We start from the raw sequence: 576,716 nt of genomic DNA, 5'->3' as shown, positions 1-576,716 counted from the left end.
TGGAAACCGCTTAGTGGCTCCACTGTGTTGCTAATGTCCAACATAGGGCCTTTACTCTCAGGACTAAGAGGCCTCTGAGACCATGAAGACAGTCACTCTAAACTAAGACAGAGACAACACTGTAGTAAAAAGTGGCTTTTGTGCACCTTTATGTGGGGTTTTCCTGCTCGCTAAGGCCATCTTTACCACAGCCATAAAATTTTTTTATTTTTGGAATTAATGGTCACATGCTATTATTACCATTAGTGTGCAGCAATTAAAAAAAAATAAATACCACGTGAGCACTTATGGATAGAGATGGCCAAGCTATTCAGGCTGGCAAAAACTTTTACAGGTAGCTTGCATGCTCCATGTGAGCTACCTATTAAAGTTTTTGCCAGCCTGAATACCTTGGTCATCTCTGCTCATTTTTGGCTAATTGACTTTGTGCGGAGTTTGTCCTTCTTGCTTTTCTTCTTTGAGTATTTATGGATATCCATTTTGTAGATGCTAAGGGCTCACGTGGTTAGAGTTGCCATATGGCTCCAGAGAAAGGAGGATGGATTGAGACATCCAGGTTTTACTTCCAGTGAAAGCAATGAAAGTAAAATCCAGATGGCTCAATCCATCCTCCTTTTTCTGGTGACATACGGTAACCCTACACATGATAATCCTGTACTAAATAAGCTAGTATATTCTAATCTAGATGCCCATTCTCTGGCCCCTTTCACATCCCCTCAAAAAAAAAAATAAAATTTGCATTCGGTTAACATGAGCACATGTGACAGTTACCACAGGATACCTGAATGCATCCCACAGTACACCATTTTAAGCTGGCACAAATAGAGAAATGAACCATTAATTTTAAACTCAAAACCTAATTCCGAAAAAGTTCTTTTCAGCTTATCCAAATAATAATATTAATGAAAATGTACTTCAACTTAATGGACATAATTTCCCGATATCTAATACTATTAAAATATTGGGTGTTGTCATCTTACCTTGGAAGCTCAGATGGATTTAATGATAAAGAAATGTTTTTCTGTCCTTTGGAAATTGCGTACGATTAAGAAATATTTTGATTTAGAGTCATTTAGGCTATTGGCTCATTCCTGTCTGTCTTGGACTATTGTAACATAATTTATTAGGGATCTCACTAAAAAAATTCTTAACAGATTAAGAATAATACAAAACTCTGCAGTTCGTTTGATCTTTGGTCTGAAAAAACATGATCACGTTAGCTCTTATTATATAGACAGCTTCACTGGTTACCATTTGATGCAAGAGTTTTATTCAAATTTGGTTGTATATGTTTTAAAGTATTATTCAGTTTAGTTCCAGCTTATCTAGTCTCTCATTTTGAATTTCATAGAACAAACGTGAATACACGCAAATCTTACTGGTTTGCATTTCCATCACCTAAAGCTTATTGTTATACAAGATTTTTTTGATCAAACTTTAGCATTCCAGGCTAGCAAAACGAACACCTGTTGGAGTATCTTAATCCCTCAAGCTCAATCTTATCATGCTTTTAGAAAAATACTGAAAACCTACTTGTTTGATAAATTCATATCTTAATTCTTTTAGTATTGTATTTATGATTTGTTATGTGGTGCACTTATAAGATTCGCTGATGGACCAACTTTTCTTGATGTAAACCTCCTAGAACTCATTGGTATGGCAGTATACAAAAATAAAGTTTCTTTATTATTATTATTATTATTACTGTAATAGTGAACGGACTCCTTAGAGACCTTTATGTGCTCTTTGGAAGATGTGATTTCTCCATTTTGTTCTTCTGTTTTGTTTTACCTTTTTTGACTTCACCAAAGTTGGAAGCCATGACTGCATCAGAAGCAGCAGCAGTTTAAAAGAATATGGCGCCTCGAAGGGGGTAATTCTATAATTGGGTGCCCATAAAAGGATACCTAGAGTGTGCCTGAAAGGAGTCTATTTTATAACGGGATATAGACACCAACTTTGCTTTATAGAATGCTAGCGTTATCACAGAATTATGCACCTGAAATTTAGAAACAGGCATTTTCACCCGACATAGAGTTGGCGTGCGCATTTACGTACCAGAACTACATGTGCAAATTATAGCATTCTTTCTATGTGTAAATTTGCATCCTGTTCACATGCTGCCCGGACTCCACCTACGTGTATGCCTATCTGTAATATGTGCGATGTAAGATATGCATATATTTACATAGCCTTAGGTAGAATTTGTGCATATAAATGCATGTAAATTGTTGAGAGATACATTATATATTATTTTGGATTACTTTACAGAGCTGTGTGACAAATGTTGGAAGTCCATAAGCCCTGAAGAAGCGGCTTTATAGCCTTGAAACGTTGCCTGAATTATGGACTCTCATTAAGACAGCAATTTTTCTGGCACAGTTTCAGTTGAAGTTGTCAAGAATCTGGGTCCCATGAATACAATTAATGTGGCAATAAATCACTACTGACAAAAGTTTTTTATGTCGATGATGTGGGCGGAGATGGTAGAGCATACCTGAACAGCTCAACTAAGAGACCTGAAGCTTTATCTTTCATCGGATAGAGACTCATAGCCTTATAATGTGTGTGTGGAGGGGGGGGAGGAGGGGGGTTGTATTTGAATTATTTCATTTCTTCACTTCACCACAATCAAGTTTGTATATGTGCATGTATGCCATTATTCTAATGAAACCTACATTATTAGCAAGTAATTGTAAGTGCATAGCTTGTTCAATTGTCCTGCACCTGTGGCTGAAGTCAGAGTCATGGGGAGGTTGGCTGTCCTGTAGAGTGCCAAAGGAGTTCTTATAGAAAGAAAAGCAGCTATAATTAAAACTGACCCCTTAGCAACCCAGGCACATTAAGCTTGTCCTTGAGCAAACAAATACCAAATTTCAAACAAGTTACTGTATAGGAATATAACCTGCAGTGCAAACTTCTCAGAGTGCTGATGTTAGCAGTAGGACTTTTCACTGCAGGGTCTTCACCTCCACAAGGCTTCTTCATATACCCCCGTCTCACTCAAAACATCAAACATGTGTTTTCCAAAATCCTGTTTCTACTCAAAGCTAAGCTAAGATTATACCAGTAAGGTAACGGTATGCTTCTATCATTTTCCGTTCTCACTTTCCTTCCAGGGGGCTTCCCCTGATGCTCTTCCACTAAGTGCCTTTTCTTTCTCTTTTGAGTAAACCTGGCAGCTGCATTTTTTAAAAAGATCTGCAAACATCTGCTAGTAGCAGCCCTTGGCTTGTCTTTCTGACAGGTACAGGTAATTTTCCCCATGGTTCTAATGCACATGGAGGCAATCAGATGTGTATATTTCAGTGCATTAACATATAAGTGGAAGGTTATAAGTTTACTAATGCATGCTTAAAAATATAAATTCAAATGAATTAACCATTTATGTGCCAGTCACGTTTTGTATGTGTTTTGAGGCAAGGGTAAGATCTAATAAACACAAGTCAAATCTGTTCACATTTTTATAAGAAACAAGAATGAAGGATAAGTTCTGTGGTAAAAACAGTGCACTTTTTCTAATCTTATCAGTCTGAGATTACATTACATTAGTATTTATGGATTGCTAATATGCCCCAGAAGGCAAATCCATTTTTGTACAGACTATACCCGATTGTTAAATTTTAAAGAACAAATCTGGGTTTTTAAATTAAACTCTGTTCAACTGAATGGTTTAAATCTTAAGATTGAATGGGCTACACTCTTTTGAAGTCCATGGATTCTGCATGCTAATAGGTTGCTCTAGATCAGGGTTAGGCAATTCTGGTCCTCGAGAGCCACAGGCAGGTCAGATTTTCAGGATATCCACAATAAATATGTATGAGATAGATTTGCATCTCAGGGAGGCAGTGAATGCAAATCCATTTCATATGTATTCATTGTGGATATCCTGAAAACCTGATCTGCCTGTGGCTCTCGAGGACCAGAATTGCCTACTCCTGCTCTAGATCATATGATTAGCCCTTTAAATCATAGTAAAAAAAAAATGCTACTGCCATGTTTGACTAGAGAGAATACAAAGTCGCGATAAGCGACAAGAAAGCATCGTTCAGAAAATGGAAAAAGGACCAAACAGAGGAGAACCAAAAAGGGCACAAAGAACGCCAGAAAGAGTGTCACCGAGTGGTTAGAAAAGCAAAAAGAGAATACGAAGAGAGACTAGCAAAGGAAGCAACAAACTTCAAGTCGTTCTTCAGATACGTCAAGGGGAAGCAACCGGCAAGAGAAGAAGTGGGACCATTGGACGATGGAGACCGAAAGGGAGTTGTAAAAGAAGAGAAAGAGATAGCTGACAGGTTAAATGAGTTCTTCACGTCAGTCTTCACGATGGAGAATATAACCAACATTCCGGAACCCGAGGAGATCGTAATAGGAGACCAAGACGATAAGCTGGTCAACTTAGAGGTAAGCCAAGAGGATGTACTCAAGCAGATTGACAGACTAAAGAGCGACAAATCGCCGGGTCCGGATGGCATTCACCCAAGGGTACTCAAGGAACTAAAAGACGTAATAGCGGAGCCACTTCGACAAATATGCAACCTATCCTTAAAAACCGGAGAGATCCCGGAGGATTGGAAAATAGCAAATGTCACGCCCATCTTCAAGAAGGGCGCAAGGGGGGACCCGGGAAACTACAGGCCGGTGAGCCTGACTTCAGTTCCGGGAAAGATGATGGAGGCACTGATTAAAGACGGCATCTGTGAGCACATCGAAAAAAATGGGCAGCTAAAACCAAGTCAACATGGCTTCTGTAAGGGTAGGTCATGCCTCACAAACTTATTGTACTTCTTTGAGGGAGTGAACAGCCAGGTGGATAAAGGGGAATCTATAGACATCATTTACCTTGACTTCCAAAAAGCCTTCGACAAGGTGCCACACGAGAGACTGCTTAAAAAGATATGGAACCACGGGGTACAAGGGGAGGTCCACCGATGGATCAAAAACTGGCTGGCAAACAGGAAGCAGAGGGTTGGCGTAAAGGGCCACTACTCAGACTGGAAAGGGGTCACGAGCGGAGTTCCGCAGGGGTCAGTGCTGGGACCGCTCTTGTTCAATATCTACATAAATGACCTAGAGGCGGGAACAAAGTGTGAAGTCATTAAATTTGCAGATGACACCAAACTATACAGCAGGGCTCAAACCAAGGAAGACTGCGAGGAGCTCCAAAAAGATCTAACGCAGCTGGAAAAGTGGGCCGAAAAATGGCAGATGAGCTTCAACGTGGGAAAATGCAAGGTCATGCACGTGGGGAAAAAGAACCAGATGTTCACATACAAAATGGGGGGAACACCACTAGGGGTTAGTAACCTGGAGAGAGACCTGGGAGTGATGGTAGACGCAACACTGAAGGCATCGGCGCAATGCGCCACAGCCTCTAGGAAAGCAAACAGAATGCTGGGTATCATTAAGAGGGGTATTACGACCAGGACGAAGGAAGTTATCATGCCGCTGTATCGTGCAATGGTACGGCCGCATCTGGAGTACTGTGTCCAGTACTGGTCGCCATACCTCAAGAAGGACATGGCGGTACTTGAGGGAGTACAAAGAAGAGCAACCAAACTGATAAAGGGAATGGAAAATCTCCCATATACCGACAGATTGAAGCAGTTGGGACTTTTCTCCCTGGAGAAGCGAAGACTTAGAGGAGACATGATAGAAACCTTCAAGATCCTGAAGGGCATAGAAAAAGTAGACAGAGACAGATTTTTCAAATTAAGGGGCACCACAAGTACAAGGGGGCATTGGGGGAAATTGAAAGGGGACAGGTTTAGAACAAACGCTAGGAAGTACTTTTTCACTCAGAGGGTGGTAGATACATGGAACGCGCTTCCAGAGGCTGTTGTGGACAAGAAAACACTAAATGGATTCAAAGAAGGTTTGGATAGATTCCTAGAAGAAAAAGGGATTGGGGGGTACAGATAGGTATAGACCATTGCTCAGGCAATGGGCCTGATGGGCCGCCGCGGGAGCGGACCGCTGAGCAGGATGGACCTATGGTCTGCCTCAGCGGAGGCAACTTCTTATGTTCTTATGTTCTTAAAGTCAAAAAGATGAGCAGGTGAAAATTCTTTTTTTGGAAATAACTGGATAACAGCTTAGGAACAATAATGTAATGGTCACTCTGATGAAATTCTTTTGATTTCTTTTGATTTCCCTAACAGGGAACAATTCCTTGAGAAAGCCTGACAGCGAAACATGTCAGAAAGTGTTCCCCACCGGCATAAAGCTAAGTGCATGTAAATTAAATCTTTGAGAGAAGAAATCCCTGTTCTTCTGATTCTGCTCCCACTGCCTGTGCTGTCTTGCCCAGTCTTCTCTAGGCCTGCACCTGCCTAACCTTCTGTCTTGGTTCCAGGGGATTAAAAATATATTTTCTAAAACATAAGATACCCCTTCCTCCTTTCTCTTGTATGCTTCTATTGCTGTTGTCTAGGTTACTATCTGCCCATACTCTTAGTTCAGTGCCACTGTCTTCCTGTGCTGTGGCTTGTTCTACTCTGATCCCCAGAAAAAAGGAAAAACATAACCCCAGTAAATTGGAGAGTTGGTAGTCTAGTTTTGCTGCTTGAGTGGCCAGGAGGCCATTGTACATTTTTTTTCGCCTGACGTTTCTGATTGGAGCGTGCGTGAATGGAGTGTCGGTTCTCCTTTGTCTGGTTGTGGTTGTTTGGATTAGTTGGTTGTTCAAGTAGGCTGGGCAGTCTCCGTTTATGGTCTTAAATAGTAGACATACTAGGGGTCTAATATTAATATACGTATGTACAGTTTTACTGCCATAGTTATCCTTACAGTGCAAGGTTTTCTGTACAAGTTTTATCCTAATACATAATATAAAGTTATTATCCTAACTCAACACATACTAGGGATCTAATATCAATGTCCATAATATACGGTTTACAGGTTGAATTAGTCAGTTACAGTGCCAGATTTTTCAATAACAGTTTTTATCCTAATGTAACACCTCTCGAGGATTATGTACGTATTCATACACATTTCTTTGTCATCTATCAGTCGTGGGCAGGGGAGTTAGGTGAACAAGAATGTTTTTATTGCTTTCCTAAAGTTGAAAAGTCCTTCAAGGGTTGCCCATTTGCGTATGGTAATCTGCATGTTATTTATTTTTTTAAAAAAAATATTTTAGGAGGAGGTGCATTATGATTCGTGTGTGCTAACTGGATAAGGCAGAGTTAACAAAAGAGCATCTAATGCCTCCTAAATAAATGCTCCCACGTTAACTGTATGTAGGTGCGACATGCTAATAACAGCATTAACATACAACCTGTATTAAAACATTAAAAAAAATATCTCCACCATAAGTGCCTCATGAAATCTGGGCTTAGCGTGTAGGAAAGTCCCACATTAAAATGCATTAAGCCCAGATGTAACCACACTTTACTAAAAAGACATTTAGAAATTATGGGCCTGATATTCAACTGGCAGCAATCAGTGTTTTGCTAACTGCTGCCGGCGTTAAACCCAGAAATCAATGCTGGGCCAGGTCTGGGCATCAGCATTGAATTTCTAGGTTTCTAGAGCTGGTTATAGGTTACCAAATAAAGATACGACTGATTTTTATGCACTCCTATTGATGTGGTTAACCTGACTGGTAGGGGGCTGTCTGCCCCCCCACTTATTCCCCACCCCCTACTACCGCATGTGCACAGCTTCCTTTCCCCCGTATCTCATTAACATTCATGGCGCAAGCAGCAACCCCAACCTGCCACTCGTGCCAGCATCGGCTCTTCCTCTGATGTCACTTCCTGGGCACGCACCTAGGAAGTGACATCAGAGAAAGAACTGATGCTGGTGTGAGCAGCAGGTTGGGGTTGCTGCTCGTGCTGCGAACGTTAATGAGGTACGGGGGAAGGGAAGGGCGCACGCACATGTGGTAGGAGGGGGCAGGGGAGGAGCAGATGGGGTGGCCGGGCAGAGAAGAGGGTGGGGGAGGGGCACCAAAATGTTATTTCTGCAAAATAGTTTTGGATCTGGCTTGGGTTAAAATAATAATATCAAAACAACATTTTCTCTTTTTATAATTGATACATCTCTGAGATTACAATTCTGTGATTATTTCTCAACATACACAAAAGGGAGCTGTGAACCATCACTACAATTTTCATCTGCTGTGCATCAACACAAGCTCTGCCAACACTAATCAAAAAACCCCTACTGTAATTATAATTGCAACTCTATTTTTTTTTCCACCGTAAAAAGTAAATGACTAGAGTTCTTTCTTATCTCCTGCTTGCCTCTGCATTTTTGTGTGAAATATCTGTATATTTCCTTTATCAGCTCACCAGTACACTCTTATGAAGAAATATTCACTGCTCTACATTGTTTTGGAGTAAGACAGAGGTTTTCAGCTCAATCCTTGGTATATACCAAGCCAGTTAGTTTTTCAGGATACCCACAGTGAGTATGTGCCAAATAAATTTATTTATTTATTCAATTTTCTATACTGTTCTCCCAGGGGAGCTCAGAACGGTTTACATGCACTTATTCTGGTACTTTGTTCCGGGGAGCTCACAATCTATCTAACATACCTGGGGTAACGGGAGATTAAGTGACTTGCCCAAGGAGCAGCGTGGGTTTGAACCTACAACCTCAGGGTGCTGAGGCTGTAGCTTTAACCACTGCCCACACTCTCCACTTGTGCATTGAGGCACACAATAGAAGCAGTACAAACCTGACTGGCTTGGAGTGGGTTGAGAACCACTAGAAAAAGCTGGTAATTTTCAAAGCATATAACCTATCAAAACTGTCCACAAAATGTACCTGAATGGTTTACACTTTCTTTATCTGCAGGTGGTAGAATTAGACCAAAATACTGTGGGGCTCATAATTGAAACAGAAAAACGTCTAAAAATTGTCATAAATCGACACTTGCACAATCAGTAACACAAGTCGTCCAAGTGCCGATAATCGAACCGGGTTTTAGACGTAACTAAAAATGACTTATGCCTTCAAAGTGCTGCTGAACGACCAGAGCTAAAAGGGGCATTTCAGGATGAGTGTCGAGGGCTGGATTTGGGTGGGCCTTGGGCTGTCCTTAACTTAGTCATATTGCATGCATAACCAAAAGTTTAACAACACTGCCTAGACGGAACTTGGACATTGTGACTTAGGCCATCTAAAACCAGGTCTAAGACCACAGAAGGTATCCAAAGTGACCAGATAAGCACTACAGACACAAAGTACAGACCCCCACACACTGCCCAAATGATCACTGCCCCCCCTAAAAATTGTAATAACAACTTTACATATCTGCCTCCAGAACATCAGCACCTGACAGCCTGGTATAGAAAAGCCTAGTAGAGCTTCACAGAGGTGGCTTAATTGGTCTTGGGGGTGGACCCAGGCCCATAAGTCACTCTAATCACTGCATTCATTGTGAAACATATGCACCCCCCAAAACTCCCCTTTACCTTTTTGTACTGCTATATAAGTGGCTCCTGCAGCCATAAGGGCTATTGGGATGGTAGATAGGTAGGTCTAGTAGATTCTGGGGATATTTGGGGGGCTCACCATGACCTATAAGGGAGCTGTAGTGAGATGTTTATGTGGGACCCTTTTTGTGAAGTTCACAGCAGTGCCCTGTAAGGAACCCCCACTACTCTGGTGCCATGTCTGGGTGTCATAAGAACATAAGCAGTGCCTCCGCCGGGTCAGACCATAGGTCCATCCTGCCCGGCAGTCCGCTCCCACGGCGGCCCAAACAGGTCACGACCTGTCTGAATCACCAGAAGGGGCTCCCCTGCCACCTTGGCTTCCCATTGAAGTCCCATCTTCCCATCGAAGTCCTAACCCTCTGGTCTTGCGCATGCACGACCTGGTTGGGTTTCTATACTTATTAGCTTTCTATACTTGTGTTACATCCCAGCTCCTCCCTCAGTATCCCACGATCCCTTTATCCCTCAGGAATTCGTCCAATCCCTGTTTGAATCCCTGTACCGTACTCTGCCTGATCACTTCCTCCGGTAGCGCATTCCAAGTGTCCACGACCCTTTGCGTGAAAAAAAACTTCCTTGCATTTGTTTTGAACCTATCTCCCTTCAGTTTCTCCGAATGCCCCCTCGTACCTGTTGTCCTCTTCAGCCTGAAGAATCTGTCCCTATCCACCCTCTCTATGCCCCTCATGATCTTGAAGGTCTCTATCATATCTCCCCTGAGCCTCCTTTTTTCCAGAGAGAAGAGTCCCAGCCTATCCAACCTCTCAGCGTATGGGCAGTGTTCCAGCCCTCTTACCAGTTTCGTTGCTCTCCTTTGGACTCTCTCAAGTACCGCCATGTCCTTCTTGAGGTACGGCGACCAATATTGAACGCAGTATTCCAGATGCGGACGCACCATCGCTCGATACAATGGCATGATGACTTCCCGTGTCCTGGTTGTTATGCCCCTCTTTATGATGCCCAGCATCCTGTTGGCTTTTTTCGAGGCTGTTGCGCACTGTGCAGATGGCTTCAGTGATTCATCCACCATCACACCCAAGTCTCTCTCAAGACTGCTGTCTCCCAACAATGCCCCCCCCAATTTGTAGTTGAACAATGGGTTCTTTTTCCCTATATGCATGACCTTGCATTTTTCCACGTTAAAGCGCATTTGCCATTTGTTTGCCCAGTCTTCCAGTTTGTCCAGGTCCCTTTGTAGGTCCTCACACTCCTCCCTGGACCTAACTCTGCCGCACAGTGTCCAGTCCATCACTTTTCTGGCCCCTCCCACACACACTCTGTTATAGAATACGCCCGATCCGCGCACAAATTAGACACAAACATGCCAGATTTTTATTGTCATAAATGGCTTCACCTAAATTTTAGTCATGTGGTTGAGCACTATACGTATTTTATAAACATAGTTTCATCGTTTATTATAATTCAAAGCGTACATTAAAATAATACATGAAAATTAAAAGAAAGGGGGAACATACAAGACCTAGGGACCAAGCAAACACAACATAGGGTAGGATAGTAAACAGGAAGAGAGAGGAGCAAACTACAATTTTGAAGATAAAGAAAACAGAAAAGGAGAAAACATGAGGAAAGGAAGGGGGTGAGATAAAAAGGGAAGATATTTTAAAAAGTTAAATTACTCATAGGCATCTTTAAATTACTCATAGGCATCTTTAAAAAGGAAGCATTTTAAACTTATCCCTTAAATTTATCTATATTTTGTTCCGCTCTGATATGTGATGGGACGGAGTTCCAGATCGTAGGAGCCGTGACAGAGAAAATAGTGGCACGGCAGGTACCCATAATTTTTAATGAGGGGACGTAGAGTGTGTGTTGTAAACCACACCTAACTCCTGATGCGGTTTATAGAATAGCACTAAATGCGGATTTCTTTGGTGCTGATTTTTAGGTGGCCCGAATTAGGCACTGTTGTGATGCATTCTAAGTGCAAACTCTAGAACAGCAATTGTGTACTCAGCTGCCATTAAAGAATACTAGCGTAAGTTTGCATTTAAGTGCCTAGTGGTTGGCGTAAATGCTCATGCCTCACAGTAGACAGACCAACACATCCTCGACCTGTCCATGCCCCTCCAAAGTCTGTGCCTCGCTTGAAGTTCTATGCTCTGGTATTTGAGTGCACAATTTATAGGATAACAACTAAGGTCAGTTATATGCATAACTATTAAGCTGTGGGTCTCGTTCAGTATGATAGAGATGTGGCAGTGCTTTTTGCTGCTATTGCTGCTGGGAACTTTAACCTCAGGACATGATTTTTTTTTCTTCACACGTAGATAAAATTTTTCCAGGCCCCTGAGGAAGGCTTGTCCTAGCCGAAACATGGATTGGGTTGGGTTCCGTGGTTATCCACATAAAGTTATAGTGAATTGTACCATAGATTTTTCTGTCTTCATTTTGTGATGAATTTGGGCTTTGTTTGGACTTTTAAAGCAAGTTCATCCAGACAATCAGTACCACTTGCCTTTTGTTTGGAGGTAACTACTGATTGGTTGACACCAATTAAAATATAGCCTATTGTTTGGTAACACAAATTAGTTGGTAGCATAGATTATTGCTACACCTTGGGTTTTGGCCAGTTACTAGTGACCTGGATTGGCCACCATGAGAACGGGCTACTGAACTTGATGGACCATTGGTCTGACCCAGTATGGCTATTCTTATGTTCTTATGTGAGCCAAGTATAGAACAATTAAGCCATTGTAACATCACTTTTGAGGTTTGTTCTGAGGCACTGTGGAATGAGGCATTATGACATCACAGTCTCAGCTCTGGAATGTTGCTCTCATTGGGGTTTCGGAATCTTGCTATTCTTTGAGATGCTGGAATATTGCTACAACTTGGGTTTCGGCCAGGTACTAGTGACCTGGATTGGCCACCGTGAGAACGGGCTACTGGGCTTGACCCAGTAAGGCTCTTATATCCCATCCTCCCCAGGGAGCCCAGAATGGTTAAGGGTGAAATTGACCTTATTCTTTACCATGAGCGCACAAATTTGGGCATGCAACGTTCTAGAATTAGAAGGGATTGTTTACTCACCTGACCTAAAGGCACCCTCAGAAATGTCTCCTTCAAAGGCATCTAAAAGTTGTACACATGTGTGATTTTAGCTGCTGTGAAGGATATTGTTTTCCACCTGGGGTAATATAACTGGGTAACTACTTTGAAAGTTTTCCGCCAACTGCATTGTGTAGAGGTCTAGTGCTGTGGCAGTGCAGTCCCCAAGTTTCCTAGATCTCTGGTCTCTAAAAGGCACAAAAATTATACTTTAACACTGTTCTTTCACTTCAACAGATTCCAATCAAGTACCGAAGACAGGACAGTTCTGAAGGTGTTTCCCATGGTAACAAGCAGTTACCTAAGTCATTCAAAGGGCTGACAATTCATGTGCTATGAAGAACAAGGGTACTCCTAGCCACAGCATATTTATTTATTGGGATTTATTAACCTCCTTTATGAGGAGATTTACCCAATTTACTTTGCATCTGTCACTTCTGTGCCTGCAGGCCTCAAATTTTCAAAGAGAAGCTTTGCTAAAAACCTTGCCTGCAGATCTACAACATGCAATGATTTTTAAGAAAAAAAAATTTTCCTGGAATGTGTTAGGAAGGCAGGTAGTTGTTTCACATTATTTATTTATTTATGTATTTATGGATGTCATATTTCTTATACCACCTTCTAGAGGAATATCAATGTGGTTTACTATGGCCTTTGTTCTGTATATAAAAATAATGCATGTGAAAACAGAAATGTGCAACTGGGGCTGTGCATTCTAGATGTTCTCTGGCTTATTTTGAGAGGGCTTGAGTGGTTTTCCATGTAATTAGAACTGTGTTCTTTAAGGCATGTTATTTAGAAATAGTCCTTGTTAAAAACAAAGCAAATGTGTGTTCTGTATATTTAGAAACATAGAAACATGACGGCAGATAAAGGCCAAATGGCCCATCTAGTCTGCATATACTTAATAAATAAAAATATGATTTAAAAAAATTCATTTTGAAACAGATTAAGCCTGTCTTATTATATTTTTCATTCAATTGAAAAGAATACACATCTTCATGAATATTGTTCACCTGCCTGAATAAATAAACATACTATGGGCTGAATATTTTCATTTGGGCTATATATCTCCAGCTGTTCAGCCAGTTTTGCTACCTGGGAAATTTGCAGATTTGAGACTGTCATATGATGGGGTGTTGATTCTCAGTAGACATCGGTTGAAGACACAAAGGTCTGCTATAATTCTCATACTTCTAAGGTAAAAACCTTAACATTAGCATTCCCATAACTCAATTTTATTGGAATAAATATGTTGCATCAGCATTATTATGTATCTTAATATTATCTCCACTTACAATACAATATGGGGCTCATAATCGAAATAGAAAAACATCCAAAAACCGGCCTAAATCGGCACTTGGACGAACATTGTCAAAATACGTCCAAGTGCCGATAATAAAAACGGGTTTTGGATGTATTTCTAAACGACCTAGACCTTCATAGTGCCGCTGAACAACCAAAGCTAAACGGGGCGTTTCAGGAGGAATGTCGAGGGCAGGAGTTGGGCGGGACGTGGGCCGGCTTAGACTTAATCATACAGCACGTATAACCAAAAATTATACAGCCCAGGATCTACGGAACTTGGATGTTTTGATTATACCATGTAAAACATGGTCTAAGTCACAAAAACCCACCTAAAGTGACCAGATAAGCACTGCAAACACATAAAACAGACTCCCACACACTACTCCAGTGATCACCGACCTCCCCATCCTTATAAAAATCATAATCACACCTTTAAAAATTCAGCCTCCAGACCATCATCCCTTGGCAGGCTGGCATAGGAAAGCCTAGTCGTCCATTACTGAGGCAGCTTAAGCCATCTTGGGCGGTGGGTTAGGGACTCATGGAGAGGAGGACCCATGCCCATAAGCCCCTGTAATCACTGCATTGATACTTAAACATGTGCACTCACCTTTACATCCCCAAAACCCTTTTTTACTGGCATATAAGTGGCTCCTGCAGCCATAAGGACTATTAGGGTGGTAGATAGGTGGGTCTAGGGGATTCTGGATGTGGTTTGGGGGGGCTCACCATGACCTATAAGGGAGCTATAGTGAGAAAAAGACATGGCACCCTTTTTGTGAAGTTCACAGCAGTGCCTTGTAAGGTACTATTTAGATGCCATGTCTGGGTGTTCAGTTCATCACTTTGCAGACCCCTCCCACAGCCAATAGGGCTTGCTCTATGCATTTGAGACTTGGACGAAAAGTTAGATGAAAATGTGGTATAAAGATGGACGATTTAGCAACTTAGACGATCAGATTGGCAGGATGTATAGTTAGATGATTTTCGAAACAAAAAAATTTTTGGATGTATTTTTCGAAAATGTGTCCTAGGCTGTTTTTTTTACTTTGGACGACTTGCAACTTACGCGAAAACGGACTTAGACATTCCTTTCGATTATGTCCCTCTATGTGTCCAAAACCCAACAAATCCCCAATGCATATTTCACACACACCCCCTCCCCAGGGAGCTATTCTGTGTCAAAACTAGCTCCTGTTAAGCCTTTAAACTTATAATTCCCCCAAACATGACCCACAGTGACGCCAGGCCAAGCGTCCCCTTGCAGCGGTGTCATGTACAAGTGTCACATTTATTTATTAACTGCTCATCTCCCAGATCCAACTAGGCTAAACCCCATTTTCTGCCCCGCCCAAAGCTGCAACCGCCTGCATAAATGTTAGGTGCGCTGATGCTAGATTACATTGGTTTTCTCTAGTAGAATTCTGGTCCCCAGATGCCATTATAAAATAAGTTCTTATCACACAGGATTGAAATACGAGGCGTCCAGTTTTAAAATTGCCCCCCCTAGCATGCACAATACCAGCTTCAGGACAGGAGACGGTGGGTATTTACATGGAAACGAGGGAACATAATAGCATGTTCTCCTCCTTTTCTTCATTTGATATTTTCTACGAAAGACCACCAGCTAGTTTGCCAGTTCCCTGTTTACCACCTGTGTTGTTCTTCATCTGCATGATACTTGGAAGCAGGTGCGCATCTTTGCCCTGCAAAGATATTTATGAGCATAAGCTTGTATTCATTTGCAAATGAAAAATGACAAGGACAGACATGATCAGGGACATAAGGCATTCCAAGGCCTTCCTGTTTTTACAATAAGGCACAATCATCTCTGCTTCAAACAATTTAAACAGAATTTAAATTTGACTGTTGAATTTTCATGTCTTGTCATCATTAATCTGTCTTTTGGGGGTTTTATATTCTATTTATTCTAGAAGTACAGTCAGGGGCATAGTAAGGGTGAGCGGTGCCTGGGACAGTGGTCTTCCCCCCCCCTACCACCACCACGCACACACCACCTTCCCTTTTTAACTTCTCTGGCGTGAGCAGCGTGCCCACGTCAGTTCGCCCTTTGACATCACTTCCTAGGCGTGGGGCACAGAAGTGACATCGGAGAGAGTACCGATGCTAACGTGGGCAGCAATCTCACGCTGAAGAAGTTAAAAAAGGGGTGCCCGGGGTGAACCGCACCCCCTTTTACTATGTCACTGAGTACAGGTATGTATAGCATACAAGAACACTCTGCGGCAGGACCATCCTGAGCCAGAAGCGTGCCCCGTGTGACACGCTCCCTAGAGCTCTTGTCCCACCCACTGTGTCATAGCCAAGCAGAGAAGGCAATGACAGGACACTGTTTGGGAGCCCCGGTCTCCCTTGCACCCTGCATGGCTGTACTGCCCGCTCAAAGCTTGCTACAGCCTTGCTCTGCACAATTTGCTTATGCTCTGCTTCATCCATTTTGCAGACTTCTGAATTGACAACATCGACGGACTGTCTCTTACATGTTAATGTACAGCGCTGCATACGTCTAACAGCGCTATAGAAATCATAAGTAGTAATAGTAGTAGTAAATATGTAAGTGTCAAACAATAGAGCCATATGAGTAAACGTCCCAGTCTCCTTTTTTACATTAGTCACCTCTCTATACTCAACACTTAAAAGACTAATGTCTCCACCGTCTCAATAATTATTCAATTTTTTAATTTTTTAATTTTTAACTTTTAACGGGCTTCAGACATGCCATATTTGTACGCTCATTATTATTATTATTTTCTTTAATTTTTCATTTTTAAAGTGCATAGTGCCCTCATAAATATTTGCAATAAAAATATTTTGATATGAAATTTAAAACTTTGATATCGGGATGGTCGGTTAAAACAAATAAAGGGGGATATTATCTTGAAAAAGCCTCATGGCGAAACATGTCGATGTGACAAGCCCCTACCCGATACTTGATCCTATTAAGGAACCAACAGATATTTAAGCTAAGTTAAATTTCATATCAAAATATTTTTATTGCAAATATTTATGAGGGCACTATGCACTTTAAAAATGAAAAATTAAAGAAAATAATAATAATAAAAATATAAATAATATGGGCAAATGAAGAAGCCAGCAGCCATAGCCACTAAGAACATTTTGTATCGCCAAAAAATGTGGGCGTACAAAAATGGCATGTCTGAAGCCCGTTAAAAATTAAAAAATTAAAAAATTGAATAATTATTGAGACGGTGGAGACATTAGTCTTTTAAGTGTTGAAAACAATAGAGCCAGACATTCTGCAAAGACTATTTTTTTTTTTCTGTCCAGGGTATGATTTTTGTCTACTGATGTTCCAAAAAGGTCTAATTTTTTTTAGTCAATTTATTTATTTGGATATAGCTCATACCTTTTCAGTAGTAATATTGTATATCTAGGATCTATTAAGAAAAACATTAAAGGGCAAATTCTATAAGAAGCGCCCAAAAGTTAGGCGCCGTATTAGGCACCATTCAGCGCAATTCAAGTAAAATTGGCTGCTGTTTAGTGAATCACGCTGAGCGGCACCTATTTTGGAGGCGCCCAATAAATAGGCCAGCTCTAGGCACCACTAAAAGTTAGGTGCCCCATGCCAGCGCTTAAGCTCGCTTAAGAGCAGCGATTCTATAACAAGGCGCCTAACCTGAAGCCACGCCCACGCCCAACATGCATAGCACCTAATTTTTTGAAGGCCGCCTAAATTTTTTATAGGCGCCTTGTTACAGAATCACTCTTTCTTGTTAGGCGCCTACGTTTCAATTAGTGCTGATTAAAAAGCTTAATTGAGCTTGTTATTCAATTTAGATAGGTGTCTATCTAGTTGGGCACCTCCAAAATAGGTGCCTAGCATTAGGCGCTGGTTACAGAATTTGGGCCTAAGTGACTAAGCATTATTCAGAATGTGGCAGTCCGTCTTATTTTTGGCCTGAACAAAATCAGATCATGTAAGCCCCTATTACAAAAAAATTACATTAGCTACCTGTGGAAGCCAGGGTTGTATATAAGTTTGCTGGTCTTTGTTTCAAAATTTTAACAGGTTCAACTCCAATTTATCTTTCATACCATTTTGGTACTACCAGTCTTGCACGTAATGCTCATCTGTTCTCCTTTCCAACTCTGAAGGGTTGCGTCTATAAGAGGTTCCTAGATAGGACACTATCGTTTCAAGCTGACAAATGGAACAAATGCTTAAGTGAGTTCATCTTAAATGCATTTTCTTACCAGACCTTTAGAAAATCAGTTAAAATATCTTTTCAATAAATTTGTCTGATTTCATACTCTTGTTGATGTAGTTCTGAATTGCTTTTTGTAATATCACTTCGAATGCAGTCTCTTTTTATTGTAAACCACTTTGAACTGTTTTGTGGTATTGCAGTATATAAAAATAAATATATTATTATTATTATTTTTATTATAGTAGTTCAAGATGAGTTGCATTTAGGAACCTAGGTAATGTTCTGTCCTCAGAGGGCTCACAACCTATTTTGTACCAGAGGGAATAAGAACATAAGCATTGCCTCTGCCGGGTCAGACCAGGGGTCCATCATGCCCAGCAGTCCGCTCCCGCGGCGGCCCTCCAGGTCCATGATCTGTAAGTGATCCTTTACCTAAATCGTGTATTCCCTATTCATTTAGTGTCCTGTATAGTTACCCTCTATCTGTATCCTTCAATCCCCTGCACCTTCAGAAAGTCATCCAATCCCTTTTTGAAACCCAATATTGTACTCTGTCCTATCACCTCCTCTGGGAGCGCATTCCAGGTGTCCACCTGGAGTGAAGAAGAACTTCCTAGGATTTGTTTTGAAACTGTCTCCTTTCAACTTTTCTGAATGCCCTCTTGTTTTTGTTGTCCCCGCTAGTCTGAAGAATCTGTCCCTCTCCACCTTCTGTATGCCTTTCATGATTTTATAAGTCTCTATCATATCCCCTCTAAGTCTCCGCTTTTCCAGGGAAAAGAGCCCCAGCTTCTCTAGCCTTTCAGCATATGAAAGGTTTTCCATGCCTATTATCATCCTTGTTGCTCTTCTCTGGACCCTCTCAAGTATCGCCATATCCTTCTTAAGGTACGGCGACCAGTATTGAACGCAGTATTCCAGATGCGGGCGCACCATCGCTCGATACAGTGGCAGGATAACCTCCTTCGTTCTGGTAGTGATACCTTTTTTGATAATGCCCAACATTCTGTTCACCTTCTTTGAGGCCGCTGTGCATTGTGCCGCCGGCTTCATTGTTTTGTCCACCAATACCCCCAAGTCTTTTTCTAGGTTGCCTTCCCCCAGTACCCTCCCTCCCATCGTATAACTGTACATCGGGTTCCCTTTCCCTAAATGCAAGACTTTACATTTCTCTACATTGAAGCTCAATTGCCATCTTTCTGCCCACTCGCTCAGTTTGTTCAGGTCTCTTTGTAGATCTTTGCATTCCTCAATAGTTCTGACCCTGCTGGAGAGTTTTATGTCTTCCACAAATTTTATAACTTCGCACTTCGTCCCTGTTTCCAGGTCATTTATGAATATATTGAACAGCAGCTGTCCCAACACTGACCCCTGTGGGACACCACTTGTGACCCCTTTCTAGCTAGAGTAGTGTCCCTTTACTCCTACCCTCTGTTTCCTGTCCGCCAGCCAAATCCTGATCCTGATCTATCTGTGCACGTCCACTACCACCCCGTGGCTTCACAATTTTCTTAGTAGGCATGAGGTACCTTGTCGAAGGCATTTTAGAAATCCAGATATACGATGTCTATGGGGTCACCCTTGTCCAATTGTTCGCTTATCCCCTCAAAGAAATGAAGTAGGTTCGTTTGGCATGATCTTCCTTTACAGAAACTATGCTGGCTTGTTCTTTCTAAATGCTCATTGATACTTACCTTGATCAATGATTCGGCCATCTTCCCCGGAACTGAGGTCAGGCTCACCGGTCTGTAGTTCCCTGGGTCACCTCTCGAGCCTTTTTTGAAGATAGGTGTAACATTTGCTATCCTCCAGTCCTCTGGGATTACCCCTGTTCTCAAGGATAGGTTACAAATCTTCCACAGTAACTCCGCTGTTTCATCTCTGAGCTCTTTCAGTATTCTTGTGTGGATTCCGTCTGGGCCCAGAGATTTGTCAGATTTTAATCTATCTATCTGCTTGAGAACGTCTTCAAGGCTTACCTCCATGCATGATAATTTTCCCTCTTGATCCCCCTTGAAGATTTTTTCCGGTTCCGGCATGTTGGATGTGTCTTCTCTTGTAAAGACCGACGAGAAGAACATATTTAGTCTGTCAGCCACCTCTTTTTCCTCCTTCACCACTCCCTTCCTGTCTCCCTCATCCAGAGGTCCCACCTCCTCCCTCGCCGGCTACTTTCCTTTCACATATCAGAAGAATGGTTTAAAATTTTGTGCTTCCTTAGCTAGTCTCTCTTTGTATTCTTTGCTTTTCTGACCACTCGGTGACATTCTTTTTGTTGCTTCCTGTGCTCTTTCCAATTTTCTTCGGTTTTGTCCTTTTGCCACTTCCAAAATGATCTCTTCTTGTCTCCTATCACTTGCTTAATTTCATTGGTCATCCATGCCGGGTCTTTCTTTTGATTCTTTTTGCATCCTTTTCTAAATCTGGGTATATACAGGTTTTGTGCCTCGTTTACCGTGTCTTTGAATAAGGACCAAGCTTGCTTACCCAAGATCACAAGGACCAGTGCAATTTGAATTGGGCTTTGATGGCAGATTAATGTGTACAACATGGAAAACAATTCTGTAATTAAAATAACACAACATGAAAATTGTCTTGCAAATTGACTAATTGGACACCTGATAGTTTCTCAAAGATGGAGTTGAATATCTACTGTTAGATTTAACTAATCTCTTTTCTTTTATCTCTTTACTTTCATGTATCTTCTGGTCTTTGACCACTTGTAAACCGAGTCGAGCTCCGATGGGTCCACTTGTAAACCGAGTCAACCCGGTATATAAACTGAAGACTAGACTAGATTAGATTAGATAACAGTAGGCAGTTGAGAAGAGTGGTCTTACAACGAATATACTCTGGTCATATTCAGCAGCACTTAACTGGTCATCTTTGCTGAAAATGACCGGTTAGTGCTGAAGTGCAAGCTGGCTATGTTGGAGGGGGTGGGGAGGGGGGGTTCAGAGGTGGAGTCTGATTAGCTCCCAATATTCAGAGTTAACTGGCCAACCTTAGTTCATTGATAGGACCTAATAAATCACAGTCCTATCTTTATATGCTAACAAATGGCCATTTAGCTCTGAATATTGAGTTAACTGGGCATGCACTAGCCAGCTTTAAAAAAAATGGTTATCAATGCCGGCCACCGGCTATGGCTCTGCATTGAATATGTGGGTTCAACGCTGGTGGTGGACTTTAACAGCACTACCCACAGCCAGCTGAATACCTGGGGGGAGGACTGAGTTCATTTTGCTGCTCTAGGGAACAATTCTATAAAGTGATAAATAAATGTAGGTGACTCAAAGGGGAATACTTGGCACTAATCCTATAATGGCATTAGAACATGCCTAATCAACTATAGAATAGAAACACAAAGAGGGGCATTTTCAAAACACACTTTTAAGTCCGATTTGGACGTATGGCAGTAGACATCCAAAGTCGGCAGTAAGAAAATACCTATTTTCAAAAGGCAAACTGCCATATGCCAAGAATTTTTTTTTTTTTTTTTTTAATCCACTATCTGGACATCTAGGACACTGGAATGCCCAGACTGCCAGGACATCTATCTTTATACCACATTTTTGACATAAATTTTGTCCAAGTCCCAAGCGCCCAGAACAAGGCCATTTGTATGTGGGATGGGTCAGCCCTGTAATGGAATGGCTACCCAGACATGGCAACAGAGCAGTGGGGCACCTTAGAGGGCACTGCTGTGAACTTCACATAAAGGGTGCCAGATAAACATCTCACCAGAACTCCCATATAGATTATGGTGAGCCCCCCCAAAAAAATAACGCCCCCAAAACCCACTATATCCACCTGTCTACAACCTGAATAGCCCTTATGGCTGCAGGTGGCACCTATATGGTAGCAGAGTAGGTTGTTTAGAGGGGCTCACATTTTCCACCATGAATGTAGTGGTTAGAATGGCTTATGGGACTTGCTACTCCTCTGTATGGTTCACTAGCCCACGTTGTGCTAATATGGGAGTACATAAAATCTGAGGTCGCTTTTGCTGCACTTTTTTCTGTTGGTGCAGATGTCTTTTCATAGAGATCTGGTTAAGAATTTTGTTTAGTTTTTTTTTTAAATTTATTTATGTACAGTATAGTTCTTATGAGTTTCTGATTTTCAATCTTAGCCATCTAAACATTCCGTGTATTTAACAATCTAATTGAGCCTCTTTACTGGTTCAAAGCTGTTTGTCTCTTTCTGTGTGCCTGAACTTAGGTGAGTAAAATCCTGTTGAACTGCATAACTTTGAAAATTGAGTCCTCTTTCTAATATCTCAACTACCACCTTTGCCAAGTAAAAGCCTATTTTATCAACAGAATTTCTCATCAACCTCACCAACATTTCTGCTCCATTATTCAGCTGCAGTTCAAGTTCAAGTTTCAAGTTTATTAGGTTTTTATATACCGCCTATCAAGGTTATCTAAGCGGTTTTTACAATCAGGTACCCAAGCATTTTCCCTATCTGTCCCGGTGGGCTCACAATCTATCTAACGTACCTGGGGCTATGGAGGATTAAGTGACTTGCCCAGGGTCACAGGGAGCAGCGCGGGGTTTGAACCTACAACCCCAGGGTGCTGAGGATGTAGCTCCAACCACTGCGCCACACACTCCTTACAACAGTCAACACCATTTTAGCTATTCTATATCTGACCGAGTAATACAATTTGATATTCCGCAAAGCCCAAGTATGAATTTATGAAGCTTCTAAACCATATGATGAAATTGGAAAAAAATAAAATCTAAGACATGCCTCTATATTGCTCTGTGTTAATAACATCCCAGGCTAGTCATACTGGAATGCTGCTTGCTGAATAAATCTGGTATACAATTGAACCAGTGGGAATAAATCATTATGCAAATATGATGGTTTCATTACATGAAGAAACTGTTTTAATTTAGTGTTGAACAAAGCAAGCTTTACTCCTCCATAATGCTAGTCTATAAGAAGCAAGACGGGAGGAAGGGAGAAGCAGAGGACTGTCTGTGACTACCACTAGAGTGTTAACAATACACTAGGTTGCAAATTAACATAATAGAAGGGCAGGCAGAATAAAAGGGAAGGAAGGGACATGCATCTGGATTTGTGTGTAAAAGAACATCCTGTAACTAGTCCAAATCCAGTACCAGTGCAGGACTGCCATCTACTGCTTCTTCTAGTAACTGACGGCAGATAAAGACCCGTGGGGTCCATCCACTCTGCAATATTATAAAGTATAAGCAACAGTTGCATGAATCTGAAATTATTTGCTGCTCACAAGTGCATCAGACTATCAAAGTTTTAAATGCTAGTTTTATTTTTATTTTTATTTTTTAAAGACAACTAAAATTAACTTGAATTCAGGTTCCATGGCTTGCAAATGAGATATATCCTTATCAGTATGAAACAAAAGTAATTGGGCACACTGGATGGATGAAGATCAAACTGGATGTTTTTAATCTGGCTGTGCATCTACTCTGTTATAGTGCATAGAGAGAGCTGATATATAAATAATATAACTAAACAATAACATATAGACAGGCACATTTTACATAAATTTAACATTACAGATCATACTGAACCATTGCAAATTACCTCATTTTTTATTTACCTTTTGTATTACAAATACTAAAGAAATCATATTATGTTAAAAGGAACAGAGAGACAATGAACACAATATAAAAGTTTGTCAGAGGAGGCAGGGACACTAGAGAGGGATGGGTCGGGTGACAGAGAAGCAGCATGTGCTTAGCGTTGCCATCTGTACAGGCATGTTTTGGAGGGCAACTAAGGGGAGAGGGTCTGAGATGCCATCGAATGCAGTGGTGGCAGAAGAGAAGAAGCTGCAGGGATGGCGGTAGGAGAGGAAAAGATGCTGGTGCGGGAGGGTAGGTGAGAACGTACACAGATCCAATGTTATGCTGAAGTTAATAGTGTTCAGTCTGTTAAAATAAATCAACACTTCAGAAGGGCAGGTGTTTTGGGTCACCTATGGGAAGCTGCTTGCATTGATCTCATTCTTCCTCCAGAGACCCATCTTGCTTTGATATTGGGCCAGTACCAACTGTCCGGTAGGGAACTGGCTTACTTGAAGATTACAAAGATATGTTCTTGGAATAGTTTGGGTTGGGGGAGGGAACATCCAGAGAATGGTGGCTGTCTGTGGAGTCAAAAATAGAATTCTCATTGTTAATACCATTTCTGGAGACAATTAACATGGTCCAACAGCATCAATTGTAAAGGATTTCAATCTCCTGGGCTCTTTTGTTAACGAAGAAGCAACTAGCAGGGAGGAAATATTCTGCAGAATAGCACTTGGTTACACTTCAACGAAGGCTCTTGACAAAGTATTCAAAGGCAAGGAGGTAACACTCCAAACAAAGATCAGACTTGTTCAAGGACTCATTTTCTCAGTGGTCAGTTATCGATGCGAAAGCTGGACACTACGGAAACAAGACAGAAAGAAGATTGTCTCATTTGAGCTTTGGTACAGGAGAAGGATTTTAGGCATGCTGTGGACCGCCAGAAGAAGATCTGGAAAATATCAAACCGGCTATGTCACTCGAAGCCCAAATGATGAAGTTATGACTGTTTTATTTTGGTCACACCTCAGAAGAGAGAGAGATCACTGGAGAAGGACATCATGTTTAGGAAGATCAAAGGAACCAGGCGAAGAGGATGACCATGGGGATGACGCTGGAGGACCCTTCCAGACTAGCACAAAACCGATTTCTTTTTAGATCTGCAATTCATCAAGTCGCTAGGCCTCAAGCACGACTCGATGGCACCTAACAACTTCCTTCCCTTTTTATCACTGCAAAGGTGTAAATGCTGATAATTAAATAGACAGATAATCACATTCCAAAGGACATCCAAGCATGCAACTATTGATAACTGGATCTTCAGATTACTAGCTGACTAACGAAACACAAGCTGGCTGGAATCATCATTGATCCTGTTATTTTGAAATATTTTTCTTCTATTAAAGTGCTCATTTTCCTATTAAAGTGCTTATTTTTAAGAGTATATAAATAACTTTATGCAGTAAATAGATGATTCAAAGTTTTTCTACCTAGCCCAGCAACAACACCCCATCCGATGAGACATTCGCCTCACCAACCCTCATCAGGGTCGAGGTGAGCCAAAAGCATAATGTGCAACTAGCGCCACTCTATTCATTCTACAGTTGCAAAGTTTGCCATGAGCATGCTATTTAGCAGATCGCATTCAGGATGTCCAAACTGTGCCTAAGTTCCGTCCATAGAACTCACGTCTATCTGAAGCCCAAACTATGCTCAAAAGTAGGCTTCCTTTACAATGCCTATCGGACCTAGTTTTACAATTGCTATGTAACTTGCTAGCTCGTTGTGTAACACAGTGGTTAAACCTACAGCCTTCTACTCTAATGTTGCTGGTTTGAATCCCAGTCACTCTCTCTGATGGAAGAGAAATAAATAAAAAGCATTAAACAGATCCAACTCCCAGTATCACAATTATAATGAAAATCACCATTCTAATAACATCATAATAATAAAATATTATAACATTAAGGACATTGTTTGGACATCTAACTCTCGCCTAAAACCTAATTCTCTAAAGGACGCCTAAAAATTTAGACGTCTAAACAGTGCTGAGCACCACTGAGCGCGATGCTACAAAGGATGCCTATCTTAGACTTCAAAACGATGCCTAACTTTAGACGCACTTTACAGAATCAGGGCCGAGATGTCCAGGTAGGAATGTGCTCAATTCTGGTGGCATTTTAGAAAAGGATCTGCTGATATGGAGTCTTTAGAAAATACTTGCAGGTGTAAAACTGTGTTTGTCCACAAGAACAGTGGAAACAGCCATTTTAATTTAATCTACAATTATTAATTGCACTACACCAAAAAGGTTCAAGGTGATTTACATCCAAAGAAGCCATAAAATCTATGGGAGAATACAAAAGCAATAAATAATTAAAATATGATCATGCCATGAATATTACAAGAAGTCATATAAAAAAGTTTTATGAAACCTTAAGTAATTGCTATCAGTCCTAATGTGAACAGGTAGATGTGGGTCATAGACAAAGCTTTCCACCTAGAGGCCACAAAGGATGGTGCATTGTTGCATGAGAGACAGAGGATGGAGGGCCTAGACCTCCTCCCTATCTGAGATTATCACCATTGCCTGATCCTTGTCATCCTCATCCTGGGGTGGCACAGCAGGATGGCAAGGACTGGGTGGGTGGGATGGAGGGATGGATGGATAGATGGAGCTCTGAGATATGTTTGGGAAGGAGGGGCTAGAGAAGTGGAGTGAGGTATGAAGGATGATTCGGATGGAGGGTAAGGACGGATAAAGAGAACTGGGAAAGACTGTTGGGAGGGAAAGGATGGAAGGAATGGAGGGGCCTCAGCCGCTGCCGCCTCATATTCTTTCTCCTTATGCTCTTTGCCTTCCTCCAAAGCTATTAGTTCTGGAATTGGATTGGTTTGGATGTATTCATTATGATACACCGCTATTGACATAGGTATTAAGCAGTATACAATACAAGAAAAATTATAGCAATTACAGTTACAGAATACATGAATTACCATAGTGACATAAGTACAATATATAAACAAAAAAACTGCTAAGTTATATTAAAATTACTCACACTACCCACAGTCAATAATTAATCAACCCACAAAATTGTTGAAACATAATTGTCGTAATTAACTTGCAAAAATCTGGAAAAGAAATGTCACTGTGAGTGCTACCAAAGAAGGCATTCCAAAAGCAGGTCCATCATAAGAAAAGACTGTGCTCCTAGTTGACAAAAGTTTGACCTCTTTACAACCCAGCAATTGTAACTGTTCTTTTAAAGAACGTAATGACCTGGACAGACTGTACGTATTTGGACAGTTTCTTTAACAGATATTCTGATTGTCCTAAAAGCCAAGCTTTGAACATCAAGCATAGCAATTTAAATTCTATGCATTTGACAACAGGTAGCCAATGCAAATCATACAAAACCCAGGGTAACATGCTCAGTTTTCTTCGCTCTTGTAAGAAGTTGAGCCGAAGTGTTCTGAATAAGCTGTAAATGCTGCAACTTAGCTTTGCTTGCTCCAGAAAATAAAAAGAGCATTGCATTAATCTAATCAATCTGTAATAAAAGGCATGGATTAATTTGTCAGGTTATTTGTTGTCAGTATGGGTTTTAACTAGAGCAACATATGAAAATGATTTTTAAAAAAACCCAAGACTTGACCACATGGCCTATTTGAGGTTTAAAACATAAAGCAGCATCCCAACAAACTCCTAGGGTGGTTACATGTGAAAGAGGAGGCAACTGCTGACCATTAAACACTGGTAAGACTCTCAGTTCCCTATGCGAGAAATCCACATTGCAGAGGATTTTTTAATATTCAAAACAAGATTATGATCAAACATCCAGTTAGTTAATTGACCCAATTTATCTTTAAATCTGAGAATATCGATTCCTGATTGTCATCCAAAAACAAAAGTAACTGGATGTCATCTGCATAAAAATGAAAGTTGATTCCCCAAGCGTCTGTGAGCCTTGCCAGGGGTTCAAGATATACATTGAAAAGAGTTGGGGACAATATTGATCTCTGCAGTACTCCAGATTTTAAAGAACCTTTTGGAGACAATACATAAGAATATAAGAATTGCCAGACTGGGACAGACCGAAGGTCCATCAAGCCCAGTGTCCTGTTTCCAACAGTGGCCAACCCAGGTCCCAAGCACCTAGCTAGATCCCAAGTAGTAAAACAGATTTTATGCTGCTTATCCTAGGAATAAGCAGTGGATTTCCCAAGACATCTCAAAAATGGCCTATAGACTTCTCTTTTAGGAAATTATCTAAACCTTTTTTAAACCCTGCTAAGTTAACTGATTTCTCCATATTATCCAGCAATGAATTCCAGAGTTTAATTACACGTTGTGTGAAGAAATATTTTCTCTGGTTTGTTTTAAATCTAAGGAAATACTTTTTTACAGAAAAGATGGTAGATGCATGGAACAGTCTCCCAGAAGAGGTGGTGGAGACAGAGACTGTGTCTGAATTCAAAAAGGCCTGGGATAGCAAGTGGGATCTCTCAGAGAGATAATGGTTACTGCGGATGGGCAGACTAGATGGGCCATTTGGCCTTTATCTGCCATCATGTTTCTATGTTTCTAAAAATCTACTACTTAGTAGCTTCATCGCATGTCCCCTAATCCTTGTATTTTTGGAAAGAGTGAACAAGCGATTCACATCTACCCTTTCCACTCCACTCATTATTTTATAGACCTCTATCATATCACCCCTGAGTCATCTCTTCTCCAAGCTGAAGAGCCCTAGCCACTTTAGCCTTTCCTTATAGGGAAGTTGTCTCATCCCTTTTATCATTTTTGTCACCCTTCTCTGTATCTTTTCTAATTCTGCTATATCTTTTTTGAGATATAGCGACCAGAACTGCACACAGTATTTGATGTGCAGCCGTACCATAGAGTGATACAAGAGCATCATAACATTTTCATCCTTGTTTTCCATTCCTTTCCTGTTAATTCCTAACATTCTATTTGCTTTCTTAGCTGAGCTGAGGGTTTCAACGTATCCTCAACAGTGACGCCTAGATCCTTTTCCTTTTCCCAGTGATTCCTAACACAGAACCTGGCATCACATAGCTATAGTTTGGGTTCCTCTTTCCCACATGCATCGCTTTGCACTTGCTCACATTGCACATCATCTGCCATTTTGATGAACTGAACAAGACTGATTAGTAAAATAAGACACAAACCATTTAAAAACTGTAAATCTTATAAATATGAGAAAATAAATGCTGACATGCTGGGGCATAATAAGATATTCAAATTAGTTTGGGGTCCATTGACGTCTTTTATAGATTTGCTATAGATGTCCTTTATCTTTATCTTCCATTGTTTTTTCGCCCACACATCGGGGGGGGGGGGAGTGGAAAGGGGGGTATATCTTTTGTTTTGGTATTATTTCTGATGGTAATGATGGATGGGTTATAAATCTTATACCCATATCTCTCGGCTTTGCAAAAGCTTAAGATGAGAGATAGTGTCAAAAGCTGCTGTCAAGGCAAGTCAAGTTGGATCTAGAGATCATCAAAGCCGTAATCAAAATTTCATCAGTTATTTCATAGAAACATAGAAAATTGAAGGCAACTACAGACCATATACTAGTGTGGTGCAGTGGTTAAAGCTACAGTCTAAGCACTCTGAGGTTGTGGGTTCAAACCCACACAGCTCCTGCGTGTCAAAGCAGCTCCTGATTGGTGAGGCCCGCCTTTAGTACAGGAAGAGGCGGTCGGAGCATATAGCGAGTGATTTCCTTCACTCGCAGGTGCTCCGACTGCCCTCTCCTGATCGGCGGTTCATGGTTGGAAAATACCGCGAATGACCGGGGGCTCAGCATTAGTTATATGGGAGTTCTGGTGAGATGTTTATGTGGCACCTTTTTTGTGAAGTTCACAGCAGTGCTCTGTAAGGTGCCCCACTGCTCTGTGCCATGTCTGGGTGGCCAGTCCATCACATTGCTGGCCTCTCCCATGTCCAAAAGGTCTTGTTCTGGGAATTTGAGACTTAGACAAATATTTGGACGAGAATGTGATATAAAGATAGATGTAGTGGCAGTCTGGACAATCAAATGCCTGGACGTACAGATGGACGATCTTAAAAAAAAAGTATACTTTAGATGTATTTTTTGAGAATGGACATTTGTGCCCTGCCAACTTTGAATGACTAGCGCCCTGCGTCCAAATCGCACTTAGACGTATGTTTTGATTATGCCCCTCTACCTGTTTTGTTTTTGATGACCAGTAGAAGTGTATTTTAAGAAAATCTTGAACATATAACACCACCACCCTTCCTTCCTCTCTTGTCTTTCCTGAACAGATTATAGCCCATTATAACTATATCCCGGTCATGGTTCTCTGTGAACCACGTCTCTTTGATTGCCACTAAATTCAAATTAGCCTCTTTCATCATAGCCTCTAAATCCAGAACATAGTTTCTCATACTTTAAGCATTAGTATTTACTTCCTTCTAGACATTGTCCCTCTTTCCCTTGTGTGTAGAAGTATTTAGTGATTTACTTACCTGATGGCTTATACTTACCTGGGAGCTTTGATCACCCATCCCCAACAATTCTAGTTTAAAATCCTCTTCAGTAGGTTAGCCAGTCTGCTGATGAAGACATTTCTTCCGTTCTTTGATAGATGCATACCATCTCTACTCAGCAGTCCTTGGAAAATCATCCCTTGGTCTAGGAAGCCAAAATGCTCTTGTTGACACCATCCATGCAGCCATACACTCATCTCCAGGATGTAAGCTTCTCTGCCTTGGCCTTTAACCTCAACAGGGAGAATTATATACTCTGAGATGCCACTGAATGTGAGGTCTATATGCTTTGAAAAATTAAAATCAAATGCAATATATTTCTCTTATTTTTTTTCTAATATATAAACTTCATTTCCCTATTAACACTATAAGCTCACCAGTGCACAAACACATACTTTAAAAGCAAAGAGTAGTAAGTGGTTCCCTCCACCTCCACCCCCACAGACTACCTTACAATCTTGCAGCAGCCTCTGACTACCTCTAGACTGCCAGGGATTTTACGAAAGGCCTGAGGGGAGCATCTATAGGTGGGCAGTGGGGAAGGCAACTCCTGTTCAGAGGGGAGGGAAACAAACAGGACAAAGCACAGATTTTCAGCTTCCATTGAAAACACATGGCCAGTCTCAGCCGAAACTGAAACCGTTGCTGAAACTGAAACCAAGCAGAAAAAAAAGGATTTTGGGCCAGTTTCAGCATTATAACCAAACCCGAAATTCAGTTGCCCTCTAAGTGACCATCCACTGAACTTAGACTTTGGGGAAAAGTCTACCTCTCTCTCCCCCAGCCCCTCCGGATCTCTATCCAAAGATGAGAAAAGGTCTGCTCCGTTGCCCCCTTTCTGTGGTCCCTGAAGCCAAAGCCAAAGATCATTCAGTGTCTAGATGCAACAGTTTCCAGCCCTATTGCTTAGTTCCTAAAATGTTTTGCTTTACAGCCGTGGGATAGTATTAATAATCTTACCATGCATTCAGTGTACTCACAAGCATTAATGTTCTCTATACAGCATCACTTGGGTAGACCCCTGACATATACATGCCATGTGTTTTTGAATAAATTGACTTCTAGCTTTTTTGAACATTTGCAAAACTGAATTTCTACGTGGGAAGAACAGTAAGTGACACATCAGATGTATTCTTTGCATTTACATTCCTCTAAGGAGGCTTAAAAATGTAACAGAAGAAAGAAGAGTCCGTCTCTCCTGCATGGAAAAATAGAAGAGGGAGAACACGGCATGCTATATTCAAAACCCTTGCTACATTTGAATGCATTTGCTTACAATTAGGAAGATGACACAATTCATCGGAAAGAAGGAAAGGAATCTGAGTAGCAGCCTATGACATCCTCAGCTCAACCTTGTGCTCAAAAAGTATGTTTATTAAGCATTAAATTATCCAAAAGAGATCACGCCTATGGTCTAATCACAAATGTAGCAAAAACATGCTTTAAATTGTATACCCAGATTATAACAATGCTTACAATTTTAAAGATCCCCCTTGAATGTGCCCCTCATTTCAGACTATAAGGGCAAATCTATAAACTGGAGCTCATATTTATATGTGTGTTATGCATGTAAATGTTTAGAATAAGGGCATATATGCACATATCTCAATTTAGGCATGGGAGGGGCTTTTTATATATAGGACCCTAATTGCCTGGGCTCCATTATAGAATACTAGTGTAACCTACTATCGACACAACATTTTTTGGCGCCTGCACTTAGATCAGCCATAGAACTAACAGTATCATGTAAATTATGTGTTTAATTGGGAGCCTCATTGCCCCTCCCCCACCCCCAAATATGCGCTATGTAATTTAAACAGGGATTTGCAGAATAGTGCTTAGGAAGAATTTTTGCACTTTCATGTGTATGAATGCACATAAGGAGAACATCATGCAAAGAAAACTCAGTCAACCGAGACCCCTAAATACCTACAGAAAGAGCTGTTATAAAAATTGGATTGCTGCCCTTCTTTTAACCTGCTTAGGTATTTTTTGTATTACTAATATATTAGCCATGATCCTTAGAAAATTCAGCTTAATCTTCCTTGCCCAGTACCAGAACTGATTCCTCATATTGCCAGCATTTTTTTGTTTTCAGCATCCTTCCTCATCTCAGCAGACCATAACAGTGTATTCCTTTTTCTCTCCTCTATCTCTGCGGGGATGTTTTTTCCATGCTGGCCACCTGCCTTGATGCTTCTCTAGAGCTCATGACACAGATGTACTGTAGTTTCTGTTACCTCACTCTCTTTGTGAAATACATTCATCAGAACACCCTTCTCATGCCCTTGTCTCTGCCTCTCCGCTCCTTTCCTGATCCCGCCTGCCCTGTGTGCTCCCCCCTATTCCCTCCCCCATACCTGTAGTTAAAGTAGCTGCTCGTGGCGGTCAACAACGGGCACCTCATGACCCCATCAGATTTCCCTCTGACATCACTTCCTATGCATGGCACCTGGAAGTGACATCAGCAGGAGAGCCGACAGGGTCACAAAGAACATGTTGTTGACTGTCGTGAACAACTACTTCGACTAGAGGTATGGGGGAAGGGGGCTGCACACATGGAGAGGAGGAATGGGAAGAGGCGAAGGTGGAGAGGAAGAGAAGGGGTGTCAGCACCCTTAACAACATGGTACCCGGGGCAAACCACCCCTCTCTCACCCCCCTTACTACGCCACTGCATCAGAGATAATTTTATACACTTTTTCTGCTTGTAAAACTTTTTTTACATGCAGGAAAATGCTTTCATAAAAGTTATCTGTATACACAAATAAAAAGTAGATGCAGAGACATGCTCCCTAATTCTACAAAATTGGGCATGCATAGCTCAGAACATAAAGTTAGGTGCCCTTATGTAGAGAATAATGTAAGTTTCACATGCAAATTAATTTAATAATCAAATGTTAGTACATGTGCAATTTTAATCTCATGCAACTTTTGGGGATGTGGCCTTGGGAGGGACATGGATGGGTCAGGAACATGCCTATAAGTTACATGTGTAGATTATAGAATACTAGGGGTTATGACCCAAATTCTGTAATAATGCTATAAGCTTTGCACACAAATCAGTGTGCACAGCTAATTTGCACACACAATTTAATTGTCTAACAAGCCAATTGGCACTAATAATTGGCAATTAATACCTCATAATTGACACTAATTGATACTAATTAGAAGTTATGCATGCAGCTTGGTAGGTGCATTCTATAAAGTTGCGTGTATTAATTTGAGTGTGCAAATCTCAAAAGGTGGCATGACCAGGGGAGGAGCATGGGCAGATCACAGGCATTTCTATAAGTTAAGCATACTGTTACAGAATATACCCCGTCTGCACACAACTTAGGTGCAGGTGTTTAGGCCTGTTTTTTTTCGTGGCCTAAATGGGTACACTTAAATGTTAGTGATGCATATGACAGCTAAGCATGATTCTATATATGCATGTACCATTTATAGAATTACACTAAGTACCATTCTGATAGGCACGAATTTATTAAGCTCCATATACAATAACTGCCAATATTTAAGCAAGAGCCTTTGACATGCTCCTGCAAATGTATGTTAGCATTCAGTAACAATAGTTCCACATGGAATTGATAATACAGAATCCTTGCTCACCCTGCATAATTCCAGTGCCTAAAGTTTGACAGCATTTGGTGAATTTACTTCTAAGTGCCCAGGCTTCCCCAGGAATATAATTTGGGCAAGGGTGGACTTAAGAAATGCATGCGCATTTTATAAAATATATCAGTATACATGTAAATTGCATGCATGCATGTATAACCTTTTCAAAAAAGGGGTAAGTTTGGGCATGAGTATTTGCAAGCTATTTGAATGGTCCTGGAATCCTATTTTGTAAAGTCCTCAGTTTCCAATACTTTGGGACTAATATAGCCAACAATTTATATTCTTGAGAAGCCCCAAAATGTCTTTTCATTATAACAGGTCTCAATTATTTTATGCAATATCAATGCATAGGAGGAATGTCATATATGGAGAGCATTATTCACCACCAGTCCTGGAAGTTCTAATAAATACATTTATTTTCTTTGGACAAACTCTTATAATTCAGACAGACTACTAAAGTGAAAATCCTCAAAACATATCACAATAATGAATATAAAAATGTATATCTCTTCATTTAGTTAACAGAACAGAACCAGACATTCCCCCAAATGACTTCATGTTTCAAGCTTCCATTGTTCTATATCAGGGTTGAATTCTTTCATATCGGTCTTCAGTTCCTACTATCCAGCTAGTGTCTAGACCAAAAAGAAAATTGTGTTAGTCTTCATGAAAAACACAGCTGATCATTCAGACAATCAAATGAGCAAGTTTAAACATACCAATCCATAATCCAGAATTATAAGTGTCAATAATCAAGGAAGAGCCATTCATTTTTTACATTCAGTTCTTTGAAATGTGTGGATTGCAACAACAACAACAACAACAAAAATCAAAACTATTCCCTACAGTTCAATTGACAATCTTGATCTTCATATCTTCAGCAGGGGTGCCAAATCCAGCTGGGTTTTCATTATTTCCCCAGTGAATTTGCATGAGATCTATTTGCCTGCACTGCTTCCATTGTATGCAAATTCATTTGGGAAATCCTGAAAACCTGGCCTGGCAAGGGCCAAAGTTGGGCACCCCTGCGCTACAGTATCCATTAAGACAAAGGTTCACTGTACATAGTTTGAGATATTCTCAGTTACTACCTGTAATCAAAGATGAGCCAGGCCAGCAACCACAAGATCAATGATCACATACTTGCAAATTCTTTTTTAAGTTCAATATTTTTTATTGAGTTTTTTGAAAAAATATAAGAAACAGTTCAAGTACAGGGTATCAAAAAATAAAACAAAACATTTAGTATAACAAATATTCAGTTATATTGTGCAATGTAGAATTGAATCGTTTTAAAAGATCTAAAGTACTAGGACTGTTCATGAAAAGATAATAAAAGAAAAGATAAGAGGAAAGAGAAATTGAAGGAAGAAAGAAAAAGAATAAAATGAGGAAAAAGATGAAGGTAAAGAAAAAGAAGAAGAAGAAGAGAGGAGTGTCTATGAAATAGATTGAACATATGAGTCTAGGAATTTCCAGGGTGATTTACATTGTGTCAAACTTTTGGAAAGTCGAATTATATTTTTCTTTTCATAAGCATATGATTCAAATTTATGATACATGCTCAAAGAATTCCACCAAAAGGTATAGTTTAGTAATGAAGAGGACTTCCAATTTTTCAAGATGTGCATAAGGGCAGTCACAAACATTGCATCAATGAGTTTAGGAGGACAGTTAGACTGTGTAAAACAAGGGTGTTGAGATCGGAGAATTATAATGTCAAAGGAAATTTCTTCTGAACAATTGGTAATAGACTTTATGGTGTCCCAAATGCATGTCCAAAAGGAACGAACTTTAGCACAGTGGAAAAGCATGTGATCAAGAGTCCCAGCTTCTTTCATACAATTCCAACATATAGAGTCTTGTTTTAGGTTAGCTTTCCACATCCGAAAGGGTGTCCATACCGCATTCCACATAATGAAGAACATTGATTGTGAGACTCTGGATGATAAAAGAGGTCGGTTTGTCGATGACCAGAAGAGTTCCCAGTCAACATCAGTAAGTGAGGTTGTCAGCATAGATTCCCAATGTTTCATGGAATGAGAGGAAAATGTGAAAGAGTGATCTCTTAGAATACTATAAAAGAGAGATATCGCTTTACCTTTTGATATAGCCAATGTGGACCAGTGATACAAAGTGTGAATGGATGTCATATAATCAAAGCGTATAGACATAGAAGATAACGTCTTAGTAAGAGAAAGCCACTGTGAGTAAGCAGAAGGAGACAATGAGTAAGTAGAGCAAATTGTGACAAAGGGAACAAACGAAGTGAGAGTGGTTATCTGATGGAGAGACCACAAACCAGCCCGCTGCCACCTTTTCCATGAAAGAGATTTACTATTGATTTGGATTTTGGGGTTATTCCAAATGGACAAGAGTGGACTGTCTTTAATTGAAATCTCTGCGATTACGTCTAGTATATGAAGGGCATGCTGCGTTGCACTCAATAAGGAGTATTTTCTCAAAAGTTTGGGCAATGGCACCGTCAACAAGCATGAAACATGTAATGGTGCACATAAAAACCGTTCCAGGTCAAACCAGGTTGGTGAGTCTTGGGTACTAGGGTTAATAATCCAATAGGCTCCATATTTGGCCAATGATGCGATATAATAAAAATGAAAATCTGGTACATTCAAACCCCCATTAATTTTAGAGGCTTTCAGCTTGTCGAGAGCAATACGAGGTTTTTTGTTATTCCACACAAAGTCAGATATTTTCTTATTCAACCAATGAAAAAATTTCTTCTTGCATAAGGAGGGAAGCATTGAGAGGGTATAGTTTATCTGAGGAGTAAGGGTCATTTTGATAGAAGCTATTCTGCCCCACCATGAAAGGAAGAGTGGAGACCAACGAGACAGGGTGTTAAGAACTAAACTTTTAATTTAAACATACTTGCAAATTCTTAATCCCTTAGCAACCCTGCTGAGAGATGGAGGCGGGACTCAGGCAAGGAGGAGTTCATATGCCCTAGAGTGGAGTCAGTCAGAGAGGTCCCTCAGCCAGAGATTTCCCAGAGAGAAATCCTAAGACCACAGTAAAGGTCTCCAGGAGGAGAGCTCTTCCCTATGGGTTGAGAAGAAACCCAGAGAAGCAGAGTGGTCCTTAAGTGATTGTGAGAAAAAGTGGCAAGGTGAGATTTTTGTATCTGCTTGGCTGAAGTATTGTGAGCTATGTTCAAGTGAATGGCTGGGTCCAGACTGTGACAAACGGACATCTTCCCCAAGGTTTGCCACAGGGAAATTAAGGAAAGTATATAAACCCCAGTGCAGAAGGGCTGACCAGGTCAGTGCCCAGGACAATAAATTAGCTGACTACCTGGTGAGTGACAATGAAATGGAAATAGAACAGGAAGGCTTAGACTTACCTGAAGCAGTCCCAAAGCCAGGCAGGAAGAAGCTGCCTTGCTATTGGCCATTGCCTGTAAGGCAGAAAGCTCACAAGCAGTTTCCCCTCAGAGAAACGGCATGGGCTGAGGAAGGAATTCCCTTCCCCCATCCAAAGCCAAGGGGGAGTGGTTCTTCCCCTCAGCTTAAAGCCAGGCTCGTTAGAGAGCAGAGGGAGGAAGGAGGAAGAGCAGAACGAGGCTTGGCAGTAGAGCAGAGGCAGGACGGGGCTGAGCAGTTCCTCAGCACTGACTGGGAAATGACGGAGGAACAGGCTGGTAATTTGGCCACTGAATTCCTTTCCCCAGAGCCCATGGTATGGGAAGAAAGTGGGGCTATACAGGAAAGCTGTTCAGAGGAAATGGAGAGCTGAATATCCTGGGAAAGGTCTGTGAACAGAGGTTTTGTCTTGGCTGTATTTCTCTGCTTGCTCTGTGAACTAATGACTGTGGGAGTTACTAGGGAAATAATCCTGTATTGCAATTTTACATGCTGTTTTGCTGGAGTTTGGAAAGGCTACAGTAATCTCCTCTTCAGGTTATGTTCACAGCTGAAACAAAAGCCAGGGTGAAATGATGGCTAGTTTAAAGCCCAGAATTTCCTGACTTCCACACTCCGTGAAAGGGCCCAGCTGTAAAGATAGTGCCTTAGCAACTAACTAATTCAATTAGTCTGCCTGCCTCATAGGGATAAGGAAATTAACCCTCTCAGGGAAAAGCCTGCTCGGGACTAGGGAGAAAGTCCAGCCCAGCTGGAGAGTGTAAGAGCACTGGAAGACAGCACAGAATATTTCTCAGTCCTGAACAAGAATGTCTCTCCTGTAAAGCTACAATGGAGAGTTATTTGTGCTAACTGTTTCACCTCCTAACCTCCTGGAATATTAATGACTGTATGTGGTTTATTAACCCAGTTCAGAGCTGATTACTGAGTGACTACGAGTGAGATGAACTTTTTCTGTTGTTTTTGTATGATGTTCATGCTACCAGGAAAACCTGGAGCGGCACAGTAATTCCACGGCCGGTGGCCAAATAAAAGCTTATGTTTTCACCAAGGCCATTCTGACAAAGTGTGATTTTTCAAAACCCTTGAAGAATAAGCTTAGTTGGGCATTTGCCAGGGACTACCAACTTGAAAGGTGACCCTAATTCTAAAGGGACCACACCAGTAACAAGCTTCATGTCACTACCCGACGGCTCAGGGTGTTCGCAGAGAGCGTGGGTGTGACAAGACCTGGTTAATTGGCTAAAGACTGTTGAAACCTATAAGTTTGGAGCATGGCAGCTGCTGGCATGGATAGTATTTTGGCCCTGTAAACTACAGGCCCATTACAAGGCTTTGCCTTTGAACTAAAGCTAGATGCACTAAAGATACCAGCTTGATCACTGTTGGCCGATTCTCCAGCAATGATCGATGTGCTATCAAGTTTGCATGCAAATGATTTGCATAGAGGTGCAAATCATTTGCATACAAACACAACCAATCAGTCGCTTGATAAGGCCCGATTATGGCCGTACACACTCTGTCATTTGACAAGCAGATGCATCCGGGGACAATATCCAAGAGAAAACAGACACCTATTATCTCTCAAACATGTCCGCTTTATTGAATATTCTGTACCTCCTTTTAAATCATTTTACATGGGTAAGGGTCGTCAGCATATGACGTAAATGCAAACCATATGTGGACACAGATCACATGTAACTTTAAAAGAAATAACAAAATCCTTTACTTATCTAAGATCAAAGACTAGAGGTGCTTTGGCCAGCAGAATCTTATCTACATTTTCTTACAAATACAAGGGAAGCATGAGAAATAGGCTTACCATCAGCAGCCACAAAGCCGCGACGCTGCCAGATAACACCATGGTCGTGTACAACACCAAAGGCATATTTAGAGTCGGTATAAATATTAACGCATTTACCAGAGAATAGGTGACAGGCGCGAGTAAGAGCAATGAGTTCAGCAGCCTGTGCCGAAGGATAGGGGAGGGAAAAGGCCTCATGGATGATATCAGTGAGTTCAACCACAGCATATCCTGTGTGGAAGGTGTTGTCACTAGGACGTGAGCAAGAACCATCAACAAAAATGGAGGAAGCATCGGGGAGAGGGGTAGAGGACAAATTAGGGCGAGGGGAAGTGTCTTGATATATCATAGAGACACAGGAATGATCAGGAGGAAGCGCATCCTGTTCACCCTTAAGACCCAAAAGACCATTTAAAAGTAGAGCGGGGCCGTATGTCGGGGCAGAATATCTAATGGTGAGATTGGGATTAGAAAGGAGGATGACCTCATAACCACTAAGGCGCTGAGCTGACATATGCTGGGTATGAATATTGCGAAGGAGGGCTTGGACATCGTGAGAAGTATGAAGGGTAGTGGGGTGACCAAGGGTTAGAGGAGTAGCCATCTCTACCACTATAGCACATGCAGCTAGGGCCCTTAAACAGGCAGGCATGCCTTGAACTTGAACAGGGGTAACTTTAGAAAAAAAGGCAACAGGGCGTAACTTACCGCCATGATCCTGAGTCAGGACGCCCGCCATAGCCTTACAATTGTCACGAGCAAAGAGATGAAACATTTGGTCATAATCAGGAAGACCCAAGCCGGGGCTAGAAACCAAAGCACATTTCAAATGTCCAAAAGCGTCCAACATTTCTTTAGTCCATCTGATAAGATCAGTCATTTCAGTACCTAGAGTCTGTCTCAAAATCTGGTCATAGAAGAAACAATCAGGGATCCATTGGCGGCAGTAACCAATCATACCAAGAAAAGTAAGCATGTCTTTTTGAGTAGCTGGGCGAGGCAAACCCAGAACAGCAGCAATGCGAGAAGTGCTAATTTTCCTCTGACCATGAGACAGGACAAAACCCAGGTATTCCACTTCGGATTTACACCATTCTAGTTTCTTTCGTGACACCTTGTGACCACACACAGACAACCATTGTAAAAGGTGCAAACTATCAGCCTGACAGTTTTCCTGAGTTATGGAATACAAAAGAAGGTCATCCACATATTGAATGAGAATAGAACCATGGGGGGCAGTCCATGGCTGTAAAGTAGCCTGCAGGGCAATGGAGAAAACCACAGGGGAATCAACATAGCCCTGGGGCATTCTACACCAGGTATACTGCTGTTGCTTAAAAGTGAATGCAAAAAGGGGCTGGGTGTCCTCGTCAACAGGGACAGAAAAAAAAGCATTCTTCAAATCAATGACTGAAAAAATATGAGCTGCAGGTGGAATGGAGGAGAGTAGAGAAGGGACATCCGGGACAATGGGTGCAATGGGAATCACCAAAGCATTAACAGCCCTAAGGTCTTGAACAAAACGGGGAACAAAACAGCTTTGACAACAGGATTGATGGGCGTATTGTAGGAAGAGATGGTGGTTTTAATAATACCAGAGGAAAGAAATGAAGCAATTAGTGAAATCATGACTTTCTCCTTTTCTTGGGAGATCGGGTACTGCTTAATGAAAACAGGAATGAGTGATTTCAGAGAAGCACGATAAGGGGTACATGAAATAGAGCCTACATCAGTGTCAGTAGAAGCCCAGACCGGAGAGTCTGGGGGAAGGGGCAAAAGTGTGTCAGGGCAAGTAGAAAGGTAAAGGGTGGACGGAGGGCGAATGGGAATAACGGAGGAAAAGACATGCAAACCTCCTGTATCATCTGTAGTGAGCTGAATGAGGAGAGGAAAAAAAAGATCTCGACCAAGAAGGCTGACAGGGCAATGGGGAATAATAAGAAAGGAGTGCTGAAAAAGAGTAAAGCCTGTATCAGGATGAGCTACAGACAGGGGTGTGGTACGATAGGATTTAGTCAAAACCCCATTAATTCCCATAGAAGGTTCAGCATTCATGCGTGGGCCCCGATAGTAATCCTCACTGATGGTGCTACAAGTGGCACCCGAATCTACAAGAAAAGGCACTGGACTCCCTTGTACAATAAGAGATATCATAGGAGAATCCTTAGCAAAGGCAGAGACCAAAGTGAATGCTGGGGTGTAAACCTCCGGGCCCCTTCATTGGGGAGTAGGGGGGCTGTGCCAAGAGATAGGAAAACGAGGAGAAGTGGCAGATGGTCTCACAGTAGAGGGAGGGGTAAGCACCACCGGTGGGGCGGGCTGAACTGGTAATGCGGGGGGTCTGGGATGAGGGCATTGATTAAGCCAGTGACTAAGGTCCCCACAATTAAAACATCCAGTACTTCTGGATGGATTATTACCACCTCGACCGGAGACTGGAACCCTCCCCCTGCGAAACCCACGACCCCTTCTTCCACGAGAAGTAGACAGGCGCGGTCCCCAGGTGGGTAGCTGGCCCTGATGCAGGATTTCCCGAGGTTTAGAGATCTCAAAACAACCTGCTGCCTCTTTTTCCATTAATTTATTTTGAAATTCAGTACGAGAACTAGTGGGCCATTCTGAAATCATTTGTTTGACCAGAATTTGCAAGGGAGAACGGAGGTTAGAAAGGAAAGTCTGAATAAGTAGGGAATCCATATTTGCATGGGAACTGAGACCCGCCTCTTGGGTCCAGGTTTCATTAAACCTCTTCCAGAAATCCACAACAGTTTCACCTGATTTCTGTTTGCAGGCTACTGCAATAGGAAGGGAAGATCGAGACTTAAAACACCGATCAAGCTCTGCCTGTAATTCATTCCACATAACAGCATTTCCTGCTTCAGTATTCAGTCTATAAGCAGTAGCTGTGACAGTAACAGGATCTAAAACACTAATACTAGGGACGTTAGACCAGTCCCAAGGGGAACTGTGTCCAACAATGCCATCTATAATAAGGCGCATATCTTCCTGCGTATAATTTCGACCCTTGCATGCTCGTTTTAAATAGTGAAAAGTCGCACTAGCAGAGACAAGAGGCTTGGGGCAGTGCTTAATAATCTTGTTAATGTCTTCTAACTCAATGGGTTTCTTCAAAAGAGTATCCCCCACTGTGAGAAAGGGCATCTGTTCTTGCATCAGCTCCTGTACTTCCGCAACCCTTTGAGTACCGCTACGAGTGTGGAGGGGTGAAAAAGAGATTATCGGCCCCCGAACAGTGGGGCTGGTCGTGGATACAGTGGGAAATGTAATGTCTTGGGGCAAAGTGTCAGCAACCTGTCCTGATGCAACTGCACCGGACAGGACGGGAGGTGGAGGAGGAGGAATAAGAGTACTACCGATAAGGAGGTCAATATCATCCTTAGATAAAGAGGGATAAAGTTTAACAGGAGCACCGGGTGAAGGAATTTGTAAATGATAAGGAGGAGGGCTAGCAGCACAGATAGATTGTTCTGCAGCATGTAATTGAGCAGGGGAAAGAATGGACAGCTTGGATGTTTTATCTTTAACAGTAGCTGACCAATCAGGAGCATATGTAAGCCAATTAATGCCTCCCCTTCTCATATATTCTTTGTCCCAGTGCGGATCCCCTAAATAATATGGCCATGCCTCATGACCCCCCAAACACAATCCATTTATCCATATGAAACGTATCATTTGCCCCATCTCGGGGAAACGGACTCGAACTATGAAGTCCTTCAGTCCAACCAGCCATATTATCTATCCAAGGATCAATAAGATAATATCCAGTGTCACATACACGGGCAACATAAGCCTTACAAGTCTCAGCTTTCTTAGGGGGGGGGGGGGAACCTTACTACCGTTCTGACCCATTACAAAAACAATATAGCAATGCAGGAATCCCGCTTATCTTACCTTATAAGCGAGATACAGAACAGTAATATACAATATAGTCTTATACTCTATAAAATCTTATCTCTAAGCAATAGAAAAGAATAGCGATAGAAGAGAGAAAGCACATACAAAAAGTGTTAACCCCACAAATGACAGAGTGCGCAGGCGGCTCTATAAGTAATATTGTTCTTCCCAAAAGAACAATAGGAGTTTTTTTTTTTTTAGTGTTATAAACTCCGCTATAGACTTCCCAAAAATCTATATTTAACAAATAAAGGGTGGGAACAGGGCACCTAATACCCGTGAGTATTAAAGAACAGAATTCAAAATTCAGAAATACTCACAAAATACCGGTGATATCAACGTCCATCCCGGACGAGCCCCCACTGATAAGGCCCGATTATGGCCGTACACACTCTGTCATTTGACAAGCAGATGCATCCGGGGACAATATCCAAGAGAAAACAGACACCTATTATCTCTCAAACATGTCCGCTTTATTGAATATTCTGTACCTCCTTTTAAATCATTTTACATGGGTAAGGGCCGTCAGCATATGACGTAAATGCAAACCATATGTGGACACAGATCACATGCAACTTTAAAAGAAATAACAAAATTCTTTACTTATCTAAGACCAAAGACTAGAGGTGCTTTGGCCAGCAGAATCTTATCTACATTTTCTTACAAATACAGCTAAGAAAACAATTAGATTCACTTTACAACAGAATAAGAAAACACATCTCAAGCATATAATGGCCTTGTAATATATCAGCAGGAGAAGGCAAACAATCTGGATTTACAACTTCAAACACAACTTAAGGAAAACTACATAATAAAATAGCTTTATAATATTTCGGCAAGAGAAGGCAAACAATATCTGGATTAAACATAGCATAAGAACACACATCTTTTCAAACATAGATGTCCTTGCATTATTACAGAGAAGGAAAAACAAACAGGGCCTAGTTTTCTTACAGCTTCAAAACACATTCTATGGAAAACTACAAGATGTGTCCCTTCATCGCTCAGTGAGCAATTGACACATGCTCAGAGCCCTAACAGCAGTGACAGGGGAAGCAGCCTCCTGTCACTGCTGTTATGGCTTTTTTTTTTTTTTTTTTAAATGGCACAGATGTGTGTGTGTTGCACACGCACAATCTGTCCCATTAAAAAACACACATATACACACACACACACACACACATCCCCTCCGCGCCAGACAACAGGGACAAACACTGGCCAACACATAGCACTGATAGCAGTGATGAGTGCTGGCTCTTTGCACCGAGAAGCGAAGAGTGCTGACCTCAGCTCAGCACAGATAACAGTGATGAGAACTGGATGCTACACATTATGAACAGCAGTAATAGGTGCTGTCTACACCTGGAGCAGATAGAAGCGATGAGCACTGACGTTAGCCTAGCACAAATGGAATTGTTGAGTGCTGGCACTGACCTAGTGCAATACAGCATAAAAAGCACAAAGGACCTCAATATGTACATAAGAATTGCCACACTGGGACAGACTGAAGGTCCATCAAGCCCAGTATCCTTTTTCCAACGGTGACCTGTCAAATGCACGCAGGACATTGGCACGCCAACATTTGCACTCAGGACAAGTGTGTGCTGTCCTATTCCTTCCTTTTTGCGGCCTGAGGTGGTGTGTGGGGGGGAACCCCCACACACACTACACTCGTGCTCTGGTTGGGGGGGTGTGGGGGAACTACACCCCCTAATCTTACAACTCGCACACGACCTAAACTTATAAGGCATTTTCCGCTCTGAGGGTGTGGGGGGAAGGGAACCCCCCCCCACACACACACACACACTATACTTACATTTCCACCTTGACAATTCTCCTCTGCTCATGCGCGCCCTTGTCAGAGCACGCATTTGACGGAGAGGAATTGTCGGCGTGCCAATGTCCTGCGCGCTATTGACGGTGTATCGTTTCCAACAGTGGCCATCCCGGCTCCCAAGTACCAGAACAGGGGCAATAAAGACAAGTCCTTGTTCATTGAGGTCCTGTGTGCTTTTTTTGCTGTATTGTGTTTGGTGTGCTCTGTCCCTCTCTGTGCTGGTTATTAATCTAGTGCATACAGCAGTGATGAGCACTGATCTATTCCTTTTCTGCCTGGAGCAATGAGCTTTTACATTACCTTAGTGTGAATGTGATTCTGGGTGATGAGTGCTGGCCTACCTGTCACCCAGCCAGCAGTGAAAAGTGTTGCTATACCTATAGCAGAACCAGAAGTGAGGAGCATTGGTCTTAACTTCATGCAGGAACCAATAGCAGTATTATGTTCTGGTATTCTTTACCCAAGCAACCTTTAAATCCATTCTGTTATAATCAATGGACTTCATGTTACTGGGGTGGGGTGGGAGTTCTCAAAGGGTAATAATGCTGCTTTAGTAATTTAGAGAATGATATGGGGGGACAAATGTTTCCCCGTCCCCACGGGAACTCATTTTCCCATCCCGGCGAGTTCTTTTCCTATCCCTGCCCCATTCCTGTAAGCTCCGTCCTCGTCTGCAACAAGCCTCAAACACTTTAAAAATCATAAGTGTTCGAGGCTTGTGCGGTTAAGATAGAGTTTACAGGCGTGGGGCAGAGACAAAACTTGTGGGGATGGGAAGGGGAAATTGAGTTCCTGCGGGGGACAGGGACAAATTTGTCCCCGTGTCATTCTCTACTTTACTTGAGAGAAAAACTCCGATCACCTGATTATGTAGAAGGCACTTATTTAAGCTGCTGCATCGCAAACCAAAGCTTTGATTTTTGTTCTTTATTTCAGCTGTCAACTTTAAATAATTCAGATAGGCAACACCAGGCCAAAGCTCCCTGCCTACAGAGACCTCATTCCAAGGCTTGAGGTGGGAGAGGGGCACGAAGGGAGGAGAGAGAAAGCAGACCACTGCTGACTGAACGAGTGCTGAACTACCTAAGGTCCCTGCAGGAACATCTTCAACCTTGTTTCAGCAGAAAACCTTTCTCACCCAATGCAGACAGAGAGCAATATTGATCAACTTCCCTACTAGAATATAGGGAAGACAAGCAGATTTATTCTGCCTCTACTTGCTGACCTTTCCCTTGAGTAGTCATGTTGGCTTTATGAGCGGTGGCAAAGCTAGTCACCGGTGTTCTTTTTCCGATTATGGTTAATCTCAAAACTTTCCTTTTTCAAGATGCATACGATAAATCCTAATCTTAAAATTATTATTATTATTTTTTTTTTTTTTTTTAGAGCAGTCTACCTTCTTCTTTATTATGCCCCCACCCCTTTTGTGTCATCCCCTTTTTCCTCTATATCCTTTTTTCTTCTATAATTATGTAACTTTTCCCACCTCCCCATCTTTCCTCACTTTCTAGTTTGTCTGTAAATGCCATATTTGTTCACTCTATCTACTTTTTTACACTCTTTTTTATTTCTCTCTACTCTATATTAAATTTTTTTTATAATTGTAAACCGGTCAGATATTCATTTTATGATCGGGATATTAAAAACTAATAAACTTGGAAACTTGGACCACATGATCACCTGTAACCATTTTACATCTTTTAAGCCATTCTACCTGTGCTGCGTTCACACTCATAGAATTAATGTACATTTGCTGTGTGTAGTGTTACAGAACTTAGGGCTCCTTTTACTAAGGTGCGCTAGCGTTTTTAGCGTACGCAGGAAATTACCACGCACTACACCGCGTACTACGCGGCTAGAACTAACGCCAGCTCAATGCTGGCGTTAAGGTCTAGCGCGTGCGGCAATTTAGCGCCCATTAATGCCCTAACGTGGCTTAGTAAAAGGACCCTTAGTGTTGACACTAATAAAGACACATCCTTCCACTGAACAGTGAGCAGAGTTGTACTGTAAGCTCCAAAGCGTACAAAGCTAAAGCTCTATCAAAGGGGCAGCCTTGACAAATTTGGTCTATTTTTATTTCATGTAGGCTTTAAGTCATGGTATGAAATGATGGGATTGTATAACAGAGTTTATTAATAGGAAGCTTCCATGGTGAATTCTTTGGTCTATATCTTTTGCTGAATACGTCTTTATCAGTTTTTGAAGCATTCGTCTTTCTTCCACTAGCTAGGTAAGGTACTATCTGATCTCTAAAAGCTTCTTTTGTTTTTAGACCATAAAATATTGAGTTATATATACCTGGCAGTTTTCTCCTTCTTCTCTGTACTTCGACTCCAATCAAAACTATAGCTGAGGTCTGGCACCATGAAATAGATATAATTTTCTTGACTGTCTTTCACGTCAAAAGTGCATCAAACAGTTCACAATAAAACATATACTTATAAAATAAATGAAGGAAAATAAACTCCAGTGATCCTGCCAGTACTCAGACTTTACACTTCAATTATAACTGCCCAGGGGTTATTCCCATATTATATAGACCCCCCTCCCCTCCAAACATAATTAGTCCAATCATTACAGTAATGGTCCTCTCAACAAAACTCTTTCTAGAACCCAGTAATCATGGACGATGAATCTGGCCACTAAGTGGCACCCGATTTTCAAAAGGACTTATGCAATCAACATAGGGGAGGAAGGGAGGAGAATTGGAAGGGGGCTTCATCTGAGGGGATTGGGAGTAAGGGAAGAAAATTGGATGCAGGCTGCTTCTATGCTTCCAGGGGAGTAGGAGGTAGGAGGATCAGGAGGGTTGTAATTTCCCATTTTGGGGATGGGAGGGCGGGAGAGAGGACTGGGTTCCAGATAAGCTCCAGTGGTTAGCACCAGAGGAATTAGTCCCAGATACTCAATACAGGTGCCTGAACATAGCTCAACATTAAATATTTTTTCTACTAATTGTTTCTATAGGGCTACCAGACGTATGCAACACTGTATAGAGTCACGAAGAAGACAGTCCCTGCTCGAAGGAGCTTACAATCAAAACAGACAAGACAAACAAATAGGATGCCATGGATACAGTTAAGGGGAATGGTTAAACGCTGGCTAGGTTGGTGGAATGGGGTTATGGATTGAAGACTATATCAAAAAGATAGGTGTTCAGTCTGCTTTTAAACAAATTAAGGGAAGCAGCGTGGCGGACAAACTCAGGTAGTTTATTCCAGGAATAGGGGTCAGCTAGATAAAAGGAACAAAATCTGGCATTGGCAGTGGAGGAGAAGGGTACAGTTAAGAGCAGCTGCTCTGAGTATCGAAGTTTTCTGGGATGCGTATAAGGAGAGAGAAGAGAGGAGAGGTATTGAGGGGCAGCAGAATTAACACACTTGAAGGTCAGCAATAGGAACTTGATCTGTATGCAAAGGCAGATAGGGAACCAGTGAAGTGATTTAAGGAGAGGGGTAACTTGAGTATAGCGAGGTTGGTAAATGAGTCGTGCAGCAGAGTTTTGCACAGATTGCTGACCACCACTGGCTGAATATCTACCAGCAAATGATCTATATTTTCATGGGAAAGACAAGTTTGTCCTTTCAGAAAAAGTGGCCTCAACTGTACTGAACCGCTTTTCACTTGTGGAAGGAATGGCCAGAAAGGCTTTAGCAGATACACTTAGGCTTGGGTAAGGTTGTTAGTTCAGTTTCCACTATAGAACTGGGACTCCAGTTCTTGGTAAACATGGTTCTGTGAGGAATTTGATCATTTTAGTTTTCTAATCTGAAGTTGTTGAATTTTTTTCCCCTATACTTTATACTTGAGGATGAGAAGAATCCCATGCAGTCCAAAAATCAAATGCATCAGAAGACTTTCCTGATGTGTTTTCTTTTTTGAAAAAGATTAAAAACTTTCTTGTTTTCTAATATTTTGGATTAGGGTTTTTTTAATTAATATACTGTGCAAAGTTTTAATGTAAACCACATTGAGCCATCTTTTGCACGGATGATGTGGTATATAAAATGAAGGATTAAATTAGACGGTTCTGTAGTTTTGTCTTAAATTATAGCTAATTCCATATTATCTGAAGGCTGAGGTGAATCATGTAGATATTGAGCAAGTTCATATGCAGTTGAGAAGAATTTTATTTTCTCCTCAATCCATTATAATTCACCTGTTATCATTTATAACATAGACCTTAAGTGGCAACTATAAGACATGCATTTGGAAATCGCTCTATAACAGATTGTACTATCTTTGAATGTGCTTTCTTTAATCCATGTTATTGAGGTAGAAACTTTACTGCAGGCAAAATAAAAAGATTTGAGAAAAATTTACTTGTTTCATGAGTCTCATAACCCCTTCCTAGTACATCCTGGTGCCTGAGTCAATCAGGCCCCTCCCAGTGTATCCCAGGATACACCAGGAAAGGGAAGACCTGCCAAGCAGGAGGGACTGGGCATCCTTTCTGCTGTCTTCTTCTATATAAGGTATGGGGAGGGAGCAAGGCAGGAGGGAGTGGGCATCCCTCCTGCTGACAATCATTGCAGGAGGGGGTCAGGAGTGTGGAGGGTCCGAGTGGCATGATCTCTGTGGGGGGAGAGTCAAGTGTAGGGAGGTCTGGGTGGCCCGATCTATAAAGGTGGGGGAGGGTCGAGAGCGTGGGGGTTCCAGGTTTCAGAAGCAAGATGGAGTGGGCATCCTTCCTGCCTCTCTTTTTTTTGGGGGGGAGGGGGATGCATTATCAGGGTGGACTGGCATCTGTGCCTATTAAAAAAGAAAAAAAGGTATTCCTGCCCTGAACAGCTGAGCATCAGAAGGCTTCTTCAGGGCTTTCCCTTCCACCTCAAAAATTCTGCTAAGAAGTTCCATTAGGATTTTAGGGGTATCCTAAGATAATGAACTAAACTTACAACTAAGCATTTCCCATCTGGTTACAAAAATATACTTTTATGCACTGAAAACAATTTGCTTAGTCCATAGCATATTACAGTAGTTCTTAATCCTGGTCCTTGAGGCACCCCAGACAGGTTCAGAGCAACAAAAAAGGAAGGAGTGGTCCAACCTTGTCTGCAGAAAAAACACCAACCAGGAACAAACAAAAACAAACCGCAGATGTGTACAAGATGCAGGCAAATTTTATTGTGACAAATATATATAAAAACCTTTTTACCAAACAAGGGACCCGACACGATCCGTGTTTCGGACAAACCTTCGTCGGGGGTCCAAGGTGAAAAAAGGTTTGAAAAATATGCCACAAAAATTGTTGAATAGACTATCACAAACCAAAATTGTCCGATACGCCGAGAATCGCCAACTACAGTGTCGGGTCCCATGTTTGGTAAAAAGGTTTTTATATATATTTGTCACAATAAAATTTGCCTGCATCTTGTACACATCTGCAGTTTGTTTTTGTTTGACCCCAGACAGGTTGTCAGGATATCCACAATGAATATTCATGAGATCGATTTGCATGCACTGCCTCCATTGATTGCAAATCTCTCTCATGAATGTTCTGAAAACCTGACTGGCTGGGGTGCACCTAGAACCAGGTTTGGGAACCACTGGCTCATTAAATACAAAAGCACTCTGAGGGCAATTGTATAACTGGGTATTATCACTTAGGTGCCTAAATCATTGGCGTAGCGAGGGTGAGAGGCGGCCGGGATGGTGATACCCCTCCCCTCCCCTCTTCTCCCACCACTACTCCCATCTGTTTCTTCCCCATCCCTTCTTGCTGGGTGTGCCTCTTCCCTTCTAACGCTCACGGCACGAGCAGCAACCCCAACCTGTGCCAGCATCGGCTCTTCCTCTGATGTCACTTCCTAGGCGTGGGTCCAGGAAGTGACATCAGAGGAAGAACCGATGCTGGTGCAAGCAGGAGGTTGGGATTGCTGCTTGCATTGTGAATGTTAAAGAGGTACAAGGAAAGGGAGTACGCATGCAGTAATTGGGGGGCGGGAAGGAGCGGGGGTGGGGCAGAGAGGAGGACAGGTGCCGGCGCTCCCACCAAGACGGTGCCCGGGGCAGACCTCCCCCTGCCCCCCCTTACTATGCCACTGGCCTAAATTATAATTATGTGAGCTGTTAGTCTATTCTATAAGAAACTTATGCATGTGAGTGCTCTTATAGATTACTAGCATAGTACTTAAATTTAAGTGCACTTAAATTTAAGTGCACAAATAGCAGGGGTAAATGCACATGCCTAAATGCAACAGTTATATATATAACTTACAGAAACTTTAGACACTTCCATGGTCTGCTTATGTTCCTCCACACCACATTGCAATCTTTTAGTTTAGTGTCTCACCAAGTGCAACAGAACTGGTAAGTAAGGAATAGTAAGGAATTGGCAACATATTATGCAATGTGTGGTAAACATATCAGTTGTTGCTGATAATGCACCTTTTAGATTTGGATCGTGATCAATATGGCTGCTGTAAATTCACTATACTCGAAATTAACACAGTAACAAAAATATGTGATGAAAGCAAATGACTTTGAACGGGGTCTGGTGATATACTCTTTAATTTTGTTGGTTTATGTCTCTCAGGTAGTTGAAGAGAGCCTCCAGGCCTCCCTCAACTATCTCCGGCAACGGTTTTGACAAAGGGTTATGCAATATATGAAGCCCTTTGTCCACTGGATTCCAAGTAAGTTTTGGCAATTTAGTCAGCATGAAAAGATAATCAGGTAGAGTCTGGATAGAATTGTAATCCACATTTAGCAACTCAAGTGCAGTCAAAAAGCAAATGGATTTGGGCAGGACGCGAATATTATTACACTCTACAATGAAAATCTGCAAGCATTGCAAGTACTGGATGTTTTCTGAGATGCTTTCAAGCTGGTTGCATCCCAAGTGCAGGAATTCTAAACTCTTCATTGAAAAAACACACAGAGGAATGTGAACGAGCTGATTGCTGCCAAGATTTAGCTTTCTTAGATTCATCAGGTCCATCAAACATAAAGGAAGTTCAGTAATGCCATTGTGTGACAGACTCAGAACTTCAAGCTTGCCACAGAGGCTCAGCTCCCCTGGCACCTCAGTCAAGCAGTTCATATCGGCAAAGAAGACCTTAAGGTTCCTGAGAAGTCCAAGCTCCTTGGGCAGGCAAGCGATGCGATTTCCGCACAGGTTCAGCACAACAATCTGGTCAAGTTTCCCTATGGCAGGGGGAAGAGTGGAGAGACAATTGTGTGAGAGGTTCAGTTTTTGTATTTCTGGAAGATTCCACACAAAACTGGGGACGTCTGCCATACCTTTCAGGACTAGGCTGAACTTAACGTATCCGAATGAGCGTGTGAGCTGGGACTCTGGATCGGATGCTCTGGGGAGGGCATTTTCCCTTGAATGATATTTACGTCCTTTCTTCTGTTTGCTCTTTGAGGCATGACTGGAGTGCTTGACTCCCATATCCCTTGGATTACAGAGACTGCAGAGTAAATTTATGTCTGCTTTCAGCTTGAAAAATAGTGGTTTGAAAGTAAAATGAAGAAGTTTTGAAAGAAAGAAAAAAAAAAGTGCTGGGACGTGACTTGATAGGCAGCTGTTTCTTCTACAGAGGAATAGGAACTTTTGAAGGTACAGGCTTAAAGTTGTTTTCAGGCAGACAGTAATGAAACACTTATTTCCAAATGCTGACTAGTCTTGTTTAGTTCACACTGGATGCCACAACACAGTTGTGCCTGTCACTCCTCTTGCTTTATTGGACTGATAATGTGTCATCATAGCAAACAGGCCATTGGAGACTGTAGATAACTTTGACAGATCAGCCTACTTAAATATCTAATGTGTGCAGTTCCAACAGAGACATACTGAGGCACATGTTACATGGCATGCAACGTGAAGGGAAGTAGAAATCAAATCATTACCAGTGATGTATCCTTTATTGCTTGGGTAATTGATCTATTTGCACAAACTTCATCTTCTTAACATGGTCACTGAACCCCAGAATTTAAGGGTCCATTTCATTTTATTTCGAGAATTGTAACCCCTCCCAATTCCCTTGTGTCCCATGTCTTGTCAATTGAATTTTTGTATCTATATGTCCTTGCCCCTGTTTTTAACTATTTCTTTTTTTGGTTTTAAAATTTTGTAAGACGTAAACCGCTTTGGTATTTAAAGTGGTGTATCAAGCTATATTAAACTTGAACTTGAAACATGAATGAGTTCCCAAGGTAGTTTTAGGTTACTCCATGTCTGAGACCATTTGTCTGAGGTTCTACTTGAGACTGAAGTAAATAATCATAATAGCACAGTGGTTCTTAAACATGTCCTGGGGGACCCCCAGCCAGTTGTGTTTTCAAGATATCTCTAATGAATATGCATGAGAGAAATTTGCATGCCTACTACCTACTTTATAAGCAGATCTCACTCATGCATATTCATTAGGGATGTCTTGAAAACCCAACTGAATGGGGGTCCTCCAAGACAGGTTTAAGAATCACTGAAATAGCATAAATATAGACAAAATCCAAGTTTCCAAGTTTGTTATTAATTTAATATACCACCTTATCATATATTTCAAGGCAGTTGTACAATAAAAATTAGGGTAATACAAATAATACACCATAAAAACCCATTAACATAAAAGGACAGAAAACAAGATACACGACTGGACAAACAGATACAAATGGAAAAAGGGAGAACTACAATATATTTAAAGAAAAGAAAGGATACCAGGAAAAGGACAAGAGTGCATCAGTCATGCGGCAGAGAGAAGGACCTGGCATGGAAAGCCACGAAGCAGCCCTTTCAGAATGCTGCCACCGGTTTTAAGGCTTTGGAAGTATGTAAGGTGGCTGGTGGTATTCCAGTGCACAAACGGATGAGAGAGAGGGATAGGTATAACACAGTGGGAGGTCTGGTGGTCTTCCAGTGCACAAAGGGAAGGGATCTTAACTAGGGCTTATTTTTTGGGGTAGGGCTTATATTAGGACATAAGAATAACCTTACTGGGTCAGACTAATCCAGATCACTAGTACCTGGCCAAAACCCAAGCTGTAGCAATATTCCATGCTACTGATACAGGGCATGCAGTGGCTTTCCCTGTGGTTTTCTCAATAACAGACTATAGACTTTTCCTCCAGGAACTTGTTCAAACCTTTCTTAAACCAGCTACACTATCCGCTCTTATCACATCCTCTGGCAACATGTTCCAGAGCTTAACTATAGTCTGAGTGGAAAAAAAATTTCTTCCTATTGGTTTTAAAAGTATTTCCCTGTAACTTCATCGAGTGTCCCTTAGTCTTTGACGGAGTGAAAAATCGATCCACCTATACCCGTTCTACTCCACTCAGGATTTTGTAGACTTCAATCATATCTCCTCTCAGCCGTCTCTTTTCCAAGCTGAAGAGCCTTAATCTTTTTAATTTTTCCTCATACAAGAGGAGTTCCATCCCCTTTACCATCTTGGTCGCTCTTCTTTGAACCTCTTCTAGTGCTACTATATCTTTCTTGAGATAAGGAGACCAGAATTGAACGCAATACTCCAGATAAGGTCGCACCATGGAGTGATACAGGAGCCTATTTGCTTTTTTGGCTGCCGCCACACATTGGGCGAAAGATTTCATCTATGATGACACCTAGATCCTTTTCTTGGGCGCTAATCTCCAAGGTGGACCCTAGCATCCGGTAATGGTGATTCAGGTTATTCTTCTCAATGTGCATCACTTTGCATTTGTCCTTATTAAATTTCATCTGCCATTTGAATGCCCAGTTGTTCCAATTTCCAGATCATTTATAAATAAGTTAAATAGCACTAGTCCTAGTACAGACCCCTGCGGCACTCCACTCTTTATTCTCCTTCATTGAGAAAAATTATCATTTAACCCTACCCTCTGTTTTCTATCCGATAACCAATTCCTAATCCATAACTGAACTTTGCCACCTATCCCATGACACTTTAATTTTCTCAGGAGCCTCTCGTGAGGAACTTTATCAAAAGCTTTCTGAAAATCTAGATACATTATATCAACCGGCTCACCTTTATCCAACATGCTTATTCACACCTTCAAGGAAGTCAAGCAAATTTGTGAGGCAAGATCTCCCTCGGCTGAACCCATGCTGACTCAATTTTATTAAATCATGTTTGTCTATGTGTTCCACAATTTTATTTTTTATAATCGTTTCTACCAGTTTGCGCGGCACCGAAGTGAGACTTACCGGTCTGTAATTTCCTGCATCTCCCGTGGAGCCCTTTTTAAATCATACTAGGGCTTATTTTGGGGGTAGGTCTTATTTAGGGGGAAACACAGTATGTCTGAGTGTGTGGCGCAGGGGTTAGAGCTACAGCCCCAGCACCCTGAGGTTGTGTGTTCAAACTCACATTGCTCCTTGTGACCCTGGGCAGGTCACTTGTGTCAGCCTAGCTATCGCTACCATTCAGCATTTTTAGTTGGCATTACTTATGTCAGCGAAGGCCTATGGGAAATTATATCAATCTGACTTTGGCATGGGAATGCAGATAGACCCTGAGGGCAGGGAGACGGTTTTAAGTAGCCCTGATTGATATGTTTTAAGTATCCCTGATATGTTTCAAGTAGCCTTGATTCAATCATGACTAGCTAAAAGGTGTTAATGTCTGTTTAAAAGGGTGCTTAGGACAATGGGTCCAGGTGCACAGATCAAGAAGACAGGCTGCTTGAATGGGACAAAGAAGCCAGAGACTAATCCCATTTACCATGCTTGCAAGTATCACACCCTCCTTTATCAATTAAATTAACCATTGTTTCAAACCCTTTACCAATTCTAAACAGAAAGATACTGGAACATACAATAGTTTCTATATTCAGAATAAGTTTCCAAGGTATAAAAGCCTCCTCTCTGCTCTATCAATCTATCTATCAATCTATCTATCTATCTCTGGAGGAGAGGGGTCTTGGCTCTCTCTCTCTCTTTCTTTCTCTCTCTCTCTGGCTCTCCCTAGAACTTCAGACTCTCTGTCTCTTTGTCTCTGAACTATGTAAGGCAGGGAAAATGCGTTGCTCTCTGCTTAATTGTAATGCTTAATTGTAATGCTTATAAATATTGCTTTTCTGTAAGACTATTTCTATAATATATTCTTTATGCAATCACCTCTGGCTTTGCCTCTTTGATTTTACTTCCTGGTGAGTCTTCAGTGAGGGAACTGAACCTGGGACCGGCGTTTGTCAGGGCGCATCTCACTTAACCCCTACCACCTAATATCGGGGGGGGGGGCACTAACAAAACTGACAACTTGGTCCCCCATTACCCCAGATATATTAGATAGAGTATGAGCCCATTGGGACAGTCAGTGAAAAATGTTTGAGTAACTGTTATGAGCTCCCTTGGGAGAAAGATATAGAAAATTGAATAAATAAATTATATATAGATATTGAAAAAAACATGAATTCATCTTATCTGACTCACCAGGTTTACGTCAACCTTGTTGAAATGCCCTCAAGGGTCATTCATTCAGATTCATGTCAAGTTCAGTGTCAAACAACAGGATACAGATAAAATACAAAACTTCAGTGAGAGCTCTCCCATTTTTCTCTTCTGAATAAAATCTGATGGGACTTGCATTACTACTGCCAGTCTGGACCTTCAGCTGGTGAATCTTGGCAGATATCCCGGGAATGGCTGAATATTAACCTATACAGTAAATGGTATTTAAAGTTACGCATGAAACTGTGCGTCCATTTGTAGAATAAGTTACATGCATGACATAATTAACTAATTGGCATTCATTGTTACTTAATTGGAGATAAGTAGCAGTCATTGGGGGTTAACAAACACTAATTGTCACTAATTAGCCATTGGGCAAGTAACATACTTACACCCTTATTTTGTAAATTGCGCTCCTAACTTCTCTTCTGCATAACTCCAAAGGGGGCATGGCCAGGGATGTGTCAGGACCATTCAAACGCCTCCTGTGCGCACTTTATAGAATAGTTTCATTTACGTGCCAAACTGCTGTTTTTAGGCGCCAGCATCTACGCCAGCCATAGACATAGCATAAGTGGGTTTCACTTAAGTTTCATATATAACTGCAGGCTTAACAGATTTGGTGCTCAACTTTGCTATTACAGAATATTAGCTTAGCACCCAATTTTATGACACCTAACTTTTAGGGCAATCTATAGAATTTTCAATTAAGGGAAGGAAAAGGCGCTCAAAATTTGGTGCCAATATAATTTAAAAAAACCAAACACCTGGAGCTGAATAGTATTCTAGAAACAGGCGTTCCAGAATTGAAGCCCTTTATAGAGCAGTGCTTAGCGCCGAGATCAGCGCTCAACTTTGGGTGCCAGGAGTTACATCAACTGAAACCGGGTATAAATACCAGTGTGCAAGTTGGGCACAGATCCACACTATTCTATAATGCATGCAGTTTATTTATTAACATTTATTTACTGCCTTGTTGAAGAAATTCACTCAAGGCGGTGTACAGCATGAATAAGTCAAACATAAGCAAAAGTCAATTACAGCAGTAAAAAAAAAAAAAAATCAGATTACAATACAAAGTATGTGTGAAGGAGCATTTTTGATACAACGTCTAAGTCTGAATCTGGACGTTCCCTGCTAAACATCCAAATTTGTGAGTACAACCTATCTAGCCACAGGAGAATTGTATCAAGTTCATAAAGTTTACATGGCTGAATGTATGCAGAGGGGGTTGGGTAATTTTTAATGCAAATCATGCACTGATGGATGAAAACACAGGCACCGATCCCCCCTGAAGAGTACTAGCCTCCCTCCCCCCCCTGAAGAGTAATCTAGGTACAACTCTCCCTGTCCCGATCAACTGAACTACAGGTCTCCTTGAGTCCTGCTGGCTCAGATGATTGACCAGTTGGGAAAGCAGCAGAGGAAAATGCTTTGATTGGACCAGGCGCCTAAGGCCAATCAGAGCTTTAGTACAGGGAAGGGGAAGGCCCACCATTTTGAAGAGGCAGGCCTGCTGACCAGAAGGAGTAGGCATCCCTTCTGCCATCCTTCAATTTAAAGGTGCGGGGAGTCTCAGAGGGTTGTCAGCGTTGTTGAGTGGATAGCGGGTAGCAGGGGATACCTGCATCATTAGGGGCATTGGGGGATCTATGGGAAGGAAGGAGGGAGGAATCAGGGGTATTTTTATTAATTTGCAGGGGTTGGGGACTGATCTGTCAAGTAGGGGATGGGGATGACAGGAATCCTGCAGGACCCACAGGGATCCCATGGGTTCCCCCTTCGGGTCACGGGGATCCCATGGGTTACCTCCTCAGGTCATGGGGATCCTGCCTCCGTGTGTCTTGGGGATCCCGCGGGGTTGGAAGCAGCTCAAGCTGAGGGGCTCATCTTCTTTTCCTGCCCTCCATCTGGCTCTGCTATGCAGTGTGCAACGCTCCCAGCACACCACCCATAAACAACCTGGAACTCTTCCCCCGATGTCAGAGCTGACGTCAGAAGGAAGGCTTCATGTCAGCCACGTGCAACGTGCAGAGCAAAGAAATGTGGCTGGAAGGCAGGAATGTACAGTCTTGCAGAAGGGGCGCAGAAAAGGAGGGAAGGAGTGAATGGGAATGTGTGTGTTGGGACATGGGAGGGGCCCAAACATGGGACACAAAAGGGAGGGAGGGAGTGTGTTTATGGACACAGAAGGAGGGAAGGGCATGAACTTGGGAGAGAGCATGGAGGAAGGGAGGGAAAGAGATGCTGAAGTGGGGGAGGGAATAGAAAAGGACAATTGTTTGGTCGTGAGTGTGTCAGTGAGAGGGAAAGTGAGATGGTGTAAATGGGGAATGGAAGAAAGAGGAGAATTTTTGGTCATAGGGAGGGAATAAGGTACAGATAATAGGGAAGAGAAAGATGAGAGTGAGAAATGGTGTGGTGGAAAGGGAACAGTAGGACAGATTGAAAGGGATGCAAGAGGGAGGAATGTTGGACATAGTGGTGAAGGGAATGGAGGGAGAGATGTGGCATGATGTTAGAGAGAGGTGGTAGAAGGAGAAATGTTGGGCATGGGGCTGGTGAACATGGGCGAAAGATGAGAAAGGGATAAATGCTGGAATATTGTAGGAGGAACCAATGGACAGCAACAGAAAAATTTGCAGAAGATGGGAAAGCAGAAAAAAGAAACTGGGGCCAACTTGGTGAAAAAATAAGTCTCCAGATAACAAAGGTAAAAAATGGAATTTATTGACTAAAATATGTAGCTTTGGGAAATGTATATAGCAGATGTCCTTGTATTGTATTCAAAAGAAAAGGAAATGCATTTCTGGTTTTATTTCTACATTGCTGATCCTTTCTGTGGCTGGTGGGGATCCCCAAGCACCACCAGCAGAGGACCTCCTCTAGAGATGGCCAAAACTCCCCCTCACCAAGCGCAGCAGTCGCTGGCAGCATCCATGAACCACTGAGATGCCAGCATCTGTGACTCAGTGACGCTACTGCTGCTTACCAAGCTTAGAAAAAGGGACCCCTTTTACTAAGGTGAGCTAGCATTTTTCGCGCATGCACAAAATTACCGCACGCTACGCATCTAGAATAGCATCAGCTCAATGCTGGCATTAAGGTCTAGCGCGTGCTGCAATTTAGCACACGCTATTCCACGCATTAAGGCCCTAACGCGGCTTAGTAAAAGGAGCCCTTTATATTTACATTAGAGGCTCTGGTAGAAACCCGTTTACAAAGTATGCATTCTTCCCAATTAATACTTCCAAATTAATAAAGTGTCTTTGCTTATTTGTAAATGGGTTTCTACCAGAGCCTTTAATTCACTAGCATAATTAAATGAAATAACTACTTCTGAAGTTTATAAGGATGGATGGGGATGGATTTGATTCCAGCAGGGATGGGCAGGGATTTATTTGATTCCAGTGGGGATGGGTGGGGAAGGATAGGGACGGGTTTGACTCCTAGCAGGGATGGACGGGGATTGAATGGGTTTGATTTCTGTCCCCATGTAACTCTCTACTGTCAAGCCTTGCTTTCAGTCTGCATCTGAGCCAATCAGCGCTCAGGCACTGACTGGAAAGTAAGGCTTTGACAGCTCAGACCCTGCCAGAAAATTTTGCCCTGCCAGAAAATGTAGCACAACAAAGTTACAGAATCACCTGACAATGATAGAGAATTGCCCAGAGTGCTCGTTTAAATATTAATGAGCCCATTTTACTACCATTTTTTGAGTTCAATCATCTTTATTGAAAGTTTTTGAACATATATAAAGCAATAGGGCAACAATGACCAATATATGAAGCAGATAATAACAGAAGACAAACAGTTCAGTCATCATTGCCATAAAAGGAACCAGGGTAGGAAACGTCCTACCAGAACCATAAGCAACAAAACCAGGAAAGCTGGACAGATGTGTGAAATACAGTATTTACCAAAGGATAAACGACATTAGTAATGTTAACAACAGGATGAGCAATAAAGTCAGTAAAGATGAACAAAATCAGGTTCGCAAGGGGCTGCAGGGTAATAGGGTAACATGTCATCTTAAATAGCCTCCAGTAGGGTAATCAGGGGTGTCCACATTTTCTTATACCGGCACAGAAAACCGCACCGTTCAGCTGCTATTCTTTTACTACCATTTTAATATTAATGACCTTGTTGTACTACATTTGCTTGGCAGAGTCAAAGTTTGCTAGAAGGCTCGGAAAAGACCAGGTGAGCCATTCTGATAATCGGCCGGTAAAATACTGGCATGCTAAACTGGCTGGAATTGGTTTAGCTACCATCGTTAAAGGCATGGTAAGTTTTGAGAATCCGGCCCTCAGTCCTTTATCATTATGGGTTCTTTATCCTTCACCTGCTCCTCCATCCTTATAAAATATTCTCCCTTCCTTAGTCCTTTGTCCTTATTTCTCCTCTTTTCTGGCCCCCCTCTCCTTGTCCTCTCTCTATCACATCTTGTCTGGCATCCCTAAGTGGATTTCTCCACATTTGCCCCATGATTCTGGGTGCTCTTCATCCCCAGCGTATCCTCTTAGCTCTGACCCCCCCCACTTTCCACGCTTCTCCAGCTGTCCACTATGAATCTGCTAAAACAAGCCATCTCCTCCTGGTCATACAGCATGCATGCCAGCTGGAAAAACAGCAGTCAAGCAAATTCATAAAACAAATAAATATGAGATGTGGTTGCAAATATACTTCTCACAAGATTGGCCCCCATATGGCACTGGAAATTGGAACGCTGTTAAATGTCGTGTGTTCTTTAGAATCAGCTGCTTGCTGCCAAAGCAACAGTGGGAGAGCTGGAAGAAGAGAGAGGAGAGAGGAATCCTGCAACAGCCAGTCCCATTGGAACTGGAGAAAGGATATTGAAATTGTTTCAAAAAGCAACTGCCTGGACAGAAAGGATCCACAAGAAAACATGTCTATATACTCAATCTACACAGCACTGTTCCCGCAGACAATGTAATGGAAAATTAAGGAAACCAGTTAAAAGATGTCAGTTTTACCAGGGATTTATTTCATAGAAACATAGAAACATAGAAATAGACGGCAGATAAGGGCCACGGCCCATCAAGTCTGCCCACTCTAATGACCCACCCTATTTATCTTTGGGGATAGATCCCACATGTCTATCCCATCTGGCCTTAAAATCTGGCACGCTGCTGGCCTCAATAACCTGGAGTGGAAGACTATTCCAGCGTTCAACCACCCTTTCAGTGAAGAAGAACTTCCTAGTGTCACCGTGCAGTTTCCCGCCCCTGATTTTCCACGGATGCCCCCTTGTTGCCGCGGGACCCTTGAAAAAGAAGATATCTTCCTCCAAGTATTTCATCCAAGTATGATACTTTGAAAATTTACTGGCAAAAGTTGTTCATTGGCTTTGTACTGTAAATATATTTATACACCTAAGGTTAACAAAGCAATTAAATCACAGTGTCACAGTCCTGTGTGCTTTAGTAAAGTTGAATAAACTCTATGAAATAAAGTGCACTATTGCATTAGCACATCTAAAACATGCATTAGCCTCAAGCATGTCAACTGCTTCCCTAACGGTATATATACTGGATCTGCACTATTTCCTATTTGTACAGCATCTTGTAGCTCTTGAAATATAATAATTTTTAATTTATTTCTTATATACCGCTATACCGTGAAGTTCGAAGCGGTTTACAATAAAGATACATTTAGTCAGTACATGGGTTGCAAGTGATTTACATTAAAGATTCATTTTGTCAGTACATGGGATACAAGTGGGTTACAGTAAACATATACAGCTCCATTATTCTTGTAACTTCTCCTGGAAATGACCAGAATTCTCTCTGTAATTATCCTGGAAATGTCCAGTTGTCTCTTTTGTAATCCGCCCAGAACTGCAAGGTTGAGGCGGAATAGAAATCAGTAATGTAATGTAATGTAATGTTTTTACTGCAGGTTCCATTTTAGGTAATGGAACGTTTATTGAAAACATGGCTTATCAGTGGTAATGCACTATATACGTTTATGGACCAGTCTGTTTCATGCAATAGATTATCAGATTTTTGACAATATACATGATTCTTATTCCTTTCCAAATATGCACTTACCAATATCTGGAATTAGGTTAAAAAAAAATATAGAAGCTATTTTAGATTTACCCCCTGTTTTACTAAGGTGCGCTAAGCAGTTTTAGCGTGCGCTAAATCACTGTTCTTCAACCGCCAGCCCGCAAACCAGTGCCGGTCCGCAGAAAATTCCTGCCTGTCTGCGGAGGGCCGGCGAGATCGACGCATTTAAATTTCCTGTCGGGCATCTCTTCCCCTTTCCCTTCCAGGGCTGGCGTTAGGATCGGCTGCGGTACTGCTACAACGGACAGCAAAAAGAAACACAGAAGCCACGGGACTTTTCCTCTTGCCTGCATCGCTATAGGCTCTGCCGATCCTGATTCTGCCCCCTCTGAAGTGACTTCCTGTGTTTGAGGGGCAGGATTGAGACTGGCAGAGCTTATAGCGAATAGCAATGCAGGCAAGAGGAAAGGTCCTCTGTCTTCGTTCTAGCCGTCTGATTTAGCGGGACCACAATTGAAGGCAGGGCTGATAGCAGTCGAGTTCGGGAGAGACATCCCTAAGCCCCATGGAATGGGTGGCTCCCCCGCCACTGAAGTTCAGTGCTTGTCTGAGGCAAGTCCCAGCGAATAGGGGAGGCAGACAGCAGCATTATTGGGCTTAACTCTGAATGAAGAACAAGACTTTCAAGTTGTTTCCAGAGTTCTGGGCAAGGGAACTGATGCGAGTTAAGAACCAGGCTGCTTCCGATTTAGTGTCAGTTATGGTGAGACCAGCCATTGTGACACTGGAGTCTCTCTGGGGCCAGCAGCCAAGGGAGGGAATAAGAGATGCTAGATTCCTATGTGTTGTGGGAAGGGGATGGTAGATCCGGGGGGGGGGGGAAAGTGTGACAGAAGGAAGATGGTGGATCCCCTTGGGGGAGGATAGCTATTGGAACTAGGTGGGAGCTGGAAGAATAGGGACACAAAGACAGATGCTGGATCTTGCAGGGGGCAGAGAGACATGGAAAATGCTGAACAGGAGGGTGGAGTATGAAGACAGAAGTAAGATGTTGGACATGGGTAGAAGGAGTAGGGAGACAGAGGGGCTATGCTGGGCATAGTGAATGAGGAATAGGGAGACAAGGAGAAGATGCTGAATAAGGAATGGAGGGAGTAGGGTGATGGAAGGTATCTGCTGGATTAAGATAGGGAAAAGAGGGGAGGTACTGGAATTGGATGGGGGAAGATGGTGGGTTGGCTGGCTGGCTCAGCAACGGGAAGGAATAAAAGAACACGGGAAGATGTTGGACATGGAGGTTGTAGGGTGAATGAAAAAAGCAGTCTTGACTGAGTAGGAAGACAGGTGGGAGATGCTGGACACAGAGTAGATACAGTAAGAAGAAAAAGAAGGTTCTGGATATTGGAGTAATAGAAGACAGGAAGGAACAGAAGTGGCAGATAGACTGAAGACCTTGGAAAGAAAATTAAGAAAAGACAGAAGAAAGCAGAAACTGGGATAAACATTAACAAAATGGGCAGACAATAAAGGTAGAAAAAATAATTTTATTTCTATTTTGTCATTAGAATATATCAGATTTGAACTATATATCCTGCTAGAGACATAACTGGGGACTGCAAAGCCCAGGCAGTGCTTCTTTAGCTTCCAGCAGGCTTAGGGCTCTCTCTGACCATGGGGCACTCCCCTAACACTATTCCTGTCATGTGTGACTGCAGTATTCTGTTAGCATGATATTTCTGTGTAGCATTCTGTAATAATTTGGCTTGTTCAATTTTCTTGATAGTAGAGGGGATATATGTGAAGGGGAGGGGAGACATGGGTTTTGTTGATCCTTGCTCTGAATTATTTGTATTTATAAAATGACAATTGTACAGAATATTGTTTCTTTTTATACTTTAATAAAATACGTTCAATATAAAATCATAACTGAGGCTTGTGCGGATGGGATCAGATGGTTTGCGGGGACCGAGCTTGCGAAGACGGGGCGGAAATGGGTTTTATTTTTATTTCAGTCTTAGTAGTTTGCCGGTCCACAAAATATTTATTTTATTTCTGCCGCTCCACGGGTGTAAAAAGGTTGAAAAACAGTGCACTAAACGCTAATATGTCCATAGACTAACATGCACGCATTAGTGTTTAGCGTGTGGTTAGCGCACGCTAATATTTAGCATGTGCTAAAACGCTTAGCACATCTTTGTAAAAGGAGCCCCAAGTCCTTAGTGGAATGAAAGACATAGTACGGAGATAACTGTGTTGGTTCCACTGAGAAACATTGATCTTAACATGATCATATTGGGCTGATATCTGGAGTGACATCACTAAAGAAATCTTCCGTAGCACCATTTAAGTTTCAAAAGGGTGACTACGATAAAATAAGGAAAATGGTTAAAAAGAAGCTAAAAGGATTGGTGGCAAAGGTTAGGACTTTAAAACCCAGAACAGATGGAATAAGAACATAAGAATTGCCATACTGGGACAGACTGAAGGTCCAGCAAGCCTAGTATCCTGTTTCCAACAGTGGCCAACCCAGGTCCCAAGCACCTAGTTAGATCCCAAGTAGTAAAACAGATTTTATGCTGCTTATCCTAGGAATAAGCAGTGGATTTCCCCCAAACATCTCAAAGGTAGAAAGAAGAGAAATCGAGAGTTGGCATGGTTAAAAGGTGAAGTTAAAAAGTCTATTAGAGCCAAATGAACATCCTTTAAAGCAGGGGTGCCCACACTTTTTTGGCTTCTGAGCTACTTTTAAATGACCAAGTCAAAATGATCTACCAACAATAAAAACTCTAAACATATACCCCCTCTTTTGCTAGCCGATTTAGCGAGTGCTAATGCGCCCATTATATTCTTTGGACGCATTAGCATTTAACACGAACTAAATCGGCTAGCGCACCTTAGTAAAAGACCCCCCATATTTATTTATTATATATACTGTGTGCACCTCTTCTGTCCTCCAGACCTCGTTCCATTCCCTAACCAACATCTCTCTGTCCCTCCGGGAGTCCAACTTTTCTTCCTCTCTCCTCCACCTGTATTGTCAACATGTCTCCCTCTCTCTCTCTCCTCTGTTATGATCATGCATCTCTCTGTTCTTCCTCAGGGTCTCTCCTCTGTCTGCACCTTCCATATCCCAACATCTGCCCCCCTCTCTTCTGCCTCCCCTTTGTTTCAGGTTTCTCCTTCTCTCTATCTTCCTTCTGCTAACATTGTGATTCCTCCCACCTTTGGTCAATGTCTTTGTCTCTCTCACTCTGTCTTCTCCCACCCCTCCTCTCTTTCCTCAGTTTGGGGTGTTTCCCATCTCTAACCACTCTACTAGTCCAGGATCTGTCTTCCCCCTCCCTTTTGGTTCATGGCTTTTGGTTCAAAGCTGATTTTCCCCTCCCCTCCTTAAGGTCCTTTTGGCTCCCCCCCCAAATCCAGCATCTCTAAGGCAACCCCCATCCCACCGGGGCCCTCACTATGGGCACAGCCTTACCTCTTGATTGCAACTTCAGCTAATTCCCCTTTATGCCCCTGAAACTAGACAAAACTAGCAAACTTAAAATGAATACATTTTAAAGTGCTCAGCAAACGGATGCTACAGGCAGCTGGGAAGGCACTCTGGGGGCCTTACTGGGAGGAGTACTTCTCTAAATGCTATGTTTCAACAAGAGGATAGATGAGGGTACAGACTTATTCTCTCAGTTTATCTTCAAACTGTCCTCGTCTCCATTCTTCCCTCTGGGCCTAACTACCACAGCTGAAAGTTAATTATGGCAGCCTGTGGAGCATGTTCTCTCTGCCGCGGTCCTGCACTTCCTGTAATGTCAGGGGCGGGACCGTGGCAGAGGGAACGTGCTACAGAGACCAACTGCAGCCTGCTACGTTTGCTCTGCAGGCTGACGTAATTAACTTTCATCTGTGATAGGTCCAGTGTGAAGAACGGAGGACGCTGAGGGGGAAGCATGTCATCTGAGTAAGACAGCCGGGCGCTCACCTAAATTAGCTGGGCAGAATGCCTGGCTAAAAGATGCTAAAAGACACTAGGGAGAAAACTGGCTCAGTGATCTACCGGCATTGCCTTTGCGATCGACCGGTAGATCGCGATCGACGTTTTGGGCACCCCTGCTTTAAAGAATAGAAAAAGGATCCAAATGAAGAAAATAAGAAGTAATATAAGCACTGGCAAGTTAGATGAAAAGCATTGATAAAGAAGGCTAAAAAAAGAAAATGAAGAGAAATTTGCCAAAGAGGCAAAAACTAATAGTAACAACTTTTTCAGGACTATCAGAAACAGAAAATCTGTGAGGGAATCCATGGAACCATTGGATTATCCAGAAGCATAAGTGAAGAAGTTGTAAGGATCTACCTGAACTGGAAATGATTTTCAAGGGTGATGATGCGGAGGAACTAAAAGAAATCTCCTTGAACTTGAAAGGAGTACTGATCCAAATCGACAAGTTAACGAGTGATAAATCACTTAGACCAGATGGTATACATGGGTACTGAAAGAACATGAAATTGCTGATCTGTTGTTAGTGACCTGTAGTACCTGAAGATTGGAGAGTGGCCATGTTATGCTGGCCCGCCTACATCCAAATGAGGCAGGCCCACCCCTACCCTGCCCAACCCACAGGATCCTAGAGCCTGATTGACCCAAGCATCTAAGGCCCCTCCTATAGCGGGAGGGGTCTTAGGTGCCTGGACCAATCAGGTCCTAGGATCCTTTGGGTTGGGCAGGGTAGGGGCGGGCCCGCCTCATTTGGATGGAGGCGGGCCTGCTGGCCAGACGTGCGAGGAGCCGTCCGGTCCAACTTGCTGGTAAGGTCAAGGGGGGGTTCCGGGGTGGTGGTGTTCGCTGGGGGGGGAATCCGGCAGGAGGGGTTGGATACCCTCCTGCCAGTGATCTTAGGGGGAGCTGTTGGGGGGGTCAGCAGGAGGAGTCTTATGGGGGGTGGTGATCTTATGGGGGGCCATTGGGGGCGTCAGAAGGAGGGGTTGGGCACCCTTCTGTCAGTGATCTTAGGGGGGAGCCATTGAGGGGGTCGGCAGGAGGGGTTGGGTACCTTCCTGCCACAATCGTTGGGAGGGTCGTTGGGGGTCGGCAGGAGGGGTTGGGTACCCTCCTGCGGCGATCGTCCGGAGGGCCGTTGGGGGGGGTCAGCAGGAGGGGTCTTATGGGGGGCGGCAATCTTATGGGGGGTCAGCAGGAGGGGTTGGGCACCCTTCTGCTGGTGATCTTAGGGGGGAGCCGTTGGGGTCGGCAGAAGGGGTTGGCTACCCTCCTGCCACGATCGTCGGGAGGGTCGTTGGAGGGTCGGCAGGAGGGGTTGGGCAACCTCCTGCTGCTATCGCTGGGGGAAGGGCAGGGAGATCCTTGCCACGATTAGGTACAGCGGCCACGTCTACTTACCATTTACGCCAGCATTTTGCTAGCCATATTGTATGCATCTCCCGTTCTGCTAGGGAGACACGTAGGGCCGCCTAGGTTCGCTTAAGGCTACCGCTTAGCCTTAGGTGAGCTTAGGCGGTTTGCGGGCCTCTCTATAATAATAATAATAATAATAACTTTATTTTTCTATACCGCCATAGTCAGGCGACTTCTAGGCGGTTTACATTGTAAGAAGGCTGGACATTCAGCGAATAACAAAAGGTCTTAATACAAAACAATAAGTCTACATACAATACAATACAATACAGTACAGTACAATACAGTGAGTCTAAATACAATACAATACAATAAGACTAGATACAATACCATACAATGTGTCTAATACAATATAATAGTCTAATGGGAAACTAACGTGCTAATTGGAGTTCTATGGGTAATGAATACCTGAATACTTTAGAGCTTACATATGAGTAGGAGTTCTATGAGTAGAGGATATCTGAATAGATGAGGAGCTTCTTGAGGAAGAAAAGGCGTTTGCGGGGAGGGGAGTCCTAGTGAGGAAGGGGACAGTTTTAGTCAACGAATTTTGCGAATAGGGCGGTTTTGATCGATTTACGGAATGCACTGTAAGACAGTGCTCCCTGGAGGCGCCTTCAATATAGGAGGCCTGACTGGGGAGCATTTTTTTTTTTTTTTTAGAAAAAGTGCCTCCCGATTGGCTGATTAGACAGCTGTAGGATGCCTACAGCTGCCTACAATCAGGAGCACTTTGCAGAATCAGGGTCTTAGTGCAGCGAGTTTCCACTTTTTTGTTTCGTATTTTTTCGACGGAACAAAAAAAGTGGAAAATCACTGGACTAAAGGCCTGATTCTGAAAATGGAGCCTGCAAAACGGGCGTCTACCGCGTGCCAATCACAGGTAGGCGCTGCACTCAGGATCACATCTATTTTCTTCTACCAACACCTTAAATGTAGGCCACTATTTTACAGGCCTACATTTAAAGCATGTGACTCAAAATTACGAGAAGCTCCTAGGCATGCCTACGGACACCTAAGGCCACTTCCAGAGTAAAGTATGACTAATCCGGCCTTTGGCATCTATAAGTGTGCCTAGATATCTCCTAGATGCCTACATTGTAAGCATCCTTTGCCCCATTGATTTTTTTTTTTTTTTAAATGTGCATCCTGATTGGTTCCATTGCATGGGAATAGGATGTCTACCACTGCCTACAATTGGGACAATGTTTTTAGAATCAGGCCCTCAGTGTGTAGCCCTCAATAGAGACTTCCAGGGCAGGATTAATTCTTTGAGGGCCCCTAGGCACACAAATACACTGGGCCCCCTGCCCCGCCCATGTCCCACCCCCATTTATCTGTTTTCTTCTTCTTTATTTCCACTTGTATTTCTTTTTTTTAATTCAAAACAAAGATTAGTATACCAGTGCACAGTTTTTCTTCTATTCAACTCCCAAAGATCTCTGAACAAATCTCCCTTCCTTCCCTTCCCACCTACTTACCCAGGAATTTAACTCTGAACCCTTTCCATGCATATATAAAAGTGTTCAAATATTTGTAAAGCAGTAATACTATCCAAAATATAAGTCTATATTAATAACCAAGTTTACAACGCCTCTCAACAGCCTCACTCTACATCAACCCATATGTATGTATAAACAACCAAATCTGTAACTCCACTAGTACATTCCACTCATGTATGTTAACTTGCAACGAAACAACAAGGCAAGCAGTCCACCAAAGAATCCAACATGAAACAAAAGAAGATTGGCAGAAAATAAGGAGATCCAAATCAGGTTAATTCAAGGTGCTCCCAAAAACCATGCCTGATGCATTTCGCCAAACAAGGCTAGTCAACGCTAACATAGTAACATAGTAACATAGTAGATGACGGCAGATAAAGACCCGAATGGTCCATCCAGTCTGCCCAACCTGATTCAATTTAAATTTTTTTTTTTTTTTTTTTTCTTCTTAGCTATTTCTGGGCGAGAATCCAAACAAAAAACATGTCTTCATACAAACAGAACACAGAAAACACCTTCGCCTAGTATGGAATAAATAATCACAAACTAACCTCTCCCCCCTTTTACAAAACTGTTGTATGGTTTTTAGCCACAGTCAGCACTACAAAAAATGCTCTACAGTTTTGTAAAAGTGGGGATAAAATATAAATATGTCGACAAAGGTTAAATAAAACCACCAAGACACTGGACTCTGCATACAATTCCATCCAGTATCCTTCCCCCTTATGTTTTCTCCCTTTCCCTGCACACCAATTCCATCCTTTCTTTCCCTCCAACCCAATTCCATCCAGTATCCTTCCCCTTATATTTCTCCCCTTCCCCTGCACACCAATTCCATCAGCATCTGCCCCTTTCTCTCCTTCCACCACCCTTCCATACCACCCTGCCCCCTTTCTCTCCCTCCACCACCCTTCTAGGTCAGAGGGAGCCCGCTGAAGAAACAGAGAACCCAATGTTTTGGGGGGTTTTTCCTTGGCAACGTGGGCTCCCCGGGAAAGATTGGCAGTACTGTCCCCCCCCGGGAAAGATCGGCAGTGCTGCCCCCCCCCAGGAGATCAACAACACCGCTCTCCCCCGGCATCGCAATCAACCAACCTGAATAAGTGAATAAGTGACGTCGAAGGGGGTGGACTGGCAGATGCAAAGAGTTGCTGTAAGGTTACGCAATGAGTGCGTCTGCCGGTCCAACCTCTTCCATGAGCAGAGCTGGCAGATGCAGTCATCATGGGACTTTGCAGCAACTCTTTGCATCTGCCGGTCTACCCCCTCTGATGTCACTTATTCAGGTTGGTTGATGGCGATGCCGGGGGAGGGCAGTGTTGTTGATCTCCTGGGGGAGGGCCCAGTGCTGCCGATCTTTCCCGGGGGCCCGCGTTGCCAAAGGAAAAACATAACAAAACAAGTCCTCTGTTTCATTGGGCCCCCCTGACAACTTCGGGCCCTAGGCATGTGCCTAGTTAGCCTATTAGCTAATCCTGCCCTGGAGACTGCCCCAACTTTGTTGATTGGGCTGAGAACTTTTCAGTGGCCCCTCATGCATTGGGTGCTGAACAAAATGCACACTGAGTGATGCTATATAAGCAGTACTCCAAATTGGGCACCTTTTATAGAACAGTGTATAGCACTGAGATCTGCACACAACTTTGGGTGTGAAGACATACATCAACTGAAACCTGGAGTAAATTCTCATGTGTAAATTAGGCAGGGATCCCTGAATTCTATAACCCTGCACATATGTTTACTGAATGCACATCCTTTTTCAGTTGCACACTAAAAGATTAAATGATCAGATGGATCTGATGTTTCTATAATGTATTTTACACAGTACTTCTTTACTTATAAAATTCAATGCATATAAAACAATTAAACACTTTAGAAGCACAGTATTTACTTGTTTTATACCGATTAATAGGGCAGTTGACAAATTTGTACTAAACTATGGTTCATTATTTTGCCATAGCATCAGGTGGCAGGATGTTGTGTGCTGAGATGCTTGTCTTTATAATAGACATGTCGGCTCAGGTTTAAATTAAGTAATGAGATATGGCCTTTTGAGACATTTTTAAATATAACCAAACTGTTTCCATAAGTATGTATGTGACTTAACATTAGTAACCGCTTGAAATAATTGAGTTTAAAATAATTAGGGAGTCACTCATGATGCACAACAGCTGTTGCAGATTACTTAGAAATCCATTGTCAGGTGCAATCGAAGGTATTATTTGTCATTCAACATATAATTAGTATGACTTAGATATGTATGCCTAGTGTGTACCCTTGTGAATCTTAACTCCCTTCCCCCCAAAAAAATCTGTTCTTTTTGTGCCGCTGCAGCAAAATAAGAAATCAAACAGAAGTGTCACTGGCACAGTTTACATATATACACATTTACTACAATTCTCTTAATAGACCAAAGCAATTAGATCATAAACTTTCCTTCTCAGTTGGATAGTCATTTATTTAAAGCATTTATGTGTCAGCTATGTAAACCAGACAACAGCTCTTTAAATTACTCTGCTTGCCAGCCTTGTGTCATATAAAGGCTTCTCACAATGGGCGCTCTGTGTAGTTCAGTACAAATTGTTCTGCGAGAGCTAAAGATGCAGGCAGGCTAGAGCCACTGTCTGAACCCTAAGGAGGTACTCTAGCAAGTTCTTTTTTTTTTTTTTTTCCCCAAATGCTATAAGTACTTACTTAAGTTAGGTTTCATCTAATTATATATGAGTGGATAAAAAGGGCATTGTGAGGTTAGGTGCACTGACTGAATGAGGAGGAAGAGAAAGAAAAAAGAATGCCTAGGTGAATAGCGAAGATTCAGAGGAGATCCTCTGTAACTGTTCCAGAGGCTTAAAGGGGTTGTGGGGAGGATTTTTCCTTTAATATCCAAATAGATAACAGTCAATTGAGCATTCCTTTCCCACCAGTTGGATGGAAGGAGAAATTACCACCAAATGAGGCATCTGAGGGACAGCAGCAGAACAAGAGCTAGCAGTAGGGTGTGATAGCACAACACTCAGGAAGGTACCAAAATAATAATAAAAATAATAATATTTTTATTTTTATATACCGCCAAAGCCATAGTAGTTTGAGGCGATTTACAATAAGAAGAGCTGAACAGTCAGCGAAAAATTACAATGAAGTATTTGTAGGGTAAAAGTCACAATGTAGGGCCTATTTTAGATACAATGGAGAAGGGAAATGAGATGTCCAGGTCAGGACCTGCACAGTTCACCTTGTATTTTACATTGCCTCTGCCAAACATGGAGCCTTTTTAAATAAAAATAAAAAAAAATATCTATTTGGACGTCGGTAAATGCAAAACTTTTTGCTGGCATGTCCAGAGGGAGCAGAAATTTTAAAAAGCTGCATGTGGCTCAAAAGAATCATTGCTCCTCTTAACTGTGCTCCCAAGCTCCATGTACCCTCAGTCCACTGATCACCTCCCACACCAGTCCAGACCTCTCTAGACCAGTCCATCAGAACTAATGAAGAATTCCTTCCAAATACTGTCATGTAAGATCCTTGCTCTACTCCTGAACTCCTCTACCAGGCAATACCACCAAATTCCACACCTACTGGGGGCTCATCTTGCTGGTCTAGAGAGAAAGGTTGAGTGATATACCCTATTGCTCCTCCTCTATCAGGCTCCAGTGGTCTTGCTGGGGCTAAGCACCCAAATAAGGGTATAAAGCCTAAGGAGTAAGAGACCTGGGACAGAAAGAGAGATGGTGTAAGAGAAGCCTGGGTTGAGAGAAATATGAAATTGGAAAAACTGAACAAGCCAGATTACTACAGATTGCCATGTAGAAAATTCACGCTTACAGAAAACCTGACTACAATGTAAAACATATATCACAAATATCTAATATTAAATTGAAATACAACTATTTTGCTGCCTTTGCTTTCTGTATGATTTCAGACAATTATGGGTTCAAACCAAAAAACAAATCCCTACTACCTCAAGGATTATAGCTCACCGACACTAGTCCCACCTCATTTAGCCTCCCCCAAACAGCTGAGCCAAGAACTGCCTGTACAGGTGGATATTAAGTTATTATTGCAAAAAGAACAGCAGATATTTAAATTAGATACAGTGCATCCTTTAGGTTTAATTCAGATGATAAATTGGACTAGTTTTTTAAAATATATTTAATGGCTAGCTTTACCAGCTTGTTTATGCCTGACTGAGTTGAAGCCCATTTTTGAATCTGGAACCATATATAAAAAGTGTGCTGCATTATTGATATACAATACACCTTCCATCAGTCTAAGGTGACAGCAAACTATAATGAGATCATATTCATTGTTAAGTCCTTCTTCTCTTTCTTGTTTACAAGTTGTACATAAAAAGGTAATATTATAAGGGACCGAGTACTTTAAGCAGTAAAGCAGAAAACTATTTTGGTGGCATTTACGCATTTATGTGTGGATATGGTGACATACATACATAAATGACTTCTTATGAAATATTGATCAGCACAAATGTTTGCGCTATGAAATGATGGTGTGTACTTTGCTAGTGGGCATGCAGGGTTGGAGTTTGGGCAGAGGTCTTAAGTATGAATATATACTATACACTATAGGACCTGATATTCAATGCCATCTAACTAGGTAGAAGAGGCTCCTAGTATTTTGATAACAAAGCACAAAAAGGACAATGTATACCTTCAAAAATTTCTGGAAACTAGAAAGAACTTTAAGTCCCATAAGAAAAACTTTATTAGAAAACAAGGCTATATTCTCAACTGCAAAATATGAAGAGAAAAAGGAATAGAATTCCTTAGATTGCAACAAGTAAAGACACTTAGGGCAGGTTCTGTACTAGTTTAGGATGACACAAGGAAATAAAATTAGTTGTTATGATCTATATTCTCCTTCCTTAGCATCCCACTAGACCAGTCCAAAATCTTGGGAAGTACCAAAGCAGTAATCCTCAAGGGTGAGAACCAGACAGGATAGACTTCAAAATCTTTGCCCCAAAATCTACATCCTGTAAAGACTGGACTTTCAACTTATAATGGCTAACAAAGGAATGCAACAGATACCACATAGCTGCCTTGTATAGTATATTTCCTGTGGTTGAATTGGGATATGCTTCACCCAAGATGAGGCTTATGCTCTTGTAAAATGGGCCTTCAATACTGGCAAAACCAGATGATTTCTAAATATGTATGTAGACACCAATTTTCCTTTAATCAAATGGATCACAGTAGCCTTAGAAATTACTTCACCTTTCTTGTTTCCTCCAAACAGCACAAAGTATCTCACTAACTCTATCCTCTTCCCCCCATCTAACATGTGCCTTTTTTTTTTTATCTTCCTCTTCTCTTTAAACAGAATTATAATGATAGAATTCTGGACTATCTGTAAAGAACTCAACACAGTCCAAGAAAAGCCCAACAGCACTATGTTGCAGTAATCCACTGTCATCAATACTATCATTTGAAGAATCATTTATAATCATTCCAAGGCAAATAGAGTTTAGGCTATTCAAAAGATGTAACTTAAAATAGACTTTCCTGATAAGATTTAACACATGTTACCTAAAAGACAACTGGGGTCAAGAATTATCCCTAAGTACCAGAATCCTGGGGACCACGAGATCGCTGAATCAAGGATATTGACTGATGGCAAAGAACCTGGCTGTGAAACTCAAGCTAGGTGCATTATTTTTGTTTTCCAATCAAGATTCAGGAAATTTCACAGTACTGAAACCGTCCTTCTTGACATCATCAATGACCACTGGAAACTTATGGACAAAGATAATTATGTCTTTCTGGTGCTGCTGGATCTCAGCACAGCCTTTTGATACTATTGACCATTGACCTCATTGAACGGCTCTCTGAAATTGGAATTCAACATATCACACTACGATGGCTCTCTTCTTTCCTGAATAACAGATCCTAAAGTGCTCTGAACATTGATATGCTATCGAAACCGAGACCAATCAAATATGGTGTTCAGCGGGGGTTCTCTGCTATCCTGCCTATTATTCAGTCTCTACATTAGACCTGTCCTAGACATAGCCTGCAAATATCAACTACAGATTCACTCCTTCATGGATAACATCCAACTGTACCTACCACTAGGAGAAGCCCGTGACTCCCAGATTGTGAAACTCCTAACCTGCCTCTCGGAAATCAAAAAACGGATACCCGTCAACAAATTACAACTAAACACCTCCAAGACGGAACTCTTTTGGAGCCACAAAGAACACTGCAGCCTTACCCATCCCTCACTGCGCTGGGACTCAACAACTATATCTACAAAAGACCAAGTGTGCAACCTAGGAATACTCCTTGATTGCAACCGACCATGTCTCTCAGGTGGTATCTTCCTCATTTTACTACCTGCGACAACTCTGAAAAATAAGGAACTACTTTTCAGAATCTGATTTTGCCCAACTACTCTATGCCTTAGTACTCTCCCGCATGGATTACTGCAATGCAGTGGTTTCATGGCAAAGAATGTACAATGTCTCTAGTGTGTTCAAAATGTGGCAATCAGGCTTCTAAAAAACCTCCATGCCCATGACCCTGTGTCCCCAGGCTCTAACGTCAGCTCACTGGCTGCCTGAAGCCAAACACTGTAGGGTTCATAATCAAAACAAAAAAAAGTCTAAAAAGTGGCCTAAATGGGTACTTGGACAGTCAAAAAGCCTGATCGTCCAAGTACCCATAACCAAAGCTGGTTTTAGATGTATCTAAAACTAGCTTAGGCCTTTCCCTTGCCTCTACATGCATAGAAACGAAAAGAGGTGTTTTTAGAGGTGGGGAAAGGGCGGGAGGTGGGCCGACCTACACATAGCTGTACAACAGGTATAACCAAAGGTTTAGGCAGGTTGCCTAGTCAGTACCTATACGTTTTGACATAGACCAAGTCATAACAGGTATAAGTGCCAAAAAAGGAACCTGCCTACCCCCTACCGCAATGATGCCGGCAGGAGAGATGACTCATCTCTCCTGCCGTGATTTCGATTGCCCACCTCCCAGAACCGCAGCACTTTGGGGTAAGGATCGCGGCAGGGCACATTAATATCCACCCCCCCCCCCCAGCAACGATTGTGGCAGGAGGGAGCCCAAGCCCTCCTGCCCCGGCGAAACCATGACCCTCCCGACATGATCGGGGCAGGAGGGAGCCCAATCCAATTGAGGGGGGGATAGCGGCAGGAGAGATTGGCTATCTCTCCTGCTGCGATCATTGCTGGGGGTGTGTGGATTGTGTAACCGGTGTTCTTTTTGACAAACACCGGTTACAGAATCCAGCTTTTAGGCAAAGGACTGGCCCCTCCTTTGCCTAAAACGTCTGGTTCTGGGCATTTGGGACTTAGGCTTTTTTTTTGTTTGATAATGTGTTGCAATTGTAGACATAGTGGTGGTATGGCCGTATAAACTGCTGAATGTAGAGGTAGGCCACTATAAAAAAAAATTCCTTTTGGACGTTTTTTTGAGAATGGACATTTTCCCTGCTTCTACTTTCAGCGTTTAGGGCCTAGGCCAAAAGGGGACTTAGATGTATTTTCATATTATGCCCCTTCACGTCTTCAAGGGCCTGATGTTAGCATTCAAATCCTTGCATGACATGGCGCTGGGCTACATGACGACTAAACTTCCTCCGTACATGCTAAACCGGTCCCTCCACTCCTGGGATGAAATATGTCTCAAAGCGCCTCCTGGTCGTGCCCTTCAATTGCAAACCACCAAGCAACGGTCCTACTCCCACTTCATACTGAGCCACTAGAATCAACTTCCCCTGCAGATTCAGATCCCTTGAAGGACTCCTCAGCTTTCGAAAAGTAATAAAATATACCTCTTCGCCTAAACCCCTGCCCTTGACCGATGGATTACAAAAAAATATATATTGGTACTAGAACCAGTATGTGTCACATAAAGAAAACTTGTATTGTAAAACTATGGCAAACTACTTGCCACATTGGATTCTAGCCCCACAAAACATTGCTTGTTTATTTTTAAAATATAGTTTCATTATCAATACCTTATCACTCTCATTTGTACATGAAACTAAAAGGGTGGACCTGGTTTGTATTGTATCTTGTGAGTCTTCAAGAAATTCCGTCAAATTCATATCAATAGAAGCCAATTGGTCTAGTCCTTGTTCCGCAGTCATTTTTTTGGTTCTTAGGTATATAATAGAGTGTTGAAATAGGTATTGATTCAGAATTAGTTAAAACCAATATCTCCCTGAGATACTTATGAAAAAGAATCTCAGGAGAGATCAAACATGTTTCTGGAAAATTAATCAATCGCAAGTTAAATTAGTATAAAACTTGTATTGAAAACCTTGCACTGTAAGGATAACTATGGCAAATTGTAACCAGTAAACTGTATATTATGTATATTAATATTAGATCCCTAGTATGTATGAAGTTAGGATACAAACTTGTATTATAAGCCTGTACGGAAATGATGTATGTTTAACCTGTAACCCATTCTAAGCTCTTTAGGGACAACGGGATTGAAAACAAATTAAATAAATATATAAATAATGCACCTTAAAAACTACTTCCCTAAATAAGCCATTCAGGCATTTCTGGGAAGTTTAAAATAATTCAAATGACCGATTCTGTAGCAGATTTAAAAAGTCTGCTTCCAACCAAAACAGCATATCGTGCTTGGCATAAGATTTTGTAATCAGTATCAGCATTTTAGTCAGTAAAGTATACTAACCAATTGATTGGTAATGTCAACTCATTAAACAGAAGTGCTGACCATATATTCTCAACTTTAATCATGATTTTACAGTAGAACATTATGTATTAATTTTCTGTCCGTGCTGGTGACATTTAGATCTATCTATTATAAATTATAGTGAGGTATAAAAGTGTAAAAAAGTTAATATATTCAGAGCTGTGATAGAACCTTAATCCAGGATGCAGAGGCATGATTTATGTGTGGGCCTTGAAAATTGCATAGTGCAAAACTGTGCCAAATAATTGTGTGCCAATGCAGAAATGTCCTTTTCCATGAGGATTTATTTTCTTGCAGGTATAAATCTTTGCTAGTCTCCTACCCATGCTCTGCATGGGATTATAAATATTTTACTGAGCCCATGTTCTATACGTGGGGAGGCAGCCCTGAAAAGGAAGTTTTATGTGCCACATTTGGATCTGTCGCACATCATTTTACTCTCTTCCTTTTAAAAAAATAAAGGCACAAGAACATCTAATATATGAAAACAACTTTCTAAATAAAAAGAAGCTTATAGCTTACAAAAGTTGAGGCCCTCAAAAGATAAAGCTTTCATATGGTTGTCGGTTGAAATATGAATCCTAAAGATACAAGGTGAAGTAATAACATGCTTTTGTCAAAATGGAATATCTACTGTAGACTATTCACACAGGCACATTCTTTGCCTGTTGTGATATCTTTTACTAAATAAAATTTAAAAAAATAATAATTCAAAGACCACTGGGTCAATATTTAAAACCCAGCAGTCATGATTATTTTTTTAACCTCAGGCCAGCATTTAAAAAACAAACAAACCCAAAAAAACATCTATTGAGCACCACTACAATCCATGGAACTGAATATATATGGAATACGATGAGGGCTGGTAGTGTTCGTCATCATTGATATACGATAATTTAATCTCACATACTCTGTAATTAGTTAATAAAATGTTCTGCTTTCAATAAAACTCATATATCTAGAGTTTTATCTTTTTCTTTTTTTTTTTACTACGACCCGCTGAAAAGTGCTGAAGTAACCAATGTGGCCCTCATGGCGAAAAGCTTGGAGACCCCTGCACTAAACTATAGGGAATGTCAACTTCTGCACACACACATGAGTCAATCTGAAAAAGAGCAGTGCAATCCAGGTCTTCAAACCAAAGGGAATTTAATAACAACCATACATGTGAAACAATGTCTTGACTTGACTTGACACAGGCCATGTTTTGGGCTAAGAAGCTTGTTTCAGGAGTCCTAGAGTCAAGAACTTCTTCCTGGCAGCAGCAGCAGAATTCACAATTTGCTGCTCTTATCGGCATTGGGCTTTCCTCTCTGCTGGGTCCTGCCTACTTCCTGTTTCTGCAAAAGTAGGACCATGCAGAGAAGAGGGTCTGATGCTGGCAAGAGCAGCATATTGTGAGCGTTGCATTGCCGTCCGCAGGGTGACAAATGGAGGGGGGGGGAGATGAGAAATGCTATACCCGATTGGGGAGTGAGGGTGAAGGAAGATCAGGGAAGGGAGAGGAGACAAAAGAGAAATTCCAGACCAAGGAGAAAGAAAGATATCAGATGTCAGGCCTTGGAGGTGAAGAAAAAGATGCTAGGTCATGGGGGGGAAGGGAAAGGAGAAAGGAGGGAGGGAGAGAAAGAAAAGAGAGATGGAAGGGAAGGAAAGAAAAATGATGCCAGGGTATGGGGGGAAGGGGAGGAGACTGAGATGCCAGACTATCGGGAAGGCATGGGCAGCAGTGTAGCAGTACTGATAAACATTTATAAATAGAAAATGGAAATAAGGTAATCTTTTTATTGGACTGGTTTTAATACATTTTTTACAAACTTTTCGAAACCAAAATCCCCTTCCTCAGGCAGTGGCATACCAAGGGAGGGAGGGGGGAGCAGAGGGTCGGTATACCCCAGGTGTAGCTCCTAGGGGGTGCTTCTCTGATCCCTTTTTATATGGGAGGGGTTACAAAACGATTGGCCCCGGGTGTCACATACACTAGGTATGCCACTGATTGTTTCATATGTATGGTTATTAAATTCCCTTTGGTTTGAAGACCTGGACTGCTCTGCTCTTTTTTATTTCTTCCTTGCAAAGCATTTATTTGCTTACCTTATTCCTGCAGGGTGGCTATTCTACTATCTGCATAAATAGAGACATCATGTGGTTGACAGAAACAAGCCCTTGAACATCTGCAACTGCTCAAGGCCCATCAACATCTGTCCTCTTTGGAACAGGAGCCTGCAGACCTTCAGCATGCACACATGGTCAAGGCCAGTGGTGTAGCTAAGGTGGGAGGCACCTGAGAAGGGGGGGGTGCCTCCTCTTCTCCACCCCCACTTCTTCCCTTTTTACCGTACCTTTTATATTCTTCGGCACGAGCAGCATCTCCAACCTGCTGGCCACGCCAGCCTTGGCTCTACCTCTGACATCACTTCCTGGTCTAATTTTTCCTGCCTTTTTTAAAGAGGAAATCTGGCAACCCTACCCCACACCAGCCAGCTGCACAATGCATTTTTTATGCACATGGTGAAGTTGCCACCTGGGTAATCAAATAAATGGCTCACAGTGACAGAGAAAGACAGAAATGCTGAAGAGGGAGGGGAAGAAGAGAAATGGTGGACACTATGAATGTGGAGAAGGTGAAAGGAAGGTAAGAGATGCTGAAGTGGGGAGGAGGAGAGAAGGCAAGACATGCTGGAGACTATTTGGGGGGAGAGAGATACTGAAAAGAGAGAGAGAAGGAGAAAAATGCGAGAGACAATGAGGAAAGGGAGGAAGAGAAGGAGAAAAATGTAGGACACCATAGGTGGTTGAGAGGGAGGAAAGGAAAATGTGCTGAATGAAGAGTTGAGAGGTAGAGGAGAGAGGAGAGAAATGCTGAAGGGAGAGTTGAAAGGGAGGGAAGGAAAGAAATGCTGAAGGGGTGAGAGAGGTAAGGAAGGAGAGAAATGCTGGAGATCATGGGGGAGAAAGGGAGGGAAGGAGAAAAGGAAAGAGATGTTGAGGGGTGAGGGAAGGAGAGAGATGGGGAGGGAGAGTGGAAAAGAGAAAGGGAGAGAGATGCTGAAGAGAGGGGGAAAGAGTTATGGAAGAAAAAAGATGCTGAAGTGGGGGTAAGGGAGAGAACGAGATGCTAAAGGAGATGAGGTAGCTAGGGAAGAAAAGAAATGCTGGAGATAATGGTGAATGAAGAGTGATGTTGAAGAGAGGGTGAAGGAAAGAAGGTGTGAAATGTTGAAGTGAGGGAAGGAAGGAAGGGCAGAGTTGCTGAGACAGTGGGGTATGTAGTATAGAATGAGAGATAGTTTGAAGACTATGGTAGGAGGGAGTAGGAAATGAGAAAAAGGCTGGACATCATGGGGGAAGGTTTGAGAAGGAGAGAAGGAAATAGAGAGATGCTTGTCACCATGGGCTGGAGGACTACGGGATATAGGAAAAGTTTGGGGGAGGGGAACTTGGGCACCCCCAAACAAGGAGGCATTCCACTGCCCCTGGCTAAGTGCACTTCGGTGCTATTCTATAATCTGATGCCTAAGTGTTGTAGTGCATAATTGCAGAAGGCATGGGCAGCTCAAGGCCATTCCAAATAGTTCAATATGTGTATTATTGGATGCTGACAATTAGGTGCCTAACTTAGGCACTGACATTTACACCTGCCATAAAGCAAGTGCAAGTGGTGGTGTCTAAATTTAGGTATTTAATTACTGACTGACACTAATAACACAAGGCTCAACAAACCCCAGGCACCAGGTAGCCATGGTGCCTAGAAATTGCACCCTAGCACTCAGGATTTCTTGCACCCCAATTTGTGTGGCTACAGAAAACATGTTCCCTCGGCTGAGAGACTGATCAAGATGGTGTCGGGAGCGGAGGCCTGAATGAGCTGTGCTGCTCGTCTCACCTGGAGCCGCGTTGTGAGTCTCTTTCCCGGCAGCGATATGGGGAAGAGAAAGGGAGTTCCCCGCTTTGCTCCTCCAGCGGTGGAGTCCCCTCAATGACTGGTCCAGACGATGCTTACAAGCGTCTTTGCTCATTCGGGTGAAGTGACCCGAACTACTTCGGGGGGAAACCCAGAATCCTCGGGGGACCTCAGCGCAGTGAACCGGGCTTCGCTAAGCCCTGAGCAGAGGCTGGTTCCTACCCAACCCGGAAGTACTCCAATGCAGGGAATGTCTGGAGTCTGGCAGCCCCAAGAGGGAGAGCTTGACCCCAGCACAGGAGGAACATCCCTACTGAACCTTTCGGAAGAAGGTGGAGATGGGAATCATCAGAAGTTTCCCTGCATCATAGAGGAGGAGGTGAGAGGTGCTTCAGGAGGGAATGTTATCAGCTTTGAGGAGATGAAGAAACCAGAGAAAATAGATATGGAGGCGCTGTGGCAGGCCATATCAGTCATGGACTCCAACCTTAAATTGAGTTTATCTACTATTAAAACAGACTATGGAACTGTCTTTTCCAAGGTGGAACATCAGGGGGTACTTCTCACTAATTTGAGTGAAAAGTTGGAGGAACAAGAAAATAATTTGAATGAAGTAAAGAAGGTGCAAATGGAACTGGTCAAAGAGAGATCTTATGTTTCTCGTAAGATGGAAAATTTTAAAAATCAACTGAGGAAAAATAACTTAAGATTTTTGAATTTTCCAAAGTGCCCTATTATATCACCAGTTGAGATGGCTAGAAAATATTTCCGTGAAACTTTAGCCATTCCATTTGAAAATTTACCTCCAATTGTTAGAGCTTATTATTTGAATATAAAGACGCCACAAGGGGAATCCACTCCTACAGAAATTCCAGTAGATAAAGCAGTGGACATGAATTTGTCTTCATTTCTGGAAAACTCCCTTGAGGTTGTCACCCATAGAACTACCACGCTGTTAACTCTAGCCTTGGAGAGTGATAGGGAATTTATCCTTCGCTTGTATTTTCGTCATATAAATGATAAGTTTTTAGGCTCTAATGTTTGAGTTTTTCCAAATTTGGCTCAGAAAACCCAGAGTCCTTGAGGCCAAGAACTCTTGCTTTGGGGGCTACATTTCTTGTTAAATTTCCTGCAAAGTGTTTTGTATCTTATCAAGATAAAAATTTTCTTTTCTTTGAGCCTAAACAACTTTTAGAATTTATTGGATCATAAGAAAAGTTGGTAACCATGTCTAGTGATGTATGACCTACCATCTGGCTGTAATTTGGGAATCTAATGCCGTGACCTTATGTTAATTTTTGTTATTTCTGATTGAAAGTTTATTTCTATTCTTGATCCTCATTTTTGTGGACTAAATAAGAGATAATTTATGTTTCCTTTATATGTTTTATTGAACATAATTTCTGGATCTGTAGCAACTTGCAAAAGCAATGTTTGTATCTAAAATTGAAAATCTTATAAATAAAAAAAAACATGTTCCCTTCTTTTCCTCTGGATTTTGTCCCACTGAAAGTTTGAGCCATGGTGCCAGAAGTTCAGCTAATCTAGTGAAGTGGTTTCCAACCCTGTCCTGGAGGACCAACAGGCCAATCGGATTTTCAGGATAGCCCTAAGGAATATGCATGAAACAGATTTGCATGCCTGTCACTTCCATTATATGCAAATCTCTCTCATGCATATTCATTAGGGCTATCCTGAAAACCCGATTGGCCTGGTGGCCCTCCAGGGCAGGGTTGGGAACCACTGGTCTAGTGGATCCAAGTCTCATAGGACTTGAAACCATGATATCAGCTCAAACTGCCTGCACTGCGTGGCTCAAGATAACAGTGAACTGGATTGCTGTAGAGAAGTGGGAAATATGTTTCTTCTGTAGTTGCAGGAATTCTATGAGTATCGGAGCATTTAACACTCTGGGTGGCAGTAGAAACCTCTACTGCGGCCTAGTAAAAGGGGGGAGGGGGTTAATCATTCCTTTTTTAATCATTTTAACAATTACTCTAAATAAAAAGCCAACATCTTTGCAAAGAAAAATAGAAACAATAATCAAGAAACATATCCTCTACTACAGATATAACATAAGAAGCCATTTTATATTGCCAAACCCCTAATAGATTTAGGAGAGACCTAGAAAATAGGGAGCAAAATCTTATTTGAAAATAATAGAAGAAAAGTAGCTGGCAAGGTATTAACAAATTAAGCATTGTAGACAAAGGAAAAAGAAATGAATCAGTTATGAACTTTGGATAGTAATTCTTCCACTTCTCTTAGAATTTACAGTAGAAACATTCTCAACCGTATAAGGTCTCAAAAGGTAAATTCTTGCCCATCAAATGCTTAAAAGATATCTACTAGAAATATTGGAAGTTTCGGAGGAAATGTTACCTCCATTTTCTCGTGTATATTATCTCCCTGAGAAAAATCAAATCTCATTAGATCGAGAACCTTTAAATGTTTCTGAAATGTTGGAAATATCAGATAAAGAGGCAGTAGTGCCACCTACCTTGATTATATCAGTCGCTCTGCCAATTGATAAAACATGGTTGTTAAAACTTTTCTTTAAAAATAGGCAAAAAGAATTTATAGGCCTTAAAGTACAAATGTTTCCTGATTTGACACGACAAACCCAGAAGCGTCGCCGTGAATTCTTGTTGATGAAACCTGGGGTTATATCTATTGGTGACACTTTTTATTTACGGCACCTTTGTAAATGTATTGTTTTATATAATGGTGTTAAATATGTTTTCTTTGAGCCAAGCCAGTTGACTACCTCAATATGTGTCCTATGCTAAACAGACCTTAGCAAAATGATCCAAAGTTTCTAGATTACGTATATTGCACTTTGAAAGAAACTGAAACCATTTTTTCACATTAAGATAGTGGCCTTCCTTTCCTTAAAGTCTTCTATATTTAATTTTGAGATGTATTTGAATTTATTGATATTATTTATTTGTTTTATTAATTTTATATTGTTATTATTAATGAATTATCCCCTCCCCCTTTTACTAAGTTGCGATGGAGGTTTCTACCACGCTCCAACGCTGCTTCAACGCTCATAGAATTCCTATGAGCATTGGAGCAGCGTCAAAGCATTTAGCCCTCCAGACCATGATAAAAACCTTCATCACAGCTTAGTAAAAGAGGGCCTATATTTGCTTTGATGCAGGTATACTGTACATATTTATTGAAATTACTGTACTGTTTTTATGACTGCTATGCTCCCTGTAGACCAGGTGACACTAGAAATAGCAGAATATAAATGCCATTTTGGATTACATTGAAAAAAGCTTTAATGGTATTTAATGAAAACCAGGAAACAAAACAGTTCATGTGATTCCTAAGTCCTTCACTTATAACCTACACAGCCCAGCCCAATTACATTGTTGGCAAGATTTTACTTCAGTCTTGGAAGCACATAGTCCAAAACAAGCCTTTCCTTTCAGTCTGCACTAAGAGAAAATCAATGAAAATTTATCCCTCTGTCTCATTAGCAATACAGTTTGAAAAGCTGACATTGTATGAGAGTAATTAAACACATTTTCAAGAACACTGTCCCTGAGAGAGTGACAACCTACCAGTTCAGTACACTAACATTTTCAAAAGTAGTTCCAAAACAACAGAGAATCATAAATACCTCTTTTTAAAACATCTTTGTCAACATTCTGAACACCATCCAGCTTCCAAGATACCAGTCCTCATCCTCTTGAGCAAGAAGTACAGCTCTGTTCTTTAAATTAGGAGGAGGAGTGGGAGGGGATAGTGTAGTGGGAGGGGTAGTGTAGTGGGAGGGGGTAGTGTAGTGGGAGGAGGAGTTGATGTTGGCACAGGAGGGGATTTTAATGTATTTCTGGGCTTTATCGATGACTGGCTTGATGTAAAGGTTAAAAAGGAGGGGGACAGCAGGACATCTTGGGGAACACTATATTTGATAGATTTGGGTTCTGACTTGTGTGGGCCTAGTAGGACTGTTTGTGTTCTCTGATGCAGGAAAGAGTGAACCATTGGAAGGCAGTATCCCTGATTCCAAGGTCAGAGAGTCTGCGTAGTAGGAGCTGGTGGTCCACGATGTCAAAGGCAGTGCTTAGGTCTAGTAGCATTAGTACGGCATTGCTGCCTTTGTCAAGTATTGAACAGCTGTCATCAATGATGTCTAGGAGTACTGACTTTGTACTATGGCCTGCACGGAAGCCGGATTGAGAAGGGGATAGGGCAGCTCATTTTTCTACGAAAGGTTGCAGACGGTGGAGCACAATTCATTCAAGGCGTTTGGAGACAAATAGGAGGTTGGAGACCAGCTGGTAATTGCTTGGGTTGTTAGGGTCAAGGGTAGGCTTCTTGAGGGTTGGTTTAATGATTGCCTATTTCTAGCTGAGTGGTACCTCTCCAGTGGAGAGGGAGGAGTTTATGATGGGGAGGATGAAGTCAGCCATGGCGTCTTCAGTGGATAGTAGAGGCTAAATGGGCAAAGGTCAAGGATGGTGCTGGAGGGTCTAAGTTCTCTCAGCGTTTCAAGGACTTCTGCATGTGTGGCCATGTGGAGTTGGAATAGTGTGTCCAAAGCTGGGGAATCAGGGGTGTGCTAGAGGGAAGATGGTGGTGGTGTTGAGATTGTTGTGGATATTTTGCACCTTGGACTGGAAGAAGTCAGAGAGAGCCTCAATGTCAAGGTTAGTTGGGTTATTGTGGTTGTTCCCTAGGGCATTGGAGAAAAGCTGGTTTGTCAGGGCAAACAGGTGTCTGGATCTGTTAGGGACTCTTTGTAGGTGCCTAACTTACCCCCCTTTTACAAAATCATAGCACGGTTTTTAGCACTGGACGTGGTAATAACAGCTCCGATACTCATAGGAATTCTATGAAGGGTGTGGGGGGAGGGGATAAATATTACTATCCTAATAAATAGATTAGTTTAAAAAAATTGAATTCTGCTGAACTCTTACACATTCCTTTTCCCCTTTTATTTTTTTCAGAGATATATTGCTAACCCCCCCCCCCCCTTTTTACAAAATTGTGATAACGCAAGCTGGCAGGCTGAATTCTCTGCACTGCTCCTGACACTCATAGAGTGTCATATTTCTGAGCTCATATTCAGATCATGGAAGGGTGGTCAATGTTACGCCAATTTTTAAAAAGGGTTCCCGGGGAGATACGGGAAATTATAGACTGGTAAGCCTGGCTTCAGTGTCAGGCAAAAAAGTGGAAACAATTATAAATAAAAAAAATTGTGGAGCGTGTAATCAAACCTGATTTAATGGGACAGAGTCAGTTCAAGTTCAAGTTTATTATTTGATAAATCGCCTATATAAAACATTCTAAGCGATGAACAATTTTAAAAACAACTTATGGGGAAACAGACAATTTTAAAACAGCATTTTAGAAAACAAATATTATTAAGACACAAGTAAAAAGTCAAGATATTTATAAGGTTTCTTTATACATGTGGCTTAGTGACAAACATGATATAAAAGGGAAAAAAAGTTACAATTATCTCAATCAGAAAAACATAAAGGGGGTAAAAACACAAGGAAGGGGGAAGAAAGTAGGGAAAAAAAATATTTTGTAAAAGTGTACATCGGCTTGATCGTTTAATTAATAAAAGCATCATTAAATAAAAATGTTTTTAAGAGTTTTTTAAGTGGAAACATAAATAAAAAAAATTGTGGAGCGTGTAATCAAACCTGATTTAATGGGACAGAGTCAGCATGGGTTCAACTGAGGGAGATCTTGCCTCATCAATTTGCTGGACTTCATTGAAGGTGTGAATAAACATGAGGATAAGGGTGAGCTAGTTGATGTATATAGATTTTCAGAAAGCTTTTGACAAAGATCCTCATGTGTGGTTCCTGAGAGAATTAAAAAGTCATGGGATAGGTTGAAAAGTTCATTTGGAGATTAGGAATTGGTTACACTGTGCAACAGAGGTTTTGGGGCATGAATTGTAGTGGGTGTTCTATAGTGATTTGAGGTCGCTGAATTCAAAAATTTTTTGGTAAAACCCTCTGATTTTTGGCAAAAGAGCATTATAATGCAAAAAAATTACCATTTTTACTATATTTTTTAATGCTTGGAGTAAATGTTATAACAATCTCTGAAATATTAAAACAGTTTGCCTCACGTTACATTTTTAAGCTAAAGTGAGAAAAGTGCATGGATAGCACTTAAGAATGTAATCGAGAATTTATTTATTTATTTCGATATCTAGCCCATCCTCCCCAAAGCTCAGAATGGGTTACATAAGAACATTCGCAATGCAAACATTTTACAAAAGTGCAGATATTTTACAGAAATGAGGGTCATTACTAGTCAAAGAGCAGTGGGTACATAAGGGGAAAGGTGTTGAAAATTCACAGAGACTAATTTTCTGGGGAATAGGAAGGCACCAGACTAAGTCCAAATGGTGAAACGATGCTTAAAGCATTCTGTGATCTCAAATGCAACATGTCACTAAAAATTCATTTTCTCCACTTGCATATGGATTTGTTTCCCCTATAATCTTGGTAGTGTTAGTAATGAGCACGGAGAAAGGTTTCACCAAGACATTGCTACAATGGAGAAACCAGTGGCGTACCTAGCATACGTGACACCCGGGGCCCATCATTTTTTGACACCCTCCATCTGTATGAAAAACATGATTTTTAGTAACAATCCATACGTCACACATGAGTACTTAGGAAAACGCAGCATCTTACATACTGCAGTGAGCAGTACAACATCAATACATCCATTGTAAAACTAAACAAGCCAGAGTAGTACAGATCAATCCTACACAGTCAATCCTAACAGAAAATCATGTCTTTCGAATACACAGAACACAAAAAACACCTTCGCCTAGTATGGAATATGTAATCACAAACTAACCCCTCCCCCTTTTACATAACTGTAGTGCAGTTTTTAGCTACGGTCGTAACAGCTCAGATGCTCATAGAATTCTGAGCATCAGAGCTGTTACCACCACGGTCGGCGCTAAAAATTTCTCTACAGTTTTGTAAAAGGGGAGATAAAATAGAAGTACGTAGACAAAGGTTAAATTGAAGCACCAAGAAGATGGACTCTGCATATGTTGCAACACCACAGAAACAGCGATGCATGTCCCTTGAAACAAAAAAATTAATAAATAGATTTTTTTTCTACCTTGTCTTCTCTGGTTTCTGCTTTCCTCATCTTCTCGACACTCTCTTTCTTTCATCCACCTTCTACCCTCTCTCTGCCCTTTCTATAGGGCATCTTCTCTCCTTCTATTCCCCTTCCAGAAACTTTATGCCTCCCCCTTCCATCTCTCCCTTCACCCTCATTGATCTGGCATCCATCTCCTTCCCTCTCCCCACAAGCCCTGGCAACTCTCCCTCCCCCTCCATGGTCTGGTATCTCCTTTCCTTTTCCTCCTTCCTATGGACTTGGCATCACTGGTTCCTCTCACTTGTCTTCCTTCTCCCTCATTCCCTCTGTCTCCCCAATTGGGTACTACAGCAGCAGCATTTTTCTCCCCCTCCCTGTGCAGCAGCAGCAGCATTTTTCTCCCACCACTTCCCTGTGCAGCAGCATTTCTCTCCCCCTTCCCGATGTAGCAGCAGCATTATTCTCCCCCTCTTCCCAGTGTAGCAGCAGCATTTCTTTCCCCTTCTTCCCTGTGTAGCAGCAGCATTTTTCTCCCCTTCCCTGTGTAGCAAAAGCATTTCTCTCCCCCTTCCCTGTGTAGCAGCAGTATTTCTTTCCCCCTTCCTTGTGTAGCAGCAGCATTTCTTTTCCCCCTCCTGCTTCCCTGTGTAGCAGCAGCATTTCTCTCCCCCTTCCCTGTGCAGCAGCAGCATTTCTCTGCCCCCTCCTTTCCCTGTGCAGCAGCAACATTTCTCTTCCCTGTCCTGTGCAGAAACAGCGTTTCTGGCTGGTTCCTTGGTGCAGCCGGTTTTCCATTCAAAGCCGCGGGCGTCGACACCTCGCACAATCCACAGCTGTGTCGGAAGCCTTCTCTCTGATGTTGTGATGTCAAAGGGAATGCTTCCGACGCAGATCACGTGAGAAGACAACAGCTGCGTCTTTGAGCGGAAAAACTGCTGCAGGGGAGCCGGCCAGAAACTAAATACCTGCCGGAGGGAGCACAAGCTGGGCCACGGACACCCCTGATTTGAAGTTTACTGCCGTTGCTGCTGGCTAAGGAAAGCAGCAGCGGCAGAATAGGGAGAGTGGCCAGCTGTGCACCCCCTTGGAGTGTGCACCCGGGGCGGACCGTCCCCCCCCCCTTGGTACGCCACTGGGAGAAACGATATCAGGGCAAATGGAATTCATCAATGCTGGTTGACTGCTGTTGGACATTAATTAGAGATGCTCCTTATCTCGTTTATAAACACACTTCAACAGCAAAATGGTTCTAGAAAATAATATTTATAGGAACTCTTAAATCGGCACAATGCGTTACATTATGACTTCTCATGCTACAAATATTTGCGATTTGCTCAAAAGCTATATGTGATAGGAGAAAACTGAGGCTATTTTCATACAAAGGAGGTCAAATTCTATAAAGTAAATCTCATTTTCTTCTTACCCCAGAAAAAAGTTATAATTTGTTGCGCAGTGTTATTGGATAGAAAAAATAGGGTAGGTTATATAACCATTTTTCTCCATGGAGGAGAGTAAATACTGGAGTGCTGCAGGGATCTGTACTAGGACCAGTGTTATTTAACTTATTTATAAATGATCTGGAAATTGGAATGACGAATGAGGTGATTAAATTTGCAATAACACCATCAACCCATGTTGGACCTAGCAGAGAACTGGCAAAATAGGGTACGCAAGCTCTACGAGAACTTAGCATCCATAAAACGACAGAAAAAGATCTGGATGTCATTGTAGAAAATATGATGAAACCTTCTGCCAATGTGTGGCGGCAGCCAAAAAAAACCCCAAGATGCTAGGAATTATTTTTTAAAAAGATTATGAATGTTATAATGCCTCTGTATAACTCCAAGTCTGACCTTACCTGGAATATTGCATTCAATTCTGGTCTCCTTATCTCAAGACAGATATAATGGAACAAGAAAAGGTTCAAAGAAGAGAGACCAAGATGATAAAGGGGATGGAACTCCTCTTGTATGAGGAAAGACTAAAAGGGTTAGGGCTCTTCAGCTTGGAAAAGAGACAGCTGAGGGGGAGATATGATTGAAGTCTACAAAATCCTGAGTGGTACAAGTGGATTGATTTTTTACTCCATCAAAATTACAAAGACTTGGGGACACCAATAGGAGGAAATATTTTTTCACTCAGAGAATAGTTAAGCTCTGTAACGTTTTGCCAGAGGTTGTGTTAAGAGCGAATAGCGAAGCTGGTTTTAAGAAAGGGTTGGACAATTTCTTGGAGGAAAAGTCCATAGTCTGTTATTGAGATAGACATGGGGGAAGCCACTGCTTGCCCTGGATCGGTAGCATGGAATGTTTCTACTCCTTGGGTTTTTGCCAGGTAGTAGTGACCTGGATTGACCACCGTGAGTATGGGCTACTGGGCTAGATGGACCATTGGTCTGACCCAGTAAGGTTATTCTTATGTTCTTAAGAGACAGTTTCTGTTCAGTAGAGCTTACAATCTAATCAAACAAGATAATTCCTAGATTCCTATACTATATTATTCTGGAACTGGTTGCCTACCTCTTTGCCTACCCGAAGATCATAGGTTGCAAATACAGAACCTTTCTGGATAGAACTTTTAAGTTTCAAGCTGCCAGACAACAAACCTGGCTAGGCAATTTCACCGACAAAGCCAGGCAGACCTATGGCGCCTTTCGGAAAGAAATCAAGACCGCTCTATTTAATAGATTTATTTCCCAGCCAGACAACGCCCCCCCCCCCATCCTAAAACCTTTCTCTTTATGTTGATACTACACTTCTTCACAAATGTATTCTGTTCCTCTCTTGACTATTCAGTGTCTTCCTCACCACCTGTATTCTGTAATTCGCTGACCATCCAGCCCCTTTGATGTAAAATGCTTAAGATTATACTGTAACCTATTTGTAACCTGTAAACACTGATTACTCAGTGACTTCCTACCTGTTCTCACCTTGTAATTCGCTGATTGTACAGCTCTCTTTCACTGTAAACTGCCTAGAAGTCGCAAGATTATGGCGGTATAGAAAAAATAAAGTTATTATTATTATTAATAAACTATAAGATTAACAAGACCAAATACATTAAAAATCATATATTAGCACATACAACAGTTAAATTGCTCCTACCAGAACTTACCATACTAATGTATGATAAGCAAAACCATTCAAAACTTTCACACATGATAGCCTTCACTATGGCTTATATAATGGCACAGAAGGCCCCTTTTATCAAGCTGCGCTAGAGATTTTTTAGAGTGAGCCAGCGCAGTAAATGCTCTAACATTCATAGAATTCCTATGAACATATCATCATAACGTAACTCATTCTGTTTTCACTCATTGAATGTGTTTTAAAATGAATAAAGAATTACAAAAAAAAAAAAGAATTCCTATGAACATCAGATCAGTAGGGTAAATAGTGGTGACAAGTTCCGGCAGGAAAAGTTCATAGTCTGCTGTTGAGACAGACATAGGGGAAACCACTTCTTGCCCTGGATCATTGGCATGGAATGCTGCTACTATTTGGGTTTTTGTCAGGTACTTGTGACTTGTATTGGCTTCCACAAAGATGGGATACTAGGCTAGATGGACCATTTGTCTGACCCAGGAAGGCTATTCTTATGTTCTTACCTTGCCAGCCCATGCTAAAAATATCTAGCACAGTTTGATAAAGGGGAGGGGAGGGGTTAGTTAGCCCCTTGAAGATCAACAGCAGGAATGATGCCCAGTCCCTCATGCCAGACCACTCCCCCCAAAAAAAAATTGCCCCCACCCTGATACCTCCGAAGCCCACCCAGTTCACACCGTACCTTTTCTTGTAGGCTGGCCAGAGGGACGCTTATTTCCTCTGGCCGGCAGGCCTATCTTCTCAGAATGGTGGGCTATGCAAGTGGCCTAAGGGATCTGGTCAATTGGAGTCTTAGGCCACTCCCAGTGCATCCCAGAATGCAATTGGAGTCTTAGACCACTCCTAGCGCATCCCAGAATCTTTTTTATTTATTTATTTATATACCACTTACATCCTAAGTGGTTTACATTCAGGTACTTTATCATATTTCCCTATCTGTCCCGGCGGGCTCAAACTCTATCTAGTGTACCTGGAGCAATAAGGGGATTAAGTGACTTGCCCAGGGTCACAAGGAGCAGCGAGGGATTTGAACCCACAGCCTCAGGGGGCTGAGGCTGTAGCTCTAACCCCTGTACCACACACTGGAATTGAAAGCAGCTTCAAAGAAGTGGGCTTTGAGTCTGGATTTGAATACTGCCAGAGACGGAGCTTGACGTACCGAATTAGGCAGTTTGTTCCAGACATATAGTGCAGCAAACTAGAAAGGACAAAGTCTAGAGTTGGCCATAGAGGAGAGGGTACAGATAAGAAAGACTTACCCAATGAGTGGAGTGTCCAGAAGGGAGTGTGGGGAGAGATGTGAGAGAAGAGATACTGAGAAGCTGCCGAGTGAATATATTTGTAGGTCAGTAAGAGGACTTTGAAGTGTATGTGGAAATGGATAGGGAACCAATACAGTAACGAGGAGAGAGTAATGGGGTATAGTGACATTGATGGAATATGAGGTGTGCAACAGAGTTCTGAACAGATTGAAGGGGAGAGAGATGGTTTTGTGGAAGGCCAGTGAGATACAGGTTGCAGTAGTCTAGATGAGAGGTGATGAGGGTCTTGGCAATGCGCTCAAAAAGGAAGGGTTTGACATTCTGTTGGATATGTGAAGAGAAGGAAAGAGATGAGTTAAAGATTACCCCGAGGTTGTGAGCCAACAAGACAGAGAGGATAAGGGCGTTGATCACAGAAACAGAGAATAGGGGAAGAGGGAAGACAGGTTTAGGTGGAAAGATAAGGAGCTAAGTCTTGGCCATGTTTAATTTTCAATGGCGGTGAAACATCCATGTAGTGGTATCAGACAAGCAGGTTGAAAACCCAGGACTGAATTTCAGGTGTAGAGAGATAGATCTGTGAGTTCCCTGGCTGGTATTAAAAAAAATAAATATAAAATATACCAGCCACAGAGTTTAGTATCAGAATGATGGTCAAAGGAAACAATTCAATATCTTTATCAAAAATGTTGGGAAAAAGAAATTAATAATGTATGTATACAGCTTGTGGACCTAATGTTTTCTATAAGCTTCACAAAATAGGAGTGCAATACCATCCTTTAACGCTAGATAGAGTAATTGCTCTGTCTTTTAGAGTGAAGAAGCAGAAAAGATGACCTGGAATATTTTTTATAGTGCCTTGATCTTGGGAGGAGATGAGGCAGAAAATCCATGGACCATGGGAATAAATTTTCATGATTAAATACATTGCATTGCATGTAGAGCAACAACCATTAGCTTTAAAAAAAACCAGACAAAGAATTCTAGTTGCCATGCTTGTCTACTCGGATATGTGGAATTAAGGGTAAAGCAAGTTGTGAGGTAGGGGTTTTTAATTTACTAACTTAATAGCTCAGCAGCAAGCATTTGAGAGTTCTGTCTTCATCAGGTCAATGAAGAAACTGCAGTTACATCAGGTTTAAATACTATGAACTCTTGAGATCTAAGGATGTCTGGAATTGCCATTACGAGGGGCTGCTGAAAAGTTCTCAGACCAACCATGAAGAGAATGGTGTGGAGCCGTGAAACTTACAAGGTATTCCATACTTTTCATAACACTTTTCAGACATTTTTTCATTTCATTTCATATCACTGAAACAAAAAGTGTCAAGAAAAGTGTAGAATACCTTGTAAGTTCCATGGCTCCACATCATTGTCTGCTTGGTTGGGCTTAGGTTTAATAGACATCCGGATTTTCCTGGACATGTCCTCCTTTTGAGGACATGGCTGTGGATCCGGATGGCTTTTCAAAACCTGGCACGTTGTCCGGGTTTTGAAAAGCTTTGAAGAAATCAGTCTCGGGCAGGAGGGCATCCGGGCGAGCGCGGATGCCATGTGCTGTCATTGCATGACATCGTCCTGCCCGACTAGAGCAGGCAGTGGGGGGCGGGGATGGGGTGGGAGGTGCCTTGAGCATCTGGGCTAATCAGAGCCTTAGGCCCCTCTCTAGCGCATCCCAGGATGCACCAGGAAGGAGAAGGCCCACCATTTTTTAAGAGGCAGGCCTGCCAGCCAGAGCAGGTAGGCGGCCCATCGGCCGGACTTTCTGAATAAGGTAGGGTGAAGTGGGGGGGTCATTGGAGGCACGGAGGAGTTGTTGAGGGGGGGGGTTGACTGCAGGAGAGAATGGGCATCTCTTCCACTGCAGGTGTGTGTGTGTATCTGTAGAGTCCAGGGCATGGGGGGAGTTGTCGGGGGGGGGGGGGAGAGGGGAGGGGTTGGGCAATGGTGGGAGAGAGTGAGCATCTCTCCTGCTGCCAGGAGGGTATAAAGTCGGGGGCATGAGGGAGGAGTTGTCGGAGAGGTTAGGTGACGGCAAGAGAGAGTGGGCATCTCTCTCACTGTGGTGTGTGTGTGTGTGTATGTGTATGTGCATGTGTGTGTAGAGTCAGAGGTACAGGGAAGGAGTTGTCGGGGGAGGGGAGGTTGAACGACGACAGGAGAGAGTGGGCATCTCTCCAGCTGCTAGGGGTGGGTGTCGGAAGGTTGTGCGATATGGCAGGAGAGTGGGCATCTCTCTTTCCGATCTTTGATTTGGGCTTATTTTTATTGTATTTGGGTATATTCTGCACATGTGCTGATCACTACCACTAGTGACTCATCTCAAGGAAATTTAGCGAGCCTACACTCCACTCCATGAACCTCATTTGCATGCGCTGTTTTTGAAGAATGACTCGCCTTTTTAAAATCATTACAAGAATGGTTTTGACAGTAGCCCGTCGGTTTTTACAATGAAGCTTTAAGAACCTTCCCCTAAGTCAGCAGTAAAAGGACAGTGGAGGCACTTTTGAACACAGCCCCTCCCCCGCCCACTCCCAACACCCATCTAGTAGCTCTATTACCAAAGGTATTATACACACTGAACAAACCAAAATAACAGAACATATTAAACAAAACAATATTTGTAGCATTCTGGAAATATATGAAAATACTTGGATTAGCTCCCAGAAAATCCTAGCTCTCCAGTCCAGCATCTTCCAGTTGGCCAAGTAACAGAAAGCCTGTGGTTACTGGTAACCACAAAATGATTTCTCTCTCCCCAGTCATTTGGTATCTCTTCTTTCTGTCCCATCACACAGCATTTCCTCTCTTGCCTACCCACACCCCCAGTCATACATCTCCTGTTTCTCTATTTGCCTGATAAATGGCATCTCTCTCTCTCTCTCTCTGCCCCCCTCCCCCCACTCTGCTATGCAGGATCTCCTCTGTCTTTTTCCCTTTCCTGCCCCAGTTATTCAAGGTCTTCTCTTACTCTCCACCTGCAATGCAGCATCTCCTCTCTCTGTGACTCCCCTACCCTCCAGCCATCCAGGATCTTCTCTGTCTCTCTCTTTCTCTTTTGCCCCACCCTACCTTGTCCCTCTGACTCTTTCATCCCCTACCATGCAACATTGCCACTTTCTTCCATTCATTCAAAATTATTCCTCTGTCTCTGAAGCCCCATTGCTTCTCTTTCTTCCCCGTAAAAGACTGCCCTCTGTCTCTCATCCTCCAGCATTCAGCATTGACCCATATCTCTCACTCCCCTCCATCCAGCATCAACCTCTCGCTCTCTATTCATTTATCATTGATGTATTTTCTATGAACAACCAATTTGCTAAATTGCAAAGAACATAGACGTTTGTACACTTTAAAGATGATTGTTCACTGCATCCAAGATGGCTACTCTGTAAGACAGTGCTGCACTGCTGTTGTCACCATAATGATTTTGCCTATTTTTCCATTCTTTATTGAACATCATTCCATCGGTAATTCCATCTAAACATACATAGATTCACCATTTGTCCTGTATGTCAGTCATAATTGTAAGCTCTTCTGAGCAGGGATCATCTCTTACATATACAATGTACAGCGCTGCGTGCGCCTGGTAGCACTATAGAAATAATTACATTACATTACATTAGAGATTTCTATTCTGCCATTGCCTTGCGGTTCAAGGTGGATTACAAAAAACGAATTACAAAAAGAAGATATCTGGTAATTTCTAGAGGGGATAAAGAGTAGATAAGGTTGCTTTGGAGAATCGAGAAGGTATTGGGAATGGGAAGGAGCTAGCGGTATTAAGTCATTTGCAGGAATTTCTTGAAAAGTAGAGTATTTCTTTTCTAAACGTTTTGTAGTCTGGGGTCATAATTATTAGATTGGAGATTTGGTTGTCGAGTTTTGCTGCTTGTGTGGCTAGGAGGCCATCATATAGTTTTTTTTTTCCGTTTTACTTCTTTGGAGGGTGCGTGAATGGAGTGTGGGTTTTCCTATGTCTAGTAGATGTGGTTTGGATGAGGCGATTGTTCAGGTAGGTTGGGCTGTCGCCGTTTATGGTTTTAAATAGTAGACAGTAGAATTGTTGTTGTTGTAGATCATTGTTTTCATCTAAACTGATTTTGTTCGGAAAGTCATTGAAAACCATCTTGGGCTGTTAACAAACCAGCTGATGGATGGAAAAATCCGAGAAATGCCTAGCCAGGCCTTACAGTGTAAATTTCTCTTATCCCTTAAACACTGATATCTAGCTGCTAGGACTTCAACAGAGACCTTTGTTACACATGGGCTTCCAGCAGATTTGGGGAAAACATCTGGCACTTCATCTCTGGTGGTCGCATCATTTCAGCCACAGGCAGGGCTTCCCTACAGCTCTCTTAGTTCCTTTTGATGTCTCAATGTGCTCTATTGTCTTTGGAGCCCCCTCTCAGATGTCTCTTTCATCAGAATTGTTGCCCTGAGGAGGAGAAACATGTCTGACAGTATTTGATCCCTCAGAGATAATTTTATAGACTTTTTATTAGCTGCTATACAAAAACTTAGAAAGAAATGCTAAGGATTTGATATAATTGACAGCAATCTTAAAGAATGTTCACTGGTAACCAAATGCCTGGGGGGTGGGGGGGAGGGGGAAGGTATCAAAGCTTTTCAACAGAAAAATGATAAAAAATCTTTGAATTCTCATTCTGAATTCTTTAGGGATGCAACTAGATCTTTTTAAAAAATATATCTTTATTCATTTTGAAGCCAAAAATAAGTGTAACATATTATACAATTATATTACACTATAATAGCACCTAAATTCAATCACCCCCCATCTTCAAATTCAAAAATTGTACTCAAATTTAAGATTAAAAATATATTCCAACCTCCTCCTCCCATCCCCCACCCTGGACGTGCATGATCAAGGGGCAAAATCAACAACAATCACTCTTTGCAATAATTTGCCAATGGCTCCCAAATATCCAGAAACTTCTTATACTGTTCCTGTTGTATAGCTACAATACATTCCATTTTAAAGATGTGACACAGAGACTCCCACCAAAAGGTATAGTTTAATCGATCCCAGTTTTTCCAATTCCTTACAATAAGCTGTATGGCAACTAGATCTTTAATATAGCAAAGTGCTCATTTATATCATTAGAATGAATCCTTAATGAAATAAAATCCAACCCAAGAATATTAAGGCTATTGGTTTCTCTGAATCAGCTTGGGAATTTTCAAGCTATTGCAAGAAGAACAAGTTCTGCGTCATCAGTGAAGGTTATGCTGTTGCTCTTAATCACATATCTCATACTGATAAACCTTATCACATCCCTAAACTGTTTTCTCAACCTACTTGGACCAGTTAATGGATAAATGTGGGAGAGAACAGCCAAAATATTGATTCTACATAATCTAGCATCATCTCGGTCCATTCCCCAATACATTTTAAGGAAGACACCTTTGATAGAAAATACCAGACTCTTGACAGAAGGTTCAAATAATTTTTTACTTGCAAAATGACAGGGTGCTGAAAAGTTCTCAGCTCAGCCAAGAGAATGATGTGACTATGGTTCAATCCATAGGCGTCGGAACGGGGAGAGGGGAGCACAGGGGCCGTGACCTCCCCAGAAATTGGCGGTGACTCTGATCCCCCACCTACCTCCTCTTTTAGCCACTCTAATTCTAAATTTTCAGCATGTGGTGTGTTATTTTTTTCCTTCCTCTCCCCCCCCCCCCAGCGGGACCCTGTGGCACAACATCTCTCTTCATCTCCCGACTCCCTCACACCTCCTCCATGGTCGCTGTTGTTTTAAATCTTCAGGCAGCCACAGTGTCAATAAGTTCAGCCTTCTGCCTTTGGCCTGCCCTGGAACCCTTCATTCATTAGCAGCAGCCCACCTAAGCAGAAACAGGAAGCTGCTGCTGAATGAAGACTTACCGGGCAGACCTACGGCAGAAGGCCGATCTCTTGAATGCTATGGCTGCCCAAAGATGTCCACACCATCTCCCCGGTCGCTGTTATTTTAAATCTTCAGGCAGCTGCACCACAGCATCAATGAGGTCAGCTTTCTGCCTTCGGCCTACCCCGGATGTCTTCATTCAGCAGCAACTTCCTGTTCACACCTGCTACTGAATGAAGGGTTCCGGGCAGGCCGAAGACAGAAGCCTGAACTTGTTGACACTGCGGCTGCCCAAAGATTTAAAATAACAGTGACTGGGGAGGGGGTATGGGGGAGTCAGGAGCTGAAGAGAGACATCGTGCCACAGGGTCCCACTGGGGGGAGAAGAAGAACATACGATTGGGAAGACAGGAAGGACAGGTGCTGCACGGGCTGGGGGAGGGGGGAAGGCAGGGAAGGACAGATGCTGCACAGACTGGGAGGGGGTTGGGAATTACAGATGCTGCACCGTCTGGGGGGTTGGAAAGGACAGATGCTGCATGGATGGGGTGCTGGGAAGGGAGTAAAAAAGAGATGCTGCCAGTGGTGGAGGGAAAAGAAAAAGTGAATTGTTGGACATAGGTGCATGAAGTGGGAGGGAAAGAGAGATGGTATACATGGGGAAAGGAAGAGAGGGAGAATTGTTGGACATGATAGTGGTGGATAAGATGGAAGGAAAAATGTTACACTAGGAGGGAGGAGAGATGACTCAAAGAAGGGAGAGATGTCAGATTTTGGAGAAGGGTGATGGAAGGAAAGAGAAAGAGAGTTGTCGGCCCATTGGAAGGGAAAGGAGAGAGATGCCAGACCAGGGAAGGAAAAGAGGGGAGAGAGAGAGATGCTAGCCTGCAGGAAGGAGAGGAGAGAAATATGCCAGACTGCAGGAAAGAGGGAAGAGGAGAGAGTTGTTAACCATGGGAAGAGGGAGGGAAGAACAAAGATGCTGGACCATGGGAGAGGAGAGAGATGCCAGACCATAGGAGGGGGAAAAAGGAAGACAGAGATATCAGACCATGAGAGAGTGAGGAGATGGTGCACAGCAATGGGTGTGGCAGGGAAGAGAGATAGAAGAAATGCTTTTTATGGATAGATGAGAATAGGAGTGAAGAAAGAGAGAGAAAATGGTACACATGGATAGATGGGAAGGGAAGACATGGAAAAGTAGATTTTGAGAAGAAAGCAGAAACATGGAAGAAAGTTGAATGTTAAAAGTGAATGCTACATTGGAGGGAGGAGCTCAAGTTTAAATCCTTAATATCTAGATTAATCTGGAACTCGAAGGCTCCTAGAAACTGCTACTGGATATGTCCTCGGGAGGGCTTAATGTACTGGACATTCAAATGTATAATGTAGTGGCCCTAATGCGATGGATCTATGAGGGATGCCTGGGACATGAACACTATTTCCCTCCAGGGTGGTGGAGAGGTGGAGTTCTCCATTTAAATTCGTTAATATGATGCACTTCCAGGAAGATTTTGCTACTCGCTACCGGGACAAATTTAGGTTTTTATTTGCCATGTGCCAGGCCTGGTGGTGGTGAAAATGTAGACAAGGGCTATGCTCAGAAGTGTCCCCATTTGTAGTTTGAGAGTAAGTCTAACTTTCAACCAGGGTGGGGAACCACCGTGTTTAAGGAGTGGGCAGTCCATGGGTGTACCTCCATGGCACAATTGGTAATGCTAGGCTCCTCTTCCTCTTCAGAAAGTGAAGAAGAAGAGAAAACCAGCAAATGGATAAGAAGGCCCTGTTAACACAGAGCATAGACAGAAGGAAGTGTAACCAGAAACTGGGAAAAGATGATAGAAAAATAAAATCACCAGACAAAAAAGGTAGAGAATATGATTTTATTTTCAATTTAGTTATTGAAATGTGTCGGTTTTGAGAATTTATATCTGCTGTCTATATCTTGCACTGTTCAGGAAAAAATTAATTGCTTTCTATTTCTCTGGTATTATAATGCATGTAGAGTTTGGCATCTTAGGGTTTCGTTTGTGTATATTAGTTCTTTTAACTCCCCTTTTACAAAACCGTAGCATGATTTTTAATGCTTGTCATGGCGGTAACAGCTCCCACGCTTATAGAATTCCTATGGGTGTTGGAGCTGTTACTGCCACAGCCGGCACTAAAAACCGCACTACAGTTTTGTAAAACGTGGGAGGGGGTGTTAGTTTGTAGTCGTGTGTTTGCATTGGGATTATCTGTGTTCTGAATGTGTGACCAAGGCCAGGTGTTCTGATAGGAATGAATGTTAAGAAGCATACAGTGTAGTTTAATTTTGTGGTTAACCTTTATGTATTGTTATTAAGATTATATTATATGTATATATGAAAAATGAATGGAAACAATGGCATTACGATTAGTACTATTATTTTGGGGACGGGTTCTGGGACGGAGGAGCTTGGGTGGGTTCTGGGGTAGAGAGTGTTCCACTGCCTATGATTCAATCAATGATCGGAAACAATACCAGAACACAGAATTTTGGGCTCCTTTTACAAAGGCGCGCTAGCGGTTTAACGCGCGGAATGGCACGTGCTAAACCACCGGCCGCGCTAGCCACTACTGCCTCCTCTTGAGCAGGCGGAAGTTTTCTGGCTAGTACGGGGGTTAGCGCGTGATGAAAAGTCACGTGCGCTGAAGCCGCTAATGTGGCTTCGTGAAAGGAGCCCTTTGTTTCTGCAAATTGGCACTTAATGAAATAAGATAACACTCTTTTCAGCTACAGTGCCAAAATAACACTCAGAATTTAGGAAGTTGGTTGGTTGGACTGAGAACTTTCCAGCATCCCGTCGTATAAACAATGGCAAGTTAACATGCAAAACCTTGATAAAGAAGGCTAAAAGAGAATCTGAAAAGAAGCCTGCTGTAAAGACAAACATATAGCAAAAACCTTTCTAAGTACATTAGAAGCAGAAAGCCTATGAGGGAGTCAGTTGGGCCTGTAGATCATCAAGGAGTAATAGGAGCATAAAGGAAGGACAAGGCCATGAATTCTCTACTTTGCTCTTTGCTGAGGAAGATGTAAAGTAGCTAAGGGCGATGATATGATGGAACACAAATCAGACTACAGAACTCTCTGATGATCTTCCGGAAAGCAGTAAAGACCCTCCTCTTCAACTGAAATTCTAACTGCAAACTACCCCTTGACCCGTTATATTCCCCCTTCTTTCTGCACTCTCCTGTTCTTAAGTTGCTGTATAGTCTTGTACTGTCCAAAATGTTTTCCATTATGAATGTTGGCTTGTAACCCATTTTGAGCTACTGGGAGGATGGGATAGAAATCAAAATAAATAAATAAGATGTAATAAGCCAAACGAAAGAGTGGCAAATCACCTGAACTGGATGGTATACAACACAGGGTACTGAAAGAACTAAAAAATTACATTATTAAAGATCTACAATTTGCAATCTGTAACTTGTCATTAAAATGCTTCACAGTACCTGAGGTTTGGAAAGTAGTGAATGTAACACTAATTTTTAACAAGGGTCCTGGGGTGATCCAGGAAACTACAGACCAGTAAGGCTGACATCAGGGTGGGCAAAACAGTAGAAACTATTATTAAAAAGAAAATTACTGAACAGGTGGAGGGGCATAATCAAAACATATGTCTAAGTTTGATTTGGGTGTAATACGCTAGGCGCTCAAAGTCAGCAGTGGGAAAATGCCCATTTTTGAAAAATACATCTAGAAATTTTTTTTAAAAAATTGTCTATTTGGACATCCAGGCTATTGTTTATCCAGACTGCCAGGGCATCTATGTTTATACCACATTTTCAACCACAATTTTGTCCAAGTCCCAAACGTCCAGAACAAGACCATTTGGATGTGGGAGGGGCCAATCTTGTAATGGACTGGCCACCCAGACATGGCAACAGAACAGTGGGGCACCTTAGAGAGCACTGCTGTGAATTTCACAAAAAGGGTGCCAGATAAACATCTCACCAGAATTCTCTTATAGGCTATGGTGAGCCCTCCCAAACCCACTCTACCCACCTGTCTACAACCCTAATTTCCCTTATGGCTGCAGGTGGCACCTATATGGCAGTAGAGTAGGGCTGGGGGTGGGGTTGTGGGCACACATGTTCAACCATGTGATTAGAGTGGCTTATGGGCCTGGGTCTTCCTCTCTATGGTTCACTAGCCCACCCCCAGGTTATTTAAAACACCTATGTATAGCTCTACTAGGCTTTCCTATAGCAGGTGCTGATGTTCCAGAGACAGGTATGTACGTTTTTATTCTGATCTTTTTTTGCGTGCGTGTGTGTGTGGAGGGAGGGGGGAGGGGGGATGTCAGTGAACACTGGGGAGCATGTGTGGGTCTTTACTTTGTCTCTGGTTATCTGGTCACTTTGGATACCTTTTTGGCACTTATAGTTTACCTGTTTTTACATCGTCTAACTCACAATATATGTTTCAACCAGGATGTCTAATAAAACATTTGATTATCCCTGCAGGACGACTAAGGGCTCCTTTTACTAAGCTGCGTTAGCAGTTTTAGCGCACGCAGCATTTTAGCGCACATTAAACCCGCGCTACACGGCTAGAACTAACGCCAGCTCAATGCTGGCGTTAAGGTCTAACACCGGCGGCAATTTAGCGGGTGCTATTCTGCGCATTAAAACTCTAACGGGGCTTAGTAAAAGGAGCCCTAAGTCTAGGTTGGCCCCCATCTCGCCCTAACCACTCCTCCAGATATGCCCCTTTCAGCTCTGGGCGCACAGCGGCATTCAGACAGTCGGTTTGATTACACTTCTCCCTCGTTATTCGTGGGGGATACGGACAGAGCCGGACCGCGAATGGCAAAAAACCGCGATTATCCAGCTCTGACCCACCCCCCTGCCGCCTTCCCGGCCTTACCTGGTGGTTTAGAGGGCTTTCGGGGCAGGAGCGATCTTCCTACGCTCTTGCCCCGTGCAGATAACCATGAGGAAATAGCTGCTGTGAGTTCCTGTAGTCTCTCGAGACTACGACGGGAACCCCCTACAGCCATTTCCTCATGGCGATCTGCACAGGGCAGGAGCGTAGGAAGATCGCTCCTGCCCCGAAAGCCCGCTAGACCACCAGGTAAGGCCGGGAAGGCGGCAGGGAGGTAAAAAATATGTTTTTTAAAAAAATTTTCCCCCTCCCCCCCAAAAATCACAATTATGTGAAATCGCGAGTGCAGAAACCGCGAATGGGGAGGGGGAAGTGTATTGGCACTTGGACAACCTGTCTTTTAGACGACTTGGGCGGGTTTTTAGACGTGTTTAAGTTTTGATTATGAACCCCATAGACAAACATAAGGTTCTTTTACTGAGGTGTGCTGATTTAGCACACATTAATGATTAGCATGTGCTAAATGTCAAGACAACTATAGGAATATAAAGGGTGTTTTAGCATTTTGTGTGCACCTTAGTAAAATGACCCCATAGTTTAATAAAACAGAGCTGCAGCTAGGTTTCTACTGGGTAAATCGAGACAGACGAGTGCCACCCCGCTACTGAAAGAGTTACACTGGCTCCCGATTGAAAGCAGGGCGAAATTCAAAATCCTATCGCTGACGCACAAAACTGTTCACCGCTTGGAACCACAATACCTAGCGGCTAAATAACCATACGCCCCGGCGTGCTCTACGCTCGAGCCAAGAGTCCTTACTGCAAATTGATGACACCCCCAGGGCACGAGTGTTCTCAGTAATGGCCCCGACGTGGTGGAATGCCCTACCAATTAAATTAAAGCTGGAAAAGAACACCGGAAAATTCAAGAAAGGGATAAAGACTATCCTTTTCTCAAACTACGTCAACTGAAATTATGAAGTGGACAGAGAGAGGAAACTAGAACTTTCAGGGATGCATGTAAATAGATTATATTTAGTTGAAATGGCCAACCTCCTTAAGGGTGATGGGTCAAAAGCGCGCGAGGACAAAGGCGCGCCGACAACCGAGCGCAGACAACTGAGCGCAGGGCTTAATCGTGCCAAAGAAAAGCCGTATTTTAAAGGGCTCTGACAGGGATTGTGCTGCCTCACACTGCCATATTGGGGGTGTGTGGAGGGTGTAACCCCCCCACATTATACTGAAAACTTAACTTTTTCCCTAAAAAACAGGGAAAAAGTTGTTTCCAGTATAATGAGGGGGGTTACAACCCCCCAAACCCCCCCCCACAATGCCAGCGCGATCTCTATTAAGTGGGGGGGTGGGTTCCCCACCAACACCCCCCGTCGGAGCCCTTTAAAATATGGTTTTTCTTTGGCACGATGAAGTCCTGCGCTCAGTTGTCCGTGCTCGGTTGTCAGCGTGCCTTTGTCCTCATGCGCTTTAGACTATGAACCCTCCTTAAGAGGTATGTAAAATAAAATAGTGTCTAGTGTATTTAGCTGCAATAGTAAACCTAGGGCTCCTTTTACTAAGCTGCATTAGAGCTTTAACGTGCGGAATAGCGCACGCTACAATGCCGTGCGCGCTAGACGCTAATGCCAGCATTGAGCTGGCGTTAGTTCTAGCCGTGTAGCGCAGGGTTAGCACGCGCTAATCTGCTGCGTGCGCTAAAAACGCTAGTGCACCTTAGTACTTGGAATTTTTAACTTTTTATTGTATGATTTTATTTTTATGGTATGAATGTATTTTGCTGACTGTCCAGTTTCTCTTAGTGTAAACCGCCTAGAACTTTTGGTAATGGCGGTATAAAAGAATAAAATTACAGTGGTGCCTCACACAACGAACTTAATTGGTTCCAGGAGCAAGTTTGTTATGTGAAACGTTCGTTATGTGAAACGCGTTTTCCCATAGGAATACATGTAAAAAAAAATAATTCGTTCTGCAGCATAAAATATGCTAAGATGACATAAAAAAGATAAATTTTTGGTTATTATTTTTATTTAGATACATCTAAAAACATAATTGTTTTTTAAAACAACACACATTTTTTAAATTTAAAGACAGACTAAGTAGAGTCTAATTTTACAGTGAGAGGGCAGAGTCTCAGCGGCAAAAACTGGGACTTAACTGTTCATTTTTTTTTTTTTTTCTACCGTGTTTCCCCGATGATAAGGCAGGGCCATCAAATAAGACAGCCCCCCCTTTTTAGAAAAAAATGTAAAATAAGGCACCCCCCCGCAAATAAGCCACCCACCGATACCTGCGCTTACCCGAATCGGGTGGTACGGTGGGTGACTCCGTGTAGTCCCTGGCACCCCCGACACGATCGGGGCAAGAGGGAGCTCAAGCCCTCTTGCCCCCCCGACTCCCCGACACGATCGGGGCAAGAGGGAGCGCAAGCCCTCTTGCCCCCCCGACTCCCCGACACGATCGGGGCAAAAGGGAGCCCAAGCCCTCTTGCCCCGCCGATTCCCCAACTCCCCGACAATATCGGGCCAGGAGGGAGCCCAAGTCCTCCTGGCCACGGCGACCCCCTAACCCCACCCTGCACTACATTACGGGCAGGAGGGATCCCAGGCCCTCCTGCCCTCGACGCAAACCCCCCCTCCCCCCAACGACCGCCCCTCCCCCCAAGAACCTCCGACCGACCCCCAGCCGACCCGCGACCCCCCTGGCCGACCCCCACGACACCCCCAACCCCCTTCCCCGTACCTTTCTGTAGTTGGCCGGACAGACGGGAGCCAAACCCGCCTGTCCGGCAGGCAGCCATCGACGGAATGAGGCCGGATTGGCCCATCCGTCCCAAAGCTCCGCCTACTGGTGGGGCCTAAGGCGCCTGGGCCAATCAGAATAGGCCCGGGAGCCTTAGGTCCCTCCTGGGGGCAGGGCCTGAGGCACATGGTCGGGTTGGGCCCATGTGCCTCAGGCCCCGCCCCCAGGAGGGACCTAAGGCTCCCGGGCCTATTCTGATTGGCCCAGGCGCCTTAGGCCCCACCAGTAGGCGGAGCTTTGGGACGGATGGGCCAATCCGGCCTCATTCCGTCGATGGCTGCCTGCCGGACAGGCGGGTTTGGCTCCCGTCTGTCCGGCCAACTACAGAAAGGTACGGGGAAGGGGGTTGGGGGTGTCGTGGGGGTCGGCCAGGGGGGTCGCGGGTCGGTCGGAGGTTCTTGGGGGGGGGCGGTCGTTGGGGGGAGGGGGGGTTTGCGTCGAGGGCAGGAGGGCCTGGGATCCCTCCTGCCCGTAATGTAGTGCAGGGTGGGGTTAGGGGGTCGCCGTGGCCAGGAGGACTTGGGCTCCCTCCTGGCCCGATATTGTCGGGGAGTTGGGGAATAGGCGGGGCAAGAGGGCTTGGGCTCCCTTTTGCCCCGATCGTGTCGGGGAATCGGCGGGGCAAGAGGGCTTGGGCTCCTTTTTGCCCCGATCGTGTCGGGGAGTCGGGGGGGCAAGAGGGCTTGAGCTCCCTCTTGCCCCGATCGTGTCGGGGAGTCGGGGGGGCAAGAGGGAACCAGGCGGAGAGAGGGCAGTTAAGCGCAGTGCCTGCGCGGAAGGATGCAGCTCGGGCGACTTCGTTGTGTGAAACGAAGTTCGTTGTACGGATCAAGACATAAAGTTCGTTGTGCGCAGCGTTCGCTGTGCGAGGCGTCCGTTATGCGAGGCACCACTGTATTCTTATTCTTAAAAGGAGCCCTTAGTACAGGGGTGTCAAAGTCCCTCCTCGAGGGCCGCAATCCAGTCGGGTTTTCAGGATTTCCCCCAATGAATATGCATGAGATCTATTAGCATACAATGAAAGCAGTGCATGCAAATAGATCTCATGCATATTCATTGGGGAAATCCTGAAAACCCGACTGGATTGTGGCTCTCGAGGAGGAACTTTGACACCCCTGCCCTAGTATTACATGTGTTCGTACATAGGACAATTGATTTGGTATAAACATGTGCATATACCTTTGCCTTGAGGTCCGTGCCCCTTTTAGTCTCAGCATAGGGAGGGAGAAGCATTAGGGTCCATCAGAGTAAAGTGTCAAGGAAGTCTGTCAGAGCCATAACCTATGCTGAGACTAAAAGTGGCAAAACTTTATAATTTCCCAAGCCATGAAAGTAGCCTAGAGGTTAGAGCAGCTGTCTTGGGTCCTTCTGATCTGGGTTCAAGACCAGGTTGAACCAAAGCAAAAATACATGTTCCTGCCGCAACTCTGGGGTAAAACGCAGACTACCCTTAGCTGAAGTGTTTCCTCAAATTAATTATTATTAATAAGACTGTCAGCACAGATCCATGGGGTCAGAAACGGCAAGTTACAGAGGTGGAATGAGGGGCTAAAACAGACATGAAATCTGAAACCTCAGCTGTCAATAAATGAAGATTTTTAAGGATGTGAGGTTAAGACCCACGAAGTCATCGTTTAACCCCTTCCCTTGCAGAGATTACTGGGCTCCTCACACTGTCAGTTTTTATATTCAACAGTTTTGTTTTTTTTGTAAAGTTGATAGTAATTTCTGTTGAATCCCTCTTTGTTTGTGTAACAATAAAATGTTGCCAAAAAATCCCCTCCTTTTACAAAACCATAGCGTGGTTTTTAGTACCGGCCACAGCAGTAACAGCTCCAACGCTCACAGAAATTCTATAAGTGTTGGAGCTGTTATTGGCGTCGGAGTTGTTACTGCTGCGGCCAACGCTAAAAAAAACATGCTACGGCTTTGTAAAAGGGGGTGGGGGGAATATGAACTGTTGATAGATCGATCGATCTGAGTCAAGCAAGTACTGTGTCACTACCTGTCTCCGTTAGTCATGCTAGCATGATACTGTGGCCCAAGATGTCAAAAGCTGCTGAGAAATACACTAATAATGAGATGAATCCCATTTCAGTTTCTGTGAAGATCATCTTTTTGAGATATAAGGGCTGTCCAGTAGAGAATGGCACATGGTTGACTCAGGTGTTTTTGGGCGGTGTTGCGTTTACGACGCTCACAGAATTCCTAAGTTGGAGCTTTTACCTCAGCGGCTCATGATAAAAAAAACCCATCTAATGCAGCTTGATAAAAGGGGGCCTAATTTATCCCCCCCCCCCTTTTACCAAACCCAATGCTCATAGAACTCCTGTGAATGTTAGAGCAGCTACAGGTGCTATAAACCGCGCTATAGTTTTGTAAAAGGGGGGTTAGACACCTATATCGGATAGGAGCTCTGATTAGGCGCCTAACTGTAGATGTCTATTATAGAATCAGGACTTTGGGAGGGGGAGGGGAAGTGCTGAAAGCAACGTAAATAATCTAAAATGTATTCTCGGTAGAAAGAACATCAGTGACACTAACTGGCGCACGAAGAAGACTCCAGGCACTAGAAAGTTTCTTCTTCATGGACTCACGCTGCATTATTCTCTCCTCTACCAGGTTTTGAGCGTCTCTCTGAATAGAAAGATTACACCAAAAAAATAGGGGCAGTACCTCGCTGTCTCTCCCCGTCCGTGCTTACGCGCGCACGAGTTTGCCAATTAAGAAACTAAACCAAGTGAATGTGTACCATGGGAATGCGCTTATTCAGCAGTTACCACCAAATGCCGGTTTTAGACGAAACAAAACAAAAAGTTGACGCTGCGCAGGGAGCTCCTCCCCTCCCCTCGGGCGTAATAGTTCCAACCTGTTCCATCCCCCCAACCCCCTTGCAAATCTGGCAGCCTGATTCTTTTTCTGCGTTTTGCGAAGAGTCGAGCGGAGCGGGGATTACAAAAGAGGAGCCGAGCGGCTGCGGGGCGCGGGAACGGCGCGCGAAGAAGAGGGCCGGCCGAGCTACCGGCGATCAGCCCCGAGATGCTGCTCCCTCGCGCGCTGCTGCTGCTTCTCCTCTTCCTCGGCGCCCCGGTGACCGGCCAGCTGAGAGGTGAGGCTAGGGGTGGGGGCGCGCGGCGGCGACGCTGCGCTGCGTCCACTTCCGTATGCGGGGCGTGCGTGAGGTAGCCCTGATCGGAATTCTAAGGAGCGCATAGTGTGAACCTCGCCTAGGCTACTCTAGTTCTTACAAATGCAACACAAGCATGGGAAGGGAGACGGGTGTTGTTTCCTCACCTGCTCCACGTGTTTCTTGCGCTTTTCGCAGTGTGTGAATTGGGTTGTTTTTTTTTCCCCGGTCATTCCTACGTTCATCGTGTGTTTGCGTGTACAGGGTATTGCAAGTGGTGGTGACGGAGTGCTATTAATTATGGGGCTTTTTTTTTGCAATTACTAGTCCATTATAACATTTCAACGTGTAGGTTTTACATTAACTATCCGATATAATTTGTAGAAAAGATGTAACTGCAATCTCAGTCTAAACGAAAGGCGCTTTTTACGAAGCCGCGTTAGCGGTTTAACGCGCGTAATAGCGTGCGCTGAACTGCCGGCCGCGCTAGCCGCTACCGCCTCATCTTGAGCAGGCGGTAGTTTTTCGGCTAGCGCGTGATGAAAAGTCCCGCGCGATAAAGCCGCTAACGCGGCTTCGTAAAAGGAGCCCTAAAAGTACTCCAAAAACAAGATCGCAGCTCATATCAGAGTTGTGTTTCTGTCTTGCACTCAACTAGCAATTTGAAAACTAATTACTTTCTGTACTTTGATGGCTGGACAGTAACGGAAGGTGCTGAATTCTCCTAGGGAAAACTCTGGTACTTCGTTTCATGAAAAGTTACATTTAATTTGGGGTTCATAAACCTCTGCGTTCGTGCTAAGTAGAAGTCAAGTAGAAAGAACAGCACAAAGCTCCTGGGCTCTCTCTCCCTATGGGATTTCGAGTGCACAGTGTGGTGTACGGCCTTGTGGCATTCAGCTGAGGCATCCCACACGAGCCAATGCTGGCTCAGTCCTTTATTCTATTCATTCTTTTAGCCATCTGCTAAGGCGTTTTCTTCATGGATAGGAGTGATTGGTTACTTAAAAAAAAAAAAAATAAATTAAAGATGCTGAAAAGAATTCTAATTTGTAGACAATCTGTTTAAGTAGAGTAAACTGCAATTTTTGTGACTAAAAACAATTGATATTTATATACATTTGCAAGCTGCCCATAATTAAGAATTTCTACTGTCATAGTGGATAGGGAAGAATACAGAAAAATGTGTGCTTTTTCTCAATTTTGGTTTTTTTTTTTTAATTTCACACATTCCATTTAACAATTTTTTTTTAATTTGAATATGCACTTCAACTTTGTTATATACACAAATTGATGGTATGGGTTATGGGTTTATGGGTTATTTGTATCATGCATTGAATTTTTTTGAAGGCATGTATGGAGAGCCATCACAAGGAACTGAGGAGATATTGTTGCTGTAGTTAACCCTTTCTATAGCATCTATAAAAGGGTTGCATGAAAACGTTAACACTTATGGTATCTTTGTTATGTTCCAGTCATTTCTACCACCAACTACACTGGCTGCCATTTGAATCTAGAGTTCTTTTTAAATTTGCATGCTTCTGTTACAAATCGGTTAATGGTTCTTCTCCTAGTTACATAAATACCCACTTTAACCTTTATTGCAACAACAGGACATCACGCAGAATTCAACTGTTCGCCTTCCCTTCGCCAAAACACTGTCTTCTCAAAAGATTCCTCGATAGAACTTTCGCCTTCCAAGCAGCCAAGTCGAACCCATGGCTAGCCCAGATGATACTCGAGGCCCCCACTTACCTTGCCTTCAGAAAACTACTAAAAACTTACCTATTCAGCAAACATGACCCTTAATTAATCCCTTCACCCCACATAACACCGGCCCCACCCCTCCCCCTTTCGCCCTCACCAGATCCTCCCTTGTCCCACTCTCTACTTCCCTTGTCTAGTTCGATCAAAGCTGCAATTTCTGTTAAATTGCTGTACATTTTCCTTTCATTGCAGACTACTGTAAACTGCTGTAACTTCCTCGCTGACTGCTGTAAATTGTTGTAATCTATCGTAAATCTGATTGTAATTTGTTGTAAATCTGCTTGTAACTTGTTGTAAATAAGCTTGTCAATGCAGATCATTTGTTAATTGATGTAAACTACCTAGAACTCGCTGGGTATGGCGGTATATAAGAATAAAGTTATTATTATTATTATTATTATTGTTCTTGGTGAACCTTATAGTGGTGAGATGCTTGCTGCCAGTCCACAGTGTAGAGAGCCACTCATTCCCTTTCCCATGTCAGTTCAAAAAATAATGAAAATGTTGATAGAATCGGATTTGTAGGGTTTAACCTTCCAGAAGCTTTGCTTGGGGTAACTACTTCAGTTTACTTGCCAGGCTGTTGACTGAAACAGCAACGAGACGTGAAAGTATTACTAACAGGTGACAGATTAACACAGGTTTTCTTTCCTTTGGCTCCTCTGGCTATCTGTGCTTCTAGCTGCTGAGTCTATGGCCTTCATTTTTGATAGGTTGTAGAGATTGGACGTGCAATATCTAGGTGGGGACATGCACAGTCAACACAAAAGGCTATGCTGAACACGCCTTTTGTAAAATATTTATAAGGACATGCAGGAGTGCATATTCATTTGTCACCACATATAATAGGGGCAGCCATTTTATAAATTTATACATGTACAGTGTGGCATCAATTTGGCATTTTCCATGCAAGTGCCAGTACTCTGCGTGCCGCCAGCTCACTTTAAAAACCTATACACATAAATATCACCAATTAAGTAATGAGGCCACAGATTTATTTTGAGGCAGGAATAAACTGTGGGGCATTAAGGAGATAGTTTGTTATTTATATTCCGCCTTTAAACAAGGCAGAATACAACAAAACGTGCACAAAAATAAAAACAAACGTCAAAAAGCATCAAAATTAGAATCTCTGAGAGAGCAGGAGCAAGAAGGCCTTGAGCATGCGCAGATGCTCGGCCCAGCAGAATCAGCGGCAAGCTCTTTGGGCACAGGCACGTACTGTGGTCCGAAAGGCTTTTGTGATATATAAATAAAAATTTATGTTACGCTATGTTATGTTATATCAAAATGATTAGAGCTGAAGGGAATAGTGGAGATTGTAGCAATCGGATTAAGCGTATTTTAAAGAATAAGTATTGTATTGTCAAGCTCTGGCCAAAATGAACATAAGAAGTTGCCTCCACCGGGATCAGACCAGAGGTCCATCGCGCCAAGCGGTCCACACCCGCGGCGGCCCATCAGGTCCATGACCTGTCAAGTGTTCACTGCCTCATCCTAAAAAACCTATCATTACTTCTATCCGTATTCCTCAATCCCCTTATCCTTCAGGAATTTATCCAAACCTTTGAATCCCTGTAGTGTCTTCTAAAAAAAGAAAAAAGGTCAGTGTATACCTCTGAGTTGATGCAAAACACAATGTGAAAATTGTTTTACATAGATGTGTATACCCTATGTAAGTTAGGAACTACCCATACTGACCCAAGCCATGCCCAAGTCACTCCCTTTTGAAATATGTGTCTTGTGGCTTTCCACAAGCCACAAAGCCTCAGCCTGATGCTCCTGAATTCTTTTAAAGTGGTCAGAACATAATATCCTGAGTTGCCACATCCCCCTTCTCCCCTCCCGAAGGCCTCCTCAGTCCAACTCCTGAAGCCTCCCTCAATCCACATAAGCCCCTCCACACACAAACTACCTAGCAAAATTCCTGGTTTCTAGTGGAGTCAGGATAAGAGCTGTCTCCAGTTCTTGCTGCTTGACAATGCTGGGTTCAAAATGGTGCTAGTGGCCCCCCTAGTGGTAGTTTCACAATACTACTGCTAAGGGTCAAGCTGCCATACCAGAGTAAAATTTAGTCTAAATAAGTGGTATAGTCACTATAAACATTTGTAAGGAAGATATGAATGAGTGAATTTTCTGAATGCCGAGGCGTATGACCTCTTGCTTTTCAGTCAGACAGCAATTTGAATGATTCTGCAATGTGCTTAGCTAATTACTGGCTCTTTCCCCTTAAAAAAAATATTGTATTTGAGATTGTTACTTGAATAGATGGGTCATCTGGATTCAATTAAACATTAAAAATGGACAGTCATACTCATCCTTATAGTCTTAATGCTTTTAGCTTAAGAACAAAGGTGAGTTTTCAAGTGGTCCTTCAGCACAGCACACTCAAGTTGACTGCTTTTTTAAAAAAAAAAAAACCTGGAGTTGCCATGGAATGAGACAGGCTTTTATAGTGCACTTTACAGATATGAGATCGATTTAGTGTGAAAATGTTTGTAGAGGAAATTTGCACCAAGGCTCTTGACCTCTGTTTCAGAAATACACCCCCATCCCTGCACTGGGAACAAACTTCAAAACTGCACACCCTGGTGATTTTTCCCCAAATAGGGGATCTTACTCATTTTGTTAAACAACATGTTATATATTAATTTTTAAATAGTCTTAGTTCTTCTGTTTTAAATCATGTATTGAAAAAAAATTAAAATGGTTATAAGAGAAAAAAGATTTAAAATAATTAGACCAGTTTGATCAATCAGAAATGATTAGGGGATGGGACTTGATATGCCACCTTTGAATGGTTAACATCAAAGCAGTTTACATATTATATACATATTATTTTGTGCCTGGGGCAATGGAGGGTAAGTGACTTGCCCGGTGTCAGGTCAAAAGCGTGCCGGGACAAAGGCGCGCCCAGACAATTGAGTGCAGTACGGAGGTGCGCGCCGCTCAAAATTACTGTTTTTAGGGCTCCGACGGGGTGTGTGGGGGGGAACCCCCCCATTTTACTTAATAGACATCGTGCTGTGTTGTCGGGGCGTTGTGGGAGGTTTGGGGGGTTGTAACCCCCCACATTTTACTGAAAACTTCACTTTTTCCCTGTTTTTAGGGAAAAAGTTAAGTTTACAGTCAAATGTGGAGGGTTAAAACCCCCCATAACGTCAGTGCGATGTCTATTAAGTAAAGTGGGGGGGTTCCCCAACAAAACCCCCCGTCGGAGCCCCTAAAAACAGTAATTTTGAGTGGTGCGCGCCTCCGCGCTGCGGTCAATTGTCCGGGCACGCCTTTGTCTTTCGCGCCGTTGTCTATGAACCGACTTGCCCAGAGTCACAATGAGCTGCAATGGGAATTGAACCCAGTTCCCCAGGTTTTCCAGGCTGCTGCACCAATCATCAGGCTGCTCCTCCAAGTTACTATAATTTTAAATGTTGGCATTCCTCTTTAATTCAATTTCTGTAAACGTTTTGGGGCCCTTTTTAGCGTGCAATAAATCCCGCACATCCTATTTTTATTCCTGTGGACCACATGGCACTTAGCACACACAAACAGAGATTAGCTATGCTAAGCTTTCATAAAAGGGCCCCTTTGTTATGAATGGTGGACTCTGCCTTTCTGTTTGAAGCTTCTGAAGGATAAAACACTCGTTTGTGGTTCTGAAGTACTTCCTTATGTTCAGCACTAAACAGGAGACAAATCCACCCCAGGTTAGAAGACAAACAAAACAACAGTGGAAGAGGTGAAGAACATACAGTCTATGGCAGTGGTTCCCAACCCTGTCCTGGAGGACCCCCAGGCCAATCGGGTTTTCAGACTAGCCCTGATGAATATGCATGAGAGAGATTTGCATAAAATGGAAGTGACAGGCATGCAAATCTGTTCCAAGCATATTCATTAGGGCTAGCCTGAAAACCTCATTGGCCTGGGGGTCCTACAGGACAGGGTTGGGAACCACTGGTCTATGGCATTCAAACAGGGTCAACCATTATGCATTAATAAATGCATCTGCTTGAATGCCTTATAGCAGGGATGTCAAAGTCCCTCCTCGTGGGCCACAATCAGTTGGATTTTCAAGATTTCCACGATGAATATGCATGAGATCTATTTGCATGCACTGCTGTCATTCTATGCTAATAGATCTCATGCATATTCATTGGGGAGATCTTGAAAACCCGACTGGATTGCGGCCCTCGAGGAGGGACTTTGACACCCCTGCCTTATAGACTGTATGTTTTTCGTCTTCTCCGCTGTTGTTTTGTTTATACTTCCTTATGTTGCCATTTAAGTCATGGGTCTCCTGGTTGGGTAGTCCTGTGCACAGTAACTTATGTTATTGGGTGAACCAAAGATAAACTGTTTTTTAGCACTATGTATGTGGACATCTTCATTACTTGTTCCCAGATCAGCTTTTGTTCTTAGGTGATGGAATTCTGCGTTGATTGGCAAAATAGCCACAGCTGTTCCTTTTTTAATTGAATTTGACCAGCTAACAAAACAATTTGAGTGGAGCTTTTTCCTTGTTGAAGGCTGATCATTATCTAGTGATTACAGTTTTATTTATGCCTCTCTGAAGAATAGATATAATTTTTACTTCAGAGCTTTTGTTTTTAACAATTTTATTTTATTGTTGGTTTTTTTTTTTAACTCCCTAGTTTTCTGTTGTGGGTCTGCACTGTTCTTTCTGACTGAAGACTTCCCAAATCCCATGTTCTGTCTTCTTCCTGCTTTTTTCCTAGGAGGCCATAGTTTTGTTACAGAGAAAAAGATGGTTCTGTTAAGGTTCTGAAAGTTTTTCTGGTGTTCGTAGTTGATCTCTTGCTGTCGGTTTTGTTTGTATACTGGGATACATCTATGGACTATCAGGAGGGTGGTATGCTTAAGATGACCATACGTCCCGTTATGAACGGGACAGTCCCGTTCTTGGATCCCCTGTCCCGTTGTCCCAACACACAGCTTCAGGACGCCAAAATGTCCCGTTTTCAGGGACAGCGTCCGGAAGCTGTGCGCGGGGACAACAGGACAGGCGATCGCTTCCTGTCCCTCTCCTGCCGCACCAAAAAAAAAAAAGCCTCCCTCCAGGCCCGATTTAGGTCCACCGCTACTGCTCCTCTGCTGCCACTATTTACACCCAGACGCCTTCTTCCCGACGTCAATTCTGACGTCGGAGAGGACGTTCCGGGCCAGCCAATCGCTGCCTGGCTGGCCCAGAACGTCCTCTCCGACGTCAGAATTGACGTCGGGAAGAAGGCTTCCGGGTGCCAGTAGTGGCAGCAGAGGAGCAGCGGTGGTGGACCTAAATCAGGCCTGGAGGGAGGCTTTTGTTTTCCGGGGGGGAGGGGGAAAGGAGGTAGGCAGGCTGGCTGGCTGGCTGGCTCTGGGGGAGGGAGGGAGGTAGGCAGGTTTTGGGGGAGGCAGGCAGGTAGGCAAGCAGGCTCTGGGGGAGGCAAGCAGGCTCTGGGGGAGGTAGGCAGGCAAGCTGGCTGACTTTGGGGGAGGCAGGCAGGCAGGCTCTGGTGGAGATAGGCAGGCTGGCTGGCTCTGGGGGAGGTAGGCAGGCAGACTGGCTGACTTTGGGGGAGACAGGCAGACTGGCTTTGGGGGAGGCTGGCTTTGGGAGAGGTAGGCCGGCAGGCTTTTTGGGAGGGGCTGGGACAAAGGCTGGAAGGCAGTGAGGGGACATAGGAAGGAGGGATGAAGGAAGGAGAGAAAATGACAGAGAAGAGGGGGGGGGGGGGGTTGTAAGTAGAAGAAAGACTAGAGAGATAAAGGCCTGGACCAAAGGGGAAAGACAGGAGGCAGAAGCAGGACTTTGGGAGGTGCAGACAGAGGGAGAGAGCCCCTGAGGAAGAGCAGAGAGAGGCAAGATCATAACAGAGGAGGGAGAGAGGGAGACCTGGAACAAAGGTACAAAGGAGAACTGACACTGGATCTGGGGGCACTAAGGACATAGGAAGGAGGCACTGGGGGCACTAAGGACATAGGAAGGAGGCGCTGGAGACACTAAGGACATAGGAAGGCACTGGGGGCACTAAGGATATAGGAAGGAAGGAGGGAGGGAATAGAAAGGGACAATTGTTGGGCCTGAGTGCAGAAAGAAATGAAAGATACGATGCACAGTCAGAAGGAAACACAACCAGAGACTCAAGAAATCACCAGACAGCAAAGGTAGGAAAAATGATTTTATTTTTAATTTAGTGATAAAAATGTGTCAATTTTGAGAATTTATATCTGCTGTCTATATTTTGCACTATATTTGTCTATTTTTCTATAGTTACTGAGGTGACATGGTTGAAACCCCCCCAAATATAAATGATAATTAACATTTTCTCTGCGTATAGGGTGCTTTGTGTTTTTTAAATTTTATGGTTACCATTCTGAAATAATAAGATATTGTGTGTATATGAAAAATGAATGGAAGAAATTGGGGACGGGGCTAGGGCAGGATTGGGGTGGGGCTAGGGCGGGACTGAATATTAATAGATGCCCCGTTTTGATGAAAAAAATAAATGATCACATTAAGTATGCTACTAATACTGTATAGAGAAATTTAGAGGGTTTGCTTCATCTATGAGATGGCAGAGACCTCTAGTGTCTGTACTAGGGTATTGTGCTGTGACCTGTATATACCCCAGCAGTTTCCAGAAGAAGGGGAGAGCTGTCCTGACCAGTGAGGTACTGTAATTAATGACAGGAGGAGACCCCTTTTGGAGGGAAACTTCCAGCCCTTCTTGAAATCCTTTACTTTGGTTTCTGGTTCTGCTGCCAGTGCACCAAATTGCAAAGGGCACAAGGTCTTTGGGTGGTCCCGTAGATAAGTATGACTTGGTTGCTTATGACTTGGCAAACTGTAGCAGCACACTCATTTTTAGGAGCAGAAGAATTTAAGCAGTTCTGTAATAGCCAAGATAGCAGCAATGAGCCACTGGTCTTGGAACGGAGAGGATACAGTGGATAATGCTTGGATTTGAGCAAGGAGAATTGGGCATCCAGAGAAAACTGCTTCTGTGATCACATTTGAATATTTTTCAGAGCTGGATTGAACTTGGAAGAGTGAAAGGGGAGTACCTTGGAGATTGGAGAGTCATGGAAGAATTTATTGACCATTAAATGTCTGATTTTATTTTATTTTATTTTTTGCTTTTACTGTTTTTGAGATTTTTTAAAATCTTTTTTGCTTGAAAGTTATTTTTTTGTTTAGGACTCCAAATTCTGGCCTGGACTGACTTATTGAGTACTGTTCAAAAGTGGAGTGTGTGGATTAATTTACCAGTGTCCCCTCCCAATTATGATACCGGTCCTGACTTAGATCCATTTACTGCATCTAGTGAGAATAACCCTATAGATGTGACCCCAGTATGCCAAGCAGCACATGAAAACCCTGTGGGAGTTATGCAAAATACAGCAAAATTAGCTAGAATCATCATCCAATACAAAATTTATCAAAACAATCATAGAAAGCATTAAAAATAAACATAAATCACAACCTTGATTTCCATCCGGCTCTAATGACCTAGAAGAGTATAGCAAAAGTCCCTATGTGTATTTCAGTTGTTGCTTTAAGGAAAAAGAGAAATGAGATAAACATACCAGATACTGAAGCCATTGCATTCCAGACATGATGCTGATCAAATTATAAAGAAGTAAAAATAAACAAAAATAATCACCAGGGGACGTTTGCTTATTGTATGTCATTAGAACCAGATGGAAGCAAGGCTGTGATTTTCTGCTATTTCACTAGGTGACATTTCAATAAGGTTAACGACTAACTTCCTCTTGGCACATTGGATGCATCTGGGTAAACTTAGCAGCACATAATCTCTCACTCTTGGGTTTTCATGTTGGATTGTAGGCAAGTGATCTTTGTAAATATTCAGGACTAGCACATGTATATAATAAAACTTCTTGCAAGAAACTGGGTTGACAATACAAGATATTTGATTATATGATAGGAAAGGGTGGGAAGGGGGGGGTGATAAGAACATATGATTTGTAGCATTGATGATTATTAAGTGATATATTTATTGTCAATTTGTTTGGACATTTGTCACACTTATTGTAAGTCTGAAAATGAATAAAGAATTACAAAAAAAAAAGTAACTGGGTTGACACAGATAGGGAAGGGATTACGGCTTTAGTTCTTACCTTTGTTCTCTTGTAGCTCATGGTAAGTTACAGTACATTCAGATATGTTAGGTAGTATCCTGTCTCTGAAGGACTTACAATTTAAGATTGTGCCCAAAGCAACGGAGGGTTAAGTGGCTTGCTCAAGATCACAAGGGTCAGCAGCAGGATCCGAAGCTGGCTTTTCTAGTTTTCAGCCTGCTGCTCCAACCATTTGGTTATTAAGGAAGGCTAAGGCTGCACTTTAATCATGATTTAATTAGTAGTCACAATATGTGGTGCAGTGGTTAGAGCCACAGCCTCAACACCCTGAGGTTGTAGGTTCAAATCCCATGCTGCTCCTTGTGACCCTGGGCAAGTCACTTTATCCCCTATTGCCCCAGGTACATTAGATAGAGTGCGAACCCGCCAGGACAGATAGGGAAAAATGCTTGAGTACCTGAATGTAAACCACTTAGATTATAAGTGGTATATAAATGCTTAAATAAATGCTTGAGTACCTGATTGTAAAACCGCTTAGATAATCTTGTTAGGCGGTATATAAAAACCTAGTAAACTTGAAACTTGAAATAAATAAAAATTATTCACAACTACTAATCATTTTTGCACAGCATTTCCCTCCCATCTCCCTCTCATCCCTCATGCACATTCGGGCATCTCTCCCTTCCCTCCCCACCCTGCCCACAATCCCCTAAAGCTCTCTCATTTTCCTCCCTCCCTCCCCCCCCCGGTGTACCTCTAAATCCAGTTCCTATCAGTGTTGGAGCAGCGCAGAGCATTCAGTGCGCCGACTGGTGCTAAAAAAACCTCTTGCGTGGTTTTGTAAAGGGGGGGGAGAGGTAAGCGTGCTTTAGCACTTAATGCAGCTTAGTGAAAGGGCTCTTAAATTTTTTCTAATGTTAGCAAAGGATGTACGGTGCGCATCAAGGTGTGTGTGAGCGAGTAATTTGTGTTTCCTTTACCTAATTGCTTACTTTCTCATTTGGTTTCTGCAGGCATTGATTCCTTTTAGTTAAAGCACCTACAGCGCTCTCTGCAGGCATTTCACACTGCCCATGGAGATACCCTCAGTAACCAAACAAAGATGCTTAGTTTTATGTTAAAGAAAATAGTGTGATTGTTTGTTCTTGGGGTATAGAATGTGTCTGGTGATTTTCAGATGTTATGGAACACAAGTTTCAGAGCCATTGACCCTTGTACTATGGACTAAAAAGTGATTTGAGTGTTACCTGTTCAGTCCATGACCTCACTCAGGCAAGTAAAGTAGCAGATGCTTTTTTTTCCTGCTAACTTATATTAATAGCTTATTATGTTAGACATTCTAGGACCTTTTTATAAATTCATTGTGAAGAAAATTGACACATGCGAAACAGTGCGAGAGATTAACATAACAAATACCTGTGATAATTGGATTTATATAGTGTCTCTTATCTAAATGGGATTCCATTATGCTTTACAATTGAATATGTCAAATGCTCTCCAGACATTTCTGATGTCAGCACATTAGTGCTGCCTGGATTATATGAAAGCTTTCCTGTGGGGAGAGAGCGGAAGAAACTGTGCTATTGTACGACAGGAGTCCTCAGGCATCTGTTTTCAGGATTTTCACATTGATTATGGAGGAGCAAGGGATTTGCCTAAAATCACAAGGCATGACAGTGGGATTTAAGCCTGGCTTCCTGGCTCGCTGCTCTAGTCATCAGGCTCTGCCTTTCCACTTAGGGCTGTTATGATATGAGTTTGTTATATTAGATATGCTGAGGCCCAGATTCTGTAAACAATGCCTGAAGTTAGGCATCTAGATTGGCTAAGTGCAACGATCTAGATACCTAAATTTTCTTAATTGGCATCATTAATTGAAAGCGCCATTAAAAATAAAAGACAGTTAAAAAAATTAATTAGCTGATAGGCACTTAACTTGGTAGATGCTTACCAGTTCAAGGTAGGCGTCTACACTGAATTGTCTACCAGTAAGTAGGCGTGGTTAGGAGTGGATTTTGGGCGTAGTTTGACTTAGGCATTGTGCCTAAGGATTCAGCACCTACTGATGTCAGGGAAGGCTTCCAGGTCAGTCATGGGCCACGTGAAGAGCTGCTGCCCATGACTTTATGAGGAGAAACGAGTATGGTTGGAAAGAGGAGGATGAGGGAGCCGATCAGAAGAAGGTAAACACCTGTGGGAGGGAAGTATGAATTTGGGACACAGAATGGAGGGAGCGAGAGGGGCACATTGGGATATGGGAGGAAGGGAGAGGGACACGTTGGAACACCAAAGGGAGAAGCAGTACCCCTGTTTGTAAGTATGAGTCCGACATAAGTCAAACATTTGTAATCCGGGGACTGCCTGTAACCAGTAATTTTAGTGCACAATTGGTGTTTACATATAGGCGCTAAGGTTATGGAATGAGGGGGAAAGCAGAAGGAGAGTTTGTTGCAGGTCTCTTTGCAGGCACTGCCTTCATTCTTTACAGATATGCTTCATATACTGTATATTCATTATGGAAATCTTGAAAACCAAGACTAATTTTGAACAGTGACATCGCCAGACAAAAATATTTGCAATGGCCACAGTGGCAAAATGGTTAAAGAAGGGGGCAAGCTAACGTGATTTTTTTTTTTCCTCATTATACCCACCACTATACCATAGCCCTTTCCCTACCTTTAAATTAGGTATAAAAAAAACACTATAAGAAAATAGTCCCATAATCTCAGTCGCAGTATAAACCGTGTACTTCCAGCTTTGTAACATACACTCTATACCAGGGATCTCAAAGTCCCTCCTTGAGGGCCGCAATCCAGTTGGGTTTTCAGGATTTCCCCAATGAATATGCATTGAAAGCAGTGCATACACATAGATCTCATGCATATTCATTGGGGAAATCCTGAAAACCCGACTGGATTGCGGCCCTCAAGGAGGGACTTTGAGACTGTATACCCCAAAAATAGAGTTAGGATTTTTCCCTCTACAGCTTCAAATTCCCCAAACTAGCAGCATGATTTTTCATATATTTCCAGAATAATATATTCATCAGTTAAGGCAAAAATAAGAAAACAAACAAACGTTTAAATACTTGAAAGATATTAATATAGAACCAAATCTTTTCCAGAGAAGAGACAATGATAAAACTAGAGGGCATAATTTGAGGTTGCAGGGAGGGAAGACTCAGGAGCAATGTTAGGAAATTCTTTTTCACGGAGAGGGTGGTAGATGCCTGGAATGCCCTCCCAAGGGAAGTGGTGAAGAGGAAAATGGTGATGGGATAAACATAGAGGATCTCTAATTAGAAAACAAAGAATGTAAATTAAAGAGCTAAGGCTGGTACTGGATAGACTTTCACGGTCTGTGTCCCATATGTGATTTGCTGTAGGATTGGGCTGGGGAGGGCATTGATGGGAACTGCACTAACTTGGAACATGAGGATGTTATTGGCTAGACTTAATGGTAGATATCCTGCAAACAGGATGGTTGGAGAGGCTGGAGTGAGCTTGGATGGCAACTTCATCATTTGGAACCTAGGACAATACCAGGTGGACTTTACAGTCTATGACCCAGAAATATCAAAGAAGAGACAAATGAATTTAATCATGTATTTTTAATTAATGTTACAAACAAGAGAGAGGTTATTTATTGTAGCTACTAGTTCTTTGTAAATGAAGTTACCTAAAAACCCAAAATGTGTTCAACATGTGATGCTAGCTCAGGAACTGCACCACATTGTCCAGATACTTTTTGGCTGATATTCAAAAGCCATTTAAGCGGGCAGGAGAAGTTTCTCCCCACCTAAATTGCCTGGCGCTGCAGAACCACCGATATTCAGCAGCACTTAACTGGGCAGTGCCACTGGATATCGGCTCTGACTACCCCCACCCACCCCAAAAAAGTAGGCAGGTCAAGGGTGGTACAAGGAATGGCATCAGGGAAGAGCCAGTAGTTTTGTGGGGACAACAATATTCACTGCCAGGTCTGGCAAAGCTAAGTGGTTGATCATGGCTAAGTGGCTCAATCATGCTTAGGTGCCGTTTACAGAATCGTGGCTATCGGTGCCTATGTTAAAGCTTAGGCACTTGAAATGTAGGTGAGGGTTTTAAAAGGGCTACATTTCAGGCGCCTAAGTTTTGATTTCTGCCAGAAATTCATGTGATTTTCGAACCTCACATTTGAGACGGTTTTCCCTGCATTCATCTCAATCACAAGGGTACATATTTGGGGCAGGATTTGGGTGGGCCCAGAATACGGACATTTTCCCAGGCTAATGGAATAAGATAAAAACTTCTAGGGCAAAAACTGGTATGTTTTTATTTGGATCTGTTTCAGTTACAACTAAGTCACAAAAAGGTGTCCTAACTGACCAGCTAACCACTGGAGGGATTAAAGCATGACCCCCCCCCATTAATCCTCCAGTAGTCACTAGCCCTCTCCCACCCCCCACCCCCCAGAGATGTGACAGCTTCAGAAATTATGGCCATTCTTATTAGAGCAGCAAGCTGCTTCTAGGAATAGACTAGTGGTAGGTGGAGTGGACTGTAGATAAAGGGATACAGGTCCATATCCTACTCTAGTACACTTGAAAATTGTGAGCCTTCCAAAACCCACAAAATATCAACTGTACCTATAGATAGAAGACACAGTGCTGACTAGAGAGCTTTTGTAGTGGTGTTACAGTTAGATACAGTAGATTTTTAGTTGTTCCTGGAGGCAGGACTCGCAATACAAAATAAGGGTCAGCCCAGTGGTCAATGCAGTGGACCTCACATAAAGGCCACATAAAGGCGCTATAAACCACTCTACAGTTTTGTAAAAGGAGGATGAAAAAAGGACCTCCTTGAGCATTGTTTGTTCCTACAGACTAAATTTAATTTAAATGTATTTATTTTTGCTAGTGCTCTTGGTTGGAGAAAGGAAGTGTTTATTGCCAATGTGCCTTGGGGAATTGTAGAAGTGGAATAGTCACCTTTACTTCAAAAGCCTTTGAATTTTCAGAAGGAATGATTTCACCCACCATTGTTTAACTGCTGCTTTTAAGCGTAGAACTCGCACGGTTCAAAAGAATGTGACTGTTACAGGGTTTACAGCAGCTTTAAAAATTGATCATTATCTGGATAAGAAGGGTTTTGTCTTGTACTGAGAACATTTAAATATGCATAAAATAAAAAGATATTTTTCTAGACAAGTCATAGTCATGTTAAAAAAAAAAAATTGCAGACACGAGGAGATTTGAAACTGCTTCTGTCTAATAGTTTTCCTTTGTATAGAGCTGTCTAGACAAGTTCTGAATGTTTGCTATTATTCTTTACATCTAAAATAGATGTTTAAAGTCAACTAGCAAAGAACAAAAATGTCTTCCTTCCATCCTTGCTCATGAGTGGTCATCTTCTGTCCAGCAGGTGGTGACAGAATAAAAACTGCTGACAGGAGACCTTTAAATAAGTCTGTTCCAGGCCTCTGTGTCTGGCTTTTTGTTTTGTCCCTAGTAGAACTGAATTCAGGTGGGAAAACTTAAAAAGATGCAACAGCTTTCTCTGTGTCTAACCTCCTTAGTTATATGAGCATAAGGGGTCCAGGTAATGGCATAGCTAGGATTGAATGGGCTCCTGACAGAAAAATAAAGACCAGTTCCCCTATAAAAGCATTCTCAAACTCAAACCCTTTGCAGGACCACATTTTGGATTTATAGGTACTTGGATGGCCGCAGAAAAAATAATGTCTTATTAAAGAAATGACATTTTGCATGAGGTAAAACTCTTTATAGTTAATAAATCTCCCCCCTCCCCCAAAGGCCTGCATGTTCCCCCCCTTGTTTGCAGCATCCTCCAGCTTTCCCCCCCCTGGCCTCACGGTCTTAGTTTCAGCTAATTACCACAGCCTGCAGAGAGGATCACCGGTGCTTTAGCATTCCTTGCAGGCTGCCATCGGCCTCTGCAGCACGTTCCCTCGGCTGTGGTCCCAGCCCTCTAGTCAGGGGCAGGATAGCAGCAGAATGAACGTGCTGCTGAGAACAATGGTAGCCTGCAAGAATCGCTACAGTACTGGCAATTCTCTCTGCAGGCTGCAGTAATTATTTAAAAGTAAGAGCGGGAGGCCAGGGGGGAAGCATGAGGACGCTGCAAAGAGTGGGCAGCACTAGTACAGACCGCAAATTAGTACTTGGCGGGCCGCGAGTTTGAGACCACTGCCCTATAACCATCTCTCCCAAGGTGGAAAAGACTGGAGAGGAGAAATCCTTTCAGAGCTCCATTAAACAAACCTTGCAAATGTATCTGTATAGAATACCTGTCATAATAAATCCAAATGAATAATAGAAATAGAAACCAAAATGCAAGATATCAGAGATGCACACTTCCCAAAGGTAAAGATCACAGTCTCCTCTTCTACATTAGTCACCTCTCAATACTCAATACAGTACTTAAACGACTAATGTCTCCACTGTCTCATCACCTCTATAGTAGAAATTTTTTGATTGTTAACGGGCTTCAGACATGCCATTTTTTGTACGCCCACATTTTTTGGCGATACAAAATGCTCTTAGTGGCTATGACTGCGGCTTCTTCATTCGCCCAAATTTTTTATATTTTTATTTTTATTTTCTTTTTTACTTTTAAAGTGCATAGTGCCCTCATAAATATTTGCAATAAAAATATTTTGCAATAAAATTTAACTTATCTTAAATATCTGTTGGTTCCTTAATAGGATCAAATATCGGGTAGGGGCTTGTCACATCGACATGTTTCGCCGTGAGGCTTTTTCAAGATAATATCCCCTATAAGAATAAAAGAAGACATAATATTTCCCATCATATTTCCTACAAAGATATCTTTGCTTAACTTTAAAGGGACCACATAGTGGAATAACTTCAAAACCATATGCTCACCCTTTTTTTATTTTAACAGACCGTCCCGATGTCAAAGTTTTCTGATCTAACAAAGATGGCCGTGGCGTCTTTTTTACAATTTTTATACCTCCCCCACTCGATGACATCACTCCTTCAATTAACGAATCAGGAGCATACATTATAACAAAGTGTTCCATTCCACTTCCTGGTTTAAACCTCCCGGTACCACTGTATTTAACCTGTAGATCCATTTTTGTTCTAACCAGTTTAATCTTTTTTTGTAGTTCCCACCCTCCCACTCTTCCTTAATATGTGCTATAACCCGCCATCTTATATCCGTGCTCTGATGCCCATAAGTTTCCCAATGTTCTACTAAAGGGGCTTCCATCACTTTATTGACTATTCTTGACTTGTGCTCGTTCAGTCTGATGTTCATCTGTCGGCTAGTTCTGCCCACATATATTAAGTCACAAGGGCATAATATAATGTATACTACATTATGGGTTTTACATGTGGTGGTCGTGTCCGCTGTGATCTTAATTTCCCTATGTGGGGGGCACCACTCAAGACCTTCTATTGTGCATTTGCACCACTGGCAGTGTTGACAACTTTGATGACCTAAAATTGTTTGCACTCCACGTTCTTCCGTGAAGTATCTATGGCGTGATAGGCACTCGCCTATATTTTTTCCCCGACGATAGGTGATTGTGGGAAAATCCTCAAAAACATTAGAAACAGTTTTCAAAATGTGCCAATATTTCTTCATACTATTGACTATATAGTTCGATCCCATATGAAAAGGCAGTACACACACCATTCTTGAATTTTTCTCCTCCTGACTTTCTTTTTGATCTTCTCCTTCTTCCGTTTGGGCTCTCGATGACGATTGTAGTAGTAACTCCCGGTTGGCGTATTTTGCTCTAAGGAACGCTTTTCGTATAGCTCAATTTGGATACCCTCTAGCTCTAATGCGATTTTCAAGTAATCTAGATTGGTAAACAAAGTCCTGATCTTCTGAGCAAAGGCGTCGCAACCTGAGAAACTGACCTACCGGTAAATTGTATTTCAGTTTTAATGGGTGGTGACTATGGAACTTTAAAAGTGTGTTCCTAGATACAGGTTTACGATATAATGACGTGATGAATCTTCCTTGTTCATAAGTTACTATAAGATCCAGAAAATTTATCTGTCCAGGATTGTAATCTGCTGTGAATTTTATATGTTGATTCAAACTATTAAGGGCTTGTACAAATGTTAACAGGGCTTCTTCTGTGTCTCTCCAGATGATAAAAACATCATCTAAAAACCGCCTCCACATCCCTACTTTATCAAAATTCTGCATGGTATAAATCAAGTTGTCCTCCATGCTGGCCAAATATAGTGTTGCCACCGAGGGCGCCAGCGTCGCCCCCATTGCCACACCCTGAATTTGTAGATAGTATCCTCCATTAAACCAGAAGTAGTTAGCTGATATAACAAGTTCTGCTAAATCCAATAAGAAGCTGGTATGTATTCTGGGATTCCCTGTCCGTTTTTCCAAGACATCTTTAATAATGTCCAGCGCTGCTTGTTGTGGTATCATGGTGTACAAAGATGTTATGTCCAAAGAGGCAAGCATGGGGATATCATCAAGCTGTTCAACATCATTTAACATGGTAATAAAATGTGAGGAGTCTTTAATAAAGGATGGGACCCTGGTAACAAATGGTTGTAAAAAACAATCCACAAATTGCGACAATGGCTCCAAAACTGAGCCTTTTGTGGACACAATCGGTCTGCCCGGGGGAAATTGCAAATCTTTATGTACTTTCGGAACCAGATACAGCTTAGGAGTGGTGGGCCATTGTTCCCTTAGGAAGCTAGCCTCCTTGTTTGTCAACATACCATTTTTTAAGGCCGGCTCCACTATATCATTAATCTTTTCTAGAAGGGAAAACACCGGATCGGCCTCTAGTTTTTGATATGCCACATTATTGCTCAATTGTTTATGAGCTTCCTGATTATATTTTTCCCTACTTTGTAATACGGTGCCCCCCCCCCCTTATCAGCCTTCAAAATTATTAGTTGTTTATTCTCCACCAATTCTCTTAAAGCCTGTCTCTGGTTTTTATCCATGTTCCCCTGGACAAAACGTCCACCATTTTCTTTTTCTTGTTTTTCTAAGTCCATTAATACCAATTCTTGAAAAGTAAGGATCACATGAGGAATGTTTCCCGGAGGTAACCATTTACTGGGAGGTTTCTTTATAGATATGTCAACACTGGGAGGGTTGTCCTGAAAATAAATACGGAGTTGTAATTTCCGTAAAAATTTAAAGAAAGCCACTCTCATAGCAAAAGGGTCGTAAAAGGTGGTAGGGATAAAATTTAAACCTAATTGAAGAACTTCCTCTTGATCTTTAGTTAAAATGCATTCAGTTAGATTTATCACTGTTGGCTGTTCCGTGTCACCGGACCCGTTGGGCCCCTCATACCTACACTCCGCCCTCTTTTGCCCCCTCTCGATCTGCCCCTTGTCACCCCTAAAAAAGGTTTGGCTGTTTCAGTAGTAGTATTGGACTGTCCAGTTTCATTCCCTCCTTCACTTGAATATTCAGAATCATCCGACGACTTGTCAAATGCTATCTTCTTCTGTTTCATTTGGCGAGTGTCCTTTCTATTCCAAGTATAAACTTTTTCATTGATGTAATCAAATTCGTCCCTTCTGAATTTTTTAATTTTTGATTGTTTCAAAGAATCTCTAAATGCACTCAAAGATTGTTGAAAATCATTAAGATTTTTTTCAAATTCTTCAGTAGGGAATTTTACTTTAAGTTCTTGTTCCATCTTGTCCAACTTAATCTTCAACTCTTCCTCTACTTTGGTTGTGGTTTCAACAATTAATACCATCAAATCGCGACTACAGCGATTTAAAATGGCAATCCATTTCTCCAGGAAGTTCTTGTCGTTGTTAAATAATCGCGGTTCTTTTAGCATCCTCAAACCCCGGGGGATCATTGCTTTCTTTAAATACTGTATGAGAGTACTCCCATGTAATTCAGCCCTTATTTTTCTTTTCTGGACACTCTCCCAGTCTTCCCAAAATGTATGTGATCCAACATCGCTATTATCCTCAAGCAGAGCAGGCCTTGAAAGTAAATTTTGAACGTACTCCTCTGTATATCCCATAAATTCAGCCATATTGGCTTCCAAACTTATAATGGACAATTTTCTACTGGTTGTTTGATACTTCTTTTTGACTGAAAATCACACCGTATAAGTAAAGATCACAGTCTCCTCTTCTACATTAGTCACCTCTCAATACTCAATACTTAAACGACTAATGTCTCCACTGTCTCATCACCTCTATAGTAGAAATTTTTTGATTGTTAACGGGCTTCAGACATGCCATTTTTTGTACGCCCACATTTTTTGGCGATACAAAATGCTCTTAGTGGCTATGACTGCGGCTTCTTCAAAACTACAAAAAAAGATTAAACTGGTTAGAACAAAAATGGATCTACAGGTTAAATACAGTGGTACCGGGAGGTTTAAACCAGGAAGTGGAATGGAACACTTTGTTATAATGTATGCTCCTGATTCGTTAATTGAAGGAGTGATGTCATCGAGTGGGGGAGGTATAAAAATTGTAAAAAAGACGCCGCGGCCATCTTTGTTAGATCAGAAAACTTTGACATCGGGACGGTCTGTTAAAATAAAAAAAGGGTGAGCATATGGTTTTGAAGTTATTCCACTATGTGGTCCCTTTAAAGTTAAGCAAAGATATCTTTGTAGGAAATATGATGGGAAATATTATGTCTTCTTTTATTCTTATAGGGGATATTATCTTGAAAAAGCCTCACGGCGAAACATGTCGATGTGACAAGCCCCTACCCGATATTTGATCCTATTAAGGAACCAACAGATATTTAAGATAAGTTAAATTTTATTGCAAAATATTTTTATTGCAAATATTTATGAGGGCACTATGCACTTTAAAAGTAAAAAAGAAAATAAAAATAAAAATATAAAAAATTTGGGCGAATGAAGAAGCCACAGTCATAGCCACTAAGAGCATTTTGTATCGCCAAAAAATGTGGGCGTACAAAAAATGGCATGTCTGAAGCCCGTTAACAATCAAAAAATTTCTACTATAGAGGTGATGAGACAGTGGAGACATTAGTCACTTCCCAAAGGTGACATAATACAATTTATACATTAAAAAATTTCTGTCTTTTGTTGTCTGAACATGGCTTTTTGTCTGTTTTACTTTTCTGTTTTTTTTTTCTCTTTTATAAGATCTCTTGTTCTTTTCACACTTCTCTATTTCCACTATCCATCTTTCCTCTCTGTCCTATACAGTGTCTCTCTCCCTTTTCTCCTCCATGTTTAGTATCCTCTCTGTCCCTATCCCTCCCCTTGTGTTCAGCAATACCACTGTGAAGTGTGTCCCTATCCTTATGCTCCCACTATACCAGCATCTCTTCTTTGTGCCTGTCCCTTCCCATGTCCAGTTTTTTTTCCCTGCCTCTTTACTTGCTCCTGCACTCCACACTCCTGACCCTATCCTCTACCCCGTGGCCCAGCATCTCTCTCCATTGGGCCACATCTCTCCCCTTCTCTCCCTCTCTCTTCCCTCTGCTTCACTCTATACCCCAAGCCCAGCCATCTCTCCTTCCCCCCCTTTGCTCCAGATCTGTCTCTCTTCCTTCTGTTCACTTCCCCAGGTCCAGTATTTTTTCCCCTTCTTAGTTCCAGGTCTCTCTCACTCTATTTCCCTCCCACTCATTGTTGTCTTCATCCTTAAAATTGTTAGGGATATTGGCTGTTGATGTTTCTTGTATTTTATCACTATTATAAAAGAGTTAAATATAAAATAAGGACAGTTAATGTTAAATTTACTTATCACAGTAATGTTGTTTTTTTTCTTTATACAGTACAAGAACATAATAGCCATTTTTTTGTCACCTATGGTCCAACTAGCCCAGTATCCTGGGAGAAACCCAAATAGTAGCAACATTCCATGATTGCTTCCCCATATCTATCTCAATAGCAGACTAAGGACTTTTCCTCCAAGAACTTATCCAAACCTTATTTAAAATCCAGATATGCTAACCGCTGTTACCACATCCTCTGGCAACGAATTCCAGAGTTTTCATTGAGTGAAAAAATATTTTCTCCTATTTGTTTAAAAAAAATAAAAAATTCCTTGTAATTTCATTGAGTGCCCCCTAGGCTGCGTACGCCTTTCTGCGCTATAGAAATGATAAACAGTAGAAGTGTGTACTTTTTAAAATAGTAAAAAAATCAATTCACTTTTACCTATTATTCACAACTCAAGTTTTTGTAGACCTCAATCATATCTCCCCTCTGATGGCTTTGGTATTTCTTATCAAGTGGTATGTTTGTGTATGATATTTATTTATTTGGTTTTATATCCCATCCTTCCAGAAAAGCTTAGAACAGGTTACAAGTTTACATTCGTGGAGGGGCATATTCAAGAGAAACGTCTAAGTCCATTTTGGGCCTAAGTCGCCCAAAGTTGGCCACGGGAAAAGGTCCATTTTCGAAAAATACGTACAACATATTTTTTTCCAAAAAATCGTCCAACCGTCCGATCGCCCAGACCGCTAAGTCGTCTTTCTTTATACCCCAATTTCGTCCAAAAATTCGACCAAACGCCTAGAAAAAGACCTTTTGGGTGTGGGAGGGGCCAGAAAAATGATGGACTGGATACCCAGACATGGCTCCAGAGTAGTGGGGTACCTTACAGGGCACTGCTGTGAACTTCACAAAAAGTGTCCCTCATAAACATCTCTCTACAGCTCCCTTATAGGTCATGGTGAGCCCCCTAAAACACCCCCAGAATCTACTAGACCCACCTATCTACCACCCCAGGAGCCACTTATATGGCAGTGCAAAAGGGTTAGGGGGGTTTTGGGGGGTTCACATGTTTCACCATGAATGCAGTGATTAGAGTGGCTTATGGGCCTGGGTCCTCCTCGCCATGGTTCACTAACCCACCCCCAAGACCACTTAAGCCACCTCTGTGCAGCTCTACTAGGCTTTCCTATGCCAGGCTGCCAGGTGTTGATGTTCTGGAGGCAGATATGTAAAGTTGTTATTATAATTTTTATGGGGGGGGGTCAGTGATCACTGGGGCAATGTGTGTGGGGGGGTCTATATTTTGTGTTTTCATTGCTTTTAGCTCTGGTCATTCAGCAGCACTGTGAAGGCCTAGGTCATTTTTAAATACGTCTAAAACCCGGTTCGATAATTGGCACTTGGATGACCTGTCTCACTGATACTCTAAGTGCCGATTTAGGCCGGTTTTAGATGTATTTCCGTTTTGATTATGAGCCCCATACTGTATATACTTGAATATAAAATGGGGGTCCCAGTTTATATTCGGGCCAGTGCCCCTCCACCCCCTCCCAGACTTATTGCAGGCCTCTGCCGGGCCGCCAAGCTCTGCACCCTGTCCCCCCTCCCTTTCCTGTCCATTGTACCTCCTCTGACGCTGAAATCCCTGGTGGTCCAGAAGTGTAGTGGGCAGGAGCAAGCTTTCTGCGCTCCTGCCCCGCTGCTAATCTGGTCAGTCACTGATGCGAGTTCTGGCTTCAGCTGCTGAGTGGTACTGAGCAGGAGCATGCTTTGGTGCTGCTGCTCAGTGCTGAGCGGCTTCCTGAATGGTATGATAGACAGAGTAGGAAGGGAGGATAGGGTGGAGAGCCTGGGAGAGAGGGAAGGGGGCTATATGCAGAGCCTGGCAGGGAGGATCTGGGTGCAGAGCCTGACAGAGGAGGGACGGAAGGGGATGGGTGCAGTGCCTGGCAGGGAGGGGTCTGGGTGTAGAGCCTGACAGGAGATGGTGGAAACGGGGCTGGGTGCAGAGCCTGACAGGGGAGGGGGCATTGGGTGCAGATCCTGGCAGGAAAGGGCACTTCAATATCAAGAAGCCCGACTTATTCGAGTCAACCATTTTTTTTTCTCCTTTTTGTGGAGAAAAATGGGGGTCTCGGCTTATATTTGGATCGACTTATATTCAAATATATACAGTAATAAAGCATATTAATACAGAGTTATGGCAGAATATTGACAAATTAGCAAAACAGATAACAAAGCATGCTAAAAACATAACATGACAAAACATGGTGTGGTGAAACATAGCATGGCAAACATAGCATAAAAAATAAGAGGTTCATAATTGAAACAGAAATACGTCTAAAAATCCACCTAAATCGGCACTTGAATGATCAAAAAGACAGGTCGTTCAAGTGCCGATAATCAAAACAGGTTTTAGATGTATCTAAAAGCAGTTTAGGCCTTTTCACTGCGCTGTGCGCCCAGAGTGAAAAGGGGTGTTTTGAAGGAGTGGTTAGGGCAGGAGGTGAGCAAGATGTAGGTCAACCAAACTTAGTTGTGCTGAAGCGATAATCAAAAGTTTAACGAGACTGCCTAGATAGAACTTATATGTTGTGACTTAGGTGATCTAAAAATAGGTATCAGTGCCCAGAGAGTATCCCAAATGCCCAGATAACCACTGCAGAGACAAAGTACAGATCCCCACACACTCCCCCTGTGATCATTGACCCTCCCTCCCAACATAAAAATCGTAATAAATAAGTACATACCTGCCTCCAGAAATCAGCACCTGGCATAGGAAAGCCTAGTAGAGCTGCACAGAGGTGGCTTAAGTAGTCTGGGGTGGTCTGGGGTGGGCTAGTGATCCATAGAGAGGAGGACCATGACCCATAAGCCATTCTAACTACTGCATTCATGGTGAAAAATGTGCACCCACCAAAACCCCCCCAAACCCTACTTACTGCCATATAGGTGTCATCTGCAGCCATAAGGGCTATTGGGTTAGTAGACAGGTGGGTACAGTAGGTTTTGGGGGGCTCATCATGACCTATAAAGTTTGAGATGTTTGGGGCACCCTTTTTGTAAAGTTCACAGCAGTGCCTTGTAAGGTGTCCCACTACTCTGTTGCCATGTCTGGGTGGCCAACCCATCACTTTGCTGGTCCCTCCCACGTCCAAAAGGTCTTTTTCTAGGCGTTTTGGATAATTTTTTGGATGAGAATGGGGTATAAAGATAGATGACTTAGTGGCCTGGATGATCAAACGGCTGGATGTAGAAGTAGACGATTCTTGAAAAAATATATATTTAGAAACATAGAAACATAGAAAATGATGGCAGAAAAGGGCTATAGCCCACCAAGTCTGCCCATTCCAAATACCTCCCCCCCCCCGAATTCACTCCCTTAGGGATCCTACGTGAGTATCCCATTTTCTCTTAAAATCTGACACGCTGCTGGCCTCAATCACCTGCAGTGGGAGTTTGTTCCAATGATCCACCACTCTTTCGGTGAAGAAGTACTTTCTGGAGTCGATATGAAACTTCCCTCCCCTGATTTTCAGCGGATGCCCTCTGGTGGTCGTGGGTCCCATGAGACAGAAGATCTCATCTTCCGACTCGATACGTTTAGTACATAAGTTCTGCGTGGGTTTTTCTTACCCAGATGCATTACCTTACATTTTTTAGCATTGAAGCCCAGCTGCCAAGTTGCTGACCATCGTTCCAGTAGCAGTAGGTCCTGCGTCATATTATCAGGTAAAATGCTTTTACCTACTATGTTGCAATATGTTGGACATATTTTTTGAGAATGGACTTTAGACACTGCCGACTTTGGATGACTAGTGCCTTAGGCCCAAAACAGACTTAGACTTTTCTTTTTATTATGCCACTCTATGTACATAAGCATTGCCTTACTGAGTCAGACCACCTTCTTCGAGGGAGTAAACAGGCAGATAGACAAGGGTGACCCAGTCGACATTGTATATCTGGATTTTCAGAAGGTGTTCGAAAGTTTCTGCATGAATGACTACTTCAAAAAATTGCGAGCCATGGAATCGAGGGTGATATACTCATATGGATTAAAAACTGGTTGGCAGATAGGAAACAGAGAGTGGGGATAAATGGACAATACTCAGATTGGAAAAGCGTCACGAGTGGAGTGCCGCAGGGGTCGGTGCTTGGACCCATGCTCTTCAACATATTTATAAACGACCTGGATATTGGTACGACAAGCGAGGTGATTAAATTTGCAAACGATAACAAAGTTATTCAGATTAGTGAGGATGCAGAAGGATTGCGAAGACTTGCAAAGTGTCATAAACACACTCGAGAAATGTGCCGCGACATGGCAAATGAGGTTTAACGTGGATAAGTGTAAGGTGATGCATGTCGGTAACAAAAATCTTATACACGAATACTTGGAGAGACCCCCCCAGGAAAGAGACTTGAGAGTACTGGTCGACAAGTCAATGAAGCCGTCTGTGCAATGCTCAGTGGCAGCAAAAAGGGTGAACAGAATGCTAGGAATGATTAAGAAGGGGATCACAAACAGATCAGAGAAGGTTATCATGCCACTGTACTGGACCATGGTACGCCTCCACCTGGAATACTGCATCCAGCACTGGTTGCCATACATGAAGAAGGGCCAGAGAAGAGCAACTAAAATGGTTAAGGGACTGAAGGAGTTGCTTTTATAGTGAGAGATTAGAGAAACTGGGCCTCTTCTTCCTTGAAAAGAGGAGACTGAGAGGGGACATGATTAAAACATTCAAGATAATGAAGGGAATAGACTTAGTAGATAAAGACAGGTTGTTCACCCTCTCCAAGGTAGAGAGAACGAGAGGGCACTCTCTAAAGTTAAAAGGGGATAGATTCCATACAAACGTAAGGAAGTGGTTGAAAACTGGAACGCTCTTCCAGAGGCTGTTATAGGGGAAAACACCCTCCAGGGATTCAAGACAAAGTTTGACAAGTTCCTGCTGAACCGGAAGGTACGCAGGTAGGGCTAGACTCCGGGCACTGGTCTTTGACCTAAGGGCCGCCGCCTGAGCGGACTGCTGGGCACGATGGACCACCGGTCTGACCCAGCAGTGGCAATTCTTATGTTCTTATGTACAGTGGCCAGTCCAGGTTCAGCGCTAATCTTAATTCTTGGAATTATGCAGATGCCATGCTGCTTAATCACCAGGATGACTTTCCTCAGGTTTACCCTAATACAGACAGGGAGAAATGCTTGAGTACCTGAATAAAAATTCATATAAACCTTTCTGAGCTCCCCTGGGAAAACGGCATAGAAAATTGAATAAATAAATAAATAAATAAATATTGGTTTATAAATCCTTTCGTCCAAGAGGTTATTCTAACCTTTTTTTTTTTTTTTTTTTTTAAACCCAGCTATATTAACTACTTTTACCACTGGCTCTGGCAAAGAGTTCCAGAGTTAGCTGTGTACTACTTGAAAATTTTTTTTCTCCTATTTTGTTTTAAATGTGCCACTGTGTAACTTCCTGTAGTGTTTCCTAGTCTTTATACATCTTGAAAGAATAAACAATCGATTCCTTGCCATTCAGGACTTTATAGTTCTCAATCATATCTTCCCTTAGCCGTCTCTTCTCCAAGCTGAAGAGCCCGGCCTCTCCTCATGAGGGTCACTCCATCCTCTTAATCATTTTGGTCATTTTCCAGTTCCCTTATTCTATACTTTCAAAATGTTTTAAGGTTGAAAATGCTGGACACGTAGTGGCTCTCTTTTCTAACTGCCCCCTTTCTCTTGTTCAGTGTTCACTGTATTGCCACCCCCTCACCCCCTAGACTCCATTGTGCACTTGCAGACTCCTGGCTCTGCATGGCTCGCAGTGGCTTTGAATTGCATTGTGCCTTCATGCTTCACTTATTGCAAGAACAATGTGGAAGTCTGAGTAACATGTGGCTCAAAGTAACAGGGCTGTGTAGAGCCAGGAGTTTAGAGGAAAATGCCATGGCATAAGGAGTGGTTCCTTTCAATGTCACGGAACAGCTGTGCCCTGGAAACAGATGTGGAGATAGAGATGGGGCTACTACCCAGTCACAAGCATGCCTTAACCCAGTTTAAATGCCACGACCCCAAATTAAAAAATCACAGCTGATTTACGTTCAGTTAGCAGCGTTCTCTGTACAGAAATGTCCAGGTAAGAGGAGAATAGTCTTTTCAGTCTGGTAAAAAATAAAAAAAAGCATGTAGCAAAGAAATGTAGCTGCACCTTATCACTAGCGGAACTTAACAATAAAAATAAGTAATCTTATACTGCAACACAGAGCAATCAAAATACGAATGAAACAAAATGGAAGTTTCTAGATAAATTCTGCATTAGTGCATTTTTGAAACACCTGTTAGGGATCATAAGGAAAAGAGAGTTGGATGGTTGCTCAAGATCAAGAGGAGACCATTCAATGAACTGCGCCAAAACTTGGATGCTCAAAAAATTATGTTCTGCTATTCTATAAAGGGCACATGCCTTGCATGGAATAGCATTTAGTGTGGATCCTGTGCCTAAATTTTGGCTGTAAAAGCCTGGTATAAATGCCAATGGCCAAGTTAGGCATAGTTAGGTAGTACACTTCCCCCTCCCTTTTAAATGTCATGCCCTATGGAGTAGTGCTGCCCGATTCACTTCGGGTGAATCGATTCAAAACAAAAAAAATCAGCTTCCTGATTCAGACCCACCCCCCTCACCCCCTAAAGCAGGAGCGGCAGCGCTGCTCTTGATGGCTGGCTACTGCCGCACCTGCTTTAGAGGGCGAGGAGGGAGGGTCAGTCGGGAAGTGCTGCTGTCGGTTCCCCCCCCCCTTGGAAAGGCCTCTGTGTTCCCCCTGGCCTCCCCGCACCGTTTATAGTTTCAGCCTGCACCGAAGATCGCGATTACAGCGTCTTTGCAAAGTGCTTTGAGCTGTTTCCTCCGCTGCGATCCTCCCTCTGAAGTCAGAGGAGGGGCGGGACTGCAGCAGAGGAAACAGCTCAAAGCACTTTGCAAAGACGCTGTAACCGCGATCTTTGCTGCAGACTGAAGCTATAAGGTAAACAATGTGGGGAGGCCAGGGGGAACACAGAAGCCTTCCCAGGGGGGGGGAAGGGGGTGCATGCAGTCCTTCAGGGGGGGAGTGTGCAGTTCTTTGGGGGGGGGTGCACAGTCCTTCGGGGGGACAGGCCTTCAAGGGGGGTGCAGACCTTTAAGGGGAGACAGGCCTTCAAAAGGGGGACAGGCCAGGGATGGTGGCATAGGCCTTCAGGGCGGACAGGCAGGCCTTCAGGGCGGACAAGCCTTTAAGGGGGGGGACAAGTCTTCAAGGGGGGGACAGACCTTCAAAGGGGGGGCCAGGCCAGGGATAGTGGCATAGGCCTTCAGGGGGGGCAGGCCTTCAGGGATGAGGGGACAGGCCTTCAGGGGGCGGGGTGCAGGCCTTCAAGGGGAGGTGCAGGCCTTCAGGGAGGAACAGACCTTCAGGGGAGGGGGCCCTGGTGTAGAAGTACACGGAGGGAGGGAAGGGGGGTTTAAAGAGACGTGCATATGCTGGACTTTGGGGGGGAAGAAATAATGGGTCTAAAAATAGAGGAGACAATGGGATTTAGGGAGGGAAGGAACAGAAAGGGAGAAAAGTTAGACACAAGGGATGGTGTGGAGGGGGATAGAGATACTGGATAGGAGGGTAGTTGGGAAAAGAAAGGGAGAGATGGTGGACCCTGGGGTGGTGGGGAAGTAGGGAGAGATGCTGGATGAAAGGGTAGTTTAAGAAAAGATGGGTCTGTGGATGGAGACGAAAAAAAAAAGAAAGATGCCAGACCTCCGGGGGAGGGAATGGAAACAGAAGGGGAGGACAGAGATGGCAGATGGATGGTTGGAACGGAGAAAGAAGAAAGAAGGAGACCCTGGCAAGCAAGTTATCAGAAGACAACCAGAGCCTGGGACCAACAAGATTTGAATAATGACCAGACAACAAAAGGTAGAAAAACTAATTTTATTTTCCATTTTGTGATTACAATATGTCAGATTTGAAACGTGTATCCTGCCAGAGCTGGTGTTAGACCGCAAACGTGGGCTAGGGTTTAACAGAGAGAGGAAAAGTCTTTTTTGTTTGTTTATTTTGTTTACACCACAGCGCCAGTGTGGTTAGGAGAAGGCAAAGGGGGTGAAGAGGCTATAAAATAAACCCACCAGGATGTTTGAAAAAAACACTCAATTGGGAAGAAAAATCGAATCGAAAAACCAATTCAATAGGCTAAATTGAATCGAATCAAAATTTTTTTTTCTGAATTGGGCAGCACTACTATGGAGTTTGAGGGGGTGCTGAAAAGTTCTTAGCCGAACCAACCAACTTCCTAAATTCTGAGCATTGTTTTGCCACAGGAACTGAAAAGAGTGTTATCTTATTTCATGAAGTGCCAATTTGCAGAAATGAGATTTTATGTTTTGACATTGTTTCAGATTATTGATTGAACCATATCCACATCATTCTCTTCTTATTTATTTATTTAAAAATGTATTACTCGCAAACATCCAACAATTCTGTGTGTGTTACAATATAAAACATACATAATAAAAAAGAATAATAGACTAAATCAAACACAATACATATTAAAAAAAATAACTGCAATAAATATCAACTCTCATCATATATACCTAGATAAAATACCCTAGTCACTCAGGAAAAACATTTCTTAAGTAACTTAGTTTTAACCATCTTCCTAAATCTGGCCGGAGAACTTTTCAGCACCCTCTCATAGTGTGCATTCAGATTCATGTGCAAATTTTATCCCTACTTTTACAAAACCGTTGCATGGTTTTCAGTGCTGGCTATGGCGGTAACAACTCAGACGCTCATAGAATTCCTATGAGTGTTGGAGCTGTTACCGCCGTGGTTGGAGCTAAAAACTACGCTATGGTTTTGTAAAAAAAAAAAAAAAAAAAGGGGGAGGAGTAATAAGTACCAATTAACACAAATAATTGCTTGTTAGCACCCAAATATTGATGGTTCAAAACTGGCTTCTGTGCATCAGATATCATAGTTCAGATTTATCAAGGAGTGGTGCAACACATAAACAGTTTGCCCTTTAATATTGTTGTTCATGGTCATATTTTCTCATAGATCCAAAGTGAAACATTTAGTTAGACTCCAATGTCTTGAAACAAAAGTAGGAAAAAAGTAGTAATGAAAAGGGCTGGAAATGGGGGGTTAGACTGACTACTTCAACCACTACAAAATGGAATCCATAAACATTGCAATGTAAAGCTCAGCGAAGGGAAAAGGGAATAGGTGACATCAGTTGATCTACGGTAGCAAAAATGTTTGAGTTTAATGTCTAATACACGTTTTACTGCAGCTTAATATGAGGGTCATTTCATAAATAATGCACAGGTTTGCAACATGGCGAGTGGCTGATGCAATTGCAGTAAACCATGTTTCACTTTCACTTCAGTGCTTGAAGCAACAGGACACGTGCTTAGGAGCTCTGTAGTGTATAAAATGTGGCTGTGATAACTGTGGGAAACGGAGGCTGCAGGTGTCTCGGGTACTGTGTCTGTTGACAACCAGAGGTCGTACATTAAGATTGAAACTCTACGTGGCAAAAACCCGACGGAAATCCACAGTGCGTTACTTGAAGTTTGTGGTGAGTTAACAGTGGACCGTAGTATAGTTTCTCGGCGAGCAACTCGTTTGCGGAGTGATCGTGTGAGCATAGATGATGATGCAAGACCAGGAAGGCCGAAATCAACAACTGATGAACGATGGCCAACGCTCTTGAACAAGATGCATGGAACTTTCTATAACCACAGGGATTCCACTAACATCAGTATACCTAATTCTGACAAATGTTTTAAAAAAGAGAAAAATTTCTGCGCGATGGGTCCCCCACTTCTTGACTGCTGAACAGCAGTAGAGACGCCTGGACAATGCAACCGCGCTGAAACAAAGATTCAGTGTTTAAGGTCAGGCATTCTTGAATCGCATTGTTGCTATTGTTGAAATGTGGGTCAGAGACTTTGAACCGGAGCTGAAATCGCAGTCCAACGAGTGGAGAGCTTCATCTTCCCCACAACCAAAAAAATTTCGACGAGCTCAATCAAAAGTCAAAGAAATGATGATTTTTGCTTATGATCATGAAGGCATCATCATCACAGACAAAGTTCCTTGTGGAAGAAGTGTCACAGCAGTGTATTATCATGATTTTTTGCAAAAAAAAAAATGCGCAGAAAAATACACAAAATCTGACCTATGTTGCTCTTGGCTGGGTCACTCATTCTTAATGACAATGTTCGCCCGCACATAGGGAATGTCATCATTGAAAAACTATGCAAATACAGCTGGGAGGTGTTTCCTCATGCTCCCTACAGTCCAGACATGAATACACCAGACTTCGACCTTTTTCCAAAGTTGAAACAACCTGTGCGTGGGTATCGTTTTGCATCTCTGGAAGAGCTATCTTCCGCCGTTACCTGAGCCATTCAGCAACTGACAAAAACAGTGTCTTGGATGGAATAATGAAGCTTCCCGGATGTTGGAACTCGGTTATTGCAAAGCAGGGAGACTATATTGAAGGACTGTAAAGAAATACTTAAAAAAAAACAAAAACAAAAACATGTAAATTAAAAAAAAAAATAAATAGTGTGCATTATTTATGAAATGACCCTCGTATATACAGAAGTCAACCTGTGGTAACACAATATAGCAGATTAGTAACTCCTACAGTTTATGAATGATACAACTAGAAGCTTAAGATGCAAGTGGAGGAGTGGCCTAATGGTTAGGGCTGCAGCCTTAGCACCCTGAGGTTGCAGGTTCATGCCCAGCCCTGCTCCTTATGACCCTGGGCAAGTCAGTTAATGCTCCATTGCCCAAGGTTCATTAGTCAGATTGTGAGCCCACTAGGATAGAAAGAGAGAAATAGTTCAGTACCTGAATGTAAACCACTTAGGCTATAAGTGGTGTATAAATACTAAAAATTAATAAATAGGTTGCTTTATTTTGCCTCTGGGAAGCATCTTCAATAGGCTAGTATTAAAAAAATAAAATCATCCCCCTTTCTCTCCCAGGACCTACTGAGAGTTTCCCTGGTGTCTAGCATCTGATAAAAGAATGATCCTCAGCTATTCCTGCCCTTTTGAGCTCAGGGTGCCATATAAAGCCAATTGACCTCTAGTAGGTTCTTGGGGGGGGGGGGATCTTCTGGGGCCTGAGCAGCTGAACTTGGGTTTTGGAGGGGTCTTTAGTGGGTGGGGAGGAGGTTTAGTTAGGTTTATTAGGATTTGTTAACCCACCCTTCGTGAAAACACCTAGGCTAAATAATAAGTGAAGAACAGGAAGGGTAGGAGGACAAGATATGGTAAAAAGTATGGAGGGAAGGAACCATAATTCAAAATAGGGTAGAAGGATAAGATATAAGAAAGGGAAGGAGCCATTCAGGCTCTCCCTGGCAAAGGTAAGTCATCAGGTATAAGCATCCTGGAATAAGAAAGTTTTTAGTCTAGATTTGAAAGCTTGAGGGGTTCGACTGGGGATAGAAGGTGAGTCTATGCAGGACCTTTTAAACTGAATTGAAGACAAAAGGACTAGATAGATTCCGTACAAATGCAGGAAAGCTCTTCTTCACCCAGAGAGTGGTGGAGAGCTGGAACGCTCTTCCGGAGTCTGTTGTAGGGGAAAACACCTTCCAGGGTTTCAAGACTTACATGGACAAGTTCCTGCTAAACTGGGACGTACACAGGTGAGGCTGGACTAATTTAGAGCACTGGTCTTTGACCTGGGGGCCGCCACGTGAGCGGACTGCTGGGCACGATGGACCACTGGTCTGACCCAGCAGCGGCAATTCTTATGTTCTTATGCCGGTGTTTTATCATTGTGCAGTCGGTTTGAATGTTATGCATGCTGTCCTGGCACATCTTCTTCCTCCTCCTGTGGGCTTCCAATTAGAGTCAGAACCAGGATGGGCATTGTTCTCATTGCTTTATATCCCTTAGCAATGCTTTGCTGGGACTGTGCCATCAGAATTCCTTTCGGAACACTGCAGTCATGGTTCCCAAAGAGCAGATGTTCAATCAGAAAACGTGGGCTTTAGGGATCTGGGTTTGGATTTATATTCTCAAACAAAACAATTACTGTTGGAAAAGCTACAGGGGTGAGATTGCCAGTACATTACATTATAACGTTGGCCACACAATGGAGAAAAAAAGCCTTGGGGGAAATCGCAGCAATAAAACAGCATAAATGCTGAAATTTCCAATACTGCGGGAGACCACTACGTACCCTGTTGATTCCGTCCTTGGGCTTTTTCACGAGCCTTGTACATGTTCTCAGTCTTTTAAAAGATTTTTTTAAAGTTTGTATTCCCAGCACTGGAGTGACACCTAGTGGACCAATACACACCCCTAAGGCAGGCCTCCACCTGGGGGCCGAAACACGGACCGTGTCGGTTCATTGGCTGGATCCTTTCAATATAAGGACATTACGTTCATAGGAGTTTTGTACATGCGCTTTTTTTTTTCACGTGTTTCTGTATTTATTTTGAATTTATAGAAATAAAAAATTGTTTTGTCCCACTCCCCACTTGTTCGAAATCAAATTATAGGCATAAAAAGCTGTCCACTTTTGTGATGTTTCCGTATTTTCAGCAGGGGTGCAGCGTTTGAAGACTGTTCTGTGGAGTGAGTCAGATAAGTTCCTCACTGTAGGGGTGTTTTACTAAGGCGCGCTAGCCGATTTAGCGTGCGCTAAATGCGAACACATCCATAGAATGTAATGGGCGCATTAGCATTTAGCACGCGCTACATTGGTTAGCGCAGTGTTTTTCAACCTTTTTACACCTGTGGACCGGCAGAAATAAAATAATTATTCTGTGGACCGGCATCGGTCCGTGGACAGGCGGTTGAAGAACACGGGGCTAAGTCGTGGGCCAGACCCCGCTCATCTCTACCCAATCTCCATCCCAGACCCCGCCCCCATAATAGTACTAATTGCACCTTGCGTGTCCTGTGCCTCATCTGGAAGTCTTCCTTCTCACGTTGCAATGTCAGAGAGAAGTCTTCCAGTTCAGGCCCAGGATACCTGTAGGAGCCGCTGCCCGTGGCTTTGTGCACTGAATCAGTTAGGAAGAGGGAGCTGGCTCGAAGATAACGCCGCATCTATCGCACCATGGACCGACGGTTGAAGAACACTGTTTTGGGCCTGATGCACGTGCTGGCCCTGTGGACCGGCAGGAAATTTCTGTGGACCGGCACTGGTCCACGGACTGCTGGTTGAAGAACAGTGGGTTAGCGCGCCTTAATTAAAGGACCCCTGTGTTTTTTTACTACAGGTCGTGAATTGCCTATGTACATTACAAGATGGACTTTGTTTATTAGGTGGAGTTTTTTTATGCCTATGATTTGATGTGATCCAAAATTGAGGCAAAACCTAGTCTAAGGGTTCTGAGAGTGCTGGACGCAATAACAACACACCTGAATTAAATAAATAAGGCAAATAATCAATGAAAACTCAATATGAAGTGATAAAGGCCACCTCAGTGTGAGGTTCAGCGAAAGGAGGAAAACTCCAGCGCTTCACACAATGAAGCAAAAGTGCAATACTTTTGCCTGCACACCATCACTGGTGGCCTTGTGTGTGCAAATCAAATCAATCAAAACAAAAGTAATAAACCATAATCAGGTGATAATAATATTCAAGGTGAAGGATGCAGAATGCACTCAAAGAACCCTCCCCAGCGAGCTCCCACCAAAAATGAAAGTCATAACCAACTTATCTTAGGAGCAAGATGGAACAGTTGAAAATAGCTGGATGTCAAATGACGGGTTCAACCAAGCCCGGTTTCGGGAGATTAACGTCCCTTCCTCAGGAACCCTCAGATGGAATGCAAAGTGATGAACCGAGGAGCCAGCCAGGGGGGAGTTGGACCTTACAGAAGGTCGCACAGCCGCGCTAAAAAGCCGAACAACAGCAACGTCATGAACAGCAACAGCCAATCAAGACACAGGGGGAGGGGTCATGAGCTAAATGATCGTATTCCACTCCATACAATCATTAAGTCCTTCAAGGTATACAGAATGAAGGTGTATGATTTGATGTGAGCAGTATTAGAAAGTTCAGCGTTTATGCTGTTTTGTTGCTGCGATTACCGCTGAGGCTTTTTCTCCACTGTGTGGCCATTGTTACAATGTAACACAGTGGCAATCTCACTCCTGTAGTTTTTTTTAACAGTAATTGTTTGTGTTTGAGATTGTTGATGTGTTGGAATCCCCTGTTAGGTACTTTGGATTTATAATCCCAGAATGTATCGTACATACATACACTTCTCCCTCCGGATTCGTGGGAGATAGAGGCAAAGCCGGACCGCGAATGGCGAAAAACCGTGAATATCCGGCTCTGACCCACCCCTGCCTCCCTCCTGCCTTCCCGGCCTTTCTTGGTGGTCTAGCGGGCTTTCGGGGCAGGAGCGATCTTCCTACGCTCCTGTCCCGTGCAGATCGCCATTAGGAAATGGCTGCTGTGAGTTCCCGTAGTCTCTTGAGACTACGACGGGAACTCCCTACAGCTATTTCCTAATGGCGATCTGCACGGGGCAGGAGCATAGGAAGATCGCTCCTGCCCCGAAAGCCCGCTAGACCATCATGTAAGGCCGGGATGCTGGGGGGAAGACTTAAATTTTTTTTTTTTTTTCTTTTTCCCCCTCCCCCAAAAAATCGCAAATATGTGAAATCGTGATTACCGAAACCGCGAATGGGGAGGGGGAAGTGTACATTATGGAAGCTGCACACTATCAGAGCATACTTTGGTACTTTATTGTTCAGACTGCCGGTACAATCTTTGGTTTTAAGTTAGTTGGACTATTGCAATATTGCTTACTTGGCGGGTACACACAAAAAAATTTGCATAGATTAAGTATTATTCAGAATGCAGCGGTTTGACTTAGTTTCAATTTGAAAAAGTTTGATCATATTACTTATCCCTTTTTTTGCGAATTGCATTGGTTGCCGATAGAGGCCCGGGTGTAGTTTGGTTGCATTTGTTATAAAATTTTGTTCGGTCTTATAACAATTTATCTTGTGAGCTTGTTTATATTTGCTAATATTATGTTTACGTGTATTATTTATTTTTCCATCTGTCAAAGAGTGTAAATTCAAAAGATACCATCATCACCTTCTGTCCTATCAAGTAGCATCTTGGGATAAAGGCTTAAATCATTTAATTGTGACTTCCAGTCACCTACCAGTTTTTTAGGAGACATTTGAAAACATACTTGTTCACTAGATATTTAGATAATTAAAACACTTCATTTAACTGTAATTATTTTACTTTTGTAAACCATATAGAACTTCACGGTACTGCAGTATAAATGTAAATTTTTATGTTATGTTTCTTTATTTAATTCAGATGTGGTTTTTGCAGATGCAATTTTATACAAATGTGCCATGGAACTTTATTGAGATTTATTAACCACCTTTTATGAAGAGATTCAGCCAAGGCGGTGTACTTCCTAATATTTATCATGGCATCTACCCTGTGCTATCTACTCTTGGAAAATGTTGAGATGACTATTGAAAACAATTTCCTGGAGATGCCAGAAAGGTTTGGTGAGATTCTAAATCTTTGGACATTATTTGTGATGTAGATGTATGTCTTCAGTCTGTATTTGATTATTTTAATCCAGCATGTTTATATGTCCACAACAACATGCCAGTCTGCTGCCCTTTGATGTGTTGATCTTTTTGCTTGAAGGCTGTGGTGTCTGTGGTAGATTTTGAAACGGTTGTGAATGCTGTCTAATTACAACAGTCTGAGAACTACAAGGAGATTTGTCCAAATGACTAACTGTGGTTTCTGCTGCAGGCCTTTCTAGATTGTGATTTAGCTAAAGTTACCAGATTTAACTTTAGTAAATCTGGACCATTAGACCTGCCCCCAATCCTGCCACAGCCCCGCCCCCGCTGCCTTCTCTCATGCACATGACATCATTGTGTGGCACCTGGGAATACGCAGATGCCCATCTGCCCGACGCGATTTTGAGGAAGCTTTTCAAAACCTAGACAAAGTGCCAAGTTTTTGAAAAGCCGTCCGGACCTCTGGACATGTACATGGAGGACATGTCCATAAGAACATAAGAATTGCCGCTGCTGGGTCAGACCAGTGGTCCATCGTACCCAGCAGTCCCCTCTTGCGGCGGCCCCTAGGTCAAAGACCAGTGCCCTAATTGAGACTAGCCCTACCTGCATACGTTCCGGTTCAGCAGGAACTTGTCTAACTTTGTCTTGAATCCCTGGAAGTTGTTTTCCCCTATAACCGCCTCCGGAAGAGTATTCCAGTTTTCCACCACTCTCTGGGTGAAGAAGAACTTCCTTACGTTTGTACAGAATCTATTCCCTTTTAACTTTAGAGAGCACCCTCTCGTTCTCCCTACCTTGGAGAGGGTGAACAACCTGTCTTTACCTACTAACATTCATTATCTTGAATGTTTCAATCATGTCCCCTCTCATTCTCCTCTTTTCAAAGGAGAAGAGGTCCAGTTTCTCTAACCTTTCGCAGTACAGCAACTTCTCCAGCCCCTTAACCATTTTAGTCGCTATTCTCTGGACCCTTTCGAGTAGTACTGCGACCAGTGCTGGATGCAGTATTCCAGGTGGGCCCAGTACAGTGGCATGATAACCTTCTCCTATCTGTTCGTGATCTCCTTCTTAATCATTCCTAGCATTTGGTTCGCCCTTTTCGCCGCCGCTGCGCTTTGCACGAACGGCTTCATTGACTTGTCAACCAGTACTCCCAAGTCTCTTTCCTGGGGAGTCTCTCTGAGTACCGTACCAGACATCCTGTATTCGTGTATTAGATTTTTGTTACCAACATGCATCACCTTACACATATCCACGTTAAACCATATTTGCCATGTCGCGGCCCATTTCTCGAGCGTGTTTATGTCCCGTTGCAGGTCTTCGCAATCCTTCTGCGTCTTCTTTACTCTGAATAGCTTCATCTGGAAATCTGGACATCTGGTAACTCTAGAATTAGCAGGCATGTTTTCAAGTGTCTGTGTAGGGTCATGAAAAGGTTAACTGTTTAAAATATTGCTCTGGCCTACATAGCTGAAAACAGTGTACAATCTACTGATCTCATCTGCCTAAAATGTATGTTCCTACCTTACCACATTGTAAGCTAAATGGATGTACCCTGCCCTTCTGTACATGTAACATTTAGACCTGCAAGATTTAGATAAGCAGAGAAATGAGCTAGTTTCCTATAGGACTATAAGTTGTATCCTTGAACCTATCATAAGTGCTGGCTTAGGACCAATAATAATTGTAGAAAAGTTATAGAAGTAACAAATGAAAATTGTAGTTTTTGCATATATTAGTTTGCGTATCCGTGCATTTCCTGTTTCTGACACTCTAGTAGGCAGGCTATTAACTGCACTAGAGTCCAGCATGCTGTAATAAACCTCTTGTACTTTCTTCACGCCTCTGACTTTGTGTGTCCAAGTGACCTTTCATCTGTGCTTATTATTTGTATATTACCTGGCATTACTAGTGTTTCTAAGGTGTCCAGCATCTGCTTTTTAGTTGCACTGCCTTCCTCCTTGCTTTGTTTTCTAGAAGTGCAGCTGCAACATTGCAACGGATTCATTTTTTTCCCTTTAGCAGTTGTGCCTTGCTTGTTTTATCTTGTTCTGTATCCCTCCATAAACAGACAGACACACACATTGGCGATTTAGTGTTGCCATATGTCCATGCATGTCTGTTTACATTGCCTACTCTTTTCTTGTTTTCTTTATAAGGTTATATTTTATACCGGAGTGTTTCGTTACTGTGCAAAGTGGGATACTGCTTCATTTTAGCTCTGGGCCAAGCTGCTGTGAAGGAGGGGGTAGCTTTTGGAAGAGAACATTTGTGGCAGGAAAGCGTCTGAATTTGCCATTCAGTGCAAGGTCAATTTTGGTACTCTGCCTACCTTTTTTGAAGTGAGTTTCCACAGGACCAAAGAGGGTCAATGAGTATTCTGTTTGGGGGTCCTTTTACTATTTATTTTATTTATTCAGTTTTCTATACCGGTCTCCCAGGGGAGCTCAGAACAGTTTATATGAATTTATTTCAGGTACTCAAGCATTTTTCCCGGGTTCATAGACAAAACCGCCGAAGACAAAGGCGCGCGCTGACAACTGAGCGCATGACGGAAGCGCGCGCCGAAGAAAAAGAGTGTTTTTAGGGGCTCCGACGGGGGTTTTTGTTGGGGAACCCCCCCCCACACACTTTACTTAATACAGATCGCGGCCGCGTTGTGGGGGGTTTGGGGGGTTGTAACTGCCCTCATTATACTGGAAACTTAACTGTTTCCCTGTTTTTTAGGGAAAAGTGAAGTTTTCAGTAAAATGTGGGGGGTTACAACCCCCTAAACCCCCCACAACGCGGCGCGATCTGTATAAAGTAAAGTGGGGGGCCCCGTCGAAGCCCTTTAAAACAGTCATTTTCTTCGGCGCGCGCCTCCGTGTTGCGCTCAGTTGTCTGCGCGCGCCTTTGTCCCGGCGCGTTTTTGACCTGACACCTTTTCCCTGTCTATCCTGGCCAGCTCACAGTCTATCTAATGTACCTGGGACAATGGGGGATTAAAAGTGACTTTCCCAGGGTCACAAGGAGCAGTGTGTGTTTGAACCCACAACTTCAGGGTGCTGATGCTGTAGCTTTAACCACTGTGCCACACTCTCCCCTGAACTGTATTAAGCACATTACATTACAATTTACACAGGACCATGAAGTTCTATGCGGTTTACAAAAGAAATTGAACAATGAGATGTATTAACTTAAATTACCTAAGTATTTGGTGAACAAATAAGTGTTCGGATGCCTCCTCAAATCCAAGTAAGTGGGTGAAGTCATAATTAAGATGTTTAAATCTTTTGTCCCAGGACGCTGCCTGGTAGGACAGAAGGTGATGGTGGTACTTTTTGAATGTGCATCCTCTTATAGATGGAAAGATAAAATTGGCATGTGAACGTCTAGCATGTTTATTGGTAGCGAATGAGGATGAATCCGTGAGATAATTGGAAGAAAGTCCAAACAAGATTTTGTAACAAAAACGTCCAGACTTAAACTTAATCCGAGCCTCCACTGGCAACCAATGCAATACGCGAAAGAAAGTAGTGATATGATCATATTTCTTCAGTCCGAAAATCACCCTAACTGCTGCATTCTGCACAACGTGCAGCCTCTGCAAATTTTTCTGTGTTCCTGCCAAGTAAACAATATTGCAGTAATCTAATTGGCTCATTACCAAAGACTGAACCAAAAGTCTTGGACCTCCTTTTACTAAGGTACGCTAGCGTTTTTTTAGCGCATGCTGCATTGCTGTGTGCGGTAACCCCGCGCTATGCGCCAAGAACTAACACCAGCTCAATGCTGGCGTTAGCGTCTAGTGCAGGGGACCGACATTGGATACCCCTGGTCTAGTGCGTGCACTAAAACCGTTAGCGCAGCTTAGTAAAAGGAATCCTAAATGAATTAACATCAAAGTAAGCTCTGATTGATCGGAGCTTCCATAGTGTGGGAAAACCTCTCTTCACTAGGGCATCCACCTGATTTCTCGTCAGATTCTGGTCCAGGATTACACCTAGGATCTTTATAACGGGGTCAATTGAATAGGTTTTGTTGTTTATAGTCAAAGTTGATTCCGAATTATTGTGCCGTGGGGAGGCAAGAAAAATTTTTAGTTTTCTCTGAATTTAATTTCAGTCAAAATTTAACCATCCATTGTTCCATTAATCTAAATACCTTAGGGCTGGATTCGGAAAGAAGTTGCCAAAAGTTAGACGCTGTTCGGTGCCTAATGTAAGTGTTTTAATTGGTTTTGAGTGATAATTGGATGCACCATTAAAAACCAATTAAATACTTGTTTAAAAAAACTTAGGTGCCATTAGGTAGCCTCCAGGACCGGTGCCTAATGGTGCCTAGTGAAGGCAAAGTCCAGAAGTAGGCATGTTTAGAGGCAGCGTCAGAATTCGGCCTCACTAGGCTCTGCTGGTCATGATTGTACAAGGACCCTAGGCACCGGAAATGTAGGCCTTAAAAACCCTGGCTCATTTTTCGTGCCTAAGATCATTGGTAGCTATAAATCTGCAAGCAGCATCTTTCTGTGATTGACACGCAACAGGAGCCCATTTTGTAGGTGTCTGCCATGTCAGACACCCCCTACAGAATCAGCCCCATAAGGCCCAATATTCAGCCCACAGAGATCAACATTCTGCTGACCACCACTGGTGTTTAAACCTGGAAATTCAGTGCTGGGCTGTCTGGGCACCAGCATTGAATTGGATGGAGTAAAACATTGATTCATTTGTACCCCTCAGGATTTTGTAGACTTCAATCATATTTCCCTTCAGCTATCTCTTTTTCCAAGCTGAAGAGCCCTAATCTTTATAGTCTTTCCTCATAAGAGAGGAATGCCATCCCCTTTATCATCTTGGTCATTCTTCTTTGAACCTTTTCTAATTTCGCTGTCTTTTCTGAGATACAGCAACTAGAATTGAATGCAATACAGAGGCATTATAACATACTTAGTCTTATTTACCATCCCTATTCTAATAATTTCTAGCATCTTGTTTGCTTGTTTGGCTGCCACTGCACATTGGGCAGACGATTTCAGCATATTGTCTACGATGACACCTAGATCTTTTTCTTGGACGTTGCCCCCTAAGGTGGACCATTGCATCTGGTAACTATGATTTTCGTTATTCTTCCCAATGTGAATCATTTTGCATTTGTCCACATTAAATTTCCTCGTACTATATGACTGCATTGAAACAAAATCTTACTCATGTTGGTTGCATCAAGCCGTGGACTTTTTCTTCAGTTACTGGAATATTTGATTCTGCCATCTAAGGAGAAGTTTTTTTATTCTGTAAAAGCTGGTATTTGGAAGCTTTCTAGGGGGGTTAAGCCTAAACATTTCATTGAATCCCTGCCAGAAATTTTAATCTAAACACGCAAGCCTTTAATGCAACAGGTCAATTCCCCTTAGCCCCACTCTATTGCTCCAGAGAAAAAAAAAGTTCACAAGACACCATATAATTCACATGAGAACAAGGCCTTTGTCAACATTGACTATGCTTTGCAGATCAACAGTTCTGGCACTGAGTTTTTATTTATTTATTTATTTATTTTAATTTCTTTATTGATATTTTGAACTTGACAATGTATACATTTGAAAAATCGAAAAAAACCAAAAAACAACTATATGAAAATACACTATTAACATCAGAAATATTACAATAAAAATTTTAAATCCCTTCTTAACCTATAACAGTAATGATATTATATTATACTCATCAATATTATAGAATATTATGAAATTTATACCTCTAAATAAATAATACACCCCACCACCCCCCCACCCACCCTGGATGTGCAGAGGAATCTAACATAAAGAAAAAGGAATCACTTTAATTATAATGTGACAAAATTAGTTAATGGACCCCAAATCCCCTTAAAGGATACAGTATACATATTAGCTTCATTAGAAACATATTTTGTAATTTTTGAAAAATGCACTGTTTGAATAATAATAACGAGATGCTTAGCAAAAGTCAGTATCTTTTAGAATTTGGTTTTGTTTTTTGGGGTATCTCAGTTCAACGAGACAAGAAACTTGATATTTTATCTTTTAAACTTCGAAACTACTGATCTGTGAACAAAGCCTTCATTTCCTTTGCAAGATCTGGTTGCAAGAAAGAACAAAAAGTCAACAACCTTACACCAATGAAATGACTTCTTACTGTCACTGAGGCATAGCGAGTGGGAGTATCTCACTCGAATGATTCCTTAAACTCAGCTAGAGCCCTTAGCATAACAAACTCTAAATTTACCAAAATAATGGTAGCCTTTCAAAGCCCTGAAATGGCTCAAGGATTTCCTGTTCTTGAACAGCTTGCGGGACTTTGAACTCAGATCTTCATAGATTTTGGTAGCCCTCATCACAGATGCCTGAAGATAATGAAAACAAAGGGTCAAAGCAACGGAAATCTGTACAGCGCAAAGTTCTTTTGCTGTATCCAAGATGAAACAAAGAAGAGATGAAAGAGGAAAGATGGCAAAGTTGGTAATTCATAAGAAGTATAAAGAAGTATGCACATTTTCTTTTTTGCTACTTTTCATTGATATTATCTGAATCATGCCTGCTTCTCTATTTTCTCCAAGGCATTTAGGAGGAAATTTTAAAACTGGCGCCTAAACTTAGGCATCGATAGGCATCCTGTCAGCGCCTCAGTTAATTGAAAAACACCATTAAAATGGTAAGGCTTAAGCACCTACCACCGCCTAAATAAAAGGCACTGGCATCGGGACTAGGTAGTCGCTTTATTCTGTGGAACACCAAAGTAGGCATGGACAATGTCAGAAGTGGTGTTTGGAGGGCTAAAGCAGATACCTAGTCACAATTCAAGCCAAGATAGGCGGCTGAAATATAGGCCCAGGAAACCCTGGCCTACGTTTCAGCTGCCAATCTATGCCATGGGATCCTAAAGCCAGCCCACAGCTGCCATATGTTGATCATGGCAGGGGAATTTATCCCCGATTAGCTGAGCCGGCAGGACTCCCAGAAGCCTAAACATAGAAACATGATGGCAGATAAAGGCCAAATGGCCCATCCAGTCTGCCCATCCGCAGTAACCATTATCTCTTCCTCTGTCTAAGAGATCCCACATGCCTATCCCACACCTTCTTGAATTCAGACACAGTCTCTGTCTCCACCACTTCTTCTGGGAGACTGTTCCATGTATCTACCACCCTTTCTGTAAAAACTGTATTTCCTTAGATTACTCCAGAGCCTATCATCTCTTAACTTCATTCCAGAGCATCCTTTCAAATGAAAGAGACTCGACTCATGCACATTTACGGCACATAGGTATTTAAACATCTCTATCATATCTCCCCCTCCCGCCTTTCCTCTAAAGTATAGATCTTTAAGTCTGTCCCCATACACCTTATGACGAAGACCACTCACCATTTTAGTAACCTTCCTCTGGACCACCTCCATCCTTTTTATATCTTTTTGCACACAATAGTTGCTGAGAGTGCCTAAGACTCTGATTGGCCCAGGCACCTAAAGCCCCTCCCATTTGGCCTATTGGAACAAACAGAACCTTAGGCCCCTCCCCAGTTCATCTCAGGATGAACCAGGAAGGGAAAGGCCCACTATTTTGAAGAGGCAGGCTTGCTGGCAGGAGGGAGTGAACATCCCTCCTGCTGGATTTTCATTTAAGGTATGGGACTGGGGGAATTGGGCTGTCCGGTTAGGGTGTTGGGGGCTTGGGGGAGGGGTGTCAGGGTTCGGAGTGTCAGGGGGTTTGGGGTTGTCAGGGAGGGGTGTCTGGGTTGTTGGTATGAGGTATTCTCAGGCTGGAGGGAGTGGGCATCCCTTCTGCTGATTTCGGGTAGGGGGGTCTTGAGGCGTGTCAGGCAAAAGTGAGTGGGCAATATGAGGTGGTCCTGTTGCTGCAGCTGGCTCGCTGATCGCAGCAGTGGAATTTCCCCCTGATCAGCTAGCCGGCAGGACTATCCAAATTCGTGGGATAATTTCCCCTGCTGTGATCAGCTTATGGCAGCTGTGGGCTGGCTTTAGGATCCTGCAGCATAGATAGGTGGATGAAATTTAGGCCAGAGTTTTCAGGCCTACATTTCAGTCGCCTATCTTAGCCGTTTAGGCGCGATTCTGTAATTGGTGCTTTGCATGATTGACACTTGATCAGTGGCTGATTTTAAGGCGGCTGCCAGTTATAGAATCTGGGGACTGATGGCAAGAGCTGTAAAAATCCTGAGTGCAGAGACACTGGAAAGTTAGCTGCTGAAAAAAGAGCGATTGCAGCAGAAAACAATACAAATGGAACATTATGAATCGGATAAACAAAAAGGAGTCCAGTGAGATGTCACCATTGCAGCAGGAAGCCAGAAAGAAAAGGGAAGGGAGCATAGGAGGGTGAGAACAGACAAGTGAAGAGTAGATAGTGGAGGGAGAAAAGGGTGATTCACACCCTCTGAAACACACCCCATACAATCACATATCCACACACCTGAAATCCACTCAGGCACACACTCATCCCCATGGACTCGCTCTCGCAGCATATGCATACAGAGGTCTTATATTTACACTTGTAGACTCCCCCTAGTCGCTCAAGAAACAGCATCCAGTAAAACAAACACCCCACCCACTCCAACACTAATATCCACCTCCTCTTGCAAATCCATTCATGTAGTGACATATGTGTGCATCCTTGCGTTCATTCATGAATATGCATACATAGAACCCAACAAAGCATTTATAAACATATGTAAATAAATACATAAGTATTGCTATACTGAAGCAGATCTAAGTTTCTTCAAGCCCAGTAGCCTGTTTCCAACTGGCTAATCCAGGTCTCAAGAACCTAGCAGGATCCCAAAAGAGTAAATAAGATTATCCCAGTAATAAGCTGCAGATTTTCCTGAAGCCCATCTTAGTAATGGTTTATGGACATTTTTCCAGGAACATGGCCAAGCCGTTTTAAAATCCTTTTGTGCTAATGGCTTTACCGTATTCTCTGGGCAACAGATTCCAGAGCTTCATTTTATATTGACTGAAAAAATATTTTTTCAAATTTGTTTAATATGTACTAAGTAACATTATTGCATGCTCACTAGTCCTTGTACTTTTGAAAGGACTAAATAAGCAATTCACATAGATCTACCCATCTCAAAGGCAGTGAACTGGGGTGGGCCACACTGCTATTTTGCCCAACAGAGCATCAGCAACTAAAGAGCTTAGGGGAAGGGCCAGAGAGAGGTTTGTTTGGCCCTCCAAACTAAACCATGTGTCGCAGCCCCTGACCCATTTCACTCCACTCATTATTCCCGCCCCTATATCCACAGCTTCCACCTCCAACCTACTCTTTATCAATGTATCCCACTCTCACTCACTCCAACTCTCAGTGACAGAATGAGCTTGGAAAGCTTGAGAATAAGGGAACGAGCCTGAAAAAATGAACTTGGGGGTTGGAGGTGCTAAGATGGGGTGAGAGTTGATATTGATCAAGTTTGGGGGCAGTTGAGCCTGTGGTAAGGGGGTTAGAAGGAGACGGGGAGAGCCTGGGGGAGGGCAAGAGGGAGGTGATGAACCTGAAGGGATATAAGGGGAGGGAAGATAGATGGATGGAAATGAAGGTGGCATGCGAGAGGGAAGGGAAAAAATGAGAGAGGGAAGAGGGATAAAAGCCAAAATAAGTGAATAGTAGAGGGGATGGAATGGGTGATGTGCACATTCATTCATTACATACGCAGTCAAGTAACTCATTTATTACCAATCCAACTAATAACTGTTGGGTAGAGCAAAATTAGAAAAGTTTCAAAGAACAATGACCAAGATGATAATGGGGATGGAACTCCTCTCGTATGAGGAAAGAGGGCTCTTCAGCTTGGAAAAGAGATGGCTGAGGGGAGATATTATTGAAGACTAAAAAATCCTGAGTGATATAGAACAGGTAAGAGTGAATCGATGTTTTACTCCATCAAAAATTACAGACTATGGAAGTTACAGGGAAATCCTTTTAAAACCAATAGGAGGAAATATTTTTTCACTTGGAGAATAGTTAAGCTTTTTGGAATATGTTGTCGGAGGATGTAGTAACAGCATAGCTGGTTTAAAAAGAGGTTTGGACAAGTTAGTTGGAGGGCATTTTTTTTAAACTCAAAGAATAGTTAAGCTCTGGAATTCGTTGTCAGAGGAGATGGTTACAGCGATTAGAGTAGCTAGGCTTAAGAAAGGTTTGGACAAATTCCTGGAGGAAACATCCATAGTTTGCTATTGAGACAAATATGAGGAAAATCATTGCTTGCCCTGGAATCGGTAGCATGTAGCTATTTGGATTTTTTTTCCAGGTATCTGTGACCTGGATTGGCTGCTGTGGAAACAGGATACTGGGCTAGATGGACCATGGTTTCAAGTTTCAAGTTTATTTAAATTTGATAAATCGCTTATTTCATCCTAAGCGAGTAACAATGAAAATGTATAGTATACAACATTAAAATATATAGTAAACAACATTAAAAGGGGGGTAAACAACAGACTGACAATACAGACGAACTAAGATACTTTAGGGAAAAACAAGGGAGGGCAAAAGTTACAAAATGTTATTTTCCTAGTGAAAAGAAAGAGAATGTCTGGTGAGGGGAAAAACATTAGGATTGGGGTAAAATGGATTAAAAAAGTTATTTTAGAGATTAAAAGAGGCTTTAAAAAGAAAAGTTTTTAGATTGGTTTTAAATAAATTAAGATCTTTAATTTCTCTGATGTATAAGGGAAGAGTGTTCCAGGAAAGGGGGGCCATAACTGAAAAAATGTCATGGCGTCTGGTTCCTATCATTTTTAAAGAGGGAACCGTAAGCAGCCCTTGCGTAGCAGACCGCAGGGAACGGATCGAGTTATGTGGAACTAGTAACCGGTCAATGAATTGTGGTTCGTTGGTAGATAATGTTTTAAATGCTAAAAGTGCTATTTTGTATGTTCTGACCCAGTATGGCTATTTTTGTGTTCTTATGAAGTTAAGGGCTTGCTTTGTGCCTTTGAAGCCCTGTTGCATCTCTTGACTTGTGTATTCATGATGTGGCAGGATTTCAGACAAGACTGTGTGCTGTGTGTCCCTCATGTCTAGTGAGAATCGGCACACCCTCACCATTACATTCAGTATAGTGCCAAAAAATCAGCGCTGATTAGAACGGTGCTTAGTATGATTCTATAAATGCCTCACATACTGTATATAGGTTTACCATACATCCGGGAAAACCTAGACATGTCCTCTTTTTAGAGGACTGTCTGGGTGCCCAGAGGGATTTCCGTAACCCGGCAGTTTGTCTGGGTTTTAGAAATCCTGAGCTCGGAGGCCTTCTCTAGAAGCCTTTGCGCAATCACAGCCGTCACCGTGATGATGCCATACGCACGTATGCATGCGTGTGACGTAATTGCGTCGACGTCCATGCATGTGTGAAGGCTTCCAAATGCAGCCTTCGAGCTCGGTGAGGTTCGTGTGGGGGCGGGGCTGGGGAGGAATGGGGCGGAGCTGGAGGCGAAACAGGGTGGGGCCAGACATCCTCTGTTTTTTCTAAGAGGAAGTCTGGCAACCCTCCATATATAGGATCATGCTTAGCAGATGTACATGGCATAACATTTAGGTGTAGTGTAGATGGTCTGTGCATGCCCGGCGGAGCCGCGATATTTTTCTTTTTAAAAAATTTTTTTTATTAGTTTTTAGCCCTGCGAGCCCGTGGTTTTTAACCCGCTTTATACCTGCGGGTTAAAACCACGGGCTCGCAGGGCAGGGAAGGGCAGGAGAAAACCAGGGCGGCGATGCAGTGAGCAGGCAGGAGAGATTTGAGGAAGGGCAGGAGAGATTCGGGCAAGTCAGGGCAGAAGAAAACCGGGGCGGTGATGCGGCGAGCAGGCAGGAGAGATTCGGGCAAGTCAGGGCAGGAGAAAACCGGGGCGGTGATGCGGCGTGCAGGCAGGAGAGTTTCAGGGAAGGGCAGGAGAGATTCGGGGAAGTCAGGGCAGGAGAAAACCGGGGCAGCGATGTGGGGATTCAGGGCGAGCAGGCAGGAGAGGGCAGAGAGCAGGGCTTCCAGAGTCGGAACGACGATTTCGACTGGTCCCCAGCAGTCGCTTCTTCTGTTGATTGGCCAGCCCAATCAGAGATGAAATTTTGTGTTGTGAATCACGTCCCTGCCTACTTTGCATGCGTTTCACCTCATTTGCATGCATGGATTCGAATCGGATCGCAGGAGAGATTAGTGAATGGGGCCCGAGGGAAATCTGGTCGCAAAGGGGTTGCACTTTGTGAATCTAACCCTATGTGTGCACAACATATGGCAGTATTTGGGGATAAGAGGCAATTCTGTAAAGTGTGCCAAAATTCAGTGCAATGAGTGCAAATTCTTTAACAGCATCTGGGCACCCACATTTCATTATAGAATAGTAGCTAAGTCAGCATTTATGCAGTAATATTTAGGCATGCACACATGGTTAGAGCTGCTGTCTCAGCACCCTGAGGTTGTGGGTTCAATCCCAGTGCTGCTCCTTGTGACCCTAGGGTAGTCACTTAACCCCTTCCCCCCTCAATTGCCCCAGGTACTATAGCTAGATTGTAAACCCACCAGGTCAGACAGGGAAAATACTTAGAGTACCTGATTTTAAAACTTGCAGTACACCGCCTTGGGTGAATCTCTCTTCATAAAAGTGATTAATAAATCCCAATAAATATGCCATGTCAATAGCAGGCATAAATGTGCATGACAGGATAAATGTGGACCTGCCCGTACCCCCCAAGCTCTTCCTCTCTCAAACACTGACTTTTAAGGCAGTGAAAAAAATTTGTGTGGGTGTTCTGAAGTCCTTTCCTCTCTTTGAAAGTGATATCACTGAGCTGAGTCTTTGGTTGAGGAACCCCCGCGATTGTTGAAAAACCACGAATACGTTTTGTAGCGGGGGAGACAGGAGAGGGCAGCCAGAGAGGCAGGAGAGGGCAGCTGAAGCGCTGGCGAGTGAAGGAAATCACGGTCCCAAAGCAGCTCCTGATTGGTGAGGCCCGACTTTAGTGCAGGAAGAGGTGGATGGAGCATACCTCGAGTGATTTCCTTCACCCTCTGGCGCTCCGGCTGCCCTCTCCTGCCCGGTCATTCGCGGTGGGAAAATATCGCGAATGACTGGGACCGCGAATCGCCAACCGCGAATGACCGGGGGAGCATTATATACTTTTTTTATATGGCAAGGATGTGTTGTTGGATATCTGCTTGATAGAATATGCTTTTTCAGGACACACATGTTCATACGCTGACAAACAAACTTTTTCGTGCCTGTGCTGCTGCACTGATGTTTTAAGGGAAAGGGATTGGAACTTATAATGTATACGACCTTTACGTAGTGCTACAACCATATTCAGGTACTTCAAGCATTTTCCCTATCTGTCCTGGAGGGCTCACAACCTGTCTAATGTACCTGGGGCAGTAGAGGATTAAGTGACTTACCCAGGGTCACAAGAAGCAGCATGGGATTTGAACCCACAACCTCACGATCCTGAGGCTGTAACTCTAATCACTACACCGGGGGGGGGGGGGGGGGGGGGGGGGAGGTGGTAAATATTCAGCCTGTGATGATAAGCGGCTGGTAACCACTTGTAACCGTGGACTGAATTAACACTGGATATTCAATGCTGGCTCAGGTCTGGCTGCTAGCACTGAATATCTGGATATATCTGTCGACCCGGAAGTTACCCGGGGACAGCTCAATATTCAGTCCAGTGCTCAGTTAACCGGTGATGGGACTAAATCGCGTGAGACAACGGCGCGCCGACAACTGAGCGCAAGGTTGACGGCGTGCCGAAGAAAAACACTATTTTAAAGGGCTCCGATGAGGGGTGTGGGGGGAACCCCCCACTTTACTTAACAGACATTGCGCTGGCATTGTGGGGAGTTTGGGGGGGTGGAACCCCCCACATTATACTTAAAACTGAACTTTTTCCCTAAAAAAACAGGCAAAAAGTTTGGTTTCAAGTATAATGAGGGGGGTTACAACCCCCCAAACCCCCCAAAACGCCAGCGCGATGTCTGTTAAGTAAAATAGGGGGGTTCCCCACCAACACCCCCCGTCGGAACCCTTTAAAATAGTGCTTTTCTTCAGCGCGCCGTCAACCGTTGTCTCGCGCGATTTTGTCTATGAACCAGTTAACCAGCTGTATTGCTGTCCTAACAGTTACCCAGATAGCAGATTGAAAATTGCAGCAAGTGGCTAAGTTTCTTTTATGCCCTAACTTCTTCCAGACCACCCACAAACTAACTGGTTTTGGAATAGGCAGTTAGAGGGAATATTCAGCAGTGCCACCTGGTTAACTGCCACTGAATATCTCTGGATTGCCCCGCACAAGCGATTAAAATGGCCAGGATCCTCTCCTGGTCATTTAAGAGGTCTATAAAATACCGAGTGGAGTGGAAAGTGTAGATGTGAATCGCTTGCTCACTCTTTCCAAAAAATACTAGGACTAGGGGGCATGAGATGAAGCTACTAAGTAGTAGATTTGAAACAAACCGGAGAAAATATTTCTTCACACAACAATAAACATTAATTAAACTCTGGAATTTGTTGTCAGAAAATGTGGTGAAATCAGTTAGCTTAGCGGGGTTTAAAAAAGGGTTTGTATAATTTCCTAAAAGAAAAGTCCATAAGCCATTATTACGGTGGACTTGGGGAAAAGTCACTGCTTATTCCTAGTATAAGCAGCATAAAATATGTTTATTACTTGGGATCTAGCTAGATACTTAGGCTTGATGGACCTTCAATCTGTCCCAGTATGGCAATTCTTATGTTCTTATGAATATCAACTATACATATATATATATATATATATATATATATATATATATATATATATATATATATATATATATATATATATATATATAATCTCGAGACTACGGGAACTCACAGCAGCCATTTTCTCATGGCGATCTGCACGGGGCAGGAGCGTAGGAAGATTGCTCCTGCCCCGAAAGCCCTCTAGACCACCAGGCAGGGAGGTGGGAGTGAGTCAGAGCCGGATAATCGCGGTTTTTCGCCATTCGTGGTCCGGCTCTGCCCATATCCCCTGCGAATAATGAGGGAGAAGTGTGTGTGTGTGTATATATATATATATACATGTTTTTTAAATGCATGTTCCTTTTCACGTTATCTGTATGGAAGAATCTATTTTTCCATGAAGTTTCCAACAGGCTTCATGTTGGCAAATGCTGTTCAAAAATGCTGACAGAACTTGAATTGTCACAACCTGTGTGCCTCTATTACGATTTGTACGTCCTCTCCAAAATCTGCTACATTGTCTGCAATGTTTTATGAAAGGAATTCCGTAGGAAATAAGTTGGACAGAAGGAAGAGTCAGAAGTTCGGCCTTCCTGTGTCACATACCATCTGTTGACAAATGGAGATCCTGCAAAAACATGTAAACTTTATCAGGGAAAAATAAATGTGCATTTTGTATTTTATTGCTGTGTCTGTGCGGCCCTTATCAGAACCAAGGACAAATTTAGCAGCTGTTAAGGATTGTTTGTTTCCTGTTTGATGGTAGATGTTTGTTCTACTGTGGGAACAAAGTGACATCTAACAAAAAAAACCTCTCCAGAAAGACAAACTTTGCATCATGCTGTGCAACGCTTAATGGTGCCTAGAAGTAACTAATGCTTATTCAAGCTGAGAGTTTGTTTCTTTCTCACCCTTCCATGGGCAATTAATGCCTTGGACAGGCCTAGTTCTCACTTTTCAGGTTTCCTTCTTTTTTTTAGTTTTAGAGATGGAAGAAAGAGGAAGTTGACTAAGAAAGAAAGGAGAGACAACCTTTTTTTTGCTGTTGTTTTCCCAAGTGAGCTTTCTGCAAACAGTTTAGGTATCTAGTAGGACAGCTGGACAAACATATTAACTACAACTTCTAGAATCCTTTAATCGGGGGGGGGGGGGGGGGAGGGGGGGAGGAAGGGAGGGAGGGGGGTCTATATTTCTATTTTATCTGTTACTTAAAAGGACAATTCATTCTCTTTTTTTTTTAAGTACGACTCTCTGCAAAAATATTTATATTCTAATACCACATACCCCACTTTTTACAAAACCGTAGCATAGTTTTTAGTGCCGGCCATGGCGGTAACAGCTCTGATGCTCATAGGAATTCTATAAGCGTCAGAACTGTTACCACCATGGCCGGCGCTAAAAACTGCGCTACGGTTTTGTAAAAAGTGGGGTATGTGGTATTAGAATATAAATATTTTTGCAGAGAGTCGTACTTAAAAAAAAAAAAAAGAGAATGAATTGTCCTTTTAAGTAATAAAAATGAAATACAGTTAAACTACCTAAGGAAAATGAAGCATAGAAACAAAGGGGGTCCTTTTACTAAGGCGCGCTAGCCGTTTTTAACGCACACGGAAAGCTAACGCGTTCATTATATCCTATGGACAGATTAGCGTTTAGCACGTGCCAAAGAAACAAGATGGCAGATAAAGGCCAAATGGCTCATCCAGTCTATTCATCTGCAGAACCCACTATCCCCCTCCTCTCCCTAAGAGGTCCACTTTTATTGCTATTAATCCACATTTTATAGCACTTTATTCACTATTCCAGTTATGCTGACTGGATGACTAATTTAGTGACTTTGTCCAGAACATATTCCGTACTGTTTTACCTTCTTAATTGAATCCTAGTATCTTTGTGAAATATAGGATTACTCCAAATTCTTGTGTAAAAATTCAGTCATTTTGGAAGGCAGGAAAGGCCGCTTGGATACGGACAATCACCGCAGGCCACACGGGCCTTGTGTTTGACATGTGTGCTCCACTCCTTTCTGACCGAACATTATGCAGTATTATGCTGCCATAAATAAAATGTGTTTAGAGGAAAACAGTTTAACCAGTTTGGATATTTTATTAGGCTAGCAGGTGGTTTACAGCGCAAGCTTTCAGGACTACAAAGGTCTCTTTCTAGCCAGAAATTTCCAAAATCTAATTTGTGATTTTTATCACTTATTACCCAGGTTTCTCCTTAGAAAGACTGGTCATTGGTGCTCTCTGCAGTTATCATGTTCTGGAAACTGGAAGAAAAAAGCAGAGCATCTCGTAAAAAAACAAGTGCCATCTGGTTCCCTCCCGCATGTCTGTGTACAGGCTATATGGTTCACATGATGCATAGCGTCACTTGCACAGTGGGAACACATGGGCTGAAAATAGGGGAATGCCATAATAGGGGAATACCGTATTTATGACCACCAAACACAAACTGTAGCAAAAAAACAACCTGGTCTCCTTTTGGCTGTATTTGTGAAACTGGCAGACCTTATTACTGGCAGTCGAGAAAGAGGGAAGGCAAGTTGGACAGTGGAAAAAGTCAGATCTTTTTAATTTTTTTTTAATGATTTAATTATTAACTTTCCCCTGCCCCTTCACCCTCAAGCTCATGTTCGTATTTGTAATTTGTCCATTTAATGTTCACATTTCTCCTCACCTTATAATAATTTATTTTAACCTTTCATTTTTAATATTGTAAACCGGCCAGGTGCTTGTCGATGGTCGGTATATTAAAATTAATAAACTTGACAAGGAAAGAGGACAGTGATGAGTTCAGGAAGGGAAGGAGCACAAGAGTGGGGGTTACCAGAAGTCTGGATTTACCCGGACATGTCCTCTTTTGAGAGGACTGTCCAGGCATCCGGATGGGTTTTCAAAAACCTGGCACTTTGTCCGTGTTTTGAAAACCGTTGCTATCGGAGGGCATCTGCACTTGCATGGCCGCGACACGATGACACAACACAAATGTGCACATGCATGTGATGTCATTGTCACATCCACGCACACACAGATTCTCTCCGGACGCGGCCCTGAAGAGACAGGGTTTATGTGGGGTCAGAGTTAGAGGGGGTGCGGAACAGGGCAGGGCTGTGGGCGGGACTGGGGGGTGGACCAGGACCATACATCCTCTTTTTTTGTTTTTTTAGGACAAAATCTGGTGACCTTAGACAAGAGAGAACTTTTGAAAGTATTGCTTCAACCTGCAATAAAGGACATTTTCAAGACCCAGGTCTTTTTTCTTTTTTGTCCATCCCCATGGAGAAGAATCCCTCCTCTCTTGCTACCATTGGAAAATTAAGGTTGGAGAAAGGTAGGGTTACCAGATTTTCCCTAAGGAAAATCCGGTTCATAGACAACGGTGCGAAAGACAAAAGTGCGCGCCGACAATTGAGCGCAGCACGGAGGCGTGCGCCGCACAAAATTACAGTTTTTAGGGGCTCCGACGGGGGTTTTTGTTGGGGAACCCCCTAGTTTACTTAATAGACATCGCACCGGTGTTATGGGGGGTTTGGGGGGTTGTAACCCTCCAAATTTTACTGTAAACTGAACTTTTTCCCTAAAAACAGGGAAAAAGTTAAGTTTTCAGTAAAATGTGGGGGGTTACAACCCCCCACACCCCCCACAACGCCCCCACAACGCGGCGCAATGTCTATTAAGTAAAGTGGGGAGTTCCCCCCCACGCCCCCCTGTCAGAGCCCTAAAAACAGTAATTTAGAGCGGCGCGCGCCTCCACGCTGCACTCAATTGTCTGGGCGCGCCTTTGTCCCGGCGTGCTTTTGACCTGACACCGAAAATCCGGACCCATGACCACGCCCCCAGGCCTGCCCAATTTTGACCATTCCGCCTGTCGTGCCCTATTCTGCCCCCAGCCCCATGCTCAGATGGCATCCACGCATGTGCGGATGTGACACATCGTTGTCACCATGTTGCATCCGCGCATATGCCCCTTCCCAATGCAATTTTGATGGGAAGCTTTTCAAAACCCGGACAAAGTTGCCGGGTTTTGAAAAGCCGTCTGGACCCTCGGACGTGTCCAGGGAAATCAGAACATCAGGTAATCCTAGAGAAAGGGCTTTTTTTCTGGGCTTGTAACAACATCGTTCATCAGGAGACTAGCAGTAGGTCTAGTGTTCTAATGAAATAGAAACAGAAACATGATGGCAGATAAAAGGGGCCCATCCAGTCTGCCCATCCACAGTAACCATTATATCTTCCTCTCTCTTAAGAGATCCCAAGTGCCTATCCCACACCTTCTTGAATTCGGACACAGTCACTGTCTCCGCCACTTTTTCTGGGAGACTTTTCCACACATCTACCACCCTTTCTGTAAAAAAGTATTTCCTTAGATTACTCTTGATGTAAATGGAGAAATTCTTAGCATTAGACAATTGCACTGTACGAGTACCTTATCCTCCGGATTCTCTCTATTGCGTCCTCAACTAGGTGCCATTCTAAGACGTGTGCCCAATTAAATCGGCTATGATCCAATTAGTGCCAGTAATTGGGTGCTAATCCGCATTAAATGAGACCAATTTGAATTTTGACATACATCTTGACATACATCAATAGCCCACCGTGAGAACGGGCTACTGGGCTTGATGGACCATTGGTCTGACCCTGTAAGGCTATTTTTATGTTCTTATGTGCTATTCTATAACAATGTGCAGCTAAATCCCATTGCGTGCAGTCCAAAAGAGGCCTTTGGAGGTGCAGGGGTGGGTCAGTGGTGTTTTTTAAAATTTAAAATACCAGGGATGTGTGCCCAAATTGGGCGTCAGGAGTTGCACTTGATTTCAGCCAGGCGTAAATTCTGGTGACTGAATTTGGGCGCTGAAATTGGCACGCAATGCTATTTTATAACGGGTGTATTGGTGTCGATTTTTCAGTGCCATTTATTGAATCTAGCCCTGACATCCCCAGGAGTGCTCCTAACACAGGCTCAGGACACACACTCGCAACAGCAGCTTAAAAAAACCTCCCACATCTCTCCATAGCTGAGCCTTCAGTCCTGCTCTTGATTGGCTCTGCTCTCTCTGTGCCAGCTCAGCTGATTGGTGGCTGCAGTGACTGCTGCCAGCTCAGCTGATTGTGGCTCCAAAGCCCTGATCAGATAAGCTGACGGGGGAGAGCAGTGACAGCAGGAGAAGGAACCACCCTGACAGGAGTGATGGGGAGTAGGTGCTGTGCCTACCACTTTGCTCTTCTGAGCAGGCACCAACCACAGTTCCTCTCCTCATTTACTGGGCTACTCTGCACAATTAGCCTGCATATGATTCGCATGCTATTGTGCTGAGCATAGCCTGACAAAAGGCAATCGCTCCCAACCCAGCTGTGTTTGCTAGGTTGCCTGGACCTTTGTGCATGGAGCCCTAAGTTACATGAGACAGAAGAAGGGCTGACCCTCAAATTGATGCATTGGGTGAAGACTAGAGGGGTCAGGCTTTGAGACTCCTTTCTTTATATTTTCAGCCAGGATCCTTCAGAAATAATTACATAGAACAATATTGCCAGTTTAGGCTTTTAGTTATTAAAATGTACTAACATGCTTTGGGACTCATGTGTTGTATGACTTTTCAAAAGAGCATTTTGTGTGAAAATGTCACAAAAGACATGGAAATTCATAAAAGAGACATAAAATTAAGGTTTCTTCGCAAAGAATACTTTGTAAGAGTAAACTTTAATGCAAAGTCTGTTTTTACACTAATATTTGTTCAAATTTGCCATTAGTAAGCTTCTTCAATGGAAAACAATGCAAAGCAGCTCATTAATGCCAAAAATAATTCAAAACAAGAAATTAGTCTTTGCAAGCCCATTTTCACAAAAGAAAACAACTACTCTTCTTAAGGGGTAGCTATTTTTTTTTTCCCAGAACTGGCTGAAAAAAGAGGCACATTGTACAACAGCTGCTATTTAAAGGGGCCTCATTGTTTGAAAGTCCCCAGCACCACCCCAGAGGGCCCCCTCTCCCACTGCCATAATGTGAGCTCAAATAGAACTTCTTGTCCTAAAGCTATAAAATAGGAGAAAATTCTCACTGAAAAGATTTCAATTTTCCATGGAGTTCCTAGTGGTTCCTGGAATGCGCAACACTTCTGTGAGAATTCTGTGGAGTATTTGTGTTTTCAGGTTAAAACAAACTGGCATGCACCGGGGAAAACATTAACAATGGATTAGACTTTGACACTTACACTAGAAACTGAATGGGTTGTCTTCCCTTATTTAATTCTAGGGTTGCCCAGGCAGACATGTTTTTAATTTGTTTCAAACCGTTCTAAATATTCTAATTAAAATTCCCATGCTGGAAATTCTCATTCTTTGACATCTACTGTGTTTACATTCACTGGAAGAAAGGTTTACATCATTCTTGGGTTTACATCGTCATTTTTACTGAATTCACAAGTTTTTAAAATACATTTTAATAAGCATAATTAACTTATCTGAAAAGATACTACTACCCCAAGATATGATTTATCTAACAATACAACAAAACAGGCTGCAATTACAGTAGATAGGATCAGGTCTGAGGAGAAGGGGGTGCAGCCGGTACATCGCTCCAGGGCCTATTAAGCTCAAGGGGGCCCAAAGAAGCCCAAGAAATATCACGAAAACTGAAATGTGTCGTTGTCTCGAGAAGGAGATGTCCATACAAACTAAGACAAAGAACAGCGTGAGAACTTTCATGTACAAGATCACGAAGCATTGAGTGAGCGCGAAGCAATAGAAGGCCAGCGTCGGTCTGCGTATTCTGTTGACAATTCCTGCCACTATCGCTTCTATAGAACACTCTATGATCCACTATGTCACAAGCACCACTCATAGATTTGGCAAGACTCAGTATTGAGTCTGATCTAGCAAAACAGATTAATTTTGATGATTTAATTTAGAGTTTCGCTAGAAAAAAGGCCAGTAAAGTACCTTTTGGCAGATAATAAATGCTATTATAAACATCTTTTATTATTATAAATATATTACTTTATTATTACATTTATACCTAAACATAGGGCTCCTTTTATCAAGCAGCGCTAGCGGGGTTAACGCGCGCAACGTTTCATCACGCTGGCCTAAAAACTAACGCCTGCTCAAGGGAGGCGTTAGCAGCTAGCGCGGTATTACACGCATTAAAAAGCTAGCTGCTATGATTGTTTGAAATAAATAATAATATGCACACATACATGTGTGTAGAATTTTGTATAAGGTCCCACACACCTTCTTTGTGCCGGGGCCCAGATTTTCTCTCGGCGGCCCTGGATAGGATACATTTCTATTGTACAACCTTGAATCTTAGCATACTCCACTAGATATGAATTTCTAGAAAATAATTATCCTTTCAGCTGTTAAATATGTGCTTTAAAGTCCAAGGACAGTAAAATATCAATAAGGCAGACATCTTCCATAATTGCAATCAATTTCTAAATCTGAATTGAAAGCTAACGTGCTTTGAATTTCTTGAATCCTTCTCCATTCCCACATCCCAAATTCCCTTTTTTCTAACTTCCGAAAGAATGTCCCTGTCTCAGTATTATGGTGTAAATGTGTGTGAAAAAGTAATTTAACATGCACTAAAACCTTGTAATGTGTTGTTACACCATAACATGCAGAAGCCCAGTATGTGCTAAAAAATTATGAGCTGTGTCGCCTGCATATTCTTGTGAAGCAGCACATCAATAGGCAAATAAAATAACCTCTCTTGTGCAAGCTGTGTATTTCCTAGAAAGAAAAGAGCACCTCCAAAGGTGCTATTAATTTTCTCTCTGAGCTCTAGTTCGCTAATATGTAAACCAGGGCTCCTGGGAAAGGACTTAAACAGACAAGCGTGATCTGAAAAAAAAAAATAAATCCCTAATCCCTTTTCTTACCCCAGTTCCTCATGTCTTACTGTGAGAACCATTTCCTCTGCCCCCTGCCGCTTTATACATCTTCCACCATTTTCCACCCTACTGGCAAAGATGTTTTGATCTGTAAACATGCTCTGTTGGGGAGCTTAGGGAGTGAATTGCTTGGAAAGCAGGAGGGGAAACATGGCTGTTTCTTCTACAGAAGTTTTGTCCCCAGTAGCATCACAGAGATCAGCAGCAATCCCAGCACAGACCCCTGGGGAACCCCACTATTTACCTTTCTCCATTGAGAATATTGACCATTTAAACCCAATCTCTGTTTTCTGTCTTTCAACCAGTTCTTAATCCATAATAGGATATTACCTTCTATCCCATGACTTTCTAATTTCCTCAAGTCTTTCATGAGGTACTTTGTAAAATGCCTTTTGAAAGTCTAAATACACAATATCAACCGGCTCACCTATATACATGTGTTCATTCACCCTTTCAAAGAAATGTAATAGATTGGTGAGGCAAGATTTCCCTTGACTAAATTCATGTTGGCTTTCTCTCATTAATCCATTTTGTTCTTTATAATAGTCTACCATTTTGCTCAGCCCAGAAATCAGACTCACCAGTCTATAATTTCCCGGATTATTTTTGGAACCCTTTTAAAAAACCAACATCATGTTGGCACCCAATCTTCTGGCAGTATGCAACAGCACCTTATACTTTCCCCAGAGTCATGGTGATGGTGGTTGCTCACTTGCACTGCCAAGGTATTCAGGCCCACTTTGTTGACTTGACTTTGGATTCCAGGATGATCCCCTCTAAAGTCATTGCCCTACTGTAAAGGCTTGGCTGGGTGGTGAATCAAAGCAAAAGTCATCTTTGCTCACCTCAGGTGTTGGAATACTTGGGATTCTGCTTTGACACAGCTCGGGGGAGCAGTGCTCCTCCCAGAAGGATGCATAGCCAAACTGGCAACAAGCAAAAAATAAAAGGAATTGACCCCAAAATATCCACAAAGAAGAAAATCCAGAGAAAACAAAAAAAAACAAAAACTCTAGATTGACGATGTTCCTAAATGGACTTTATTTGAAAGTATCAAAGTTCCAAAGGTACACTGAAATCATCCACATAAAAGTAAATGCAAGCAGTGTCTCACTTCCGGCTCCCATGTACTCACTTTTATAGGATCCCCAGGGACCCCTGAAGAAGACTTTTTGTCGAAACGCGGACCGTGTTGGGTCCTGTATCCCTAGCGGACTAGGTCCTTTAAGGCTTTTATGTAGATGATTTACTTTTATATGGATGGAATTATTTTATGTGGATGATTTCAGTGTACCTTTGGAACTTTGATACTTTCAAATAAAGTCCATTTAGGAACATCGTCACTCCACAGAGTTTTGGTTTTTTTTTTGGTTTTAGCCAAACTGGCAGACATGCAGATTGTGTGGACTTGTTGCTCTTGGAGTCTGGTACTACTTGCAATGGCATGGTGAGGGAAGCAGACGCCCGAAGCAGTGGTGTCCCCCCCATGCCCTCCTTTCCTGCTCCTTCCATGCTACACTCAAGCCCTCCCTTCCCACCTCCGTACCTCATAAAATTTTCACCAGCGTGAGCAGCTTCTCCAGGCTGCTGCTCACGCCGGCTTTCCCTTTGACGTCATTTCCTGGCCCTGTGACCCGGAACTGATTTCAGAGGGAGCCAGGCCAGCGCACTTTCGAAGATTGTAAATAGGTACAGGGGGATGGGGAAGGGAGGGCATGAGCATGGCGTGGGGAGGCAGAGAGGTGCTGGTGCCCCCACCAAGATGATGCCCAGGGTGGTCTGCTCCCTGCCCTCCCCCCTTTACTATGTCTCTGACTACTTGCAACTTCTGAGCTCCATGGCAGTTACCCTGGAGATTATTCTTTGGGTGCTGGCACACATGTGATCATGTGACGGAATGCTATGTGTCGTCGTATTGGTTGAAATTAGAATATCAAATTCTTTATAAATTATTGGCCACGGTGTATCTTTGTATTCACAATCAGGCGCCAAGGTATTTGATGGATAGCATTCTGCCATATGAACCGCAGCATGATTTGCATTCAGCGACTCGCGCTGACTTACGCATACCAACAGTGAAACAATTGCGATTGACTGTCTAGAGTTAGTATGGTTTCGTGTGTGGGCCCCGTACGAGTGGAATAAGCTCCCAGGGTACATACGACAGCAAACAAATATGTGTAGTTTTAAGAGAATGTTGAAAAAAAAAAAAAAATCTCTTCTGTAGGTTGAAATATGGGGCCTAAACTGCTAAACTTTCATGTGTTGAAGGGAGGCGCTGGTATCCTCATTGTGATTTTTATGAAATTTTATATTATTGGTATGCTTTATGGTGTTTGATATTATTGTAATGTATGTGATTTTGGTAATGTTTTTTACTTTATTGTGACCCTCCTTGGGAAAGGTGGGATATACTGTAAATAAATAAACTAAACATCTACCCTTTACAGACAGCTGTGCTATTGCACTGGTCTCTGGAGGATAGTAGGAGTCACAATTTACACAAATGCTTTATAAAAGATGCATATTTATGTGTATGTAATGTGCAAACATTTATATCTTCTGCTGAGCAGATATTAATATTTATGGCTTCATTTTTGCCATGATTTCTGTAGCTTTTCTGGATCATTTAAAAAAAAAAAAAAAAACACAAAACACCTACATGCCTTTACAAAAGAGACTACATATGGGCTCTCTCAACTTAGGCAACTTTTTATGAAATTACCTGCTGTTTTTGATCAAGGATCACCTTGTGAAGAATATGAAAACTTCCCAGGCAGAAAATTGGGGTTTGCACACATATTTAGAAGCTGAGAAAGCCTTTTCCAATGACCTGCTAGCCAGGATCTCTTGATTTGAAAAGGCAGTTGAAGGTAAAGGGAAACTTTGTGAGGTTCTGAATAATGTATTTCTGTACCAGGTCTATCCAAATTGTTGGCAAGTTTGTCATTAGTTCCAGAGAAGGCTACCTTGAGTTAATATGTCGTTGCTTTAAGTTTAGACAGAGTTCAGATTCTAGGAATCTTTTTTTTCTATTAGCGGAAACATAAATTGTCATTATCTTTAAAGATGAATATTATTCCAGATGTCTCCAGGCCTACACAGGTACGCAGGAATAAAATTCCTGGCTCAGTGCCCAGAGGCATTGAATTTAGGAGCAAATGTTGTTCCTCAATTCCCTGTTAAATGCCGTTTTCTATTTCTGTGGATAATACTCTCCTCCTCTCTGCTTTGTCAGCTTGCAACCTTGGGGTAATCTTTGACTCCTCTCTCTCCTTCTCCGATCAGATCCAACAAACCGCTAAAACCTGTTGATTCCTCCTCTTTAATATTACCAAAATCCGACCTCTCCTCTCTGATCACAGTACCAAAACCCTTAACCATGTTCTCATCACCTCTTGCAATTTTGTTTTTTTGTCATGGAGAGGGTGGTGGATGCCTGGAATGCTCTCCCAAAGGAGGTGGTGGAGAGCAAAACAGTGCCGGGAATTCAAAAAAGCATGGATTCAACACCGAGAAACTCTAATCAGAAAATGAAGGATATAAATTGAAGAACTAAGGTTAGTATTGGGCAGACTTAAATCATCTGTGTCCTGTATATGGCTGTTCGGTGTAGGGTGGGCTGGACGGGCTTTGACGGGAACTCTGGTAATTTGGAATGGTTTAGGTAGGCTAGAGTGATGGCAACACCAGCAGTTGGAACCTAAGGATAGTGCAACTACTAATACTATTTATTATTTCTATAGTGCTACCAGATGCATGCAGCGCTATACATTAAACACACAAGAGATGGTCCCTGCTCAAGAGAGCTTACAATCTAATTATGAAAGACACACTGGACAAAAATGGTGAATCAATATATGCTGTTCATGTGGTGGAATCCAAACAGAGAAGAGGTAGAGAGGGCAGGGCGCTACAGAGGGAATAACAATCAAATTGGCAGGGTTAAAACTTAAGCGCTGCCTTGAAAAAGTGGGCCTTTAGCCTGGATTTGAATACCACCGGAGCCTATTGTACCGAGTCAGGCAGGGTGTTACTGGTGTACAGCGCAGCAAGGCAGAAGGGACAGAGTCAGGAGTTGGCCATAGAGGAGAAGGGTACAGACAAGAGAGAATGGAGTTCCTAGGGCAAAATATAGGAAGAGATCGGAAATGAGAAATATCGAGGGGGCCACAGAGTAGGTCAGTAAAAGGAGTCTGAACTATATGCAGAAGTGGAGAGGGAGTCAGTGAAGTGACTTGATGGGAGGGGGCGGGGGTGTAACATAGAAACATAGAAGATGACAACAGAAAAGGGCTACAGCCCATCAAGTCTGCCCACTCTGCTTACCCACCCCCTGTCTATGCCCTAATGACCCAATTTTCTTATATTGACCCTCGTAGGGATCCCACATGGGTATCCCATTTATTCTTAAAGTCTGGCACGCTGTCTGCCTCGATCACCTGCACTGGAAGCTTGTTCCAATGATCAACCACTCTCTCTGTGAAGAAATACTTTCTGGTGTCGCCAGGAAATTTTCCGCCCCTGAGTTTGAGCGGGTGCCCTCTTGTGGCCGAGGGTCCCTTGAGAAAGAAAATATCATCTTCCACTTCGACACGTCCCGTGAGCTACTTAAATGTTTCGATCATGTCTCCCCTCTCCCTACGTTCCTCGAGAGTGCAGAGCTGCAATTTGTTCAGTCTCTCTTCATACGAGGGACCCTTGAGCCCCGAGATCATCCTAGTGGCCGTCCGCTGAACCAATTCATTTCTGCGCACATCTTTACTGTAATGTGGCCTCCAGAATTGCACACAGTACTCCAGATGAGGTCTCACCATGGCCCTGTACAACGGCATTATGACTTCAGGCTTTCGGCTGACGAAACTTCTATTGATACAACCCAATATCTGCCTTGCCTTAGATGAAGCCTTGATTGGCAGTTTTCATGTCTGCACTGATGATTACTCCTAAATCTCGTTCTGCTGAAGTCCTAGTTAAAGTTTCTCCGTTCAAGAAGTACGTCCTGCATGGATTTCCGCTTCCGAGGTGCATGACCTTACATTTCTTAGCGTTGAAGCCTAGCTTCCAGGTTGAGGACCAACTTTCCAATGCAAGCAGGTCCTGCACCATATAATTCTGTAAACTGCATTCACTTACTATATTACATAGTTTGGCGTCATCGGCGAATAGTGTTATTTTACCTTGAAGCCCTTGAGTCAGATCCCCTATGAATATGTTGAAAAGGAGTGGACCCAGGACCGAGCCCTGCGGCACTCCACTGGTAACCTCCGATGTTTTAGAGAGGGTACCATTAACCACCACCCTCTGAAGTCTGCCACTCAGCCAATCATTGACCCATGCAGTTAGTGTCTCTCCTAACCCCATCGATTCCATCTTGCTTAGCAGCCTGCGGTGTGGGACACTGTCAAAAGCTTTACTGAAGTCCAGGTACACGACGTCCAAAGACTCTCCCAAATCCAACTTTCTTGTTACCCAGTCAAAGAAGCTGATGAGATTGGATTGGCAGGACCTACCCTTGGTGAATCCATGCTGACTGGGATCCCGAAGATTCCCTTCATTCAAGATCGTGTCCAATTTGCTTTTAATTAGTGTTTCCATGAGTTTGCACACTATTGATGTGAGACTCACCGGTCTATAATTCGCAGCCTCTGCCCTGCAACCCTTTTTATGCAGAGGAATGACATTAGCTAATTTCCAGTCCAGGGGAACTTTCCCCTTACTTAGGGAGAGATTGAATAGCTCAGCCAACGGTTTCGCCAAGACATTGCTCAATTCTCTGAGCACTCTTGGGTGCAAATTGTCTGGTCCCATGGCTTTGTTCACCTTGAGTCTTGCCAGTTCACTGTAAACTTCACCTGGTGTGAACTCAAAATTCTGAAACGGGTCTTCTGTGCTTTGTGTTGCCTTCAACTGCGGACCGTGTCCCGGTGCCTCACAGGTGAAGACTGAGCAGAAGTATTCATTCAGTAGTTCGGCTTTATCGGAATCTGCTTCCACGTAACTTCTAAGGCGTACTATCCCGCCTGTGTTCCTTTTTCTGTCACTAATATACCTGAAGAAGGATTTGTCCCCCTTTTTAATGTTTTTTGCCAGAATTTCTTCCACTCGAAGTTTTGCCTCCCTAACTGCCATTTTGACCGCTGTAGACTTGGTCCTATATTCTACCTTTGCCTCTCTTTTCTCCGTGCGTATAATGACCTTGGGCAGAATATGAAGCATGCGGCAGAATTCTGAACATATTGAAGGGGAGAGAGATGGCTTAGCAGAAGACCTGCGAGAAGTATTTAGAGTACCTGCGTGCTAGTCAATGTTGTGTAAACTGCTTTGATACCTGCAGAGGAAAGGCAGCATATCAAATAAAGATAACCATAACCATAAATGTAACTGTTAATTCTGTTTCAGACCTGTTTCTAGATAGCTGGACTCCTCACCCCTCGGAGCCTTTCACTTATTCTGGGTTCTTATTGTAAGGCAACTGTCTTAGTATACTGAGAGGGGACATGATCGAAATATTCAAGATATTGAAGGGAATTGACTTAATAGAGACAGAGAGATTGTTCACCCTCTCCAAGGTGAAGAGAACGAGAGGGCACTCACTAAAGTTAGAAGGGAAAAGATTCCATACAAACGTAAGGAAGTTCTTAACCCAGAGAGTGGTAGAAATCTGGAACGCTCTTCCAGAGGCAGTTATAGGGGAAAGCACCCTTCACGGATTCAAGACAAGGTTGAATAAGTTCCTACTAGAACAGAACATAAGCAAGTTAGGCAAGACTCAATTAGGGCACTGGTCTTTGACCTAAGGGCCACCGCGTGAGTGGACTGCTGGGCACGATGGACCACTGGTCTGATCCAGCAGCGGCAAATCTTATGTTCTTATGTTTTATCTGATCATATAGAGTAATGTTTGTGACTTTCTTCTCTCTTTTTCCCTTTATCATATTTTCACCTGTCCTATGTATGCATTGTAGATCATTTCCTTGTGCATATAATTTTAATTGTAAAGGTAAGATGTCAATCTCTCATGTTAGGATTGGTCCAATGATGCTGGCTGTGGCAGGTGCTAAGCTTTGAAATGCATTGCCTGGAATTTTGCAATACTGTGCTGGGAGGATGAATTTTAAGAAAATGCTGAAAAATCAATTGTTTGTTGCACTTTCTTGTGTTAGTTTTTTTTTTTTTTCAAATGAGAGCTGTTCTGCAAATGTGTCTGTATGCGGTGTTTAAAATATTATGATAATAATTTTTGTAAACTGTATAGTTACTATACGGTTTATAAAATTTTAAATAAATAATAATTGTATGCCACTGATTTTATTGAAAGGCAATAGAGCAAGTGTTTAATAAACCTAAAAAAAAACAAAAAAAAACTTTAGGGAGGTGAAACAGTGACAACAGAGGCATACGTACAGTAATCTAAACTCAGTCCTGCAGTAACCCTTTGCCAGTCAGGTTTTCAAGATATCCACAATGAATATGCATGAAAGAAATTTGCATATAATGGAGGCAGTGTATGCAAATCAAGCTTATGCAAATTCAATGTAGATAGTTTGAAAACCTGACTGGCAAGGGGGTACTCCAGGACCGAGTTGACAAACACTGATCTAAACTTTATAGCACAGTAGTTGTAAAATAAAAGTTACATTCTGTAAATGGTGTCAAATTTGGGTGCTAGGCAGGCTTCTATAGTCTATGGCCCAGAAATATCAAAGAAAAAAAGACAATTTAATTTAATAACTGTTGGGCAGACTGTTGTCATTCTGAGGATTGTTTGTATGTCTATTTTATTATGTATTTGTTTATCAAGTGTTTATTTTAAATATTGTGCATGCAAACTAAACGGTTTACAAATTTTTAAAATAAGTAAATAAGAAAAAAATAAATTTACTATGGGCTCCTTTTACGAAGGCACGTTAGGGCTTTAACACGCGGAATAGCGCGCGCTAGCCACTACCACCTCCTCTTGAGCAGGCAATAGTTTTTCGGCTTGTGCACTAAAAACGCTAGTAGATGAGACTTTTCATTGTCAGGGTTAATTGCTGTTTGTGATGTCCTATCCCACATAGTTGTGGATTGTTTTACTAATCTGGACTTAAGTGTATCCACATCTCTTATTTTCTGTGATTACTGGTGTCCAATTCCCCCCTCCAATTTTCTTGCAATACTCCTTATGAGAAGCTCTTCCACCTGTTTATCGTGCGCCTGGAAGATATACATAGTGTTTCATATCTATGTGTAGGTTGTTTCTCCATAGTAGTTATTTTCCTTTTCTTCCTTCTGCCATTTTCTTTCCTCTTCTCACCCTTTCAATCCTTGATCCTCCGTCACGATGCTTTCTCTTCTCACAAATCTTTCCTCAGCTTCCTTGTCAGCAATTGCCCTCTTCTCAGTTTCATGTAGAGTCTCTCCCAGTCCTCTTCTCTTATCACGGCCCATGCCTCCCCTCCCAGCTCCTTTGCCTCTGTCCAAGCTTGAATCTGTTCCTCCATTCTTGTACCTCCATTCTCTGTGACGGTCTTTTCTCCCTTTACTATTCATGCCTGTGTCTACTCTTCTCCTTAACCCCAACTCCTGATAAGATTGTTGCGAGATCTTATCATCATCCCATAATAAAAGACCTCGTGACAGTTACAGCTACAATAAGATAGGTTTATTAGTAATAAGCATAAAGCTACTCGCATGAAATAGCAAAGTACAACATATTGGCTACAAAGGATAGCATACATACGAAATAGCAATCTGATGTCCTCTCTCTTCTCTCCTCCTTCTCTTATGCCATCCAGCATGTCACTTATATACATTATTTCAGTAGCCTAGGGTACCTCCTAGTTACTCACTTCTTATTGGTTGTCACATATGTCATTTTTATTGGATGATCTATATACTTATCATGGAGCCATACTGAAACGTGAAGTCACCTGGTGCCAAAACTGACCTTTCCATATTTCCCTGACAAATGCATTTTCAATACTAAGGCTAATAACTCCAGAGAAGAGACCCCCACATTCCTGAGTTACACTGTCCATCGCTAGTGCTTCTTAGGAGAACATCATATCATGTCCCAAAACAATAAGGCCACAGTCAGGAAATCTGACTGCTGGTTTCTGGAGTAAAGGTGAATCTCTCTCTCTTTTGCTGACAGAGAGGAAAATGATAGCTTAGAAGAATGAATTCATATGCATAATGTCTCTCTTGGAAATATAACTATTTGGGGTATCACAGGGGACTTTGCCTACAATATATGCAGGTCTTATGCTTGCGTCATCTTCCACCTACATTTTTGTGCAGGTCTTATTCCTGATTCTCCTCTGATTTGTCCTCACTCCATTATCAGACCCTCTCTCCTCACCCTTATCCCATTCAAGCTCTTCTCCAAGACTTTGTGGAGGACAGCAGAAAAGAGCGAGCTGACAAAGTTCTGTGTAACTCTGGAGGAGAGAGGAAAAGCAGCAGCTGCTGCAACATTAAAATATACGGTATTGTATCCTGCCTCCAGGCAGGAAATATAACCTGACCAAGGTCAGTTGGGGGTCAGGATCAGCACCAGAACCTGGGAATTGTGCTTGTCTTTTTTTTTTTTTGTACTCTAGAACTTTGTTACTTTTCTTATTACTACTTTCCATTTTAACCTTGGGCAACCAATGGAAACCTGTCATGCCAATATTGTAATTAGAGAATGGCATTTGTCCCCGCAAGAACTCAATTTCCCAGTCCCGTTCCCATGTGTTTTGTCACTGCCCCATTCCTGTAAGCTCTGCCTTAACTGCACAAGCCTCTAACACTTTTATGATTTTAAAGTGTTTGATGCTTGTTCAGATGAGAACAGAGCTTGCAGGAATAGAGCAGGGACGGGAAAATGAGTTCCCGCGGGGACGGGGAAAAATTGTCCCCGTGCCATTCTCTAATTGTGATTGGAATCTGACAAGCACCCTTGTCTTGCCATCACATTCTATGTTTCTGTGTCTTAGTATCTTGATACAAACCTAAGCTATGTTCTAAGCAATATCTTTGTCTTTGTGGTTTTCTTTCAGGCTTGTTTCCTGCCATTCTGAACCTTGCTAGCAATGCACATATTACCACAAATGCTACCTGTGGTGAGAGAGGGCGTGAAATGTTCTGCAAACTGGTGGAACATGTGCCAGGTCAGCCTATTCTCCATTCACAGTGCCAAATCTGTGACCAGAATAGTGTCAAACCTGAAGGTAAGTTTGATATTTGTAATTTATTTTTGTAATTTGCTCTTGTTTATCTCTGCTTAACATTATCTTACATGTGTTTTACAACTGGTTAGTGCTATTATGAGGTCAGCTTTGTAACAATCTGTCTGGTAGGGTGTTTGTTCTATAAAGAAACATAGGTGCCAACTTTCGTTTATAGAATACTAACATGGGGTATATACGCATATAACAGGTGTGAGCACTTAGGCCCTGATTCTACAAACCAGTGGTTCTCAACCCTATCCTAGGGGACCCCCAGCCAGTTGGGTTTTCAAGACATCCCTAATGAATATGCATGAGAGAGATTTGCATATAATGGAGGAGACAAGCATGCAAATATGTCTTATGCATATTCATTAGGGATATCTTGAAAACCCAACTGGCTGGGGGTTCCCCAGGACAGGGTTGAGAACCACTGTTATAAACAGTGTCTAACATAGGGGTGGGCAACTCCGGTCCTCAAGGCCCGGAATCCATTCGGGTTTTCAGGATTTCCCCAATGAATATGTATTGAAAGCAGTGCATGCGAATAGATCTCATGCATATTCATTGGGGAAATCCTGAAAACCCGAATGGATTCTGGCCCTTGAGGACTGGAGTTGCCCACCCTTGGTCCAACATCTAGGTTCTATGGAACGCAATTGTCAATCATCGGGCTCCATTTATAGAATTGCACCTAGCGGCAACTAAGCAGTCTTAGGCACCAGTAGGCTTTGAAACCCTAGGTGCACTTCTTTTTACGCCAGGGTTTTCGTGGCCTAAATCAGTGCACCAAAGTTGGGTGCCTACTGGTGCCTAAGTCGAACCACACCCAGACTCCACCCCTAACTATGCCTACTTTCTGGTAGGCGCCTCATAGTAGACACCTATCTTGAAGCGGTAGATGCCTAACTCGGTAGGCACCTACCAGCTAATTATTTTTTATAAATTGATTTTTAATGGCACCGATTAAGCCAAATTGAATGATTAAGTTAGGCACCTAAACTCCAAGCTCTGTTTATGGAATCTGAGCCTTAATACCATCGTAGATTTGGTGTGTTTGTGCCTAAATGTTAGAGAAGGTTGTGTAATCCTAAAGTATAGGAGCCAACTCTCGAGGACTCTCGAGGACCGGAATTGCCTACCCCTGTATTAGGGGGTATGTGTCATTGTTTCTGTTGTGTTGCACTATATGCAGAGTCTTGCTTCTTGGTGGTTCAGTTTAACTTTTGTCTACAACTCATATTTCTAATTTTAGTTTGTGATGTCTTATACTGGGTGATGGTGTGTCTGTGTTCTGTGTGTATGAAAAAGACATACCCCCTCTTCTATTAAACTGCGCTAAGCAGTTTTTAGCACAGAGAGCTGCGCTGAATGGCCTGCGCTGCTCCCAACACTCATAGAGTTCCTATGAGCGTCGGAAGCAGCGCGGGCCATTCAGCGCGACTCCCCGCACTAGAAACTGCTAGTACAGTTTAATAAAAGAGGCCCATAGTTTGTTAACATTGACTGTACAAGATCGATCTGTACTAATCTGGCTTGTTTAGTTTCACAATGGTTATATTGATGTTCTAGTGCTCACTACAGTGTTTAAAATGCTGCCTTTTCCTAGGTGTACCCTTCTTGTGTGACTTGTGGATTAGTATTAAAAGTAATTATTTTATAAAATGATTGGCCCCGAGTGTCAAATATGCTAGGTACGCCACTGGGTAGTTGCAGTTTTATCAAGAGCAAATAGCGGAACAAGGATTCAGCAATTAGGCAAGAGGAAAGCCAGCCAGGGAGCCAAATCAGAAAACACACAGAGTATGAAAGACAGCATGTCCCTTCTCCCCCATCACCAATACTGCCAATGATCTCATGCCATTCTTCCTGCTACAGCTGCTGGGTTACCTCTTTAGGCTCACATAGCTCAAATACCTCCACCTTTTCTACTTCCTATGGAATGTAATGGGGGAATAATACTTTTAATTTTTGTGAAGAAAGGGAAAAGTGCTGCTCTGTAGTCTCCCTTGGTTCAGTCTCTGACCATAGCTCCCCACAATTTCAGAGCTGCCAAGGAAAAGGGAGATTTTCAGTTTATGGTATTCCATTCTTCCACAACCTTCTCCCCTATCCCCATCATTCTAATGAAATACCTTATTTAACCCTAGTGATTACAAGGTTGGAAAAAAAAAATCAAATCCCAGCAGCTACAATAAACTTACCAATTCCAATTAGTAATATATCTCCTACTCATTGATTCTTGGGCTCACTCAGTTTTGGGACACAGCTAATTTGATTTGAACCAGGAGCACAAAAATCTAAAATGTATCTTGTTGCTTGTTCTCACGGTATAGCGGTATACAAGAAATAAAATTATTATTATTATTATTCTTGGGTTGTTTTCTTCCTAGTCTCACCACTCCTGCTACTTCCATCTTTCTCTTCATCCCTTAATACTTCTTCCCTCCAACCTGATCCTCTTTTCTCAGCTTATCTCCCTTATCAAGCCCCCGCTTGAATCCCACACAGTTCCTCTCCCTATCCTTACTTCTCTTTCTTCGGCCCATCCTTCACCCACTTATCTCTGTATTGTAGCACATGACTCCCCCTCCTCCTTAGCTTGTATTCAGCTCTGTTTTCCCTTTCACATTCCATATGTCTTTCCTCAGCCTTTTTTTCTCTCACAACCTAGAAAACCAGACTACATATATTCCATGTATTAAAATAGGAAGAAGGAAGACCAAACGGTAGCTGGCATGGTTAAAGAATGTGGTGACGGAAGCTATTAGAGCTAAAAGAAAATCCTTCAGAAAATGGAAGAAGGATCCGACTGAAATTAATTGTGAACAGTACAAGGAATGTCAAGTCAAATAAGCAAGGCAGAGAGAGACCTTGAAAAGAAGATTGCACTGGAAACAAAAACACAGTAAAAACTTTTTTAGGCATATTAAAAGCAAGAAGCTGAGAAGAGAATCAGTTGGACCACTAGACGACCGAGGGATAAAAGGAGCTCTCAGGAAAGAAAAGACTATAGCAGAGAGATTAAGTTAATTCTTTGCTTCGGTCTTCACTGAGGAGTTTGGGAGTTACCAGTGCCAGAAATGGTATTCAAATCTGATGAATCAGAAAATCTCATACAAGTCTCTGTAATGCTGGAAGATGTAATGGGTCAATTTGATAAACTGAACAGTAGCAAATCACCTGGACTGGATGGTATACATCCAAGAGTGCTGATAGAATTGAAAAATGAACTTGTAATTTTTCTTTAAAATCCAGCATGGTACCAGAAAACTGGAGTGTGGCCAGTGTGATGCTGATTTTAAAAAGGGTTACCGAGGTGATCCAGAAAATTATAGACCGGTGAGTCTTATGTCAGTGCTGGGCAGAATGGTAGAGACTATTATAAAGAACAAATTGACAGAACTGCTTGTTTACTCTTTCCAAAAATTGTAGGACTAGGGTCATGCAATGAAATTATTAAGTAATAGATTTAAAACAAACCAGAGAAAATATTTCTTCACACAACATGTAATTAAACTCTGGAATTTGTTGGATAAATTCCTAAAAGGGAATACCATAGGCAATTTTTGAGATGGCTTGGGGAAATCTACTGCTTATTCCTAGGATAAACAGCGTAAAATCTGTTCTATTACTTGGGATCTAGCTAGGTACTTACGACCTGGGTTGGCCACTGTTGGAAACAGAGTACTGGGCTTGATGGACCTTTGGTCTGTCCCAGTATGGCAATTCTTATGTTCTTTTGCCTGTGCTACTTTCTCCTTTCCCTACTTCTCTATCAATTCCTCATTCCTTCTGCAGTGCCTTCCTTAGCACTTCTCCCCCTTTCTTAGTCCATTGCTCAGCCATTCCTTATCCAGCCAGTAGGCTGCAGGGGGGGGGGGGGACCAACAGATTAGAAGACACCAACTTTCCATCCTGCTTTACCCTGCTATCTGAAATGTGTAGGTTATAGAAATGTTCTCTTCTCTTATTGACCAACACTCCATCCTCTTAATCCCCCAGTGGTGATGTACCCCAAATGTGAAAGTGCCAAGGGCTATTGGAGTACTGCCTCAGATAAAATAGATGTGTATATTTTAAAAATGGCTGACAAACATTTGTTCCTTCATATACACTTGTGTGTTACCATTTTAGAACATACATGTTTGTGTTGCCATGTTGGCCCCATTGGTATTGTAGACGTTTATGATCCATTTAATGATGTATTTTAGAAAAGGCTCTATGTTTGTTCTAAAATTCTAGCAGAACTTGACACATCCAAACTGGAACATCTTAATTCCGATTTGAATGTCTTTCTAAAATGCTGCTCTTAAAGTAAATTAAACACCTGTTTACAGAATAGTTCAGGGGTGCCCAATATGTCGATCGCGATCGACCGGTAGATCGGGAACGCAATGCGAGTCGATCGCGGAGCCCATCCCAGGCTCCGTGATAGACTCGTGTTGTCGTCCCGATCTACCGGGCTGATCAGCCTTCCTCTCCCCGACGTCCCCCACCGCCGCCCCAAGCTCTCCCTGCAGAAACGTCGGACCGACCAGCATTCCTCTCCCCGACTGGGCCAGCCAATCGCTGCCTGGCTGGCCCAGAACTTCCTCTCCGACGTCAGAATTGACATCAAGGAGTGGAATGCTGGTCAGTGCGATGCTTCTGCAGGGAGAGCTTGGGGTGGTGGTGGCTTGGGGGCCTGTTCCCCGATGGCTGCGGCAATCCTGGTGGCTTGGGGGAGAGCAGGGAGAAAGAAAGAAAAAGTTGGGGGAGAGAATGAGGTCTGGAGGAGAGGAAGCATGCAGGAGGCTGAAAGAAGGGAAGAAATATTGGATGCACAGTCAGAAGAAGAAAGTGCAACCAGAGACTCATGAAATCACCAGACAACAAAGGTAGGAAAAATGATTTTATTGTCAATTTTGTGATCAAAATGTGTCCGTTTTGAGAATTTATATCTGCTGTCTATATTTTACACTATGGCTCCTTTTTACTAAACCGCAATAGCAGTTTTTAGCGCAGGGAGCCTATGAGTGTCGAGAGCAGCACGGGGCATTCAGCGCAGCTCCCTGCGCTAAAAACTGCTATCGCGGTTTAGTAAAAAGGGAGGGGGTATATTTGTCTATTTTTATATAGTTGTTACTGAGTTGACATTGCATAGAGTCATCTGCCTTGACCTCTATGAAAAAATTCTGGAATATGAATAATAATTAACATTTACTCTGCCTTTCAGTGTGTTTTGTGGGTTTTTTTTTAATTTTATTTTATTGTAGGTAGATCATTTTGACTTGGTCATTTTAAAAGTAGCTTGCAAGCCCAAAAAGTGTGGGTACTCCTGGAATACTTCATTGGTTGAATTTTAGCATTTATATGGGCATGCGTGCACTCACACGTGTAAATGTTATTATTCCCAGCATGCAACAATATATAGTCCACCAGGGAAATTATCTTATCCATCCAATATCAATTAGCAAATTTCTGGAACCAACTACCATTTACACTACAATCTTGTGACTACTACCTCAGGTTCAGGAAACCTCTAAAAGTATTTCTGTATCAAGACAGGGAGCCAGCCTTGAAGCAACTGAAACGGTAATTGTAAAAACCCATTTCTAAACTGTCTAATGTAACTCCTGGGACAAAACAAAGAACCAACGATAATTTACTTGTATTTGTAACTATATATTTGAAACTATGACCTAACTGTATTAATAATTGTACTGATCTACCTGTACTAACAACCCTATTGAATTTCTGCATCAATCTGTCCTTTGTAACTTCCTAGGCAACTGACTCAACCTTATGTAATGTAATCCAACCTTGAACTGAATAGGTAAAGGCGGAATAGAAAATCTGATTAACATAAAATATTCGGGCTCCTTTTACAAAGATGCGCTAGCATTTCTAGCGCGCGCAAACCACGCGTTAAATGAAAAATACTAACGCAAGCTCTGTGGAGGTGTAACCGCTAGCGCACCTTAGTAAAAGGAGTCCTTATGCATGTAATGGACACAGGGCTGGATTTTCCTATAGGCTAACTAGGCTTCAGCCTAGGGTCTCAAGATCAAGAGGGGCCTACATTCATATTGTTAGCAAAATTAAAATTACACTATTCTAAAAACAGTGAACACTAAAACACTGAACTGAAAATAAGGAGAAATTCTACGCTTCGGGATCGGAACCGGCTCCGGCCGCAACGGGGCGCTGACTCGGCTTCTCCCTTTCTTTTACTCGCCCTGGGAGGAGGATCGGGGAGGGAATGACGTCAGTCCGGAAACAGCTGGGCAAAGCCCAGCCTTGCGGGGAGAGAGGCAAAACGTGGATCCGTCAGGACAGGGCGGCCTAGACTGGCCTCGGGGGTGGGGGGTGGGGGTTTCAGTGGAAGGGGGATGGGAGGCAGGCGGGCATCGGAGGGGGGTGAGGTGAGGAAGGACACACTGGGGGCACTATGGACATAGGAAGGGGCAATGTTGTGTGTTATGTTTGATTAGTTATTGTTACAAGTACATGGTGCTGAGAATAAATGTCCAAATAAGTGTTCTCGACTTTTTTTTATTTATTATCCGTGTCACATTTTTTATAAAGGTTAGTACCAATAACAACATGTTTCATTTAACATATTGATATATATCACAGTAATGATGTATTTTATTATATCTCATGTAATTTACAAACTTAAAAATGGGAGGTGAAATAAGTGGAATAGCCTAGGGCCTCTTTTCATCTAAATCCGGCCCTGAATGGACATGTAAATGTTAGTGTCTATGTTATAGAGTTTCCCTGTATATGTTGTTCCATTCATCATTTGTATGATGAGAGAAATATATTCCCTGAAAGTTTTCAAGCTGGACTAATTTTCTATGTCCTCTTTTGCTTATTGCTGTGTCTGTTATCATTTTACAGAACAACATCCCATTTCAAATGCTATAGATGGTACCAATAACTGGTGGCAAAGTCCCAGCATTCAAAATGGGCGGGAGTACCACTCGGTCACAATTACCCTGGACTTGAAACAGGTGAATATATGGCTATTGCGTATTGGAAGTCTGTGCTTGAGGTTTTAAGGTCAAAGTTGTTTAATTGCTTGTATTGTTAATGTAACAAGATAATTTGAAGTGTCTTTGGTCCCTCGGTGTGAAGAACTGTAACCTTTTGCTATCCTGAAGGCGATTTGCGTGGTAACATCTGTGCTCACAAAATCTGTACTTCCTCAAAACTGTCTTTTAATGACATGAGTTATACAACACTGTGGAGAAGGTATGCCTTTGGGCTGTCGTAAAAAAAAAAAAAAAAAAAAAGATTGTGTATCTGCTGATCAGCAGCCTTTTGATCTGCAGTAATTACTCTGATGATGATATCTTTTAATATCGGTACCAAGTATCAAGTTGATCACAGCACTTTCCACAGGTCATAAGAATGTTAATGCTTAAAGTATGTGTTCTGCCTGAAGTGCAGTTTTGCTTTCATGTCTGTGAGACTGTTCTTCCATACATTGCTGTAGCTGCACTCATCTCTTTCTATAAGGAATTTTCTTCAGAGTTGCAACCGTATTTGTTCCTATAGTTATAATCTTATAGGGCAACATTTAAAGACTTGAGGAGTTAGTTTTCTAAACTGACACCTGTGAAAATTGTCCCATGCATACATTTAGGATTTATTTTTCCATGCAGACCCCTTAATAAGTGAAAGTGACTAGTCATGCGTAGCTTGGATAGGCAAAAATGTAGGTGTATCTTCTCACTTGTTTTAAAAATAAATACAATCTTGGGCCAATGACATCACAGAACCATCTTTTCCCATTCTTCATCAAGTATTGCACATGTCTGGTGGGTTCATAGTCAAAAGTGTGCGGCGACAAAGGCACGCCGAGACAACTGAGCGCAAGGCGAAAGCCCGCACCGAAGAAAAACAGTGTTTTAAGGGGCTCCGATGGGGGGGTTTGGGGGGTTGTAACCCTCCTCATTATTCTGGAAACTTAACTTTTTCCCTGATTTTTAGGGAAAAAGTGAAGTTTTCAGTATAATGTGGGGGGTTACAACCCCCCAAACCTCCCACAATGCCGGCACGATCTGTATTCAGTAAAGTGGGGGGTTCCCCCCCACACCCTCCCTGTCGGAGCCCCTTAAAACACTGTTTTTCTTCGGTGCGGGCTTCTGCCTTGCGCTCAGTTGTCTTGGCGCGCGCTTTTGACCTGTCACCTGTCTGGTGCATTCATGCTGTCTTCCCACTTGCCTGTCTAAAATCTACCACTGAAAAGTTCTCAAGCTAAGCTGGGAGGTCACAGGCTTATAACCCTCCTAAAACTGTTTTGTTTCAGTTTTGCATTGGCTATAATAGTTTAGCATGCAATAAAAATGATTTTGTGTGTGTTAAATTAGAGGTGAAGTTTAGAGGTGAAGAGGTTAATTTAGAGGTGAAGTTATCAATATGGGCTACCATTAAGAAGTGCTATTTGTAACTAGGTCTCATTGCATTAAATTGGACTTGTGCTACAATAGCATAACTAAGTGGTAAAATAATACCTGTTATCAATAGCCCACATTGATGCTCCTACCTAAGCCAGTTTCAATCCAAGAATGGCTGCTGCAATCTGGTGAGACTGTTGCTGGAAGTTATAGCAGTCATTTTGACTGAGGAGACCGCATGGGTGAGTGGGGATTGCTCCTTCCCTGACTCACTACTAAACCACCAGGGTTGTATGATAGGCCCAGAGAAGGGAGGGAAGCTTACAGGTGGGTTCAGGAGGGAAGGCTGCTTCTTATCTTGGAGAGGGGGGAGAAAGGGAAGAAGTGACAGCTTTTTTAATTGAGGGGAACAGAGGAGGGACACCACAGGGGAGGGAGGGAAGGGGGGAATGCTAAATACCATGAGGAAGGGGGAAAGTGAAGAGTGTTGGAATCTAAAACTTGGTTTATATACAGGTTAACATCTTTTTCCACTTTTTTAGGGGGACAAATTTTGGGCCAGATTCTATAAACAGCATGGCTGTCAATAAAAACATCACCACCCAACAACAGCACTGTTTGTAGAATCACGCCTAGCGGCACCTAAGCAAACTTAGGTGTCTAAAACATAGGCACCGCTTCATTAGACCAGCTTTTCGTTCATCTAATTTGGCGGCGTCTATGTCAGATACCTAAGTCAACCATCCCAATTCTCCGCCCATAATCATACCTAGTTTTTAACATAGGCATCGATAGGTGTCTCTAGGCATTGGATGGCGCCTCCACTTAGGCGTTGCTAGGCGTCCTAAGAGTTTTGGGCAAAACTTTTAAATTGCGGGTTTTTTTGATTGGCTAAAAACCACCATTGTCAATTACCATGCCAATTATGCCAATTAAAAAAATTAAGTTTGGCATGGATCCCAAACTTAGGCGTCACTAGGCAACCAAGATTAGGATGCTTAGCAGCGCCTAAATAGGGCACCGTTTATAGAATATGGCCATTTAACTTGGTTTATATTTGGATGGGTTTATAATAAGTATATATGGTATACTGTTGACTTTTGCTTCTGAGAAAACTCTAGTGAATAAGGCTTTTACTAGTTAATATTTAAAAAGATTTTTATCTGGTTAAAACTGGACTTTAACTGGTTAAATCTATTCATTGAAAAATATGGCTCTCTAACTGACTAACAGTGCAGTTCAAATTATAGTCTATACATTACACTACATTAAGTACATAAGTACATAAGTACATAAGTAGTCGCCTCCGCCGGGGCAGACCAGAGGTCCATCCAGCCCAGCGGTCCGCTCACGCGGCGGCCCATCAGGCATATTGCCTGGTCAGAGGTCCCTGACTAATTTTATTGCCTACCTCTACAGTTATCTCTAAACCTTCCACTGCTCTTATCTGTACCCCTCAATCCCTTTGTCTTCCAGGAACCTATCCAGGTCATCCTTAAAACCCTGTACTGTGCTATTTCTTATCACGGCCTCCGGAAGGGTGTTCCATGTGTCCACCACCCTCTGTGTGAAAAAGTACTTCCTTGCGTTTGTTTTAAACCTGTCCCCCTTCAATTTCATCGAGTGACCCCTTGTTCTTGTGGTTTCTTTCAAATTGAAAAATCTGTCTTTGTCAACCTTTTCGATGCCCCTCAGGATCTTGAAGGTCTCTATCATATCTCCTCTGAGTCTCCGCTTTTCCAGGGAGAACAGCCCCAGCTTCTTCAGTCTGTCAGTGTATGTAAGGTTTTCCATACCCTTAATCAGTTTAGTTGCTCGTCTCTGGACTCCCTCAAGCATTGCCATGTCCTTTTTGAGGTACGGTGACCAGTACTGTACACAGTATTCCAGATGCGGGCGCACCATAGCCCGGTACAGTGGCAGGATGACTTCCTTCGTTCTGGTCGAGATACCCTTCTTAATGATACCTAACATTTGGTTTGCTTTCCTCGAGGCTGTGGCGCATTGTGCCGACGCCTTCAATGTCGTGTCTACCATCACTCCCAAGTCTCTTTCCAGATTACTGACCCCTAGCATTGATCCCCCCATTTTGTAAGTGAACATCGGGTTCCTTCTCCCTATATGCATGACCTTGCATTTCCCTACATTGAAGCTCATTTGCCACTTTTTCGCCCATTCTTCCAATGTCGTAAGATCCCTTTGGAGATTCTCGCAGTCAACCGTGGTTTCAACCTTGCTGAATAGTTTGGTGTCATCTGCAAATTTGATGACTTCGCATTTTGTTCCCGCCTCCAGGTCATCAATGAATATGTTAAACAGGAGCGGTCCCAGCACCGATCCTTGAGGAACCCCGCTCGTGACCCCTTGCCAGTCCGAGTAATGGCCCTTTACACCAACCCTCTGCTTCCTGTCTGCCAGCCAGTTTTTGATCCATCGGTGGACCTCCCCGTGCACCCCATGGTTCCATAGCTTCCTGAGCAACCGCTCATGTGGTACCTTATCGAAGGCTTTCTGGAAGTCTAGGTAGTTTGTTTTATTCTACCAATACCTTGCGGTTCTAGGCAAATTACAAAAGGAAGAGATTCTAGTCATTTCCAGAAGATTACAGGAAAGCTATTGGTTGTAACATTTGGAGTCTGGTGATGGAATGAGAGGATATTGGTTGTATCAGGAGTTTGTGAAAAGACTATGATCAGAGGCTTTCAGATATATCTGGTTAGCATGATTCGAGATCCACACAGAAAGCAGGCCTAAATCTGTAGTTTTCAGAAAATTGACCCCATAGTGACCAACAGTTTACCATTCGAGTCTAGAGTCCTTTTTAAATTTGCATGCTTCTGCTACAAGGCTGTAAATGGTTCCTTACCAAGTTACATCAACCCCCACTTCAACCTCTATCGCACCAACAAGAAATCCCGTCGTATTCAGTTGTTCGCCTTCCCTTCGCTCAAACTTTGTCGCCTTAAAAGATTCCTGGACAAAACTTTCGCCTTCCAAGCAGCTAAACTGAACCCATGGCTTGCACAAATGATACTCGAGGCCCCCACTTACCTCGGCTTTAGAAAACTACTTAAAACCTACCTATTAAGCAAACAAGACCCGAATTGTCCCCCCCCCCGACAATAACTCCCCGCCTCCCCACTCCGCCTCCCTACTTTCCACATCCTCTGTCTTGTTCGATTAAAGCTGTAATTCTGATAAATAATTGTAAATCTGCCTGCTGATTAAAGCTGTAATTCTGATAAATAATTGTAAATCTGCCTGTCTATGCAGATCCTAATCTAATTTGATGTAAACCGCCTTGAACTCGTTGGGTATGGCGGTATATAAGAATAAACTATTATTATTATTATTAAAGTTTATTGCCAGTTTTTGCTTCCATAAAGGCTGATTCTGAGACAAAAAGCACATCACAATAGAAATTATTTCTCTGTGCTATGTTTATCTTAGACTTCATGTAATAGAAAGCAACCAGGCATGAACAATGTGCAAAATAAATCTGATGTGTTGATTTGAAGATCTTGTACCTATGCTCTTATAACTACAGCTAAGGTACCAAGTTGCATCTGTTCAAGGATCAGTTAATACTTGTTGAAACTGGGTTGAAAATTCAGCTGCATAATTTGCATTTTTGCTAGCCCCATAATAGTTTTGGGGCCATTTGGCAAATATTTGCTTAATAGAAAGTGGCTCATATGTTCAGTCAACTGTGTAACTAGCAAGGACAGAGCCCAGCTGGATGGCAATTGAAGAGTGAAAATATTCATCATGGGTTCTAGGTAAAAAGCAGGAGGGGGAAGGACATTTTTAGTTATACATTAATAAGAAACCACCAAAAGTCTGAACTTTTTATATTGATGAAAATACTAGCTGGCTGATATTCAATCAGTGTGCAGTCAGCATTGTATGGGAAATTCCAGAGTTTTCCACTGATATCCAATGTTAAGCCATGTCTAGCCATTGACATTGAATATCCAAGCATATGTGGCTGGATAACATTTAGGAGGGAATTCATCAACAGGTGCTACCACATTAGGGCATGCTAACCATGCTAGAGATACCCATTACATTTCATACAGCTGTTATGATATCCTCGCCTTATTTTCCATTTTGTGTTTTATTTGCATTTTTCAACTTTTATTAATACAGCTATCACAATATTTTACTCTAAATTTAAAATAAAATTATTTTTTCTAGCTTTCATAGCGGCCAATTTTCTTTTTCTTATTGCGTTGGTCCCAGTCATTGATTTCTGCTTTCTTTTGCAGTTTCTTGTCCATTTATCATTTTTCTCTCCTCATTTTATTTCAGTTTTCTTCAAGTTATTTTTTTTTTTGCCTATCTTTCCAGGTTTAATTCATTCTTACTATCAGTCTTGTGTCTCTTTTTACTTCATTTAATAATAATAATAATTTATTTTTTGTATACCGCTATACCAAAAGTTCAAAGCGGTTCACAACAAGGGAAAAGTACATACAATCGGTGAATATAAAATACATAATAACAATCAATAAAGGAATATAACAGGTAAAAGCATGGAAAGTTAAACAATGACCACAATTAAGATGTAAGCATGTCGAACAGATGTGCCTTTAGTGATTTTCTAAAATCAAGGTAAGAAGTAGCCTCTAATATACATTTCCCAAGACAAGTATTCAGTCTAGCGGCCTGGAATGATAGAATTCTATCAATAAACTTCTTATATTGACATGATTTTAAAGCCGGATAATTAAATAAATTTATTCTACATGTACTCTTACTGGGGTTGTTCAAAGGAAGCTGAGAAGCAAGATAATCTGGTAGAATCCCAAAGACTGCTTTGTAACAGATACAAGAAACTTGAACAAAACTCTGGACTCTACTGGCAACCAATGAAGTTTTTGATAAAAAGGGGTGATGTGCTCCCATTTTTTAAATCCAAAAATGAGACGAACTGCAGTGTTCTGAATCAGACTCAGTTTTTTTGAGTATTTTTTGTAAGCCCCCAAGTAGATAATATTACAGTAATCCAAAATACTCAAGATGGATGTCTGTACCAGCAGACGGAAATAAATTTTTTTGATGGTGCGGAGCTTCCATAAGACCGAGATACACTTCTTTTTTTTTTTTTATAAATCTTTATTCATTTTCAAACATACAATAAGTGTATCAATATGTTAAAACAAATTAATCATAAATATATCACTTAATAATCATCAATCGTACACAGTAGATCTACATGTTTTTCCAGAGTCAGATGTTTGTCGAGAGTTACACCCAGTATTTTTATTGTTTGTTCAATATTATATTCCCGCCCGCCCACATGAATCATATTTTCTTTTATCTTTTCATTAGGTGTAGCTAAAAAAAAATTGGTTTTTTCAGTATTTAATTTTAATTTAAAAGTGGTCATCCAATGCTCGATCTGATTTAAAATTTTTGCTAAAAAATTAATAAAATCAGGTGACAAACGGGTTAACGGTATAACCACAGTGATGTCATTAGCGTAAATATAAAAGTTGAGCTTTAGATTTTGCAGCAAATTACCCAACAAAATAAGATAGATATTAAACAAAGTCGGAGATAAAGGGGAGCCCTGCGGCACCCTGCAAGTGTTGTCCCAGCTATAAGATAAGCTATCATCCTTAAACACCCGGTAGGATCTGGATTCAAGATGGCATCGAGGACGGATGCTTGAATGGGAGGCAGCGAGTCGCTGACTTTTTTTTTCATTTACCGCAGCAGATTTTGACCCGTAACGGGGAAAAGAAAGGGAACAGTTTGCCCTAACCCTCCGGCATCCCGCAAATGACAAGTCAGCAGACAATTTTGGCTGCCTTTTCCCGTTCAGCTGTAGAGACACACTCTACCTCGGAGGTGAGCCCGGAGTTGTCAGAACACCTCGGCGCTGGAGCCCGGATGAGTCTGAGTCCGGAGCAAAGGTCAACTCCTCCCCAGCCAGGAAGTTTGGTGGTGCAGGGAGCTATGGGAGCCCAGCAGCCTGACGAGGGGAATCTGGACTCCAGCAGAGGAGGGATGCCAACGCTGGAAACTCAGCAGGAAGGTGTTGGCTTGGAAGTTAAACTAACCCCCACTACCAGTGAAGTAGAGGTGAGAGGAACTTCTAGTGGGAACAACATCGGTTTTGGGGAGTTGAAAAGACCAGGAAAGATTGATATGGAAGCGCTGTGGCGGTTTTGGGGAGTTGAAAAGACCAGGAAAGATTGATATGGAAGCGCTGTGGCAGGCCATATCTATAATGGACGCCAACCTAAAATTGAGTCTTTCAACTATTAAAAATGATTATAGAACTATCTATTCCAAGGTAGAACAGCAAGGTCTGCAACTATCTAAATTAAGTGAAAAATTGGAGAAACAGGAAGAAAATTTGAAAGAAGTAAAGACTGTCCAGTTGGAATTGGTAAAGGAAAGATCATTTATTTCCCGCAAGTTGGAGAACTTTGAAAACTCACTTAGGAAAAATAATTTAAGACTATTGAATTTTTCCAAATGCCCAGTCATATCCCCAGTGGAGATGGCGAGAAAATATTTTCGAGAAGTCCTAGCCATCCCTTTGGAAAATTTACCACCAATTTTTAGGGCTTATTACCTGGATATAAAGAGACCTCAAGGGGGGTCGACTCCTAAGGAAACATCTAAGGACAATGTTGATTTGTCTTTATTTTTGGAGAGTTCTCTTGAGGTGGTTACAGATAGAACCACCCTTTTGCTGACTTTAGCCTTGGAAAGTGATAGGGAATATGTTTTAAGTTTATATTTCCGTCATTTAAATGACAAATTTTTGGGCTCAAATGTTAGAATTTTTCCAGACTTAAAAAATCCAGAGGCATAGAAAGGAGTTGGCATTGTGGCCTAGAACCCTAGCCCTTGGAGCTACTTTTTTGTTAAAGTTTCCAGCAAAATGTCTTATTTCCTATCAAAATAAAAATTTTCTTTTTTTTTTGAGCCTAAACAGTTAATAGAGTTTTTAGGGCCAAAAGAAGGGCTGGTTTAGTCCATTGATGAATGACTTGACTATCATCTGTAGGGTGGATAACCATTGCCGTTACTCTAAATTAGAATAATTTTCTTATTATATTGGAATGTATTTATTTTTCTTTTCTTAAATCCATTATTTGGGGACTAAATAACTGATTGTATTTCTAACATACACTTACGTGTATGTATATGTTAAATTTTTTATTTCTTATTTGTGAATATTCTGATCCTTTGTCAAAATTGTTAAGCTTGATGAAAATATAAAAGCATATAAATAAAAAAAATTATAAAAAAAAACACCCGGTAGGATCTATTGCCCATTTACTTTCAGCCTTTCATCTTTCATCTTTCCCTCACCCCTTTCTCTCATCCTCCAGTCTTAACACTATCCTTTCCCCCTATCCATCTAGCATCTTCCTCTCTCTCTCCCCATTGTTCTGTCAGAATTCCCCTTTCTCTCTCCATCCCTCTATCTATTATCTCCACTCTTTCATACCCATCTTATCATCCAGCATCTACTTTATCTGCCGATCATTCCTTCTAGCATCTAACCTCGGTCTCCATACCTTTCTGTCCAACATCTTCTCTCTCTCCTCTTTTCCATTCAGCATGTCTTCTATCTCTCCTCTTCCTTCCATCTAGCATCTTTTCTCATAAGAACATAAGAATAGCCTTACTGGGTCAGACCAATGGTCCATCAAGCCTAGTAGCCCATTCTCATGGTGGCCATTCCAGGTCACTAGTACCTGGCCAGAACCCAAGGTGTAGCAATATTCCATGCTACCGATACAGGGCAAGCAGTGGCTTCCTCCATGTCTTTCTCAATAACAGACTATGGACTTTTCCTCCAGGAACTTGTTCAAACCTTTCTTAAAACCAGCTATGCTATCCGTTCTTACCATCTGGCATCTCCCCTCTTTCTCACCCTGCACTTTTCAGCCTCCATTGAGCCTCGGTCCCCCAATACATATATTTTGTCATATAGTAAACTAAACTAAACTAAACCTTAGGCTTATATACTGCATCTTCTCTATAACGGTAGAGCTTGGCACGGTTTACAAGAAATTAGAAAGGAGAACAGATACAATTTGGATTTGGAATAGTATGGAGAGGAGAGGAATATACAACTTTGAAAATAGCCAAGATTTTAGATGTTTTCGAAATGATTGGAAAGAGCCTAGATCGCGCAGTTGAATAGGAAAATTATTCCACAGCTCAGTAATTTTGAAAAGTAGAGACTTCCCTAATTTGCCAATGTAGGTCACCCCATTTCGACGTAGGAAAGGACAATTTAAATTTTTGAGTAGATCTGGTAATGTCAGATCTTACAGAATTACATTTGGGGCTCCTTTTACAAAGGTGCGCTAGCGTTTTTAGCGCATGCACCAGATTAGTGTGCGAAAAAGTACCGCCTGTTCAAGAGGAGGTGGTAATGACTTAGCACGCATGGCATTTTAACATGCGCTATTCCACGTGTTAAGGCCCTAACGCACCTTTGTAAAAGGAGCCATTGGTGAACAGTGTTGCATATGCCTGGTAGCACTTTAGAAATGATAAGTAGTAGTGGTAGGTTTCTAGTGTAGTATCAAAAAGAACTGTATAGTAAAACAAACAAAAAACACTTTAAAACAAAAAGTAATTCTGAACCTACAACAAATCCTATGATATTTGAGGGCTCTAAATATTATAGTGGGGCCCTAAAATATCAATACAAATATTGTGAAAATTGAACAAACCAACCCCCCCACCTTAACAAAACCACAAAAGTAGTTTTTAGCGCAGGCCAGCGCGCTGCTCGCAACGCTCATAAAGTTCCTTTGAGCGTTGTGCGCTGAATGCACCTCTCCTATGAGAGTCGAGAGCAGCGCAGAGCATTCAGTGCGCCGACCTGTGCTAAAACCCACTTTCACAATTTTGAAAAAGGGGGTGGGGTAAATTGCAAAAGAATACTACATAGAAAATTCCATGCATACATGAAACAAAAAAATGCCAAATATAGAATAAATGACCACAAACTGTCTAAAATACTGAGTGGGTATGGGCAGATGTAATCGCTTGTTTGTTTATTGAATGCTTCTATACCGCTACTAATGACTTGGGAGTCAATTCAGAGCGGTTTACATGAGCTTCTGTAATGGTTATACAAAACAGAGTTTTTGAGTTTTTCTGCAATGGTTAATACATTCATCCAATGTATATAAAGACATAATACCAGTATCATGCCCTCTATTCATTCTAAAGCCTATTTCCTTAAGCGCTTAATACCAGTATCGTGTATGTATTAGGTTCATACCAGATTTACACACCTCTGTTAATTCTAGTTATCTGTACTTATTTATCTTATTCTCAGCTTGTGCACTCTTTCCAAAAATAATAGGACTAGGGGGCATGCAATGAAGCTACTAGGTAGTAGATTTAAAACAAAAGGGAGAAAATATTTTCTCACTCAACTTGTAATTAAATTCTGGAATTCGTTGCCAGAGAATGCGGTGAAAGCAGTTAGCTTAGGGTTTAAAAAAAGGTTTGGATATTTTCCTAGAACAAAAATCCATAAGCCATTATTAAGATGGATTTCGGGAAATCCACTGCTTATGCGCGGGATAAGCAGCATGAAACCTGTTTTACTCTTTGGGATCTTGCCAGGTGCTTGTGACCTGAGTTGGCCACTGTTGGAAGCAAGATACTGGGCTTGATGGACTTTGGTCGATCCCATTATGGCAACTCATTGTTCTTATAATTAACCCCCTCTTCTATTAAACTGCGCTAGCAGTTTTTAGCTCAGAGAGCTGCGCTGAATGAACGTCGGGAGCAGCGCGGGCCATTCAGTATCTCAAACAGTGAACTAACATGGCTACCGCACCATTTCATTCAATGAATTGAGGGAAATATTTTTGGGGCTTTTAAGGCAATGGTTTAAGACAACAGTTCTGTCATGGCTGTCTTAGTTATTTTCAAATAAGGAGTTGGCTTTAGTGACATGAATTTGTTTTGCCAGAAATAACATTTCACTGTGTAATGGGTTTAAACTGACAAACACATTTACTGAAATAAAAGGATGATTGGGCTCAATAGTTAAAGTGATTTTAACAGGGCAGGGGCCAGATTATTGTAATTCTTTGTTATTTAATGTATCCCCCCCAAAAAAGAAAAGACTCCAAATAATCCAAAATACTGCCATAAAACTTATTCATAAAGCAAAAAAATACGACCACGTAACACCCCTATTAATCAAGTCACACTGGCTGCCTATTAACCACCGAATTACGTTCAAAATAGCTTTTTTAGTCTTCAAGGTACTATTATTCAACGCGCCACAATTCATATCTAGAATGATTATTCCATATCATTCAACCCGATCCCTCCGATCCTCTCATCAAGATTTATTATCGGTCCCCTCCTTAAAAATTGTGGGAACAAGGAGAAATGATATGTTCTCTGTTTTAGCTCCCCAACTCTGGAACGCTCTGCCTCTTTTTATTAGAAAAGACAAAGATCTTATCTCCTTTAAAAAACTTTTAAAAACTTTTTTATTCAATGACGCCTTTACTGACTAAGTAGTCATTCCTTTTTTTTTTTTTTTTTTTCTCTTTCTTCCTTCTCCCCTCCTTTGTGTTTTTTCCCTAATATGTTTTTTCTTCCCTATTATGAGAAATTTTTGTAACTTTATTTCCCCCTTTCCTCCTCATCACGTTTGTCATTACACTGTATGTACAGAGAAATCTTTAAATTTCTAGACATTTTTGTTTTATATTTACTGTTAATGATTTATGTGTTCTGTTTTTAATTTGTTTTTTTGTTTTATATATGCTGTTAACAATTCCTGTTTTCTGTTTTTAACTTATTATTACTAAGATTGTTTGTCTCCCCATAATTTGTTTTTAATTGTACATCACTTAAAATGTTTTATATAGGCGATTTATCAAATAAACGTGAACTTGAACTGCTGAATATTGTCAGAGACCATCATCGCTGTGTCTAGGCCAGGGGGTACTGGGGATATGTGAGGTGGAGTCAGGAGTTGGCAAGTTAGGCTGTGCAGGTTGTCCAGACTTTGCCTGGTTAGGTAAATGGGTGCAGCCCTGAATATTGGCCCATTCTGTGTATCTTCCAGATGACTGCATTTACCTAGATATTCATTGGCAGAATCCAGGCATGGCCTAGCATTGAATAAGGCTGTCAAGAGATTTAAAAATTGCTGACCACCACAAGCTGAATATCAAGCTCATGACTGCTGTTTTGCAATTGAAGTGCTAGTCCTGAAAATGAAGATGATATATGAATTTTCCTTTGTATTAGCATAGACTCGTATGAATCATTTCTAAAACATGCTTAAATGGATCAAAGAGACATTTACTTCAAAGCATCCTTTCTTTTCAAACAGGGTAACTACAGTATTTAAAGTACATCCAGAATCTAGTTTTCAGAATTGCTAATTGTACTGTTGTATCTATTTCTTGTTTAGGTGTTCCAAGTTGCATATATTATCATCAAAAGTGCTATAAGCCCTCGACCTGGAAACTGGATATTGGAGCGCTCTGTTGATGGAATCAAATTCTCACCATGGCAGTATTATGCAATTAGTGACACAGAGTGTTTAATTCATTACAATATAACACCAAGGCTTGGGCCTCCCACTTACAAGAGAGACAGTGAGGTGATTTGCACCTCCTATTACTCCCGACTTAATCCTCTGGAGAATGGAGAGGTATGATGAATTCCGTAAATGTTATTAATTAATACTCTTCTGTGGCTTGAGATATTCAGGGATTTTGTTGTTTTGTGACATGTGCAGGACTGATATTGTGGCTTGAAGTATTCAGGGATACTGTGTTTTTGAAAATGTGCAGGCCAATATTCAAATTACTGTATATACTTGGATATAAACTGAAATTTTTGAGCAAAAAAATGGCCCAAAAATGGGAGTCTCGGTTTATATTTGGGTCAGCGATGACCCACTCCCCTCACAAATCTATTGAAGGCTTCTGCTGGGCCTGCCGTAAGACCTGGTGGTCCAGCGATGGCCCGGGACAGGAGGGACCCCTTCCGTCTCCTGTCCCAACTGATTCTAAGAATTTTTACCTCCCTTCTGCCTCCCCCGCATACCTTTAGAATCCCTGGTGGTCCCATGGTGAACTGCAACAGACAATCAATTAGCAGCTCTGCATGGGCAAGAGTGACCTTCCTTCGCTTCTTCCTGTGCAGAGTCGCTAGCTGATTGGTTGCCAGCATTATTCTTGGATGTTTAATGCTGTGTCATATCCAGTCTTCAGCACTGAATATCCAGTTTATCTGGCACCAGCTAACACATGGCAGTATTCAGAATTTAACTGGTCAAAGGTTACTACATAAAGGCCCTCTTTTAGTAAGCCATGGTAAATGTTGGCCCGGAGTACTAAATACTCCGACACTGCTCTGACGCTCATAGGAATTCTATGAGCGTTGGAGCAGTGTTAGAGCATTTAGTGCTCCAGGCCACATTAGAAACCTTTACTGTGGCTTACTAAAAGAGAGTCTTTATGTGGCAGGGGCTCCCTGTGCTAAAAACCGCTATCGCGGTTTAGTAAAAAGGGAGGGGGTATATTTGTCTATTTTTGTATAGTTATTACTGAGGAGACATTGCATATTTTAAAGTCATCTACCTTGACCTCTGAAAAAAATCCCAAATACAAATGATAATTAACATTTTCTCTGCATACTGTGTGCTTTGTGTTTTTTTTATTTTTTATTTTATTTTATTGTTGGTAGATTATTTTGACTTGGTCATTTTAAAAGAAGCTCACAAGTCAAAAAAGTGTGGGCACTAGTGCTGACCGATTCAGGAAAAAAAAATTTTGATTTGATTCAGCCTACTGAATTGGTTTTTTGATTCAATTCGATTCGATTTTCCTGTCCAATTGGGTGTTTTTTTTCAAACATCCTGGTGGGTTTACTTTATAGCCTCTTCACCCCCTTTGCCTTCTCATAACCACACTGGCGCTGTGGTGTAAACAAAATAAACAAACAAACAAAAAAGACTTTTCCTCTCTCTTTTAAATCCTAGCTCATGTTTGCAGTCTAACACCAGCTCTGGCAGGATACAAATTTCAAATCTGACACATTGCATTCACAAAATGGAAAATAAAATTAGTTTTTCTACCTTTTGTTGTCTGGTCATTATTCAGATCTTGTTGGTCCCAGGCTCTGGTTGTCTTCTGATAACTTGCTTACTAGGGTCTCCTTCTTTCTCCATTCTAACCATCCATCTGCCATCTCTGTCCTCCCCTTCCGTTTCCCTTCCCTCCCCCAGAGATCTGGCATCTTTTTTTTTTTTTTTGTCTCCATCCACAGATCCACCTTTTCTTAACTACCCTTTCATCCAGCATCTCTCCCGCTTTCCCCACCACCCCAGAGTCCACCATCTCTCCCTTTCTTTTCCCAACTACCCTCCTATCCAGTATCTCTATCCCTCCTCCACACCATCCCTTGTGTCCAACTTCTTTCCCTTTCTGTTCCTTCCCTCCCTAAATCCCATTGTCCATCATCTCTCTCCCTCTCCTCTATTTTTAGACCCATTATTTCTTCCCCCCCCAAAGTCCGGCTTATGCACGTCTCTTTGAACCCCCCTTCCCTCCCTCCGTGTACTTCTACACCAGGGCCCCCCTCCTCTGAAGGTCTGTCCCCCCCTGAAGGCCTGCACCTGCCCCCTGAAAGCCTGTACCCCCATCCCTGAAGGCCTGTCCCCCCCTTAAAGGTCTGCACCCCCCAAGGCCTGTCCCACCCCCTTAAAGGCCTGTTCCTCCCTTGAAAGCCTGCTTCTCCCCCCTGAAGGCCTATGCCACCATCCCTGGCCTGTCCCCCCTTTGAAGGCTTGTCCCCCCCCTTAAAGGCCTGTTCCCCCCTTGAAAGCCTGCACCCCCCCAAGGACTTCCCCCCAAAAGTCTGCCCCCACTGAAGGACTGCCTCCCCGAAAGACTGCGCATTCCCCTCCCCCCGGAAGGCCTCCAAGTTCCCCCTTGCCTCTCCGCACCGTTTACCTTATAGCTTCAGCCTGCAGTGAAGATCGCGGTTACAGCGTCTTTGCAAAGTGCTTTAAGCTGTTTCCTCTGCCGCGATCCTGCCTCTGACGTCAGAGGAGGGGTGGGACCGCAGCAGAGGAAACAGCTCAAAGCACTGCAAAGATGCTGTAACCGTGATCTTCCCGTCTGATCCTCCCTTCTCGCCCTGTAAAACAGTTGTGGCAGTGGCCAGCCAGCAAGAGCAGCACTGCCGTTCCTGCTTTAGGGGGCGAGGGGAAAGGGTCCGAATTGGGAAGATGATTTTTTAAAAATTTAAATCGAATCGATTCACCCGAAGTGAATCGGTGAACCGATTCGAATCGTGAATCGGGTAGCACTAGTGGGCACCCCTGGTATAGAGTTTACAGGTTACAATTTGCACAGTTACAGAGCAAGGATTTTCAATACAAGTTTTATCCTAACTTGACACATAGTAGGGATCTATAACCGACATACATAAAATACAATTTACAGGATAAGTTTGACATAGCTACAGTGCAAGATTTATTGAGTGTATGTTACAAAGCTGGAAGTAATGGTTTATACTGTGATTGAGATTATGGGACTTTTTTTTTGTAGTGTGTTTTTTAATACCTAATGGCAGTTGTAGAGGGTAATTTGAGTAGTAGTGTCTGATGATGATGGGGCAGTTGCAGAGTAACAGTTTTGTTTGGGGCATTTTCAAATGGTTATTTTAGAGAGGGGGCAGTTTAGGAGTGGTGGAGACAGTTGCCATCATTTTGGGTGGTGGGAGCAGTTTGGTAGTGGTGAGGCAGCTGCAGTAGAACAAATATGGGTAGCAGAGTGGCTTCAGGGGTTTATTTTAGAGAGTGTGGCAGTTTAGATGTGGTGGAGGAAGTTGGAACAGTTTTTGGATGCTAAGGCAACTTTGAGGTGGGAGAATTGCAGTGTGTAGTTTGGAGCATGGAGGTAGTTAGGGGAGGTGGGAATAGTTTAGGGGGTTAGAGGTTTGGGCAGTTGCAAAGATTATTTTGGAGGATGGAGTTGATTGGGGCGGTAGGGCAGATGAAGTTTTGTGTGGTGGGAATAGTTAGTGTGCTGAGGCACTTAGGGTAGGATTTGGGGTTGGGTCAGTTGTGGGGTTTCATAGAAGGGTAGTAGTGGGGGAATTTGGAGGATAGTGAAGCTGTTGAGGGTAATTTTGGGTGGTGGTGTAGTTTTGGGGGTATGGTAATAGAAGAGACTAATTTACAGATAGGGAAGTTGTAATTTAGAAAGTGGGGCAGTTGGAGGGCAGTTTAGGGATGTAGACAGTTTAAGGGTACCATGGCAGTTGGTAGTTTTGAGGGACGGGGCAGCTTGGGAGCATTTGGGGTAATTTTAAGGGGCAGTTGCTGAGGTAGTTTTAGGCAGAAATAGTTTAGAAGTGTAGGGCAGTTTGGGGCAATTTCAGAGGTATTTTAGAAGGGTGAGGGCAGTCTGGAGATGCTGGGACAATTGAAGGTTTTTTTTTTGGTTTTTTTTTTATTGATGATGGGGCCTTTTGAAGGAGTGGAGCTGTTCAAAATTGTCATAACTCATATTGACTAAGAGTAAACTGCTGTGATGTTATCCGGAGGTTGGTCTGGTGGCTCGATCATGGGATACCTGGATTTGATTCCAAAGTCAGACTTTTCCATGACATAGCCGGGGTTGAGATGTTCATTGCCATGATTGGTAGTAGGGGTGAGGGGCATCAAGAAAAACTGCTTGTATTTCTTTATGCTTTAGCAGATAAGATTGCCACAAGATCATGAATATTGTCAATTATTCATCCTCAACAATAAAATTAATTACCTTCTGATAAAAGTAAATCATTGTTAAATCAATGTTACTAGTTTTCGTGTTATTGTACCTGTGTACTATTTAACCTGCCTAGAAGTATTCAATAAGCAGGCTATAAACCAGCAGTCTCAAACTAAAACCACATTTTGGATTTGTAGGTACTTGGAGGGCCACAGAAAAAAATAGTTAATGTCTTATTAAAGAAATGACAACTTTGCATGAGGTAAAACTCTTTATAGTTTATAAATCCTTAATTGCTTCTGATAATTTGAGCTATACACAGTTGAACGCAGTGCAACGTGAGAAAGTGAGGTTTAGGTAGTTTTTCACTTTCTGCATGTTGCATTGCTTTCAGCTGTGTATAGCTGAAATTATCAGAAGTAATTAAGGAAAGATTTATAAACTATAAAGAGTTTTACCTCATGCAAAATTGTGATTTAGGTTTTTTGTAGAGGGGAGAATCAATATCCGACTTGTGCCTGGAAAATATGTGCCTTAAGTGCCTGGTGGTTGCGTCTGCAACTGCCTTCAGCTCTCACCTCCTCCAGCACCGGACACAACCACCATCTTACATCAAGCAGTCACCACCAGGAGAGGTGCCAAATTTCATGAGAGTTCACAAGATTATTTACACACAAGCTGCACTGCCTCCAATGGTTACTTTACATTCTGGAACGTTGTCCGCCTCACTGCTGTAACCTCCCTTTCCTGCGTCTGTACACAATTGTTCTCTCCATTCCACCTCACAATCGTATACAGACGCAGGCAAGTGCTTGCGTGAGGTTACAGCAGTGAGGCAGGCAACGTTCCATAAGAACATAAGAATTGCCGCTGCTGGGTCAGACCAGTGGTCCATCGTGCCCAGTAGTCCGCTCATGCGGCGGCCCCCAAGTCGAAGACCTGTGCCCTAACCGAGACCAGCCCTACCTGCGTTCGTTCTGGTTCAGCAAGAACTTATCCAACCTTGTCTTGAATCCCTGGAGCATGTTTTCCCTTATAACAGACTCCGGGAGAGCATTCCAGTTCTCCACCATTCTCTGGGTGAAGAAGAACTTCCTTACGTTTGTATGGAATCTATCCCCTTTTAACTTTAGAGAGTGCCCTCTCGTTCTCTCTACCTTGGAGAGGGTGAACAACCTGTCTTTATCCACTAAGTCTATTCCCTTCATTATCTTGAATATTTTGATCATGTCTCCTCTATCTCCTCTTTTCAAGGGAGAACAGGTCCAGCTTCTCTAATCTCTCACCCGTATGGCAACTCCCCCAACCCCTTCACCTTTTTAGTCGCTCTTCTCTGGACCCTTTCGAGTAGTACCATGTCCTCAAAATAGTATCTAGGGCCTCAAAATAGTATCTAGCGGGCTGCATGTGGCCCGCATAAGGCCCCTGGGCCACGAGTTTGAGACTACTGCTATAAACTGAATGAATAAATAAATAAGTTTTAGGTATTGTTCAGTGGACGTCTTAGAGGTCCAAATTGGGGTGAACATTAGATGGATTCAAGAGATGGGTTTCAATTCCAGCACCTGGCTGAGGAATATGGCTCTAATGGCTGGGCTAATCTGGTCAGGGATAGGTCAGGGGATATATATAGCAATGGTGGGAAACACACAGATATATTGCAAAACAAGGCTCATGGCACTGTGAGCAGATAGAGCCAACTCCATTGGAGCCAAAGGAAATTACCGGGCCAAGAAAAAATAATAGTTGTCAGTACATTGTGGGCAAAGATGCGTATGTGAATTAAAAAAAAAAATCAGTTTAGGGATTGCAGTTAAATAGAGTGCTTTATTAGGATTAATAAAGACCTATTTTCTTTCAAGGCACCTGGTTCTGCGGGATAAAAGTTTTGAATGTAGTCTTTAGTGTTCAGCACAGCTGGAACTGGGCAACAAGCCCTGGCAGAGTTCCAAGGACGCAGCATAATTATAAGAACTAAGTATTGTACTGATTTGAAGTCAGTTTTGCCTCTGAAAATGAATAACCTATCAAAGGCCTGTCGGTCCTCGGTGACTGTTACAAATGGTGCTCTCCTCCCCCTCACCTCCAACTCCCTGCAACAAAGTTAAGTTGACCAGTGTAGGCTGATAAATCTTTCTCTGATGTAGAAGACTTAAGGGTATAGATTGTGAAGGGCTGAAGTTCATAATCAAATCCAGAATTCTTTTAATATTTTTTTTTTTTAGATCTAGTTTTGGTAATTAGATGCTGACAAGTATGGCTTTCCATGGAGAATTTAGATTTTTTTTGTTTTAACAGTTTTTCCAACCTGCTGCTTATATGGGAGAGGGGGTGGTAAATGATGGGTAGCTCAATTGCATTTTCAAGATGGAAAAAACATTTCTATCATATGCACTGCTGAACACATGCAGAGGATTTTACAGCTGGCCAGACAAGTGGATGCAGTCATGTATGTGGAAATAGCGGCATATACTTTCTCTTCTACTTACAAGTGACTCTGATGACAGCAGGCACACATGTATATTTATGCCTGTTCCAGAGTACAATTGTATATTTGCTGGGATTTGTGAGGGGCCACTGAAAAGTTTTCAGCCCAACCAGCAAAGTTGTGGTAGTCTCCATCGAGGGCTGTATACTTAGTCCAGCAATTTTCCACTTTTTTTCATTCTGATGGAACGATAAAAATGAGGAAAGACTAAAACAGTTAGGGTTCTTCAGCTTAGAAAAGAGACGTCTGAGGGGAGATATGATTGAAGTCTACAAAATCCTGAGTGGAGTAGAATGGGTACAAGTGGATCAATTTTCCATTCTGTCAAAAATTACAAAGACTAGGGGACACTCGATGAAATTACAGGGACATACTTTTAAAACCAATAGGAGGAAATATTTTTTCACTCAGAGAATAGTTAACTTCTGGAACACATTGCCAGAAGTTGTGGTAAGAGCGGATTGCGTAGCTGGTTTTAAGAAAGGTTTGCATAAGTTCCTGGAGGAAAAGTCCATAGTCTGTTATTGAAAAGACATGGAGGAAGACTCTGCTTGCCCTGGATGGGTAGCATGGAATGTTGCTACTCCTTGGGTTCTGGCTAGGTACTGGTGATCTGGATTGGCCCCCATGAGAATGGGCTACTGGCCTTGTTGGACCATTGGTCCGACCCAGTAAGGCTATTCTTATGTTCTTAAAATCTCACAAAACAAGCCATTGGGATGTATGTAGAAGAGAGTCAGCATTTTTAGTAGACTGGTCACTCAGATATCCCAGCAGAACAGTAGGGCATCCTAGGGGGCACTGAAGTGAACTTCACATAAAAAGCCCAGGTACACATCTCACTATAACCTTACCCTACACTATAACTATGACCCCCTACCCTATAACCCCCTTATAGTGTATGATGAGCCCTCTAAAATCTACCCAAAACCTACTGGACCTAACTATACACCTCACTAATAGCCCTTATGACTGCAGGTGTCACCTATATATAGGTACACTGGAATTTGGATGGGTTTTGGAAAGCTCACATTTCACCACAAGTGTAGTAGTTAGAGTAAAATATGAACCTGAGTTCCCATCTCTACAGTTCTCTACACCACCCATCAGACTACTCCAGGAACCTGCTTGCTGCTGTAATATGTACTGTTTCATTCACATCTTTGGGGGGGGGGAGGGGGTCATTGACCACTGGGGAAGTGGGAGAGGATCATGCCTTCATCCCTCCTGTGGCCCTCCTGTGGTCATTTGGTCAGCTTGGACATCTTTTTGGCATTTAGTTGTTATTAAAACAGGTGTCCCCTTAAATGTCCTAACTGTGCTCTGGATATACTCTATAATGTTCCATTATTGCAGAAAAACATCCAAATCATAAGCATGACCTAGGCCAACCCAAACCACACTTTCAGTATACTCCCTTGAGATTTGAATGCACCATAGACAAACAGCATGGAAATCTATCTACACCAGGGGTGTCAAAGTTCCTCCTCGAGGACTGCAATCCAGTCGGGTTTTCAGGATTTCCACAATGAATATGCATGAGATCTATTAGCATACAATGAAAGCAGTGCATGCAAATAGATCTCATTCATATTCATTGGGGAAATCCTGAAAACCCGACTGGATTGCGGACCTCGAGGAGGGACTTTGATACCCCTGATCTACACAGTGGGTTTCAAAAGTAGCGATTTGGAAGGTTTGGTGAGAAAAATGTCCATCTGATCCTTTAAGCTATTTTTGGATATTTTTTGAAAATGAGCTCCTAAAACGAATTCCATACTGTGTGAGCTGGATCCTTGCCTGTCCTGATTGATTAAAGAAAATAAGACAAAGGAACCTTTCAGAACATTAATAGCTTCCTTCAGAAAGAGAAACTACCAAATAATTGATAGGGGGCAATAAAATATCTCTTGACCAAGGGACTGATTGAGCAGACCATAGCTTTTGGCAGCTGACTGATAGATTGTCTGAGGAGAAAACTGGATATACATTATTATTCTATTATTCTATTTTTAAATTTTTCCTCAGCATATCATAGTATGGATTATAATATTCTTAGCGTGTAAGCCCATATTGTACCCTTATTATAACTTGCGTTGAGTTCAAATTTAGTAACGTTCATTAATAAATCCTCCCCAACCTTCCAATATTCAGCCTGTGGTCAGTGATTTTAAAGATGCTGATTGCTGTGCATTGAATATGACCCACTATTCAATTTAAGACTTAGAGCTCCTTTTACAAAGGTGCGTTAGGGCCTTAACGCGTGGAATAGCGCGCACGCTAGCTGCTACCACCTCCTTTTAAGCAGGCTGTAATTTTTCAGCTAATGCACGCTTATCCGGTGTGTGTGCTAAAAACGCTAGTGCACCTTTGTAAAAGGAGCTCTTAATCTGGTTGTAGATGGCACTAGAGTCATCCAGGTGCTGGCCAATGTTGAGATCCATGCCTGGCTAAGTGCCTGGACAAAGATAAGACAGCATTTTTCTAGCCTAATTTTACCTGGGGACTTACCTGGCTTTTGGACTGAAAATTGCTACTACCTGGATAAATCCCAGCTTCATCCCCAACTCCACATTTGGACCATTCTGGCAATATTTGGCTAAGGCCAAGAGAAGGAGAGGATGAGACTGTCCCAGCTCCTGAATATCAGTGGCAGAGCTGGCCATCAGGATTGAACTGGGCAGGACCTTTCCTTACTGGTTAAATCTCGCTGAATATCTGTTCCATAGAATCCATGTTACTGTCAAGTTTATTGACGCTTTACTATACTTTAAAAAGAATAGAAAGATCCAGAGAATTAGAAAAAGTGCATGTTATGCTAAAAAATAAAACCATACTGACTTCCAATTAGCAATCACTGTGGAAAAGTTTTTACTTGTTCCTGAGGATATATTTCAGCAAGTACAATCCCCTTTCTTACTGGAAACAAAGGGTCCTGGTGTCTCAGACAGCGAGTACAGTCAGTTTTATAAATTTATGAAGTGTTTTCAAACCTGTTTGAACAATGTGTTACTTCTAAAAGGGAAAACAAAGATTTAAAAATGTGATCTTCAGGAAGGCGAGCATGCCAGATTTTGTGTGCCTCCTACACAATGGCCTACGGGTACAGAAAGAAAATGCCAATCAGAAATATTTTGGATAGGGTGCTCTGAAACGTGCTGCAGTAATTCAGATGTCTTTCTTTATCTTTTTCAATAATTGTTGTAGCAGAACTAGAAACTTGGATAGACAGGGTTAAGCTATCCACTCATATTACCTAAATTATCCACAGCTTGATCCTATGTGTCAAAATATTCTTTTAAGCCTACAGGATGTATTATCTTGTTGGTTTGTCTGCTCTTTGTAAAGATGTATTGTTGATTTGTCTATGTGAACACTGTAATCCGCTTAGATTATAAGTGGAATAGAAATTATTTAAATAAATATGTCAGTGTTAATGAAACCTAGAAAACAGCGGTCTGCAAAATCCAAAATGGTGGCCAATGAAAAGCAGCACAGCCAAAAAGATGTTAAACCAATGCCTCCTTGTACGAAACTGCGATAGCAGTTTTTAGCTCCAGGAGCCGCATTGAATGGCCCATACTGCTCCTGATGCTCATTGAGTTCCTATGAGCGTCAGGAGCAGCGCAGGTCATTCAGCGCAGCTCCCCGCGCTAGAAACTGCTATCGCAGTTTCGTGAAACAGGGGGCAGGTTCAGTTTAATTGTGCAGACATCAGATAAAACCCAACACAGGCTATGTTTCGCTATGTTAAAACTAGAAAACAATAACAAAACAGAGGTGCAGTTACCGAGTGACTGACTACAGGACGTGCCTCTTGTTGCAAGAGGCACGTCCTGTCAGCTGGCACCAGCACCTCTCCTCCTCAAAAGCATCTCGGGGCACACCTGTAATCCTCTGGGACATACAGTTTGCGATGTACTAATCTAGAAGCATAAATTGTAGTGCTCAGTTATAGAAATGCTCCCTTACCATGAAATAATTTGCTGATTTTAATTTTTTGTCCTTTTTTTTTTTGTCTTTGAACTGTTATAGAGCTCAGCTTGTATAACTTGGCTGGAAAACCATTATTTGTGATTCTGTCCTCTACAGTCTATTACTGTGAGTGTTACAGGAACACCGCAGCCAGCACAAGGGATACAATGACCTCTCTCTCTATATCTGTACATAGTATTTGAAGCCACTGTATATACAGTACATTATATCCTAAAGGGAATTTTTGCTTACAGGATTATGCACGGAAATAAATTATCTTGTATCAGCGAGTGATCATTTGAAAGACAGAAAGAGAGAACAACATCCGTTGAGTGTTTTAAAACTATGCCCTTTTTTTTCAGATTCACACTTCCTTGATTAATGGCAGACCCAGTGCCGATGATCCCTCCTCAGCACTCCTGGAGTTTACCTCTGCCCGCTATATCCGCCTTCGTCTGCAGCGAATTAGAACATTGCATGCTGACCTCATGACCCTTAGCCACCGTGATCCTAAAGATGTTGATCCAATAGTCACCAGAAGGGTAAGTGAATGGTCTGTGCGTGATAGGTTTCTAAGAATTTTATAGTTAGGACGTTGTTTGAACTCGGTAGGTATTCTCACTGAAAAGCAATAAGGAACATTTGGGTCAATATTGAAAAGCTCTTATCTGTAGTGCGTCAACGGCCATATGGATAAGTGCACTAGCTGGAAATTTTCAGTGGCACTGTTCGGAGAGCATTGCCGAAAATTTTTACAGACTGCTTCAGCACTATTTAGAAGTGAAATGGAGTCATAGAATAGACCAGGGGTGTCCAATGTGAATATGCATGAGATCTATTAGCATACAATGAAAGCAGTGCATGCAAATAGACCTCATGTATATTCATTGGGGAAATCCTGAAAACCCGACTGCACTGCGGCCCTCGAGGACCGACATTGGACACCCCTGGAATAGACACTTCTACATTTATGAATAGTTGATGGTATTCAGCTTGTCTCCATATTACATTACATTACATTAGAGTTTTCTATTCCGCCATTGCCTTGCGGTTCAAGGCGGATTGCAAAAGAATTACAGAAAATGTATTACAAGAAGAATTACAAAAGAATTACAAAAAATGTATTAGAAGAAGATATCTGGTAATTTCTAGAGGAGATAAAGAGTGGATGAGGAATTGGGGAATTGGGAAGGTATTGAGAAGTGGTATTGGGAGTGGGAAGGAGCTAGCGGTATATAGTTACGTGGATAAATTTAGACTAACAAAAAGACTTATAAACTTAAACTGCATACAACTGTAAGGATAGAGGCTGACTAGCACTGCTAACCATAGAGCTGATGGTGGTTACGCCTGTCCGTTGTGACAAACCTAGCACCAGTACTAGTTTTGCCCCTATTAGGATCTGGTGCAGAAGTGCTGACCAGATTAATTCTAGGGAGCAATTTGAGGCTGAACTCTCTTGTTCATATGACCAGAGCAGGAGTAATGTGGAACAGAGGCAGGCAGACTGGCCATGGCAGCAGCCAGTCTATAAAGTAGCTAGGAAAGCCAGTGAGAGATTGGCTGCACTTAGAAAACCTAGGCAGGAAAAACCTGCAGGGGAACCAAAGCCCATCCCCCTCTACAGGCTGAAGGGGATTGGCTCTGAGCTGTTCAAAAGCAGGCTGAAGCATACAGCAAGGGGAGGAGCGAATGACCAGGAGGAGTCACTTCTGCAGCCCAAGGGAGGGCAAGAGCTGTGGAGCCAAGGAACAGGCACAGAAGTTCCAGATTGGCCTATGCAGGAGGTGGAAGAAAGCCTCCCCACTTCAGACTTCCAGGAGCCGGACGGTGTGGATGTAATGGAGGCCTAGGCAATTCCCTAGGGCTGGCCAAAAGACCTGAAGAGACCCCTGGTTATAAGGGACACATCAGAGGATAAGTTTTGTGACTGGTGAGCTCCGCTCTTAAGAGTGTTTGTGACACCGTGTATATTCAATGTCACTCACTGTACAGAGAGCAGTGACTTAGGGCTCCTTTTATGAAGGTGCGCTATGGCTTTAACGCGCGGAATTGCGCAGGCTACATTGCCGCACATGCTAGACCTTAACGCCAGCATTGAGCTGGCGTTAGTTCTAGAAGCGTAGCGTGCGGTAATTTCCTGCGTGCGCTAAAAACGCTAGCGCACCTTAGTAAAAGGTGGGGGTATAGAATTGGGTACCATTTCAAGTTCATGGCTTTGTCTTGAGTGTTGATGAGAGGGTCTCCCTATTATTGTCTTTTTCTTTTTTCTTTTTCACCTTTGTCTCTATAATGTGGACTTTTAAGTCTGTTGATAATGCTAGTTTCTTGTTTGTTTTAGTTCATTTGTTGATCTTTCTAAAGAGATGTTTAAATTGAAATCTTAATTACAAAATAGCCCCTTTTTATCAGCTACTGGTCTCCTCTGTGTCCAATAAATGGCTATAGATTAGGCAAAAAAGATCAAACTGTCTTCTTGGCTCTAACAGTACAGGCAGTCCTCGAGTTACACGCCCAACTTAAGTACAACTTGTACTTAAGAACGCGGTTGTGGCTTCATTTGATTTCACTGAGCAGTATATCCAGTGGGCATAGACTCCTCCACTTCTAAGTACATAAGAATAGCCCTATTGGGTGAGACCAATGGTCCATCAAGTCCAGTAGCCCGTTCTCACAGTGGTCATTAGTACCTGGCCAAAACCCAAAGAGTAGCAACCGTGCGCTACCGATCTAGGGCAAGCAGAGGCTTCCCCCATGTCTTAATAACAGATTATGGACTTTTTCTCCCGGAATTTGTCCAAACCTTTCTTAAAACCAGCCATGCTATCCGCTTTTACCACAACCTCTGTAGCAGATTCCGGAATGATGCAAGGCACATTAAGAACAGAGCATGGCTGTGCATGCTGTACCCTAGTAGGGATAGTTGGCCCTTTTGTCAGCTGAGAACAGAGGTAAGCAACAAGAAGCTTAAAATCTGCAAGTTCTGAGTTACATAAAATCTGACTTAAGAACAGCTTTAAAAACATAATTCGTTCTTAACCGAGGGACTGCCTGTACACGGGAATAGCTTTCAGATATTGAATGTAGCTCTAGGAAAAAAAAACATATGAAACATAAATTAGATTTCTAAGGACACACTAAGACTCTGTTGGTTCCATCCCAAACATTGTGGATATAGGAGACTTTGCTTTGTTTATAAGCAGGATTAGATAGGAATGAGTCAGCACTCTTGTATTTATACACTCATTTTTTGCAAATGATGTATTCTTTACTCTCAGTTCAAAAAAATTGGGAATTAATTTATATATCAGACACACTTAAATCCAAATGTTGTAGAGGTGTTGGCAATGCCATTTTATCCAGCTTTAGTGTTGAAATATGAATAACTCTGGTGATGCAGTGATGGTTCCCAAATCCACTGGTCTTTACTATATGACCTTTAAGTTGGAGCATTGACTACACTTATGATTAAAAAAAAATATTTTTTCTTATAGTGAGAGAAATTGGCTTTGGGGTTAAAGCCTCTGGTGCAGAGGTTTAGGGTTCAAATCCCAGGCCATCATTAGAGAGAAATAAAAAACCTATTTTCTGTATTCCTAATATCTACTTTATTTAGGTTTTTGTTTTCATTTTTGTGGTTTAAGTATGACTTTTATTTGAACAGACACTAGTTTTGAACATGTTCTTTACTCTGCCAGCAGTCCTGGCTGTTCTGTGACATTTCAAGAGAAAGATTGCATTTTTGAAAATGTCAGCTGAAAATGCTGAGTAGCTGATGATGTGGTGTGATGCTGATTAGATTTATACAGATAATATTCAAGGGCAATTTATATAGAAGATAGAGAAAGAATATGTAACCTATCCTTATATTATCAAACAATATACAGATGATATAATTTAAATTGCTGAACCACTAAGCCAGATTCAAATTCTGCTTTGGTTCCGCTGGAAGTTACATTGGAAAGGAACTCGGCAGTCAGAAGGTTCAGTGAACTTCAGCGCTGCATGCGATGACATTGCCTCTTTGTCCTACGAATGCGTCTAAGAAGCTGGTAGGCCTGCCCTGGGAGGTGCAAAGGGGCTGACGGTGGAGTTGCAGGTTTTTGTTTTTGCCAGTAGCCATGATTGCAAGGGCTAGAGGGTGTGAGGGATGGGGGCTATAGGGTGCTATGGGACCCATGATAGGGAGGGAGGGGGCTGATGGACTCGCAGGGAGGGGGAGGGGGGATGCTGCTGTACCCACAAAGGGTGGAAGGGGTAGCTTGGGCTGCTGGACTGGCTGGAGCTGAAGGGAAGGAATACAGTTGCTGGATCTGGTCTGGGGATTGGGGGGAGAAGAGAAACAGGTGCTGGGCCATGTGGTGGGTAGAATGGAGCTGGAGGGAAGGGAGAGTTCTGAAGAAAGGGGATAGAGGTGTTAGACCCATGGGAATGGGGTTAGAGGGAAAGGAGAGAGGTGCAGGGCCTGCAGGGAGGAAGAAAGGGAAAGAGAAAAGCTGAACCAAGGGGATGAAGGAAGAGTGAGTGAAATATTGAACTTAGTGAAGGGAGGGAGGAAAGAGAAAGTGTGAGAAACACATTGGTGTAAGGGAATAAGAAAGGGGAGAAGCTGGACACACGGAGATATACAAAAAGAGGGGACATGGTGGACATGGATTGGAGCATAGGAACAGGGACAAAAAGAGGAATGCTGCATCTGCATGGGTGTGGTATATGGACACAGAGGGATAATGCTAGACATGGGAGAGTATATGGACCCAGAGAAGATGGCTAGATATGGGAGATAATAAGAATGCAGAAGGAAGATGCTGGACCGGGGGGGGGGGGGCATAGGGATATGGAGGAGTGATACTGTTTGCAGGAGGAGGAGATCATAGAATGGTAAGATGATGACGGCAGGGAGTTGGGCACAGGGGAAATGCTAGAAAGAGATGTATAGGAGACAGAGAAGGGAGATACTGAACATGGGGAACAATACATACATAGAGATAGAAGATGGATGGTGAGCATGGGGAAAGAAGAAATGTCAAATGGCCAGGAGACCCTAGCAAGTGAGTTAAGAGAAGACAAAAGAAAACAGAGACCAGCGCCTGAGACTAACGTGATTTTAAGATAGAAAAAAATATTTTCTATTTTGTGGTTAGAATTTATCAGATTTGAAATATGTATTCTGCTAGAACTGGTGTTAGACATAACTGAGGACTGCAAAGCCCAGGCCGTGCTTCTTTAGCTTCCAACTGGCTTAGGGCTCTCTCTGACCAGGGGACAGTTGCCCTAGTTGCACTCTCCTAACACTATTCCTGTTATGTGTGACTGCGGTATTCTGTTAGCATGATTTTTCTGTGTATCATTCTGTAATAATTTGGCTTATTTAGCTGTCTCACTAGTGGATGGGATATTTGTGAAGCTTAGGGGAGGGGAGACAGGAGTTTTGTTGAACCTTACTCTATTATTTGTGTTTATAAAATGACAATTGTACAGAATATTGTTTCTTTTTATACTTTAATAAAATACATTCAGTATAAAATCATAACTATTCGAGGCTTGTGCGGATGGGGTCAGATTGCTGGCAGGGACAGGGACCGAGCTTGTGGCGATGGGACGGGGCCGGGGCCAAGCTCGCAGGACAGGGACAAATTTTTTCCCCGCGTCATTTATTTTTATTTATTTATTTAAAAAATTTTCTCACCTGCTTCTGCCTAGGCAGCTTACAAAAATACAATCACAATTTTAAGACATGCATACAATAATGTCTTCCATAAAACAGACAAAACAAAAGAAACTGCAGACGAGCATACAAGATGCAAGCTACGTTTATTAAAACAATTATTTGTTGTGGTTAGTCTAACCACCTTTTAACAAACCAGGGGACCCGACACGGTCCATGTTTCAGTTAACACGCCTTCATCAGGGGTCCCTAATTTGTAAGGTATCAAATTAAACTGCAAATAGAAATAAACATAAGTCTGTGTAGTCCGGTAATAATCGCCATCTGTGTGAACTAGTTTTTTGTTCCATAAAACAGATACATTCTCTAGTTTTGAGCACTTGTAGCACAAGGAGTATCAGCAGGCTTTGAACTCTGGCTTGTCTGGATCACAGCCCAATGTCCAGTTGTTTTAAATCCTAATTATCTTACTTCTATCATTTTTTTTAACTCATACTCAATAGCAATTGTTGAGACAAAGCCTGGGCGTTGTATCCTTTAGCAACACTGGTTCTTATGATGCTGGAAGTACATGTTGTTGACAATTGAGAGAGCAAAGCAATTAGGCCTAGATTTTGAGCATTAGATTGAGCCAAAATATTTGATTTGTGCTAATGAAGCTGATATGTGTCTTTGTTGTGAGCTGATGTTTATAACAGAGTCTTATGGGTATAAACTTATGTATACATTTTTCATGCAAGGACTCTTCATATAAGAATTCTTAAAGACCTCAGCGGTACCTTCTGTATGTATCAAACTTTTTAACATACAGAATAACGGCACCCAAAATTGTCATCGGTCCAAAAATTATATCTTATGACTATATATTTTTAATCAATAGAATACTTATCTTCATTTACGCGGGTCGGGGCAGGCACTCCAACATAGAACTATGTTTTGCCCACAAGGGCTTTATCAAGGAAATACATCTTAAGCCAAATGACTCATACTTCCCGCGTTTGTCCGTTTTCTACTAGGGGGATTTCCTTGATAAAGCCCTTGCGGGCGAAACATAGTTCTATGTCGGTGTCGGAGTGCCTGCCCCCACCTGCCTAGATGAAGATAAGTATTCTGTTGATTAAAAATATATAGTTATGTAATTTTGGGACCGATGACGATTTTGGGTGCCGATATTCTGTATGTTAAAGTTTGATACATACAGAAGGTACCGCTGAGATCTTTAAGAATTCTTATATGAAGAGTCCTTGCATGAAGAATGTATACATAAGTTTATACCCATAAGACTCTGTTATATACATTTGTTTGAATAGTGGGTCTTTGGACATATATAGATTTTTTGAGCTGTTTAGATTTGTTGTGAGCTGTCAGTTGCTTCTGATCATACCATTTCTCCCCATTTTCTATTAATATAGTATTTCTATTCGCTGAAAGATATCTCTGTTGGAGGCATGTGCATTTGCTACGGTCATGCTCAAAGCTGCCCCTGGGATGAAACTACAATGGTAATAATTTATTCTTCTTTTTTTTTTTTTTAAATAATTGTTTGTGTCATAAAATACAAATATCACTCAAAATAAGGAATGATGCCAATTTGCAAATGTTGGATAAGATTAAGGCCCAGATTTTTCTATGGCACTTATCTGGGTATGAGTGGCCTTTTCCCTGCAACGTGCTGTTCACCAGGGCCAGAAATTGATTTTGAGCAGCATTATGCATATATTGCCGGGATGGTCCAGGAACAGAGTGGGAAGTTATCTGGGTTTCACCGATATTCTGCATCTGTTTCTAAATAATTAAATGGAAACAGAATAGCTTATCCTAACTTATCTAGATAGTTAGCTGTTTACTGGCATTGACTATCTCAGTACCCGGATAACTTTCAGCAGTCGCATCACACCAGTGCCTGAATCCCAGTGCTAGCTGATGCTGAATACCTAGGTATAACTTTAGATGTCGCAACACTGACCACAGAATCTAAATATTGGGGGGTGGGGGGAGAGCGGGTACCTTTTTTTTGTTTGACTGCCTACCATTTTCATTGGTTACTTAGTGGTCTTTTTACTAAGCCGTGTTAGGTGCTAACGCTCACCTAAAATAGCTTAAAACGGTATACTGCAAGGTCATGTTCAGGTGTCCTGCTGTAACTCCCAAATCAGCATGTACTGTTTACTACAAATATTTTAGGTTCAAACAATTTTTATTGATGCAAACACAGCAAATACAACAACAGCGCACCCCAAAGGTGCACAGTACAAATAATAATGCATCATATATAATAAAAGAGTAACATCAACCAAACTCCCTCCCCTTCCTTCTCTACATAGGGCAAGTGAGATTAATGAGGGTGGAAAGGTACTCCAAAGCCCTGTACTCTTATGAACCCCAAAAATGTCACACCACCCCTTCCCCCCACCTGAACCACTTATCCTATCTTTGACTAATTGCCAGAACCTTCAATACACCCCATTTCCCCTCCTCAACACCCCCTCTCCTCCCCCCAATGATACTCTCCACCCCGCCCCACCAGTACTCACCATTACTCTCCCAACCCAACTAACTAACAAGTTAGGACATCCATCTTAAAACTGCACTGCGACCCTTAGGATGTACAAATATTAGGACTACAAATATTTTAAATTTGGGGGGGAGGGGGGGCGGGGAATGTGTCTGGAGGTGGAGAGTAGGAGTCCCTGCATTAAACAGTTAGCACTGCTACATTACTCTGTATTAATTTGTTACCGCAGGAATACCGTACGAGCTCTTAGGGCCTGATTCTATAAACAGGGCCTAAGCCTTAGGTGCCGTTAGGTGTGGCTGTCAATCAAGTTTCAAGTTTATTATAAAAATTTGATTAATCGCCTATTCCAAATTCTAGGCGATGTACACTAGATAAAAATACAAAATATGGGAAACAAATCTAACAAACATGAATCTAGACAAGTTAAATCGACAAATACAAACATTCCTAGACAAAATTTAAGTCTGTTAAATATAATAACTTATACAAACAATGTTAAAACAAGAGGGAAAATTATTAAGAAATTACAATCGGTGTTTAAAGGCAATACATTTAAGGTAAAAAACAAGAGGAGGGGAAACAAATGTAGATTATAATGAAATATATGGGTAAAGAGAGTCAATAGCATTTTGTTTACTCATTAAATGCATCTTTAAAGAGAAAACTCTTAAGTTTGCTCTTAAATTTGTCCAAATTCTTTTCCTCTCTTATATATAGTGAAGGGCATTCCAGGACTGAGGAGCCATTTCTGAAAAAATAATGTGACGCCTCGTGTTAATAATTTTCAACGAGGGAATGACCAATAAGTGTTGATCATGTGATCTCAAAAATCTAGAGGTAGAATAAGGAATTAAAAATCAGCCACTAGGCCAGGGGTAGGGAACTCCGGTCCTCGAGAGCCATATTCCAGTCGGGTTTTTAGGATTTCCCCAATGAATATGCGTTGAAAGCAGTGCATGCAAATAGATCTCATGCATATTCATTGGGGAAATCCTGAAAACCTGATTGGAATACGGCTCTCGAGGACCGGAGTTCCCTACCCCTGCACTAGGCACTAGTTATAGAATCCTGCCAAGTGCTGCCTAAGCATTCTTAGGTACCGGTAAATGTTGAATCTTTAAGTACACTGCCATTTAGGCGCCTACTGGCACCTAAGTCAATGCACACCCAAACTCTACCCTGAATCTGCCCCAAATCTACCCCTAACTATGCCTACTTACTTGTAGGCGCTTTGGTGTAGATACTTGCCACATCAGGCGTCTAATAGATAATTAAGGGGTCCTTTTACTAAGGCGCGCTAACTGATTTATAGCATGTGCTAAATCGATTAGCGCGCCTTAATAAAAGGACCCCTAAGTTTTTTTTTTAATATTGTTTCTTAATGGCACTTTCAATAATCAGTGCTGATTAAGCCAATTTAAAAAAAAAAAATTAAGGAATCTTTTAGAGAATCAGGGCCTTACTGCAAAATGGGTTTCAATAGGGGGGAAGTTCTATAACCAGCACTTATATTTAGGCATCGGTAGGCATCTTGCCGAAGCCTAAGTAATTGAAAAATGCAGTCAGAAACAGCAGTGTTGAAACACCTACCGACGCCTAAATAAAAGGTGTCTGAAATGGCTGCTGGAATCACGGCTAGGTGGTTGCTTTATGTCACGGAACACCAAAGTAGGTATGGCCAATGCTGGAAGTGGCATTAGGCGGGCTAAAGCAGCTACCAAGCTCTGAATCACGCCAAGATAGGTGCTAAAATGTAGGCCTGGGAAATCCTGACCTATATTTCAGCTGCCTATCTTTATCGTTAGGCCGCAGCAGCTGATCATGGCAGGGGAATTCCCCCCTCTTTCATCAGCTGAACAGCAGGGATTCCCCAAAGCCACAATTCTGTAACCGTCACCCAAGTTGGATTGTCTGTCAATTATTCTAGGGGGCCGGTTACATAATCGCGGCTTTGGGAAGTACTTGCCACTCGGCTGATGCGATCAACTGAGCGGCCACAGCAGGGAACCTCCAAACCCCACCACAAGTTGGCCGGCAGGAGAGATGCCTGCTCCTTCCTGCTGCCATGCTGCCACCCCCGAACCCCCCATATTGTCCGCTGCAGGAGGGATGCCAACTCCTTCCTGCTGTCACCCCCCGCAACATCTCTAGCAGGAGGGACGCCCACTCCCTCCTGCCTCCACCCCCAGCATGGGAAAAACCATTGTAACAATATTGTTTCTTTATAAACCAGTGGAACAATTCAAACTGTACTGACATATATACAGTACTCCCCCGATATTCATGGGGGTTCCATTCCAGGAACCCCCGCGAATGTTGAAAAACTGCAAATATGTTTTTTAGCAGGGGAGACAGGAGAGGGCAGCTGGAGAGGCAGGAGAAGGCAGCTGGAGCGCCGGCAAGTGAAGCACCCCTTTTGCTGCTGGACTACTGTCTGCATCTTATTATTGAGATGATTAATTAATTAATTAAGCTACTAGGAATATATTAAACTAGTACAGAGAACCTTAGCACGTGTGGAGTGTGCTAAGGCCACTTTTTGTCATAGCTTAGTGAAAAGACCCCTTTGATAATGTTGTTATTTCTCCAGTTCTTTCTAATGTAACAATATAGACATAATCCTGTTTAGATAAAAAAGTAAAATGGTGACTCCACATTTATTTTTCTTGTTACTGGTTTCCTGTCATGCCACATGTTGTACTAGGAGCAAATTCATAAGATTTATCAAATGATCAAAGCGTATTGTATGACTGCCATAAGGAATTGGGTGCAAAGATGTTGGCCAAGTTTGTCAGTCCTCGCTGAAGTTGTGGATGTAAACCTGCATTTGTTCATGCTGGGGTGTCAGTTGATGCTATTGTATGTTTGTCCCATTTATTTAGAAACTGCAGTGCCAGTGTGAGCACAATACTTGCGGAGAGAGCTGCAATGAGTGTTGTCCTGGCTACCACCAGACACCATGGAGACCCGGAACCATTTCTTCTGGCAATAAATGTGAGAGTAAGTAGCTTTGGCGTTTGAGGCGACATAAGATTCTCTGAATTTAGGTTCACTTTTTATTTTTACTTTGCTGCGTAAAAGCATCACCTTTTCCTGGGGTTGCACATTTTAATGTGTTAACGTAGAAACATGATGGCAAATAAAGGCCAAATGGCCAATCCAGTCTGCCCATCCACAGCAATGCGTTAAACATTTTTACTTGCATCTCCTTTCCATTGCATATTTTTCTCTCTTACTGCTACTCTGGCCTCTCCTTCTGCTTTTGTCACCTGCCTGCTCCAGTAGCCTTTCCTCTTCTGCCTCCTGCATTTTCCGGTATCTCAGTCCACTTCCCCTCCCTCTGGCAGCCCTCTGAACTTGCCTGTACACAATCTGCATACTTTTTAACAACTTTGAACAGTTTAGTGTCGTCTGCAAATTTAATCACTTCAATCATAGTTCCAATTTCCAGATCATTTATAAATAAGTTAAATAGCACCGGTCTCAGTATAGATCCCTGTGGCACTCCGATAACTGGCTCTCGTTTCCTTTTCTTTCTACCTTAGTTAATACGTGGAATACATCTGTTCTGAGCTTCCACAATGGTATTTTAAAATAACATCCACTCCTGGTTTACAGTCCTAACCTTTGCAACTGATCCTTTTAGCTTCTTTTTAACCATTTTCCTCATTTTATCATAGTCACCCTTTTGAAAATTAAAATTAGATTTCTTTTGCAACGTCACTCCAGATATCAGCTCAAATTTGATCACGTTATAATCACTGTTTCCCAGCGTACCTAACACAGTTAACTCCTGTACTATGTCTTACATTCCATTAAGGACCAAATCTAAACTAGCTCCCCCTCTTGTCAGTTCCTGGACCAGTTGCTCCAAGAAGTAGTTATTTATGGCATCTAGGAATTTTACCTCCCTAGCATTCACTGATGTAACATTGAACCAGTCAGTGGTGTACCAAAGGGGGGCAGAATGGACCACCACAGGTGCTGACCGGGTCCAGGACAGTATCTCCTGCCCTACTGTGTAACAGGACCTGCACCTCAGCTCGGCTGCCGGTCCACCCCTTCCGACGTACTTGCTCTGAACAGAGTCAGCAGCCACACTGAGGTGCAGGAAGGTCCCGTGATGATTACGTTGGCCGACTCTGCTACAGAAGAAATAATTTATATCGGTGGGGGTGGACCCAGCAGCCGCAGTCATTGCTGCATCTTTCCACAACTCCCTGCGTCTGCCGGTCCACCCTCTTCAATGTAACTTACTTCTTCTGGAGCAGAGCCAGCAGATGTAGTCATCGCGGGACCTTCCTGCACCTCAGCGCAGCTGCTGACTCTGCTCCAGAGCAAGTACATCTCGCGGGACCTTCCTGCACCTCAGCGCAGCTGCTGACTCTGCTCCAGAGCAAGTACATTGGAGGGGGTGGACCGGCAGCTGCAGTCATCACCGGACCTTGCTGCATGAAGGGAGAGAAAGAAGCAGGACTGCTGGTATGGAAGATTGATGGAGGGAGAGAAAGGGGGCAGGGTGGTATGGAAGGATGGTGCTGATGGACTTGGTGTGCAGGGAAAGCGGAGAGAAACATAAGGGGGAAGGATACTGGATGGAATTGGATTGGAGGGAAAGAAAGGGGGCAGATGCTGATGGAAGTGGGAGGAAGGGAGAGACAAGAGGTAGATGCTGATTGAAGAGGGTGGATGGAGAGAGAAAGGGCAGACATTGGATGTTAGTGGGGAAGGCAGAGGGAGAGCCTATGCTGGATGGAAGTGCGGATGGGAGAGATAAGGGAGCAGATGCAGGAAGGAAATGGGTCGGAGAGAAAGACGGGAGCAGACGCTAGATGGAAGTGAACAGAGAGAGGAGAAGGTACTAGATGGAAGGGGTAGAGAAAGAGGGCACATGATGGGAGGAAAAGGATTGAGTTAGTGAAATACTGGAGGGAGTGAGGGAAAGAAGTGACAAGCTGTAGGTAGACAGTGAAAAAGAAAATTGATGGGAGGGTAGTAAGAACGTAATCTAGAGAGATGCAGAAATTAAACTGAAAAGGAAAAAAAGTGAAAGGGATTGCAGAGGATAGGTGTGGGAGATGGAAAGGAAGGAGAGGAGAGAGATGCCATACCGATGGGGATGAAGGGAGAGATGGAAGGGGGGGAGGCATAAAGTTTCTGGAAGGGGCATAGAAGGAGAGAAGATGCCATATAGAAGGGGCAGAGAGAGAACAGACAGTAGATAGAAGGAAAAGAGTAACAAGAAGATGAGGAAAGCAGAAACCAGAGAAGACAAAGGTAGAAAAAAAAATTTTCTATTTATTTATTTTTTTACTTAAGGAGATGAGTCACTGTTTCTGTGGTGTTGCATTGTATGCAGAGTCCAACTTCTTGGTGGTTCAATTTAACCTTTGTCTGTGTATTTCCATTTTATTTCCCCTTTTACAAAACTGCAGAGTGTTTTTTAGTGCCAGCCGTGGTGGTAGAAGCTCTGATGCTCAGAATTCTATGAGCATCTGAGCTGTTACGACCGTAGCTAAAAACTGCACTACAGTTATGTAAAAGGGGGAGGGGTTAGTTTGTGATTACATATTCCATACTAGGTGAAGGTGTTTCTGTGTTCTGTGTGTTTGAAAGACACGGTTTTCTGTTAGGATTGACTGTGCAGGATTGATCTGTACTAGTCTGGCTTGTTTAGTTTTACAATTGGTGTTTTGATGTTGTACTGCTCACTGCAGTATGTAAGATGCTGCTTTTTCCTAGGTACACTCTTGTGTGACGTGTGGATTGTTGCTAAAAATCATGTTTTTTATACAGATGGGGAGGGGGGGCTGCCAAAAAATGATGGGCCCAGGGTATCACATATGCTAGGTACGCAACTGGAACCAGTCAATGTTGGGGTAATTGAAATCAGTCAAACAAAAGATACATGCCCTATTAAGCACATCAGGAGCTCTTTTCCTAAGCTAAATGGGCCTTAGCTTAGGAAGGGAGCTCCTGGTGTGCTTAATAGGGCATATATCTTTTGTTTGAGTGATTATTCATGCTCTCTCATTATTTTTGTGGGTAATTGAAATCACCTATTATTATACTGTTGCCCAATTTGCCAGCTTTCCTAATCTCTGAAAACAGTTCACCTGTCTGCTCATTCTATCCCGGGGGACGGTAGTATAACCCTACCTTTATATTCCTTCCCTTCACACATGGAATTTCTATCCATTTGGATTCAACACTGCTATCTACTGTATGTCATGCAGAATGTTTATATTATTTGATTCAATTCCCTCTTTAACGTATAGCGCAACCCTCCGCCCTCCAATTTGTAATATAATTTGTACCCATGTAATACAGTACCCCATTGATTGTCCTTCTTCCACCAGGTCTCTGAGATGCCTATTATTTCTACCTCATCATTCAGTGCTATATACTCTTAACTCTCCTATTTTATTTTTTAGGCTTCTAGCATTTGTATACAGACACTTCAAATTGTGTTTTTTTCCTTGTAACTATAGGCTGCTGAGAAGATAGGGAAAATCTGAGTCTTTTACTCTGCTGTCCTTTTAAGCACTGCTGGCTTTCTTTCACCATTATTGAAACTTCTCTACTGGGTGACTGCCGGCTTTCCCCCGAATCTCAGTTTAAAAGCTGCTCTATCTCCTTTTTAAACGTTTGCACCAGCAGCCTGGTTCCATCCTGGTTAAGGTGGAGTTCATACTTTCGGAACAAGCTCCCACTTTCCCAGAAGGTTGCCCATTTTCTAACAAATCTAAGTCCCTCATCCCTGCACCATCGTCTCAACCATGCATTGAAACTTCGGAGCTCTGCCTGCCTCTTGGATCCTGTGTGTGGAACTGGGAGCATTTCTGAAAATGCTACCCTGGAGGATCTAGATTTCAGCTTTCTTCCTAAGAACCTAAATTTGGCTTCCAGAATTCCCTTCTCACATTTTCCTGTCATTAGTACCTACATGTATCAAGACAGCTGGCTTCTCACCAGCACTATCTAAAATCCTATCTATCTAAGTGATGCGTGAGGTCCGCCACCTTCACACCAGGCAGCACCTACTATACCTACTAGCCACCCAGCTATCTATATGCCTAATGATTGAATCACCAACTACAACAGCTATCCTAACCCTTCTCTCTTGAACAGAAGTCCCTGGAGACACATCCTTGGTGCGAGAGGATATTGCATCCTCTGGTGGGCCGGTCTTGGCTACAGGATTATTTCCTACTTCACCAGTGTGATGCTGTCCTTCTAGGAGACCTCTCTCTTCCAAGGCAGCACAAGGGCTACCAGACTGGAGGTGGGACTTCTCTACAACATCCCTGTAGGTCCTCTCTATGTACTTTTCTGTCTTCCTCAACTCCTCCAAGTCTACTACTCTGGCTAGAAGTTCTTTGCAGTGAGTACAGAAATATAACTTCTCGCCAACCAGGGAAAATCATACATGTGACAGTGCAAAAAAATGGATAACACCCCTTTTGCTGCTGGACTACTGTCTGCATCTTATTATTGAGATGATTAATTAATTAATTAAGCTACTAGGAATATATTAAACTAGTACAGAGAACCTTAGGATTATATTATATGCTTTATTTAGTGTTTGTTTCTTAGCAGGTAATGAAATACAATAAGAATATGTAGAAAAGAGTTCTCTTGTCCTAATTAGAATAATTGACAATAAATAAAGACTATAAGTAAAGAAATGAGATAGGGATGGGCGTGAGAGGGGAGGGTGGGAGGGAATGGAGACTAAACCGGACCCTACTCTGTCTGGCAGAAGGTTCAAGCTTACAAAACTGTAGAACTATAAAAGGCTATTATTCTGTGGAGACTAGCTAAGAAAAAATTTGCTCTTTTAAAATCGAAACTGTCTATAGAAGGGAACTTACAATTTAGCTTTTCTCCCCAAACCTATCAGAACTCAGAGCAAAATAATGTATACTTACCCAGAGATAATGTCTTCTACTCTTCTCCACTCAGAAAGAATGAAATATCCTTGTAGTATAGACTGGAGTACACTTTCATTTTGGGCTATCTTAAACAATATTGTTTCTTTATAAACCAGTGGAACAATTCAAACTGTACTGACATATATACAGTACACCACCGATATTCACGGGGGTTCCATTTCAGGAACCCCCGCGAATGTTGAAAAACTGCAAATATGTTTTGTAGCAGGGGAGACAGGAGAGGGCAGCTGGAGCGCCGACGAGTGAAGGAAATCACTCGCAGTATGCTCCGACTGCCTCTTCATGTACTAAAGTCGGGCCTCACCAATCAGGAGCTGCTTTGACACGCAGCTCCTGATTGGTGAGGCCCGACTTTAGTACAGGAAGAGGCGGTTAGAGCATACTGTGAGTGATTTCCTCCACTTGCCGGCGCTCTGGCTGCCCTCTCTTGCCTCTCCGGCTGCCCTCTCCTGCCCGGTCATTCGCAGTCGGAAAATACTGTTAATGACCGGGGGAGCACTATATGCACATTGTACTGGAGATATTTGCCAGCACAAGCCAATCAGCCTGTCTCATATGCTGGTCAGGAGTCTTTAACTCTGGCTGCGAGTCCACTATAATTTTGTGCTTTTATTTTTGACAGATAGCATCTGTGTCACTTGATGGAATGCTATTGAAAGAACTCAATATTGTTTCCCAACATGTAACTTTCACAGATACTTTATGTTGAATCTCATGTGGACATATTTCACAGAAAAGCAGAAAAAAAAATGGTATTAAAAAAAATATATATAAAAAGTCTGTTATTCTTTTAAATCTTTTAGAGTGCAACTGTCATAACAAAGCGGACGACTGTTACTATAACCAAACCATAGCGGATCACCATATGAGTTTGAATATCCAAGATCAGTTTATTGGTGGAGGAGTTTGTATAAACTGTACCCAGCACACCACGGGAATCAATTGTGAAACCTGCACGGAAGGATACTACCGACCACACAAAGTAAGAGGCTTTTAAAAAAAAATTAATCTCCTCTGACTGACCTACAAGTGTATTCACTCTGCGGCTTCCTCTCTTATCTCTCTCTATACCCCATCCCAGGAACTCAATTCTTTGGATAAGTCTCTCTTGTCTGTATCTTTATCCTCTACTGCCACCTCCCATCTCTGCTCCTTCTGCCATGCTGCGCCGCATGCCTGAATCATTACGCCAGGCTCCATCTCTGGTGGCATTCAAATCCAGGCTCAAAGCCCACTTTTTTGAAGCTAACTCCTCCAACTTGTAATACACTATGGGGCTCATAATTACAAATTTAAAACATCCAAAAGCCAGCCTATATTAGCACTTGGGTGTCCTAATAGCAGGGATGTCTAGGTGCTGATAACCAAAGCCAACTTTCTGGACGTGCAGTAGCACATCTGAGCTGCTGTGCACCCAGAGAGCAAAGGGGTGTATTGGGAGGTGTGATATGGGCGGGAATTGGGCAGGTTTCAATCTGGACGTACCCCATCCATAATCCAAACTCTCCTAGAGGGAACTTAGATGCCGGCAGTTAAACCTGTTTGAGTTGCGTCTAAGTTCCACAAAGGTGCCCACATTGACAAGAAGACCACTGAAGGATTTAAGGCATGACCCCCCTCCCATTACTCCCCCAGTGGTCACGACCCCCCTCCCACCACCCAAAGAACGAACAAAAAAAAAAGGCTTACCATCAGCTGATTGTAGCAGAAGGAATCCCCATCAGCTGAGCTAGCTTTGGGGAATTCCTGGTGGCTCAGCTGCAGGGGATTCCCCATGCCAGGATCAGTTGAACCACGGAGCACTACACCACTCCCCTGACATCCCCAACATATGCCTGATATCCTGTACCTCCCCCTCACATCCCGACATCCCGCTGATATCCTGTATCTCCCCCCTCACATCCCCCCTGATATCCCATATGTCCCCTGACATCTGTGCCCTCCCCCAAATCCTCCCAACATTCCTGAGCTCCCCTCCCACATCCCTGGAATCCTCCCGTACCTTTGGAAGAGCAAACGGCAGGTGGGAACCTCACTCCCTCCTGCCTACAGGGCATCTTGGGATGCATTGGAAGGGGCCGAAGGCCCCGATTGGATTTTTTATCCAGTCGCTTTGGTTAAGAACAACATGGAAAAATGTTGTTTCCAAAGAATTAAATATCTGTGCTGTGCGGAGACTAAAATATCTAGTGCTTAGATTTAAGTTTCTTGCTAGATGCTAAAACAAAGAGAAATCCAACGGGTCTGCAGTAAAAGGCGAACACCAAAAACAAAGAAAGGACTGCAGAGTAGAACATACAAGGTGCAGGAATCTTTATTAAAAGTCTATATAAAATTGTAATCCATAAAAAAAACAGCTCTCTTATCCATGGAATGCGGACCTAACAAGGTCCATGTTTTGGAGAAACACTCCTTCCGCAGGGGTCCGGGGTATCCGATGTGTCACATATAGAGAGTCATGTGGAGCACACCGTTGTAGTATAAAATAATCAAAATTTTCAAGCTATTCTACAATCTTGTATGACTCCAGCGAAAGGGTTTGTCGCCTAACCAGTACATCAAGTTTTGCAGGACCTTCAATTAGAAAATTGGCAAAAACCTTTTTTGGTGTCCACAGCGTCGAAACGTTTGGACTATGTTGTGTTACTAAATATAAAGTTCATAAAGCTGGTCACGACATGCCTCATCTGCCTCATCAATCAATGGTGTCGGAGTCAGCTAGCAAGAAAGCTAAAGTCTCAAGGGGACCTTTATCTTGCACCCCCAGGTAAAGACCTTCGCCTTCTTGATTCCATGGGTTGCAAGGGTGTCAGGTCAAAAGCGTGCCGGGACAAAGGCGCGCGCAGACAACTGAGCGCAATGCGGAGGCGCATGCCGAAGAAAATGACTGTTTTAAAGGGCTCCGACGGGATGGGTGGGGGGGAACTCTCCACACACTTTATACAGATCGCGCCGCGTTGTGGGCGGTTTGGGGGGTTGTAAACCCCCCCCCCCATTTTACTGAAAACTTCACTTTTTCCCTAAAAAACAGGGAAACAATTAAGTTTACAGTATAATGAGGGCGGTTACAACCCCCCAAACCCCCCACAACGCCGCCGCGATCTGTATTAAGTAAAGTGGGGGGGGGGATTCTCCAACAAAACCCCCCGTCGTAGCCCCTAAAAACACTCTTTTTCTTCGGCGCGCGCTTTTGTCTTGCACTCAGTTGTCGGCGCGCGTCTTTGTCTTCGGCAGTTTTGTCTATGAACCATTCTCAAATCTTCTAGTTGCCCTACAGGAATCTACATATCCTCTCATCAAGACCAATTACGATGCCTATGATGCAATCTAGAACTGCAGCAGTCGCTATAGCATCCAGACGCTCAGCGTGGTTGCAAGCGTCTGATCTCCGGGAAGACCTGCATGGAAGATTAGCAGAGGCTCCCTGCTTGGATGATAGTCTTTTCGGTGAAAAGGTTAAAGCGACGGTTTCCCAGCTGAAAGAAGATATGGGATCTGGCTCCGGTGTCTCTTGGTGCTTTGAATACTGTGCCCAAATGTTGGCTGCAGATTGTGCTGACGCTCTTGTTGGATACACTAGATAGAGATCCCCAATGGGAAAACATATAAATCGTATTCTGTACCCAATATTTCCCACTAATAACCAACTATGAATAAGGTAGTATCTATCATAATCTAAGAGAGTTAGCCTCAGTAATGGAGCCTACGCGTAGCCATTCAATGACTGGGGAATTAAGCGTAGCTATACTTGCTCCTTTAATCTCCAATGATTGGAGATTAAAGGAGCAAGTATAGCTACGCTGAATTCCCCAGTCATTGAATGGCTACGCGTAGGCTCCATTACTGAGGCTAACTCTCTTAGATTATGATAGATACTACCTTATTCATAGTTGGTTATTAGTGGGAAATATTGGGTACAGAATACTCTTGTTGGATAGGCATGGTTCAATCTGCTGTATCGTATTGTTCGTCAACATTTTGAGATTCCTTGTTTTGTGCAGCTTATTTACATCTTGCCTTCTTAACATTTCCTGTTCTTGCTGTATATTAAAATCAATAAAATCTTTGAACTGAAAATTTGTGAATCGAAGGCAAGAAGTTCTCCTTCCAGGCTGGCTCCTTTTACTAAGCTGTGGTAGCGCGTGCTGCCCCCTGCGCTATGCGGAAAAACTAACGCCAGCTCTATGGAGGCGTTAGCGTGCGCGGCATTGCAGTGCACGCTAAAACTGCTAGCGCAGCTTAGTAAAAGGAGCCCACAGTGTGAATACTGCAACTTTCAGTTGTGATGCATCAGATACCCCGGACCCCTGAGGAAAGAGTGTTTCTTCGAAACACAGACTGTGTCGAGTCCGCATCCCGTGTATAAAAGAGCCGTATTTTGTGGACTGCATTTTTATACAGGCTTTTAATAAAGATTCCTGCACCTTGTACGTTCTGCTCTGCAGTCTTTTCTTTGTTTTTGCTAGATGCTAAAACATTTTTCAGTCTGTTTTGACCAAGCTCCGTCAAGTATTAGCTGGTTCTGTGTTTACAAGCAGATTTTTAAAGAAAAAATGCAAAATAATAAATTAAATCAAGCAACTATTGAGAAGAACAAAATAAGAATTATAAAAGAATAATTAAAGAAACTTTGACAAGGTACCCCATGAACGCCTACTATGGAAACTGAAGAACCATGGGGTGGAAGGAAACGTACATAGATGGATCAAAAATTGGTTGGCGGGTAGGAAGCAAAGAGTAAGAGTGAAGGGCTACTACTCTGACTGGAGGAGGGTCATGAGCGGTGTTCCGCAGTGGTTGGTACTCGGGCCGCTGCTGTTCAATGTATTTATAAACAATCTAGAAACAAGGACGAAGTGCGAAGTAATAAAATTTGCAGACGACACCAAACTATTTAGTGGAGTTGGGACTAAAGAGGACTGCGAGGACCTGAATAAACTAGAAGAGTGGGCGATGAGATGGCAGATGAAGTTTAATATAGAGAAATATAAAGTCTTGCATGTAGGGAATAGAAACCTGAAGTACAGCTATACGATGGGAGGGTTGGTAATGGGTGAAAGTACCCAAGAAAAGGACTTGGGGTAATAGTGGACAACACAATGAAGACGCTGGCACAGTGCGCAGCGGCCTCTAAGAAGGCAAATAGAATGCTAGGTATTATCAAGAAAGGCATTACAACCAGATCGAAGGAGGTCATCCTGCCTTTGTATCGGACAATGGTGCACCCACATCTGGAGTACTGTGTCCAATATTGGTCGCCGTACCTTAAGAAGGATATGGCGATACTCGAGAGGGTTCAGAAAAGAGCGACGCAATTGATAAAAGGTATGGAAAACCTTTCATATGCTGAGAGATTGGAGAAACTGGGGCTCTTTTCCCTGGAAAAGCGGAGACTTAGAGGGGACATGATAGAGACTTACAAGATCATGAAGGGCATAGAGAAAGTGGAGAGGGACAGATTCTTCAAACTTTCAGAAACTACAAGAACGAGAGGACATACGGAAAATTTAAGAGGGGACAGATTCAGAACCAATGCTAGGAAGTTCTTCTTCACCCAAAGGGTGGTGGATGCCTGGAATGCGCTTCCAGAGGGTGTGATAGGACAGGGTACGGTATCGGGGTTCAAGAAGGGATTGGATGAATTCCTGAAGAAAAAAGGGATAGAAGGGTATAGATAGAGGATCACTATACAGGTCCTGGACCTGATGGGCCGCCGTGTGAGTGGACTACTGGGCAAGATGGACCTCTGGTCTGACCAAGCAGAGGCACTGCTTATGTTCTTATAGAGGGGTTTTTTTTTGTTGTTTTTTTTTTACCAATGATGGTATGCTCCAACCCCGTTTAAGGTGTCTTGTATAATTGACAGACACTGAGGTTTTTGAGGTATTTTTTCTCTGTTCTGACATAACGTTGTAGTGCAAGAGTGAGGTGTATGTGTTAATATTCCTTAGGAAGTAATGAACACACACAATTAGGTCCTGTACTGGATGTTTCCACGAATGCACATCCCCAGGTATAACTGCTGCAAACAGATAGGCACAGTCCACATAAAAGTGCGAATTTGTGTATTTGCATATTTTCTAAATCTATTTCCCAAACATGAAATGCTATTTATACACAGAAACACCCTATTTCTATAAAAAGAGCTAAAAATTACATGTGGAATTTAATTAAACAATAAGCTGATTAGTGCCAGTAACTGGCATTTTAACAATCTGTTATTGGTGTTAATTATAATCATGTTATGCATGTAACTTTACGCACAGGATCTACACTTAGGGCAAACAAAAACAAAAACTGTGGATACAGATGTTCTGGAGATAATTTATTAAATACTGACATATAAAACCATGAAAATTCAATTAAAAAAGTACAATGATAAAAAATACTGTGATAAAAATCCAACCGGACCCTACACTGTCCGTGTTTCGGCAAACACGCCTTCCTCAGGAATCCAATGGTTTGCAAACTCACATATAAAGAATTGGACTGAAAACAGTCTATTGTCTATTGTCCTTCCTAGCATTTTTTTTGCTACTTCAGCTTGTCTGCGGTGTTCTTTGCTCACATGTTTAAAGACAATAGACTGTTTTCAGTCCAATTCTTTATATGTGAGGTTGCAAACCATTGGACCCCTGAGGAAGGCGTCTTCGCCGAAACACGGACCGTGTAGGGTCCGGTTGCATTTTTATCACAGTATTTTTTATCATTGTACTTTTTAAATTGAATTTTCATTTTTTTATATGTCAGTGTTTAATAAATTATCTCCACAGTTTAATATGTCAGTGTTTAATAAATTATCTCCACAGTTTTTGTTTTTGTTTTCATCGATGGATTGTTTTCACTGTGGATCATTGGGTCTCCCCATTTTTCTTTGTTGGTCTACACTTAGGGCTCCTTTTACTAAGCTGCGATAGTGGTTTTAGCGCACGCAGGATTTTAGCGTGCACTGAACCCGTGCTACGTGGCTAGAATTAAAGCCCAGCTCAATGCTGGTGTTAAGCTCTAACGTGTGCGGCAATGCAGCGCGCGTTTAGTGCACGCTAAAACCACTATCGCAGCTTAGTATAAGGAGCCCTTAAATTTATGGTTATGGTTTATTATTCTTAATAAACTGCCTTTCACAAATAGTATAAAGTCAAAAAGGGGGTGTGGAAATGGGTGCCTCATGGGTGGATCGGGGGCATTCTTTTATATTGGGCACACAATTAAAGAATTAAGGCCTCCACACCTAAATTTAGATGCAGGCATTTACACCACCTAAATTTACTCATAGTTCTCAGGTATAAGTGCTTTTCTATAAACTGGGCCTAATTTTAAGCGTGGTTTACAAAATAGTGGTTTTTTCCAGTGCCAGTGTTTTAGGCACAATAAATAGAATTCAGTCCAAAATGGTTTATGGGCCCCAGTTTGCTGATGAGTGTAATCTTCCACAGAACAAACTGCAAAAATCGGATCATTGGACTCAAGAAAACAATTGAAATTCAGTATAGCAGAGATAAGAATATAAGAATTATTTGGGGTATATTGAAAACTGGGCCCTGTTTATGGATGGGAGGAAAGAGACCCAAAAATGCCACAGCAAAATTCAAATCTACCAGTTCAAAACTAAAATAACAGTCTCTAAGGGCTCCTTTTCCAAAGCTGCGCTAGCGGTTTTAACGCACGCACCGGATTAGCGCACGCTAGCCGGAAATCTACCGCCTGCTTCCAAAGGAGGCGGTAGCGGCTGGCACATGCAGCAATTTAGCGTGCGCTATTCCGCGCATTAAAGCCCTAGCGCGGCTTTGTAAAAGGAGCCCTAATTGTAATAGGTTTCCGGGTCTTGCCGTGTCTGTGTAGAAAGAACCGACGTTTCAGCCATCATGCTGTGGCTTTGACCAGGGTACCCTGAAGAAAGTCACAGCATGATGGCTGAAACATCGGTTCTTTCTACACAGACGCGGCAAGACCCGGAAGCCTACTATAATCATTATACCAGCCGTGGAAGCCTAAGAGAACATATAACAGTCTCTAAAGCTGTCATAACTTTAGTGAAAGCAGGGAAAAACCCCTCAGTATTTTCTCTTTAAAATAGAATGACATTCAACAGAGTGGAAACACTCATCTTATGTCTTAAAAAGTGCAACATATTTTGAATGTAAGTCTAAAAATATTCATGATAGAAAATTATAATTATTCCTTCCCTTCTCTCCCTCCTTTCAAGCTGTTCTCCCTTCTGCCAAAGATGAGTCTGGCAGCAGGGGGCATGATTTTGTGTGCTGGGAAGAAAGCCAGCCAACCAATGAAACTTGGTGCTTGGTAACTTTTCACTGCTGCATCTTTTCATTTCATTTTTTTTTTTTAATTTGAATTGTTCTGCTATTTGGTTGTGCTTCAGAAACTTCAGCCCTGCTTCCTCTCGTATTAGTTCTTTTATGCAGTATTTTGAGTCTTTTTTGTTGCCCAACTAAAGAGATCTAATGTGATGTTGCATAAAAGGTGCCACGAAAGATAAAGAAATGTAGCGATGGCCATCACGTTCAAGCCGACACGCTTTGATTGAATTTGAAAGCATTTTTTGTTAGTCCTGAGAAGCATGAGTGTAAAGGCCTCATTTTCATTAAGGAGTCAAAAACATCAAGCCAGAGAGAGTCTTAATTAATGGTAGTCCACCAATTTTGAGCATGCATGTTGTGCAGTTGTAATTCTCTTTTCCTACCTTTCAACCTTTTAAAGCAAAAATGAATTAACTTTGGTGCACATTCTGAAGGCTAGATTGTAAGCTCTTCAGAGCAGGGACCGTCTACTGAACGTTTGTATTTTTTAAAAAAAATTCTTTATTGATTTTTAATTCGAGTACAAAGTGCAATAAATTTTACATACAAGTTTCAAGTTTTATTAAAATTATGATGTATCGCAATATCATTAATTTAAAGTGATTTACAATTAAAACAGGGTCTTAATTATTAACTAAAACCAACAAAGACGTACATGACGTACCAATACATAAGGGAAGTAGGGAGAACTACAATAAGTATAGTAAAGGATACATAAAAGGAAGATACAAATGAAGGGTAAGAAATTTTAAAAGTATTGATAAAAATATAATAGAAAATTAAGAACTCTTTTTTTTTTTTTTAAATCTTTTAATTCAATTTCTCAGAGCCTAAAACAGAGGATGAGTCAATTTAAGCAACGAATGGGATCAATAGAGACTCCGATAATTAGGTCTCAAAAGCATCCTTGTACAACCAGCATTTTAACAGTCCTTTAAATTTACTTAGTGATTTTTCTTCCTTAATAAATGATGGTAAGGAATTCCATATTCTGGGCGCTGTAACTGCAAAGATCGTATCTTGTCTTGTATTTATTATACTAAGGGGTCCTTTTACAAAGGCGCGGTAGCAGTTTAACATGCGGAATACCGCACGTTAAACCGCCTGCCGCGCTAGTACCTAACGCCTCCATTGACGAGGCATTAGGATTTTAGGCTGCCGTGGGGGTTAGCGCGTGATGACATGTCCGACGCGCTAACCCCCGTAGCGCACATTGGTAAAAGGAGCCTTAAGTGAACAGCACTACATTTGATCAAAGAATAATACAAAATTTATTTCCCCCCCTCCCTCCCACCCTACCTGGATGTGTGCGCAAATCAAATAGGAAATAAAGGCATTATACAACTAATAAGAGTTAACAAAATTTGTTAATGGACCTCATATTTTAAATAGTTTATTATGACCCAATATTTCTGAATTCATTTTTTTCATATTTATAACATAGACATAAAGTTTCCCACCAAAAGGAAAAAATTAGCCTGTCCCAGTTTTGACAATTCTTAGTAATCATTTGAATGGCAATCCCTGTCATAATTATAAGGAGTCTACTGAATGTTAAAATGTACAGTGCTGCATATATCATTCAGAGCTATAGAAATGATAAATCATAGTAGTACATATTTCCATTACAGGTTTTATGGTAAGTTGGTGAAAAATTAGCCCTGCTGTTAAACTTTATATAAATATAATATTTTTCTCTTGTAGATTTCTCCTTATGAGGATAACCCATGCCTTCCTTGTGATTGTGATCCATTTGGATCCCTCAGCCTCATTTGTGTTAGGGATGATAAGCAGGCTAACCAGAAGCTAGGTAAGAAAACACTTTAACAAATAGTATTACTAGACCGGTTTTTTTTTTTTTTTTTTTTTTTTACATCTATATCAAATTTCATTCATTTGTTATAAGGCTGCCGAATTGTTTCCACACTGTGATTAGGTAGATATCTTCAAATAATCTGAAAAGAAAAAGAAGCTTTACTAGTGAGCTGAAATTAAGTGTCTGATTTATGCAACTTTCTGTTCACTTGTTTGATTATTATGATGCTGTTACATCAAAACTAGGGCTGCACCATCATGTGTTGAAAATGTTTTAATCAGGGGTTTGGGGAGTGGGCAGGATGTTGGTGGGGGACCCCCCAGGGTGGAGGGAGCTTCAAGGCGCTGATCTTTGTGTGGTTTCTTTCCCTGTTAGCTTTCATGGTCCTGTAGGATGGGATATGTTTTTGATTGTTCATTGGGGGGGGGAGGTTTGGGGGGTTGTTTTAGAGGATGGGTGTGTCGGGTAGTATGGGTGGTTGGGGGGGGGGGCTGATCCTTGGACCTGTTCTTCTGGTAGCAATCGGGAATTATCAGAACACAGATTCCCAGATTGTATTGAGTTTGTAGGGCTTGACGGTGCTGGGATTTCCCCTAATTTAGAAGTTGCTGGTGGAAGAGGGGGGAGAGGGCTGGGGGACGGGTATGGGGACTGTTTGGTGATGTACTTCTTGTACTTGTGTTCTGTTTTTCATCTTCTTTAATAAAATTGTTTCAACACTGAAATGTTTTAATCACTATCGTGCAATTAAAAAATGCCATGCCCATCTCTGCCTCCTGATCCAACATCTTTCCCTCTCTTATCTCCTCTATGGGCACTATTTCTCTTCTTTGTTCCATCCCATATAAGAAATATGTCACCCATAAATGCAATATGCAACAGGTCTGCCCTCTCTTTATTAGTAGTAGTAACAGAGCAGGCAAACAAATGCAGGGGGGCTTTCCCAGGGTGAGTTCTCCATGCTGGGTGATCCAGGTTGAGAAAAACTACAAGAACCAGCATCAAGGCAGCCATGCGGTAGTGACTCTAGGAGCTGCATCACCAGCATCACACGCCCCGCCCAATGCATGTTTTTTGTAAGAGTGAATGTTCCTTAGTATGTCTGCTGTTTATATGGATTAGGTCTATACTATCTAATAATAGATTTCCTTTTTATATTTGTTTTATTTTTATTATATTTTGTAAATCGCTTGGACCAGTAAAATAAACGAGTGGTATAACAAGTTTAATAAACCATAAACCATAGAGCAGGGGTAGGGAATTCCGGTCCTCTAAAGTCACAGGTCAGGTTTTCAGGATATCCACAATAAATATGCATGAGATAGATTTGTATCTCAAGGAGGCAGTGCGTGCAAGTCCATCTCATATATATTCATTGTGGATGTCCTGAAAACCTGACCTGCCTGTGGCTCTTGAAGACCGGAATTGCCTACCCCACCCCGGGCCTAGAGCATCTGTGCATCCTCAGGGCAGGCCAGTTTCCACCCCCACCGAACTTCTTGTTTTGAAGAGGATGGAAGCAGTTCAGCTAGCCGGTCATGAGCATGCACAGATGCTCAAGGATCACATCAGGCTGGCCATGCAATGCTGGTGATGCAGCTCTGTGGAATGAGGTAAGACCAAATGCTTCATGGGGAGGGAGAAGAGGTAGCCTATGGCTTTCTCAGCATCTTCTTCTTTCTGGGTCTGGAATAGCCAGCCTACTCCCTGCTGTATTAATCATGATTAAATATTTTAGCATGTGTTAAAAATTTAAGGCATTAACCCCCTCCTTTACAAAGCCACGCTACCTTTTTGAGCACAGGCCGCAGTGGTAAGATCTCTGATGCTCGTAGAATTCCTGATGCTCATAGAATTCCTATGAGCATCAGAGTTCCTACCGCTGTGGTAGGTGCTAAAAACACTGGTGCGGCTTTGTTAAAGGAGCCCTAATCAAAACCAAATAAAATCAAACATATTCTCTTACACTAGGAAAGCCATTTTGGTGCAATGGCTTAGTGACATTGTGCCTTCTTGGACCTAGTAATGAAATTTATTATATATTGCATTGGTTATGGAACACCATAAGTCTGGCTGGAATCATCCTACTAAGTGGAGGAAATTTCAGCAAATTTAGGAACTGTTGTGGACAGTGATATCACCTAGGGCAGGTATGTAGCTGGATTTTGAATAATTATCAACACTACAGTATGACTCTTAACCATTTGAGGTACTTTTGGGTTTGGCTAAGCCTTTTGTAAACTAGCAGGGAGGAAATACTCCGTAGAATAGCACTTGGTAGCTCTTCAATGAAGGCTTTCGACAAAGTATTCAAAGGCAAGAAGGTAACACTCCAAACAAAGATCAGACTTGTCCACACACTCATTTTCTCAGTGGTCAGTTACAGATGCAAAAACTGGATACTACGGAAACAAAACAGAAAGAAGATTGACTCATTTGAGCTTTGGTGCTGGAGAAGGATTTTAGGTGTGCTGTGGACCACCAGAAGAACTAACAAATCGATTCTGGAAGAGATCAAAACGGCTATGTCACTCAAAGCCCAAATGATGAAGTTACAAGGTATGGCCAGTAGGAAAAAGGAGGTATTGATGCCTCTGTATAAGACTCTGGTGAGACCTCATTTAGAATATTGTGTACAATTCTGGAGGCACCTTCAAAAAGATATTAAAAGGATGGAGTCAGTCCAGAGGAAGGCTACTAAAATGGTATGTGGTCTTCGTGATAAGGCGTATGGGGACAGACTTAAAGATCTCAATCTGTATACTTTGGAGGAAAGGCGGGAGAGGGGAGATATGATAGAGATGTTTAAATACCTATGTGCATGAGTCGAGTCTCTTTCATTTGAAAGGAAACTGCAATGAGAGGGCACAGGATGAAGTTAAGAGGTGATAGGCTCCGGTGTAATCTGAGGAAATACTTTTTTTCAGAAAGGGTGGTAGATGCATGGAACAGTCTCCCAGAAGAGGTGGTAGAAACAGAGACTGTGTCTGAATTCAAGAGGGCCTGGGTTAGACATGTGAAATCTCTCAAAGAGAGAAAGAGATAATGGTTACTGCGAATGGGCAGACTAGAAGGGCCATTTGGCCTTTATCTGCCGTCATGTTTCTATGTTATTTTGGTTACATCATCAGAAGAGAGAGAGAGAGAGAGAGATCACTGTAGAAGGGCATCATGTTTGGGAACATCGAAGGAACCAGGCGAGGATGACCTGCTATCATATGGCTGGACACATTGAAAACAACCATGGGGATGATGCTGGAGGACCTTTCCGGACTAGCACAAAACAGATTTCTTTTTAAGATCTGTAGTTCATTTAGTCACTAAGACTTGAACATGATTCGATGGCACCTAACAACACAACACTAAGCCTGAAAGTTTACTGTATTCTTTTCAGTAAGAAGGGGGGAGGGGGACTGGAAGGGAAGGAAAGGGGATATGGGATGCCGGGTATATAAATGACAAAATGTTGATGTTTCTTTTGTAACATGGCTTGTTCTTTTCAGCAAACAAACGTTTAAATAAAAGTTCCTGATTTACCCTTGCACTTACAGTTTGGTAAACATCTCTTTTTTTTATTTATCTCTGGAAAAGAAAGCGATATAATTGCAGGTAAACAACAAAATATTTTCCTTGATTTTCTCATGAAACAAAAGATATCCACAAAAATGTGTATTCTGTGTCCCATATATGGTGATTCGATGTAGGATGGGCTGGGGAGGGCATCAATGGGAACTCCACTAATTTGGAACATGAGGATGTTACTAGCCAGACTTTGTGGTAGATAACATGCAAACAACAGGATGGTTGGATAGGCTGGAATGAGCTTGGACGGCAACTTCAGCATTTGGAACCTTGGACAATACCAGACTTTACAGTCTGTGGCCCAGAAATATCAAATAAGAGACAAGTTAATTTAATCATGTATTTTTGAATGGGTATAACTTATGGGCAGACTGGATGGATCGTTCAGATCTTTATCTGCCGTCATTTACTATGTTACTGCAAATACTAGCTGAAATATGTAATCTAAGTATCAATGAAACCTCATATTAGAAATGTTATTAGAGTTACCTTTTGTAAGCTTCATTTGCTTTGTTGTCAAAACAGTTACTTTTTTTCCGATGATTTTTCCACGGATTGATGATGGTGTTTTTGGTCTTTGCAAATGTGTTTACTTGAGCCTGCTGTCATCTGCAATAAAAGCACTTCTTCTTATTCTGAACACTGCTGCAAATTTGCTGATATGGTCTCTGTTACATAGATGTTGTTAGTTTCAATCTGTACACCTAACAGCATTAGCTAGAAAAGGGAAATCACTGATTTGATCCGTGTGGATTTTCGTAATTCTAGGCGTCCTTCCGGGTCAATGCCAGTGCAAAGAGGAATACACCGGAGAAAAATGTGATAGCTGTCAGTTTGGATACCGGGGTTACCCCTACTGCACACAGTGCAACTGCAGTCTAGCAGGTAGCATCAATGATGACCCCTGCGTGGATCCGTGTTTTTGCAGAGTAAGTGTAAACTGAGTGTTATTTATATTGCTAAACTCAACTAAGACTTCACAAATGTGTATTGGGTGTGTTTTTTTAGGGCCATTTTCTGCTTACAGTAGAAGTTCATATCTTTGGCAATCCCATGCTGCTCCTTGTGACCCTGGGCAATTCACTTAATCCCCCCATTGCCCCAGGTACATTAGATAGATTGTGATCCTTTCAGTACCTGAATAAAATCCATGTAAACTGTGCTGAGCTCCCTTGGGAGAACGGTATAGAAAATTGAACAAACAAATAAATAATAATAATAATAATAACAGTTTATATACCGCAATACCGTTAAGTTCTTTGCGGTTTGCAATAGATTAAGCGAGGTACAAATTGACTGAATTTAAGAGGGGGGAAGAGGAGAGTTAATAGGACCGGAAATGCGTTGTTGAGGAGAAAGAGATTAATAGAAGGAGAAAGAAGATGAGTGGATCAGTTGTCTAGATACTTTAGGAACAGTTGAGTTTTTAGACGTTTTCTGAATTCCTCATAAGTAGTGGGCGAAAGCAGTTGATCTAGGTCTTTACCCCACAATGCTGCTTGATGTGAAAGAAGGTGTTCATGGTGTTTTTTCAGTTTACAACCTCTAACTGGGGGGGAAACGAAGTAGGAATGAGAGCTTCTCTTGTGTCTGTTGGCAGAGAAGGAGAAAAGGTCAATTATGTATTTAGGGGCAAGTCCGTTTAGTGCTTTAAAACAGAAGCAGACGAATTTAAACTTTATGCGTGCTTCCATCGGTAGCCAATGTAACTGCCGGTAGTAGGGTGATACATGATCGAATTTCTTTAGTCCGAAGATTAATCTGACCGCTGCATTTTGCATTAGTTGTACACGTCGCATATTTTTTTGGGAAATGGCTAAGTAGGCGATGTTACAGTAGTCAAGTTGACTTAGTACGAGGGATTGGACCAGGGTTCTGAATGCCGACGTATCGAAATAAATCTTATTTTCACTGGTTTCCACACACATCCAGGAAGGGGGGGAGGGATGGGTAAATTATTTCAGTAATTTGCAAGTATGTAAGTGCTGTTTATTGAATTTTTGAATGTATAATTGTTGCACTTTTTATATGCTTAATAAAATCAATAGAGATTTTTTTAAAATACATAAATCAGTCACCCTTTGCCTAATTTATTTTTTCATGGGTGATCAGTCTGCCAACTTTTTTTGTTTTCTTGTCAACGTTTTATGAAAGGGTTGTACCAGTGTTGTGTCTTTAGAACAGAGTTAATATGATCTGTTTACGCTTCAGGAAAATGTTGAGGGTGAAAACTGCGACCACTGCAAGCCAGGATTTTACAATCTGCAAGAGAGGAATCCTCAAGGCTGCACTGAATGCTTCTGTTTTGGCGTCTCGGGTGTCTGTGACAGTCTGTTTTGGCATAGAAGTCAGGTATAATACTGTACATGAACATGCAATCAAATTACGTAATAAATGTTTAAATTTAACCAAATTCCTAACTTGTTTGTTTGTAATACCGATTTATTTGAAAAAAGGACTACAGTAGTAGTTGGTTTAATTTTCTTTTTAGCAAATTTTGTTCATGGTTCAGCATTTCTGCTAAGGTCACTCCCTATCTCTGACTGACAGAGGTTGAGGAATTCTTTTTTTTTTTTTTTTTTTTAAATCTTTATTAAATTTTCAGTTCTTACAAAAGTGCAATATAACATACTTCTCATAAATCTGAGAATTAAGCACTTATAAACATTTAGACACAGCTCATAAACCCTTAATAAGTAAAACCCCCCTCCCTTCCCATCCCTCTAGAAAAAAATCATAAATCAGAAGATCATTTAAACATATATCTCCCCCCCCCCCCGGATGTGCAATTATTACATCAAACAAAATTAAAACTATAATAATTCTACAAAAGACATCAATGGGCCCCAAATTAATAAAAAAAATTTTGTGTTCCCTGACAAATCAGTATTTTTTTTTTCATATTTATTCAATAAACATAAATTTGCCCTTCCAGAACGTAAAGCTAAGACGATCCCAATTTTTCCAGTTGCGCGTAATCTAATTGTACAGCTGTACGAGGAATTCTTAATATATGTGGGTTTACCTGCTTTTTTTTCGACAGGTAGGCGCAGTACCCATAACTCATATAGTGATGCCACATTTCATCACTGTAGCTAAAAGAAGGGGCAGAAATAGTGCCAAACATTCAATGCCATATATATAATTTCCCCTTATTGATTGCTTTTTATTGAGTGCACCCACTTTGCATATAATTTGTATTCTTTAAGGAGCATGCACACTTGTAATGATATTCACTCCAGAATGAAAAAAAAAAAACCCGACACAAACAATTTCTGGCTGCCCATCCCAAGTGTTGGCTCAAAACAACTATTCATAAACTTCGATAATTAAATTTTACATCAAAATGCAATTAGATTGAACTTGAACGTATGCCTTTGTTAGTGTTGTAAGCAATCTGTAATTGAGATTTTCTCTATTTACCTCCTGTAGGTATCAGATAATAATGGCTGGCTTATCACTGATCAGTATGGTGCTACCAGAATCCAACCCCATTATGACCTTGACCAAAATAGCATTAATAACACAGAGGCTAGGAAAGATCTGAAGTCTACGTATTACTGGACAGCACCAAATGCATACCTTGGGAATAAGGTACATTTCCAAAATTCTTTGTCAACCTGTGCATGTACAGTACATTTTGTGGGCACAGTGTATTAACTGGAGATATAGACCATTTGAATTTACCTAACTGGCTTTACCTACGAGCTGTACTTTCAGTTCAAAACTTGATTGAGAACGTCAAATGAGATTTTCGATAACTACTGCAAAAGCTATGGCAGAGTCAATATCCAAAGCAATTTAACCAGCCAGAAATAGCTCCTGGCTGGTTAAATCACTAGTTGTTCGGGGATAAACTTCACTTAACTGGATAGTTCCACTGGAAATGTCCGGTTAGCACCCAAATGACTATTTTGGGGGCATTCTGGAAACAGTCAGCACTTGGCTGGTTAAGTGCCGCTATTCGGCATTTAACCGGCAAAAGTAACCGCCTATATAGGATTGCATAAAATTCAGTTCTGTCTTTATGCAGTTCACCATATCTGGTTGATTGAAGAATATCATATCTAACTGAAGGTTTTCGTTGGCTCCAAAAACCCAGACATTCAGACATAGAGGGCCAAATTCCATAAATGGCATCACGATTGTGGTTGGCCTGCCTCGGGAGTTTGTTTGTTTTTTTGAAAACGTGCATCCCGATTGGCTGGTTAGGCAGCAGTTGGCCGCCTACAATCGGGATGCTTATAGAATTTGGCCCTCTGTGTCTGAATCATGTGTATGATTGCTAAAGGCATATGGAGAAAATCCTTTTGCTTATTTGTCACTATTTTTTTCATTCGGTTCCACTTTGTGATAATTCATTTGAGTCAATTTTGTCCCATTGTAATATACAGAAATTAGCATATTGGCTAAAATGAAACTCACTACCAACTGCTTGTTTATGCCCAGGGCCTTCAACAGTTTTAGTCATATTGTATAGTATGCTGTGGCCCATTGCACCTTGCATGAAACATGAACTTGCAGAGATCTTTCTATGTTTCTAGATGCCTCTTCCTGATTTTATTTTCCTCTTCTAATTTTGCTTGATTGCAGCTGACAGCCTTTGGTGGATATTTGAACTACACTGTGTCTTATGATATTTCAGTGGAAAGCGCAGACAGTGAATTAGTCTCCAATGTGGATGTAATTATTCAGGTAGCCTTTTTTTTTTTTTCAATTTCTTTGCTGATCGTAAATATCTCTATTAGTGGAAAAATTGAAACATTTTAGCATCTGAAGCAAAGGAGCTTCCATATTGTTAATAATCCATGAGATGATTAGCAGCACAATTCTACATCTGGATTTGTGCATTTGTGCATATTGTGCACAATAAGTGCCACAGAAATGTAGTAAATATGGAGGGCCATTTTCGAAAAGGTCTGATTTGGATGTTTTCTGCTAAACATCCAATGTTGGAAGCACAGATATGTCCATTTTCAAAAGCCATCCCCAATTTTTTTTTTTTTGGGGGGGGGAAATTGCCTACTTGGAAATTTTAGCCGCCAGGATGTCTTAGGTCACCTAACTTTATACCCCATTTTCTGCTACAGAAATGTCCAAGTTGAAAACGTCCAAATCCAGACCATTTGGTCATGGGAGTGGCCATAATTGTGATGTACTGTCCACATAGACATACCAACAGAACACCTTAGAGCAGTGTTCTTCAACCTTTTTACACCCGTGGACCGGCAGAAATAAAATAATTATTTTGTGGACAGGCAAACTACTAAGACCAAAATAAAAAACACATTTTCGCCCCGTCTCCGCAAGCTCGGTCCCCACAAACCATCTGATCCCATCTGCACAAGCCTCAGTTATGATTTTATATTGAACGTATTTTATTAAAGTATAAAAAGAAACAATATTCTGTACAATTGTCATTTTATAAATATAAATATTCAGAGCAAGGACCAACAAAACCCCTGTCTCCCCTCCCCTTCACATATATCCCCTCTACTATCAAGAAAACTGAACAAACCAAATTATTACAGAATGCTACACAGAAATATCATGCTAACAGAATACTGCAGTTACACATGATAGGAATAGTGTTAGGCTTTACAGTCCCCAGTTATGTCTCTAGCAGGATATATATTTCAAATCTGATATATTGTAATGACAAAATAGAAAGAAAATTATTTTTTTCTACCTTTTGTGGTCTCTGCTTTCATCTTCTTTCCACTCTTCCTTCCAGCGTCTGCCCGTTCCATCCACTGTCTGGCCTCTCCCCCTTCCATATGTATCTGACTTCTTTCTATGCCCCTTTCCCCTTTCCATCCAGCCTGTGCCTCCTCTCTCCTTTTTATATCATTCATTCCAGCTTCACTGCTTTCTTCATTTTTATCTCTCCTACACCAGATCTAGCATCTTTATCCCTCTCTCATTTCTCTGCTGACCCCCTTTCCAGCATCAATCTCTCTCTACTTTCTCATTCCTGTCTCTCCCCTTTCCCTCCTCTAATCACACTGCCAGTTGTTTCCTTCTCCCTTCCCTCCTCCCCCCTATCCAACAGTAGCTCTCTTCCCATCCCTTTCCCTCTTCCCCTCCCAGCAGCATCTCTCTTTCTACCTCCCTCCAGGTGCAGTAGCAGCTCTCCCTTTATCCATCAGCTTCCCAGCCTCCAACAGTGGCTTCCTCGCCTTCCAGCAGCTCTCAGTACTTGCCTGCAGCAGTGATTTCCTTAGGCAGCCTTGGGTCCGTTGCCGCCTCTGAGGAAAGGGGAAGTTGCCAAAGTGAATCACTGCCCTGGTAAGTACAGAGCTGCTAAGAGAGGAGACAGCCATTGTTGAAGGCTCCCCATGATCTTACTCCTGCTGTGCCCTGCACATTCGCGACCCCCCCCAAGCCAGCAAAAACAGCTTTGCACCGCAGGCCCTGCCGCCCAAGACGAGCCGCATTCTGCATGTGGGCAGACTCTCAGCATAAACGCTGCTGATGGCCCCAATTGACACGCTGACCTCCCCGTGCACGCTGACCATCTCCTCTCTGCCTGCACTTTCCCCGCGGCCCTCTTCGGCGACTCGGCAGGGGCAGCGATCAAGACAGGCTGCCGATATTGGGATCTTTCCTCTCTGAGTCCCGCCTATTTTGTTTCAACTTCCTGTTTCCGCATAGGCGAGACTCGCAGAGGGAATTCCCAACGTCGGCAGCCTGTCTTGATTGCCCGAGGCTGGGAGGAACAGAAGATTTCCGAACACCACTGGGGCAGGAAATTTAACGGCGTCCATCTGCGCGGACCGGCAGGAATTTTCTGCGGACCAGCACCGGTCCGCGGACCGGCGGTTGAAGAACTGTGCCTTAGAGGGCACTGCTGTGAATTTCACATAAAGGGTGCCAGAAGTACATCTCATCATATACCCCTCTAAAACTCCCCCAAAACCTACTAGACCCACTTGTCTACCACCCCTTAGCCCTTATGGCTGAAGATGAATGAAATTGGTACACCAGTGGGAGTGTGGGGTGGGGTACAGAGAGGAGGAGAAGTGCCAGTGACGGCTGTGGCTCTCAGCTGCGACAGACATGCCCTGTAGATAGTCAGCCAGTGCCTCTCCTCAAAGGTGTCTCGCGGCACACCTAGAATCTTGCTGCGGCACACAGTTTGCGATACACTGTTATAGAGGTATACACACACATATAGGCACAATCTGGGTGGAATGTGACTAGGTCTCACATTCACACATGTAACATAGTATATGTTATATGCTTATACTTAGTAACATAGTAGATGATGGCAGATAACGACCCGAATGGTCCATCCAGTCTGCCCAACCTGATTCAATTTAAATTTTTTCATCTTAGCTATTTCTGGGCAAGAATCCAAACTCTACCCGGTACTGTGCTTGGGTTCTAAGTGCTGAAGTCTCTGGGTATCTGGCATTTTTAGTACAAGTACTTATGCCAGCTCTAAGACTGACATAAAATGTTTGCATCTAACTGCATACATGCCCATACACCTGGTTACACGAGTATTCTGTAAAGGAAAGTAGCTGCCTACTTTTTGCTATAGAATAAGCACCCCCTAGGCGTTCTACGATAGAATTACTCCAATTGGATTGGATTGGATTTATTACATTTGATATACTGCTTAGAACTGCAAGGTACAAGCGGAATAGAAGTCACTAATGTAATGTAATGTATTACGCGCTTTACAATGCTAATACATTAGAAATTAGGGTTACAGAAACAGTTACATTGGAGATAAAAGTTACATTATTCAATCCATTGGAGGAAAGAAGAAAGGTAAGGGAATAATATAATACATAATAGGGGAAGAGATGAGAAAAGGTGTGGGGAATAATTAACATATGAGGAACAGAGATGTAGAGGTTACTTAAGAATTGGAGACATAGCCAGAGGAGAGATTGCAGTTAGTAAGATGTGTTTGCTCGTAAACTATTGAGAGTGATCATTTAGGGACCCATAGTGTTTATGAAACAGAATTGATTTCAATTGCTTTCGGAAGGAGATATAAGCTGTTTCCTCATGGAAACCTAGTAGTAGGCCGTTCAGAGGCTAGGAGGCCAAGTGGCTATACAAAATCTTCTAGGCTACAAACATTAGGAAGTTTGTGTAGCTTTGCAGTCTTACAACTGATATTTGTATTTCATCATTTTAGGGCAATGGACATGTGTTAAGTACAAGATCTGAGGGGCTGCTGTTACAGCCCTATGAGGAACATACCAATGAGGTGAAGCTTGTACCAGAGAGCTTCATCGACTTCAGTAACAAAAGGGCTATCGATCGGGACAAGCTGATGATTGTCCTAGCAAACATAAATAGCCTCCAGATCAGGGCCAGTTACAATGTTGCACAGAGAGCAGTCTACAGGTAAGTCAGAAACAAGGGTACTGTAAAACTCCAATGTAAAAGATAAATCATTTAATCCTACAGGCTTTTAAGCTCTGCAGTTTTCTTGCATTTTATTGTCATATCTATCAGTCAGAGCTTGTAAGTTACTGAGACATGATTTTGGCAAGTCAGATTCTGGCAGTGTGCTAAGCCTAGCAGAGCAGTTTATTGATGGTTTAGTGCAGATTTTTTTTTGGGTGCTGTGATTCTCATGTAGCAAACATTGTAGTGCATAAAAGATTTGCTAAATTGGAAGTATACTGCTGCACTAATATTAAGCATTTCCAGATTTAATGTGTTAAGGTGAATCTTGAATTACCACATTTTTTTTGCACCTGACCATAAGACGCACCTACCTGTAGAGGAGGAAAAACCAAGAAAAAAAATTCTGAACCCTGTCCCACCACCCTGCCCTGTACCCTGTTCCCCCTCTGGTGGTCTAGTGGTAGGCTGGGACAGGGCACAGGGCAGACAGGCAGGCAGGCCCCCCCCCCGTACCTTTTTTTAATTCTGGCGGTCCAGCGTTAAATCGGCAGGAGCTTTCTGCACTGCTGCCCCTCCCTCACTGGATGGCTGCCTCTGAGTCCTCATCTCTTGCGGCAGAGTGGCGCACAAGACAGATGCGAGCTTTTCTCACTCCTGACAGGTCCTGCGCCGCTTCCTGAATGGCTACCATCAGTTCTCGCGAGTCTTATTTGCCTGGGAAGATGAAGATTACTAGCTCTGGTATAAGAAAATTATCATGTTTTTTCACTTACATTAAGGGCTCCTTTTACAAAGGTGTGTTAGGGCCTTAACGCACGAAATAGCGTGCGCTAAAATGCCACGTGCGCTAGCCGCTACCGCCTCCTCTTGAGCAGGCGGTAGTTTTTCGGGTAGTGCGCACTAATCCAGTGCGTGCGCTAAAAACTCTAGCGCATCTTTATAAAAGGAGCCCTAAGACTACATTAAAAATAAGAAGAAGAGTAAATAGAGAGTATTTTAATAATCAATAAGATTTTTTTTTCTCTTGAAATTCCTGTATAGATTGTGAACTGGGTTTGCTTCCCACTGCAGCTCCTTGTGACTCTGGGCAAGTCACGTAAATCTCCATTGCCCCAGGACAAAACAAATACTTGGATATAATATGTAAACTGCTTTGACCTTTCTGTGGTTACATCAGATCCCATCCCTTAAGTGAAGTAAAGTTTTAAAGCCTATTGATTTCAGTGGGAAGATAACACATTTTGCCTGTTTGGATATTCTGAAAGGACTCTAGATCCTGTGCCACACCTTGCCAGGGCACTCTGTGCTGCAGCAACAACTGAACCATTGCCAAGAGATTCTCTTTCTCAAAGGACCCTCAGCCACAAGGGGGCATCCGCTCAAACTCAGGGGCGGGAAATTTCATGACGACACCAGGAAATATTTCTTCACTGAGAGAGTGGTTGATCCTTGGAACGAGCTCCCGGTGCAGGTGATCGAGGCAAAGAGCGTGCAAGAATTTAAGAGCAAATGGGATGCCCATGTGGGATCCCTTAGAGGGTTAAGCCAAGGGAACCTGTCACCAGGAGTGGGATCCCTAGGATAGTAGGGGTGGGTCAGTAGAGTGGGCAGACCTGATGGGCTATGGCCCTTATCTGCCGTCATCTTCTATGTTTCTATGTTTCTATATTCTGAAATGACTGACGGCAGAAAAGGAGGAAAGGGTGACACTTTCTTGTGACCAATTAAATATTGCTGGTCTACTAGGATAGGGCTGGTAATTTGGGAGTTCTCTGACCTGGAGGAGGCCTTGCTGGGGCTCCCTTGGCTTGGCAAAACCTCAGGAAGGTGATCCCTAGCTTCTGGGTCTCTCTTCTTGAAATAATGACAGTAAGTTATTTTAACTTTAGTTTAAACACATTTTTTTTTTGTATTTCGTTTAGGTTTACATTGATTGATTTGGTTGTCAACCTTGATATTGTTTTTTGATTATGGATTTTTTTGTAGTCTGCTCAGGCCAATATAATTTTCCCCTTTTAAGAAGCTGTGTTAGAGTTTTTTTAATTGCAAGCCGTAGTGGTAAAAGCTCCGATGTTCATGAGCGCTGGAGATTTTACTGTAGCAGCCTACGATAAAAAATCCTTTCATAAAAAGTGGGGGGAGGGGGGAGTTATTTACAGAATGTAAACATTTTAAATAAATAATAATTACTTTGGTAAAGTAGGGTTGGTTTTTTTTTACTTCTAATGTAATGTAGATGTTTTTTTCCTTTGCTTCTATTTTTGGATATAATTACATAAGAACATAAGAGTTGCCAAACATTACATTACATTAGTGATTTTTATTCTGCCATTACCTTGCGGATTACAGAAGAGGATTTCTGGACATGTATAGAGGTGTTACAGAGTAGAGCGGGTTGCTTCAGAGGATTGAAATGTTTCATATGGTGTTAGTTAGTCTTCATGGATTTCTTGAATAGCAGGGTTTTTATTTCTTTTCTGAAAGTTTTGAAGTCTGGGGTCGCGATTAGTAGATTGGAGAGTTGGTGGTCTAGTTTTGCTGCCTGTGTGGCTAGAAGGCCATCGTACAGTATTTTCCGTTTGATGTCTCTGATTGGAGGGTATGTGAATGGTGTCTGGGTTCTCCTGTGTCTGGTTGTGGTAGTTTGGATTAAGGCGGTTGTTCAAGTAGGCTGGGCTGTCACCATTTATGGATTTAAATAATAGACAATAGAATTTAAATAGTATTCTTGCTTGAATTGGGAGCCAGTGTGAGTCAAAGTATGCCATACTGGGACAGACCAAAAATCTATAAAGCTCAGTATTCTGTTTCCAACAGTGGCCAACCCAGGTCACAAGTACCTAGGCAAGATCCCAAAAAGCAAAACAGATTTTCCTAGGAATAAAAAAGTGGATTTTTCCGAATCCATCTTAATAATGGCTTATGAGCTTATCTTTTAGGAAATTATCCAAACCTTTATAAAACCATGTTAAGCTAACTGCTTTCACCACATTCTCTGGCAACAAATTTCAGAGTTTAATTATTCATTGATTGAAGAAATATTTTCTCCAGTTTGTTATAAATCTACATAGTAGCTTCATTCCATGTTCCCTAGTCTTAATATTTTTGGAAAGTATAAACAAGTGATTCATATCTACCCATTCCATTCCACTCAGTATTTTATAGACCTCTATTATCTCCCTTGAGCCATCTCTTCTGATGTTGGTGTAAGGGTCATTCTTGTTATATGCTCAGAACTGTCCAAAGGGATCTGGCCAATCAGAATCTTAGGCCACTTCTAGTGCATCCCATTCATGAGAAGGTGGGCCAGCCGGCTGGCGGCAGGAAGGATGACTCTTGCCGGCCAGCATTTTAAGGTAGAGGGGTTCTGGGGGGGCTGATGGGGTCCAGGGGGTGGGCTGGGGGGGGGGGATGCCCGCAATGTTCAAGGGGGGTGGAGAGGGTTCTGGCAGGAGGGATGGGGCATTCCTCCTGCTGTTGACCTTCGGGGGGGGGCGGGGGCTAGCAATGTTTGGAGAGGTGGGATCGTCCAGCAGGAGGAACTGGGCATCCCTCCTGCCGGTGATGTTTGGGGTGGGGGGGTTTCTGGCAGTTGCTGGCGATGTTCGGGGGGGTTCCCTCCTGCTGGTAGTCTATGGGGGGAGGGGAGAAAACGGGTTGCCACAAAACATATCTTGCCATGGTAAGTTCAGCGGCAACCTGATTTTCTAATTGGTGCCTGTGACATGGATGCCAGTTAGAGAATTGGGTTATCATGGACAGGCGTGATTCTCTATACTATAGGATGCCCGGGTGCAATTCTGTAAAGCCGCTTAGGCGGCTTCTGAGACTGGGCATCCTATACAGAATTCGGCCCTTAATGTCTGGGCATTTTATTTTTGTAATCATATTGATCCCTTTTGGTCTCTTTTTTTTTCCATCTTCTTTCTGTTCTCTTCTTTTAATTTCTTCAGTCTCTTCCGTCTGATTTTCCCTTTTATCTTTTATTGCATTCTCTCTGTTGTTTAACTTATTTTATTCCTCATTCTGTTACCCTTCAATCCTTAGTCTTTCAATTTCACCTCTCCCCAATTCTCCATTTCTTTTCTCAATTTCCTGTTCTCTTGTCACACATTATTTTGTCCCCCTGTTTCCATCCTTTATACCTCCCAAGCCCTTGCCTACCTTCCTCTTTCATTTTTTTACCAGTTCTAGCTCCTTCCCATTCATTCATTTCCTCCTGGCATCCTTCTCTTACAGCTTCCATTTCCTCTCTTTCACCTTCTTCCCAGTCCCATTTCCAGTCTCTCATCCCTTCTAGAATATCTCCAAGTCCATTTCTCTATGCTGAAAGACTAGAGAAACTGGGGCTCTTTTCACTGGAAAAGCGGAGACTTAGAGGGGACATGATAGAGACTTACAAGATCATGAAGGGCATGGAGAAAGTGGAGAGGGACAGATTCTTCAAACTTTTGAAAACTACAAGAATGAGAGGGCACTCGGAAAAATTAAAAGGGGACAGATTTAGAACCAACGCTAGGAAGTTCTTCTTCACCCAAAGGTGGTGGACACCTAGAATGAGCTTCCAGAGGGTGTGATAGGACAGAGCATGATATTGGGGTTCAAGAAAGGATTAGATAAATTCCTGAAGGAAAAAGGAATGGAAGGGTATAGATAGAAAAATACTATACAGGTCCTGGACCTGATGGGCTGCCGCGTGAGCGGACTGCTGGGCATGATGGACCTCTGCTCTGACCCAGCAGAGGCAATGCTTATGTTCTTACTCCTATCTTCACTCTTCTCAGCTCTGCCCCATCTCTAAAGACCCTATAGCCTTTACACCCACTCACTTCAGATACTACAGTATTTATCCATCTCATTTCCTTCTTCTAAGACACTTTATTCCCTTTCACCTCCTCCCCTTCTTCTCTTTTTCCCTTTGCCCCCTTTGTACCTCTGCTCCCTTTTCTTTCTACAGCCACTGTTTACTCCTTTGTACCCAATCCCTTCCTTTCTCCTCTATTTCTACATTAATAGCTGCTCTCTTCTGGATGCTATACCCTCTCATCTCTTTATCTGGATACCCTCCCCCCTTCCATCTTTAAGATTTTTCCACCTTCTCATATCTTCCTCTTGTCAAATTTTCCCCCTCTTGTCAAATCACTCTCCCTTTTATCTTTCTTTCCTTAAGTTATCCTCCCTCCACTTTCTCCAGAGCTGAGTGGAACCATGTGCTCACCTACAAAGTTGAGCACCCTCTTTACCACTCCCTTAAAGGCTGGCAGGAGGAGATATATTTCATCTGATGCCATTTTGATCAGTTTGAATAGTTCTGTGCCATCTGCAGATCTGACTAGTATGCTCTTTTCTCCCCTTTTCAGGTCATTAATGATCATGCTAAATAAAATTGGTTTCAGAATAGATTCTCAGAATACTTTGAGTTTCCTCTCTGTTTGGGAAACTGATAGTTTTATATTAGTCTGTTTCCTATATTTAAATTGACTTACAATCCACAGTAGGATATTGCTTCTTACCCCATAAATTTGTTAATTTCCTGAGCAGTTTCTCTTGAGTAAGGATTTTGTTAAATGCCTTTTTTTCCCACTGAAGTGGCATATTTTGGTGTTATAAACACGCACAACGTCGATGATCGATGTTGTGCGTGATTATACTTAACGCGCATGTGGGATGGCGCTCAGCTACGTGGGCTCGGGGGTTCTCCAACATGGTGCGGAAGGCACTTGATGCGAAAGGCATCGCCTTGAAGCGGCGCTGCCTGCAGCTGTAAGTGCTCGTTTATCGGGGCAGCGCTCGGTTTGCGAGACAAAAGTTTGCCGAGTGTTTTGCTCGTCTTGCAAAACACTCACAAACCACGTTACTCGCAAAACGAGGTTTGACTGTATTTGACAGTATAGATGTTAGTAGTTTATTTTTTGCTTAGCAGCGGTAGAGCTTCTTACCATGGGCTGGTGAGGTAAATGCTCCAGTACTCATTCAATTCCTATTAACATCGAAGCATGTCACTGACCCATTGTAAGAAGTTATATCGCAGTTTAGTAAACGCAGCGTGTATTTGAAATTGCTTTGATCATATAATCTCATTTCGATGAATTAAATTGCAGTTGTATATTTCTTGGAAACTGAACATACTTTTTTCTGTTTTCCCAGGTTACATTCGGTGACTTTGGATGTAGCAAGCCCTAATGTCATTGACCTCTTACCAGCAGTAGAAGTGGAAAACTGTGAATGTCCTAAAGGCTATGCAGGCATTTCCTGTGAGGTAACTTGTCTAAATATTCATAGGTATCCCTTTATTTTAAAGAAAAAAAGAGGATTGTCTAGCATTTTGATGAATTACTTTAGATTATGCATATATCAATTCCTAAAACTCTTATCAGGCTGAAATTTGATAAATGCTGGTATCTAACTTAAGGAGTTAGGCTCCCAGATCTTGCAAACTGCGGCCTCACCTGAAGTATTGCGTTCAATTCTGGTCTCATTATTTCAAGAAAGATATAGCGGCACTAGAAAAGGTTCAAAGAAGAGCAACCAAGATGATAAAGGGGATGGAACTCCTCTCTTATGAGGAAAGACTAACAAGGTTAGGGCTCTTCAGCTTGGAAAAGAGACAGCTGAGGGGAGATATGATTGAAGTCTACAAAATCCTAAGTGTAGTAGAATGGGTACAAGTGGAACGATTTTTCACTCTGTCAATGAAGTTACATGGAAATACTTTTAAAACCAATAGGAAGAAATATTTTTTTCACTCAGAGAATAGTTAAGCTCTGGAACACATTGCCAGAGGTTGTAGTAAGAGTGGATAGCTTAGCTGGTTTTAAAAAAGGTTTGGATAATTTTCTGGAGGAAAAGTCCATAGTCTGTTATTGAGAAAGACTTGAGGGAAGCCACTTCTTGCCCTGGATTGGTAGCATGGAATGTTGCTGCTCTTTGAGCTTTTGCTAGGTACTGGTGACCTGGATTGGCCACTGTGAGTTCGAGCTACCGGGCTTGATAGACCATTGGTCTGACCCAGTAAGGCTATTCTTATATTCTTAGCAACTGCCACACACTGACCTGAGGTTTTAAATATATCCACAACGATGACACCTAGATCATTTTCCTGGGCAGTGACTCCTAATGTGGGACCCTGCATTATGTAGCTATAGTCTGAGTTCCTCTTTCACACATGCATGAGTTTGAACTTGCTCACATTAAACGTCATCTATCATTTTGATGCCCAATATCCCAGTCTCACAAGGTTTTCTTGCAATTTTTCAAAATCCTCTTGCGATTTAACAACTTTGAACAACTTTGTCATCAGCAAATTTAGTTATCTCAGTTGTTTCCATCTCTAGATCATTGAATAAATATATTGAAAAGCAGCAGTCTCAGCACAGACCCCTTAGGAGCTCCACTATTTACCCTTTTCCATTGAGAATATTGACCATTTAATCTTACTCTTTGTTTTCTATCTTTTAACCAACTTTCTAATTTTTTCAGAAGTCTTTCTTGAGGTACTTTGCCAAATGCCTTTTGAGAATCCAAATATGCCGTATCAACCTGCTCACCTTTATCCACATGTTTTTTCACCCTTTTGAAAGAAATGTAGTAGATTGATGAGGCAAGATTTCCCTTGACTAAATTCATATTGGCTCTTTCTCGTTGTTTTTTTGTTTATTTTTTTGAACTTTACTTGTTTTAAGACTTGTTATGAAACTTTGATACAAACTGCAAATAAAGGCTCAGTGACCACAGGGTTGGATGTGACATCTCCAGTGCCTCTCTTTGCAACAGAGGGTGGTGGTCAATGGAGATTGCTCTTAGGAGGGAGATGTTGCCAGTGGTGTGACTCAGGGTTCTGTTCTTGGACTTGTCCTTTAGAGGAAAGGTGAGAGAGGGGAGATATAATGGAGACGTTTGAATACCTACGTGGTATGGGTGCATATGGATTGAGTCTCTTTCATTTGAAAGGAGACTCTGAAATGAGAGGGCATAGAATGAAGTTAAGCGGTGATAGGCTCAGGAGTAATCTAAGGAAATACTTTTTTTTACAGAAAGGGTGGTAGATGCATGGAACAGTCTCCCAGAAGAGGTGGTGGAGAAAAAGACTGTCTGAATTCAGGACTGAAGCAAACATTTAATTTTTCCGCTATGACTTTGTCTTCCCTGAATGCTCCTTTTACCCCTCTGTCGTCTATTGATCCAACTGATTCTTTTCTCAGTTTCTATTCTTAAAAAGTTTTTACTATGTGATTTTGCTTCCTGCTCAATCTTTTATTACATTACATTGCCATTTGTAATCCACTAAACCCTTATGAATTCATGGCCTTCCTTTATCACTGTCTTGCATTTGATTTGCCATTCCTTGTGCTGTTTCTTATTTTATTCAGTTGGATCCTTCTTCTGCTTTTTGAAGGATTCCCTTTTAGCTCTAATAGCTTCATTCGCCTCACTTGTTAACCATGCCAGCTGCCTTTGGTCTTCCTTCCACCTTTTTTAATACATGGAATATATTTGGTCTGGGCTTCTAGGATGGTATTTCTGAATAACATCCATACCTGCTTTAATTTTTTGACCTTTGCATCTGCTCCTCTTTTTTTTTACCATTCTCCTCATATTTTTATAGTCTCCTTTTTTAATATTAAATGCTATTGCATTAGATTTCCTGTGTGAACTTACTCCATATATTATATGAAATCTGATCATATTATGATTACTGTTATCAAGTGGCCCCAGGACCATTACCTCCTGTACCAATTCATACGCTCCACTAAGAATTAGGTCTAAAATTACTTTGCCTCTTGTCCGTTCCTGTACTAGCTACTCCATACAACAGTCCTTGATTTCATCAAGGAATTTTATCTCCCTAATAAGCCCTGGTATTATATTTCCCTAGTCAATATCAGGGTAGTTGAAAATTTGAGATCAGACTTTAATGATCATTTCTCATTTCATAGAGTATATTTTCTTTAAAATGAAGTAACACATTTTTGTGAGCTCATAAAGTTCTGACAGCAAATTCCTATAAATGACCTTGGGAATTTGGTTCATAATAGCAGATTTTGTTGAGGACTTTAGCTGGGTTTTACTAAGCAGCATAAGAACATTTTACCACAGGCCTGTGAGGTAAATGTTCCAATGCTCATAGAAATTCAATGAGAGTCAGAGTATTTACCTTGCAGGCCCACGGTAAAATGCTCTTAAGCTGCTTAATAAAAGGAGCCCTTGCTATCTAACATAATTAATCTTCCACCAACAAAATCTCTTAGTATTTTAAGTATAATTGTACCAGTAAGCTAGGCATTTAATTTGTTTTCAGTTTTTTGTTTCCAAATCAGTGCCAGTTCCTTGATTGTCAAAAATGTTTGGTTTGATGTTATTTATCTCCCTATAGTCTTGCATGTCAGGATACTACCGTGTGGATGGAATTCTATTTGGAGGTATTTGTGAGCCCTGCAAATGCAATGGCCATGCTGTTGAGTGTGACATCTACGGCACATGCTTTGTAAGTGAACATTTGGCTTATGTAACAACCTTTCATACTTTTGACATGACTTTGACTTGCAAATGATTAGAAATATGCAAATGTTCAACAGATATTGATCTTGGAGTTAAAATGACAAATCTAGGCAACTTTGAGTATAAATCTGAGCTGAATTTCCTTTCGCTCACTGGAAATTGAGCTATTCTTTCTGGAAGATAAAGTCATAACTTGAACAGCGAGTAACGTGGTTTGCGAGTGTTTTGCAAGATGAGCAAAAAATTTGATTAAATTTTAACTCGATAAAACGAGCGTTGGCTTGCAGGACGAGCACATAACGCGCGTCACGTCATCAGAACCCACAGTTGAAGCTTGAACATCTTATGCTGTGCGCGGCTGAATGTAATAAAAGTGTCGCGCCCAATTTACCCACAGTTCAAGCACGTACGACATACATGCGTCTTCTGCTGAGCGTGGCTGAACGTAATAGAAGTGTCACACCCAGCGCTCACAGCATACAGTATTTTGTACTAAAGTTTGTGGGTTGTGGAACGAATCGTCTGAGTTTCCATTATTTCCTATGGGGAAATTTGTTTTGATATACGAGTGCTTTGGATTACGAGCATGCTTCTGGAACGAATTATGCTCACAAACCAAGGTTTTACTGTATTTGCAAAGTATTGCAGTGAGTGTAAGTGCTCTAAGATATTTAAAAAGGCTCGAGGCAGGAGAGAGTGGGCTTCCCTCCTGCCAGGTTTGTTTTTTTTTTTTTTTTAATATAAAGTTTAGGGGGGGCGACCATCATCATGAGGGGGTTCCCAGCACAACTTTTATTTTTTAATAGGCACATTGTGCATGAACATCTGTGCCAATTTAAAAAACAAACTCTTCCTGCCTCAAACAGCTAAGCGGTAGAAGGCTGCTTCAGGGTTTCCCTTGCCACTCAGCTGTTTGGGGTTTCCCCTGCGGGCTCTGCGCATGTGTCATTTGTTTTTTCCAGTGACTGATCAGATGGGATTATGGTGGACCTCCGTGAAAATCATTTGCATGCAAAATTGTCTCAACATCGATAACCAATTTCAAATCAGATAATTTACCTACATCACAGTGACCCACAGGATTTTAATGGTGATTTTAGAGTATCCGGCCATTGATGCCTTAAGTCTTCCAGTTAAATCTTTCATATATTTCTATTAAGTCTAGCTCATTTGGCTTAACATTGTCAGTCATACTATCTTCTTTTAGATGACAAAATATAGTAAAACCTTGGTTTGTTAGCATAATTTGTTCCGGAAACATGCTTGTAATTCAAAGCACTCGTATATCAAAGCAAATTTCCCCATAAGAAATAATGGAAATTCAGACAATTCATTCCACAACCCAAAAACTTTAATAGAAAATACTGTAGTATGTACTTGTATTGCAAGACCTCGCAGTGTCAGAGAGAGAAGAACCATCGGTCCAGTTGTGACGCGCGTATACAGTGCATACTTTTATTGCAAGACATTGCTTGTTTATCAAGTTAAAATTTAATAAAATATTTTGCTTGTCTTGCAAAGCACTCGCAATCCAAGGTTTTACTGTATTCCGTTATTAAAGTAATTATTAAGGTTCATTTGTTTTCTTTTATTTAGGATTGTCAGCACAACACCACAGGAGCTCACTGTGATCAGTGCGTGCTTGGCTTCTATGGAACTCCATCCCAGGGAACCGCTGAGGACTGTCAGGCATGCGCTTGTCCGCTGAGCGTTCCATCCAATAAGTACGCTGGTTTTATCAGACCTTATGTGGCAACATCACACACTGCAGTTCAGGGAGCTGCTTCAATCAAAGAAAAAAGACGGAGGAACCCTGACAAAATGAATTTCAGTGGGGCAAACTAGTCAGATTTCATTAGAGTATATCATGATTAAAGGATGGCTAAATCTGTGAGGCCGAGCAGCAAAATTCCCAACAGGACAAGAAACCCACGGGTTCAAAACAGCACAGAAAGAAGTGGGAACAGACAATGAGCACTCCAGTGGAGATCACTGATGTCAAATGAACTTGTTTATTTCAATCAAGGACACATATATAAGCTGTGGACCCGACACAGCACTGTGTTTCGGTGTCTACAAACTCCTGCATCAGGGGTCACTAGACATAAAAACATAATAAAAATACGTTAACATACCATATGGATATCCTCTATAATAAAACCCTAAGCGCGCATGTGCACTTACAACGCCGTGATCCCTGACAGCGTGATTTGTGACTCCGTGGCCATGTTCGATATACTGCGCATGTAGCGGTGAGAGTAATGGCAGGAGGGTGTCCTTCGAGGTGCTGCAAAGCGTCCGGCTGCTACTGCTGCACAGGGAAGTATAGGGGGAAAGGGAAAAGGGGCTGCTTTGGGAGGGGAGGAGTGTGCTGGGGGGCAGGCAGCAATCTTGGTTTGCTTGGGGGGCCAGAGAGAGATAGGCAGTGGGCCAGGGAGAGATACAGACAGAAAGAATGACAAACAGACAGGGGGCCAGAGAGACAGACAGGCAGTGGCCAAGGAGCGAGAAAGAAAGAAAGTCAGACAGGGGGCCAGGGAGAGACACAGATAGAAAGAATTACACACAGACAGGGGGCCAGAGAGACAGATAGAAAGACAGACAGCCAGCCAGCGGCCAAAGAGAGAGAGACAAAGAAAAAAAGACAGACAGCAGCTAAGGAGACAGAAAGAAAGACAGACAGACAAATCTATTCTAGCACCTGTTTATGTAACAGGCTTAAAGACTAGTAAATAAATAAAACGTAGATAATTAGTACAAAGGAGTAAATAAATAATATCAAAGAGGTCATCAAAATGCTGGAGTGCTCATTGTCCGTTCCCACTTCTTTCTGTGCTGTAAATCTGAGAGGCAACATTGGTAAATAGAAGAGGACAGTAAGGGGAGGGGGCAGTCCACACAGTAAAGGGGGGCGGTCCGCCCCAGGCACAGTCTTGCTGAGGGCGCAACACCCCTCCTCCTCTCTACCCACCCCCCTGCTCCTCTCCTTGCCATGTGCAATTGCCTTCCCCTTCGGCATTGGCGCTCTCTCTGACATCACTTCTTGGACCCACGCCTGGGAAGTGATGTCAAAGGGCAAGCCGACACCGACGTGGACATGCTGCTCGCACTGGAGAAGTTAAAAAGATACGGGGAATGATAATGGGGGGTGTGCGCATGGTGATGGGGAGACGGGGAAGACAGTGGGGAGGGGTGCCACTGTCCCGAGCACCTCTCACCCTTACTACGCCCCTCAGTTAGTCTGATGTTTGGGGTTTTCAATTGTAATATAAAACAAGAAATATTAATTTTATCGTGTCCTATTTATATACGTGCGTGGTCTATACAAAGTTAAAACAGATTAGCATATGTTCTAATACTTATGGCAAGTACAGAATACAGTCAAACCTCGGTTTACAAGTGCACCGGTTTGTGAGTGTTTTGCAAGACGAGCAAAACATTCGCAAAATCGGCACCTCGGAAACCAAGCTTGACTCAATTTACGAGCATCCCTCCCCCCTGCGATCCGGCATCCCCCCCCCCCGCTCACATCGCCCCCCCCCTGCCGTGATCTGGCATCCCCCACGCACCCACCCACCCAAACACATTGGCTTACCCGCATCTGTCACCAGCACCAACGCACAGGACATGCCGGTGCCGGTGTCCGAAGATCTGCTGTCTTCCTTTTGCTGGGCCTTGAGCATTTGCGCATGCTCAAAGCCTTCTAGTTCTCACTCTCTCCGCTGGCCTCGTGGGGGTGGGGGTGGGTGAGAACGTATCAAGCGAGTTCCCCTTAGTTCCTATGGGGAAACTCGCTTTGATATACGAGTACTTTGGTTTACAAGCATGCTTCTGGAACAAATTATGCTCGTAAACTAAGGTTCCACTGTATTTCATTGATCTTTGATTGTTGTGGCTTAAAATTAAATTCAGCATATTTTAAATGATGAGAAATAAGCAAATCTTTCCACAACTTTTATTGAGCAGCAGGAGCCTGACTTGGTTTTGTTCTCATTTCAGTCTTTATACCTTAGATTTGGAAGCTTCTTATGTTTTGACTTTGTTTCAGTTTTAGTCCAACCTGCCACTTAGACAAAGAGGGTGAGGTGATCTGTGACCAGTGTCCGCCAGGCTACGCAGGATCCCGATGTGAAAGGTAAATGCTACATCCTGATGACACCCGGCACTTTTCACGGCTCTTCCCCATAGCCCCCACCTTCCCATTAGTACTAGTAATTACTGCAGGAGCGGCAAACTTTATTCTCTAGCTCTCTCCTGAAAAAAAAAATGTGTTCTAATGTTTTTATGTTTTACTGTTTTTTGCAGACACACTCAAGAAATGACTTTACATGTTACCCTTTAGGTCTGTCAGCACAGAGCAATGTTTAAGTCTTTTGTTGACTTAACTTTGAATCCTAGTTCTCATGAACCTCCAGTTCATTAGAGCACAGCTGCAACAATAAGCAAGAGCCTGCCTCTAGGGCAGTTTCTCCCAAACTATTTCATGGGGGTGTCATGCAGAGGTTTGGTAGAAGCTTCTTTAGGGACTGGACTAGTAAGAGGCAGCTAGAAGAGGAGAAGGCAGGGCGCAGTCTCCAGAACACACTGCTGCCTTAATGCCACAGCAATTCAAGAGACAGCTCGGTCCTATAGACGGTCAAGTAGACTCTCCTTTTCCTCCACTTTCTGTATCAATAAATGTTTATTGAAGGTTTTACAAAATATACTGGAAAAACCAATAGCAAATAATTCCGAGTATCACTCACTAATATTGTACAAAGAGCTCCTAATCCTAGCAATAAACACCAGCATATCAGTAATTCACCCTCAACATTCCCCATAGTCTAGAATCACTCAACCCACACCTCCTACCTGGGCTACATTTACCGACAATCCTATAGGAGTACCCAGTGGTTCCTTTAAGGCACTCCTCCCCCTCCCCCATTTTTCTTTTTTTTGTTCCTCCTTTTTCATTTGCCCAAATTATGCAAAATCATATTACAGGTACCCTGCATGTGCTCATAATGACCTTGTCTTTGTGCAACCTTAATTTCCATCTGTACTAGCATTTGCAATTTAGTTCTCCAATCTTCCACAGAAGGCACCAACTGGCTCTTCCAATGTAGTGCAATAACACTCTTTGCTGCGGCAAACACCATCCGGAGCAAGCGGGTGGTCCACTTAAAAGACCTCTCATTATACAGCTCCAACAGGCAACTTTGAGGAGACAAAACTACAGTGGTGTGTGTCAGGGTAGTCAAAGCTTGCGTCACTACTGACCAAAATATTTGTATTTCTAAGCAACTCCACTGTACATGCAAGAATGTTCCTTTGTCAGAGAAACACCTCTTCCTCTACTTTCTACCTAAGATCATAATGCATGCTTGCTAAGAGGCCAGGAGCTGGAGCATCAGCTGCAGGGGTAGAAGTACAGCAGCAAGTCTGTTTTACTGGTGCTTTGTTATATCTTGTTTCTCTACTGGTTGCTCAGATCTTGCACTGGTTGTTGTACCTGCATATGCTGTGCACAGCACTGCATACGTCTAGTAGTGATATAGTAATGACAAGTAGTATTGTCAGTAGCATGAGAAGCAATAAAAGCTGTACTTCCTTTTTAAAAAAAACAAAAAAAAAACTTTATTTATCTAAGTCAACCTGGAACAGGACAATGCAACATACAACAACCAGTGCAAGATCTGAGCAACCAGTAGAGAAACAAGATATAACAAAGCACCAGTATAACAGACTTGCTGCTGTACTTCTACCCCTGCAGGGATGCTGCCACACCCTCCCTGTACCTGTAAAAATGTTGGGTGCAGGAGGGATTCTCAGTCCCTCCTGCTCCGTAGGCCTCCATCCAGTGGTGGGAGCAGGAGGAACTGCAAAGTCGTCCTGCTCATCATGTGCATCAGGCTCTGCCCTAAGGAAGTCCCTGATTGGCTGAGGTGCCTCAGGCCCCTCCCAAGGGGGGAGGAGGCCGAGGCACCTGAGCCAATCAGGACCTTAGGCCCCTCCCCATGCATCACATGATGCACGACAGTTACTGACAGGTCTGCAGCAGTCGGATTTTAGGATAGTAAAATCCAATTCAAAATAGTCAAGCAATTGTTAGTAATTCAATCGCTTGGCTTGGGATTTTATTAATTTACATGGTTTGGATCGGATTGGATCGTTATGTGGGCAGTGGGCCGTTTAGTGAATTGGGTCAGGGAATGATCGCAAAACCAGTAAATGGTTTTGCAATCGTCAGTACAGGATCGGAAGGTTTAGTGGATCTAGACTTTTGTGTGTAATGGGCTCACAGTCTAAGGTGCTTTTGGTACCTGGGGCAATTGAAGATTAAGTGACTTGCCCAGAATACACAAGGAGCTGTAGTAACCGTTGGGCTACTCAGCCACTCCCAACACTATCACAGTCATACGAATGTACAAATTGACTTGGAAGAGGGGTGGAGGAGGACAGGAGTAGGGGTTATGAAACAACAGGTTAAAGGGGAAGAGAGCAATGAAGATTAAAAAAAAGAGCACAGTGGAAAAGGTCAGTCCTCCCCTCTGAAGTAACACTTATATAGCTGCTACAGAAATAGTAAGATATGTGCTGATTGAATGAATCCTTGTCTCTAGGGTTTTAAGCCTTTGGGAGACCTTAACAAGTATGTTTGATTGATGTATTTATTTGTTTTTCTATCCTGTTCACCCCAGCGAGTTGAGAACAGGTTACAGGTTAACATACAATTTGCCATAGTTACAGTAAAAGTTTTCTCAATGTAAGTTTTTATTCTAACTTGACTCCTACTAGGAATCTAATACCAAAATACGTAGTACAGAGTTTACAGGTTACAATTTGCCATTTTTATTTTAAAAATCTTTATTCATTTTCAAAATTAATACAAAGTGCCATGAATTATACAAACATTAATCATCAACATAAGCACTTAAATTCCATCAATAACATTACAAAAGAAAAATATACCCCCTTTCTTCCAACAATTCAACCAAGAAATAAACCAAAAAGAAATCCCCCCCACCCACCCTGTCCTGGATATGTATAAAAATAAACAGAAAATTAAATAAAGACAATTATGTTGAATTTTTTTTTTTAAATTAATTCTTTATTCATTTTCAAACTTACAATAAGTGTGACATATGTTCAACAATAAATACATCACTTAATAATCATCATTGGTACAAAACATAAACTCTTCCCACCCTTTCCTACCATATAATCAAATATCTTATAGAATATGTAATAGTAAAATAACCCCCCCTCCCCCCCTCACTATTGAACTTGTAAATTTAAGGAAAACAATTTCATCTAAACAGTACCATATTTTGTTAATGGCTCCCACACATCTTGAAATTTCCTGAAACATCCCCGCTGTATTGCAATAAATCTCTCCAATTATGTTGAATTAACAAAGGATAACACAAAGGAATCCAACGAAAACTGCAGTATTGCCAGCCAAAGCAAAAACAAAAAAACAAACTGCAGACTCCTCTGTACAAGATGCAGGCAATGTTTATTATACCAAATATTTTATTTTATGCAGTTAAAAAATACCACCTTATAACAAACCAAGGGACCTGACACGGTCCGTGTTTCGGAAAACACTCCTTCCTCAGAGGTCCTAATGAAAATAAATATGAAAACTAAGTAGATATGTATAATACGTAAATCAATATAAATTGGTGTGCAAAAAATAAATCAAATAAAGATCCATGTGAGCAAAAGTTTTTATCCTAATGTGACACGTACTGAGGATCTAGTAGCAATATATATTTCTTTGTAATATCTGTGTGCATCTGCCTTTGTGAGTCAAACACCTGAATTTGAGTTCTATGTGTTTGTCATATTTTTGGCTCATTGGAAACATTGACTGTTGTTTGACTGCAGTTGTAATGTTTGCGTGTTATGCGCCCATAGAGCGGTTCAGTGATGAAATTTATAAGTGCAAATAAGTAACGAAAAAACTGTAGTAGGCGTCCAGAGGTTTCTGATAATAGTAGTGACCTCGTCAGAAAAAAAATCCGGAAACCTCTGCTCCAGAGAGAACTAATTCAATCCCAGTTTATTTCTGGCAGAGAGAATGAAAGGTGTGTGATGGAGGTGTACTGAATGTAGTGCCTGTCTTTCCCTTCCCGCTGTATCAAGGAGAGAGGTACTTCTCACCCTCCAAGGCAGTGGGTAATAAGTATGGTGGAACTGCATCACAACTTACTGTTTTTGTTAATCCTTTGGAAATATAATCTTCAAGCAGCACTCCCTAATTCCCACATTTTCATTTCTTTGCATCTCAAAATAGGGCTAAGGCCGGCTAAGCTTTGCTGTGTTGGTACTGCTATGAAATTGTACATAATATAATAGTTTTTGCATTAATTAAAGTCATTACAATTTACTGTACAAGGGAGTCGCTGAAAAGTTCTCAGCCCAACCAACAAAGTTGGGTCAATCTCCATCGAGGGCTAAACACTTAATCCAATGATTTAGTTTTTCGTTTTTTTTCCCCTTTTTTTCATTCTAAACTAAACCTTAAGTTTGTATACCGCATCATCTCCATAAAGATAGAGCTCGGCACGGTTTACAGGTAATTCAATAAATGAGGGAACGACATAATAAGAAATTAGAGGTTATGAAGAGGATAGCTAGCTTTACATTTTAAATAGATAGCTTTACGTTTTGGCGAAAAGCCAGGTTTTTAGATGCTTTCAGAATAGTTGAAATGAGCCTAGGTTCCGCAGCAGGGCAGGGAGGTTATTCCAAAGCTCAGTGAATTTGAAGAAAAGGGATTTCCCTAATTTACCTGCATACATGACACCTTTTAATGAGGGGAAAAATAATTTAAGTTTGTGGGCGGATCTGGTAGTGTCAGGTCTCAAAGAATTCCAGGATAGTGGAATTAGGGGAGGAAGAATGCCATGTATGATCTTGAATATTAGGCAGGTACATTTAAAGTGAATCCTAGAAAGCACCGGAAGCCAGTGAAGTTTTGACAGAAGCGGGGAAACATGATCGAATTTGCTTTTTGCGAAGATCAACCTAGCCGCAGTGTTCTGGATCCGCTGAAGTCTTTGAAGATTTTTCTTAGACGTAGGTAGATAGAATTACAATAATCCAGTCTGGAAAGAATGATTGATTGTACAAGGACAGCAAAATGTTGTTGGCGGAAGCAGGATCTCACTTTCCTCAACATGTGAAGACTAAAAAAAAACATTTTTTTACCAGAGAGTTGAGATGATCATTAAAGGAAAGTGTAGAGTCAATAATGATGCCCAAAACTTTGCTTGAGAATTCGATCTGCAGTGTGGGATCAGAAGGTAGTGGAATGAGCGTGGGTAACTGATCTAATTTTGGGCCAAGTCAGAGTAGTTTTGTTTTGGACTCATTCAGCTTCATTTGTACAGTGAGGGCCCAGGATTGGAGTTTCGTTATGCAAGCTGTTACATTTTCGGTGAGGTTAGTGAGGTTCGAATCTATCTCGAAAAGGACAAGGATGTCATCTGCATATGTAAATAGAGTTTCAAAGGGAGATAGATGGAAGTTTCAAAGAAGACATATAAATGTTGAAAAGAATAGGGGATAGGGGTGATCCCTGGGGACCACCACATAGCGGTTTCCAAGGAGAAGACATGGTTCCATTAATGTTAACAGTGTAAGAGCGGGATTGTAAAAATTTTGAGAACCAGTCTAAGACTGTGGAATCAATGCCTATCTCAGAAAGTGGTAAATTAGGCTATCATGATGGACAACATCAAAGGCCGCAGATAGATCAAATTGTAGTAGGATAGCAAACTTATTACAAGATTGAAGTTGTTGAATCTTTGAGATTAAAGAGGCCAGTAGGGATTCAGTGCTGAATTTGGGTCTGAAACCATATTGGCAAGGTAATAGAATGGAGAATCTCTCTAAGTAAGATGAGAGCTGAGTGGATATAATAGCCTCGAGCATTTTGGTCAGGAGAGGAATATTTATTATAGGACGATAGCTGGAAGGGAAGGATGGGTCTAGATCAGCTTTTTTCAGTAGTGGGGTCAGGGCAATGTGTCCCATTTCTACGGAAAATAGGTCAGATAGTAAGGCTGAGTTGATAAGTCTGGTGAGAGATGAAATAGCCTGCGCGGGAATTTTCTCATATAGGTAGGAAGAGAACGGGTCCAGGGCACATTTTTGGATCTTAATTTATGGCACAGTTTAGAGACCTGGGCTTTGGATACATGCTCAAAGACTGTCTACTGGGATAGGGTTAGTGTTGCTGGGCACCAGAGAATTGTAAGTGACTACTGATGGAAAAGAGCTTCTTCCGTCAGAAAAATATGGAATGAAAAAAGTGGAATATTGCTGGTCTTGATAAGTATATAGTCCTCGATGGAGACTGCCCCAATTTTGTTTGTCAGGTTGAGAACTTTTCAGCTGCCCTTCGTACTACTACTACTAATACTTATCATTTCTATAGTGCTACTAGACATATGTAGTGCTGTACATAAACATTCAAGGGAGAGTCCCTGCTCAGTAGAGCTTACAGTAAAATCTAATCAAGTGACAAACATGACAATTGGGGGGTCAGGGAGTTTCTCAGGCATGGGTGCTTTACAAGCAAGTGGGAGTTAGGAGTTAAAATGTTTTTTAGATATGAAACCAAAAGACACAAATGACTTGTTTTCAATGGTAGGAAATTGATATCATAGTTATAATAGCTTAAAATAAATTATTCATTTTTGCTTTAGAATTCATATTAGAAGATGTCTCATTGTTCTGTTAAATATTCGTAGAAGGTCCAAAAGTAAACATCCATAATACAAAATATTTCATAAGTTGTTGATTAATTTATTATTGAGGTTAGAGCTGATGCTGGTCACAAATTGCTTTGCAGATGTGCAAATGGTTATTATGGGAATCCAACAGTACCTGGAGGGTCTTGTATTCCCTGTGACTGCAATGGAAATGCCAACCAGCTTGAAAGCGGTTACTGCAATGCGACCACAGGGGAATGTCTAAAATGCATTCAGAATACAACTGGAAGTCACTGTGAGAGGTGTGCTAAAGGCTACTATGGGGATGCTGTGATTGCCAAAAATTGCAGTGGTAAGTTGATTTGTTAATCTAATTTCCCTGTTGCTGCTTTAGGGAAAACTCTCCTGATTCCTTTGAAGTATAGTTCTGATAGTTTACTGTCTAATGAGACTCTTAATCTTAATTTTGTAAAGAGTCCTGCATCGCCAGCTCTCAGCTACCTCATACCCTAAACACAACATACCTATCACAGTGGTTGAATCCTTTAAAACCAATGCAGAAAAAAAACAAACTGTGGGCCTGTTTTACAAAGCCACGCTAGTGGCTGCTGCATGGCAACAGCCCTGAAGCCCTTTAAATCTCTATGGGCTTCGGGGCTGTTACCGCCCTGCAGCTGCTGGCGTGGCTTTGTAAAACAGGCCCTATATGTGAGTTTGAGGGAAAATAAGGAAAGGTTTGTTTGTTTTTTTTAAATGAAGCTTTCTCAAATTGAGTTTGTGGGGGAGCCTTTTTAATTTCCCTATCCAATCCCCTCCAACCCTCTCTATACCCTAATACACTCTTAATGTGCTTCTAACTAGCCAACAAAGTCTAAAATGCTTCTAATTTACCCAACCCTTATCACCTTAAGATCTCGACTTCTCTTTGGTAATTCTTAGTACCCAACTTTTATCACCTTAAGATCTCGACAACTCTCTGGTACTTCTTAAGTAAATATTATGACATCGCTTATTATCCCTGCAAACTTTTAATGTAATTCTTGATAACTTTGATGTAATCCGCCTTGAACCGCAAGGCATTGGCGGAATAGAAATCACTAATGTAATGTAATGTAATAAAGAAATGGTAAAGAATTGCTTATTTTAGTGGATATAGGTATGCTGTGCGTTGCAAATTTTATTAACTCTGTAGGCATTCATGTTTTATAGTAGTTAGTCTGTTGGTAATTGTGTTTGTATTGTTTCTTGCTGGAGACTAATGTTGTGGACTAAGAGGTTGGGCTTAGTTCAAATACAGTCAAACCTCGGTTTGCGAGTAACGTGGTTTGCAAGACGAGCAAAACACTCGAGCAAACTGTAACACAAACCGAGCATTGACTCGATTTGCGAGCCCCCACCCGACCCGACCTGGCCGCATGAGAATCTCGGAGAGGGTGAGATCCAGAAGGCCTTGAGCATGCGCAGATGCTCAAGGTCCAGCAGCAGCCCAGCAGAAAACCAGCAGCAGGCACTTTCTAACACCGGCAGCGCACGGGTAAGGACAGGGCCGGTCAGTGGGGGAGGAGGAGACGATCGCGAAGGGAGGGAGCAGCGCCATTGGCCTCGGGGGGGAGCAATACTGCCGGTTCCCGGGGTCGGGTGTCAGCTCGAGGGTCGGGTCAGGTGTCGGCTCGCGGGTCGGTTCGGATGTCAGCTCAGGGGTCGGGTCAGGTGTTGGCTCAGGGATCGGGTGTCTGCTCGGGGGTTGGGTGGAACGAATCATCCGAGTTGCCATTATGGCCTATGGGGAAAGTTGCTTTGCTATACGAGTACTTTGGATTGCGAGCATGCTTCTCGAACGAATTATGCTCGCAAACCAAGGTACCACTTTATATTCAAATAAAAAAAATAAGGTTTCAGTCCATGGAGAAATTGTTCCCATGTTATAGCATCATAGGTGGAAGGAATCATTTGGGGCGGGAGTAATTAGTTTTCTGAAATTACCATATGTGAAACAATAGTAGAAGAAGTCTTGCGTAGCAGGCGATTTTACACATAAGTGCTTCCTTGTATGTGCCTGGGAGTGCCTGTTTTCTAATGGCATTTGGATGCCCAGATTCCATTGTAGAATACTAGGACAATTCAACATTGGTGCACCTTAAACTTAAGTGTCTAAGATTACACCAGCCTTAGAACTGCCAAAATTGAACACGCTCAATGCAGCTAGGGCAGATGAAACCTATACTGCCCTGAAAAACCAGAGCACAGTAACTCAGATTTTTGTCAAAACTAAGTTAACTCACCAGATGTCCTGTAGTGGCCATGTATTTCTTAACATGGAAGCCATTTAACATTTGTCAGTCCAAGGGAGGGAGAGATGCCAAAATCATAGGGGAGAGGAGCGGGGCCACCCAAAGTGATGCAATGGGGAGACATCAACAAAGCAAATTGGTTCAGGAGCCACTATCCCTTGAGCTGGCCTTTATAGCACCCCCCTTATATGTGTTCTGCAGAGCACTTGTGCAGGCCCTTAAAATAGCACTTGGGGCGCTTAATCATCCTATATGCTACTTTTTGGTGCATACACATGCAAAGAGATGCCTTAATACAGGCGACTAATTGTAGAATTTCCCTTCACATATTCTCCTTCTGAAGCACCAAATAAATGGGATTATTCTTTTAATTTTCCTAATCCTCTTAATGTGGCTGTGATTTATCAAATTAATTTTACCATCAACTTCCCAAAATGGGATGTTGAATCTAAGAGCAATGGAGACCAATGTCTTCATGGAAATAATATGCAGTGTCCTTTTAGTGAAAATGACTCTCTAACTATAAATGTATGTGTGTTTTTTTTCTAATTTTCTGTAACAGCTTGTGGGTGCCATGTGCATAGTTCCCTTTTGAGCATTTGCCATCATGAAACAGGCCTGTGTGAATGTAGGCCAAATGTGATTGGACAACGGTGTGATCAGTGCTTGGTAAGATCTCTGTTTCTAAAATAGCAGTAACATAGTAGATGACGGCAGATAAAGACCCAAATGCACAAGGCTAAGGCTAAGCTTATGAAAATTTGCCTGATGCAGGAAAAAGCTAAGAAAATAGTTATTACAGACTTGGACACTACAGATTTCATCCTGAAGTTGGGAAATGCTATGGGGAAACTACACCAACCAAGCAGAGGGAAAAGGAAAAACTATAATTACCAAATGTAAATGTGCTAGTGTTTGTAGTCACTAAGCTCACCATTCCTGTTGAGTTCCTGACAACAAAAGCAGGCCAATCACTTTCTTACAATGGAAGTTATTGGCCTTCTAAAATTGCAAGTTATGCATTTCAGAAAAAAAGAACAAGCAATGCTTGAATTGGCTTTAATCTGTACATAGGTTTGGACATTGCCTGGTTTTTCTTCTAAATCTTTAGGCCAGAGAGACTATGAATCAATGTGTAACTGAAATAATGCAAAAAGTGGATGTGGCCCACTTTTGCTCTGAAGGGCTCAATTTAAGGTGGTACAATAATCAAGGACTCTGGATTGGAAAAGTGAGTCCTTGCTTAGGCTGTCCTTGGTGGGCTCTGGATTTGTGGTCATGTGTATTGGATATGTATCTAAGGCCTCATTACAATGGATGCAACCAATCAGGGTTGCTTCCAGTGTGGAATCTGGGGAGATGGCTCATCTGGGCCCATTAGCATGTGGATGTTAAAGCCTGGTTTATAGAAATACCCCTATATTAAGTGTAGATGGCACTGGTGTTTAAATTGACAAACCAGAACCTCACCAACCTCCACGAGAACATTACAGCTTGCATAATGAGACTCCATTCCTGGTCCTTCTCGGTACAGATGAAATTGAATGAATCAAAAACAAAATTACTCTGGCTCGGCCCAAAATTAGAACACCTGCCCACCCTCTTCACACTACCCTCGGGCGCTGCACTGCAGCTTGAGTTCTCAAGCAAGGTCCTTGGTATCATTATCGATTCTTCTCTCTCCCTCAATGACCACCTCAACTCCTTGGCTAAATCATGCTTTTTCAGCCTCCACATGCTGAGGAAAGTAAGATCCTATTTTCGCCAACAACATTTCGCCGTCCTTGTCCAATCCATCATCCTCTCCAAACTAGACTACTGCAATGCCATCTATTTAAGCCTATCAAAAAAAAGTCTTCAAAGACTCCAGCTAAACCAGAATACTGCAGCCAAGTTGATCTTTGCAAAACGCAAGACTGACCATGTCTCCCCACTCCTAGCCAAACTTCACTGGCTCCCAGTGATTTCCAGAATCCATTTCAAATGCTCCTGCCTGGCTTTTAAGATCATTCACGGCATCCTTCCTCCCTTAATCCCACTATCTTATAACTCCTCGAGTCCTGACTCTACCAGACCCGCCCAAAGATATAAACTATCCTTCCCCTCTCTACACGGTATTCGCTATGCAGGCAAACTGGGAAAATCCCTTCTCTTCAGTATCACAGGTCTTTGGAACGATCTTACTACTCCACTGCGGAACCTGGGCTCCCTCCAATTATTCCGCAAGCAACTGAAAACCTGGCTTTTCACTAAAATGTAATTCTATCCCCCCTTACTCTTCTCTTCTATATATAAGTTCATGTAAACCTTTTTTTTCCCCTTCTCTTCCTATATTTTAAGTTCTTGTAAACCGTGCCGAGCTCCACATCCGTGGAGATGATGCGGTATATAAACTTAAGGTTTAGTTTAGTTTAGTTTAATATTCAGCTGGTTGTGGTCAATGTTTTTATGTTTGCCACTACTGTATTCCTAGTTATACAATGCTGGGCCATGTCCAGGCACTGGTATAGAGTATTCGGTTGACTATTGGCCGCTAAAACGTATGCGGCTAACTGCAATATCTAGCTCTTGGCCACATAAACTGAATCACTTAAAGACAGGACTGCTATGTATGTGGTCCAATTTAAGTGGTCATCGTATATGGTCGTGGGCTGAATATTGGCACTTAACTATGTAAGTGCCAACTTCACCCTAGAATGCCCAAAAGTTAGCTAGTTTTGTGTCAGATACTAACCGTGAATCTTCAGCAGCACTAACTGTTCCCACTGAGTATTTGCAGTTAACCGTGTACAAGCGAGTTAAATATCCTGAAGTCTGTCTGGGCCATTGAAATTACTTAACTAGGTGGTTTGTTTTTAAATGACTTGTGAGATTTGATTGCAGTTGTTGTTTTCTTACAACAGTCTGGGTATTATGGCTTGAACACTGGACTCGGATGTCTTTCCTGCAATTGCAATAAGTCTGGCTCTGTCTCTGAGCGCTGCAGTGATGATGGGCAATGTCCTTGTGCCCCAGGAGTGGCCGGAGAGAAGTGTGATCGCTGTGCTTACGGCTTTTATTCATTCCAGAATGGGGGCTGCACACGTAAGCTATGATCTTTCTATTGGTTTCTCTCATACTTTCTATGAACACTGTTTAACATTGCTCTTTGTTAATATTTGCTCTGTGCAATAATTAACCTTCCCTAGAAATCAGATCTGCAAGGGTATTTGAAACACAGTCAGACCTTTTCCAATAATAGTTGGTCACTTGTCTATCAAAAGCAAACATTTTCTTCTGCTTATTTTGTTCCTATATATGTGCCAAAATTAAATGATTTTTCCTAGAAAATGCTGCATAAACATTCAGGACTGGATACAGTAAATGGCACTGAATGGTATTCTATAATGGGTGCTCCAGGACGGGCACCCTTTAGAACAGTGCATAGGACCAGGACCTGCACTGAGCTTTGGACATAAGGATTTACACCAGGGGCTCCTTTTACTAAGGTGCGTTAGCCGAAAAATTACCGCCTGCTTAAAAGGAGACGGTAGCGACTAGCACGCCTTTGTAAAAGGAGCCCCTAGTGTAAATACTGGCGTGCAAGTTGGGGAGGGTATGGTGTATTGGTTAAAGCTACAGCCTCAGCACCCTGGGGTTGTGGGTTCAAACCCATGCTTCTCTTTGTGACTCTGGGCAAGTCACTTAATCCCCCCCCCATTGCCCTGGGTACATTAGATAGATTGTGAGTCCACCAGGACAGACAGGGAAAAATGCTCGAGTACCTGAATAAATTCATGTAAATCGTTCTGAGCTCCCCTGGGAGAACAGTATAGAAAATTGGATAAATAAAAATAAATAAATCTACACTATTCTATAGCACTGTGTGCATCTAACCCACCTATGTCCCTTCCATCATTGCACCCCTCCTATAGTGGAACAATAGGGTGTTTTTGCATGGATCTGCCATTTCTGCCCCATTTTGGTGCCTTGCATCCATTAGAATGCTTTTTCCGTGCTGAAAATATGGTATGGAAGTAGCACCTATATTCAGTGATGTATATAAAAATTACCTGTTATTATATTAGAGCCTAGAGTCATATAAGGAACAATAAGAGACTATACTGTAATGATGGCCTAAATCAGGGTTGTCCAACGTTGGTCCTCAAGGGCCGCAATCCAGTTGGGTTTTCAGGATATCCCCAATGAATTTGTATACTGCTTACATTGCATGCAAATAAATCTCATGCATATTCATTGCATATAATATAAAGAGACAGGGGTTATACATCAATACAATATCTTTAATATAACTTTAATTATAACATCATTTTACACAATAAATAGAATAAATGGATCTATGTTATATTTACAATTAATAAAATCTATCTAAACCACCTGACAACCAAATCACCAATCTACTGACGGCATCCCTTGACTACAAGACTTTTAGAAAAGAAATAAAGACCTTACTCTTCAAGAAAGCCCTGAAAAAAGAATAACACCACAAGTTTCAAACACCACCTCTCACTAAAGCCAACTACCCCAAACAAATAACCATACTCATTTCTTACTCTCTCTTAAAATTGTCCAAAATTCTTTTTTTTTTTTTTGTAAGTTCTTGTTGTAATACTTCCTTGATAATTCTTTTGTAATCCGCCTTGAACTGCAAGATAATGGCGGAATAAAATCCCTAATGTAATGTAATGTAATGTTTAGTGATAGAAAACCTGAAGCTTGTTCAAAGTTCATTCAAAAACCTTTACTGAATTAATTCAAGTTAATGTTCCACATAGTCTGTTGTTTCTTGTACTTCTCACACGCACGTTTGTGTTATAATTAAAGTTATATTAAACATATTGTATTGATGTAAAACCCTGTCTCGTTATATGTTATGAACGACTACTTCAGAAAATTGCGAGCCATGGAATCGAAGGTGAAATACTCACGTGGATTAAAAACTGGCTGGAGCATAGGAAACAGAGAACGGGGGGGTAAATGAACAATATTCGGACTGGAAGAGCGTCACCAGTGGGGTGCCGCAGGGCTCGGTGCTTGGACCTGTGCTCTTCAACATCTTTATAAACGATCTGGACATAGGTATGACGAGCAAAGTGATTAAATTTGCAGACGATACGAAGTTATTCAGAGTAGTGAAGACGCAGGGGGATTGTGAAGATCTGCAACGTGACAAAATCAGGCTCGAGGAATGGGCATCGACATGGCAGATGAGGTTCAGCGTGGATAAGTATAAAGTGATGCATGTCAGTAACAAAAATCTCATGCACGAATATAGGATGTCCGGGGCGGTACTTGGAGAGACCTCCCAGGAAAGGGATTTGGGAGTTCTGATCGACAAGTTGATGAAGCTGTCCACACAATGTGTGGTGGCGGCGAAAAGGGTGAACAGAATGCTAGGGATGATAAAGAAGGGAATCACGAACAGTTCGGAGAAGGTTATCATGCCGCTGTACCGGGCCATGGTGCACCCTCACCTGGAGAACTGCGTTCAGCACTGGTTTCCGTACATGAAGAAGGACACGGTATTACTCAAAAGGGTCCAGAAAAGACTGACTAAGATGGTTAAAGGGTTGGAGGAGCTGCTGTACAGTGAAAGATTAGAGAAACTAGGCCTCTTCTCCCTCAAACAGAGGAGATTGAGAGGGGACATGATCGAAGCATTTAAGGTACTGAAGGGGATAGACTTAGTAGATAAGGACAGGTTGTTCACCCTCTCCAAGGTAGGGAGAACGAGAGGGCACTCTCTAAAATTGAACGGGGATAGATTCCGTACAAATATAAGGAAGTTCTTCACCCATAGAGTGGTAGAAAACTAGAACGCTTATTCCGGAGTATGTCATAGGGGAAAACACCCTCCAGGGATTTAAGACAAAGTTAGACAAGTTCCTGCTGAACAAGGACGTATGCTGGTAGGGCCAGCATGGCAGCATGGCATGGCAGCATGGCAGGGCATGGCATGGCATGGCAGTTAGGGCACTGGTCTTTGACCAAAGGGCCACCGCATGAGCGGACTGCTAGACATGATGGACCACTGGTCTGACCCTGCAGCGGCAATTTTTATGTTCTTATTAAATTACTCTTGGGAGGCAGTTGGATTAATTGTACCCTACATTGTAGTGTTGATGCATATTCATTGGGGATATCCTGCGGGGGCAGAGGTTGTATGCCGCTGGCCTAAATCCTTGCTTCCCAAACTTTTCTCTACTGCAATTCCATTTTAGTTGTTGAAAATTCATTTGACTACCAGGTAGTAAATAACACTAATGACTAAAAACATCATTTTATTTATTTATTTAATTGAAACATTTATAAACCGCTTTAAATCAAAGTGGTGTACAACATGAACATACATAATGAATAACACAGATCATACAAATAATATCAACATAGCAGGATTATCTAGATACCATTCTTACTAATTCTTACAAGATTCGTACATGGACACAAAGGGATATGATGTCAAATTATAATAGCTTACACTCAATCCATATCGTATCGATCTTAGAGGTTCTCACAACTCACTTGAGTTGTGCCAAACTAAACACGCTACATAAATGCATCAACAAACAACTGAGTTTTCAGTTGTTTCCTGAAACAAACTCGATCTTTACATAATTGCAAAACTCCTGGGAGAGAGTTCTAAAGTTGTACTCCTAACACTGAAAACATCATAGTTGCAAAAAATTCATTGTGTTTCTTAAAGTTTCAGTACATGGGATTTTTTTTAAATAATTACTGTAATGACATACCTGACCATAAGAAGCACCCTAGATTTAGAGGAGGAAAACAAGAAAAAAAGCATTTTGAACCAAATTGTGTACTAATATATACCGGGCTCTGTACCTAGCCCCCCTCACTCCTGCCAGGCTCTGCACCCAACCCCACACTCCTTGCTAGGCTTTGCACTCTGTCCCCCCTCCCTGCCAGGCTCTGTACCCTGTCCCCCCCCCTCTGGTGGTCTACTGGTAGGCCAGGACAGTGTATAGGGCAGGTCTAAGTGGTAGCCAGTCCCAGCACCCAGCCTCCGACACCTTTAAATTGTGGTGGTCCAGTGGTGTATCGACAGGTGCGAGATTTCTGTGCTCTTGTCCCTCCCTCGCTGGACGGCTGCATTCTACTGCTGATGCACCACTGGATCACCACAATTTAAAGGTATCGGTTGGGGGTATATTTGCTCCATAAGATGCACTTTTATTTCCACGCAATTTTTTTGGCGAAAAAAGTGCGTCTTATGGAGTGAAAAATACGGTATTTCAGATATACTCACTATACTTAATAGAATGGACTTCCAAGTTGCATCACATCTTTTCTTTTGCAGTATAGCTATTGTGCTATGAAGTCAGCCTCTTTTTTTAGGTGGGATTCTAGGGAGGAGGGTATGAGGATGTGTACAAGTGTATACCGTATTTCCCCATGTATGGCCTATACATGGGTTTTACAATTCCCTGCAGTGGGTGCAGCTTCCTTAAATGGGGCGGCCTATCTAAAGACATCGTAGATAAGCCGCCCCATTGGAAGATCAGCCGCGGAGTCCCCCGTACCTGCAGCTCGCCCCTGGATGGCTACCGGCTGCCTTCTGCCTCGTCGCAGCAGCGGTGCAGGGCAGGAGCGATCTTTTCAGTATCCAGCCGGCCCCGCGCTTCTTCCTCAATGCCTGCGCCAGTTCATCTGTGTGGAATGCCAAAGTAAAAGTAGAAATTGCTTAAGAATGGTCCTTCATGAACTTTCTCAATCTTCCTTTATCTGTAATATTCTCACCCGCTTAGAAAATATTTGATAGAAGTTTAGTTGATATAATTTTTTTCTTTTATTTGTACTGTTAACTTTCTGTATTGTTGAAAATATAAAATGTCCCCAAATGATCCACCAGTTTTATGTGCTGTAATGTAATCATATTGCTTGAATTTATATTGCAATTCTAAATCAGGGTTTTTAAATGGTAAGGCTCGTATGTATCAGTTTGTGTTTTTAACAAAATCTTGATTCTTAGCAAGGGTGCTCAATGTCGGTCCTTGAGGGTCACAAACCAGTTAGGTTTTCAGGATTTCCCCAATAAATAAATATGAGATCTATCTGCATGCCCTACCTCCACTGTATGCAAATAGATCTCATACAAATTCATTGCGGAAACCCTGAAAACCCTACTGGTTGCAGACTTCAAGGATTGACATTGAGCACCCCTATTCTAAAAAATGTACAACAAAACAAAACAAAAAAACCTAGCCACACTATTTTAAAAGGACAGCATGAGTTGTACTTCATTTTTACTGTGTCATTAAAGCAGTGTTTCCCAAGTCGGTCCTGGTGTACTCCCCTGCAGGTCTGGTTTTCAGGATATCCACAATGAATATACATGAATGAGATTTGCATGCAGTGTATGCAAATAAAGTTCATGCGTATTCATTGTGGATATCCTGAAATCCTGACTGGCAAGGGGGCACACCAGGACTGATGAGGGAAACACTGATTTAAAAGAAAAGATTAACCCCCTCTTCTATTAAACTGCGCTAGTAGTTTTTAGCGCAGAGAGCTTCGCTGAATGGCCCGTGCTGCTCCCGATGCTCATAGGAACTCTATGAGCGTTGGGAGCAGCGTGGGCCATTCAGCGCAACTCCCCGCGCTAGAAACTGCTAGCGCAGTTTAGTAGAAGATGGGTAAGCACCCCCACCTTTTTTTATTCAGCAGAATCTTTTTGCCCCCCAACATTTTCCATTTGTAAATATTGTACGACACCTTCATTGTTAAATAATTATCTCCGAAATTCACTTTGTGCTGTGCTATAGCTTACCATCATTGCTTGCGTAGAGTTTTGAGGAGGATTGAAAGAGCAAGTGCTCTGACTAGGTTTGCATTTAGTTCATAATAGTCCTTAAAAAAATTGGTGCAAAATGGAATTAACCCATATAGTCAATGTGAGTGTGTCAAAATGTTCTAATGTGCATTAAAAATTATGTGAAACAAACTGAATAAACCTCTAAAAATCAGGGAAAAAAGGCCAAATATCTACAATCAAACCCAAAAAAACTGTTCCCGGTTCATATCCCTACCGACATCTACTTAGATGTATAATACTGGAAATAGTAATAATAATAATAATTTTATTTCTTATATACTGCTATACCATAAGTTCAAAGCGGTTTACAACAAGATATATACAGTGAGTATGTGAAGTGAGTTTACAACAAGGTACATACAGTGAGTATGTGAAGTGAGGAGAAAAAACAGTTTGAACTGGGATACAAATTACAAGTTGTTTTGAATCTGAAGATGTGAATAGTCGAAGATTGATACAGGGAAAAACGGTTTGGGTTAGAATGCAATTACTAAAGGGAAGAGCATGAGTAATCTAAAATCTAGAGAGAAGGGGATTGAGAAGAGGAAAGTTGGAGGGATTGGACATGAATTGGGATTAGAATTTGTTAAATACCGTATTTTCACATAGATAACGCGCACCCGTGTAAAACGCGCACACGGGTATAGTGCGCGGGGAACACAAATCTATGTAAAAAATTTTAATATAGCGCGCACACGCGTATACCGCTCATGTTAAAACCTCCTCCTGCCTACTCCGAACCGGCATCCTCCCCCCCCCGCTCGCTTACCCGCGTTTTACAACTTTTTTTTTTCAATCCGATCCGGCATCCCCCCTATGAACCGGCATCCTCCCCCCACCTCGCTTGCGTCACCCCCCTCCCCCGCGATCTTACATCCCCCCCCAGCACCGCAAAACATGTCTTACCCGATTGGGCACCGGCACCAACACCAATGCACAGGATGTGCCAGTGCCAGTGCCAGTGCCGAAGATCCTCTCTCGTTGGTTTGGGCTGGGCTGGGCGGTGCGGTGCAGGAGAGATCCTCCTTCTTCCTGCACCGGGCTGGACTAGGCATTGAGCATTTGCGCATGCTCAAAGCCTTCTGGTCTCGCTCTCTCCGATAATCTCCGATAATCTCGGAGAGAGAGAGACCAGAAGGCTTTGAGCATGCGCAAATGCTCAAAGCCTAGTCCAGCCTGGCGCAGGAAGAAGGAGGATCTCTCCTGCACCGCCCAGCCCAGCCCAAACCAACCCAAACCAACGAGGGAGGATCTTCGGGCACTGGCACTGGCACATCCTGGCATTGGTGTTGGTGCCGGTGCCCAATCGGGTAAGACATGTTTTGCGGTGCTGGGGGGGATGTAGGATCGCGGGGGAGGTGGGGTGACGCAAGCGGGGGGGGGAGGATGCCGGTTCGCAGGGGAGATGCCGATCGGATTGAAAAAAAAGTTGTAAAACGCGCTCACACGTATAACGCGCACGGTTTGTAAAAATCATGTATAATGCGCGCATTATATGCGTGAAAATACGGTAGATGGGTCTTCAGAGATTTTCTGAAGTCAGCATATGAGGTGGCCTCGAGTATGGGTTTTACGAGCCATGTGTTCAGTTTTGTTGCTTGGAATGATAACATTCTGTCTAGGAACTTTTTGTAACGGCATGATTTCAGGGGAGGATAATTAAAGAGGTTTATTCTGCGGGAGCTCTTATTAGAGATGTTGAGGATGAATTGAGAGGCGAGGTAAGTTGGTAGCATCCCAAAAACCGCTTTGTAGCTGATGCAGGCAGGAGGAGCTCAAGAAAGTTTCACATGTCACTTCCTCCTCAAGAAGAAATAAAAAACCAGATTTAAAAGAGTTCTTAAATTATTATTATTATTATTATTATTATTAGGATTTTATATACCGCCTATCAAAGTTTTCTAAGCGGTTTTACAATCAGGTACTCAAGCATTTTCCCTATCTGTCCCGGTGGGCTCACAATTTATCTAACGTACCTGGGGCTATGGAGGATTAAGTGACTTGCCCAAGGTCACAAGGAGCAGCGCGGGGATTGAACCCATAACCCCAGAGTGCTGAGGCTGTAGATCCAACCACTGCGCCACACACTCCTATCAGTAACTGTATCAGTAACTGATAAGAAACTTTTCTTAAATTGTTTTTCTAATGCTCTGCTCTTGCTTTAGTATAAACACTTTTCTCTTACTGTTTAGCTTGTGACTGTGCTCATACACACAACAATTGTGATCCAGATTCTGGGCAATGCATATGTCCACCTCACACTTTGGGTCCAAAGTGTGAACTCTGTGAGACAAACTACTGGGGGCATGATGATGAACTCGGATGTGAGGTACTGTTTTTTGGAAACAGATTTTTATATTTAGACAGACTGTAAAAGTCTAGTTTTGTTGAATTGCATGACTTTACATTGCATTAGAGAATGACACAGGGACACGTTTTTTCCCCGTCCCCGCGGGAACTCATTTTCCCGTCCCAGTGAGTTCTTTTCCTGTCCCTGCCCCGTTCCTGCAAGCTCCATCTTCATTTGCACAAGCCTCAAACACTTTAAAATGATGTGTTTGTGGCTTATGCGGTTAAGATAGAGCTTACAGGAATGGGGCAAGGACAGGGACAGTGGCAAAACTCACGGGGACAGGACAGAGAAATTGAGTTCCTGCGGGGATTATATTACATTACATAATGTAATTGTAATGTAATTTATTTCTTATATACCGCTAAACTCCATTAAGATTCTAAGCGGTTTACAGAAAAATAGACAATAGGGTGCATTAAAATTATAAGTAAAATAGGTACTTAGAAATTCCCTTACTGTTCTGAATGCTCACAATCTAACTAAAATACCTGGAAAAATGACAATTAGTAGAGTAATGAAGAAATAAAATAGAGAATAGATGAGAAAAATAAGAAAATAAACATTCTAATAAGACTACAATGATCTAAAGGAATTTGAAAGGTTAAAAAGAGGGGAGATAAGAATAGATGCAGAGGGAGAACCGTTGAAGCAATAGAATTCTGGGGAAATTTAAATGAAATTTGAATGATAAAATAAAACAAAATAAGTGGTAAAACAGTAAGTGAGATTAAAAAATGTATTATAAACTAAAAAGAATTGAAAATAAAATCAAAACAGTCAAAACTGAAGTCCAGCTTGAACGGGCCCCCGAGCCAACCGTTGGACCGATGGCCGGACTGCAGCCCTCCTCCGTCGGCTCTCCCCTGCTGGAATGGGGGAGGAGCGAAGACAGTGTCTTCTAACATTAGTGTCTTCTAACCCGCCAATACTTTTCAGTTCTAGGCGGTTGGGAAAAAAATTGTCTCCGTGTTATTCTTTTTCGTCGGATCCATTAGTGAATGGTGGCGTATACTTTTTGACAACGCTTTCAACTATTAGTGCAAGATTGCATGGATTATCTTTATGTGAACTCTTTCATTTCAAAACAAGACTGGTCACCCAGCTATTGGCAAGACCTGCCTCTAGAAAACCATAATGCCTCGGATTACTGTAATCCATTCATTTCCAGAACTTGCAAATCCTTTATTTTAGCAGACTTATGTATTTAGCACCACTGACATGGTTCCCAACTAGCTATTGGGATGCCTTGTCTGTTTGAAATTTTTTTTCCAAAACCATTCAGAGACCCAGCCACCATTTTCAGTTACAAGCGATTAGAATTACCTTTTTTTTTTGGTTCTCTGATGTAGGACCGAAATGTGGCACATCAGAACCCCCAAAGCAGATAAGCACAATACGCATTCACTTTGAAGATAAGCGTAAATACGTGTTCACATTGGAGAAGTTGACTGTTTAGTACAGCTATGCAAAGTCATCAACTATGGAAGCATATGCCATGATTTGGTGGTGAGGCGCTATATTTTGGAGGTTTGCCACTTATTTTGGCCTACAAGTCTCTGAGCATATAAGAGAAATACGTTTAACATTTAAATTTACTATCTATGATACAGGTGAAGTTAGATCACTCTCACGTAATTGAAGAAGTTATTCTTCCCCCCTTGCCTTTTGTTTTGCCCTGGATTGGTATCAACGAATGTTGCTACTATTTGTCTGATACCTTTGACCTTGATTGGGCACTGTGGCAACGATATTGGGCTAGATGGATTTTTGGTCTTACCCAGTATGGCTCTTCTTATGTTCTTATGAAAACATAAACCAGTCCCTCAATGTGGCTAAAATTATTTGACTATACTCTATATCAGTGCCCCGCAAACTTTTCGGCACCAGGGCACACTAAACCAGAGCTGCGGCTGGAAGGCACCCGGAAATGAGCAGACATCGACGCAATGACATCACGTGCATACTTGACATCATCATGTCGACATCCATGACCCTGATCCTGTGGAGAGGAGGAGAAGCACCGGTGAGGAGGAGAGTCAGCAGCGCTGGCTGACAGCCCACAGGTGCTGCCTCTTGCTGCGAGAGGCACGTCCTATAAGCAGTAAGCCGGTGCCTCGCCTCTTTGCCAGCGACTCGTGCCACATTTGGAATCTGCCAGGGCACACAATTTGCGATACACTGCTCTATATAGTACTGTGTACATTAAATGGAAGGAAAACCCCCCCCCCTCCAAAATGTGCCATATAAATATATTGTGGGGTTTGTATTTTAGCTATGAAACGCAAATCATATTTTATTGCCATACCTCCATTGCTTTGGAACACCAAATTATATTTTTAGCTATGAAAGTTATTACTAAGGGCTCCTTTTACTAAGTCACACTAGTGGTTTTAACGCAGACACCGGATTAGCGCGGTTAGCCAAAAATCTACCGCCTGCTCAAAAGGAGGCGGTAGCGGCTAGCGCACGCGGCAAATTAGCATGCACTATTCCGCGCGTTAAGGCCCTAGCGCAGCTTTGTGAAAGGGAATCCCCTAAATGTCTGTTTTGTTGAATTGCAATGAAACCTTGAAAATGTATTCTTTTTGTATTTTGGCTTTCTAGGTTTGCAACTGCAGTACTGTTGGTTCAGTCAGTCCACAGTGTGATGTAGCCACTGGCCAGTGCCAATGTAAACGTGAGTTTGGAGGGGAAGTCTGCGACAGGTGTACCTATGGGTTCAGAAACTATCCTAATTGTGTCTCCTGTGACTGTGATGTGAATGGGACCAAGCCAGAGTGGTGTGATGAAAAACAAGGAGTCTGTAGCTGTGGGGATGACACTGGTATCTGTGCTTGTAAGGTACTGTATGTCCTGTATGTCAATATTATATAGAAAAAAATGAATACTTATAAAAGCTGGCCAACAATTTTAGCTACTATACTTACCCCTCCCGATTCGCGGTTTTAGGACTTGCGATTTCGATTATTCGCAATTTCCTAAAACCGAAATCTTCCCCATCTCCCTCCCGCCTCCTAAACCTCCCCGGACCTTACCTGGTGGTCTAGCGGTTTTTCGGGGCAGGAGTGATCTTCCTACGGTCCTTCCCCGTGCAGATCACTCATCCCAAATGGCTGTCGTGAGTTCCCATAGTCTCTCGAGACTGCTAGACCACCAGGTAAGGTCCGGGATGCCGGTGGGGGGGGGGGGGGGATGGGGAAGGTGAGAGGGAGGCAGGGGTGGGTCAGAGTCGGCCCAAAAGTTATTCACAAATTTTCAAAATTTGCGGGCTGGCTCTGCCCTGAACCCCCATGAATATTGAGGGAGGAGTGTATATATCAGTTTGATGCCTCTCTTGAGAGTGTCTTTTCTGCCTTGTGGGTTCTAAGTTAAGGTGCATGAACGCTATTGCGCGGCAATATCTGTAAATAGGTGCTAACATTTACACATGTATGTAATAGGTGTAATTGTTTACAATATTAGCATATATGTGTGTATATGCCAAATTTTTACTAGGTGCTATTCTGTAAATAGGCACCTATCTTTCATTGCACATGTTTGCAAGAGGGATATTTTATTTATTTATTTAAAAAATGTATTACAGCATTCTACAGTTCTGCGCGGGGTACAATAAAGCATATATAATAAAATCAAAACATACACTCACAGATTCAGAAAAACAGTCATAAACTGAAAAAAATAAAATAACTTTGAAGCCAATGCTTGCTTGAACAAAATTGTCTTCATCTGTTTCCTAAATTGCAACATATTTGAAGACCCCCCTTAACCTCAGCTGACAAAGCATTCAACGTGGAAGCGCCGTGTATTGGAATCATAGAACGCCAAAATGTCAAATGAGACACATATTTAAATGACAAAATTTCCAACAACATTTGACTCTCAGAATGTAAAGATCATGCTGGTATGTACAGAATAAAGAGCTTTAACAAAACAGGACCACCGTCTCTTAATACCCTGAAGATCAAACAAATTACTTTTAATTCAATGTGGGATGAAATGTCCAATGCAAATCCTGCAAAATAGGCATAATGTGGTCAAATTTGGACGCATGCATGATAATCCGTGCCGCAGCGTTCTGTGCCAGTTGTAATGCGTGAATCACATATTTGGCTAGACAAAGATAAAGCAAATTCTAGTAAATCAAAAATAGGAGGGTGTTACTACAGTAATAATAGTACAAAAGTTATCAAACGAAAGAAAATCCCTCAATCTTCTTAACAGACCTAGCTTTAAAAAAAGCCTTTGACACCAAAGCCTTAATTTGCAGCTTGAACGATAAGACAGAATCGAGAATGATACCCATATATTTGCTTTGACTGAGCACAGCAATTTTCATATCATCAAACACAATTTCAAATGTTCACAGGGATGGAGCTTTGGTAGGGCATATACTTACATGTGTACCTAATAGAAAACTGTAAAGTATGCACATATCTCCCTCATTACACGTGTACTTTACGCATGTGCCTTATCGAATACTGTAACTTAGGCACGTATCTCCCTCATTACACGTGTACTTACGCATGCGCCTTATCGAATACTGTAAATTAGGCACGTATCTCCCTCATTACACGTGTACTTTACGCATGTGCCTTATCGAATACTGTAACTTAGGCACGTATCTTCCGCATTACACGTGTACTTACGCATGCGCCTTATCGAATACTGTAAATTAGGCACGTATCTTCCGCATTTCACGTGTACTTACGCATGTGCCTTATCGAATACTGTAATTTAGGCACGTATCTTCCGCATTACACGTGTACTTACATAAGAACATAAGCAATGCCTCTGCTGGTCAGACCTGAGGTCCATCGTGCCCAGCAGTCCGCTCATGCGGCGGCCCAACAGGTCCAGGACCTGTGCAGTAATCCTCTATCTATACCCCTCTATCCCCTTTGCCAACAGGAAATTGTCCAATCCTTTCTTGAACCCCAGTACCGTACTCTGCCCTATTACGCTCTCTGGAAGTGCATTCCAGGTGTCCACCACACGTTGGGTAAAGAAGAACCTCCTAGCATTCGTTTTGAATCTGTCCCCTTTCAACTTTTCTGAATGCCCTCTTGTTCTTTTATTATTCGAAAGTTTGAAGAATCTGTCCCCTTCATGATCTTGTAAGTGCATGTGCCTTATCAAATACTGTAAATTAGGCACATATGTTCCGCATTACACATGCAGAAGATATGTGGCATCACTGGGCTTTACATGTGTAAGAAGAAGCAGCAGCATCTGTACTTGTAGGTACATACTTTGCAACCTACACATGTACTTGGCAGCACTTACACATGTAAATGCACCATCTTAAAAAGTTGCATATACAAGAGGAGTCAATTGAGGAGAAGAACAAAATAACTCTTCCTTCTGAACTTTTGAGGTGTTGGTAGATCCTAACGAGATTAGTGCACTTCTGTCCTGAATCACTGGTGGAGATTCCAGGTACAAATCATCAGGTAGTTATCATTGTGCATTCCTTAGAGCAGCCCAGTGTGGAAGTTTCACCTGTAAAATCAGCAGTGTACACAAACTTTTCAGCCTGTGACCCAGCTATCTACAGATGCAAATAGTAGATTTCTGAAATTGCCATTTATGTGCTCACATATTCTACATATGTAAATGCTACTTACAAATGTAGAGTAGAGAATGACATGAGGACAATTTTATCCCAGTCCACGCTGGAACTCATTTTCCCGTCCTGTCCCCGTAAGTTCTTTTCCTGTCCCTGCCCCATTCCTGCAAGCTCCGTCCTCATCTGCACAAGCCTCAAACACTTTAAACCATAAGTGTTCGAGGCTTGTGCGGTTAAGGCAGAGCTTACAGGAATGGGGCAGGGATAGAGGCAGCGGCAAAGCGCGCGGGGACAGGGCGGGGAAATTGAGTTCCTGTGGGGATGGGGAACAATTGTCTTCGTGACTCCTCCCCCCTTCTTCATTTTCTGTTAAATCTCAGTCTTGTGTCTTTGTTGTTTTACAGGAAAACGTGGTTGGAATTCAGTGCAGAGAATGCAGAACTGGAACATTTGCTCTGAGAGCAGATAATGACTTGGGCTGTTCTCCATGTTTCTGTTTTGGACTGACTCAGTTTTGTGCTGAATTGGAAGGTCATGTCAGAATTCCTGTAAGTCTGTTGCAATGTAAAATATGATTAAACTATATATAGTACCATATTTGCCGGCGTATAAGACGACTTTTCAGTACCTTAAAATCCTCCCCAAAGTCGGGGGTCGTCTTATACGCCGGGTACTGTTTACATGCCCTTACTTTACATTAGAGAGCTGCACGGGGACGCCCCTAGGGTCGCGGGGATCCCATGGGGACGCCTCCGAGGGTCGCGGGGCTGGATGTACTCAGTCTTCTGGATGTACGCGGCTCTTCTTCTCCCTACCTTCTCTGCTTGCAGCACAGAGCCGAACGGAAGTCTTCCCGACGTCAGCGCTGACGTCGGAGGGGAGGGAGGGCTTAAACAAAGCCCTCCCTCCCTCCGACGTCAGCGCTGACGTCGGGAAGACTTCCGTTCGGCTCTGTGCTGCAGGCAGGGCAGATAAGGAGAAGGAGAGTAGCCTCGCGGTTCGAGTGGCTACCAAGGGAGAGGAGCGGCCCGCCCCGCCCCAGTTGCAGCACAGCCGGCCAGGTTCCCTTACTTTTGTGGCACTTCCCCGACCGACCGATAACAACCCGGGTCCGACAATCCTCCCTGCCCTGTAGCCGCGAATCTAAATTACCTTCTTACAGTAAGAAGGTAATTTAGATTCGCGGTTAAGGGCAGGGAGGTTTGTCGGACCGGGGCTGTTGACGGTCGGTCGGGGAAGTGCCACAAAAGTAAGGGGACCTGGCCGGCTGTGCTGCACCCGGGGCGGTAGAGAAGGTGTGCGGAAGAAGGGGTAGTCTTATACGGCGAGTATATAACAAACTCTATATTTTAACTGTAAAAGTTGGGGGGTCGTCTTATACACCCAGTCGTCTTATACGCCGGCAAATACGGTATCTTCTTACATAATAAAATCTTTCATGCTGAGGGAAAGCACTTTAAAGCAACAGCAATATGAGTTGTGAATTGTGAAATGTTCAAAAGTAAGCATGCTTTGCTTCTTCACATTTTCTGATCTTTCAAGCCCCACATGTACAGCCATGCCCTATAATTGCTATCCCAAATAAGAACATAAGAAGTTGCCTCCGCTGGGTCAGACCATAGGTCCATCATGCCCAGCAGTCCGCTCCCGCGGCGGCCCATCAGGTCCATGACCTGTAAGGTGATCCTTTGCCTAAAACCCTTCAATCCCCTTTATCCCTCTATCTATACCCTTACATAATCCTATCTATACATCTATCTGAATCCCCACATCCCCACATCCCCGTAATGTACTCTGTCCTATCACAACCTCCGGATGCGCATTCCAGGTGTCCATCCCCCTCTGAGTGAAAAAGAACTTCCTAACATTGGTTCTAAACCTGTCCCCTTTCAATTTCTCCGAGTGCCCCCTTGTTCTTGTGGTTCCCGATAGGTTGAAGAATCTGTCCCTCTCCACCTTCTCTATGCCCTTTATGATCTTGTAAGTCTCTATCATGTCTCCTCTGAGTCTCCGCTTTTCCAGGGAGAAGAGCCCCAGCCTTTCTAACCGGTCTACGTATCAAAGGTTTTCCATACCTTTTATCATTTTTGTCGCTCTTCTCTGAACCCTCTCAAGTATTGCCATGTCCTTCTTAAGCTACGGTGACCAATGTTGGACACAGTACTCCAGGTGCGGGTGCACCATCGCACGATACAGCGGCATGATGACTTCCTTTGTTCTGGTTGTAATACCCTCCTTAATAATGCCCAACATTCTGTTTGCTTTTTTTGAGGCTGCTGCGCATTGTGCAATTGACTTCATTGTTGTATCCACCAGCACACCCAAGTCTTTTTCAAGGTTACTTTCCCCTAGTACTAATCCCCCCATTTTGTAGCTGAACATCGGGTTCTTTTTCCCTATATGCAAGACCTTGCACTTCTCTATATTGAAGTTCATCTGCCATTTATTTGCCCACTCCTCCAGTTTGTTCAGGTCCCTTTGTAGGTCTTCACACTCCTCCGCCGTCCTAACCCTGCTACAGAGTTTAGTGTCATCCGCAAATTTTATAACTTCACACTTTGTCCTTGTTTCTAGGTCATTAATAAATACATTGAACAGCAGCAGTCAGAGTACTGACCCCTGCGGAACACCGCTCATGACTCTCCTCCAGTCTGAGTAGTAGCCTTTCACTCCAACCCTTTGCTTTCTGCCTGCCAACCAGTGTTTAATCCATCTGTATACGTCCCCTTCCACCCCATGGTTCCACAACTTCCTAAGTAGCCGCTCATAGGGTACCTTGTCAGAGCCTTTTTGGAAGTCAAGATAAATGGTCTATAGGTTCCCCTTTGTCCATCTGGCTGTTTATCCCTTCAAAGAAGTGCAGTAAGTTCGTTTGGCACTATCTTCCTTTGCAGAAGCCATGTTGGCTCGCTTTCATTAGTCCATTTTTTTCTATGTGCTCACAGATGCTGTCTTTTATCAGTGCTTCTACCATCTTGCCTAAAACTGAAGTCAAGCTTACCGGCCTGTAGTTCCCCGGATCACCTCTCGATCCCTTTTTAAAGATAGGTGTAACATTTGCTATTTTCCAGTCCTCCGGGATCTTCCCAGTTTTCAAGGATTCCAGCTTACTTTCTGATAGAAATGGCCTTCTCTGAGGACTATTTCTTCTGCTAGCAGATGTTTCCATAGTTGTATGAAACGGCGTGGTGGCCATGTTAGTCCATTTTGCAATAAAACAACAACAACAAAAAAACCCTAAAGAAAATAAGGTAACATCTTTCTTGCTGTCATCAAGGGTCTGAGAATATCATCTCAACAATGTACTCAGAACCCATGTCTATGGCATTACATTATACATTGCTGGTCTAAGCTGATTCAAAGATGCCACAGTTGCCTGCTAATTTCTATGTTTTGAATGAGACAAGAAATATGGCTTTAAGTCTATCTGGCCATTTGACTGGAAAAACTTACCACCAGCAGTTAGAACCTTGAGGAATTATCTTACTTTCAGAAAGCAGGTAAAGAGGTTCCTATTGTCAGGCATTCGGTATTTCATTATTTCATTATAAATAATGGGGGATGTTAGGCAGTGGCGTACCTAGTCTATGTGACACCCAGGGCCCATCATTTTTTGACACCCTCCCCCCCATCTGTATGAAAAACATGATTTTTAGTAACAATCCACACGTCATACAAGAGTGTACCCAAGAAAAGGCAGCATCTTACATACTGCAGTGAGCAATACAACATCAATACACCCATTGTAAAACTAAACAAGCCAGACTAGTACAGATCAATCCTGCACAGTCAATCCTAACGGAAAACCATGTCTTTCGAACACACAGAACACAGAAAACACCTTCGCCTAGTATGGAATGTCATCACAAACTAACCCCTCCCCCTTTTACAAAACTGTAATGTGGATTTTAGCCACGGTGGTAACAGCTCTGACGCTCATGGAATTCTGAGCATCAGAGCTGCTACCACCATGGCTGGCGCTAAAAAATGCTCCACAGTTTTGTAAAAGGGGGGATAAAATATAAATACTTAGACAAAGGTTAAATACCGCTCTATAGAGCCATGGTCAGACCGCACCTGGAATACTGCGTCCAGCATTGGTCTCCATACCTAAAGAAGGATATAAAACTGCTAGAGAGAGTGCAGAGACGAGCAACGAAGCTAGTGAAAGGTATGGAGAACCTGGACTACGAGGAATAAATTAGGAGACTGGGGTTGTTCTCCCTTGAGAAGAGGAGACTGCGAGGGGATCTGATCGAGACTTTCAAAATACTGAAAGGATTCGACAAAATGGAGCAGGGAAAGCTGTTATTTACAATGTCCAATGTGACACGGACAAGAGGACATACACTGAAGCTGAGGGGGGACAGGTCCAGGACGAATATCAGGAAGTTCTGTTTCACGCAGTGAGTAGTGGACACCTGGAATGCTCTTCCAGAGGAAGTAATTGCAGAATCCACCGTTCTAGGATTTAAGGGTAAATTAGATGCACATGTCCTTAAGAGTGGCATAGAGTGATACGGGTAAGGGTAAATTAGATGCACATGTCCTTAAGAGTGGCATAGAGTGATACGGGTAAGGGTAAATTAGATGCACATGTCCTTAAGAGTGGCATAGAGTGATACGGGTAAGGGTAAATTAGATGCACATCTCCCTTGAGAAGCATACAGTGATATGGGGACTAAAACTATGCCAGGGTAGACCTGGCGGGGCCTCCGCGTGTGCGGATTACCGGACTTGATGGACTTGATGACCCGGAGATGGCAATTCTTATGTTCTTATGAACCACCAAGAAGCTGGACTCTGCATACAATGCAACACCACAAAAACAGCGATGCATCTCCCCTAAAGCAAAAAAATAAATAAATGGAATTTTTTTTCTACCTTGTCCTCTGGTTTCTGCTTTCCTCATCTTCTTGTCACTCTCTTCCTTTCAACCACTGTCTACACTCTCTCTGCCCTTTCTATATGGCATCTTTTCTCCCCTTCTATATGGCATCTTTTCTCCTTCTATTCCCCTTCCAGAAACTTTATGCCTCCCCCTTCCATCTCTCCCTTCATCCATAAGAACATAAGAAGTTGCCTCCACTGGGTCAGACCAGAGGTCCATCTCGCCCAGCGGTCCGCACCCGCGGCGGCCCATCAGGTCCACGACCTGTGAAGTGGTTTCTGAACACCTCTACAACCTACCTCAAGTTCTATCTGTACCCCTCTATCCCCTTTTCCTCCAGGAACCTATCCAAACCTTTCTTGAACCCCTGTACAGAGTTCTGGCTTATCACCTCCTCCGGAAGCTTGTTCCATGTGTCCACCACCCTCTGGGTAAAAAAGAACTTCCTAGCATTTGTTCTAAACCTGTCCCCTTTCAATTTCTTCGAGTGACCCCTAGTGTTTGTGGCCCCCCACAGTTTGAAGAATCTGTCCTTATTTACTCTCTCTATGCCCTTAAGGATTTTGAAGGTTTCTATCATGTCCCCTCTAAGTCTCCTCTTCTCCAGGGAGAACAGACCCAGCATTTTTAACCTGTCAGCGTATGTAAAATTTTCCATACCTTTTATCAGTTTAGTCGCCCTCCTCTGCACTCCCTCGAGTACTGCCATGTCCTTCTTGTGGTACGGCGCCCAGTACTACACACAGTACTCCAGGTGCGGGCGCACCATTGCGCGATATAGCGGCATGATGACTTCTTTCGTCCTGGTTGTGATACCCTTTTTGATGATGCCCAGCATTCTGTTTGCTTTCTTTGAGGCTGTCGCACACTGCGCCGATGGTTTCAGTGATGTGTCTACCATCACCCCCAGGTCCCTTTCAGGGTTTGGCATCCATCTTCTTCCCTTCCCTCCTCCAATGGTCTGGCATCTCTCTCCTCTCCTCTTCTTCCCTTCCCTCTCCCACACCCCCATGGTCTGGCATTTCAGTCTTTCCTCTCCCTCCCCCCCACTTCCATCAGCATCTGCCCCCTTTCTTTCCCTCTAACCCAATTCCATCCAGTATCCTTCCCCCTTATGTCTCTCTTCTCTTTCCCTGTACACCAATTCCATCAGCATCTGCCCCCTTTCTCTCCTTCCACCACCTTTCCATACCACCCTGCCCCTTTCTCTCCCTCCCTTCTATGCTCCTTTCTCCCTTCAAACCAGCAAGGTCCCGCGATGACTGCTTCTACTGCCTCTGCTCCGGAAGATGTAAGTGACATCGGAGGGGGTGGGCTGGCAGACACAGGGAGTTGCAGTAAGGTCCTGTGATGACTGCGGCTGCCGGTCCACTCCCTCAGATGCCACTTACCTCTTCTGAAGTAGAGGGGGCAGATGGCAATCATCACGGGACCTTCCTGCACTTCAGCACAGCTGCCGACTCTGCTCTGGAATAAGTACGGCTGAGGTGCAGGCGCCATTTAGAGAGCGCGGGAGGTTCCGGATAGAGGTCTGCACGGGAACGGGGATCGCGGGGATCCCGCGGGTCCCGCGGGGATCCCGCGGGTTCCCCCCCTGGCCCACGGGACTCCCACGGGGACGCCCCCTGGCCCACGGGACTCCCACGGGGATGCCCCCCTGACCCACGGGACTCCCACGGGGACGCCCCCTTGCCCACGGGACTCCCACGGGGATGAAAACAACCTACCTAAATTCTGGCGATGCAAGTCTGGCGTCGCGTCGGGAAATAGCCATGTTGAGCAGTGAGCTCAGCACGTACACAGATGAAAGCCTTGCTTGCTGATTGGTCCGGCGGCCCCGCCCCACCGTGCCGCCGGACCAATCAGCAAGCAAGGCTTTCATCTGTGTACGTGCTGAGCTCACTGCTCAGCATGGCTATTTCCCGACGCGGGCATTAGGCTGTTTTTTGTCATTTCGGGTGGGGGATGGCAGCGGCAGCAGCAGCCTGAAAAAGAAATCATCCTGGCCGGGTTCGGTGTCATGCTCCGGAGCTTCTACAGCCTTCCTATCTCCCTCTCCCTTCTACCTGCGGCTCTCTTCGGCAACTTAGCAGCAACGATCGACACAAGCTTCTGGCGTCGGGGCCTACCCTCTGCGAGTCCCGCTTGTTTCAACTTCCTTTTTCCACAAAGGTGGGACTCGTAGAGGGAAGGCCTCGATGTCGGCAGCTTGTCTTGATCACCGCTGCTGACGAGTTGCTTAAGAGAGCCGCGGAGCAGGGGGGTGTTGCCAGGTGCAGGTAGAAGGGAGAGGGCCAGATGCAGGACTCGTGGGTGAGGGAGGAGAAGAGAGAGGGGAGAGAAACAAAAGGAAATATTTCTTACTGGGCTGGGCCGGAGTGGAGAGAGGGTGGAAAGATTCTGGCTACAGGGTGCATTAACAAAGGAAAAAGGGGGAAAGCTGAAAATGGAGATAGTGACACAAAGAAGAGAAAGGGTAAGCAGGACCTTCTGAATAAGGATAGAGATACAGAGGGGACATGAAGAGGAGGTGAAATAGAGACATAGAAGTAATGCTGAAAAAGTGTGTGTGTGGGGGGGGGAGATAAAGACATTGAAAGGGCAAATGGTGAATATGGGGTAAAGACAAGGACAGAGACAAATGGTGAGATAGGGATATAGGTGAGATGGACACAAAGAAGGGTGATGCTGGAAAATAGGTGGAATGGTAATTCTGACAGACACAGAAGGGAAATGCTGGATCAAGGAGAGATGGGGCTCAGGCTGGATGGAATGAGGAGAAATGCCTTGTTGGCCCGGAACTTCCTCTCCTACGTCAGAATTGACGTCAGGGAGCGGAATGCTGGTCAGCGCGACGCTTCTGCAGGGAAAGCTTGGGACAGCGGTGGCTTGGGGACTATTCCCCGATGGCGGTGGCAGCAAACCGAGTGGCTTGGGGGAGGGCACGGAGAAAGAAAGAAAGGGGGCAGACAGAGAGACAGAAAGAAGGGGGAACAGGGAGACAGAAAGAAAAAGTTGGGGGAGAGAATGAGGTCTGGAGGAGAGGAAACATACAGGAGGCTGAAAGAAAGGAAGAAAGATTGGATGCACAGTCAGAAGAAGAAAGTGCAACCAGAGACTCATGAAATCACCAAACAGCAAAGGTAGGAAAAATGATTTTATTTTCAATTTAGTGATCAAAATGTGTCTGTTTTGAGAATTTATATCTGCTGTCTATATTTTGCACTATGGCTCCCTTTTACTAAACCGCAATATTGTTTTTTAGCGCAGGGAGCCTATGAGCATTGAGAGCAGCGCGAGGCATTCAGCGTAACTCCCTGTGCTAAAACCTACTATTGTGGTTTAGTAAAAAGGGAGGGGGTGTATTTGTCTATTTTTGTATTTTGTTACCGAGGTGACATTGCATAGAGTCATCTGCCTTGGGAAATGTATATGGCAGATATCTTTGTTTTGTGTTCAAAAGAAAAGGAAATGCATTTCTGGTTTTATTTCTACAGTGTTGAAGTACTTGTTGGCCCTTGCTGTGACTGGTGGGGATCCCCAAGCACCGCCAGCAGAGGACCTCCTCTAGAGATGGTCAGAACTCCCCTCCACCAAGCGCAGCAGTCGCTGGCAGCATCCATGAGCCACTGAGGTGCCAGCATCTGTGACTCAGGGACGCTACTGCTGCCTGCCAAGCTTGGCAAAAGGGACCCCAGGCCAACTGCAAAGGAAGTCCTCAGCTGACAGTTTGTGGGTTCTCATCAGCTGAGTATTTATATTTTATATTTACATTAGAGGTTCTGGTAGAAACCCATTTACAAAGTATGTATTCTTCCCAATTAATATTTCCAAATTAATAGTCTCTTTGCTTATTTGTAAATGGGTCTCTACCAGAGCCTTTAATTCAGTAGCATAATTAAATAAAATAACTATTTCTGAAGTTTATAGGGAAGGATGGTGACGGAGGGGATTCCTCGCGGGGACGGGTGGGGACGGAGGGGATTCCTCGCGGGGACGGGTGGGGACGGAGGGGATTCCTCGCGGGGACGGGTGGGGACGGAGGGATTCCTCACGGGGACGGGTGGGGACGGAGGGATTCCTCACGGGGACGGGTGGGGATGGGTGGGATTTTGGCGGGGACGGGTGGGGACGGGTGGGATTTCTGTCCCCGCGCAACTCTCTAGTTCCGGACTCAGCCAGCCGGCTGTGTACCCCCTTAGGGCTGGCACCCAGGGCAGTCCACACCCCCTATCCCGCCCTTGGTACGTCACTGATGTTAGGTATTTTGAGTGCATGATAATGTTTTATGTTTTGATTGATAAGACTGCGCATTGTTTTTTTTTTTTGCTGTTTTTATGGTTTTTTTTTAAAATATTATATCCCATTGAGAATAAGGAAATGGGCTATACTGGCTCTCTAAATATGGAATGTCTGTACAATTCCATTGTTTTAGGAGCAGGCCACTTTTGTACATGCTGCTTTAAATTATTAATTTTATTTCTAGGTTGGAAATCATCTATTTTTTCCTTATTTTATCATTACTAGGTAAATCTGACCCCAGACCATTCCGTTCTACATGTGGTTTCGCAGAGCAACTTGACTGGAACCACTGAAGGCGTTTTTTCTCAATTTCCTGATTTTGTACTAGATGTCACAACAGTGCAGCATCATCTGGATAGAGAACCCTACTATTGGAGGTTACCTGTCCAATTCCAAGGAGATAAGGTGGGAACAACCTAGTGTAACGCCATCTTAAGCAATAGTACAGTTTATAAAAATCTTATTGTGGGAAGTTTCTTGACAAATGTCTGCAACTAACAACATCCCAAAGTCAAGCTTAGACTGAACTGAAATGTTCCTGTTAAACTATATCACTTGTACGGTTATGTTTTGAGATTATTTTATATTTATTTATTTATTTTTAGTATTTATATACCACCTATCAGTTATCTAAGCAGTTTCCAATCAGGTACTCAAGCATTTTCCCTATCTGTCCCAGTGGGCTCACAATCTATCTAACATATCTAGGGTGATGGAGGATTGAGTGACTTGCCTAGGGTTACAAGGAGCAGGGTGGCATTTGAACCCACAACCTCAGGGTGCTGAGACTGTAGCTCTAACCACTATGCCACTCCTTCCTCCAAAGAGGGGATTGAACCTCGGTTTACAGTCAGCTGTATTAACCAACAAGCTACTCCTCAGATACTCCTCCTTCTACTCTTGGGCCTCTGTAGCATGGAGAGGATGGTAGATACCTACAGTGCCCTGTTTGTATTATAGCAGGAGGAAGTGGAGATAAAGATGGTGGAATTAAAAAAAAAAATGCATGGGATAAACATAAAGAAATCCTGTATAGAAAGAGAATGGAACCAAACTTAGTGGTGCTTAGATAGCAACTCCAGTAATAGGGAAACAAAGCCAGTGATGGACAAACTTCTAAGGTTTGTACCCTGAAAATGGCAAAGACGAGTCAAGATCAAGTATTGGAAGAGTGTCCCAGTGGTTAGAGCAGCTGTGTCAGCACCATGAGGTTATAAGATCAATTCCTACTGCAGCTCCTTGCGACTCTGGGCAAAATATGTAAACCACTTTGATTGTAACAATGCAGAAAAAGCAGTATATCAAGTCACATCCCCTTTACCCTACCAAGTATTACATATGTAGTAAACACAGTATACATTATGCTAGAAGTTTGTCTTGTTGGACAGGTGCAGGTCATCGTCTACTATACTATTATATTATTTTATTGTAAATTATTTATTTTCTCTTTTTTGCTTTAATCACTATAGAGCACTTAGGAATGCAGTGTACATTGGGTATTAGCCACATAAATGCTTTTATTTGGAAATCAGTAGCCAGCAAATGTGAGAAGTTTGGCTGTAAAAGTCTGTATACAGCCGAACTTTTATCCATTGTGACAGGAAAAAGCAAGCAGTCAGCAAATTGCCTAAGGTGCAGGCTGTGCCAAGCCCTGTCACTAAAGAGAAGCCCAGTAAGAATGTCACTCAGGTTAGACGTGAGGCTTCAAAAGTCAGAGACATCCCTGTTGGCCATAAATGTTAACCATTCTTCATCTTGTCCTTCTTAACTATCACCTGTAGTTAAATACTTGAGTATAAGATATGTGTTTTTCCTCCCTGAACACCTAAGATCCTTTTTGGACCTTAAGAAGTTGACTAGTGGTTCTAAATAAAGAAAACTTGAGATAAGCTGAGGGTTTCGACCATCTATAGCCTTTTCTTGTAAATATATTGTAAAAATTCTCCCTTTAAGTTCTAGTTCCTCTCTTCAGCTTTGATAGTGGTCTGAGGAGTATTATTCTAATGGTCTTATTATCTGTTTAATTATTTTCTTTTTTCCTTAACGTTTTCAAGTTGTAAATGACTTTGTTTTACTAGAACGAGTGTTCTAACTTGTAATGAGTTAATAAATTTATTAAAATAAAATAAAAAAAAAAATCACCTGACTCCAGCATAGAGAGGCTTAAAACATCTCATCAAATCACTCTCTTAACGTTTTTATGTGTTGAAAAAATGCCTAGGGATTAAACATGAAATGTAAATAAGGATAAGTGTTGGGTGAATTGCCTCTTGACCCATGTGTAGTCAAGCCCTAAGATGCTTCTGATTTTCTGTGTATGTCGTTGTGGGTGTCTAGCACTGAAAGTGGAATCAACATTTTATTAATGATATTATATAAAGTTATTGTCTTATAATTTATGATTTCTACAGCTAATGGCCTATGGAGGAAAATTGAAGTATGTTGTTGCATTTTATGCCTCAAATGGTTCTGGTGCTTCAGACCTTGAGCCACAGATTCTGATGAAAGGCGGTCATTTCAATAAACTAATGATCTACAGGGATATTCTTAGTCCAGGCAATGGAATACGAAGTGAAGCTGAAATTGAAATGAGAGAAGTAAGTGTAAAAAAAAAAAAAAATTAGATAATGAAGTAGTCTCCTATTGTGGTGATAATGTGTGTTTTTCCCAGTGACCTATTTAATGACAATGAGGGGCATTTTCAATAGGATGAATGAGTCTGACTTTGGATGTTTCCCATAAGATGTTCACAAATGTAGTGGTTAGAGTGGCTTATGGGCCTTGGTCCTCCTCTCTGTGGTTCACTAGCCCACTCACCAGGCTACTTAAGACCTGTGTGATGCTCTACTAAAACTTCCCAAACTAGGCGCTGGAGTTCTACAGAAATGTACTGTTTCATTTGGGTATGGGAGGGAGTCAGTGACCATTGGGGAAGTGTGTGTATGGAGTCTTTACTTAATCCCTCCAGTGGCCATCAATTCGGGTGCCTTTTTGGCACTTAGACGCTTTAAAAACACGTCTAACTCATAGCATTTAAGTTCCGTCCAGAATGTCTTGGGAAAGAATCAATTATTACCGCAAGATGTCCGAGTCTAAGCCCACCCAGAACATGTCTCCAACATGCCCCCTTTTAGTTCTGGACACACAGCAGCTAGGATGCCCCACAAGACATCCAGAAAGACAGTTTCAAAAATCGGCACTTTGCAAGAAAAACATCTGCTGTTTCTGGGACGTCTTAGGGCTCCTTTTACGAAGCCGCGTTAGCGGCTTTATCGCACGCAATTTTTTAGTGCGTGCTAACCTCCGCGCTAGCTGAAAAACTACCGCCTGCTCAAGAGGAGGCGGTAGCGGCTAGCGCGGCTGGCAAATCAGCACGCGCTATTATGCGCATTAAACCGCTAACGCGGCTTCGTAAAAGGAGCCCTTATTGGTTTGAAATGCCCTTAAATGTATGTGAGGGTATTTTTGTAATTGGATTTTCTTTCTTTCTTTTTTTTGTAACTATAAAATAAAAGCCTGAAAGAGTAGTAACTTATAATGTGGCCTGAGCATGGATCTCTTATTTCCCTGATGAATGCAGAGATAATTCAGACAACTGGATGGATTGATAAAGCCTGATATTCAAAGTGATTTTAAGCAGGTCTGAGAAGCTCAAGCTTGCTTAAATCGCACTCAGCGCGATATTCAGCGGCACTTAAGCAGATGGTACCGCTGACTCCTTGCTCTAACTGGCAATTTTGGAATGTGGGCAGGAGAGGCGTGGAGTTGGGGAGGATTTTTGAATTTGATGCTGCACATGAGCTTTTGATCAGTGCCTGAAGCAGATATCGAAATGAGGCGCTTGTCGGACTCATTAAACAAGCCAGCATGCAGCCAGGTAGGAAGCACTCTTATACAGATAAGAACTGCGTAATATCGGGCCCTAATTTAGTTAAGCTTCTAGCTTGCAACTCTGTTGTATTTGACAGTCACATATTACATGATGGAATCTGTGTAATATTGACTACTTCTTGACTATCCATGATGACCAAAGTGCCTAGAGCCAGGTGGTCCATGGACTCACCACAGGTTGCCAGAAATTAGGAACAACTCACAGATGGTGGAGGGTAATTTTATCTAGGGGCAGCTATTTTTAGCCACCATCAGAGCATCTGTTTAGATCAGTGGTCTCAAACACGCGGCCCGGGGACCACATGCGGCCCGCCAGGTACTATTTTGAGGCCCTCGGTATGTTTATCATAATCACAAAAGTAAAATAAAGCAGGTTCTTGATCATATGTCTCTTTAGCTATAAATTACAATATTATTATTAAGACTTAGCCAAAATGAAAGATTTATAAACTATAAAGAGTTTTCTGTCATGCAAAATTGTCATTTCTTTAATAAGACATTAACTATTTTTTCTGAGGCCCTCCAAGTACCTAGAAACCCAAAATGTGGCCCTGCAAAGGGTTTGAGTTTGAGACCACTGGTTTAGATCCTATTCTGCAAAGAGCAGTGACCCCCATTTCCTCATAGCATACTAGTGTAATAGAAGAAAAATATGCCGATATTTAAGTGGGATCACTTAGACCAGCCGTAGAGTTTGTGTAGGTGCTCATACCTAGATTGTTAAAGAATGCATGTTCTTTCTCTTTAAATAATGTAGTTCTACTGCCTCCCTTCTGTACCAGTTTGTCTGTCAGTCTTGTATTGTTAAGTCTTTGTACGATATACCTTTGCTGTACCCTGTATTTTAATATGATATGTACACCGCCTTGAAGTCTGATTTGGCGGTATAATAAGATTTTAATAAACTTGAAACTTGATAAACAACTGTGTACTCCCTTCATGCTCCACCCATATGAACACCCACCTGCAAAGTGAATATTTTGAATCAGTTTAAACAGTTCTTGAAGCAACTGAGACTTATGAACTGAACTCTCTGTTGTTGTTTTTTGTGTTGGATTATTGTTTTAATATTATGTACAGTGGAACCTTGGTTTACGAGCATAATTTGTTCCAGAAGCATGCTCGTAAACCAAATTGCTCGTATATCAAAGCAAGTTTCCCCATAGGAAGTAAGGGAAACTGCTTTGATTGGTTCCACCTCCTCCCCCCTCCCCCCACGAGGCTACCGGCACTGCACCATTCTCTCCCCCCCCCCCCTTGAGGAATCCGACACTGTTCCAAACCCCTCCCCGCGATCCAGCTTCCCCCCCCCTGCGAACCGACATCCCCCCCCGCTCGCGTTGCCCCCCTCCACCGTGATCCTACTTTTCCCCCCTCCCGAGCAGTCAATGACACCCTTTACCCGACTTGGCACCAGTGCCGGTGCCCGAAGATCCTCCCTCTTCTGGCGCGGCTGGGCGGTGCGTCGGAGATCCTCCTTCTTCTGGTCTGGGCTGGGCTGGACTGGCTTTGAGCATTTGCGCATGCTCAAAGCCTTCTGGTCTCGTTCTCTCCGAGATTGAGAGCGAGACCAGAAGGCTTTGAGCATGCGCAAATGCTCAAAGCCAGTCCAGCCCAGCCCAGAAGAAGGAGGATCTCCGACGCACCGCCCAGCCCAGGCCGTGCCAGAAGAGGGAGGATCTTCGGGCACCAGCACTGGTGCCAAGTTGGGTAAAGGGTGTCATTGACTGCTCGGGGGGGGGGGGGGTGGAAGTAGGATCGCGGTGGAGGGGGGGCAATGCGAACGGGGGGAGGGATGCCGGATCGTTGGGGGGGATGCCGGATCGCGGGGGGAGGGCGCTCGTACAGCGAGGCAAGCTCGGTTTACGAGGCACCAAGTTTGCGAATGTTTTGTTCGTCTTGCAAAACACTCGCAAACTGGTGCACTCGTAATCCGAGGTACCACTGTATTTTTTTTGTACACTGCTTTGGAATAAAATGGTCTATACCATTTTAATAAATGAAATGAAATATTGAATATTGGCATATAGACCCTCTTTGGAACATTTAGCGCTCCAGGCTGCGGCAGAAACCTCTACTGTGACTTAGTAAAAGTGGGGGATAGTTACAGAATAGTATACATCTTGAAATGGTCATTTACACACACTTGTATCAAGACTCACATATATGACTGGAATACCGACATTTACATGCATTCTTGTCACCTAAATCTAGGTGGCTTCTTATAGAATTACACCCATTGTATAAACCAGTTAAATCCCAGTGTGCACTTCTTTTATTATGGTTGCTCATGGACTGGAGGACTTGCAAGGTGGCAGCTGCCTCCAATAATTATAAACAGCCTTTAAAATGGTACATTTAGGGAGGGGGGGAGGGGGATAATTCATCAAGGTTTGATAAAGGTTTGCTCTGTACCGCACCTTGATGCTCCGCAGGATTCAGCAACCTGTGGTATCCCAGTAACCTAGGTTTCTGAATCCCATTTTATAGGAATAATGTTGTTTGTGAGCCACATTGCAAGTAGCATTGTTCCTGTGGCCCAGGGGCATCAGGCCATGCAAAACCAAGTCCTAGTGCTACTGGGCTTCAGGGATAAATTCTCCCCCTCACATCCCAAGCTACCCCCCATGAACAACCTCTCTCTTGGCCCAACCCATCCATGTAAAGCTCCTCCCCCATGACCTGTGCCCCATATACATATAGGGGCCTCCTTGATCTCACCAACCCCCACCTTGTGATTACCTTCAGTGTCCAGGGAGGTCCAGGATAGAAGCTAGGAACGATCCTCCATCACTCCTGGCCACTCTGATGCTACTAATAAAATGGCGCCTCTAGTGGCCGTCTTGCAAGATTACTCCTAGAAGTCATATTTCTGAGTATTCGTGAAGCATTGAAGAATATATAGCAAGTAGTTTTATGCACTCAAAAAATTATTTTCATTACTTGTGAAGCATGCTTATTTTTACTGAAGTCCATACTCAGCTGCTAGATATCTGGTTAAAAATAACCAAATGTTTTTAAAACAATACTCAGTTAAGACTGCTGTTTTGAAAAAACTAGATAAAGTTAATTGGGTTACTTTATTTTGGTAAGTTTGGGTCAGAGATCTTTCCAGCCGTACTTAAACTTGACAATCAGCTTGGGATAGAATTAAATGGTACTCGGGCTGGAAATTCAAATTGAAAGATTTAGGGGCATAGTTATCAACATGGGCTCCTGTTAAGATGTGTTACTTTACCACAAATTTATGCCATATTACATAGGTTCCATTTTATGCAATGAGATCTAGTTACTAATAACTCGAGTTTATCAGTAATACAACCTATCTTAATAACAGCCTGCTTTTGATAACTTCCTCCCCTTATCTAGTTAACGCCTTAACCCCTCCCCCTTTTTACAAAACCGTGAAAGTGGTTTTTAGCACGGGCCAGCGCACTGAATGCTCTGCTCTGCGCTGCTCCCGACGTTCACCAACTGGTGCTAAAATCTGCTTTTGCAGTTTTGTAAAAGGGGGAGGGGGTACATTAACTGGATGCATCATTTGATTTTTTTTTTACTCTTGAACTTTTAAAAAGATCAGGTAAATTTAGAAATATGGATGTGAATGATGTGTTCCATGTACACCAGTTGCAGGAAATGTTTATCCATTCCTATCCTAGCTCAGATTATATTTATGCACTTTTCTGACTTTATGTGCAACTTTCTTTAAATTAGTCCTCTTAACTCGTTACTCTATTCTGTTTATATGTTCCATCTTTGTTGTCTATTAAATGCTTTATTGAGTATTGTGTTGACATTGTACTGTGGCATATGATACAAATTTTGTTTTGTTTAAATATTTGTAAGGCTGTAATTGTTTATTGCCTGTTTGATTTGAGTGAATTCCTTTCAAAAGGAGGTAATAAGTTCTAATAAATAAATATATTCATTAATTCATTATAATCTTTGATGGCTGTAGCACTGATTAAGCTTTCCTGAAATTTTTCCCCCTAGCATTCCTGGAAATATTTTAACACTAGGTCTGACCAGTCTGTTTCACATTCTGACTTCATGTCAGTCCTAAGCAATATTGAGTACATCCTCATCAAGGCTTCTTATGGCCAAGGCCTAGTACAAAGCAGGTAAAACTTTTTAATTTATGTTATTATTTGTAAAATGGAAATCATACCACTGATGAAAGTGTTCTTTTTTTTTGTGATGCTGTGGCAACTTCTTGAAATATTACACACTCTGTGGAACTTAAGGCTTATAACACCCCCAGGCAGCTATAATACACACATTTTATATAAAATGTATGTGGATTTTAGGCAAGTGTGACAGTTTCAAAATCTAATTTTCCTTTTTTAAAAATTTGAAATTGTGCATTCAGATTATCTCATAAACATAATATTCCATTACATTAGGGATTTCTATTTTGCCGTTACCTTGTGGTTCAAGGCGGATTACAAAAGAATTATCGAAGATGTATTACAAAAAGAAATCTGGTCATTTTCAAGGAAAGTAAAAAAGGAGTATGGCTAGAGTGTTTCGGTTTAGGGGCTTTAGTGAGAGGCGGGATTTGAACTTGCGGTGTTATATCTTTTTCAGGGATTTCTTGAAGAGTATGGTCTTTATTTCTTTTCTAAATGTTTTGTAGTCTGGGGATGCTGTCAGTAGATTAGAGATTTGGTTGTCTAGTTTGGCTGCTTGAGTGGCTAGGAGGCCATCATATAGTTTTTTTCCGTTTAACCTCCTTGATTGGGGGGAGGGGGGGTGAATGGGGTGTGAGTTTTCCTATGTCAGGTTGAGGTGTTGTGGATGAGGCGGTTGTTCAGGTAGTTTGGGCTGTCACCGTATAAAGTTTTAAATAGTAGATAGTAGAATTTAAATTGTATTCTTGCTGGAATTGGAAAACAACCAGATATAGGAATATGAAAACAAACTAGATACATTAAGGAAAGAAAAGAGGAATAGTCAATTATAAATCAAGAAAGAAAAGCAATGTTATGATTGAACTCCTCTATGAATGTAAATATTTAATTTCCCTATCTATCAATAGTCTTTCCAGCTGATCTGGTTCAAAGAATACATAATTAGCATCTGAAAAGGGAATAATATGTTTAGAGGGAAATTTCAAAAAGAAGGAACTCCTAGAGATCTATAACCTAGAGACCTATAACCTAAATATTGTAAGCAATTGAGAAGTTTGTAAAAGAAAAATTTAATAATAATAAAGTAACACCCCCCTCCAAAAAAAAACCAAACCCTTAAGAAATTGTCTAGGTCCAGCCTGAGTAGCCCTGGAGACATCTGAAAATATTTGCAACTTTCCACCCCAACATCCCCCCAAAAATGGCGTAAAGGGGCAGATGGATATCTCTGCAAACCCTTTCAATGCACTATTTTCAGAACTTATATTCTATACAGATATCGATGCCATTCATCTGTAGTTCATCTAAATCTCAAGATGGCATGTTGGAGTTTCACCAAAATATCATATTAAACAAAAGATAAGCATAGGGTCTTCTTTTCTTCAGGTAGGTTGGGCCAGTTATCCCTAATACAGTTCATAGGCCTAAACTCAGTCTGAATACAAACAGTACATTGAGGGGGGAAAAAACATTCTTTATTGTTGCTCAATTCATTTTCCTGAAGTCCTGCAGGCTTTGGTCTGGCTTAAACCAGCTGCTTCAGACCAGAATACTTTATCCAAGCCTACTAGCTTAGTAATTCTCATAAACTTAAAGCACTGCCTTTAAATTCACAGTTCATGCAGTATGACCACTGAAACACTTAACTGGATTTAACCACAGTATCAAACCCAGGGCATGGGATCTATCTACCCGTAATGATCATCTCATAAAGATCCCGCCCAAAAGAAATATCCTAGTTTGATTTTAACATTTCAGTAGACTTCATATTACTATGGTTCACTGCAGTAAGTTTTGCATGGCAAATCTTTTCTAATAAAAATTCCCAAGCAGTTTCTTTTCTTCCTTAGTGGAAACAGTGGCTTGCTTCTGGCCTCTAGGTTAACTGCACTGCTTTACATTTTGGTATGGGCAAAACAGCCCTTCCCAGGGTTAGCTTATTTAACCATAAAGAAAAAAAAAGTTCCTTTTGAAACCTTTCTTTAAGGGCTGCTTTCATTAGGCCCAGGGACAACACACAGCAGTTAAATTACTTTTCCTTTCAACAATAAACTTTCAGCTTGTTTAAGCAATGTCCATTTCTATAATGTCTTCTGCAGGTAAACAGTCATCATTGCCATTAAAGAGCCCAAACCTTCTTCTGTCTCCATAACTTCAGAATTCTCAGAACTCATACAGTAGTTTCATCCTGAACTTCCATATCATAAGGTTCTTCCTGTGCTTCTAAATGAGGTCTGCTCTGCTGCTTCCTTGAATAATAATAATAACTTTATTTTTCTATATCGCCATAATCTTGCGACTTCTAGGCGGTTCACAGTGAAGAGAGCTGTACAGTCGGCGAATTACAGTGTACAAATAGTGAAGGTGTCACTGAGCAGTCAGTGATTATAGAGTACAAATTAGCAAGGAAAAGATATTAATGGATTACAGTATAATCTTAACATGTTACATTAAAGGGGCTGGAAAACCAGCGAATTACAGAATACAATTGGTGAAGAAGACACTGAACAGTCATTGGAGACAGAATACCGTTAGATGAAGATACGTAGTATCAGCATGAAGAGTGAGAGCTTTTTAAAAAGAAAGGGGGGGGGGGGCGTTTTTTTGACTAGGAATTAAATCAATTGAACAGAGCGGTCTTGATTTCTCTCCGAAAGGCGCCGTAGGTTAACCTGGCTCTGTCCATGAAGTTTTCTAGCCAGGTTTGCTGTCTACCAGCTTGAAATTTAAAAGTTCTATCCAGAAATGATCAGCATTCCTATTCAATCACGGCTTAATGGCAGGCTTCCACTTCTTCTACTGCTCAGGTCCATCGCTGTGTGTGCCTCTCCTCTCTCCCTGCAGTTGGGAAGTTAAAGCCAGGCCCAGGTGTGACCTTTTCCCTGATTGGCTGTGCGCTTCTCAGTGTGCTGGACTGGTTTAAACCAGTTTTCTGCTTAAAGGCTTATGAATCTGTTTTGGCTCTTGAATTTGGAATCTACCTGTTCTAGTTTATCAGAGATGTTCTGTTCTGATTTTTGGTGACTAGACTTTGATCTAGGAAATGACAAACAGGTATTTGGCAGCTTGGATCCAGTCTGAGAAGCATGGTGAGGTGGTACTTTTTTGCTCTGCCCTAACCTGGGATGTGCAATGGGTTAGTGCCGCACATGGTTCTGTGCCAATTTGCCTTTGTTTTTATCTGTCTCTGGCTTCTGCTGGTCCTTCTCAGTGCTTACAGGGTTTTCCCTCTGACAATATGTTATATTTATATAGTGCAAGTGGTATTTAAAGGCAACTTCACCAGCTTGGTTCAAACAATGATACTCTATAGTGTGACAGCAAGAGATTGGGGGGGGGGGTGTGTTTACGCTGCCATTCTGTGGAAAATCATTGAATCAAGTTGGTGAAGCTGCCTTTAAATACCACTTGGTATATACTTGAATATAAACCAAAATTAGGATCTTGGTTAATATTCAAGCTGCTGTCCTCTTCTTCCTCATTCACTTAATCCCGTGACTACCAGGGCTATGCACTGCCATACGCTGCTTATCCCTCCCCCCTCCCTGATGAATACTGGAACCGCTATCATTATTCACCACCCACCTTCCAGCCAGCAGCTTACCAGTTGGTATAGAAGAAAGCTGGGATCTTTTCCAGATAAGCTCCGCCACTAATGGAAAAAGTGGACGCGCCGAAAGTTAAGCCCCGCCACCTTTTGCCAGCGCATGCAACCTTAACCAGTGAAGTTCTCAGCACAACGCCCCCACAACGCGGCGCGATGTGTATAAAGTAAAGTGGGGGGGTTCCCCCCCACGCCCCCCCCCCGTCGGAGCACCCAAAAAAAGATTATAAAAAAGAGGATATGAAACTTAACATTATAAAAAATGGGATAAACTGTCGACCATTTTTTTAAGGGCTCCGACGGGGGGTCGTGGGGGGAACCCCCCCACTTTACTTTATACAGATCGCGCCTCTTTTTTATAATCTTTTTTGGGTGGCGGGGGTTAACTTTTTGGCGGGGCTTATCTGGAAAAGATCCGAAAGCTGCTGCTGCTGCAATGCTGAAGAAAGCCACGACCACTGACAGTGTATGTAGATCTGACGTGAAGCCTTGAGTATCTGCGCATGTTCAAGGCCTGCCGGCTCCCGTCCCCTCTGAGAATCTCGGAGAAGGCAGGCCTTTTTGAAAAGTAATTTTTTCCTTTAAGAAGAACTTTTTATGCAATCAAAATAGGTTTTATTGCATCCTCTTTAGCACATATCATATCTGTAAACTCTTCGACTAAACATGTTCTTCCATAGTCACAAGCCCAAATGTGTTTTGGAAACAAAATAAGTTGTAAAATCTCACAGATGTATGCCATGGAGAGCACTGTTCAGTACTAATACGTTTGTTTTTTTTGTTTTTTATTAAATAAAAAGAATCTCAAACATTTCACTGGAGATTGGAGTTGAAGCAGAAGAAATGCATTCTGGTAGAGAAGCAGCACATTATGTAGAGATGTGTGACTGTCCTTCAGGATATGCTGGATTTTCATGCCAGGTATGAAGATATATAGCTGTGAGAAAAAGCCCAGATTTACAGGACCGTACCAGATAAGTGACCTCTAGTGCACCTTTAACCCAGTTGTGAGCGTTTCAACTATGTTGCAAGGTTTGGTCAAAGAGGTTGGAGTTTTTTTTGTTTTTTTTTTTAATGTCAATGACTGATTTCATGACAGCATTATACTACTTATGTTTATGACTGTCACTTTGTTCTGAGGCTTTTTTCTCCACCCGCTACCGTTGCTCTCTATGGTTTCAGTCCTTTTCAACAGTAAAGTAGAGTTAGTATCACTAACATATATATGCCATTATTTAAATTGACACATAGGGGTCCTTTTATGAAGGTGCGCTAGCGTTTTTAGCGCACGCACCGGATTAGTGCGTGCTAGCCGAAAAACTACCTCCTGCTCAAGAGGAGGTGGTAGCGGCTACTTCGCGTGGCATTTTAGCACGCGCTATTCCATGCGTTAGGTCCCTAAAGTGTCTTTGTAAAAGGAGATCATAATGTGCTCATGCACAAGTAAGCGCTTTTCTCTAAATACCTCACTTTATTCAAATGGTATAAATAAAATCACCACCCTAAAAGACCTTATCTTAAATTGCTCGATACCAGATCCTCAGAGTCAACACACTAGGCTCAAACTTTTCATCTACCTAGTGATTAACATGTCGCTTTGTCACTGGATCAAAATAATCTATATTCAATTCTTATGTTCAATTACTTTAAATCCTAATAATTTTAAATCCTAATTGTCTTCATAAATTTAATTTTAAAGATATTTGTATTAGGGAGAAGTATATTGTCCACATGTTTCACTGTTAGGTTTATTTCAAGACAACAAATCCCCATTATTTATCCACCACTTCTATCGACCACTATATTCAAATATAGTGGTCAATAGAGGTGGTGGATAAATAATGGGGATTTCTTGTCTTGAAAAAATGTAACAGTGAAACATGTCAACACAAGCACTCACACCAGTTCTATGATTGACATAAATAATTATGCCTAAATTATACACACGTCTAACTTGCCACACTAATATTTTATAAAAGAAACTAGGCATCTAGTTTCTTTTGCAGAATAGGTGCCCTGCTATAGAATTACCCCCCAAAATGCACAGTAATTTCCATGTTAACAGCTAATGCAGAGTGAGAGGAGACTAGGTGGCAAACTGGTGGCTAGGTGTAGCTGACTACAGCACTTTATCTGCAGTTCCTGTAGGTCAGTGGTCTCCAACAGTGGCGTAGCGAGGGTGAGAAATGCCCAGAGCGGTGGCACCTTGCCCCCTCCTGCCACGTGCATTCGCCCCTTCCCTTTCCCCGTATCTTTTTAACGTTTACGGCACGAGCAGATACCCCATCCAGCTGCTCAAACCAGTGTCGGTTCTTCCTCTGATATCATTTTTTATGCGCGGGTCTAGGGAGTGACATCAGATGAACAGCCAACACTGGCGCGAGTAGCAGGTTGGGGTTGCTGCTCGTGCCGCGAATGTTAAAGAGGTGCAAGGGAAGAAGGGGCATGCACGGTAGTGGGGGGTGGGGAAGGAGCCGGGGGGAGCAGAGAGGAGAGTGGGTGCTGGTGTCCCCACCAAGATGGCACCTAGGGCGGACTGGGCCCCTCCCTCCCTTATTACACCATTGGTCTCTAACCTTTTCCATGTAAAGGGCTGCAAAGTGGACACAAGAAACCTCTGGAGGGCCACATAAATTAGTTTAGGTTTACAAATGTAATTTGAAATATTTGATTATACAAGCATACTGCCATCCAACTTAATGGTACTGCGGTATATAAACTGTTATTATTATTATTATCCAACAGTGCAACATCAGGCAGGTAAGTGCATACAGCACTGCCACTACATTCCATTGCTGTCTGTCAGCCCAACTTGATGTAAAGCAGGGGTGTCCAACCTTTTGGCTTCCCTGGGACGCATTGGCCGAAAAAAATGTTTCTGGGGCCGCAGAAATGTGCAAACGCTGCAGCAAGACAAAGGAGTGAGCCGGCAAGTCTGTAAACACCCGGGGACAGCAGAGGAAAACACTGCATCGCCCTTGACCGGGGCCGCACAAAATACTTCATGGGGCTGCAGGTTGGACACCCCTGGTGTAAAGTACCACAGACTTTTTCTCTAATTTATAATAATAATAATAATAACTTTATTTTTTATATACCGCCAACAATCTTGCGACTTCAAGGCGGTTTACAATGAAGAGAAACTGTATAGACAGCGAGTTACAGAGTATAACAGTGAACATCTGAAAGTAACAACAATAGTAGTAATAATTTCAGACCTATCAAGCAAATATTAAAATATACAAGACTTAACTATACTTTTTGATGGAATTCTATATGTTATATTTATAAAATGGAACGAATTCTTGCTATGCAAAAAGGAAATTATAACAAGTTTAAAAAAATTTGGGGGCCATTGATTGAATATTCGAATGATTAGACACTTTTTTATAGAAGAATAATATGATATGGGATTGGGAGGGTATAATGTGTGAGATTCAAATAAAATGTTGATATGTGTGGAAGGGAAGGGGGGAGGGGGGATAATATAAGATTTAATATTATATGAAGTATACAAGTGAATTGTATGAATATTGAATGACTATTGTATACTTGTTATGAGATATGAAAATGAATAAAAAAAAAATGGGAGGTGCATGTTCACTGGCAGCTATCAGACCTATAATTCCACTTTGCTTAGATTTTCAAGCAGAGGTGTACCGTCGGGAGGCTTTGCCATTAACGGTAGGTAGAGAAAAGGCTCTGCTATGCTGTATATGACTGCATGGTCGCATTAACGCACGTGCACACGCACGCATGGGGAGAAGTGAATTGACTAGCATTTGCATGCATGCGTGCGCATCAATGTGATCGTGTAGTCACACATGATCCAGAGGACCTTCACAGGGCTTTTTCGCTACCCATAGTCGCAGTGGGGGTTGCTGGATATGACAGCCACAAAAGTGGGCTGGAGGGGCCACGTTGGAGATCACTGATCGTTTTAGAAGCCCTATTCATGGTTTGGATGTGGATAAACTAGTATTTAGACTTTAGAAAGCTGGAATATATGTGCCCGAAATGTGAATGCATGCATAGTGCAAAAGGGTTTGTTTTGAAGACGACTAGAGTGGAACAAAAAGATAGATAAGCATTCCCCATTTCTAAAATAGTAGCAGAAATTGAGACCTGCTGGCTTGGATGTACATTCTGTCTGAAAAGGGCCCCTTAATGTGAGGTATAAAATCTTCCTCTGAGTTAACTGAATAAGAAATTACTGGAAACATCCCAACACATATTAATTATAAATTCTCTTGAGCAATTAAGTTACAATTATTGGTGAATACTGAAGAGGTGCTTTTGCATGTGTGAAGAATATTATGCTAGCGGACTCGCTTGGTAAGTTGACTATATCAACCATTCTAAACTATAAGACATTGTCTCCATGTACAGGAGTGTGCAGTTGGTTATTACAGAGAATACCTGCCTGAACTTAATGCCAAAAGACCACACCCATTAATTGCACCTTGTGTACCATGTCAGTGCAACAATCACAGTGAAAATTGTGATCCTGAAACCGGGAAATGCCAGGTACATATAGCCCTGTTATGCTACTCTACTGCTTCAAACAGTCTCCTCCTTTTGAGTCTTAGCAATCTTAGTGAGTCTTAGTAATCTTAACCCCCTCTTTTACTAAGGTGCCCTAATCGATTAGCGTGCGCTATTCGAATTAGCGCGCACTAAACGCTAGCGCGTCCGTAGACTTAACAGGCACGCGCTAGCGTTTAGTGCGCGCTAATCGGTCAGCACACCTTGGTAAAAGAGGGCCTTAGTGATCTACCATAATCAGTTTGTGCTGTGAAATGTAAAACAAACAAACAAACAAAAAAACCCTTAAATTACAATTCAGAATTTTGTTATGAGTACGTATCTTGTTGAATGCTAGAAATTTCTGAATGTTCAATTCGATGGACAGATGGAGAAGATAAGTGCATGATTCTGTAAGATAAACAGTCCAAATATTATGGGAAATCAGTGGTCTCAAACTCAAACCCAAACTCAAACTCAAATCAGTGGTCTCAAACTCAGAGCAACATTTTGGATTTGTAGGTACTTGGAGGGCCTCAGCAAAAATAGTGTCTTATTAAAGAAATGATAATTTTGCATGAAGTAAAACTCTTTATAGTTTATAAATCTTTCCTTTTGGCTAAGTCTTAATAATAATAGTGTCATTTATAGCTAAAAAGACATATGATCAAGAAACTGTTTTATTTTACTTTTGTGATTATGATAAACGTACTGAGGGCCTCAAAATAGTACCTGGCTGGCCGCATGTGGCCCCTGGGCTGCGAGTTTGAGACCACTGTGGTAAATGATAATTTACAGTAATAAAATGGAATAACTTAATTAAAAAAAAGGGAGAAATTTAGAACTGCACATTCACTTGCATCGCAAGACTAGAGCTCCTCAAGTCTTCACAGGGATTCCATCCATATAGTAGCTCAGGGGTGTCAAAGTCCTTCCTCGAGGGCCGCAATCCAGTCGGGTTTTCAGGATTTCCCCCATGAATATGCACGAGATCTATTAGCATACAATGAAAGCAGTGCATGCAAATAGATCTCATGCATATTCATTGGGGAAATCCTGAAAACCCGACTGGATTGCGGCCCTCGAGGAGGAACTTTTGACACCCCTGTAGTAGATCCTGCTGGGTGGCTGAGACTAGGGGGCAGAGTAGCCAACTTTTTTTATGTCTCTTCTTGCCCTTACTTTCTAAAATAAAGGACTTACTAGTTCAGTTGCTAGACAAAACGGCACAGTTTGTTTTAAGTGCCTTCCTTCACTTTTGGGCTTACCTGATTGCACATTTAGATTGACCCAAATAGGTGATGTGGCCCAGGCTCACTTTTAGGGATGTGAAACCTGTGTGGTTATTGAGAAAACAGAGGGATTCCATGCTAGATTCTCTTGCACTTGCCTGCAACCAACAGGCAATCTGTTGGGGTGGGAGTGGCCACGCCAGTGCAAAAGTAGAGTTATTTTCCTGGCTACCTCCATTCTGTGCTGCCACTCTTGCAACTATAAGTGTTGGTATTAGTGGTAAGCCACTGCTGGAAAGACTTGAGTCCCAGCTTTCAGACAGGAAGGAGTTATAACTCTGGAAAGGAGATAAACTTTGCAACTGGGTGGAGATTGGAAGGGGAAGGAGAGCATGTAGAAAGGATGCAATATTCAATCTCGTTCTCTCTCATTCCCCCTCCCCTCTCTTTGTCTTCCCCCATATTTCCTGACCCAAGGAAGAGGGGATGAAGCACCAATTTATTTTCATACTTACCAACCCTAGGTGCGGTGTCACTCTCTCCACCAGTTTGGTACCCATGGCGGCTGCGCTATCTATCAACCCCTTGTGATGACCCTGGATACTACATGGGGATCCAGAATTCCTACCATAAGGCCATAGCCAAAATCATAACACTATTCACACGAACAAGAGACTCAGCAACCAACATTCATTTTTTTTCTAATGTTTCTTTATTAATCCCTCTTTTGATTCTTTCCCAGAACTGCCAAGATAATACTGGGGGTGATAACTGCAATGTGTGTGCTTCTGGATACTATGGAAAAGTGACTGGGTCGATCAGTGACTGCTCTCTTTGTGCATGCCCCAAAGCCAACACCAAAAGGTAATAGGATAATCTTAACATAGATATGCCCATCTTTTCCACATGGATTGTCCCAAGGTCTATGCCATTGGCATATGTGGCTGATGATCTGGTACTGGAGAGAGGTGTGCAGGCCTAGTGGTCTGAGCAGGAGGCTAAGAACCAATGGAACCAGGGTTCAAATCTGTTCCTTGTGACCTTGGGCTACAAAATTGGTTAATGGTCTTTGTCATAAATCAGACTTAGAGACTTTAATATGTATACTCTAGAGGAAAGACGGGAGAGAGAGGATATGGTAGAGACGTTTAGATATCTTCGTGGTGTTAATGTACAGGAGGTGAGTCTTTTTCAAATGAAGGAAAACTTCAGGAAAGGATATAGGATGAAGTTAAGATGTGATAGGCTCAGGAGTAATGCAAGAAAATATTTTTTTTTTTAGTCATCGTTTATTTAAAGATTTTTCCAGTAACAAAGAACAATAAACAGAACCATACAAGGGGAATGTCTCACATCAAAGAAATATTGCAGTCTTCCATTAAGAATAAGATGCCAAGTAGTCTTTCAGAGCAGAACATTTTTTTGTTAAAAGAACCAATGGCATTATTTTTCTTAGCAATATAACATTCATATCTATAGGTAAAACATATCAAGTTCCACCATTTATCATAATGCACCTGTGTAAGATTTTTCCAAGAAGCACAAACAATTTTCAGTGCTATCACCATCAGTAAACAATGAGAAGCATAAAGAGATGTTTTGAAATAAAGCCCTTTAAGTACAATTATTTTACATTGGAAGGAAGTAGAGATGTGGAATGTTTCACTAATAGTAAACCACATTTTAACCCAATAAGTCTGAACATAAGAGCAATCAAACAAGAGAGGTCTCAGTTTACCTATAGCCAGTCCACAGGACCAGCACTGTTTGGAAAATGAAGAATCAATCGTATGAGATCTCGGAGGGGTCCATAATGATCTATGAATAATAAAGTATATGGACTGTAAAATAGAAGTAGATCTGGATGATCTGAATATGGAGTACAAGAGGTTCTCTAAATCTTAATCTGATATCAATTGCTGAATATCCTCCTCCCATTCCATACTTTACGAAGAGAAGTAGTATTGGAAGAAGATAGAATCTTAAAAAATGTATATACAGTGGAACCTTGGTTTACGAGCATAATTTGTTCCAGAAGCATGCTTGTAAACCAAATTACTTGTATATCAAAGCGAGTTTCTCCATAGAAAGTAAGGGAAACTCGATTGATACGTTCCCACCCACCCCCCGAGGCCAGCGGCGCTACTCCCCCCCCCCCCCCCGAGAACCAGCATCGCTCCCCCCCGCTCAAACCGGCACCGCCCACTCGAACAGCATTCATCCTTACCCCCTCTGGCACCGGCACGCAGCCCAGAGGCAGGAACTTCTTTCACTGGCACCGGCTTCTCCTGTGGGCTGCGTGCCAGTGCCAGATGGGGTAAGGATGAATGCTGTTCGAGTGGGCGGTGCTGGTTTGAGCGGGGGGGGGAGCGATACTGGTTCTCGGGGGGGGGGGAAATAGCACCGCTGGCCTTGGGGGTGGGTGGGAATGTATCAAGTGAGTTTCCCTTACTTTCTATGGGGAAACTAGCTTTGATATACGAGTAATTTGGTTTACGAGCATGCTTCTGGAACAAATTATGCTCTTAAACCAAGGTTCAGGTGGACGGGGGGTGCCGGTTTGCGTGGGGGGGGTCATTCGCAAGCGGGGGAGGTGGAGCAATGCCAGTTCTCGGGGGTGGGTTGCAAATTGAGTCAACGCTCAGCTTGCAAGACAAGATTTGCGAGAATGTTTTGCTCGTCTTGCAAAACACTCACAAACTAAGGTTTGACTGATTACGATTCAATATGATCCTTAGACAAGGCAAAGCTTATATGCATTTTTCCATTTCTTGAAAAATTACTGCACTAAAATAGGAAACTCTGAATAGTGAATTCAGCATCTGTATCCTTCATTGCTTTCTCACCAAGGCAAATTGATAGTGAAATTTGTTTGAGAAGCAAGGAAGAATGCTGGTTCTGTGACTTTTCTGTGTCTGCGTTTGGATTGCCCTACTCCAGAAAACATTCTGTAGGGGGAGATGTTCTGTATCATAGATCGTTTTCCTTGAAATTGATTCATTAGTGTTGATGCGGGATTTTCCTGGTGTATGCTCCATTTTAGTGATGTAAATTTGATTTGGTATCAGATTTTTACTCAGATATAATTCTCATTGAACAAAGTAGCAATATTTCCATTGTGAAACTGAATAGTTTCCAGTATTTTGTAATAATGATACTATAATAGCCGTTCTATGGAGAGAGTCTTATGTACCAGCATGGAAACTACCTGCCCTGATGCAGAACATGAAACATAGTTATGTCACCAGTGGGTCTTCCATAGCGCTGAAGAATAAGATAAATCTTCAGTTATAATTATGTTTTGCTGACCACCGATAGTGTAAAACCTGGAAATTCTTCAATGCCAGGCTATGTCTGGGCTCCAGCATTGAATTTCTGGGTAAAGTGAGCTGGCTAAAGCATACGTGGTTAAGTGTGATATTCAGCACTTAACCGGCTGTGTAGCTAAGACTGCTTTTGATGCAGTCCTATTTACAAGGTTATTTTAATCGGTTAAGTGTCAAATCCACCCAGCTGGTTTTGACTTGAGCCCTAGCCGGACATTTCTTTTTTTTTTTTTTCCAAATCTTTATTCATTTTAACATATACATCAAGTGTACATTAAAATATGAACACAACATATTACATTATCACTTGATAATTCCATAACAATATATAACTAAAAGATTTATATCCCACCCCCATCTCATATCTATACATGAATAATATAATTCCTATGTATATTAATCAATTAAATTATGCACATATATATTAAATTATCATAACCCACCCATCCCCCATCCCCCCATGGCACTATCCAGTTAAGTGTAGCTGAAAATGCCTACATAGCCCCGGACAGGCAATTTAAATGACCAAGAGTTTCTTCTGGCTGCTTAATTGTTTTGAATATCGGACCCAGTAATCCATTGAATATCAGGCCCAGTATTTACATCCATGTGTGAATATACCTGTAAATGCTGCTGTTTTCAAGTGGATATATTCCTAAAGTAATGGATACCACACTTTTGTGGGCTTGTATACACTTACATATGTAAATGAAAAGAAAGCACCCAAGCACGATTCTCTAAGGGTGCTTATACCTACGTGGCACAGTACATATACGCAATGGAGGAAATGAAATGGAATGTGGGAGTGGCATGAGCGGGCTCACCATGTGTGCACATTATTTACAGAGCACTGTGAGTGTCACATGCTCTTACCACAAGTACCCAAACACAGTTATGCCAGGTCTATGGCTGGTATAACAAATGTTAGGCGTGTCAAAGCCAGTTTATGCTAGAACTCTGTAACGGAATCGGCTCCTGATAGCATTACAGAATAGACTGCATTGCAATGGGGTGCCTAAAAGTGAGCACCCACTTATGTCCCCTTAATATGCATTGTTAAGATGGAGAGGAACTGTGGGTTTGGGGCTATTGGGTTTTTGGTTTTTTTTTTGAGCTTTACATTAAAAGTTAACATGCAAAAAACCTATAATAAACATTAATGTGATTTAGGGAATTCATCATGCAGTGTTGGGGCCTCTGCGCATGTATTAGGACCTTAAAGTGTGATAAAGGACCCTCAGTGCACTACCTCCACTCCTTTACAAAACCGTAGCGCAGTTTTTAGTGCCAGCTATGAGCATTGGAGCTGTAACCGCCACATTTGGTGCTAAAAACCACGCTTCGGTTTTGTAAGAGTGGGGGGAGGGGTAAATGCTAAGAAGGCCATTTTATGCTTATGTTTTGCATAGTATTTAGTACATGTTAAAGGTCTAATGCCTGCAAGAAGGCGGTAACACTGCCTGATGAATTACCCCCTAACTGCATAAATGAAAAGTTTACATTAACTTCTATGTACTGTTTGTTCCTAGTTTCAGTCCCACCTGTGTATTGGAGGGTGATAGTGATTTCCGCTGTGACGCTTGCCTCTCTGGGTATGAAGGCCAGTACTGCGAAAGGTAGGTCCAGCCTTTATGAAATATGGTATATGGTTTATTAATCTTGTTATACCACTCATTCATTATACTGGTCCAAGTGGTTTACATGATACAGTCAAATAAAAAAATAACTCCATTGTTAGATAGAATAGACCTGTCTTGCGCAACAACAAACATACAGGATTACATTCAATCCTAAATAAAATAATAATATAGTTTAAGATTTCACAGGACTGCTGACTGAGCACCCACAAATCATTTAAAAAGCATGTGTTAATTCAGATTAGGTCAAATCTTGTCTGAATGCTTCTTTTAAAAAAACTATTTTTAACAAACTTTTAAAAGATTTGGATTTTTCCTCTAAATCTTAACATCCATATTTACAAACTGTCTGAAAAGCGAGTTAGACTGAACCATTTCCTCACTGGTTTATTAGATGTAAAATGTACTGCTAAACCACTCTTGAAGAAGGACACAATAATAGGGAAATGCAGAGCTGTTTTCTGAATAATTTGATCCTTCATGAAAGTCTGATTGTAACATGCATGAAGGTTTTTTTTTTTTTTTTGATAAATTTGTTTATTGATAAAGTTTTCAAATATACATAACAAAAAAAACACAGAGGTTTAGCAAACAGATATCTACAATGACACATTCTCTCCAACCCCTTTCCCCCAAATTAGTGAAAAGATAAAGTTGTACTATAATCTTCAGTACAATGCAAAAAAGAAAATCACATAGGTCAAAATAAACCCTCCCCCCCTAACCCACCCCAAAATCAACTTTCACATAGGGTTACAAAAATGTAGCTAAACACTCAGATCATGAAGGACATTCACACCACCTAATATAAGGATTCCACACCTTGAAGAAGGGTGTAAGACGAGATTTCGTCAATGCCGTCAATTTAGACATACGAAAAATAAAATCTATTTTTCGTAATAAATGAAGTCGACCTGGGGGAAAGGCCTGTTTCCAATATGCCACTAATAAAAGACGAGCAGCAGTAAAGATATAACAAGCCAATTTATGTGTATTAGAAGACAATGGAACCAAAGGTAGATGTAAAAGAGCACTACCCATAGCTCGAGAAATCGTGGTATGTAAAATATCAGACAACAGTTCAAAAACCATATCCCAATATGGGATTACCTTCGGACAATCCCACCAGATGTGAAGAAAGGTACCCAAATAACCACAGCGTCTCCAACACAAATTAGATACTTGAGGATACATAAGATGAAGACGCTGGGGTGTAAGGTACCATTGATAAAGCATCTTATATCCATTTTCCACCAAAGAGCTGGCTATAGAAACTCGAAGCAGGCGACTAAACACCCGCTCCCATTTAATAATCGGCGGCACTGGGCGTAAAAGTCCCTCCCAAAGAGATAGATATTTTACCGGGGGAGCCTGTTGTTGAATAAGAGCTTTATAGAATCTAGTAATACACCCCTTACCACTACTACCCATAATCGCCCACTCCAGGGTGGTTTCCTCCAAACAAATATCATCAATAGCCCTGCGACTAATAAAATCTATTGCTTGAAGATAGCGAAAATGATCAGTCGGCGGCAAATCATAAGCTTCCCTCAATTCCAAAAATGATAATAATCGTCCATCTTCCACAAAATCTCCCAAATCCATAAGACCCATTTGAGCCCAAACCCGAAAACGACAATCAGATCTTCCTGGTGCAAAACCCCACGCAACCCACAACGGGGTACTACGAAAATACAATCGAGAAGGGAAAAACCTATTTCGCAGCCGAATCCACATCACAAACGTATGATGCAAAAAAGGGTTAGCCCCCTTAAACATTTGTCGAGCCTCTTCCACTTTTAACCAAGGGATCACCCGACAAAGCTTTTCCGATCCCAAAATTTTTTCCCCTCGAACCCAGCTTTTTGATCTATCCTTACACCAACTCAAAAAAGACTTCAATTGAGCTGCCTCATAATAACGCCACAAACAGGGTACAGCCATACCCCCCTGAGAGCGAAGTTGATACAACACATTCCTAGGTACCCGTGGGGGTCGACTCTTCCAAATGTATTTAAAAATTTTTCTTGCCACCCCACGAAAAAAAAGCAGCAGACAAAGGAATTGGTAAAGCCTGAAAAAGATAAAGTAGCTTCGGCAATACCATCATCTTTACACTTTGTATGCGACCAAACCAAGATAAAGAAACATTCTCCCATCTATCCAAATCAACCCAAAGAGATTGCAAAATCGCTGGATAATTAACTTCAAACAAAGAGCAAAGCCGCGCTGGCACATTGACCCCTAAATAACGTATAAATTTAGATGCCCATTTAAAAGAATAAGTAGCCTTCAAAAAAGCACAATCCCCTGGATGTACTGACAAATTTAATATCTCAGACTTATCCATGTTGGTCCGAAATCCGGATACAGCGCCATAGGCAGACAATTCACCAATAATACCCGGGAGAGTAACACAAGGATCAGTTACTGTAAAAATAACATCATCAGCAAACATCAACAACTTTGTGGAAAGTCCATTACAAACCATGCCATGAATAGACTGCTGGGCTCGAACATGAGAAGCGAAAGGCTCCATCACCAGCGCAAAAAGTAGTGGCGAAAGTGCACAGCCTTGTCTTGTTCCTCTGGCTAACTGAAATGAATCTGTATACCCCCCATTAATCCGGAGTGCTGCTAAAGGCTTAGTATATAGAATCTGAATCCACATAAAAAACTGTCCTCTAATTCCCATAGCTGATAGAGTGCTCAACAAAAATGGCCACGACACCCTATCAAAGGCCTTTTCAGCGTCAACACTCAACAGCAATGCTGGCATCTTTTCACGTTGTACAAACCAAATCAAATGAAGCAATCTACGAATATTATCAAATGTTTGTCTCCCCGCAATAAAACCCGCTTGGTCATCCTGTACTAAATAAGTCATATAACTTTGCAACCTACGAGCCAGAATTTTTGTGAAGATTTTATAATCAGTGTCTAACAACGAAATTGGACGATATGATCCACAAAGCATAGAATTTTTTCCCGGTTTCAAAATAAGTGTTATACCCGCCAATCTCCATGAATAAGGCAACTCCATACCCAGTTCTAGACTATTAAAGGCCCGAGTAAGAGGGCCCACAAGCAAATGTCTAAAACATTTATAAAATCTATTCGTAAAGCCATCTAACCCAGGTGCTTTCCCATAAGCCAAAGTGGAAATTGCCCACTGAGTTTCAACTTCCGAAATAGGGGCTGACAAACACTCTGCTTCTTCAGATGTCAATTCAGGAAGCTGTGTCTGAGCCAAATAATTATCAATATAAACTTGAGACACATCTTGTTCAGGAGTATAAAGATGTTGATAAAATGAAAGGAAAGCACCTGCAATAGATTCCGGCGTATAACAGGCTGAACCATCAGAGGCTGTCACCTTAGTAATCACATTCCTCAATTTTTGAGCCTTCAACTTATAAGCCAACTGACGGCTCGCCCGATTACCATATTCAAAATGTTTTTGTTGGACCGACTGTAATTGGTCTGATAATTCATCCAATTGCATCATCTGTAGATCTTTTCGCACCTTATCTAGACGCGTCAGCAAAATAGGAGAAAGATCCCGCTTATGCTTTTGTTCTAAATAATGCAATTGTTGGCGTAAAGCTTCCTGTTTTCGCCCACGTTCTCGCCGTCGATGTACTCCAATAGAAATAATATGACCACGTAAAACTGCCTTCATACCTTCCCAAAATATCAAGGGAGAAATCTCATCACTAGTATTAAACTGAATATAATCCTTCAAATTCTGCTCTATTCGGGACACTATGATAGGATCCGCCAATAGGCTATCACAAAATCGCCAGAACCGCCGCCCAAAGGAAGCCATATGAGGATGTAAAACAAAGTGTACCGCAGCATGATCTGACCACACACGCTGAGCAATTCCAACATCTGACACCTGGGAAAGTAAAGCCTTATCAATGCCCCAAAAATCAATACGAGAATATGAATCATGTACTGTTGAAAAGTAAGTATAATCTTTGGTAGTAGGATATAGATGTCTCCAAGGATCAATCAAATCCCAGGACATAAAGAAAGAGTGCAATTGCTTTCTATCAGATTTTCCATAATGAATCGACTGTGATGAATTATCCAATCCCACATCGTAGGTCAAATTAAAATCCCCCCCTACTAATAAAGAACCCTCTACAACCCCTCGCAACACTTGGTCTAAAGATACCAAAAAATCTTTTTGCTCAGAATTAGGAGCATAAATATTACAAAAAGTATATAGCACCTGCTGCAATTCAACTTTCAATATCAAATAACGACCCATCGGGTCTCGTACCACCTGTTTAATCTGAGGATCAAGGTGCTTAGCAAAAAGAATCCCTACTCCATGTTTTTTAGACCCCTCCTCATTTGAAGCAAAATATATATGGGGATAACGAGGATGTTTCAAAAGCGATTCATATTGAGGCTTAAGATGAGTCTCCTGAAAGAAACCCACCCCAGCCTTCAACCTATCAGCCTCTTTAAAAAGCAATTGCCTCTTTCGAGGTACATTCAGACCCCGTACATTTAAAGTAAAGAAACTAATACCTTCAGGAGCCATTCATTCCAACATACCCACACGCAACCATACTCCCACAAACAACCCTTCACAATCCAGAATAACAAACCCCACATTAAAAACCAGCAGCAGAAAAGAAAAAACCCCTTCCCCATTCCCCCCCCCACCTCCCTCCCCTCCCATCCCCAACCTAACCAAAGGCCCTCCTTATGGTGGGCTAAAAGAGAAAGTGACATCCCAACATACCCCAAATCACACCAATCATATGATAAATAGTACAAGAAGAGATCATATATTCTAATAATAAACAAGAGCTATCAAGAATCGCACAGCATTCAACCAAGAATCAAACAAAGCAGCTTAAAAATTCAGGTAAGCCCAGAGGCCGAAGTCTGCTCCAGGCCAGATCTCCGCTGCAGTCGCTTGCTACTAGTAGGGACCCGTTTCCAGCGCTGCGATGAAGCACCAGTTCCAGATGATGTAGCCGGCTCTTCCAAGGGTGCATAAAGTTGAGCTTCACGTAATATAGCAGCAGCTTCCTCCACTAAAGTAACTTTATGCTGTTGAGAAGCCACTTGAAAGGAAAGTCCAAAAGGAAAAAGCCATCGATAACTGATAGCATGGGATTGTAAGCAGCGAGTAATCTCCCGGAAATCTCGACGCTTTCGTAAAGTAATTGCGGACAAATCCGCAAATAATTCCACTTTAGAATTTTCCCATGTTATATGTCCCACTTTTCGAGCGGCTTGAAGAACTTGATCTTTAACTGGATAGCGCGTAAAACAGGCTACCACATCCCGGGGCCGATCACCTACCCGGGGACCCGGAGCCCGATGCACTCTTTCAAACTCGATCACAGGTATAGGAGCCTCTGGGTCAGCTGCCTGAAGAAAGCGCTTGCAGATTTCCAACAAATGAGCCTGTAACTCCGATGCAGCCAATGATTCAGGAACCCCTCTAGCTCGCACATTACTTCGTCGGCTGCGATTCTCACCATCTTCTAGGCGAAGTTGAAAATCTTCCTGTCTGCGTTCCAAATGAGCGCACCGCGTTTGCAGGGCCACTAGATCCGTATCGTGGTCAATAACGCGTTCTTCAAACTCCTGCAGCCGAGCCCCCATATCTTGCACTGACTGCCCAATCTTAGCCACCTCCGATTGCAAAGTGCTTTGGATAGAAAGCATTGTAGATTTTAAATCTGCCATCCATGCACGCATTTCCCCACAGGTGGCCGATCGAGCATCAGACTCGGTACTCAGCTGGGCAACGCCCTTACCGCGTTGTGGTTCATCGGTCTCACAGGCCTCAGAGTTATCCGATGGCTGGTAAGCATAAGATTTCAAATCAGCTCGCCCTTTTTTTGTAGCCATCTGCAGCCCGCAAGTTTTCCACTCCAATTTATGCAAAAAGTGAACAATACTAGCCTCGTACCGCTAACTTAAAGCTAAAAGTTTAGCGTGATTCGGAGGAGCTACGATTTTAAGCCACCATCGCTCCCGATGACGTCACTTCCCCCGCATGAAGGTTTTAATGTGAAAAATGTAGGAAATAGATTTTACTATAACCTATGCATCTTTTTTTGGTAATGTACATCCATTCTGTTAGTTTTCTTATGTTTAGGTATGTTTAGTCTTACCCCCTCTTTTACGAAACTGCAATAGCAGTTTCCATTGCAGGGAGCCGCGCTGAATGGCCCGCGCTGCTCTCAATACTCATAAGAACTCAATGAGCATCGGGAGCAGCACAGGCCATTCAGCATGGCTCCCCCGTGCTAGAAACTGCTATCGCAGTTTTGTAAAAGGAGGCCTTACCCTCTCTTCTACTAAACCGCGCTGGTGGTTTTAGCGCAGGGAACCGCGCTGAATGGCCCCCGCTGCTCCCGATGCTCATAGAGTTCTTATGAGCGTCAGGAGCAGTGCGAGTCATTCAGTGGAGCTCCCGGTGCTAAAACCGCTATCGTGGTTTAGTAGAAGAGACCCTTAGTGTCAGCATTATATGTATACGGATTACTGTAATTAATCTGTTTTGCCAATCATTCCTGTGAACTGTTTGAGTCATGACTTGTTTATATTTGAAATTATTAATAAAATATTTTGAACTTAAAAATAATAACCTATAGAATCCAAAGAAATCTTTGTTTAAGAACATAAGAAGTTGCCTCCGCTGAGGCAGACCAGAGGTCCCGCTCCCGCGGCGGCCCATCAGGCCTATTGCCTGAGCAGTGGTCCCTGACTATTTCTATAACTACCTCTTGCTCCTATCCCTATAACCTACCTCTACTCCTATCTGTACCCCTCAATCCCTTTGTCCTCTAGGAACCTATCCAAACCTTCTTTGAAGCCCTGTAATGTGCTCCTGCCTATCACAGCCTCCGGAAGTGCGTTCCATGTATCCATCATCCTCTGGGTAAAAAAGAACTTCCTAGCGTTTGTTCTAAACCTGTCCCCTTTCAGTTTCTCTGAGTGCCCCCTTGTACTTGTGGTTCCCCATAATTTGAAAAATCTGTCCCTGTCTACTTTTTCTATGCCCTTCATAAATGTTCATAAACTTTGTGTCTTAGCTTAATAAACTTTTAAGACCTCTGCACGTGGTTGGTGAGACCCAATCTCTCCTTTCGAAATTGTAAAAGACCTATGAGGGAAGCTTGTTGTGCTTCCTGTTGCCCAGGTTACTGCTTAGTTATCCAGATAAAAATATCTGAAAATTGCCTGCGATGGGGTAATTTCATTGAGGATTCTTTGCGCATATATGCCTGTTTACCAGTATTCAAAAATAAGGACTGGAGAAATATGCTCAATAACCTTTTATCAAAACATTCACTCACTCTAGTAAATTAAACACTAAGGAGTTCATAATCGAAAGAGAAAAACGTACAAAAACCGGCCAAAGTCGGCACTTGGCAATCATAAACGAAAGACGTCCAAGTGCTGCCGAATAACCAGAGCTAAACGGGACGTTTCAGGAGGAATGTCGAGGGCAGGATTTGGGCGGGCCATGGGCCATGCTAGACTTAGTCGTACTGAATGTATAATCGAAAGTTTTACAACACAGCCTAGAGGGAACTTGGACATTGTGACTTAGGCCATTTAAAACATGGTCTAAGTCACAAAAACCTATATAAAGTGACCAGATAAGCACTGCAGACACAAAGTACAGACCCCCCACACACTGCCCCAATGATCACTGCCCCCCCCCCCTAAAAATTGTAATCACAACTTTAAATATCTGCCTCCAGAACATCAGCACCTGGCAGCCTGTCATAGGAAAGCCTAGTAGAGCTGCAAAGAGGAGGCTTAAGTCGTCTTGGGGATGGGTTAGGGATCCAAGGAGAGGAGGACCCAGGCCCATAAGCCACTGTAATCACTGCATTCATGGTGAAACGTGCACTCCCCCCAAAAAAAACCCAAACTCCTTTGTACTGCCATATAAGTGGTTCCTGCAGCCATAAGGGCTATTGGGGTTGTAGACAGGTGGGTATAGTACGTTTTGGGGGTGTTTTGGGGGCTAACCATGACCTATAAGGGAGCTATAGTGAGATGTTTATGGGCCACCCTTTTTGTGGAGTTCACAACAGTGCCATGTAAGGTACCCCACTATTCAGGTGCCATGCCTGGGTGTCCAGTCCATCAATTTGCTGACCCCTCCCACATCCAACAGGGCTTATTCTAGGTGTTTTTGACTTGGATGAATATTCGGATGAAAATGTGGTATAAAGATAGATGATTTAGCAGCTTGGACGATCAGACGGCTGGACGTATAGTTAGATGCTTAGGCTGTAGATGCTTAGGCTGTATAAGGACAATAGAATTTTAATGGACACTTGGAAGACATTAAAATTTATTACTAATTTAATAGATATTCCAATTCATAAATCCACTTGTCAGTCCCTTTGGTTGAACCCCAAAATTCAAATTGGCGGGTTTAAGGTCATCTGGAAGTACTGGATGAAGATGGTCATACGTACTTTAGACAATGTAGTATCAGACGGAAAGCTGCTTGAGTTTTCAAGACTGCAACAAAAATTTGGTATTGCTAAAACTCAAAGTTATAGGTGGTTGCAGTTGAAGCAGGAGGGGTTCCCTGACTGGAAGAATCTTAAAAATCAGTATAGTTTGCCGTTCCTGTGCTTCCAGGCGGATTTCCTGGGCCACCAGGCCGCTCAGTGGTATAAATTAATATCTGGATTTTTGAATAAAAAACCAAAAACTGGTCTTCGTGACATTTGGAGCATTGAGATAAAGCATCAGATTACTGCGTCTCAATGGCCACAAATCTGGACATGGAGGATGAGATGTACGGTGTCTGCATCTTTGAGCCAAACGTGGTTTTTCTTGTTGCATAGAACGTGTTGGACTCCAGTTAGATTACAGAAATTAGATAGTTCCAAGTCTAATAGATGCTAGCACTGCCATCTTGAACCTGGGACATTGGATCATTTATTATATTATTGTCCCTTGATACATCAATTTTGGAGATCCATTTGGGATCAGATAAACAAAGAAATGGAAAATCCAGTGGCACTAACATATGACACTGTGCTATTTAGCACTATGATGAGAGCTAAAAGCCTAATATCATCTCACAATAATAAACTTCTCTTTATTATGATTGGGGTTGCCATACAGCTTATTTTAAGGAATTGGAAAATAAGTGCAACATATAATACAATCATATTATATATATATATATTATATATAAATATATATATATATATTATATATATATATATATATATAATATATATAATTATATATATATATATAATATATATATATATAATATATATAATTATATATATATAATATATATATATAATATATTATATATATATATATATTATATATATATATATAATATGATTGTATTATATGTTGCACTTACTTATGGCTTCAAAATGAATAAAGATATTTAAAAAAATTTATATATATATATATATATAAATTTTTTTTTAATATCTTTATTCATTTTGAAGCCATAAGTAAGTGCAACATATAATACAATCATATTATACTATAAAAGCACTTAAATACAATTAAAATATATATATATTTTGGGCGTATTTTTCAAAAATGTGTCCTAAGCTGTGTCTGACTTTGGATGACTTGCGACTTAGGTGAAAACGGACTTAGACGTTTCTTTCAATTATGCCCCTCTAAGGATGGCACAGCATTATTAACAAATAAGAGAAGGAAAAGCCTCAGGGGCATCAACCACTGATAACAGCAAAAAGTAAACAAAAGTGCATTAAGGCTTTGCAACATCCTCACAGGCACAAAAAAAACCTTCTTATCACAGAAAATCAAACCATAAAAATTGTCTCTTCATTAAAGATAAAGCTGGTAAATCAAAACTGTACACATTTATCAGTTTATTGGTCTAAAATATGGGAAACCATCTCTATGATCTTAAACATACAGGAGCCTCTAAATCTGCGTGTTATTATTTTGGGTCATCATTGTCTACGACATACACTGCCTGATCATAAAGCAAGATTGCTTAACATATTGTTGCTCATGGCTCTTAAAAACATTTTACACTGTTGGAAAGACTTATCTAAAGTGAATTTGTCACCTGGTAGAATATGCTTTGCCTTACAGTAAACTATGAAAGCATCATTGCCAAAAAGCATAAGTCTATAAGCTCCTACCTCAAAATATGGAGTCCGGTCAACTCTTATTGTAATACAGACTGATGTCATTCAGTTTCTGTGCTAGTCTATATTTACCAGTATTAGAACGTATACAAGTATATCATATTATGGCTCATCTTTCACATTCCGGTGTCTGTGAATACTGTGCACGATGTTGGTTGCAGATTGTGCTGACACTCTTGTTGGATAGGCATGGTTCAATCTGCTGTATCGTATTGTTCGTCAACATTTTGAGATTCCTTATTTTGTGCAGCTTATTTATATCTTGCCTTGTTAACATTTCCTGTTCTTGCTGTATATTAAAATCAATAAAATCTTTGAACTGAAAAAAAAACCTGTAGTGATAGTAATAGTAGTTAAACTTAACTCAAGTAATCTTAGCAGTACTCAATTGAAGAAAATCAATGATTCCCTGACGGTGGCCAAAGTTTCTGCGACTGCTGAAATGTGGCCTTTTTCATCAAGCCAGAGTGCTTTTACATGCTGAGTGGGCCAAGTTATTGATATGACAAATCTCATCAGTGTTTCTGCTAATAATAAGACTCCTGATGCAGGCTGGTTGAGCCGAAACATGTACATGTCGAGTCATTGATTGAATAAAGCAAAGTTTGAAATATATCAGCATTACAATCACAACACATGCTTTTTACCCCTTAATGTGTGTTATATTACCTTAATACAGGTACCATTGGATACATAGTAATGAAATGCAAGGCATAAAATGGCAGCTTGACTTTTAGTGGTAGTCACTAGGACTCAAGCACGAGTCATTGGCACCTAACACACATGAACACATCGTGACATTGCTACTAGGGGTTGTTGGCACCATTTTGAACCCAGCACAGGCAGGGGCAAGAACAATTGGGGATCATTCCTGGCCTATACCCTCTAGACCCACAGGGACTTATAAAGGTAGGCCGGGAGGCCTGCAGGAGAGAGGGAAGGTTTTAGAGGAGAGGGGACTTTTTGGGGGAGTGAGTGAAGGGGGGGGGCGTGTAACGTGTGAGGAGGAGCCTCTAGGGGATATGTGATGGGGAGCTTGAAATGGTTGTTCGGTATAGTGGGGCTTCTGGAGGTAAGAAGTGTCTGTTAGATGGAGACAATAGAGGTAGGGGGAAAACTAATGCCCTGCTCCTTTAAGATGCGATCCAGGAGTATTGGACCGAGGCTTAGGGTTACCAGATTTTCCATATGTAAAAACCGGACCCCTAGACCCATCCCTTGGCCCATTCAGTTCCACCCATCCTGCCCCATTATACCCACACCATGCCCAGCCTCACCCCTAACTCTACCCCCCTCCTCAGTCTGCTTGTCTCAGTCAGGAGGGCATCCGTGCATGCCCCTCCCGACGCAATTTGCTTTTCAAAATCCGGACAAAGTGCCAGGTTTTGAAAAGCCGTCTAGACACCTGGACATGCCCTCTAAAAAGAGGACATGTCTGGGGAAAATCCGGACGTCTGGTAACCCTACCAAATTTAAGTGCCTAATGCCCCCAGGTGGTATAAATATGGCAGCTTGTGAAGTTGATTGGAAATGACATTATTCATATACTGTGGGAGTGTCTTAACGTATGGTACTGAGGTACTGCAGTTTTAGTGACTTCTGTGATAAATGGTAGAAGGCCGCCTTTCCGCACCTTAATAATTATCCTGATAATGATTCAGAAACTGTTCTAACATTACGGTATTCCAGATATGGAAATTAATCTCCTTCCCCCCCACCACCTGCATTATATAAAATGCTATCTACTTTCCTTAATGCCCAGATGCTCTCTAGGCTATTATGGCAATCCCAGTGAACCTGGCGGCAGCTGCAGTCCATGTGAATGCAACCCCAGTGGCTCGGTGGACATTCTGTGTGACAGAATATCAGGACACTGTGTCTGTAAGCGGGGTGTAACAGGACACCTCTGTGATATGTGCCAGCCAAGACATCTTCTCTTAGAAAAAGAATGCATATGTAAGTGTAAAATCTTTGTCAGTCTTGTACTTGTAAAATTACTAATGTGAATCACTTCCTTTATTCCTTAATATGTTTTCGTATGGATAGTTTGATTTGCTTTGAAAACTCAGCTGTTCTATACTTTCCTGTCCAGTTGATCTGTAAGCATCTTTAGTAATAAATTGTATATTTTATGGTATATGTATTAATATTAACTGGAATATGCCCATGGACTGATGGTTAAGTGGAATATGAATGCTACGGTGGAATTTATTGTTGAATTATATTTTTGGAGTAAGAATATGCATATAATCCTACAGTAATGCAATCTTTGAGTTTATACAAATTCAATTACACATTTTTCCTTGAACACATTATGATGATATCTCTCTGTATTAAAGTAGACCATTGTCAAATAATCACACAAGCCCAAATTCTCTAAATGGCGCTGTAAGTTAGGCAGCGGTAGGCACCCTACCATCACCGAACTTAATTATTTTAATTAGTTCATTCGGTGCAGTAATTGACTGCGCCCATTAAAAACCAATTAAAACATTGTTAAAAAAATGGAGGCATCTGTAGGTGCCTCTAAAAATGGAGTCATTATCCCGACTAAGGAGGCATCTTATAGCGCTTACAGCCACTGTAGACAATGGTTAATGCCTAAAGCGTCTAAGGCCACTTCTGGCATTAACCACGTCTACAGTGGCTGTAAGCGCTATAAGATGCCTCCTTAGTCGGGATAATGACTCCATTTTTAGAGGCACCTACAGATGCCTCCATTTTTTTAACAATGTTTTAATTGGTTTTTAATGGGCGCAGTCAATTACCGCACCGATTGAACTAATTAAAATAATTAAGTTCGGTGATGGTAGGGTGCCTACCGCTGCCTAACTTACAGCGCCATTTAGAGAATTTGGGCTTGTGTGATTATTTCACAATGGTCTACTTTAATACAGAGAGATATCATCATAATGTGTTCAAGGAAAAATGTGTAATTGAATTTGTATAAACTCAAAGATTGCATTACTGTAGGATTATATGCATATTCTTACTCCAAAAATATAATTCAACAATAAATTCCACCGTAGCATTCATATTCCACTTAACCATCTGTATATGCGATTCTTAACCAATCTGTATATGCGATTCTCATGAAAAGTAGGCACTGCAAATGTAGGCCTTTAAAACTCTGGCCTACATTTTCGGCGCCTACCTTTCATGTAGCTTCAGTTCTCCAAATGGCTCCGTGGCATGATTTACACGTGACCAGCACTGCTTTTGTAAGCGGCCACCAATATAAGCGCCATTTGGAGAATCTGGCCCAGTGTCCCAGAAACTCCGGTCTAAAGGGAAGCGATCCTGCTCATGGCCTGAGCAGCGATGGGGTGAAACGCAAGCGTGCAGTGGCGGATGAATCTCCTCTTCATAAGCACATAAGAATTGCCATACTGGGACAGACTGAAGGTCCATCAAACCCAGTATCCTGTCTCCAACAGTGACGTACCCAGCTAGATCCCAAGTAGTAAAACAGATTTTATGCTGCTTATAAGCAGTGGATTTCCCCAAGCTATCTCAATAACAATCTATGTACTTCTCTTTTAGGAAATTATCCAAATCTTTTTAAAGCCCTGTTAAACTAACTGATTTCACCACATTCTCCTGCAATGAATTCCAGAGTTTAATTACACAATGTGTGAAGAAATATTTCCTCTGGTCTGTTTTAAATATAGTACTTAGTAGCTTCATTGTATGCCCCTAGTCTAGTATTTTTTGGAAAGAGTAAACAAGCCATTCACATCTACCCTTTTCACTATGCTCAGTATTTTTCTAGACCTCTATCATATCACCTGAGCCATCTCTTATCCAAGTTGAAGAGTCCTAGCCACTTTATCTTTTCGTCACAGGGAAGTTATCCCATCCCTTTTATCATTTTTGTTGTCCTTCTCTGTAGCTGTCTAATTCCGCTGCATCTGTTTTGAGATGCGACGACCAGAATTGTACACAGTATTCGAGGTACAATCATACCATAGAGTGATAGAAGGGCATTATAACATAAGAACATAAGCAGTGCCTCTGCTGGGTCAGACCAGAGGTCCATCGTGCCCTGCAGTCCGCTCACGCGGCAGCCCATCAGGTCCAGGACCTGTATAGTAATCCTCTATCTGTACCCTTCTATCCCCTTTTCTTTCAGGAAATTATCTAGTCCCTTCTTGAACCCCAATACCATACTCTGTCCTATCACACCCTCTGGAAGCGCATTCCAGGTATCCGGGTGAAGAAGAACTTCCTAGCATTGGTTCTGAATCTGTCCCCTTATAATTTTTCCGAATGCCCTCTCGTTCTTGTAGTTTTCGAAAGTTTGAAGAATCTGTCCCTCTCTACTTTCTCTATGCTCTTCATGATCTTGTAAGTCTCTATCATGTTAGAGAGCTGCACGGGAACGGGGATGACGGGAATCCCGCGGGACCCGCGGGGATCCCGCGGGTTCCCCCTTTGGGTCACGGGGATCCCGTGGGGACGCCCCCTAGGGTCGCGGGGATCCCATGGGGACACCCCCTAGGGTCGCGGGGATCCCGTGGGGACGCCTCCGAGGGTCGCGGGGTTCCTGCGGGGTTGGATCGCAGTACACTGCATTTGAGCCGCGAGGGTAGTCTCCTTCTCCTTACCTGCCCTGTCGCAGCACACAGCCCAACGGAAATCTTCCCGATGTCAGCGCTGACGTCGGAGGGAGGGCTTAAGCAAAGCCCTCCCTTCCTCCGACGTCAGCGCTGACATCAGGAAGACTTCCGGTCGGCTGTGAGCGGCAGGGCAGGTAGGAAGAAGGCAATGGCGAACGAAAGAGGGGGGAGGGGGCGGTCCGCCCCGAAGAATGTGCACAGCCGGTCAGGTCCCCCGATCGACCGACAACAGGCCCGGCCGACAAACCTCCCTGCCCTGTAGCCGCGAATCTAAATTACCTCTTACAGCAGCTTCAATACTCCAGCTGCTGTAAGAAGGTAATTTAGATTCGCGGCTACAAGACAGGGAGATTTGTCCGACCGGGCCTGTTCTGTTGTCGGTCGGGTGCGGAAACGCCACAAAGGTAAGGGGCAGGGAGGGAGGAAAGGTGGAGTGGAGAAGAAAAGACGCTTAAGGGGGGAGAAGGCCACTGAAAGCACTGGGGAAGACAAAGGAGTGGAGAAGGACGCTGAAAGGACATGGGGTAAACGGGAGGAGGGGGGGAAGGATGCTGAAAGCACATGTTGAAAGACAGAGGGGGGTGAAGGACCCTGAAAGCACTGGGGAAGACAAAGGGGTGGAGAATGCCACTGAAAGGACATGGGGAAAACAGGGGTGGAGAAGGCCACTGAAAGGAAATGGGGAAAACGGGGGGAGAAGGCCGATGAAAGGATATGGGGAAGACAGAGGGGGGAGAAGGCCGCTGAAAGGACATGGGGAAGACAGAGGGGGGAGAAGGACGCTGAAAGGACATGGGGAAGGCAGAGGGGGGAGAAGGATGCTGCCTGACAGGACATGGGGAAGATGGTGGGGGAGAAGGACACTGGAAGGAAATGGGGAAGAGGGAATGGGGAGAAGACCCTGGCAGGGAATAAGACAGAGGTGCCAGACTATGGGGGGAGTGGAAGGAAAAAGATGGGTGCCAGACCAATTTGGGAGGGGGGAGAAAGGGAGAGGCACAGTAACAGAGCAAATGGAAGACACAGAGAGAAGAGAGGCAGTGGATGGAAGGAATTGAATGAGAATATGAAGAAAGCAGAAACCAGGCAACAAAGGTAGGAAAAAAATTCTTTTTTTTTTTTTTTGCTTAAGGATAAAGTAGTATATTAGTTGTGTTGATAAAAATTTATAAACATTAGAGGCTCTGGTAGAAACCCGTTTACAAAGTATGTATTCTTCCCAATTAATATTTCCAAATTAATAAAGTCTTTTTGCTTATTTTTAAATGGGTTTCTACCAGAGCCTTTAATTCAGTAGCATAATTAAATGAAATAACTATTTCTGTAGTTTATAGGGACGGGCGGGGACGTAGGGGATTCCTCGCGGGGACGTAGGGGATTCCTCGCGGGGACGGGCGGGGATGGAGGGATTCCTCGCGGGGACGGGTGGGGACGGAGGGATTCCTCGCGGGGACGGGTGGGAGTCCTCTCGGGGACGGGTGGGGACGGGTGGGACTTTGGCGGGGACGGGTGGGGACGGGTGGGATTTCTGTCCCCGCGCAACTCTCTATATCATGTCTCATCTAAGTCTCCACTTTTCCAGGGAAAAGAGCCCCAGTTTCTCTAATCTTTCAGCATATGAAAGGTTTTCCATACCTTTTATCAATCGTGTCGCTCTTTTCTGAACCCTCTTGAGTATCGCCATATCTTTCTTAAGGTACGGCGACCAATACAACGGCAGGATAACTTCTTTCGTTCTGGTTGTAATACCTTTCTTGATAATACCTAGCATCCTGTTCACCTGCTTAGAGGCCACTGTGCACTGTGCCGATGGCTTCATTGTCTTGTCCACTAGTACCCCCAAGTCCTTTTCTAGGCTACTTTCACCCATTACCAGCCCTCCCATCGTATAGCTATACATCTGGTTTCTGTTTCCTACATGCAAGACTTTACATTTCTCCACATTAAACTTCATCTGCCATCTTTTCGCCCACTCTCCTACTTTGTTCAGGTCCCTTTGTAAATCTTCACAGTCCTCTTTAGTCCTAACTCCACTAAATAGTTTGGTGGTATTACCTTGCACTTTGTCCCTGTTTCTAGATCATTTATAAATACATTGAACAGCAGCGGTCTGAATACCGACCCCTGCGGAACACCACTCATGACCCTCCTCCAGTCAGAGTAGTGGCCCTTCACTCCCACCCTTTGCCTCCTACCTACCAACCAATTTTTGATCTATCAATGTACGTCTCCTTCCACCCCATGGTTCTTCATTTTCTGTAGTAGGTGTTCATGGGGTACCTTGTCAAAGGCTTTTTGGAAATCTAATTATACGATATCAATGGGGTCCCCTTTGTCCATCCGTTTGTTAATTCCTTTGAAGTGCAATAAGTTTGTTAGGCACGATCTTCCCTTGCAGAAGCCATGTTGGCTTGTTTTCATTAGTTTATTCCTTTCTAGATGCTCATCGATGCTGTCTTTTATCAGCGCTTCCACCATCTTCCCAGGAACAGAAGTCAAACTTACTGGTCTGTAGTTCCCCGGGTCACCTCTCGATCCTTTTTTAAAGATAGGTGTAACATTAGCTATCTTCCAATCCTCCAGGATCATGCCTGTTTTCAGGGATAAATTTCAAACCTGCTGTAGTAGTTCCGCTATTTTCTCCTTTAGTTCTTTCAATACCCTAGGGTGGATTCCGTCCGGGCCCGGAGATTGTCGGTTTTTAGTCTATCTGCTTGTGTATGTCTTCAAGGCTTACCTCTGCTTGATCTCCTTTGAAGATTTTTTCAGGTTCCAGCATGTTGGATATGTCCTCTTTTGTAAATACTGACGAAAAGGACATGTTTAGTCTATCCCGCCACTTCTTTTTCTTCCTTCACCACTCCTTTCCTATCTCCGTTGTCCAGTGGTCCCATATCCTCCCTTGCCAGCTGCTTTGAAATTTCGTGCTTCCCTGGCTAGCCTCTCTTCATATTCTCTTTTTGCTCTTCTAACCATGAGGTGACATTCTTTTTGATGCTTCCTATGCTCTTTCCAGTTCTCCCCGGTTTTGTCCTTTTTCCATTCCTGGAATGAATTCTTACTCCTATCGCTTTCTTCACTTCTTTAGTTATCCATGTCGAGTCTTTTGTTCGGTTCTTTTTGCATCCTTTTCTAAATCTGGGGATATACAGATTTTGTGCCTCGCTTACCGTGTCTTTGAATAAAGACCAGGCTTGCTCTACAGTCTGTGATTTCTTTGAGCTGTTCCTAAGTTTCTTCCTTACCATTACTCTCATCGCTTCGTAGTTTCTTTTCTTGAAGTTAAAAGTTGTCACTGTGGTTCTCTTTCCCTTCGTTATTCCTACTTTGACTTTGAACTTGATCATATTGTGATCGCTGTTTCCCAATGGTTCCACTACTTCCACTTCCTTTGCAGGTCCTCTTAGCCCATTAAGAATTATATCCAGAGTGGCTTTCCCTCTTGTCGGTTCTCTGACAAGCTGCTCCATGAAGCAGTCCTGTATAGCCTCCAGGAATCCTGTCTGCCTAGCGCTTTGTGAGATTCCAAGACTCCAGTCTATCCTGGGATAGTTGAAGTCTCCCGTAACAATCGTGTTACCGCTTTTGCATTCTCGCATCATCTCGGCTTTCATTTCTTCATCAGTCTCTTCGGTTTGCCCAGGTGGACGATAGTACAGGCCCATCTTTATCTCAGGTCCTTTCTTTCCTTCCTGGTATTTTAACCCATAGTGATTCCAATTTGTTTGTCATCACCACTGTGTCCACTCTGGTCGAGTGTATGTTTTATTTTATGTATAGGGCTATTCCTCCTCCTTTCCGGCCTGACCTGTCCTCATGATAGAGTTTATACCCTGACAGTAGTATGTCCCATTTGTTTTCTTCATTCTACCATGTTTCAGAGACTGCAATGATGTCTAGGTTCTCTTTTTTGGCCATGACTTCTAATTCTCCCATTTTATTTCTTAGGCTCCTTGCATTAGTATACATGCAGTTTAAGTCCTGGTATGTTTTTGTCTTCATTTTCTTTTCCTGTGATATGGTCTTCTTATTTTCCTCTTTTTGTTTTGTCAGCTCTTGTTTTTCGCCCATTGTGCCTTCCCAGCATTTTCCCACTCAGTTTCCTCATGGGATACCTTCTTCCGAAACGTCAACACTTGGTCGACTGTCGGCTTTTTCCTTCTTCTTAGTTTAAAGCCTGCTCTATTCCTCTCCTGACGTTGTTTGCTAGAAGTCTAGTTCCCGCCGCGCTCAGGTGCAGTCCGTCTCTCCTGAAGAGCTTGCTCTTGCTCCAAAACGTTGTCCAGTTCCTCAAGAAGTGGAATCCCCCCCTCTTCCTCACAACAAAGAAAAATGGGGAGACCCAATGATCCACAGTAAAAACAATCCACCGATGAAAACAAAAACTGTGGATACAGATGTTCCTCACACCATCTTCTCATCCATGCATTTATTGACTGTAGTTCCTTCTGCCTCTTCACATCTGCCCTCAGTATTGGTAGGATCTCTGAAAAAGCTATCTTCTGAGTCCTCATCTTCAGCTTCCTTCCCAGAATCTTGAACTGTTCGTTCAGTGCATTTCTACTGTAGTCTCTCCTGCTGACATCATTTGTCCCGATGTGGATCATCACTTTAGTCTCTTCTGTCTCTGCTCCTTCTAGGATCTTTTCAATTTTGTCGACGATGCCTTTTGCTCTCGCTCCTGGGAGGCAGGTCACTAGTCGATCCTCTCTTCCTCCTGCTATGTGGCTATCTACTTGCCTTAGGATTGAGTCTCTCACTAGGATCACAGACTTCCCCATTTTCATCTTTGTGTTCCATTCCTTTCCTGATAATTCCTAACTTTCTATTTGCTTTCCGCCGCTGCACATTGAGCTGAAAGTTGCAACGATGACACCTAGATCCTTTTCTTGGGCAATGACTCCTAGCATGGAACCCTGCATCAGCTATAGTTTGGGTTCCTCTTTCCCACATGCATCACTTTACACTTGTGCACATTATTTTATTTTTATTTAAAATTATTTGTAGCTCGCCTATCTACAAATCTAGGTGAAGACCAATGTGAACATACACAAACAGCAATTAACAAACAACAAAGTACAATGGCAATACACATAAAATCATAAAACATCTGAACATCTGAACATTAAACGTCATCTGCAATTTTGACGCCCAGTCTCCCTGTCTCATTAGGTCCTTTTGAAATTTTTCGCAATCCTCTTGCGTTTAGCAACTTTGAACAACTCTGTGTCATCAGCAAATTCATTTATCTCACTAGTTATTTCCATCTCTATATCATTGATAAATATGTTAAAAAGCAGCGGTCCCAGCATAGACCCCTGGGGAACCCTAGTACCCTTCTTCATTGAGAATATTGACCATTTAAACCTACTTTGTTTTCTGCCTTTCAACCAGTTCTTAATCCATTATAGGACATTACCTTCTATCCAATGACTCTCATTTCCTTAGAAGTCTTTCATGAGGAACTTTGTCACATGCCTTTTGAAAATCCAAATACACAATATCAACTGGCTCAACTTTATCTACATGTTCATTCACTCCTTCAAAGAAATGCAATAAATTGGTGTGGCAAGATTTTCCCTTAACTAAATCCTTGTTCTGCCACTTTGTTCTTTATAATAGTCTCTACCATTTTGCCTGGCACCAATGTCAGACGTCACTTACCGGTCCATAATTTCCCAGATCACCTCTGGAGCACCTTCTAGTATTCTGGTAGTATGCTGGATTTTAGAAAAAAAATTACTAACAGTAGCTCTGCAAGTTCATTTTTAAGTTATTTTCTATTCGACCAGCACTCTGAGATGTATACTAGAGAATGACACGGTGAAAAAATTGGTCCCCTTCACCGCCCCGTCCCCGTCTCACCATCCCCGTCACCGCCCCGTCCCCGTCTCACCATACCCGTCACCGCCCCGTCCCCGTCTCACCATCCTTTTCACCGCCCCGTCACCGCCACTGCCATCCCATTCACCGCCCCGTCACCGTCACTGCTGCATACATAAAAGCCTCAAACGGGTACGATTTTATATACTTTTCTAATATCTCCCCTATGTATCTGCCATTGCCCCCCCCTGTGTCCATATTCCATCCACATGGCATGTCCCCTTTTTGTCTCTGTCCTTATGCCCCAATGCACATAATTTCCCCTCTTTCTGTTACCTTCCTGTGTCCAGATTTCCCCTATCTTCCTCTTCCATACCAGTGTGTCTCTTCTTTTCAACCCCATCTAGCTTTTTTCCCTCTTTCTTCCCCCCCCCTGCTTCTAGCATCTGGCTCACCTGCCTGTCCTTCCCTTTCTTTCCTGCTGTGGGTTTTTCTTTCCGTTTTCATCACCTTGGCCCAGAATCCTTTTCCCTTTCACTCCCTCCTTACAGTCTGAGCCGGGAACACTAGCGATCACACGGTCCTCGCAGCCCCCACCCGCCTGCCCAATCGATCCTAGTGTTTAGCCAGCTCTCTCCCTTCTCCTCACCTTAATTTGCAGGCTTTCTTTTTCAGCGACCTGCACGCTTTCCCAAAGAGCTGCACACGCGCGGCTGCTCAGTGTTCAATCTTCTGCTCTGCTGCAACTTCCTGTTTCCGGTTGCGTCAGAGCAGAAGATCGAAACTGAGCAGCAGCGGGTGCGCAGCTCTCTGATAGTGTGCGGGTCGCCGAAAAAGAAAATCTACAAACTAAGGTGAGGAGAAGGGAGAGAGCTGGCTAAACACTAGAATCGATTGGGCAGGCGGGTGTGAGCTGCGGGGACCGCGCGATCCTTCATGCCTCACTGCGGGGACAAGACCCATTCACCGCCCCGCGGGCGGTGAATGGCCTTGTCCCCGTCGCCGCAGCGACTGCTAGTTTTCTTCCCCGTTTTCGGCGGTGACCCGCGGCTAAAATGCGGTGGCCGCGGGTAAACCGCCACCGTGTCATTCTCTAATGTATACCATCTAGTCCAGGCAATTTGCTACAAAGATTTTTTTTAGTTTCTTTGATTCTTCAGAATTGAACACCATTTCTGGCACCGGTAACTCCCCCACATCTTCCTCAGTGAAGACCGAAAAAAGAAATAATTTAATTTCTACACTAAGGCCTTCTATTTCCTGAGAGCCCCTTTTATCCCTTGGTAGTCTAGCCCAGGAAAAGGATCTAGGTGTCATCGATGAGGATATGTTGAAACTCTCAGTTCATTGTGCGGTGGCAATGGTAATGGTGTTGGAAATATCCACCCCATATTGCAAGTTGAGTTGTGTTCATTATATATTTTGGGACCCTTTTACAAAGCCGCAGTAGTACTTCTACTGTGTCAAATTCACCAAAGTCAATAGGAATTTAATGGGCTTTGGTGCAAATGCTGCGGGAGAAGCACTACCCTGGCTTTGTAAAGGGGCCCTTTGTTAGAGCAAACTCAAGAAAACCCTTTCTTACATTTGTAAACTGGGGCACAATCTATAAAATAAATTTAAATCCAGACCAGAATGAGCTTGGTTTCTTTCAAACTAAAGAGCCCCAGATTTAGTTTAAACTGTCCTAGCCTTTAAATTTGAGAGCATTGTTCACAGACATAAATGAGAATTTAATATATATTTCTTTATAAAAGAGAATATAATATATATTTTTGGGGCATGCTCTGTCCCTAGCTTGTGATGATGATTGCACAGGAGTGCTATTAAATGACTTGGAGAACCTCACCACAGCCATTCCTGCATTGAACTTCACTGGGGTGATGATGAAGCCTTATGGCATCCTGCTGGAATTGGAAAACATAACAAAACATATGAAGGTATGTAATGAATATCACTCTGCATGCTTGTCTATAGAATGTTTTCTATAAACAAACGGAAGTGGGAACAAACAATGAACACTCCACTGAAGATCAAGGCTTCCATAGATTTTCAGTGATTTTGGTTACTCTGGCATGTTAGTTGGACTGAGCTTTGTTTTATCCCAGACCTGTCATCTGTGAACATATACACCACAGTGACCCCTGATGCAGGCGTTCCTCAGACACAGAAACACAATGCTGTGTCGGGTCCACAGTTTCTGCTTGTGTCCTTTTCTGAAATAAACAAGCTGGTTTTACATCAGTGTTCTTCAGTGGAGTGCTCATTGTCCGTTCCCACTTCCTTTTGTACTGTTTTATACCCGTTAGTTCTCTGTACTGTTGGACTTTTTGGTGTTTTCTATAAACAAACACCAGATTTTTATTATTCCTAATGGTAATGATGGATGGGGGAGGAAATTTTTATTTTTTGTATAGATACTGATTGATTATGAGTGCTTGGTTGATTATCATTATTTGTATATAAATTGTATTGCACTTTTTGTTGGCATTAAAAACTAAATAAAGTTCAAAAAAAAAACAAGCACCAGATTTTGCCTGAGTTGACAGGTTTGATTAAAGACTATAGCACATCCGCTTCTAATTGTCTAAAATGTGCTTGGACTTCTACCTCTATGACGTTATCTCTAGATATTGGTGAGCATTTATATTCTTTATGTTGATAATATTTTATTGGTTTCAGTTGTAGTTGAACTAGCATGCACTTACGAAAAAATTTTTAATTGCATTAATAAAATTAAATATTAGGCTCTTATGTGTTAACGTTAAATGCAAGCAAGAGCAAGATTTTATGGTTCCATAATTGATGAATATGTCTTCAGCTAAATCACAAGGCCAAGGTGAATGTTTCTTAGCAGAAACAGCCTGTAGAGTATTGGGAGTGATTTTAAATTCTTCATTGTCGCTAAGAAGACCAGTATCATTGGGGTCTCTCCAATTGCTATACTTTTTTCCCATTTTTGTGCCTTACCATATTGATTTTCTTCATGAATTTCTTTTTCTTTTATATTACTTGATTTTTTCATTGTTTTGTTGAAAAATTTTTACTTTTTCATTTTCGGGCCTTCAGCCTTCTTTCAGCCGGTTTTATGGCTGATGACATCGACTCTTTTTCGGTCGCGAATTTACTCAAATTTTGGAGGAAAAATTGATTCCTTCGATCTAGCAATGGCGGATTTTCCCTCGATATCAAAGCCTGCTACCGGCTTCAAGAGATGTTCTTGGTGCACTAGGGCTGACATATCAGTCCCTGACCCACACAAATTTCAATTTGTAGTTTTTCCAAACTTTAGGGTTTTCTACTGTCCCGCATCTCTCTTCTTTGTCCCTTTCAGCATCTGCTATCTTTTACTAAGGTGCAGTAACCGATTTAACACAGGCTAACAATTAGCATGTGCTAAATGCTAAGACATCCTTAGGAACATAATGAGTGTTTTAGCATAGCATTTAGTGTTCACTTGGGCATGCTTAAGTGGTCTTAAGCATTTCCATAGGTACAAGACAGATGCCTTAAATGTAGCTCTACAAAATACTGGCCTACATATAAGGAATCTATTCAGTAGTGTTGATGTGATTCTGTATAGGATGCTGATATATGATTGATGCTTCTTAGGCAGCCTCCGATATCTTTTCAGAATCAGGCCCTGAATGTCCTTTACAGAATACTAGCTTAGGGTGGATAATCTCGGTGCGTAACTTTGGGCGCCATTTACGCTAATATGTAAACGGGGTATAGGGTGTGGTGTGTGTAATTATGGTGCATGGATTTCCACAAGTATTCCATTCTTCTCACATAGCAAAGCTTTTCATTTTTCTGGAGCCATGCTAGTGTTGCTTCTAGTGCCATGCCCTATCCAAGCCTCTGTATTTCCTTTCACATCTCAGAAGCTGAGGTCATGATATTACTGTCTCAGCTTTGATAACGAAACCCCCGCTGTCTTTGCTGTGCGTGGGAATAACTGTTGAACTGAATGCTTGCTTTCTTTTTCTGAAAATAATAAAGTACCCGACTGCAGCTTTGAAAAACAATCGCTTGTTTTTTAATGTCATGTGGTGAATATCCTTCTTGTTTGCAGATTGGCTAATTTTGGTCATTTGCCATGGAATCCATGTATTGTGCCATACAGAAAGGGTTTTCATTCTGTGTGGTTTCCTGTCAGAATTACATGCCAATGTCTCTAGAATGTGATAATGAATTTTTTATTTCTGAGGGAAAACCGGTAACAGAGAAGAAGAGGAAGGAGATTGTTTCTGTTCATCACCTATTAAGCAAAAAGTCACAGGTTGTGATCTATAGCTGCAGAAGAAAACATGAGAAAATATTTAAGCATACTGTATTATAAAATGATCCTATTTAATTAAGTGCTTAAAAACTTGTAAAGCCCCAGGAAGTATATACAGCATTTTATCAATATTGTGAGGAAGTAGAGACCAGTGCCTTACCTCTGCCAGAATTTTGCTTCGAATGGTGTGGTCTACAAGCTATAATTTGCTCTTGTCAGCCCTTGCATATCTAATGCCCTAAGCAAACCTTTAGCCATGTATCCCTCATAGTCCAGCATCTTTTCATCCTGCCCCAACCTACCTTGTTCAGCATCTTTATTTCCTGCCATGTCAAGTTTCAAGTTTCAAGTTTATTAGGATTTTATATACCGCCTATCAAGGTTATCTAAGCGGTTTTTACAATCAGGTACTCAAGCATGTCCAGAATTTCTGCTTCCATTCCCCCTCCCTCCTTGACCCCCCACCATGTCATCAACTCTTCTCATTTCCCCTGCTTATCCAGCATCTCCTTCTTCCATTACCTTTGCTGCTATTGCCACAATTCTATTTCCATTCTCTGCCTGAGTAGGAACTTAGGGAAGTTCTGGCAGCTCCGCTGGCTGATCTTTTCATTGCTTCTCTAGAGTCGGAAGTGGTACTGGAGGACTGGAGAAAGGTGGATGTAGTCCCTCTCCACAAAAGTGGAAGGAAGAAGTAGGGAACTGCAGGCTGGTAAGTCTGACTTCTGTGGTAAGTAAATTAATGGAAATGCTTTTAAAACAGAGAATGGTGATGTTTCTGGAATCCTGTGGATTACAGCACAAGAGGCAACATGGGTTCAATAAAGACAGGTCTTGTCAGACAGATCTGATCAATTCCTTTGACTGCGTGGCCAGAGAATTAGATAGAGGGAGTGTGTTAAATATGATTTATTTAGATTTTTGCAAAGCCTTTGACAGTGTTCCACGCAGGTGCTAATAAATCTGAGCACCCTTGGTATGGGTCCCAAAGTGAGGGACTAGGTCAGGAACTGATTGAGTGGAAGGTGACAGAAAGTAGTGGTCAATGGAGATCTCTCTGAAGAAAGGGATATTACCAGTGGTATGCCTGAAAGTTTGGCCTTGGGCCTGTTCTTTTTAACATTTTTGTAAGCGATATTGCTGAAGGGCTGTCAGGTAAGATTTTCCTCTTTCTGGATGATACCAAAATCTGCAATAGACACCCCTAATGGTGTGAATAACATGAGGAAGGACCTAGCAACGCTTGAAGAATGGTCTGAAATTTGGCAGCTAAGATTAAATTCTAAGAAATGCAAGGTCATGCATTTGGGCTGCAAATACCTGAAAGAATGGTACAATTTAGGGGTGAAGAAGTTTTATGCACAAAAGAGGAGCGGGACTTAGGTGTGATAGAATGTGAATCATAAGGGGCCAAACAAAATGGCGAAAGCTAGAAAGATGCTAGAGTGCATATGGTCAGGAAGGAAAAGGAGGCATTGATGCCCCTCTTTAAAACTTTGGTTAGACCTCATTTAGAATATTGTGTACAATTTTGGAGACTGTACCTTCAAAAAGATATAAACAGGATGGAGTCGGTCTAGAGCAGGGGTGCCCACACTTTATGGGCTTGCGAGCTACTTTTATAATGACTAAGTCAAAATGATCTACCAACAATAAAATTAAAAAAAAACACAAAGCACAATGAAAGGCAGAGAAAATGTTAATTATTTATATTCCGGGTTTTTTCAAAGAGGTCACGGCAGATGACTCTATGCAATGTCACCTCGGTAACAAAATACAAAAATAGACAAATACACCCCCTCACATTTTACTAAACCACAATAGTAGGTTTTAGCACAGGGAGTTACGCTGAATGCCTCGCGCTGCGCCAAAAAACGATATTGTGGTTTAGTAAAAGGGAGCCATAGTGCAAAATATAGACAGCAGATATAAATTCTCAAAACAGACACATTTTGATCACTAAATTGAAAATAAAATCATTTTTCTTACCTTTGCTGTTTGGTAATTTCATGAGTCTCTGGTTGCACTTTCTTCTTCTGACTGTGCATCCAATCTTTCTTCCTTTCTTTCAGCCTCCTGTATGTTTCCTCTCCTCCAGACCTCATTCTCTCCCCCAACTTTTTCTTTCTGTCTCCCTGTTCCCCCTTCTTTCTGTATCCCTGTCTGCCCCCTTTCTTTCTTTCTCCGTGCCCTCCCCCAAGCCACTCGGTTTGCTGCCACAGCCATCGGGGAATAGCCCCCAAGCCACCGCCGTCCCAAGCTTTCCCTGCAGAAGCATCGCGCTGACCAGCATTCCGCTCCCTGACGTCAATTCTGATGTAGGAGAGGAAGTTCCGGGCCAACAAGGCATTTCTCCTCATTCCATCCAGCCTGAGCCCCATCTCTCCTTGATCCAGCATTTCCCTTCTGTGTTTGTCAGAATTACCATTCCACCTATTTTCCAGCATCACCCTTCTTTGTGTCCATCTCACCTATATCCCTATCTCACCACTTTTTCAGAATCTTCATTTGTCTCTGTCCTTGTCTTTACCCCATGTTCACCATTTGCCCTTTCAATGTCTTTATCTCCCCCCCCCCCATACTTTTTCAGCATTACTTCTATGTCTCTATTTCACCTCCTCTTCATGTCCCCTCTGTATCTCTATCCTTATTCAGTAGGTCCTGCTTACCCTTTCTCTTCTTTGTGTCACTATCTCCATTTTCAGCTTTTCCTCTCTTTTCCTTTGTTACTGCACCCGGTAGCCAGAATCTTTCCACCCTCCCTCCACTCCGGCCCAGCATGAAACATTTCCTTTTGTTTCCCTCCCCTCTCTTTCTCTCTCTCTCTCTCTTCTCCTCCCTCACCCACGAGTCTTGCATCTGCCTCTCTCCCTTCTACCTGCACCTGGCAACACCCCCCTGCTCAGCGGCTCTCTTCAGCAACTTGTCAGCAGCGGTGATCAAGACAAGCTGCCGACATCGAGGCCTTCCCTCTACGAGTCCCGCCTTTGTGGAAAAAGGAAGTTGAAACAAGCGGGACTCGCAGAGGGTAGGCCCCGACGTCAGAAGCTTGTGTCGATCGCTGCTGAGTTGCCGAAGAGAGCCGCGGAGCAGGGGGTGTAGCCAGAAGCAGGTAGAAGGGAGAGGGAGATAGGAAGACTGTAGAAGCTCCGGAGCATGACACCGACCCCGGCCAGGATGATTTCTTTTTCAGGCTGCTGCTGCTGCCGCTGCCACCCCCCACCCGAAATGACAAAAACAGCCTAATGCCCGCGTTGGCGTCTTTGACGTCGGGGAGAGGAAGGTTGATAGGCCCGATAGATCGGGACGGCAACACGAGTCTATCATGGAGCCCAGGATGGGCTCTGCGATCGACTCACGTTGCCTTCCTGAGCTACCGGTCGATTGCGATTGACGTGTTGGGCACCCCTGGTCTACAGGAAGGCTACTAAAATGGTTAGTGGTCTTTGTCATATGGGGACAGCCTTAAAGATCGTAATATGTATACTTTGGAGGAAAGGAGAGATATGATGGAGACGTTTAAATACCTTTGTGGCATAAATGTGCAAGAGATGAGTCTCTTTCTTTTGAAAGGAAGCTCCGGAATGAGAGGGCATAGGATGAATTTAAGAGGTGATAGGCTCAGGAGTAATCTACAGAAATCCATTTTTACAGAAAGGGTGGTAGCGCATGGAATAGCCTCCCAAAAGAGGTGTTGGAGACAAAGACTGTGTCTGAATTCAAGAAAGCATGGGACAGGCACATGGGATTTCTTAGGGAGAGGAGGAGATAGTGGATGTTGAGAATGAGAAAACTAGATAGGTCATTTGGCCTTTATCTGCCATCATGTATCTACTGTATATTTCTATGTTAGTTAAAATATAATTAGCATCCTAATATTTGTTCTTATATATGAAATTATTCAGACTGAATACTAAAGATAAAATCTAATAATTTTTTGTGATGCCAAGGAGAAAGAATTATTGCCAGGCTTAAGCAAGATACTGGTTCTGACCTTAAACCAAGTGTTTGAAAAGCTTGTTTCAGCTGTTTATTATTATTATTAATCATTATATTAAATGTGTCATTTTTTTCATCCTTGTTTGAATAGGTCATATGCCCCTTATTTTGTGTGTGAGGAGAGTGGAGTTGAAAGGGAATAGCTTAGAAAAATAAATTTCTGATTTTCAAAAAAAAGGTCTAGATTCACTAAGGATCATTTTCCTACCACTTTGCGAACCAATTGTTCCCTGACCCAATTCACTAACCTTAGTGCTGAGCAACCTTCAATCCGATCTGGGCATGCAAATGTAGGCAGGCAGCAATTCACTAAACAAATCTGGAACACCGACAGGGCTGGCTGATCAACAAAAAAAGCGACTGCTGGGGACCAGCCCCGACTGTCCTCTTGCCGCCCTGCTCTCTGCCCAGAATCTTTCTTGCCGCCCCGACTCACCGCCCTGCTCTCGCCCTGAATCTCCTCCTCTTGCTGCCCTGACTCGCCGCCTTGCTCTCGTCCCGAATCTTCTCCTCTTGTCGCCCCAACTCACCGCCCTGCTCTCACCCCGACTCTCCTGCCCTTCCCCGCAGTGCGAGCCCGTGGTTTTAACCCATGGGCTCACGAAGTATTAAAAAGTGACAAAAAATAAAAGTTTCCAGCTCTGCTGTGCACGGAGGACCAGCGCATGCTCAAACCATCTACAGGCAAAGAAGATGGTCTACGCATGTGTCAGGATCACTTGAGAGCGATCCATGCGGTCAGTTGGGGGCGTGATTCCGATCGCCCTCATTTGCATGAGGGCGCTTCGTGAATCAGCCCCCAGCTACGGATCAGATTGGATCCCTCACAGATCGGATCAGATCCGTCGCCTTAGTGAATCTAGCCCTAAATATGGACAGATTTTATTGGTATGTGGTATCAAGTTCCATTTTCATTTAATTAATAATCTGTACCAGCTGGTGCTAGATGTTAGCTTGTTTGAGAAGTCACAGTTACCCCCTGGAAGGGAACTTGAACTCTCAGACTTCAGCTTAATGAAAATCACAGACAGTGGGATGCCTGGTCTGCCCTTGGGACTCCACATAAGAAAATAAGATTTATTTTCTACCCAGACCTAAAACAGCCTGCTCTATCAGATGTGTGCATGTGTGATTTGCAGATAGGTATGGATTCCAACCCTCCCTGCTGTGTTCTCAAAATCATACTTGCCCCATAGCACACTTATCCCTTCAACTTTATAGGTTTCTTCTTCTTTTTTTTTTATTTTTTTTTTGAAAGTTGGTTAAGGCCCTTAAAATCAAATTGAACCTGTTAACTTTTCTGTACACTTCTTATATGATGTTAGTGTATGGCAGCTCTTTATTTGGACTGGATTAGATTTATTCATTTTGATATTCAGCTATTTATTTAAATGTTAAGCTGTGTACAACAAAAACTAATAATAAAACCCTAGCTGCGCATGCACACTTAAAACTCCGTGCTTCTGCATGCGCAGTAGGATAATTTCGCCTTCTGCCGCCGATCACCCGTGCTGGCTTCAGCTGATTTCCTGCTTTCTGCTCTGATTGCTGACGCCGGCTGACTTCCTGCCTTCTGCCAGTTATACGCTGGTGGGATTCCTCCTCTTCTGACCTCTGGACCAGCAGCGGCAGCTAGCTTTAGTTTAGCTTTAGCCGTAGTTTCATCAAGCAGCCGCGGGGCCTTTGCTAGGCCGGCCTACTTCGATGATGTGAGGCGGGCCAGCCTAGCAAAAGCCCCAAGGCTGCCTGATGAAACCGCGGCTAAAGCTAAACTTTAAAAAAAAAAAATTCTTTATTGATTTTCAAAAACTTATACAAAGTGCAACACATATACAATTAACCATATCAAGTAACAGCACTTATATTCTTTCTAACAACTGAAACACATTAACCCAACCCATCCCCCCTTCCCTCCCTCCCTAACTGGATGTGTGCAGAAATCTAAGAAAATCCAGAAATTAAGGATTCAATCATTCTGTTGCCTTACAAATGCCTCCAATGGACTCCAAATCTTTTTAAACTTCTTATTATTTCCTGATTGTTCTACAATCATCCTTTCATATCTATAATAAAGAAAGTGTTTCCCACCAAAAAGAAAAGTTCAACCTATCACAGTTCTTCCAATTTCAATTGCATTTCCACCCCCATCATAATAATAAGAAGCCTAGTTTTATGGGTATCAATTGGACTCTTGATTTTCAACAATGTCCCAAATAATAAGATCGCTTCTGCCCCGAAAACCACCAGGAAAGGATTAAGGGATGCTGGGGGGAAGCGGGGGGGGGGGGGGGGAGTCAGAACTGGCCTGAATATTATTTGTGGTTTTTTCATATTCGCGGGCCGGCTCTGCTCCTAACCCCTGTGGATACCGAGGGAGAAGTGTACATCATTTAGAGTAAGAATACCTGCCTGCAACCACTGTTTCTAAAACTAGTGGATGCAGGACAGGGGGAGCAGGGAAGGGAGAAGGGGTACTGCTGGACAGGGGGGAGGTAAAAGGAAGGGAGAAGAGGGTACTGCTGGGCAGGGGATAAGGGGTACTGCTGGACAGGGGGAGCAGGGAAAGGGTACTGCTGGAAGGGGGAGGTAAATGGAAGGGAGAAGAGGTGCTGCTGGACAGGGGGAGCAGGGAAGGGGTACTGCTGGACAATGCAGAGGTAAAAGGAAGGGAGAAGAGGTGCTGCTGGACCTGGCAGAAAGGGAGGGAAAGGAAAGGTGCTACACACTGGAGGTGAGGGTGAGATGGTGCATGGGGAGAGAGCATGTTGGGTTGGGGGGTGGGAAAGAAGGATGCCTCTGAGGGAAGAGGCAATGAGAGAGAGAAAGTGTGCAGGAGGCAGAAAGTGTTGGATGTGGAAAGGGTGAGATGGATGGGGAGGGCAGAAAGGAGGGAAGGAGAAATGCTACACTGGGGGAAGGGGGGGAGAGGGCAGAGAGTGAAAAGTTGGACTCATGGAGGGAGGGAGAGATAGATGTTGGTTGGGGGAGGGAAGGAGGACCAAAGAAGAAGTATGCAGGAGGCCCTGGAAACATAGTTAAAAGCACAGAAAAATAAAGTCACCAAAGGTAGGGAAAATGATTTTATTTTTCATATAGCGATTGAAATGTGTCAGTTTTGAGAAAGGAAAGGTGTTAAACTTTAACTGTGAGGGCTGCAGAAAAAAATAGTTAATGTCTTATTAAAGAAATGACAATTTTGAATGAGGTAAAAACTCTTATTCTAGCACCCGTTAATATAACCGTCTTAAAGACTAGTTTATCCATAACATTGCTGAAATAACATGGTCTTGATTAATTTCTGAAAGGCTGCATAAGAAAGGCCCTTGTTGAAATTCTCAAAACGAAGAGTTCCAAGAGAGCAGGAACAGCATAAGAGAAGGTTGAGCAGAATGATAGAATGCTTGGATCTTTTGGGATGTTTGTAGGTTGGCTGATGTTCAAGGTAAATGTAAGAACACTGATGTATGCAGTTATCTGAAATATATTATAACCTGGACCTGGCCATTTCCAGCTTCAAATCCCATAATTCTGAATAGCCATGACTATAATTGTTGGGTTTTGTTAAAGGGTTGATGAAGGTTCAGATTTTCTTTGGGCAAGCCAAAACTATTCTATAAATTGCGCCAACATATTGGTGCTGAAAAAAAGATCAGTGCAAAGTGCTATTTTATAAGCGGCGCTCATTTCCATGCCAAAAATTGAACTCTGGAATTTATGCGAGCTAAAACCTGGCACTCAACTTCGGGCATTTTGGCAAGCTTTTGTAGTGCCCCAACATGCCCATTCCCTTCCCATGAGTTAGGCATGAGAGCTGTTAGTTGCCATGCCATATAGAACGGCGTGCATCTACATATGCGTGCAAATTTTAATGGGTGTTATTTAACATCAATAACTGATTGTTAAGACCCAAATATTTTTATTTTTTTTATAAATCTTTATTGAGTTTCAAAACCAACAAAAATGCAATACAGTCTCTATACAAATAATATTAATCATATATGCATTTATAATCAATCAAAATCCATACAACAACAACAAAAACAGCAAACTACCCAACCAACATTTCATAAAGGAATAGAACCATACAAAGAAATACCCCCCTCCTGCCCTTCATCCCTCTGGGTGGTAGGACCCAAATATTGATGTTAATTGGTTTGTTAGGTCCATGCATAAATTTTGGTGCCAAATATAGAATCCAGAGGATAATGAAGATCTTTAATATGAGACTCCCCATGAGGTTTTCCTGGTTTTCAGAACTCAGGGATAGCTTTATAATTGGTCACCAGAACTGATGGGGCAGTTTATCCTATAAAGATACAGATGTACCTACTGGGGGAAGGGGTTATTGGAGGAGGAAGCTATCGGGACTTTTTTTCCTGTATCACGGGAGTCGCCAACCTGTGGTATTTCAATACTGCAGGCTACTTAACTCCCATACTATCAAGAACAGCATTATTCTAAGGTCCCATAAAGCCGCCCAGTGCTGTTAGGCTGCATAGTAAAGGGAACATGATGTTCCTGCCGAGACTTCCACCCCTTCAGTCACACATCCCCTCCCACAAATCAAGCAACGCCTTTGACAATGGTCCACACAGGTGTTTAATAAATAAACTGAGTGCCCTTGTATGAGGGAGTCTATAGGACACTACCAATCACCCTTCTGGATACCAGCAGCCACCTTAATATAGTTAAGTGTATCGAAAACTGTGTGCTGCGGTGAGATTCCGAGGGTGCCGCGAGACGTCGCGAGGAGGAGAGGCGCCTGTGCTTACAGGACATGCCTTCTCTCTGCACCTCTCCTCCTCCATCACCCGCCCACTGGCATAGTAATAGCAGACTCTGAGCATGCACGGACGTCAACGTGATGAATGTTGTACATGCACATGATGTCGTCGCATCAACATCCATGCATTTCGAATGCCCTCCAGCCATGGCACTGAGTTTAGTGTGCCCCAGCTTCAGAAAGTTTGCGGGGCACTGATCTAGGCTGTTTCTCCTTAGGAGGAAGTGACAGGGGAAGGAGGAGTCAGGGAGACAGGAACCAGGAAGTATAAAAGTATAAATTCTTCCTAAAATCAGAAACCAATGTAGTTTTATCAAAACTGGTGAAATATGCTAAAAGCGAGGATTTTATTTTATTTTTGTAATGAACCTTGCAGCTGCATTTTCAGCAACTTTGTAGTGATGGCTTTGAAAGTCCAAGAAAAAGATCATTACACCTAATCAAAAAATGGAATAACTAAGCTTGGACCACTGTTCAAAAATTAAGTAATATGTTGCAGTACAAAGTCACGAGAACAAGCTGGATTTATTGAAGTTCACCACTGTAAAATTACACACTAACATTATTAATGCACACTTAATAAATAAGTGCAATTGCATAAAATGGTACCCTTGATATGTGTGTTAATGTGCATTAACATGCGTTAATGTGGTAGTGTATTTTATTAAATCAAGCTCTTCATTCACTCTTTATAAATAGGTTTTCAATAAGACATTGTTTATGTGTGCTAAACAGGCTGGCATTTTGTTTGTGTTTTAAGGTTTCTATGTCAGTTTCATGTGACATGACTGTGTGTGTTGCCAATGATATATAACATATCTCATCTCAATAGCAACCTATGCTTAAAAGGAGGGAGGAGTTTCCTGAGTTAATAGAGAGGGATTTCTTTGCTTAGAGGCGGATCTGCGGAGTGAAGGTTATAGATAAGAAAGGAGTGGAACAGCTTGGGAGGGTTAAATTTACAGAAGTCTTTATTGTAGTTTCCTGGGGATAAGGAAGGGAAAGCCTACTCATTAAAACCGTTTTACCCTAGGTGGAGGCACACGGTGCCATATATCTGGGGCTCATTTTCAAAACACAAAGATGTCCAAGAAATGGCATAAATCGGCACGTAGACATTTTTCTCGGCAAAACGTCCAATTGTCGATTTTCAGAACAGGCTTTCTAGACATATTATAGCATAACATAACTTTATTCTTCTATACCGCCACTCTCTTTCATATCTCTTAAGTTCAATCATTTTGTACCTTCTATTAATCTTTTGTAAACCGCATAGAACTTCATGGTATTGCGGTATATAAACTGTTATTATTATTTATTATTATTATTATTATTATTATTATAAGCAAACAATTTCTAGGCAGTTTACACAGAAGAAGGCTGGACAATCAGCGAAATACAGATAATTACAAATACAACATGTTAATTAACAATATTCAGTATAAAATTTTTTGTTAACACTGATATCCACTTTTAGGAAATGAATTTGTCAAACAACGCTGACTTAATTACCGATGCAATTACCCCACCAGGACTGCTGCCTGGAATTCAAGGGTCCTATCCAAAAAAGTCTTGTATCTGCAACCAGTAATTTTTGGGTAGACAAATACATTAGAACTCATAGTTGTCCTCATTGGGCTATATAATGTAAAATGGGTTAAAAGGTAAGTTGGGGCAATTCCCCAAATCAACTTAAAACAGATACAAGAAAATTTGAATAGTACTCACGCCTCTTTCGGGAGCCAATGTAACAGACGATAGAAGGGACTGATATGATCTTTTTTCCTCAATCCAAATATCAATCGGACAGCTTTGTTCTGTACTATTCTCAGTTTACTCAGGATTTTCTTTGGTGCCCCCAAATAAACAATATTGCAGTAATCCAATATAGACAAGACCAATGTCTGTACCAACAGTAAAGGATAGTGGATCAAAGTATTTTTTTAAGGTCTTCAATTTCCATAGTGTGAAAAAGCTCTTCTTTACCACTGAATTCGTATGTTCTACCATGGTTAGCTGAGAATCAAGTGCGACTCCCAGTCCTTTTTTCCGCTGAACATCCAAAGTTCAAGGGGGTGTGCTAGAGGTATGTTATGGGTGGGCTCTGGGCATACTTAGCACTTGGACACCTTGCAGTGATCATCAAACATTTCCCAAGATGTCCAGGATGCCATTTAGATGTCTGGATCTAGACCTGTTTTAGAAGCATCTAGGTTTCTCAAAAGTACCCGAACTGATCACATGGCCAGTGGAGGGATAAAGTCATGACCCCACCACACTCCATCAGTGGTCACTGACTCCCCTCCCACCCCCAAATATCTAAATAAAACAATGCATTCCTGTCTCTAGAAAAGCAGCATCTGGTATGGGAAAGCCTAGTAGAGCAGCCTGGATTATCCTGGTAGGTGGTGTAGTAAACCATAGAGAGGGGGACCCAGGACCATTACCCACTACATTTATGATGGAAAGTGTAAGACACCAAAATCCTACTATACTTCTATAAGAGCTTTGGGGGTGTATATTAGAAAGCAAAAAGATGTGATTGTTTTTAAGAGGTTCTTGAAGAGACATCTCTTTTGCGAAATGAAGCATAGGTGTTGAGCAATTTCATTGGGTAATTGAATGATATGTTGATGAAATTTATACATGTGTGTCTTATGGCTGTTTGTAATACATATGTTATGGAATGTGGTATTGTAACCCACCTTGTTAAATAATAATAATAATAACTTTATTTTTGTATACCGCAATACCACAAGCAATTCAGAGCTGTTTACAGAGGAAGAGACTGTACATATACAGCGATGTTACAGGAAGAATTGTCAAGTACATTGGAATAAATTTCAATTACTTTAGTGGGCCGAGAGAGGTTGGGTATAACCGGAAATATGTCAGAGATACAGCAGGTATTTCAGTGATGTAACAAGGTAGGGAGGGGTCAGAGAAATTTATCAAAGAGATAGGTTTTAATTGATTTCCTGAAGGATTGGTAGGAGGGTGCAATAGAAATGAGGGTGGTTAGACATTTATTCCATTTGCCAGCTTGGAATGGCAGTGTTCTGTCAAGGAATCTCTTGTAGACACAACCCACCTTGTTAAAGGAGGGATATAACTAAATAAACCATAAACCATAGTGGATTTGGGGGGAGTTTTGAAGGGCTCGCCATACATTATAAGGGGGTTATAGTGAAATATGTATCTGACAAACTTTATGTAACTTTCACAGCAGTGCCCTCAAGGTGCCTCACTGCTCTACTGTGTATATCTATGTGGTCAGTTTAGTATAGGTTTAGAAGTTTTGAACTTGGACTTTTTGTGGTTGAAAATGGCCAAAAAGGTTAAGTGTCCCAAGGTTGGACGTCCTGATGGCTAAGATGTCTAAATAGGCAATTATTGGGGGGGGAAAAAAGATGGATACCTAGCGAATTTGAAAATGGACGTTTTTAGGATCTGAATTTTGGGACCCACTTCTCAGGACATCCAAATTTGACTTAGAAGCAAAGTGTAAATGGCACTTCTAGAATTGCTTGGAAGTATGCTATATAAAAAGTAGGTGAATATATGCTCCCAAGCAGCATATATTCATAGGCGTTAGGGTGGAATGTCAGATTTGGAATTTTATTCCTTACACTGTTTATCCCTCCTTTTTTCTTTTTGTTATTAATGTTATGTATACTTAGATTGTGTATGTTTTAAATGTTCATTTTCAATATGATGTGTATTCTGCTTTGCTGTTTTCACAAAGGACAGTCAACTCTATAACTAAACTAAACCAAACTATATATGCACTTTAAAAAATGCGGACATGCATGCTTAAGGATACATGCATAGACTCCATGTACCTGTACAAAGTTGCACCTGCTTCATAACAAGTGTAAATTTGTGTGAGATCATTATTATTGAGAGCTGTAGTGCCTATTTAATAAAGGGCCTCAGGTGCCCACATTTTTTGTTTTTTTTTGGGTTTTTTTTAAAGGTATAATATAAGCATTTTTTGGAATTTTTTTATAAGCATCCTGGTATAAAATTAACCTGAAAATATCTTTGTGAGTCAGTTTTCACAAAAACAGATGACCTTTTCAGGTGTAATTATCTTTCACAGTTTTACACATAAGAACATAAGAACTGCCATCTCCGGATCAGACCCATGGTCCATCGAGTCCGGCGATCCGCACACGCGGAGGCCCAGTCAGGTATACACCTGATGTAGTTTTAGTCACCCATATCCCTCTATGCCTCTCGTAAGGAGTTGTGCATCTAATTTGCCTTTGAATCCCAGCAAAGTGGATTCCTTAATAACCTCCTTTGGGAGAGCATTCCAGGCGTCTACCACTCGCTGCGTAAAGCAGAACTTCCTGACATTTGTCCTGGACTGGTCCCCCCTTAGCTTCAAACCATGTCCTCTTGTCCGTGTCGCGTTGGACAATGTAAATAATTTATTTTCCTGCTCTATTTTATCGATGCCTTTCAGCATTTTGAACGTCTCGATCATGTCCCCTCGCAGCCTCTTCTTCTCAAGGGAGAACAGTCCCAGTTTCTTGAGTCGTTCCTCATATTCCAAGTTCTCCATACCTCTTATTAACTTCGTTGCTCGTCTCTGCACCCTCTCCAGCAGTTTTATATCCTTCTTTAGGTTGGGAGACCAATGTTGGACACAGTATTCCAAGTGTGGTCTGACCATTGCTCTATAAAGCGGCATTATGACTTTCTCTGATCTACTCGTGATTCCTTTCTTTATCATGCCTAACATTCTGTTTGCTTTCTTTGCCGCTGCCGCGCATTGTGCCGACGGCTTCAGGGTCCTATCTATCAGTATACCCAGGTCCTTTTCTTGTTCGCTCTTACCCAGAGTTGCGCCTGACATTCTATACTCGTGTTCCTTATTCTTACTACCTAAATGCATTACTTTGCATTTCTCCACGTTCTACCAATCTGTTTGCCTGTATAGAAAAATTATTTATTTTAAAAAATGCAATAGTTGCCACAGAAGTGGACACTTAAATACATAGGCCTCATATTTTGAGTGACTTATAATAATCTGATTTAAAATAATTTATTTGCACATTACAGGAATCTTTATTCTCAGAAGAACATTCATCTGATACCTTAGAGAACAGAGAAGAGCAGTTAAGAAACTTTTCCAGAAGTACGGATCACGTGCAAGAAGAGGTAGGTCATAAGAACAAAATTCTGTCCAAATACATACAGATACATTCAACTGAAACAAAGGAGCAATTCCATTTAAATATCACAGTGGTGGGCGAGCTTATGTTTAACTTATAAATATGAGAAAATGAATGCTGACATGCTGGGGCATAATAAGATATTCAAATTAGTTTGGGATCCATTGACGTCTTTTATAGATTTGCTGTAGTTGTCCTTTATCTTTAATTTTCCGTTGTTTTTCACCCACACATCCAGGGGTGTGTGGAAGCAGGAGGGAGGTATATCTTTTGTTTTGGTATTAGTCCTGATGGTAATGATGGATGCGGGAGGGAATTTTTATCTTTTGTATAGATACTGATTGATTATAAGTGCTTGGTTGATTATCATTATTTGTATATAAATTGTATTGCACTTTTTGTTGGTATATAAAACTAAATAAAGTTAAAAAAAAAAAAATTTCACAGTCACATTCCTCATTTCTTTCGTTAGCACTTGATTATCTGATCCAGTCTTTCCAAAAGACCAAAGTCCTTTTAGAATATATATTTATGGAGAGGTTGAGTAAAGTGTTTTCATTTCAGTTTTTCTTTTCTTATTGTGCGAAATTCAATATGTGTATACTATATATATATTTTAAAAAATGAAACAGGGGACTGACATGTTGCCTCAGTGGCTTGTGGGATATCAGGGTTTGGAACCCTGAATCTTGTAGCTATAGTTCGAGGTCCTCTTTCCCACATTCATCACTTTGCACTTGCTCAAATTAAATATCATCAGCCATTTTGATGCTCAGTCTCACAAAGTTCCTTGCAATTTTTCACAATTTTAACAACTTTGGGTCATCAGCAAATTTAATTATGTCACTAGTTATTCCCATTTCTAGATGATTGCTAAATATGTTAAAAAGAATCGGTCCCAGCACTGACCTTTGAGGAACCTACACTATTTATCCTTCTCCATTTAGAATATTGACCAATTAAGCCTACTTTTTGTTTTCTTTCAACCAGTTCTTAATTCATAATAGGACATTACCTCCTAGCTTTTGACTTTCTAATTTCCTCAGAAGTCTTTCATGAGGTACTTTGTAAAATGTTTTTTAAAAAGCCAAATACACAATATCAACTGGTTCACCTTTATCCACATGTTCATTCACCCCTTCAAATAAATGCAGTAGATTAGTGAGGCAAAATTTCCCTTGACTAAATCCATGTTAGCTTTGTCTCATTAATCCATGTTTTGTATATGTTCTGCCATTTTGTTCTTTATAATAGTCTCTACTATTTTGCCTGACACCGACATCGGACTCACCGGTATATAATTTCTCAAATCACCTCTGGAACCCTTTTTAAAAATCAGCTTCACATTGGCCACCTTCCAGTCTTCCGGTACTATGATGGATTTTAAAGATAAATTACACATTACTAAGAATAACTCTGCAAGTTCATATTTAAATTCTGTCAGCACCCTGAGATGTATACCATCCCGTCCAGATGATTTGCTACTGTTCAGTTTGTCAAATTGGCCTGTTACATCTTCTAGTATTACAGCGATTTGTTTGAGTTTCTCTGGTTCAGCAGACTTGAATACCATTTCTGTCACCGGTATCTCCCTCACATCTTCCTTGGTGAAGACTGAAGCAAATAATTAATTTAATCTTTCCACTATGGCCTTGTCTTCCCTGAGAGCCCCTTTTACCCCTCGGTCATCTATCGGCCCAACTGATTCTCTTCCCGGCATGTCTGGGAAAACCCGGACGTCTAGTAACCCTATCTTCACTACTTTATTAATTTGTGTATCCAACTTTAAATAACAGTCTACTTCTACCCCTAAAATATGAGAGGACACTCCTCACTTATAATTTCAATCAAATTCTAAAAAAGAAATGTCAGAAGATTGAATATAAGGAGGGCTAATCTGATGAAGTTTTATCTTTCTTTTATTTAGACACAGCTGATGACTATTCACCCAGCCTTCTTTTTTTATTTTTATTTATTTATTGAATTTTTATAATAGTATACAATGATATACTATTGTATACAATAGTATACAATGATAACTTGATACAGATCAAAGATGAAGAAATTAAAATTAACAAAATAAGATATAGACAAGTAATATTTAACTCTTATTTAGCCCACAATATTTGGAGATCAAGAAAGGAAATAAATTTCAAATCAACTATTTAGATTATTAGAGTAATGACATAAGATAACCCATTTCACAACCAGATGGAAGGTCATATCTAATTAATCATGGTAACCACACCTTCTTTAGAAGTAATAAATTCCAATAACTGTTTGGGCTCAAAAAATAAAAAAATTCTTATTTTGAAATAGCACATAACATTTTGAGGGAAATTTAACAAGAAATGTAGCCCCTAGAGCAAGAACTCTTGGTTTTAAGGCCAAGAATTATTTTCTACGTCTCTGGGTTTTTGGGGGAGTTGAGACACCCAGCCTTCTACTACTTGCAAACATTGTCGTATATATGCAACCTCGTCAGAATTTTCATTTACTGGAAAGAATACTGTAATGTGATCTGCATAAATAAATGAAGACACACCAACAGATTGCAATACATGACTCAGTGATCGAATTAAGACATTAAAAAAGCAAGGGTGAAAGAGGCGATCTCTGAGAAACACCACAGGCCCAGGGTTCAGATAGTACTTCCTTCATTTTTATCCTATACAATCTCAATTCCAAAAAAACTTTAAACCAACTCAACATTGTTCCAGAGATTTCAATCTCTTGCAATATATTGATCAACAACTGATGATTCACTAGATCAAATGCACTAGTTAAGTCAAACTGGATTATCACATAATTTAATCCTTGATTTAATAGTTTACATTTACATTTGGGATTTCTATTCCGCCATTACCTTGCGGTTCAAGGCGGATTACAAATGGATTGTCAGAACATTAGAAGTATTTAGAGAGTAGTTTGTTCATTTGTTTGAGTTGCTAAGGATTATATCTGAATTGTCATGGAATTAGAAGTACATATGGAGTAGTTGCAGGGATAGTTGAGACAATGGTACTGGAAACATCTACTTGTCCATAATGATTTAGCAATAATAAAAATATTCTTTTACTTCAGGTGGCACGAGCATTTGCAAGTGGGCAGCAGCTGAACAGCGCTACTAAAACTGCCCTGAACAAAATTCAAGAGTTGATTGCATATATTGTCAAAACACAAGCGACCATTAAAGGTAACAAAGTAAACCACTGTGTGTTTGACATACATTTTTGTCTCTTGTCCTTATGCTATCTATTTTCGGTTGGCTTAATGACTCAATAACTTAGGTTCCAGGACTAGGATTCTGCCCTCTGAGCAAAATGGGGCTGAGGACACAAGGGACCTGATTCTGGTAACGACACCTGCAAAACGAGCGCCTAACGCATGCCAATCACCGGTAGGTGCCGCACCCAGAGTCGTGTCTATTTTTCAGGCAGACACCTTAAATGTAGGCCAGCATTTGACAGGCCTCCATTTAAGGTGTCTAACTCGCATCTACGGAAGCGCCTAAGCATGACTACGGATGCCTAAGGCCACTTCCAGCATAAGCCATGTCTACTCCAGCCTTAGGCATCTCCAGGCATGCCTAGACACCTCCGTAGGCACAAGTCAGATGCCTACATTGTAGGCGTTCTTCACCGCACTGATTTTTTTTTTTTTTTTAAGTGCATCCCAGTTGATCTGTTGGATGCCTACCGCTGCCTACAATTGAGACGCCGTTTCCAGAATCAGGCCCTAGGGGCTCCTTTTACAAAGCTGTGGGAAGCAGTATAGCTTGCTTACCATGGCTGAAAGGGGCTTACGGCGGGATGCGCTGAAGTGCTCCATGGTAATTTTGAAATGTGCACATGCAAACTATGTGTTAAAAAATACAATTAATTTTTTCACCAAGGGGACATGTCTGGGGTGGAGAGTGGGCATTTCTGTGCTAGTCAGTGCATCAGCATTCCTGTGCACTAACGGAATAGTGTATGAGCCCTTACCACCTACAAAATGGGTGCCTGTAAGGGCTCATGCACTAATCTTTTTAATGCCTGTGTGCTAATGGACAAATTAGTTCATGGCCATTCATTTGGAAAATAATTCATTTTCACACTATGCTAAAAATGGCCTTAGCATGTGGAAAAGATTTGCATAAGGACATACCGAGGACATATTTAGTGCAACTTAGTGAAAGGGCCCCTGTGGAAGCAGCATTCGTATCCTCCAACGCGATGGATTGAAAGTTATCTGCAACAGTGACACCTCAGGTGAATTGTCCACAGTGTGGCCACCACATAACCTTCTATACATAAATTATGTATGCTTCTATTTATACATTTTGGCGTTAAACACACAAGCCATTTGTCCAGCAGTTAGGTTTTGGCACTGAATGGATAATATTTAGCCTTATCTCCATTCTGCCCTAAATCCTATGCTGATTTAAAATGCTGAACTATGGGCATAGAGAAACTTAAATATCCAAAGTTATGCATCTAAGTGTTCCAGGTTATTTTCTGACTAAAGGCACAGATGCGATCAGCGCCTCTGTTATTATTATTACTTCTTTTCAATATTGACCATCATGTGATGAAATGTAAGCTCCGTGTTAGCTGGACTTTGTAAGGAGCCAAAATTTTAAGCCCTTAGCTGAGAATTGTCACTGTAGTGGTTGGGCTGAGTTGGGATATAAATAGGAGACACATTGTAAGGCAGTTGAGAAGGAAATACCAAGGCCAGGGGTGATTTTTTTTATTTTATTTTTTTTATTGGCTCATTCTAAGCAGAGCAGTCACAGACAAAGTGGTGCTTTGGCAAGGGATACTTTTAGTAACCCCTTTCCTTTCAGGCTTATCTGGTTATAACAACTTGATTGTTCCTATCCCTTCAGCTTGGTTGTCCTGCTCGTCCTTACCTGTGACATCTCTGATGCCAGGCCATCAACTTGGAACCTATTTTTAAATTGTATTAATTCCTCTTTTCATGAATTTGCTGCAGTTGAAGACATTGGGTGCATAGAGAAATTTCCAGATGCCGCACACTTAAGGCACTGCGAGACCTTTCAAAACTCCTGTGCTAACACTTCTTGACTTCTGCTTTTGTGCATTGTAAGACCTGTAGCCGGGAAATTCCAGCCTGGAAGTTGCAGGGATGGCATGGGAGGTAAAGAAAAGAAGAGAAACTGTAGAGCTGGCAACAGTTTATCCTTCTGGCCATTGAAGAGAGGAAGTAGATCCTTTCATGACAGATACTCTGGAATGTAGGTAGAAATGTGGAGGGGGGAGGGAGAGAGTTGAGGGGAGAGAAGTTTGACACAGACACACATTTCCGCTATATCATCAACTCCTGATCTGGTCTTTTTTATGCTTTTGTAAATCAGTCCTGCTCGTGGTGGTATAGGCCAGTGTTCTTCAACCTTTTGACACCTATGGACTGGCGGAAATAAAATAATTATTTTGTGGACCGGCACCGGTCCGCGGACTGGCAGTTGAAGAACACTGGGCTAAGTCATGCCCATTTCCACTCAATCTCCGCCCCAGACCCTGCCCTCATAATAGTACTAATTGTAACACCATTTTTTCCATTCATTTTTCATATATACACACAATATAATTGTATTAACAACACATAATGGTTAACCACAAAATTAAAATACACAAAGCACACTGTATACTTTTTAACATTCATTCCTACCAGAAAACAGATAACCCCATGCAAATGCAGGACCAAAAATTAACAGTACTAATATTTACAAACAAACCCAAAGATGCAAGACTGCAAGCAGTACAACCCCAGAGGAAAAGAAACAAATGCATTTCTTCCTGAACAGACAAATCAATCACTAAATAAAAAAAAATAAAAGCATTTCCCCTACCGTTGTTGTCTCTCTCCCTCCATGTGCCTTGCCTTCTGGCCTGCCCTCTGGTGTTATCTTTGGAGTGGTCCACTGAGCGATCAATGCAGCATCTTCAGGCCGGCTCCCTGAGTGCTGCATTGCACAAAGCTGTAGGCAGCAGCTCCTTGTGCGCGTCCTGCGCCTCATCTGGAAGCCTTCGCTCTGATGTTGCGACATCAGAGAGAAGGCTTCCGGTTCAGGCGCAGGCCACGCGTAGGAAGGAGCCTTTTCCCATGGCTTTGTGCACTGCAGCACTCAGGGAGCCAGCCCGAAGATGCCGCGTTGATTGCACAGTGGACCGGCGGCTGAAGAACACTGTCTTGGGCCCAATGGACGTGCCGGCCATGTGGACCGGCAGAAAATTTCTGCAGACCGGCGGTTGAAGAACACTGTTGTAAACCATTCTAGTCTGGTCCAGATTGTGCTGGAAGTTCAAATGGAGCAGGCCAAAACAGTTAACTCTTTTCAATATTCTTTGCAATTACCGTATTTTCACGCATATAACGTGCGCATTATACACGATTTTACAAACCGAGCATAACCATGTGCGTTATATGCGTGAGCGCGTTTTACAATTTTTTTTTTACATTGCTGGTTCCGCCCCCTCCCCCCGACGTCCGATTCACCCCCCAGCCCAGAGAACGTCAGAGAAAGGGCGGGACCGCGGCAGAGGAAGCAGCGCAGGGCTCAGAGAAGGGGCGGGACCGCTGGCAGAGGAAGCAGCAGGGCTCACTGGCATCGCGAACCCACGGTAGGCTGCTTCTCCACCGCAAACGGTGCAGGTGGGCTGGGGGATGAATCGGACATCGGGGGGGTGCGAGCGGTCCTTCAGGGTGGGGGAGCCAGCGGTCCTTCGGGGTGGGGCGGGCCTTCAAGAGGAGGGACTGGACTTCAAGGGCAGGGCGGCGAGAGGAGAGTCGGGGCGGCAAGCAGCTTGGTAGACGCGTGGGCGCGATATACCAAAATTTTCTTACATAAATTCCTTGTTCCTGCGCGCTATACCCGTGTGCACGTTGTACACGTGTGCGCGTTATATGCATGAAAATACGGTAATTCCAGCTGTAGCAGATTTTCTTATCTAGTTTTACTGTTTTGCATGTTTAGGTTTTTAGTTCTTAGACTTAATTCCTAATATTCTTATTTGTAATATTTTCAGATAAACTGTCTCCCTTTAACTAGAGCATGTCACTGTGTTTTACTTGGCAGTGCTTGCTGGAATGGCCATTAGTCTGAATGAGTCTCTGGGTGCTGACTTCCAGCTGTCTAATGACACGCTCCAGGACCTGCATGAGGAGCTCTCTGCCATCTTGCAAGTAATGCGGGCAAGGGATTTTCTGAAACACCAACAAAACGCTTCAATCGAGCTCAAGTAAGTCTCTAAGGGAGCACGTGTCAGCTCACTATGCCCATTAGGCTCAAAGTAAAGTTTATTTTGCTTTTTATGGCTATTTTTTCTGAGGGACTGATACTATGACTAGATAAACCAGAATTGCTGCTCAGGTTTCCAACTTCATACTGCCACTTCGAGTCACAGTTCCAGCTAAATTCTTCAGAATTTCCTTTTCTTAACTGTATTGCCTATGTATGGTCTTATTTCCATGGGTGATTGATTTCTTTCTTTCTTAGCATGTGCATCTATCTTTTCTATCTATACACACACACATTTAGCACACCAGACTGCGGTAGAAACTTCTACCGCAGCTTAGTAAAAGGGGGAGTATATACAAACACCCATGTTCATACTATCTTAATTTTTTTAATGGGTTTAGCTTTTCTATATATATAGTCTTACTCTAGTTCAGAACAATTGGATCCTTCAGTCTTTCTTTTCCTATCAAAACATCAGCAGTCTGTTTGTTCCCGAACAAAGATTCATAATGGTTGGCATGGTAAGGAACAGTCAACAGAGCTGGCCAACTAGTGTCTTGTGCAAAATCTGAAATTGGTGCCTGCCTTCCCTTCCCATTTGCTGACAGTGGCATCTGTGCCACAGCACCTTCCTTTTTGCACCCCCCTCTCTCTCAACCCCATTTAATATACTTTTTGTTCACTCACCCTCATCTCCTAGAAACATAGAAAAATGAAGGCATATAACGCCATATGGCCTATCTAGTCTGTCTGTCCATATCATTTACTATCCCATGGGAGGGGCTTTAGGGATCTGGCCAATCGTAGTCTTAGACCACTCTCAGAATGCACTGGGAAGGAGGTCTAAGACTCCTGTTGGCCCAGATGCCTAAAACCCCTCCCTCTGGCCTGCCTTGCAGCTAAAGGTAAGGGGAGGTGGGGGGGGGGCAGGTATTGGCGGAGTGCCGGCAGGAGGGAGTGGGCATCCATCCTGTCAGAGATTGTTTTGTGAGTGGCGGCAGGAAGGATTGGACATCCCTTCTGCCGGGGGTTATTTTGGGGGTTCTGACAGAAGTAAGTAGGCATTCCTCCTGCCGATTGTGTGTGTATGTGTGGGAGGCTCTGCCTTTGGCAGCTGGTTCAGCTGATCGCGGCAGGGGAATTTCTCCTCCCCCATCAGCTGAGTGGTAGGGACTCCCCAAAAACTTGATTCTGTAACCAGGGCCCTCAAATGATTGACAGGCATTTCGACTTGGGTGCCGGTTACAGAATCACGGCTTTGGGGAGTCCATACTGCTCATCTGATGGGAATTCCCCTGCTGCTATTGGCTGCTGAGGCCTAGCAGCAAAGATATGCAGCTGAAATGTAGGACAGGATTTTCCAGGCATATATTTCAGCCGCCTATTTTGACTGGATAAGGACGGGTGAGAAATAAACAAACAAACCGGCCCCCTCGAATGATTGACAGGTGATTGACGGCTGCTTTTAAGGCGGCCGACAACTTGGGCGCCGGTTACAGAATCTGACCTTAGATGTCCTATTATTCAAAAAGAAACCAAACCAAGATAACACATTAGCACCTAATCCAATGTTAGAAAATCTCTCTATCAATAACTAATGGTCCTCTAGATCAAATGCCGAAGCTAGATCTACTCACCAATGTTTCTAGAACATTGTTTATAAAACGACAAATAAGAGTTTCTGTATCGCTTGGTAGACTGGTACAGTCCTTACGAATGGGTTATATACCTCACTGCTACCAGCAGATGGAGACTGAGCACAAACTTGTATATCAGTATAGGTTCCCTTCTTGCAATCCAGTCTCCTCAGTCTGCATTAAAGCAGGTGGTAAGACTAAGTCGACTCCCTTCTTAGCACTGTTGAAATTTTGTTTTGGACTCCTGGGTTCCCCTTTTGTGCCGGATAGAGCTTGGATGGGTCCTGTTTGGGGATCCGTCTGGCCTCGGGGGTGTTAAGCTCTGCAGGTCTCATGCTGGGTCCCTACCCCCACCTTCCTCCACCTCTCCACATTTTTGTAGAGGGTTGACCAACCTGGTCCCCTGGTTGGTCAACCTTCCAGCTTTGAGAACCATGGAGTCTGTTCTAAGAGTGAAAGAAAAAAAAAATCCTGAGGTGTGCCGGTCTAAAGGGCTCAATTCCCTTTAAAACTGCCATTTGTATTGTTTTTTCTTATCTAACTGGCACTTTTATTACAGCTAGGGCATTTTCAGCACAAAGAGCACTTTTAAGGGGGGAAAAAATGCTCATTGTGCTCCAGACACGAGGTACTCGTGGCTGGCCTGTGTAAGCATTGTGCAGGCCGGAGAGGTGGGGGAGTCTTGTCGACAGCGGTTGCCGGTGGCCAGGGCACCCCGCCACATGTACCTCGCGAAGGATTCCCTTACTGCCGGAGCAGCTGGGGATTCCTTTTTCGCGTTGGTCGCTTCCTCGTCCTCAGTGTCAGGAAAATCCCAGGCTTTTCAGACACGACAGGCCGCAGGAGCTCCGATTTTGGCGGGAACCTCCTCCTTCATTTCTGTTACCTCAGGTGGCCTTTCCCCTGTTCTAGGGCAAGGAGTCCCTTGGGGCCATTGGGGGTTTTTACCCCTGAATTTATGTTGGCACTATGTAAAGCTTATGTGCTGGCGGCTGGAGGTTCCGTGTCCACTCCGGGGGTCTCGGGAAGGGATCGGGGGGATGGGGGGGTTGCCCCCGACATCTGCCCCATACAGCAGTGGTTTTGCCCCCCTTTCCCCCTCTCTCATCCAAGCGCCTGAGGGTTTCTTGGGAAGAGGCTTTTTGCCCAGAGGAGCAAGATGTTATTGATGAGGACCTGGGGAGATTTCCAGGATCCTCTTGGGGGGGGGTCAGATTCCGCCAGCGAGGAGTTCAAGCAACCCCCAGCTGGTGAAGATGCATCTGTGGTACGCATTTTTCAGCGTGACGAGCTTCATGAGCTAATTCTTCAGGTCTCCTCAGTTCTGAACTTTGAGGACACCGTGTTGGAGCCCCCGCGTACGGTGGACCCCTTGCTGAAGGGAATCCACTCTGCTTCCCGCTCTTTTCCTATGCATCAGGATATTTGGGATACTATGCTCGCACAGGGGCAAGTGCTGGAAGCTCCCTTTCGTTTTGCGCGTTCCATGGCCCTCCTGTATCCCATTCCTGAAGGGGATAGGGACACTCTGAAGTCGCCTTTAGTGGACGCGGTGTTCTTGGCCATCTCTAAAAGGCATCCTGTGCCTGTTGAGGGCGGTGCGGCCTTGAAGGATCCGGAGGAGCGTAAGTTGGAGTCTCTCCTTAAAAAACAGAATTTTGATGTGACAGTTCTGGCGGTCCAAGCGGCAATGTGTGGCATGCTGGTGGCTCGGGTGTTTTTTCGCTGGGCCGAGCATGTCCTTGACTGTAAAACTGAGGATTAGGAATTGCTCAAGAGTGAGGTGGCAATGATTGAATTGGGTGTTCCTTATCTTTCAGATGCCATGTATGACCAGTTGCAAACTTCTGCCAAGTCATTGGCATTTGCAGTGGCAGCACCCCGTACCTTGTGGCTTTGCACTTGGTCAGCAGACTCGGCGTCCAAAGCTAAGTTGACAAAGTTTCCTTTTAAGGGATCTTTCTTGTTTGGTGAGAACCTGGACAGGTTGGTTCAGACTCACTGATTCTAAAGTGCCTCTTTTGCCTGAGGATAGGCATAGGCCACTGGCTCGAGGTGGCGCTACTCGTGCTCATACTTGTGATTTCTGCCGTTTCCGCCCTGGTCAAGGGGCTGCCTTTTTTCAGTTCCCTGGGCTCTCTAGAGGCAGGTTCTTCCAGTGCATGCAGTCCTTTCGTGGGGCCCACCGGGGTGTGGGTAGTGCCCCCACTGGGTCCCCTGCCACCTGTCCTGCCCAATGACTCCTTGCCGGTGCCCTTCTTGGTTCTGGTGGGCGCCCAGATGAGGGATTTTTATCCAAAGTGGGCAGACATCACATCTGATCAGTGGGTTCTGGAGGTGATTTGGGACAGTTATGCTCTGGAGTTTGCCTGTTCCTTGCCAGATCGTTTTCTCACTTTTCCTTCGCAGTTGGCGTGGAAGCAGCAGGCCTTTCGACAGATCCTTCAAGATTGTTGGATCTCCACGCAGTGGTTCCAGTTCTCCCGTGGGAGTGGGGCACAGGTTGGAACTCTATTTACTTTGTGGTGCCAAAGAAAAAAGGGACCTTTCGGCCCATCATGGATTTGAAGGGGGTCAACAGGGCTCTTCATGTGCCTTCCTTCCGCATGGAAACTCTGCGGTCTGTGATTCTGGCGGTTCAGCTGGGGGAGTTTCTGACCGAGGCCTAATTGCACATTCCTATTCAGGCCTCCATCATCGCTTCCTGCGCATTGCGATCTTGGAGCAACATTATCAGTTCTGTGCACTTCCCTTTGGTCTGGCCATGGCTCCGCGGATGTTCACCAAGGTGATGGTGGTTGTCGTGGCGGCGTTGCACAAAGAGGGCATTCTAGTTCATACCTACCTGGATGACTGGTTGATTCGAGTGAAGTTGTTACAGGAGAGTCCGGGTCACGGCTCGGGTGGTGGAGTTATACTGTTTTCAGTTGAAGTCTTTCCTAGGTTCTGCTTGACTATTCCGCAAAGTGGATTGCAAGAGGGGAACCTACACTGATATACAAGTTTGTGCTCAGTCTCCACCTGCTGGTAGCTGTGAGGTATATAACCCATTCGTAAGGACTATACCAGTCTAAAAGCTAACATAAATAAAATTAGCAGGTAAGAACCTAATTTCTCCTTCTGTGCTATGATGTGTATGAAATCCTGCTTGTTTTGTATGCAAAACATTAGTCTTTTCAATGAATGTTTAACAACTACATGCTCAATAATATTACTAGAAAAACATAAATTAGAAATAGGTCTATAATTTGGAGGTAGCTCCCTCTCTGATTTAACCGATTTCAAAGCAGGAGTAATCAAAGCATGTTTCCAAGATGTAGGAAATTGTCCTGTTTCTAAACTTTGATTAACCATATTCAATAGAAATGGTAGTAGACAATGTCTATCCATACAAATCCGTGGATCATTTGTATTTCTTATGGAAATAATAACATTCGTCATTTGAATTATAGAACAGGGATCAAATCTTTCCCACTTTGCGTTATATTGCACAATAGCCATCTCAGTAGATTCAAGCAGCCCTTCCGACTTAGAGAAAATATCTCTTAAGATTTGTAATTTTACTTATTAAAAAAACTAGCCAAATCTACCTGCGTTATATTAAATAAAGATAACCATAACCATTTCTACATGGAATATGTTGTGGTATATTTGGAATTGGAATGACTTAATTAAATATTGCTTAATTAAATATTGCAAATCATTATAACTCATCTGTGCAACTCATCTGTGCATCAGCTTGGCTCGGGTCTTGTCTTGTTGAATAATAATAACAGTTTATATACCGCAGGACCGTGAAGTTCTATGCGGTTTACAATGATTAAAAGGTATTACAGATTGAGCGGAATAAACAGAGTTCAGAGTTAGTGAATAACAGTTCTAAAGATCATTTGTTGAGGACTAAGATTGTATAGGTCAGTTACCTAAGTACTTCAATGAGCTGGATAGACAGGCCTAAGGACATAAGAATTGTCCATCAAGCCCAGTATCCTGTTTCCAACAGTGGCCAACCCAGCTCCCAAGTACTTAGCTGGATCCCAAGTAGTAAGGTATTACTGGAGAAATGGTTAAGAAGGGGAAAAAGCTCTCACTACTCATTTATCTCTCCTGCCTGCATCCATTTAGAGCTGCAGAAAAATTGTTGCTCCGTGCTCAGAAGGAGTGTGAGAAACCTCAACAGAATCTGAATAAGCTAAAAGAGAATATACACACTTTGCTGGAAGATCATAGGACCAAGCTGCAAGAAGCCAAAGAACTGGTGAATGAAGCACGCACGGCCAGTGATGAGACCATTCAACTTCTCGCCCTTATTCTCCGTAATCTGGCAGAGTTAAATGTAAGTGGATTAAACATACACTTGTTATATCACAGAGCAGTAACAGTTTTTAGCAGCACTGTAGAACAGGTCAGTTTACAAAGGCATCTGGACTGTTAAGGAGTTGGCCTTTCAAAATTGGCCATCTGGACAAAAATGTAGCAGCTGAGTTTGATGGTTTATAAGGACCCTGAAGGAGAAGAACAGCTCTTACAAAATTCTCTGAGGTATTTATGCAGAAGAGTGGGCACACAGAACCTTGATACGCACATAGACGTTGGCATAGTGAGAGTGACTGGCGCCTGGGGCCATGGCGCCCCTCTCCTGCCTTCTTCTCCGTTCCCCCTGTCGTACTAGCGCACCTTCCCTATACCTTTTAAACTATGGCATGAGCAGTAACAAACATGCTGCCTGCGTCACCTTTGGTGCACTTCCTCCCGGAAGTGACATCAGAAAAAGCACCAAAGCCAACGCAGGTAGCACGTTCGTCGCTGCTCGTGCCAAAGGTAAAAAGGTACAGGGAAGGGGCACAGGGGGGTGGATGCGGCAGGGGGAGAAGTGGGAAGGGGGGGACGGAAAGGAGGAGGAAGACCGTGTCCAGGGTAGACTGCCCCCCCTTGAACCCCCCCTTATTATGCCACTAAACATAGGCATTCCTGGGGAGGGATTGGTATTTCTGGGGATCCCTAGTTTCTGCTCTGCACCCCTGTATATCTGTCCCTGACCCTGCTATAAAATTGTCCCTTAAGTGGGTAAATTTGGGGATGTGGTAAGGTCAGAAAAAGAAAATTAGGAGGCTAGCATTGATTTTGGTGAAATTTGCCAAGCAAATCTAGGTGTTGCTGTAGCAGGCCTAAGTCTGGCCAGCCAGAGTTTTCCTTCATTTGGAAGGTGGAGTGTCCACAATGCCAAGACAAAACCAAAGAAAATTGACCCCAAAATATCCACAGAGAAAAAAAGTACAGAAGAAACCAGCAAGAATACTGTGGAGTGATATTCCTAAAATGGACTTTATTATGTCAAAGTTCCAAAAGTACAATAAAGCAATCCACATAAAAATAAAATGATCCACATAAAAAAACCTAAAGGACCTAGTCCACTGAAAGCATAGGACCCAACACAGTCCGCATTTCGACAAGATAGGCTTCTTCAGGGGTCCCTGAAAAGTCCTATGGTGGTAAACACGTGGAAAAACTGATATGTAGAGACTCGTGAGAAAAACGCTGCTGAAATCAAAGTAATAAAGTCCATTTCAGGAATATCGTCACTCCACAGTGTTATTTTTGGTGTCCACAATACCATCATTTCCTGCAAGATAACTGAACCTTCTCACAAGAAGTTCAGCCTGAGAGAGAATATGGTGGCGGGGAGGGGGAAGGACTGCCTTTCTCTTCCTCCTGACAATTCTACCTCCCTCCTTTATACCCCAGTGATCAGCCTGGCAGGAAAATCCAATTATATCTACCATCTATGATCATTTCTCCTTCCTGCTCTACCGATCTAACTAACCCTTTTGAATCTTCTTCGCAATCCCAGCCATAAAGTCTTGCATTGACTATATCATTTTCCTATTCTGGCCAGAGTAATTTTTTTTTTTTTTTTTGAGGGGGGGATGAGATCTGCAAGTAGGGAAAGGGGGTCAGGAGGTTGGATTGTGTATAGAGCAATCTGTTAGGCCACCCTGCTATACTTGATAACTAGGATGGGAGAAAGGGAGGATCATGGGGGAAGCTTGCCTGTATTTTAAGAATCTGACTTAAAAGGGGAAGGGAGATTGGGAGGGCAGTTGAAGCCCCAATTTGTCATTTCAGAGAGTGGAAGTGGACTTAGCCTTCTTGCTCTCATTGTTATTGCTAGCCAACTATATGTAGCCTGTAGTTTTAATGGGCTGGATTTTGGTTGAAAACCAGTTTAGCTTGGCCAGCTAAAATATGTCCAGTTAAGGACCTACTAGTGTAGCAATAAAGCAAAAGAAGGCTTGTCCTTTAGTCAGTGGCGTAGTAAGGATGGTGCCGGGTGGGGGAGGGGGGCAGTTCAACCCAGGCGCTGTCTTGATGGGAGCGCCGGCACCCATCCTCATCTGCCGCACACCCCTTCCCTTCCCCCATACCTCTTTAACGTTCCTGACGCGAGCAGAAAACCCTAAACTGTTGCTTGCGCCGGCGTCAGCTCTTTCTCTTAACGTCACTTCCTGGACCCGTGCCTAGGAAGTGCCATCAGAGGAAGTGCTGACGCTGGCGCGAGCAGCAGGTTGGGGTTGCTGCTCATGGCAGGAGTGTTAAAGAGGTACGGGGGAAGGGGTGCGTGCATGTGGCAGGAGAGGGCAGGGAAGGAACGGATGGGGTGGGGGAGCAGAGAAGAGGGCGGGGAGGGGGCGCCTCTCACCCTCGTAACACCGCTGCCTGTAGTTCCAGAACTTGCCTCAGGAGTTTAGCATAAACCTGAACGCACGGCAAACTTATTCATCTGAGAGCTGCACCTGAAGCACTGTCCGAACCCTGGAAATATCGTATTACTGTTATAAAATGGAGGTTCCAGATATGTAGCAGGAGTCAGTATGTCTGATTTTAAAATAAAGATTTTAACTATTGAATAAAACACTGCTAGGGTTACCAGACGTCCAGATCTACTTTACTTTACTTTGTCCGGGTTTTGAAAACCATTAAGCTCGGGGCCGTATCTGGAGGGCATCTGTACATGTGCGGATGTGGTGCGACAATGTCGCATTGTAGCCACACTGCAGCCCTAGGCCGGGTCTCAGCAGCGCTCTCAGTGGCTACATACAAAAAGTGCACCGGCGAGGGAGTCACCCTGCAGACACTGCTGTAAAAATTGCACCAAACAAAAACAGGAAAATAAAACAGAACCAATGCACACAGCTTCAGTTTGGTTCCTCAAAAGAAAATTTAATGTCAGAATGACCAATGGCAAAATTCCAAATCAAATAATGTAACTTGCAAAAGTCCAAAAAAACAATACTCAAAAGGAAAACTCTGAGAACAGTTCAGGATTTTCTCCTCACTAAAGTCATTAATTTGCTCTGTGATTCTACTCTCCTCAGAGCTTCTTTCTCACAGGGCCTTCACAGCCTGCTCCTTAGCAGGTTGTAAAAGGGAATACAGTTCTCTGCTTTGGTGCAAAAAATCCACAAACAGTTTCCAAATAGCAAAGCCTCCAGCAGCTTTTAGAGCACTGCTGGGCATAGGAGAGTGCCTTAGGTTTGCCTGACAAAAGCTCACAACAGCATTCAAAAATCCCTCCCGGGTGTTTGCAAACTTCTCCCCACAAAAAAGGCACTTTCAGCTTCTTAAACAAAATAAATGCAGAGTCCAAAAGAGTTCAAAAACAAAAACTCACTGTTTAAGGCTTAGTCCTTGCACCTGGTTGACAAGCCTACTTCCATTGGTTCTGGAAACACAGCTAACTCCTCATCAGGCAGTTTCCCCTGCAGTTCCATGGGAGTTTCAGCTTCAGGTACTGGTAGTTCTGTAGGTGCACCAGCTTCTTCTACCTCCATGGGTGTACTGCCATTACTCCTGCTTGAGCCTGTGAGGTCCTCAGGAGAGAGAGACCTCAGCTTTCTCCCAATCCTGCCTAATAGTTTGTTCCAGACTGCAGGCTTTTCTAAGGAAGGGACACACCCTGTTCTGCCTGAGTCAGCAGGGAACCGATCTCTCTGGCTCCCCCGGTGGTGACCTGGATACAGGTTTCTCTGAGGGTTCTCAGTTTTAGCTTCATTCTGGCTCCCCCTGGTGGACAGCCAGGAAACCACCATGACCAAGGTAGGTACGGATCCTGCCTGGTCACAACATGCATGCATGCATGTATGCCTGTGATGTCATCACTCATTGAACTTTACATAGGTTTTCTCAAGGCTACTATTCCCTATAACAGAAAAGAGAAGTCACTCTCAATCTCTAACCTTCCCATTAACCCCGCTAAGTTATTCTATTTATTAAATGCTTAAATATTTATTCATTATAAATCGTACTTTAAAAATCCCTAACCCACCATTCTTATTATCTATATTGCTTTAAGCCATTCAAAACAGACCACAGTATCTAATGAGAATGGCAGCCGCTTCTTTCTCTCTCAATTTTTAGCACGCCCCGGACCCATCAGCTGACGCTTACGTCAATGCTTCAAGCGTCAACATCAGAAGTCCGTGCTAGCGTCTACTTTTCTCTAACCTTATTGCTACCAGATGAAAATAGAAGGACCCACCCCCCAGAACAGTCTCCCCTAAACCAGAGTGGCCCATTCTAACTCATTATTTAACCCATTGGGGTAACCGTATTTAAACGGTAATTCCACCGTTCTAAATAATTTAATCTTTCTTCCCACATCCGTGCACGCGCAGATGCCTATCAGGCACAGCCCCAAAGAGACGGGGTTTGTGTGGGGCCAGGGTTGGGGGGGCTGGGCCAGCTATGAGCGGAATAGTGCAAGACAGGACCATGCGTCCTCTCTTTTTTTTTTTTTAGGATAAAATCTGGTAACCCTAAACACTGCCATAACTATAAACACATGCCATGAAATAATAAAAAAAAAGCTTCAGAGGAAAAAGCAAAGCTCTGAGTATGTTTAATATTTTCTGAGATATATTGACTGCATTCAACTTGGATTGCAGGAGAAGAAGCATATTGTCTTTGAGAGCAAGGATCTCTCAGTTACGCTAACTGAAGAAGGGCTGAGACTTGTGACTGAAGCGGCTCGTCTGACTGAAGATACATTAAATGTGACATCTGTAAGCATCAGCTATAGTATATTTATTTTACATTCTGAACTGACTCCAGCAGGAAATGTATATTTCTGATTGGTTCCTATTTCCAGTCCTTAGAGGCCCACCGGGATGAGCTCATTTTATGGAATGGCAAAATACGCCATCATGTGGATAACTTGGTGATGCAGATGGCCAAAAGGGGAGCTCTAGACCTGGTGTACCGGGCAGAAGATCATACAGCTAAACTTCAGAGTCTTGCACGAGCACTAGACAGGTGAAAAGAACTGGATGAGACGTGTGCTGGTGGTGGTAGGGAATGTTATAAAGGTATACGAGAGGCCACTGAAAAGTTCTCAACCCAACTAGGAAGAGAATGATGTGGAACCATGAAACTTACAAGTTATTCCACACTTTTCATTTCAATGAGGCACATGCATCTAGTAAATGGACACAAGTATGGGGAAACCAAGCCATTGTGACATCACCAATAAAGTTGGCTCTTAGACATTGGTAGAATGAGGCATTATGACATCACAATACGAGGGACCACTGAAAAGTTCTCAGCCCATCCAAGAAGAGAATGATGTGGAGCCATGAAACTTTACAAGTTATTCCACACTTTTCTTGACACTTTCCATTTCATTTCAGATCATTGAAAAGAAAAATGTCAAGGAAAGTGTGGAATAACTTGTAAATTTCATGATTCCACATCATTCTTTTCATGGCTGGGCTGAGAACTTTTCAGTGACCCTCTTGTACTTGTGTATTAGGGTGCATGATGACAAGACAGCATACACTTATATGAACACTTCTATCTCTATAACATCACCATCTGCAGGGGCTTAGTTTGGGAGGAGCAGATGTGGAGTTGCAGTGTATTTGGGCGTACATAAAATAGGTGAGCACATACATTAGAGTATACACGATTTACATATGCTCCAAAACGAGTACACACATGTGTGTTGGCATTTATTCACTTCAGCATAAAGGCCAACACACACCTAAGTTGCCTTTATGCAATAGGTTTAAAAATAGGCACCTTTTAGATTTCACCCTATTATAAAAAATTCTCTCATAATGCAATTAGGCTTGAATAAACCTAATCACAGATATGATTAGAACAGATGAAGAATTGTTCAGACTCTTGTTAAATTATTTTATCATCTCACATTTCCTTTATATTTCTGACACTGCTGACGACTTGTTGATTATTAATAATTCTCCCAGTACAGACTGAAGAAAGATACTTCTTATGGTCTGTCCCCATAATGCAATCAAAGTGCAGATATGTTTAAGTAAAAGCATGCATTAAAACACATTCTTATTCCTATTGGTATCTCAGTGCTCTCTTGGACGTAAGAAATGTGTCCCTGAATGCTACGGCTGCTATTCACGCACCATCCACCATCCAAAGCCTTATTGAGCAGGCTGAGAGTTTGGGTGAAGAGTCTAAGTGGACAGGAGAAGCTACACTAGAGTTGGTAAGGTCACTTTCACAGTACCTGTATTTCGTTTATTACTGTTTTCCAAATGTATTTAGCATTCTTCAAGCCTACATATTTGTGAAATCCATCTTGCTTTTTTGATTTCATGTTTAATTTTATATTTTGTGTGTGATGGGCACTGGCAGCTTTTGTCAATTTAGACATTTCCTTATATAGTCAGAGATAACAAAAATATATTTTGTGATTTTCTTTCAACCTGTACATTTCTGAGGAACATATTTAGTTTTAGCACATAATGTAGTCCTTTTACTAAGGTGTGGTAGCCGATTTAGCGCGCGCTAAATGCTAACGCATCCATAGGATATAATGGTCGCATTAGCATTCGTTATCGTTTAGTGCGCGCTAAAACGGTTAGCGCACCTTAATAAAATGACCCCAATGTAAGATGAACCATGCTGAGTCAGATCAAAGTCTCTCAGGCCTAGCATCCTGTCTACAACAGTTGCTAGTCTGGGTCTCGGGTACCAACACATGCCAAGAAATAGATCAGTTCATCATAATTTTTGTCAAGGAATAAGTGATGGCCTTCCCAAACCTACCTGGTTAATAATGTTTTATGGACCCTTCTCCAGGAATTGTCCAAACCTCTCTTGAACCAACACTGTGTTGGTCGCCTTGATTATGTCCTCTGACAACAGATTCCACAGCTTAATTACGTGATGTATGGAAAACATATTTTCTACAATTTTTCAGTCTGCTGGTTGTTAGTTTCAGAGATTTTCTTCTTGTTGTAGTATTGTTTGAAAGGTTAAACAACAGTTCAATATCATTCATGATTTTACAAACTTCTATTATATCTTCCCCAAGTTATCTTTTCTCCATGCTCTTGAGACTTTGTTTGTAAGAGAGGTAATCCACCCCATGTACCATTTTAGTTGCCCTTTTTTGAACTTTTTCCAGTTTCTCCTTTATCATTTTTGATTCAGGGTTCCCAAAATGGCCCTCAAGGTATGGTCGCACCAAGGCTCTGTACAAATACAGAATGATATTCTCAGTTTTGTTCTCCATCGCTTTTCAAGTAATACTTAACATTATATTTGATGTTTTGGCAGCTGGAGAGCAATGGGTTAAATGTTTCAATATATCATTCACAATGACAGCTTCAAGATCTTTTGCTTGGGTGATGACTACCAGCTCAGAGCCCAGCTTTGTGTATCTATGGTTGAATTGATTTCCACTATGTGCATCACTTTGCAATTATCCACATTAAATTGTATATGCCATTTAAGTGCCCAACCTCACAAAATACTTCTGCAATTCCTTACAGTCCTCTATCATTTTGACAAAATGGAATAGAGACAGAGGGTAGCTGCGGCTTTGGGGAGCACTGCAGGCTCAGGTGATCAGGGATAACTTTCCCTACCATGATCAGCTTATGTCCGCTGTGTCATAGATAGGTGGCATAGATAGGTTTTCCAGGCCTACATTTCAGGTACCTATCTTGCTATGAATTGCGGCTACTTAGACGCTTTAGCCCACTTAACACCACTTCGGGTGTTGGCCATGCCTACTTTGGCAATCCAAGGCCTAAAGTGACTACCTAATCACAATGCCAACTGCCTTATATTTAGGCGTTGGTAGACACTTCAACACTACCGCTTTTTGCTGTTTCTGACAGCATTTTTTCAATTAACTTAGGCATCGGCAGGGCGCCTACCGACGTCTAAGTTAGGCACTGGTTATAGAATTTCCCTGTAACTGTGGAGAATCAGTAGGGACAGGGGTGAAGGGAGGGGTAGGGGTGGCTCGAGTTCGAGAGGAGAGGTTAGGCAAAGATACAGTTTTTTATGGCTTTCCTGAAATTTAAAAGACCCTCTAGGGATCTGTTATGTGGAGGCAGATTGTTCCTTAGGTTTGATAGGAAATGGGAGTAGGATCATTTCCGGGCTGTTTGGAGCAGGAGGGCATATTCCGAGGGTGTATGTAGACGTTTTACCAAGTAATTTTTCAAAATTTATTTTTTTAACTTCTTTTTCTTTTTTTTTTTATATCTTTATTAATTTTAAAGCCAAAAATAAGTGCAACATATTCTACAGACATTTTGCTCTTTAACATCACTTAAATTCTATCAAATAATATTTATGACAAATACATATATCGGCCCGTCCTTTATACATACCCAACAATTGCACTCTAATTAAAAGTATCTTCCCACCCATCCTGGATGTGTATGATCAAAGGGCAAAATCAACAATCGCTCCTTACAGAATTCTGTCAATAGCTCCCAAACATCCATAAATTTCTTATAATGTCCCTGTTGTATGGACATAATATGCTCCATTTTAAAAATGTGGCATAGAGATTCCCACTAGAAGGTACAATTTAACTGATCCCAGTTTTTCCAATTCATCAAAATTTTTTAAACTTCTGATATTTTTATGCCATTACTGTATTTTCCCAAAGATAAGCCGCGGCTTATACATTGACTTTTCAAACTGGCCTAGTGGGTGTAGCTTTCTTAAATGGGGCAGCTTATCTTAAAATTATCATCCCCCCCCATCAGATAGGTCCCTGATGAGGACTGCTTGACACAGCATCACCCTGCTACCAGCACACAAACCTACTTGGACTGCTGCAGTCAGACGGGACATTACCTGCTGGATGGCTGCTGGCTGCCTCCTCCAATCTCACAGCCAGCTGTGCAGGGCAGGAGCAATCTTTTCAGTGGTCAGTGGTGCGGGACATGCAAGAACTGATGGCAGCCATTCAGGAAGCAGCGCAGGGCTAGGTTGGAGATTGAAAAGATCGCTCCTGCCCTGCACAGCTGGCCGCAAGATTGGACGAAGCAGCCGGCAGCCGTCCAGTGAGGGAAGTAGTTAAGGGGGGATGATTTAAAAAGGTACCGGTAAGATAAGCCATGGGGCGGCTTATCTACCATTTTTAAAACGTTAATCAGCATTTGCTGCGGCCTATAGAATGGGGCAGCCTATCTATGGGGAAATACGGTATATATAGTTTTAATTGTTAAGTAGAGCAATATGTTGTATATACATGTGTAACATTTGGGAATGAAAAGCCATATATGGAGTACATATTCTTAATTTTCTTTCTTGCAGAGTATTCCGAAAGTACAGTGGTGCATTCCAATCAATCCATTCACATTGTATGAGCAGCATTTGCTAAAATGTATACAGTGTTAGCTAATAAAACAAATCCAGTGAACTGGAACACAGTTGTACATTGTTTGGCTAACTCTTGGCTCAAAAAAAGTCTTTCAACAGAGATGGAATTCTTCCAAAATTTTATGACTGCAACTAGAAGCATTTTATTAATTAATAGGGTCTTTTAGTCAGCCCAGCTGGACCTATATATAATTTCCAGTAATCCTTTGCTTGTCTGCTAAGATTAAATAGATGAACCAAACAAACAAAGATCTATGTGTTAGTTTACTTACAATCCATCTGTATATTTGGTACATTTGATTGGAGAAGTTAAGACTACATTAGGTTAAGTGCAACTTTGCTTACCATTTTAAAGGGTCTGTACTGTTTTTAGGTATGCTCAATATTTTTTTTTACTGGTCCCGTGACTTGTATAGGGTCACTACTATTATTTTTCTTAATTTTCTCAAGCCCTTGAAAATTAAGCTATGTTTGGGCTAAAACTGATGTCATGATCAAAAATGTATGGTTTTCATTGTTGCCTCAGCAGCTTCCAATAGTCTTAATTCTATGCCTTATCTTAATGAGCTGCTTCATTCATTCATTTTCTCCTTTATTCCTTTTTTGGTTAAAACTAAAGATCCACTCTCCAATGTTTCTAGAACATCATTTATAAAATGACAAATAAGAGTTTCTGTGCTATGATGTATATGAAATCCTGCTTGTTTTGGTTGCAAAACATTAGTCTTTTCAATAAATGACGTAAGCTGTTTAAGAACTACTAGAAGAACATAAATTAGAAATAGGGCTATAATTCTGAGGTAGTTCCTTCTCTAATTTAACCAATTTCAAAACAGGTTATAAAAAAAAGCAAACAGGATGCAAGGAATTATTAGGAAAGTAATGGTAAAAAAAGACCAAGAATATAATGCCTACTCCTTCTTGCCATCACCCCCGAAACAATCCCTGGCAGGAGGGATACCCAATTCCTCCTGCCATCCCTCCCCAATACCCAATCCCTCCTGCTGGCATCCCCCCCCGAACACATGACTCCCCAAATCCCAACACCCTCCATACTTCAAAGCCCATCTGGACCCCCCCCCCTCAGGGTTCCTTTTTCAGCAAGGCTGGCCAGAGGGATGCCTACTTCAGAATGGTGGGCCTTCCCCTTCTCGGTGCATCCTGGGATACACTGGGGAGGGGACCTAAGGCCCTGAATGGCCCAGGCACCTAAGGTCCCTCTTATAGGAGGGGCCTTAGGCACCTGGACCAACCAGAGTCTTAGGTCTCTTCAACAGCCCCTTTATACATCCCAGGTATACTATATTGCAATATAACCATCAAAGAAAGTATGATTGAACTATAATTGCAAACACTGCTGTATCAAAATATTTATGTACTGCCCGCAATTTCCTTAAAAGGCCAAAAGCTTACCTACTAAACAATTTAATCTGATGTTCAATAATCAATAGATTATCTAATTGAACTCCCCAAACTCTAGTTTGTATTTCAGTCATAATTATTCTGACGTATAGCTGACAGCCGATTTGAGCTGGCTAGATCCTGAGAACCTAGCCAGAGAAACTTACCCCCCCTCCCTTTTACTAAACCGTAGGGTGGTTTTTAGTGCCGTCCATGGCAGTAACAGCTCTGACACTCATAGAATTCCTGTGAGCGTCAGAGCTATTTCCACCGTGGCCGGTGCTAAAAACCACGCTATGGATTTGTAAAAGGGGAAGTTAGTTTGTTTCTATATTTATTTTCAATTTGTGGGCCGATATCATTGTTCTAGTGTTAAACACTGTTTTTAAATAAAATCCAATCTAAATCTGCATTGCCAAAAGGTAACATAATATTAATGACATCTGCATAAATACACTCATGGATTTGCATGCACTGCCTCCTTGAGATGCAAATCTATCTCGTGCATATTTATTGTGGATATCCTGAAACCTGACCTGCCTGTGGCTCTCGAGGACCGGAATTGCCTACCCCTGTCCTACACCCTAATAGGTAGTGTTTCCCCCCCCCCCCACCCTTTGGCTGAAACAACTGCAGTGAGATGCTTCTTGTAGCCATCTACCAATCTGTCTGACATCGGTCTGAGGAAAGTTTGGCCCACTCCTCAATGCAGATTTCTTTCAGCCAACATGATCAGAATAAATTTGGAGGACAAAATTGGACGAGTCTAATCTAATCTTCTATTTCTGCGTCGATCATACCTAGCAGGCTCAAGGCGACTTATAGAGAGGGGTGAGGATGGCGATGGGGGGAGGAGGGGAGGGAGAAGAGGTGGGTAGGGAGAGGGGTGGAGACACAGTTTGATAACATTTTACTAAATGTAAATTCAAAAATGACAGAATACAAAAAGGATTTAAAATTAGGAAAAATGGAGATATAGAGTAACCTGAGATAACAGTATTTAAGCTAAACCAGAGGCCCTTGATCTTATCTATGTTAAGCTTCAAACAAAAAGATTTAGACCAAGAACTACTGTAATTTTCATTATACAAGTACTAATCTTGGAAAAAGTAATATCTCTAACTTTGTTAGCTTGAATCAACATAAAGATATCTTCTGAGTATGAAAATAAATTTTCATTAGTTTCTAAGCAAATAGCCCCAAGTGGACTCATATAAGTGTTATAAAGCAATGGAGATATTGGGGATCCTTGTGGAATACCAAAAGGAGGTTTCCAAGAAAAAGAAAACACTCCATCCTTGACAACGGAATAAAGTCTATTTTTTCAGAAAGGATTTGAACCAGTTAAACACTAGCATTGAAACCGAACTTGGATAATTTAAGAAGTAACATGTTGTGTTTGATTCTATCAACAGCAGCTGATGTATCAACTTGAAGTAACGAAAGAAACAGGGGAAAAAACAACACCACAACCACAAATATGCAACAACCAAAGTGGAATTGTCCAAAAATGAATGATGTGCACTAAAGAATTGTCCTCCAATTCATCTGATGAAATGATGATCTTTATTGTTCAAACATCAAATTGACTCGACATGCGCATGTTTCGGCCATCAGGCCTGCCTCAGGAGTCTTGAAAGTCACTAATGAAGATATACGAGATGTACTAACACTCGAAGGAATTTAACCACAAATCAATCAAAGAGGAGTGTAATCCCACAAAGAAAACAAATGCTGCCGGCTGACACAACATCCGAATTGGAGGACAATTCTTTAGTGCACATCATTCGTTTTTGGGCAATTCAACTTGAAGTAACACCATCTCATTACCCATAGGCAACATATACTTGACTTCAGATGTTAAGGCTAGTAGAAGTGCCTCTGTGCTATAATAATTTCTACAGCCATATTGGGAATCATGGAGTAAGTTGAATATCTCAACTATCTATTGAGAACTAACTACAAACTCTACCTTTTGTAAAGAAAGGTATACTCATTATAGACCTAAAATTGCCACCTGGAAAGATCTGAACTGGGATAGGTGTTAAAATAATGTTAACACCTTTGGGATAGGTGTTAAAATAATGTTTCCCATAGATATTGAAAACCAACCCTGTGTTAAAATCAGATTTACCCAATAGTACACTTGTATAAGAAGCCTGGTGGAAATGTTTTCAATAGGACAGACTAACAGCTAGCCAAAGGACATTAGATTTTAGAAAGCCATTGAACCAAGGGTTTTATATCTTTAATAGTAACCAGTTTGAAAGCAGACCATTTTTATCTGCAGGTATATCAGTAGTGCAGACTAATTCCTCATAACAATCAAAATTCTATCTACTTTATCAGAGAAAAAAGTGACAAGCACATCAGTAGAACTTCAGTTATAAAAGAAACAGAGCATGGAGAAGTCAATTGATGTATAAGCTTAAATATATATATTTTTTCAGATCAGGACATTCAATTCCCACCAATTCAGAGTAGTAAGTTTGGTTTAGTGGAGTCGAGTTGAGTGGGGGAGTGGCCCAGTGATTAGAGCAGCTGTCTTAGTACCCCAAGGTTGTGAGTTCAATTCCCTCTGCAACTGGAAAAGCCTGGTCTGACAGAGACCTCTGCATATATTTCGAATATATATCTATAGATGTGAATATTGAATGTGAGTAACAGTGATGTAGGAGCCCATTGGGCAGGCTGTAAGTTCCAAAACAAACATAGGATCACTCAATATGTCACTGAATATCTGATAAGAAGATAACTGGATAACTTATCTGGCTATCTTTAATTGGACATACTATCAATGAATATCTGCCACTTAGTATTCAATGACGAGTGCTTGTGTTAAGCTTTTGATGGTATTACATTGATGCCCTTGATTTCAGGTATTTAAATCTGATGGCTCTCTTGACTCCATTGGGAAAAAAGCTCTTAAACTCAACATTGAACTCCTGAAGGATGCAAGAAATTTGAGCAGAAAGGCAGAAGGTGAGAATTTTTGGATAGTTGTCTTTTTTTACTTATACATCCCTCTGAGATCTAATATAGTAAAAGCTGGTTTCTGTGTGGTACAGATTTATATCATCATCTGACCTTTGGCATGTGGGCAGCTGGTGTACCTCCACATCAATTAATGGGTGCAACATCTGATACTATAAAACTCCTGAGCCTAACTTCATCCTATGCCCTGTCATTTCAGAGCTGCCTTACAAATGAAAGAGATTTGCTTCATGCACATTTATGCCATGTAGTTCTTTAAATGTCAAACATTTACACATATGAGAATTGCCCTTTACATGACCTCTTATAAAATGCCAACCTGCATAAAAGTATGCACCTTGTTTGCCTGGTGACTTTTGACTGTGGGAGTTCACATAGGAAGCGTTTGGGCAGAGGGGAGTCAGAGTGCACCTGTGGACATTTTGACCAGCTTTAGGGTTGGTATAAGTGATCGTGCCTTAAATCAAGGTTTTCAGTACTTTACTCTAGTATTTTTTTAATTTTTTTTTTAAAGCAAAACTTTATTAAATAGGCTTGAAATAGGCATGTTTTTACTGCTTTTTACTAGACACCTGATTATACAATTACCCAGAATCTGAATGTGTGAACAAGATCCCGCTAGTTTGCGTCTTCTCTACAATTGCTACTAGAGCAGTTCGCAGGATTTGGGGGTCTACTTAATGCAAAAAAATTAATCCCGATGAAGAAATAGTGTCCCAAGGCATCCTAATTTCATTTTCTTCTCCTTCCATGGTTAGATCTTCTGTCTGATTTGAATGAACTGAAAGAAAGAGAGAGGAAAACTCAAGATGGCGCCAATAAAATTAGCAAACAGCTGAGTAACCAACTGCTTGCACTGAGATCACTGCCCAATGGTAAGAGTAAAAGGTTATATTCTTGCTTATCCATTTACTGCTGCTGCTTGGGATTCTGCTGAGTAATTGTGACCTGGATTGACCACTGTGGAAACAGGATACTGGGCTATATGAACCATTAATCTGACCCAGTAAGGGTTATATGCTAGAGCAGGGGTTATATGGGTTATATGCTAGAGCCGTATTCCAGTCGGGTTTTCAGGATTTCCCAATGAATATGCATGAGATCTATTTGCATGCACTGTTTTCAATGCATATTCATTTGGGAAATCCTGAAAACCCGACTGGAATATGGCTCTCGAGGACCGGAGTTCCCTACCCCTGTGCTAGAAACTGCACAACCACAAGAATAAGCGGTTTGGGGAGAACAGAAAACAAAGTAAATATAAATAATTAAGTAAATAAATAAAAACATGGCATAGGTCTGAAAAAGAAACCCAAGTACAGTGGAACCTTAGTTTGCGAGCATAATTCATTCCAGAAACATGCTCGTAAACCAAAGTGCTCATATATCAAAGCAACTTTCCCCATAGGAATGAATGGAAACATGGGCGATTCCTTCTACATCCCAAAAAGACACACCTCCCCCACAGGGCCACTGGCACACTTCCACCCCACCCAACCACATCCCAAAAAGACCCCCCTACACACACACTCCTGAGGCCACTGGCGCACTTCTGCCCCACCCCCAGGAACCGGCTTTGCCCACCCCACCACCGAGAACTTTCATCCCCCCCACCCATCTGCCCGCCTACCGTGATCGGACACTGGCCTGCAGCACCAACCCACAGGACGTGCTGGTGCCGAAAGAGCCTGCGTGATCTGTGCTGGGCCTTGAGCATCTGCGCATGCTCAAGGCCTTCTGGTTCGCTCTCTTTCCAAGATTCTAATGAGATTCTTGGAGAAGCCGTGACTCTGATTAGAATCTCAGAGAGAGCGAGAGCCAGAAGGCCTTCAGCATGCACAGATGCTCAAGGCCCAGCAGAGATCACCGGCAGGCGACAGGCTCTTTCGGCAATGGCACATCCCGTGGGTTGGTGCTGCATGCCGGTGCCCGATCGCGGCAAAGGTTTGGGCGGGCAGGGAGTTGATGCCGGTTCTCGGGGGCGATGCCAGTTTTCGGGGGTGGGTGCTCGCATATTGAGTCAACGCTCGGTTTGCAAGGCAAGATCTGCGAGAGTGTTTTGATTGTCTTGCAAAACGCTCACAAACCGTGTTACTCATAAACCGAGGTTTCACTGTACATGAATGATAAGAGTCTGCTTTACTACTATGTGAAATCATTATTTTGCTGGATAAACTCTTGGAGTTTACCAGGAGGTTAATTTTAAGTGGAGCAATGACCATATAAAACTAAATGGATAATTTATCTGTTTAACTTGTTTGTATTTGTATTTTTTATTTATACCCCGCCTTTCCCAAGGTGGGTCACAATAAAGTACATATATAAGCAAAATCACATACATTACAACAGATAGAACATCAATAAAACGTAATAATAGTAATGTAAAGCTTCCTAAAATTACAAAGAAACTACCAGTGCCTCAAATCAAAAAAACTATAGATCGATTTTCAGTGATCCTATTTGTCCAATAGTATCACTGAATAAGCATATATAACTTTAAATCGATCAGTCATCTATTTAAAGTTACACCTGTAATTTCTATGATGCAGTGTGGTTTGTTATGTTATCTGGCAAGTAGATGAATGCTGTTACTCACCAGAAAAAACCTTATCCCTGCCCCGCCCACCTCAAATTATACCTAGAAACTACCATGTTTCCCTGAAAATAAGACAGTGTCTTATATTAATTTTGGGTCCAAAAAATGCATTAGGGCTTATTTTCGGGGGATGTATTATTTTTTTTCATGATCTCTCCCTTCCTCTTCTCCATCCCAATTATTCCTCTTTCCTTTCTCCCTCCCCCCCCCATGTGCAGCATCTTTCCTTCCCTCTCACCATCCCCTTGTGCAGCATCTTTCTATCTCTCCCTCCCTCCCACCGTGAGACTGACATACCTCCGCTCTGAGGCCTCCAAAAACAGCAGCAGCGGTAGCGCTCAGTGATGCAGCAGAGTGAAGGTCCCGGTGGGGAAGGCCATGAAGCAGCCCGTTCAGAGCGCTGCCCCCGCTGCTGCTTTAGGAGGCCTCGCAGCGGAGGTATGTCAAGTCTCGCTGGGGTGAGGGTTGCTGAATCGACGAGTCTGATTTTTTCGGTTAATTGGGCAGGGATGGAGTCAGGGAGTGTTGGGGACATTCGGAGGGGGGGGGGATTCGGGGGTTGATCTGAACTAGGGCTTATTTTCAGGATAGGTCTTATTTTCAGGGAAACAGGGTAAGTAGATAACCTTGGCTGTTTAGCAAGTTAAACAGAGTTATCCATGTAAGTAGCTGGCACCATTCCAACCACATAAGGCTTTTGAATATAAGCTCTAGATTTATTATGACAACAGCACTGTGATTTAAAAATTGAATTCTTAATTTGTCAGTACACTATGTAACACAGGCTGAAATCCACAATAACTTACTAAGCAAGTGCCATCTGTGGAAATGCTGCATTTCTTCCAATTGTAATTTATGCTTTTTAAATTAAAATACAAGAATTTTTTTTTTTTTTAAACTAAGTGAAAGATGCACATTTGCTGTGGTAATCCTGAAAACTAGATTGGGTTAGGTATGCCTTCTCCACTGCCAATTCTAGACTTTGTTCCTTTCATCTAGCTGCCTCCTATGCCTGGAATAAATTATCCGAGTTTGTCCGCCAAGCCCCTTCCCTTACCTTGTTTAAAAGCAGACTGAAAACATACTTGGATATTGTTTGGCTGTTTTTGCACTGTTTGTGTGTTTGTTTCACAATAAAACTGTGTCAAAAAAATATTCCCCACCTTCAATCCATAACCCTATTCCCCACTGCCAACCAACCTAGCCAGCAGATTAACCGTTCCCCTTAACTGTATCCATGATATCCTGTTTGTCTGTCTAGATTGTAAGCTCTTCTGAGCAGGGACTGTCTTATTTGAGACTGTGTACAGCGCAGTGTACGTCTGGTAGTGCTAGAGAAATAATTAATAGTAGTAGTGGTCAGAGCCAATATTAAGTAGAATTACTTTAAGTGTCATTGAATATTGGTGGCTGGCTCACTTAGTATGGTTTAAACAGACAAGACCACATCAAAAAAGAGGAAAATCTTCTGTGTTATTGCCAAGTGTTAGTAAATACCAAAAAGTCCACAGGACAGAGAACCCACGGGTTTAAAACAGTACAAAAGGAAGTGGGAACGGACAATGAGCACTCCACTGAAGAACACTGATGTAAAACCAATTTGTTTATTTCATAAAAGGACACAAGCGGAAGCTGTGGACTCGACACAGCACTTTGTTTCGGCGCCTGAGGAACGCCTGCATCAGGGGTCACTCAGTCCAACTAACATGCCAGAGTAACCAAAATCACTGAAAAGCTTGTTAGTTGGACCGAGTGACCCCTGATGCAGGCATTCCTCAGATGCCGAAACGCAGTGCCGTGTCGGGTCCACAGCTTCTGCTTGTGTCCTTTTCTGAAATAAACAAGTTGATTTTACATCAGTGATCTTCAGTGGAGTGCTCATTGTCCATTCCCACTTCCTTGTGTACTGTATTGCCAAGTGTTAAACAGATAAGAGCCTTTCCTGCCCACTTTAAACATACTAACAACTATATATTAACTGGTGCTTAAAGGTATGCATGTAAGTTTATCTGAATATTCCGCAGGATTTATATGAATAAACCTGTCTAACTTTAGGACAGTCATGTATCCTGACCAGACATAGGCACGTGTTTTTATCTATTTGGTACTGAATTTCAGTACCATCTGCTTAAAGTTTTATGATACCTCAGAAGAACAATCTCTTTCTCTTTTTGTGAGTCTAGATCAGGGGTGTCAAAGTCCCTCCTTGAGTCCTGTCGGGTGTTCAGGATTTCCCCAATGAATATGCATGAGATCTATTAGCATACAATAAAAGCAGTGCATGCAAATAGATCTCATGCATATTCATTGGAGAAAATCCTCAAAACCCGACTGGATTGTGGCCCTCGAGGAAGGAGTTTGACACCCCTGGTCTAGATTTTCTTCACAGGAGTCGAACACATAAAACTTACCGAATGAAATATGGAGAAGAGGAGGTTTATAGCTCTCAAATCGGACAAATTAGCCAAACAAATTCTGTGAATGAATTCCAGTGAGTGTGTGATACTTGCTAATATCACACTGTTCTAGATATTTAGCAGGGAAAAAATGTGTTAATTTCTCTTAGCTGATAACTGAATTGTTACTGGTATTCTGGGTTTCTCTGAAGTTCTACCTTTGATCTCTGATTCTTTAAGCTAGGATAAGCTCCTTTCTGATTTTAACTCTATTTCATAACCCTCTTCTTTACTTTTTTTTTTTCCTCTGTCTTTTTCCTTTCTCAAATCCCTACCTTATGTTTTTCCCATATTTGTTTCTTTCCTATTTCATATTGTATTCCTTACCTCCCTTCCCCATTGGCAAAGTAAGTATTGGTATGTTAAGTCCATGTCTCATATATTGTACTTCCCTGAATGTTTTTTTTTTTTGCCAAATCTGTTTTATTGAGTTTTCAATAAGAAATACAAATTCACAGTAATGCAAAGGTGTTCAATATTACAGGATGAGTACCAAGTTCCATCGCTACTTCACCATTAACCAAAACTGTCCCCCATCCCACCCTCCCAATCCCTATCCCCAATCACTAAGATAACAAACCATACATTCAATCCAGTGCAGTTCCTACAGAGAAATTTATACATTCAGTATGTGACTACGTGCTCTTGGCGTCAGAGTGTCCAAAAAAGGTGTCCAACAATTGCAAAACGACCGTCCCTGTTCAGTATCCAGGGAGGAAACACAAAGCCTCTCCATTGATACGTAATCAGGGCCAGGGGAAGTTCCCCCTTTAAGCTGTTTAATGGCTAACTGCAGCTCCTTACCCTGAATAGAGCGATTCAAAAGCGATCTATCTGGGGATGACAATCTGGGGACCCCTTCGTCCATCAAGTAATCCTCCACCTCTGGTCCTCCCCGTCCGTCCCTTGAAGCGTAAAAGTCTTTATAATACTGTAGAAAACCATCAGCAATTTCAGGGGTAGAAGTCAATACCTGGCCCGAGCCAAGTACAATTCGAGAAATATTGCGGTTTGGACGTCGTGGTTTAGTCAGATTGGCCAGCAGGCGCCCTGCTTTATTACCATATCTAAAAAAATTATACTTACAATAATGAAAATAATGTTGGGTGCGTTCATGCAATAAAGTGTTCAAGGTAGTCAGCGCCGCCGTCAGGGCCTCCTGTGATTGCAGTGTAGGGTGTGCAATATGGGCGCGTTTATAACGTTGGTATTCCCGTTCTAACTGTAAAACTCCCCGGGAGATCCGACGTTTATGTGCACTGACGTAAGATATGATGTCCCCTCGTATTACGGATTTAGCTGCCTCCCAAAATAATAAGGGTCTATCTCTATGCTGTGAATTAAAAGTCGCATAATCTTCCCATTTCTTTGTGATGTATTTCTTAAAATTCGAATTGAATAAGTATGAGGGAAACCTCCAGACCCCAGGCTGGCATCACTCTGGACATCAATCCAAATAGGGCAATGATCAGACACCGAAAGGGGGCCCACCTCTGAATTCTGTATGTTAGGTAAAAATGCAGACGATGTCAAAATGTAATCTATGCGAGAGAACGTGTGGTGTGCCCGAGATTGATGCATGTAGTCACGTTCTGTAGGGTGTGTTACTCGCCAGGGGTCAATGAGGTCTAAAGTATCACACAGATAGTGTATTCCCTTAGTGGGACCACAGGACTGAGAAGGCCCCGGGCCCGTTCTATCCATAGATGGATCTTGCACCTGGTTAAAGTCACCCCGCAGAATCAGGGGAGTAGCCGGATCACGCACACCGACCCCCGCCAAAGTCTTAAAATAGGAATGGTCATATTGGTTAGGAGCATATATCATTAGTAGATTAAAGGTAGATCCAGACATGGTAACCTTGCAAAGTAAGGTCCTCCCCAGTGTGTCCCGGTATAGTTGTTCCACTTTCCCCGGAAATCCCTTTCTGACCAACAGCACCACTCCAGCTTTTTTAGTTGTGGAAGACGTGTAGAAAGCCTGACCCACCCAACTTCTCAAGAGCTTAGCGTGTTCAATATCCGAAAGTCTGGTCTCCTGTAGACAGAAGAAGATAAGGCAATAGAAAATATTTTTCTTTTCTAAGGTTAAATTCAAGTAGGTATCATATACACACCCTTAGGTAAAAATATATTATTCATCGTTTAGGACCTCAGCGGTGCAAGCTGTGAGAGCAGTTCATTCACAGGATTATTTGCACTAAAGTCTTCATCGGTCTTGTTTTATATATATAGTTTTAAATATTTTTAAATCTTTAAGTTAGTTTTCAATTTATAGAAAAGATAGAAAGGTACTCATCTTTTAGAAAAGCATAGCAGGGGCTCTTCACCAACATAGGCTATGTTTCGCCCAGGGGGCTTTATCAAGGTATTTTCCCCTGACAAAAAAGAAAGAGAGTCACCATACCTTGATAAAGCCCCCTGGGCGAAACATAAATTGTCTCTTTTGTTCCACAAGTTTGGAGCATAGAGGATGAAAGACTTTACGCTTTTCAGTGAGCGCTGCAGAGTAGTCTTGTCCTATACGCACCGGGGAGGATTCATAGGTCAGAGATTCTCTTTTAGCACGAAAGGCTCACAGCAGTTCCACCTTATGTCTGTAGTTATGAAGTTTACCAATGACTACTCGCGGTCTTTGTTCGGCTCCAGTTCGAGAGCCCACACGGTGTACCCGCTCAAAACGGGCCGGGCCCAAGGAGGTAGGCATGGGGAGCTCGCTGGCCAGCCAGGATTCCACCACCGAGAGAAGCACCGAATCGGAGATTGTCTCTGGTAAGCCTATAAAGCGCAAGTTCCCACGACGAGACCTGTTCTCCAAGTCTTCAAGTTTGTCTTGGCTGGAGCGGAGCTGAGAGGTCAATGTGGACACCGTAGCGTCCATTGCCAGTGCTCCGTCTTCCACTGCCGACACCCTCGTCTCCAGGTCCGTTACTCGCTTTGCATTGTCCTCCAGGAGAGTTTCCAATTTAGTTAGTTGAGTGGAAATCGTCTCCATCCGCGGTCCCAGAGCCTCTAAGATCACCCTGTGCAGGTCTGACAGCATTTCAGGAGAAAAATTTGCCGCCGACGCGTCTGCACGAGGTGCGGCCGCCATCTTGTCCTCGCCAGACCGCGCCTTCTCCCGGTCCTTTTTCGCCGTTCGGGAAGTCATGGGAGCGGGTGAGTGTGCCACAAACCTGTCCATAAAGTTTGCACCCGTTCCGCCTGTAATGGGGGTAATTTTGTCTCGCGCCTGTGCTCAAGTTGTGCTTGTTTGAAGTGCAGGTCTCCGGAGCCGAACGAACGTGCTGCCGTTCAGCTCACAGCATCACGTGATCCTTCTCCCTGAATGTTTTTAAACTTTTTATTTTTTGTACATTGCTTAGAAGTAAGATTAAGCAATTAATCAAATTTTAAATAAAACTTGTTCTTTAATGACTAGCTTACTTTTTGTGTGTATTTCAGATACTGGTGAAAACCTGCTTTTAGCAAAGGAACTCGCTGTGTCAGCCAACACCAGTGCACTGTATGCTTTGAACCATCTTATGAATTTCAGTCAGACGCTGATGAGCAAATCCTCTGCACTGTCCAAAGTTAATGATACATTGCTGAAAACCAGTGAACTCTTAATCGACTCATCAAAGGCTGGTATGTTAGCTGCCTCATAGCACTGTGAGAAAAAAAAAAAGTTCCCAGCTTCAGAATGTAGGAGATGTCAGCAGGAAAGAATCATATTTTGCACCCAGTCTGCCCTTTTTGTGTTGTCACAGGTCGTACTTGTCCAAACCCTTCTCTCTGCCTCTGCCATTCAGAGTCCGTTGGGGGTAATTTTGTAAGAGCTGCATTGTTTTAGATGGAAAGAACATGTGTAAGAGGCATACACTTGTAAATAAGCTCTTACGGAAAAGTACATATCTTGATGATTGTGTAGGAGAATGCCAAGGATGGGGCTTCAAGTTATCTGTATAGGAGGTAATTTCTCACTGGATAAACTCTGCTTTACTTGCAGAAAAAATGCTTTCATAACATTACCCCATGGGTTACATAAAGTACGAGTAGATCAGTTTTGACCTATGTTGACATATGGCCAAAGTATATCCCTATATCAGCCCCTCATTTATTTAAAAAAAAAAAACCAAAAAAAACTTCTCATGTGATCAGCAGCCGATGATGACAGCATCACCGGTATGGAGCCCAGAGAGAATGGATCGACATGTTGAACTGAAATTTTCAACCTTGGCCATGCCACTCTTTTAGTGATTGATATACTTCTGCCTCGTTTCACATTGTGCTTTTTTTTTTTTTTTTCTGCTTGCTTTATTGCAGCCGTCTCGGCTGAAAAGAAAGTAAAAGAAGTGGAGACTCAAGCAAACCTATTACTGAACAGATTGAAACCTCTGAAAATGCTGGAGGAAAATCTTAGCAGAAACCTGTCCGAGATTAAAGAACTCATCAGCCAGGCACGCAAACAGGCAGCGTCTGTAAGTACAGCATTACTTTCTTTGAAGGGTAGATTAGTGTTTGTCAGCTAAGAGGTAATTTTATAAAGAAAATGAAGGCAATCAAATGTTTTGTTCTTTCAAAAAGTACAGGGGGGTAATAATATTCAGCCCATGACGGTAAACAGCTTGTAAACTACTCCCAACCATGGGCTGAACTAACTTGAATGCTTAATTCTGGGGCATATGATCTAGATTGTACCTGTGTATTCTTTTGTATTTTCGAATGACAACAAACTCACACAGTTACTTAGGAAATGGATGCACTTCCCCCTCCCCATTTGCGGTTTCCACACTTGTGGCTTCACATATTTGCAATTTTTTTGGGGGGGAGGGAAGGAAACCCATTTTTTACCACATTCCTGCCTCTCTCCAGCCTTCCTCCCGGCATCCCGGCATTACCTGGTGGTCTAGCAGGCTTTCGGGGCAGGAGCGATCTTCCTACGCTCCTGGCTTGTGTAGGTTGCCAATGGGAAATGGCTGCCGTGAGCTCCCGTCGTAATCTCGAGAGACTACGGGAACTCATGGCAGTCATTTCCTATTGGCGATCTGCACGGGGCAGGAGCGTAGGAAGATCACTCCTGCCCCGAAAGCCTGCTAGACCACCAGGTAAGGCCGGGATGCCGGGGGGAAGGCAGGAGGGAGGCGGAGGTGGGTCAGAGCCGGACAAGAAGATATTTGAGGTTTTTCTAAATTCGCGGTCCGGCTCTGCCCCTATTCCTCCGCGAATACCGAGGGAGAAATGTACCTTTAATATGATGCCAGCAGCAGAATCGGCTCACACAGATTCTGGTTTCAGCCTCTAACCTCCTGTAAACAGGGAGGAGACAATGAAGGGTCTGGCCTGCAGACATTGCACCTAGTACCCCAAAATTAACTAGGTACTAGCTGATATTCGGACCAGAGCCCAATTGACTTGGTGCATAAAAGCTTTTTGCTCTTCTGATTTTATGTGCTTACTATACCGATTAGCGGACTGCATATCACCTTTAAGCAGCTAAGTGTTGATTTCTGCCCAAACTCTGCCCTTGAACACCCCTAACCTAACCAGTTAGAGAATGGCTGGTTAGTGCAGATATTCGGTGGCACTACTCAGTTAAGAATTGCTGACTATTAGCAACCAACCAGTTGAGTGGCGTTTAACCAGGCATGACCCTCTTCAGCCTGGTTAAGCCCTTATGATCATCGACCCCACAAAGTCTGGGCAACACTCCATGAAGTTACACAGTGGCACATTTAATACTAATAAGAGAAAATGTTTTTTCACTCAACATACAAGTATTTAAGCTGTGGAACTCATTGCTGGAGCAAGTGATAAAATCAGTTATGTAGCAGGGTTAAAAAAAAGATTTTGATAGATTCCTGCCGGTAAAGTTCATAATCCGTTCAGAAGGAAGATCTGGGGAAAGCTACTGCTTATCCCTGTAATTAAGTATCATTGAATCTTGCCACTTTTTGGGACTCTGCCTGGTACTTGTAACCTGCACTAGCCACTGTTGCAAATAGGATACTGGGCTAAGTGGGTATTCTTACGGCAGAAAAAGAACAGGGCTGAGATCAGGTACTATCCAAACATTTATACCCCTATTTTATATCTCACCTCCCCCCCAAAAAAACCCCCAACATGTTCTGCTCATTTTGATAACCCTATTGTACTGGGCTCCACATAAGCTGACCCCTTTCAGAATGTCAGAACTTAGAGAGTTGCACGGGGACAGAAATCCCACCCATCCCCGTCCGGATCCTTTCCGTCCCCACCCGTCCCTGTCAGGATCCTCTCCGTCCCCACCCATCCCCGCAAGGAATTACCTCCATCCCTGCCCATCCCCATAAAAAGCAGCAATTACTTCTGACAGGATCATCAATTCCAGTTTCTTTTGTGTTTGCGCTGCTGTTTTCCTTGTGGAATCTCTTTGGTGGAACCCTTTTTTTGTTTTCTGTTCAGGTAATTAACTTATAAACCCCCTCTTTTACTAAGGCTGACATGTCCATTATATTATATGGATGAACCCTGCTTCCAAAGCCTTCCATCCCCGTGGGAGTCCCGTTGGCTAGAGGGGGGTCACCGTGGGAGTCCCGTGGGCCAGAGGGGGGTCCCTGTGGGAGTCCTGTGGGTTAGGGGGGATTCCTGCGGGATTCCCGCGATCCCCGTTCCCGTGCAGACCTCTACTATGTACCCTGACTCTAACCATTTATGTCTCATACCTATGCAATGATCACAACTATCCTCCCTCTCCTAGGGATCAAAAAGTCATGATACAGGTCCACCTTCACGCGGTGCACACAATGTACCATGTATGTGTGCACATTAATGCCTGTTCTTTGGTAAGTGCTTTTCCCTCCTGTACAGCATGGTGTGAGCAGCTCCATTACTCATGGATCAGCTATGCAAAGCCTGTGCATTGCAAGATCATGACACAACATTTGAGGGAGAAAAGCACGATGGCTGGGGGGAGTGATGGAACATTTACGTCAAGGATTGGTGTTAGTAATGCTTGTTTATTTTTATTTTTTTTTTTTCATCTTTAGATTAAAGTTGCAGTCTCAGCAGATAGAGACTGTGTCCGGGCCTATCGCCCACAAATCTCATCCACCAACTACAACACTTTAACTCTAAATGTGAAAACAAGTGAACCGGATAACCTCCTCTTCTACCTGGGCAGCAGCACCAGTGTAAGCCTGCATTGCACTGCTTGATGTTGTGGGAGTTTGTATGTGCATATTGATTTATCTTTAGTCACAGCTAATATTCCTTGTCTGTAAGTGCCCCCAGAAATATGTTGTCTCCTTTTATAAAAGCGACAAAGGATTCATTTTATAAGTGCAAATATTAGTGGAAAAGATGTTTTTACATGCACTCTGCTGGATTTTCAAAGTGAAAATCTGCCTGTGCATTCTTCTATTGCTGGTTATTCTGTACCATTGAAGTACAGTGGTACCTTGGATTACGAGCATAATCCGTTCCAGGAGCATGCTCGTAATCCAAAATGCTCATTTATCAAAGCGAGTTTCCCCATAGGAAATAATGGAAACTCGCTTTGATACGTTCCCCCCCCCTCCCCACCGAGGCCAGCAGCGCTGCTCCCCCCATCACAAGAACCAGCATTGCTCCCCCCGAAGGCCCCTGCTGCCATCGGGCACCCCCCCCCCCCGCCGTGATCGGGCACCACCCCGCCGTGACCTGAAGTCCCCCAGAGCCCTCTTCATACTTTAATGTAGCACCGGCATGTCGGCCTCCTCTTCTGTGCTGGCCTTGAGCATGTGCGCATGCTCAAGGCCTGCGAGTTCACGTTCTCTCCAAGAAGCTCGTGAACTCGCAAGCCTTGAGCATGCGCACATGCTCAAGGCCAGCACAGAAGAGGAGGCCGACATGCCAGTGCTACATTAAAGTAAGAAGAGGGCTCTGGGGGACTTCAGGTCGCGGCAGGGTGGTGCCCGATCATGGTGGGGGGGTGCCCGATGGTGGCGGGGGGTGCCGGATCGTGGGAGGGAGGGTGCCAGTTCGCGTGGGGGGGACGCTCGCAAATCAAGGCGCGCTTGGTTTCCGAGGCGCCGATTTTGCGAATGTTTTGCTCGTCTTGCAAAACACTCACAAACCGGTGCACTCGTAAACCAAGGTACAACTCTATCTACTATTATGTTTCAGTGATATTGCGTTACACTTTTTGCAAAGATACTTTTCAGGTCTGGTGGTGGTTCATGTGAGAGCAGAATGTTGCCATGATGGTTCTCTATCCCGTTGGTCTTTATTTCATATGACTGGTGTGTGTGTGTGGGTACTGAGTACATTCACTACATTTAATATTTATATGTTTATATGAAATTTTGGTTTTCTTTTTGATTGATATATTTGTAATTTGAAGCACTATTGATTGAGGTATTACTTTTGGAGTGCTGATTTAATATAATACAATAGTCCCCTAGATATTGGTTCATTCTTTTCAAGAAGCAGGAAAACTACACACACCTCTGCTGTCTGTCTGTCTATCTATCCGTCCATCCTTATATGGTAACTTCTCCACATTCCTGGGCCTGTCTGTGGGTAAATGTATGCATGCACTGACCCTGTGGGAATAATTGCATAAAAGGTTACAGCATTCTGGCCAGTGTTTCACGCACTCAGCTAAGCTCTTATATAATTACCCTGGGCTTTGTGAGGGTTAAAAAGTTGGTGCACAGAAAGATGGTGCTTCCTCTTATTCAATCTTACAAGCAGGCTTTCCTAGGAGTGGAGAATAAGTGGAGGTCAATTCTATAAATGGGCACCCTGATGCCACACGATAAGAGCTTATTCTATAATGGTACCTGAGTGTCCTGATTCTGTTATAGAATGCTAAGATAGTCCAATATTGGTATTTAGGTGGCAACAGTTACACCTGGTATATACTACATGTTGTAACGGCGATAGTCTAAATGCATCAAGGATGTCTGTAACTTTCTGCATTCTCTAAGTTGCACGTGTAAGTGGCAATCCCTCCCATGCTCTACCTATGTAAACACCCCTTGTATTTATGCTATGCCACTTACACACACACTTACAGAATAACTCGTAGGTATTTTATTGCCATTGAAGTGCATAAGTGTACATTTACCTGTGAAAGTGACAGTATTCTGTATACTTACCATATATATTCGAATATAAACCAACCAAAATATAAACCAAGATTAACCTTCCCCCCCCAAAAAAAAAGAGAGGGAAAAAGGTTGACTCGAATATAAGCCAGGGGCATTTATATCCAAGTGCCCTGCCCTGCCAGACTCTGCACCCATCCCTCCTCCCTTCCTGCCCTGCCATGCTCTGCACCCTGTCCCTCCCAATGCCTTGCAGGCCTGCCATAAGATGTGGTGGTTCAGCAGTGGCCCAGGATAAGAAGAAATCCTTCCCGCCTCCTGTCCCAGCCGTTGCTAACAATTCTCACCTCTCTTCCACCTCCCCGATTAGTATAAATAGTACCTTTAAAATCCTTGATGGTCTAGCGGTGAACTGGGATAGGAATGATTTTCCTATGCCCCTGCCTTGTGCAGAGCTGCTATCTGAATGGCTGCCGTGAGTTCTTGCAGCAACCGCGAGACCACGGGAACTCGTGAGGTTGCTGTGAGAACTCGTGACAGCCTTTCAGATAGTGGCTCTGCACGGGCCAGGAGAGTAGGAAGATTGCTCCTGCCCCAGTTCACCACTAGACCACCAGGGATTTTAAAGGTACTATTTACACTAATCGGGGAGGAGGGAGGGAAGTGAGAATTGTTAGAGTCGTCGGGTACAGGAGGTGGGAGGGATCCCTCCTGTCTCAACCCACCGCTGGATCACCAGGTCTTATGGCAGGCCCGGTGGAGGTCTACAACGGATCCGGGAGGGGAGCGGGGGGGCCCATTTCTGGGCCATTTTTTGGCCTCCAAATCTCGGTTTGTGTTTGAGTATATACAGTATGTGTTTTGAGTGAAACATGAATGTGGGAGCCCTGTTATAGAATGGCCATTTAGGTGCTTACGTGCCTATTCATACTGGCACATGCATGCAGGTAAATAAACCTGCCTCAAATCATTTGTTGCATTTGTTTTTGTTTTTTTACCTAGCAATGTGATGAGATAGATATGCTGTTGTTCACTAAATAAAAAAGGTGACAGTGAGTTTTTTCTAGACCAATGATATTATTCATTACCCCATTAAAGACATAAGGTCTGTGTGTTTGAGGTCTTTTTCCTCACTAGTCTTTTTGTTATCAATTTGATTGAGTATAATAGTGGATTTGGCTTGTTTCTTTATTAGGTTTAGTTTTGTTATAACCCATTTCCTTGGGAAAATATCGCTTTACCATTTGAAATATTACACAACCTCCACTATAAAATGCTGAGATAAAAAAAAGAGAGCTTTTGTATGATGGATCCTTCAGTCACGATTCTGAAGATGCTAATATTGTGTTTCCTTTTTGTAGTCTGATTTTATGGCGATAGAAATGCGGCGAGGTAAAGTCTCTTTCCTGTGGGATTTAGGCTCAGGTTCTACCAGGTTGGATTATCCTGACTTTCAAATTAACAACAACAAGTGGCACAGAATACATGCAACCAGGTAAGAGACTGGTACAGAGCAGAAAGTGCATAAAGAAATGTTCATATTGCCATAGCTTAGTATTTGTCATTTTTTTAAAGAATAATTTTGCTTGTTCTATTTTGACTTGCATTTAATTGCCCATTACACTGGACAACACTTTCGGGTGTATCTTACAGGTTTTTGGATACTGATCATGAAAATCACATTTTAAAATTACATATCACGTACCGTTTTAACAAAAAAGTCAATTTTTGCAATTTCTTGTTATACTTTCAGGCTAATGCATAAGAACATAAGAAATGCCTTCTCCGGATCAGACCTAGGTCCATCTAGTCCGGCGATCCGCACACGCGGAGGCCCATTTAGGTACTCCTTTATGGAGACCCGGTTTTCCCATATCCCTCAATATGATTAGCAAGAAGGTATGCATCCAACTTGCGTTTGAAACCCAGAACAGTAGTCTCCATCACAACCTCTTCCGGGAGAGCATTCCAAGTGCCCACCACTCGTTGTACGAAACAGAACTTTCCGATGTTAGTCCTGAACCTGCTGCCGCTCAGTTTCAGGCTATGACCTCTTGTCCATGTCACATCTGAAAATGTTAGTAATGCTGGTTCCTGATCTATTTTATCGAATCCTTTTAATATTTTAAAAGTCTCTATCATATCTCCTCGCAGTCTTCTCTTCTCAAGGGTGAACAGTCCCAGTTTCTTGAGGCGTTCTCTGTAGCTTAAATTCTCCATACCTTTGACTAGTTTTGTGGCTCGCCTCTGCACCCTCTCCAACAGAGCTATATCCTTCTTAAGGTATGGAGACCAGTGTTGGACACAGTATTCTAAGTGTGGTCTAACCATAGCTCTATAAAGTGGCATTATAACTTCTTCCGATCTACTCGTGATCCCCTTCTTAATCATACCCAACATCCTGTTTGCCTTTTTCGCCGCCACCGCACATTGAGCCGAAGGTTTAAGGGTTCTATCAATCACTTCCCCCAGATCCTTTTCTTGTTCACATTTGGTTAAAGTCACCCCCAACATTCTATATTCATGCTCTTTGTTTTTCTTTCCCAAATGCATCACCTTACATTTGTCTAAGTTAAAATTCATCTGCCACTTTTTTGTCCACGTCTCCAGCTGGTTGAGATCCTTCTGCAGATTCTCGCAGTCTCTTAGAGTTCCAATCTCCCGACATAATTTTGTATCATCTGCAAACTTGATTATATTGCATGTTGTTTCCTCTTCCATGTCATTTATAAAAATATTAAACAAGATAGGCCCAAGAACCGAGCCCTGAGGGACGCCGCTAGTCACTTTCTCCCAGTCCGAAAATTTCCCATTTATGCACACCCTCTGTATTCTGTTTTCTAACCATTTGCTGACCCATCTGTGCACTTCTCCTCCTATTCCATGACTTTGTAATTTAGTCATGAGCCTTGCAATTCATTCTTAGCCTAATTCTTAATATAGGCCTATTGCTCACGTTATACCTTGCTGGATATAGTGTGGGCATGTCCAGGCCTACATTCAGGGCAGGTTGCATAACGTCCATGGAAATGGAAATGCCCTGAATCTGTCTGGGAATGCCTGGGCATGTTTGTACATAGGCTTGATGGAGGCTGCCTGAAAAGGCTTCATAAAAGCATATGAAAACAAGGAACTGCTATGAAAGCATATCTAGTACTCAAAGTACAACTGGAACATCTGCGGTGATCTTATTTTTTTATTTTTGAACTTGTATGTAGTGTTCGATATTTATGAATGTTATTATGTAAACTGTATAGGATTTATACGTTATATACATTTTCAAATAAATAAATTAATCTTAAAGTAGTAGCTCTGCTACTTGGAATGCAGCTTGGATATACAAAATACTGTTGCTTTATTGGTGAATGGGACAGCCATGCTAAGAAGTTGTGCTACCATGGAGTTACTAGGGGCAGAAACAAGTGTGGTTCATTCATGCCCCTTCACCTTGCTGGACCACCATGCAGTCCAGGTTGACCCGGGGTAGGGCATATTCTGACTGAGGGTGTGGGAGAAGAATCTTGACCTCTTGGAGAGGAGCGATCAGCCTTTGCCAGTGAAGGGGAATTGGGAGGGAGGGGAGGTCATCAGATATGTGTGCTGGCCAGTACCAGAAGTTATGCAGATGCTGGTAATATTCAGTGTTACCAACCACATAACTATCCAGGCAAAGTTAGGACTTCTTTTTATGCAGTTCTACATGCCCAATTAGCTATGTGGATGCCTGCACTTAACATTGCCGTTATCTGTATAACTCCTGGTTCTACTTTCTGTAATGCTTCTGACCTGACTCTTGGGACATGATGAGCTAGTGCTGATATTTAGTGGCACTGTCTAGTTGAGTGCCACTGAATTGATAGGCAGAAACAATTTAAACATGCAGGACATGCTCCTGCCCTTATAAATAGCTTTGAATATCGACCAGATAATCTTTTCCTTGATTCATGTATTTTACCTTTGTGTCTCCAAGTACATAGTTCTTGCAAAATTAGGACGCTTGTCTGTAGGGAAGAAAATGAAAATTGACCAAATACAGTCTATATTTAGACTGCCTATATTTAGACCTCCTTTTACGAAACTGCGATAGCAGTTTCTAGCGCGGTGAGCTGAATGGTCCACGTTGCTCCCGATGCTCATTGAGTTCCTATGAGCGTCGGGAGCAGTGCGAGCCATTCAGCGCGGCTCCCCGCACTAGAAACTGCTATTGCAGTTTCGTAAAAGAGGGGGGTTAGTCGATATTATCTATGACGATATTCAGACTTCCATGGGAGATGAGATGCTCCTGAAGGACAGATGTTTCACTATCTGCTAATGTTATTGATATTTTTGAACTCTTAATATGTTTGTCAGGTATGGGAAGACTGGCACATTGAGCATCCAAGAAGTGAGTTCCTCTCAAATGCCGTTAATTAAAACCACCAAGTCAATGGGGACTTCGACTGTACTGGATGTCAACATATCAACCCGAGTGTTTATTGGAGGACTTGGAGGACAGGTCAAGGTAAGAATTCCAGTTTACTGTCTGTCTAGGTCAGGGGTATCAAAGTCGGTCCTCATGGGCCGCAATCCTGCCGGGTTTTCAGGATTTCCCCAATGAATATGCATGAGATCTATTTGCATGCACTGCTTTCATTGTATGCTAATAGATCTCATGCATATTCATTGGGGAAATCTTGAAAACCAGACTAGATTGCGGCCCTCGAGGACCAACTTTGACACCTGTGGTCTAGGTGGTTGTCTATGTGCTGTTTGTCTAGGTGGTGGTTGTACTGTACGTCATCGATTCTGAAACTGAATGTTGTCAATGGATTTATGTTCCTAAATTGAGAGCTATGCTCATAAATTGGCCTTTTGAAAACATACAAATTTACTAGGGCTGAGTGCTAAATGTTTATTCAAAAGGGTCGATATTCAAAGTGATTTAACTGGCTAGAAATGCATCCTGGCCATTTGAATTGCCTGTTTGAGACTAACAGCTAATTTTCAGCAGCACTTAACTGGTTTATGCCATAGGAAATAACCAGTTACCAACAAATGAAAAAAGGCTATTTTGGGGGCAGCGCCGGCACCCCTCCTCTCCGCCCCCTGCTCCTTCCCTGATCCCCCTTACCACATGCACGCCTCCCCCTTCCCTTCCCCTATTCCTGTAAGTTGTTCACCGCCACGAGTAACAAATTTAACGTTCTCCTCACGACCGCGTTGCCCCTCCCGCTGATGTCACTTCTGGCCACCGCGCCTAGGAAGTAATGGGGATGGAGAGCCGACGGGGTCGCGAGGAGCACGTTGAAGTCCTTGTTGCTTGTGGCGGTGAGTAACCCGAGGTACGGGGGAAGGGGCAGGGGGTTTAGGGAAGGAGCAGGAAGGCGGGAGACGAGGGCGGGAAAGGGGCACTACTGCCCCGAGCACCTCTAACCCTTGCTACGCCACTGTTTGGTGGCGTAATTAAGGACGACGGACTGAGACATCTAGGTTTTACTTCCATTGCTTTCAATGGAAGTAAAACTAGAATGTCTCAGTCCGTCCTCCTTTTTCTGGAGCCATATGGTAATCCTAAATAGGACCAAATAAAAGTCAGTCCTGGCTTTATGCAGTAACCCATAGCCAGTTAAATGCCGAACATTTATTTACTTCATTTTCTATCCTATTCTCCCATGGGAGTTCAGAACAGTTTATATGGATTTATTCCGCTGGTCAATCATTTTTCCCTGTCTGTCCTTGCGGGCTCACAATCTATCTAATGCACCTAGGCAATGGGGGATTAAGGCCCAAATTCTGTAACCAGCACCTAAAGTTAGGCTTTAAACTAGGTAAGTTGGGGGAGGGTACCTACTCATGTATTGGTGCGGAAAGGAACTATCCAGATGGGACGAGTCGACACTCTGCTTCCAAGGTAAGGGCACACATAGCAAACAGTTCTCTAGGAGCCACACAGACTCAGGTGGAAAACGCCTTACAGCGACCTAGCAAACACAATGTGTGGAGGGCCATGTATATTAATGCTCACAGTTTAGGCAATAAAATTCTAGAGCTGGAAACTGAAATAAGGGATGCCAACCTAGACGTGGTGGCAATAACCGAAACATGGTTTACGGACTCACATGGGTGGGATATGACTATACCGGGGTACAATCTACTTCGTCATGACAGAGAGGGTAGGTTAGGTGGTGGGGTAGCACTATACATTAAAGAAGACATCAAAACCACCAGGATCACAGATGTCAAATACACCGGGGAGTCCCTCTGGGTTAACCTGGCAAGAGGTGGCAATAAATGCCTGTATCTTGGTGTGATATACAGACCCCCAAGACAAATGGAAGACATGGACACGGAATTAATCGAGGACATAGAGAATATCACTCTACGGGGCGACACTGTACTGCTTGGGGACTTCAACATGCCTGATGCAGACTGGAACACATTTTCAGCAACCACCAGTAGCAGCAAGAGGCTTTTGGCCTCCATAAACGGTGCAAAACTAAAACAGATGGTAACGGAGCCCACTAGGGCCCAGGCGATCCTTGACCTGGTACTCACCAACGGGGAAAACGTCTCAGAGGTCTTGGTAGGAGATACGCTAGCCTCCAGCGACCATAACATGGTATGGTTCAACCTTAGGAAAGGATTCCCTAAATCAATCACAAAAACAAAGGTATTTAACTTCCGGAGCACCGACTTCACACGCATGGGAGATTTCGTCCATCAGACGCTGCAGGACCAAGCAGAGACCAGTAATGTGGAAGCTATGTGGTCGTCCCTGAAATCATCCATACACGAAGCTACTAATCGCTACATAAAATCGGTAGACAAACGGCAAAGAAACAATAAACTCCAATGGTTCACTGAGAAGATCTCGCACCTCATTAAGGAGAAGAAAACAGCATTTCTTTCCTACAAACGTACGCAGAGAAGGGAAACTAAAGTAGAATATAAGATCAGGTCCACAGCGGTCAAAACAGCAGTTAGGGTGGCAAAACTTTGAGTGGAAGAAACTTTGGCAAAAAACATTAAAAAAGGGGACAAATCTTTCTTCAGGTATATTAGTGATAGGAAAAGGAACACAGATGGCATAGTACGCCTTAGAAGACCGGACGGAAACTACGCGGTGGCGGATTCTGAAAAAGCCGAAATACTAAATGAATATTTCTGCTCAGTCTTCACCTGTGAAGCAACGGGACACGGACCACAGTTGAAGGCAAAACAAATTGCGGAAGACCCGTTTCAGAATTTTGAGTTCACACCTGAAGACGTCTACAGCGAGCTGACAAGGCTCAAGGAGAACAAGGCCATGGGACCGGACAATTTACACCCAAGAGTGCTTAGAGAATTGAGAGATGTTCTGGCGGAACCGTTGGCCGTGCTCTTCAATCTCTCACTAAGCACGGGGAAAGTTCCATTGGACTGGAAAACAGCCAACGTCAATCCTCTGCATAAAAAAGGTTGCAAGGCTGAGGCTGCAAACTATAGACCGGTGAGTCTCACTTCAATAGCATGTAAACTCATGGAAACACTAATTAAGCATAAATTAGATATGGTCTTGAATGAGGGGAATCTCCGGGACCCCAGTCAACATGGATTCACCAAGGGTAGGTCCTGCCAGTCCAATCTTATTAGCTTCTTTGACTGGGTAACAAGAAGGCTGGACTCAGGAGAGTCCTTAGACGTCGTATACCTTGACTTCAGCAAGGCTTTTGACAGCTTCCCACACCGCAGACTGCTGAACAAGATGGAATCGATGGGGTTAGGAGTAACACTAACTGCATGGGTTAAAGATTGGCTAAGTGGCAGACTTCAGAGGGTGATGGTTAACGGTACCCTCTCCAAAACGTCGGTAGTGACCAGCGGAGTGCCGCAGGGCTCAGTCCTGGGTCCACTCCTCTTCAACATATTCATTAGGGATTTGACTCAAGGGCTTCAAGGTAAGGTAACCTTATTCGCTGATGATGCCAAACTATGCAGTATCATAAACGGCTACAATCTGCAGAATACTATGGAACAGGACCTCCGTACTTTAGAAAGTTGGTCCTCTGTCTGGCAGCTGGGCTTCAACGCCAAGAAATGTAAGATCATGCATCTCGGAAATGGAAATCCATGCAGAACTTACACCTTGAATGGAGAAACTTTGACCAAGACTACAGCAGAACGAGACTTGGGAGTGATCATCAGTGCAGACATGAAGACTGCTACTCAAGTGGAGAAGGCTTCATCTAAGGCCCGGCAGATGATGGGTTGTATCAAAAGAAGTTTCGTCAACAGGAAGCCAGAGGTCATGATGCCATTATACAGAGCCATGGTGAGACCTCATCTAGAATACTGTGTGCAATTTTGGAGGCCACATTACCGTAAAGATGTGCTCAGAATTGAGTCGGTTCAGCGGATGGCCACCAGGATGGTCTCGGGGCTAAAGGGTCTCTCGTACGAAGAGAGACTGAACAAATTGCAGCTCTATACTCTCGAGGAGCGTAGGGAGAGGGGAGACATGATTGAAACATTTAAGTATATCACGGGACGGGTCGAGGTGGAAGATGATATCTTTCTTCTCAAAGGACCCTCGAACACAAGAGGATATCCGCTCAAACTCAGGGGAGGGAAGTTTCGTGGAGACGTCAGGAAGTACTTCTTCACGGAACGAGTGATAGAGCATTGGAACAAGCTTCCAGTACAGGTGATCGAGGCCCGCAGTATCCCAGACTTCAAGAACAAATGGGATACCTATGTGGGATCACTGCAGGAGTCATACCAATAAATAGGGTCACTAGGATATAGACTTAATAGAGCAGGTCAGTAGAGTTAAGGGGGCCAGTAGACTTAAAAGGGGGTCAATGGTATGGGCAGACTTGATGGGCTGTAGCCCTTATCTGCCGTCATCTTTCTATGTTTCTATGTTTCTATTTCTAAGGCGCCCAACTACATAGGCGCCTATCTAAATTGAATAACAAGCTCAATTAAGCTTTTTAATCAGCACTGACTGAAACATAGGCGCCTAACAAAGGAAGCGCGATTCTGTAACAAGGCGCCTCTAAAAATTTAGGCGGCCTTCAAAAAAAAATAGGCGCTATGCATGTTAGGTGCCTTGTTGCAGAATCGCCGCTCTTAAGCGTGCGTATGCGCTCAGCTAGGCGTGCCTAACTTTTAGTTGTGCCTAAGCTGGCCTATTTCTTGGGCGCCTCCAAAATAGGTTCCACTCAGCATGATTCATTAAGCAGCACCCAATTTTACTTGAATCGCGCTGAACAATGCCTAATTAGGCGCCCAAGTTTTGGGCGCTTCTTATAGAATTTGCCCTTAAGGGACTTGTCACAGAGAGCGATGCGGGTTTGAACCCACAACCTTAGGGTGCTGAGGCTGTAGTTTTAACCACTGCACCACACTCTCTCCCGCTTAACTAGCTAAACATTAGCCAGATGGTGCCCAGACATGGCCCGGCAGTGATTTTCTGGGTTTTATGCCACCAACAGGCATCAAAACACTGATCACCGCCTTCTGAATATTAGGCCAAAAATTTCACTAAACTCTTTAATATAGAAGCAGAAAAAGTGAGTGGTAATTGGCAGAATTAGGGCCGGCAAAAGAAGTTGGAGCTTAGTACTGATTTACAGCATTAGGCTTATAAATATAGGGAAATGAATGACAGGCCAAAATCTATAAGTATATAACTTTTATGCTGCAAATGTAAGATGAATTCTCAGCTGAAGTTTTAGGCTCCTATGTTTTGCTGAAAATAGGGTACAAATTTAGGAGACTAACTTATGAGCACAGCATTTTGAATATCAGGCCCTAAAGCCCTGATTCTATAAACAGCGATTAACATGTAGGTACTGAGCAGCGCAAGTGTCAATCATAAGTTAGGCGCCATTTATAGCATTGTGCCTAGTAGCGCCTAACGTGATCTTAGGCGGTGTTGAAACCTTAGGTGCACTCTATGTATGCCCAAATGAATGCACCTCAGTTAAAACACCCCAAATCCACCCCTAAATGCAAAACATGCCTATGATCTGACCCGTAACTACGCCTACTTTCTGGTAGGTGCCTTGGAGTAGACACCTACCTCAAAATGGTGTGCGCCTACCATCTAATTAATTGTAATTTTAAGTTAACAGCACTGATTAAGGCTTTTTTAAATAATTAAGAGCTGCTTTTGCAAAGCCGCATTAGAGGTTTCTACCACAGGCTGGCAAAGTAAATTCTCACTGGCTCACAGTAGAAACCTCTACTGCTGTTTTGTAAAAGCCAATGTAAGTTAAGTGCCTGATTTCCCCCAGAGAAGGGAAATTGGTAAAACTAGAGGAGATAAATTGATGTTGAGGGGTGGTAGACTTAGGAGTAATGATAGGAGATCCTTTTTCAAGGAGAAGGTGGTGAATACTTGGAATGCCCTCCCGAGAGAGGTGGTGGAGAGGAAAACTATGATGGAATTTAAAAAAGCGTGGGATGAACACAGGTGATTGTTAATTAGAATATGAATGGGCTATCTTTCATGGTCTGAATCCCACAAATTGGATGGTTTGGATAGGCTGGAGTGAGCTTCAACAGCAACTCCAGTATTTGGAAACTAAGGTCAGTACCAGGTGGACTTCTATGGTCTATGGCCCAGAAATAACAAAGAAAAAAAGACATTATTATTATTTTTTTTAAATAATTCTTTATTCATTTTCACAAATTACATTGTGTTAATATTTTCATTCACAGTAACAATAAATACAATCATTGGTATATTACATAGATTCTTATCCTTTTGCAGGAGCAGGGAAGCCGAAGGGAAGGCAAGCAGGGCAGCCGGAGCAGGCTGTGAGACCGGGGTCGCGAGAGTTAGCTCCGCCCACCCCACCCGCGTCACTGGTTGCATCGGGCCCAGGCTCCCCTATAAGAAGAAGGGAGCCAGGGCACGAGGCAAACCTCGGCGCTTTTCAAATTTTCTTTTGCAGGAGCAGGGAAGCCGAAGGGAAGGCAAGCAGGGCAGCCGGAGCAGGCTGTGAGACCGGGGTCGCGAGAGTTAGCTCCGCCCACCCCACCCGCGTCACTGGTTGCATCGGGCCCGGGCTCCCCTATAAGAAGAAGGGAGCCAGGGCACGAGGCAAACCTCGGCACTTTTCAAATTTTCTTTTGCAGGAGCAGGGAAGCCGAAGGGAAGGCAAGCAGGGCAGCCGGAGCAGGCTGTGAGACCGCGGTCGCGAGAGTTAGCTCCGCCCACCCCACCCGCGTCACTGGTTGCATCGGGCCCGGGCTCGCCTATAAGAAGAAGGGAGCCAGGGCACGAGGCAAACCTCGGCGCTTTTCAAATTTTCTTTTGCAGGAGCAAGGAAGCCGAAGGGAAGGCAAGCAGGGCAGCCGGAGCAGGCTGTGAGACCGAGGTCGCGAGAGTTAGCTCCGCCCACCCCACCCGCGTCACTGGTTGCATCGGGCCTGGGCTCCCCTATAAGAAGAAGGGAGCCAACGGCGCCCAGCCGTTCGGCGCACGAGAGCGCCTTTGCGAAGAGACTTGAAAAGGAGCCCAGCAACAAAATCTAACCTCTTAAAAAAAAAAAAAAAATTCTTCTCTCTCATATTCTCTTCTCTCTCTACCCTAAAAAAAAAAAAAAAAAATTTCTTCTCTCTCATATTCTCTTCTCTCTCTGCCCTTTCAGCTAGCTGCACGCCGGGCACCACTCATACACATCGAGGGATCATAGGAGAAAGGAAATGGAGGCTGCAGGAACCCAGCGGAGCTATCCAGTGTACTGCATCGAGTGTCATATGTATGACTACCTCCCCTCCGGGAGGCAGGCATACATATGCGGTCGATGCCAGGAACTGGATAGCCTGAGGAAGGAGGTCGGGAGACTGCAGGCCAGGGTCCAGGAGCTGGAAGGACTGCGCGCCTTAGAGGAACCATGCTGGATAACGGAGGATACTACCGGAAAGAGTCACGTCACGGAGCAAGTAAAAGAGCTCGAGAAATTCATCGAGGAGGCCTGCAGGATGGTGGCGGCACAGGACAAACAGCACATCAGAGGGGAATCAACAGTTGGATGGCAGAATCCACCAGACGCCACGGGAGTAGAACCTTGTGGAGGATCTGCACAGACAGAGGATATGGTGACCCAACAGAACCCAGAGGAAAAATTAGCGGATCGAGCCACGGACACAGACCTGAGACCAGAGAGACAACTGAGGAAGGGGAAGTCTGCAATTGTAGTGGGAGACTCAATCCTGAGAGAAGTGGACAGTCACATAGCAGGAGGGAGAGAGGACCGACTAGTGACTTGTCTCCCGGGGGCGAGAACGAAGGACGTCATTGACAGAATAGAGAGAATCCTAGACGGAGCTGAGACAGAGGAGACAGCGGTGGTAGTCCACGTTGGAACCAACGACGTCAGCAGGAGGAGCTACAACAGGACTACACTAATTGAGCAGGTCAAGATCCTGGGGAGGAAACTGAAGCTGAGGACAAGGAGGATAGCCTTCTCAGAGATCCTGCCAGTACCGAGGGCGGATACAAAGAGGCAGACCGAGCTGCAAGCAATGAACAGTTGGCTGAGGAGATGGTGTGAAGATGAGGGTTTCCACTTTGTACGGAACTGGACAACTTTTTTGGGGAAGAACAAGCTCTACAGAAGGGACGGACTGCACCTGAGCACGGCTGGGACGAGGTTGCTGGCACGCAACGTCCAGAGCGGCATAGACTTGGCTTTAAACTGAGGAGAAGGGGAAAGCCGACAGTCGACCTGAACTCGACACATCGGACCAAAGTATCGGACAAGGATACTGAACCAGAAATCTGTAAAAGAGGGCTCAGGACTAAAGGGGAACTTTTGGGAAAAGGACACAAGGACGCAATGCAGGGAGCAAATGCACAAACAAACCTAGCAATTATGCTTAAGAGAGAACAACAGGAGCCAGAGGGTCATCCAAACATGGGGAAGCGGGCTGAGGATGACACAGACACACCGCAGGATGGGGATGGACACAACAATGCTCGGGGGCTGGCAACCCATGAGGAGGTTGGCGGGAGCGCCAAGACCCGAGGAGAACCAGCGAAGAAGGCAAACAACCAGGACTTAAATTGTCTATACACTAATGCTAGGAGCCTAAGAGCCAAAATGGGAGAACTAGAAGTCATAGCCAGTACAAAAGACCTGGACATAATCGGAGTCACAGAAACATGGTGGACTGATGACAACAAATGGGATGTAACCATACCAGGGTATAAACTCTACAGGAGAGACAGGACACACAAGAAGGGTGGAGGAATAGTGCTTTATATAAAGGACTCCATACCTTCAACCAGGATGGAAACAACAGTAAGGGCGGATGACTTGGAATCACTATGGGTTAAGCTACCTGGAGGAATTGGAGCAGACATAAAAGTGGGTCTGTACTATCGGCCACCTGGACAACCGGAAGCACTCGACCAGGACCTGGAGGCTGAGCTGAGGCAGGTATGCAAAAGCGGAAGCGTGATGGTGATGGGGGATTTCAACTACCCTGGGATAGACTAGAGTATTGGACACTCAAACTGCATGAGGGAGAGCAAATTCCTGGAAACCACGAGGGACTGTTTCATGGATCAACTGGTCACGGACCCAACACGGAGATGCCACTCTTGACCTAATCCTCAATGGGCCAGGGGGACCTGAAAAGGAGGTGGCAGTGCTAGGGCCCCTAGGAAACAGTGATCACAACATGATCCAGTGTAAGCTGGAAATTGGATCATCAAAGGTGAAAAGAACCACAGCGACAGCACTCAACTTCAAAAAAGGGAATTATGATGGCATAAGGAATATGGTGGGAAAGAAACTCAACAGCAATGCAAGGAAGATGGAGTCTGTTGAAAAAGCCTGGTCCCTACTCAAGGGCACGGTGCATGAGGCACAGAACCTGTACATCCCCAGATTCAGGAAGGGGTGCAAAAAAAATCGAACAAAAAACCCAGTGTGGATAACAACTGCAGTGAAAAAGGCGATAAGTGACAAGAAAGCATCGTTCAAAAAAATGGAAAAAGGACCAAACAAAGGACAACCAAAAGGAGCACAAAGAACACCAAAGGGAGTGTCACCGTGTGGTTAGGAAAGCTAAAAGAGAATATGAGGAGAGACTGGCGGGGGAAGTGACAAACTTCAAATCGTTCTTCAGATATATGAAGGGGAAGCAACCTGCAAGGGAGGAAGTGGGGCCTTTGGATGATGGAGATAAAAAGGGAGTGATAAAGGAGGAAAAAGAGATAGCTGACAGGTTAAATAAGTTCTTCACGTCAGTCTTCACGAGGGAGGACACATCCAATATTCCAGAACCGGAGGACATCGTAAATGGGGATCGGGATGAAAAGCTGGCCCAACTAGAGGTAAGCCGAGAGGATGTCCTCAAGCAGATAGACAGACTAAAGAGTGACAAATCGCCAGGTCCGGACGGCATTCACCCAAGGGTACTCAAGGAACTAAAGAACGAAATAGCAGAGCCACTTCACCAAATATGTAACCTGTCCTTAAAAACTGGAGAGATCCCGGAGGACTGGAAAATTGCAAATGTCACGCCCATCTTCAAGAAGGGTTCAAGGGGGGACCCGGGAAACTACAGGCCGGTGAGCTTGACCTCGGTCCCGGGAAAGATGATGGAAGCGCTGATTAAGGACAGCATCTGTGAACACATAGAAAACAATGGACAGCTAAATCCGAGTCAGCACGGCTTCTGCAAGGGTAGGTCATGCCTCACAAACTTATTGTACTTCTTCGAGGGGGTAAACAGCCAGGTGGATAAAGGGAAATCCATCGACATCATTTACCTTGACTTTCAAAAAGCCTTCGACAAGGTACCACACGAAAGGCTGCTTAAAAAGCTGTGGAAACATGGAGTGCAAGGGGAGGTCCACCGATGGATCAAAAACTGGCTGGCAGGCAGGAAACAGAGGGTTGGAGTAAAGGGCCATTACTCAGACTGGCAATGGGTCACGAGCGGAGTTCCGCAGGGGTCGGTGCTGGGACCTCTTCTGTTCAATGTATTTATTGATGACCTGGAGGCGGGAACAAATTGCGAGGTTGTTAAATTTGCAGATGACACCAAACTCTACCGCAGGGTAGAAACCATGGAAGACTGCGAAGATCTGCAAAGGGACCTAACGACACTAGAAGAATGGGCCAAAAAGTGGCAAATGAGCTTTAACGTAGGGAAATGCAAGGTCATGCATGTAGGGAAAAAGAACCCGATGTTCAGCTACAAAATGGGGGGATCACTGCTAGGGGTAAGTAACCTTGAAAGAGACCTGGGAGTGATGGTAGACACAACCTTGAAGGCGTCGGCGCAGTGCACCACAGCCTCAAGAAAAGCAAACAAAATGTTGGGTATCATTAAGAAGGGTATCACGACCAGGACGAAGGAGGACATCCTGCCACTGTATCGTGCAATGGTGCGCCCGCATCTGGAATACTGTGTCCAGTCCTGGTCGCCGTACCTCAAGAAGGACATGGCGGTACTTGAGGGAGTCCAGAGAAGAGCAACTAAACTGATAAAGGGTATGGAAAACCTCCCATATACTGACAGACTGAAAAAGCTGGGACTGTTCTCCCTGGAAAAGCGGAGACTTAGAGGAGACATGATAGAAACCTTCAAGATCCTGAAGGGTATAGAAAAGGTAGACAGGGACAGATTTTTCAGATTATGGGGAACCACAAGTACAAGGGGGCACTCGGAGAAATTAAAAGGGGACAGGTTTAGAACAAATGCCAGAAAGTTCTTTTTCACCCAGAGGGTGGTGGATACATGGAATGCGCTTCCGGAGACTGTGATAGGCCGGAGCACATTACAAGGCTTCAAAGAAGGTTTGGATAGGTTCCTGGAGGATAAAGGAATTGAGGGGTACAGATAGGAGTAGAGGTAGGTTAAGGGATAGTCTGAGACCACTGCTCAGGCAATGGGCCTGATGGGCCGCCGAGGGAGCGGACCGCTGGGCGAGATGGACCTCTGGTCTGCCTCAGCGGAGGCAATTTCTTATGTTCTTATGTTCTATCCCTCTCCCATCCCTCCCAACCATATACTCCATTATTGAATGATATATGTAATAATAAAATACCCCCTCCCTACCTCATAAACTGATAAACATAAGGGAAATAATTTTACTTAATCCTGACAATATTTTGTTAATGGTTTCCACACATCCTGAAATTTCTTAAAATATCCCTTTTGTAACGCAGTAAATCTTTCCATTTTATAGATATGGCATAAAGAATTCCACCAAAAGTTATAATTTAATCTCCTCCAGTCTTTCCAATTATATGTGATTTGTTGAATGGCAACCCCTGTCATTATTAGTAATAATTTATTGTTATTTGCAGAAATCTGACTTTTTGCTCTCATATCCATACCAAATATCACAGTATCATAGGATAATGCCACTGAGTTCTCTAATAAATTATTAATTTGGTCCCAAATTGATTTCCAAAAATTCATAATATATGGGCAATGAAACAATAAATGATCTAAAGTTCCTGCTTCTAAATGGCAATGCCAGCATCTATTAGACAAAGAACTATCTAATTTTTGCAACCTAACAGGGGTCCATAACGCTCTATGCAACAGAAAAAACCAAGTTTGTCTCATAGATGCTGACACCGTACATTTCATCCTCCAAGACCAAATTCGTGGTCATTGAGATGCAGTAATTTCATGCTTAATCTCAATGCTCCAAATATCTCTTAAACCAGTTTTTAATTTCTTCTTAGTAAATCCATTTAATAATTTATACCACTGGGCGGCCTGGTGACCCAAGAAGTCTGTCTGAAAACAAAGAAACTCCATACTATAATGATTATTAAGGTTTTTCCAATCAGGGAACCCCGCCTGAATGGCATGCTTCAGTTGCATCCATCTAAAATTTTCTGATTTATTAAGTCCAAACTTATGTTGCAACTGTGAAAATTCAAGCATAGCACCATTAGAAATAACATCATCCAATATACGTATTCCTGCTATCATCCAATGCTTCCAGACTAGTCTTTCTCCGCCAATTTGAATCCTGGAGTTTACCCATATAGATTGATTTGTAGATTTGTAAATTGGAATAGTTGTTAAATTGCTTACATATCGTAAAGTTTTCCAAGTATCTGCTAGTATTCTATTGTCCTTACTATAGCTAGGCATTTTGATACTGAGAACATGGGACAGTCGCAATGGAGACATGAGTTGCCATTCTATCCACAACCAATCTGGGAGTTTTTCCATGAGTTCTGGGAGGATCCAATACATACCATGACGCAAAATATAGGCTTGATGGTACCTATAAAAGTTTGGAAAATTTACCCCTCCCTCTGAAATTGATCTTTGTAAAGATACCAAAGCTATTCTAGGAGTTTTACCCAGCCAAATAAATTTTAACAGAATGCTATTTAACTTTTTATAAAAGGACCCTTGAAAATATACCGGCAACATACCCATCTGATAACAAACCACAGGCAAAATCATCATCTTAATAGTTTGGACTCTCCCCCACCATGAAAGGTGTAAAGGATTCCATTGCTCACACTTTAATTTAATCATGAGTGAAATGGTGTGGTGGCATGGTTAGTCCACTTTTCAAGGTAGTATAAAGAAATAAAACAAAGAAAATAAGGTGATACCTTTTTTGATTGGACTCACTTAATGCTCATGAACGAAACATTCAAGATAATGAAGGGAATAGACTTAGTAGAGAAAGAGAGATTGTTTACCCTCTCCAAGGTAGAGAGAACGAGAGGGCATTCGCTAAAGTTAAAAGGGGATAGATTCCGTACAAACATAAGGAAGTTCTTCTTCACTCAGACAGTGGTAGAAATCTGGAACACTCTTCCAGAGGCATCCTCCAGGGATTCAAGACAAGGTTAGCCAAGTTCCTGCTGAACCAGAACGTACGTAGGTAAGGCTAGACTCAAGTAGTGCACTGGTCTTGGACCTAAGGGCCGCCGCGTGAGCGGACTGCTGGGCACGATGGACCACTGGTCTTACCCAGCAGCGACAATTCTTATGTTCTTATGCTCTTATACTACCTAATTTAATCATGAAATTGTGATTTCAGGGCAGACTGAATGGACCACTCAGGTCTTTATCTGCCGTCATTTACTATGTTACTATGTAGATCGGCTAGCCGCACCAATCTAGCTGCCTAACTTTAAGGATCTTTAATAGAATCAGGGCCTAAATGTCTTTCTCTGATAATGTTTATTCAACAAACTTCTTTCTGTTTAACAGAAGTCACCGGCAGTTAAAGTGACCCATTTTAAAGGCTGCATGGCAGAGGCATCCCTGAATGGGAAATCCATTGGTCTCTGGAACTACGCTGAAAGGGAGGGCAAATGTGGTGGATGCTTTGGAAGGTATAGTAATAGATCAACTCATCCCTCTGCTTTTGAGTTATCATCGTTTGAAACTGAATGCATCTTTCTGTGTCTGTTGTTAGTATGCATATTTGTTTGTTTTGAGGATACATACAGTAATGAGTTGTGAAGCCTCCCAGTACAGAAGATGAAATCAAGTTTGAGGAAGCCTGTTTTTCAAAATCTTCTTAAATTCTGTACTGTGATGTTTATTGCATCTACATGTACAGGTACAATGAACTTACGTAGTTCTAACTGGGTGCAATAATTAAACTGAGGGGCAAACTGAATGAATGTAGCGGATCCATATTTTATTTGGAATGAGCAACATTCATATTCCCTTCCCAAATATATTGAAACAACATATAGGTGATAATCACAGAGCATCTAATCTAGTTATCTACACAATGCTTTACATCTTTATAAATAGTAGCACTTCCTGCGTTTGTTTTTTATTTATTTATTTATACAATTTTAAACAATTATCAAGCATAAACATCTTGTATAGAAAAGTGTAATCAAAGACATATTAACTTAAATTACTTTCAAAACTTGAAAGATAAATCAAATTATTAAATTAAAACAAAAGACAAGCTCACTTGATCACACACTAGTCCTCTAATCTCGGATCTAAGACTTAGAGTAGAGAAGTTAAGCTCACATATTTATCAAAGAAAGCCCTATAATTACTGCAGCACAGAGAACTAATCCTTATTAGGCGCAGTTATTATTCCATTTTCAAGACGTTTCATTGAGAGAAAACTTATCAAATGAGATGGGTCTACAAAAATATATTTCAAAGAACGGTTTCTAACTACTCAAAAAGAAAAGACCCCTTTTTTTTATATATTGCCTTGATTTCTGTTCTGCTCAATGGCTTCCTCTTTTGGTCATCTTCTTAGGTCTCCTGTTTTTGGTATGATTTAATTTTGTATTCTTGTATATCACGGTGATAGGGTGGATCAAATTGCTTGAGGGGCTGCATTATATGTTTAAGAGGGCCTTAAATCAAACAGGCAAAAAGTTTTGCAGGATACAAAATACACCTTGGAATACTTATGGATAGAAATTCCATGTGTACAGGGGAAAAGGATAGTGATAAAAATATATGACTGACCAGAAAGAAGAGACAGATGAAGAAATGTTAGTGGAAATTAGGGAGGCTATCCAGGGACGACTGAAGAAATTGTGGCACCTCGGATCAACTTTTACTTCAGCCCTCTTCCCCCTCCCAATACTACCATGCCCTGCATCCTACCTCTCCCACCCACTGCCCCTCTCACTATCTCAGAGCCAGTCATCAAGATTCTTCATTGCTCCCTTACCCCCCACCACCCTCAAACAATAATTTCCACCCCTCCTTCCAACAGCAATTTCTACCTCCTCCCCTTTGGGACTGAGACCAAGAGACCAGACCCCTTTAACTGGCAGGCAGCAGAGCAGCACAGTAGCAGGGGCAGGTGGCACAGCAGAGCAACAGGAGGCAGGCAGCAGCCAGCAGGGGCAGAGAGCAGCATGCAGCAAGTAGTGGGAGAGCAGCAGGTGACAGCGGCAGGCAAAAAATGAAAAGAATACGGTAGACACTAAAGCAGTTTAAATGCTTCAGTATCCCGCTCCTTTCTACAAAGCACACGGACATTGGATGTCCAATTCCAAGCATGCCTTGCAACTTGAATCCAGCACCATCTTCTTTCCTCAACCGCCCCTGAGTCCAGCACCGCCTTTTTTCCTCAAACACCTCCCTAGTTCAACACCATCTTCTCTCTCCCTCTCTTCCCCTAGGTCCGTCAAACCTATTTTTTCTTTAGCAGTTCCTGCAGCGATAGCAGGCTGTCTTAAGCCAACACCGGACCTTTCTCTTTTCTGTATCTCGCCCCCTAACACAATTTCCTGTGTGGATGAGGGTGGGACACAGCAGATGGAAGGATCTGGTGGCACCAGCTCAGACAGCCTGTTATCACCTGCCTGATTCAGGGAAAAAAAATTTCAATTTGATTTGGCCTATTCAGGTGGACTCCCTAATCAAAAAGAGTTTTTTCACCCTCTGGAAACTTAAATCTATTAAAGCATACTTTGATAACTCTGCCTTCAGAATCTTGGTACAATCCCTCGTATTGTCAACTCGACTACTGTAACATCGTCTACTTAGCAATCTCCCAAAATAATATTGTATTACAACTAATTTGCATTACAACTAATTTGCATTACAACTAATGCAAAACACTGCGGTCAGACTAATCTTCGGTCTAAAGAAGTTCGATCACGTGACGCCATATTTCAAACAGCTACACTGGTTGCCGATGGAAGCTCGTGTAAAGTTTAAATTTGCCTGCCTCTGTTTTAAAGTTTTCTACGGTCTAACCCCTAAATACATCACTGACCTATTCTCCTTCTCAGCCAACAAACACAAGAGAAGTTCCCACTCGCACTTCGTTTCTCCCCCGGTTAGAGGATGCAAACTAAAAAAACACCATGAGCATCTTCTCTCACATCAGGCTGCTCTATGGGGTAAAGACCTAGAACAACTCCTATTGCCCACCATTTATGAGGTATTCAGGAAACACCTCAAAACCCACCTATTCCTGAAATACCTAGACAGTTGACCCACTTCCCTCTTTCCCCTCCCTTGCCCTTTCTCCCCATTGTTCCCCACATCCCTTAAGTTAATTCAACTTGTACGTCAACTCAACTTGTACTCCACTAATCTTTTGTAAACCGCATAGAACTTAACGGTATTGCGGTATATAAACTGTTATTATTATTATTATTATTCCTGCCCAATTTTTTTTCAAACGTCATGATGGGTTTATTTTGTAGCCTTTCCACCCACCTTACCCCCCTTTTCCCTCTCCAACTCCATGCTGGTGCTGTAGTGTGAACAAAATAAACAAAAAATATTTTTCTTCTCTCTGTTAGGTCCTAGCTCACACTCGCTGCATAACACCAACTTTGGCAGGATACACATTTCGAATCTGACATATTGTAATCACAAAATAGAAAATAATATTATTTTTTCTACCTTCTGCTGCCATATCCAACATTTGTTTCTTTCTTACTGTCTACCATCACAATATCTCTCTCTCTCCCCCCATGATGTGCAACATTTCTTTCTCTCTCCCCATGCACCATCTCTTCCCGCCCTCCATCCTTTGTCCAACATTTCTCCCTCTTTCTTCTCCATGCACATTTCCCTCCCCTCCACTATATGCAGCATTTCACCCTCACCTCTTTTCTCCCTTCCTCTCCTCCACCCCAGCAATTCTTCCTCTCTCCCCCATGTGCAGCATCTTTCCTACCCTCCCATCCTCCTGAGCAGTAGTTTTCCATCCCTCCCTCCCATCCCCTGTACAGCAGCATCACACCGACTCTCCCATCATGAGACCTGACATAGCTCCAAGGCCTCCTAAAGCAGCAGTGGTGGCAGTGGACGGTCAGCAGTGGCATCACTCAGAATCGGCTACTTTTGTCGGCCTGCCCCGCTAGGGCTTCCCTCTGCTGCATACTCAGTGACATCATCAGTGACCCTGTAGAGAGAAGGCCCTGGCGGGACAGGCCATGAGCAGCCAGTTTAGAATGATGCCACCACTAACCGTCCACTGCCGTCTCATCGGCTGCTTTAGGAGGCCTCATAGGTAAGTCAAGTTTCACGGGGGGGGGGGGGGTAGGGGGGCGGTTGGTTGCAGAATCAGTGAGTCCGATTTTCTCAGACAGTGAATTTATTCAAATCAATTTGAATAGACGAATCAGGCAGCACTTCGGACCACTAAATTAAAAAGCAGGTTTTGATAGACCAAGGGGGAGGGAAGGGAGACGACAAAGCGGTGGACTTGAGCTGTATGTGTGGGGTGGGGGGGGGTGTTGGGGAAAGAAAAGGGAGGGGAGAAAGCCAGACTCAGGTAAGCTGAGTCTGTGGGCTGGTGATGTCACAGGTGTGGGTATTTTGCACCCTTTAGCACCAGTGCCTTGGGCCAGAGCCTCATCTGGTCTATAGGTTGAGCCGGCCCTGAGGCTAACAAACTAGGTAAATACCAGTTTTGACATAAATTAGATGCTAAATTTTGATTTTTGCTCATTAGGCACATTACAGTGGAGTCCCTCAATATTTACATTCTCTGTTAGTTCCTTATTAATCTGTTTATCAAATTTGGTTTTCACAGGCTAATTATTTAGTTATTCCATCATGCTTTACTTTGGATTCTTACTCAAGTAGAATTGACTCTAGTGTAGTATCTCTAGCTTTGTGGAATACTCTTCTGCTTGAACTGAAGATGGAATCCTCAGGATCTCAGTTTTAGAAAGGCCATGAAAACATGATTGTTTGGACAATTTTTAAAAATTGATTTCATGATAATCAGGTTGGGCAGTCCTGGACAGTTAAGTTTCCAAATGTATGTGTGTAGGACATACTTAGCTTCTCTTCAGGCAGTCTCTACCACAGTGTCTCTCAAATTTTTTTTTAGCTCTGGCACACTAAACAGAGCAAATGTTTTTTGCAGCACAATATAATTCAAATTATAAAATTGAAAAACCATCAAAATTTAAATTTTGAATTATTTAAAGTTCTTTAAGCTATGTATGGGTAATTGTAACAACTGTGAAACTAAAGTAGATGAATAGGATTGCTAATCAATACGATGGATATGCTTGCTTTTGAGTGCAAATTAACTCAAAATGTGGCTAGTCATAAGAACATAAGAATTGCCGCTGCTGGGTTAGACCAGTGGTCCATCTTGCCTAGCAGTCCACTCCCGCAGCGGCCCCTAGGTCAAAGACTAGTGCCCTAACTGAGACAAGCCCTATCTGCGTACATTCCGGTTCAGCAGGAACTTGTCTAACTTTGTCCCCCTGGAACTTTGAATCCCTGGAAGGAAGGTGTTTTCCCCTATAGCAGCCTCCGGAAGAGCGTTCCAGTTTTCCACCACTCTCTGGGTGAAGAAGAACTTCCTTACGTTTGTATGGAATCTAACCCCTTTTAACTTTAGAGAGTGCTTTCTCGTTTACCCTACCTTGGAGAGGGTGAACAACCTGTCTTTATCTAAATCTATTCCCTTCAGTATCTTGAATGTTTCGATCATGTCCCCTCTCAGTCTCCTCTTTTCAAGGAAGAAGAGGCCCAGTTTCTCTAATCTCTTGCTGTTCAGCAACTCCTCGAGCTCCTTAACCATTTTAGTTACTCTTCTCTGGACCCTTTCGAGTAGTTCTGTGTCCTTCTTCATGTATGGCGACCAGTGCTGGATGCAGTATTCCAGGTGAGGGCGTACAGCGGCATGATAACCTTCTCCAATCTGTTCGTGATCCCTTCTTAAACCTTCCTAGCATCCTATTTGAACATTTTGCCGCTGCCACCACACATTGCGCAGATGGCTTCATCGACCTGTCAATCAGCACTCACAAGTCTCTTTCCTGGGGAGTCTCTCCAAGTAACGCCCCGGACATCCTGTATTCGTGTGTAAAATTTTTGTTACCGACATGCATCACCTTACACTTATCCACGTTGAACCTCATTTGCCATGTTGCAGCCCATTTCTCAAGCGTGTTTATGTCACGTTGCAATTCTTCGCAATCCTCCTGTGTCTTCACTACTCGTCTGCAAATGTAATCACCTCACTTGTCATACCAATTTCCAGATCATTTATAAATATGTTGAAGAGCACGAGTCCAAGCACCGAACCCTGTGGCACTCCACTGGTGATGCTTTTCCGGTCCGAGTAATGTCCATTTACCCCCACTCTCTGTTTCCTATCTGCCAGCCAGTTTTTAATCCATATGAGTATTTCACCCTCGATTCCATGGCTCGCAATTTTTTGAAGTAGTCATTCATGCGGAACCTTGACAAACGCCTTCTGAAAATCCAGATATACAATGTCGACCGGGGCACCTTTGTCTATCTGCCTGTTTACTCCCTCGAAGAAGTGCAGAAAGTTCGTCAAGCAAGATCTTCCTTTGCTGAAGCCGCGCTGGCTGGTCCTCATCAGATTGTGTCCGTCAAGGTGCTCAATGATGCTGTCCTTTATCAGCGCCTCTATCATCTTTACCAATACCAAGGTCAGACTCACCGGTCTATAGTTTCCCGGATCACCCCTCGAACCTTTCTTGAAGATCGGCATAATATTCGCCACCTTCCAGTCTTCTGGAATCCTTCCCGATTTGATTGACAGATTGGCTATTAGTTGAAGCAGTTCAGCTATAGCCCCTTTCAATTCCTTGATTCCATCCGGTCCTGGGGATTTATCATTTTTAAGCCTATCAATCTGCTTGCATACCTCTTCTAGACTGACGTCAACCCTGTCAGTTTCCCATCTTCATTTCCCACGTATAGCCTTTCGGCTTCTGGTATGTTGTGTATATCCTTTTTGGTAAACACAGACGCAAAAAATGTATTAAGTTTGTCGGCGATGGCTTTGTCCTCCTTTGGCTTTGTCCTCTCTTTATTCCATGGTCATCCAACGGCCCCACCGCTTCATTCGCGAGTCGTTTCCCCTTAATATATCGAAAGAACGGTTTGATGTTTTTCGCCTCCATGGCTATTTTTTCCTTATAGTCTCTTTTGGCCCCTCTTACCGCCTTATGGCACCTGCTTTGATGCTGTTTGTGCTTTTTCCAGTTTTCATCCGTTTTTGACCTTTTCCATTCCTTAAACAAAGTCTTGTCTCTGATCGTTTCTTTCACCCTTACAGTGAGCCACGTCAGTGTGCTAGACTCTTGCATATGTGATGTACATGTCATGTATACTAGTGTATACTTATGAAGGAAGGTTTTTTTTTAAAATAAATTATTGATTTTCAAACTACAAATGCGCAATAAATGATTCACAATTTTGTACATTATATAATAAGCACAACAAAACTTACAAATATTACTGCACAAAAAAATTTCCCCCACCCCCTTCCAGCTAATAAACAAATATATCAAAACCTTCATGAAACTATTCATAAAATCCCCAGATCAATTCCAATTTCACTCCCTTCCCTAACCTCCCCCCCCCCACGATGTATATGTTTACTTGTCTATAAAATAAAATTAATTATTTCTCTTTACAGTATTTAACCAATGGCTCCCAAACATCCATAACATTCTTAAATCGTCCCTGTTGTACAAAGGGAATTTTTAAAAATAAGGTAACAATCTCTCATGGCATACCCAGATTCTCTTTGGGGCACATCACTGTGCCATTCCACACAGTTTGAGAGACACTGCTCTACCGCTTCAATTAAAGGCTCATTTACTGGACAGTTGAAGTTGGAACAGTTTGAAAATAGAATGTGGGCTAGGAATTTGTGCTTGTTAAATTTTCCTCATACTAGATTATTGTCAGCAGAAATTATTTTTTAAGAAATATTTTAAGGAGGAATTTGCTCTTGGGAATGCAGAGAACCTTCTGGTATTGAATTTTTATTATACCTCTGCAAAGAGATGGGTGTCTTGGAGGAGGGAGACATGGATATTAGACCTGACATGCTTCTTAGCTCATTCGGAGGATGATATTTCTACCAGGGCTACTTTGTCTGTAACTTTTACATCAGAGATGAATAAAATGCTAGTACTGAAACCCCTGCCTCAGCACCCTGAGGTTGTGGGTTTAATCTCTGTGTCGCTCTTTATGATCCTGGGCAAGTCATTTAATCCTCCATTGTTCCAGGTACCATAGTTAGATTGTGAGTCCACCGGGACAAATAGGGAGAAATAAGCTGTCTCTTCCTAGCCGAAACCTGGCTAACATCCAATTCGGACCCATGCATAACCGAATTCTGCCCCAAAGGGTACAAATTAGAGCTGGTTTGTCGAGAAAACAAACGAGGGGGAGGACTAGCTATTCTAGTACAAAACAACCTCAACCTAAAAGTTCTACACAAACACTCAACCCCTCACTTAGACCTTCTTGCATGCCAACTCTCCGACAATACACTCACAGACACCTTGAACTGTCTATTATGCTACATCACTCCAGGAAAATGGAACACTTCAAAACTTGAACTCGAAGAATTCATATTCCAGAACTCCCTAACCTCCACATACAATTTGCTCCTAGGAGACATCAATCTCCACCTCGAGGACCACACATCCAAACAAGTAGACGATATACTCTCATACCTCGACGCCCTATCCTACCAGATCCTCAATCCTGAACCCACGCACGAAAAAGGCCACCAACTTGATATAGCAGCATTCACGTCTCATAACCTCCACACCCCAAAAATTCATATCACCAATGGTACCTGGCATCCCTCTCTTTGGTCAGACCACCACAAATACACTTTCACCATCAACTGGCCTCAAAATAACACAAAACCCAAGCCACAAAAAACAACCTTCAAATCTAGACAGAAAATTGAGCCTGCCACATTCTGGGATAAAGTTGACCCTATAATCGCCCCCATCGACCCAACTGACTTCGTAAATCACTGGCGCATCCTAAGTGAAACAACCTTGAACGAGCTAGCCCCTGAAAAAACCAAACATAGAACCTGCAGATCCTCAGACAAGTGGTTCGACTCCGAACTCCTCCTACAAAAAAGGCATTGCAGACAACTTGAAAGATCTTGGAGAAAAAAGAAAAATGATCAAACCAAATCCGCTTGGAGAACCCAAATCAAACTATACAACATCAAACTTAAAGAAAAGCGCAAAACATACTACTCTAAACTAATTGGCACAAACACCTCTGACACAAAAACACTCTTCAACTTAGTAAAAAAACTTACGGACACAAACCCATTCCTTGCCACTCAAGGCAATAAACCACCAACAGCTTCTCAACTAGCAGACCACTTCAAACACAAGATCACTACAATCAGAAATACCTTCAACAACTCAACCACCAAACTCTACGAGATAATAACCCCCACAACGGAAGAAGCCATATCTGCAGACAGAACATGGACCACATTCCCAACCCTACAATGGTCTGATTTGAACCGACTATACAAAAAATACAGCCACACCTCGTGCGACTTGAACTACTGCCCATCGTATCTGCTTACAAATGCCTCCCTTAAATTCAAAACCAACCTCATGCAATGGATTCAAAGCACTCTCATAGAAGGTCAATTCCCACAAGATCTTGGAGAGATCATAATCACACCCCTACTGAAAGATCAAAAAGGCCCTATAGACGCTCCTACCAACTACAGACCTATCGCTTCGATCCCATTATATGTCAAACTGATTGAAGGACTTGTGACTCAATACCTCACCAACTACCTATTTGACCATAATATACTTCACTCCTCTCAATCAGGATTTAGATCTCACCACAGCACGGAAACACTACTAGCAACACTACTAGACATAGCCCGACAACACCTCAGTAAAGGACACAGGATCCTAATTATCCAACTAGATCTTTCCGCCGCCTTCGATCTAGTCGATCACACCATATTACTCCAGATACTTGATGCAATCGGGATCTCAGGGGTGGTTTACAATTGGTTCCAAGGATTCCTTAAAACAAGAACGTACAGAGTTAAGACAAACAACACGAAATCTAACCCATGGTCAAATCCATGCGGAGTCCCGCAGGGGTCACCACTATCGCCCATTCTATTCAATCTCTTCATCTCCTCCCTCGGCACCACTTTAGACAACCTAAATGTAACATCATTCAGCTACGCAGATGACATAACTATTCTCCTCCCCTTTGAAATCCAAGGCCACACCTCAACAGGACACCTGGAAATAATTCTGGATGAAGTAGAAAAATGGATGACAAACCACAAACTGAAACTAAACTCGGACAAAACCAAATTCCTAATGCTTGAAACGGACAAAAACCCATCCATAACAGACCTAGAAATTAAAGCAACCAAATACCCAATCCAGACCTCACTCAGAATCTTGGGAGTGCTGATAGACAGATGCTGCACTATGCAGACCCAAATCAACAAAACTACCCAAAAAGCATTCTTCACAATGCGCAACTTAAGAAAAATAAGGAAATTCTTTGACAAAGAACACTACAGGATAATTGTACAATCCCTGGTACTAGGTCTCGTGGACTACTGCAATATCCTTTATCTACCATGCCCCACAAACATGATCAAAAAACTTCAAACTGTTCAGAACACAGCCCTTAGACTAATTTACTCACTCGGAAAATTTGACCACATCACCAATGCCTACCTAGACTCACACTGGCTACCGATTCGAGCCAGAATTCAATTCAAACTATACTGTCTACTCTTCAAAGTAATTAACGGTACTGCACCCACCTACCTAAATGACCGCCTAAACCGTAACCTTCCAACCAGAACAAGAAGAACACTGACATCATTCACATACCCACCACTCAAGGGTACTCACCGCAAAAAGCTTTATGATAGCCTCCTGGCAACACATGCTGCAAAACTCGAACCTTCCATCACCAGATTGTTAACCACAACATCAGACCTCAAGACATTCCGTAAAGAAATCAAAACACTGCTGTTCAAAAAGCATATACAATCTACCTAACCTCCCTCACCCCATCCCCCAAGAAACCAAAACACTGCCGTCCAAAACATCTTCCGATGTTATTAAGTCTTTACTATCATTCTGTTATTAAGTCTCTATCCTCAAACTGTATTCTCTATTGTCATGTACCATCCTGGAAATGTCCAGTTCTCTTCTTATGTAATCCGCTTTGAACCGCAAGGTACAAGCGGAATAAAAATCACTAATGTAATGTAATGTAATACTTGCGGCCTCTTTTACAAAGCCGTGCGACAACAGCCCCGAAGCCCTTTAAATCTCTATAGGCTTCTGGGCCATTAGCGCAGTGCAGCCACTAGTATGGCTTTGTAAAAGAGGCTGTTAGAGTACCTGAATGTAAACCCATTTTGAATAGAAGCAGTATATAAGAAATGTAAATAAATAAATAATATTTCTGGAAATTGCAAGAGCCACTTATTGGTCCTTTTATCAAGCCGTGCTAGCGGAGTTAGCGTGTCAGACATTTCATCATGGGCTAACCCCTGCGGCCGGCTAAAGAACTAATGCCTGCTCAATGCAAGTGTTAGCGGCTAGCGCGGCAGGCAGTATTACGCGCGTTAAACCCCTACCGCAGCTTGATAAAAGGACCCCTTAGTTTCATAGAAAAGCCATTTTTACATCTAAAGCCCCTTAGGAGTTAACCTTTTTCTAAAGGTTCCCTGTAAATGGTTAATTATTTTTCCTGGTAAAAGGTAATTTGTTGATTTGATTCTGTGCAGCTTGAGAAATTTTTGTGGATTTGGAGAATAAAGTATCAGGTGAATTATCCTGATGAATTTTTTGGGGGGTAGGTGAATTTATTGCTGATAATGGATCGATTGTTTCATTCCCGGGACGGAAATGCCTATGACTAAGTTGGGTGCACATTGAGTGTATTCTATAACAATGCACATAACTTTTAGAAACACCCATGATCCGCTCCAGCCACGTCCCCTTTTCAAATTCATGCACTGCTACTGGAGCATTATTATTATTTTTTTTTTACAGAATAGCCCTTTTGGAGTTGTGCATGTAACTTTTAATTAGTCCCAATCAGTGTCAATTACGAGGTGTTTATTGCTAGTTATTGACACCAATTAGGCCAATCAATTAATTAAGTTGTGCATCAACATTGGCTATATGCACCAATGTACACGCACAGCTTAAAATTTTGGGATAAGGGCATACACTTGCTGCAAGTGCTATACCATCTAGGACCAGCAGAGGGAAATACTTGATTACATATGAGATGCATGCCACCATAAAATTATACATCAAATTATACATCAGGTTCTTGCACTTGGATAATAGAATGACTATTGTAAGTAAAATATGATCTGAACGTGGGAAAACTCCTTGGGTTTTACCATCACTTCCAATATGAAGAAATTGTCTCCATGTTTGTGCTATATTTTTTGGATAAAGTTTTTATAAATCATATGAATCAAGGGTTTTGAATATAGGAGCCCATAAAATGCAGTAATTTTTAAAACTTACCATATTGTAAGCTCCCAAATTAGAGTGTGGAAAAAGCCTATGCATTAACTGCCGAGGATATTCCCAGCATGTTAGGAAATTCTTTTTCATGGAAAGGGTGGTTGACGCCTGGCATGCCCTCCCAAGAGAGGTGGTAGAGATGAAAACGACGGTGATGGGATTAAAAAAAAAAAGCGTGGGATGAGCACAGTGATCGCAATTAGAAAATGAATGGTATAAATTGAAGAATTAGAGCCAGTACTGCACGTTCTGTGTCCTGTATATGGCAATTCGGCTTAGGATGGACTGGGGAGGGCTTTGACGGGAACGCCAGTAATTTGGAACATGAGGACAGTGCTGGGCAGATTTTTACAGTCTGTATTCTGGAGTGAGCTTTGATGGGAACTCCAGTAGTTGGAACAAAAAGACATTATCGGGTGGACTGCTATGGTTTGTAACCCAGAAATATTAAAGAAAGTGTAACTACTGGTCAGGTTGGATGGACTGTTCAGGTCTCTATCTGCTGTCATTTACTTTATTACTATGTAATTACTGCACAGGAAAAATCACTTAGGAAGTGGTAAGGTCATCACTGCTATCTGCAACAATGACAGCACATGGTATGATAATGTGTTGTTACTGCAGTGTGCTGTCTATACTCACACGTCCTATCCTGTCGCAGAGTATGCCGTTACCTCTGGATTCTATATATGGCGTTCAAGTTTAGGTGCTGATCCAAGGTCACGCACAATTTAATTGACTAATGAGCTATTAATAATAATAATAATAATAATAATAATTTATTTGTATACCGCAAAACCATGAAGTTCTATGCGGTTTACATCATTTACAAATACCTCGTTTAAAATACAATAGAATTGAAGAGAATTAGAAAGTTAAATCCAATGAGAAAAAACCCCCCTAAAAGATCTGATTATTGCATAATAAAAATTTTACAAATTAACTATTTAAATATTTCAAAAACAGATGTGTTTTTAAATGTTTTCTAAATTCTCCATAAATTTCAGTAAGCATAAGCAGTTGATCTAACTCTTTGCCCTATGCTGCTGCCTGGTATGAAAGAAGATGCTGATGATGTTTTTTTTAAGTTTACATCCTTTAACAGGCGGGGGAACAAAATTCAAATGTGAGCTTCTTTTATGTCTATTAGTTGTAAAAGAGAAAAGCGCATTTATATATTTGAGAGTCAAACCAAATAGAGCCTTAAAACAAAAGCCACCGAGTTTGAATTTCACATGCGCCTCCACTGGTAACCAATGCAACGCCTGGTAAAGGGGTGTCATGTGGTCATATGAGCAATAATTGGAGGCTAGCAACCAATAATTGACCCCAGTTAGTATTTGTGTGCACATCTGGCTATGCACCACTCTGTAATGCTGGGCGCTCAAACTCCATAGCATGTAACCTAAAAGAGGGTGGGGCATGAGCATTCCAAAAAGTTGGGCTACACCAGGTTTCAGTTGTGGTAATTCTGGTTGTGCCCAGATTTGGCCAAGGGAATCTGCTCTAAGTGCTATTCTATAAGGGATGTACAGCCTTGATAAGAATAGCACTTAGTGATGATTTTTTTTCCAGCACCAAATTTTGAATACCCGTCCTCCCAGTGTCTGAATTAGTGTGTACTGTCATCCTAGCATGCTGTGATCACATGCTAATTCACATGCTATCTATTTAGTGCCAGGGCTAGTGTAACACATGCTGGGGCCCAGAGCAGAAATTATGGAAGGGACCCCCCCCCCCAATTCCTGTCCTCCCTGCCCTCTCCCCCAATTTTCCCGCCCACCACATGCCCTCCCATCCAGCATCCCTCCTTTCATTTAAAAATCAGCTGCTCTGATTGGTCCCTGTAGGCCAGGATGTCATTCTCTTCTCCCCACCTCATTCTGAAGCCCCCCCATCATCTCTTAAAATGCAAAGGGGTCACTAATGCAGCAGTGATTCTCTAGTTCTGCTCATGACTTTGCTCAATGCTGTTCCCTTGCTGTGGTCCACCAACCTCTGACACAACTTCTTGTTTCCACTTGGGTAGACTGCAACAGGGGAACAGCACCAAGGAAACCACAAACAGTGCTAGAGAATCGCTGCTGCACCTACAACATCTTTGTATTTTAAAAGGCTGGGGGGGGGCTTTAGAACAGGGTAGGGAGAAGAGAAGGACATACCAGTCCATTAAGGTCCCCTGGAGCAGCTGATTTTTAAATGAAAGAAGGGATACTGGATGGGAGGGCATTTGGTGGGTAGAGAAATTGGGGGAGGGGCAGGAAGGACAGGGGGAGGGGCCTTTGGCACCTGGGCCAACCAGGGCCTTAGGCCTATCCCAGTGCATCCCAGCCCCGCCATTTTGAAGAGGTGGGCATGCCAGCAGAAGGGAGTGGGTTGAGCAGCCGCTTGCAACTTGAGAGAATGGCTGCGGCACCGGGGCCCATCTGAAAAAGAAAACGTTTATTTTGAAACCGAAAGGCGACTGTGAAGGTGAGGGGAAGGGAGGGAGATGGGCCAACAAGGGGAAGAGGTTAAGTGGTGCTTGAGGTTTATCTTGTGCCATCAGGAGTGTGTGGGAAAGCATCTACAGCGGTGGGGAAGTGAAGGGGCAGGATAACTCTATGGAATTGAGGTGGAGGGAGAGAGAAAGAAGGGGGCCGGATACTTGATGGAATTGGGGTGGAGGGAGAGAGAGAGAGAAGGGGGCAAATGATGGAAGTGTGGTGAAGGGAGAGAGAGAAAGCGGATGATGGATGTCAGTTGGGAGGGGAGAGAGGGAGAGCACGTGCTGAATGGAAGTGGAGAAAGAAAACACATACTGGTTGGAAGGAGGGGATAAAGAAAAAGGTCATATGCTGGATAGGGGGTGGAGGATAGAGTTAGTGAGATATTGGAGGGGGTGAAGGAAAGGGGTGGCAAGCTGTGAGTAGATACAGTGAAAAGAGGGAGACTGAGAACTGGATAGTAAGAATTTAATTTAGATGGAGGCAGAAAATAGAGAAGGAAGACCAGGAAAGAAAAGGAAATTGAAGAGAGAGATGCCAGAGCATGGGGAAAGGGGGAAATAGACAAAGATACCAGATCTGAGAAAATGAGGGGAGAGATATTGGAGGGGGGGGGGAAAGAGATAGAAGGAGAGAGATTCTAGACCATGAGGGGAACAGAGGGAAGAAGATGGATGCCAGACCAATTGCTCCTGCCCCGTGCAGATCGCTCACAGGAAATGGCTGCCTTGAGCTCCCATAGTTTCTCAAGCCATTTCCTGTGAGCGATCTGCACGGGGCAGGAGAGTGGGAAGATCGCTCCTGCCCCAAAAACCCACTGGACCACCAGCTTACAGGGCTTAAAATAGACAATTTCTGGAAAGGGCATAGAAAGAGAGCAGATGCCTTATGGAAGGGGCAGACAGTGATTGGATAGATGGAAGGAAGGAAGAGAAAGCAAAAACCAGATGACAAAGGTAGAAAAAAAATTATATTTTATTTATTTCTTGCTTTAAGATAAAGTAGTATTGTAGCTGTATTGATAAATGTTTATAAATAGAAAATGGAAATAAGGTGACTCTTTTATTGGACTAATTTTAATATTTTTTTGACAAACTATCTTATTTTCCATTTGTTGTTTTATTTTTATTTGTTAATTTGTAAGTGATTTGTTATTTCTCTTTTTTTCAAATTTACATCAGCTGTCTTTATATTTTGTATAGTATTAGGAGACATGCACCACTGTTACTGTGGTGTTGCATTGTATGCAGAGCCTAGCTTCTTTTTGGTTCAGGTTTTGTGTACATATTTCTATTTTTACCTCCCCACCCCTTTTACAAAAGCATGAAAGAGGTTTGTAGCATCGGCCGGTGTGCTGAATGCTCGATGGTCATAGAGTTCCTATGAGTGTTGGAGCAGCGCAGAACATTCAGTGCCCTGGCCAGCACTAAAAACCTCTTCCATGCTTTTGTAAAAGTGGGGGTTGGTTTGTGATTACTAATTGCATACTGGGCGAGAGTCTTTCTCTGTTCTCTGTGTATGAAAGACATGGTTTTCTGTTGGCACGGCCCAATATGATGGAAAAATAAAATGTGCAGACAGCAAAGGTGGAAAAAAGAGTTTTATTTTAAATGTATTACCTGGAATATGTTAGTTTTGGGATATGTGCATCACAGATCTAGGGTGAGACAGCAGGCAATTTATGCAGTATTGAGCACTAGCAATCCCAACCACAGATAAGAAGTCATCAAGGGTAGCAGTTAAAACAAGGATCCCACAGACCCCACGGAACTAAAAGTGCATGGCCTGAAAAAAAAAAAGCATCCGTGGCATGGGATCTGCAAGGATCCTCGTTTTTCAACTCCCGCAAACCTTATGGATCCCACTCACCCCATGGATCCTTGTTTTAACCTCCTGTAGACCTCATGGATCTGCAGGATACATGGGGTGAGCAGGTCCATGAGGAAAGGGTTTAGAGCAGGGGGGGTCCAACCTTTTGGCTTCCCTGGACCGCATTGGCCGAAAAAAATGATTTTGGGGCCGTGCAAACACTGCAGCAAGACAGAGGAGGGAGCCGGCAAGACGGTAAACACCTGGGGGCAGCAGAGGAAAATCACTGCATCGCCCTCGACTGGGGCCGCACAAAATACTTCACAGGGCCGCATGCGGCCCTCGGGCTGCAGGTTGGACACCCCTGGTTTAGAGTTTAAGTCCTAGACAAGTAGGTGGGAAGGGAAGTAAGGGGGGATTTGTTCAGAGATGTTTGGAGGTTGGATAGAAGAAAATCTAAATAAGAAACAGGTAAATAAATGGGGCGGAGTGTGTCTAGGGACCCTCGAAGAATTAATCCTGTCCTGGGGCAAAAAGGCCTTCAACTCCTCCCACTGATCTCTGCTATCCACAAGCACAAGTACTCAGTGATCCCCTGAAAAATTCCAGTGTCTCCTGCTCCGTAGCAAACAGCTGAGGATTTGGTGCCATCGATTCACATTGGTAGTTTGTGTAGTTAGCTGGGTTGTGAATGCATATGGTTGATCACAGGTTTGCTTTTGTAGCCCAGAAGATGAAGATGCGTCATTCACTTTTGATGGTAGTGGATATTCTGTTGTAGAAAAGACCTTGCGCTCTACCGTGACACAGATAGTGATGCTGTTCAGCACCTTCTCACCGAATGGACTTCTTCTTTATCTTGCATCTAACGGCACGGTAATGTATATTGTATTAATAAAATGTCATCTTTAATGAAGATATGAGCTTTCTGGGAGGATGGGATATAAAACTAAATGAATGAAAATACTAGCTGTATTACTCTGAATTATTTGATCTGTGGGTACTATAATTTAAACTTGCCTTTATTTAAGGCAATGTAATATACATCGAGGGCTTCATTTTTTTCAGTTGTTTGCAAATATTAATCTTGTTGTATGCTTTAATCATTATGTAGGACATTGATGGTCTCTTCCATTTTATGGTCACAGAGATTTACGAAAGAAACAGAGTATAAAAGTGGTGATTTTGTTATTTTATGAATTACTAGTATTTTAGCCCGTTACATTAACGGGTGCTAGAATATATGTCTGTCTGTCTTTGTTTCTGTCTCTCTCTCCCTCCCGCTGTCTTTCTTCTGTCTGTCTCTGTCCCTGGCCCCCTTTGTCTGTCTGTCTTTCTGTGTATCTCCCTGCCCCTGTGTCTTTCTGTCTCCCTTCCTCCCGCTGTCTGTCTGTCTGTCTTTCTATCTATCTGTCTCTCTCCCTGCCTCCTATGCAGCAGCATTTCTCTCCCACCACTTCCCTGTGCAGCAGCCAAAGCAGCTTTCCCCCCCCACACCACTTCCCTGTGCAGCAGCAGTAGCGATTCATCATCAGAGACGCGGCAGAGCAAATCAGGGCAGTAGAAGGGCCCGAAGCAGTGTGTGAAGACTGCTGCACATGCTGCTGGAATCGCCAGGTTCATAGTCAGGACCGCGGAAAGGGAAGGGAAGAGAAGGGGGGGCGGCAAAGGACTCGGGTCCTGGGCGGCGGGGTCAGCGCAAGAGCCGGGGCGGAAAGTTGCTGGGCTCCTTGGGTCTGTCGCGGAGGCCGGGCCAGCTCCGTTTCTCGTTTCATCCTGGGGGGGCAGGAGGCGCTCTTTGTGCCTCAGCCTTCAGAGGGTGCGTGTGAGTAGCCGGGAGGCCTAGGCGGTGACAGGGGCTGCGGTGGCCGTCTCCGAGTGACACCAACTCTCGCTTCTCCTTTTCTGTCATTCCCGGACCGCTGCCCCGCACCCTCTGACGACTATGGTACACTTTTATTTTCCCCCTCTGTGGCTGCCTCTAAATGTCCCGCCGCTGAACGCGCCTGTCACGTCTCTAGCGCACCTTTGGATAAGTAGTAAGCACGCATGCGCACTCGTGCTGCCACATCCCGACAGATCAGGGAACACGCGGCGTGAGTGCGCATGCGCGCTTAGCGTTTTATTATGATAGATTTTGTGAATTTTAGGGGCAAGATCCAAAAGTCCAAAGCATTTCATTTTAAGTTGGCACCTAGGCCCTGTTTCTATTGGAACTTAGGGCTCCTTTTACTAAGGTGCGCTAGCGTTTTTAGTGCACGCAGGAAATTACCACACACTACGCGGAAAAGCTAACGCCAGCTCTATGCTGGCGTTAAGGTCTAGCGTGCGCAGCAATGTAGCGCGCGCTATTCCACGCGTTAAAGCCCTAACGCAGCTTAGTAAAAGGAGCCCTTAGTGAAGCCTCCCAGCCCTGCCCATTATATCCAGATTTTCAGTCCTGCGAACATCTGGATGCAGTTTAACTATGGCAGCTGTTTAGTCAAGTGCTGACGGCCATGGTGGAATATCAAGAAGGGGGGTAGGGTAGGGTTTGTTTTTTGCACAAAAAAGAGGACACATGGCCATGCCCTGTTTCATCACCAGCCCCCACCCCCACGCAAAGCTCATCTCTTCTTCCACAAGTCCGGGCTACGTCTGGAGGGCTTCTGAGACGTGTGTGACCACGTCGCATTGCATCTACACACGCTCGGTGGCTCTCCAAATGCGGCCTTGAGTTTGAAACATTCCAAAACCCAGACAAACTGCTGGGTTTTGGAAATCTGTTCGGGTACCCGGACAGTCCTCTAAAAAGAGGACTTGTTCGGGTTTTTCTGGACAACTGGTAACCCTAGGGATGGGCAAAATCTGAAACTCCGTGGCTGCTGCTTTTTTCCCCTCTCTCTTTCACTCTCCTTCCAACCCTCTTCCTGCAAATGCTTTCTCTCTCTCTTTAACACCCTCCCTGCCTCTAGCAGGATCCAGTGGCATGACCTCTCTCTCTCTCTCTCTCCAGCTCCCTACCCCAGTGTTGGGTATAGCTCAACACCTTCCTCCACCGTGCTGCAGACAGTCCAGTCCTCGAGCCACTGGCAGCTTCAGTGAGGTGAGCCTGCTGCCTTCAGCATACCGCAGAAGCCTTCTCTCTACAGCATATCGCCTATGTGGGAACAGGAAGTTGCTGCAGAAAGAAGGCTTCTGGGACAGGCTGAAGGCAGCAGAATCACCTCACTGATGCTGCTGGCGGCCCGAAGATTGAACTATCTGAAGCGCAAAAGAGGTAGGTTGGTGGGGGAGAGCCAGTGGATTGGTTAAACCTGGACAAACTCCCTCAAATGAAAAAAAAACCAACCATATGTAAACCCAGGCAGCCCTCTGAAAAGAGGACATGTCCAGGTAAGTATGGTAACCTTATATGTATTTTCAGAGCTGCTCACTATCCACGTAGTGGTGCTGCTATATTTAAACATTGTGACTAGGATTATCAATTCAATGTGGCATTTGTTTATTTATTTAAAAAATTTATCAACCGCCTATTCCTAAGCAGCATTGCAAAAGTAACATACATAAAGTAAAACAAACACGACTTATACACATATCTTAAAATACAAATGAATAGTTACGTCTTAAAACCAAGATTTCATAGATCTTCACAGAATCATTCATCTTAAAACCAGCATTAAACGACAAATCATTTATTGAAAAGCTTCTAAAAATAGTGTCGTTTTAAGTATTTTTTTAAACATCTTAATATCAGATAAAGCCCTCAGTGGTCCAGTTAATTTATCCCACAGCGTTTCTCCCATGATGGAAATAGCAGAAGTTCTTGTGCTCTCATAATGCATTTTTGAGAAGTCCGTCAATGACAAATGTATTGCACCCTCAGAACGCAAGGTTCTGAGCGGTCGATAGATTGCCGTGATTTATGACAGATACCAAGGAATCCCATGGTAAATGACCCTGAACGCCAACGTTACGGTTTTGTAAATAATGCGTGATCGCACAGGTAACCAGTGCAGTTTCTTCAACCACGGTGTTATATGGTCAAATTTCTTAACCCCACAAATTAGCCTTGCAGCCACATTTTGGATCATTTGTAATGCTTTACATGGTACTGTTGGAACCCCTAGATAAAGGACATTACAATAATCCTACTTCGATAAGACTATCGTCTGAACCACAATCCGGAAATCATGTATCAACATCATCGATTTTATGTGACTTAACAGTCGCAACTGGAAAAAGGTTGATTTAACTACGGACAAAATCTGGTCCTTCATGCTAAGCGTGAGTCCAGCCAGACCCCTAAAATGTTCAGATTTCGTTGTATCAGTAGAGCCTGGTCACTAACCTTAATCTCTTTTGTATATTGATCAGTCAATTATGAAGCAGGTATCGGTATCCATCAAAGTATTGCACCAAGGTCTGTTGACACAAGTAGGCCCAGGCCTGAGCAATAGTTATTTCACTTAACCTTTTTTTTTTCTTTCAGAGTGATTTCTTGTCGCTTGAACTAGTTGATGGCAGGGTTAGACTAACCGTTGACCTTGGATCAGGACCTCTATCTCTCACGACAGAGAAACGTTACAACAATGGGACGTGGTATAAAATTGCTTTCCAACGCAACAAGAAGCAAGGTAGAAACTAACTTTTCTGGGTTTTTCTTCAAATACAAGTTATGCATAGTAAATGTGAGAAGTGTTTGAATGTGCAAGACAGATTGATACCATTTAAAAAAAAATGTCATTTCAATGCAGTATCCCCTGAATTCTATTAAAAGTACTAAAAATTGCACGCACAAATTTGGGTGTGTGCCTAATTTAGGGGAAAGACAAAAGAGAATGGGACTTGCATACTGCTTTTTTTGTGGTTACACATTCAAAGCGGTTTCCATATATACAGTTACTTATTTTGTACCTGGTTCAGTGGAGGATTAAATGACTTGCCCAAGGTCACAAGGAGCAGCACTTGGATTCTGTCCCACAATCTCAGGGTGCTGAGGCAGCAGATCTAACACAAGGACACTCCTCACCTCCAACTGAATAATTTAATTGAATAATGAGCCAATAGCACCAATAAGTGGGATCTTAACGAGCAATTATTATTCATTTTAATTAAAAGTTTTGTATGTAAATTTAGTTACATGCAAATCAAAAAAGGGAGTGCGGAAATGTGAGGGCACGGGCAGATCGTGGGCATTCCTTGGATTTACACATGTAGTTATAGAATAATGGGGATCTGCACCTAATTTAGGCACAAAGATTTGCACTACGTTGTGATTGGTGCAAAAAGACACACATAAAGTCAGGCATAAAGTTCTGTAAAAATTCTGTAAGAATTTTATGGATGTTTGGGAGCCATTGGCTAAATCCTGTAAAGAGAAATAATTAATTTTATTTTATTGACAAGTAAATATACACATCCTGGGGGGGGGCGGGTAAGGGAAGGGAGTGGAATTGGAATTGATCCGGGGATTTTATGAATAGTTTCATGAAGGTTTTGATATATTTGTTTATTAGCTGGGAGGGGGGGGAAATTTCTTTGTGCAGTACGGTAATATTTGTAAGTGTGTTGCGCTTATTATATAATGTACAAAAATGTGAATCATTTATTGCGCATTTGTAGTTTGAAAATCAATAAAGAATTTAAAAAAAAAAAACAGCACCTAACTTTAAGCGCTCAGTGATTTTTTTTTTTTTAATTTTTTGTGGCGCTGATTTTTTTAGGTTCCATATATAGAATCTAGCCCCATATGCTTGTTTCATTCTATTTCTTGGATATCCTTTTCTGAATATTTGCACATTTAAAATTTTGTTTTTTATTATTCACCTTTCTGATTTTATGTTTACGTTAACTGGATTTGCTTTAGCTTTTTATTCTTACCATTTTACATTTATTGAGCATAGTTGTTTTTAAAATATATATTGGTTGTAAATTTCTTGTTTTATTGTCTCGCAGGTCTGTTATCAGTTATGGATGCATATAACTCCAATTCTAAGGAAACCAAGCAAGGGGAATCCCCTGGCATGGCCTCAGATCTAAATCGCTTTGATAAGGATCCAATATACATTGGTGGACTCCCTCGATCAAGATCAGTCAGGTACTGTCTTAATTATTAAGACATTAATTACACTTTATCAATGGTCCTTTCCTACCTCTTTTGCTTTTGCTGTTTATGTATTTTTAAATACTGAGATGGCCCACATTGTTTTCATGATGACTGGGGCATAACCATAAGAACATAAGGATAGCCTTACTGGGTCAGACCAATGATCCATCTAGCCCAGTATCCCGTCTTCACGGTGGCCAATTCAGGTCACAAGTACAAATAGTAGCAACATTCCATACTACTGATCCACAGCAAACAGAGGCTTGTTCCATGTCTGTCTCAATAGCAGACTATGGACTTTTCCTCCAGGAACTTGTCCAAACCTTTTTTAAAACCAGCTATGTTAACCGCTCGTACCACATCCTTTTGCAATGCGTTCCAGAACTTCATTGAGTGTTGCCTAGTCTTTGTAATTTTTGATGGAGGAAAAATTGATCCACTTGTATTTGTTCTGCACCACTAAGGATTTCGTAGTCTTCAATCATATCTCCCCTCAGCCATCTCTTTTCCAAGCTGAAGAGGCCTAACCTCTTTAGTATTTCCTTATACGAAAGGAGTTCCATTCCTTTTATCATCTTGATCACTCTTCTTTGAACCTTTTCTAGTTCCACTATATCTATTTTGAAATAAGGCAACCAGAATTGAACGCAATACTCAAGATGAGGTCACACCATGGAGCGATACAGAGGCATTATAACATTTTTAGTCTTGTTAACCATCCCTTTTAAAATAATTCCTAGCATCTTGTTTGCTTTTTTTGTGGCTGCCGCCACACATTGGATGGAAGGGTTCATCATATTGTCTACAATGACATCCAGATTTTTTCTTGGGCGCTAACCCCCAAGGTGGACCGTAGTATCTTGTAACTATGATATAGGTTATTCTTCCCAATGTGCATCACTTTGCATTTGTCCACATTAAATTTCATCTTCCATTTGGATACCTAGGGCTAGATTCACTAAGCAAACCAATTGTGTACCGATCGGTTTGTGACCCCTTAGCGACCCCGGCCCAATTCACTTACCTGTCTTCCGACCATCCTTCGATCCGCGCATGCAAATGAGGGCAACGGCATGCAAAGTAGGCAGGGACCCGATTCACAAACCAAAACCCTGCAACACCGACTGGGCTGGTTGATCAAAAAAAAGCGACTGCTGAGGACCAGTTGCTGAAGCCCTTTCCGGCTGCCCTGCCTTCTGCCGCCCTGCTCTCTGCCCTGTCAGCCCCTATCCTGCAGCCCCGAACACGCTGCCTGCCTGCTGTAGAGCGATCCGTGCCTGCAGATGGGGGCGTTCCTCCGATCACCCTCATCTGCATGTTAGAGTTTGCAGAATTCATTGGACCTGCCCAGATCGGGCCTGATTGGACAGGTTAGTGAATCCTGGCCCTAGTCTTCCAATTTCCTAAGGTCTTCCTGCAGTTTTTCAGTCTGCATGTGTTTTGACACTTTGAATAGTTTTAGATTATTTGCAAATTTAATTATCTCACTTTTTTCAATTACCAGATCAATTTTAAATATGTTAAGTAGCACTGGTCCTAGTACAGAACCCTGTGGTATTCCACTATTCTCCCTCCTCCACTGAGAAAAATGGCCATTTATCCCTACCCTCTGTTTTCTATCTGATAATAAAGAATGACACAGTGACTGTTTCCTGCAACTAGCCACAGTTAACCTTTAGGAACGGGGGGGGGGGGGGGGGGGGAATCAACTGGTTACTTCGGGTATGGAGCCCTTCCTTCTTTTCCCATCAGCCTGGTTGGGGCTTCAGAAATTGGGCTTATTTCCTTTTACTGTTCAGATTTATATAATTCTAGCTTCAATTTAAGAATGTTTCCTCAAATACTGAAATTAGCTGTGGTTCGTCCTTTGGGTTCTTCATACTGCATGAATTATCACCCCGTTTCAAATTTGCCCTATTAGAGAATATCTAGTATTCCAGCAACTTTCAGAATTTGTAGAGACACCTTTGGCATTATATCCTCATCAATCAGATTGTAGCACAGAGATCATTCTCACTGCAATTTTAAATAAATCAATAAAGCATTTGACCAGGATAAGGCTGTATTAGCAGTGTCACTTGATGTCACCATTGCCTTTGTCCTGATTGATCTCAGGTGTCTTCTGAATTGCTTGCCGTCACTTGGATTGTCATCAACAGTGCTTGCTTTCTTTTTCTTCTTATCGTTCAAATCACAAATTTCAGGTCTTCTTTAATCAAGCTACCTCTTTGGTTCATACCCTGTGGAGTATTGCATTCAATTCTGGTCACCTTATCTCAAGAAAGATATAGTGTCGTTAGAAAAGGTTCAAAGAAGAGCGACCAAGATGGTAAAGGGGATGGAACTCCTCTTGTATGAGGAAAGACTAAAACGGTTAGGGCTCTTCAGCTTGGAAAAAAGACAGCTGAGGGGCATGGAAAGGAGACGGCTTGAGTGGAATAGAACGGGTACAAGTGGATCGATTTTTCACTCCGTCAAAAATTGCAAAGACTAGGGGACACTCGATGAAGTTGCAGGGAAATACATTTAAAACCCATAGGAGGAAATTTTTTTTTCACTCAGAGAATAGTTAAGCTCTGGAACGCATTGCCAGAAGGTTGTGGTAAGAGCGGATAGCGTAGCTGGTTTTAAGAAAGTTTTGGACAAGTTCCTGGAGGAAAAGTCCATAGTCTGCTTTTGAGAAAGACATTGGGGGAAGCCACTGCTTGCCCTGGTTCAGTAGCATGGAATATTGCTACTCCTTAGGTTTTGGCCAGGTGCTGGTGACTTGGATTGGCCACCGTGAGAATGGGCTACCTGGCTTGATGGACCATTGGTCTGACCCAGTAAGGCTATTCTTATGTTCCACAAGGTTCAGTACTTTCCCCACTTTTTGTTCAATATTTTCTTAAGTTCCCTCACTACTATTGTTCAGACGTTTGGAATCAGAATGTATTACGGTGCAAATCATATCCTCCTCCTGTACTCTAATGATCCATTGGCTTCAAGCATTTCTCCTCTTCAAGCATGTCTTGACCAGGTTACTCTTATTTTTGAGAATTTTCTAAATCTTACTAAGTTAATAGCTCTCTAGCATACTGATAGACTGACCTTAAGACCAAGTTTTCAGGATTTCTCTAATGAATATGCATGAGATTATTTGCATGCACTGCCTCCATTGTATGCAAATAGATCTCATGCATATTCATTGTGGAAATCCTGCGAGCCAAGGCTGGTCACCCTTGGTTTGGCTCATCTACTGAATCTCTTGCTATAAATGTTACCACACACCATTGTGCCTTTCATATCTGAACCTCCATAGTTGCATCATGTTTTATGGCTCCAACTACTCTTTATGCATGTCTGTTGGCAAACAAAGCAAAGTAGAAGCTATTTTCACCACCTTCACTGGAGGGAAAAAAATTGAAACAAGATCCTCTGTCTCCTTCCTGCTGAGAGAATTTTGATATTTTTGGAAGCTAACATGGATTAGCTCCAATGCCTCAAAAATGCTGAAGCTAAACAGGGATGCAACATGAGAGATTAGAGGAGAATTATCATTTCTCTCAATGGGAGTTTCTTCTTTCTGTCATGAAGATAAAGTTCCTTATCTCTAGGATGATATGTAACAGTTAAGTAAATACCAAATATTGCTGAACCTGAAGATTTTGAGAATGCTTGCAATAATTATTGCTAGTACAATAGCATTTGTGCTCTGGGGCTGGGTGAAAGGAGAAGATTGTTGAAGATTTTATTCATTGATTATGAGATCTTAAATTCCCTATTCTCTATGAACTGACAAGATCCTACTTTTGTTCTCATACTTTGGTCATCATAACCAAGGTTAGATTTAAAGTTTGAACTTTGTCAGAAGGTAACAGACTGCTTTTCACTAACATAACAAAAAGCACAAGTGTGTGTCATAAAAATTATTGGTTATGTTTGCGGAACTGAAGACTCTTAATGCAAGATTTGGTATTTTCTATTCTGTCAGAATTGGGTAAATTTGTATAATATCACTTGAGAATGTTATTGATTCTACTGAGCATGTGCTTAATGTACTGTTTCACTATGGACTAGATCTACAAATGGAACAAAAAAAAAAAAAAGCGCTCAGTGATGTTCTATAAATGGCACTCAAATTGCTGGGAGTCACACCTAACTTTAGGCATGACCATTTACACCAGTGGTCTCAGACTCACGGCCCGGGGGCCACATGAGGCCCACCAGGCACTATTTTGAGTCCCTCGGTATGTTTATCATAATCACAAAAGTAAAATAAAACAGTTTCTCGATCATACGTCTCTTTAGCTATAAATGACAATATTATTATTATTAAGACTTAGCCAAAAGGAAAGATTTATAAACTATAAAGAGTTTTACCTCGTGCAAAATTGTCATTTCTTTAATAAGACGGTAACTATTTTTTTCTGAGGCCCTCCAAGTACCGACAAATCCAAAATGTGGCCCTGCCAAGGGTTTGAGACCCTGATTTACACCAACTAAAACACGATGTAAATCCTCGCTCCTAAGTTAGGCGTCACCTCCTTATTCTATAACTGTGCACATAAATTACAGGAATGCCCCGAACCACCCATACTCCTCCCAGATCCATGCCTTCTTTTAAAATGTACGTATGGATCCCACGCCTAAAAGCACATGCATAAAGTTGAATTCCAATTCGTGCCAATAATTGCTTAAGATTCCAATTATCAGCGCTGATTGACTCATTCGATTAAATTACCCATGCAAATTGTGAGCGTGCCCGAATTTGCTCACAATTTCTAATGCTTTTAATAGAATTAGGCTGTATACAAATTATTATTTTTGATCAACACGGTATTACGCGCATTAAACCGCTAGCGTGGCTTGATAAAAGGAGTCCTTTATGTATATCATTTGTGTTATAAGCAACTAGTTGACTTCATGTTATAGTTAACTACTGTATATTTGTATTGATTGATTGTATATTTCTACTGATTTGTATATTTTGATTATTTATGTTAAAATTAATAATAAAAAAAAGAATTAGGCTTTATATGTATAGTCGGCTGCACTGAGTGCCACTGCAGGTGTAACATAATGCCTTTGAATAGCAACTGAAGATAATTTTGTGGCATCACCCTTGTTCCACCCTCTATCTACCTCTAGGCCATTAGGTGGGTTTTCAGCTCAATAACATCAGAGTGAAGGGCTATTCTATAACATATTTTATAATTAAATGTGCTGACATTTAGGCACCTGTGTTTACACTTACCTGTAAAAATGTCATTTGGGTGCCCAGTTCCACCTCCAACCTGATGCATTCTGCCTCCAGCCCTGCCCCCCCCCAAAAAAAAAAAAGCCTCCTCTCTTTTTTTGCTGATCTCCAGGCCGTGTCTGGAGGGCCTCCAGCATGCACGGATTTTCAAAGGTCCCTCCAAAAAAGAGGACATGTCTGGGTTTCCCCGGACATCTGATAACCCTAGTAAGGATGTGTAGCCATAAGCAGGTAGACTTACTGAATACTGAGTTACCAGGATATCTGCAAAATTTTGGCACCCCCATTTACCCTAAGCTTATGGGAAGGGGGGGGGTTGTGCCTGAATATACACTAATATTGGGCATTACATGTACATCAATATTCAGTAAGGACACTTGGGTGCCCAAATGTCTATTTAGAATAGGCTTTCATACCACATGGAGTCACCCTGTTGGAGAATTGTGCCATAATGGCTGAAAATCCACATACAAGGGAATTATAGATTCACCGGCTGCCTCTGAACATGTAACTTGCTTTGCATATTGGCTCCTGTGTAAACATGATGCTGCGCTTTAAAAAGAAGAAGGTGATATAGAGAATGTCTTCTAAATGTTTTAAGCATTAAAGTACACATGTTTTATCACCAGCAAATTTGGTTGCCGTCTGTTGACAGAACTGTGACATCTCTGGAGTTAGCTTATAGTGCAATGGTTGCATTTTCAGTACGAGCTCAGTTGGGAACTCTTGAAGGCCTTGGGATATTGTTAGTCATCTGAAAGACAGCAAGCAGTACCGCGGGCAGGAGCTGGAGAACTGACTTTTCAGCTTCAATACGTTTTAATGTCGAAAAGCCTAGACAAAAAGTGTAAAAATCCCCTATGGGAAAAGGGGTGCCTCAGCTAGTTTTCACTTATCCTCTTCTCTTTTTCTGATGCTAGTTGCGTTACATATAAATTGCTCTCGCTTTGTTTTCCAGGAAAGCTCTTAGCAGCAGGTCATATGTTGGCTGCATAAAAAATGTGGAAATTGCACGCTCCAACTTTGACTTGTTAAGAAACTCCTATGGTGTAAGAAAAGGCTGCAAATTAGAGGTAGGGAAGATTTATGCTTTTTGGAGCTGATTTGATTATAAGTATTGTAATTTGACTTTGTTGATCTTTTGCTGCAGCTTTTGCAGTTCTGAGGAAATGTCTGTTTCAAGGAACAAAGCCAGATGTACTTAAGAACAGATGTGGCTCTCCTTTTCCCTGTCAACCCTGAAGATCTGCTTTATTTCTTTTCTCCTTTCTTCATGCAGCCTATTCGCAGCATTACCATCTTGAGTGATGGCTATATTGAATTACTGCCCAAAGCCTTGTCACCAGAAACAGAGATGATGGTGACATTTGCCACTAAGAATCACACTGGAATTATTCTTGCGGGGCTCAGCAAGGGACTGGTAAAACGAAGCCGCAGGCAAACCCATGTGGTAAGATTATTTCTTTCTGCCATGTTTTAATGAGCCCTGAAAAATAAAACACAGTTCACTTAATATTCGGCCAGCTGTAAGCACTTTGGCTGCCTGCCAGCACCAGTAGTCAACCTGGTTTCAGCGATCAGCGTTGAATATCTGGGATTTTCAAATGCCAACTAGCGATATTCAGACTTAACTGGCCATGGCTTAGCGGGCAAAGATAGACCTGCATTTTAAGTGGCCTTATTTGCCCACCAAGCCTGGCATCTTCAGTTCTGAATATCGAGACTTAAGTGGTCACATCTCCAAAATGTCCCCATCTCCAGCTTTTTTTTCAGCGCTAACCAGGCATTTTCGGTGATGAACGGGGTGATAATTGATTTGTAGGTGGAAATCCATGTGTCTTACATTAATGAAGTTTTTTTTCATCACCACCACTGCTAATGCTACTACGTCTATTCGTGCTTATTTATATAGTGCTACAAGATGTACACTGTGATGCACTGACTCATTTCGGATGCTCCCTAAATCTTTGAACTCTTCAGCCAAGACATACAGACAGGAAAAATAGGAGAATAAGGGAGGACTGGTGCTGGAGAGAGAGAGAGAGAGGTGTATTGAAGAGATTAGGAATGCAAGACAAGAAGAAAGGTGTTGACCTAGGACAGGGGTAGGGAATTCCGGTCCTCGAGAAGCCGGAGCCAGGTCAAGTTTTCAGGATATCCACAATAAATATGCATGAGATAGATTTGCATCTCAAGGAGGCAGTGCATGCAAATCCATCTCATACATATTCATTGTGGATATCCAAACCTGACCTGGCTCCGGCTCTCGAGGATCGGAATTGCCTACCCCTGACCTAGGGTGATCATATCTTCCTAGTGATCTCCCAGAATTAAGGGCAACAATCTCTAAGATCTTTTAACTAAAGTGTAATAAAATACCACGACTTACTTAGGCCTCCTTTTATCAAGTCGCGTTAGGGTTTTTTATTGTCAGTCGCTGCAGTAAAAGCTCCGATGCTCATGTGAGCATCAGAGCTTTTACTGCAGCGGCCAGCGATAAAAAATCCTAACGCAACCTGATAAAAGGGGGCCTTAGATATTATTATTATTATCATGGAATTTACTAGCTGGGTACCACAATTTAGTTGTGTGCTAATCTTTTGATACTTTACTGTGATCAGGAACATTAGTGGCTTTAGTAACACATGCCGTTGGGCCACATCCCACCATAATTTTAAAGGGATAGCTAGATGTAGGTAAAAGTACCCCCCTGCCCCGCCATTATAAGTGGTCAAGGGTGTAGTCATGTTTCTTGTTTATCAAAATTTGAAGCAAACACTTATAATAATATTTCAAAGTGAATTACAAATCTACTAAAATCGGGTTTACAGATAATTTTTAGTTTTAATTACAATGACGTTTAAGGACAGACTTAAAGACTACACGTGGAAAGGGGGTTGAACTACAAATATTTTATAGGAAAATAACAATAAAAGCTCATACACTAGGATAGGGGGTAAAAGGAAAATCTGTATGCTAAAAGCAAAGTTTACTGGGACGCTATCGGCGAATATGAAGTCTAATTATCGAATGAGTCTCTAAATAGAAAAGTTTTCAAAGAGCTTTTAAATCTATCTAATGTTGCTTCTTCTTTTATATATCCTGGAAGTGAATTCCATAACTTTCCCTCTCCTCTTTTGCATAAATATCTAAATACAAATAGTCCCAGTCCCACCCCTGACCTTCTTGTAATCATGAAAACTATGATGATCCAGTGGGGGAGCAGGATGATCTCTAATTATTCCTGTCCTGATAGTAGTCATCTTCACAAAGGGCACTGCCTGACCACTTGTGGCATTTTGCACTTCTAGGGATCAAGAGATATAATTTGGAAGATGACAGATGCCAGGACAGGAGTAACTGGGGAACCTCTTCCAGGGCTTTCAAGATAGACTTTGCGAGTATAGGAGTTGAGAAGTATGATGACCCTCTGTAGGGCTAATTAAATATTTATGCATACTGGAAGGGGGACAGATGTCCACAACTTTTGCTCTAAAAGGGCTGTTTTAAATCAGATATATTTTGACTTCCAGTTCAAGCAATATAATTCCGTATTGCCTTCTTACCCGTGGTCTTTGCATCACTTTTCAAAGTGAAGTATGCACATTACTTTCCCTTTGAAATTCTCTGTAGAAAAAGAACCACAATGGAATCCCAAAACTTTGCTAGACAAACTAGTATTTTTGAACTATGGATTCAGTTCTGTAAATGGCGTCCAAGTTTAGATACTAAGTGCTATTCTATAAATGATGCTCAGAGATGGATGCCATTTATAGAATAGCGTTCGGTCCTGCCTGAGTTGGGGTCCCTCCTCCTCTCAATCTCTCTCAAACCTTCCCTCCCTGCGATCTGGCCGCTCTCCCCCAGCTTTCAACTTGTTTCTTTGGCATAGCAACAGCAACATTTTCAGAGAAAATTGTCTATGCCAGGCTCCAGATTCTCCTCTCCGCCTCCTGGCTCTGGGCTGCACCGGATATTGTATTGAGCCTTCCACATGGTCTGATAATGCCCTGGTTTGGGGGTCTTTTCTTTTTCAGAGAGCAAAGATAGGTTGCTCTTTTTGGAGGCTCAATCAAATTATTCTGGGGGATGAGAAGGTTAGAATAGTGGTACAGGAGGAGATATGATGTTATGCTGATCAGAACGACTCTGGATATACAAGCCCCTATTCTATGGGAGGGTTTAAAATCTATCATTCGGGAAGTGTTTATCCAACAGGAAAAAGAGGAAAAGATTAGAAAAAGAAAATTGTCTTCTCCACAAAATACAATTTGTAGAGCAATCTTATCTTAGATGGGGCAGATGACAGGATAAAAAACAACCCTCACAATTGTGGAATGAGCTCCACTCTGAGGTTGGCTGATACTGAATTTCAGTTGGGCAAATTGCAACAGCAGCATTTTGAATGGGGAGATATGCCTGGCAGGTACTTTGCCAGGAAGCTCAAGTAGCATCAGTCTCAAACCCAGATACTGAGGATTAGAAGGGATGAGGGAGTTATTTGTTAAGGAAAATTAAATTCAAGATCATTTTCGCAGTTTTTATCAGAAATTATATGCTAGAGATAAAGAGATCACGGCTGAGAGCATTGCTGAGTATTTGAAGGATTTATCTGGTCCCTCAATTTAGTTTGGAAGCTAAGCAAGCTAAACAATATATGGATTCAGATGTTACTGATTTGGAGGTTGCGGAAGTTATTAAAGGTCTCCTTAGGGGCAAGGCGCCTGGTCCTTAAGGTTTTGCTAATATATTTTATAAATCATTTTCTCCTTCCATTACCCCTCTGTTGTCTCATTATTTTAATTCTTTAAGGGGGGGATAGAATAATGTCTCATCATACTTGCTGACATATCTATTTTATACAAACCAGGAAGAGTTAATACACTATTTAGGTCTTATAGACCAATTTTTATTATAAATGTTTATCTTAAAATTTTGGCTTAAGCTGCTTGCCAATTGGATTTTCCAGTGGCTGCCATCAGTCATAACCTCTGACCAGTGGATTTTGTTCCTGATAGATAAACCTTTGGTAATATTAAACAAATTATCCATCTTACTCAGGTTATTCATTCAGAGAAGGTTATATTCCTAGCAGTGAATACTGAAAAAGCCATTGTTAGGGTGCATTGACCCTTTGTTTGGGGTATTGTAGTCCTTTCCTACCTCCGCTCAATGTGTCTCTTCTTCCCTACCTTCAGCCTCATTGTGTCTAGCATCTCTCTTCTTTCCTACCTCTCCCCACTCCTATGGTGTCCAGCATCTCTCTCCTTCCCTACCTCACCTCTCCCAAAATGTCCAACATCTCTCAACTTTTATTTTCCCCTCTCCCTGGTGTTGAGTGTCTTCTTTTCCTGAAATGTTGAACATCTCATGCCAGCACCCTTCTCCCATCAGAGGGTGGACATTTCCTTTACTTCCCTACCCTGTCTAGGGTGGTGCTGGCATGAAACATAGAAACATAGAAGATGACGGCAGAAAAGGGCTACAGCCCATCAAGTCTGCCCACTCTGCTTACCCACCCCCTGTCTATGCCCTAATGACCCGATTTCCTTATCTTGACCCTCATAGGGATCCCACATGGGTATCCCATTTATTCTTAAAGTCTGGCACGCTGTCTGTCTCGATCACCTGCACTGGAAGCTTGTTCCAATGATCAACCACTCTCTCTGTGAAGAAATACTTTCTGGTGTCGCCATGAAATTTTCCGCCCCTGAGTTTGAGCGGGTGCCCTCTTGTGGCCGAGGGTTCCTTGAGAAAGAAAATATCATCTTCCACTTTGACACGTCCCGTGAGGTACTTAAATGTTTCGATCATGTCTCCCCTCTCCCTACGTTCCTCAAGAGTGTAGAGCTGCAATTTGTTCAGTCTCTCTTCGTACGAGAGACCCTTGAGCCCCGAGATCATCCTGGTGGCCGTCAGTTGAACCGATTCAATTCTGCGCACATCTTTATTATAATGTGGCCTCCAGAATTGCACACAGTACTCCAGATGAGGTCTCACCATGGCCCTGTACAACGGCATTATGACTTCAGGCTTTCGGCTGACGAAACTTCTATTGATACAACCCAATATCTGCCTTGCCTTAGATGAAGCCTTCTCCACTTGATTGGCAGTTTTCATGTCTGCACTGATGATTACTCCTAAATCTCGTTCTGCTGAAGTCCTAGTTAAAGTTTCTCCGTTCAAGAAGTACGTCCTGCATGGATTTCCGCTTCCGAGGTGCATGACCTTACATTTCTTAGCATTGAAGCCTAGCTGCCAGGTTGAGGACCAACTTTCCAATGTAAGCAGGTCCTGCGCCATATAATTCTGTAAACTGCATTCACTTACTATATTACATAGTTTGGCGTCATCGGCGAATAGTGTTATTTTACCTTGAAGCCCTTGAGTCAGATCCCCTATGAATATGTTGAAAAGGAGTGGACCCAGGACCGAGCCCTGCGGCACTCCACTGGTCACCTCCGATGTTTTAGAGAGGGTACCATTAACCACCACCCTCTGAAGTCTGCCACTCAGCCAATCATTGACCCATGCAGTTAGTGTCTCTCCTAACCCCATCGATTCCATCTTGCTTAGCAGCTTATCTATAGATGACTAATTGCAGCCAGTGTGGGCCTTGAACCTCCTCGCATGCTCACTGCCTGCCAGGTCCCACTTCCTCCTCTATACTTCCTTATTTGGAGGGGCAGGAGCCTGCAGCCTTTTGACAGCCACAATGGAGCTGATATTTAGACTGTGCGAGGCAGCCTGCATAAATCCTGTGGTTTGTGCCGACCCCAGATATTCAGTGCTGGGCTGTTTCCAGGGACTGGCATTGAATAACAAGCTGAGCTGGTTAAGTTAATAGCGGCCAAAGATAAACTTGCTATTTATGCAGCCCAATTTGGTCTCTAAAACTTGACCAGTCAGTGCCAAGTATTACCAAGTTTAACTTTTTGGCGTTGACTGCAAATATTCAGCAAAGATAATTGGTTATCTTGTGCTGAATATTCACGGGTCGGTGAAAGAAAGCTATTTAACCAGTCAACGGCCATTTCTGGCTGGTTAACTAGCTGTGAATATCTGGGGGAATATCTCCCTCCCCCCAAAAAAAAGTGCCACTCTAGAAAGATGCTTAGTCTGCCTAGTGGTCAGGCTGGCCCTGTCAGCCAGGATCTTTACTGAGAACTTGTCTACTATCAGATGTTACAGGGCAGAAACCGAGGGATCAGGCTTAGCCAGTGCAAGAACCCTGAAGCTCTGCTTCATTGATTTTACTTAGCTTGACCCAGGGGCTCCCTGATAAGTTCAAGACGAGAAATTTCTAGAAAAAAAAAATTAAAGTCAAGTCAAACTGGATATAGTTATACAGAAAATGTGTCCTTGAACAAACACATGATAATTGGAAAACATTTTGCTGCTAAGAAAACATCTAATTTCAATATTCATATGTGCAGAAATATATTTTGACAAGAAAAAGGTACGACACGGATGATTAAACAATTTCAAATCACACAAGAAAGCATCCTTAATAAGTTGTTTCCAAACAAGAATGCACTTTAACAATCTTGTTAAATCTAATTGACTTACCAGGCTTCTAGATAAATTATTTGTTTCATTTAATGTGGAGTATAAATTACTGTGAGACAGGAAGGAGGAAGATTATTAGGAATGTGCATGGAAAACATAATTTGATTTGCTTTTTGAACATTTATTTTTCTGATTTTTTAATATACTGTATTTTTGTTCTTTTCTAAGTTTTTGTTAAGGGCTCTTAAAAGTGTGGTAAGGTTTTGCCCTTACCCTATGTTAATAGCCAACATTAATGTGTAGTAAATGCAAAAAGCTGTATGTTAATTTTAAGGGGTGGCGGTCAGCATGCCTCCTTTAGGTTTTACACAGATAAGCTCCCTGCAATAGTAGGAAACTTGCAAATGCGCTCAGTACTGCCTCTTTAGGTGAAATTAGATGCAACAGCACATGGTAATAGCAATGTACAGTCTACATTGAGGTCCCGAAATTCAAAACTTTTCCATGCTGGTAAGACTTGTTAAAGCAGTCTTACTGGCACGGAAGCTCAGCATCTGGTGCACAAAAGGATTCTCTGTGGCTTCTATCGATCCTTATAGCAGCCAGGAAAACCCTTTGTGATGCAAGAAAGGGAATTCCTCCCCCACCCCTCACCACCTTTTTATAGGGGAAATTTTCCGGCAGCTCTAGTTGTTGTAAGGGTGTTTGGCACTCACACAACACATGTGCCCTCCCCCCACTAAAAAAACACAAGCCTGCAGCCACTGTTCTCCCCCTCTGCCCAGCTGATGATGGCTTCGGACCCACAGTTAGCTGAAAGTCAGCAGAAACTCAGTGAGTGGGCAAATAAATGGCAGATGAGCTTCAATGTAGAGAAATGTAAAGTCTTGCACATAGGGAAAGGAAACCCGATGTATAACTACACGATGGGGGGGGATGGTACTGGGGGAAGGCAAACTAGAAAAGGACTTGGGGGTTTTGGTGGATAAAACAATGAAGCCGGCGGCACAATGCGCAGTGGCCTCAAAGAAGGCGAACAGAATGTTGGGCATTATCAAAAAATGTATCACTACCAGAACGAAGGAGGTTATCCTGCCACTGTATCGAGCGATGGTGCGCCCGCATCTGGAATACTGCGTTTAATACTGGTCGCCGTACCTTAAGAAGGATATGGCGGTACTCGAGAGGGTCCAGAGAAGAGCAACAAGGATGATAATAGTCATGGAAAACCTTTCATATGCTGAAAGGCTAGAGAAGCTGGGGCTCTTTTCCCTGGAAAAGCAGAGACTTAGAGGGGACATGATAGAAACTTATAAGATCATGAAGGGTATAGAGAAAGTAGAGAGGGACAAATTCTTCAGATTAGCGGGGGCAACAAAAACAAGAGGGCATTCAGAAAAATTGAAAGGAGACAGATTCAGAACAAATGCTAGGAAGTTCTTCTTCACTCAAAGGGTGGTGAACACCTGGAATGCGCTTCCGGAGGAGGTGGTAGGGCAGAGTACGATTTTGGGTTTCAAAATGGGATTACCGTATTTTCACATAGATAACGCGCACCCGTGTAAAACGCGCACACGGGTATAGCGCGCGAAAAACACAAATTTATGTACAGAAATTTTTATATACCGCGCACACCTGTATACCGCGCATGCTGCCCGACTCTCCCGTCGCCACCCGACTCTCCTTTCGCCCGCCCCGACTCTCCTCTGGCCACCCCGACTCTCCTCTCCCCCTTGAAGTCCTGTCCCCACCCTGAAAGCCTGATGCCCCCCCGACGTCCGATTCAACCCCCCCCCCCCCGCAGGACCCTCGCACCCCCACCCTGAAGGACCGCTCGCACGCACCCCCACCCCGAAGGACCGCTCGCACGCATTCCCACCCGCACCCCCACCCTGAAGGACCGCTCGCACCCCCACAGCCTCCCGACCTCCCCCCCATCATGTAGAAACTCCTACCTGTGTCCTGCTGCTTCCTCTTGGCGGTCCCGACTCCCCGACATGATCGGGGCAAGAGAGAGCTCAAGCCCTCTTGCCCCAGCCAACTGCGGCACCCCCGACACGATCGGTGCAAAGGGAGCTCAAGCCCTCTTGCCCCCCTGACTCCCCGACACGATCGGGGCAAAAGGGAGCCCAAGCTCTCTTGCCCCGCCGACTCCCCAACTCCCCGACAATATCGAGCCAGGAGGGAGCCCAAGTCCTCCTGGCCCTGGCGACCCCCCCCCCGCTAGTTGTTCGGGCCAGGAGGGAGCCAAAACCCTCCTGGCCACGGCGACCCCCTACCCCCACCCCGCACTACATTACGGGCAGGAGGGATCCCAGGCCCTCCTGCCCTCGATGCAAACCCCCCTCCGCCCAACGCCCGCCCCCCCCCACGAACCTCCGCCCGCCCCCCAGCCGACCCGCGACCCCCCTGGCCGACCCCCACGATACCCCCACCCCCTTCCAAGTACCTTTGTGTAGTTGGCCGGACAGACGGGAGCCAAACCCGCCTGTCCGGCAGGCAGCCAACGACGGAATGAAGCCGGATTGGCCCATCCGTCCCAAAGCTCCGCCTACTGGTGGGGCCTAAGGTGCCTGGGCCAATCAGAATAGGCCCGGGAGCCTTAGATCCCTCCTGGGGGCGGGGCCTTGGGCACATGGTCGGGTTGGGCCCATGTGCCTCAGGCCCGCCCCCAGGTGGGACCTAAGGCTCCCGGGTCTATTCTGATTGGCCCAGGTGCCTTAGGCCCCACCAGTAGGTGGAGCTTTGGGACGGATGGGCCAATCTGGCCTCATTCCGTCGTTGGCTGCGTGCCGGACAGGCGAGTTTGACTCCCGTCTGTCCGGCCAACTACACCAAGTAAGGGGGGTGGGGGTGTCGTGGGGGTCGGCCAGGGGGATCGCGGGTCAGCTGGGGGGGCGGTCGGAGGTTCTTGGGGGGGCAGTCGTTGGGGGGAGGGGGGTTTGCGTCGAGGGCAGGAGGGCTGGGATCCCACCTGCCCGTAATGTAGTGCGGGGTGGGGATAGGGGGTCGCCGTGGCCAGGAGGGTTTGGGCTCCCTCCTGGCCCGATATTGTCGGGGAGTTGGGGAGTCGGCGGGGCAAGAGGGCTTGGGCTCCCTTTTGCCCCGATAGTGTCGGGGAGTCTGGGGGGGGGCAAGAGGGCTTGAGCTCCCTCTTGCCCCGATCATGTGGGGGGTGCCGCGGTTGGCTGGGGCAAGAGGGCTTGAGCTCCCTCTTGCCCCGATCGTGTCGGGTGTCGGGACCGCCAAGAGGAAGCAGCAGGACACCGGTAGGAGCTTCTACATGATGGGGGGGGGTCGGGAGGCTGTGGGGGTGCGAGCGGTCCTTCAGGGTGGGGGTGCGGGTGCGGGTGGGAGTGCGTGCGAGCGGTCCTTCAGGGTGGGGATGCGGGTGCGTGCGAGCAGTCCTTCGGGGTGGGGGTGCGAGCGGTCCTGCGGGGGAGGTGAACCGGGGGGAGGGGAACTATGTAAAAAAAATTTTGTACAACGCACTCACACGTATAACGCACAAGGGTGTGCGCGGTATGTAAAAACTATGTATAACGCATGCGTTATATGCGAGAAAATACGGTAGATGATTTCCTGAAGGAAAAGGGGATTGAAGGTAGTTAGAGGGTTACTGTACAGGATATTAAATGATTAGGGAATAATTGTTTTAAGTAAAAGATCACTTACAGGTCAGGGACCTGGGGGGGGAGGCACCGCGGGAGCGTACTGCTGGGCCTGATGGACCCATGGTCTGACCCGGCAGAGGCGATGCTTATGTTCTTATGTTATGAGTGAATGGTGGCTGCCATCTCAACTGATTCGTGGCTTCTGCTGCCTGCTCCGGAGCCATGATCAGCTGATCGGGGCTTCCCCTTCTGGCTCCGGAACTGTGATCAGCTGATCGGGGCTTCCCCTGCTGGCTCCAGAGCCACGATCAGCTGGGCAGAGGGGGGAGAATGGTGGCTGCAGGCAGGAGGAGGAGCTATACCTAGTGATTGCTCTCCTGAGCAGGCGCCAGGCACAGTTCCTCCCCTCTTTTACATGGCTATTCTACACAAATAGCATACATATGATTTACTTGATATTTGTATGAGCATCGCCCAGTAAAAGTTTCCAACCTGGTATTTTTTACTGGGTAATGGAATTTTGTGCATTTAGGCCTCAGTTTCTGCTCAGACCCTACCTGGTCCCTCTTTCACCACACTAACCCCTGAATTTGAATTCTATTTGAAGAGCATTTCAGCCAACTGTTTGAAGGCCGCCATGGAGGACTTCAGGTGCCATGCACTGGAGACCACTATGGTTGAGGGTTAACTCAAAATGAAATCACTCTCAGAATTAGTCCCATTGAGTAGAATCAGTAGTATTCTGAGCCAGAATCACACCCTGTATGATATGCCCCCTACAGCCCCATTCTGACTATTGTACCAAGGGCAAAGCAGGAGAGACAATGGATTTTTGCACCTTCATCTCCCTGGCACTCTGTGGTTTGCACCATCCACAGTGCCCTCAGGACAGCCCTAAATAGAAGTGTCTATAAAGAGAAAACATGTTAGGCAGTAAGAGGCTTATTTACTAAATTGTCTTGAAAATACATACTTTAGGGCTTCACCCCATTAAACCCTTGCCCCTTCATTCTTATATAACAGGGTGCTTAAATTTAGGCACTATTTGTGCGTGTAGGTTATAGAATACTAGCATGTATATGTGTACACTGTACATATGGAATAATCTACCTCCTCACATCAGATCCCTACAGATCCTTCTAAACTTCTGGAAAGCTATGAAGACCTACCTCTATCATATCTGTTAGATTGTACGTCACCGTAGCTAAAAATTTCAGTCACGTCTGTCATGTTTTCCAAACCAAGTTCAACTCCTATGGAACATTTGTGATAGATTGTACTATCAGATAGATTCCACACATTGTGCACCCTAATTGTAAAGTCATGACACTATGCACTGCTGAACAGTAATCCTATGCACTATTATTGTAACCTTATGAGTGTTACCATATATACTCAAATATAAACTGATCCAAAAATAAACCAAGGTAACCTGTTTAATCCAAAAAGGAGGAAAAAATAGGTTGACTTGAATATAAACAGGTGGTTTATATTCAAGTACTGGTACAGAGCAGAAGCAAATCCCCTCTCCTCCCTTCTCTGGTGTTCTGTCTGCCAGCTCTGCAGCCAATCTGCCCCCCTTCCTGGAATGGTCCCCCCCCAGACCTTCTGCGGGCTTGCAGTTACTGCCCTGGTGGTGCAGACAGACAGTCAGTCTGCCCCTCTTCCTGGATCTACCATGGGTCTCCAGGTACTGCCCTGGTGGTCCAGTGAAGCAGGGAACTGGAGCTGCCTTCAATCCCTCCTTCCTGGCAACTTTGTGCAACTCTCCTGTCCCTCCCCTTCCCTCCCGATCCCCCTCCCAATCCCCCTGCAGGTCTACCTTAGGTCCCCGGTGGTCCAGCAGTGAGGCGAGACAGGAGCGATCCCTTTACATTCCTGCCCGGCAGTCTCCATGATGAAAAAATGACTGCTGCAAGATCCCCTGGCAAACTTTGTGAGAGTCAGTCTCATGAAGTTTGCTCAGGATATCTGATCTAGACTACTGCAATTCCCTATATCAAGGGATCACTAATAAAGAGATGAGAAGACTTCAGAATATCGTCATTAAAATCATCTACAAGAAAAAAAAGGATGATCATGTCACGCCACTATTTCAAGACGCTCACTGACTTCCCATAACTCATTGGATAGCATACAAAATCCTTCTTCTGACTTTTAAAGCAAGGTCTGAACATACTCCAGCATTCATCGATTGACTGCTAGTACCATATTCCCCCTCAAGATCACTTCATTCGGCCCAACAAAATCTTCTTTCAGTGCTCTTGATTCGTCATATAGTTTATGACACCACCCGGAAAACTATCTTCTCGGTTACTGCACCAAGCTTATGGAACGCCCTACCTCATTACCTTAGAAAAGAAGACTGCTTAGCGAAATTCAAATCCAACCTTAAAACATTTCTGCTTAAAGACGCTATCACTTCATAAATCCAATCGTCACCATTTCAAGACTTCGCCCATTCTCTACGCCTACTGTGTCTCATTCTCTTTTTTTTTTTTTTTTTTTTTTGTATTTTGGTAAGATATTAATGTAACCAGTATCCCCTCCCTCCTGTTGCAAGTCTGTGTTTATCGCTCGTATTTGTCCACCACATTGGTAATTTTGATTGGTTTGTTTGTTTGTTTTTTACTTTCTATGTACACCGCTTACAAATTTAAAAGTAACTTGAAGGCTTTTCTTTTTAAAGACGCATATGTTGTTTAATAGTCGTTCTAAGGACGGCAATGGAAATCTGTTCCTTGCCATTTTTTTAAATCACTTTAGCTTATTTTAAATTATTCTAGACTATTTATATTTTGTTCCCTTTCCTTTTGTTTTGGCCCCTCTTCCCCTCGCTTTCTTTTTATTTAAATTGTATTTCTGCCCATTTCCATCCTGTATCGGTAAGTTAATGTTTGTCACTACGTTTGACTGCTTGTAGCATTATTTGTTATTTGTTTCTAATGTACGTTCTTAATATACTTTGTTTTTATATCACGTAAAACCGCTTTGAATTTTAATAAGGCGGTCTGTCAAATTTTTAAATAAACCTGAAACCTAAACCTGAAACCTGATACTGATAGATAGGAGGTATATCAAAATAAAATTAAACTTGAAACTTGTTTTCTGCTTTGCATCTGGGCACCCAAAGGGAGGCACTAAGTTACAGAATTGCCCCCTTGGTGAATTCCACATTCCCAGTAATGGGTCATACTGTACCTCTAGGTATGTTGGTCAACAAGGCAGAAAGTCTGTTATTCCCCTCGTCTTATCTTTGGCAAAGAGGCCCAAAGCCCCTTCCCACACACAGTAAATTCACCTATATGTTTATTAAGAACTTTATATGCTGCATAACAGCCTAAAAGGATCTAAGCGTTTTACAATACGTAATTCATATTCATCAAGAAAAGAACTCCATTAAAAATAGAAAAGGAAAGATTAAGAACAAAAGTTAATTTTTTTTTTTTTTTTTCATAAAATATCATAGCAAATATAGTAAACCATATCCCTGTTGAAAATCATTACATGACTGTGCTGACTTTAGCCAGTTGTATTACTGGTCTACATTGTATAGGGTTCATCAGCTTGGTGTCTTGGTCTCACCCTTGGCTATTTGTGACACTTGCTGATTCAGATTTTGGGTTCTGAGGTAGACAGCTCTTTGTTGCCTTATTGTATGATGGTGGTTGCATGTAGGTAGCATTCACTAATAAAAGAGGAAGCAGATAGCTTAGCAGGGTTTTAAAAAGGGCTGGATAGAAACATAGAAGATGACGGCAGAAAAGGGCTACAGCCCATCAAGTCTGCCCACTCTGCTTACCCACCCCATGTCTATGCCCTAATGATCCAATTTTCTTATCTTGACCCTCGTAGGGATCCCACATGGGTATCCCATTTATTCTTAAAGTCTGGCACGCTGTCTGCCTCGATCACCTGCACTGGAAGCTTGTTCCAATGATCAACCACTCTCTCTGTGAAGAATACTTTCTGGTGTCGCCATGAAACTTTCCGCCCCTGAGTTTGAGCGGGTGCCCTCTTGTGGCCGAGGGTCCCTTGAGAAAGAAAATATCATCTTCCACTTCGACACGTCCCGTGAGGTACTTAAATGTTTCAATCATGTCTTCCCTCTCTCTACGTTCCTCGAGAGTGTAGAGCAGCAATTTGTTCAGTCTCTCTTCGTACGAGAGACCCTTGAGCCCCGAGATCATCCTGGTGGCCGTCCGCTGAACCGATTCAATTCTGCGCACATCTTTACTGTAATGTGGCCTCCAGAATTGCACAGAGTACTCCAGATGAGGTCTCACCATGGCCCTGTACAACGGCATTATGACTTCAGGCTTTCGGCTGACAAAACTTCTATTGATACAACCCAAAATCTGCCTTGCCTTAGATGAAGCCTTCTCCACTTGATTGGCAGTTTTCATGTCTGCACTGACGATTACTCCTAAATCTCGTTCTGCTGAGATGGCTTGGGGAAATCCACTGCTTATTCTTAGGATAAGCAGCATAAATCTGTTTTACTACTTAGGATCTAGCTAGGTACTTGGGACCTGGGTTGGCCACTGTTGGAAACAGGATACTGGGCTTGATGGACCTTTGGTCTGTCCCAGTATGGCAATTCTTATATACCTTTTACTGTAAAATGTGGTGGGATTCACAAAGACACACAAGTGAAGCAAAATGAGTATTTCTGAGGGCTAGATTTAACAAGCACACTACCATGCTATCATATGCTGATATCATAAATATGAAATGCCATTATATTAAATGAGACCTGCAGTAAATAACGTATGTTAATCTTGTTAGACTGTGCCAGACTTAGCAGTAGCACAGTTATTAGCAGGAGGTGACTAGCTCATGCCATGTTAGTTATCTATAAATATCTTTAGACGTCTGCCTGTTGCGGTCTTGTTTTTAATTTTTTTTTGTAGTATATCTATTGCTATTGGGAGAAGTCCTTCCCCTGTCTGTAATAAAATGTTCTCGTTTCTGTTCTACTGCCTGTAATCACATATGCCTCCAATAAATATAGAGAGGACATGCTAGCGGTGGATGTCTTACTGCTTTATAATGCTGAAAATAAATTGCCTTTATATCAGATCTGTTGAAGACTGGGGCTTCATTCTTAATTGTTTAAAACAACTGTGACATTTTGATAGTCCACCATATTAGTTTCCTGTTTCTATCTACAGCCTTTCTTTTCTGTTATGCTGATTGATGGCCACATTGAAGTGCAAGTTAATCCCGGGGATGGAGCCAGCACCAAAAGACTGAGCATCAAGCCAACAGCCGCAACATATCACGATGGAGAGGAACATTCTGTTATCCTGACTCGGAGTAAAAGGTACCTGGAAAGTAGAATGGAGTGTTTCCTAAATATATTCGGACCGATATTTTAAATGATTTAACTGGGCTGGAGAGTCAAGCTGTCCGGGCAATCCCTGAATTCTCCTTGGCACATAACTGGACGTTTAGGGGGTACAGTTTGGGCAGAGCCAGGATTTAAGAATTATATTGTATTGTACTGACTTGTATTTACCATATATACTCAAATATAAGCTGAGATTTATGGCCCAAAAATGAGGGTCTCGGCTTATATTTGTACCAGTGTCCACCCGCCCCCCCTCCTGGACATATTGCAGGTTTTCGCCGGGCCGCCAGGATCTGCACCCTGTCCCCACTCCCTTCCCTGTCCATTGTACCTCCTCTCTGCTGATATCCTGCATGCCCCCGCACCTTCCGTATGACCTGCGTACTTGGAATCCCTGGTGGTCCAGAGGTGTACCGGCAGGAGCGAGCTTTCCGCCCTCCTGCCCTGCTGCTCTGATTTCTGGCAGTTCAGCTGTATGCTGCTGCCCCGCACTGAGCGGCTTCCTAAATGGCTGCCCTGAGTTATCGCAAGTCTCACAAGAACTCTGGGCAGCCATTCAGGAAGCCGCTCAGTGCCGGGCAGCAGTACAGAAAGGGCACTCCCTGCTAGGTACAGCTGAACTGCCTAAACTTGCGGCAGCGACTGGCTCAGCAGTGGGGCAGGAGTGCAGAAAGCTTGCTCCTGCCTGTTACACCTCCGGGCCACCAGTGATTCCAGGTATGCAAGTTATATGAAAGACGCAGCAGCATGCAGAATAAAAGCACCCAAAGAGAGCCTGGTCAGCCAATGAATATTGGCGCTAACTGGCTATGACGCTGATATGGCTGGTGACTGGGCTAGCTGGTGACTATTCAGCAGCTATCTCCACTGAATATTTGCAGTTAGCCAGTTTAGCACTATTTAACTGGCCAGGAGTTATTCCTGGCTGATCTTGTAAATAGTGCTGAATATTGAGCGGTATAGGTTTGTGTAGCCAGTTGATTACCTGTCTTTTTCTTATTCTTTCTAATGGGAGACTTGAGCTTGGTTGGTGAAACGGCAGTTAGATTCCTCAGAAGGCAGCATTATGGTAATGAGACAAGTGCTACCAGGAACAATCAAAATATATGATAATTAAGAAATAGGAGAAAACCTATTTTAAACAATTTATCAACTTAGTGTGATACAATGACACATTTCTTCTTTCTCCATTCATGTCTCTGGTTGTTTGGGCTGTTTTGGTGACTAGGTAAAGGGGGTGGGTGGCATGGCTTATATGTGTGTGTGTGAGGAGAGTGTCAAAATTGTAGCTGTGGGGATTTCTGTAAGTTGTCTGGTACACCTGATTGTAGCCATAAAGTCATTCCCTTCCCTTCCCTCATGCAGCCTACCCTGCCCTGCTGCACTTACTTCTGTATTCATTATTTGTATTCAGCCAAATAGTAAAATATGTTATTTGGTACACCTCTAGTACAGACAAAGACCTGTATTTATGCATACGTGAGATGGCATTTCCTTATGTTCACCGTCTCAAAGTTTAAGTTCAGTCGATTATCCCAGGACAAGCAGGCAGCATATTCTTAACACATGGGTGACGTCACCGACGGAGCCCTCGGTACGGACCTTTTTAACTAGAAGTTTCTAGTTGGCCGCACCGCGCGTGCGCGAGTGCCTTCCCGCCCGACGGAGGAGTGCGTGGTCCCCAGTTTCTTCGTTTCCGCGGAGCGAAGAAGACGATTCTGGAGATTTGAATGCCCCTACTTTAAAGCAAATGAGATTGCCTATGACTGGAGTTGGTTTGTCTTCTTAGAACAATATTCCATTTTACATTAGACAGCAGGGAGATTTGAATACTTTTAAGAAACTATTGAAACAATACCTTTTTTTGTAAAATGAAATATGAGTGTTGAGCACTAATATTTTTATCTTGGAGCTGAATGATGTGCTTCTGAGGAGACTGTTGTAATTGTTTGTTATTTATGGATGTTTTTATAAAATTAAGTAATATGTGTGTACTTTTGTGACCCACCTTGTTAAAGGTGGGCTATAAATAAATAAACTATAAATGGATAGACGACCCCCCCCCCCCCAACAGAAGCTATTTGCCTAGCTTCTTGTGTTGGTCTATTATTTCATATTTTTTGAGTGTTGAAAACAAAGAAAAGTACCTGCAAACATCTTGTGAACCTTCCATGATGATTTAAAAATAATGCAAGCTTTAATAGGCAGCGAATGTAGTCTTGCCAAAGTAGTTGATAGTAACAGATAGTAACATAGTCAGTGGCAGCAGATAAAGACTCAAATGGTCCGTCCAGTCTGCTCAGCCGTACCCTCTCTTTAAATTACTGATTTAATTTAAATTGTCCTTTTTCCTAGACATTTCTGGGCCAGAATCTGACCTCGTTTGTTTAAAAATCATTTTATAATCTAGAAATCAGATTACCAGAGAAAAGACAGTATAAACAATTTCAATAGTTTAAGATAAAGAGGATGAATGCTTGAGCTGTCTAACAGCAACTCAGGAATGGGCTTAAAATCCCCCAATCTAAATAAAACAGCCCTCTTATCTTACACAGCCCACCCCCCTTGCTCCTCTCCTTACCAGTCTGTACTCAGGGCCAGATTCTCAAAACTTAAGGTTGCCTTTAACACAGTCACTAAACCGGTTCCAGCCGGTTTAACCTGCATGCATTTTAGTGGCGGATTATCAAAACGGCTCATTGCGAGCTTTCTAGCAGTCTCTGACACTGCCATGCAGATGGGCTCTTCAATATTTAAATGAGCACTCCTGTGGATGCTTAAACTTCGCCGAGTCATTCTCCAAGCGTGGTGTCGGCTTTTAGCGACAAAAAATCAGCGACTGGTGCCAGCCCATATGGGAATACTTTGTATTGAAATTAATAGGTGCCCACTCAAATTGGAGGTATTTCCTGTGAGCAGGCAGGCTGGAAATATGAATATATGCTTCCTTTATTTGCCAGTCATTTTGTTCCAAGAGTTGCAACAGAATTCCCAGAGAGGTCATGTGAAATTTCTCCTTTACTAAGTATTTGTTAAGAGCTCAGAGGTTTAAAATAGGATGTATGCCTCCAAATTTTTTAGGTATGTGGAAATATGTAGAATAGAACTCTCTGTCCCTCTCCTATAGAGGTACTTCTTCTACAGCATTGAACTGGAGGAGGGTTCAGAACTCCTGGTGAAGGAGTGTCTGCAGCTGGGAGGTAAAAAGATACAGTCAAACCTCAGTTTGCATGTAACCCGGTTTGCGAGTGTTTTGCAAGACGAGCAAAACTTGTCTCGCAAACCAAGTGTTGACTTGATTTGCGAGCACCCCCCCACCCTGAAATCCGGCATCGCTCCCCTCCCTGCTCGCAAAGCCCCACGCCCGAACAACTTGAACTTACCCCCCCCCCCCTGTCTGGCACAAAGATTTGATATTATCAAGTACCAATGCCTATGATAATGGATGAGGCAACCCCCAATGGATATAGTCTGAGCAGAAAGACATGGAACAGCGGCTATGTTCTCTAAGAGGATGTCAAAAGGACTGCTGGTGTTTGGACTGAGGTGGCACAGGAACTTTCTCTGGTTTCAGTTATCTGGGTTGTCTTTGAGTCGCTGGGCAAGCAGATGAAGAAGGCTGGTGATATCTGTTTCTTGAGTAAGACATGGAGTGCTTGTAAGTTTTTGAATACCTTCTTGGCAGATGAAACTGAGGAGATTTTGAGGAGGATAAAGAAGTCATGCAATCAATATGGCGTTTGATCCTCTGGAAAGTTTCCACTATGTGGTCTCCAAGTAAATCATCCCTACACAGGGTATGTTAGAGAGACATTCTTGAACGCTAGGGTCTAAGTATGAGATCCGGAGCCATGGTTGTCTTCACATTGATATGGAGACTGCAGAGGTTCTAGAAGTAATATCAAATGTGGAGCATGCCATGTATTTTATGGTCTCGAGGAAATTATTTATTAACTGCTGGTAGGAAGGAAGATGCTCTGATGGTATATATTGATCATAAAGAGACATCTGTTAAATAAGTGACTTCAGATAGAAAATCATGTAAAAACTGTGGTTTAAAATTCTGTTTGCCAGCATGGATCCCTGGAACACTCTGTGTCTAAACCTTCTGCTTTTCCTTCCTTGAGGAGTACTGGCTGTAGCTCTGGTAATATGAGCTCTCTTTAAAGCACACTTTACCACCAAAGATTGGTGTTATAATTGCAGCCTGTCAAAGTCAGGGCATGACTGGATGCAGTAGAGAGTGTCCAATTGTGTGGCACTACTGGGACATCAACCAGAGTTTCCTTAGATACTTTCTTATAGTTGAGTGCCTCCAGGTAGATTCTATTTTTATAGGGAGTGACATTTGGCTTTGAGTTAATGGAAGAGATGAGTTCAAAGGTTTACTAGAGGACTCATCAGCTGACAAATCTGAATATCGCTAGCAGAGCAGAGAAATAGGTTGGAGTCATACCTCTGGATATTAGACCTTCTTGATCGTGGAGGTATGCTGTGAAGTCTGCAGTTTGGGCAGACTGGATGGGCCATTTGGCCTTTATTTGCCATCATAGTAGATGGCAGCAGATAAAGACCTAAATGGTCCATCCAGTCTTCCTAACCTGATTCAATTTAAATTTTTTAAATTTTTTCTTCTTAGCTATTTCTGGGCAGGAATCCAAAGCTCTACCCGGTACTGTGCTTGGGTTCCAACTGCTGAAATCTCCTTTAAAACTTACTCCATGCCATCTAAACCCTCCCAGCCATTGAAGCCCTCTGCAGCCCATGCTCCCCCAAACGGCCATATACAGACACAGACCATGCAAGTCTGCCCAGTACTGGCCTTAGTTCAATATTTAATATTACTTTCTGATTCTAGATCCTCTGTGTTCATCCCACGCTTCTTTGAACTCAGTTACCGTTTTCCTCTCCACCACCTCTCTCGGGAGCGCATCCCAGGCATCCACCATCCTCTCCGTAAAGTAGAATTTCCTAACATTGCTCTTGAATCTACCACCCCTCAACCTCAAATTATGTCCTCTGGTTTTACCATTTTCCTTTCTCTGGAAAAGATTTTGTTCTACGTTAATACCCTTCAAGAATTTGAACATCTGAATCATATCTCCCCTGTCCCTCCTTTCCTCTAGGGTATGCATATTCAGGGCTTCCAGTCTCCTCATACGTCATTTTCGTCGCCCTCCTCTGGACCGCTTCAAGTCTTCTTACGTCCTTCTCCAGATACGGTCTCCAAAACTGAACACAATTCTCCAAGTGGGGCCTTTCCAATTACCAGTACAGGGGCATCAACACCTTCTTCCTTCTACTGGCTATGCCTTTCTTTATACAGCCCAGCATCCTTCTGGCAGCAGCCACTGCCTTGTCACACTGTTTTTTCGCCTTTAGATCTTCGGACACTATCACCCCAAGGTCCCTCTCCCCATCCATGCATATCAGCTTCTCACCTCCCAGCATATACGGTTCCTTCCAATTATTAATCCCCAAAGCATTACTCTGCATTTCTTTGCATTGAATTTTAGTTGCAGACATTAGACCATTCCTCTAACTTTTGCAGATACTTTTTCATATTTTCTCTTCGGTGTCTATTCTGTTACAAATCTTGGTATCATCTGCAAAAAGGCACATTTTTCCTTCTAATCCTTCAGCAATGTCACTCACAAATATATTGAACAGGATCGGCCCCAGCACCGAACCCTGAGGGACTCCACCACTCACCTTTCCTTCCTCCGAGTGACTTCCATTAACCACCACCCTCTGGCGTCTGTCCGACAGCCAGTTTCTAACCCAGTTCACCACTTTGGATCCTAACTTCAGCCCTTCAAGTTTGTTCAACAGCCTCCTATGAGGAACCGTATCAAAGGTATCATGTTTTGTATTTCTATATAACCCAGCTTCACAGGAAGAACATCTTTAAACTCACCAGACACTTTTCCCTTCTATGGGAAAAAGACTGATTTTCCCTCCAAAATTCAAATTTGTAACCAACGGACATTCATGTTTCATTCACCTCAAGCCCCAACCAATTGGTTTTGAGGACCTGCTATATAAAGACAAACCACAGACCTCATAGCATACCTTGAAGAAACCCACAGCATGATGGCTGAAGCATCAGTTCTACCTGACAAGATGCAGCGAGACCCGAAAATATGCATCAAGCATGATGCCAGTTGCAGAAACCCTGAGAGAACATATAACCCAAATTCACAAGGAGAACATCTTTAAACCCACCAGAGACTTTTCTATTCTATTGGAAAAAGAGACCAACTGATTTTCCCTCCAAAATTTAAATTGGTGACCAACTGACCCATCAAAATTCAAATAGGTGACCAACGGACTTTTCTGCCTCATTCAACTCAAGCCCCAACCAATTGTTTTTGAGGACCTACTATATAGAGATAAACAGCAGACCTCACAGCATACCCTGAAGAAAGTCACAACATCGGTTCTACCTGACAAGACACAATGAGGCCCAGAAACCTGAAACAAGCAGCCCTCTTAGCTGATCATGCAGCGATGGCACTGGTACCTCTATAGATAAGGGTCCAGTAGGCACAGGTTGTGTCGGGTGTCAAAACACTGGTAATACCACTATCGAGGTGTGCTTCAGAGATGACACTGATGGAAGTGATGCAGACTCCACATGCCCACGCTTGAAGCATGGCGATGACTGGAATAATGCCAACAAAGACCTGGAGGGGAAAATATGTCTTCACTTCTTAGATCTTTTCAAAGTTCCCCTGAGGGAGGCAGCACCAGTGAAGCAGATGCCAGCATTGATGAATGAGCGTCGACATCGGAGGTCCCAGTCATCTTGAATGTTCAGAGCTGCTGCAGGTCAGTTTAGGAGAACACACTGTCAATGCAGGGTCATAGGATTCTCAGCTTCTGGGGAGGTCAAGCCCAAGAGACCCTGCCTGAGAATAGAGAGAAAAAGGTAACCGAAAGAGTCTTTTTGGTTTTAAAGTCACAAAAAAAGTGTGTAAAAACTGTGTCTTTGCACAGATAATGAAGAACTGAAGATCCTGCAAGTCGATGGCAGATATGAAGACAATGAAGCACACATGGTGTGGGCAGTCTCAACACTTTTAAAGTGAAAGCACACTTTGGGACTGTCCATACCGGGGTTCCGTGGATGATGTCGGCCACATGTAAGGATAATATCTGGGATAATATCTGCTACTTTATAATTCAGCAAGGTAGGATGGTATATGTTAGACTTTCTGATATAAAAACATGTGTAGCATCTGTTTTATAGGTGGTAAAGTCTGTTTTAAAAGTTTCAAGTTTACTTAATTTATTTGATTAATTCGCATAATCCAAATCCAATGCGATTTACATAAGTTCAAAAATTAAGTAAAATAATAAAAACTGACAAACATAACATTCACTACTAATACAGTAATACATGTAATACATGTTAGGAGGGAGGTGGACATAAATACAATTCTAAAAAAATAAAACAAGGGGAAGGTCCAAAGACACAGAAGGTTGGGGAGCAGGTACCCGCTTAATTCTATTAGATCGTCTTCCTAGAACAAATCTATTGGAAAGCGTTCTTGAATAGCCAGCTCTTTAGGAGACTTTTAAACTTGCTCAGTGATTTTTCTTCTCTTATATTAAGTGGGAGTGAATTCCAGATTTGAGGGGCTGTGGCAGAAAAGATCAAATCTCTCCTAGAATATATAATTTTTAAGGAAGGCATTACTCGTAGAGCTTTATCTTCAGATCTTAAGAATTTTATGGGGGAGTATGGTATTAGATATCTTTCTAAAAATGTGAGAGCTTTATTTATTAGTATTTTATGTGTGAGTAAAGCTATTTTATAGATGATTCTGTGGTTTACTGGTAACCAGTGTTTTTCCTTTAGAAGCGGTGTAACATGATCAAATTTTTTCTTTTTCGTAATTATTTTTATTGCAGTGTTTTGAAGAATTTGTATTCTGCGTATTTCTTTTAAAGTGGACCCTTTGTATAGGGCATTGCAATAATCGATTTTTTTTTTATATTATTAATGAGTGTATTAATATGTTTAATGCTGATTCATCAAGGAAAGCAGATAATGATCTGATCATTCTTAGCCTATAGAAACATGTTCTTACGAGTGAACTAACTGTTCTCAATTTCCTTGGGCATTTATGGATTTCCAGATTTTAGTAGCATAAGGAAAACTAAAACTGGCCCAGACATGAATGCTTTACATCTAGCGAAATATGCATACTTTCTTTTAGAGTATGACATGGGGACACAGCTTGCAGGGATGGGACAGGATGTGAATGAAGATAGATCCCGCAGGGCCGGGAACAAATTTGTCCCCGTGACTTTCTCTACTTTCTTTGCACTTGGAGCAAAATTAATTATTAAAAATTTCTGAAAGTATGATGCATATTAAAATGTGTCCTGAACCATAAGGATGATGTCTGTGATTTGTAACAAATTTTTCATGCATGGATCAGGAAGTGTGTTGTTCGTTGCCAGTCTTATGCTTAATACATTGGATTTTTTTTTTCTTTTCTTTATGCATTTCTTTCTAGAGTAATCACAGTGCAGGTTGATGATGGTGATCCTACAGAAGTAAGGCTGGGTGGGCCCCTGGCTGAAACAAGCCCCATGAATGTTTCTAGTCTGTACATTGGAGGCATTCCTTCTGGGGAAGGAATAACTGTATTCAGGACACAGAAATCATTTTATGGATGCATCAGAAATGTTATCTTTAATCAAGAGTAAGTCAATATGAATAGCACAGCTGTGTTTTGTGATTATACATACCCCATATAATTTTTTTTTCTTTTTTTATTACTTCGTATTTCACATTTTCATGGACTGTTCAGTGTTCACTCTTCCACTTGAATGCTTTGCTTTTGCTCGGATGATTGAAGTGCCTGAATAATTCAAGGAGGGAAATATTTCTCTGATTTTAGTCGATAGTGATCTGAAGAATGCTGCTAACATCCTGTTGTCTTGAAACCAGGCTCTTGGATTTTACTACTGCCCTAAAATATGAGCAAGTAGATATGGAGAACTGCTTACTCTCAGAAAAGCCAAAACCAGCTGCACTTTTCGAAGAAGCTGACCCTCACCCTGCACCACAGCTATCTCCAGCCCCTGCCAGGGTCACCATAGACAAAAACATACACACGACAACCTCGGCCCGAGCTGCTGCAGTTGCAAAAGTGAGTCCTTCTAAATGGAGTAGTGAAAGTTGTATATCTCTTCTCCCACCAAAAAGGAAGGTAGCTTTTTAACCTCATTGTAACTAACCTTCCCTTTTATGAAGTGGAGTTAGGCTTTTTTTTATTGCCAGTGGTATTAGCTCTCAGCGCTCATAGGAAGCTAATACCACTGCGGTCGGTGATAAAAAAAAAAAAAAAAAAAGCCAAATCGGCTTTGTAAAAGGGGAGGTAAGTCATAAGCTTTTTTGGCATTTGACTGAGATTAAGAACATGTGTGATGCTAATTATTTGTCTAGTCGCTTAAATTATGTGAATGCCCATGCAGTATGAAGATATGAAATTGCCTTCATGCTTACCGAAGCAGGAAGATTAAACCACCTGTATACAGTTATCTCTACTTTATTACCCTGTCAATCAATCAAATCTGTGTTTAAAATGAGAATATTATGGCATTGTTGCCTTTGTGAAGTCATGCCAGTTACATTTGTAATTTTACTTGTAGAGCAAAAATCTTTGCATCACATCGCTGACATTTTGGAAAAATTGTCTTTTTTCTAGTCCTGCTTATAGGCTTCAGAGCACAACCTCCCCAGGCTGGAGTATAGCGCATGACTGGGCGCTTCTGCGGGCCAAACAGTGTTCCAAGTGAAAATTAGCTGCTGTTCTTTTTGTTTTAATCTGCATTTCAGATTGCCACGACATTGTGTATAGGTGACCGAGTCAAGAACTGTGCATTTTAGGTTCTTAAAACTGTGTCACATTTCAAGTTTCAAGTTTATTTAAAATTTCTTATACCGCCTAATCAAACTTTCTAGGCGGTATACAAAAATGTTAAAACCATCTACTGATTAAAATACAACAACACTAGGGTAAATACTAGCTTTTAAGGAAAGGAGGGCTGGAACTACAATATGTAAAGAAAAAGAGAACGTATAAGGGTGAAGAACAATAGGAAGGGGAACAGGTATTAAGATTCCTTCTAAATACTGGGTAGTCATTAAAAGGACAATTAGGAATCAAATGCGTCGAGAAAGAGAAATATCTTTTGTTTTGACTTAAAGTCTGTAAGTGTAAGTTTTTCGCGTTAAGTAGTTTGGCATACTGTTCCAAAGAGAAGGGGCGCTAACAGAAAAGATTGTGGTCCCTAATGTATTTTTGTTTCAGTGATGGGATAACAAGAAGGTTTTGAGCTGTAGATCGCAAAGAACTTATAATGATGTAAGGGATAAGTAGGTTATTAATGACAATGCTCCCCCAAATGATCCACTCTTCTAGCATGATCAATATTATATCAGTGCTCTAACATCCTTGTCTTCAGGGGACGCGCAGTAGAGAATGACACATAGACAAAATTCATCACCGTTCCCGTCCCCGCGGATAACCGCGGGAAATAATCCCATGTCATTTTCTAGTGTCTATTTCAACCTTGGTCCTTCTACACCAGCATTCTTCAAAGCAAAGCTTGTGGGTCAGTGGTTGTGGCCATTCATAATCTGATTCTTATGTGAGCCAAGGATAATGAAGCCATTGTGACATCACTAATGTGATTGGCTCTTAGGCACTGGTGGAATGAGGCATTATGACATCACAATATCTGCTCTGGATACCAGAGACTGTCATTCTGTGGTGTCTATCTCAACCTCAATCCTTCTACGCCAGCATTCTTCAACGCAAAGCTTTGAGGGTCAGTGGTTGTGGCCATTCATACTCTGATTCTTCCCTCTCTCCTTAAAGAATGACATGAAGATGGTTTCCCGTGGTTATCCACGGGGACGGTGATGAATTTTGTCACCGTGTCATTCTCTAACGCGCAGTCTGACCTATGTAACTCAGTTGACAAAGGCAACATAGCAGGTTCTTCACATGGATGACCATGCAAGTAGTGCGGGCGTGCAAAATTATTGTCCTTTTATTTGGGAGTTGAACCATCTGACACTCCAACATTATGGAACAGAAGATGCAACACTCACATCTAAAGTGCCCCGCTTCCTCGTCAACTGCGTGCTTCCACACATCTGACCTGCAGAGATGCTCTTTTAGATTGCGATTCCTACTTTATGCTAAAACACACTCGGTGTTTCTAAAGCAGTTTCTAAATAGTTCTTAATGCTTTTCCCTATCTAAGTGGAGAAAGCTTCAATACATAGGGAATCATGGATGTGTCGGTCTTCTTAGCTCTATATTGTAACAGTTGATCCCACAAATTGGAAAATGCTCTTGTTTTAGCTTTCTTAATAATATATGTATGCGTTCCAAATAGCTGGAGAAGCACAATTTATGCTTACAAGTTCTTGGAAATCATTAACAGCATTGTACAAAAGGATATCATAGATGAAATCAGATAAATGATGTTTCATTCTTTGTTGATGAAAGTACAGATGTGTAGGTACCAAATATTTTGAATCATACTTCAAGTTTAGATCCATGAACTTTTTGGAATATAAAATATTTGTCGGAATTTGAAAGCTGCAGAGATGCAATACTGATCTCTGCAATCAGAGATTTCTTTTAAAAAAAATCCCCCACCAGACTGGTAATGTTTACATTCAATGTAATGTTTACATTCAATGTTTACATTCAATGTAATGTTTACATTCAATGTAATGTTTACATTCAATGTAATGTTTACATTCAATGGTGCTTCTGTGATATAAGGTAGACAATGATATTGCAGTGTAGTTAAGTATGACGTTCCATTTAGGGCTCCTTTTACAAAGGTGCACTAAGCGTTTTAGCGCACGCTCTGGATTAGCGCGCGCTAGCCAAAAATCTACCGCCTGCTCAAAAGGAGGCGGTAGCGGCTAGCGCGCGCAATTCCGCGCATGAAGGCCCTAGCGCGGCTTTGTAAAAGGAGCCCTTAATCCAACAAAACTGTATTGCATATTGAGATACATGGAAAGAAGTCAAGTCTCCGACCTCTCTTCTTTAAAGAAATGCAAATTTGAAGAGATTCTAAATGCCTCAAAATGTGAATTTGTAACTTTCATATCTCTTAATGAAGTCTGTTAGTTGTCTAGGCATTTTGCACTTCAAGCAATCATGCACAATTATAAGCCTCTCTTTAATTATTTTGAAGAAGAAAAAGACAGTGATCTGATTTCTAAATATTGCTACAAGAAGCTAAACTCACTAGAATATTGAGTATCATTGAAGTTCTAAGTGAAGTTATGCCACAGTTGGCTTCATTAACTACCCTGTTTCAAAAACAAGGTGTAATTCCCCTTGAAATAATTCATTTTGCAAGTGGTAAATTGGAAAGTACCTGAATGTTAAGATGCTTCTTGATGTTAGCATTTAACAAAGTAGTCAAGTGAATACTACTTCTGTAATTATGCTCATAAACTTTCTATGGGCCCATTTAGCAGAGAGGTCCCCAGAGAATGAGCTTGAGGAGTGGGTCTCATAAAGTTGATGGATGTTGGTGGAACATTCCTTCCATCAAGTGCTGAATGTGAGCATGGCTTCAGCCTTATGAATAACTTGGAAAATGAAATTACACAATCATTAGCATGATCATTTGGAAAAGTCAGTGTGTGTGAAGAATTACCAACTTGATGGAGTCAAAATAGATTGTTTTCTGTTTTGGACCCCTGCCAAAGATCATAGGGGAAAAAAATGTTAATCAACTGTGTTTTGCAGTGGATTGCAGCTGCTCCTGCAATCTCTGGGACGCTTGACTTTTCAATACTGGATTAAGTTCTAACGTCTGACTCCAGTCCAGTGGAATTTACTTTTGGAAAATAAAAACTCCAAAGTAAGAAAAATTATACTATCCAGGCAAAATAGAAGTATATGTTTTCTTGACATTTGGGTAATGACTATTGACTAAAGATCAGTACTATACAATAGCATATCTGATGCACCTGCTTTAAATAACTTTATTGTCTCCATAGAGTGATAGGCATCACTATATACTCCTAATGGTCTGGATTCTCAATTTGGAAGGATTGAACAACCAGCTTTAACTAGAACTTCACCTGTCCTTGCTTCCCTCTTCCAACCCAAAGAATCTTTTTCTTCTCAGGATTTATTTTTCATCTTTGCTGTTGCATCCATCCATAAATTTGCACCAGTATCTAGGTCTATAAATTCAAACATAGCTGTCACTAAACCTTTCTTTTGAAAAATTAGGATTATGTTATCCACATAATAAAAATATGATATTCCAAAAGGACAGATAACTTCATCTAAGAAACAAAGAAACTGAATAAAGTAGACAAGGGAGGGGAACCTTGTGGTATCATCAATTCCTGCTTTTTCAAAATATCACTGAGCCAGCATAATATAACATTACATAAGATAACATAAAACTCACTTCTATACTGCAAATACCATTAATAATAATAATAATTTATTTCTTATATACCGCTATACCGTGAAGTTCGAAGCGGTTTACAATAAAGATGCGTTTAGTCAGTACATGGGATGCAAGTGGTTTACATTAAAGATTCATTTTGTCAGTACATGGGATACAAGTGGGTTACAGTAAAGGTATATTTTGTCAGTACATGGGATGCAAGTGGGTTACAAGACAAGTGGTTTACTATCAAGGTGCATTTTGTCAGTGTAAGGGATACAGGTGGGTTACCATAAAGATACATTTAGTCAGTACATGGGTTACAATAAAGATACATTTTGTCAGTACATGGGGTGCAGATGGGTTACAATAAAGATACATTATGTCAGTACATGAGATTCAAGGTGGAAAGTATAATTAGTTTTGGGCCTTGGAATTAGGGGGTGAGGTGGAAGGGTCATGGCGAGGAAGAGTTGGGTATGGGAATTTAGAATTTGTTAAACAGTTGAGTTTTCAGGGATTTTCTAAAGTCTGCGTATGTAGTGGCCTCAAGTATGGGCTTTCCAAGCCATGTGTTCAGCCTAGCTGCCTGGAATGATAACATTCTATCTAGAAACTTTTTGTATTGGTAAGATTTCAAGGAGGGGTAATTAAATAGTTCTGTTCTGCGAGTGCTCTTGTTGGACTCGTTGGGGGAGAACTGGGAGATTAGGTAAGCTGGAAGAATCCCAAAGACAGCTTTGTAGCAAAAACAAGCAACCTTGAAGAGGACTCTGGATTCTGCGGGTAGCCAGTGGAGTTTCTGATAATAAGGGGAAATGTGTTCCCATTTATTTTTAACCGTGGATTAGTCGGATTGCGGTGTTCTGAATTAATCTCAGCTTGTTGAGGTTCTTTTTATAAGCTCCTAGGTATATGATGTTACAGTAATCTAGGATGCTTAAGATGGATGATTGTACTAGTAAACGGAAGGACTTTTCATCAAAGAATTTTTTAATAGTGCGAAGTTTCCAGAGGACCGAAATACATTTTTTAAACAGTAGGTTTGTGAGGTTTTCCAGGGTTAGGTGTTGTCAAGTGTTACCCCCAGAATCTTTATGGTTTGGTCAATTTTGTATTCTCGGCTCTGTAGGTGAATTGAATTTTCTTTTATCTTTTCGTTGGGTGATGCCAGGAAGAATTTGGTTTTTTCTGTGTTGAGTTTCAGTTTGAAGGCCATCATCCAGCGCTCTATTTGATTTAGAATGTTGGTTAAGGAGTTGGAGAATTGTGACGTTAGGGCGGTTAGCGGAATCACTACAGTAATGTCATCTGCGTAGATGTAGAAGGTGAGCCCTAGGCTTTGTAGCAGGTTTCCTAATGAGCTGAGGTAGATATTAAAGAGGGTTGGGGATAGGGGGGAACCCTGAGGTAATCCGCAGTTGTTATTCCAGCTATGGGAAAGTTTGCCATCTTTGAATACTTGGTAGGATCTGTTCCTGAGGAATCCCTGGAACCAATTGTGAGCGTAGCCTGTGATGCCTGTGGTTTCTAGGCAGTTCTATGCAGTTTACAAAGACTAATAATACACATGAATAGACATCCGATTTCTATCTTCTGAAGTATTCCCTGAAAAGATACGTTTTAAAGGCACGTCGCAATTGTTGTGGGGAGAGTGTGGCGCAGTGGTTAAAGCTACAGCCTCTGTACCCTGAGGTTGTGGGTTCAAACCCATGCTGCTCCTTGTGACCCTGGGCAAGTCACTTAATCCCTCCCATTGCCCCAGGTATGTTAAACAGATTGTGAGCCTGCTGGGACAGACAAGGAAAAACTGCTTGAGTACCTGAATAAATACATGTAAACCGTTCTGAGCTCTCCTAGGAGAACGGTATAGAAAACTGAATAAATAAATAAGTTGGGAGTGTGAATATATGAGTTAAATCCAGCAGCACTTGAGCTTACCAAAAACAATTCATGTCTGACTAAATCAAACTCTGCTGACAGGTCTAGCTGCACCACAAAAGCTCATCTTCCCTCCCCACCCCCCCCACCCCCCCATCAGTTGAAACCTATAATTTCTTCACTGCACTGTGATGGCTCATCTAATAAGTCCTAATCATTCAAATTCTGTTGAAATCTAGTAGCTCCAGTGGATTCAATCTTGGCTAAAACTGGAATATGAGCCACATGACACTGGGTGGGATCCAAGTTCCCTCCTTTCATTGGGGATGGGGGAGGGCAGGACACACCACACAATACAGTGGTGCCTCGCATAACGAACGCCTCGCACAGCGAACGCTGCGCACAATGAACTTCATGTCTTGCTTCCTACAACGAACTTCGTTTCACACAACGAAGTCGCCCGAGCTGCATCCTTCCACGCAGGCACTGCGCTTAACTGCCCTCTCTCCGCCTGGCTCCCTGTGCAGTGGCGGACCGTCGGCTCGCAGGGGCCCAGCGCCTACTGCTGATGCGTTGGGGGGGGGCGGAGCTATTCTCGCCGCTTCCCCGATGCTAGGAAAAAAAAAAAAAAATGAACAGTTAAGTCCCAGTTTTTGCCGCTGAGACTCTTCCCTCTCTCACTGTAAAATTAGACTCTACTTAGTCTGTCTTTTAAAAATGTCTTTTAAAAAATTTAAAAAATATGTGTTGTTTTAAAAAACAATTATGTTTTTAGATGTATCTAAATAAAAATAATAACAAAAATTTTATCTTTTTTTATGTCATCTTAGCATATTTTATGCTACAGAACGAATTATTTTTTTTAACATGTATTGTTATGGGAAAACGCGTTTCACATAACGAACTTTTCGCATAACAAACTTGCTCCTGGAACGAATTAAGTTCGTTGTGTGAGGCACCACTGTATGTCCAAGTTCTAATGGAAAACAACCATCCTGCAGTGACCTATTAACAAACAATGTTAACCAGCATAGAAGTTCTGTTGATAATTCCTTAAATAAACGTCCTGGGCAGAAATCTCACTGGAATTCCAGCAATTAATTTAGCTGCTGAGATCTGAACAATCTATAGTAATATTAGTGTGCAAGCAGGGAGTCCCACATACAAAGAATTGTAATCATCTATCACTGTATGCACTAATGACTAGAGAAGTGTTTAAAATAGCTCTGAGTTTAGTATTTCAATTTATGCTGCAGCTGTAATTTAAAAAATAAAAATAAAAAAGAACTGGAAACTACAGCATGTACTTGATCAGAAGCCGAAAACCAAGAGTCTACCACCCCTGATACAACACGCAGGATATCATCTTTCACAACAATGGAAAGTTGCGTCAAAATACTACTTAACGTACTGTGACTAATCCAGTGAAGCTCTGTTTCATCTAAATTCAGTCCAAGCCTATTAATATGCAGACACAGTCTAAGAATACCGATACCATATCGGAGAGGTTTTACAGATTCTCAACTGGTAGGGTTATTTGGATGTCATCAGCATACAGATAAATGATAATGACACACTTTTGTATATCGTGAAATGGTAGAGATATACAGTATATATTAAACTAGCCTTTAAGCCCGTTACATTAACAAGTGCTAGAATAGATGTGTCTGTCTGTCTTTATTTCTGTCTCTCTGTCTCCTTAGCTGCTGTCTGTCTATCTCCCTGGCCCCCCCCCCCCCGAGCAAACCAAGATTGCTGGCTGCCCCCCAGCACACCTCTCCCCCCAAAGCAGTCCCTTTTCCCTCTCCCCCTTCACTTCTTTCTGTCTGTCTCTCTCTCCCTGGCCCCCCTGCCTATCTCTCTCTGGCCGTGTTTGTGGCACGGCAGGACGTATCGGGGTAAAAAGAGGAGCCGCGTCGAAGGGGGTTGGGGGGCACCGGAGAAGGGGCAGCTGTAGGACTTGGGGTGGGCGGCCTCAGGGAAACGCAATGTCCGGCTTCCTGGACAGCGTGAGGTGCTCTGAGTGTATCGACTGGAGCGAAAAGCGCAACACCGTTGCTGGAGTCCTGCTCTTCACAGGCTGGTGGATCATTATCGACGAGGCAGTAAAATATCCACAATCGGAGCAACTGAATCACTCATACCATGCAAACCGCCGCAAGCCGCCGCACACCACAAGCTGTCATGAGCTGCCCTATGCGCCGCAAATCAAATACGGCCACAGAAGCAAACACCACGGTGGCAGGGAGCACGGCCTCCTAAGTGCGCATGCACGCTTAGGGTTTTATTATAGAGGATAACATTGCTGATGGATAAACTCAGGAGAATACCTAAATAAAATGACTTCCAAGAGGAGTGCTGCCATTGCGAAGTTACTTTTCTGCTATCAATCTGTAGGAATAGATTGAAGCAAAAAAAACCATTTATTTTTTCTATACCATTCTCCCAGGGGAGCTCAGAATGGTTTACATGAATTTATTCAGGTACTCAAGCATTTTTTTCCTATCTGTCCCAGTGAGCTTACAATCTCTCTGAGGCAATGAGGTACCAAGTGGCCTGCTCAGAGTCACAGGGGACAATGTAGGCCTGAACCACAATCACAGGGTGCTGAGGCTGTAGTTATAATCTTTGTGCCACACTCTCAGACATCGTGTGGTGTAAAATAGCAAGGCAACCATTGTCTGATAGAGATGGCAAACCTAGTTAACAAAGCATGGTGATACATAAAATAACAAGACATAGCATGGTGAGAGTAGAATGGTAGAACATAGCACAGCAGATATAGTATTACAAGCATGGCTGATGAAGTGAAACATAACATGCCCTTCTCTTCAACTGCCAACTCCAGGCTCCTTGATGTGCCGTATGCTTGGAACAAGCTGCCCAAATCCCTACAGCATGCTCCGTCTCTGACAGTGTTCACGGACCATTTAAAAGCCCACCTCTTCGAGACTGCTTTTCACTCCTAACTCCTCTCACCTTGGTTTCTGCATCCCCAACCCTATATGTCATGTCTGTCTGTCCAAGTTAAATTGTAAGCTCTTCTGAGCAGGGAATGTATATAAATGTCAAAATGTGCAGCACTGCGTATGCCTTTCAGCGCTATATAAGTGATAAGTAGTAGTAGTAGAAATGGTAAGACAAGCATGCATAACATGGAAGACATGGCATAGTAAATATTGACTGGCAAACATGAGAGATTGTAGCATGGTAGACATAGTATGGCAACCATAGTATGGTATATATCAGGGGTAGGGAACTCCGGTCCTCGAGAGTCGTATTCCAGTTGGGTTTTCAGGATTTCCTCAATGAATATGCCTGAGATCTATTTGCATGCACTGCTTTCAAGGCATATTCATTGGGGAAATCCTGAAAACCCGACTGGAATACGGCTCTCGAGGACCGGAGTTCCCTATCCCTGGTATATATGGTGTAGTACTAAAGTATAGTCTAGTGCAGGGGTAGGGAACTCCGGTCCTCGAGAGCCGTATTCCAGTCGGGTATTCAGGATTTCCCCAATGAATAGGCATTGATAGCAGTGCATGCAAATAGATCTCATGCATATTCATTGGGGAAATCCTGAATACCTGACTGGAATACGGCTCTCGAGGACCGGAGTTCCCTAACCCTGGTATATATGGTGTAGTACTAAAGTATAGTCTAGTGCAGGGGTAGGGAACTCCGGTCCTCGAGAGCCGTATTCCAGTCGGGTTTTCAGGATTTCCCCAATGAATAGGCCTTGAAAGCAGTGCATGCAAATAGATCTCATGCATATTCATTGGGGAAATCCTGAAAACCCGACTGGAATACGGCTCTCGAGGACCGGAGTTCCCCATCCCTGGTCTAGTGTATTAGGACAAAGATGGTGAATAATATGACAAGGTGTGGAAGAACATTGAGAGAGAAAACATGGTATGGTCTGACATGGGACGAAGCACATAGCATTTGAGATTCAAGGGTCGAGCACTTTGTCTGCAAGTTAGGCGAATTTGGATCGGCATACACTAATAGAGCGTCAGGGGAAGAGGTGAGTTTTTATTGCCTTCTTGAAGCTCAGTAGACCACATAATGATCTTATGTGGGTAGGTAGTTTCTTTCAGAGGCGTGGTAGGTAGTGCAAGTAAGATCTTTTTCAGGCGTTTTCAAGGCTTTTCATCGTGCGAGCGGAGCAGTCGAATCAGGGCATGGGGCAAAAGTTTGGAGGCCATACAGCACAAGGCTAGTCTTTGGTATGAAAAGAATATTTACTTTCTTATGGAGAAGATATTTTTTGTTTTCATTACTTTATCTGATGATATGACCTTGCTACAACCTAGAATGGGTTGAGTTAAACTTGTTAAATTTGAATCCAGCCAAAACTAAAGTTCTGTGGTTTGGAAATTGTCCATTTACTGGCTTTCCAAATGTTTTCATAAATAATCTTATCAATAGTCAAGCAGGTATCATTAAAGTATTAGGTTTTACGTTGGATTTCTGCCCCTAAATTAATTATATAAGTGAGTTGTTGTGTTTTGTTTTCAAATTAAAACAATTGAGGTCTGTCTGGCCTCATTTTTATGACAACTAATTTTCGGTTGGTTCAAGCTGGTATGGATGGACTGACTGGATAAGTCATATGATCCTTGCCACCATTTTCTGTATTTCTGTTCCACTATATTGAAGGCTTTCTCCCAAGCTCTGTTGCCCTCGGTCTTCTTATTCCTTTTATAAAGAAAAATGGTATCCTGCACAGCTTTTGTCACCAGTGCAATGAAAAACTAAAGACTGGGACTCCCTATTGATTGCATTTGTTTATGTGTTGCTGGTGAAAAAAGCCAAATAGAATGGACTGGTTCCAGTGACATTTCAGGATGGTTTCTTTTAAAGCAGGAATATACACAACATACATTTGGTTTATTCACACACCTTAAAAAATTGACCTCCCTTTACAAAACCGCGCAAAAGGTTTTTAGCGCTGGCTGGCGCATTGAATGCTCTGCGCTGCTCCGACAGTCGTAGAGTTTCTATGAGCGACAGCGCAGCTCAGAGCATTCAGCCGGCGCTAAAAACCTCTTGCGCAGTTTTGTGAAAGGAGGGGTTAATGCTCCTAAATTGATTTTTATTGCTTTTTTGTACAGTGTGGCTTCAGACACCAACATTAATAACCTTTTCTTATACACTCTAACCCCAGATCCTCAGAGACAACACATTTTCTAAATTGATTTTAACATATGTTAACCTATCAATTAAGCTATGTTAATTAATACACATTCATATGTTCTTAACACATATTAAAATTTATTTAAGTGAATCAAAAATGTCTGAAAATCACTGAAAAGCTCTGCAAATGATCGGAAATTAACCAGTTTTTTAAAATTCTGCTTACATCCCTATTCTCTGGATATTTTTTTCTGCAGCATGCCATTGCCACTTTCCATTAATTAAACTTTTTAAAAATTATTTGAAGCTTTAGGGCTTCTTTTACAAAGACACAGTAGTGATTCCCCCAAAGCAAATGCAACAAAGCTCATTCAATTCCTGTTGGATTTGGTGTATTTGCTGCAGGAGAATTGCTACCTCGGATTTGTAAAAGGGGCCCATAATGTGTTATGTAGTAGGGATTCTTATTGCTGGCTTTCTATTTATTTTTAAAGATTATGGAGCCCTTTTTACCAAGCTGCATTGGGCACTAATGCGTACCACTGTTCCCTGTGAGCTGAGTGAGTGTTCTCCAACTGCATTGCTACCAGAAGGGGGCAGTGCTTCAATATTATGTTTTGAATCACTAGGGAAAGGCAGGTTCCCTGGAATCCTGCAAAACTTGTCAGTCCTTCACTATTGAAATTGTGATGGTGAAACGGCATTCCACACCCCCCACCCCTGCTGGCAGAACCATAGGTGGAGGAACCCCTTTAGCTTAGAGGGAACAATGATGCACACCTAGTGCGGCAAAAAAAAGTCTTAACGTTGAATGTGCTAAAGCATTCTGCATTAGTTTTGTCATCTGGGCACTCTAACTAGAGGTCTGCATGGGAACGGGGATTGCGGGAGTCCCGTGGGTCCCGCGGGAATCCCCCCCAACCCACGGGACTCCCATGGGGACTCCCCTCTGGCCCACGGGACTCCCATGGGGATAGAAGGCTTTGGAAGCAGGGTTCGTCCATATAATATAATGGACACGTCAGCCTTAGTAAAAGAGGGGGTTTATAAGCTAATTACCTGAACAGAAAACAAAAAAAGGGTTCCACCAAAGAGATTCCACAAGGAAAACAGCAGCACAAACACAAAAGAAACTGTAGAATTGATGATCCTGTCAGAAGTAATTGCTGCTTTTTATGGGGACGGGCGGGGATGGAGGTAATTCCTTGCGGGGACGGGTGGGTACGGAGAGGATCCTGGCGGGGACGGGCAGGGATGGGTGGGATTTCTGTCCCCGCGCAACTCTCTAACTCTAACCCCCTCTTTTAATAAGGTGCGCTAACCGATTAGCGCACGCTAAATGCTAATGCATGTGCTAATCGGTTAGTGCACCTTAGTAAAAGAGGGCCTAAGTGTGCAGTAATTTTTATTTATTTATTTTTTTTTGGAGGGGGGGATGCATGTCAGTGGTGGAGAATAGGCATGGAGGCACTTAATAAGCTAGCGCATCGACATTACTGCCACGCTGATTGATTAGCGTGTCAGTAACGTGGGAGCCCTTACCACCTCCTAAATAGGAGACAGTGAGGCCTGGATTCTAGAGACGGTGCTGTAAGTTAGGTGGCTGTAGGTGCCTTACCACTGCCTAACCTACTTGCTTTAATTGAGTTTTTCTTTTTTTTAAAAAAATAATTTATTATTTTATTTAATTACAATAGTGTAAGACATTTGATAGATAGTAACAATATACAGTGGTACCTTGGATTACGAGTATAATCCGTTCCAGGAGCATGCTCGTAATCCAAAATGCTCGTTTATCAAAGCGAGTTTCCCCATAGGACATAATGGAAACTCGCTTTGATACGTTCCCAACCCCCCCCCCCCCCCCAGGCCCGGGCGCTGCTCTCCCCCCCCCCCCCCCCACTCACAAAGTCATCCCCCCCACGCGTGATCCGGCACCCCCCACCGCCCGACCAACTTTAACTCACCCCCTCTTTGGCACCGGCACGCAGCCCACAAGTGCCTGTGCCGCTTGAAGATCTTCTTCCCAGTCTCTGCCGGCTTTGAGCATGCATCTGCGCATGCTCAAGCCCTTCTAATTCTCCCTCTCGCCGAGAATCTCAGCGAAAGGGAGAATTAGAAGGGCTTGAGCATGCGCAGATGCATGCTCAAAGCCGGCAGAGACTTGCAAACCGGGTTACTCGCAAACCGAGGTTTGACTGTATTACAAAGAATACACTACCTCAAACAATAATATTACAGAATCATAGCTATACCCAACCCCTTTCCATCAATTGTTAATATTGACAATATTGAAACATTTTAAATATGAAGAACTAATATCCATATATATTTTTATCATACCCTACCCCACCCCCTCATCCCAACCCTGATGTGTAATGAGAAAAAAAAAAATCAGAAGGTATTATATAACCTTTTAATGTGAATCAGCAAATAAATAATAATAATAATAACTTTATTTTTGTATACCGCAATACCACAAATCAGTTCAGAGCGGTTTACAGGTTAAGAGACTGTACATTTACAGCGAAGTTACAGCATATCAGAAAAACAGTTCAAATCAATTTATGCATTGCAGGTGCAGAGAATAGTTAACAATTATTTGGTATAAACTAGTGAACAGTTACAAAATGATCCAATAATTGTTGCATGGGGGGTGCAACCGGGGAGGGTAAGGGTAAAGGAGGGAGGCGGGGTTGGGATTATTGGTTTGGTAGGGGGGCGGGGGTTAGAGGAATTTATCAAAGAGGTATGTTTTGAGAGATTTCCTGAACGATTGATAAGTAGGGGCAAGAGAGATGAGAGTGGACAAGCAGTCATTCCATTTGCCAGCTTGGAAAGAGAGGGTCTTGTCGAAAAATCTTTTGTAGATGCATCCTTTTGGGGAGGGGTAGGCAAACAGGTGGGCATTGCGTGTACGGTTAGTGCCTGGGAAGGCGAAGTGGCGTGACAGATATATCGGGGCTGAGCCAGTTAGGGTTTTGAAGCAGAGGCAGGCGAATTTGAAGATGATCCTTGCTTCGAACGGTAGCCAGTGAAGTTTTCTATAGAAAGGGCTAATATGGTCTGACTTTTTGAGCCCATAGATGAGGCGGACGGCGGTGTTCTGGATAAGTCGTAGTCGTTTAATGGTTTCCTTGTAGGAGCCCAGGTATATGATGTTGCAGTAATCCAGGGAGTTTAGGATTAGGGATTGGACCAGCAAACTGAAGGTGGGGAAATCAAAGTAATGTTTGATGGAACGGAGTTTCCAGAGGGTGGAAAAGCATTTTTTGACCTGGGTATTAGTGTGATCTTCTAAAGTGAGGCATCGGTCCAGGATGACTCCGAGGATTTTTATAGTGGAATTGATTGGATATGTTAAACCATTAAGTTGCAGGGTGGTGGACGATAGTTTGTGGTTGGGGCTTGCAAGGAAGAACTTAGTTTTTTCTGGGTTGAGTTTCAGTTTGAAGCGTGTGGTCCAGTTTTCTACCATGGTGAGGACAGTTGAGATGTATAGTTCTGTCTCATGTGACAGTGAGGTGATGGGTATGATGATTGTAATGTCATCTGCGTAAATATAGGATTTCAGGTTACGGTTCGATAACATGTGTCCCAGTGATGCCATGTAGATATTGAATAGTGACGGGGATAGGGGGGAGCCTTGGGGGACTCCGCAGGGGTTGCTCCATGTATGGCAGAAGGTTCCGTCAGTATGGACTTGGTAGGTTCGGTTTTTTAGGAAGCCTGTGAGCCAGGTTAGTACTTGTCCGGAGATGCCAATGGAGTCGAGGCAGCTAATCAGAATGTCATGGTCTACTAGGTCGAAGGCACTGCTGAGGTCGAATTGGAGTAACAGTGCGCTGTTTCCCCGTGAGAATAGTTGGAGGAGGTGATTGGTTAGTGAGGCTAGGACGGTTTCCGTACTGTAGTTAGTGCGGAATCCAGACTGGGAGTCGTGAAGGATGTTAAATTTCTCTAGGTATGACGTGAGATTGTAATTGACAAGTCCTTCCATGATTTTTAGGAAGAGGGGAATATTGGCGATAGGTCTGTAGTTGGAGGTTACAGAGGGGGATTCTTTGGGGTTTTTGATTATTGGAGATACGAGGATGTGTCCGAGCTCCAGTGGGAAGTGGCCAGTTGACATGCACAGGGTGATCCAGTTGAAGAGTTCCGCTTTGAAGGGGAGGGGGGCGTTTTTCATGATGGATGGAGGGCAGTTATCAAGTAGACAGTTGGATTTGGAATATTTTGAGTATAGCTTGAGAAATAGGTTCCAATCTGGGTTTTTGAAGTGAGCCCAGGTCATGTCAGCCGGTGAGCCATCATTTTCTGGGGTGGGTGGCTGGATATATGGGTAGGTGCTAGTTGTTGTGAGCGTTGTTTTCAAGTTGAGAATCTTGCTGGCGAAGTAGTCCGCTAGGTTTGTTGGGGAGGGTGGTAGATTGGTGGGGGAGCTTTTATGTGGGACAGTGTCAAATAAGGAGTTGACTAGTCTGAAGAGTTTATTGGTGTTTAGGGATGGGGTGTTGATATATTGGGAGTAGTGCTTGTGGCGCTTTTCTTTGATCATTTTTTTGTATTCTGTAACTTTAATTCGCCAAGAGTGTCTGTCAGTGTTTGTGCCTGATTTGCACCAGGTTCTTTCCAGTTTGCGTACTAAAGCCAATGGACTCCATATTTTGTTAAATAAAACACTAAACCCTAAACATTCTGCGTTCATTTTCTCATATCTATATGTATTACATATGTTTGTCTACCAAAATGTATAATTTAACCTGTCATGATTTTTCCAGTTTGTTGTGATCATTTGAACCGCAATTCCAGTTAAAATCAAGAAAAGACAACTTTTAAATTTATCAAGGGGAGGTTTCATATGTAAAATAGTACCACAAATTATTGCTTCATATGTTAACGGAATATCTGATTCTAAGACTATATTTATTTGTCCCCAAATTGACTTCCAAAAATCAAATAATTTAGTTTTTTCTGTAGTTGTGATTCTGTTAGCAGCACCTGTGCATGATTGACACGCCAATGGTGCTTTTTTTAATTTTTTTTTGTAGCTGCTGCCCGATGTGGGTGCCATTTACAGAATTTGGCGATAAGTGTTCCCATAGTTATTTTTTTTTAATGGTCATGCACTAATGCTGACATTAACACGAGGACATTTATTCCACAAATAAATAATAATTAAAAAAGCCCTTTTTGTCAGCCCTGCTAAATATGGGGGTTAGCACGCAGGAACATCCTATGTAAGGACACATCCTACTGTCAAATTGTGTCGTTTGAAGAGATTTCTCGAGCAACTCTCTCTTTCCAGGCAGCTAAAATGAACACCTGGTTTGGCAAAATCATGCCAGGAGTCTCATCCTATTTTTTTTTTTTTTTAGGAAACTATTAAAGACACAACTATTTGACAAATTTGTAACCCAAGCTTCCTAATGCTTTTTAAATACAACATGTACTGTGTACATTCTAGAAATTGATGTATCTTTTTGAACTGTATATTCGCTGGACATTCAGCCTTATCTGCTATGAACCACCTAGAACCATTCGTGGTTTGGCGGTATAAGTATAAATTATTAGTAGTAGTATTTTCTTAGCACAACTTAGTAAAAGGGCCCCTGTGTAACTACTTTGGATCTTTTTTGTTTGTTTGTTTCTTTGCTATATGTACAATATTTCACTTGCACTGAAGTTGTAATGACAACATTGTTTCTGAGCAGACGGGGACACATCTTTCTCTTTATTTGATCACGTCTGAATAATTGCTATTCATTTCAGATTACCCCTCTCTGGTGCAATACCTGAAAACAAACAAAACTAAAACAGAAACCCCTTTCAATTACAGGTACAATGTGCAGCAGAGGAGAAACCAGGTCATGTCACCGGTGCCCATCAGTTTGGGCTCACCAGGAGCAGTCACTTGGTGCTACCATTTGACCAGACTAATGTCAAAAAGAAGTAGGCGTTTCTTTCTACATTCAAACAGAGTATTCTCATGCCTTTGCTCATACAGGTGTCAGTGTGCATTTCATGATAAAAGGGATTGTTCCTCTCCTGTTGTGTCCACCCCTCCTGCCCAGATGTGATCAAGAAGTGAATCCAGATGTGCGGTATGCCTGGAATAGACTTCCTGCGCTTGTGTGTCATGTCTCACTCTCTGGCCCTATTCTAGTCCAGACTAAAAACCCATCTTTTTGAGTCTGCTTTGAAATCTCAACCAGTTCTCTCTAATGAATGCACTTCCTTTAGCCTTTTGTTTTGTTACATATGTTTGTTTTGACTAGGTTGTAAGTTCCATGGAGCAGGAACTGTCCCTTATGTATACAGTGCATGTGTATAACATATGGATCTGGAATGGCCAAGTTGTCGTCCCCTCACATCCCCCTCTAACCCATCACCAACCCCCTGATTACTCAAGCACTTATATTCTCAGCAATAATGTCAACAATAAATGAAACACAGACACTTTATTTATGGTAATAATCAGGCCGCAGCTTTGTTTATTGGGACTACCAATAAGCAATGAACAATTGCTTCACCCCGAGCTACAAGACATTGCAGTTTACAAAACTCACAATTGTATTCCCCTGACCCTGCCATATCAGCAAGGGCCTAGGGGGTGGCATGGATCTCAATGCCCCTATTCCGTGCCACAGGCTTCAAGACATATTCGCTCACTTGAGCTCCCTGCCTTTTAACCGCTCCTCCCCTGATGAGCCTAGGGGTGTAGGCATGGACCGCCACGCCCCCACCCCTATTACAGGGTCACCTGACCCATGGCATCACCACTCCACTGAGCTGACTGCCAATACCCGCTCATCTTCCGATGAGCCAAAACCTTGTAGCTCGGGTTACCGCCACAGGCCTGAAATTTACAGACCCCCCCACCCAAAAACAAAGCTACGACCCCAGGGATCCAGACAAGTCGAACCAACCCCAGCAACAATCTCCCCCAGATGCCTTTATCCCCTAAGCACCGTGAACCATCAACAGAAGTACTCCCCACACGAAACCCCCCCCCCCCCCAGAAACCACAACCAACAGGAGGACAACTCCACATCCTTGCTTCAACCTAACCGCAGAGAAATAGCCCATGAATTTAACACAGTCACAGGCACTGTTTCCCAAGCAACACAGTAAACCATCATCCATAATAGTCGCCCCCCCCCCGACCCTGCCATACCAGCAAGAGTCCAGAGGGTAGCAAATCCCAAAATGCCCCTCCAACCAGAGAACATTTCGGCCCCCGACCATGCCATGCCAGCAAGGATCTGGGGGGTGGCATGTCCCAACATGCCCCTTTAACCAGAGACATCAGAACCCAGACACGGCTCCCTGCTGGTCCCCCGCTCAGCACCCGAGGACCCATCCCGACAACCTGCACAATTCCGACGACGGACGGACGGAAAAACTCCCAACCTCCTCTGCACCAAAGAGACGGAATGCAACAATTAATACTAACAGCTACCCCATCAGAGGGAACATGGACGAATCCACCATGACACAGAAGCGCTCCAAGCTACGCTGAGCGATCCCAATGCCCTCCCAACTACCAAGCACACGGAGGACAAAAAGAATGCCCCACAACCAGCCATACCCAGCAAGGGACCCCCCCCACCATCAAGGAGCGCTACTACGATTGACCACATCTCTCACCCAGCAGCAAGAGGACACCTTGACCAGAACACAGAGGCCTTGCCACCTCAAGCCATGACAGCCACAGCCAGGCAGGGACCATGCCCCAAATGACCCACGACCACCCCGCTGCTCCCACTGTGGCATGAACCATGGAGCCCTCCAGCAGGAACAACCGGCAGATCAGGAGCGACGACTCCTAGCACTGGTCCTCCGCACGAGCACCACGGAGGAGCTGCAACAACACTCAGCCCTAGGAAACCTACCCCAGCAACATCATGCTACGACACCAGGGCCACCCAGGCCCACTCCCGAGACCACTCACCTGCATGGTCGCAGAACCACTCCGGTCCCACGGCAGCCAATTAGAAAGGGGGGGAAGGGTGCTGCAACCTGTGGTACCATTAAAGCAACTGCACAGCCCGGTTCCGCCTCCTGCGGGCCCCACCCCCCAAAACCACTAAGAGACCACCTGGTCCAGGCCAAGCTACCACTGCAGAACATCCCCATGTCCATGGCATGCCAAAGAAGTAAGGGGGAGGCCACAGACCGGTGGCGCTTTGACAGCAACCAAGCGGTCCTCTCCAGCCACCCTCAGGCCCCCCAGCACCGTCGGGTCCCGCCCCCCCATGGCACCAAGAAACTGCAGGACCACCTGGCCCTGCCCACAACCAGTACCGCAGAACAGCCCCCGTTCTGCGGCCTAACATCAAACGGGGGGTGCCGCTGACCAGTGGAAGCCACACAGCCCTCCCCAGCCACCAGCGTACGTACCACACAGCCTGGTCCCCACCCGAGAAAATCAGCAGAACCAACCAGTCCTGCCCCAAAAGCCACATTTCAAGCCGCGGAACAGCCCCCAGTTCCGTAATCTGCCGGCAAAGGGCGTGCCGTTGACCTGTGGTGCCCTGACAGCAGCCACCTTGCCCCATCCAGACCTGGACTGCAGAGGAAATGGCGCCGTCCGCAGCAACCACCCTGTCTCCCATCTTCATCCATCACTCGAGCCGGTTGGATGCACCGATAACCTCCTGCACCGAAGCGCTCTGGGACCATCACTCCTCTACATTCCTGAAATGAAACAGAAGAAAACAGCAGCAACAAGCAAGCAGTGCACTGCAGGGATCCCATAGCAAACCCAGACCGCAGTCACCCACAGCCCTGCTCAGCACCACCAGCCAGACCCACCGCCCCTGGCGATCCCATTCCACTGCCTTATCCCAGACTACTTAGAGGCAGCAAGCGCGCTCCAAAGAAACTGGACTGTGAAGGCCTCATGCAAACCCCCCCCCCCCCCGGGGCAGCCCCCTGCAATGTGCAGAAACAGCCAGGGGATAGGCCACCCCATGAACAGCCGTACCACCAGCCACACCTACTGTGTCTTTCACCGAGATCGTACAGCACCCGTGTCCACACAGTGGGAATGTGAACCACCCGCAACTAGGTACACCCCTCCCAGAGCATGCTGAGATAACACGCCGAGTGTCCCCCCCACTAGCGTGCCGTGATAACACACCCGAGTTCCCCACCTATGACTCCCGAGCACCCATGCCTGCACTGGGGGAACTGGGGACACCTGCTATGAGGCTCTCCCAGGGAGCGTGCGCTAAGAAATGTTCCCGTTAATGACTGCCTAAACGCCCAAGGATCCAGCTCCCCAAGCAATACCCAAAACCCCCCAGCAAACCCTAAGGCTCCCGGGACGACCCACCATGGGGATCCGGTCCCTACCTGACACCCTGAGCTCCATGAGGTTACCTGGGCGGTCCGAGGCACATCGATATCCCTGCGAGGCCGCGGTCAGAGCCCAGGGTCCGGAGAGTCCAGATTGGGGCACCGCAAAAAGCAGTAGGGCCACAACAGAAGGCAGGAGGCCGCCAGAAGTCACCGAGACACCTTGTACGCCCATAATGAAAGCCATGATGGCTCTACGCACACACACCCTCCCCCCTCAGGGGCCAACCACCCCTTATGCCCTAAAGTAAGCAGGCAGCGGAGGGGCAATATGATTCAGGATCCACCTACCCCTGGTCCCTCCCCACCGGCAACACAACGCCACGACGGGTACGCATCCCAGCTCCACGCACCAACGGTGTACAAGACAGGAAGCCCCACGCACCCTTGGCATGGTCAGACAGGATAGGTCAAGGGCCTGGAGCCTCTGACTACAATGAGGATAAGAACTCACAGCCAGCAGCACATGGAAGGAGTCATAGCAGTGGTCTCAACTCAAACCCCTAGCAGCGCCACACTTTGGAACTGTAGGCACCTGGAGGCTCCAGAAAATTAGTCAATGTCCTATCAAAGAAATTACAATGTAACGTGAGGGAAATCTCTCAACGGTTAATAAATCATTCAATGTGGTCAATAACAATATTGTAAGGTATAGCCAAAGAGACCAATGAGCAAGAATTGTTTTATGTTACCCTTGTGACCATGATAAACACACCGAGAGCCCCGAAACAGTACCCGGCGGGCCGCTGGTGACCCTCGGATCGTGAGTCTGAGCCCACTGAGTTATAGGAAGCGATATGCCAGGGGCCCAAGGAACAGCACTGAGCTTCAATCCCACCATACCGTGCTGAAGAGGCAGGAGCTATGCCACTGAGCCAAGAGCCTCTCCAATAACCCCCAAGCCAGAGGTGCTGTCCGGGGAGGACTCAATGGTGTGCAGCTGCCAATGACCCTGCTGGCCCACCTGTACAGCGCCCACCCCCTTAGAAGTCAATCAAGGCGGCCAAGAACATGTGAGGACCCAGCATGAGGAGGCCAGCAGCAGTAACCTGACCCCGCCGGCTCTGAGACCAGACGCTCTCCACTCAAGCCCTACACCCGCCGCTCACCCCTGCTCCCCAACTCCCAAACTCCCGCATGCCCTGTACATGCGCGGCCTCCGCCCCAAACAAGCCGGCGCAAACAGCGGTGCACCGCAGAACCTGCTGGCCAAGAAAAGCCGGAGGCCCCCACCTGCAGCCCTGCCGGCAAGGCACCACGAGTGAGCGGCCTGCCAACAAGAAAGCTCAGGGCCAGGGTCGCTCACCCATGGACGCCGTCAACTACCCGGCGGCAACGGCCATCGAACACAGCATAATCCAGCAGCCGCAGAGGCTCAATCCCCGGAGGCACTCTACACCACCGAGTCACCCAACTTCGGGCAGACCACCACGTTGTACCAGAGAATGCCCCAACCTCCGCTACTGGCAGCTGACACCCAGCACAGGCCCTGCGCAACACTCAGAGTCCTCGTTGTGTGTCAGAACAGCCCGTCAGTAGTTGTTTTTTTATAATACCACCTCCACTGCCGGGGAGCCTCACAATGCACAGACCAGCCAAAACCCAGTAAACTTAAAAGGTAAGGCCTAACAAAGTTGCCTCCGAGGGACAGGGATGCACGCTGTTCCCCGGAGGCAAGCCTCCTCTAACCCCACCTCCCATCATGCCCTGCTTCACCTTGCTCAACCTATCCCTTCCTGGCGGGAGACCAAGGTCCTCCTCTCTTACCCTACTACCTTCCCCATGCCCTTCCAAATTGTCTCAGCATGGGCGACTACTTGGGCCATCCAGCCCACTGTTATAGTCGCCCATTGAGACCAGCTCTTGGGCTCTTTATAGTGCTACTGAAATAGAAATATATTAATAGTGTCAGGACAGAGTGAAGACAGACAATGCACATTTTATATAACTAGGGTTACCAGACATCCAAGAAAACCCAGACATATCCTCTTAGAGAACTGTCCAGGTTCCAGGACAGACTTTCCAAAACCCGGAAGATTGTTCGAGTTTTGGAAAGCCCCGAACTCAATCCGCATCTGAAGGGCCTTCAACAAGCATGTTTAGATGACATCACACACATCTGTGCAATCTGGAGGGTGGGAAAAAAAAGACAAGGCTTTTTGTGGGCAGGGCTAGAGGCAGAATGGGGTGTGTTGGAGGCAGAACAAGGTGTGGCTAGGGGTGGAACAGGGCAGGCCATGCGTCTGGGTTTCTCTGGCGTTAAATCTGGACATAGGTACAACAAGCAAGGTGATTAAATTTGCAGACGATACGAAGTTACTCAGAGTAGTGAAGACATAGGGGGATTGCGAAGATCTGCAACGTGGCATAATCAGGCTCGAGGAATGGGCATCGACATGGCAGATGAGGTTCAACGTGGATAAATGTAAAGTGAAGCATGTCGGTAACAAAAATCTCATCCACGAATATAGGATGTCCGGGGCAGTACTTGGAGAGACCTCCCAGGAAAGGGTCTTGGGGGTTCTGATCGACAAGTCGATGAAGCCGTCCACACAATGTGCAGCGATGGTGAAAAGGGCAAACAGAATGCTAGGAATGATAAAGAAGGGGATCACGAACAGATCAGAGAAGGTTATCATGCCGCTGTACTGGGCCATGGTGCACCCTCACCTGGAGTACTGCGTACAGCACTGGTCTCCGTACATGGTAGTACTTGGAAAGGGTCCAGAGAAGAGTGACTAAGATGGTTAAGGGGTTGGAGGAGCTGCCGTACAGCGAAAGATTAGAGAAACTGGGCCTCTTCTCCCTTGAACAGAGGAGATTGAGAGGGGACATGATCGAAACATTCAAGGTACTGAAGGGGATAGACTTAGTAGATAAGGACAGGTCAGACCAGTGGTCCATCATGCCCAGCAGTCCGCTCACGCGGTGGCCCTTAGGTCAAAGACCAGTGCCCTATTTGAGTCTATCCTTACTTGCGTATGTTCTGTTCCAGTAGGAACTTATCCAACCTTGTCTTGAATCCCTGAAGGGTGCTTTCCCCTATAAGAGCCTCCGGGAGAGCGTTCCAGACCTCCATCACTCTCTGGGTGAAGAAGAACTTCCTTACGTTTGTACGGAATCTTTTCCCTTCTAACTTTAGAGAGTGCCCTCTCTTCAACTTTGAGAGGGTGAACAATCTCTCAGTCTCTACTAAGTCAATTCCCTTCAATATCTTGAATGTTTCGATCATGTATCCTCTCAGTCTTCTCTTTTCAAGGGAGAAGAGGCCCAGTTTCTCTAGCCTCTCATTGTACGGCAACTCCCTCAGTCCCATAACCATTTTTGTTGCTCTTCTCTGGACCCTTTTGAGTAGTACTTTGTCCTTTTTCATGTACAGTGACCAGTGTTGGACACAGTATTCCAGGTGGGGGCATACCATGGCCCGGTATAACGGCATGATAACCTGTTCGTGATCTCCTTCTTAATCATTCCTAGCATTCTGTTTGCCCTTTTCGCCACTGCCGCACATTGCACAGACAGTTTCATTGACTTGTCTACAAGTACTCCCAAGTCTCTTTCCTGGGGGATCTCTCCGAGTATAGCACTGAACATCCTGTGTTCGTGATATGATTTTTGTTACCGACATGCATCACCTTGCACTTATCCACGTTGAACCTCATTTGCCATTTCGTGACCTATTCCTCGAGCGTATTTATATCTCTTTGTAGGTCTTCGCAATCCTTCTGTGTCCTCACTACTCTGAATAACTTTGTATCGTCCGCAAATTTAATCACCTCACTTTTCGTGCCAATTTCTAGGTCGTTTATAAATAAGTTGAAGAGCACAGGCCCGAGCACCGAACCCTGTGGCACTCCACTTGTGATGCTTTTCCAGTCCGAGTATTGTCCATTCACCCCCACTCTCTGTTTCCTGTGATAATATGACAACATGGGATTCTTCTTCTTCCTTTTTTTTTAAGTATTTTCAAATTTACAATTTGAGAAACATTAGTAACAAATACTGACGCAAAACATTATGTTAATCTCCATGTCATTGCAAATTGAAGAAAATGGAAGCAGAAAGCTTGAAATCTTAAAGGAAAACAAGAAAGAAAATAAAATGGGATTTGTAATGAATAAAAGTTGTGACACCTAAACTGGTGATATACTTAAACAGAAAAGAGGAAAATGCATGTTCTATTATAAATCTGAACATAATATTGATTAGTTGCTTAATATCATCCAAGAAATGGCAATTTTTCAAATTGTTGTATGATTTCATTTTTTTTTTTGGGGGGGGGGGAGAGCTGAGGGGGGATTTAGCAAGATATGATGTCAAAATATTGTTTTCTTTCCAGGCTGTCTGTACAACTGAATCTTAGAACCTATGCATCCAGTGGTCTGATTTATTACATGGCTCACCAGAATCAAATGGATTATGCAGCTCTGCAGCTTCATGAGGGGAGGCTCTATTTCTTGTTTGACCTAGGGAAAGGCAAGGCAGTCACTGTTCACCCCACTGCCATTAGCGATGGAAAATGGCACACAGTAAGTACTGAAGAAGAACGCCATGGCAAATTCTTCTGATCTTTTATTATAATTGCACAATTAGAATTTTGAGCCTATAACATTTTAAAATGGAAATATCTATTGCATAGTGTTGAAATTGAGGTAGCTGGATAACTTCTGGCAGTCTCTCCTACCTGGATATTCAGCTCTGGTATTTGCGGTTTGAGTAACATGTATAAGAACATAAGAACTGCCATCTCTGGATCAGACCTTCGGTCCATCAAGTTCGGCGATCCGCACATGTGGAGGCCCAGCCAGGTGTACAACTGGCGTAATTTTAGTCACCCATATCCCTCTATGCCTCTCGTAAGGAGATGTGCATCTAGTTTACTTTTAAATCCTAGAACGGTGGATTCCGCAATAACCTCCTCTGGGACAGCATTCCAGGTGTCCACCACTCGTTGCGTGAAACAGAACTTCCTGATATTTGTCTTGGACTTGTCCCCCCTTAGCTTCAGTCCATGTCCTCTTGTCCGTGTCACATTGGACATTATAAATATTTTTTTTTCCTGCTCTATTTTGTCGACTTCTGGCACACCCTGAGGTAGCCTTGATGGCAAAATGCTGGCCACCATTGGTGTTGTCGGTCTTCAACAGTGAAATGAGTATCTCGTAATATTGAGAAAGTTTTCTAAAAGTAAGCTTGAAATTTAAATGCATTGCACAAGGCTTGAAAATGAAATAGTGTGCAGGTTTTTTGTGCCAATAAGGTTCCTGGACTCCGATGCTACCTATTTTTAACCTTTTTGGTTTATAGGAGGGGGATCTGAGGCTTTTCCCTCCCACTTTCGATTTTTACAAGCCATACACAATGCAATTATAATGGTTTTCTAAGTAATAAAAAATAGTTCTATGTTTAATAACTCCTTTATTGCATGTTTTAAAAGAATTGAAGAATGTGTTATTAGAATAATTGAGTACACTTCTCCCTCCGTATTTGCGGTTTCAGCAATCGCGGTTTCGATTATTTGCGGATTTTAGCTTGCTGGCTCTTCCCCCCCAAATGACATCAGCTTGCATAGAGAAATCGCCGATTCCAAGTATTTACAGAGAAAATTGCCGATTCCCAGCACTTTTTTCACCGTGTTTTGCCTCTCCTTCAGGAAGAGGCCAGGTCTCCCACCCTGTTATGTGCGGTTTCACCATATTCACGATGGTTTTTAATAGAAAACACCGAACAACATATGAAAAAGTTATTTGCGGTTTTTCTGTATTTGCAAATACGGAGGGAGAAGTGTATTTGTTTCTTCTCTCCTGAGTGGGGTTGACTAATTGTACGTTTTAAAGCAACATTTCCTGCTGAGTTTTAAATATCAAGGGGGTGGGGCAATATTCACAGTGGTTTAACTGGCCAGAAATAGCTCCTGGCTGGATAAATCATTTGTTTGGGGCTAACAGGTCATATTCAATGTCGCTAAAAATGCCCAACTCTAAACTAGCTATTTGGGGGGCATTCCGGAGGCAGAATCAGCACTTAACTGGCCAAGGTAACCTCATAAAAGTCAGTTCTGTCTTCATGGCCCGGATTCTGTAACTGGCGCTGTTGTTTGTGGCTGCCGATCACATGTCAATCACGTGACTGTGCCGAGTACAGAATCACGACTCTGGCAAATGCAGGCACTGGAAATGCAGGCTAGGGTTTTCATGGCCTACATTTCCAGTGCCTACCTATGATGTGAATCATACCTCCGTAGGCACTGTAGGCCGCCTAACGCCACTTCCAGCATTAGTCATGCCCACAGTGTCATTAAGCGGCCAAAAGCGCCTACTGATGCAAAATTCCAACACTGATTTTTTAGGAGCACTGCTCCAAACCCCCTCCCTCCCCAGTACCTTTTAAGTCCTTAGTTCTTTGCTAGCAGCATACTCTTGCTGGCCCCAAACTTTTCCCTGATGCAACTTCCTGATCCCACAAACAGGAAGTTGCATCAGAGGGAAGGTTCGAGGCTGGTGCGAGCAGTAGGAATGAGTCACTGCTCACTGTCAGCAAAGAACTGAAAGATTTAAAAGGTACCGGAGGGGTTGGAGGAGTGTACCTGAGATCCTCGATCACCTGGGGGAGGAGGGGTGAAAGAGATACCAGGAATCTTCAACTGGTGAGGCTTGGAGATCCCCATCACAGCTGTGGGCTTGAGTTAAAGTGGTTCCTATATTTCTAATTTCCAAAAATAGTGCATTACTGAAGATGCTATGGAAGTGATTAAATGCCAAAGTAAACTAGCCTACTTAAATCCACCACCTTTCAGTTCTTTTAATATGACCTTTATAGGTAGATTTCACAAATTATTATTGTGACGTTTTTGATTTCTTTATTTCATTCAGATAAAGACAGAATATGTTAGAAAGAAGGGTACAATCCTCATTGATGGGAAGGCCTCGTCTGCTGTCAGTGTTCTAGGAAACAGTAACACTTTGGATGTAGAAGGAAAACTCTATCTTGGAGGTCTTCCTTTGGACTATACAGCGAAGCATATTGGAAATGTAAGAGAAGTGTTTGTGTTTTGTTTTCAAGAGACACTTATATTCAGTCTTTATTTTAGCTGTAAAATCAGAACTGCATAAATGTTTGTCATACACTGTGGGGTCTATTCCACAGAGCCATTATGTACCTTTATAAATATATGGCAAATGATGATATAATGCATGCATGCATCGTTCTCAGGAAAGAATGGAATCTGCTAGAAATTATGGAACCAATATTGAACTGCAGTGGTCAGGATGTAGTCAAATTGCTAGTCACTGTGGTTAAAGTAAAAGTTTGGCTTGTTTTTATACCAAACTTTTCAAACCACACTCATATGAATAATTAGAATAGTGGCTCATAAATGCACATATTTCCACATATACATGCCAACAATTCACATAAATGCTGTTCTGTAAGTATGTGCATATCTAACTTAGTGCTTTTCGATGGATGGATGTACAGATAGGCAGAATCTGGGTGGATTCACCTGTATAACTTATAGAATGTGGTAAAAGCAGTTAACTTATCAGGAGGTAATTTTAGAGGGGGGGGGCAGGATCGAGACTGGCAGAGCCTTTATTGATTTGGCAGGAGGGAAGGCCTCCACAGCGTTTGGCTTTGTTATTGCCAGCCAATTTAGCAGGATCAGGACCGGGACAGGAACAAAGGCAGGGCTGCTCATAATCCAGATGTGCCACTGACTCCTCACTCCCCCCTTGCGACTGGTAAACAGCATGGAGGACTGCTGCGACCACCACTGAGAGGAATCAGCTGCCTACCTCGCATGAGGAGCCTGCCCCTGACCCGTTCCCCATTTTTTGACCCAGAAATCTCGGTTTATATTTGAGTATACAGTAACCACTTTGAACAACTTTGTCTCTTCAGCAAATTTAATTATCTCACTAGTTATTCCCATCTCTAGATCATTAATAAATATGTTAAAAAGCAGCGGTCCCGGCACAGACCCCTGGGGAACCCCACTTTAACAAAAATAAATCTCTCACAGTATGTTATCTCTTCTCAGTTACTTTTGCCTTTCTCGTGCTGTAAAGGGGCAACTTCCTTCAACAATTTAAACACATTTATGGTTTATTAAACTTGTTATACCGCTCGTTCATTTTACTGGTCCGAGCGGTTCACAAAATATAATAAAAATAAAATGAAAATAAAACAAATAAAAAAGAACTCCATTATTAGATAGTATAGACAATCCATATAAACAGCGGCCATACTAAGTAACATTCACTCTTACAAAAAATATTCACTTCTAAGTAAAATCATATAATTGCCATTAAGCTTTAAATTTTCCCAAAACTACTAACTGAAGATCTAAAGGAGGAAAAAGCCTCAGATCCCTGTATGCCACCAGAATGTCACTTGCCGGCAATACTGGAGAGGGAAACCACCTCTATGTAAATGTTCACCATGCATACGCACACAGTCACAAATTCAGTCTTAATTATGATATACTGGTGTCTTTGCAAGCATCACACTTTTAACAGTTTAGCATAAATCTGTTTTTATTAAGAATACAATGTGCATAAACTGTACTTAGCCAAAGAAAGTACAGAAAATCAGCAGTACAAAAGTACTAATGAACATGAGACATTATAACAATTTTGCAACAATAATCCCCAAAGTACCCTGTCACCTGCCGGGGCCTCTGTAAGATTAAGGAGGACCACCGATAGGGGGTAGCACAACCCTGGCGTGGCTCCCAAAGGGGGAGACCTCACTGGTGCCTCAATACCCTAGGCTTCGCTCAAATAAAGCACAGCGAGCCTAGTTGAATCAAAAATAATGTGTCAAGTTTAATTTATCGCCTAACACATAGTCATTAGAAAACTCAAAATTCAGATAAGGAATCATTAAAGTCCAAGTTTCCCTGTTCAAAAAAAAAACACCAATAAAAGACTTTTGTCTTACACTCAGTTCTGTGAAAGCAGAGCAGGGTTGCTATCAGGTAAATTCACAGTCCCGGTTTTACTGCTCTCCCTGTATTGAAACACAGTCTCTGAAGAAACACATCAAAATTAGTCCCATAGGAAGTCCTTAAGAATTGCACTTGCACCCTGGACTTTCAATTCAAGACAATCCAGTTTCTTCACCAGGTATGTACAGGTTCTATCACAAAGTAAACTTTAAGCATGCAAAGCAAACGAAAAACTCCAGCCTCACTGCAGGCTCCTGTTCTTTCAGCACTAATTAGCTTACAGTCTTTCCCACTGCTGGGCCACAGAATTGTTGGATCCCCTTTCAATATTTAGCTTCAATAAGCTCCCTCTGAAACCCAACCCTTGGTTCTTCGGGGTTCCTACCCCAATTCTGTGAGTCCTTAGAACTTAGGTGGTTTAATTGGGAAACTGCTTCACAAGCCAGCAAACCTTCCCCAGTTCCTCTGAGCCTCTGCACAGCTGTAGTGCAGTGAGTTAATCAGGCTGCTGCAGCACTGCTCTGGGCTTGTCTTTACACAAAAAAAAAACATCAAAAATAGTTTTCCATTAATCTTTTCCCTTATTATTCTTATGCAGCTCCGTACCTGCAACTCTTAGTGGAAAGCTGCCAAGCCTACATCCATGGCTTCCTCCGTATCGGTCTCAGGCATGCCCCATTCATCCAGTTCCATGTTTTCCACCATACCCAGCTGCTCAGCTGGCTCTTGAGGTAGGGAATCCTCGCACTCCATAGGTTCTGGAGCGGGGTCTGGCCTTTGCCTGGCTCGGAGAACCTTCTCTGCCAGTTCCTGGTGTGCTCTCCCCCTTAATGCTCTGGAGAGCTGTTTAAGAGGCTTTTGGCCACGCCCTGCACTCAGTGTGTGTGTGTCTGGCTTGCGTGCTCTTGGGCTCCCCTCCAGGTTGCTGGGCAGAATACTACTGGGAACCTGGTTTAACCTCCTAGTGTGACTCAGGTTTCTCTTGGGCCGTGGAGCTAACTTATACTCTGGGCATTGCTCCGGCTCAGAAGGCTCAGGACAGGCAGCACGGTTTTCAGGATCTTCTTCCTGATCGTCCTTAGGCAGACTCTGGTCTCTAATACAGGATTGAGACCGGGGTTTCACTTTGACATGACCGTCGCGTAGGGCGGAAATGTCACAACCCATATTATAGATCTAATCCCCACCCCAAATTAGTAATCTGAATGGTCAGGGTGCCTTTGACTCTTATGGCACCTCAGCTATGAAAGATCTTTTGGTGCCATCCCACTAAAACAGTAAACCCCTTTCCCATCCCTCTCCCCCCCCCTTCCCCACCCTTCCCATGTTATGCAAAATGTAATTTTCAAGTTTGGTATGCGGTCGTAAACCCATTAAGTACTAAACTTCTCACTCTCGGTGACAGAGTCTGGATATATTTATTTCAAATCGGAGGAAAGCTAATTGCTTCTTACAACCCCCATAAGATTCCCACATCATTAAAGCATGAAGTTTGTTCCGTCAATACCAAAAAGATAAGAGGATTTTCTTGAAGCCAATGATTTAAAATACCCTTTTTTCCCCACCATATAGGTCTTCCCCAAGAATCTCCACACTCCACTCCCCACATTACCCCAAAAACGAGTATCCTGAAATAAGATACCCAGCTCTGAGTAGAGGAAGGTATGATGCAAGACCCATTATAAATAATTAAATGGAGACATCCAAAACATTTGTATCTTCTGACAACTCCAAATACCATGATAAAAAATTATTGGAAGCCAAATGGCATTTGTTACAGAGGGAGGTAGTTGCACACATTACATTACATTAGAGATTTCTATTCCGCCATTGCCTTGCGGTTCAAGGTGGATTACAAAAGAATTACAAAAAACGTATTACAAGAAGAAGATATCTGGTAATTTCTAGAGGAGATAAAGAGTATGCTTTAGGGAATCCAGGTAGAAATGCTCTATGTTGCGAGAAATATGCCCTGTAAATTACTCTGTATTGACATTCCTGCAATTCTGTGTTTTGTGCTAAATGAGGAATCTGAGATATTATCTGAGAAAAATTAGTGAATATGTTGGTGCCCCTAGATCCCGATGCCATGCCACCTGAAGGTAAGTATAATCCTTTTGGAGTAAATCTTTGAGCAGCAACCCATGAAGACCCCACACGGACACATGACTGTCCTAGTCCCCCTTCAAAAGCTCCCATACCTGTGATCCCACATTGGGAGATGAGTGGTTCAAACCCAGTGATTGCATGTAATGTCTAACCCAGGGGTGTCAAAGTCCCTCCTCGAGGGCCGCAATCCAGTCAGGGTTTCAGGATTTCTCCAATGAATATACATGAGATCTATTAGCATACAATGAAAGCAGTGCATGCAAATAGATCTCGTGCATATTCATTGGGGAAATCCTGAAAACACAACTGGATTGCAGCCTTCAAGGAGGGACTTTGACATCCCTGATCTAATCTGATAAAAAGCAAAAAGATCTGAGGGATGAGTCATTACTATTGCTGAAAATCAGCACAGGGCAAGAGCGTGCCATCAGCCCTCAATAAATGTTCTATTAAATTCCCTTGAGTACCTCATCTCTGAAAAGTCTCATTTTCATACCCTGGGGCAGATATGTACAGGAACAAAGCATCACTTATCTTTCTTATGTTCCTTGAATATGTTGTGTTCTCCACTCAATCTTTGCCTGATCAATAGTCCACCACCGATGAAGGCAAGCCAGCATTTCGGTCTGTGCTGCATCAGGGCAAGGGACCCAGATACATCCTTAAAAAAGAAAGAAAAAGGCCAGCAACATAGAAATCTTCATTGCAGATTGTAAATCCTCTTTACAACCCAAGGGCACTTACTAGCGGCACCCAAACTTCGTGCTCACTCCAGCGGCAAAGATGGCCATGAATCAGAACGGCCTCATTTTAAACCAGCGTGTGATGTCATGAATGATGTAAATCATCCTTTAAAAAGACATTTAAATTTACTCGGTCTTACAGGTATCTGAACACCCACTCTCTTACATTTTTAAATTTGTTATTTAAATTTGTTGTTAAATCATTAAGACTGGATAGCGAGCTCGACTGCATATTCTTATTGTTGTATATTCACATTCTTTCCTAAAAAAACACATGTAAGCTGCATCTATATATAACACTGGGGGAAATCCAATTGTTCCTTTTTAACACTGATCAATTATTTGCCAAAAAAACATATTCTTCTAGTCCGAAATGGAATTTCTTATTGTTGAGTGATAAGAGATTATTTTTTTTGGACCAGAATAATATGGTTTTTTTCATTCACTTTTATGATGATACTAGTCTTTAAGCCCGTTACATTAACGGGTGCTAGAATAGATGTGTGTGTCTGTTTTTCTTTCTCTCTCTCTCTCGGCCGCTTTCTGTCTGTCTGTCTTTCTTTCTGTCTCTCTTTCCTCGGCTGTCCACTACCACCCCTTGCCTGCTCCCCCTGTCTAGCAGTAGCCCTTCTCCCTTCCTTTTACCTCCCCCCATGTCCAGCAGGACCCCTTCCCTGCTCCCCCTGTCTAGCAGTAGCCCTTCTCCCTTCCTTTTACCTCCCCCATGTCCAGCAGTACCCCTTCCCTCCTCCCCCTGTCCAGCAGCAGACCTTCTCCCTTCGTTTTACCTCCTCCCCTGTCCAACAGCACCCCTTCCCTGCTCCCCCTGTCCAGCAGCAGCCCTTCTCCCTTCCTTTTACCTCCCCCCTGTCCAGCAGCACCTCTTGCCTGCTCCCTCTGTCCATCAGTAGGCCTTCCCCTTCCTTTTACCTCCCCCCTGTCCAGCAGCACCTCTTACCTGATCCCCCTGTCGAGCAGTAGGCCTTCTCCTTTCCCTGCTCCCCCTGTCCAGCATCCGCTAGCCCGGGCAGCCTTGGGGCTTTTGCTAAGCCAGCCCACCTCGCATTATCGACATAGGCCGGCCTAGCAAATGCCCCGCGGCTGCTGCATTTGCTGGTCTGGGGGTGAGAAGAGGCGTCCTGGTAGCGGCAGCGCAGTAATCAAACCGCCACTGCCGTTGTAAGCCGCCCCACGTGCCGGAAATAGAATTCGGCACGGAGGCACACACCACGGTGGCAGGAATCACAAAACCCTAAATGTGCATGCGTGCTTAGGGGTTTATTATAGAGGATACATTAGATAGCCTTAAAATTTTCATTTGTGTCTAGATATATAACTGAAGATGTCTGTTTGATGCAGATGAGTCAAAGTGTCAACAAAGTATTACAGGAAGTTGTGAGGCATTTTATCTTTCTGCCTGCTTGAGAGGAAGTATAGCCCTATAAGCCAGGCTAATATACGAGGGGCCACTGAAAAGTTATCAGCCCAACAGAGAATGATGTTGAGTCATGAAACTTAGTTATTCCACACTTTTCTTGATTCTTTTCATTTCATATCATATCATTGAAACAAAAAGTGTCATGAAAAAGTGTGGAATAACTTGTAAGTTTCATGGCTCTGCATCATTCTTGGTTGGGCGGAGAAACAAGGTAAAGAACAATAGCACTTCTTTATAGTAATTAATATAAAACCAATAAAAAAAAAATCTCTTCTGTTTAGGTTACACACAGTATTCCAGCATGCATCAGTAGTGTGAAGATTAATAGTAAACTGCTGGACAAAGTGAGCCCTCTTTCAATCCATGCTGTGAATAAGTGCTATACAGCTGCCCAAGAAGGCACTTTCTTTGATGGAACTGGATTTGCTGCTCTGGGTAAATAACAGGAATGAAAGTGCTAGAGAAATTGCTTGAATTGGTGATTATTTCTTAAAATGTTGCAAGAGTTACTTCTCCGTTATCATTTCAGTACTGAGAAAATGAACTGGAACCAAACTAACCTGTTATCTATATGTAAACAGTCTCTTTCATAACTGGTGCTGGGCATTTCATAGTCTTGCAAAATTTTAATGTGAAAGATAGACGGCTATGAAATTGGACCCCTCCATCCTATACTATATGAAGCGCTAGTTCATTCTTGTAATAATTAAAGAATAATTTAGGTCTACCTAAGAATCTGCAGTTTCCGAGGGGTTTGCTTTATTTTGAGATAGCTGTGTGGTAACACTTCAAGTCCATCCTAAACTGAATTGCCATATACAGATCATAGCCCATGCAAGTCTGCCCACTACTGGTCTTAGTTCTTCAACTTATATCCTTCATTTTCTGGTTAGAGATCCTCTGTGTTCATACCACGCTTTTTTTTTTTTTTTTTTTTAATTCCGTCACTGGTTTCCTCTCCACCACCTCCCTCGGATGGTAACATCAATATAGCTTAAGATAATTAAGAGGCTCATTTTCAAAACAGAAAAATGTCCAAACAGTAGCACAGAGTGGCAGATGGATTTTTTTTTTTTTTTTTTTTTTTTGCCCAAACGTCCAAATTGATATTTTGGAAACACACTTCAAGATGCTTTTCTATGCAGGTCATCTGTACTGCATCTAAATCTCAAAGGGATATATTGGAGGTGTGTTTAGGGTGGGACTAGGATGGGCTTATGATGTGGACATTTTTCTGCACTAATGAAACATTGTAAAGAGATCCAGTGCAAAAAAGTAGGACATTTGAAGCTAGATCTGCTACAATAATGAGTAAGTGGCAAAAAGATGCCCAAACTGACCAGATGACCGCTAGAGGGATTAAGGCATGGCCTCCTTACTCCCCTAGTGTTCACTTACCCCCCTCCCAGCCCCCCAAAATGTAAAAGAAACAGTACATACCATCCTATATGACAGGTGCAAATATTTTGGCTAGTCCTATTAGAGCAGCAAGGAGGTCCCTGGAGTAGCCTAGTGGTCAGTGCAGTGAACTGCAGAGAAGGGGACTCTGGCCCATACAGTTGTGATGGAAACTGAGAGTCCTCCAAAACCCATCAAAAACTACTGTACCTACATCTAGGTGACGCCTGCAATTAGAGAATGACACGGTGACAAAATTCATCCACCGTTCCCGTCCCCGCGGATAACCACTGGAAATAATCCCATGTCATTTTCTAGTGTCTATTTCAACCTCGGTACTTCTACACCAGCATTCTTCAAAGCAAAGCTTGCAGGTCAGTGGTTGTGCCCAATTATACTCTGATTCTTTCCTCTCTCCTTAAAGAATGACATGAAGATGGTTTCCCGTGGTTATCCGCGGGGACGGGAACGGTGGATGAATTTTGTCACCGTGTCATTCTCTACCTGCAAGTAAAAGGGCTATTGTGGTGTACAGTTGGGTACAGTAGGTGGTTTTGGAAGGCTTCCCATATAATGTATGGGGGTAATGAACTATAAAAGTATGTATGATCTTATGCTTGTATGTATTGTTTTGTAATTCACCTTGAATTAACTGTGAAATGAAATTGTGCCCAGTTTCAAAAAAGCTGTATGACTAGCAAAGAAAGATGGTTCAGAGATTGCAGTAGTCCAAGTGAGTAGTGGTGAGACAATGGATAAGGTTTTTCTTAGCATATTTAGAAAGGAAAGGGTGGGCTTGGGTGTTATAGATAAGGAAATTGAGAAATGGTAAACAGAAATCTAAAACAACCCTAGAGATGCATACCAAAGGAAGAGAATGGTTAGTGGTGTTATCTATTAAGAAAATGTGGAAGAGAGAATTTAAGTTTGTGAGAAAAGATATGTTTTACGTTGATTGGTATTTGGTATACCACCCATCACTATAACATCTGAGTACTTTACAGAAACTTATATTACAATGTTTAAAGTAGTGTTCTGATAGCCAGGTAGCTACATAGGAGAAATATGCTGAGATGTGAAACTGAATTCCAGATCAAAGTTCTCATGCAGAAAGAGAGAGAGAGATTTGGGAATGATAGGAAGAGATCAGTGTTCTTTTCCTCCTTCCACTATTGCATGATTTGACCACCTAATGATTAGAGATGGAGTCACACTGCTCATGTTTCCTCCGTACATGGTGCTGTGACTCATAAATCTTGGACTTGTCAACTGAAAAAGACTGTTGTGGTATCCTTCTCTGCCATTTTCTGCTGAAAAAAATAGGGAGAGAACAAATTTTGCATGGAAATTACTCATTGGATATCTGCTACAGTTCTGTCTTTCTGACGATGTTTGTCTTTAACGTCCCCCTTCCACCCTTCCTGCCCAAAGCAGTCCTGATCCTTTGTCTCTTATAATGCTCACCTGGTTGGCCATGAGTCTATGTTCACCTTTGTTAGCATCTAGATATTGTGTTATTTCTATAGGACCATGAATGTAATTGTTGATTGATTATGCCACCTTTACAAAAAGGAAATTAACATTTTATTTCATTTTGCAGTCAAAGAAGGTTACAAAGTACGATCAGATGTGAACATTACATTTGAGTTTCGCACTACAGCTATGAATGGTGTCCTCCTTGGAATCAGTAGTGCCAAAGTTGATGCTATTGGACTGGAAATTGTGAATAACAAGGTAAGTTAGTTAGATTTATATATATTACATTACATTAATACTTATTGATTGCTAATATGCCCCGGAAGGTGTTAATGCGATTTACAATTTAGAAGAGCCTGGTCATATCTAGGGATTACATTATTTCATTAGGGTTCATGACAGATGATTTGATTTGTATTTTGTGTAGGCATATGATTATGGTATATGGTTTGGAGAGAAGATTGGCTATATCTGGTGTTATAGTCTTGATATTAGGGGTTCTGGTATGGATGTCTCTTTCCCGGTTTATAGGGAGCTTGGTCATCTATCGAGATGGTTTCTGTCTTGTTTGGTTTCTGGTGGTTGTAGCCTGTTTGGGGGTGGGGGGAGGTTAAGGTATTTTCTAAATAGATTTTTAGGCCTTTACGAAAGTTGTAGCAGGAGGGGGCGTTCCTTAATTGTGCTGGTAAAGGAATCTAACATTTTGCTGTCAGCTATGGGAAATCTGTAGAGTGAATAGTTTTGTGTTTGATTCCTCTAGGATTTGGGAATCTTATTCTCATTTGGTTGCTGATCAGGTTATATTTGTCTTTGAGTGGTATTTTGATTAAATTCAAAAAAAGGAGGACGGATTGAGACATCTGGGTTTTACTTCCATTGCTTTAAAAGGAAGTAAAACCCAGATGTCTCAATTTGTTCTTCCTTACTTCCATTGCTTTCAATGGAAGTAAAATCTGGATGTATCAACCTGTCCTACTTTTTCTGGAGCTCTATGGTAACCCTAAGTCTGGTGTTTTGCCATGGAAGATGTACATAGTTTAAAAATACATGTTGCTTCGAAGGGGAGCAAGAGTAGTTTGAGGTACAGGGGTGTCATTTCGTCATATTTGGTTGCTGAGAAAATAAGTTTGGCTGCTACCTTTTGAATGGTTTATATTTTTTTCCATATATTTTCTTTGTATCCTACATGCTGTAAAAGACATTGCAATAATCTAGTTGGGATAGTATCAATGACTGACCCAAGATTTGAGTTTTCTTTGGTGAAACAATGCTAGATTCTTCTCAGTTTTCTCAATGTTGTGAACATTTTCTTTGTGCTGTTATGGTTATACAGGAGTCTGTACTGTAGCTGTTGATTCCCATTTCCCATAAACAGCAGAAGAATATCTCATAAGAACATAAAAATTGTTGCTGCTGGGTCAGACCACTCACGCGGCGGCCCTTAGGTCAAAGACCAGTGTCCTATTGAGTATAGCCCACCTGCATATGTTCTGGTTCAGCAGGAATTTATCTAACCCTTTCTTGAATCATTGGAGGGTGCTTTCCCCTAAAACAGCCTCTGGAAGAGCGTTCCAGATTTCTACCACTCTCTGGGTGAAGAAGAACTTCCTTACATTTGTACGGAATCTATCCCCTTCTAACTTTAGAGAGTGCCCTCTTGTTCTCTTCACCTTGGAGAGGGTGAACAATCTCTCTTTCTCTACTAAGTCAATTTCCTTCAATATATTTAATGTTTCAATCATGTCCACACTCAGGCTCCTCTTTTCAAGGGATAAGAGACTCAGTTTCTCTAGCCTGTCATTGTAAGGTAACTCCTCGAGTCCCTTAACAATTTTTGTTGCTCTTCTCTGGACCCTTTTGAATAGTACTATGTCCTTTTTCATGTACGGCAACCAGTGTTGGACTCAGTATTCCAGATGGAGGCACACCATAGCCCGGTACAGTGGCATGATAACCTTCTGAGATCTGTTTGTGATCTTCATCCTTTTCGCTGCCACTGTGCATTGCACAGACGGCTTCATTGATTTGTATACAAGCACTCCCAAGTCTCTTTCCTGGGGGCTTTCTCCGAGTACAGCACCAGACATCCTGTATTTGTGCATATGATTTTTGTTACTGACATGCATCACCTTGCACTTATCCACGTTGAACCTCATTTGCCATTTTGTGGCCCATTCCTTGAGTGTCCTCACTACTCTGAATAACTTTGTATCATCAGCAAATTTAATCACCTTACTCATACCAATTTCCAGGTCATTCATAAATATGTTGAAGAGCATGGGCCTGAGCACTAAACCCTATGGCACTCCATTCATGATGCTTTTCCAGTCCAAGTATTGTCCATTTACCCCCACTCTCTGTTTCCTATTCGCCAACCAGTTTTTAATCCATGTGAGTATATCACCCTCGATTCCATGGCTCGCAATTTTTCGAAGTAGACGTTCATGCGGGACATTGTCGAACGCTTTCTGAAAGCCTAGATATGCAATGTCGACCTGGTCACCCTTGTCTATCTGCCTGTTTACTCCCTCAAAGAAGTGCAGTAAGTTTGTCAAGCAAGATCTTCCTTTGCTGAAGCCGTGCTGGCTGGTCCTCATCAGATTGTATCCGTCAAGGTGATCAATGATGTGGTACTTTATCAGTGCCTCTACCATCTTTCCCGGTACCGAAGTCAGACTCACTTGTCTGTAGTTTCCCGGATCTCCCTTCGAACCTTCACCATTTTCCAGTCTTCCGGAATCCTTCCTGATTTGATTGACAGATTGGCTATTAGTTGAAGCAGTTGAGCTACAATCCCTTTCAATTTGTTGATTACCCTCGGGTGGATGTCGTCCGGGCCCGGGGATTTATCGTTTTAAGCCTATCAATCTGCCTGCATACCTCTTCTAGGCTGACCGTCGACACTGTCAGTTTCTCATCTTCATTTCCTGTGTATAGCATGTCGGCTTCTGGTATATTCAGCAAATACAGACGCAAAAAATGTGTTCAGTTTGTCGGCGATGGCTTTGTCCTCCTTTAGTACTCCTTTTATTCCATGGTCATCTAATGGCCCCACTGCTTCCTTCACTGGTCGTTTCCCCTTAATATATTGAAAGAACGGCTTAAATTTTTTTGCCTCCTTGGCTATTTTTCCTCATAGTCTCTTAAACCTTGTATACATGGGATAATTTAATAAGAAGCCTTTTATACACATACAACAGCCAAAATGCCTTCATCTACAGCAGTGTTTAGCACAGAGTTTATAGCAGTAGAAAAGAAAATAAAGAAAATCAGGTGAAGAACCAATGTCAAAGAGAAATTGAATCATATTTGTGTTAAAGTCAATAGGGAGCATAAATCTGTATTTTTGTTTGATGCGATTATTTGAAGAAATGTCAAATATTTTCTTAAGACAGCAAACAGTAGAAGAGATCATCATTATCATACTTCAATCACAGGGCTCTTTCTTTTATGTTGAATAATTTTTTTAAAATAATCCTTTAAATGTCAGCTTTCCTGATCTTATTTGAAAATGTTCATCTATCTGTAGTCTGGTGAATTTATTCCTCAGTTCACAGCTTTTGTCCTCTGAGCCATCTTTGATAGTTTGACCCAATTTTCTTTTTAACAGGGAGGGGGGGAGACACCATGGCAGGAGGGAGTGGGCATCCCTCCTGCAAATTTTATTTTGCGGGGGGGGGGGGGGGGGCATCAGCATGGTAGGAAGAAGTGGGCATTCCTCTTGCTGTTTTTTGCCACCACATTTTTTTTTAGGGGGGTTGGTTCACAGTGCCAGTGCTGATTCATTGGGGAGGGCCGTCATCGGTGGGGGGTGCTTTTTTTTCTTCTTTTATTTTTTAATGGGGCAGATATTGTGCATGTGTAACACACACAGCATCTATGCCCATTAAGAAAAAAAAGGTTTCCTGCCCCGAACAGCTGTTTGGGCTTCCCCTGCCAGCTCTGCACATGTGTGAGAGTCGCTCTCACAGCCATCAGTCAGACTGGAGAGTTGGGGATTACGACAAACCTCCAAGTGAATCGTATGCATACAAACTTTTTAGTTCATCAATAGCTCCTTTTGAATCGACCAAAAAATGGAATCGGAGCAGACCCACACAGTCTTCTTAGTGCATCTAGGCCTTAGTAAGGTTTGTTAGCAGAGTAAGCAAAAGATTGTTTTTCAGCTTCACAGTAGAGAACGGGAACGGGGATGACGGGAATCTCGCGGGACCCGCGGGGATCCCGCGGGTTCCCCCTTTGGGTCACGGGGATCTCGTGGGGACGCCCCCTAGGGTCGCGGGGATCCCGTGGGGACGCCCCCTAGGGTCGCGGGGATCCCGTGGGGACGCCTCCGAGGGTCGCGGGGTTCCTGCGGGGTTGGATCGCAGTGCACTCGAGCCGCGAGGGTAGTCTCCTTCTCCTTACCTGCCCTGTCGCAGCACACAGCCGAACGGAAATCTTCCCGATGTCAGCGCTGACGTCGGAGGGAGGGCTTAAGCAAAGCCCTCCCTTCCTCCGACGTCAGCGCTGACATCAGGAAGACTTCCGGTCGGCTGTGTGCGGCAGGGCAGGTAGGGAGAAGGCAATGGGGTACGAAAGAAGGGGGAGGGGGCGGTCCGCCCCGGAGAATGTGCACAGCCGGTCAGGTCCCCCGATCGACCGACAACAGGCCCGGCCGACAAATCTCCCTGCCCTGTAGCCGCAAATCTAAATTACCTCTTACAGCAGCTTCACTACTCCAGCTGCTGTAAGAAGGTAATTTAGATTCGCGGCTACAGGACAGGGAGATTTGTCCGACCGGGCCTGTTCTGTTGTCGGTCCGGTGCAAAAGCGCCACAAAGGTGGAGGAAAGGTGGAGTGGAGAAGAAAAGACGCTTAAGGGGGGAGAAGGCCGCTGAAAGCACTGGGGAAGACAAAGGGGTGGACATGGGGTAAACGGGAGGAGGGGGGGGAAGGACCCTGAAAGCACTAGGGAAGACAAAGGGGTGGAGAATGCCACTGAAAGGACATGGGGAAAACAGGGGTGGAGAAGGCTGCTGAAAGGACATGGGGAAGACAGAGGGGGGAGAAGGCAACTGAAAGGACAGGGGGAAGACAGAGGGGGGAGAAGGACGCTGAAAGGACATGGGGAAGGCAGAGGGGGGAGAAGGATGCTGCCTGACAGGACATGGGGAAGATGGTGGGGGAGAAGGACACTGAAAGGAAATGGGGAAGAGGGAATGGGAAGAAGACGCTGGCAGGGAAGAAGGCAGAGGTGCCAGACTATGGGGGGAGCGGAGGGAAAAAGATGGGTGCCAGACCAATTTGGGAGGGGGGAGAAAGGGAGAGGCACAGTAACAGAGCAAATGGAAGACACAGAGAGAAGAGAGGCAGTGGATGGAAGGAATTGAACAAGAACATGAAGAAAGCAGAAACCAGGGAATAAAGATAGGAAAAAAATTCTTTTTTTTTTAAATTTTTTTGCTTAAGGATAAAGTAGTATATTAGTTGTGTTGATAAAAATTTATAAACTTTAGAGGCTCTGGTAGAAACCCGTTTACAAAGTATGTATTCTTCCCAATTAATATTTCCAAATTAATAAAGTCTTTTTGCTTATTTTTAAATGGGTTTCTACCAGAGCCTTTAATTCAGTAGCATAATTAAATGAAATAACTATTTCTGTAGTTTATAGGGACGGGCGGGGACATAGGGGATTCCTCGCAGGGACGGGCGGGCACGGAGGGTTTTCCTCGCGGGGACGGGTGGGGACGGAGGGATTCCTCACGGGGACGGGTGGGGACGGGTGGGAGTCCTCACGGGGACGGGTGGGACTTTGGTGGGGACGGGTGGGATTTCTGTCCCCGCGCAACTCTCTACTTCACAGGGAAGAAAGGGTGGGCCTGGGCTGAGGAAAGAGAGTGAGACCCATCATGGCTCACTTAGCATTAATACAATAGGACCCTTCACCCGAGGGTTGACACCAGGAAGGGGACAGAGATTGTTAGTGTGGATGGGGGGGTGGTATGAGAGAATTGAGTGTCTTCACCACAGGTGGAGCCTCAGTGCATTGTTTCTGCTTGATAGGAAGAGGGTAGGACCCGGTGTGGCTCACCACAAGAAGTGAAGGATGTGTATGAGGACATTGGAAAACACAATGAAGGTATATTGGGCTTGATTTTCTGAAAGGAGCTTTTACCTATTTTTGTACTCTGAAACCAGATTGTAAATAGATTATTTGTTTGTACTTACAAATCACGTATTGAATAAATTTCCAGTTCTCAATTACTGTACACCACAGTTTCAACTTGATTTATTCCATTTGAGCTGAGAACTGTATGGAGTGATTGGACTCAGGAGAAGCTATCCTCCGGCCTACTGGGACTTAGCCTGTCAATGGCCTTCGCCCAGTTCAAAGACTTCCTTTTTGCTAGCCCTGGTTTCAGGAGCCTGACCCAGAGAGCTAGCTGGCATCCCAAGACTGAGTGACAGCAAGACTAGAATTACACTAGTTTAACCGGGTATATACTCACTTATGTGTTTAGATGCCAACCATTGAGCTGATGTAAATACACATGCCACTTATAGAATTCTATAAATTATGTACATTGTTATATTTTCCAGTCTTGTGAATACCTACTTACAAAGTACACACTATCAAAGATATGCATGAATTTACAGAATAGCGTATAGCCAGATTATTTTTATTTGTGCGTGTATATGTTAACATTAGCACATTAATGACTAGAGTACCGGCATTTATGTGTCTTGTACTTGCTGCTTACCTTATAGAATTACCTCCTATGAGTTAAATTTTAAAAGGATGATTGTATGGTATGTTTTTTTCTTTAAATATATTTTTACTGTGAATGACCTTTGACAAATTGGTGGTATAGAATATTTTATAAATAAGTAAACTACCAAAAGTCCTCATGTAATCCCTAGTAGGGATTGTTTGACCACTGTGGAGCAGAATAGTGAGGAAATATAATTCCCCCAAAAAAGGAGCAAAGAACCTTCTGGAAAAGTTTAATGATACCAACAGAAAAACACAAGATGCTCTCACTCAAATACAATTGTCGATGGCACAAAAAATCAAACTCAACACGGCTGTGTTTCAGCAGTGATGCATGTGTCAGGAATTACCTAGTCCAATATTGTTATACACAATTACAGTACAGTGGAACCTCGGTTTGCGAGTAACGCAGTTTGCGAGTGTTTTGCAAAAAGAGCAAAACACTCAGCAAACTTTTGTCTCTTAAACCGAGCACTGCCTCAATAAACGAGCACTTACACTGCAGGAAGCGCCGCTTCAGAGGGATTCCTCTTCCATCCGCCGGCCAGCCTTCCACGTCGGGTGCCTTCCGCATGTTGGAGAGCCTCTATCTGAGCCTAAGCAGACGAGTGCCATCCCACCTGCACGTTGCGTATGGCACGCACAACGTCAATTATCGACGTGCGTGTCATACGTAACGTGCAGGTGGGACGGCACTCGGTTGCGTAGGCTCAGATAGAGGCTCTCCAACATGCAGAAGGCACCTGACGTGGAAGGCTGGCCGGCGGACGGAAGAGGCATCCCTCCAAAGCAGCATTGCGGGGTTCTCCGGACATTAGAAGCATCCCCCCCCCCCCCCCCCCCGAAGTGGCACTGCGGGGTTCTTCAGCGGATGATGGACGGAGGAGGCTGACGGAGGAGACGGTGCTGCAACACCCGGCACCTGACAGGTACAGACCCCTGGGCCACGTTTTGGGTTCTGGAACGAATCGTCTACGTTACCACTATTTTCTATGGGGACATGTGCTTTGATATACGAGTACTTTGGATTACGAGCATGCTTCTGGAACAAATTATGCTCGTAAACCAAGGTATCACTGTATATGTATTGTAGTTAGCCTCTACTTGTAGTCAAATCTGATGCAAAATAATGATAAACCATGTGTCGGCATCTCTGCCATAGATTTCTTGTGCCACCAACATGATTGTTTGACCACACCATGGGTAGTTTACTGCATTAATCATTTTGAATATTGGGCCTTTACTTTATTCTCTCTGTAGCTGTATTTCTCCCACTCGGTATCTTTTCAGTATTTCAATATTTTTGACATCATGTATTTACTTCATACATTTTTCAGTTAGTTTAATCTCTATTCCACCTTTGTTCTCACCATCACCTCTTCATGTCTTCACCCTTCATTCTGACTCATGTTATCACATCCATCCAGAGCTTCCTCCTCTATCTTTTTTCCCTGATTCTTCCCCTTCCTGTCTCCCCTCTTAACCCTGTTCTTCCCCTTACTCATGTTTTCTTTCTGCACTTCCTTTTCAGGCCAGGGTAGCAATGGGCAGAATGTGCATTCCAGAGGAAAGAACAACAGATTAGAGTAATTGGGTCTTATTTGGCCTAAGCAGACTAAACTGAGCAACCGAACCAAAATATTACTTATTATTCTGAAGTGGTATCTGTGGCCCTAACTATTAAGACTCATCTAATGAATTATTTTTTTATTTTTTTTAATTCAGCAAAAAAGTGAAAATGCATTATTATTTTTTTTTTTTACATTGGCTTATACTTTTGTTTCTTAGGCTTTGTTTTATTTCTTTTTTTGTTGGGGGTGGGGGTGGAATTTTTAGGATTATTTGTAACCTTTATTTCCTGTTTATTATGCATATTTGTGATGTTTTATGTGCTCTGCTGAGAACTTTACAGATTGACAGATGATACATGTTTTTTAAATAAAAATGATATTTACACAGGTTATGTTTCATGTCAACAATGGAGCAGGCAGAATCACCGTTAGCTCTGTGCCCAGCGGTTCCAGAATCCTGTGCGATGGCAAGTGGCACAAACTTGAGGTGAACAAGAGTAAGCATCATATTGCTTTGACTGTGGATGGAAACACGGTGCAGGCGGTGAATCCTCATGCCCAGTCCACATCTGCAGATACCAACAATCCTATCTATGTCGGTGGCTATCCCGGTAGGTGCTCTATGTATTCCTTCAGTTAAGAATAACCTTTAAGGGCTCCTTTTACTAAGCTGCACTAGCGGTTTTAGTGCACGCTTAAATTACGGCGCGTGCTAGATGCTAACGCCTCCATTGAGCTGGTGTTAGTTTCTCAGCGTAGCGCGAGGGTTAGAACGCGCTAATCTGCAGCGCTCACTAAAAACGCTACCGCAACTTAGTAAAAGGAGTCCTAAGTGTATCTCCATTGCATTTTTGTCTTAATGCTCTAAAAACATGCCAGTTGATTAATATTTTCAATCTTGAGGGTCACACTCACTGGACCCTATTAGGGGACACTCGATGAAGTTACAGGGAAATACTTTTAAAACCAATTGGAGGAAATTTTTTTTCACTCGGAGAATAGTTAAGCTCTGGAACGCATTGCCAGAGGATGTGGTAAGAGCGGATAGCGTAGCTGGTTTTAAGAAAGGTTTGGACAAGTTCCTGGAGGAAAAGTCCATAGTCTGTTATTGAGAAAGACATGGGAGAAGCCAGTGCTTGCCCTGGATCGGTAGCATGGAATATTGCTACTCCTTGGGTTTTGGCCAGGTACTAGTGACTTGGATTGGCCACTGTGAGAACGGGCTACTGGGCTTGATGGATCATTGGTCTGACCCAGTAAGGCTATTCTTTTGTTCTTATAAATCTCCTCATCATATACCTGATTCAGTAAAAATTCTCCCTTCAACACAGAGAAGAGGGATTTCTCTTTTTTTTGCCCTGCAATTGATTGCTCCTCTGGCATTCTAGTTCAATTGGAGCCAGCTTCCAATGGACTAAGGCACCATAAACCTTTAACAAAGAACAACTGTGGAAACGATGTTCGTGATAAAAAGTTTTAATCACAAATGTTCTTCACAGATACAAACGATGCAGGCAATACAAAATCAGTCCAAAAGACACACAGCAAAGATTGGTGGTGCAGACCTTCCTCTGGGATCCAATGGAAGTGCACCACAAAATTTAAGTTTGCATGGATCAATCCAAACGTGTGTGGAAACCTTTATTCACAACTACCAGGGATAATTCTACCTCCTCCCCACCACTTTATTTCTCCTCACAATTCACTCAACCTAATCACCGCTGTGAACAGTTCTCAACTGGGGGCAAGTCATCAGGGCTCCTTTCTGTAATAATGGGCCCTAAATTCAGAATGTTGTCTGAGTGATTGAGAATCCTTCCCTCCCTCCCATTGGCTGTGAAGACTCTTGTCTACAGCATGGTACTACTAATCATTTCTATAGCACTACTAGACATATGCAGCGCTGTACATCAAAACACAGAAGAGACAGTCTTCTGCACTGCAGACATGAGACCAGCCCTAATCTTTATTTGAATAAAGTCTTATAATAGCACCTCACTATAACAATCACTTGGCTGCTTCCCTAAACATGCTTGGTGTAGTTAAACATTTCATATTGTTGAGAGACTGAAAATGGCCACTGGGACCTCTAGTGGTAGTCTTGCAATACTACCTCTAGGGGGTCAGCCTCATGGATAATACTGCAAGACTACCTCCGGAGGACGCAGCAACCATTTTCAATCAGGAGCCGTGAGGGCCAAGAGTGACAGCTAGTTCACCTGGCCTTGTAATGTAGGGGGTAAGAGAAGGATTGGACTTGATTGAGGAAAGGGACTGGAAGGAGGGGTATCATCTTCAGGATGCAGCCTGGTAATTATGCAGATGTAATCCAATATTCAGCGCTAGCACCCACATAGCTAACCAGGCCAAGTTAGCTAAGTGGACACTGGCATTGAATATGGCTGGCATCCGCATAATTCCCGGTTTCATCCCAGCTTCATCCCCAGAACACCACTCTACTGCCCACATTCAAAATAGTTAGTTAGTGCCAATATTCAGTGGCATTGCCTAGTTAAATGCCACTGAATGTTGGCTGCTGGTATACTAAGTGGGATTTAAGTGGGCAGGAGGTGCCCACGTTCTTGTTCACTTAAATGGCTTTGAATCTCAAGCTTCTCTTAACCATTGAAATTACTTGAGAGGCTAGAACATTGTCATGGAATCATATTTTCGTTTTTGAATGCTTATGTTAAGAATTGAATAAGAGAGTACATAAGAACATAAGAAGCGCCATCTCCGGATCAGACCTTCGGTCTATCAAGTCCGGCGATCCGCACACGCGGAGGCCCTGCTAGGTATACACCTGGCTTATTTTATAGCCAACCATATCTTTATATGCCTCTCTCAAGGAGATATGCATCTAGTTTGCTTTTGAAGCCTAGGACTGTCGATTCCGCAATAATCTCCCCTGGGAGAGTATTCCAGATGTCAACCACTCTCTGTGTGAAGCAGAACTTCCTGATATTAGTCCTGAACTTGCCCCCCCCTTAGCTTCATTTCATGTCCTCTTGTCCGTGTCAAATTGGACAATGTAAATAGTTTTTTCTGCTCTATTTTGTCGATTCCTTTCAGTATTTTGAAGGTTTCGATCATATCCCCACGCAGTCTCCTTTTCTCAAGGGAGAACAATCCCAGTGTTTTAAGTCGATCCTCATATTCCAGTTTCTCCATACCCTTCACTAGTTTAGTTGCTCGTCTCTGCACCCTCTCCAGCAGTTTTATATCCTTCTTTAAGTAGGGAGACCAATGAGTAATAATATGTTATGGATCTGTCTTTCTTTCTTTATGTTGTCTGAGGATCTAATGCAAACATTTAACAGCTGAACCAATTTATGGTAGCTTGGGCAGGGTTCGGAGGAGACAAAGTTATAAGTAGCTTTAGCTTGAGCCTTCTTCTTCTCTTAGACCAGCATTTCCCAATTGCTGGTCCACGGCTGCACTCCGGGCAATTCTTTATTATTGCCGGGTGATTCCCTAACCTCGATGTCCTACATTTGCGAGCAAAATTTTCCAGCAGGCTTGAGCTGTTCTAGCTGTACTTTCTGGTCAAAGCCTGATGCTGATTGATTCAGGCTTTGACAGGAAAGTAGGCTTGACAGCTCAGACCTGCCAGAGAATTTTGCCACCGTCAAGCAATTCCACCCAAAAATCCCCCTCCCCCCCCCCGGCAGCAGGAGGGATGCCTACTCTCTCTCGCCACTGCCATTAAGCAAAACTCCCTCCCCCTGGCAGTGGGAGGGATGCCCACTCCCGCCGCTTCCGTTAAGTAACCCCCCATACCTCCCCCCCTGCAGCTGGAGGGATACCCACTCACTCTCACCATTGCCATTAAGCAAATCTCCCCTCCAATACTCCCGTCTCCGGCAGTAGGAGGGATGCCCACTCCCTCCTGCTGCTGCCGTTAAGCAAAAACCCCCAGCAGCAGACGGGATACCCATTGCCTCCCGCCGCTGCCGTTAAGTAACCCCCACTCACACCTCCCTCCCCTGTCAGCTGGAGGGAGGGGGTGTCAGGAGATGTTGCTTAGCAGCAGGAGGGAGTGGGCATCCCTCCTGGGGGGAGGGGGTGCTTAATGGCAGTGACCGGAAGAAGTTGGTATCCCTCCTGCTGTCAGGGGGGTGTCAGGGGGTTGCTTAATGGCAGCAGCAAGAGGAAGTGGACATCCCTCCTGCTGTGTGTGTGTGGGGGGGGGTGCTTGCTTAACTGCAGTGGCAGGAAGGACTGGGCATCCCTGCTTGATGGTGGTGGGAGTGGGCATCCCTCCTGCCAATGTTTGATTTGGGTCATTTTTTTTAAATTATTTGTGGGTTTACTTTGCATTGAATGTGCCAATCGCTATCACCAGTGATCTGCACATTCAAATTTAGCGACTCTTTTGCATGTGTGGTTTTTTAAGAATGATTTGCCATTTTGAAATTGTTACAGTAGCAGCTGCGACAGCGACCTGTCGAATTTTTCCATGAACATTTGAGAATTTTCCCCTGAGTAATCACTTTTTTCCTAATTTAAAATCCCATAGTGGTTATCCTGGTAATGGGAGTGAAGAGGATCACCTGGGGGTCTGTGGCATTTAATGAATAACACAGTGAATGACATGGTGACTGTTACCCACGGCTAGCCGTGGGTAACCTGCCGAAACAGTGCAGGGAAAAAAGTGCTCACTGCGGGGACGAGGATAAGGCCATCCACCGCCCCCTGGAGCGGTGAATGGCCTTGTCTCCGCAGTTAAGGGAGGGAACGCACACGGTCACCTCCCTCCTTCCTACCTACTGGTCGCATCTATCTCCCTCACTTCCCCTTACCTTCATGGCACGTTTGTGCAGGCCGCTGGAGCCTGCCTGAAGTTGTGTGCGTCTGCGGTTGGAAGCTTCTCATCTCTCTCTCTTTTTCTCAATTTCTTTTCGCAAGATTGTGGCAGTGTAGAAGAATAAAATAATAATAATTATTATTATTATTATTTTTGTTAATAAATGATTTGAACTTTTATTCCTGGTTCAAAATCAAGAAAACTGAAATAATGCTGTTTAATTTATTATTATTTTTTTTTTTTAGTTATTTAAAGTCATTTATCGTGGCATCATTTTCTGTCTGTGTTAAATACAGATTAAAAAAAAAATGTTTTCATTTGTCTCTTCTCAACCCCTTTCCTCCCAAACAGCTGACGTGAAGCAGAACTGTCTGAATAGCCATATTTCATTCCGAGGATGCATGAGAAACCTGATGCTGATTAAAAGCCAGCAGACAGATGCCTATGACCTCAGCAGAGCCTTTGTCTTGCATGGAGTCTTTCCTCATTCCTGTCCTGGGAAGGAAGATTAAGATTTAGAGAAATGTGCTGCCCTCTGGGACACTTCTGCTGAAAACTGAGGACTCCTCTGTGTTAATTTACTGTGCAGCTCAGGTCAAATATTTTTAGCCATATGTTTTACAATAATGTTTAATTTAGAGCAGTGGTTCAACAGATACCTCTACTAAAAAGCTGTCCTTTTTAACTGGATATGAAATGTTATCATTATGTTCAATGCATAATCTGCTGATGACTTGACAATGTTTCAGGTTTTTTGTATGTTGGTCATTTTTGATGGGGGGAAAAAAATAAAATGCACATGATTTCCTTTTACTCTATAAGTTCCAAGTGATAAGTGTGTCTGCAGCAGCATTTATCATGAAGTGCTAGATACCAAGTAACCATATTGGTCCTGAGGTAAGCTGGGATCTTTGCAAACTGTGATAGGGTGGCGGATGCCGAGAATGTTTTTATATTCACAAGCTCTTCCAGAATGGCAGTCATTGAATAATTTAAACAAAGAGGATAAATGTAGAAAATCCCTTGAGGCAAGACGGTGGAAACGAAACACAATACAGCAGAATTATAAAAGTAGGCAAAAATGATGACTTCTCTATGAGGAAAGACTAATGATTTTAAGGCTCTTTAGCTCGGAGAAGAAACGGCTTAGAGGAGATACAACAGAGATATACAAACCGCGTGTGGAGTGGGTACATGTAAATCAGCTTCTGACCTAGTTTATCCCTATTAAAAAAAAAAAGATACTGGGCTTGATAGATCTTTGGTCTGACCCATGATTCCATTTCCTATGTCATTAAGGCCTTTCTCCCTTTCAACGTAATCCCTCAGTTGCTCAAATAGAGGACATTCAATGACCTTGCTTAAAAACGGCATCAATACCAGATGGAAAAAAAAAAATATCAATAACACTTGGGTTATGTATGCAAACAAGCATAATACCACAGAAACTTTAACACATTTCTGCAGTAGCCTGTTTGAATGTGCTAACCACACGCATTAAGGACCGGATTCTGTACACTTCCCCCTCCCTATTTGCGGTTTTGACATTCATAGTTTCGATTATTTGCGGGGGACCCCCCACCCCCACCCCGAGAATTGCTCATTGGCATAGAAAAAAAAATTGCCCCGGGCGATCAGAGACGGAGGAGGCAAGCAGCCACCCCAGGAGCATGGACCTTACCTGGTGGTCTAACGGTGACATGGGGCAGGAGCGATCTTCCTACACTCCTGCCCCGTGCAGAGCCGTGCTGTAAGTTCCTGTGGTCTCACGAGACTACAAGAGAGAGTTCCTGTTGAAATCTCGTGAGACCACCGGAACTCACAGCACAGTTCTGCATGGGGCAGAAGTGTAGGAAGATTGCTCCTGACCCGCATCACCTCTAGACCACAAGGGTTAGGTCTGGGGGTTGGTCAGAACCGGCCCAAAAGTTATTCGCGAATTTTCCCTATTCGCGAGCTGGCTCTGCCCCTAACCCCTGTAAATAGAGAAAGAGAAGTGTATACAGTACAATGCCCGGTCTCAGCAGCCACCTAAGTGGCTTTAGAGAATCATACACAGGCATCCTATATAGAATCACATCTGTCCTAACCCCACCTAACCACCCCGATTCTCTAACCATGTCACAGCGCCTGTTAGAGAATCGCATTGCCACTGAGCTGATCGCCGCAAGAGAATCTCCCTGTGGCGATCAGTTTAGCAGCAACAGCAGGAATGCCCACTCCCTACTGCTGGAACCCCCAAAGCCTCCCACACTCCCAAATGTCCATGGCATGAGGAGTGCCCAATTCCTCCTCCCACCCTCACCCCCCAAGACATCCCCCGGCAGGAGGGATGCCCACTTCCTCCTGCCACGGGCCCCATCGTCCCCAAAGCCCCCCAAAACACTCCCCAACTCCACCCCTGACACTGCCTGACACCCCAAGATCCTCCAACACTCCCTGAACACCCCAAACACTCTCAGGTTCCCCTGCCACTACCCAAACACCCCCGTACTTTTATCTGATAACTGGCAAGAGGTATGCCCACTCCCTACTGCCACCAGGCTCGCAACTGCAAAATGGCAGGCCTTTCCCTTTCTAGGGCATTCTGGGATGCACTGGGGAGGTGCCTAAGGCCCTCATTGGCTCAGATGCCTAAGACTTTAGGCACCTGAGCCAACCATAGTGCACTGGGAATGGCCTAAGACACTGATTGGCCAGATCCCTAAAGTTCTTCACCCCCTAAACTGTACCGTGTTCTTGGGTTTTTGCAGTCCAAATGCATGATCTTGCATTTCTTAGTATTAAATTTTAGCTGTCAGATTTCAGACCATTCTTCAAGCTTCACCAAGTCTTTCTTCATGTTGTTCACACCATCCAGCATGTCTACTCTATTGCAGATTTTGGTATCATCCGCAAAGAGGCAGATCTTACTCATCAGTTTTGCAGCAATATCATTGATAAAAATGTTAAAAAGAACAGGCCAAAGAACAGAACCTTGATGCACACCACTAGTAACATCCTTTTCCTCAGAGCGATCTCCATTGAGCACTACCCTCTGTCGCCTTCCATTCAACAAGTTCTTGACCCAGCCCATCACTTTGGGACCCATTCCAAGGGCACTCAATTTTTTTATTAGATGTCTGTGTGGAACACTGTAAAGGCTCTGCTAAAATCTAAGTACACCACATCTAGCACACTCCCTCTATCCAATTTTCTGGTCACCCAGTCAAAGAAATTAATCAGATTTGTCTGACAAGAGGACCACATCTGTCCTTTTCCTGTCCTCTGGTACCACTCCCGACTCTTATGTCTACTTCTCTGTAACCTCAATTTATGCCCTCTAGTTTTACCATATTCCCTCCTCTGGAAAAGATTTGGTTCTGTATTAATACCTTTTAAGTATTTAAATATCTGTATCGTTTCTTCCCTGTCGCTCTTCTCCTCCAGAGTATATATTTTCAGATCTTCCAGTATCTCCTTGTACATCTTTTGGCTCAAGATAAAATTATGGGGAAATTTTACTAAAAAAAACCCTTAAAAATATTAAGCCATGGAAATGTTTAGAAAAGCTAAATAACAATGGATTCTATAGTGAAGCAGTGAGCAGCTAGCTGGCTATGCCACAAAGTTTAAAGCACTAGCCGGCTATGTTTAGTGATCAAATCAAGCCATGTAAATAGCTGGCCTATCTTTGGCTGCTATAAACTTAGCCAGCCAGCAATGAATATCAGCGTAGCCAGCTAAGTCTTTAGTGACCAAAAATAAACTGGACAATCAGTGCCAGTCACCAGAAACAACCCAGCATTGAATATCGGGGCACAGTGCCGGCTGTGGGAGTTAGCCCGGCTAACTACTGTGGTCTGAATATTGAGCCTTCTGTATTTAGAATCACCACTATAGAATCCATTGTTATTTAGGTTTCCCCTGCATTTCCATGGATTAATATTTTTAAGGATTTCCTTTTCTGGATTTTCTCCATAATTTTACATTTGTACCATTTTTATGTGTTTTCTTTGCATTTGAAGATGAGACTTATCTAAAATGCCTAGGTGACATTATCATCTTTGGCTTACTCTTTGTTCCAGTTTAAGATATTATAATACCATAATGCACAGCATTTAAGCCCACTTTTACGAAGCCACATTAGGCTTTTTTATTGCCGTTCACAGTAGTATTAATGCTCACGGTATTAATGCAGTGGTAATCAATGCTCACGGCGGCCAATGATAAAAAAGTCTAACGTGGCTATGTGAAAGGTGGCCTTACTAAGATGCATTAAGGAGTCAATATTCAAAGCAATTTAGCACTATTTAACCAGCTAGGAGCTGTTTCTGAACCGTTAGATAGCATTGAATATCAGGCAGATAGCTATATATTTTTTGTTATGTATCAGAATTTATTTAACACCTTTTTAAAGACGTTCACTCAAGGCAGCGTATATATTTTTAGGCATTAAAAAGAAAAATCTCTAAAGCACACAGAAAATGGTTGAATGATTCAAAGAAAAAGTGTCACAAGCTGCAAAGTAACAAGAATCAGTAGAGGGCAGTGAAAGCTCACAGTTTGGTAGGAGTGATAGAATGGCAATATTCTATCTACAAAGAAAATGTTCAGGTTTCAGAAATGCTAGTTCTGTATCTTTCATTTCACCAGTGATGGTGCTTTTTTGTATTTATTTGTTCAAGTTCAATTTATTTAATATACCGTAAATCTAAAACCAGAGTTAAAATCTAATCAGTTTACGATGAATTTAAATTGGGGAGCTGAAACAATGCACAAACAAACTCTATTACATTTAAAGGGAAAAAAAACAATAAGGTTAGATTACAATAAAATTTGCAAAGGAAAGTTAGGGAAAGGGGAAAAAAAGGGGAAGCTTTAATATAACCTACTTAAAGGAAATCAAAAAAAGTAAAAAGAATTTAGAGTGCATAAAAAACTATGAGCAAAACGCTTGAGAGAAGTAGAATGTCTTTAATTGAGCTTTGAAGGTAGGGAATAATTGCTCTTCACGCAGATAAATGGGAAGAGAGTTCCAAAGAGTAGGTGCCATAACTGAGAATGAAGTATATCAAGGAATAACTGCCTAAAAGAAGGAACACTCAAAAAGTGTTGGTTTGCTGAACAAAGAGATCTATTGCAGTGTAGTTTGCACCAAGAATTATGTTTTGCTGTCAGTTATATTTTGTCCAGAAGCATCAATCCTTGTCTGGGAATCACACGTCAAATGTCACCTCTTTGCAGATGGCATCCAGTTATGTATCCAACAGAGGTAGATCACGCCAGGGCAGGGCTGGATTAACACTACATTGGGCCCTAGGCAAGATTATATTTGTGCCCCACCCTCCAGGGACCCATTCCTCAGCCTTCATTTTACCTCCCCAAAAGTAAAGGAAAAGTGCATAGCCTAGCAGTAATAGTTTGTGAATGAGCATAGGGACTGTGCCATCACATGCTTTGAATGGAGAGGCTTAATGGTTAGAGTTGGAGAACTACCAAAGTTACCCAGTTCCAGGAGGGATTTCTGCTGGTACATTATGGGACCTGGAGTGCCGATTTCAGTTAGTGGATCAGGCACTACATATAGGACATTGAATTGGGATAGGGTTACCATATTTTCTATGGGAAAAAAGAAAACATATGGCCCCACTTTGTTCCGCCCCCAGCCATGATCAATTCCACTCCGAGCCTCACCCTGTTCCACTCCAGCCCTGAGCCCACACAACCTCATTTCCTTCCTGGAGCTCGGGGCCACATCTGGAAGGCCTCTGAGTATGCCCAGATGTGATGCGATGATGCCATATGCATGCATGCGTGCGTGTGATGGTGCATCACATCTGTGCATGCTTGGAGGCCCTCCAGATGCACCCTTGAGCTCTGGCAGAGCCATGGCCATCTAAAACCTGGACAAAGTGCTGGGTTTTCTAAAAATCCATCTGGTCACCTGGACTGTCATCTAAAAAAGGGCATATCTGGGTAAATCCAGACATCTTGTAACTCTAAATTGGGATCTAAGTTCAAAAATAGGGCTGACCAAACATTGCCCATCCTATAACTGGGTAACTTGGCAGTTCTGTAGCAGTGAGCTAAGAACCAGGGAAGCTGGGCAAGTCATTTTCACTCTCCATTGCCTCTGATTGGAAAAGGTTATCATGCCGCTGTATCGGGCCATGGTGCACCCTCACCTGGAGTACTGCATCCAGCACTGGTCACCGTACATGAAAAAGGACACGGTACTACACAAAAGAGCCCAGAGAAGAGCGACTAGGATGGTTAAGGGGTTGGAGGAACTGCCATTCAGTGAAAGATTAGAGAAACTGGGCCTCTTCTCCCTCGAACAGAGGAGATTGAGAGGGGACATGATCAAAACATTCAAAATACTGAAAGGAATAGACTTGGTAGATAAGGACAGGTTGTTCATCCTCTCCAAGGTAGGGAGAACGAGAGGACACTCTCTAAAGTTGAAAGGGGATAGATTCTGTACAAACGTAAGGAAGTTCTTCACCCAGAGAGTGGTAGAAAACTGGAACGCTCTTCTGGAGTCTGTCATAGGGGAAAACACCCTCCAGGGATTCAAGACAAAGTTAGACAAGTTCCTGCTGAACAAGAACATACGCTGATAGGGCTAGTCTCGGCTATGGCGCTGGTCTTAGACCAGAGGGCCACTGTGTGAGCGGACTGCTGGGCATGATGGACCACTGGACTGACCCAGCAGCGGCAATTCTTATGTGCTACATAGCTGGTCACCGGCTAATCAGGTGAGCCAGATATTCAGCAGGAGATAGTCAGCTATCTCCCACTGCATATCTGCTAAGAGGGAGATTCATTAAAGGGTACTAAGCGTGTTAGCACATGCTAACCACTAAAGATGCCCATAATGTGCATGCAAATGCACGTTAATGTGATTGCCCTGCAACTCATTCACACCCAAAAACTAACCATACAACTTCCACCCCACCCCACATACTGCCCCAATGCCCACAAAATATGCCCTGCAACCTCCATACCACCATAAACTGCCCCACCTTTAAAATTGCCCCCTACAAACTGTCCTACTCCAAAATAGCCCCATACAAACTATCCCATACCTCCAAACTAGCCGTCACAACTAACATAACACCCCTCAAACTGCCCAAGCTCCCAAAACTACATCACAATAAATGTCCCATCCTGAAAACTAGTGGCTCACTATTACTTCTACAAGGTCCAAACTACTGCTTCCCACCCCATAAGTGGCATCCAACCCTACTCTCCCTACAGACACAGTACCTGCCTCTGTCCCATACACATACGCAGACATGCAGACCCTAGAGATGCACACAAAAGGAATGTTAATATTTCCTCTTTCCTTTAATTAATTGTTGCTAATTCTAATTTGAGAACTACTTCAATAATCACAAAGTTTTCTTATTGGCTGCTAAGTGTATCATCAAATAACATCTGTTGCAATGGGCAGGGCCAGATTAAGCCTTTGGTAGACTTTACACATACTTTGCATCCATATGTTTAGAGGGTTGAGAGTTAAGAACATAAGAATAGTTACTGGGTCAGACCAATGATCCACTTAGTCCAGTATCCTGTCTTCATGATGGCCAATCCAGGTCACAAGTACCTGGCAAAAACCTAAATGGTAGCAACATTCCACGTGACTGATCCAGGGCAAGCAGTGGCTTCCCCCATATCTCTCTCAATAGCAGACTATGGACTTTTCCAAAACTTTTTTTAAAAACCAGCTACGTTAACCACTCTTATCACATCCTCTGGCAATGCATTCCAGAGCTTAACTATTCTCTGAGTGGAAAAAATATTTTCTCCTATTGGTTTTAAAAGTATTTCCCTGTAACTTCTAGTGTCCTCTAGTCTTTGTGATTTTTGATGGAAAAATCGATCCACTTGTACCCGTTCTACAGCACTCAAGATTTTGTAGACTTCAATCATATGAGTATCTTCCCTTAGTCATCTCTTTTCCAAGCTGAGGAATCCTAACCTCTTTAGTCTTATTGTCCATAAGGTAGAAGGACATATGTGTGTGGTCAAGTCATGTGGGCATTTATCTGTGTTGTTCTTTAGTTCCCTCTTAAACTACACCACCCCAACTTCCACACCCATCATAGCAGCAGTGTAGGTAGGATCTAGCTAAAGGGAAAGGAGTGGGGATAGAGGGCTTTGAAGCAGCTTTAGTCACAGGAAAGGACGTGATCTGGAGAAAATGTATTTGTTGTAGAAGTGAAGTGTCTGCATATGGTGAGAGGTAGAAGATGAATGAACTCCCTCCAAATATGCCACAACAAGGAGTTCCAGGAATTTCAGTATACATACACTGATTCACTGTAACCTGATTAAGGAATTGCACCTTTCAAATTGCCTTTCCTCATCTCCTCTCCTGACCCAGACACATAGAAAACAAACGCATACACACAAATATACACCCCAGCCTGAGGGGAAGGCAACCACAGCTCTATAATCATATCCAAATAAGAAGAGTAGAAATGGTTAACCTTCAACACCATATATACCACCCCCTCCCCCCCTCAAAAAGAAAATAAAAATGATTGCTAGTATCATATTAAGGTGCTTTGTTCCTGAAGCATGGAAAATAGCTACAGTACATCTACTGGAAACCCATAATCAGCACAACTGCACTATTTTAATTGAATACCCACTCTAATAGCAGGCTATTGCCTAAAAAAAAAAAGATTAATAAAATGCTGGAGTTTTGTCAAAACCATTATACAGTGCAATCGCACAGTGCCAAGCAGTCATTCATTAAGTGTCCACAGATTACATAGCACAACGATGACCTACTTTCTGTAAATTGCCCTGTATACAGTACAGTTCTAGAATGAGTCACGTGCTCCCTTTAGCGATGTGCATGTAATTGCAGATTTGTTTTTATCAACCAAAGGAATTCTAATTTGTAACCAGGTCTCAATGAAAGAAGCAAACTGAGATACTATTACACCAGTACACAATATTAGAAAAAAATAATAAACGAACAAAAACCTCATTTCGGCATTTAGAAAAATAGAAACATGATGGCAGATAAAGGTCAAATGGTCCATCCAGTCTGCCCATCCACAATCTCCTTTTCTCTCTAAGAGATCCCATGAACCTCTATCATGCTTTCTTGAATTCAGACACAGTCTTTGTCTCCACCAACTTTACCGGGAGACTATTCTACAAATCTACCACCCTTTCTTTAAAGAAGTATTTCCTTAGATTACTTCTGAGCCTATTACCTCATAACTTCATAATATGCCCTCTCATTCTGGAGCTTCCTTTCAAATGAAAGAGACTTGACTCGTGCGCATTTACATCACGTAGGCATTTAAACATCTCTATCTTATCTCTCTTCTCCCGCCTTTCCTCCAAAGTATACATATTGAGATCTTTAAGTCTGTCCACATAAGCCTTATAAGGAAGACCACCATCCAGTTTAGTAGCTTTCCTCTGGACTGACTCCATCCTTTTTATATCTTTTTAAAGTGTGGTCTCCATAATTTTTTTTTTATGTATATACTTAAATCTTTATTGATTTTCAATTTAAATTTCAAGTATTACACTTGTACAGAAAGCAATAATAGCATAGATATTAAATACAATGTAAATATAACTCATAAGTTAATAAATTTGCTATTTATGCTCAAGTCCTCAACTTAAGGTCCAAGAATCAAAGAAAAAAATGGCGAAACATAATGAAAAATACTAATAATTACACAAGAAACTGAAAGCTATAGCACTGAAATGAGGTCGTCAATAGTCAAATTATAGGGCTCAAAGATTAGTTCCATTCAGACGAGACATTGCCACAAAGTTTGTCAATTGAGATGGTTCAAAAAACACATACTTAACAGTACGGTAACACACAATACATTTACACGGATGTCTCAAATAAAAAGTTACCCCCAAAGATATAACCCCAGGTTTCAAAAGAAGAAATTCATGGCGGCACCTTTGCGTCTCCCGTGCCAAATCTGGAAACATTTGTATTTTGTGACCAAGGAAACTTTTTTGTCTATTTTTAAAGTAAAGCTTTAACAACCATGTTTTATCAATTGGTAAGGCTAAAGTAATAATCATAGTGTCTCCAGAAATGTTTAAGGGCGGAGAAGGACTTAGATGCTGCTAGGTGCAATTCTCTAAAGGCGCCTCTAATGTAGGCCTTTAAAACCCTGGTCTACATTTTAGGCACCTAAGTTTTAAGTTAGGCATGATTCCGTAATAGGTACTTAAGTGTGATTAACAGGAGATGGGCGCTTATCTTTTTAGATGCCATTTACAGAATTTCCCCCTTTGGGTCTATTCCAAGGGCACTGAGATTATTTAGCAGTTGCCTATTCAGAACTATGTCAAAAATCAAAATATAATATCTGTTTTAAATGGTGTTTGACACTCTCTTCCTCCCCCTCCCACCCTCTTCCTTTCTACGGTTAAAAGAATGTCTTGTACTGTACTGTTTACCCACAGGAAAAATAGGTGGAGAGGCAATAACATATATAGATTTTCATTTTCAGATCTAGGCACATTGGGGTAATATATTCAACCCATGTTGGTCAGCATTTTTTTTAAACACTGACAGCTGTGGGCGGAATCAGCCCCTGGAGGTCATGTGTCTGTTTTTGACTCTTGTTTATGGGTCCACAATAACTTGCGGCTTCAGCCTGAAAATATCACAAAGTTTGTATTGCTCAAAGTATTTTATGATGGAATTTGCAGCTCTACACCACATAATGTCAGCCTGTATATAACTCTGAAAGATAGATTTCAGAATGGTGGTAGTAACCCAGAACTTAAATTTCTTCACATCATTACAGAAGTCAAAAGGAGAAGTAGCAAATATTATAGGTGACTCTCAGAAAGAGACCAAATCATGACATTGTTCAGCACAAACAGTGAGCACAATTACCTTGGTTAAGGGCATGTATTACAGTAATCGCGACCTTAGAATTACAATGTTCTAACTGTACCGCAGTTAGAACCTTGTAATCCCATGCATAGACTAATTTCTGCACATAGAACCATGTAATTTCTTATGAAATGAAGGAACAGTTAAGTCGCAATAAATCCTCATGAGTGTTGTAACATCTACAGGTCAGTCATCGGAAGTCATCGGAGTTAAAAATACTGAAAATTTTCACTTAGAACCCTGTAATTCTAAGGTTGCGGAATGTTTAGCACTGGAGTGCACAATCTCGGTCTTTGAGAGCCTCAGTCTAGTCGGGTTTTCAGGATTCTCCAATGAATATGCATATTTAATGTGGAAATCCTGAAGACTGAAATTGGCGAGGGCCAAGGTTAGTCACTCCTGGTTTGGATCTTCTACTGAATCCCCTGCTATAAATGTCACTGCATGCCTTTGCACTTACTCACATTAAGGGCTCCTTTTACGAAGGTGCGCTAACGGTTTTAGTGCATGCAGAAGATTATCGCATGCTAGCCGAAAATCTACCCCCTGCTTAAAAGGAGGCAGTGGCGGCTAGCGTGCACGGCAATTTAGCACGCGCTATTCTTCACATTAAGGCCCTAACGCGCCTTCATAAAAGGAGCCCTAAATGTCATCCACTGTTTGAATATCCAGTCTCCCAGCTGTAACAACTCTGAATAACTTTCTCATCAGCAAATTCATTTACCTCACTAGTCATTCTACATCATAAATGTGTTGCTTTCAAGCAGGGGGCTGACATCTTTTCACCAGCCCGCTCAGGAAAGGAGTGCGATGACCGCTCCGCCTCTCCCACGACCTAACAGGAAGAAAAATATTTAATCTCCTCTCCCTGCTGGTAACGGGGAGGAGGTCGAGCTGGCTCGACCGACCTGCATGCCGGTCAGATGTAGTCCCTCCGTGGCGGCGTGGGCTGGCTCCCGCCTTCATCTGCCCTCAGCACGCCGTTGTTGCAGCTTGAATTCAACGGAGCTGTTCCTATGCTGGTTCAGGAGGGGGGCGAAGCAGTGCTCCCACACTCCTCTCTGCTAGTGGCTGGACAGGAACACAAGGAGCCGAAAGCCAGAACTCTCCCATCCACCACGAAAAGAAACAGGACCTAATTCTTCAACTCTTAACCGCCACCATAGAACCATTCAGGCATCAGGCATCGGCTCCCTCAGCTGCCAGATCGTAGCAACTGTCAAACTGGAAATCGGTAGGTGAGCTCAAAAGAAGCAAACACCAACGAGACTGGAAGTCCCAAATGAAAACAACAGAGACAGAACAAAAAACCAACAAAAAAGAAATTTAAAAGAAAAATCAACAAAGGCAAAATAAAACAAAAATAAAAGCAGGACAAAGGAGACAGCACAGAAGATGACCTAACTGGCCGCTATCTTGTTGGAATATTAATTTCTATCTCTATCTCTACCTCTGTCTTTATAATTTTATCTTTACTTTTCATAAATTGTTTCTTCAGGTACTTTAGTTAGATTGTAAGCCTTTGGGACAGTTAGGGAATTTCCAAGTACCTATCTTATTTATTTTTATTTATTGTATCTTTTAATGCATCATTTTTGTAAACCGCTTAGAAACCTCACTGTTATTAGCGGTATATAAGAATTAAATTAAATTAACTAAAGCAGCTGTTCCAGCACAGACCCCTGGGAAACCCCACTATCTCCAATGAGAATACCGACTATTTAACCCTACTCTCTGTTTTCTATTTATTAACCAGTTCTTAATCCATAGAAGATCATTACCTCATATTCCACAATTTTCTAATTTCCTTAGGAGTCATTCATGAGGTACTTTGTCAAATGCCTTTTGAAAATCCAGATATACAATGTCAACCAACTCACCTTTATTCACATGTTTATTTATGCCTTCAAAGAAATGTAGCAGATTGGTGAGAACATAAGAATTGCCGCTGCTGGGTCAGACCAGTGGTCCATCGTGCCCAGCAGTCCGCTCACGCAGCGGCCCTTAGGTCAAAGACCAGTGTCCTATTTGAGTATAGCCTTACCTGCGTACGTTCTGGTTCACAGGAACTTATCTAACCCTTTCTTGGATCCCTGGAGGGTGCTTTCCCCTATAACAGCCTCTGGAAGAGCGTTCCAGATTTCTACCACTCTCTTGGTGAAGAAAGACTTCCTTACGTTTGTATGGAATCTATCACAGTTTCATAAAACTATATAGCATCTTCACTAAATAGTGCTCTGACCCACAACCCATCAATGTTCAAGAGAAGTGAACCAAACATAGGCTGCCATCAGACCATCACAGCAACAGCAATGTCTGCACCACCATAATCAAACCAACATTCATAAACGGAACACCAACAAAATCCACTTCTCTGCTGGCATTTGGCATTTAAAAAAAAAAAAAAATTATTTTTGGATATATTGGTAATGAAACAAGGTAACTACTATTCTATTCAATAAGGCGTCTGATAGAAATTCATTATTACAATATCAAAGTTTCCTCCCGAAACCCCTCTGCCAGGGAATTCCGGTGGGACAATTTCTCCATCTTAGGTGGATTTGTTCTGAAGACCAGGAATTTCAGGTGCAAGTATCATACAAAGGGGATATCCCCATAATGTTATTAAATCCATGTTGGCTTTTCCCCATTAACACATAACTATGTATATACTTGGTAATTTTGTTCTTTATAGTAGTCTCTACCATCTTGTCTGGCACCAATCTATAATTTCCTGGATCACTTCTGGAACCCTTTTGAAAATATGGTGTTACAGTGGCCCCCTCCAATCTTCTGGTACCATGCTTGATGTCAGGTTGATATTAGGGGAAGCGGAGAGGAAGCTTGCATTTAAACCTATAATTCTCTCAGTGGCAGCACAAGAAGGAGCAGAACAGCACACTTTGACCATTGCGAAGAGGAAACTGAGTCCAGCTTTTGGCATCCTGCAGCCTTTCTGCCCTGCCTTGAATTGACCCCAACAAGAGTGATCCCTGGTCCCTCCTGCCCAGGTGGCTCCATTTTCAAAAATGGTACCCCCAGACCCTACAGTGGTAGGGTACAGCTTGGGACAAAATTATGCACACTACAGCAAAAAACACACTTGAAAAAAACACTATTAACCTGTGTTCGAAAGTTCTAACCAATAGATAAAATGAAAGAAGGCTGAAATCTGCCTTGCTCCAGTTTGATCTTAGGCTATTAAACATTTCTAGTTATCTACTTATCTGGTATAAATGCAAGCTAACTTCATAGGGGTAATTCTTTAACTGAAAGAAGTTATCCTGCCGTTGTATCGGGCAATGGTGCATCCGCATCTGGAGTACTGCGTCCAATATTGGTCGCCGTACCTTAAGAAGGATATGGTGTTAGTCGAGAGGGTTCAGAGGAGAGAGACACGTCTGATAAAAGGTATGGAAAACCTTTCATACGCTGAGAGATTAGAGAAACTGGGACTCTTTTCCCTGGAGAAGAGGAGACTTAGAGGGGATGTGATAGAGACTTGCAAGATCATGAAAGGCACAGAGAGAGTAGAGAGGGACAGATTCTTCAAACTTTCAAAAAATAAAAGAACAAGAGGGCATTCGGAAAAATTGAAAGGGGACAGATTCAAAACGAATGCTAGGAGATTCTTCTTTACCCAACGTGTAGTGGACACCTGGAATGCGCTTCCAGAGGGCGTAATAGGGCAGAGTATGGTACTGGGGTTCAAGAAAGGATTGGACAATTTCCTGCTGGAAAAGGGGATAGAGGGGTATAGATAGAGGATTACTGCACAGGTCCTGGACCTGTTGGGCTGCCGCATGAGCGGACTGCTGGGCATGATGGACCTCAGGTCTGACTCAGCGGAGGCATTGCTTATGTTCTTATGAACGCCACAATTTAGGCCCCTCGATGCCATTTTAGAATTCTATCATAAGTTGGCATTAGTGTGCCTACATTTTGGTGCATCCGCTTATGTCATAAAGGGCACGCCTAAGTGCAGCAAGCTATGCATAGAACTTTGAGCATTCCATTAGTTATGTACATAAGTTGCAGATATGCCAATCTCCTTCCCATGCTCCATCCATGTGTATACCCCATTGCAGTTAAATGGTCCATTCTAGAATAGCACACAGTGCACTTAACATACATAAATTGCAATTTTCCTGGCACTTATAATACAAGATACAAGTAGCATTGCCCCAATAGTGATTAAATTGTGAATGATTATTGACAGTTCAAGTTTAAATATGTATCTTTGACTTGTGCCAGATTAGTGATTTGCCACGCTCGGACTAGTCAAGAATTCCATATGCCAGATTATCAGAATTAGAAGGGCAGGTAAACTTGTTGAGGTCTATTATCCAGTGATGTTTGTATAACTGAAGGTTATTTCTCATTTAATACCATATAGGTTGCAAACCATTTGTGTGACTGGCCAAAGAAAACAATGCAATTGTTAGCAATTCCTGGTAAACTCTGTAACAGAATACAGGCACAATTTCATTCACTACCCCCCCCCCCCCCCAATTCTATACAGCACCTGTATCGTTGTGCCTAGTTGATGTAGGCACCTAACTTACTCCACCCCCACCCCCCATTTTACAAAACCATAGTGCGTTTTTTTAGTGCCAGCCGTGGCAGTAGCAGCTCCAATTCCTATGAACATCGGAGTTGTTACCACCACGGCTGGCGCTATAAAACCCACTATGGTTTTGTGAAAGGGAGGGGGGGTTAATTGGCTAGTAAGCTTAATCGTCATTGATAATTGGCATTTCACACCTCATAATTGACATTAATTGGACTTAATTGAACGTTAGGCGCCTAACTCAAAAAACACGATTCTATAAGAAGTAGCTGCCTAGTCCAAAGCGCCAGCCTAAAAGTGGACATGGTTAGGGGCGGATCATGGGTGTGTTTTTGAGTTAGGCGTCATTGTGCGCCTAACTAAGGTGCACACATTTAGGCTAAGAAAATTCTGGCATAAATATGGTGTGACTAAAGTTAGGATGCCTAGTGATACCTAATGCTGCTTGGGCATTGCTAAGCATGATTCTATACTGTGCCCCTTTTATAGAATTGCGCTTAATGCCATACTAGGCAGAGCCAATCTTTTAGGTGACCTATATAGAATAATGTGCAGGTTTCAGTTCATTAGAGTTGATATCATTATGCTAGCATTGGCTATATGTCCTTCTAGAAACATTTAAAATCTAAAGCAGTGTCTTGCATACTTTTCAAGCTGTGGCACACTAAACTGGTGGCTGCAGCTTGAAGGCACCTGGAAGTGCGTGGATGTTAATACGATGTCACACCCATGTGTGATGTCATCACATCGACATTCGTGCATGCGCGGAGACCCTCCAGAGAGGGCCCTGAGCTGCCAGTGGAGGGGGGGGGGGGGCAGGGTACTGAAAAAGAAGAGGAGCATAGAGGAAGAGAGACGCCAGGGAGGAAGAGAGGTGCTGACGGTGGCTGACTGCCTACAGCAGAGGTGTCAAACTCAATCAAATAAGGGGACGAAATCTAAAACACAGGCTAAGTCATGGGCCAGATTTTTTATTAAGATACTTAGTCTTAGTAGAAGTATAGATCCTTCCTCACCCTTAGACACCTGTGGCACGGTCAGGCACTTGTGTGGAGTGCCCTGCTCCAACCAAGCTTTTACACTGGGACTGGGTCCTTCTGCCTGCAAATGGGTACTGAGGCAGCGTGGTGAGGAGCTTGGAGCGCCACCAGGACTGGGGCTGCACAGTCAGGCACTTAGATGCGTCACAGTCACCGCGGGCCACATAAAATAGCCAGGCGGGCAGATTCGGACCCCAGGCCTTGTGTTTGACGTGTGGCCTACAGGATGTGCCTCTCGCCATGAGAGGCACGTCCTGTAGGCAGTCAGCTGGTGCTGGCGCCTTTCCTCCTCCCCAGCATCTCGCAGCACACCTGAAATCTCATGTGGCATACAGTTTGCAATATACTGATCTAAAGTGACAGAAAGTACAAGAGAGAGGGAGGGCTAAGAGCTATCAGTTCCGGTGTAAATACAGGAAATTATGAAAGTTATCAAAATCCAGAGAAATGTGACTCTCTCAAAAAAATGATAGAAAACCAGTATTTATATATACACACACACATACACAAAAAGTACACGAGAAAAATTACAGATTTTCCATTTTAATAGAAAAATGTCTCCTATAATGAAACTAGTTTTATATACAGTGGAATAAACATAGCAGTTCATTTTTGGGTTTGTAGTTCCTCTTCCTAACCTTGGCTACCCCTGAGGTGAGTGATGGGTAAAAAACATAAGTAGTGTCATACAAATGCATTTCAGTGTGCAGGTGGACATCCTTAAGCCAGAAGTGCTGGTATTGGTGCTCCACACTTGGCACCCCTGCTTGTCTGACTCCTAAAATCCATTGCACGTGTCATCTTCATTATAGGGAGTCCTTTAAGCTGGGTCTAAGTCGGTAGTGTTTTTGTAGAAAACTTATGCTTCCGTTTCCTCTTTATATAAAATTGTTTTATATAAAATTGTGTTCCTTTTCAACATGGAGTAATAAAAAAAAATACATCCTTCAAAAACAAGGATGAAAATCCCATTTTCTGCTCATCACTCTCCTGCTGTTCGTAATACTTTTGTCTTTCAGGTTTATAACCACATCTGTTGAGCCACTGTGTCCAGTAACTTCTGCTCTGTAGTCTAACAACCACATAATATTCCTGTCAGGCTTCTGAATTTGAGGCCACAATCACACCCTTCATGTACTATCTGCTACATGGAGAGGATGGAAGCCGGTGGAGGGCTCTGAGGTACATACTCAAGCACCAATTAAATGAAAAGAGGTTATACAAAGTAACGGAGTAGTCCATGAACCTTTTCTAACTTGCTTTTGGCTTTATAATCCATTCTGCGTGGGGGTTTACATGATATACATCCAACATGTAGGTATCAGGATCCAAACAGTGTTCTCCTGAAACACAAAGGCAAATTATTACTTCTCTTTATATGGAAAAGAAACAGACAGCTATTCAAACACCATAGGCAGTATATGTTGTAAAAACAAAAGACTAGAAGTCCACTGTACACAGAGCCAGTGTTGGATGGGGGTGGGGGAGGGGTGCAAACAGCTCTAAGGGTCCCCTCGGTCCAGGCATCTCTTCTCCTTCTCCCCACCATGGCCCATCTCCCTCCCTTCCCGGTCTTCTTTAAAAATCAATTTCCCTTTTCAGAGGGCCCCCGGCAAAGCAGCCATTCTCTCAAGTTGCTGGCAGGGCACCAAATGTTCTCACCAAATATAAATACCTAAACATGGGGATCCCAAAGATGTGGCAGCTGAAGATTTCTTTCAGTCAGGGGGGCCAGAACTCTTCAAGCTGTGCAGCTGGTGGCAGCTCAGGGACACTATCTCTAGCTGCAGAGCTTGGAGATTTCTTGCTGCCAGATTGGAGGAGGTGGCCTTCAGCTGGCAGGGCTCTGGGATCTCCACCAGCCACAGCAAGGGAGATGCTAATTTTTGGAGGACCTGGGCCCAGGACCTCAGTGTGTTGAGTACAAAAAGAAGTGCATATCTTTTTTTTTTTATATTTCTCCTGTGTTGTAGTACTTGCTGAGTTTAATTTCTTGGAGTTTCCAGTTTAATTTATATTTATATTTGTGGTCACTTGTGCTGCATTTGTCAAAGGTCTGCTTATGTTTTGTGTGTGAAAAAGTAATTTAAAGTTATGTGTGGTACTAATGGCAGGTGAGGAAATTGGGGGGAGGGGGAAGAAAGGAGAGGGGGGTCAGGGATAGGATTAACAGACATCCAGGAAAACCCAGACATGTCCTCTTTTTTAGGGGATTATCCGGGGTCCAGGACAGACTTTCCAAAACCAGGCCTTCCAGAAGTGGCCGGAGCTTGTCAGGGAAGAAAGGAGGAGGTCTGTGAGTGTGGGGCTGGGGCAGAGCGGGGTGGAGCCAAAGGCAGAACTGGGTGGGGTTGCGGTGACGCTGGATGGGGCTGGAGGCAGAACAGGGCAGGGCCATGTGTCCAGATTTTTACAGCACAAAAAATGGGAACCCCTAGACAAGGTGCAGTGCATTCTTGTGACACGTGTGTACAGTACGTACTTGAGAGATCTCACAGCGTCCAAAAAAGAACACAAACAACGTGACGCGTGTGTACAGTGCATACTTGTGAGACCTCACAGCGCCAAGAGCAGAAACAACATAACAGTATATTAATATAAACCAGAAGTTTTAGACTGACTGAAATTTCAACTCATAATTTTGATTACCGGCACATAAGACACACCCCATATTTTAAGCGTATTTTGAGGGAAAAAAGTGTGTCGTATACGCCGGCAAATATGGTAATTGCTTTTTTAAAATCAATACCACATCCAAGAATATTTATGGTAAAAGCCTTATTGTATGTGAAGAGGTAAAATATCCATCTTATACACAACCCCAATAACTTCTTCTTGATATTTATTTCAAGAAGGTTTGATCAACTCATGCAAACCACATCCTCTGCCATGTCAGAGGATCCTCTGCCACATCCTCTGCCACATCCTCTGCCATGTTGTGCTAATTACTCTCCAAAAGTAATGTCACTGTCATTGTAATTTCCCAAAATAACATATGGGCATCTTTATTTATAAAACTCTTTTTGGATAAGTTTAATACAGAAATTCAGATTAGATTAATTGCAGTTACTGTGATAGTGAATACAAATAGTTACTGTAACTATTTTATTGATTACTGAAAGAAAGTAATAAACTACAGTAACTAATCACTATTAACTCAATATCGCATACTATTTTGAGGATTATCCTGAAAATTAGATAGTATAGGATGGGGAGAATGGTACTCCAGAACTGACTTGAGAAAATACTTTTTAACCAGGAAGTGGGGTTGGGTGCTGGGATTGGAAGGGTGTGATACTGGAGGGAACAACGAGTAGGTAATGCTGAGGGAGTGGGATTGGAAGCGACCTTGTGTAGGGGGGCTGAAATTTGAATGGGTTGATGCCATGATTTATACTGCGATGACATCCAACTATATCTTCCTTTAGGGAAGAGACATGACTCCCATTTTGTTAAATTTCTCAACTGTCTAACAGAAATCAAAACCTGGATATCTATAAGTAAACTGCAACTAAATGCTTCAAAAACAGAACTGCTTTGGATCCACAAAGTATACTGCACCTACACCCATCACTCTCTTATTTGGGAAACCTGTATCCTAACCGCAAAAGACCTAGCATGCAGCCTGGGAATACTTCTCGACGAAAACTTTTCACTCACTTGTCAGGTAGTCTCTTCCTCATTCTACTCTGGAAAATAAGAAGCTACTTCTCTGAAAATGACTTCACCCAACTTCTCTATGCCTTTCTCCTGTCTTGCATGGACTAATGTAATACACTATTCAATGGATTAGCATAAAAAAATCTCCAGCACCTACAACATATGGAAAACACGGCAATTAGACTCCTAAAAAACCTCCATGCCAGTTACCAAATATTGTATCTTCAAGGGCCTAGTAATAACATACAAGTCCCTACACAACATGGCACCCAGATACATATCAACCAAACTTCCTCTATATGCTCCCAAAAAGAAACATGTCTGCAAATACCTCCTGGTCATGTCCTCCAACTCCAAAGCACCAGAAACTGTTCCTACTCCCATTTCCTACCAACCTTTTGGAATCAATTGCCTCCTCACATCAGATCCCTCAAAGGGCTTCTGAACTTCAGGAAAGCAATAAAAACGTACCTCTTCCCACCATATGTATTCTAATGTACGCTGAACTAGATCCACTCTGTTTGTTAACTGAAAATGGAAATAACCATACGTCCATGGATGGGTTTCAGGGGATCTGTGAGTGTCAAATAAAATTTATATTCACTATATAGCCCGGGACTGTTGTAGTATTAGTAGCAGAAAACATAGTAGTAGTAGATCTGTTTTAATTTTCACAAAAGGATTATATTTCATAATTATAATGAGTGGCCATTACTTTTTGCAAAATAAAAGGAGTGTTTTTTTTTTTTGGGGGGGGGTTACTTTACAGTTTAATAATATTTTGTGGAAGTCATATATGTATGAGACAATCAAATCTCAATAAAGTGCATTATATTCATTGCATGCAAAGGGATCCGTGAGTCATAAAAGGTTAAGAATCACTGTTGTGAGTGATCCCACATGCCTGTACCACACTATCTTGAATTTAGATACAGTCTTTGTTTCCACCACTTCCACCAGGAGGCTATTCCACGCATCTACCACCCTTTCTGTTAAGAAGTATTTTCTTATATTACTCTTGAGCCTATCACCTCTTAACCTCATGCTATGCCCTCTCCTGTCATAGTTATCCTTCATTTGAAAAAGTCTTGCCTCCTGTATATTAATGCCATGGGGATATTTAAATGTCTCTATCAGATCCTTTCTCTCCCATCTTTCTTCCAACACTACAAAGCAGGGTGCAATTAACCAGGGGCTTTCTTTTACGAAGCCGCGTATAATAGTGCACGCTAATATGCCAACCGTGCTAGCCGCTACCGCCTCCTCTTGAGCAGGCGGTAGTTTTTCGGCTAGCGCGGGGGTTAGCGCACGCTACAAAGTTGCGTGCGATAAAGCTGCTAACGCGGCTTCGTAAAAGGAGCCCCAAATTACCAATCTCAATAAGTATTTAATACATATAATATAACTAGACAGGTTTTTTTAATTTAAATATACTGCATTTTAATTAAATAACACAAATCTTAACACTATGGACTCCTTTTACTAAGCCACTCTAGCGGGGTTAACGCGCGTGACGTTTCATCATGCGCTAACCCCGGTGCTGGCCAAAAACTACCACCTGCTCAAGAGGAGGCGGTAGCGGCTAGCGTGTCCCGCGGTTTAGCGTGTACTATTACGTGTGTTAAACCGCTAGCGCGGCTTAGTAAAAGGAGCCGTATATTATACAACAAACATAAATTAATTCATATTGCACTTCCAATTACTAAAATCTGTATTATCCCACAATACAGTGGAAGAAAACCTGAAGCTTGTACTCAGTCCATTCACAAGCCTTTTCTGATGAAAATAAAGCTGTTCCACATCATAGTCTGTGTGTATTATTTCATTTCTCCAGGATTCTCCAGTGTTCCAACAAGCATATATTGATTCTTAGACAAAGCTGTTATAATGCCTTCTCGCTCCATTTCAGACTGTGTCCAGCCAGCCCGACGTAGAACCACGTTTCGCTATTACAGCGTCTTCAGGAGCTGAAACTGTGGCAGGTTTTCAACTTCTTTACTGCTTCATTTCATTATAGATTAGCAACTGCACGGGTATACAAGCTCACTCTCCCCTCACACACTCAGATACTGATTAAGAAGTAAACTGGTAAAACATTCTACTATTTCTTGTTATCAACAGAATTTTCAAATGGAATTTTAATATGAAGCACTGGTTATTTACATATTTTTTTTCTGCTTGGTGGATATTGATAGTTTTCTGTTTATGACTGCATTTAATAATTTGATTACTGCAACGTCACAGTATTTTCCCAAGGTTAGTGAGAGGCAGTTAAAAGTTGTGATTACTGAAGAGGGCTGATGGTGCAATTCATACTGCAAGACTAATCCCAGGATGGGGATGCAAAAACACAAGGTGGCTCATGGTACCCCGACCTCTTGAACTGACTCTGGATGCAAACTACACATGGGAGGGGAAGGGAAGCAATGCGTTCGCAGCAGGAGGGGGCGGGTAAGGAGTGTGTGGAGGTGGGGGGTGGAGAGGAGGGCAGGGAGGGCTGCCACCTCCCCAGGTGCCTCTCGCTCTCACTATGCCACTGTGTCCAATAGCCAATTTATCATTAAAACCAACAATGAATGTGTTATAAAATACATATATTTGATCCTGATTAGAGAATGACACAGGGAAAAAATCTGTCCCCGTCACTGCACCGTCCCCGGTCCACCATCCTCTGCACCGCCCCATCACCGCCGTTCCCTTCACCGCCCCATCACCGTCACCGCCATCCCTTTCACCGCCCCGTCACCGCCACTGCCATCCCATTCACCGCCCCGTCACCGTCCCCGTCTAGCACCCATTTTCTTCCCTCTGCTCCCCCATAGTCTGGCATCTGTCTTCTTCCCTTCCAGCGTCTTCTCCCCACTCTGCCTTCCACATTTCCTTTCAGGGTCTGTTCCTCTCTACCCTCTTTCAATGTCTGTTCTATTCCTTTCCACCACCACCCTTCCCTCCCTCCTTGACCATCTGTTCCTTTCTACCACCCTTCTTTCATATCTTCTATCAGTCCCCCCACCATCACTAGCAGTCTCTCTTCTCCCTTACCATGAGCAAATAGAACTTCTGAAAATTGTATTGCTGAGGCATTATTTCTAGTACGCCTTTTTTTCCAGATGGATAATGACATCAATTTTATAATTCTTACTGTCTGCTCTGATTTCATTCACAATTTGGTTTGTGTTTTGTACTTGAGGAGCCCATGAGGCATTTAACCTTTTCCTGTCTCTTCTGTGATTTCAAGTTGATTCCTTCAATAATGGAGTCTCAAGGCAGTAGCAGTTTTCTATTTTGGGCTCTTTTGACATTGTTTAAGGGATTTCTTGTACATTTGGTGCTGGTCTTCTTTGATGAGGTAACTTCAGAATCTATTTCCAAGGAAGAGAAACTTTTTCCCTTTCACCCCCTCCTTCCTTGTGTGAGCCGGAACACGCGGTCCCCGCAAGCAAGTAATTTTATATCATTTTCATTCTATTCATTCATAGAAATTAAAGTCTAGATAATGCCAGTCACATAACAAAACATGATTTTACAAAAATAATTCCCTGCACAGTCAAGCCTGCAAGGATTACTAGATGTCTTTCAGCAGCTCCCCTCCCTCCCTCCCCCTTACCTTTGTGGCCAAGTCAAAATGATCTACCAACAATAAAATTTTAAAAACACAAAGCACGCTGTACGCAGAGAAAATGTTAATTATCATTTATATTCTGCGGGTTTTCAAATAGGTCAAGGCAGATGACTTTATGCAATGTCACCTCAGTAACAACTATACAAAAATAGACAAATATTCCTCCTCCCTTTTTACTAAACTGCGATAGCGGTTTTTAGCGCAGGGAGCTGCACTGAATGCCCCACGCTGCTCTCGACGCTCATAGGCTCCCTGCGCTAAAAACCGCTATTGCGTTTTAGTAAAAGGGGGCCATAGTGCAAAATATAGACAGCAGATATAAATTCTCAAAATGGACACATTTTGATCACTAAGTTGAAAATAAAATAATTTTTCCTACCTTTTTGTCTGGTGATTTCATGAGTCTCTGGTCCTTCTTCTTTCTTCTCCTGCCCCCCCCCTTTCTTTCTCTCTCCCCCTGGCTCCCCTCTTTATTTCTGCCTTTCTTTCTCTCTCCCCCTGGCCCCCCTCTTTATTTCTGCCTTTCTTTCTCTCTCCCCCTGGCCTCCCTCTTTATTTCTCTCTCTCCCTGGCCCTCCTCTTTCTTTCTGCCTTTCTTTCTCTCTCCCTCTGGCCCCCCTCTTTATTTCTGCCTTTCTTTCTCTCTTCCCCCTGACCCCTCTTTATTTCTGCCTTTCTTTCTCTCTCCCCCTGGCCCCCCCTCTATTTTTTCCTTTCTTTCTCTCTCCCCCTAGCCCCCACAAAGCCATCGTGCCAATTTCTCCACTTACACGATTCTTTCCCTACCCTCACCCCCAAGCCAGCAGCTGATTTCTACCTGCTCCTTCCCCGATGTCCTGAACTTCATCGGGCAGCAGCAGCATTCACAATTCAGGCCTTCTTCTCTGTCGGGTCCTGTTTTCATGAAAACAGGAAGTAGGCAGGACCGGCAGAGAACAAGGCCTGAAGCCGGCAACCGCAGCGAATTATAAACGCTGCTGCTGCCCGAAGAAGGTAATGGAGCACGAAGCAGACCGCTTCTCCCCCCTCCCAGCAGAACCCCCGCTGACCCTCCTATCTCCCCCCCTCCGTGAACCTTTCCGACCCTCCCAGCGAGAGCAGCAAACCTCCTTCGCGGCTTTCTCCTCCCTCTGCCGCGTCACTGATGATGTCATCAGTGATGCGGCAGAGGGAGGAGAAAGCCAACGCTACTGGAGGCTGGTTAAACGATCGAGCTGGCGTGCGGGTGGGCGGGTGGGGGCTGCGGGAACCGCATGATCCTTTATGCCTCACTGCGGTGACAAGACCATTCACCGCTCCACGGGGCGGTGATGGCCTTGCCCCCATCCCCGCAGAGGCTGCTAATTTTCATTCCCCGTTTTTGGCGGGTTACCCGTGGCTAAACGCAGTAGTCGCGGGTAAACAGCCACCGTGTCATTCTCTAATCCTGATCTTTCTTTTCTATTTGTGGATCAGACTGTAGAAGTCCACCCTGCACTGGTCTTACATCTGAATTACTTGAGTTGCCATTCAAGTCCACTCTAGCTTCTCCTGATCTGTCTTGCCGTAAACACGATACAGTGTTCCCCCGCGAATTCACAATTCGCGTACTCGCTCATTCGTGGTCTGCTCCGACCGCCTCTTCCTGTAGTAAAGTCGGGCTACACCAATCAGGAGCTGCGTGTTAAAAGCAGCTCCTGATTGGTGTAGCCCGACTTTACTACAGGAAGAGGCAGTCGGAGCAGACTGCGAGTGATTTTCTTTACCCGCCGGTGCTCTAGCTGCCCTCTCCTGCCTCCCTTGCCTTTTGACAGGTGACATTTGTGGTTTTTTAAATTCACGGGGGTTTCTGGAATGGAACCCCACAAATTTCGGGGGGGTACTGTATAGACCATAGAAGTCTGGTCAGCACTGCTCAGTTCCTTTAAATCATCATCTAAGCTCAAATCAACATCTCAACATCCAGGTCATTTTAGTTTTGTTTACATACCATCCTTTTTCTAATTAGGGATACTCTGTGTTTATTCTACACCTTCTTGAATTCCATCACTACTTACCTATATTTCCTCCTATTTCATATAGACCTTGACTTTGGATTTTGAGGCTGTCTGATGATCCAATGCTGTAAAGGAGAAATTTGATGTAATGTCAGTATGTGCTCAGAGTGTCAGCATAAGTGCATTCAGTTAATCAAATAGAAAATTTAGCAGCCTGACCCCCGGCAGTAAGGGAATCCCTCCTCCCCTTCATTATACCCAGAAATGATCTGGCAATAATAATAATAATTTTATTTTTTATATACCGCCTAACCAATAGTTCTGGGTGGTTCATATCAAGAGAACTGTTACGATACAGTGAAAATACGCACCCCTCCTCCCTCTCTGCTCCCTGCCTCTTCCCATTCCTCCTCTCCATGTGCACGCCCCCTTCCCTTCTCCCATACCTCTAGTAAATGTTGCTGTGGTGGTCAACAACGTGTTCTTCACGACCGCGTCGGCTCTCCCGCTGACATCACGTCTGGGTGACGCACATAAGAAGTGACGCCATAGGAAGAGCCGACGGTGTCATGAGGAGCATGTTGTTGACCACCATGGCAATAACTTCAACTAGAGATATGGGGGAAGGGAAGGGGGGCACGCCTGGCAGGCGGGATTGGGGAAGGGGTGGGGGGCAGAGATGAGTGCAGAGGAGGGGGCCACCTTTCCCCCGGGTATCTCTCACCCTTGCTTTGCCACTGGGTGCAATCTTTGTGTCTGTGTAATTTTTGGCCTCTCTAGGATTTCTAAGGAATACCAATTAATACCAAACCAAATTACAATGGTAGATGATTGTTGTTGTTTTTTCAGTAATATAGATACTTTGAGAACTCAATAAAGAACAAACATATCCTTTTATATAAGCTTCATAAATGAGACAGCCTTCAACTCATAACTCTGTTCCCCTCTTCTCACCACCCTAGCCAGCAATTTAATCTTCCCCTCTAACTGTAATCCCTACCCTGGCATCTTGTTTGTTTGTCTGTCTTGATTGTTTAGATTGTAAGCTCACTTGAACAGGGACTGTCTCCTTTGTGACTCTGCACAGCACTGCATACATCTGGTATAATTCTAAAAATAATTAGTAATAGTAGTAATTTTTAGTCACTAGTGACTTGAGCAAAATTGAAATTTATAGTCTAAGGGACTCATAATCGAAAGAGAAAAACGTCCAAAAACTGGTCTAAGTCGGCACTTGGACGAACATTGTCAAAATACGTCCAAGTGCCGATAATAAAAACGGGTTTTGGATATATTTCTAAATGACCTAGGCCTTCATAGTGCCGCTGAACGACCATAGTTAAACGGGGCATTTCAGGAAGAGTGTCGAGGGCGGGAGATGGGCGGGACGTGGGCAGGCTTAGACTTAGTCATACTGCATGTATAACCGAAAGTTATACAGCATAGGATCAACAGAACTTGGACATTGTGACTTAGAACTTTTAAAACATGGTCTAAGTCACAAAAACCCACCTAAAGTGACCAGATAAGCACTGCAAACACATAATACAGACCCATATACACTACCCCAGTGATCACTGACCCCCCTAACCCCATAAAAATATTAATCACAACTTGAAAATTGTGCCTCCAGAACATCATCAGCTGGCAGCCTGGCATAGGAAAGCCTAGTCGTGCTGCATAGAGGTGTCTTAAGCCATCTTGGGGATGGGTTAGGGACCCATGGAGAGGAGGACCCATGCCCATAAGCCTTATGGCATATAAGTGGCTCCTGCAGCCATAAGGGCTATTGGGATGGTAGATAAGTGGGTCTAGGGGATTCTGGAGGTGGTTTGGGGGGCTCACCATGACCTATAAGGGAGCTGTAGTGAGGAGAAGACATGGCACCCTTTTTGTGAAGTTCACAGTACCCTGAGGTTGTGAGTTCAATTCCCACTGCTGCTCCTTGTGACTCTGGGCAAGTCACTTAACACATCATTGTCCCAGGTGCAAAGTAGGTACTGGCTTTTACTAAACCACGGTAGAGCTTCTTAGTGCAGATCAGTGAGGTAAATGCTCCGACACTCCTGGGAATTGAATGAGCGTCAGAGCTTTACCTTGCTGGTCTGTGGTTAAAAGCTTTGCTGCGGTTTAGTCAAAAGAGTCCTGAAATATGTAAACCACTTTGATTGTGTAAACCACACAGAAAAGAGGTATATAAGTCCCATCCTCTTTACCTTATACTCAGTAGATAATACAAACCTACACAATCAGCATAAATACAGCATATAAACAAATAGCTAACACATTAGAACAATGAATGATGCCTTGTAAGTTTTCCTTCAGTATTCATGATAGCAAGGATTCCTAGAACTGTGCAGGCAAGCCATCTGGGGAGTAGAAATCAAAGAAGGGGAGCAAAAGGGGGAAACAGAGAAACAAAGAACCACTTTTGTGAGGGATTAAGTAAGAAACATTGGAAAAGAAAAAATGCTTCTCCAACCTGTTTTCACAGTGAAATCGAGCCAGGATGTCTTTGGCTTTTGTCCGACTGTTTAGCTGGATTGCCATGGAAAATTTTGAGTGCAATGGAGCATAAACCCTTATCACTCCCTCGGGTACATCACACTGCTGGCATGAGAAAATATATCAGATTTCAACTCAGTAAATCTAACATAAACAAGTTATTTGCTTTTATGTTGTATGGGCGATAGCTGAACCCAGAGGGCATCTGGCTAATCTTGAGTCAAACTGGCACAGCTCATATTTTAATTAAATAATACTTGGCTATTACAGAATTAACTCCAGTCTAGGTTTACCACATGTCCGGGGAAACCCGGAAATATCCTCTTTTTAGAGGAACTGTCCGGGTGCCCAGACAGAATTCAAAAACCAGGCAGTTTGTTCAGGTTTTGGAAAGCCTGAACTCAGGGCCGTGTCTGGGAGGAGAGCCTCTGAGCATGTGCAGATGTGATGTGATAATGTCATCACATTGCATCTATAGCTCCAAAATAATGATGTAAAATTCTTTAATGTAGCCTTTAAATCTGGAGTATGTATAACAAGTCTCTCTTTAGTAAGATGTCCAAATACAATTAGATGTCCAAATACAATTAGAAATAGATTAGAAACTTGTGGTGTGTAATAAATCAACATTGTATTTGGAATCTTACTAAACGGATCACTTTGCATCTATGCATGCTTGAGGTCCTCCAGATGCAGTCCTGAGCTCAGGGAAGATGCTGAAGGTTTGTGTGGGTGTGTGCTCGGGGGAAGAACAGAGTGGGGCCGGGGTGGAACAGGGCCGAGGGTGAAACAGGGCGTGACTGGGGGGGCGGGATAGAGCAGGACCACGCGTCCTCTTTTTTAACTTTAAAAATCTTGTAACCCTACTCTAGTCTATTCCCTCAGTTCAGAATATTTTTGCTTCACATCTCAGATTTGCACTTCTGATTATGAAAGAATATTTGCATAAATGGAACGAACATGGTGGCTCACTGGTGGCGCTGTGCACTCCCATGTAGAAGGCATGAACTTGATTCTCTGGTGAGGCCCTCTGCTCCTTGGGCTTCTGGACATTGGAAAGGCAGAGGGGGGAGGGAAGAAGTATTCCAATTATTACGCAAGAGCAGCGACTAAAATTTAGGGACCATAATTGCAGGGTCCTAGTAGAAACTTAAGTTTGAAGCCCCCAGTCAATGATTGTGATCGTGATGACCTTGCTGGGTGAGGCTGGATTGATAAGCTAAATGTCCAAAGCAGCAAAAGAAACCATGGAGCTTCCCAACCAAAAAGGAATATTTGCTTAGATAGTAATCAAACCAAGTACATCTAGGTTTTTAAAGACAAACTGGATAAAGCTGATTAATTACCTGAACAAATTTGAGTCATGCAGTTGCAGATACAAACAGGAATGGAAGAGCTTGGCCTATCCTCATGTTATTGCTGAGTAAGATTCAAGAAATCTGACGGGTTAATATTCAAACACTGTGATTAGTGATTTTTTTTTTTTTTTAATGCCAGCTGGGGCACAAAATTTGACATAATGACAGCGATCATTGAGAATAAAATGTCACAATTACAATCTACCCTCCAAAGGATGAAGAGAATTTTGACAGCACAAACTGTCCACATCAATGTCACAGAACATCACATAACTATGCACGAGATAGCAATTAGACATCTCCAGTAATCAAATAGCAGAATTTTTTAGAAAACTCAAAGTGAAGCTCAAAGAACAAGTTGAGGATCAAGAAAATAGAAGTCACAGGAACAATATGAGGCTTGTGGGATTAAGTGAATGCATCTCAGACCAAAACCTGACTGTGATCTGTGAGTCAGAGATTCCTAGAAGTTTGGGCCTGGAGGAATGATGGAATACGTTTCTGGTAGAATGGGTGCAATGAATAGGCTGCAGCCCCCAGAGAATGGTAGGCCCTGTGCAGTTATTGCAGCTTCACTGACAAAATGTGCATAGAGAGCAACTAAGCATTTGATATTTGTGGCCACACAATTCTCCTGTTTGAAGACTTCTTGGCCCAGGTGGTGGCATGTTGCTAGACTGGGGTGCCATATTGCATACAGTTGGTGAACTACAGCATTCGATATCGAGCAAGAGTGAAAGTATTTCATAATGGATTGGTACGACAGTGTGGCACAGAAGGAGTGTGTGCACTCATTGGGTGAAGAGCCTTTGGGGTGTGCCTGGGTAGCTGAGCGCTGAGATTGTAGAAATCTGTTGCCTAGGCCTGATTGCTATGTCTTGAACGGAAAAGAATGGATCTTGACCTTAATGGATATAACATTGACTATTTGTTGATCTCCAGTGAGCTTTATAGAACTTGAATGTTTTTTTTTTTCTTTCTAGACAGTTGTGTTTGTATGGCATTCCATCATTATTGACTTAGTTGGACCGACTTTCTGCTCTGTTGGATGGACTGTGAACTTCAGAGCAGATGTTCCCGTCATGGCACTTGACGACTAGGGTTGTATACGTAGTATAGCAGCTGCGGAGCCAATGTTATAACCCGGTGTGGCTGTGGATTTGACTTACTGAAAGGATACTGGTATGTCTGCTATGCTACAGCTTGACTGGAACATTCTTTTTTCTAGGGATGTTTGTTGATATGATCTCATGCCAAGCATTTTTTGGGGGAGGGGAGTCATAGTGGGGTTCTTTTGTGATTGGTGCTGGGGCTGTTATGGGGTATTAGGAAAGGAAAGGGAGAGACAAATGTGGGAGGATGAGAGAGGTATGGTTAGATTGCAGGGGTGTGTGAGTATGCATGGTGGTTTGAATGTTTTGTGTTAAATGTACAAAGGAGAGCTTATTATTGGTCAATTGTTTTTGGGCTTATGGTCTTCGGTGAGGATTGGTTTCTTCTGAAACAAACATGGAGGATGTGCTTGGTGAGTGGACAATGCAAGAATACTTTATGGAGAAGGAGAGTGGGAGTAGGCTGAGACCCCATTCTCAGTTGCGTTCAGGGGAATTTCTCTAAATATTGATAGCATTCACTCTCCAATTAAGCATAAAAAGGTGTTCAATTATCTGAAGTGGTGGAGGGAAGATGTCTTGCTGCAAGAGACACATCTGTGGGAGGATGAACATTTAAAGTTGTGCAGAGATTGAGTAGTAGAATTATTGCATCAACATTTAACCTTTTCCTATTGTAATAAATTTTACGTTACGCTGGTTCCAATCGTAATTATTTTAGCAAAGTTTTGTATTATTCACCATTATCATTTACGGCTATTGTAAACATAATATAAATAAGATATAAGTCTGTAAATTCAAATATTTTGTGTTCCTGGCTCTTTATTAGTCCATACAGACTGTTTATCCACTCGTCATCCGGGACACACGATAGGAAAAGGTTAATAACCATCAAAGGGTGATGAAGATATTAATTAGGAAGCGTTTAGACTAGAGTCCTCATAAGATCATTCAAGACCTGCAGGGCTGGACAGTCATAGCAGAAAGGACACTATTGGTGAGTGGTGTGGGGCAATAAGGGGAATATCAACAAATTATTGGAGGGGACTTTAACATAACCATGAATCCTTAGAGAGACCGAAAACCCCAAAAGTCTCCTGGGGCTGGACATATGGGTAAGAAGGTGAACTTCTTATTGCAACACTTTCATCTGGTGGTAGCATGTTACACTTTATGAAACTGGACTATACTTATTATTCTCATGCACATAAAGTCTTCAGAAGGTGTGTGGGGGGAGGACAGAAATTGTGAAATCTTGTTCCTAATGTGCTCCCTTATTTTGTAATTCGGGAAAACCCAGCTTAACTAGGAGTGGGGAAACTCGGTTTAACTTATGGGAGCAATGAGGAAGTAGGATACATGTGTCAAGCTCAAGGGCCGTGGGCCGAATCTGGCCCGCCTGGCTTTTTTATGTGGCCCGCAGTACAATGTGCGTTTTCATTGCCGCCCCTGGTGTTATCTTCTGGCCGGCTCCCTCCTCCTCCCAGTGTACACAAAGCCACGCAGCCTGAACATCTCTCTGACATCAGAACATCAGAGGGAATGCTTCCGGATGAGGCGCGGGACGTGCAAGGAGCCACTGTGTTTTGAAAAGGAGGACATGTCCGGGGGAAATCTAGATGTATGGTAAGCCTAATGGCCTTGGGGCCCCTAAATGGAGGTGTCCAGCTATAGAACTGCCCCCTTTATGAATATTCAGTACTGCTATCCACAGAAGCAATGACATTCAATGTATGTATACAGTGAGGAGTTCCACCACTGAATAGATAGTTGACAATATTCAGCTGATTTCTGTATAACTATTTGGATAAATTAAGGACATACATCTCTCCTTTCAGGCCTCTCTCTTTCCATGGTCTTCCTCCTCAGTAGCTTCCTTACACTCTTGTCAAACATCAGCTGCTTCTTGTTGTTGGTCATGGCTGCTTCATTCATTTTTCTCACTTGGGAAATCAGGAAAGAAGGGACCTGTAATGAAGGAAAAATAAACAGAGGGTGAATTGCTGAAAGAATAATCAAAATATATGAGCAAACATGAGATCTTTTTACAGTTGGGTAAATATCTCTACATAAGAACATAAGAATAGCCGTACTGGGTCAGACTAATAGTCCATCTAGCCCAGTATCCCATCTTCATGGTGGCCAATCCAAGTCACAAGTACCTGGCAAAAATCCAAATAATAGCAATACTTCATGCTACCCATCCCAGGACAAACAGTGGTTTCTCCCATATCTGTCTCAATAGCAGACTATGGACTTTTCTCCAGCAACCTGTCCAAACCTCTTTTATAACCTGTTACATTAGCTGTTCTTAACATATCCCCTGGCAAGGCATTCCAGAGCTTAAGTCCTATAGATTTTAAAATAATTTCCCTGTAACTTCATTGAGTGTCCCCTACTCTTTGCAATTTTTGACAGAGTGAAAAATCAATCCACTTGAACTCGTTCTATACCACTCAGGATTTTGTGGACTTCAATCATATCTCCCCTCATCCATCTCTTTTCCATGCTGAAGATTCCTAATCTGTTTAGTCTTTCCGCATACACAGAGGAATTCCATCCCCTTTATCATCTTGGTTGCTCTTCTTTGAACCTTTTCTAGTTTTGCTATATCTTTTATGAGATAAGATAACCAGAATTGAATGCAGTACTCAAGATGAGGTTGCATCATGGAGCGATACAAAGGCATTATAACATTCTTAGTCTTGTTTACCATCCCTTTCCTAATAATTCCTAGCATCTTGTTTGCTTTTTTTTGGCTGTCACCGCATATTGAGAAGAAGGCTTCAGCATATTGTCTACAATGACACCTAGATCTTTTTCATGGATGCTGACCCCCAAAGTGGACCCTAGCATCTGGTAACTATGATTTAGGTTATTCTTCCTAATGTGCATCACTTTGCATTGGCCACGTTAAATTTCATCTGCCATTTGGATGCACAGTCTTCCAATTTTCTAAGGTTTGCCTGTAATTTTTCAAATCTTGCATGCATTTTAACAACTTTGAACAGTTTAGTGTCATTTGCAAACTTAATCACCTCATTCGTTGTTCCAATTTCCAGATCATATATAAAAGAGTTAAATAGCACCGGTCCTAATACAGAACCCTGTGGCACTCCACTCTTTGCCCTCCTGCATTCCTCCTGCATTCCTGCAGAACCATGGCCAGTGGCACCTAGTGATGCTGAAGTCTAGCACCGCTGCTAAACACACTCACTTCTGGGCTTTGACGTCACTAGGTGCCGCTAGGCGCCATGGACCCAGGCACTGACTGCAGAGGGCACCTAGTGGCGCCTAATTTTTTTTTAATGAGTTGTTAATTTCTCTTTAATGGTGTGACCAATTATTGTGCCACTTAAAAACGATTATAACACTTAAATTAGGTGCTGGCCGGCACAATCTAGGCAACTGCCGGCGCCTAACTTTCAGCATCTTTTTTGAACATCTAGCCCTAATTGTTTTAGCAGTGGTGTGTTTATTCAAAAGACCAAACTATGGGGTCCTATTATTAAGGCGCGCTAACTGATTTAGCACGCGCTAAATGCTAAGGCATCCATTATATTCTATGGGCACCTTAGCATTTAACGCGCACTAAATCAGTTAGCGCACCTTACTAAAAGAACCCTTATATGTAGTTACCTTAGCCTGTAGCTGAAAGCAATTCATATAGACTGCAGATTGGAATAAACTTGCTCCTGGCAATAGTTATCAGAGGTAACATGGGAGTTCAATCACAAACAGGCTTTTTTGGTAGAGGCCCAAGAGAGCTTCTATTGTGCCCTGGATTAATGCACTTTAGAAAAGCATTAAAGACATATGTTTTTCCTCTAGCATTTGAAGGAGTATAAACAGAGTCTAAACAGAACATTTGATATTTATTCTACAAGCTAGATTTACAGCATGTGAAGTTTTTGTTCCCCTTCTGATGTCTCCATTTGTGCACACATGACACACTGAATGGATTTTCATCTTTAAAGAAAATATCATATTAGACAAAGGAAAATTGAGTAAACACAGTACAGTTTTTAAATTATGACTTTATTTATTTAAGGAACAAAGGAGCCCTTTCATAATGCTGCGCTTAAAAGTGGCCTGTGCTATAAGGTGCTAAGGCCACTTTTAACATGGCTATAAAATGGTCGTACTGTAATTTCCATTTGGGTAATAATGGCCTAGCGCTAATTTTACCAATAGCTTGTGGCCATTAGTGAGTCAGCCCTTAACTACATCTATTGTGTAGGCAATTAGAGTTGGATTCTGTAACTGGCGTCTACCGATCATATGTCAATCACTCAGCAGCGCCGGTTACAGAATCGCTCCTAAATTCAGCCAAGATAGGTAGCTGAAATGTAGTGCATCAGGAGGTCACTTGACCCAGATGTTCCAGTTTCTCTTGATTTGCTGGGTGAGACTGTGCCGGTAGTGCAGGAGGTGAAATACTTGGGTGTTCTTATCGATTCGGGGCTTACATTTAAGGGGCAGGTAGTAATATGGAAAGTGTTCTTTCAACTTTGTCTGGTGAACGGACTTAGGCCCTATTTGTCAGCCCCCATATGTTTAAATTAGTTCTGCAAGCAACAGTTCTTTTGGTTCTTGATTACTGTCATTTTGTACTCCTGGGGGTACCGATGGTTGCACTATGCGCTCTCCAGGTAGCCCAAAATTGTTTAGGCTGGGGAGACGTGAGCACGTGACAGAATGCTATGTGAGCTTGTATTGGTTGAGGCTGATAGAATAGGATTCGTTTTAAGCTAATGCTAAACGTCTATATATACTTGCACAATCTGGCACTCAAACATCTCATTGAGAGCATTCTGCCACATGTTCCGCTATGTCTCCTTTGATCTGCAGAACAATTGCAGCTACAAATTCCATCTGTGAGGCAGATGAAACTGACAGTGTCTAGGGACAGTATATTCCATTGTATAGGGCCTAGGGAATGGAATAATCTTCTTGAGTATATTCAACGGCATCAGAATATACAGAGCTTTAAAAAACTGTTGAAGGGGAACCTTTTCTGCCAGATGAGATATAAGGTTTGAGACTGTGGTTTTTGCAGAATATATAAAAAAGGAAGAATTCCTTTTTTATATATTCTGCAAAAGCACATTTCCAGCCCGTGGTTTTAAAGGGCAGAAGAGGGCAGGAGAGTCGGTAAGGAAGTGAAGCAACTGGTTCTCAGCAGTCGCTTCACTTCGGATCGGCCAGCCCAATCGGTCAGTGTTCCTTGAGTTTAGTGAATTGCGTCCTTCCTACTATGCATGCCGTTTCCCCTCATTTGCATGCGTGGATCGGATCAGGTCGGAGGTTGATCAGTCAGGTGGTTAGTGAATCGGGTCGGATGAAAATCGGGTCGCAAAGTGGTCGGGACACGATCACTGTCCTTAGTGAATCTAGCCCAGGGGTCTCAAAGTCCCTCCTTGAAGGCCGCAATCCAGTTGGGTTTTCAGGATTTCCCCAATGAATATGCATGAGATCCATGTGCATGCACTGCTTTCAATGCATATTCATTGGGGAAATCCTGAAAACCTGACTGGATTGCGGCCCTCAAGGAGGGACTTTGAGATCCCTGATCTAGCCCATAGTCCCTTCATGTTTTCCATGCTCTGAAGCAGCAAAGCATCTTCATACCATCAGACTACCACCACCATGTTCGATTATTGCAATGATGTTCTCCCTGTGAAATGCTGCATTTGCTTTCCATTAGACAAAATCAGTGTCTTGATTTTAGGTGACCTACTTCTGTCTTACCACCAATTGGGATGCATGTTTAAAAAAAAAAAAAAAATCATCCGAGGCAGGCTGCCTATATTGTAGGCACCTCCGTGAGCCTAGGGAGGTACGTAGGGCCGCCTAAGCTAGTTTAAGCTAGGCGTGAGTGTGGTTTCACCAAGAAGTGGCCTTAGGAGAGCATAGGCAGTCCTAGGCTCCTCCCTAAGCCTTCGATAGGCACCTGAAATTTAGGGCTCCTTTTACTAAGCTGCATTAGGGCATTAGGGCGGAATAGCGTGTGCTGCAATGCCACACGCGCTAGACACTAACGCCAGCATTGAGCTGGCGTTAGTTCTAGCTGCATAGCACAGGGTTAGCGTGCGCTAATCTTCTGCGTGCGCTAAAAACACTAGCGCACCTTAGTAAAAGGAGCTCTTAGTGACTTATATTTGTTTTCATTTATTTATTTGTTTTAGCACAGATAAGTTTATTTAAAAGAAAATATTTAAAAGAAAAAGAAAAAATAAATATGTCAAAAAACAGCTTATTGCACAACAGCATTACATTTTTGTGGTATAAATACGAATGCTGCATATTTAGAGAAAAATCCCAAGTAGTATAAATTATTGTTATTTAATGACATTTGTTTATTGTTCTCCATTTTGAGTTCATTGCAGAATGGCAGCTAGACAAAAAAAAACAAGAACAACAAATAAACAAACACAAAACCAACGCATCATACACTTTAAGTTGTGCATGGTAGAGCTCTGCTATTCAAGAAATTTATCAAGACAAACTAATACTGCACGGATCATTTCTATCTTCTCCACATCCTATAACTTTCTAATTAAATTATCTATCTTTTAATGACCCTGAAAATGTCCAGATCTACTACTACTATTACTATTAATTATTTCTATAGTGCTACCAGACACAATCTCCCCTGAAATAATCTGCTCTACTTTGTAACGCTCCTGGAAATGTCCAGATAACCTCTTATGTAATCCGTCTAGAACCGCAGGGTAATGGCAGAGTAAACGTCACTAATGTAATGTAATGTAATATGGTTGGAAGGACTCACCGTCCACAGGATGTCCTGGTACCGTATTAGAAGCCGCACTATGTGCGCCGTGGAAACAGCTGCCTTCATCTCTGCCTGGTTTGCGCTCTTCCCTTTGCAGATGAACAGGTTCGGAGCGATTATCATAGACACGTTCCAAAGGCTCATCTTGTTCTTCTCTTCATTTGCAACTACCTTTTTTAGGAACTGTAGCAAGGCCTAGGGAAATTCAAAAACAATCACAGTCAACAGCTGTCACAGTTAGTGCTTTGCTAATGTAAGAGTCAATCTTTATAAATTATTTCAAAATCTAGAGACGAGATAAATGGACACTTTTCGCATTTGAGGCAGAATTTGTTTTGAAAATAATTCTGCTTTTTAAGAAAACATTTTTATGAGGATTATTTGCTAAGGTGCACTAAGATCTGCAGTTACTGTACAGTAATTGCCAAAATGAATGCTCCCAGAATTTTGGGGAGGGCTACCATGCTAATAATACAGATTGAAAAAGTTGCCATCATAAGTAAACTACACAACAGATATGTGTGATGCACTTCTTGAGATGGCCTTAAACTGCTGTTCGTTATCTACCGCATCAACACTTAACGCATGGTAACAGTCACAGTGTTAACTGCCAGGCTGTCCCCATTCATTCTCCACTCCCATTTTCATGCACGGTCTGTGTTTGTGTATGGCCGTTTGGTGGGGGATGGGCTGGGGAGGGCTTCAGTGGCTTGGAGGGTGTAGATGGGCTGGAGTAGGTTTTAACGGAGATTTCGGCAGTTGGAACCCAAGCACAGTACTGGGTAGAGCTTTGGATTCTTGTCCAGAAATAGCTAAGAAAAAAAATATTTAAATTTAAATTGAATAAGGTTGGGCAGACTGGATGGACCATTCGGGTCTTTATCTGCTGTTATCTACTATGTTACTATGAGCTGTTTAACTTAGGAATTACTGTATGGTGAACTAAGATACAAATCAAAATGAGGAGAACCCCCCCCCCAAAAAAAAAAAATCTACTGGAACTCATAAACACCTGTTTTCAAAATGTTTATCGGAGGATTATTCGGCCTTAGAGAAAATCAATCACTTAGTGGAGAAAAATTGCCTCATAAACAAACAACAGTATCTTACCGAAAGATAAGCAAGACTGTCTCTTCATATTGTTGACATTAAAAAAAAAAACCTCCACTGTTGTACAGACTGCTGCTTTCTCTAAATGCGAAAACAAAATCCCGACGAACTTATCTGGTGATGCCGGACTTCTCATTCATCTCCTTCATTCCTGGCTCCAATCATAGCAGCTTAAATTCACCAATAATTCCAATGTCACTCCATTTAATCCCAACATAGTGCCTTGTTTCGCCGGACCCCCCAGCTACGTCAGGAGAAATACTCAAAACCTTGGCGTACATTTGCATTTAGAGAAAGCAACAGTCTGTACAACAGTGGAGTATTTTATGCCGATGATATGAAGAGACAGTCTTGCTTACCTTTTGGTAATACAGTAAAACCTTGGATTGCAAGTACAGTAACTTGGTTTGAAAGTGTTTTGCAAGACAAGCAAAACATTTTATTAAATTTTAACTTGATATACAAGCAATGTCTTGCAATACTAGTACATACAGTATACACGCGTCACATCATCACAACTGATTCGATGGTTCTTCTCTCTCTGATGCTGCAGTACTGTAGTGACTGTTCTAAATGAGCGAGGTCTTGCAATACAAGTACATATAGTATTTTGTATTAAAGTTTTTGGGTTGTGGAATGAATCGTCTGAGTTTCCATTATTTCCTATGGGGAAATTCGCTTTGATATACGAGTGCTTTGGATTACAAGCATGCTTCTGGAACGAATTATGCTCGCAAATCAAAGTACCACTGTGTATTTATTTAGATTTATATCCCATCCTCCCCTAAGAGCTTAGAATGAGTTACATTCACAGTGCTAAATCTATTTTACGTGTATTGTAGCTAACCTCACTGTCTCAAATGAGCTCAAAATCTAACTAAAATGCCTTAGAGAAAACCATTAATTAGATAAAGATAAATAGAAAAGAGGAACGAAGGGAGAAGACCCCCAGGGAAACTTAAAACATTGTCAACAAGGAACCCAGAAGAAGAAGAATGAAGTAACTTAGGTAGAGTAGTAAATCTAACAAAATAAATATAAATACAATATCAAGCAGAAATTAAAAGAAACAAAAGTAAAGGAAGTAAAACAGAGAGGAGAAATTAAACAAACCAAAGAAAATGGAGTAAAATATGTTAAAAATTCCAGTCTGTTTATAGATCCAGGTTTCATTCTGGTCCAATCGCATCACATCCGCCTTGTCTTCACCATCTTCACCCACGGAAGGCAGAGCAAGGAAGGATCCAAGGTAGAACAGCGGGAAGGATAAACCCTCTTTTGTTTGCTAATGAAGCTTTTTTTCTCCACTATCATAATTTTGATGACTGAATTTCTCTAAGGCAGAAGAATCCCCCAATAAACATTTTGAGAACTGTTAAGACACCATATGACCTTTTTACAAAAGTGTGTTGAGCACTGAGGGCCAGATTCGATAAATGGTGCCTAGACTAGGCACCACTGGGTGTCCTAAATGCGGATGCAACACTTAACTAAATTATGTGCAGAACCCAAATTGATTTAATAAGCTTAATTTATGTGGTAATTGACCACACCACTGATCTTTTTTTATTTTTTTTTATTTAAAAGTCAATTAAAAGTTATGCATGGAGCTTATGAGTATTTTTATTTTATTCTGTTTAATTTTTGTTTAATTTTAGGTTCGTAAAGGAGCCCATAGTCCTCATTAAGTTGTAATAATGTATGTGTTATTGTTATTATTGTATTGTACGTATTGGAAGTGTATGTTTGAAAATAATAAAAATATTTATTTAAAAAAAAAAAAAAGTTGTGTATGGAATTCCGCACAATGCCTAGCAATGCATGAGTTGAGACACCCTTTAATGCCCCTAATTTGAGGTACCCTACAAAGTAGTCATGTTTGGGGCAGAAAATAGGTGTGGTAGACTTAGACATTGCTAGGTCTCACAGATAAGTGCTGGTAAATTAGACCAAGTAAAATCTGTACTAATATATTGGCGACTACCTCAAGGACTACTAGCAACACCTAAAGGGTCTTTTTACTAAGGTGCGGTAGCCAATTTAGAACGCGCTAAACGCTAACGCGTCCATTATATCCTATGGACGCGTTAGTGTTTAGCGCATGCTAAATCAGCTACCGCACTTTAGTAAAAAGACCCCTAAGTCTGCTTAGGCATCACTAGGTGTGATTCTATAAAGCAGTGCTTCTTAATTCGGTCCTGGAGTACCCCCTTGCCAGTCGGGTTTTCAGGATATCCGCAATGAATATGAATAAACTTGATTTGCATACACTGCCTCCATTATATGCAAATTTCTTTCATGCATAGTCATTGTGGATATCCTGAAAACCTGACTGGCAAGGGGGTACTCCAGGACCGAGTTGAGAAACACTGCTATAAAGGATGCCTAGTGGTTGATTGACAACTGTGTGGACTGACAATGAAAACTTAGGCGTGGTTAGATGCCATTTATAGAATCTGGCCCCTGGGGAGAATGATATAAATGGCACAAAATTTGACATAGGAAAAAACTGGCGCTACGTGTAATTCTATAAAAGGCATGCTTTTTTATAGGATGTCAGGTCAAAAGCGCGCCGGGACAAAGGCGCGCCCAGACAATTGAGCACAGCGCAGAGGGCGCGTGCCGCAGAAAACTACTGTTTTTAGGGCTCCGACGGGGGTGTGTGTGTGGGGGGAACCCCCCCCCACTTTACTTAATAGAGATTGCGCCGCATTGTGGGGGGTTTGGGGGGCTGTTTTTAGGGAAAAAGTTAAGTTTACAGTAAAATGTGGGGGGTTACAACCCCCCAAACCCCCCATAACGCCGGCGCGATCTCTATTAAGTAAACTGGGAGGGCTCCCCAACAAAACCCCCTGTCGGATCCCCTAAAAACTGTAATTTTCTTCGGCACGCGCCTCCGTCTTGCGCTCAGTTGTCGGCGTGCGCCTTTGTCTTTCGCGGGGTTGTCTATGAACCCTTTTATAGAATCATGCTTAGCACTGATTCCTGTACCTACATTTAGGTGGCAGACTTACACCTGTTAAAATCAATCTGGTATAAACGCCGGTGCCCACATTAGGCACACTAAGGCAGTATTCTGTAACTACACGCTCATCTTTTCAGAACATCCCTGTCACGCACATGGCCATACTCCCTTTTGAGTTACACTCTAGTAGAGTTAGGCACCATCTATATATATATAAAATCGGAGGTATGTATGTGTGTGTGTATGTGCCGCGATCACACAAAAACGGCTTGACCGATTTGAACGAAACTTGGTATGCAGATCCCTCACTACCTGGGATGATATGTTCTGGGGGTCTCGCGGCCCACCTGCACACGTGGGCGGAGCTACAAACAGAAAATCAGATTTCACCCATTCATGTCAATGGAAAAAATGTAAACAGCTGCCATTCTCACAGTAATTCAAAAACGGCTTGACCGATTTGGACGAAACTTGGTATGCAGATCCCTCACTACCTGGGGTGATATGTTCTGGGGGTCTCGCGGCCCACAACTCTATGTTGCTTGCTCAAGGGTGGGTTCACCCAATAATTTATATGTTCTTGCTCCAGGAGGTGAAACTAAAAATGTTGTTTATAATCACGTTTTGCGTTAGTTGTATTGTATTCATTTTGTCAAATATTTCACATTATAATTTGAATATTGTACTTTTTATTTAGCTGTAAAAAAATAATTTCATTCACCACTATAAAGTATCTTTATTTGAATCCATTTACAGTGTTATTGCTATAATTAAATACCCGTGCAACGCCGGGGCATCAGCTAGTGCCTTATAAAATAGCGTACAGCCAGATCTACATGTGAATTTTAATGGGTGCCAATAGTTAATAATTGGGTAGTTATCACCCAACTATTGACATTAATTAACTCATCAGCCAATTAATTTGTGTGCACATCTCTGCAGCATGTCCAAGGTTTGGCACACAAATACATGAATACAGACGAAACCACCTTCTCAAAGAAAGACAGTTAAGACAACCTAAGGATGTTAAAGTACTTTATTACATCAAAAGGGACTTGACACGTACATGTTTCGGCCAAACGGCCTGCTTCAGGAGTCTATAAATAAATCACATAAAAACATATATACAAAAATTCCTAAATATGAAAACATAAACGTTTACAAGATTTGAAAAGAGCCATTGCTGAATTAAAAACATTTTACTCTAACCAACATAACTCTTTGGTCACATATTATTTTAATTAAGAAGTACTCTTTGGTAACATGGATCAAAATAGCAAAAAGGATTAATGTGTTATGCACGCACCGTGAAAAGTTTTATAAACTGTTTCGCTTCATGTGCATGTGAATTTGAATGCGTTCACAAACAAACAAGATGTACTCACTAGTAACATAAGAAATTTTCAGAAATGTACAACCCTTCAAATGGGCCCTCCGCCGGCAGTGTGTGTGTGTGTATGGTGCCAGCAATGAAAAGGGCTGGAGAAGGAGAAGCACTGTGGCCAGCTGATTGCCTACAGGATGTGCCTCTCATGGCGAGTGGCACGTCCTGTAGGCAATCAGCTGGCACCGGCGCCTCTCCTCCACCCCAGTGTGTCGCGGCACACCTGAAATCTCAGGAGGCACACTGGTGTGCCACGGCACACAGTTTGCGATGCACTGCCTTAGACTATGTTACACGTAAAACCTTTCTTGGCTAAAGAAGTTGAACATATGACTGGTGGTTCGGTATTTGACAGTACTTACCTTAGCAATATCCCTATTGGCATCAGGCAGCAACATGATTAGTAGATGCAGAGCTTGTAACTGCAATTTGATCTTGGAGATTTCTAAGGAAATCATAGAGTCATTAACAATTGCAAGATGAGAAAGGCAACATTTTTTCTTTGAGTGTTGCTGGCTATCTATTATGAAGACCCGTAAAGGTCTTTAGTTAAAGTAAACAAAGCAAAAGGCATTGAAGTCCAGAAACCAGCAATGACTGTTCAACAAAGGAATTTACGAGATGCTCAACAGCACTGGTCTTCAACCCAAATCTACAGGACACACCCAACAATTTAGATTTTCAGTAAATCCACAATGAATATGCAAAGGATCAGTTTGCATGCAAATCGAACTTATCGAACTTCACAGAGAAAGGTAGGGGTGGGTCATTAAGGTGGGCAGACTAGATGGGCCGTGGCCCTTATCTGCCGTCTATTTCTATGTTTCTATGTTATTGAATATTCATTGGGGATATAATGAAAACTCAACCGGGTTGAGAACCACTAAACAAATAAAATCAGAGAGCAACTGCTAAATTTTTTGATTGCACAATCTTCTTCCAAACAGTAAACAGATGGGCCAGAAACTAAAATTTAAAATTAAACCATAGATGCATGTTTATTTATTTAAGATTGTTTATGCACTGTGTTTATATTTAATTGTCATGTGTGGTCGCCTCAATTATAAAGTATTGAGAAATTTGCCTGGTTATTTTTACTGGGATGCCAATAAAATATTACCCTTTAAAAATCAAGACAAATGTAATGAGAAAGACCACAGTTTCATAAGAAAAGACATTCCACAGTAAAGATTAAGCTTTCTGCATGCCCTTATTAGGGAAAAACACAGAACCCGAGCCACACACAAGCACAAAGCTTCACTACAGAGTTGTCAAGTCTCCCGCATTCAACGGGCCATCTCGTACTTCAGCAAAATTTTTAATGAAACCTATTTTTAACCAGTATTAAAAATCAGGAGATCGCAGTAACTGCTCTGCCCCCTCCACATTTCAACTATTAAGAGAGGGGGTGGAAGGCAGCTGTCCTATGTCCCCAGAAGCCCTTCCTCTACCTCATTTATATGCTCTGATTGAAAACTTAAGGAAATGAGGTGGGGTGGGGCACCGCTTTTAGCGATAACTCCTGTAACTTTGGCCGATTTCCAGCACCAATGATTCTTTTGGTCCTGGTCTTTTTTTATTTTTTTTTTTACCTTTATTAAATTTTCAAGGCTAATGCAAAGTGCAGAAAATTATACATACATTAATAATCAGAATCAGCACTTACAATCAATCAATAACAATTCAAAATGAATTGCCCCACCCTCCCTTCCAGTATATTCAATTAAGGAATAAAATAAAAGAGATAAGCCCCCCTTCCCTGGATGTGTGTATAAATCTAAAGGAAATTAAAGGTAAAAGACAAGTATACCGAAGTAACAAAAGTCGTTATTATGCCCCAACATGTCAGTGTTCATTTTCTCATACTTGTAACATAAACATAAATTCGCCCACCAAAAGGTAAAACCTAGCCGATCCCAATTTTTCCAATTGTGAGTAACCATTTGCAAGGCAATCCCAGTCATAATAATGAAAAGCCGGCATTAAGACCGGTCCAATGGGGGTTTAGTATGCAATAGTGTCCCACAGATGACTACATCATAGGTTACTGGAATCGATGATTCCAGTATGTTATTAATATGTCCCCATATCGACTTCCAAAAATTGAGTATCAAAGGACAATAGAACAGTGTCCCTATTTCAAGATGACAGTGCCAGCATCTATTAGATTTGGTCCTGGTCTTTAATCATGTTCTGTACTGCAAATCGGTGAGCTGCTGAAGTCAGAAAGGCATTGAGAAAGGGAGAGAGAAATTGAGGCTACATAAGAACATATGCATTGCCATATTAGGACAGATCGAAAGTCCATCAAGCCCAGTTTTCAACAGTGGCCAAACCATAATATATATAGATGACAAGATCCCAGAGTAAATTTTAAGATGCTTATCCTAGATATAAGAAATGGATTTTCCTAAATCCATCATAATAATGGCTTATGGATTTTTCTTTTAGGAAATTATCCAAACCTTTTTAAAACCCTACTAAGCAAACTGCTTTTACTACATTCTCTGGCACATCCTATTACAGCGGAGGAGGGAAGAAATATGCATGAGGGACAGAGGGAAGAGAGAGGAGAGAAAGAAAAGAAAACCAAGAGGGTGTAAGGGAATAGGAAAGACACACAAAGAGGAAGGGAGAGGGAGAACGGAGAAGATGAGAAGCACAAACGGAAAGGGAGGGAGGGAGAAGAGAGAAAAAGGAGGGGCACAGGTAAGTGAAGAGGGAAATGAGAGATAAAGGAAGGTAGAGGAGAGAAAGGAGGAAGTGAAGGGCACATGGAGAGAAGAAAATGAGGTTGGGAGACTTTAAGAAAAAGAGGGGGAAAGCCAGCTTTGAAAAGTAGAGCATGGGAGAAAGGAAAGATATGACAGAAGCATAAGAGATAGATGAGAACCAAAAACTGGATGAGTTCCATTACATTACATATAGTATTTATAACCCGCCATAGCCTCAAATGGGTTTATAGCGGCTTACATCAAGAGTAATTGAATATACTCAGGAGAAGTCGCATATGCATACAGGACTTACTTAAACCAAAAAACAAATATTCAACCTGTTTCATTTAAGAAGAAAAGTGAAAGGTGTGAATTAATGATGGATGGAAGAAAGGCATAGGAGAGAGATGGAGAGAAGAGACATAGAGCTAGATGCACTAAACAGGGTCGGTAATACCGCGTTGGTCCGCTGCGATTTAATCCCTGTGAACCATCCCTCTGTTCCCCCCCAAAGATGCAGGAGGTTGCGTGGACATCCCAATAGATGATTTTTGTGTGTTTTTCATTTGGACTTCTTTGTATTTGAAAATGGTAAAAAAAAGATAGATATACTAAGGCCAAAACATCTAGATAGGTCATTAAAAAAAATGACGACAGACATTTTGATGTTTTGAACATGGACATTTTCTCTACTGGATTTTTGGGCATCTTTCCTAAAATGTCCAAACTCAGACTTAAGGCTTCTTTTACTAAGATGCGCTAGCGGTTTTAGTGCACGCTTAGCGCACGCTATATTACTGTGTGCACTACACGCTAATGCCTCCATAGAGCTGGCATTAGTATTTATCGTGTAGCGTGGGTTTAGTGCGCGCTAATCCTCAGCGCATGCAAAAAAACACTAGAGCAGCTTAGTGAAAGGAGCCCTTAGATGTCATATCTAAAATGCCCCTCACTAAGGGGTCCTTTTATCAAGGCGGGGTAGTTGTTTAATGTGCGGAATACCGCGCGTTAAACCACCTACCGCACTAGTCGCTAACGCCTCCATTGACCAGGAGTTCGTTTTTTGCTTGCCGCGGGGGTTTGCGTGTGATGAAATGTCCAATGCGCTAACCCCGCTAGCGCGGCTTGATAAAAGGAGCCCTAAGGGTAAACACATCTAGAAATGGTCATTTTCTTTATAAAAAAAAAAAAAAAGATAAGACATTTTGTTCTTTCAAAAATGGCCATTTTCTCTATTAAATTTTTGGGCACACTTTACAGTTTAGAAATTTTCGGAATTTTTGGGCACACTTCCGAAAATTTCTAAACTCGGATTTAAACCTATTGAAAATGCCCCTCCACCTGTCCTTGGCCCCTCTACTGCCTACAAAGATGTTTTATCATAATATACTGACATTGTGAGCATTATTATCTATGCTGTGTGAATATCCTCATGCGTTGTCTATTAAGATATTTTGGGCTAGATATTGAAGTGTAGTCATGTTTTGATATCAGGGGCAGCGGATCTTTTTTTTATTTTTTAATAGATGCTGGTGTGAAGCTGAAGAACATATGTACTATTTCATTCAAAATCTGTTTGAGGGAGGAGCTGCTCTCCTTGCAGTCCCCCAGCTATGACTCTGGGTAGACACTATATAGAAGTGGCTGCTACCTGCAACTCCCACTCTCTGCGACAGTGCTGCTGAAAATCTAGGCACTAGGGATGGGACGACTTTCCTATGAGGAGAGGCTAAAGTGGCTGGGGATCTTCAGCTCAGGGGCGATATGATAGAGGTCTATAAAATAACGAGTGGAGTGGAAAGGGTAGATGTGAATCGCTTGTTCACGCTTTCCAAAAATACTAGGACTAGGGGACATGCGATGAAGCTACTAAGTACAGTGTTCCCCCGCGAATTCACGTTCCGTGGTCCTGGTCATTTGCGGTATTTTCCGATCGTGAAGGGGAAGCAGGAGAGGGCAGCTGGAGCACTGGCGAATAAAGGAAATCACTCGCGGTATGCTCCAACCGCCTCTTCCTGTACTAAAGTTGGACCTCACCAATCAGGAGCTGCATGTCAGGATCTGGAACGGAACCCCCGCAAATATCGGGAGAATACTGTAGTAGATTTAAAACAAATTGGAGAAAATATTTTTTTCACATTACAGTAATTAATCTGGAATTTGTTGCCGGAGAATGTGGTGAAATCAGTTAGCTTAGCAGGATTTAAAAAAGGTTTGGATAATTTCCTAAAAGAGAAGTCCATAGGCCATTATTGAGATGGCTTGGGGAAAACCACTGCTTATTCCTAGGCTAAGCAGCATAAAATCTGTTTTATTACTTGGGATCTAGCTGGGTACTTGGGACCTGGGTTGGCCATTGTTGGAAACAGGATACTAGGCTTGATGGACCTTCAGTCTGTCCCAGTAAAGCAATTCTTATGTTCTTATCCAGACAGTTTGGGTGGTCCGCAGGTGGAATCCTGTTGGAGATGGGAGTATTCCCAGTACCGCCAATATTCAGCAGCAGTACCTGGCTAGCTTAAGACAGAAAAAGGCTGCTTTATGTTAGCAGGGTAACTATCTGAGTACCACCCCTGAATAATCAGCAGGACCGAGATAACTCCCTCATAGCCGAATATTCATCATTGGTATCTGGGTATGGCCCAGTGCTGAATAACCGGGCATAGATTATTTGTATTGTGCTGAATTTGTGATTATTATTTTTATGTTATATAAATGTTCTACTATGATGTATCTTTTATATTCTCTTGACATTGTATCATATTTCTGTTATATGCATGTTCTATTCTGCTGTTTTAATGTATAAATTATAGGCGCTGTATCACATTACTGCTACTACTATGATTTAATTTGCCTAGCTCCAAATTTGCCAAACTGCTCTAATTGTGTCTTATTTTGACATCCAGTCATTTATTATTATTACTAGTGTTTAAGCCCGTTACATTAACGGGTGCTAGAAAGCAGCCCCCTTTCCCTCTCCCCCTCCAGTTCCTCCCTGACTGTCTCTCCTTGGCCCCCCTTCTGTCTCCCCCCCCCAAGCAAAGCTGTCTGCCTCCAAGCACACCCCTCCCCCAAAGCAGCCCCATTTCCCCTCCTGTGAGAATGTTTACCTGAATGGGCCACCTGCAGCACCCTCCAGCCGTTCCTCTGAGCTGAAACTCCTTCACTCGTCTGCCGCCTACACTTTTTTGAAGATGCGTGCCATCCCCGCGGTCTGGCCAGCTCCCCTAGTCCCTTGCCGCCGCCGCCACCGCTGCCGCCACCCCCTTCCCTTCCCACGGTCGACAAACCTCTTGGCTCCAGAAGCGGCTGCAGCACTGTAAACATGCTGCTTCACGGCCTGTACTGCCCCGATTTGCTCTGCCGCGTCTCTGATGATGTCATCAGGGACAAGGAAGAGCAAATCAAGGCAGTAGAGGCCGCAAAGCAGCGTGTTTACAGTGCTGCAGCCGCTTCTGGAGCCAAGAGGTTTGTCGACCGTGGGAAGGGAAGGGGGTGGCGGCGGCGGCAAGGGACTAAGGGAGCCGGCCAAACTGCGAGAAGGGAAAATCAGGTGGGAGGCTCAACGTGGATTTGGGGGGGGGGGAGGGGCGAAGACGACGATGAAGAGAACTGAAAATAACCCGTATGCGCACTCATGCAATGCCACGGACCTACATCTCACAGATCAGGGAAAACAGAAGCACACAGTTGAGTGCGCATGCGCGGCTAGCGTTTTATTATATAGGATGCTGTTACTACAATGTAAGTTGTCTGTGTCAAGTTACACCTGTTGTGCACTACCTTTATGAATCTTTTCATAAAGGTAGTTAATATATCTAAAAAAAAAAAAAAGATCTGTACAAAGTCACAGTGTCAATGGCGGGAAGCAGTCCTGCGTTCATGTCCCAGTTATTCTTCTAAATCATAGTCCAGTGTCTTAACAACTAAGGGCTCCTTTTATCAATCCGCGCTAGCGGTTTAACGCGTGTAATAGCGCGCGTTAAACCGCCGGCTGCGCTAGCCGCTACCGCCTCCTCTTGAGCAGGCGGTAGTTTTTAGGCCAGCGCGGGGGTTAGCGGGTGATGAAAAGTCATGCGCGTTAACCCCGCTAGCGCGGCTTGATAAAAGGAGCCCTAAGCCATTCTTCCCTTGGCAAATTAAACACAAATAATATCTCACAGAATTTTCGTATTTTATGGTGCTGAGGACAACAGGCAATCCTTAACCTTAGCCTACCAGAACATAAAATTCATATTCCAGTATGCTGACCACGACCTCTTAGGTTTATGATGCAAAATATTGTTTACGCTCTGTTAGATCATGAATATTTCACCAACATACTTTCCACTAGAGAGATAAAGGCAGGCAGGTACTCCACAGGGAAGAAGGGGCTTGGGAGTTCTCGGATAAACATCTTGAGCAGGCCAGCTGCATCATTGTTTCTCACTTGCTCCCAATTAAAAGTGTCTTCATAGAATTTTGCATCAAGTTCCTGACGGAGATTCTGGAAACCAAAGAAACAGACAGCCTTTCATCAGTGCCCATTGCCCAGAGCGAATCCCTCATGATTGATCTCCTTACTTATTAGCCCAGGGTTGGCAAATGTTGGATTCATTTCTCTTCAGGACAAAGCCTTGTTAAGACAAACTGCAGTGATCCAGACAAAAACAATGGAAGTAATATTTGGCAGTAGTACAACTGAAGGGATCGATATCCAAAGCCAATTTAACCAGCCAGATACAGTTCATGGCTGGTTAAATCACCTAACCACAAATTTTCAGTGGCACGTAACCATTTTGTGCTCCTTTTAGCCCAAACTGAAAACCAGCCATTTTGAGGGTGTTACAGGAATGTAGTTAAACACTTTCTACATTTCTTTAATCCAATGCAATTGTTCTAAGAAGTAAGCAGGAATTATCAGTGGTATAGCAAGGGGGGAGGAAAACCTCCACAGGCGCCGTATTTGCAGAGGGCAACAATGCCCTTCCTCCTCTCTGCTCCACCGCAGAAACGTTTGCTGGAGTGAGCAGCATCTTCCACTTGCTGCTTGTGATGGTGTTGGCTCCCTTCTGATGTCACTTCCTGGTCACGAGACCAGCATGTCATGTCAGAAAGGAGCCGAAGCTGGCATGAGCAACGGGTGGAAGATGCTCATGTGGGTGAACATTTCAATAAGTATGTGGGGGCAGGGGGCCCCATGTGGTGGGGAAGAGTAGGGGGGGGGGCACTCAGCGAGATGATGCCATGCTCCATCACCCCGGGCACTAACCTGCTTCGCTATGCCACTGGAAGTTTTGTCTATTGGTACTGTGGGGTGATTGGGGATGAATATGCTGCTAATCATGTTCTTAGTATACATAGGAGTCTTTTTTCTAAAGTGTGGAAAGTTTTGCACTTACCACTTGTTAAAGATTAACGTGCAAAGTCATCATAGCAAATGCAGAGGATGTGCCCCAACTCTGCCCTGCATTTACTGCACAGGGCAGACACATGCCACATGACACCAAGTTACATGCCTGGGCTGATAGACTGAGCCTTCCGTGCTACCGACACGGGTAGCCCCAGTCCTACGCCTGTGAAAACATAGACCTGTGTGGCAGTGCTCCTCACTCCCAGCTGCTTTCAACCCCCAATCATTGACTGTATCAATGACAGGTCTTCCCAATCTGACCCTTCCCTCAAACTGACACCCACATATGGGAACCCCTGTTCCAATACCTTCTTATAGGAATGTAGGGGGTTAGACCCCTGCCTATATAGCTGCAATACAGAGCAAAATAGGCTCCAGACTGTGCCTTCCAAAAGACTTCAACCGTAGCCTGCATTTGTCCCTTAGCAAGAAATACTTGTAGTTCACTCCACTAATGCAACTTCTGACTAGTATTGCATCAGACCCTTCTTACCCAGAGCCTATGCTGAGGGCAGGATAACTTTCAGCCACTACCGAGCCAGAGCTCTCCAAGTTTCTCAAATAAGTGAGGTCACAAGTCTTTCAGAGCCAGGGCTCCTAAAATTGCAACCTTCTGCCCGAGTGATATAAAAGAATCACCATTGGACAGAGTGAGTAAGTATGTTTCTAAGAGGTTAGTGCTTTATTCTCCTGAGCTGTCATTATGATCTCAGAGTGAGAGGTGGTTCCTCCTATCTTCTGCCACAGCTTTGCAAATGTGCTCCTTCTTTAGCTTATTTTTACTTATTTTGATCTGGTTATAGAATTGTGTTCCTCTTGCCTTGAGATCTAAGGATGACTTTCTGGGCTTTTGTAAGGTTGTGAAAACTTACTTATTTTAGACTAGCTCAGATAAGTGGAAGAGACTGAAGCCAATACATTTTTGCATCTGATCAATTTGTTGTATATCTTATTTCTATGACTGTTCTGGGCCCTATCGGAAGAACATCCTAAATAATTGAATAAATAAATAGTTCTAGTGCTCTGTCAGCCTGACTCCTCCGACTTAAAAGACATCCTCTTCACTGACAGGTTGTATTCAGCTCTGTTATTGATAATTCTAATGGGGAATGTAGGAAGCACAGTTTAAGGTCTGAAGGTTAATTGTGTGTTTACTCTGAAGTAAGGTGTTCATGCAATAGTGCAAAAAGGTTTATTGCATTTTTCCTGAGCATCCTAGTTTGTTCAGTGCAAGAGTCTCACATTCTAACTACATTGTTTTAACCACTTTTGGCTGTCGCTCGCTTTATAATAAATTAACTCTCTTTTTATAATAACTGGCCGGTTCCATTGCTTGTCAGTATTGTTCAGGAGCTAAGAATTCAGATCTGATCACAAGAGAATGTAAATAAATAATTAATAATAAATTCAGGGTGCTAAAGATTCCATTGCACACTTTCATGTTTCTCATTGCACTGTTCTCCCATAGGAGGCAGTAGCTCTGTAGGCCACGCCTAAATACCTATTTATGCCTGCAAGAATCCCCCAAATCCTACACTGCCAAATCTGAATCTCCAAGATCACTCCTTCTCCCTGATCTGACAGCCCCTGAAAGACCCCCCTCACCTGATCTGATCCCTCATAGTCCCTTCCTTTAATGGGGAGGGAGTAAAGGGAATCCACACCTGCTCTGTACCACTAGTCTATCAGGAATGGCTGCAAAGTAAATCCTGGGGGTTCTCGGGGGTCTGGGAGAGCAGGAAAAGGGTCAATTGGCTATTGGGAGAAGGGGTGTTTGGCTATTTTCAAAGTTGTAAATTCTGCTCCTCTCCATACTATACTATTCTATCTGTTCTCCTTTCTAATTTCTTGTAAATCATGCCAAGCTCTACTGTTATAGAGAAGATGCAGTATATAAGCCTAAAGTTTAGTTTAGTTTAGTTTAGAGTGTTTAACAGGAGTGGGGCTACTCTGACATGTTATGTTTGGGGGATTAGATTGGGTGGGAATAGTCTTTTGGGAGTCGTCTTTTGGGACAGGGGAGGAAGGGTAATCTCAGGGGTTCCAATATGGAGGGATATCATCAGGGGAGGGAGCAGATTGAGGGTGATCTAATCTAATCTTCTATTTCTGCGTCGCTCATACCTAGGCAGGCTCAAGGCGATTTATAGAGAGGGGCAGGGATGGAGAAGAGAGGAGAAAGGGAAAGGGAGAAGAGAAGAGGTAGGAAGGAGGGGGAGGAGAGGGTAAGGTGATTAAGTGTTAACTAGATGAGTTTTCAGTTTCTTCCAGAATATGGTGTGATTGAGGGGAGGCATCTAGTTTGGAGGGGGGGAATCAGGTCAAAAAGAGGGGAACTATAAGTCTTCACTATAAGAGCAGTGGCCACATTGCCAGACTGCTGGTAGCACTACTGCATTTACCACTCCTCTTCGGGTAGCAGGAAGTGCAACCACGCTATTAGCAGTATGCGGTACTGACCCATGCACAAGCTGCCTCCAATAGCCATGCCTTGGCTCTGCCCTAGTCATGCCCACTCAGTATGCCGGTTCATTCATTTTTTTCCCGACCCGCACCTGGTTTAGTCATGTGACTTGATGTTTTGGTCACGCCTTCTGGTCTGCAGTTTTAAATCAGAGGCGTCCGTTCTGGTTCAAGCGCCATCTTCTAACATTGCCAAGTGGCTGGAGTCTTATGATTTTCAGGCTCCCGCTCAGCGTCAGTTGTTCCTGAAGAAGGAGGAGTACTCCCCCGAAACGGAGTCCCGTAGGACATTTGGTGACTCGCTGACTGTTTCAGAGAAGCTAAGTACCTTCCCTTTGGCTTTATTAAGTTGAATTTGGACACTTGCACTTTTGCCCCCCTGGTTCAGGGGAAGAGACTGCCTACAGTGTATGATTTTGATTTTTGCACTCACAGCACTTTTGTGTTATTTAGCACTAAATTCACAGAGAGCCCGAGGATGTTTCACATTTGACACCTTTCTGGGTGCAAACCAGTGACAGCCGTTTCCTCCGGAGTTCGGTTGTGCGACTGAGGGCTCTCTATATATCATTTCTATAGTTATTGCATAGTATCGTTTAAGTGAAGTAGTTTGTTCTACTCTGATTGTCCCTGTGGGCGGTCTCTCCCCCTGATCACAGTTTCCTTCTTGGGGCTTGGGAGATTTTCTTCTTCTCACACTCAGTATGTAAAGCAGCTTGTACAAATTTTGTTGGACTGGCTGTTTTACAGTGCATTAGAGGTCAGCACAGGTATGTGCTACTGTGTCATGCATGGTAAAAACCTAAGCTATCTGCTCAATACAGTTTAGTACAAGGGCCCCATAGCAACAGACAGCAAATATAGCATCTAGTCTGCCCAGTAAGGTAGATAGAGTTGGACCTGCTGTTCAGTGAAGGTTACACTGCATTATGCCTTTTATGAAGTGTAAAATTCATTTGCTTGGCTTTGATCCTACCCTTTTGCTAAAGGATCTTCTCTGGCTGATTCAACCAGTAGGCGGTCAGTGTTTTCTTGTCTGCTACCAGCTGTGTTCCCAGAAATCTGCTAACCTCGACCACAGACTAAAAAACCTTCAAAAAAGAAACAAAAAAACCTACTCTTCAAAAAATACATTAAACCTCTATAACAGAACTAGACCCGCCCCAAGCTTCACTCACAACACTATCTACATAGCAAATCAAAAAATATTCAAACCACTCACTAGGCATTTACTAGTATCATGACAATTCTCATGTAATCCAACGAATGTATTTCGTAGCATCATGACAATTCTTGTGTAATCTGCCTTGAACCGCAAGGTAATGGCGGAATAGAAATCACTAATGTAATGTAATGTAATATTCAATACTTGACAAAATAAACAAAAAATCAAAAAAGGGAACACCGGTTCTAAATCTACTTATTAAATAATGACACTTAATATATTACTTTAAATCTTATAAATGTTAAAATAATTTAAATAATTAATTAATACGGGGACAAGCCTCAGATTTAGGAGTAGATCTTCCCAGCTGGGACTTATTCAAGAGAAAAATGAATTAATCTCTTGCCTCCTTATAGCATCACCTGCTTATTCCCCACCTCCCTACCACAATATTTATTTTATTACATTAATTAAATAACTTATCAACTTTTTGATCTAATTTAATTACCGCTATTTAAATAATTTTATTCAATAAAAACTTATTATTAAATTAGAAAACTCAATTAATTAGTGCTAACTTTTTTTAGGTATGAGGTTCACATATATTTAAGAGAATCAGCATGCTATTTTTTGAAACTCAAAGCCAACTTATGCCAGATAGTATCAATTCATCTATTGTTTTTCATTTCATTTCATTTATATGTAATAATTCCTTTTTTTTTTCTTTATCAATCCTCCACTTCCTTCAATTTCATCAGAGTTGAAAGTGCTGTAGTGCTTAAAAAACTAAAAGTACTAAAAATACATAGAATAAATACTAATATATTAAGTGTCATTATTTAATAAGTAGATTTAGAACTTTTTTGTGAATGGTTCTCAGTATTTGTTTATTTTGTCAATATATTACCATTCGATTATTTGTTGTTTTGTTATATTCAATGCTTGGCCATGTCCGGGAACTGACATTGAATATCTGGTTGAATGTTGGCCACAAAATCTTATGAGATAAATGCAATATTCAGCCCTTAACCGAATAAGATAGGACTGCTTTTTATGTGGCTCAATTTATGCAGTTATCTTATGCAATTAGGGCTGATTCAATCACACTTAGGCACACTGTTTTCAGACAGCATCTCTCCACAGAGCTCTCACTGCTAGGCCTAGTCACAACCATCCAGAATTACATTGATTAAAGAAAATCAATCATCGATCATTCAATTCTTCTTAACCTCCATGAATCAT

At 42.7% G+C, this 576,716-nt stretch overlaps 3 protein-coding genes across 11 annotated transcripts in view; 1 reads left to right on the top strand and 2 right to left on the bottom strand.

The window, feature by feature from the left end:
- Positions 1-34,143: 34,143 nt before the first annotated feature.
- On the bottom strand, positions 34,144-85,337 carry LRRC30 (leucine rich repeat containing 30). 4 transcript variants are annotated; one of them, XR_004538380.1, is made up of 3 exons: positions 85,274-85,331; positions 56,066-56,290; positions 34,144-34,381 (listed from the first exon to the last, which is right to left on the bottom strand). XR_004538380.1 is itself a non-coding variant. In XM_033934108.1 (3 exons), the coding sequence occupies exons 1-2, from the start codon at positions 52,085-52,087 to the stop codon at positions 51,200-51,202; spliced, it is 792 nt and encodes a 263-aa protein (XP_033789999.1). In that variant the 5' UTR covers positions 52,088-52,124; the 3' UTR covers positions 34,144-34,381; positions 50,909-51,199. The 4 variants fall into 4 exon arrangements, 2 of the variants coding, with proteins under 2 accessions (XP_033789999.1, XP_033789998.1); XM_033934108.1 differs by lacking the exons at positions 56,066-56,290; positions 85,274-85,331 and adding exons at positions 50,909-51,837; positions 51,934-52,124; XR_004538381.1 differs by lacking the exon at positions 56,066-56,290 and having other exon boundaries at positions 85,274-85,337.
- A 24,140-nt stretch (positions 85,338-109,477) lies between these two features.
- LAMA1 (laminin subunit alpha 1) lies at positions 109,478-521,567 on the top strand. 2 transcript variants are annotated; one of them, XR_004538373.1, is made up of 63 exons: positions 109,478-109,756; positions 179,615-179,785; positions 186,671-186,783; positions 199,613-199,855; positions 210,756-210,935; positions 217,474-217,563; positions 221,462-221,579; positions 227,338-227,516; positions 236,557-236,662; positions 241,019-241,179; positions 242,462-242,602; positions 243,683-243,844; positions 244,844-244,945; positions 248,406-248,617; positions 254,771-254,882; positions 257,997-258,107; positions 259,718-259,845; positions 262,170-262,256; positions 268,968-269,179; positions 271,681-271,787; positions 274,022-274,202; positions 282,144-282,280; positions 284,909-285,145; positions 288,275-288,418; positions 297,289-297,468; positions 299,475-299,660; positions 304,948-305,075; positions 309,489-309,609; positions 313,078-313,215; positions 315,187-315,308; positions 319,300-319,386; positions 331,339-331,532; positions 341,816-341,958; positions 358,153-358,251; positions 361,350-361,461; positions 365,350-365,512; positions 371,274-371,484; positions 376,094-376,210; positions 376,297-376,460; positions 377,529-377,667; positions 385,094-385,196; positions 385,967-386,083; positions 393,704-393,886; positions 394,565-394,719; positions 397,267-397,410; positions 400,671-400,804; positions 403,660-403,810; positions 417,499-417,623; positions 434,587-434,737; positions 438,333-438,477; positions 439,799-439,940; positions 446,147-446,261; positions 446,468-446,638; positions 461,486-461,637; positions 470,193-470,381; positions 470,630-470,831; positions 487,988-488,100; positions 495,851-496,040; positions 498,384-498,542; positions 505,030-505,183; positions 507,747-507,880; positions 516,364-516,558; positions 521,106-521,243. XR_004538373.1 is itself a non-coding variant. In XM_033934013.1 (63 exons), the coding sequence occupies exons 1-63, from the start codon at positions 109,687-109,689 to the stop codon at positions 521,264-521,266; spliced, it is 9,321 nt and encodes a 3,106-aa protein (XP_033789904.1). In that variant the 5' UTR covers positions 109,491-109,686; the 3' UTR covers positions 521,267-521,567. The 2 variants fall into 2 exon arrangements, 1 of the variants encoding a protein (XP_033789904.1); XM_033934013.1 differs by having other exon boundaries at positions 109,491-109,756; positions 516,336-516,558; positions 521,106-521,567.
- A 16,208-nt stretch (positions 521,568-537,775) lies between these two features.
- ARHGAP28 (Rho GTPase activating protein 28) overlaps positions 537,776-576,716 on the bottom strand; it is a 355,870-nt gene continuing 316,929 nt past the window's right edge. For 4 of the 5 annotated variants that reach the window (XM_033934011.1, XM_033934012.1, XM_033934010.1 and 1 more), the window contains 7 exons: positions 570,778-570,940; positions 564,103-564,185; positions 558,279-558,476; positions 553,310-553,453; positions 548,993-549,120; positions 546,571-546,635; positions 537,776-538,595 (listed from right to left, as the gene is read on the bottom strand). In XM_033934011.1, coding sequence (XP_033789902.1) covers positions 538,504-538,595; positions 546,571-546,635; positions 548,993-549,120; positions 553,310-553,453; positions 558,279-558,476; positions 564,103-564,185; positions 570,778-570,940 — 873 coding nt within the window. In that variant the 3' untranslated portion in view covers positions 537,776-538,503. The remainder of the gene's footprint in view (positions 538,596-546,570; positions 546,636-548,992; positions 549,121-553,309; positions 553,454-558,278; positions 558,477-564,102; positions 564,186-570,777; positions 570,941-576,716) is intronic. The other variant, XM_033934009.1, reaches the window with a different exon arrangement.

Source organism: Geotrypetes seraphini, chromosome 2, assembly GCF_902459505.1.
Source record: "Geotrypetes seraphini chromosome 2, aGeoSer1.1, whole genome shotgun sequence".
Taxonomy (NCBI): Eukaryota; Metazoa; Chordata; class Amphibia; order Gymnophiona; family Dermophiidae; genus Geotrypetes; species Geotrypetes seraphini.
This window is presented reverse-complemented; position numbering and strand designations above follow the sequence as displayed.

Coding starts and splice junctions, on each gene's coding strand:
- LRRC30 (XM_033934107.1), bottom strand. CDS start 52,087: ATGGGAGTCAAGCACTCCAGTCATGCCTCAAAGAGCAAACAGAAGAAA.
- LAMA1 (XM_033934013.1), top strand. CDS start 109,687: ATGCTGCTCCCTCGCGCGCTGCTGCTGCTTCTCCTCTTCCTCGGCGCC. Junction 269,180..271,680: donor GATTGCCAAAAATTGCAGTG/GTAAGTTGATTT, acceptor TTTCTGTAACAG/CTTGTGGGTGCCATGTGCAT. Junction 470,382..470,629: donor AATGTTATCTTTAATCAAGA/GTAAGTCAATAT, acceptor TCTTGAAACCAG/GCTCTTGGATTTTACTACTG.